The sequence below is a fragment of the Ahaetulla prasina genome, chromosome 1 (assembly GCF_028640845.1).
Source record: "Ahaetulla prasina isolate Xishuangbanna chromosome 1, ASM2864084v1, whole genome shotgun sequence".
Taxonomy (NCBI): domain Eukaryota; kingdom Metazoa; phylum Chordata; class Lepidosauria; order Squamata; family Colubridae; genus Ahaetulla; species Ahaetulla prasina.
Window position 1 is genome coordinate 89,208,853 of NC_080539.1, and position 576,716 is coordinate 89,785,568.

Sequence of the window (576,716 nt, forward strand, 5' to 3'; positions counted from 1 at the left end):
TTAGATCAGTCTTTGAGGCAGAAAAATAGGAGCTTATATTGTTATATGAATTATATTGTTATGATATTATACAAGGCTGAATTCTTCTTATTTTAAAAAATCAAACTTGACTTTCGGCTGATGTCGTGGCAATATCAGACACAAGGAATGGGTTTCCGCATTCCCTGTGCTGAGTTCTCCCTGTTTGTGGGCTCTGAGAGGAGCCAAAGCCACCTTGTAGGGGTGGGGAACCTAAAGAGGGGTGCCCTGAGAGATCATGGGAGAGATTGCAACTCTCCTGCTGAACCCTGGGCTTTTCTCTCTCTATGCCATGGCGAGGAGAAGAGGCAGCCTAAAGATGGCTGCCATGAAGCTGGGACAGCCGAAAAACAAGAACTAAGAACTGTACAGGAGCAGAGTCAGTGAACAGTGTCTGGAACTGGGTGAGAAAAATCCTTTTTATTTAAAACTCAATCCCAAAAGAATATCCAGGAAAAGAGAGGCTCGCTGCTATTTTTAAAAGCAGCAGTTTAATATTTTGAGAAGAATTTCAAAATTGAAGGAAAAATAATCAAAGGGAGAAAGGCAAAAACCTTTAAAAATACAGAAAATTGGATTTCTAAATTGGACAGGTGTTGTTTTGGATAGGCATTTCAAAATGCTGGAACTATTTACTTAGAAAACTAACTTCATCTTTATATTTTGGATGTTTACCATTAAAATTGGATAAAACTGGTTAATATTGAAAATTGACTTAAAAGTCAACAAAATTGACTTTTGTCACCTGCTGACAAAAGGAAGGCATAACACATTCCCAAATAATACTTGGCTATTCCCTAGTAATACTTGGCTATTGGAGATTTAAATGTGAGAATAAGAAAGACATTATTATTAAAGTGACCTGTTGAAGTCTACAACACAAGACTGAATTTATAGAGGGATTTATGAAGGTTCTGGAAAAAATTTTGGGACTATCCAGAGGTACAGGTCATTTAGCTTTGGGATATAAAGATTTATGAATATTGAACTTTTTGAGAAGTGACTTTAGGTTTGAATATATCATTTTTGGATTATTGGACAAAAGAGGGACAAAATAAAACTAAATGAGATGCTCCACCAGCAAGAAATGAGTGGAATTTGGGAAGAAACTGCATTGATAATTCAAAGTATTAAGGATACTTTGACAAGAAGCTATAAGGAGATTATGAATAAAATGCAGAGCATAGATGGAAAGATGGAAAACACGATACAAAGGACAAGGAGTGACCAAGACCCCCAGGAAGAGGAGAAGTCAATTGAAAGATTAGGAAAAAAACCCAGAAAAACCAACAAATAAAACAAGATGACAATAAGGAGATAATAACAAAAATAATAATGACTGGTGAAATAAGCTGAGGGGAGAGTATTTTAAGGGAATCAAAAAAGGAATGGGATTACAGGAAGACTTTTTTGGAAGAGAGATAGGGGCAGGAGTAGATATTTTGAAAATTAGACAATGGAAAAGGGAGAACGGAGAAATCTTTAAAATGATGGGTCAAGATGTGGAAGCAGATAGAGATAAAGATCCAAGAGAGGAATATGGGAGGCAAGGTAAGAAACAAACAATTAAATTTTAAAGTGGGCAAGAGACAATTTATTATTTATTTATTTATTATTTAGATTTTTATACCGCCCTTCTCCCGAAGGACTCAGGCCGGTGTACAGCCAGATTAAAAAACAGTATAATATACAAATTAAAACAAAATTAAAATAACATATTCTATAAATGGCCGAAAATTTAAAACCATCAAATTTGACCCATAAAATTCATAAAAATACCCCAATTAAAATTATTAAAATTCAAAAAGTTAAAAAAATTAAGCCAGTCCCGCTTGGATAAACAAGTGCATTTTCAATTCATGGCGAAAGGTCCGAAGGTCAGGTAATTGACGCAAACCAGGGGGAAGTTCGTTCCAGAGGGTAGGTGCTCCAACAGAGAAGGCCCTTCCCCTGGGGGCCACCAGCCGACATTGCTTGGCGGACGGCAGCCTGAGAAGACCCTCTCTGCGTGAGCGTACGGGTCAGTAGGAGGCATAAGGTAACAGCAGGCGGTCCCGTAAGTACCCGGGTCCTAAGCCATGGAGCGCTTTAAAGGTGGTAACCAACACCTTGAAGTGCACCCGAAAAACCACAGGTAGCCAGTGCAGACTGCGCAGGAGCGGTGTTACACGGGAGCAATATGTGGCTCCCTCAATCACCCGCGCAGCTGCATTCTGGACTAACTGAAGCCTCTGAGTGCACTTCAGGGGTAGCCCCATGTAGAGAGCATTGCAATAATCCAGACGAGAAGTGACAAGAGTGTGAGTGACCATGCATAAGGCATCCCGGTCAAGGAAGGGGCGCAACTGGCGAACCAGGCGGACCTGGTAAAAAGCTCTCCTGAGACGGCCGCCAAATGGTCTTCAAACAACAGCCGTCCATCCAGGATAGAAATGGATAGAAAGGGAATATTTTTAAATATAATAGTGGCATAATTAAAAGTTAGAATAGGGTTGGATCAGGAGTGAAATGTAAAATTTGTTACTATCAGTTCTGTGGACATTGCTTGGTGGGAGGGAGGTAATGTGATGGGTGGGCGTGGCCAACTTTTTTTTTTTTACTTTTAAAAACATTTTTTATGCTTTTAAAAGCCTGTGATGATCAGGCAACTCAGCTGGGATCACCAGAGGAAAAAAAACCTTGTAAATGGTTCTGACGATCCCAGCTGAGTTGCCTGATCACCAGAACCTTTTTAAAGCATTTTTTCTACAACCTCTTCGGCCAAAGAGCTTGTAGAAAACATGCTTTTAAAGGGTTCTGACAATCCCAGGTGAGTTGTCAGAAAAGTATTTTTTCTACAACCTCTTCAGCCGAAGAGCTTGGTTGGATGGAAACTAGAGAGAGGGGCATTAATAGAATACACATTTTTATATAATAAGGTGAAGTAATAACAAGAGGGGAAATCAGAACTTGAACAATGGTATTATTAAGTATGCTTGAATAATATCGTGATTTGCATAAAAATAACATTGAAATATTGAATAACTAAATAATCAAAGATTATAACTTAAAATAAATGTGTATTATTATTAGAACCATATAAGCTTTCTAAATGTAACAAATATTATTAATAATAATTTATTTGTATTAAAAGGAATGACACTCAGAATATGGTGATTGGCATAAAAATAACATATTGAAATATTGAATAACTAAATAATGAAAGATTGTAACCCTACATAAATATGTGTACTATTACCAGAATTATATTAGCTTGTCAAACATAGTAAATACGATAAATATTATTTTATTTGTATTAAAATGTATGGCAGGTGCCACATTGTTCACAGATTGATATTTTTATAATGCCCCATCTTCAGTTGCCATGACACCACTTCCTGAGTTCCAAAAATCTTGAAGTAGTAAAGAAGTAATGAATAGTAGAATAATTTGGAATATATACAGTATATACACAGTATATCCCAAATTATACACACAAAGACACACACAAAATAGAAAATGGGCTTTAAATTTTGGAAAAGAAAATGGATCCCCTTGGAAAGAGAAATGACTTGTGGATGAATAATTTTAAACACAGCTTGAAAGCACAACCTTTTTGTCAAAAATATAAATTACAGTTGTTGCTGCCCTTCTACAAAGCTTCTTGTGCTTGTAATCACTGCATTACAATCAAGACATTCTCTATTCCAGGAAAGGAAAGGAAAGAACCAGGAAACACACCAATCTATACATGCAGCAGAATGACATGGCAATTTCTTGATGTATTAGTTTATGCTGTCAGAAAAGGTGCAGAAGGCTGGGTTGTGTCTACCAACAGGCAGCAGATGCAGACAGGCAAAGAACACCTTAGAGCAGTGCCCCCCAATATTTTGGGCCCCAGGGACCAGTTCCGTGAAGAGAGATTTTTCTCTGGACCAGAAGAGCTATGATTTTGTATGCTGCCTGCATCCCATGATTTTGTATGCTGCCTGGTGCTGGTCAATGGACTGTGGGTTGGGTTGGATTAGGGTTAGGGCTCCATAGGGCCCTTGGAGGATGTGTTACCCTATGTTATCATGTGTTACCCTGAGATCCCTATTTTACTTGGGTAAACTGATAATTCAGGTGAGATGGGAAAATCTGATATATCAGTAGGTCATACATCAACTAAGCTATTAAACAGTTTCTGCCAAGACTGGAGGTTATCTCTTTAATAGTGAGAAATTGAAACTATACAGGGAAGAGGGACAAAGATAGTAAGTTTTGAGGATAAATCCAAAACAGCATTAAAGAAACTCAGAAAGTTTAGCCCAAGGAACAGAAGGTTAAGGGAAGACATAATAATAGCAGCTTTCCAAAACATAAAATAATGTCACATGGAAAAGAGGTTTTCTGAAGATTCTAAAACAATGGGTGGAAGTTTTACAGTGAAAGAACCAAACTTGAAATAAGGGCCTCTGTGGCTCAGGCTGCTAAGACAGTCTGTTATTAACACAGCTGCCTGCAATTACTGCAGGTTCTAGTCCCACCAGGCCCAAGGTTGACTCAGCCTTCCATCCTTTATAAGGTAGGTAAAATGAGGACCTAGATTGTTGGGGGCAATAAGTTGACTTTGTATATAAATATACAAATAGGATGAAGACTATTGCTAACATAGTGTAAGCCGCCCTGAGTCTTCGGAGAAGGGCGGGATATAAATGCAAATTTTTTAAAAAAAGGAGAAATATCCTGATTGTGAGAGCTATTAAGCAATGGGACAACTTGCCTCCTGAAGTTGTTGGTGCTCCATCACTGGAAGTTTTTTTTTAAAGGGCACCATTTGTCTGGGATAGTATGGGCAGGGTGTTGGACTAGATTGGATTATCTGAGTTGGAAGGGATCTTGCAGGTCATCTAGTCCAACCCCCTGCCCAAGCAGGAGACCCTACACCACTTCCGACAACTGGTGTTCTGTCTCCTTCCCCATTTCGGAGCCTTCAGCCAGTGGATTCACGGCTCTTATCAGTTCTGGCAGAGAAATCGCAGCTGTCTGCCAAAGTTCAAACGAATGACTCACAGAGTAAGACTTTCAGCTCTCTTTGAAACGGTTCAGCTAATTTTTGCTTACCATGAAATGAGAGCAGTCCCAAAGCTCCTTATATATCCTGCTTCCCTTTGATGATGCCGCCTCTCTAATCTTCTGAAGCGCAGGTCGATCCAAGCTTGATTATTATTATTGTCAGCTGGGTCTGAAGGCGTAGCCGGGGGAAGGGAGGAATCAGGGGATGATGGCCTCATTACGTCCTCCGACTGGCCTGGTTCTGGCTCCTGGAGCCGGGTCAAAGGAATCGGTGCTCCTGAGGTAAGCCTTACCGGCCCTTCCCCCTCACTCTCGGAGTCACTTTCAGGCATGGGGCCAGGTTTGGGGGCTGGAGTCACAACAATCTCTTCCTGAAAGCCTCCAGTGATGAAACTCCCACAACAGGCAAGCTGTTTCATTGGTTATTGTTATCACTGTCAGAAAATTTCTCCTTATTTCTAGGTTGAATCTGTTCTTGGTCAGTTTCCATCCATTATTCCTTGTCTGGCCTTCCGGTGCTTTGAAAAATAGCTTGACCCCCCCATTCTTTCTATGGCAGCCCCTTAAATTTTGGAACACTACTATCATGTCTCCCCTGGTCCTTCTCTTCACTAGACTAGCCATGCCCAGTTCCTGTAACTGTTTTTCATATGTTTTAGTCTACAATCCCCTAATCTAGAAATTAGATTAGAGGACATTTCCAAGATCTCTTTCAACCTTATGATCCTATGGACTGCTGCAGAGTTTGCTGTAGCAATTCTATCAATGTTTACTTTCATTCCCCCCCTTTTCCCATTCTCTCTTCACATAGCAGGGTTCTGGTTTTGATGTACTCTCTCTGCAGATATTTTTTCTGGCTTGTTTGCAGTGTGAGTCACTTGGTAGCAAACTTCAGCTCTGCCAGGCTATTGCTTCTCTATTATTTGTTTTACAGTTGCAGTTGGGTGTTTTCCCCACTTTAGTTAGGCTGCTCATAGCAGCCTCTTCTTGTCTTTTAAATCACCAGCTCCTCCAGCTTTACTTTGCTGCCTCATGCTGTCTTTCTGCCTGGATCTCAGTCTTCTTTCTTCTTCTATCCTTCCACAGATACCCTTCACATAGGTACACATACACTAGCATGGGTAGCAACTCTCAAACAACTTCTCTGGTTTGAGCTCCTATCACTTAGCAGATTGACCAGGGGTGGGGGGCAGTGAAAGAACAATGATTTAATCTATGTTGCTTTGAGAATATGTATATATCTTAAAAAAGTGGAACACAAGCTTTGCGATTTCTTCAAAACAACAGCACCAGAAAGGGAGGGAAAAGGTTACTCTTTTTCCATGTTTTGCATTCATATGCTTCCCCAAAAATAAATGAATGAGAAGGGCCTTTCTATGTGAACCTCCTTCCACAAGGGTTGCTGGGACTTCAAGCTTAGCAGCATCTGAAAAGTTACAGATTCTCTTGAGGTGTTGATTTTACGTTTCTTCAGTTCGAAGGTATTTGTTTCCCTGAGATTCCACAGCACTATTCAGCCCAACTAATGTATTTGAGTTAAACATATTCTCAAATGAATAATTCAAATCAATGCCCCTTAAAAGTTCTTTTAATGTTGATTGGCTCACAAAGTTTTTCTTAGCAATACACTCCTGTTAAAGTTCTGTGGATCGACAATCACAGTAAGCAGGCAACAAGCTTTCATCCTTGAAGTAGTGGTGATTGGGAATGGCTTATATTTCAGTTCAAATCAAATTTGAAGATGGCAACAATCGAATAACAAATCACATGTTCTGAAATGTCAAGTTCTGGATCACACATTGCTGGGCATCAGCATGTCAAATGATCAGTTTTACATACAAGCTAATTAAAAGTGGACATTTATAACATCCCAAAGTACCTCAAGAATAGAGATTTTATGTAACCATTTGATCTAATTTTGATACAGAGCAGTAATGAACTGGAGGGCTTTTGGTACTGTAATAAGGCTAATCCCCTTCCTTTAGGGAAAAACATATTTAGTTGCTTTCCTTATGGAAAACCTAGGTCCTGCTTATCTACACAAACTCCAATTCAAGAATATGATTTTCCTATCTGAATTTTAGAACCTGAGCAATTTTTACTCTTCATTAATTATTTATCTCAGGCTACTTTAGTTATCACCAACAATCCTTTCAAGATGCTGTGAAGATGCTCTGGTTTTCTCTGCCTCATCTTTCCTTCAAGCTGTCTTGTATTTTCTGTTAAAGGTTTACCTGTACAGTCAAAAGCATTAAGCTCAAATCCAAAAATTATGGGTATATATCACGTTCTCAATCTCGGAGGGGTTCTGAAGGCTCGGAAGCTTTTGTTAGCACGATGAAGGCAGCATTGTGCAGCAGGCTCTGCTGTTTTGGTGCACACATGCAACTTCACAATTCAGAAAAGGCTTGGAATTTTTGATGCAGGTGTACAACATTGCTTTCATCAGCTGCCTTTATTGATCCCTCCTCTTCCAAAACTATGGTATGGGGGCCCATATTGTTGGGGGCAATATGCTGACTCTGTAAACCACTTAGAGAGAGTTGTAAAACACTGTGAAGCAGTATATACTGTGAGTCTAAGTGCTATTGCTATGGGAATGTGTCTGTTTGTGTATGTATGTATACATGTATATGTATGTAATAAACTATGTATATGTGTGTGTATACACATACATACACCCACAGTGTGTTTGTGTGTGTTTCTGTGTGATATTTTGATTTTTCTTCTTCAATGCCCACAGAAAATGTTTGCATATGCACAATCTCATGTATATATTACCATAAAACTCATAGTGCTAGAGTTCTTCGTAAATGTCTCATCATGCAGAACCTGTCCTGTAGAGTTTGCAGCAGCAATGACATTCAGAAAGCACATACAGGTAACTGATTCAGCAGGATTCATTAACTTCTCTTTATATACATAAATAACATATGAGACATATATACAATACTAAGAGTGGTTCGTCCAACGTGGCAGAGAGGAGAAATTGTAAGTAAGTACAAACACAGGCAGAGTACAGCAGAGAAGATTTTCAGTTTCAATTCAGCAGACAGACCAGTTTTTGGAGGTTAAGCTAAGCCACACCCAGACTCCTTGCTGTCTCCAGCAAATACTGTTTCAGTTTCCAAACAGTCCCCATTGGCTGACCCAATTGCCAGGTCTCTTCATTGGCTGACCTCGTTACCATGTCTCTGCCAGTCATGAATTCTCATACACACTAACACGGCCTTGTTTTGTGTCACCAAAATATTGGTCCTGCACAGATACTGTAGGGCAACAGAACCAGACTTTTTAAGAAGCACAAGGGTTTCCTCAAAAACAGCAGCCTGCTGTAATAACAACTCTTGCCCATTCCTTAATATAGAGCAGCATTTTCCATATGTCATTCCAATGATTATTTCATTGCCCCTAATTGCCCTTAATCCTAGCTGTACATAGGGACTGGGAGAGGCTCTGTAGATTGATTTCTGGGCATGAGAGAAGAGAAGAAGAGAGAGAAGAGAGAAATCTGCTATTGAAGGGGCTTTTTTGGGGCTTTCAGAGCCCTTCTGAAAATTGATAGAATTTGTTTACCACTGTTTGGTGGCATAACCCCTAATGAAAAGAGGCAAAACATACAAGTAGTCCTTGATTTACGATCACAATTGAACCCAACATTTCTGTTGTTAAGAGATACATTTGTTCAGTGAGTTTTGCCCCATTTTATGATCTTTCTTGCCACAGCTGTTAAGTGAGTCTTTGCAGTTGTTAAGTTAGTAACGCAATTATGAACTGAACTTAGCTTCCCCATAAACTTTGCTTGTCAGAAGGTTGCTAAAGGTGATCACATGACCCCAGGACACTGAAACCATCACAAATATGAACCAGTTGTCAAGCATATGAATTTTGATCTGGTGACCATGGGAATGGGAATGCTGCAATGGTTGTAAGTGTGAAAACATGGTTATAAGTCACTTTTTTCAGTCCCGTTGTAACTTCAAATGGTCATTAAATGAACTATTATAAGTCTAGGATTACCTGTAATTCAAAACTCCCCTCCCACAAACTCTGCCCAAAGCCCGCCTTACCTATAAATATGATGTGGAACCATGTACTGTGATCATTCAACTCTACTCTACTCCACACCACACCCAGCAAACACTGGATACAAATTTTCATCACCAAAGAATTCTGAATTTTTGTTCACCACATTCTGAAAAATTGGGAGAATTCAATGCAGAATCCCAGCTTTTAATTCTCTGTATATTGCATATTTCTACCCAAGATCAGAAAATACACTTGGGTGGCAATTTCACAATTCTCACATTTTCTCACACAGTCTTTCTTAGAATTCATTTCTGCATTTTATTCAGAATTTGGCCAGTCTTTATTTATAGTCGCTTTTAGAACTAATTAAACAGCAACTGTGTTAAGACTTGAATAAATTTATGCTTCACAGTATTTGTCAGTAGTGGAGGAGAAAGGAGGGGGCGGAGTAATTTTAGCACAAAAAATGATTTAGTTTCAGAGGTTTTGATCAAATTAAGGGAAGAATCAAATTAGCTGCCAACTGGCTGATGAATTACAAGGAAGAAGGTGCTGTGTTTGCACCAACTGCTCTTTACATGCAAATGCTAGAGAGAGGAAATAGGGGACTTGTGCATAATCCTTAACAGCTGGGAATCAGTATTTTTATTTTAGTTCTGTTTTGTGACTGTTGTGTTTTCTTCCCCTCTTACATTGCTCCAGAAAACCTGCTAGAATCTTGTCTGTAAATGAGTGTTATGTCTCAGTTTAGTTACCCTCCTGCAGAAAGGCAGTTCGCCTGTTTGTCTGACTGCCTACTGTGAAGCAGTAACTTGAAGGTGGGAAGTTAGGTTAGACAACCAGCAATAATCTTTACAGATGACATCCTTTAGTCTATATATTCCTATGGACACACACACACACACACACACACACACACACACTGACAGACACACTCAAACACACAAAGATCCATTACTGTTACGTTTTTGTTGTAATTTCAATGGGCATAGGCTGAATTTCTAAGATCTCATTGGCTTCATCAGGTCAGCTTTGACATCCCTAAGGTCATTCTATGTCCAAATTACGACATTATACAGTATGTTCAGAAGTCCATTCCACCCTATTTCCAGCTTAATTAATAAACCCCATTTATTCGTACTCATTTCCTGTGTCCATGTTTATAATGTTCATGTGTTCATGTCCATGTTTAAATATGTTTGTCTCGTACATTTTTCTTTTTTTAAAAAAATGATTTTGTTAAACACTCAAATTCCCAATAATTATTTTTAATCAGAAAGCACTCTTTGTGGTTGCATTGATGCTGCTCTAAGATATTACGGTTTCTAATGAAATACATTTTAATGTATTTGGGATGTGTTTTGAGCCAAGAGCTACATAAAAGTAATTCAAGAAAAAAGGAAAAGACATAAAGGCAAAACACAAGCCAAAACAGCATACTAATTGAGTTTTGACCTGAATTCAAGTCTGAGCCATGAGAATATTACATTGTTTAAAAACACTGACTGCCTTTGCAGCCCTTGAAAATCTCTCATTTTTTCTTTTTTACTACCTTGTTTTGGGTTACGTGGTGGCTCAGTTATTTTGGAGATGTGGTGGCTCAGTGGCTAAGATGCTGAATTTATCTTAAAAGGTCAGCAGTTCAGCAGTTCAAATCCCTAGTGCCGTATAACGAGGTGAGCTCCTGTTACTTGTCCCAGTTTCTGCCAACCTAGTAGTTCAAAAGCACGTAAAAAATGCAAGTTGAAAAATAGGAACCACCTTTGGTGGGACGGTAACAGCATTCCATGCGCCTTTGGCATTTAGTCATACGAGCCACATGACCACAGAAATGTCTTCGGACAACACTGGCTCTTCAGCTTTGAAACGGAGATGAGCACTGCCCCTAGAGTCAGGAATGACTAGCACGTATGTGCAAGGGGAACCTTTACCTTTACCTTTAATCCCTTTATTTGGAGTAGAGTTCAGTGTCTGGATGGAGTCGAGTATTTACTGGCTGAATGTCCTTCCTGATTCCAATGCAGAGTTCGCAGCAGATATTTTCTCTTTGTGTCCTGAGAGAGAAACATCTGCCTGGGATTAAATTATCAAACTTTTGAGTGGTAGGCAAGTGTCTTCATCTCTAGGCCATCATGTCACTCTTGAAAATTTCTCATTTTAAGCACTCCTAAATTGCTGAAGTCCTACCTTCATCATTTTAGCAATATGTCTATACTAAATGACATTTGATGAAATCAGAGGAAATTTGGCACACATCTCACATAGAACCTGATGAGTATTTCCTAATTTATCAGCAAGATGGCACTTTCCCCTTACTTTGGTACAAAATGTACTTTCCAGCCCTTCATGATTTATAAGTTTGGCAAAAAAAAATGACTGAGGCTATGTCCGTAGTAGTCACTGATAGCGAACGGCTCTATGATCAGGGAATACTTGGTGCTCCCTGAGCTTGGTTGTTCACTTGCAGATGTTTTATTACCCATCTAGGTAATGTCAAGACTGCTAGTGACTGTGGAGTTTGCTGTCTGTTATTTAGAGCAGTGGTTCTCAACCTTTATAGTGCTGCGACCCCTTTAATACAATTCCCCACGATGTGGTGACCCCAACCGTAAAATTATTTTCGTTTTGAATTTATCGCGCTGGAAGCCGTATTGGCTAGCGATCTGAACTGCTTGCGATTGCCTTGAGCACGGAGGCATTAAAGCGGAGACTCCTCCCCTATTAAGTTTATCGTGCCTAAAGCCAGATTAGGCTAGCAATTGGGAGTGATTGCAGCTGGCTTGAGAGGGAGACATCAGAGCAAAGATTTCTCTCTTTTTTAATTCATCGCGCCTGAAGCCGAATTCGGCTAGCAATTTGAAGAGCCTGCAGCTGGCTTGTGGAGTCAACCATTGGAGCACGATTCTTCGACTCACAAGTATACTTCCCATATTTCTGGTGGTCTTAGGCGACTCCTGGCAAATCCTCATTCGACCCCCAATGGGGTCACAACCCACAGGTTGAGAACCGCTGATTTAGAGGGAGCATTTTCTAGCATCATCCCACCACTAGCCTTTAATAAGGTGGAACAAATAAAGTTGGGGGATGCCAGAAAATACTACCACAAATAATTAGGAGGCTTTTTATTTATTTTATTTTATTTTATTTATTTATTTGTCACAACAGTATATATAGGCATAAGCATGAAATAACTATAAGATATATAAGCATATATATAAGCATAAGTATGTAATAACTATACGAATTGGATACGATTAAAGGGAACATTAGGACAGGAACGATAGGCACGCTTGTGATCTTATGCACGCTCCTTACAGACCTCTTAGTAATGGGGTGAGGTCAATAGTAGATAGTTTTTTTCTTGCTGATCACTCAGTGGCATCTGTAGGTGAGGTTGGACTGACAAAAGCACCACAAGTCCTCTCTCTTTTCTACTTGTGTGGTGGCTCAAAGGGCTAGAGATCGCCACAGCAATGCTGCTTTAATAATTCTGGGGAAAAAAACCCTGCAGATCTTGATGCTGGATTTCCCTTAGTCTGAAGAGATGCTATGTGGATATCTTGCTTCTCCTCCTTGATCCTCTTCTTCCTTGAATCCCACCATGTTTCTGTTTGCATTTTCCTACTGTGTTATGGGTGTTGCCAATCTTGATGACTTCTCTCTTGTTATTTTTAAATACCATATTAATACAGATTTCTTTAAACAAGTTGAATGTAACTTTTTAATTGGATCAGGTACTGAGAAGATTTGGGGCTGGGATCAGGTTATTTGAGGGACCATCTTTTCCCAGTTACATCTGTGACCAGAAACAGGGGATGTGACAGCTCCATTTTAAGAAAGTTCATCCAGTGGGACCAAGGAGAAGGGCCTTCTCCATGGTAGCTCCTCCCTTTTCAATATGATCCCCGAGGAAATAAAATTGGCCACGAGGATTGACGTGCTTTCAAAAGCCTGGGGATCTCAGGGTGATATGGAGACCATGAAGTGGTTTGATTGTTGTCACCAGGTGAGCAGGGGGTTTATTGGGTTTTGCACGGGGTTTTTATTTCTGTAAGCTGCCCAGAATCACTTAATCAATAAAATAAATTCATAATCAATAAATTTTTTACTAAAATAAATATAAATATAAATATTTTGCCTATCCGTAAAACAGTGTTTGCCACCCTCACCCCATCCCCAAATATCGTGGTTGTTTTCATAAACTGACTTTAAAAGAAAGTCTGGGTATTTTGAAAAATTTCCAGCAGTTCAGATCAGAGAAAGCTGCATTAGAAAGTCAGTGAACTCTTTTCTATTCAGGAAAGCTTTTAGCCGCTGAACCAGAGCCAGCTCTTATTGACTCCTTGTTTGATTTGTATTTGTTTGGGTATTATAGTTTGTTACAATTGCTCTTTTAATTGGTTTATTGATTGTATATATACCCTTTTTTTAATATTCAATTTGAAAGATGCTGGGGAATAGTTGGCAGGATTTTAAATTGTCTGTGCATTTCAATATCAATATGAATATAAACTACAAATATTTACAAAATGGCATAGCCAGGGGTGGAAATTGTGAGCCTCTGACATATGTACAACTCTACTTCCCGCAGTATTCATTAGAGCAATGGAAGTATTAGCTCACTGGGAAATTGCAATTTCCTAACAATAAAATATAGCATTTTCAGCTCGGGGTGGGTGAGATGCAACAGAAAGGAAAAGATATGTAATTACCAACTGCACAGTTATCATGCAGGGTAGGCATGGTCTCCAATTAATAAATAAATAAATAATGACTAAATAAATACATAGCCCTGAACAAACATGGTAAAAAAAAAATATTCAGCACTGAAGGGAATGAGAGCTAATGTAATGTTATGTACCACCTTCTTAACCAGGGATCTCCAAACTTGACAACTTTAAGACTTGTGGACTTCAACACCCAGAATTCCCCAGGCAGCGTGGCTGACTGAAGAATTCTGGGAATTGAAGTCCACAAGGCTAAAAGTCACCAATTTAGAGACTCCTGCTTTTAACCATGTAATTTTAAAGGAGGAATCATTTCATTTCCCAAATGCTGATTTTCCACCCTGCCCCCATCCAATTATTTCACCTTTTAGAGACGACTTATTGAAATGGAGTGTAAAATTCCCTGGGTCATGTTGTGGTAGGAACAAGTTGAAAACGACAACCGAAGGATTGCAAGCTGGGGAAGAAAAAACCCTAGAGTTGCCTGAAATGAAATATTAGAAGTGAAGTATCAAATGAAGCATAGAGAATTAGTTGCACAATCTATTAATATGATTTTTTGGGTGTTGCTTTTTCCCATTCTTCTTGAGCTACAATAGACAGTACCCGCAGGTTTGTTCTCAATTACACTATTGCCCTGTCTGTAATTATACAAAATAAGGTAAAGTTTACAATCAACAGATTGTTCCTGACAGTACACCCTTATAGTGCATTCATTAAATTGAAGCCAGCAATTCTTGTTTCTTTCAAGGATTTCTTTCTTTGCTAAGGCTTTTTGTTTTTAAGGATTTTTAAAATTAAATTTATATATCATATGAAAAAAAAAACTAACTGAACTAATTGCAGTGCTTTTAAAGTGTGATGAAATTTTATTTTAAAGGAGGAGGTCAGGAAAACTAATGTGTTTTTCTCCATGGCTCTCCCTTTGGAATGCAGTATGAAAGAATGAGAGGGCGCAACGCAGGGGTGCTATTCAGCAGATTCTGACAGGTTCTAGAGAACCAGTAGCGGAAATTTTGAGTAGTTCGGAGAACAGGCAAATACAACCTCTGGCTGGCCCCAGAATAGGGTGGGAATGGAAATTTTGCAATATCCTTTCCCCAGGAGTGGGGAGGAAATGGGGTTTTTGCATCATCCTTCCCCTGCCACGCCTATCATGCCACACCTTGCCCACTAAGCCATGCCCACAGAACTGGTAGTAAAAAAAAATGAATTCCACCACTGGTGCGATGGCTCAGCAGTTAAAGACACTGAGCTTGTCAGTTGGAGAGCTGACAACCTGGGTTCGAGACCCAAGCTCCATGCATCGTGGATGAGCTCCCATTACTTGCCCCAGCTCCTGCCCACCTAGCAGTTTGCAAGCATGCAAATACAAGTAAATTAATAGGTACCGCTTTGGTGGGAAGGTAACACTATTCCATGGCCACATGACCGCAGACATTGTCTTCAGACAATACTGGCTCCCTCAGCCAAGAAATGGAAATGAACACCTCCCCATAGAGTCAAACATGACTAACAGGGAAACCTTTACCTTTGTATGTAAGATTGTGTGGGCTCTTAATGAGCTCTGCAAAGGTGATAAACTGGAGGCAAGGAATTTTCCACTGGTTCCTTTCTTATATTCTGCTCTACTGTCACCATCAGGAAAGCTGTTCTCAGTAAAGATAGTATCAATATTTCATGCCTTCTTTTCTATTTACTCTTATAAATGTCAAACTATCCTTCGGATTCCTGCAATTTCTAGTACTCGTTACAACTCTACCTGCAGTTTGTTTTGCTTAGCCTTAGAGGATGTTTTTCTTGCCCCCCCTTTTTTTTCTTCTTTTCCTCAACTGCATTCCCCTTAAGTGCCATTTAATCCAGCAATCTGAATTTCTTTTTTAGTGCTGTCACAGTAATACTTGTAGTATAATGGCAAAAAATATGACCAGAGACAAAAATCTCGTGATTTTCCTGAGCCAATCAAATAGATTCCCCATGTGCAGCTGAAATCACAGAGGGCAAAGGTAAATACATCTGTCTAAAATACAAAAGCACATGGAATAGCACTGAAAAATGATTATTATATCTCTTCCAATGATAAGAAAGAAAACCCATATATCATTAGGGCGCATAGCTATGTAGATTGGATCAGATCTGATCGAAACTTTTATTTAAATGTGACTTTCCAAAGTTATTTCATTCAGATTTCTGGAGAGTTGAATGACTGAACATACACTCAATTCAGAAAAGAGGCTTTCTATTGTTCTGGCCCAAACCTGGCTCAGCTAAAGCAATCAATCCACTTTAAAGTTACAACATAATTTCATTTAGCATGCAATCAATAAACCTGTTCTGTCCCCTCCACGTCACCTAAACGGTGAAGGACATCTGCCAGCAATTTATTTACAAGTTGGCCTGGTTTCCTTTGGCAGAGGAAAGTTCTGGCAGCTACTTTTCAAGTGCCAGTCAAGTTTCTTATCAAGAGTCAGCGTGTGTACAGTCTGTTGCTGGAGCAACCAGGAGTCTAAAGAATGGTCAAGAGTTTGTCACGAAAATCCAAGCCTTAAATCCAAAAACTGTCTGAAGCTCATACAATGCAGTTCACACTTAGTAGCTTTTGTCCGTCACAAGGGACGGATGGCAACCCCACCCGCTTTTATCCCCTGTGGGGTGTGGCTCAGTGACTCAGCACTCTCTGGGCCTGCCATACCTCTTCCTCTGCTGCGCACGCCTCTCTTGCCAATGCTGCCTAGGGTCAATCCAGGATTGATCCTCCTCATCCTCTATCTGTGGGGGCTCTGACACACCTTCTTCCTGGCCTTTCACCAGCACTTGAGGCATCGCCAGGAAGGAGGGACCTGGAGAGGGAGGCCTTGTCAGCTCCTCCCCCTCACTCTCCAAGTCATCCTCCTCCATGAGGACAGGTTCGGGGGCCGGAGTCACAACAAAACCTGATCAAAAGCAGAACCAGAACTTATTTAACTTTGGCCTAGATCATAAAGACAAGACGAAAGAAAAAGGCAGACTTTGGAGCCGGGGTAAACCCATCTATGCGGCCTTATTATTATATATCTTTCCCTGCATTGTCATCATGCCAGCCATACTATCTTTGAGATATGGTCAGTGAATAGAAGCACTGGCCCCCAGGTTTCTAACTGAGTATTCTCTCTGTCACTAGTCAGGATAAGTTCAGCTTGCTCTGAATGTTTTCTTACAAGGGCATTTTACACACAGTTCATATGCTTGTATATGGAGAGGCATCTCATAGGCTTGTAACGAATACAGCTTTCATGACACATGGAGGAACATTTACCCCCACAGTATGCCTGTTCCAAAGATAATGGATTGATTTAGAGATAACCAACCAACAATTTGATTTGGAATCCAATGGCATTTAAAGCTTTTCCCAAAAGATAGGCATCCTTAAATCTCCTATACAACTATTAAATTCCAGAGTCAAATCATAAGGATTTTCTGAGTTCAGACCTGACAAGAGAATTATTCTTCACTTCATTAACAAGATTTTTCTGTATTCTCAGACTGTTTTAACTTTTACGATCTGATCTTGGGCGATAATAAAATGTTTGTTCATTCAATTTGGAAAGTTGATTTGATTCAGAGATTTCATCTAATATCCCTATACTCTTATCCCTTAACCTATTTTTTTTTAAAATAGTTCTGGTGACTGGAGTGCAAAAAATGAATTCTTTCAAGATTGTAGCAAAGAAAGGCATGCATAATTTTGCATGCATAATCTTCTTAGTGGCTGGAGAAATCTTGTGCTCAGGATATAGATTCGGGGGGGGGGGAGAAAGAAAGAAAAAGAAAGAAAGAAAGAAAGAAAGTAAGAAAGAAAGCATTAATGAATGAGCGAGTAGACTCCAACTGTATATTCATTTCCAAGAGTGCTTCTGGATCTCCCTAAGCTTTCATAGAAAATAAAAATGATGGGTATCCACAGAAGCAGCCCAGGATGAGTTTGGAAAGAAATACTCACCTGGCCCCTCCCCACTCAAACCAAAAATATACATCCTTGAGGGAGATGGGTGATTTAGAAACATGAAATATAAATAAATAAATAAATAGCAGTAAATGTTGGATAAGTTGATCCTTTGAAATTAGCAGACATCTTGTGAATGAATAAGCTTCACAGGGTCACTAGCAACATGTTCTCTAATATGTCCAATAGCAAGCAAGGAATAAATAAATTAATTCCGAATCTTTGGCTTAGTAGACTAAACACGAGAGTTAGTTTTAATGGAGTATTGGATTTTTTCCTCTGCTGAATTTTTTAACCTTTTTTAAAAATCTTCAGTTGTTCCATAGATCATGATATTTTTCATACCTGCATCAAACATGTTAATTACTAGCATAAAGTTAAGGTTAAAAAACTTGTCTGTGTTCTAATCCAAAATATTTCAGATGATGTATGATTATTGACAGAGAATAGAGTTCTGTGGACTTTCAAAGGGATGTTTTCTTTGAAAGGGGTCATTTTGGATTTCTCCATTCAAGGAAGCTCTTATTTGTGAAATAAATCTGTGGAATAAGGAAAAGCAGCCCTATCTTGAGGCAAAGCAATTTATTCCTGTAGGCTCTTTTATCTTCTGATGTGGTATAACAGAACTCCAAGAGATGAAACATGTCTTCCAGTGGAATACTATAGACAGCAGACAACTAAGAGAGAATAAGGTTTCATGGTATATTTGAAATGAACATTTAAAACAAGCATACTACAATGCATATACTGTTGCAAGATATGACCAAAATCAGTTATTTCTTCGCAAGTTTTATTATTTGTTAATTTAAAAAGTAGGCATAGTTGGATAAGACATAAACTCTTCAAAATGTTACAGCTCTTATTTATTTTGATATTCTCTTGCAATAGTAATAGCAAGAGTCTCACATAATGTAGCATCATAGGCTGCATAGAAAGAACAACACAATAATAATAAAGATAGCAAAAGCAGGTGAAAAAAGCTTTAAGCCTAGGTAAAGTAGCCTTGCTTTAGCTTTGTGAGACACAGCACACTGTAAATGGCTCTATGGTCCCTCATCCTCAATTTGCCTACGTTGACCACTGGGAAAAGAGGTTTTAGGGTATTCTGCTTCTAATATTTCCAGGAAATATTGGTGGAAACTGCCACAAAACTTCTTCTGGCTATTGCAAGTACTAAGCAATTTTGCTCAAGACTTCAGAGAGATCTGCACAGTCTAAAAATATCAATTCTCCCATTTAAGGACAAGAGATTGGTTTAGACTTGGAATACTCAACTTAATGCCAAGGGTATAGATCTGTGAACTGGAAACCATCACAGTTCCTTCCCAGTTCCCAATATCATTTATATTCCAATAATCTATCTGGGCACAAATTGCTTCTTTCATATTTGGAAGGAGTACACCTGCCTAGAAAAAGCACCAAGGATAATGGAAAGCATCTTGCAGGAGTGGGAATTAGATTTAGAAAATGGCATGGAAAACTGCCTATGTCTACCATTGGTGAATGAGAAAATTACCCCAACATTATATATTACTAACAATTCTAAATGTGCCTACAAGACCCCAAAGGCTGGGCATTACTAATTTAGATTATTCATTGGATTTACATTTATAATAAATGTGAGGTGTGTTTTTAGTGTAAACAGTGATCTCACAGTGTAAATTAGGTGGTCAGTGGTATCTTTGATTGATTGAACCATTTGATGGTTCTTAATTCTAAGAGAACCTTGAATTAATTTGCTTGTTACAAATGATATGATATTCAGGGGACTGAAATATTGGATTGATGGTCCTTAATGACTGGCTTTAGCACTGATCAGTAAACATGGGATATTTGCCCTTTCAAGGTAATGAAGGATGTGATAAGCCAAGTTCTTTTGTAAAACACAAGGAAACCTATTATATGGAAGCAGAGTGCAAATAAAGAAAAGAAACTGGGATGGAATTTTGGCAGCAGTTCAAAGTACAGACTGCTCTCCTTATAGATTTGGGGTACTTTTTTATAACGTTAAACTAATCTGTATATTTGAAAATGTGATCATTATTATCAAGTTCTATAAGGCTCCTTTGACTGGCCAAGTGTCTGCAATTTGAGCAATTCTTATTACAGAAAAATTTAATTGGAATTTTGGGCATCAACAATACTCATCCAATTTGGCTTTCTAATCTAATTAGTTTTTGTCATCCCTTGAAAAATCCATGATTCACATTATTTAAAATTTAAATGAACCAGCTTTTCTAAAACACACCTCATTCCCCTGAGGCATGGACAAACTTTTTATGGAAAGTGATTGATATTCACCAAGTCCTTACCTTTTACAATTAAGCTTAAGATATTATCTCTTTTCACAACTACCTAACACAGATTTTGGTCTTTAAGAAGTGTCGCGCAGACAAAAGGTGTTCAAAGCAACAGAGAGCCAGCTTGAAACAATTTGGAATTGCTGCTGATAGAGTATTGATTTAGAGAATTTGCTGAAATACTGTTAGAGCTAAGAACATCAAATCAGGATGGAGGCTAATTCAAAGCTAAATTAATGGGATGTGTAATGTTTTAGATGAAGTAATGGCTTATGAACCTTTGTGATAATTTTACGGTTACACTTTTCATTCATAAATGTGACTTTGGATTTGTTTTGGCTTATTTTCTATGGATCCCACAGCATCTGATGGTGATATAAATTCTAGCTTTTAACTGTTTCTTTAAATATTGCTTTTCATTTCCTTGGAGTTCAATTTGTTCTGCAGTTCATAAGAGAATAAAATATTTTTGACCACTAAGATTTTTCTTTCAAAAATCCTGGGTTTCTTTTCTTTTGTTAAATGTGTTTGTTAATTACTTTTGTATTCACTGCTTCATTGTGCTTCTTCTTCAGCATACAAATAGCCTTTATTTAGCAACTTCCTTGTTCAGCAAGCATTCCCAGTTATGATGGTGAAGAAAATGTAACTTTGTGACCAATCCTTGCACTTATCACCATTAAAGGTTTGGAAAGCAAAGGAAAGCTAAGTAAGAGCATAGTCACAGTTTCACTTACATACCACGTCACATAATACCTGAGTTGCCAGTACAACTTATAGTTGCCAAACAAGGACTATTTGAATGTATAAAAGGCTAAGATTTCCAGAACTCTAAAATGTGTATCAGATCATTATTTTGAAAATAGAACTTGCCGTTCTGATAGCATTGTTTCAGTTATTTTTATCAGGTCAAGCTGGAAATATCTTTTTGCCAGATGATATTACATTTTATTCAGCAGGGAAATATGCAGAAGTACCAGCATATAGAACTTAAATTTTCATACTTTGCTACCTAAATTAATGTGATAATTGTCTCTTGGTTGAAAAATATCTTTAGGATTAAAGTTAGCATTGTAAGATGATGCTGATGCTGATGATCTCTGCCATGGGATGCCACCTTGCCATGGCAGTAGGACTTGTATGATCCAATGATCTTGAGAGCTATTCTGGGACTATTGTATTTCAACGATCACATAAAGATCTCACTTGAAGGCCAGGACTAAATGCATCCCACAAGCCATATGCAATGTTGTTGGGTTTTTTTGCATTTATATCCCACCCTTCTCCGAAGACTCAGGGTGGCTTACACTATGTTAAGCAATAGTCTTCATCCATTTGTATATTATATACAAAGTCAACTTATTGCCCCCAACAATCTGGGTCCTCATTTTACCTACCTTATAAAGGATGGAAGGCTGAGTCAACCTTGGGCCTGGTGGGACTTGAACCTGCAGTAATTGCAAGCAGCTGCTGTTAATAACAGACTGTCTTAGCAGTCTGAGCCACCAGAGGCCCCAGTGGTGAATATTTCATCGCCGTCAGCCATTCAGTCATGTCCAACCCTCAACCACTCTATAGATCAGCACTCCCATGCCTCTCTATCTCACACTGCTTTTTAAAGAACCACCATGGTCATCCCAGTGTCAGACTTTATAGTGTCCAGACATATAGTGGCCCCTTCTCCATTTTCCACTGATCACTCTCAGCATGATTGACTTTTCAAGTGAGTCAGCTTGCATGACTTGGCTAAACTGTGATAGCTTTTGTTTGGCAATCCTGGCTTTGACTGATATTTTTGGCAGGTCTAGGTCTAGGCTTCTCTGGTTGTGATTTCTGCACTCCATGGGATGCATAATAGTTGTCTCCAGTACCACATTTGGAAGGCATCCATCCTTCCCCTATCTGCCTTTTTCAGAGTCCAAGTTTTGCAGCCATACGTAGCAATTGGGGAAAAAAAATATTGTGTTGACTTTTATACTGAATATTAGAAAACCAATTTTCATACTGGATTGGCCATTGCCTGGATCAAAAGAGCTGCATCTGGGCATCAGATGACACGTGGGCCACAGAGCTCAGTGCCTTCTGCTAGGTAACCAAGGCAAGGAATTGCAGGGCAACTGGCAAGCAGATAAAAACCGAAATCCTTATCTACATCTGGAAGCAGAATGATCGCAAAATGCTATTTTGAAACCAATCCCTCAGTAAGAAGATTTCAAAAATAGAATGTACCAGATTTGGAAAGAAACTAATTTAGATGCAATCATTACTAAACAAAAGCTTATGGACTAAGAAAAGTTCATATTTAACATCAAAGGCTTTATAGATGCTGAATAAGAAGCACTAGAATGTGAGTCCAATAGGAAAAATCTGAATAGCATCAAATGTATGATAGAAGCTCTCTTGATGTGGAAATAGAAAAGAAGAGTCAAGATTTGCTAGGTGAGAAAATGAACAAATTTGTATACACGAGCAGCCCAGGATATCTGAAAGGCAAAAACAATTGCTAGGAAAATAATTAAAAGGTATTAGAATGTATAGGAACACTAAAACTATCTCCTAAAGCAAAGAAATGGGAGAATTTTATCAGAGATTCTTCTAGACATAAACAAAGCATTGGATATTTCAATATCAATGAATACTGAAACAATCCAGCTAATATATAGTGCTGCTTATGTTATCAACAGAGAACTTGGACATGAAATTAAAGGAAAGGTGACCCTGAATGGAAAATTTGCTTAGGGAAATTGGGATGTTCTGAGTCCACACCTGAAGTTTAAGAACTAAAAGAGAGAATTGCATATCAGGAACAACACTCATATTAGCCAATATAAACAAAATTTACAATTTAGAACAAATCTGCATTGAATATGCAGGTATATTGGTTCCAGCCACCATCAAAGTGAACATTTTTGTTTTTCAATCTTCCAGAAATTTTGCATTTCTGAAAAAGTAGGGCTATCTGTGAGACTTGTCCCATAGAACAGAACAGATGGGCACAATGGATTTATGCTACAAAAAATAAATTTAAAGGAAAAACCATGGGAAAATGAACTAACAGAAGAAACTGTTAAAAAATAATTGAGAAGCATAATTGGAGGGATACATGGATTTTGGCTTAAATATCTTAGCAGCCTACATGCATAGTTAGCCAGGCAGTTAAATGTTACACTGAAGAAGGGGGGCGGGGAGGAGCCTGGAAGCCAAAAGGTAGAACTTTATAAACAATGAAACACAAAACAAAATGAGGCATACTTAAACTTCGAAAGAGCTTTTGGAACAGCTTACAGTATTTCAGCCCAGATATAGCAATTCTTTTGGGTATCTTTTACATAAATAGATACTACTTTTACAGTCCTTGGGTAAGATTCAGATAAAGCAGAATACTGGCCAATAGTGGGTATGACTCATGATAAAAAGAAGCAGAAGAGGAAATAGCTTTTTGGTAGTTCCCCCCACCCCCCCCAAAAAAAATTGAGCCTTGGTAAAATATTCATTTTTGCTGTTGCTATTCTTCTTAGGCAGGACAATTTTAGCTTTCCCCATCTTAAAATAGCTGCCATTAAGTTTTTCAAGTCTGTGAACAGTTATTCTTAAATAAGTCTTTAGTGTTTTTTCCCCCTCAGAATTTATTTAAAACATTAATAAGATTGCAGTTTAATCTTTTCAACAGTAGTACTAAACCCGATGATTTGCTGCAGAGAGTACTTCCCTTTTTTGGGGTAAATTCCAGTAATCTCCAAGACTTCCTTCTTGTTAATCCATATCTGATAACTAAGCCGTTCTTGTAATGTAGCAGGATTGAGTACAGACACTGTCATCTTGAGGCTGAGGTAGGGATAGCAAGTATGCAGGGGTGGGAATTAAGGAGGAAGTCAAAGTAAGGCAGCAGGCCAAAAGCCAGGAGACTTAGATTCTGTAGAAGAGAATATTTTTGTAGCTCAGGGTTAAATTGTGGAGTCTTTGGTAGACTCTGAGCTTGGAGGTATTTTTGCAGATGTTTCATTACCAAACTAGGTAACACTGGTGCACGGATGATGTTACCTAGTTTGGTAATGAAATGTCTGCAAGAAAACTGCCAAGTTCAGAGATCACCAAGGAGCCCATAACCAAGAGACTGTGAGTTATAGACATGAAAGATGATTGGATGACTTTGAGTCAGTCAGTCTCTCTGTGCCCTATCCATCTCACAAGTTATGGGGGAAAATAGGAGGAGGAAGGAGTATTAGATATGTTGTCCACATTGAATTATTTATAAAAATAATCAACAGCAGGATAAAAATAAAAATATTTTTTCCAGATACCAACCCACTAGGATTATGGCTGATTGCCCATGTGACTTGTCAATCTACTATTAGGCCGAGTCATGCCTGCTTTCTCAGTTTTATTTTGCTCTTCAAAGAAATGTGTTTGAGGAAAAATCTGTCTCAGGCACCTTAAGAGCCATCCAGTCTAGCTATGTTCAATATAAGCTGTTCAATGAAACTGGCTTCTAGGTAATCTTAAGTGATCATATTAGTTGGAAGCATCAGAACTACACAATCTGTTCTAATCACATAGACAGTTTCTGCCAACATCATGGAGATCAGCCAGGCCTGAAACATTCTTCTTTTCTCTATTAACGTTTGACAAAGCATCAAATATAAAAGACTTGTCTGGATTCTGGAAAAGTAAGACCACAATTTCACTGGTTGGACCAAAAGAGAAAAGTATATTAAGAACTTAAATTTAAGCCTAGCTCATTAAAAAAAATAAAAATAATGATGAGTCACCAAAAGAGGCAATTCAACTATAGAAAATAAGGAATATGATCTTAATGGAGTTATAGTATGCAGGAATTGTTGCCTAGGGAGGGGCAAAAGGGGATTGAAGCATTTTTAAAGCCCAGAATGAGATCCACTCAGAAGAAATACAGAATGACATCTTCCTAATTCCCTAGAGGAAGAGGAAGAGGAGGAGGAGGAGGAGGAGAGAGGGAGCAGGAGGAGACACTGCACAAGTAGACTTCTAATAGCAATAGTACCTAGACTTATATACTGCTACAAGTGCTTCACAGCACTTTCTAAGAGGTTTATAGAGTCAGCATATTGCCCCCAAGAATCTGGGGCCTCCTTTTACCAACCTCAGAAGGATGAAAAGCTGGGTCAATTTTGACCTGCTCAGAATCGAACTCCTGAAGTGAGCAGTGAGTTACCCTGCAGTATTGTATTCTAACCACTGCACCACCACAGCTCTGTAGATTTTATTATTATAGCTGGTCTCAATAAAATTAATTTTAGCTTTCTTATGGAGTTAATTTCCTGGTCTGGTTTCTCTAGTGAACCTAGCACTAAATATGTGATAGAACTATCATCATAGGAATGGAAGTATTTGGCTATTCATTCCTCCTTCATTTGTGTGCTACCACCCATACTACACAGGTCAAAACAGTACAACACTTCCTTGCCACGTGACTAAGGGCAGATTTCGGTTCAAGACCTCTATTCTGATGACTAACATTCTGAAAACTGTGGTTGTTATCACACTCAGTTTTGAAATTGTAAGACCAGCTAACTTTAGCAGAAACCAAGATGAATTAAAATTAACCTCAATAATTCCACTGCATTCTGCCATTTACTGGTGACAACCTCATTAAAGCAAATTGCAGAAAGGAATTAATTTGAGTCTGAATAATCTGCCTCAAAGCAGAGTCAAAGGTGCGATGGGGTGGGAGGAAAAAAAGAGATTCGAGCAAGACCAATCAGCTGAATGAGGAAAGACATTTGCAACACGATCAGTACATATTGTACTGATATTCATTGTTATTTTATCTGGCTGTGAACTGCCCTGAGTCCTTCCGGAGAAGGGTGGTATAAAAATTTAATTAATTAAATAAATAAATAATAATAAATATGTACACTGATGAAATTATGGTAGGTGGGAAGTAGCATGCTGAGTTTCTCTAGATCAGGGGTCTCCAACCTTGGCAACTTTAAGACTTGTGGACTTCAACTCCCAGAACACCTCACCCAGCAAAGCTGGCTGAGGAATTCTGGGAGTTAAAGTCCACAAGTCTTAAAGTTGCCAAGGTTGGAGACCCCTGCTCTAGATAAAGATAAGATGAAGCAGCTCCTGCTTATAAGCCCTCTGCTCCCTCTCCGCTGCTGCCAATGCGGCAGGTTCAGAGGCATGATCCTGAATTGGTGGCCTACTCTTAATGCAAAAGCTTTGTTTGTCCAGTGAAACTTAAGTGTATGTTCTTTATTCTTAGGCCTGGCAGCAAATAGTTTTGTCCTGGCAAGAAGTAAAGTGCTGGTTTAAATATTAAATCTTGTCTAACATTTGCTGAAAATCATTTGACTTTTCAGCCAACAATATGGCATCATTTTCATATATGCGTATATATATATTCACAATCCAAGCCATCGCATTTCTAAAATCAGCACTAAACATGCTTTATCCCTTAATCCAGAAATAGATTATGCAACCAAGGGACATTATACATATCTGCCTTCTTCTTTGCTCAACGTTGAATCATTTTCTAAGCAATATATATATTGCTATATTGCATGATGGAGATATATATATCTATATCTCCATCATGTAGCATCTTTATCACATTCAGCAACCAACCTTCCTATCCTTATTTATACAAATATGCCATCATTCAACACACACATTTTATTATATGCTACTTTGTATCAGGAAATGTACAATAAACTTAAACCTGCTGAAGAGCAAAAATCTGACCTGTACAAACTCCCTGCTCAGCATATTACTTCCAAATCTTGTTCATTGTTGCCTCTTGTCACTTTTCAAACATAATTTATGCCAAATACCTTCATAAGCCCCTGTTGTTTTTGTATTTAGTTAAGTTTTTGCGATGCTCTCATTGAGAAATACACCTGTTTGGTCATAACCTCTCTCATCTATTACTTGAAATGCTTGCAGATTGAAAGAGAGAGCACTTTTATTCTAAGATGAGATTTAAAAGCGAGAGAAATGTCAATTTATTAAGAGACATATTTTCCTTTAGGACATCTGCAGCACTTAGGTCCATAAGCCAAGTTGGAATGCTAATGTGCTTCTTTAAAAAGATGCTAATTAAACAGAAATTCCACTTCACTTTTTTATGGTGTAACATATTATTTATGCAAAGAGCTATATTGGAACATCATGGCACATGAACTTTCCTCTCTATGCTTTACATGGTAAATATCTTATTCAGGTATTCACATGCTCACATTTTTGGCTCCGGGTGAACCAATTGTTACAACTGGCAGCAGCCCACCACTGGGTAGAGATATTTGACTTGAGAAAATCTGAGTTGTATTTTTAAATTCTCACAAAGACCTGACCAATATAGGAACAATAAATTGTTCTAAATCTGCATTGTCTATGGCTAAATCAAATTCTCCAGACTGCTGCCCTCCTTCCAGTATTTCATGATTCATCTGCAGATATAGCCTTTTTCTGGCTGGCTGCCAAAAACAAGACCAGAAAATGAGGATTATAAAAAGGAACGGAGGGAGGGAGGGAGGAAGGAAGGAAGGAAGGAAGGAAGGAAGGAAGGAAGGAAGGAAGGAAGGAAGGAAGGAAGGAAGGAAATCTCAGGGGAGTAATTCTCTTAGTAGCCTAATTTTCCCAGCTGTAGCATGCCTGTGGCTGTTTTATTGGACGTTGGGAGGCTGAGAGAGATATAGTTTGGAAAATGTACTTTTCTAGCAATAAATTGGTAAGGGGAAGGGAAAGCTTAAAGATAAAATCTCTTTAAAAAACAGGCACAGAAAGAACCCTATTTAATGTTTTTTGTTTGTGTACTTAACAAGCGCTATCTGTGCCAGTACACACACAAACACACAGAACTAGTTTGAAAAATTAATTCCCATAGATAAATAAGGCCTTATTTGGGAGAAGTGTAATTTTTTGCAGGAGAAAGCTGCTTGTTTAAACTCAAAAGGGGGATGATGTGAAAAGCAAGACAATGGGAGGGGGGATAATCCCTTCATCTAACTAAAACCACCCATCCTCACTCCATTTGAAACTGAAAGTGAAAGAATCAAAATTAAAATCAAAATAATATGACCTGGGATTGATTCTGCAGCGATTGTCTTAGAGGCATCTGGCAGGTACAAAAGCAGTGTGTGCAGAGGGGTCAAAAAAGTCAAATTGTCAGCCACAGCCCTGAGTTTAAAGCTCCACTTCTCCAGAGAGCTGCAGATTAGCATAATGTGTCTGAAGTAGGATAACTTCAGCCTGGTCATTTGTGCCTCAGATAAGAACTCTAGTTTGCTTTGTTTGATAAACCATCTGCTTTGTTTTCTTGGCTGTCCATAGTATTCTGTTTTCTCCAACACCAAATTTAAAAGTTAACACTTTTCCTATCCTGCGTCTTCAAAGTCCAACTTTTGTTTCCATAGAGTAACACAGGGGAAATCATAGCTTGCACGTTTCTGATAATAGCATAGCGTAGTATAGAATAGTAGAATAGAATAGAATAACAGAGTTGGAAGGGAACTTGGAGGTCTTCTAGTCCAACCCCCTGTTTAGGCAGGAAACCCTAAACCATTTCAGACAAATGGTTATCCAACATCTTAAAAACTTCCAGTGTTGGAGCATTCACAACTTCTGCAGGCAAGTTGTTCCACTGATTAATTGTTCTAACTGTCAGGAAATTTCTCCTTAGTTCTAGATTGCTTCTCTCCTTTAGTTTCCACCCATTGCTTCTTGTTCTACCCTCAGGTGCTTTGGAGAACAGCCCGACTCCCTCTTCTTTGTGGCAACCCCTGAGATATTGGAACACTGCTATCATGTCTCCCCTAGTCCTTCTTTTCATTAAACTAGACATACCCAGTTTCTGCAACCGTTCTTCATATGTTTTCGCCTCCAGTCCCCTAATCATCTTTGTTGCTCTTCTCTGCACTCTTTCTAGAGTCTCCACATTTTTTTTTACATCGGGGTGACCAAAATTGTATTCCAAGTGTGGCCTTTCTAAGAAATAATAAAGCGGTATTAACACTTCATGTGATCTTGATTCTATCCCTCTGTTTATGCAGCCTCGGTATTTCTGTAAGTATAGATACAGCAAGGCATTGGAATATCTTTTCCAAACCCTTCTGAGGGGTCTCCTACTGAGTGCTACTCTCTGCCATATTTCTTTTTTTTTATTAAAAAAGTTTTACAAAAACAAATTTTTTAAAAAATAATTATTCCCCCCTCCTCCCCCCACCCCCTCCCTTCCCTTCCCCCTCCCCCCCAAGACTTCCCAGAACAAAATACAGGCTATAAAATCTAACAATCATAAACTAAAATACAACAAAAACCATAAGCCATAGTTTCTCCTCTCCCTTTGCACCCTTAACTCCCCATTCCCATTTAAACTAATACATTAATATAATACAATTCCCAGATTCACTCATAAGCTATTTGATACTTCTTAGTTTGATACTTATTTTGAATAGTCAGTCCAGCTTCTCCATTCCAATATGTATCTTTCTTGACAATAGTCTTTCAAATACGCAGAAATTTTAGCCATTTCTGCTAAGTTCGATACTTTAAGTGTCCATTCTTCAATTGTAGGTAAATTTTCTTTTTTCCAATATTGCGCAACCAAGAGTCCTGCAGCTGTTATTAAATTTAAAATCAGTTTAGTCTCTATTACCGTACATTCCGGATTACTTCAGAAACCTTCAAAATCTCTGCCATATTTCTTGATTGCTGGTTGCTTTATTATTGATAGTCAACCCTAAAATAATATATTATATGTTGTTTTCCCTTTAAATCTTAAGACAAATTGTTTGGATTTTTCAAAAAGATCAGATTCCACATACTAGGAATCTCCTCCCCTCCAGGCCCAAGAGAGAGGAAAAAAAGAGTATTTGGGCTATTTTCTTTTGAAATGCAAATGAGTGCAACAGATCCTTAAACAAACTGGGTTATTAAATCAGAAATGTATCTTTGTGTGCATTGCCACTCAGCATTCATCTCTCCGACTGCCTGTAAAATGCTGAGGGCTGTAAATAAAAGAAAAGGTTGGCTTGGAAGAACTTTGCCAAAAGCACTTGAACAGAGTCCTGCGAATTCAGCACTTCACAAATTATCCAGTGCAGGCAAAAAGAAACAGGATGGGCCATAAAGTTTAAGGGTCCCTAGTGGACCATGTTTGTTTTGGGCACTTAATTATGACAGGAAATGTTAATGATTGTTCCATAGATTTGGAAATGAAGGCAGTAATAGCCATTTTGGGGTTCTGGATGATAACATGTTGCATAGGTATCAAAAAAAATGGGTATTACTAGCCGAACAAAACGACTGCAGATACTGTATATACTGTTTTCTTAGAAAACAATGAAGGGCTGAAAAGTAAAATATGGACAGACAAAATTAATAATCAGTTTGGCCCTAACTGATAAAAGAAAAGGAAGCAGGTGCTCTGGAACAATGCAACAGTTGGAACCAGGAATGTTTGCATTAAAAAAAAAGAATCAATATGGTGGCCTCAGTGGTATGATCAAATCTGTGATACTCAGGCAGAGCTTTACTCATACTATGGTGGCCACAGGAGGGTTTTTTAAACTTTACCTTGCAGACAATCTTGGGTTGCGGCAATCTGTAAGCTACTTCAGTTATTCAAACCATGAATGAGCCCATTCGCTCTTCCCTTGGCTCACTAGGGGCCGTGGTAGCTCAGGCTGGTAAGAAGCCTGTTATTAGAACACAGCAGCCTGCAATTACTGCAGGTTCAAGCCCGGCCCAAGGTTGACTCAGCCTTCTATCCTTTATAAGGTAGGTAAAATGAGGACCCAGATTGTTGGGGGGGCAATAAGTTGACTTTGTAAATATACAAATAGAATGAGACTATTGCCTTATACACTGTAAGCCGCCCTGAGTCTTCAGAGAAGGGCAGGATATAAATGTAAATAAATAAATAAAAAACTGTGATTCTCTTCTTTTAGGGTCTGAAGAAAGCCATGATATGACATTTTATCGAAAACACATATCTTCGGTTTATCTCTTTCTTCACTGAGGGAGAAAGTCTTTGTATTAAAGGATATTGCTAAAAAGGATATTGGACTTCAGGAAATGCCTGTTAACAACATGAGTAATACCAAACTGTGGTTGTGGTTTTGTTTTATCCCAATGCAAACTTAGTATATCTTACCAGTTCCTCTTATAGTTCCATGCACTTGTTTGTTAAATTTAATCCTCACCTTTCTTCTCAGAGTTCATACTCTCCAAGTCCTCAACTGCTGAAGAACCAAGCAGTCATAGAAATAAGCTGTATTAGCAAATTTTAACTACATCCTAGACATCTTTTATTTCCTTCTCTATCTACTTTAGCAACAATCAGTTTGTGAAGAATAAAAGATAAAATCTCTTTTGGAGATGTTCATACATATCCAATGGTTTCTCATCAATTGTTTTTAGGGAAGTTATGTTTATTTGAACCAATGGAATTTTGCAATGTAAACTTTTCTGAAAATGTTTTTAAAAAATGGCTTGAAAGGTAATGTTCAAATAAAACATCTGAGATGTTGCTCAGCAGTTTAGTTATGGGAACAATTAATCAGTGGAAGGGCTTGCCTTCAGAAGTTGTGGGTGCTCCATCACTATTATTATTATTTATTATTTATTGAATTTTTATACCGCCCTTCTCCCGAAAGACTCAGGGCGGTGTACAGCTAGAGGTTTTTAAGATGAGATTCAGCAGTCATTTGTTTGGAATCGAGTAGGGTCCAGAGTAGGGGGTTGTACTAGAAGACCCTCAAGGTTCCTTCCAACTCTGTTATTCTGTATTCTGTATGTGGTAAGGTATGCACTCCTATATTAAATCCAGGGCAATATGTTTCTAAAATTCAGGTTGATAGCCACAATCAGCCAATAAAAGCACTGCTCCTTGGCACATGAAAAAGCAGGTGGGGATTTGATTGTAAGATTGTGGCTGCCATCTTACCTTTTTTTTTTGAAATTTTCTTATACACACGTTGTACATGTACATTCTTTTGTCCATAAATAATCATACCTATTTTCTCTGAAGAAAGCACAATAATAAAACATTTTAATTACATTTGGAGTTGCTCTTCTACCCTTTCTTTCCCTTCATTTCACAACAAACCTTCTTCTCTTCTTTCCCTCCCTCCCTCCTCACCTTTCCTACCTTCTTCCTCCTCCTCTCCTTCCTCCTTCCCCTTCCTCTCCCTCACTCCTCTCCTCTTTCCCTCCTTTCTCACCTTCTCCCCTACTCATATCTCCTATCCTGTTTTCCTCTCCTTCCCCTTCCTTCCATCCCTCTATCTTCTTCACCTCCTCTATCTTACCCTCTATTCCTCTCTTCTTTCTTTCTTCTTTGTTGTGTAATATTTCCCTTGTTTGGCAACTCCAATTTTCTAATATTATACACTTTCTTTTCAGTTTCTTTTCTATTTTACCCAATCTATCATTTCATAATTGTACATTTATATTTATAATCTTCTTTCTTCCACCCCCCTCCCCCCTTTTCCATTTACTCTGGCGATATCTGGATTTCTACTTCTTATTTGTCATTTCCCTCATTTAATTTTCCATTATTAACATTGTTTATCTATCTTATTTTATTCATGCCTCTTTTCTAACCATACATAGAGTCTTTCCCATGTCTTGAAATACACTGATTCCTCTTTATATTTTATTCTTAGAGTTAATCTGTTCATTTCCATGCAGTCTAAAATCTTTTTTATTACTTCACCTTCTGACGGGATTCTCTCTATCTTCCAATTTTGTGCAAATACAATTCTTGCTGCTGTTTTAATGTGTATAATTAAATACATATCTTCTTTACTATATCTCTCTGGCAAAATACCCAATAAGACAATCTCTGGCTTTAATTCCCATCTTAACTTTTTTGACCTCTTTGGTTCCCCACAATTCTTTAAAATCAGGATTTATTCACTGTTGAGTAATGAAAATACTCACTCATGAAAAATATTAAAGTGACATTTTAATGCATAAGGTATCTCTTTACATACATGGTTTTAGTTCACTCCAGTTCAACCACCATGGCTGGGGTGAGAAGACTAGCGAACTACTAGTAGTTGGGAAAGGGTGAATTAAAAGGAGAGATGATCTTTCTTTTTCTGTCTATTGATTATATATATACATACATTCCTAAAACCAGAAATGTCTGTTTTGGCATTTTCCTTTGGGTATCATTCTACTAATTTAAGTTGCCCAACCCTGCTTTTTCTAAGCTGAGAACAATTTATCATTTTATTTTGTTCTATTAACAGTCTTGTATAACTTAGATCACATGTACATTCAAACGCTGAAAAAATGATAATAGAAAAATCCTACTTTTCATGTTTAAAAAAGAAATCCCTTTCAGGTCATCAGTGTCATTACCAACACCATCCTCATCCACATCATCACCATCAGAAATTGCAGTAAATATGTACTGTTGTATCAGAAGAAGTCTATTATTTTAACCCGAATAGTACATGCCAGTTATTCACTTGCTCACTCTTTCCGTGTCATAAAGACTTTGACAGAATCAAGTGAACCATGATCAAAGTATACTCTGGAAGCATCTGGTCTTTGGTTTCAGATGGATGCATTTCACGTCAGTGTCTGTTTGCTTGTATGTGATGAATTTCATGGATTGACTCAAGTTGCTTGCAGAACTTTGTAGACAAAGGATGCAACCCTGGCTGAAAAATCCACTGTCCTTCACTAGGGACGGGTTCCACATGAAAACTCAAATGTCATTTGAACCATGATAATACAGGGGAAGGGACTTTCTTTAATTTTATGGGCTTTAAAACAATAATTAAAAGGGGCCTCTGTGGCTCAGACTGGTAAGACAGTTTGTTATTAACAGCAGCTGCTTGCAATTACTGCAGGTTCAAGCCCCACTAGGCCCAAGGTTGACTCAGCCTTCCATCCTTTATCAGGTAGGTAAAATGAGGACCCAGATTGTTGGGGGCAATAAGTTGACTTTGTATATAATATACAAATGGATGAAGACTATTGCTTGACATAGTGTAAGCCGCCCTGAGTCTTCGGAGAAGGGCGGGATATAAATGCAAATAAATAATAATAATAATAATGACACATAACTGTTTTAGAATCAGCCTCTCAACCCAAGTCCGAGTCTATCTCCTGTTGAAACAAAAACTGTGATTTGATTATGTTATACGATAGCAGGGGTGAAATGCTCTCGGTTCAGACCGGATTGGCTGATCCGGTAGCGATGGCAGCGGGTGGTTCAGAGAATCGGTAGCAAAAATCCCTGCCCCCTTCCCATGCCTACCCAATGCTTGGTCGCCCACTTCCCCGCTTGCCACTTCTTTTAAAAAATGCTTTTAAAAGGTAAAAAAAAAAAAAGGCTCTGATGATCCCAGATCGTCAGAGCCTTTTTTAAAAAAACTTTTAAAAGCATTTGTTTTACAACCTATTGGTTGTAAATATAGGTTGTAAAAAAATCTTTTTTTTAAAAGCGCCATAGCTGATCACCCCCCACTGTGCTATTCTACTTACCCCATGCCTCCTTTTGGCATGCACTGTGCGTGCGCACCTTGCATTTGGTGCATTTTGCACACTATGGATGCGTATGTGCAGCACGCAAGTGCAGCCAACGAACCAGTAGTAAACCAGTTCAGATTTCACCACTCTTCTAATTGAAAAAAACTTTGTAAAAATTGAAAAATAATAGAATTGTAAAGACTTGCTATGCCTCAGAAGGTTATATAATCCAGCCAACTCCACAAAGGCAACTTCGTCAATGAATCAATGAAACTTTATCTTGATAAAGAAAAATACAGTTGAATGGTTTTAGACTAAGCTGATGCTTTCAGCGCAGTGCCTTATGATAAAAGGTTTTGCTTCATCTATGAAGAAGCAGTTTATAATAAGCAGCTTCAGAGCTGTTCTGTGTCTGTTTTCTTTCATTTTACGGTATTTTATCATCCATCCCCATACCAGAGGACCCTGTACAGTATACAGGATCCAGCAAAAAGAAGATGAAAATAAAAAAGCTCCATTAGAACATGTTCTAATTCTATTGATGAATCAGAACAATATCAAAAACAAAGATAAACATAGAAAGCAAAGGTGAACCTAAACAAATGTTATTATTTACCAATCTGACTGTAGAATAGAATAGAATAGAATTTTTTATTGACCAAGTGTGATTGGACACATAAGGAATTTGTCTTGGTGCATATGCTCTCAATGTGCATAAAAGAAAAGATACGTTCATCAAGGTACAACATTTACAACACAATTGATGGTCAATATATCAATATAAATCATAAGGATTGCCAGCAACAAAGTTACAGTCATACAGTCATAAGTGGAGAGAGATTGGTGATGGGAACGATGAGAAGATTAATAGTAGTGCAGATTCAGTAAATAGTTTGACAGTGTTGAAGGAATTATTTGTTTAGCAGAGTGATGGCCTTCGGGAAAAAACTGTTCTTGTGTCTAGTTGTTCTGGTGTGCAGTGCTCTATAGCGTCGTTTTGAGGGTAGGAGTTGAAACAGTTTATGTCCTGGATGTGAGGGATCTGTAAATATTTTCACAGCCCTCTTCTTGATTCGTGCAGTATACAGGTCCTCAATGGAATGCAGGTTGGTAGCAATTATTTTTTCTGCAGTTCTAATTATCCTCTGAAGTCTGTGTCTTTCTTGTTGGGTTGCAGAACCGAACCAGACAGTTATAGAGGTGCAAATGACAGACTCAGTAATTCCTCTGTAGAACTGAATCAGCAGCTCCTTGGGCAGTTTGAGCTTACTGAGTTGGCGCAGAAAGAACATTCTTTGTTGTCCTTTTTTGATGATGTTTTTGATGTTAGCTGTCCATTTTAGATGTACGATATTTAGTACGATAGGTACTTACAGTCAGCTAGGCCCAAAAGTATGTTGAATTAAAACAATTTGAATTGTCAGAGGAAGATGAGGGTGCATGTACTTCTGCTGTGGAAACAATATGAGAGTCAGTTTGGTTTAGTGGTTGAGGCACCAGACTAGAAAGTGGGAGACTGTAAATTCCATTCCTGCCTTAGCCATGAAAGCCAGCTGGGTGACTTTGGGCCAGTCATTCTCTGTCAGCCCAGCATACCTTGTTGTTAGGGTGGGGACCAATGGTGGGATTCAGCCAGTTCGCACCATTTCGGGAGAACCAGTTGTTAACTTTCTGAACAATTTGGTGAACTGGTTGTTGGAAGAAATCATTAGGGCAGAGAACCAGTTGTTAAATTATTTGAATCCCACCATTGGTGGGGACAGTAGGAGGAGGAAAGGCTGTTGCTGCCTTGAGTTATTTATAAAAATAGTAAAGATGGGATACAAATCAATCAATTAATAAATATTCAATCAGGCCGGAGTTATGGCAGAGGAGGCCTTGGCATATTATCTTGACATCTTCTTGACCAGTTTGAAGTAACATGGGTATTGTTCAACAGTGCTTAGGTTGCAAGCTTACAACAATTATGGACCTTATATATTTATTCTTAGAAGAATAAATCAATCCAATGAAATAATGTTTTCACTTCTTTTGGAACTGGAATGAATGCTAAGTAGGAAGGGATAGGCATGGATGGATAGTTTTATATTTGTTTCATTTCAGTACAATTTATCTAACCAATAAAGTGTTCTTTTAGAAAAAGAATTTTTTTTGCAATGCTATAATTTGCTGTAGGCTACTTTGACAAATTTGTGTCAGTAGCATGGCCTATACACAGGCTTCATGAAAAGGCTGAGAAATGAAATTAGCCATTCCTTCAATTTCTGTATAACTATACAGAAATTCATTGAAAGTCACCAAGAAAAAGCTTTCATAATATCTATATGAAGAAGGTACATGTTTTGACAACTAGATTCAGAAACTGTCTTTAAATGCTGATTTCTGGCTAGTCCGAGGATTTGTTTCAGGGAAGACAAAGATCAAGTACTAAAAAGATTCACAAAGAGTTCCATCTCACAGTGCGCCAAAGGAATACTGTGATTTTTGGCAAGCAATTTATTGTATAGTTAGAGCTGTTCATTACTGAAATAATCACGTACTGTCAGAGGCCATGTGGAAAAGATTGGGTTAGTGTGAAAATGTTGCAAATGATGAGCTCCAACCAGGAGGTAAATTGTTTCCCAAAATTATGACTTTCCAGTAGGGATTAGAAAGAATTCAGTTATCTATCTAGCTGGGAGAAAATACCGGTGTTTTGTTCCCTGCAGGTCTTTGGCAGGTTGAACGCTAATAGGAATGAAGTCCAACTTGTACTTGTCTTTCCTCAGAGGGAAAAAAAGAGAGGCAGATTTCCTTTACTTTCTGAATATGGCAGGTGGTCAACAGATCTAATTCATCTTTCTTTGATACTAAAAAAAAGCTTGGCATGCTTAAATCAGCACTAGATTCTTGCCAGATTGGGGGCCTTCTCCCAGATATGACTTATCATATCATGTGCTTAAATAACACTGGATGATTACATGGGGTCATTCCTTGAAGTGAAGAGGAAGTGCATGGTCTTCTGTTTTTTAAAGGACTAAAAAAGGGAGCTGTAGTTCATAATTAAAGGAAATCATATAATCTCTGTCTGGTACTGTAACTATTTCTCTAGATTTTCCTTTTCTTAAATCTTCTCCTAGAAATCTTTCCCTAAAGTTGACAGATAAATCATATAGATATAGTCATTCATTCGTAATCTCTAGTGGAATATTAGAATACTGAAGTATTCTTGATGATAACTTTAATTGAAATAGAGAGGAATGAAAGGATGGACTCCTTAGAGCTTCCTGAGCTTGGTTCTTTTGTTTCGTTACCAAACAAGGTAGAATAACAGAATAACAGAGTTGGAAGGGACCTCGGAGGTCTTCTAGTCCAGGGTTCTCCAAACCTTGAAAACTTTAAGACTTCTGGACTTCAACTCAGTGGTGGGTTACTACGTGTTCACCCCAATTCGGGCAAACTGGGTAGCAGTGGCGGCAGGAGGCTCCTCCCACCTGTCTGGACATCATCAAATACGCTCTGCGCATGCGGGGAAGTGGTGTGCACGCGAGCGAGTGAACCGGAAGCAAAGGTAAGTGAAATCCACCACTGCTTCAATTCCCAGAAATCCTCTGCAAAGCCAGCTTTGCTGGCTGAGGAATTCTGGGAGTTGAAGTCCACAAGTCTTAAAGTTGCCAAGGTTGGAGACCTCTATTCTAGTCCAACCCCCTGTTCAGGCAGGAAACCCTATACCTTTATCTTCAGTGCTAGAAGGGAGTGGGTTTGTCCTAAATAAAGAGGATTATCTCCAGACAATCAGGCAATAAACAATGCCATAAACAAGGAACTACCAACTCAGACAAATAATCAAACAAATAAACAGCACCCTTATTAAAGATCTACAAAGGGAAAGAAACCACACCTACACCAATACTGAAAGACAGGGTACTGTATAAACAAAGTCAGAGCAAACCTCACACATTAACAAGCACTGTTGATGTTATTTAGTCTGGTAATGAAACATCAGCAAAAAAACAATCAGGTTTTAGAGAACACCAAAAACTCCACATTTCATCATCAGGCTATAGGTATTTTCTTTTATTAGAAATGAAAGAGATATAGCTATGCTTCTTTTTTTGAAGCTGGGATTTTTTTTTCTACTGTATTTCACCTCATTTTTCAAGATACAATTAATTCTTTTCATTTATTAGTGATTTCTGGGGGAATCTGCTCTGAAAAGGAAAATGGATGCTTACTAGATGCTTCTAAATTATAATCCTGTGCCTGCTGAATCTACATCTAAATATGCTAGAAGAAAATAGTAATGTTCTAATGCCTCATCAATAATAGGCAGGCTGTGAATTTTAGTTGTATTTCAGTGTAAAAATGCAAGTAAGTTTTATGTCAAAGCTTGAAATGATGTTGTTCTCGTATTTAAATATGATGCTGTGATCAGGAAAATATATAAAAAGGATAAAGCGGAGAGACTGTTGCTTTCATTATGCTGTCCTGTAATTTAACAACCAAAGCTGCAGAATAGATCATCAGTGTACATGTACTTGAACACAAAGCACAGTACCTTAACTCTGGCTTCGGTCTTTAAAATTTTATTGGGTGATTTCTCTAGGTTCAGAGAAGCTCTATCACGCTACTGCTAAACAAGAGCCATATACAAAGAAATATATTAGGTGGGTATTTGCGTGCAACACAACCATGTAGACTTCTTGGATTTGTAAATGTATTTCTCACAATTCATAAAATGCTAAAACTTTGCTTTCCTAATCCCAGTGAGAACTATTTTTTTTGCAAACAGATAAAATTTCTACTATGTCTTTTTATTATTATTTTTTTTAATAAAAGTTTTTATTTTTCACAACAACAACAACAAAACATTCTCATCGGACAATTACAATGTGCTGAAGGGGTGTTTACATATCTTCTTGTGCAATCTCAAAATAAACATCTCTTTCATACACATATTTTATCTTTTCTAATATATCTTTCCTTCTAACCAGTGGTAAAATAAATCCCATATTTTATAATATTGCTTATCTTCTTGATTTCTAATTTCAAATGTCAATTTTCTTATCTCTGCACATTCCATCATCTTCCTAATTATTTCGTCTTGCAAAGGTAATTTCTCATTTTTCCAATTTTTAGCAAACACAATGCTGGCTGCTGTAATAATATTCACAATCAAATATTTTACATCTCTAGTATATATCTCGGGAATAATTCCCAACAGAAAGACTTCTGGCTTAAAATCTATGTTTTTTAATCATTTTCTCCAACCGCATGTGTATTTTAGTCCAATATCTTTTCACTTCAACCCATGTCCACCACATATGGTAATATGATCCAGGTATCTGATGACACTTCCAACATTTTTCAGATTTATCCTTGAACATTCTGGCAATTCTTATCGGTGGTAAATGCCACCTGTAAAACATCTTATACAAATTCTCTTTATATGCTATAGACATTGTCATTTTATAATTATCCATAATTTCTGCCAGGCTTCTAGATTTATCCCATGACCAAAGTTCTTCGCCCAAGCAATCATTGTCTCTTTTACTTGTTCTTCTCCCAATTTTTCCTCTAATAAATATCCATACAATTTCCTAATCAAATTGTCATCAGGACCTGTTAAAATCTTATCAAAAATAGTTATATTATTATAAAAGCCTTCTCTTTTTATATCTTTATCATATCTGGATTGTATTTGCAAGTAAGAAAACCAATTCATTGTTATACCATGTGCCTCTAGTTCTGATTTGGATTTTTACTCACCCTTTTCATTCAACAATTCATTATACCTGACAATATGTTCCTTTCTAAATGTTATTGAATATGAGAATGCCTCAATAGTTGATACCCAAAGAATTACTATGTCTTATTTTATTGTTGTTGTTAGTTGAGAAGTTGTGTCCAACCCATCATGACCCCATGGACAACATTCCTTCAGGCCTTCCTGTCCTCTACCATCCTCTGGAGTCCATTTAAGCTCATGCCTACTGCTTCAGTGACTCCACCCAGCCACCTCATTCTCTGTTGTCCCCTTCTTCTTTTGTCCTCAATCTTTCCCAGCATTAGGCTCTTCTCCAGTAAGTCCTTCCTTCTCATTAAGTGGCCAAAGTATTTGAGTTTCATCTTCAGGAACTGGCTTTCTAAAGAGCAGTCAGGGTTGATCTCCTCTAGGACTGACAGGTTTGACCAAGGGACTTGCAGGAGTCTTCTCCAGAACTATAGTTCAAAGGCCTCAATTCTTTGGTGCTCAACCTTTCTTATGGTCCAGCTTTCACAGCCATACATTGCAACTGGGAAAACCATAGCCTTGACTATACACACTTTTGTTGGCAGGGTGATGTCTCTTTATTTTTTAACATGATAGAGAAAGTCCCCTCAGCTGTATTTCCAACCTGCTGTTCACAGAACTGTAAAAATAGTTACAATAAGTACAGTAGTAATTATTATGATGTTGTTTTTTTTACAGATCTCTTTCCTGAAAGATAGTAATGGATAACGACAAAAGATATGTAACCAAATAAATACATGCTGGTGCATTTCTGCTGATGTAAGCATGATTGAAATCAGATTCTGCCCCTTTTTGTGAACCCTTCTTCTCTTCAGGATTCAGGATTCAAACATTTCAGTTGAAATTGGCAGTCTAATGAGCATCATCCTTCATCCTTCATGTAGTGCTGCATGTTCAATATAGAATAGAATAGAATAGAATTTTTTTATTGGTCAAGTGTGATTGGACAAACAAGGAATTTGTCTTGATGCATATGCTCTCAGTGTACATAAAAGAAAAGATATGTTCATCAAGAATCATAAGGTACAACACTTAATGATAGTCGTAGAGTACAAATAAGCAATCAGGAAACAATTAATATCAATATAAATCATAAGGATACAAGCAACAAAGATAAAGTCATAAGTGGAAGGAGATGGGTGATGGAAACAATGAGAAGATTAATAGTAGTGCAGACTTAGTAAATAGTTTGACAGTGTTGAGGGAATTATTTGTTTAGCAGAGTGATGGCTTTTGGAAAAAAACTGTTCTTGTGTCTAGTTGTTCGGGTGTGCAGTGCTCTATAGCATTGTTTTGAGGGTAGGAGTTGAAACAGTTTATGTCCAGGATGTGAGGGGGTCTGTAAATATTTTCACAGCCCTCTTTTTGACTTGTGCAGTATACAGGTCCTCAATGGAAGGGAGGTTGGTAGCAATTGTTTTTTCTGCACTTATCCTCTGAAGTCTGTGTCTGTCTCGTTGGGCTGCAGAACCAAACCAGATTGTTATAGAGGTGCAAATGACAGACTCAATAATTCCTCTGTAGGACTGTATATATCAGACATTTTCCAATTCCAGCATGATACACAAAAAATAAAAGACTAGTCCTCCATCTTTATGATAGCATAGTAGATTATAATTTAATTGGTTTTCCAACTGAGGCTTTTTTAAAAATGGAAATATCTTCATATGCATTATATATTCCTTATTTTCAAAATGTTTATTTTGGGGAGTGTCAGGCAGCTGGTTCCTCTACATTTAATTCCTTGCATCTGTGTCTTGGATCATCATAGATTTAAAAAGTTGCAGATAAAAGGTATTTTCATGTCGATTTGCATTTGAATTCAGATTTAAGTCTTTTAGTTGCAAAGGGATTTGTTTGCACCCATCTGTATGAAGAAATGTGGCATTTTCTTCAAAAGCCAAAGCATTTGTGTTTCTGTTGCTTCAGCTTCAGAGGATGGCTGCATATATCTGAGGCAACACATCATATTTAAAAATCAACAATGGTAACAAAACTGCAACAGGTTTGGCAGTTTCACCGTCATGAAGGAATTATATCTTAATCAGTAGAGTTAATGTTATAAGTTACCATCATGCAGTAACTATGCTATGAGCTACGCTATTAAGCTATGAGAAGAGACATGGGCATTAAATACTCAGAATAGGAAATAGAGAAGAATTCATCTTGTTACATTTGTGGGCTGGGTATATTGAGACCCATCACAAAAAGTGGCAATAATCAATCTTGACTGATTCCCCAAAGATAACTAAAGATGAGCCTGATTAATATTTGGATGGAAAATTACTGGAAATTATAGGCTGTTGACTAAATTAGGAAGTCTAAAAAGCTTTCTGGAAGAAGGCAATAGGCCCCATGTTATTAGAACTGTTGTCAAGAAAACTGCATGGATATGTCCTGTTACCACCAGGAACTGAACTTGACTAATGGGGAAATTCTTAAACATGGGGGAATTAGAAATGTTTGTTTTATTCAGCTGTTGATATTACAATACACATTATTGTAAGTTCTTAACACTTTTCTTAGAAAAGCACAAAAGAAGCAGGAAGAGGAAGAGGAAGAGGAAGAGGAGGTAGACATGTCTCGCAACAGCACCACTGAGTTCCTGTATATACCAGAGGTAGATGGATATTTTGGAGAGAAACGACCATTATGTAAGTATTTATTAATCATTTACTTGGGTTTTCCTCCTAATCAGCTCAGATTATTTTTCCTTTTCTAATGAAAGAAAACAGAAGTTGGACATTTTATTGGATATATCCAGTGGTGAAATCCAAATATTTTTATTACCGGTTTTATTCAGTTGTTGATATTACAATATACATTATTGTAAGTTCTGAGCACTTCTCTTAGAAAAGCAGAAAAAAAGAAGGAAGAGGAGGCCTACACAGGGGTGGGCTGCTCGGGGTTCGCAGGGGTTCGGGAGAACCTCTAGCTAAGATTCTGTGCAGTTCGGAGAACCCCCAAATCCCACTCCTGGCTGGCCTTGCCCACCCCTCCCCTCCCAGGAGTCCCCACACGGAGTCCCCACATGGCCCGTTTTGAATGCAGGTAAGTGTAGGGCGTGCATGGAAGCTCAGGGAGAGCAAAAAACAGGCCTACCGGAAGTTCAGGAAAGCCAGAAATGGCCGCGTTTCTGGCCTCCAGAGGGCCTCCGGAGCCTGGGGAGGCCATTTTCGCCCTCCCGGGACCTTGAGGAAAGGCTCTGGAGCCCAGGAGGGCAAAAATGCACCCCCCCTGCCATGGTGCAGGAAGCCAACAAGGCCACACCCACCATGGCCACACCCACTGAGCAACCAGGCAGAGAACCCCTTGCTAAACATTTTGAAGCCCATCCCTGGGAAGACATGTCTCCCAACAGCGCCACACTGAGTTCCTGGATATACTAGAAATAAATAGGGACTGAGATGGATGTTTTGAAGAGAGACTATTATGTAAGTATTTATTAATCTTTTACTTAGGTAAAAGATATGTAAAATATTATTTATTTTATTTTTTTATTTATTTATTTTGTCACAACAATATATGTAGGTATCATACAAAAAGATTATATAGTATATAAACACATATATGAGTAAATATAAGGAGGTATAAGCATATATATATATATATATATATATATATATATATATATATATATATATATATATATATATATATATATATATATATAGGAAGAAGAAAAGAAAAACAATAGGACAGGAACGGTAGGCACGTTTGTGCACTTATGCACGCCCCTTATGGTCCTCTTAGGAATGGGGTGAGGTCAATAGTAGAAAGTTTTTGGTTACTTACCCTCTATAATTTTCCAACACATTTTGCCCTGAGGATACTTTGCCCAAAGGAGCTAAGTGAGCGACCAAGGCAATATATAAATGGATGAGCTTATAGTCAGTCCTTGGGACTGTCCTTTTGCCACCTAGTCACTTATAAATTCTACTACAAGGATGAGGATAGATTTTGGCATCTCACATATACTTTTTAGGGATTTCAAGCTCCAGCTCCAGTACAAGGCACAGGGAATGCAAAACGCACAGGCCAAGAGTGTCTTCTTTTTAGCTGCAGCTTTGAATGAAATCTGTACCTTGAACTGTTAGGTTAAAAAGGTGCGCCTCTTCCATTTGTCCTGGTAGTGTTTACCGTACTTTGCCACTGCCAAAATGGAAAGGTATTTGGCTTACATTTCTTTTCAGCTCTTTTGTATCAACAAAAGGCTATAAACTGTCTGCCTCTCATTTAACAAATAATAAATGCACATGCTGCACTTTGGGAGCATCTCGTGACTTCAGGTAATAGTTTTAAGATCTTCCATGAATGAAATCGCTCACTTTTTGTGACCCAAATAATGTCTTTGTTATCTGAATAGGATGGTTCCAACTATCACGCAAGATTTTCAAATATCCGCAGCATGTTTTATTTTATTATTTATTTATTTATTTATTTATTTTTGTCACAACAATATATATAAGTATCATACAAAAAAGATTATATAGTATATAAACATATATATGAGTAAATATTAGGAGGAATAAGCATTATCCTCTTTCTTCTTTCTTTTCCTTCTTGGTAACCAAGTGGTTTCTCAAACAGACTATTTTACAATAGAATAAATCCAGCAAATGATATACATAATAATATGTATATTGTATCGATTTCAGATTTTATTCTCTCTGGATTTCGGCTGCCTTCTTTGTTTCTTGCCTAAGTATTCTCTTTTTATTTCTAATTTTACTCAGTTATAGTCATCGAGGCTTCTGGGTAACTCAAATCCTGGGCTGTGTGGTTTTATGGGCATCTGTTTAATTATCCTCGTGTTATTATTACATAATGATGTTCTCTTTCTCCTTCACTGGCAGTTCAGATTTTTTTTCCTACTGTTTGTTCTTGATCTGAGAAAAGCAGAATTTAATCATTCAAAAAAAAAAAAAAAACCAAGCAAAGTTTGTTCCTGATGTACAGTTACATGATTGAAATTCATGGTATTCCTAACTTTAGATCATAAAAGTACATTTTCCAAGGCATAAAGTGATCTAACGAGATTTCAGTCATTTTTGTTTATGTATTTTAACATTAATTTGTTGTTGTCTGAGGAATTGTGATTTGCATCCTGGACACCAGGCTGTGTTTTCAAGCTTTGGATTAAAACAGAGGTACTAGGAGTGTATATGTGTGGGATGGAACTTGATGGATAAACTGAGAATGAAGTGATCAAGAATCAGATCCTAGTTATGATACTGATGGACAATACCTTCTGAAGCCAACATGGAAAGGATAGTCCAATTTTACTGTGAGATTACAGGTAGTCCTCAATTTATGACCATAATTGAGCCCAAAATTTTTGTTGTTAACTGAGATATTTGTTAAGTGAGCTTCACCCCATTTTATGGCCTTTCTTGCCGCAGCTGTGAAGTGAATCACTGTAAATTGATAAGTTAGTAACACGGTTGTTAAGTGAATCTGGCTCCCCATTTACTTTGCTTGTCAAAAGGTCACAAAAGTTAATCACATGACACTACAGGACACTACATAAGTACTGTCATAAGTATGAACCAGTTGCCAAGCATCTGAGTTTCGATCATGTGAAAAAGGTCATAAGTGTGAAAAACAATAATAAGTCACTTTCTTCAGTGCTGTTGTAACTTTGAATGGTCACTAAATGAAGAAGTAGTACGGGTAGTCCTCATTTTATGACTGGATTCTGATTGATGGGTTAATGTTGTGATAGAGCCACCCAAAAGCTACCTATAATCCAGTTTTGAACCTCTGACATCGTCTTCCCTGTTCATGTGATTTAATTTGGGGCACTTGGCAATTGGTCTACATTTACATCACTCCAGTCATGTCATTGCAATTTATATCAGTTTTACCAGAAACTGGTATTTACTTCCAATTATCCTGAAGAAGAAACTGAAATACTTTGGCCACTTAATGAAAAGGAAGGACTCACTGGAGAAAAACTTAATGCTGGGAACGATTGAGGGCAAAAGAAGAAAAGGATGGCAGAGAATGAGGTGGGTGGATGGAGTCACTGAAACAGTTGGCGTGAGATTAAATAGACTCTGGGTGATGGTAGAGGACAGGAAGGCCTGGAGGAAAGTTGTCCATGGGGTCATGACATGACTTCGCAACTAACAACAACAATCCTGCAAAACTTGGCCCATAGCAAACAACTGACTTAATCATAACAGCATTTGCTTAATGATCACCGTAAAAAAGATTATAAAATTGGGTCAGGTCCCTGTAGTCTTGTGCTGTAGTATCCTTATGACTTATGACCATAATTGCTAGGCCCAATTATGGTAATAACTCAAGGATTATCTTTATAAAACTTCCCAGGCCTGACTTTAGGCATAATGTTGTGCAGGGAGATAGCAATAGCACTTAAACTTATATACCACTTCATAGCATTTTACAACCCTCTCTAAGCAGTGTTATAGAGTCAGCATAATGTCCCCAACAATCTGGCTCCTCATTTTACTGACCTTGGAAGGATGGAAGTTACCCTTGAGCAGGTCAGGATCGAACTGCTGGCATTGGGCAGAGTTAGCCTGCAATACTGCTTTCTAACCACTGTGCCACCATGGCGCTTATCAAGAGATTCTTTGTATCTCTTGGGGGACATTTTTATAGCCATATTTGCCTTGAGCAATACATCCAGATTCTTTTATAGAAATGAGAGATTTTCCTCAGAGGGAAAAGCAGCAATATAAAACAGAGGCTGAAGTCAACAGTATTCTGACCAACCGCACCAAAGGAGTCATTTTGTATTTTGCGTCCTGGGCACTGTACTTTCCCTCATCTTTACTCAGTCACACATTCTTCTGAAAACTAATTTTCTTTCTTTAAAGAGCAAACGTCTCCTTCGCAGGTATTAAATTTGCTCAAAACAATTTCACCGTTCCCTTAGCTACCAGACAAGCCTCCATCAACAATTTCTTATCCTGAGGTGGTCGTAAAGGATTTGACATGATTTTCTCCGAGCTTTCCACGTGGAATAACTACTAGGTACAGCTAAAATAGCAACTTAAATGTTTTATATCTCTTTTCAAGAATTTCTGTAAGCTTCAATTCAGCGAGACTCTGAACTTAGCGGTGACCCCTGCCTCGCAAAAAATGTATTTTTCTCCTTAAAATACTCATTCTTTTGTCCTCATTGTTTCACTCAAATGCAAGTTATACTTTGGCAATAACCGGACAGGCAGCTTGTTGACCCAAGGTTTGTTTGTCTTTCAAAGGCTAAAATATTTTGTAAACCTAAACTTCAGTGCTGCTCATTTCAAAAGTTTATGTCATTTCAAAGGGAATCAAAATGGCAATAGTGGATAATCTGAGGTCCTGGGACTGAATGAAATCCTTGACTTCTTTTTCAAAAGCTTTCAGTAAGCAACCAATTCAGCCTCAGCAATGGCTATTGATCCAGGCCTGGTGTTATTGAGAGAGAAATGGAAAGAGAAACACAGAAACAGAAGGTCCTAGAAAGAGAAGAAGACCAAAGAAAAGGCTAGAACAAATAGGTAGGGGCCAAATAGCTGACCCCACTTTGGGGTCTAGAGCGGTACATTTAATTAAACCCCAGTGACCCCGATATGTATGCTTTACTTATCCATCCCTAAAGTGGAGTGGTTAGGATTAAGAATAGGACTGGAAAGATTGTTCAGTGATAAAGCTCACAGGGTGTCATTAGGCTACTCACTACTGGCTACCTACTCTACTTAACCCGAATGCTGTAAGAATAAAATGGGAGGTGCAGTATTTTGATCTGTTCAAAAGGAAAGTGGAAGAGAAAACCTTTAGTGCGTGTGAGAACACTGTGGACCCCTGCAGGCTAGCCTTTGCAGTGCCATTTTGCCTTGCTCTTCTTCATCAGCATGACCAGTGCAAGGAGTTAGCGCACATGCCAAAGGGGAAGGAGAGCTCTTTGCCTGCGTATTGGTAGGCCTGACCTTCTGTCCTCTTGGGGTGCCTTGGGCATGCTCTTTCTATCCACAGGGTCTTATGGGCGTAGAAAAGAATACCCACTTCAAGATGCAGAAAAGGAAAAACCTGCTTATCGGGGAATTGAGATGGAGACATTGCATACAATTGTGGACTCCGGTGGAATATCAGATAGATAGATAGATAGATAGATAGATAGATAGATAGATAGATAGATAGATAGATAGATAGATAGATAGATAGACAGACAGACAGATAGATAAACAGACATAGAATAGAATAGAATAGAATAGAATAGAATAGAATAGAATAGAATAGAATAGAATAGAATAGAATAGAATTCTTTATTGGCCAAGTGTGATTGGACACACAAGGAATTTGTCTTGGTGCATATGCTCTCAGTGTACATAAAAGAAAAGATACCTTCATCAAGGTACAACACTTACAACACTTAATGATAGTCATAGGGTACAAATTTAACACTTAATGATACAACACTTAATGATAGTCATAGGCTAAAAATATGCAATCAGGCAACAATCAATATCAGTATAAATCATAAGGATACAAGCAACAAACAAACAAACAAACAAATAGTACATCCTTCTTACCATAAGATAACTCCTGGTGGCTTGCAACCATACATTTGGGGGAACTAACTGCTGAGAAAGTAGAATTGTTCTAAATTAAGGGGGAGTGTACGGTCCAACAAAAAGAAGAAACACTCTGTCCCTCTCCATGTTTCATAAGGAATATTTCCAGAATATAAATCTTGTGCTGCAAAAAATACCTGCCCTAAAAACATTACTGATGAATATTCAGTGGCTATGCAAAGGCAATATATAACAAATATGTAAGCCATAATTTATTTTTTAACCAATTTTTGTTTTACATTTATTGGACCATGGGTTTTGGTTTAAGTTTTAGGGCAGTGCAAATCTTCAAAGAATGCTTTAATTTGAGGAAGCTTCAATTAAAATATCTCATAAAACCAAACTTGTGAATTGAAACAGAATCCGGTTTGAAATGGCAAATCTAATCAGGTTATTTGGAAGCAGTTCCGATTCTTTCAAAGCTCATTGCAAGTTAGAAGATTTTTCTGCTGTTTTGGGGTTAATTAATCACTTCAGTGCCATAAGATGGAGAATGCTGAAGCAGACTAAATAGGGTGCTCCCTCTCTGATGCAGAGTGACCAGTAAAGTTTAATTTTAATGAAATTAGATTAGGATATAGTTTTTGTTTTTTTTTACAAGTGTTGAGAAAGGCGTTGCATTTCAAACATTTATCTCGTCCAAAAAGGAGTTAAGGATAAGCATGCTTATTAATCCTGAGTTAGGATTATGCCTTTTTTTTTTACCAGTTGAAACATTATTTGCTATTATAGATAATTATCTCCTTTATAAAAGTAATGCAGATAATCTCCTGAATCTGGCCATTATTGTCTGAGCAGCAGTAGCAGCAGTCGTGATGGAAGATAGAATATTTTCAAGGGTGCTTCCTCCAGAAGATAGAGGATGTTACTTCCTTGACACACTCACCCTTCACTAAGCCTGATCAGCCATCCGTTCCAAGGTTGCTTCCTAGCAGAGATGAACACTACAGCATTAATAGTAGGAAATAAAGTGCCAACCACATCAGTCATCTCTCATTATTTATTCTTTTTTGAGTCAGGACAAAACGTCTACTTGGGATCTGCATCAATGGCAAAGTAATCCTTCAGTGCTACTTACTGTTTGAGAGTTCAAGTCTGTTCATTTGTTAGGCTCCAAGCCCAGATGCTGAGCTCCTTCACACTCTTTGATCTTGTCAAATTGCTTGGGGAAGGATTGTAGAACAGAAAGGGAGGATGTGCTAGTTCAGTATGGAGCACATGATGCTTCCTGCATATAGAGCATCATTACAGCACCTGGGAAATACCTGACTTATGGCAGGAAATAGACACTGAAATATGCCTTAAAGCAGGGGTGAAATGCTCCCGGTTCAGACCGGCTCACCCAATCTGGTAGCGATGGTGGCGCGTGGTTCGGAGAACTGATAGCAAAAATCCCTGGCCACCCCCCCTGCCCCTGCTGAGCCATGCCATCATCAGAGGTTTGTTTTTTTTTTACTTTTAAAAGCATCTTTTCATCAGCCGAAAAAAGGCTTTCAAAAGTTAAAAAAAAAAAGCCTTTGATGATTGCGCGGCTCAGCTGGGATCATCAGAACCCTTTAAAAGTTTTTTTTTTTAACAACCTCTTCGGCCGAAGAGGTTGTAAAAACAAAATATTTTAAAAGGCTCCTCTGGCAATCCCAGCTGAGTTGCCTGATCACGAGAACCTGCTTTCACATTGTGTGTGAGTCAGTTGTGTTGTGTTGTGTGTGTGTAAAGTGTGAAAGTTGGTTTTTGGTACCTCTTATTGTTTTGTATACTTTGTTTATTATTTTTATTATTTATTGTTATTGACCACGCCCACCCAGTCATCTGACCAAGCCACGCCCACCAATTAAGCCATGCCCACAGAACCAGTAGGGAAAATTTTTAGATTTCACTCCTGCCTTAAAGAAGCTTCCCTCACGTACGTGACATCCAGTATATACAGTATTGGATGAATGAATGAAAATCATGGAGAAAAGAGGAACACTGCCAGCAAAAATAGATGAGGTATCCATTTGCAATGGGATGCACATTTTATGCAGACCCTATGAGACAACGTGCTGAAGCGTGTGTCATCTAATCTCTCTTTAAATAGCTTAGCATCTAACACTCTTCAAATGCCAAAATGAGATCTCACAGGGGAGAGAGTCAAGAGCTGTTCTCTTGTATAGGATGTAGTATAATGGATTTAAGTGTCAGGAAAGCAAAGTCTAGTTAAGTGTTAAGGGGGAAAATCCTAACTGTAAAGAGCATTTTGATAATGGAACCAATTACCTTTAGAAGTTTGTGGCTGCCTTTCATTGGCTGCATTGCCCCACCCTCCAAAAAAGATTAGAGGGATGCTCTAATTTGGATTCATACATTAAGGGGGAGGTTAAGCTCAATGATTTAAATGGCTCCTTTCAAATTGAGAATTCTAGGTCAGTATTATCTATTTAAATTAGCAGTTGTAGTCCAAACTATGAGCGAAAGTTGTTCATTTCATTTCTATCTGATCTTTTGTACTAGACATGTTGAGACGATTCTGGCACCTTTTTAATGCAAATAATCTGTCCTATCACTGAGCTCTCATCTTTCCATCAGCACAAAGCATCATGGTTATTGTTCCCTTTAACTGGAATGTGATTAACCTAGCTTTAAATGTAAATGTTCTGGTTTAACTTCAGGCTAAATGGTTTTTGTTGGTTTAATAATTAGAACGCAGCATTTGCCCAGACTCCAACATACCTTATCCTCTTTTAATACTGCTGCCTAAGTAATATGAATGAACTGATTTACATGAATAAACGATTTGTGCAACAAGCATGCTCTTCCCTTGTGCATGTTGGCCAGGGTACCAAGATGAAGTTAAACCTTTCTGCATCTTGAATGGTTCTCTCGTGAGTGATGCAAATATTTCTCTTCTTCAAAGGCTACAAGCTTATTGCTTTTCACTTGTTGCTATCCATGCCCAGATGAGCATCAGCAAGCAAGAAAGAGGGAAACAGTATTCAATAAATAGCACCTAACTGAATTATAGGGATAAACAATTTGTCTGAACTCTCTAATCACACAAATGGTCTGTTTTACTAACCCAGAGTGTGTTATGTTTAGCCCTGGGCTTTACTGTGGCTAAAATAACTCCCTCATCTCAGTGATCTAACTCTCCCGTGTCATACAGATTACTTACTAGGGATATCTTCTTTAAGGTGGATCTTGGCTTCCTTAGTAATTTCCATTCCCTGAGGTCATAGGGGGAAGGAGGCAAAAAGAGTTGGACATCAATAATGCCCCCTATATCCATCCATGGTGGCATCAGCCCCTACTATTATACTTTGTTTTTTATTTGAAAAAAATATGGGTTCTATATCCAAGGTAAGGATATCATCAGGGTCCAGGAGATGACCCTTATTGATTATGCCCCCTCTTCTGGAACAGCTTATACCCAGAGACACATTGTTTTGGAGGGCAATGAAGATCTTCATTTTCCATGGGGCATTGAGGCTGGTGTGTGCTTGCTCCCAGGGTAGAAAAGATTTGGGGTGTTTGCTATCTACTGGGATTATGGGTATTTACCATGATTATATTTGATTATTCTGTTACTGTAAGATTTATTTTAATATAAATTGCTAATATGGGGACTTTAAGCTGCTAAAATTTCGATCACTTGCAGTAAGACCAAAGCCTAAATAAATAAATAAAGAGGAGGAGGAGGAGGGAGAAAAGAATAAAGGTATTTCCTAAATATGAATACTCAGATAATTACTCAGAGTGAAAGATGCTATGGAAGTGACAAGAAGAAAGCCATTTCTGACCCTTTTCAAATCACTTAAAAATAAGTGACAGGAAGGAACCTTTAGGGTAATAAGCGATATTATAAAATTATATGGATATTTAACCGAACCATTTTACTATGTTGTAATTAAGTCAAATTACCTTGCAATTATTCCCCCATTTAGGTTAACAGATTTAACAATAAGGCAAAGTCAAGGAATAATATTTTATCATTTTTAACTATAAGTCTGTGTCCAGCATATCTCTCTCTGTATATGTATGGATGGATGTATATATACACATACACACATGCACATAAACATACTGTCAGGCCTGGAAACCATACTAGACTTTAGGTTTCCAGACGCTGCCACATTTTTCCCCTGAGGGGAAGAAGGGGGGTTGAGGGGTATGGTAACATTCTTCAAGCGGTCAAGGTCGGATGGTGTTCACATCTGCAGGAAGAGTGGCGAGAAGATATTCAAATGAACTGGGAGAACGTGGGACCATGTGACCAGCAAAGGGGTCAGGGGGGTGGGACTCTTGGGGTTTGTATAACTGGGAAAAGAATCCGGAAGTTCAGTTTTGGAATTTCACTCATCGTGTGCCAGTTTCCTCATGCTAGTAAAGAACTCTGCAAGACAATGGCTTCTGAGCTTTTTTTATGCAGAAGAGGTTTTTCTGGAACCTTGACATTATTCCAAAACTGAACTTCCGGATTCTTTTCCCAGTTATACAAACCCCAAGAGTCCACATACATATACATATATGGATATGGATATGGATATGGATATGGATGTATACATAGGCATGGAAGGATATGTATAGGTATATGTATGCACATACACACGCACTCATATAACAAAAATTAGGATTTCAGACTCCTAAAAACAATCAGAATTCAATAATTTGTCTCACCTCCTTCCCCAGCAGAAATGTAATTACCTCTTTACTCAATGTCTTTACTATTATATAGAAGCATTGACTAAAATAATTTAGTGATTCTGAAAATATGATTCTCATAGATTTGCAGGTATGCTTCAAGTCCACTGTGAAAATAATAGAAGAAAATACTAAAGATTTTTTTCTGGAATAAGCAGTGACAGATGGTCAGTTGAATCCTATTTTCTCCACATTTCAGAGTAGCTTGTATTGAAAACCTTGGTTAAGCGGAAGCTAAACATTCTAAAATGTGTCTTCAACAATTATAGTGATTGGAGTGTGCAGTACAAGCAACTCAAGAAGGATATAGCTCAGGGATAGAGTATATATCTTCAATATACAGTTCTGTCCAGAAAGGATTTCAAATAAATCCATTATACATTTATTATCCAATACAAAAAGCACGATCTGGTAAAATGTAACCTATTGTCACACAAAATGGTGTATGATGCAGTTTGCCCCAAGCACTCAAAATATGTTTTGGTCTCAAAATCTCTCTCCCTCCCTCCCTCCCTCCCTCTTTCCCCCCCTCTAAAAAAAATAGTATTCAAGATATTTATCTGTAGGGACAATGGATCAAAAATGATACATTGAGGATGCTATCTAGAATGTATATTCAGGCAGCATTTCATATAAATATATTAAAGACGTATTCCAATATCTAAAGGGCTGCCACAAAGAAGAAGGAATAGAGCTATTCTCCAAAGCACCTGAGGACAGGACTAGAAGCAATGAATGGAAACTAATCAAGAGAGAAGCAACCTAGAACTAAGGAGAAATTTCCTGATAGAACAATTAATCAGTGGAACAACTTCCCTCCAGAAATTGTGGATGCTCCAACACTGGAGATTTTTAAGAAAAGAATGGACAACTATTTGAAATGGTATGAAGTTTCCTGCCTGAGCAAGGGGTTGGACTAGAGGACCTCCAAGGTCTCTTCCAACTTTATTATTCTGTTATTCTGTATACAAAATGGAATAGGGAATTGGTCATAATGTTAGGAAAAGTAGCTTACAAAATCAATAGTGAACTTTTGAATAGTGAATAGAAGAATGGATATTGAAAGTTACTAACTTGGCTGAGATGGCTAAAATCTCAGCTTTTTTGAAAGACAATACGCAGGAAAGATATTTAATTGAATGGAAAAAATGGATTGATTATAAACAGATATCAGATTAAGAAATATCAGATTGCCTTTGAATAATTAGGAAGTATTATTTTATATAATGGGGGTTAGGAAATGAAAAGATCTGGATGAGGTTAATTGGATTAGAAGGGAAAATTTTACTCTATGTTTGGTTTATGTATAACAATACCTTGTGATTGACCCGGGAAGCAGGGGGGGGGGTGAAGGGAGGGGGAAGGGGTTTTTGTGGGAGGGAGGGAGGGAAAGGGGAAAAATATTTTTGTTTGTTAAAACTTTTTCAATAAAAAAAAATAGTGAACTTTTTTGCTTAGTTTTTAAAAATAGAAATTAGAACAATGCTACACCTTGATGAAACACACTAAAGTATCTCTACATTGGCCAAAACAACTCTAAATTGGCTCATCTATCCCCCTTCCCAGGTAGCAGTGGAAAGAACTCCTTTGGAAAATCCTAGAGTTGCTTCTAGTCTAAACAACATGGACCAATGAAATTATTTCACATCTGACTGCTCCCCATAACTCACATTTCAACCAGAGTACTGAGACAGAGATCAACAGTTGCACCCACTAATTTATGCCCTTATTCAAACCAAAGGTTTTGTGATGGATGTGTAAACTGCAAGATGTCTGCTAACTCCATAAATATTAGCACCAATGGTTAAATGAGAGCTATATAGATGAATATGACTCTTAACATCAGAACTGCTAACAGTGGTGTCCTCAAGTGAGTGGAAATGTTATTTTCAAATTCTGTTTTTTTATTAGCAATGGTCTATAGGTTCTAATATACTCTTGGGGATCATTGCAAATAATACTTGTGGTATTAAATCAATTAAAACTGCTCACTAGAGATAATAAGTGATAATATAGGTCATATCAGATTTACAACTAGAAAATAAGGAACTTTTAACTTAGTCCCCAAATGTACAGTTCCTGTTTCACTTTCTCCAATCTTTATAGTTGGATTGTTCAGATAGAGATATATTGATATAGATAGATAGATAGATAGATAGATAGATAGATAGATAGATAAATAGATAGATAGATAGACAGATGATGATAGATAGATAATAGAGATAGATAGACAGACATATTCATAGTGTAATTTGTCTAGTAAATGAAGGTGACTGTCAGCTGTCTGCCTGATGGATTGAGTCACCTGATTCTAATGCTCTGAAGTCATTGATTTCTCCTGTTACTTTTGTCACCATGACCTTCAGCAAAGGGAGGACAGTTTTTGTTTTCTTCATCCTTCTTCCCCTTTTTGTTTAATTACTTGTTTTCCGTTGTCACTTCCAGCCAGCTTTCTAAATCTCTCCTAATTAGAGATGGATGATAAGGAAGTGAACTGATGACTTCAGCAGAAGATCAAAGTACAGAAGGTGAGATCCTACCCCAAAGTGGCACAGCTTCTCCTGCCATCAGCAAAACCCACTGGCTGAAACTGAAGCGTGAGACCTTTAGCATTTTGAAAACGTAGGAGAGTATATATGATGCACCATCTAAGCTTGATACAGGTTAACCTTCTGGAAAGCAGTGAAGAAAATTTGAATTGTAAGCACATCCGTCTAATCCAAAGTTCTTGAAAGGATAACAGTTGCACATTTCCCTTCATTGGGCAGTGCAATTCTTAGATTAAAAATTCTTAGATTAAAAAATACATGCATCAATGTGAGCTATTTTCAGGAGGTGAAAAATGTTCATATTTGGAAGAAGTGCATAAAATTATGGTAAAGTGGAAGTTCAGTATATTGTAAAAAAAATGTAGTTGTTAGAGTCTGACATTTGCTGTGCCCTTGTTCAGTTAAAAAGGTTGAGAGCTGCTGGTGAGTGCGTGTGGTACATGCAACCAATCCTTTTTCAGCATGTGCTGTGCTTGAGTTCAGGCTGTCTTTCAGAAGTACCATTACTGTACAGGTAGACATGAAAAAGGCAGAGTGGGGTTAGGAAGCTATCATATTTGAAATCAACAGGGAGGTTGAGAAGAGACAACAGAAGAAAGTGATAAACTGAATTGCAGAGGAAATGTCATGCAGACTCTTAGAATAAAAGAGTTAGTGGTAATAGTGGAGAAATCCCAAAGGGAAGGAAGATCCATTCTTTACCAGAAGAGTCAACCATGGCTGCTGTTGAAAGATTCTGGGACTGCCAACCGGCTGAACCTCTCCCTGGTTTTCCAAAAGAGAAACTCATCTAACAAATCCAGCATGTAGAATCTGAAGTATAATAACAACTACATCGCAAAAAAGGCTTTAAGAGTTGTAAACCTAATTTACGTAGCTTCTTTTCCAGAAACACTACACTGCTAACCAGAGCTTATAAAACATTTACTAGACCAATTCTTGAATACAGCTCGCCTGTCTGGAACCCATACCACATTTCAGACATCAATACAATTGAACATGTCCAGAAATATTTTACAAGAAGAGTTCTCCACTCCTCTGAATACAACAAAATACCTTATGCCACCAGACATGAAATCTTGAATTTAGAAAACTTAGAACTCCACCGCCTTCAAAAAGACATGTGTTTAACTCATAGAATCATCTATTGCAATGTCCTTCCTGTTGAAGACTACTTCAGCTTCAGTCACAACAATACAGGAGCAAACAATAGATTTAAACTCAATGTTAACCGTTTCAATGTTGATTGCAGAAAATATGACTTCTGTAACAGAGTTATTAGTGCTTGGAACACACTACCTGACTCTATGGTCTCTTCTCAAAATCCCCAAAGCTTTAACCAAAAACTCTCTACTATTGACCTCACCCCATTCCTAAGAGGTCTGTAAGGGGCGTGCATAAGAGCACAAACGTGCCTACCATTCCTGTCCTATTGTTTCCTTTCATTATATACTTCGACAACTACCAGACCTTCGGACCTTTCGCCGCGAACTTAAAACTTATTTTTCTCGTCTTGCTGGACTGGCTTGAATTTTTTTAAATTTTTAATTGATTTTATGGGTTTAAATTTTTATTAATTTTACAGGGTTGATATTGTATTTTAAATGGGGCCAATTGAATAAGTTTTTTAATGTTTGTTTTTAGCATTGTATGTGTTGTTTTTTTGTATTTTATTGTGGCTGTAAACCGCCCTGAGTCCTTCGGGAGAAGGGCGGTATACAAATTAAAATATTATTATTATTATTATTATTATTATTATTATTATTATTATTATTATTATTATTATTATTATTATTATTATTTCCAATTAATATAGTTATTACATACTTATGCTCATATATATGTTTATATATTATATAGTTATTTTCATGCTTATGGTTATATATACTGTTGTGACAAATAAAAATAAATAAAAAATAAAATAAATAAAGTAGGGCCCAGTAGGCAGAAGTTGCTTTAAAATCAATTGCTAGCCAAAAGCTAACACATGATGTAGAGGCCCAGCTGGGACTGTTCTCTGGTCTAGATTAGTTGCCTCTTTTCTCTAAATTACTGGGATAAGAAAAGTGTCCTGAACTTGTTCGATTTGCTTACATGTCGTGTTGCAATGGAAACTGAATTTAGAAAGATAACTGAAAACAAGAAAGGAGGCTCATCAGTGTACTAGATAGAGCAAAACAACAAGTCTTTTTTTTTTTTAGGTTTACTTTCCCAGGTAGGTAAACTTCAAAAAAGAAGGGAGAGAAAACAGCAGGGGTGCTATTCAGCAGGTTCTGACAGGTTCTGGAGAACCAATAGCGGAAATTTTGAGTAGTTCGGAGAACCGGCAAATACCACCTCTGGCTGGCTCCAGAGTGGGGTGGGAATGGAGATTTTGCAGTATCCTTCCCCTGCCATGCCCACCAAGACACACCGTGCCCACCAAGACATACCAACAGAACAGGTAGTAAAAAAAATTGAATTCCACCACTGCAAAACAGGCTTTACAATTTTTGTAGGTTTTCCAAAGCAAACAAAGAGTAAAACACGGCATATAACAGTTTTACATGTTCATAGATTATTCATGAATTTGTTTTTTTAAACCTGATAATAGAGCTGTTTGGATCTATACTCTTTCTTATGACATAAGCAATTCTTATTCATCTCCAAACTCTATCATTTTGGTTCTACTTCTAGAAATATGTATAACCACAATCTTAAGCAATATCTCCAGAGGGATCAAGAATGGAAAGGTTGGGAGTCAAATTGCACCATCACAGTATTATTAGGAGGTTGAGAATGCTGTAGAAGTCGTCTCAGTAAATGGTTGCTCAGTTAAAAAAATAATTGCATTGGAAACCCTTGCCCTGATTCTACATATTTTGGTGTATGAGCTTATTTTTTCATAATTCTCAAACATTGTCCTGGTTTGCATTCAGGAAAGAAAGTTATGGACAGTGGTGGGATTCAAGTAATTTAACAACCGGTTCTCTGCCCTAATGATTTCTTCCAACAACAACTTCCAACAGTTTTCCAAACTGTTCAGAAAGTTAACAACCGGTTCTCCCGAAGTGGTGCGAACTGGCTGAATCCCACCACTGGTTATAGATGCTACTAATTATTGTTTGGAGCTTCACTTATGGTGAATATTGAGAAGGCAGAGATCTATTATTCCCAATTCAGAAGCAGAAACAAATCAGGGCAGCCTCCCATTGAAATCAACACAAGGTTGATTGACCTACCTCTGCAGCCAAGGGTGTGTGTGTTTGTGTGTGTGTGCATGTGTGTATTGTGGGCCTGCTGGCTGCCTTAAACAGCCTAAAGGTGAAAAGCCAGGCTTAAACTAAAATAATTAAACAAAGAGCATCATGTATTTTCCTGAAAACTGAGCAGATGGCGTTTAAAACTTTATCCCCTGTTTTATTACAAGGTTGCAATCTGCATTCAATCAAGTCTATGCTGTGATTTTAACTAATGCAGCCTTCTGAAGTTGATAAAAAAAAATGTCTTGCCTCTTTTCTGGAAGCTCAAGGGATCATGACAAAGCCTTACCATCTAAATATCTTTGGAGAGTCTCAGTCCTCCAGGTCATGGTTGTCCCAAAGGGGCTTTTTAAATAAGCAACAGGAGTTTCTGGTTTCTCTTTGAAGACATTTCGCTTCTCATCCAAGAAGCTTCTTCAGCTCTTTGCCATCTAGTTTCCCATAACAATCCTTGCATAAATTGGCTTAAAAACAAACTGGGGTGAGGTGGAGAAAGAGAAACTGGCCCTAAATAATCTAGAGCAGGGGTAGTCAATCTTTTTATACCTACTGCCCACTTTTGTATCACTGTTAGTAGTAAAATTTTCTAATCGCCCACCGGTTCCACAGTAATGCGCCGTATATTGTCGTCTGCGCATGCCTCTTGCGCATCGTGGATTGGGTTTTGGGGGGGGTGCTGGCTACCAGCTCTGCTTGTCTGTTACAGCGGGGTGATGTGGGGGGAGATGTGAGAGCTATTCTGGGACGAGGCTCTTTTGTTTGCGGTTGTACTATAGCACCATTTAGTTTCACTTACGTAACGCGAACTAAACTTATGTGTGGGTGAGAAATTTAAATTGTCATGGGGAATTTTATGAAAATCTAATGAAAATGTTTTTAAATAATGCTATGAAATTTTTTTAAAAAGTCAATTAAATTAAAAAAAAAGGAAAGTACTTCAGTATCGGACAAAACCCCTATCACCCACCATGAAAGCTGGAACATCCACTAGTGGATGGTAGGGACCAGGTTGACTACCACTGATCTAGAGAACCTGTTTGGCTAAACCTGTATCTCCTCACTTCAGTGACAGCACCTGAAGGAGAACACCAACTGGCTCTCATTCTTGTAAACACAGAGTTATTACCCGTGTTTCTTCAAAAAGAAGGCTGGGTCTTATTTTCTTTTGACCCCTGAAAAAATGGCTAGGCCTTCTTTTTGGAGGGTTCTATTTATTGATTCACCTTGTGACAGTGGAACCAACAGCCCTGCCTATCAGGAGTCCGCTGCTGGTGCACCTCTTCTGCAACCGCTTGCTGCCACTCGCATGATTGCCCCGACCTCTGTTTTGCCTTCAGATGCCTGCTGGAAGGCATCTGAAGCTGATAACAGAGCTCCAGATTGATTTGGAGCTCTGTTATCGGCTGCAGTTGCCTTCCAGCAGGCATCTGAAAATGAAACAGAGGCCAGGGTGATGTGTGCGAGTGGTTGCAAGTGGCCGCAGAAGAAGCGGCTGCAGAAGAAGGCAAGGCGAGTATCGGGGTGTGCGAGGCCTGGTAAGTAGGGCAGCTCCACCCCACCATGCCCACATTAGGTCATTTTTTACCTGTGTGCCTAGCCCCATCTCCTGCACCCAAGGGTGGTGAAGTCTTAATTAGGGTTAATTTTGTGGGTGGGGCTCAATTTGATCCCATGTGCTCAAAAACATGAGAGGGCTTCTTTTCAAGGTGGATCATCCTTTTGGAGAAACACGGTAATAGTGTGAAGTAATACCCACTCAGCCATTCCCGTAGATTAGATGTGTTGCAAAACATTTTTTTCACCATGATGACTCTGCATAGGGATTACGATAACATCGAAAAGGCCATGAAGCAAAGAGAAACCTGATGTGGTGGTTCCCAAATGTGTGACCTAATCCAGAATTTCCGAAGGTCCTGAGATATTTGAGATGGGATCTGAGCTTAGATGCAAAGCCTTAACTCTCGATTTGTCTTGCATACACAACTTGGCAAAAAGTGAGGGACTGAGGAAGTTATAACACAGCGTGAGCAAGATGACTCTGTGGGTATTTGCTGAATTTCTCAAAGAAGTGGAGTAGAAAGAGCTGAAGCTATTTGGGAACTGACCTGGAAATACATTAAATCTGGTAGGCAGAGATGAGAGAGAATGAAAGAGATAGAGCCCCTAATACCACACTCGGGGAGGAAAAAAGCTTTCTAATTACCTAAGCTGTGTCAGTGGAAAATTTATTCCTGAAGGAAATGGAAGACCAAGGGTTCAAAAATGATGCACCTAACAGTGCGGACTGACTTGTCATAAAATTCATTTCCATGAATTAAAGGGAATTAAGGATGTTTTGCAATAGATCTTGGGGGTAAAAAGCAACACTGCCCCAGTCTAAGCTTTTGAAAATCAAGTGGAGACTGCCCTTTCTTTGACATCAGCAATCTCTGCATTCAAACCTAAGAGACTGTCTGTCTTGCTAAGTAACAGAGCTACACTTCCAATTTAATACTCTGGAGACAGCAGCTGTATAAAGAGACCTCTCCCTGCATGAGTACATCAGAAGAATGGGGGAGTCGGGAGTCATAGAAGAATGATCCAATCTCCTTTAATGTCTTGAGTGTCAGCCTCACAAGCTCCCACAATGGGTTGTTTGCTCATCTTCTGCGTAAGTTAAGCATGTCAGCTGGGTTCCTAAAAAACCAAATATATGGGCAAGGCAGCACCACTGAGTATTCACAGACCATGAGCTTCAAGTTTGTCTTGGGGCAGCAAAGACAACATCTGTTCCAGAGACAAGCCAGTACAGCTGCTAAAAGCAACCTGGCAGCAACCTCTGGGAGGCATCTGGTGACCTCCATCAGAAGAATGCTTCTAGTCAGATGATGGTGATGATGCCTTCTTCTATATCACAGGAAAACAAAAGTCTGCCCTAAAAGCAAGGGAGGCATTTTTATTGTCTGTCCAACAGAGATGGTCCTTGCCTACTTATCTAAGCCAATGACTGAAAAAATAATTCAGTCTCTCCTTACCCTGCTGTCTGTGGGAGAAGGGTTACATCCCCTATAGCAGTGGTCACCAACTGGTGGTCTGTGGACCACTGGTGGTCTGCGAGAAAATGTTGGTGGTCCATGATATCAGACTAAGAGTTATCAGACTGCCTTTGAATGATTAGGATGTATTATTTCTGATTGTTTTGGGGGAGGTTAGGATTTGATGAGAATTGTAGGAGTATAATTGAGTTAGGAGGGAAATTTTTTTAGCATATGTTTGTTTTATTTTTAACTATACCTTGTGTTTGTTCCAGGAAGTCGGGGGGGGGGGAGGGGGGTTAGTGAAGGGAGGGGGTGGGGGAGGGGGGAAAGGGGTGGAACTTTGTAAAACTTTTTCAATTAAAAAAAAAATTTGGTGATCTGCAGAAAAATCTTTGCATTTTTGCATTTTTTATATTGCACTGAGTCAGGGATCCTCAAACTATGGCCCCTGCCAAAAGCAATTAATCCCGCCTGCTGATGGGATGGGGTCCTTCAGGCACTTAGCTTGGCTGCCTGTTTAGTAGCTCCAGCTTCTCCCTCTCTCCTTGGGAGTCCAGGTGTTTCAGTCAGCGGTGCATGAAACTTCAGCTGGGCTCCTCGAAAAACAGAGTTTGCATTGTCGGGGGGTGTGATCTAGCACCTGGGCTCGCTACAAGACAAACATTCATTCTTGGTCGTATTTGAGATTTCTAGCTGCAATGGACAGCAAAGCTAGGGTTGACCCCAGGTGCTTCTCTTTGCTAACAGGTGGCCATGCTAAGTGCCTGAAGGACCCCATCCCATCACTAATTCGTATTAGTGGTCCACAGGATTTAAAGTTATGAATTTAGTGGTCCCTGAGGTCTGAAAGGTTGGTGACCTCTGCCCTATAGGGATGAGTTTCAATGGCAGGGTGGTCTCAGGCTGCCATTGAAGCTTATTTTAGACTCTTTGGTTTTAGGCACTTAAGTTTAATAACAATGCCAATCATTCTCGACTTTGCATCATGCATTCCATTATTCATTTCAGACAGATTTCCCACACTCATGCAAAGACATGGATAGTGGTCATTTTTTAAAAGTTCTTTTTTAAAAAAAAAAGCCACTTGGTTTGATTGCAGATGAAATAGAATGATACAGGCTAGAGCAGGGATGGGCAATTAATTTTCCCAAAGAGAAACATGAGAAATTGGGACTGTTGTGGAGAGCCAAACCAATAGGGCTGTGAAGGTGTGTAAACATGCACATCTGCAGATAGCAGTCACCTTCGAAATAAAAGTGATCCATGTGGGCCAGACAATTCATTGATTTAATGATTTAAAGTACTAGCACTCTTCAGTCTGAAAGACTTCTAGAATGTCAGGTGGAATAAGAAAATGAAGATTTGCTCTGCTTTCTTAAGGACATAGTTTACATATTCAAAAGTTGTAAAAAACGGAAAGGAAGATGGCAAGAGAGAAGGAAAACAGAGTAGCGCAGGCCCCAGTTCTTTAATTTGCGATGGTTCAAATATTGGTCAGCTTCGACCGATTGCCAAGATGTCTCCAATGACAACCCTTCACAGAACAACAATGTTGTGACCCAGGTTCCTGGACCCAGACTCCTGGACTCGGATGATTCAGAAAACGAGGGAGAAGACCTGGCAAGCCCTGCTTCTCTTGAGCCCTCTCCCTCCCTGGCACCCACTCAAAGGGAGGGGCCGGCAAGGCCTGATTCTCCCGGGCCTTCTTCTGATTTGTAGCGCCCAAGAACAGTTTTGGAGGGACGCAAGATTACGAAGGCTTGATCGACGTGCGCAGCAGCGGAAGAGTTGGGACAAAGCCAAGTCATAATTGTCATGCAGTGACATCTGCAGAGACTATAAATAGGAGGCGGGACTTCCTGGTTTTTTGTCTTGGACAAAGCAATGAATTTGGCGCGAGCTAATTCATGGAGGGAAGAATATATTCGTGAGTAATTCTGGCCTTATCTATAATTTCCTCGTTATCTCCAGAAACTTGGCAGGCCCGTGGGTAGACGTGGCCAGGACATGTATCTATGTAAATAAAAGGAAAAAAAAGGAAGGCCTCTGACGGACTCTTTGCTGGGAGTATTGGGGGAAGGGAAACAGAACATTTTGTCCAAGACCTGACTAAAACATCTTCCACCAAAGATGGATCAGCAGCAGGTACAGCAGCAGTTAGAGCAGCTACGCGGCTAATCAACAGCTCCAGCAGCAAGTGGCTCACTTGGCAGGCCAACTTGCTGCCAGGAATGTGCCTGCAGCCCCCATCCTCCCACTCCTCCTCCTCGTCGCAAGTGCCCGATAACCGTGCGGATAAGTTTTCTGGGCAGCCTGAGATGTTCCCGACCTTCTTGGGACAGTGCCAGCTCTACATGGCTATGAGGCCAGAGGATTTCCCAGGCGACCGGGCTAAGGTGGCCTTCGTGATTAACCTTCTTTCCGGCTCGGCTGCTCGATGGGCCACGCCCTCTTGCTCCAGGACAGCCCCTGCTGGCGGACCAACAGCGTTTTGGCAGCACCTCGCACCATGTATGAGGACCCGTTCGAATGCTGGCGGCAACCAGGCGCCTTAAGGAACTCCGTCAAGGGAAACGCCCCCTGCAGGAGTAAATCGCCGAATTTCGTCTTTTGTGCCAGGACTCTGACTGGAATGATGCAGCGCTGGTGGACGCGTTCAGGAGGGACTCTCAGAGGAATTGCAAGACGAGCTGGCCCGCGTGGGCGCGCGGACCCTCGACAACTTGGTGCCCTTTGTCTCCGCCTCGATGCCCGTCTGCAACGGCGACCGTCCGTCGCACCCCGGGACCCTCCGTCGACATCTGCACCCCACTTCCTGCACCACCAGCACCCAGGGTCGCCCACGTTTTGTAACCGCTGCGGAAGAGCCCATGGAGTTGGGAGCGGCCAGACCTCGCCTAACAGCCCAGGAGGCGGAACCGGGCGCCAAGGGGATTGTGCCTGTACTGTGGGGAGCCCGGCCGCCGCGCTTCTTGCCCCAGAAAGCGAAGTGGGGCACGCACGCCGGTCCCGAATCACAGCGTGACCAATCGGGAAGCGGGCAGGCCCGACCTCGGGAAACCCTAGGTCGGGCACGTACTAAGCCCCACTGGGCGTTGCGGAAGTAGACTCTGGGCCCCTCGGCATCTGATTCTGGACACACGGATATGGTTGGGGAACCAGTCGGACGGGCTCCAGGCGCATGCGCTGGTGGACTCAGGGGCCACAACAAACTTTATGGACCAGGCCTTTGTGACCCAGTTTGCGGTCCCGTGGTTCCGTGGACCCTCCGATGCGGTAGAGACAATTGATGGGCGAGAACTGGTGTCCGGCCCCATTAAATTCGCCACCCAGCCTTTGCGCCTGGCTATTGGGGACCATGAGGAGGCGATCCAGTTTTATGTCACGGCGGACCTTCATTTTCCCTTGGTCCTTGGGTTGGCCTGGCGGACCCACGATCCTCAGGTGGCCTGGTCGCGAACGCCATCTCTTTCCCGAGTCTGCAGTGCGTCGATCACATCCGCCACACCTGTGCCGCCAGAACGCCCCACCGCTGCCATCACCTTGCCTCCTGAGCTGACGGACTTCGCCCGGCGTGTTCAGCGAGAAGGAGGCGGACCGACTACCCCGCATCGGCCCTACGATTGCCCGTGGACCTTCTGCCCAACGCACCACTGCCTGTGGGACGCCTGTATTCCATGTCGGGCCGAGTTGGCGCCCTCAGGGACTTCCTGGACAAAAACCTGGCCCGAGGTTCATCCGCCTTCAAAGTCCCTCTCTCGGCCCCGGTCCTCTTTGTGAAGAAGAAGACAGGGGACTTGCGCCTATGCTGTGATTACCGCCGGCTAAACGCCATTACGGTGCGGAATCGCTACCCCTGCCGCTCATCCGGAGCTACTGGAAAGGTTGCGGAGGCCACGATCTTCACCAAGCTCGATCTCCGGGGCCTACAACCTGGTGCGGATACGAGAAGGAGGCGAATGGAAGACGGCATTCGGCACCCGATACGGACACTACGAATACACTGTCATGCCATTTGGGTTGACCAATGCTCCGCCGTTTTCAGCACTTCATGAGCAGCGTGTTCGAGACATGTTGGATCGGTTCGTGGTTATCTACCTCGACGACATCCTGATTTACTCCCGGTCCAGGAAAGCCACCTTCGACACGTCAGTCTGGTTCTGCAACGCTATGGAGCAACAACTCAATGCGAAGCTGGAGAAATGCGTCTTCTTCCGGACTTCCATAGAATTCCTCGGGCATATCATCTCGCCCGAGGGCATAGCCATGGACCCATGTAAAGTAGAAGCTTTGTGTAGCTGGGAAGCCCCTCGTCGGGTGAAGGATGTTCAGCGCCTACTGGGCTTCGCCAACTACTACCGGACCTTCATCCCGGGCTTCGCCACACTGACAGCTCCACTTACCCAGCTCCTCAGGAAGAAGGTTGCATTCCGGTGGGGTCCCCCGCAGCAAGAAGCATTCACAGCCCTCAAGAAAGCCTTCGTCACGGAACCCGTCCTGAGGCATCCCGACCCGCTCCGGCCTTTTGTGGTGGAAACGGACGCGTCCAATGTGGCTCTGGGAGCGGTGCTGCTACAGGCTCCGACGAATGGTGGCACACTTTTTCCCTGCGCTTACTACTCCCGGAAACTCAACCTTCCGGCGCAACTACACTATCTGGGAAAAGAGTTGCTGGCTATCAAGGCTGCATTCGAGGCTTGGCGACACCATCTGGAGGGCCCGACATCAGGTGGAGGTCGAGCGGACCATCGGAACCTCGAGCACCCCACCACAGCTCGGAAGTTGAACCAGCGGCAGATCCGGTGGTCGTTGTTTTTTGCCCGGTTCAACTTCCGCGTGACCTACATTCCCAGCGGTCACAACCGGAGGGCGGATGCCCTGTCCCGCAAGCCAGAGTACCTCTGCGCCAAGGACCCCCTTCCTCCACGGACAGTGCTGCGGCAGAAGCCTTGGCCGCAGCACGGAGCCAGTGGACTTGCGGGCCCAGGTGCGAGGCGCAGCGCCAGGGCGCCTGGTCGCAGCAAAGGAGGCGGAGGTGGGCCCCACGTCTCCTTGGACCTTGGAGGAGGACTTACTCAAGTTTGGGCGATTATATGTGCCCACAGGACCACTCCGAGCCCTCGTCATGACCCAGTGCCACGACAACCCTGCAGCAGGACATTTTGGGTTCTTCAAGACCCTCCACCTGGTGACACGGACCTTTTGGTGGCCCCGAGTGCGGCATGATATACATGCCTCGTGACATCCTGCGTACCGTGCCGGCAAGCCAAGACCGCCACGGGGCCCCTCCGGGCTCCTCCAGCCCTTGCCGACACCCGACAGACCCTGGGGGGCGATCTCTATGGATTTCCTGACAGACCTGCCGCCGTCCTCTGGGTTCACCACGGTGCTGGTGGTGGTGGACATGCTCACCAAGATGGCACACTTCATCCCATGCCGCGGACTGCCCACAGCCGCAAAACGCCCGTCTCTTTCTGCAGCACATCTTCCGCCTCCATGGTCTACGGACAGGGTGGTTTCGGACCGCGGAGTTCAGTTCACAGCCCGCTTCTGGAAGAGCCTGATGGCGCGTTGGAGGTGCAGGTATGTCTGTCGTCATCGCACCATCCGGAGACCGGCGGGGTACAGAGAAGGTCATCGGTATACTGGAACAGTATCTCCGTTGCTTCATCAACCAGCAACAGGACAACTGGGCGACTACCTGTCTCTGGCGGAGTTTGCTTTTAACAACTCTCAGCACACCTCTACTCAGATGACCCGTTCTTTGCCAATGTGGGGTACCATCCGGCTCTTCCTCTGGCACCACGGACTCTCCTGTTCCCGAACGCAGACCTTCCTGGCGGAATTGCATGCGGTCCAACAGTTGTACGTCAGCAGCTGAATCGGGCAAGGAGGACTACAAGCGGTCCGCTGACCGCTCCCGGCGAACGCGCCCCGCTGGCAGTTGGAGACCGGTGTGGCTCTCCACCAAACACCTCCCGTCCGACCGCCCGGTAAAGTTGGACCACCGATTCATCGGCCCGTTCCCTGTCGAGGCAGTCATCAACCCGGTAGCCTACCGACTGACCTGCCACGATCCATGCGGATCCACCCGTTTTCACGGTCCCTTCTGGTTCCTGAGGCCACACGAGTCCCCTTGTGCCCAACAGCACCCGTCACTGTCGCTGAGGACGGATCGGAGGAATCTGAAGTCCACAGCGTCTGAGACTCTCGCTGGCTAAAGGTCGTTTCAATATTTGATCGCGTGGAAGGGATACGGGACTGATTTCTCCTGGGTAGATGCCTCCGGCGTTCATGCCCCTGACCTGGTGCAGGCCTTCCATGAGCAGAACCCAGCCCGACCGCATCCCGATCGTCAGCCCGGGGAAGGGCCCTGCGGTGAGGATAGTGTTGTGACCCAGGTTCCTGGACCCAGACTCCTGGACTCGGATGATTCAGAAAATGAGGAGAAGACCTGGCAAGCCCTGTTTCTCTTGAGCCCTCTCCTCCCTGGCACCCACTCAAAGGGAGGAGGAGGGGCCGGCAAGGCCTGATTCTCCGGGCCTTCTTCTGATTTGTAGCGCCCAAGAACAGTTTTGGAGGACGCAAGATTACGAAGGCTTGATCGGCGTGCGCAGCAGCGGAAGAGTTGGGACAAAGCCAAGTCATAATTGTCATGCAGTGACATCTGCAGAGACTATAAATAGGAGGCGGACTTCCTGGTTTTTGTCTTGGACAAAGCAATGAATTTGGCGCAAGCTAATTCATGGAGGGAAGAATATATTCGTGAGTAATTCTGGCCTTATCTATAATTTCCTCGTTATCTCCAGAAACTTGGCAGGCCCGTGGGTAGACGTGGCCAGGACATGTATCTATGTAAATAAAAGGAAAAAAAAAGGAAGGCCTCTGACGGACTCTTTGCTGGGAGTATTGGGGGAAGGGAAACAGAACAAACAATCTTGTTGCTTCTCTTCATAAAACCACTGCTCACAAAACCCTCTATGAGGAGGGAGGAGCAGCAGTATTTATTTTGCTTTCTTGTCCTCACAAGAAATTGGCTGCAATGATCACTTCATAGGAAGAGGAGGAGGAGGAGGATATCTGGTGACTACAGCAACTGAATAGAACAGGGGTGTCAAACTTGTATTGTCATAACAGCATCATGTGATGTATAGCAACACCCCCCCTTTGCTAAACCATGCATGGGCATGGCCAGCATGTGACACATCTGGCCCGTGGGCCACGAGTTTGACAGCCCTGGAATAGAATATCAGAGCTGAGGTGGCACAGTGGTTAAAATGCAGTACTGCAGGGCTAATTCACTGCTGACTCCCGTAGTTCGATTCTGATCTGCTAAAGGTTGACTCCGTCTTCCATACTTCTGTAGTTAGTAAAACAAGGACCCAGATTGTTGGGGTCAATATACTGACTCTGTAAATCACTTAGAGAGGGCTGTAAAGCACTGTGAAGTGGTATATAAGTCTAAGTGCTTTTGTTATTGCTATCTTCATATGCATTCATCTCATGGGATATTCCTCACAAAGGACAATAAAAGCTGGATAATTGTCTGTATAATGCAAGATAATGCTTGGCAGTCTTTCATGCACAATGTTCAAAGGTCTGTAGAAGTGCAAGTAGAGCATTGTGGAGGTTGGGGGAATTAGGTCTGTATTTGTACCTCCAGAACACTTTTCATTTTTAATAGCTCATTTTTAATGTGGATTCAAATGGCTTGCAAATAGCTCCCCAGAGAACTGGACTGTAATTTTGCACATTCTTGCAGGCAAGCACCAACTTTTCAAGAAATTGTGGGAAGGCTGGTTTTAGTCACATGTATATATGTTTGTGTGATCTGTGTGTGTGTGTGTGTGTGTGTGTGTGTGTGTGTGTATGTGTGTGAATAAGCTTGACTGATCTTGGAAACATCCAGGGTCAACCATTATTTATTATTTATTTATTTATTTAATCAAATTGTTATACCGCCCTATCTCCCGAAGGACTCAGGGCGGTTTACAGCCTGATAAAAATACAAAAATAAATACAAGATAAAAACAGTATTTAAAAAACTTATTGAATTAGGCCAGATTTAAAATTATAATTAAGATAATAAAAAACCCCATTTAAAAGCAAAATTTAAAATTAAAATTCTAGGCCAGTCCTGCACAAATAAATAAGTGTGTCTTAAGCTCGTGGCGAAAGGTTCGAAGGTCAGGAAGTTGGCGGAGTCCTGGGGGAAGTTCATTCCAGAGGGTGGGAGCCCCCACAGAGAAGGCCCTTCCTCGGGGTGTCGTAGGTCGGCACTGCCTGGTGGACGGCACTCTAAGGAGTCCCTCTCTGTGAGAGCGTACGGGTCGGTGGGAGGCAATCGGTGGCAGTAGACGGTCCCGTAAGTAACCCAGTCCTATGCCATGGAGCGCTTTAAAGATAGTAACCAATACCTTGAAGCGCACCTGAAAGGCCACAGGTAGCCAGTGCACCCTGCGCAGGAGTGGTGTCACATGGGAGCCACGAGGGGCTCCCTCTATCACCCGCGCAGCTGCATTCTGAATTAACTGGAGCCTCCGGATGCTCTTCAAGGGGAGCCCCATGTAGAGAGCATTGCAGTAATCCAAGCGAGATGTCACGAGCACATGAGTAACCGTGCATAGGGCATCCCGGTCTAGGAAGGGGCGCAACTGGTGGACCAGGCGAATTTGGTGAAAAGCCCTCCTGGAGATGGCCGTCAAATGGTCTTCAAAAGACAGCCGTCCATCCAGGAGAATGCCCAAATTGCGCACCCTTTCCGGTGCGCAACTAGTCAATATCAGAAGCAAACCACTTTGATACTGATTCAAGAAATCTTCCTGAAGTCACCTGTATTTAAAGAATGCCCGAAGGAACCTAATTATATAAGATCCTTATTTTGATAGGGATTATATCAAAAGGTGATAGAGAGAAGGAAAGAAGATTATTGTTGTTGTTATTAACCAGTGACCCAAAAGACAAACAGCCAAGCCAGAGATGATTTCTTTTTGCTCTTCTATCACATGGCAGCATTCGCTTATGTGTTACAAAGCTGAGATTTTATATACAAAACAGAGTGTTTTTTTCTTGAGCAATGCAGAATCCCATGCCAAATTATATCAGCGAGTTTTTAAAGGCACAAATAATTTTTAAAATGCAATGTTGAAAAGCTCCATTTTCCCCTTCCCTTTATTCCTTGTCTGGGAGAAGTATGAGAACTATCCTTCTCATAGTTTATTTATTTATTTATTTATTTAATCATATTTATATACCGCCCTATCTCCCGAAGGACTCAGGGCGGTTTACAGCCTGATAAAAATACAAAAATAAATACAAGATAAAACAGTATTTAAAAACTTATTCTATAAGCCCGTTATTAAAATATAAAAATAAAACCCAATTAAAACCCATAAATTTAAAATCTAGCTCAGTCCTGCACAATTAAATAAGTATGTTTTAAGCCCGCGGCAGAAGGTCCGAAGGTCCGAAAGCTGACGAAGTCCGGGGGGTAGTTCATTCCAAAGGGTGGGAGCCCCCACAGAGAAGGCCCTTCCCCTGGGCGTCGCCAGACGACATTGCCTCGCTGACGGCACCCTGAGGAGACCCTCTCTATGAGAGCGCACGGGTCGGTGAGAGGTATTCGGTAGCAGTAGGCGGTCCCGTAAATAAACCGGCCCAATGCCATGGAGCGCTTTAAAGGTGGTCACCAAAACCTTGAAGCGCACCCGGAAGGCCACAGGTAGCCAGTGCAGTCTGCGCAGGATGGGTGTCATGCGGGAGCCACGAGGGGCTCCATCTATCACCCGCGCAGCCGCATTCTGGACTAACTGTAGCCTCCGGATGCCCTTCAAGGGGAGCCCCATGTAGACAGCATTGCAGTAATCCAGGCGAGACGTCACGAGTGCGTGGGTGACCGTGCATAGGGCATCCCGGTCCAGAAAGGGGCGCAACTGGCGTACCAGGCGAACCTGGTAGAATGCTCTCCTGGAGACGGCCGTCAAATGATCTTCTAGAGACAGCCGTTCATCCAGGAGGACGCCTAAGTTGCGAACCCTCTCCATCGGGGCCACTGACTCGCCACCGATGGTCAGCCGCGGATTTAGCTGACTGTACCGGGATGCCGGCATCCACAGCCACTCTGTCTTGGCGGGATTGAGCTTGAGCCTGTTTCTCCCCATCCAGACCCGTACGGCCTCCAGACACCGGGACAGCACTTCGATAGCTTCGTTGGGGTGGTCCGGTGTAGAAAAGTACAGCTGGGTGTCATCCGCATACAGCTGGTACTTCACACGGAAACCACTGATGATCTCACCCAGCGGCTTCATGTAGATGTTAAACAGTAGGGGCGAGAGGATCGACCCCTGCGGCACCCCACAAGTGAGGCGCCTCGGGGCCGACCTCTGCCCCCCTGTCAACACCGACTGCGACTGGTCAGAGAGATAGGAGGAGAACCACCGATAAATGGTGCCTCCCACTCCCAATCCTCCAACCGCGCAGCAGGATACCATGGTCGATGGTATCGAAAGCCGCTGAGAGGTCTAATAGGACCAGGGCAGAGGAACAACCCCTATCCCTGGCCTCCAGAGATCATCCACCAACGCGACCAAAGCCGTCTCCGTGCTGTAACCGGGCGGAAACCGGACTGGAACGGGTCTAGATAGACAGTTTCATCCAGGTGTAAGAAACTGATATGCCACCATACTCTCTACAACCTTCGCGAGCGGGTTGGAGACCGGACGATAATTACCTAAAACAGCGGGTCAGGAAGGCTTCTTGAGGAGGGCCTCACCACCGCCTCTTTCAAGGCGGCCGGGAAGACGCCCTCCACCAAAGAAGCGATCGTAATCGCCTGGAGCCAGCCTCGTGTCACCTCCCGAGTGGCCAGCACCAGCCAGGAGGGGCACGGGTCCAGTAAACACGTGGTGGCATTCAGCCTACCCAACAACCTGTCCATGTCCTCGGGAGCCACAGGGTCAAACTCATCCCAAACAATATCGCCAAGACCACCCTCGAGCATCTCACCCGCATCACCGCAATCTTGGTCCAGACCATCCCGAAGCTGAACGATTTTATCGTATAGATAACCGTTAAACTCCTCAGCACGTCCCTGCAACGGGTCATCCCGCTCCCCCTGGTGTAGGAGGGAGCGAGTCACCCGAAACAGTTAACAAGGCTTCCTATGATGACTGGGTTAGTTTTAAATTTATGGGTTTTTATGGGTTTTTATCCTAAATTTTTAATCTTGGCCAATTTAATAAGTTTTTTAATTGTATTTTAATCGTATTTATATTGTATTACTGTGTATTTTTTATCTGGCTGTGAACCGCCCTGAGTCCTTCGGGAGAAGGGTGGTATAAAAATTTAAATAATAAATAAATAAATAAATAAATAAATGATCCCTGGATAAGACTTCACATTGTCATCCTTAATAAGGGGTTGAAAGGAATAAAGGCTTCTGGGTAGAGTGTGGACAAGGATCCAGGTCAGATTTCAATCCCTAAAGGGGATTGAGGGGGGGATTTCCCCCCCTAATCTATATTACAGGTAGTCCTCGAGTTATGACCACAATGTAGCCTGAGCATTACAGTCTGAAGTTGTTACAGTCATAAAGTGTGACTGACCCCACTTGGCAACTTTTTTTGTGGTTGTCAAATGAATACCACCATCATTAAGCAAACAATGTGGTTGTAAAGCAAACCCATTGTAAAATGTGGTTAGGTACTGTAAAAGCAGTCCGTTTGCAAAGTACCCAACATGCATCCATGTGACCATGGGGAGGGCGGCCATTGGAACTTCAGAAACAGGTCATAGATAGTCCTGGGGAGATCCATTGTAGCTACCAACAGTCTCTAAATGAGACTGGTCATAAATCGAGGATTATCTATAACAGATTCACCTTGCTATATAACCCTGGGAACTCCTTTTTAAATACTACCGGATTGCAACTTTATTTAATTATTTAGAGCATTTTATCTTGTCTTTTCATAGTCTACAATTAATCACCTATTTTTAAACCTGTTGTCAAATCTTTATTAATAGACACATTTTTATGATTTTGAGTTATATATTATATATTCAAACTGGAGCATACAGCATATGCATTCTGACATTCCCATATTGAAATATATATTGAACCTGTGTGTACACACAAACACACACAAATGACTTGCTTGCTATTACTTAATGCAAAACAAATGAATGTCTTTCTTATGACAACAGTAACAGAGTCACTGGAGAGTCCCTTTGTTTCCTGCATCCAAAATCTTGTCAATAAGAATTGATGAACAATGATATCTGGTTCTTTATCTTCATCCCCTAAATTGTAATTTGCTTTTTGTTTGTTTTCAGTTGGAGATCTATATGCTGTTCCCTGGGGATACTTTTTGTAAGTTCACTTTGCATGTACTCCATAGATAGGGAAATAGAACATACCATAAAATTTTGTGCTTCGGCAGATGTATGATATAGTTGTCAGAACAGTAAATCAGAATGAGAGATCAATGCTATATATGTCACGACTACATTTTATAGTCACAGACTCTTGCAAACATAAATATGTTTCCCCTCCCACACTTTATCTTCTTGTGAATTAGGGAGGGGCTTGTTTGGGACATTGTCTCAAATTGCTTTCTTGGTGTTGCCTCAAGCTCTGCTTTGGTAATAACTCTTCCTGTCCTTCAAGGCCATATCCTTTTCCTTCTATAACAATCCAGAGAAGTGTATTTGTTTCTGTGTTATGTGTTAAACTTTTTCATATTAAAAAGGAATCATAGAACCCTTTATCAAGAGGCAGCACTCTATCAACAGAAAATTCCAGAGCTACAATGGATAGTTATCCTAGGTGATCCCAAATGGAGTTTGTGAAGCTTTTTGTTGTTTTGTTTTGTTGGTTGGTGCTGTTGCAGCTTGACTCTTTGCAACTTCCTGGATTAGTCCCTGTGGATTTCTTGGCAAGATTTGTCCTTGCCTACCTCCTAGAGCTGAGAAATAGTGATTGGCCCAGTTTTCTTTGTGTCTAAGGTGGGTAGAACTTGTGGTCTCCTGGTTTCTAGTCCAGTGGCTTAATTCTCTATAGCAAACTGTTCTTCTTCGGCTACTCCAGCCCTAATGCTTTATGTATATAAGGCAGCAGAATAGACCTCCTGAATTTTGCAATATGAAGGAAACATGAGGAAAACATGAGGTAGATGGGAATGATGTATCCAATACAGAGCACCGAGTGCCCAAACTGGAATGTGCATGGGCGCAAGTGCACACGTGCCGGAGCACTGGAAACCTAAAAACCGAGTGGCTGGTCTTTGTGTTTCTGGCTCGCCAGCTGGTCTTCGCATGCGCCGGGGTGCCGCAAACCCAAAGATCACTGGCTAGCTGGTCTTTGGGTTTCCGGTGCTCCGGCACATGCAAAGACCAGCTGGCTGGTGCACATGTGTACATTGGAAACCCAAAGACCAGATGGCTGGCGCACGCATGTGCACTGGCCACCTGGTCTTTGAGTTTCTGGTACTCAGGTGCACGTGAAGACCAGCTGGTTATGGCATATGTGCCCATAGAGAGGGCTCTGCATGCCACCTCTGGTACATGTGCCATAGGTTCGCCATCACAGGTATAGGGTCTCCTGCTTTAGCAGGGGGTTGGACTAGAGGACCTTAAAGGTCTCTTCCAAATCTATTCTGATTGATTAGCATATTAAATGGGAAATTCTGAGTGCTGCTTATTGAATCAGTTTGTGGACGGGCTTCCTTGGCAGATGATAGGAGCAAATAGCAACTGCAACGTAAATAGCTGTACTTGAAAATACAGCTGGGAGGTAAAGTCTAACATTTCTTTATGTGCCTCCTGACCCCAATAACTGAAAAACAAAATTGTACCAATTTTCTTATTTCTTCATCTGCTTAGATGTTGTTCCTGGCAAAATGAACCATCTGGAGTTATTTGTCTTTATAAGACTGTTTATGTTTCTTCTTCTCTATAATCTACTTGCCATCAACCAGTGAACCTCATTATAAGATTTTCATACATTCCCTCTAATAAAAGAACACAACTTTATATGCTCCCGTTTAAGAAAATGGCTTATGCAGCTCTGCATGAATCCATGTAAGTGCCCCTTTTTGAAGCCTGATAATGATTTTGGGGTGCAGTGCTATTGAAAACATCCATGGGTGGTTGGTAATAAGCATAAGGATCAGACTATGCGATTCTCTGTTTAATAAGGGGGTGGGGAGACAAAGCTAGGATTTCAGGTAGGAAAAAAGAACAGAGAATGACCAGGAGTTAGTAAATAATAATTGAGAGGAATGGGATAATCTGTTTTCGTTTCTATTTTTTTTTTAAATCGAGCAATTAGATGGTGTTACAAGGAATGTTACCAGAAATGAAGGTACCTACAAACAAAGAGCAGATTAATGGCTTAAGGCTACTAAGGAATCCTCTCTGTTTATCATTGCTTGTTTGTATTGCTCATTGGATCCTTCCCATGGCTAGTCCTATGGAAAACTATGGCAGTTCACTTGAAAAGAGGGATGGAAAATCTGTGACTTTGCAGAGGCTGCTGTTCCTGTAGTTCCAACATCTCTTATCATTTGCAATACAATATATTGTCTTGAGAGCTTCACATTCCTGTTCCTGGGCTTGGAATGACAAAGTCTCATGCAGCAAAGAAAAGATTCCAGGCTCATTTGTTTATTGAGAACTAATCTTGTTATTGACTTATTTTTGGTTACTTTTTCTTAACTCTCAGATGTTTTTCAGGGGCATGCAGGAGCAGGGATAAATTTCTACTTCATTTGCATGGTCAGAAACTAACCAAGGAGAGAAGCAACCTAGAACTAGGAACAAATTTCCTAATGGTGAGAACAATCAACCGGTAGAATAGCTTGTCTTCAGAAGTTGTGGCTGGACAACCATTTGTCTGAAATGGTGTAGGGTCTCCTGCTCAAGCAGGGGATTAGACTAGAAGACTTCCAAGATCCCTCCCAACTCTATTATTCTATGATCTACGCGCTATGTACCCAATGCCTACAATTAAATGTGGAAGAGCTCAATTTGTACTTGGAAGCCAGTTAGATTTCAGAGCATTTTAACACTTTGAGCATGTTTGCAAATCAGCAGATGCTGGGTTATTTTCCAACACCATCCAACAGAAATATGTTTCTGTTATGTGTACTAGTGTGCATCTTTGTATAAGTGAGATGCCACGAATAAACCTTCAATAACATCCAGATGTGTTAGTCAATGTCCACTGAGTAAGTTTAAATTACAATTCGGAACAACATCTAGTCTCAAGGTTCAGGACTCAGTTTCTTAACATTTTGACAAGCTGCTTCTGGCTTTCATTCTCTTTTCTGCTTTTTGTTTGTTTTCAGTTGGAGATCTATATGCTGTTCCTGTAGTTCCAACATCTCTTATCATTTGCAATACAATATATTGTCTTGAGAGCTTCACATTCCTGTTCCTGGGCTTGGAATGACAAAGTCTCATGCAGCAAAGAAAAGATTCCAGGCTCATTTGTTTATTGAGAACTAATCTTGTTATTGACTTATTTTTGGTTACTTTTTCTTAACTCTCAGATGTTTTTCAGGGGCATGCAGGAGCAGGGATAAATTTCTACTTCATTTGCATGGTCAGAAACTAACCAAGGAGAGAAGCAACCTAGAACTAGGAACAAATTTCCTAATGGTGAGAACAATCAACCGGTAGAATAGCTTGTCTTCAGAAGTTGTGGCTGGACAACCATTTGTCTGAAATGGTGTAGGGTCTCCTGCTTTAGCAGGGGTTGGACTAGAAGACTTCCAAGATCCCTCCCAACTCTATTATTCTATGATCTACGCACTATGTACCCAATGCCTACAATTAAATGTGGAAGAGCTCAATTTGTACTTGGAAGCCAGTTAGATTTCAGAGCATTTTAACACTTTGAGCATGTTTGCAAATCAGCAGATGCTGGGTTATTTTCCAACACCATCCAACAGAAATATGTTTCTGTTATGTGTACTAGTGTGCATATTTGTATAAGTGAGATGCCACGAATAAACCTTCAATAACATCCAGATGTGTTAGTCAATGTCCACTGAGTAAGTTTAAATTACAATTCGGAACAACATCTAGTCTCAAGGTTCAGGACTCAGTTTCTTAACATTTTGACAAGCTGCTTCTGGCTTTCATTCTCTTTTCTGCTTTTTGTTCAGTGCCTCAAGATAGCAAAACAAATGAAAGAATAAACATGCATCAATTAACAGACTATGCAAGGTTATCTTTTATTTCCAATATTCATGTGTCCAGTGTGCCGTGCAATACAAACAAGTTATTCAAGGTAAGTACCAAATGGAGAAAAAAAAACACGACAAGAGAAATATTTTGACCTCTTCAATGCTTTTTGGGGTCTTTGATCACAAATTATATAACTTGCACTCCATCTAGACACCAGTCACCTGTTGAGAATATATTAGACAAAATAAAGTGTATAATAGAAAAAGTACATAACTCTTCAGGCATTCTTTATGATTCTGGAATCTAAATTCATTTTTTCTGTTTGTTTGACCTCTACAAAATTACACAGGGTCAAACATCAAACTGAATGAAACAGACATTCAGACAAATTTGTTAACTCTAGAGTACAACCATCAACCATAAAACTATTTTCTACCTTTTCAAATAGAACATTTCCTTTGGCAAACATTTAAAGCTCTGGGTTTCTTTCTTTCTTAGCTGCTATGTTGAAAATTGATGCACTTGGTTTAATTGCTTTATGTTTATGTATTATGTATCTTCCTTTCACATTCTATTAGTCAGAAGTAGGAAACTGTTTTGAGATTAGTGATCACATTTGGAATTTTGAAGACAGGCTGTGGATCTTCTTTCAAGATATATCTACACCTACAACAACTTATTATGTCCTGATTTATCAGAATGGTTCCATAACACACATTATCCTCTAAGTCATTCTTGTGTAGCTTTCCCTTTCTCTCAGTTGCTGGAAGAGCTTTCAAACTAAACATTATTATATGTAGATGCATGTAGGCTTAATACATTTTTTTTTCAACACACACACATAGAGGCTCATTGATTCGTCCTCAAAACACAATAGAAAATCTCATTCATATCCTCTGCTTATTTCATTATGTCATTGCTGTAAACTCTGATGCTGAATCATTTGTAAATAAAAGGCTGTTATGGTTAAACTGTCAGAGTTTATAGCAATGACATAATGAAGTAAGCAGAGGATATGAATTAGACTTTTTTTAAATTGTGTATTGAGGACAAATGAGTGTATCTCTCTCGCTCTTTCTACCCTCTTCCATTGAAAAAAAAACTTATCTAAATGTATTAAGCCTAAACGCATGTACGGGTAATGGATGGAAGGCTGTCAGATCAATTGCTTCCCTAAAAAACTACAGTTTTTTTTTTTTTTAGCAATTTACTATTGAATTTCACTGTCTTGACCTGGGGCCAATGCCCCTCCCCCCAAAAAGGAGGTGTTCTAGGAGTTACATATAGTCCATAAAATACAGGACTATGTGTAACATAGTCGCCTACAATACATTTCATCCATCTGAGCTAATGCCAAATGCAACAGACCATCAGATACCACATGTATTGATTGTGTAACTGGAAACATCTACTCAGAATCTGCTCCACAGACAAAGATGAAGTACTGATTCTTACCTTGAAATCCTTAGAATGATTTAATCCCTGAATATTCCAGAGAATATCCTATCTTCCTTTTAAGATCTTCTGGGGATCTGTTTGGTTTGAATGATGTAAGACATTATATTTTATGACTGTCGGCCAGGAACTGATTTAAAACATAAATGAAATGAAATGAAATGAAATGAAATGATTTCAGGGTTAGCTGGAGTTTAAAATGTGCTCAATGATTAATCCCAAGTGATCAGCTCCCAAGAATACTGGGTTCAGTTACTAAAAACCGAAGAAATGGGTTCCAGGGGTTTGAGATGGGAAAGACTGAAAATAGGTCGTGTAAACTCTAAAATAGATGTAATACAGATAACAGATAAATTCTCCCAAATCTTAGAATGATTTAATCCTGAATATTCCAGAGAATATCCTATCTTCCTTTCACATTCTATTAGTCAGAAGTAGGAAACTGTTTTGAGATTAGTGATCACATTTGGAATTTTGAAGACAGGCTGTGGATCTTCTTTCAAGATATATCTACACCTACAACAACTTATTATGTCCTGATTTATCAGAATGGTTCCATAACACATTATCCTCTAAGTCATTCTTGTGTAGCTTTCCCTTTCTCTCAGTTGCTGGAAGAGCTTTCAAACTAAACATTATTATATGTAGATGCATGTAGGCTTAATACATTTTTTTTTCAACACACACACATAGAGGCTCATTGATTCGTCCTCAAAACACAATAGAAAATCTCATTCATATCCTCTGCTTATTTCATTATGTCATTGCTGTAAACTCTGATGCTGAATCATTTGTAAATAAAAGGCTGTTATGGTTAAACTGTCAGAGTTTATAGCAATGACATAATGAAGTAAGCAGAGGATATGAATTAGACTTTTTTTAAATTGTGTATTGAGGACAAATGAGTGTATCTCTCTCGCTCTTTCTACCCTCTTCCATTGAAAAAAAAACTTATCTAAATGTATTAAGCCTAAACGCATGTACGGGTAATGGATGGAAGGCTGTCAGATCAATTGCTTCCCTAAAAAACTACAGTTTTTTTTTTTTAGCAATTTACTATTGAATTTCACTATCTTGACCTGGGGCCAATGCCCCTCCCCCAAAAAAGGAGGTGTTCTAGGAGTTACATATAGTCCATAAAATACAGGACTATGTGTAACATAGTCGCCTACAATACATTTCATCCATCTGAGCTAATGCCAAATGCAACAGACCATCAGATACCACATGTATTGATTGTGTAACTGGAAACATCTACTCAGAATCTGCTCCACAGACAAAGATGAAGTACTGATTCTTACCTTGAAATCCTTAGAATGATTTAATCCCTGAATATTCCAGAGAATATCCTATCTTCCTTTTAAGATCTTCTGGGGATCTGTTTGGTTTGAATGATGTAAGACATTATATTTTATGACTGTCGGCCAGGAACTGATTTAAAACATAAATGAAATGAAATGATTTCAGGGTTAGCTGGAGTTTAAAATGTGCTCAATGATTAATCCCAAGTGATCAGCTCCCAAGAATACTGGGTTCAGTTACTAAAAACCGAAGAAATGGGTTCCAGGGGGTTTGAGATGGGAAAGACTGAAAATAGGTCGTGTAAACTCTAAAATAGATGTAATACAGATAACAGATAAATTTCTCCCAAATCTTAGGGAAACAGTCCTTTATAAATTTGTCTCCATCAGACATCCATAAATGTTAATGTTGGCTTCCACAATCCAAAGGTTGCTTTTCTTGATTAGATTTAACAGCTACTCTCAGGCTGATATATATTCACCATCTTGCTATATATATTTTTTATCCATAAGAAAACTGATACATGTTCTTCCTATTGAAGAATTCATAAGAAAATCATAGTATGGTTTTTAGAGTAGATGTTACATTGACCTCCACTTAACCTTCAGATCTATTTCCATATTAAAAAAGCAGCAAATGAATGTAAAAAATATGTGGAAGATCTGGGCTGGTTTTGTTTTATTTTACTTTACCGAAATCCCACCATGGAAGCCAAGCAGTTTGGTGAGAGCAGTGTCTTTGTTTAATCCTTTCTCTAAGCTATTTTTCCCTCAATTCAAATTCTTCCACTAATTGTCATGTGCCTTATGGAGAAAAAAAAATAGGCCTGGGGTTTATTTCCCGATTCCTTCAATTTCAAATGTTGGTGCCATTAGCTATGTATAACTAAACAAATTTGTTTCCTAATTAGCCCTTGAAATCTAGTCTAGTTGTATTGTAAATGAGAACTCCTTCTGGCAATGTCCTTTATTAGGAGTTACTGACTCAATTTCTTTTGTTTGCTCTCTGCGGTATCTCTTTTTAATTGGAATTGTACTAGATTTTTTTTCTTTTTCCTTTCCTTTTTTTTCTCTCTGTATTATATTTTAGCAATACTCCCAAAGAGGAGCCAACATGGTGATACATTAACAGCTTCTGAAATAAGCTTCTGGCTGGCAACAGGCATACCACTTCTATCTTAACCTGACATCCTGCAAAATGCCATCGAAGACCAAGAAAAGAACTTGGAGTAGCCTCAGCAAAGTTACTGGAACCCAAAAATTCAACAAGGCAGAAAAAACAGATGAGGATTGACTCTAGTCATAACCCAGCTTTATATGAACTGAGAATTGAGAAGACGAAGAGTTTGTGATCCGGGATGTCAATGTCAATGAGAAAATACAAATCTCTTCTACTCTATTCCTATTCTGTTTAGTTGTATATAGCTGGTACATTTTTAGTGAAATTTTGCTGAGCTAGAACCCGTTCTGGGTATTTACTGAATGGAAGCAAAAGTCTACAGTTAGAGATCCATTTATTTTATTATTGAATTTCAATCCAACGGATGAAGTTCTGTAGAAAACCATGGATGTACTCAGATGTCAATTGAGTGGACGTGCAAATTTGATTAGAGGAAATAATTCTGAAAGGTGCTGTAAAACAATTTCAGTTTCAATTTTCTGGGAAGCAAAAATTGGGTTCCACTCTGATTTATTTTGCAATAATAGGGTTTGTTTTATTAAAGACTATTCAGAGGATGTTTGCCTCTCTATCCATCAAATATTTGCTAAGAGAAAGAACAGCATTTGAAAGGAATCCAAAATCCAAGTTCATGTACACATACAAACACACACACACATATCATCATCATCATCATCATCATCATCATCATCATCATCATCATCATCATCATCATTTTAGCTATTGTCTATCCACTGCAGGATGAAGGCCTCTTCTGCATTTTTCAAACTAATAGAGTCTTGAGATTTCCTTTGCCAATTGCAGTGGTGGAATTCAGCCGGTTCTGTCCGGTTCGGGTGAACCAGTAGCAGTGGTGGTGGGAGTCTCCACCCACCTGCCCAGATGTAATCACGTCCTGTTTTTGACACTCTGCGCATGTGCAGAAGGTCCTGCACGTGCAGGGAGGTGGCACGTGCAAGCGAAGCCAGCATGTGAACACGCTTACATTTGCAAACCAGTAGTGAAGGAAAGTGAATACCATCCCTGGACAGTTGAGCCTGCAATGCTTGCTGATGCCACTCTATTTTGTTTTAGGTCTCTTTTGTGGATCCATTCTATGAGTGTCTTGGTCCACCTGCCATCTGTTCTTCTTGCTATTTCCATTGCAATTCTTTTACTCTCTTGATGATATTGTATACTTTTGTTCATTCTCTAATCCATGTGCAGGGCTTTGTATCTTGTCTTGTAATGCCAACCACGTATTTTTCCATGGCTCTTCGTGCCACTCATAGCTTTTGTACTGATTGTGAGGTTAGTGTATATATATGTATGTATAAATGTTATATATCTATGTATACATCTACATCTATATCATCTATATCTATATAGAACAGCCACGGTGATGCAGTGGTTAGAGTGCAGTACTGCGGACTACTTCTGCTCCTTGCCTGCAATTTGGCAGTTCAAATCTCACCAGGCTCAAGGTTGATTCAGCCTTCCATCCTTCTGTCGTGTCCCACTCCTCCGCTGACGGCCGGGTCAGGGAAATCCGAATCAGGCGTGCCTCTGCAGCTCTGCCAAAGTCCTAGCAAAGTCCTCAGGGCAGGCAGGAGACCAGAAAGTGACTTCAGCAAGATATGTTTAGACTTTGCCTGACTCAGAGAATGCCAGAAAGCAGGTTCTTTATAAAGGCCATGGGGTGTGGCTCTATGACTCAGCACTTATCCAGGCCTGCCCCTCCCTTCCTTCTGTTGCCTCCGTCTATCAAGTCTTCTGATGCGAGGGTCACTCCAGTCTGCAGCTGTTGGCAATTGACCTCCCTCAGGCTCACATGCTGTGGAGGAGGGGGAGGGGTCTAGTTGCTCCGTTTGCCTGGGCATGGAGCCAGAGCTGGGGGCTGGAGATACTTCCTCCTCTTCAGCCTGTCTGGGCATGGAGCCAGGGCTGGGGCCGGGAGGCATACTAGGACATTCCTCCGTGTTCGGAAGCAGATAAGAAGGCCCCGGCTGTGGTGAGATTGGACGAGACACAACACCTTCTGAGGTGTCTAAAATAAGGACCCAGATTGTTGAGGGGAATATGCTGACTCCATAAACCACTTAGAGAGGGCTGTAAAGCACTGTAAAGTGGTATATAAGTCTAGGTGCTATTGCTATCTGTCTGTCTGTACCATATACTTGTGGCTTTGGCTATACCTGGATTATATAATCCAAGTATAACCAAAGCCACAGGTGGTATTTCACAATTTGAGAATATGTGATAATCTGTATAACTAAAGAAGTGGTCATAGATTAGTCTTCACAAAAAGGATCTTCACAGTGAATTCAGAGATTTTCTCCAACAGCTACAGCTCATATGAATGGATATAATAATTGACACTTTTGAATTCTGGTTTTGGAACAGATTCACGAGAAAACCAAGGAGAGCCAATGGCACTGACTACCAGAAGGCGCTTCCTGTTTGACACTGTAAATATGGGCAGTCAGATGTTATTCCATGTGATTCAAAATGCTTTTGTCACAACATATAGCAGTCAATTATTATAGAGCTAAGGCTAGAAATAAGTGATTCCAGGATGAGGAGGTGCATTCCAGATACAGTTAAACCCCTGTACCTTCTTCCTGTTGAAATTTTGCATAGCAGACAGGGGATTTTTTTACAGCATGAATAAGAAATTCAACTAAAACTTTTCAACATGCAAATTATTTCACATTAAAAGAAGTCATGCAGTCAGTAAATTGTTCCGTTCTTTTATTTTAAATTTCATCCCAATACTTCTCACATCCCTTGTATCAAAGTAAATAATTTATTGTTTCTCTAGTGTTTATATCCCTCAAATATTTATGGATATTTATGTCTCCTCTAAGAGCTTAGATTTATATGCTATATGTGTATGTTGTGCATGCGCAAACACACACACACACCTCTCCTTTAATCCCTCTTTATGAGTAAATCAGTCCAAGTACCAAAAGGACAGAAAGCGTTTGAACCCTTTCAAAAGCGATTTAAGTATTAAGGGGGGAAAGTGCTTTAAAATGTATTTGAGGTTCTCTAAGGCTTTTTATGCCCAAGTCAGCATTCACAGTGAATGGAAAGGGATATTTAAAAGAGATTCTGCATACCAGGCAATAAAGATTCATAATTTGTATTGCACAGGAGTAGATGAAAATAAATATGTACATTCCTTTCTATTATTAACAAATATCAGCTTTTCTGCTTTGCACTGGCAGAATTAGAGTAGATTTCTTTCATTACTTTCAATTCCATGCTTCCATGAAAATGGACCAAAACCTAGGTAGATGTTGCAGGTTATGAGCAAGAGTAACTGACAGAGTGATAGGCACATTGTATCACTTAATAAAGACCTAACAACTTTTCTCAACTAAGTCCTCTTCCTCCTTCATTCATTTACTAAATATTTGAAACCACACCCAATTTTACCATGGATATGCAGTTCCCCATCTTCAGTCATTTCCTTTCTTTTATTATTTCCCTTGGTAATTAGCTTTTACAATATTTGCATGAGGGAAGAAGAATAGAACGGAACAGAACAGAACAGAATCATAGGGCCGGAAGGGACCTTAGTCCAACCTTCTGCCCAAGGCAGGAGACTTTATACCATCCCAATTGTTGTCCAAACGTTCTGCAGTTTCATTGTTACCAAAAATACAACCCTTAATTTTAACTTTGGAATCTTATTCTTCACAATCCAGCCACGCTGACTCGCTGTACAAGTAGCACAAAAGGTTGTGTGGACCTGAATATTATTCAGATTTTTGCATAGTTTGTGATGGCAAATGTATGCTTTTATTTTACATATCTTCATTCTATTTTCTATATCTGTCTACATGTTTCTATATGCATCTTGTTCTCTCTGAATCCTACTTAACTACCCTCCTGTAGTATTATTGGCTGACCAGAAAAGGAGAAGAAAGGAAAGAACAAGACCAGAGAGATGAAATCATCAACTGTATAGTTATTTCATGCTTATGCTTATATTTACTGTTGTGACAAATAATATAAATAAATAAAATAAATGTTTCAATAAGGTAGTTTAGAACAGGAGTCTCCAGCCTTGGTCCCTTTAAGACCATCCAGAACTGATGAAGGGGAACAAACTAAAGGAAACATCTATCATGTTTATTTGACTGCTACTAATAAACAAGTCCTTTTTTGAATTTTTCCTTGAGAAAGAACGGCATATATCAAATGAAACAGGAGAATGCAAAATTTGTTCTCAGAGGAGAACAAAAAGTGAAAACATTTCATGGGAACCTTTACAGATACTCTGGTCCATAGTGTAGAAAAGATGGAAACATAGAATTGAAAAAAATTAAGAACCTACCATAAAAAAATTCTTTGGGATCTTCTAGCTCAGCATCCCCCAACCATTTTGGCACCAGGGAAGGGTTTCCTGGAAGACAATTTTTCCATGGACTAAGGGTGGCGATGGTGATGGTGGTTTCAGTTACACTCGCTTGCCCACCGCTCACCTCCAGTTCGACGGTCCGGTTCTTAACAGGCCACAGAGGAGTACCAATTCATGGTCCAGGGGTTGAGGAGCCTTGTTCTAATGCCTTCTTATCCACTTAGCCAACTGAGGAGGAGGACACCCTGTTTTTATCGCTTTCCTTTGCTTCCATTTTGGTAAGCGGTGTGCATGTAGATGAGACTGAGGACCCAGATTGTTGGGGGGGCAATAAGTTGACTTTGTAAAAATATACAAATAGAATAAGACTATTGCCTTATACATTGTAAGCCGCCCTGAGTCTTCGGAGAAGGGCGGGATATAAATGTAAACAAAAAACAAAACAAAACAAAACTGTAGAATATGTATATATATATATATATATATATATATATATATATATATATAGAATATGTATAATACCAAAAACTGTCTACTGTTGACCTCACCCCATTCCTAAGAGGTCTGTAAGGGGCGTGCATAAGAGCACAAGCATGCCTACCATTCCTGTCCTATTGTTTCCTTTTGTTATATCCAATTAATATAGTTATTACATACTTATGGTTATATATATGCTTATATATTGTATAGTTATTTCATGCTTATGCTTATATATACTGTTGTGACAAATAAAATAAATAAATAAAATAAATGTTTCAATAAGGTAGTTTAGAACAGGAGTCTCCAGCCTTGGTCCCTTTAAGACTTGTGGACTTCAACTCCCAGAGTTCCTCAGCCAGAAAAGCTGGCTGAGGACCTCTGGGAGTTGAAGTCCACAAGTCTTAAAGGGACCAAGGTTGGAGACCCCTGTTTTAGAAGACAATTAATTATGGTTTTGGAATGTTTGATAGAGCCTTGGCTGTCTTCTCTGAGACTACATATAAGATCCTATATTATCCTATAATTCGTAGCACTCACAATGAGTAGTGAAGGACTGACTCACTGTCCTGTTTTGTTTCTTCAGTGTATCATACACTGCTCAGTGATTGCTTCAAGTCATACAGCATGGCAACTGGGGCTCAATACAGATTTTATTCTTCAAATAAACAAATGGGATGTAATTGGCTATTGTGCCAGTAATGTGTTCAAATAAGTAATATTGGCGTCATGGTATTGATAGCCAAAAGCAAATTTCTAAAAAGGGGCCAAATATGTTGCTTTTCAATTGCTGATTGTTACACACGTCGTATTTATTTCAGCCATCTTTCTATTGTAAATAATGCTTATATAGGATGCTGGTTCTCATTTTTTTTATCCAAACACTTTACTGTAAATAATCCTCATCATAGCTTTGTGAAGTAGAGTAGCTTAGTTGTCACAGCATTTTTGTTTAATTATTATAATCTTAATTGCTACAACAACTAAGTCTTCATTCATCATTTATTTCAGGTTTTTATTCAGCTTGTCAACATGGGATATTCAAGGTGACTGAAAATATATCACTATGGGCCCAGAAGTCCATCAGGACTTTTCATCAAATAGAAAGTTCCATTAAATGAAGAAGAATGGGAAGCAGTTTGTAAGAACTGTTCTCTTGGGTGCAAATCTGTAACATCCAGTAAAACATTTCTACAGGTATTATTATATACACCAAAATGATCCAGTTACATTATACATTGAATCAAGCAGCAGAAGACTGAAAGAAGAGCAGCAACAATTCATCAAGAAGTTTTCTTTGAAAAAGCCACCAAACCCTATTGAGATAAATTGGATTTTAACTGTGGCTCGCCAACAGGGATCAGGCCAGGTGGATCTTCTTGTGAAAAGATATATAGCGTCTCCCAGAAAATGTTTCTGAAAAGACTCTGTTGCTTGGATCAAATGTATAACAGTGATGGAGTCTCAGAAGGACTTACTGCATTCTTCTTACTCTCAGCCAGGTTCAGAGAGGTCCATCTATCTACAATTATCTGTAGTAGGGAAAGACACTGAGAACTAGCCTATCCTTCAATCCCATAATGGTGACAAGCTGTACAAGGCAACATGCTAGGCAGAGGAACATTGAAGTTATACAGCAGCAAGTCTGGTGAACAAATTTCACAGTTTCTGCCTAAGTAAGTATTAGGGAGAAAAAAGCTAGTGTGTGTGTGTGTATACACGTGTATCCATGTGTCAACAAATTAAACGCTTCTGTGTTTAGTCATTATCATAAAGAAAGACTCTTCCCTTCTGGGTGGATAGACATCCTTCATCTCTCTCTATTGGACAAGGACTCCCACCTGACTGAATTAGGCTGAAATTCTTTTTCTTCTTCCCTAACATTCATGATAACACTATCACTAATCACCAAGATAAGAAACAAAGAAGGCTAGGATACTTTTGGACTGATGTAGTCTGATTTACAGACCTACTTACAACTCTGACAGGAAGAGATTACGTTTAGGAATCAACAATGAAAAGTGATATGGATTAGAAGTAGATGATTCGTGCTCGTGAATGAATGAATGAATGAATGAATGAATGAATGAATGAATGAATGAACGAACGAACAATTTGGGTTATTTGTTTGGCCCATTCATGCTGACAAAAGTATTTTGAACCCATTGAAGAAAGTAGCACCATGGAGACCATTTGCAGCGACCTAATCTGAACGTAAAGAAAGTATTAGAAGTAGCAAAACAATAACTAGAATTTAGAATTTAGAATCCCAACGTACTTGAACAGTCCGATACTGAAGAATGCTTTTCTAACTATGAAGTACAAACTTTGCAGAAATAATGGAATCAAATCAGATGCCTCAATTTCATAAAATAAATTCTTCGCCAGTCCACTTCAGCCTTTAGAATAGATTTTGCTTTACAGAATTTCTTTGCAATTTTGATAGAATTTATGCAACTTTTGTCCCCTTTAAGAATTTCCCTTAGTCTTAGTAATGTGTTCTGCCATTCTTTTTCCACCCGCTGAGCTACTCAGTTTTTGAGTTGCACCTAAGACTAAAACATGACTGTATTATGAGGGTTTTCATACAATTGATTATTTTAATTTTTATTTATTTGTGGAATTAAAAAAATAAAAATCGGGTGAAAAACCATTGTGGGTTGACCCTTGTTCATTAAATTAATAAAGCTCTTGCCTAATCAGGGAAGTTGGCATCCTGAAAACTGCTAAGAACAACAGAACGATCACATTCATGTAGGTAACCTTCCCCAGATTTGTCTTTATGACCTATTTCAAAGGGAGAAATAAAATGTTTAAGATAATGATATAGTGCAGGGATCTCCAGCCTTGGTCCCTTTAAGACTTGTAGACTTCAACTCCCAGAGTTCCTCAGCCAGCTTTGCTGGCTGAGGGACTCTGGGAGTTGAAGTCCGCAAGTCTTAAAGGGACCAAGGTTGGAGACCCCTGATATCATGTGCTTACTGCCAAATCTCTGTCATGAGCTAGAAGTTAATTAAAATAGCAAGAACTGTCAAACCATTTGTTTCATTAAAGTCCTGAAAACAGATGGGAAGGTAGAAACAACTGGGAGGGGATTGTGCTCAGCAATACATTGAGAAAAAACAGTCTATCCTTCTGTACAAATAAAACACCCTTTTTATTTCAACATATCACAGATGGAACAACTCTTTAGGCAGAGGACTTTGGGGGATACTTCTGGCTTCCCTTTAAAAAGTGCTATAAATTGCAAAGCAGAGATGTGACACCAGAAGGCAGTGAAAAAAGTGGGAGAAAAAAATAAGGGAGAAACACAAATGGCTTGGGAAAGAAGAGTTCAGGGCAAATTTATTTTTTTATTTTTTTATTTTTTATTTTTCGTATTTTTATACCGCCCTATCTCCCTAGGGACTCAGGGCGGTTCACAGCCAAATAAAAATATACATATAAATACAAAATAAAACATCAGTTAAAAAACTTATTCCAAATGTCATTCCATACCACATCTAAAGGCTTTGAGATATTCTCGGCATGATTTATAATAACCTGCTTACTTGATTACTCAGGGGGACTGATTTTTAGCTAAATGTATGAACAGATTCCAGTAGAAGAAACATAGATGTTTAACAGGAACATTCAGTCTCTGATTATTATTTTTTTTATTTACCAGGCCTAAGAAATTCACAGTTTGAAACCAGGTTTTGTGAAAACCAGGTTCACAAAAATCCAGCATCCTAAACAGATTGCTAATTTATCCTTATAAAAGATGGAGAGAGAAGACATCACACCTGAATAGCATGATAAATCCATACATTAACAACTACAGCTATTCCTTTTAATTTAAAATAAATCACTACTCAAAACAAAAAATAACACAAACAATAAAAATGTCTAAGCATTTAGTAAATAGGAAATGACTTAAGGTTTGTGTTTTATCTTGTTTTGAGTGGGATTACTCTTCCACTGAAAAACCAAAATCTTCAGGTATTTGCAAGTGGTTATGTATTTACCGTATGGCATGTCATACATGAACTAACTAACTAACTCTCTCTCTCTGTATATATTGTACCAAATTTGTGTTTTGCTGATAAAGAAATAAAGGGAGATTAGTATAGATCTATTTCAAGCTCTCTTTTTTAGCTTTCATCAGCTAGCCATACCATTACTCAGATTTGAACTTGGGCTGCCTGCATATTACGCAGTTGCATTAACCTCTGAGCCACAAGTTCTCCTCCCTTTATCAGCTGAGCCAGGGGAGAGATTAAATGTTTTTCTGTCGAAGCACCTGATCTGCCCCAATATATATAAATATTTCACCTAAATTAGTAAAACACAATAAAATATACCTGGAATGTAAAGCAAGTTTGCCTCATCATGGTGCACTCTGGATAGCGCAACACAGTGGTGAAATCCAAATTTTTTACTTCCGTTCTGTGGGTGTGGCTTGGAGGGTGTGGCTTAGTGGGCATGGCAGGGGAAGGATATTGCAAAATCTCCATTTCCACCCCACTCTGGGGCCAGCCAGAGATGCTATTTGCTGGTTCTCTGAACTACTCAAAATTTCCGCTACCGGTTCTCCAGAACCTATCAAAACCTGCTGGATTTCACCCATGACACAACAGCATGAACTAAACAACCTAGCAACTGCTGACAGGCAGACAACTCTGTAGACTTTCCTGGCTCTCAAAATACATGGCAATAAAAACGAAAAACAAAACAAAACAAAACAACCTCAACCTTTTCAGGCCCAAATGACAAGAGAGACCAGGAATGTTATTGGAATTTGCAAATGGTAAGAACTTTATTTGCACAACTGTTTCTAGTGTTCTCGATACTTCTTGAGATGGTTGAATCTGGTAATGATTTGGATTCATTGATTGATTATGTGCCCACTAGTGCTTTTTGAATCCTAGTGACCACACAGATATTCTCCATTACAATCTATCCATAACCCTGTCCTTCCAACGATACGCTCATAACCATTGTCACTGATTCCATCCATCTTACTGCTGGTTTTCTTCTTCCTCTCTTTCCTTTCACATTCCCCACCATTAAGAGTCTTTTCCAGAAATCTTGGTCTTCAAATACCATGTCTGAAGTAAGATAATTTGAGTCTGGTCATTTATACCTTGATGGAGTGGTTTGTTTTACATAATGATCTACTGGTTGGTTTTCTTGGCTGTGTATGATATCCTCAGGAGTCCCCCATTGCGCATTTGGCTAGCTGTTGAGATCTGTAGGAGAAACCCATCTTTCTCCTGTGAAAATGGACATTCCCTCATGTTGTGCTCAAGCTAAGGAATTCTTCCCTTAGGAACTATGTTTGGCCCAGACTTTCTTAGCTTTCAAAACAGAAAACATTCATTTCTTGTGTGAGGGGTTTAGCTATTAAATGATTTAATACATCAAATCAGTTTATGTAGTTATGTAGTATTTTTACATTTTAGTTTTGTTTTCTACATTTTATTAGTCACTTTGTGCCCTTGCCAGAGTAATATATATATATATATATATATATATATATATATATATATATATATATATATATATATATATATATATATATATATATATATATATTATATATATAGGGAGGGCCCAATGTGGGCCCCATATACAGTATAACGTGGGGCCCACCTTGTTTGCTGAAGCTGCTAGGCAGATTCCCCCCCCTCCCGACCTCCTGAAGAGGTTTGTTCCTCAGGCTGTGCTCCGACCCTGCCCCCAGAACTATAGGTAGAAAGACGGGGGGCATCTCAGGAGCAGAGCCTTCGGTGCCAAGTCCCTCTTCTGCCCCCATGAAAATCATCCCCTACCCCACTCATTCCAGTTAAACGCATGTAGAGTTATAGGGTTTGTTTTAAACAGATAAAAAGATCTGTGCTGTTCGTTATCAAAATCAAGTGGAAATCTGGACATGGCTGATCTCGATGCTGGTAAGCAGAGGCAGAATTCTTTTTTGTTGTTGTTTTCCTTCCCAAAAATTAAGGTGTGTCTTATACTTTGGTGCATCTTATACTCTGAAAAATATGGTATATATATATATATATATATATATATATAGGTCTTTGGTTGTTCGGGTTTTCTCCCGTGTAAAATTGGAAGTGTCTTGGCGACGTTTCGACGAAGTCTCATTCGTCATCTTCAGGCTTCAGCTTCGTGCTTCTGGGAGCAATGTGTGATCGCAGCTGTTTCTTCCTTTTAACTGCTAGTGGGGGTTTGAACTGATTGGGTGGGAGCTTGGCTGTGCTCTGATTGGATGGGGGTTTTTCTGTGCTCTGATTGGCTGGGGGTGTGTCCTGTGTTGGTGGGGGCTTGGTTGTGCTCAGTCTAGTCTGAGTCAGATGTGTTCATAACCACCGTGGCGTTGCCCTTGTCTCAGAAAACAAATATTGCACCTCTACGGGGAGGAAATCTACCATCTGACCAGGACCTATGAAAAACTAGAAGTCCAAAGAGCTTCCATTTTATGTGACCTCGCATTCCTACGAAACTGCCGCGATCAAAATTTAATCCCCAAATGCTTCCAATTGAAATTCCACTCCAACTCTGCAGCCACCAAACGCATCCTACAAAGAACAGAATTGGCCTTAATCAGAAATGAACTTCACACAAAAAGATTCCTCCTAGATCAAATCAACAAAGATCTCCTCACACTTCACCTCAAACTCAGCAACAAGATGCACCCTGCACTTTGGGACAAATCCAAACAACTTGCCGTCTGGAGAGCCGAAACACAGACCACCCTCAAGACAGACACACACACCAACAAACTCCGAAGACTACAAGAACGCCAGAAACAAACCTCTCCACCCTCACAGCAACACATGAAACAAACAGTGCATAACATCTCAGATAGGATCCTCACCAAAGCTGAAACCGATGTCCTTTCCAAAGGATTCAACTTTGCAGTCACTCCCAAATACATCCCACGAAACCATTATATGCGGAGTTGAAACCAGCCTGACCAAAATCAACCCCGATGGCGCTAACAAAATCAGACTCGAGATCTCAACATCCTCTGCAGCAGCAAGCCACCCAAAAGCAACTTACCCAAGAGGAACAGACAGCACTACTTAACCTGAAAAAGATACCAGCATAATAATCCTACCAGCAGACAAGGGCAACGCCACGGTGGTTATGAACACATCTGACTACCAAACCAAATTAACTAACCTACTCCAAGACCCTGCATACAATCCCTTAAACACAGACCCCACCACCTACCTAGAAAAAACCACTAGATGCAAACTAAAAGCCTCCCCCATCAGCGAAGAAATCCAACAAAGAATCATTCCCAGAGAAATCATCCAGATGCCCTAAGCTCTATGGCCTCCCCAAGATACACAAAGAAGGAACCCCACTCAGACCCATAGTCAGCTCCATAGGCTCACCACTACAAAACCTAGCCAAATTTCTCGCCAAACAACTACAGCCCTATGCAGAATCCATCACCTCACACGTAAAAACTCATTCCAGTTCATAGAGATCATAAAGAAACAAAACTTACAGCCCAGCGACCTACTCGTGAGCTTTGATGTCATATCCTCTTCACCCAAGTGCCAATCAAAGAAGCCTTGACAGCTATCCAAAACAAATATAACCCCCAAGCACATCCTAGATCTGACCAACCACTGCCTATCCAACACATACTTCATCTATAATGGACAAAATACAAACAAGTAGAAGGAGCACCCATGGGATCACCCTCTCACCTGTCATTGCCAATCTCTACATGGAACACTTTGAAACCCAAGCTCTAGAAAAATCTGATCACAAACCCAAACTCTGGCTCAGATATGTAGACGACACCTTCATAATCTGGCCACAGGAAAGAAAAACTTGACAACTTCCTCACACACCTCAATAGCCTACACCCCAAAATACAGTTCACCATGGAAACAGAAGTTAACAACCAACTTCCTTCCTGGATGTCTTAGTCTACAGAAACCCAATGGCTCCTAGGACACACCATCTACCAGAAGAAAACACACACAAACCGCTATCTGCATGCACTCTCACACCACCACCCAGCACAGATCAACTCCGTAGCCAAGACACTCATCTCTAGAACAAAATGCTTAGCTGATGAACAACACCTAAAACCGAACTAGACACTCTCACTAACGTACTAACATCCAATGGATTCCAAAGAAATAAGATTACCAAGCTAATCCAAAAGAACCCCCACTAAAATCCAAGACAGAGAACAAGAAAAGCGGCACAGCCCCCCTCCCATATATAAAAGGCACCACAGACAGAATCAGCAAGATCCCCCACAAACACAAGATCAAGACAGCATTCTGCACAAACAGAAAAATATCCACCATCCTAAGAAACCCCAAAGACAAAATTGAGTTAGAAAATCAAGGGTATATGAAATCCCATGCACCGCCTGCCCCACCACATACATTGGACAAACCAACAGAAGAATAAGTGCATTGAAGAACACAAGAACTCATTCAAAAGAGGAACCAACTTCTTCCCTGGTCCAACACTTTAAAGTCACAGGACATGATATTGACTTTAAAAGACCAGAACTATAGCCAAAACTGAACACTTTAACAACAGAATAATCAGAGAAGCCATTGAGATAGAAAACGCCACACAGCATGAACAAACGAGATGACACCTCCGCCTACCAGCCATTTGAAACCCGCCCTTATTGACAAACGAGTCCCTAACACGAGGAATGACACCAGACCCACACTCACGAGGTCCACACAGGATGTCACCACCACATCCACCCAGAAAGCAGACCCAAACCCACACTGATCATGAAGCACGACCAAGGACCAGAAGCCAGACCGCAGCTGCAACATTAGCCATTTCAAACCCCTCCAATCCATTCATGCAGCAGACTGACACCCACTATGAAGATGTAGCACGACCACAAAGCCAAACAACAGCTATGCAGCTCACCAGCTCAAATCCCCTGCAGCACAGACTAGACTGAGCACAACCAAGCCCCACCAACACAGGACACACCCCAGCCAATCAGAGCACAGAAAAACCCCATCCAATCAGAGCACAGCCAAGCTCCCACCCAATCAGTTCAAACCCCACTAGCAGTTAAAGGAAGAAACAGCTGCGATCACACATTGCTCCCAGAAGCACGAAGCTGAAGCCTGAAGATGTTTGTATGAGGTCTTCGTCGCCAAGACACTTCCAATTTTACGGAGAAAACCCGAACAAGTCTCAAAGATCTTCAGGCTTCAGCCCGTGGGGAGCAATGTGATGCAGCTGTTTCTTCCTTTAACTGCTAGTGGGGTTTGAACTGATTGTGGGAGTTTGGCTCTGATTGGATGGAGGTTTTGTGCCTGATTGGCTGGGGTGTGTCCTGTTTGGGTGGGGGCTTGGTTGTGCCTAATTTAGTCTGTGTTGCAGGGGATTTGAGCTGGTGAGCTGCATAGCTGTTGTTTGGCTTTGTGATGGTGCTACATCTTCATAGTGGGTGTCAGTCTGCTGCATGTATGGATTGGAGGGTTTGAAATGGCTATATTGCAGCTGCGGTCTGGCTTCTGGTCCTTGGTCGCTTCATGATCAGTGTGGGTTTGGGTCTGCTTTCTGGGTGGATGCGGTGGTGACATCCTGTGTGGACCTCGTGAGTGTGGGTCTGGTGTCATTCCTCATGTTAGGGACTCGTTTGTCAATAAGGGTTTCAAATGGCTGGTAGGCGGGAGGTATCATGTCGTTTGTTCATGCTGTGTAGCGTTTATCTCAATGGCTTCTGATTATTCTGTTGTTAAAGTGTTCAGTTTTGGCGATAGTTCTGGTCTTTAAAGTCAATATCATGTCCTGTGACTTTAAAGTGTTGGACCAGGAAGAAGCTCTCTTTTTGAATGAGTTCTTGTGTTCTTCAATGCGTGCACTTATTCTTCTGTTGGTTTGTCCGATAAATGTGGTGGGGCAGGCGGTGCATGGGATTTCATATACTCCTTGATTTTCTAACTCAATTTTGTCTTTGGGGTTTCTTAGGATGGTGGATATTTTTCGGTTTGTGCAGAATGCTGTCTTGATGTTGTGTTTGTGGAGGATCTTGCTGATTCTGTCTGTGGTGCCTTTTATATATGGGAGGAGGGCTGTGCCGTTTTCTTGTTCTCTGTCTTGGAATTTAGTGGGGGGTTCTTTTTGGATTAGCTTGGTAATCTTATTTCTTTGGAATCCATTGGATGTTAGTACGTTAGTGAGAGTGTGTAGTTCGGACCATTTTGCATTTTGCAAAAGCATTTGAAGGAACCCCACTTAGACCCATAGTCAGCTCCATAGGCTCACCTCTACAAAACCTAGCCAAATTTCTCGCCAAACAACTACAGCCCTATGCAGAATCCATCACCTCACACGTAAAAAACTCATTCCAGTTCATAGAGATCATAAAGAAACAATACTTACAGCCCAGCGACCTACTCGTGAGCTTTGATGTCATATCCCTCTTCACCCAAGTGCCAATCAAAGAAGCCTTGACAGCTATCCAAAACAAATATAACCCCCCCAAGCACATCCTAGATCTGACCAACCACTGCCTATCCAACACATACTTCATCTATAATGGACAAAAATACAAACAAGTAGAAGGAGCACCCATGGGATCACCCCTCTCACCTGTCATTGCCAACCTCTACATGGAACACTTTGAAACCCAAGCTCTAGAAAAATCTGATCACAAACCCAAACTCTGGCTCAGATATGTAGACGACACCTTCATAATCTGGCCACACGGGAAAGAAAAACTTGACAACTTCCTCACACACCTCAATAGCCTACACCCCAAAATACAGTTCACCATGGAAACAGAAGTTAACAACCAACTTCCCTTCCTGGATGTCTTAGTCTACAGGAAACCCAATGGCTCCCTAGGACATACCATCTACCAGAAGAAAACACACACAAACCGCTATCTGCACGCACTCTCACACCACCACCCAGCACAGATCAACTCCGTAGCCAAGACACTCATCTCCAGAACAAAATGCTTTTGCAAAATGCAAAATGGTCCGAAGCACGAAGCATGAAGTCCGAAGCACGAAGCTGAAGCCTGAAGATGACGAATGAGACTTCGTCGAAACGTCGCCAAGACACTTCCAATTTTACACGGGAGAAAACCCGAACAACCAAAGACCTATATACAAACACCCGTGAAAACCTCAGAAAATATATATATATATATATATATATATATATATATATATATATATATATATATATATATATATATATATATATATATATATATATATATATACACAAATGAATATATGACTTTTTTATAGTTAAGCATCTTTATTTCATTTGAGTTTAGAGCTTACAAACTATCCTTCTTCTACATTGACTGACCTTTGCAACACAATTAATCTTATTTCCAGACCAATCTATAAATATTCTGAATTTGTGGGACAGAATAGGGAACAGAAATGAATAGTGCTAATGGTTATATGTGGTCCTTGATTTATAATACAGAGCTTGAAAGAGATCTCTGTTTTTTTAGGGGGAGAGGAGGGTTAGTTTTGATTTCCTCTCATTTCTGTTAGTGGCATTTTCATTAGTAAATCTCTCAGTTAAAAAGCACAGCAGAAACCATCAGATTTTGCATGGCTTTTGCATTGTTTTGACTCATTTGTAACTTGGCTTAAGGCCTCCCTGCTAGAGTGCAAGAAACATGTCAGAACCACACATGGTGAAAAAGGAATAAGCAGGTGCAAAGAAGCTGCATTTTGGAGCCGTGAAGGAGCATCCAGAAAAAGGAATGCATCACTCCCTTTGATCCGTAGCAAAATGCCTTTTCTCTGTAGGTGACAAGCACTGATCCATGAGCAGCCTCTCTTCAATTTTGCTGCCTCCTGACATGCTGTCATCCTTTCTTTTTTGATGTTCCCCTGCTTATTGTTTCAATAGTTCAACATCAGCCAGGAAAAAAAAAATCCTACAGAATTGTAGCAGTGAACAGGGGCGTTAAAGCTACAGTATTTTCTTGTTCTTTGCCAGTACCCTTTCAAGAATGGATGAGGTTGGGCTACGTACTTGATTTGTTTTTCTTCTTTCGTCTGAAATCAGCGAGTTCTTAATAAATCCACAGCATCGCTTTGCCGTTTCCTCTTTAGGAGGCAGGGGGAGAGACTTATTAAATCCATAGCACACTGCTCTCAGATGAATTCCATGCCTGAGCTGTCCATCTTTATGTCCATCTCCAGCTTCTCTTCCAGCAGGAAGCTTCAGAAGGTAATGACTGGATGCACATAAGCTCTACTCCTGCGGGACATTGTTTATTTCATTAGTTGTGCTAGGACAAAAATGGAGAACATGGTTGGGAGATAGAATTCACCAAAGCTGAAGAGATTCTGTTTGGTCGAAGGATGGAGGTAAACCTGCTAATAATTGCCTGACCATCAGCAGGTGCGTTCTTTAATTGCTTATAAGTTCTACTCCCAAATACCATGTGGAACATTTAACCCTTTCTACAGTGAACAGAAGAAATTCATTTCTCTGAAAATGTTTGAGTGACTTTGAGGGAGGAAGCTGGATTTCAGAATAAGAGTTAGTTACGGTTTGAATGACTTTGAGACAGTTATCATTTGAATCTAACAATCTGTAGTCATTGAAAATGAACAAAACCCACCACTCCTTACTCCAGCCAATCAAATGTGTTTCTTGAGTATTAGGAAGGGAGGGAGGGATGGCAGGAAGGAGGGAAGGAGGGAAGGAGGAAGGATTCTTATACAAAAAATATAAAATGAAATAGAATATGAGGAAGTTTGTTAAGTGACATATAACATTTGATATTTCAGGGAAGCTTGGTAATATTTTAAATTGATCATCAGTATTCATTTTTAATTCTCCCAGTTCTGTTTGGTTCTATAGAACCGGTAGTAAAAGCGGCGGGAGGCTTTGCCCACCCACCCGGACATCATAATTGACAATCTATGCATGCGCAGAAGCGCGCGCACACTCCCATTGCTAACCAGTAATAAAAGTAAATAAAACCCACCCCTGGGTTCTATATATGTATCTGTGGACTGTCAAAGACAGCCTGTGTATGTTCTCCTTTTTTAAAAAAATATATTTTATTAAACTTTTTTACATTAAAAACATAGGAAAAAAAAGAAAAGGTTATATTACTTAACAGCTATTTGTGGTGTTTTTCTTATAACAATAATCCGTGCAATGATTACAAACATTAAATTGTATATATTTGTGTTCTTGTTTTATCTATTGTTTATACTTAGTAACTAAATATCCTTATCTATCTCCTTTCTATCCAATTATACCACTGTTCCCATATATTATAAAATACCAATGTCTCTTTATCTTTTAAACTCAACATTAGTTTGTCCATTTCTGCGGAATTCATGATCTTTTGTATAACCAGTTTCTCTGTAGCTATACCTGGCTGTTTCCAACATTGAGTGAAGGCCATCCTAGCAGCAGTTAATATGTGTAGTATTAAATATTTTATACTCTTCACATATTTTTTTTTAAAAATCCCCAATAAAAAGAGTTCCGATTTAGTTCTAGATCCAATTGTTCATTCGTGTTTTCCTGTAGCCACTCTTCAATTTTTAACCAATATTTATGGGATTCGGGGCAGGACCACCACATATGGTAATATGTTCCCTCTTTATTTTTACATTTCCAACATATGGGGCTCATTTTAGGATACATTTTCGCTAATCTCGAAGGGGATAGGTGCCACCTGTAGAACATTTTATATGCATTTTCTTTGTATGCTGTATATGTTCTCCTGTGGGTCATGTACAGAAGGGGTTCTCAGAATGGAGGAATCAGTAGCATTATGAACTACTTACCAGCTCTGCCTCTCAAATAGATGCATAGGAGGACCCTTTCTCCCATACCCCATATCCCAACTGGGATCTGGCCCATTTTCAAACATGACCTTTCTTTTGCTGGATTCTCCCACCGCATTTAATTTTGATCTTTTTCAGTTTTCAAAGTTATCCTGCTGATGGATGGACAAGTAGACTGCTGAGCTCCTTTCTTTAACTTCTTCCACTCTACCAGTGGGTTAGAAAGAATAAAAATGGCATAGTGCCACTGCAAGCAGCATATATCCATGCCAGTTGATTTATCATCTCAGGGTTAAAACAATTTATCACTTGGCATTATTGCTGTCCATAATTAATGCTTGTTCTGTCATTGAGGCATGAAAATAAAATTACAGGAGCAGAGAAGAGTGGTACCCAAAGGCAAGAGTTATTTACAAAGGATGGGCCTCCCCAAGGTATCATACTAAAATAATTGCCACAATAAGCTAAATCTCCCAGCATGGCAACAAGATTTTATGATGATGACTTTAGGCTACATTGAAGAGCAGTTTTCTCATTTATTTTTTTTTCTTCCTGATTGGAAAGCGTCTGAATTAAATAACAAAACATAATTTATATAGTGGAATATGAGTGCATGCACACGCAGAGGGACCTTTTCCTTAAACTGGGTCAGGGTTTTTTTGCCATCCTTCTTCTAATTATTCCATTGATTCTCTAGCACAACTGTATAAAAAGGCATTTGAGCTTTTATATTAGGTGTTGCTTGTTTGCTTGTCAGTGTAGTTATAATTCCAGTTTCTAAGGGAACTAACAAGGTTTCAAAACAATGCAACAATTAAAGCAGAAATCAAATGGCCATTCATAATTTAGACAACAATTCAGCCTCAGCACTGTGCCCACAAAGCATTGTAGCCCAGTGCATGTGGAAAGAGCCCGATCTGGAGGATCTCTCGAAGGCTGGCAGACAGAAATAGGACTAGGAAGACCTTGAGAGAAAGCTCTTCCAGAGGACAACAGAAAGGACTTGCCTCCTGCTTCTGACAAAATGGCAGTGCTTATTGGACATGATCCAAAGCATGCTTACGCTTCAGGTTTTTCTAGACAAGCAGAAGACACAAGCCTCATACTATATAAGAAGAGGTGAAATGCTCCTGGTTTGGACCGGCTTGCCCGAACCAATAGCGATGGTGGCTGGTGGTTCGGAGAACTGGTAGCAAAAATCCCTGGCCCCGCCCTCTGCCCCTGCTGAGCCATGCCATCATCAGAGGTTTTTTTTTTACTTTTAAAAGCATTTTTTCTTCAGCCAAAAAAATGCTTTTAAAAGTAAAAAAAAAGCTTTTGATGATCGTGCAGCTCAGCTGGAATCATCAGAACGCCTTTAAAAGTTTTTTTTTTAAGCCGAAGAAGTTGTAAAAAGAAAAAGTTTTAAAAGGCTCCTCTGGCAATCCCAGCTGAGTTTCCTCATCATCACAGGCTTTTAAAATCACTTTAAAAAAAACCTCTTAAAACAGCCCCCCCCCACCTAATTACTGCTCCTTTCGGGCTCGCTAAGCCTTGCAATCAGTTGCATCAGCTAGCAACTGAATCTGCTTGCCTGCAATCCATTTCCTTGGTGAGCAACTCAATCTGCCTGCCTCCAATTGGTAAGTAAATGGGGTGGGGGACTTTAAAAATAGTTAATTGGTGTTTTTTTAAGGGGCTGTTTTTTTAGACAGCAATTTAAAGTTAAGGAAGTTTTAAATTTAGCTGCTTTTATCTAAAACGGGTCTCCAACCTTAGTAACTTTAAGGCTTGTGGACTTCAACTCCCACTGGAAAGTAGGTTTTTGGTACCTCTTATTGTTTTGTATACTTTGTTTATTATTTTTATTATTTATTGTTATTGACCACACCCAACCAGTCATCTGACCACCAAGCCACGCCCACCAATTAAGCCATGCCCACAGAACCGGTAGGGAAAATTTTTAGATTTCACCCCTGTATCTTTTCTTTTATGTACACTGAGAGCATATGCACCAAGACAAATTCCTTGTGTGTCCAATCACACTTGGCCAATAAAAATTCAATTCAATTCAATTCAATTCTATTCTATTCTATTCTATTCTATTCTATTCTATAAAGTAATCTAAATTATAGACATGTGGTGTGAGCATTTAAAGACACAACTATCATTACTCATGCCACTACATCTGGACCAGCTCTAGACTCCTTCTCCAAGAGATATCTCTCTCAAGAGGAGAGGAAACTCCAACCTATGAAGTCTCTTGCCATTTCATTCAACCTTTGCTCTTTTTTGAAGTAAAAAAAAGTTGGCCTTGGAACCAAATGGAATCAGGAGGCTTATAAAATAATGTGAGATACAAATATTTATTTTCATGAAAAGCTGGCTTAAATATCTTTTCTCCCAGTGTAACTCAAAGAAAATTATTATTATTTTATATATTTGTATAATATTATGCAGATATAATATTTAATGTAATATTATTAAATGCTATATTATTATTCTTTCTAGCCATGACTCATGTTTCCAAAGAACATGGACCTATTATGTTTGTTCTTAGTACTGTGCTATTCCTTGATGAGTAAGAAAATAATAAATTAATGAATAATAGGTAAGAAAATAAATTCTAGGTTCTTGGGGAGAACTCAATGTGAATGAAGGCTAATATCAACTAAAGAATTGGCAGCTGTGATTTCACTGACAATTGTTGATAAGAAAAATAAAATAAAAAAAATCATTTAGTGATGTTGCCATACATCAGAACAGAAGAAAGAACTGGAGAAAATCACAAAACATAAAGACCTGCAAATAGAAACACAATAACCATGGCAAAAGAAAGCAAAACTAGTACCAATGGTATGAGGCATCTTGGGTGAAATCCCCAAACACCACTTAAGCACCACTTGAACACCATTGGCATTAACAAAATCACCATCAGTCAATTGCAAAAAGCAGCTTACATCCTGAGATAATACCTTTAAACTTTTAATACTGTCAACATTGGCCTACTTCAGGTCCTTGGGAAGGACTCAATAGGTGGATAAAAATGCCAAATCTGGTGTAAACATCTGGCTGACTTTATAATTTACCACAGCACTGAAACAAGATAAAAAATCCAGAAAGTGACAGAAATAACTCTTGGTCTTTACTTTCATAAACTAAACTGCAGCTTAGGGTGCATTAGACATCTCAAGCTATTCCTATGGGGGATTAGGATTGCTTTGCAAAATGTTTAATTAATTTAGACTTACATGACATTCATAAATGAATGTACATAAATTCATAAGGACACACACACACATACAAACACATAGTTTAGGAATGAATAAAACCCAGATATATGTTATCCTCTGTTTTTCCATTAAACAGTTTCTTAGTGGTATATTCAACATTACTTCACACTGATTTTTAAACCAGATACATACACACCAATATTCACTGCCAGCAGGCACTTCACCTCATTGATAAAAAATGTTCCCTAAATAGGTCACAATTTAGCAGTGTGAGTCAAGAGGCTGTTGTTTTTTAATCAGTCACCATTCTGGCAACTTCTCCAATGTCTGTCCAGGCAATATTCTGGGACTTTGGAATTCAAAGGTGAATTCAATAAGCCTGCCCTTGAAATCCATCTGGAAGCTGCAGCTAGTTCAACAAACAATGGTGTGTTCACTTTTGGGCCCTGCAGTTTGCTTGAGTTACAAAGTCCGCACTGGACCATGTTATTGTTATATGGTCTGCACTGGATCTCAGTTGCTTTTCAGGTATTCAAAGTAGTGATCATCACCTTTAAAGCCCTACGTGGCATAGGGCCAGGTTATTTAGTGGGGCTGCCTCTCCATCAGGCATCTGTCCATACCAGTAGGTCAGATAGAGTGGTCATGGTTCACGTTCCATCCCTTAAATATCATCTGAGACAATGGTGGGTTGCTCCCGGTTCTGTCCAGTTCTGTATAACCACAGTAAAACCAGTGGGAGGCTCCACCCACCTGCCACAACATCATCATGGGTCATCTGCGCATGCACAGAATTAAGGGGCTCCTACCCTTTTTAGCCTTCTGGAAAGCCATGATTCTTTTTAAAGCATGGTCTGGTTCCTGTGGAAAGTGTTTTTATTCATTGTATTTATTGGCTGTTGCATTGATAACCAAGTCAGATGAAGAACACCTCTCTTGGAACAATATGGATTCATGGCCACAGTGGGTTGGGGTGGGTTCTACTTACCTTTACTACCAGTTCGCAGCGGGAGCGTGCACACACAGAAACTTCTGCGCATGCGCAGATGTCCCATGATGATGTTGTGGCAGGTGGGCGGAGCATCCCACTGGTTTTACTAGCGGTTCTATAGAACCAGACAGAACCGGGAGCAACCCATCACTGGTGAAGTCGTAATAAATCTGAAGAATTCCGTCAGAATGACCTCTGTGAGTAGGCCTTTTCCCACCGTCACTTGATTTGAGATATGGGGGTCAAGAGATTTACAAGTAAGATTCTAATTCTTCTAAACAATCTGATCTACTTTGAAAAAAACTCAATGATATATATACCTCATTTCCTGTCATTAGAGACCTGCTTTGTTATTTTTCATTTCTAAATACCATATCAAAGTAGGAACAAGAAAACGAATACAAAAGGCAGATAGCTGTATGATCCAGTACATGCTATCTTGTAAACTCTTCACAGGATTTTTTAATGACAGCAAAGCTTTCTAAATATAACTGTGGCAGTTAACTCCTGATTTTGTTTAATTATCTGATTTTTCAAAACAAGGCTAAAACGTAGTTGGACTCCCACTACAGTAGCAATGAGGCAATTAATTCCCTGGGTAGATACTTGAAACTCAGATCATTAGTAGCTCTCAAGTGGGCAAGACTTTTAATTATTCAGCACAATAAAACTTCTGTTTGTGGCTTTCTATAATCCTTCCTCTGATGTCCCACAGAGGTTTTCCAGGTGAGTCATTCTGAAGGGAGATTTGCTCTTTTTTGGGTAGATTTCATTTGCAAGTTAATTAACTTGCAGTATAATCTTCCAATAAAACTATACAATTATGTTACTAGAAATCAGAGAATGTGTCTAAAGACAAATATTATTTAGTCTTACTAACTACAGTATATCAAGATCTTGGGGAAAGTCTGTTACTATTATGGATGCTTTCTGAGATTCTTTAATTAGAAACACTGGGAAGATCACAAAAACTGGTCCAATATTTTCCACTTGTGAAATGTGAACTAGAATTCATATGCACGACATCTTTTTTCCCCCCATCTAATTTGTGTTGTTCAAAATGTGGAACAAACGTGAAGTTTGCATAAAAAATGTGAGAAATATGTTTCTTTTCTTTTGCTGAACTCATAACTTGACATGGAAATGAACTGGAAGGGAACCTATCATTGGGAAAATGAAAACAGAGGGAAACTGGAATGGGCACCTTTGCTTAGATCTCCAAGGATCTCCATCACTGAATTAGTATAAATCTCAACCAGCAAATGCTCAGTCTTACATATTGGAAAAAAGAACCCAAACACTAAGTACAAGCTTGATGGACGTTACCTTAAAGATGACCCCCACCCTGTAAAAGACCTTGGAGTTTTCATATCAAATGATCTAAGTGCCAAAGCTCACTGCAACTACATAGCAACTCTAAGAGTTGTAAACCTAATTCTGCGTAGCTTCTTTTCCAAAAACTCTACACTACTTACCAGAGCATTCAAAACATTTGCCAGACCCATTCTTGAATACAGCTCACCTGTCTGGAACCCATACCACATCTCTGACATTAATACAATTGAACGAGTCCAGAAATATTTCACAAGAAGAGTTCTCCACTCCTCTATAAACAACTAAATACCTTATACCACCAGACTTGAAATCCTGGGATTAGAAAATTTAGAACTCCGCCGACTCCGACATGACCTGTGTTTAATACACAGAATCATCTATTGCAATGCCCTTCCTGTTAAAGACTACTTCAGCTTCAATCGCAATAATACAAGAGCAAACAATAGATTCAAACTTAATGTTAACCGCTTCAATCTTGACTGCAGAAAATATGACTTTTGTAACAGAGTTGTTAACGCTTGGAACACACTGCCTGACTCTGTGGTCTCTTCTCAAACTCCCAAAAGCTTTAATCAAAAACTGTCTACCATTGACCTCACCCCATTCCTAAGAGGACTATAAAGGGCGTGCATAAGTGCACAAAAGTGCCTACCGTTCCTGTCCTATTGTTTTCTTTCATTATATGTGCTTGTATATAATGTTGTGACAAAATAAAATAAATAAATAAAATAAATCCATAATAGTGGTTTTTTTTCCTTGAAACTTTTCAAAAGCACCTACTCAGAACAGAATCTTGAGGTATCACTTGCTATGCTTTCCTGTGGGTAGAAACAGATCCATTAAGGACCATGCTTTAGGTAAAATTGTTCAACCTACTGCAAATTCATCTTAAATAACCATTCCATGTTATTTAATCTTATCACAGAGGCGGCTTTGATCAACTTTATCAATTGCCTTACTGACCTCTAAGTACATTACATCCACAGCATTTCTGGACCTACAAAAATAATAGTAAAATTATTCTAGCATGACTTATCTTTAACAATGCCCATAATCAGAGGTGGGTTTCAGGAGATTCTGACCAGTTCTGGAGAACTGGTAGCAGAAAGTTTGAGTAGTTCGGAGAACCGATAGTAAAAATTCTGACTGGTCCTGCCCCCATCTATTCTCTGCCTCCTGAGTTCCAGCTGATCAGGAGGAAATGGAGATTTTGCAGTAACCTTCCCCTGGATTGGGAGGGAATGGAGATTTTACAGTATCCTTCCCCTGCCATGCCCACCAAGCCACACCCACAGAACTGGTAGTAAAAAAAATTGAAACCCACCAATGCCCATTATGGCTTCATTCTTAGCATTTGCTTTCTTTGTTATTCAAAACTAGAGTTTGTAGTTTTCACTGAAGACTTCTTAGCTACCAACTAAGTTACATCAGTCCAAAGGATGATAGTGCATTTTATGAGTACATTTTTACCCTCATAATTGGAAGCAATGCAGAGTACTTGGGTATTTTTTATGATATATTCTTGGGCAAGAAGCTGAAAGTTATTGAACACCTATTTAGTTTTTTTAATGTCGTATTCTTCTCCTATCTTGTCAATGAATGAAAACAGCCAAGTTTCTTTTTCTGTACTGACTACACTAAGTTTGTTTTGTTGCTCTGTTGTGACATCCCACTTTCTTGCTTTATTTATTTCCTTGGCACTAAAATAAGATCAGTGTGATCTCTTCCTTCTCCTCCATCTTCACCAAGGTTTTTGGTGGATGCTGGGGCTCAGCACCCCTGACAGCCCCCTTTTGGGTACCACTATGATTTAAGCAAGATTCGGATAAATGTCAGCCTTCCAGAAAAAAACCTCCATCTCCAAGTAAAATCTCCGAAGCCCCCATCTTTCAAAGTTCTTTTACTAGGCTAAGTAAACTGGCACATCTGGGAAAATCTGAATCTGAGAGATCTGGGTTTCCCCTCAGTAAATCAAAACCCTCAAGACCATCCCCTGACTCCTCAGTCGATCACATGCTCCAATCGCCAACCGTCCCATCTCGAGACAGCACTCCAACCACTCCTTCTCCAGATGCAGGATCGGCCTGACCTTGACCGACAGGAAGAATGTTATTATGTCTAATGACAACCACTCTACTAAATCCCCCTTCCTACTTTCCCACCCATGAGAAAGTGGCAGCATGGAAGCTTCCAGCCTAATATGGCTTCCAAAGCTGACAATCAGGAAATCTTGTTCTAGTCCCTCATCTTTGGGTTGGGAGATTGTCATATAACTAAATCTGATTGCCTATTAGGCAACCACCTAATGCCAAATAAGATGAAGCAGAGTAAAGATGTTTTCATGTTGTCCTTCTATGGAGTAGCAGGCAGTTGAAGAGGCCACATAAGAAAAAATTGTGCTGGAAAACATGGTCACCATGTTCTGTTCCTGTTACTAATATTTCCCCAAAAATCAGCAGAGGAAGCAGAAGCTTTATCTAACCTCTTGACAGACTTTTTCAGTCCTGCTTTATTATATGCAATCATAGAAAATAGTGGTAATTTCTTTAGATAGTATAAAGTACAATTTTTCCACTTAAAGCTTCTTTCCCACTGTCATAGATCACCTTTTCTTTAACGACAGATTAGGATGACATACTGACACAGGCCATAGCGTCTACGACATGTGTATTATTGTTCTGTGCCCTTTGGAGACATTATAAAATATCAGGATAATCTATAATGGTGAAAAAGTTCAAAAAGCTGCATTTATCTCCTTAGCCTGTGGTAACCCCAGAACAAAATCCCTTAATGAATGCTTGCTTCATATAAAGTTGCTGCCTTCTGCCTCCAATGGAAAGGTGAGAAAAAGGTCAGCATTATAAGGTGAGCAAAGCCAAAACCAATGTATCAGTCATGCCTTAGTTAATCCTGTCCCTTTGATTTTATAACCTGCCATTTCTCAATGGGTTTTCAAAATATGTAAAGAAAATATTGGTCTATGAGGTGAAAAAATTAGGAGATGCATCCGATCCAAAGGTGGTATTCAGCAGGTTGTGACCAGTTCTGGAGAACTGGTAGCAGAAATTTTGAGTAGTTCGGAGAACCGGTAAATACCACCTCTGACTGGCCCCACCCCCATCTATTCTCTGCCTGCTGAGTCCCAGCTGATTGGGATGAAATGGGGATTTTGCAGTAACCTTCCCCTGCCATACCCACCAAGCCACGCCCACCAAGACATGCCATGCCCACCAAGACATGCCATGCCCACCAAGACATGCCCACAGAACGGGTAGTAAAATTTTTTGAATCCCACCACTGATCCGACCCTCTCTTAAATTGCCTCTGTGCAGAATTTGCAAACTAGTCCACACAGCCAAAATTAGCAGAAGACTGAGATGCTCTTTAACTTTGTATGTCTAACTTCCTTCTTCAACGTGATAGAAAAGACAAATGGTGGGACTATAAAATAGAGAAAGTAATAGAAAATGATGAAGCTAAAGTGCTCTGAGACCTTAGAATCCAAGCAAGACAAGCATCTATCATACAACAATGCCAGACTTAATAATTGTCGATCAGAAAGACAAAAAAAACATCAACATCTGCCTATCCCATGTCTTTGGGAAGGACTCGATAGGTGGATAAAAATGCCATATCCAGGCCAACCTTCTGAACTGACTGTGCCACAAAAATGTTTTTGATATGTCAGTTGACTCCCAGCAATTCTGTAAATCCCAAGAAAAGATATCAGGAATCTTTTCCAATATGGATTTTCAATTGAAGAAGTGGAAGGGTGCAAGATACATAATAATGGGGTGGTAGGATTAATAGTAGTACCAACAATATTATATTGCCCTACATTTAATGACATAATGCAAAGGATATCAGATGCATTAGAGGAGAATGAGAAAAAATAATATAAACCTCCTTCACTTGAGATATTTGCAGTGGTGGTATATTTAGAAGTATTTGGAATAACAGAGTTGGAAGAGACCTTGGAAGTCATCTAGTCCAACCCCCTGCTTGAGTAGGAGACCCTATACAGGGGTGTCAAACTAATGGCCTGCAGACCAGATGCATTATGTGCAGGCCACAGCTACCCCAGCTCCGTGAAGGGAAAAAAGTTGTGATACGTCATGTGATAGTAATGTGATGCGGCAAGTTTGATACCTGTGCCCTATACCATTTCAGTCAAATGTGTGTGTGTGTGTGTGTGTGTACATTTTAGAATAGAGTAGTACCTTGGTACTCAACTTTGAAAGTCATTGAATTTGGTACTCAGGTATTTTGAAAATTTTTCCCCGGTGTTCATCATTGTTTGGTACTCAACATAAAAGCTAGAACTTGTTGACGCTGGCTGCCTTGTGACTTATTACACTATTCCTTATGGGAAAAATCTGTTTGGTACACATTGTTTTTGGCACTCCTAGTGCCTCCTGGAACTAATTAACTACGAGTACCAAGATACCACTGTTTTAAAGAATGTCTTTCTAATTTTTTTTTCTATTGCTCTGTTTTTATAGAGCTATAAATCTTTTAAGTTCAGGGCCAACAGCCTGCTCCAATCCTTGGACCTTACCCTAGAAGAAGATTTTAAGGGAAGTGAGATAAATTATATATTGTTGTGGAGTGTCAAACTGTACTGCAAGTATGGTTTGACACTCTATTCTATTCTGAACAGCAACTCATATAGTCATTTTTACCTGTTCTTATCCCGATGCCACATATGAAATGTATCCCAACTAAGATTTTGCATTTCATGCTATTTTTTTCCTGTGAATATATCTGAATTCAGATTTTGTGTTATGGATCAAATGGATTAATCATTCATAAGATAAAATATTCTCTGGGATGTCACCTCCCCAGCTTTTTAATTTAATTTAAATTATTAATAGCGTAGTCACACTTCTCATTTAAGTTTTGTGAAATGTATGGCTGCCAAAATATTGGCCAATCTATTTTATAGCGTTTTCAGCAACACCTTCACATTCCTTGAATATTTTTTTTCTCATTCAAAGTTAATTAGGCAATAATTTGTCAGCATAGTGAAAAGTGACGTTTTGTGATCAAGATAATTCAGAGATAATACATATGTGAAGATCTCTTCCGGACAGTTGTTGACACTGTAGAACAGGAGTCTCCAATCTTGGTCCCTTTAAGATTTGTGGACTTCAACTCCCAGAGTTCCTCAGCCAGCTTTGCTTAAAGTCTTAAAGGGACCAAGGTTGGAGACCCCTGCTATAGAACATGGCTGTTCAATACCTGGGCACTTTTCAATAGGTTATTGGTTACTTAATTGTATTTCTAGTTGCTGATACACTTTTGTCTCTGTATGTGGTATCTCCTTTAATGCATACTGTATGCCACTCCCAGATGGTTAATATAAGCACAGAAATTTTTCTCTCTCACACACGATTGCTTCCTTTAAAGGCAACAGAGAAAGCCAACCAACCAAAACTAACAGACAACCAATCCAGTGCTTCTATCTATCTATCTATCTATCTATCTATCTATCTATCTATCTATCTATCTATCTATCTACCTATCTTATGCACAAGTTCTTCAGTCATAGGAGAGATGGTAAGAAGGAGAAGCAGGCTGACAATGCATGTAATTTGATATGTGTATATAGTACATGCATTGATCTTGCAGGTAAGAAAGATAGGTCTCGGATGATAATTTTTTTGGGGGGAAAAAAGGAACTCCCATTGACTTTCTATTGCACTGCTGAAATTGGATGGCGCACCACTCAGTAAACAACACTGAATTGGGGAGCAACCAAGAGTTGGCGGTTCAGTGAGAAATGGAGAAGCACGGAGGCATTAAATCAGTCATAGGCTGAAAAAAACAACAACATTTTTGTTAAAATGTTAAAAAATAACTTACATACCCAAGCACACCTCCAATAATATTGTCATCCAATCCCCAGGCCTAAATGGCACTTATCTGTCAAATAAATGATGACATGGCTACGATGACAGATATATCTATATCTATATCTATATCATCTATATCTATCCATATATACCATCTATCTCTCTAGATAGATAGATAGATAGATAGATAGATAGATAGATAGATAGATAGATAGATAGATAGAACTAGAGATAGAATAGTTATAGAGATAGATAGATATACATAGATATATACTGTAGATATATCTGAAAATATGCATGAAATCTTACTCCCAGTTTGTGAACTTTGTTTTAATTTCACATATACACTAACTAATGAATGTGATAATGTTGAGCATTCATCTGTTGTAATGTCACTCTAGGGCAAAAGAGAGACTTTTTTCCCAATGAATTGATAATGCTGACATAATGGTCATGATTGAACAAGGCAGATTATAGCAAAGCAACAAATCCAAAAATTCCTGACCACTCAAAGCCACTGCCACTCAAGTAACACAACTTATGAAAAGGATAACATTACCATACATCTGAAACATCTCAGAAACAACCAACAGATGACTACAACCACACCATATTATTGTGGCATGCAGAGCTAAAGCCCTCCAAAACATCTTCAACAAAGCAAAATATCCAGTAACCCAATTAAAAAAAAACAGGAGTCATTTATAACATACAGTATCAGCCACTTACTGTATGTAGGAGAGAGACACTTTCCTTCCTTATCAGCTTGTCTTGTCATAGCTGTACCTAACCATATTCCTGTATCACTGGTTTGCTCAGCCCCATGGTCTCTAGGAATATTAAAAAATCAAGTTCCCAGCCAGGATGCCTGCTTGTCATCATAGCTGAAGAAAACCAGCTTGGGAAAGACTGCTCTAGTCATCAAAACTTTGTGGTATATTGGAAAGAAGCCATCTGTTTATCCATTTGTCTGTCCATCTATCCAGCAGAGTATGTCAGTTATTATTCGCCTTTTAAAATATGCATAGACTTGTGGTTATTAGCATAAGCAATACATAATAAACAATACATAATGTTTTACATTATTACCCATAATGTAAAACAATTGCTTAATCTATTTCATCTTGACTACTTTTGCTACCAAATCTGCAACGTTCAAATAGCTGAAATATCATACAATTACAAATTGTTCCCCAAAGGATATTTTTGATATACACAAAAACCTATTTTTAGTTCAATGGAAGGTGGCTTGGCCTCGGCTGGTGGACTGCTAAAGGAAAACAAACATTATTTCTTCTTTTGTCTTACCACCAACATATCATCATAAACAACTACATGGAGAATTCAAACCATTATTGAAAATTAACTTGAACCATATGCTTTATAACAGTACTGTACTCATATTTTCTGTTTCCAGACATTCTAATGACTTTTGTAATGTCAGCCCATCTGAGCATTAAATTTCATTCATATTGACCCAAATCTATTTCTCATTTAGAATGTTAAATGACATCTGATTGTAGCTGAGCATATTTTTCTAGGGAGGCAGTAGGACATTTTTTTTCAATATATCTGGGTTCCTAGAATTCCCAGGGACAGCCATTACAAATAGCAACAAGTGCTCCAATTCCATCTGTCAAGGTAAAAGCTAATTTTCTTCAAGACTGTTGTGTCTTGTCCGCTCTCACCGCAGCCGGGGTCTGCTTATCTGCTCCCGAACACGGAGGAATGTATGCCTCCCGGCCCCAGTTCTGGCTCCATGCCCAGACAAGCTGCAGAAGAGGGGGCACCTCCCGGTCCCAGCCCTGGCTCCATGCCCAAGCAGGCTGCAGAGGAGGGAGCATCCCCCAGCCCCAGCCCTGGCTCCATGCCCAGGCAAACGGAGCAGCTAGACCCCTCCCCCTCCTCCACAGCATGTGAGCCTGAGGAAAGTTTACTTCCAACAACAGCTGATTGGAGTGACCCTCGTATCAGAAGATTGGATAGGCGGAGGCAACAGAAGGAAGGGAGGGGCAGGCCTTAATGAGTGCTGAGTCATGGAGCCCCACCCCATGGCCTATATAAAGGATCTGCTTTCTGGCAGTCTCTGAGTCAGGCAAAGTCGAACTTATCTTGCTGAAGTCACTTACTGGTCTCCTGCCTGCTCTGAGGACTTTGCTAGGACTTTGGGCAGAGCTGCAGAGGCAAGCCTGATTCGGATTTCCCTGACCCGGCCGTCAGCGGAGGAGTGGGACACGACAAAGACATTTGGCAACTAAACCACTGAAGTTAACTGCAACAATATATATGCTTCAAGGAGCTACCATATTTTTTTGAGTATAAGATGCTCAAGAGTATAAGATGCTTAAAAGAGTGTGAAAATTTGAGTGCGTTTTATACATTAAATGTAGCCCCACCCTTCGGCCTCCGTGCGTCCTTTCAAATGGAGCTTCCCAAACAGAAAGCCTCTCAAACAGCCTCCAAAAGGTCCGTTTGAGAGGCTGACTTTGCAAAGAAAAGCTCCTGTGCAAACACAGCTTGTGGAGGCTGCAAATGCAGCCTCTCAAACCGAGAGCCTCTCAAGCAGATTTTTTTTTCTTATTCTCCTCCCCCAAGAATAAGGTGCATCTTATATTCTGAAGCATCTTATACTCAGAAAAATATGGTACTGCTCTCAAGTTCCTTTTGGGGAACTTCCCTATGGAACAAGCTGTGTGTGTGTGTGGGAGGGAAGTCCAGATATCAAAAGTGTAACTATGACAGGGAAAAGCAATTATGTTTGGAAGAGTTAGCAATGAAAGAAACTGGGACGTCAAAGAACATGGTGGCAAGACACTATCAAAGCTGACACCAGCCAGAGCACGGGGTCTCCAACCTTGGAAACTTTAAGCCTGGCACACTTCAAGTCGTAGAATTCTGGGAGTTGAAGTCCCACCAGGCATAAAGTTCCCAAGGTTGAAGACCCCTGAGACAGAGCATAGAAAAACTCAAAGAAGTAGTGCAAGGTTGAAAGATGTGGAGAAGCCTGGCCCACAGAATCACCAAGAGGTGGACCCGACTGAATGGGTAACATTATCAGCAACTACGACTTGAATGGATTCTGCTGAGTTAGTCCTCTTTCAAATATGCCATCAAGAGCAGAAAGCAGACATACACTTGATTAAGCTGGATTTAGACTCAGTTCATATATGGAGAACGTGTACTACTGATAATGGCTTGAAATTCAGCCCAATGTTGGCCAATCAATGAATACTCTGAAAAGAGAGAGGTTCTGTCCATGTATTTAACTGACAACGTTCATATTCACAGGCACTGCTGGAATAAAAAAAAAACATTATAGGCTAGGCATAACTTTATGACTTCTTGGATACTTTGTACCGATAATGATTGTCACGAAATACTAGAAGAATCTGGAAACAAGAATGAATACATTATCTATGTTTCTTCATACCATGCATACATTTATGAGTTTCTAGCAAGTTCTCTCTCTCTTTGCCACAGAAAAATAGAACATTTAGATGGATGAGAGACTAAGAGGGCTTGATAAAAATTTAAATATACTGGTGAGAGACCAGTACAAGGGCTCTGTTATGCAGAACATCTGTTGCCCTCCAAGGAAATTATCTTGGCTGCATCACAAATCTAAAATGCAAGTATTCCAGGTCCCTCTTTTGTTTTCTCTTTTTACTCTGAGGTGATGTCAGTTTCCCATAGATTGTATTATGGCTGTGTACACAGGAAAAACTCTGCTTATAATAGGATTAAGTTTAATAGGAGGCAAACTCTATTCTTTCTGTATAGGAACAGTGGAAAAAAGCTATCCTCACAGAATATATCTGTAACGTGCAATTGCTAGTTAGAGCTATAGGACTTTTGTTTTAAAATGATTAATTTTTATAAATTTTAAGAAATAGATATTCATGCCTTAAAGAGATCAGAGAAAACAAAAAAAGTGCTCAGCAGTATCAAACGCCACTTAAAAGGTTTAATATATCTCTAATATTTTGCTTCAGGCACCACAGAAAGCATTGATCCACTCCCAATGGAATTGTGTTCACTGTTCTCATAAAAATGATGTAGAAATGCTTGTGTTGTCTTCATCCCTGATTTTGCTAAAAATTCATTTAGAGGCTTTTATTATTTGTGGCTTTTTTATATCTCGGCATATTGGAAATTTTATGCCTTTTACAAAAGCCCAGGATTGTTCCTTCTTATTTTAGACCAGAGGTCTCCAACCTTGGTCCCTTTAAGACTTGTGGACTTCAACTCCCAGAGTCCCTCAGCCAGCAAAGCTGGCTGAGGGACTCTGAGAGTTGAAATCCACAAATCTTAAAGGGACCAAGGTTGGAGACTCCTGCTTTAGACCAGGGGTCTCCAACCTTGACAACTTTAAAACTTGTGGACTTCAACTCCCAGAATTCCTGGGTGTTCTGGGAGTTGAAGTCCACAAGTCTTAAAGTTGTCAAGGTTGGAGACTCCTGCCTTAGACTGAACAGCCCCCAAAAAAGTGGGGGGGGAGGAATTGTGTCCTCTTGAAATAGAGGTATCCCAAAATGTAAGGGGAGGAGGATGCAGATCTCTAGAAATCCTCTATGAATGTTGCTTTGTTCACAAAGACATAGCACTTAGGCAGGGCCAATGTGCCTCAGTTGACTGATCAGGAATAAACAATAGCATCCATATTGGTACTAAGTTGATTGGAAGAAGGATGGGAAGTCTAAACCTTTCTCTTTGTAGGGGGGGAGGGCTACACTTTCCAGTCAAATCTGTACTGAAGGGAAGCACATAAGAACTAAAGATGAAGCTACCTGCTAGAGTTGGGCAATCAGGATTTGCTTCCACAAGTTTAGTGAAATTCTAATGTTTCTGTATTGGATACATTAGATACAATAAAGGAGAATATTTGTAGCTCAGGGTTGAAATGGGGGGGGGGGTCCTTGGTGCCCTTGAGCTTGATTGTTTTCTTGCAGATGTTTCATTACTCAAACTAAATAACATCATCAGTACTAGCATCATTGGGTAATGAAGCGTCTGTAAGAAAATAACCAAACTCAGAGAGCACCAAGGACCCCTCACGTTAGATACATCTCTTAATCAACTGAATTGCTTGTTTCATGCTGCAGAATAGAGGAAGAGGGATCTTCTGATGTCCTAGTTTCTATTTTTATTCTATTACTATTATATATATTAAAGAGTTAAGATTGGAGTAGACAAAGTTCTCTCCTTTTGGAACTGTCTGTGCGAATTATTCACCATATTGTTTCCAGTGGCTTTAGAAAATTTGATGCTGTTTGAGGTACAAATATACTGTAGATAATGTAAAGACATGTCTTATTCTTTCTCTGTTTTCCCCTGCTTTTTGTCTTTATTTTGCTGGCTAATTGTTTTTTATGTTTGTCGATATTTAATAAATAAACATCAAACTATTTTTTTGCTAGCTGAACAGAATGGCATGTGTGTTTGCTTTGATCTGATATTGAAATTGACTGGGAGTATGCTGGGGCAAACTCAACTGGAAAAATCTTATAGTAATTTTCCAACTACTGCAGTCTTTTCAATGGTAAAGCATAATGGGAGTTCAGATCCACAAGTTCTGGAAGACATGAGCCAGCAGTGTGCTACAGCTGCCAAAAAAGCCAACACAGTTCTAGGCTGGGATAGAATCAAAATCACGTGAAGTGTTAATACCACTTTATAATGCCTTGGTAAGGCCACACTTGGAATACTGCATCCAGTTTTGGTCACCACGATGTAAAAAAGATGTGGAGACTCTAGAAAGAGTGCAGAGAAGAGCAACAAAGATGATTAGGGGACTGGAGGCTAAAACATATGAAGAACGGTTGCAGGAACTCGGTATGCCTAGTTTAATGAAAAGAAGGACTAGGGGAGACATGATAGCAGTGTTCCAATATCTCAGGGGCTGCCACAAAGAAGAGGGAGTCAAGCTATTCTCCAAAGCACCTGAGGGCAGGACAAGAAGCAATGGGTGGAAACTAATGAAGGAGAGAAACAACTTAGACTAAGGAGAAATTTCCTGACAGTTAGAATAATTAATCAGTGGAACAACTTGCCTGCAGAAGTTGTGAATGCTCCAACACTAGAAGTTTTTAAGAAGAGATTGGATAACCATGTCTGGAGTGGTGTAGGGTTCCCTACCTAAGCAGGAGGTTGGACTAGAAGACCTCCAAGGTCCCTTCCAACCCTCTTATTCTACTCTAGATAAGGGAAGAGCACACATCAATTGTCCAAGACAACTAAATTGGTTAATTAAGAGGAATACAACTGGAGGGTTTGAAGCCACATGGGAGCCCTGAATCTTTTTGGCATGCCCCCGCTCCCAAATGTAACCACAGAAGTGTCATTTTGAATGTGATCTGTTAATTGTTAATCTGGAAAATAACTCTGTGTTCAATATTGAATGACTAAATGGCTAAAGTAAATGGCTGCTGTTCATGCGCTGACACACATGTCTGTTTAAGCTGTCAGTTGCTTTTCAGTTGCGGTGGCATAGAAATATTTCGAATACATAAAGAATAAGTACATTTTCTCTGGTGTAGCAAGATGGCTGTTTTATTCTGCTGCTTAGAAGCAGGAGGCCACCCAGCTATTTTAAAGAGATGCTTTGCATGAGCCTTCATGAAAACAAAGCTCTTCTGAAAATATGCACAGCCCTCCCACGCAGTTGTAGAGCAGCAGGAAGGAGATGAATCCATCATAGGTTTAGAGTTAACCGATATGTAGCAATTGAAGAAGTAAAAATCTTGGAAGGCAATTCTCTTTACTCTGATATATGCCAGCACTGGAGAGTCAATAATTATATTACGTTGGATAGACAGGATTCAGCCAAAAACTATTCACCATTGACCTTACACCATTCCTAAGAGGTCTGTAAGGGGCGTGCATAAGAGCACAAGTGTGCCTACTGTTCCTGTCCTATTGTTTCCTTTTATTATATCTAATTAATATAGTTATTACATATTCATACTTTTATATATGCTTATATAATGTATAGTTATTTCATGCTTACGCTTATATATACTGTGTATTTCATGCTTACGCTTATATATACTGTGTGACAAAATAAATAAATAAATAAATAAATAAATAAATAAATAAATCCTGTCAGGAACAAAGTAACTTAATTATACTGTAAATGCAGGGGTGGGTTTCAAAAATTTTAGTTAGGGGTTCTCTGCTTGGTTGCTGGGTGGGTGGGGCCATGGTGGATGTGGCCTAGTCATCCTCCTGGCCACGGTGGGGGGCATTTTTGCCCTCCCCGGGCTCCAGATGCTTTTCTTGAGCCTCCGGGAAGGCAAAAGCAGCCTCCCCAGGCTCCAGAGGCCCTCTGGAAGCTGGAAACAGGCCCATTTCCAGCCTTCCTAAACTTCTGGAAGGCCCATTTTCCACCCTCCCTGAGCTTCCATGTGCGCCCTGCACTTTGGACACCCTGAATCCAAAACAGGCTGTGTGAGGACTCCTGGGAGGGGAGGGGTGGGTGGGACAGGGCCAACCAGGAGTGGGATTTGGTGGTTCTCCAAACTGCCCAGAATCTTAGCTAGAGGTTTTCCCAAACCCCTGCAAATCCCCAGCAGCCCAACCCTGTATAAATGTTTTCAAGTGAAAAAATAACATACTTTTTGATGACAGACAGACAGATTGCTGTCTTGACTTTTTTGACCATACCCTGAGGATACCCTTGTTTGTGGTCAAAGAGTGGTCATAACTTTGTCTTTGTTACAATAGCTTTGATATATTTGCTCCTAAAGTATGGATGTAGGCATGTGTTTACATAAATAGCCTGTTGCAAGTGGCAATAATACCTCACAGGCATTCTAATAACATGGATCACTAAGCCATTTATATTTGCATTGAGTACAAACAAAGCTGGTTCAGAACGAGGACTATCAATTTTGCTGTCCTCATTCTGTCTGGAGAAATACAAATTTGTCACGACTCACGCATCTGTTAATATTGCCACAGAAAAAAAGGTTGAAAGAAATCATGTGTGTTTTCTATTGAAAAAGTGCTACCTTTTTGGTTCCTTTATAAACATAACAGTGCATTATGTAAGTATTCTCATGTATATTTGTATATAAGCACATATTTTATCTATTAATCCTGCCTGATTATTTACAAATAACTCAAGGTGGCGAACATATCTGACACACCTTCCTTCTCTTATTTTTCCCACAACAATAATTCAGTGAGGTGAGTTGGGTGAGAGAGAGTGACTGGCTCAAAGTCACCCAGCTGGCTTCCATGGATAAGGACCTGAACTCACAGTCTCCTGCTTTCTAGCTTGGTGCCTTAACCACTAGACCAAACTAGCTCTCATAGCGTATACGTTAATTGATTTATCAGGCACAATGTAAATAGTACTATTTTTTCAGTGTTGCACATTATATTAATAGTGATACTATATATTATCCTCCTCAATTACGTAAGAACCCAAGGGATTTATTTTATTTTTGCATTTTAGGGACCTGTGATCAACTAATGCTGGCCCCTTCATGGAATCCTTTTAAAACAACATGTGATTTGATCCATGTTCTGGAATGTTAAGTGGGTTGCCATGATCTCATGTTCAGACATAAGCAGACTTCTGTTGGGGTAACTGCCTTATTGTCATGGATAAAAAGAACTCTTTGCCATTTTTCTAAGTGTAAATATTCTGAAGATCTGAAACACAACACTAAAGTGCAGATTTATATCCTACTTCTGAAGATGCTGATATCATTTGCTTTTTTCAGAACTGTCTATCAAACTTTTAAATAAATGTCTTTCTTCTTTTCTTTAACCCTCTCCCTTGCTTTGTCCATCTCTGGGGAAACAGACTTATTCAAGTGATTCATTATTACTGCTTATTTGAAACAATTGGGTAGTAAGTGAAAAGAAGAAGGAAAACCCATCAAATGATAGAAATGATCTCAATGGCATTTGATATCTTGATCACAAAGTTTCCCATGGTATCTGAATCATAAATTAAACTTCCCAGGATATTCCATACCAATATTCCATCTTGCTTGTATTATCTTTATGTCTATTTTATATCTACATCTATATATCTACATCTATCTACATCATTTTCTTGGTAACTTTCTGGAAGTTTTTTCCATTGCTTTCTTCTGGCTGGTTTTCTTTTCTTTTCCGTTTTTTACTTTCAGTGTAGTTTGCAACCTGGAACTCTGCCATCCAGTTATTAACTAGATCTGACAAATGTAGTACCCAAACTCAGACAAGGCTAACCAAGTACGGCCATCTGCTAAGACTGTCAAGATACAATATTGTATTCCATTCTATACCTTTCATAAAGCGTTGAATGGGGCATCGTACTCAGGATTATACCATGGGTATATCACTGCCTGCAGGGCACATAGGTTTTATATGCCAGATCATACACCCATTTTAAGTGTGCTTAGGACATGTCCTTTTATATAGGATCAACACAACATGTCAACAATCCTATAGAACAAGAGATAGCCTTCTGCCATGAGACCGCCTTCTGCCACCTTTAGCCTCCCAACGACCGGTGCGCTCCCACAGAGTGGGCCTGCTCCGGATGCCATCATCCAAACAGTGTTGGTTGGTGGCCCCCAGGGAGAGAGCCTTCTCTGTGGCAGCACCGACCCTATGGAATGAGTTACCTCCGGGGTTACGCCACCTCCCCGACCTCTGAACCTTCAAGCGGGAACTGAAGACCTTATTAGTTAATCGGGCGGGACTAGCCTAAATGTTTTTAATTAATTTAATTAACTTATTAATTTATTTATAATTTTAAATTTTAAGGGTTTTATATCGGTCTATGACTGTTTTAGTTAATTAGGCCTGTTAAATATTTCGTTTTAAATGCATTTTAAATTTGTGATTTATATTGTGTATTTTATGTGTTTTAATATGGCTGTAAACTGCCCTGAGTCCTGCGGGAGAAGGGTGGTATAGAAATTAAATTATAAATAAATAAAATAAATAAAAACAAGATTACAAAAAGTATTGCTTAAGTTCTTGAGCTATATCATTTCAGCCTGTACAACGGTGGAAGGCAGTCTTTTCATTTATCTTCCACTAAACAATTTCCTGAATGAAGGACATTACAAAGAAAAACCTAGCATAATCATCCCCATGATTTGCTAATTTGCAAAAGGACCATACAATGAAGAGGAGGGGAACAAGTACATGACTTACACTTAATAGTCTGAAGTATATTAATTCAGTGTAGTAATTTATTTTGTGTAACAATGTGTAGGATGATCCTCAAACAATTAAGAATTACTAAAGATGGAACAAATGGGGAATGAAGCATTAGGCAAGGGTGCAATTTATTTGGAAAGGTAGAGTTCTTATAGCATAATCCTATGTACTAGTGCAATTCTTAAGGTCCATTGTCATAATACTCCTAAGAAAACTTCAGTTTTTTGAAAGTCTGTTACTTTACCATTCTGTTTCAGGCTTTGCTTCTGCAATGTTTTGCAAACATGGAGAGAAAACTGCATGGAAATTCCTACCTCTGTTTAAAGTCCATTATTAAAATGTGGCATGTGGGCATTACAACTTTAAGACAAGTACCAGTAATTAATCAGTAGGTGCCTGTCAGACACTTGCCTTTGGCTGTTATATATTGATGGTATCCTTTCTGGTACAGACTGTATGGATTGCACTTGTCTTTTCTTCCTGTAAATAAAGGACTTATTGGCCCTAAATTAGAATGGAATATTTTATTTGACCAAGTATGATTAGGAAAGTAAAGGTAAAGAATTTCACTCCATTGATCATTGCCGACTATAGGGGGCAGTGCTCATCTCTGTTTCAAGGCCATTGAGGCAGTGCTGTCTGAACACATTTCTGTGGTGATATGGCCACCATGATGTCATGGAGCACTGTTACTTTCCCACTGAAGTGGTACCTATTTATCTACTCATGTTTCCATGCTTCTGAACTGATAGGTGGGCTAGGAACTAGGGCAAGTAAAGGGAGCTCACCCTGTTGCATAGCATTTGAGTCTTGAACCTGGATTGTCAGCTTTCTAGCTGACAAGCTCAGTGTCTTTAACTGCTAGTTCTCAGCTAGTCCTTTATTCTCCTTGCTTCCTTCTATAGGCAATAATGTCCATTTTTACAACTTGTGTGTTACTGCTGCATTTCCCCTTTGGGGCCAGAACTGCATATCTCAGTAACCATGGCCCACAGCCGTGATGGCGAACCTATGGCATGCGTGCCACAGGTGGCATGCAGCGCCCTCTCTGTGAGCATGCGAGCCATCACACCAGTTCAGTTCTGCTGCATATGTGCGTGTGCCTCCCACTGGCCAACAGGTCATCAGGTCTCTGCCGTGCATGCGCAGGGGGTGGGGTGCATGTGGGAGGGGGCTGGGGGGTTGTGGGAGGTTCATGCACATGTACGGGGTATGCAGGGCACATGTGCACATGTGCAGGGTAGGACGCATGTGCAGGGGCCACGCATGCATCATATTTGAGGGGTCTAGAAAAAGTTAGCCATCATTGGCCCACAGTGTTTGGGTGCAGATTTAGATCAGTTCTTGCCATAGATAACTAGAAGGAAAGGAAGAAACAAAGCAATTTATTAAGAAACACGACTAGTAAGCTATTTATCTTCTAAGCAAAGCATTAAATAGCTTCTGACCCTTCATTTTAAATTAGTCCACAGGATTAAGCAGTTGCTAATCTAGCTCCCACTGTTCCTCTGGTCATTGTTTCTTTAGAGTTACTATTTTATGTTAGGCAATCAACTATTGGAAACTTTATCAGCATAGCTTAAAGGAAAGTTGACAGCTGAAAATACAACTAAATAAATGTAAGCTATCATAAAGTCCAATTTTATTGCAGGACATAGCCATTACCTCCAGAATTTTTTTTTAGTTAACAGAAAAGAGGCCCGTACAGTGCATTTTTGTTTTATTTGTACATTAATTTATTTCGATTTATAACCTGGATTGTCTCTGAAGACTCATGCTGGCTATCAACCTTTACAAATCAAAATCAATAAAATGGGCTCATAAAAGACATTAATATTCCCATAAAAATTCAAATCTATAACTGAAAGTCTTGTTTATTTGAAAGTATTCAATGCCAACCTGAATCGAAAGCTTGTAAAAGCTTTGTCTTTGGAAGGCAGTTATGCTAAAGCTTGAAACTAGATTTGTTCTTTCATGAAGGCTCCTACAGTTTGTAGAAGTGTCACCTGCTGCTAGAAAGAAACAGAGAAGGAGATATATTCATTTCACATTTTTTTCCTTTCCCCATTCCATCTTTTATCTCGTTCAGCAAGTTGTCAAGGGAATGGATGAATGTAAGTGTAAGCATGGCACATGCGGTGCACAATATCTAGAGCTTAAGAACATAATGAGAAGTATGCTAGGAATTAATACACAGTCTACTAAACTAATAAGGATGTCATAAATTTGTCTTGCGTTATCTACAGAGTATAGAAAAAAACTACATTAATTTTTGTCAGTGAAATCTATGAAATAGGGTTCACCAGTTTTTTAATATTCTTATAAATTTCATAATCATTATTCATTTAACTTCGTTTTAGTTAGGCCAGAGTTCAAGATTCATTAAACTGCTATTCAGTAGTCTGATTACTTTAGTATATGGAATTTGATACATCAGTTCATTTCTTAATCATAGAAGTTGACTTATTTTAATGTAATCTCTTTTGATTCATTTGACTTAATATCAGACTCAAGCATATTGATATAATGACTCAAATAGCAAATGTGTAATTTACCCTAATATCAAAAAAGCTAGAGGACATGTCATTATATTCCAAACAAAATTAGAACTCTTTCCAAGTTTTCTGAAAGTTATTTAGCCCAATGCACTATAAAAATGAAAACTATCATATTTATAAGTTCCATTCCTTCTTTACCCATTCTTATCACTCTTCCCATCTAGGGTGTAAACATGTTGGGGGGGGGCAATACAAGTTGACTTTGTATATAATATACAAATGGATGAGACTATTGCCTTACACAATGTAAGCCGCCCTGAGTCTTCGGAGAAGGGCGGGATATGAATTAAAAAAAAAATCAATATAAATCGTAGGGATACAAGCAACAAGCAACAGTCATGCCATCATAAGTGGGAGGAGATGGGCGAGAAGAATGGTGAGAAGACTAATAGTAATAGTAATGCAGACTTAGTAACTTGTTTGACAGAGTTGAGGGAATTATTTGTTTAGCAGAGTGATGGCATTAAGGAAAAATCTGTTCTTGTGTCTAGTTGTCTTGGTGTGCAGTGCTCTATAGCGTCGTTTTGAGGGTAGGAGTTGAAACAATTTGTGTCCAGGATGCGAGGGTCCTGTAAATATTTTCACAGCCCTCTTTTTGACTCGTGCAATATACAGGTCCTCAATGGAAGGCAGGTTGGTAGTAATTGGTTTTTTGGTACGGTAGAAAATAGGTTGCTTTCAGAAAAGATTATCTTGATTCCACATTTCTTCCCCCTGAGTTTTGCTACATCATCAAATCCTCAGTAGCCAAGCTCAGCCTGAAATAAGTTCTTCTTTTTTCAGGATTTAATAAAGGATGAGACAATTAACCTGATATAGTACATACCTGGTTAGATGCATATGGAGATTGGAGTCCTGAAAAAGTGCCTCCTGGGTTTCAGGTTGAACACTAGGCCAGTGAATTTGTATAGTTATTGAAGGGATCCTGGTACCACTACTCTACAGACAACCAGAGATGAGACCTGATTTGTGACAATAAACTCTAGGGACTGCTATTATTGTACTAACTACTCAGCCACTTATCTACCTTTTTAGTGGTGCAGCCAGACTGACAGCAGAGTTCCTCAAAATTATGGTATTGGGTGACTTGCATGGGCTTTCCTTGGATGTGAAATCAGAGCCATCTTTGGGATTTTATGGCCACTATGAATTGAACCTAGATTATAGAGGGATCAAGATACAGAGGAGGTCAGGTGTTAGATCTGGGTTATAAAACTAAGAAATGCATTAAGAAATATTATACAAGAAATATTATACAATTTCTCTTCCCAGGCATAAAACTAACAAATTAGCAAGAAGGCTTGCTAAGTGTGTCTTTTGATGAATAATTACCAAATTGCAATAATTTTTATATGTATTATAATCTGCATTATGCACAGAAATACATTTCTGAAGTTATTATTTCTAGTGATAATATGTCAGATATCATCCAAGAGAGCCAAATTAATGGCTCTCTTACAAAATTGTGCATGCATGGAAGGACATATAATGGATCTTTTTAAAAATAGTGTACTTTGGCATGAAAAGTAGTAGAGGTTTTCAGTTGGCATCTGTCTATTTCTTTCTCTTTCTCTCTATCAACCAGCTTCTGCAAAACAGTCTGACTTTCCCCTTTTGATTTGCTATTTCATAATGTAATGTAGTTACCATTCTGTTTCTATGAACCTGGAAGCTTTCTGTAGTTTGAAACCTCATCCACAAAAGAACTCTTTGTTTTTGAGTCATAGTTAGAACTTCTCAGCATTTCTCCTTTGCTCTAAAGTGAGTTTTCTTGAGAAACTCCGTCGCCTTCGACAAGACCTAAGTTTAACTCATAGAATCATCTATTGTAATGTCCTTCCTGTTAAAGACTACTTCAGCTTTAATTGCAATAATACTAGAGCAACCCATAGATTTAAACTTAATGTCAACCGCTTTAATCTAGATTGCAGAAAATATGACTTCTGTAACAGAATCATCAGTGCTTGGAATACTTTACCTGACTCTGTGGTCTCTTCCCATAATCCTAAAAGTTTTATCCAAAAACTTTCTTCTATTGACCTCACCCCATTCCTAAGAGGACCATAAGGGGCGTGCATAAGCGCACAAACGTGCCTACCATTCCTGTCCTATTGTTTTTCTTTTCTTCTTTCTATATATATGCTTATACCTCCTTATATTTACTCATATATGTGTTTATATACTATATAATCTTTTTGTATGATACCTACATATATTGTTGTGACAAATAAAAAAAATAAAAAAAATAAATAAAATAAATTATGTGGTACATGATGCAACACAGAGGTGGGTTTCACATAATTTTACTACCGGTTCGCCGTGCACCAAAAGTGTGAGTGCGCACGGCCTTTCACACATGCACTTTTCTCATGTGCATGGCCTGCACACATGCGTGTGTCTTAGAAAACATGTTAAATAGGACAGCATAGCGCCAGGGCGGGTGGGCAGGCCCACCTGCAGGTCATCACTATTGGTTCACCCAAACTGGACTGAACCAGCAGAATACCACCACTGTTGCAACAACATTTCACTTGAAGTAAAAATGGATACATTACTCATTATTCAAAGATAAATATGCAGCGATCTGATTAACCACTGAAATGTTTCCATGATGTCGAACTAGATTGTTGAAGGGAGATGTCCAAGACAGGGGCCTATATGGAGATCAGTGGTGGGTTGCTCCCGGTTTAATCCGGTTCTTACAAACTGGTAGTAATGGTAGCGCGAGGCTCTGCCTACCTAACCCTAACCCTACCTGCCCGGATGTCATAATGAGTGATCTGCGTATGCACAGAAGCTGTGAACTTGTAGTGGAGGTAAGTAGAACTCACCCCTGATGGAGATGGTTGGAGGTCAATAAGGCAAATAATCTGTTTGTTGGAAGAAGATAATGGAATCTCTACTCGGGTTGGAATCTGAATGTTTCTAAGTTTTTTTGCTTAATATTAACATCCTTCCTCTGTATTGCTGCTCAATGATGATAATGATGATATTCTTCCCAAGGGAACTAGAGCAAGGTACCAAAACAATAAAAGCATTGCTAATTACAAACTGTTTTATAAAATCCAATCAACCATAAAAGAAATTAAAAATTAGTTTGATAAAAATAAAACTAAAGAATATTTAACAATTACAAATTAATTTATTTTTTTTAAAAAAATAGTTTAAAAGGCAACCTAGTCCTGGAGCAATGGTTATCTGCAAATGACTGAATATGTCCTCAACAATAGTCAATATGGATGACTTCTGTTGGGAGAGAGCTCCATAATCATGTCCAAGGCAGTTTCTGCCTATTACTTCTTCTTGTTTTCCTGATGTTTTAGTACATTATTTGTCCTATATTGCATGGAAATTTTGAATAATTGTTGGTTGTTGCCATAAACCCCCTTTCTTCTAGCACCTAAAGTCAGTTCTGACAAGAGCTGTCAGTCATCACTGTTATAGTTTTCTGCCCTTGGACTAACTGGAGCAAGAACAAATTTGTTCACTGGTTAAATCATCATGCTAGAAACCAGCAGTCTGGGATTTCTAGTCCCAAGTCTTGCCATGGGTCCAAAACAAGTTGGGTGAGTTTGGGTCAGGCAATGGCAAACAACTCCTAAAACTGTGCCAAGAAAACTGCAAGGGCTTGTCCAGACAGTTGTCAGGGGTGAACATACAACATTGACCTGAAGACCCCAAAAAGAAAAAAGGACCCCTCTCCCCATCAATAGCCTTAATGTGATTAATCAGACTAGAAAAGCCTCAAAAAGCCTCCTGCAATATCTAAAAATACTAGCTCTATTTACTTGGCATCATAAGTAACTCAAGGTAGCCATCAGGCACTCACAAAGTGTTAATTAGTCTGAAGACATGGAGAATAGGCTCATCATTAGCTCAATGAAACTCAGAAACATTCCTTCCTCAAGGCCATTCTGATATCATTTCAGACAAAAGAACCTAACTTAGTTGCTTGTATCCTTACAATTTATATTGATATTGTTTCCTGATTGCTTATTTGTACCCTATGACTATCATTAAGTGTTGTACCTTGGAATTCTTGATGAACGTATCTTTACTTTTATGTACACTGAGAGCATATACACCAAGACAAATTCCTTGTGTGTCCAATCATACTTGGCCAATAAAAAATTCTATTCTGTTCTGTTCTATTCTGTCCCCTCCAAAAGAGCACTGTGACTTTACAGCAAAATTCAGCTGTATTATCAGTCCTCAGCTATTGCTGACACCATTTGTGAAGCACCACCAATGCTCCAGGTAATCTTTGCTGAATGTAGTTGGAGAAAGACCCATCCTGTCCATCCTCAATTCTTCTGTCATGTCTTTAAATACTCCAGTCCATATTGAAGAGAACGCAGTCCCATAATTTCATCACCCCCTCAAAAAGCTTTGACTGAGTGACAGATGGTGGCTTAATTGTAAAAGTCATTATACTTTGGAGATGGACCTGTTAATGTGTTCCACACTTCCCTCTTCTGTACCAAGAAAGTAACTTACATTTTCAAAAATGTCATCCACTTTTATTCATGGTATCTATAGAATCATTCAATTGATAGATTCAAGTCAGAGCTTCAGAGCAGTACTTGTACTGTATTTGAATTTGGGAATTTGAAAGTATATATTTGGAAGAAAAGAGAATATATTTTGGAACATAAGTTCAAAATTGATTTTTGTGCAAAAACGTAGAAATTGAGAGATAAATAATACTATTGTCTCATAGTGAAGAAACGTTGGGGTTAAAAGGTCTTTTCTGAAGGTTTAATGTGGTTTGTGATCTTGTAGGTGATTCTTTCTCAATATTTTGTGTTCATGTAATTATCACAATAACCAGTTTGATAAATGTACTTAAAATCTGTCATGCAAATCAAATCAAATCAAATCAAACCAAACCAAATCTAAGCATTATTGTGCTCATTGGAAAAGTGGGGAGTGTGCTTGATGGAATACTTGACGGATTGGAAAAAAAAAACATCCCATAATTTGGGGAAGAACATTCAGCATGTAAATATACAAACATATTGCTAATTTCAAAATATTGCTCTTTAAAAAAAATAGCTCCAGAATTTTGACTTGAAATCTTGAGTGCTGGAGTTCCCCAGCTCTCAGGCCACTGACTGATAGAAGTCTGTGGCCTGTTAAGAACTGGGCTGCACAGCTGGAGGTAAGCAGTGGGCCAGCAAAACTGCATGTGAGCTATGGTGGTGCAGTGCTTAAAATGCAGTACTGCAGGCTACTTCTGCTGACTGCCAGCTGCCTGAAGTTTGGCAGTTCGATTCTAACCAGTTCAAGGTTGACTCAGCCTTCCATCCTCCTGAGGTTGGTAAAATGAGGATCCAGATTGTTGGGGGCAATATACTGGCTCAGTAAACTGCTTAGAGAGGGCTGTAAAACACCGTGAAGTGGTATACAAGTCTAAGTGCTATTGATAAGTGCTATGTAATTGTTGTTGCAAATGTTGTACCTTGATGAACGTATCTTTTCTTTTATGTACACTGAGAGCATATGCCCCAAGACAAATTCCTTGTGTGTCCAATCACACTTGGCCAATAAAATTCTATTCTATTCTATTCTATTCTATTCTATTCTATTCTATTCTATTCTATTCTATTCTATTCTATTCTATTCTATGTGTGGATTCTAGGTTTTATGCTCCTCCCTCCTCCAGTTCATGGAAATATTGTCTTCCATAAAATCGATCCCTGGTGCCAAAAAGGTTGGGGACCACTGCTATAGTGCACTCAGAGCATCTCTAGTATTGTTATTTAGCTCTATGAATTGTTCAGTATTGGTATGGAACCAAGATCTCCCTGCTTCCTGCATTTCTTATGATCTCACTATCAGGGAGCCAGCTTTCCGCCTTATGCTTTCAGTCTAGTTTATAACCTAGGCTATTTTTTAGGATCTCGATACTTTAACACTGCAGGGTAGATTTTCAAACCAAACTGATGGAATTGTTTGCTAATCCTCTTAAACCATTGATGAGATTATGCATACTTCTATAGTACATTTTCTAGTACCAATTTGGATCAAAGTCTTTTTTCAAATTCCTACTCACAGGATCTCATTTCCTATGCCTCCCTATGCTTTCCAAATGACACCCATGTTTTCTTGCTTGAATTATGGCTTCTAGGCATCCACCGTTTCTCATTAAAGATGATCTTCCTTGCAGTTTAAAACACTTGAACTCTCAGAACCTATTTCTCCAGAAACTTTGTTATTTATTTCTTTTGCAGACCCAACCATACAGATTCTGGGTATTATCCAAGAAAAGCACTGACATAAGATACAAAGTTAAACAATCAAATGTTCATCCCCAAGGATGGGGAAAGAGAATGATCTTCAGAGTCATCCTAAACTTCAGAAGGGTAGGGTCAATGAATGTGCCTTCAGACAGCATGTGTTGTGTCTCGCTCGCTCCCCCTGCTGCAGCCGGGCCCCTCTTATCTCCTGCCAGATGCTGATAGTGCTGAAGAATGTCCTGACATGCCTCCAGCCTCCAGCCCCCAGCCCTGGCACCATGCCCGGACAGGCCGAACAAACAAACTTCTCTCCGATAGCATGTGCACCTGAAGCCAGCCACGAGCTGAGATTACCAACAGCTGGAGACGAAACGATGCAATGGATAGACCCACGCTTCCGGAGAATGGAGAGGCGACGTCAGCAAAAGGAAGGGAGGGGCAGGCCTGGATAAGTGCTGAGTCATGGAGCCATACCCCATGGCCTATATAAAGGATCTGCTTTCTGGCATTCTCTGAGTCAGGCAAAGTCTAACTTGGATTGCTGAAGTCACTTCCTGGTCTCCTGCCTGCCTTGAGAACTCTGATAGGACTTTGGCAGAGCTGCAGAGGCACGCTTGATACGGACTTCCCCGACCCGGCCGTCAGCGGAGGAGTGGGACATGACAGCATGTTCCCCAAAGTGAGGATTACTACAGAAAAGACCTGCCATCTGGTCCACATCACTTTAACTTTGTCGGCAGGGGAAACCTTGAAGAAACTCCTCTAGATGAACAGACTAAATGGGCTGTCACATTTAGCAGGGTGGTTTCAAGAATATCTGGTATCTAGCACCTTGAACTAAACCCAGAGGCAAACCAGTGGCCCTCTTAGGGCTAAGGGCACCTAGCTTTGTCCAATTGGCATGCCGACCAGAACAAATATGAATGCCTTCATCCATAAGGAAATCTGTAAACTCATGTAGAGGGGCTGCTGACATTTTGTTCTTCCAATAGTTTCCTGAAGGAGTCCAAGTCATCTTTAATATGGAAAAAGCTTGGAGAACAACTGACACTTGGCCATTTTTATGACTACCAACCTACCATTTATGAGCTTGCTTCCTTCTCTCTATGTCTTATAATAAAATTGTCTTTCGAAGTGTCTTGTTTCATCTCTCTCAGAATTTCTGTGAACCAGGGATCAGCAGGAGGTTAACAGCTGGGAGGAGGCCTTGCAAGTGAGCATTCTGACTTTTTCTGTATTCTAGAGATTCACCAGGCATGAGATGAAACTGCTTAACAAATCATCAGGAAATCCCTATGTGCTGTTTGAACGTTGTTCAGATTTACCAGGCATCTGGAGCAATCCTGAAAGAATTCCTTATGCAAATATCAGCACCCAAGACTATGGTCTTAGCTATTTCAGTGCTACACTGGGAGTATCATAGCTCAGTGATAGAACATCTGTCTTGCATTTCTAGAAGCCCAGGTTGCATTCCTGGTGTCTTTGATAGCAAGATAGCAATTAGCTTTCTTGGAAAATTGCTCATGGCTAGAAAACATAATGTAGAACTAAAAATACGAACTACCTGGTAGAAAAAGGCAGCTTCATACACCGACATTCAAACAACAACCAATACTTGATAATTATTGGTGTATTCATCTCTTTTCTACACTATCCAAAGTAAAGTAACACGATAATGTTTCTTGAATGATTAATCAGAGGATTAGAAACAACAGTGAACCAATTTCTCTGAAATCCATATGTAATTACAGGTGTAGTTAATACCTTTTTTCATTACCTACTTCTGCAAAATTGGGATTGAGGAGGGAGTCTTGACCTTGTTGGAACAAGAAAGAGTTTGGGAAAGAAGCCATAGCTTTTTTTTTTCCAACTGATATTCCCATGTTTCTACTGTGAAGTTTTGAAATGTGAAATGAAGTCATTATGCTGCAGGGTTCCACCCCCCCCCCCAAAAAGTCCTGGATCATGGTGGTTAACCACAACCCACATGATCCTTAATAGGAAATGTCAGGATTCCCAGTTGCCTTGAATGGATGCTCGTTTCAATTTCTCTCTTCACAGACTTCTGAAAAAAGATTTTCTTATGTTCTCCTAAGTCGTGTTCTCCTAAGCATGCTCTTTCCCCCCAAAAAAAACTTTACTAAATTTCAAAACAGTATAACTTTTTTAAAAAAGCAAAGGAAAAAAAGAGTTAAAAAGAAAGGGAAACGGATAGGGAAAAAGCAAAAAAGGAGAATGCAAAAAAGGAGAAAAAAAGTTACAGGAAAAAAATGATAACTTCTATTTTTCTTCAATATAGATATATACCGAAAAATCAGTGACCCTTTGAATTAGAATCAGCCATAACAAGCAGTACTTCTAGCATCATAAACAAATCTAATCATCAAAAAACCAAGGCCTAAAACTTATGTTCTTTCCGTTTCAAAGAAAAAAAATCCAAGAGTGGTTTCTAAATGGAAACAAAGCTAGATGAAGCCTTTTCTGTAATCAAAGCAGTTTTTTTTAATGACCTTTCTATGAAGACAAGCCAGGACTCATATAAACCATGGGGGAATATTCTTTTAGGGAGCATATACACTATCAGAGAAGGTCTGCTTCCTTGGTCCCATCAGATGATGTTGTTTGTTTGATGGGACAAGGCCAAACCAATTCTGTGCGATTAAACAGGTTAGGCAGAAACAACTGGTGATAGAAAGTCTTTAAGTTAGACAGACACTGTACCATAAAGAGATTCATGGTGGGTAACTAGCACCTTGAAGTTTACCCAGAAGCAATTACGCAGAATAAACACATGATCTCTACTCCAAAAGAAATGCTATTGTGCAATGAGAAGTCAGTGGTTTGTTTTTTTAATGTTTCAGAATATATTTCAAATTCAGTCACATATTGCTATATTTACCAATAGCCCTGCATAATGTTTTTCCTCAATTCCCAAGCTGAAAACAGTTCTAATCTATTATTGTTTTTACCACCTCGGACAAGTATTCAAGCAGGCCATAATATAGCTATTAGTCATAAATCAATGAAATTAGTTTTGTAAAACATTTAATCGATGCGGAGCCAACAATATTGGTAATGCACAGAGCTGTAGTTGGTATGCAAGCATATATTCAGGGATATGTAGTATGATTTAACTATAACTATAAGCTTGTCTAATGTTACAATTCAGAGCCAGGTATTGTTTTTCAAAGCTACCCAATTTCATCCAAGTTGTTTTAAGAACATAATCAATAAGCACATTGGAATTTAAATTAGAATGTAAGTAGATATGGACCTGGAGGTACCTAAATTTCTTAGCTGCAGCAAAGTCTTGTCCACAGAAACTATATATTTTAGCATTAGATATTATCATTTTGGACTCTATTGATTCTAGTAATGTTAGTTTATAGTTCTTACTAACTTAATTATCATGCCTTGTGAATAGAACCATGCACAAAAGAAAGAAACAGCATAAGTTCCTTTAATCTTCACAGCTCAGTGAAATCTGGTTCAATAGAAAGCAAACAATGGATCCCTGCTTGTATATATTATTGAACCAACATAGGAAATATAAATCTTCATTTAAAGCCTGCTTTTTAGGACATCATGGCAGGTCATCTCCATCCAGAAAATTTTGGTTCCAGTTCCTTTTACCAGGTTTCACGGGTGTGGCCAGTTATATTGGAAAGATTCACACATTTGTAAAAGAGTCCCTTCAATGTGCTTCTAATGGCTACTATCACTAATAAAGCTGTGACAAGAGCATAGAATAAGTAGTATGGTTTCAAGACATGGGCCTTGATTCCAACTCCTATGGGTAGATTCTATACATGAAAAGCACATGACTTCAAGTTTTTTATTTATTATGTAACCCAGAAAGTTGCAGTAGAATTGGGAAATAAATAGATATTTTGCAAACTGGTAGGGGATTGCCAGGAGAAGTAAGGGATTAATTTGAATGCTAGAGATTTGTTTACATAAGGCTGTAAGTGAACGATGTTAGAGGAAGAAGAAATGGGATCTTGGGAGATGTTCAGTAAATAAAGACAGAGATCAAAAGAAAAGATCAGCGGCTTCTTAGCAGGCAGCATGGATCCCGCAAGGAAATCAGAATTGGAAACTTCCAGAAGGGAAGACGTTTGTCCCAAAGCAAAAAGAAAGAAGAAACAAGACTTGAATTGAATTGGGAAATGTATAAAAAGCTATGGAGGCCTGGGTATAAAGGATAGGCACATAGAAAGAGAGATAAAGATAAGCCACAAAGCAAGAGGAAAGAGTAGAACAGCAGATATTTGGCTTAGAAAGTAATGGCTAGAATGTGGGTGTCCAAACTTGGCCCCTTGAAGAGTGGTGAACTTCAACTCCCAGAATTCCCCAGCCAGCATGAGCTATAAATATGAGCAAGTTGCTGGCTGGGGAATTCTGGGAGTTGAAGTCTGCCACTCTTCAAGGGGCCAAGTTTGGACATCCCTGGTCTAGAATAAGGCAGAAAAGAGAATGGTTAACCTAGCAGGAAGCAACCTTGGGAAATAAAGCAAATAAGGCAGGGGTGAAATGCTCCTGATTTGGACCAGATCGCCTGATCTGGTAGCGATGGTGGCAGGTGGTTCGGAGAACCGGTAGCAAAAATCCCTGCTCCCCCCCTCCGGCATGCCCAGCTGAGCCGCGCGATCATCAGAGGTTTGGGTTTTTTTAACTTTTAAAAGTATTTTTTCTTAGGCCGAAAAAATACTTTTAAAAATAAAAAAAAGCCTCTGATGATCGAGCAGCTCAGCTGAGATCATCAGAACCTTTTAAAAGCATTTTTTTATAGCCTCTTCGGCCGAAGAGGCTATAAAAAAAGTGCTTTTAAAAGGCTCCTCTGGCGATCCCAGCTGAGCTGCCTGATCATCAGAGGCTTTTAAAAGCATTTTTTCTACAACCTCTTCAGCATTGTAGAAAAATGGTTTTAAAAGTAAAAAAAAAAAAAAAGTTGGCCACGTCACATTACCTTCCCCCAAGCCACCCACAGAACCGGTAGTAACAAATTTTACATTTCACCCCTGAAATAAGGGTGTTGCTTTCAAGTTAAGGAAGAGAGAGGAACATTATTCATAGCTAAAAGAGGAAACAGGTCAGACTTTTCTCCCTGTAGCAATGGCCCTAGTGGGATTCCACTCCTTATAGATACAAGAAGAGTGGACAGCTTCCATTGGTACAAAGAGTTTGAGTACTTGGTGATGTCAGCCAATGGCTGAGTTCTGATTATTCTTGCTAATGCCCCTTGCCCCTACCTTTGACTTGTTAAACTATGCTGTCATCTTAGCATTCCTTTGGGACAAGTCTTTGTATTTTATGCTGTATATTTTAAGAAGACAAAGGATGGATTTCCAAGTCGCTCTTGCTAGGTTTAACAAGTTTGGTGGCTGGAACATGCACACAAATTGACAAGACATTGCTACTGTCTTGGAAGTGAAGAGACAGTTCTTAAGAAAGAGAAAAGGAGAACATGTTTGATGACCAAGATTATCCCATACTGATTACTAAAACAAATCTCAAGATTAACCAATGTGCAATCATTCTCTCTAGGTATTTAAGTAACTCTTTCTTGATTTTTCTTTTCTTTTACAACTTTTGTTGTATTCCTCTGAATACAACAAAATATCTTATGCCACCAGACTTGAAATCCTGGGTTTAGAAAATTTAGAACTATTCCGCCTTCGACATGACCTGAGTTTAACTCATAGAATCATCTATTACAATGTCCTTCCTGTCGACGACTACTTCAGCTTCAATTGCAACAATACAAGAGCAAACAATAGATTTAAGCTTAATGTTAACCGCTCCAATCTTGATTGCAGAAAATATGACTTCAGTAACAGAGTTGTTAATGCCTGGAATACACTACCTGACTCTGTGGTCTCTTCCCAAAATCCCTGAAGCGTCAACCAAAAACTGTCTACTATTGACCTCACCCCATTTCTAAGAGGTCTGTAAGGGGCGTGCATAAGAGCACAAGCGTGCCTACCGTTCCTGTCCTATTGTTTCCTTTCATTATTTCCAATTAATATAGTTATTACATACTCATACTTATATATATGCTTATATATTGTATAGTTATTTCATGCTTATGCTTATATATACTATGTGACAAAATAAATAAATAAATAAAACGGGGAAAAAACACATTTTACTCAAACTATGGTACCCTGGTTGTTGCTGCTATCAGTGAAAGCATGAGAACTCTCTGGGCTCAGGAGGGTGGGTGGTAAGTGTATCACATCATTGTTTTGAGATGGTCGCTTTTATTATTTTATGAAATAATTTTGGCTCTGCTTTTGCTTTTAATTAGAGTATTAGAGTCTGCAATGCAATTACTAACATAATAAATCTCAGTATAGCTTTTAGTTAACAGCGTTGACCTCCATAAAATCATATGAAAGGAATGACCTTCAGAACTAGTATACTATCTAGACAGATTTGAGAGAGGATTTCTCTGAGCATAGTTCATGTAGTATACAAATAGTTATGAGCTATGTGGCACAATGGTTAGAATGCAGCATTGCATTCTATTAATTCAGCTCACTACCAGGAATTTGATCCTGACTGGGTCAAGGTTGACCCAGCCTTCCATCCTTCTGAGGTCAGTAAAATGAGGACCCAGATTGTTGCAGGCAATATGTTGACTTTTTAAACCACTTAGAGAGGACTGTAAAGCATTTTGAAGCGATATATAAGCCTAAATGCTGTTGCTAAGTGCTATTAAATTTTGTAATGAGCATTTTTTTCAGTAAGCTCCTAATAAGTGCCTAATATAGTAATTTTTAGATTACATATTGAACTTCTTCATTTTTTAAAAAGTCCATATGCTCTAACTTGATATCTATATCTTAGTTACAGGATATAGAACTATTTCAGTCCAGTCATCATTGAAAATAATGTTGTGCAAAAAGATGACTTCTACTGAATGAACTAGATTAGGAATCGGAACTTATTCTAAGTGGATCATTTGCTATTGTAATTCTGCTCACTTACTTTGTTTTTATTTGGATGCCTTATATATTTTCATGGGCTGTGAACAGATTGCTTCAAGGATGGAATTGAGCAAACCATGAAGTAGTCCTTGACCTATGACCATTCATTCAGCCAATTGTTTGAAATTATGTACATTAATTAGCCAGTTCAGACCATTTTAGTCAAACTGGGAGCAGAAATTTTAACTGGTTTGTTGTGACTCCAGCCCCCAAACCTAGCCCCATGCCTGAAAGTGACTCCGAGAATGAGGGGGAAGGGCCGGTAAGGCTTACCTCAGGAGCACCGATTCCTTTGGCTCGGCTCCAGGAGCCAGAACCAGACCAGTCAGAGGACCTAATGAGGCCGTCATCCTCTGATTCCTCCCTTCCCCAGGCTACGCCTTCAGACCCAGCTGATAATAATAAATAAGCTTGGCTTGACCTGCACTTCAGAAGATTAGAAGATTAGAGAGGTGGCGTCATCAAAAGGAAGGGTGGGGCAGGAGCCCCACCCCACAGGATATATAAGGAGCTTTGGGACTGCTCTCATTCCACGGGAAGCAAAGTTTAGCTGATCAAAAAGAGCTGAAAGTCTTGCTACGTGAGTCATTTGTTTGAACTTTGGCAGGCAGCTGCGATTTCTCTGCCAGGACTGATAAGAGCCGTGAATCCACTGGCTGAAGGCCAGCTCATGGGTCTGAAGTGGGGAAGGAGACAGAACATGGTTTGCTGAACCGGCAAATACCACCCCTGGCTGGCCCCGCCCCGTCTGGTCACTGCTCAGGCCGCCTGCTTGCTTCGATGTCTCTCACAGCAAGCTGCTGCCCCACCAAGCCACGCCTACAGAACTGATAGTAGAAAAATTTGAATCCCACCACTGGTGCTGAAAAATGGGACTTAAGATCTGTGCCTGAAGTTACAGCCATTGCATCACCCCCATAGCCATGTGATCAAAATTCAAGTGCTTTGCAGCCAACCCATATGTATGACCTACTTAGCTATGCAGAGTGACATTTATCCCATTTCCCCCAAACTCTATTTCAGCCCCAGCAATGCTGCCACCAAATTGAAAAATGCTGCTAGCTGGCCTTCACTGCCTTCATCCTCATCCCTTCTTGTTGCCATCAAGAAACGCTGATATGCAAGGTGGCCAAAGGTGGCCAAAACTTGTAAAACCTGGTTCAATTGGTCCAGTAGTACCATTGTGTTGCTTTGCGTTTCTGTGAGAAATCTTATATGAAGAAATGTACAACTATCACAAATGCAACGTAGACCTAGGGTCTAAAAACTCCTGCTGTTTCCTTCATCTGATTGGATTCAGTGATCCTCCAAAAGAAAGATTGCATCTTTTCGTTGAATTTGGCACCTTATTATTCTTTCCAACTCAACACAAAGTTGGAAATAAATTACGTAAAGGGACTCAGCATTCTGTCAATCAAACAGCATGATGGCTGTTTTTCAAAACTGGACAGAACTTATCCAAGTCTAGTGTAAGAGGAGGGAAAAAACAGAAGAATCAAAGTTGAAAATGGGCCCAAACTGGCTGGGGATGCAGAAAAAAATACACACACACACACACACACACACACACACACACACGTTTTTTTTTGAAAAAAAATGGGTGAAGAAGTCAGGCAGTAGCTTTTGATGATTCAGTCTACTGTTTGCTTTTAGTTTGTGAATGACGTCTCCCTTTCTTCAGCATTACTCTCATATAGTTTGTCCAAGGCCAATTTCCAGAATTCTTCTTGAACCATTCCAATTAGTGGCATGGAAGGTGTAAGAAACAAGGAGTTAAGAATATAGTGAATGCAATGAGGCATAAGAAGTTCAGATAATAGAAGAGAAATTGTCTGAAATGATTTGTCCATTAATCCACAGCTGACGTGGGAGCCCAGATAAATAATGTGTTTAGTTTCAGCTCTTTCCGTAGGTCAGTTATCTTGTAATCCTTCTTGTTCAAGGGCATGTAGTAAGAAGCCAGGAAGGTTAGAGAAACCATGATTAGGTGAAATGAAGTGGAAAACCAGATATCTTTTTGGCAGGTTTCTTATTTTTGTTTCCAGAGCACTTGCCAGTTTCTCCTGTGAAATGCACAGTTGCATAGACAAAACTGGAAGGGACTGAGATAGCAAGACCCAAAAGTCATTGGAGGAAAGAGAAAATCCAATCATGCTGCTGGACATATGGTTGCTGTAGGCTGATTAGTTGCTCTGCTTAATTGGTCAGATCTGCTGCGTTGAACTGTGCAAGAACGTTTCTTTTATTCAGATAGTACAAACTGTCAGCATAATTCCTTAACACAGGCAAGCATTGATTACAAATGCTTCCCCATCCTGTGGCTTTTGTGAGACCCGACTGCCAAGTCATAATGTGTGTATGTTTGTATATGCATGTGTGTGTACACATATGCTAAGGGTTAGCCAACATTTGTACCTTGCTTTATCAATAGGACAGAACAAATCAAACATTCTTTAAAAAATAATATGAGAATAAGTGGGATGTCTATCTAGGCATAGGGTTTTGATGGCTTATTTGGAAAAAATCTCACTTAGAATAGAATAGAATAACAGAGTTGGAAGGGACCTTGAAGGTCTTCTAGTCCAACCCCCTGCTTAGACAGGAAACCTTACACCACTTCAGACAAATGGTTACCCAACATCTTCTTAAAAACTTCCAGTGTTGGAGCATTTAGAACTTCTGGAGTGCAAGTTGTTCCACTGATTAATTGTTCTAACTGTCAGGAAATTTCTCCTTAATTCTAGGTTGCTTCTTTCCTTGATTAGTTCCCACCCATTGCTTCTTAATAATAATAACAACAGAGTTGGAAGGGACCTTGGAGGCCTTCTAGTCCAACCCCCTGCCCAGGCAGGAAACCCTACATCATCTCAGACAGATGGTTATCCAACATTTTCTTAAAAATTTCCAGTGTTGGAGCATTCACAACTTCTGCAGGCAAGTCGTTCCACTTATTAATTGTTCTAACTGTCAGGAAATTTCTCCTTAGTTCTAAGTTACTTCTTTCCTTGATCAGTTTCCACCCATTGCTTCTTGTTCTACCCTCAGGTGCTTTGGAGAACAGCCCAACTCCCACTTCTCTGTGGCAGCCCCTGAGATAAAGTGGCACTAACACTTCACGTGATCTTGATTCTATCCCTCTGTTTATGCAGCCCAGAACTGTGTTGGCTTTTTTAGCAGCAGCTGCACACTGCTGGCTCATATCTAAATGGTTGTCCACTAGGACTCCAAGATCCCTCTCACAGTTACTACTATTGAGCAAGGTACCACATATACGGTACCTGTGCATTTTGTTTTTTTTGCCTAAATGTAGAACCTTACTTGTCCTGCCCTCAGGTGCTTTGGAGAATAGCTTGACTCCTTCTTCTTTGTGGCAGCCCCTGAGATATTGGAACACTGCTATCATGTCTCCCCTAGTCCTTATTTTCATTAAACTAGACATACCCAGTTCCAGCAACCATTCTTCATATGTTTTAGCCTCCAGTCCCCTAATCAACACCTCTTCAATCTTATTTGGTAAACTAAATTAGAATTGCCATCTCCCTCCCTCCCTGTCTTTCCCCAATCTTTATAGTCCCTCCCCTTCAAAATACCATTAGGAAGGAAGCAGAGAGCAAGAGAAGGTAAGATAGGATTAAAATAGGATTTGAAGAAAAGTTTGAGCTTCCTCTAACTGCTCACATTTGCTTTTCAACAATGCACCTGCTCTGAGTTGAATTTGTTTCATCTTGCCTGTGTTATGAATTTATTAGGTTATGCATATCAGCTTTTTTCATCCTGGGAAAGTGGTTCATAAATGCAGAAGGAGCTGCCAGCACTTAAGGAAATATTATTTTTAGTCTCATAATGATAAAGTTGTATTTTGAGTTGTACTCAATCTTTGGGTAGAGTGGTCATCCTCATCTCTCCTCCCAGGGTTTCCTGGTGGTCTCCCATTCAAATACTAAGTGTAGTCTTGTTCAGCTTTTTCAAGTTCATTCAAGCTTGGCTGGGTGTCTTATCCTCAAGCATTTTACAATCAATTTGATGTTACAAAATAAAATACTTTCCATCTGAATATCATTTTGAAAAGTCTCTATGTCTCATACTAAAGCTGAGCATTATTTTGTTTTTGGCAAAACAATAACAGAGATGGATGAGAAACTGCGTCTTTTAGAATTGTTAGACAAATGTGCTGATTTTGGGAATCTGGAAGAGTGATGTACGCTAAAATCTACTTTTTCAGAATGTTGCTGGGTTTCGTTCTTCTAAAACATAACTCCAAATCTAAAGGTAAGGGAAAATACATTGCAACACATATAAATAAGAAAATTAAGCATAAAAATGGAACAGAACTCATATAGACTCTAGAAATGTTACCTTGGAAGTAGGCCGCAGTTTTCACAGTCATGCAACTTTGGGGGTTGGGATTGAATTTATAAATAATAACACCCAAGAGAATTTGTGTTCAACATTAAGAAAGGTTTGGGTAGAATTAAAATTATACCTATTCCTGTGAAGTTTTTAGAAAGAAAGTAATTTGAACTACATTAAAGTACATTCACAATGGAAAAACTTTAGCTTCATTCCCAAATAGTGGCCTTGCTCTTTCTCACTAATCACTTGGTGCCTTGAGCAAGAATTATAGCTATTCTATCATGACAGTTAATGTCTCCCTCCTTAATTTATATCCTTGAATTATTTATTCTCAATTACTACTTCTTTCTTTTATTTAAAACCAGCCAATATATTAAAAGAATTAATTAAATCCGAGCGTTAGCCTCTGACTAACACTTGGAAAAATTAGGTAGCTTTTCAACAGTACCAGAATTGATGATGAATGTGTTTCTGTAAAACAATTGTTACCTTCATAATAAGAGTGTGGATGGGTTGGAAATTGGAAGCCATTTGAAAATGATATGCAATGAATATTAAAATCACGATAAGTTGGAAACTCAATATTTGTTAACCTTTTATTAAAAGGTCCATCACAATAAATATACATGTTCTATAGAAATCATGAACTGGGTATGTCTAGTTTAACAAAAAGAAGTACTAGGGGAGACATGATAGCTGTGTTCCAATATCTCAGGGGCTGCCACAAAGAAGAGGGAGTCGGGCTGTTCTCCAAAGCACCTGAGGGTAGAACAAGAAGCAATGGGTGGAAACTGATCAAAGAAAGAAGCAACTTAGAACTAAGGAGAAATTTCCTGACAGTTAGAACAATTAATAAGTGGAACGACTTGCCTTCAGAAGTTGTGAATGCTCTAAACACTGGAAATTTTTAAGAAAATGTTGGATAACCATCTGACTGAGATGGTGTAGGGTTTCCTGCCTGGGCAGGGGGTTGGACTAGAAGGCCTCCAAGGTCCCTTCCAAGTATGTTATGTTATGTTATGTTATGTTATGTTATGTTATGTTATGTTATGTTATGTTATGTTATGTTATGTTATGTAGCTTAAAACTAAAACAATTGGACATAAAAATCAATATCATGAAAACAAAAGAGACTGCCTTCATTGCCAAACTACTGTCCAGCTGTCCAGCTGAAGCTATTAAATACAAAATATATATGCATTTGCACTTCATCATATTGATGGAAAAATGTAACACATACCCATGGTGACATCATGACGTAAATCCCACTTTTACATACTTGTGACCATGCTAGTTTTTAAGTTCGTAAATTGAGAGAGTTCTGGCATAATGTATGTTTCATCACATGCCTAAAACACTGTGATCTGTCATAGTTTTTATCATGGTTACATAATCTCAGTATGATAGCAGGTCACTATTTTATGAATCTTAACATCAGATTTATGAAAACCTCCAATAGAATCTTTATCTGCCCTGGTTGTCTAATTCCAAGTATGCAAACACTCAAAATGTTCACAAAATCTGGAAAAAGTGGAAACTATTTAGATGGCTCTCTCCCTACTATCTGATTGGTAGTTATTACAACTACACTCAGTAAAAATGGTAGGAAGAGCTGAAAGAGCAACAACGATCATGATATTCCTCTTCCAATTTGGAATAGTCTCCTACACCACTATCCCATTGTACTCTATATGAATAGAATAGAATAGAATAGAATAGAATAGAATAGAATAGAATAGAATAGAATAGAATCTGGAAGGGACTTCGGCGGTCTTATAGTCCAGCCCCCTGCTCAAGCAGGAGAACCTATACCGTTTCAGACCAGTGACTGTCTAGTCTCTTCTTAAAAATCTTCAGTGATGGAGCGTCCACAGTTTCTAAAGGCAAGCTGTTCCATTGGTTAATTGTTAGAAAGTTTCTCCTTAATTCCAGGTTGCTTCCCTCTTTGATTCGTTTCCAACCATTATTTCTTGTTCTGTCTGGTGCTTTGGAGAATAATTTGTGGCAGTCCCTCAAATACTGGAATACTGCTATCATGTCACCCCTAATTCTTCTTTTCTTTAGACTAGCCAGACCCAAATAGTGCAGCCGTTCATCATATGTTTTCATCTCCAGGCCTTTGAACTTCTTAGTTGCTCATGTGCATCACAGATTTAGCATGGATGAATAAGTAGTAAGCCATAGAAAATGTAAAGCAACTCTATTAGTAGAAGATATTTGAGCAGAAACTGCCAAAAAGTGCACACAGCATGAACACAGAAATCATTAAAGTACTGCTTCAATGAAGCTCTCTGGAAGATTGAGCAATTAAATATTCAATTGGCTTTAATTCTTCACTTTCTTTTTTGTCTTGAAATTACATACAAAGCAACAATGTGAACATAATTTTCCGAATCCAAGTGCAAGTAGGAATAGTCAGCTTTCCATAATTGCTCAGACAGACTGACGTCAGCTCCATCTGTCATCCTCTGTTTGTCTTATCCATTTTAATGCCTCCCTTCTGAAATGGATCATTCATCGATAGAATACATCTTTTTCTTTCCTGACCAAAAATGGTGTGCATTTTTACTCTTGAAAACCATTTATTCTTGTTTGTAAAGCTAGCAGTAACAATAACAGTGACCTTTGAACCATAAAGAAGAAAAAGTTCTGTAGAGATTTTTTTTTAAAATATTTCTTATATGACACAGTTATTCTGCACTATAAATCTGTAGAGATTCTCAGTTATCCAGGTCATGGTTGTCCCAAAGGTGCTTTTTCCGGAGGCAACTGGACTTTCTTGTTTTTTCTTTGAAGACGTTTCGCTTCTCATCCAAGAAGCTTCTTCACCTCTTCCTTTCCCACTATCTTGTTAGAGCTGAAGAAGCTTCTCGGATGAGAAGTGAAATGTCTTTAAAGAAAAAAAAACAAGAAAGTCCAGTTGCCTCCTGAAAAAGCACCTTTGGGATATTCTGCACTATAGTTACTTTCTCAACATAAACCCATTGCCCTGAAAATCAGTCCAGTTCAGATCCTTGATACTTTTAAGAGGAATTACATGAGATTGGGATAGTCACTTCAATATACCATATTACTTTAAAAAAAAAAAACTTTACAGAGACTTTTCTTGATATCATTTGAACAAATGAAATCAATTTACAAATTAAGAATGATAGATGGATCTGTTGAGCTTTTATTTCTGATAATGTGGCTGGACAGGTATCATCTCCATATAGTTCTTTGAAATACTTATTCTAGAAATTCCTCATAGTTTTTAATTCCATTCATTCTCCTGGAGAGCCCCTTAACTCAATTCCAAAACAATGCTTTAAAATTAGTGTGCATCTCATCATCCTCTTTGCAACTTAACTGTTCTTTGATTTTTTTCTTTACATTCTTTGGACAAGTCTTTTTCTCTGCCTGCATATTATGTATATTCTTCTGTTTACAACACTCATTCTTTCATGTACTTTTGCTGCTTATTCACAACCTCTTTTATTTTGTTAATTCAATTTTTTTTCTTTTCTTTTCTTGTTTTTAAATAATTTTTATTCATTTACATCTTTAAAGTCATTGTTACATTTTTACAGCTTTCCGATACCGGCATCTTTGATAATATCTATTTTTTTTTCTATTTAATCCGATTTTTTTTTCATACTCCCTTTTGGTGTAACTTCTCTGGAACTTGGTAATACAATTATTTTTTCACTCTGTTCTAAGTAACTTCCCCATTCTCTTTTCTTGTCTCAATTTCTATTCTGTTGAGAGATAAGTCTACTGCCTAGTGTTTTGTCCTATAGGATTCATACTTCCTTTTCCTGCAACTATATTACTTTTACTCTAGAGTGGGTTTTTTTTTTTACTTTTTTCTTTTGTGTTCATTTTTTTTAAAGATCTGCCCTTTTAAGTATTAAAAATGGGTTGTCCTATGTTCAGATCCTTCAATGAACTTCATATCTTTCACTAATTTCTCTGATGGCCTTCCATTCAATTATGCTTTTTTCTTTTTCTAGAAAATAAAAATGTCCCCTAGGGTGAAATGGCTTTGCCTGAAGATTACATCAATTGCTTTGCCAAACTAGAGAAAATGGAAAGAATCCTCTATATTAATTTACCATCTGGTAAATAGATGTTTTGTGACTATCATCCATATTATTTCTAACAGTTTTAAGAATGAACACTCATTCACTGTTGCAGTAACTTCATCATAATTTAAGACAAAAAGCAGGCTAAAAGATAGCTGAATTCCTATTTATCCATTTTCTTCAAATCTGTATAAATTTTTGAATGAAACCATAATTCCCCAATCCAGTCATCTGCTCTCATACACCTTTTTTAAGAACTCTGTGACAGTTTGCACAGAACAAAGGTACATATTTAGTGAAAATATGAACATCTCTCTTTTTCTCCCTTCGTTATCTATCTCAACTGGGGAAAATGTATGCTCACTAGGAACAATGGTGAAAAAAAATATACATATTAGGATAACTGATGAAATGTACTAAAAATAAAATAGTAATGCAGAAGCTTGGGTTAATATTATGGTTGTGAAAATGGAAAACTGAGTGAGAATGAAACTGATGAATTTACCTAACTCTTCTCTATATTCCATTTCATTTGCAGTCAGCGAATGAAAGACACTAGAAAATATTATTATAGTGATTTCAGATGATACATTTGTCTCCATACTCATAAGAGAATAACACTGCAGGAGGGCTTTGATAGCAATGTTTTATGTGTGTTTCCCTAAAGTACTTTGTGTAAGACTGCTAAATTGTGGTTAATATCCTGAATTCTATTCAGGCATATTTTCTAATATAGTTAACTAATATTGTTGATTAGTGTCCTCTCCAATTTTATTTATATTCATTTTATAGCTGCCAACCATCTTCCGATCGTTTGAGTTTTCTTATGCTTGCCTCGTTCAGTGGCCTTTGTAAGTGTGTACTTTGCTGGCTTTCATCTGACTATATATACAATTGATATTGGCTCGCTTCACCCTCCACTTAATTTGATCACAGGTTATTTAGATCTCCCACTTAATTTGATCAAAACCTTTCTGGAGTTAAATCATTTGTGTGAAAAGGGCCAGCACAACTTGTTCTTTTTACTTTGATCAATCTTGATCACTTTAAAGCAGTTGCTTGTGGAGAATTCAATCACTAGCTGGGGCATTTTCCATTTAATTAATAAGAAAAGGACAACATTTTTAAAGAAGAAAAGTACTGAGGAGCTGGCCATGGAAATGTGCAGTTTCTCGAGCATATGGCAGAGATCTATCTGCCTTTTTCTGCCAAGAAGGAAAAAGAAAAGAAACTGGGTTGTCATTTTTATTATCAGTACGTTGTAGCCTAGCAATGAGGTGCATGTAATCATAAGTGAGGTGATTTGAATAAATGGAGTTGAGCCATCATGTCTTGCACATATATAGAAATGGTCCAGTGGTAAAATTCAATTTTTTTTACTACCAGGTCTGTGAGTGTGGCTTGGTGGGCGTGGTGAGGCTTAGTGGGTGTGGCTTGGTGGGTATGGCAGGGGAAGGATATTGCAAAATCTCCATTCCCACCCCACTCTGAGGCCAGCCAGAGGTGGTATTTGCTGGTTCTCTGAACTACTCAAAATTTTCATTACCGGTTCTCCAGAACCTGCTGGATTTCATCCCTGAAATAGTCCAGTTCAAAGCAAAACATGTTTGAATCCTACAATTTTATTGAAAAAAATGTTCATTCCAGTAAGCAACAAAATCTAGGATGGAATGCACTGGAATCTGAACCTCAATACTTGACCTCAGTGTCTCTCCCATGCTCTTTGCTAAACAAAAGAACATTGTATATCAGAGTTGACGAAAATACTGAGCATAATTTATCCAAATTTAAATACTTTCAATCCCCATTAATTCAGTCAGTTTACCTACTGCTTTGCCTGCCTGCCTGCCATTCTGTTATGGCAAGCATGGCTTAGGGCCTGGGTACTTACGGGACCGCCTGCTGTTACCACATGCCTCCCACCGACCCGTACGCTCTCACAGAGAGGGACTTCTCAGGGTGCCGTCCGCCAAGCAATGTCGGCTGGCGGCCCCCAGGGGAAGGTCCTTCTCTGTGGGGGCTCCCACCCTCTGGAACGAACTTCCCCCGGGTTTACGCCAAATACCTGACCTTCGGACATTCCGTCGCGAACTGAAGACACATCTTTTTATTCGCGCGGGGCTGGCTTAAATTGATTTTAACAAATTTTTAAATTCTTAGAAATTAATTTTAAATGGGGTTTTTTAGCTTATTATATATTTTACTTCTCAGGCCAATTTTAAAATAAGTTTTTTAACTGCATTTTAAATTTGTATATTGTACCGTCTGTTTTATTCTTGCCTGTACACCGCCCTGAGTCCTTCGGGAGAAGGGTGGTATAGAAATCAAATAAATAAATAAATAAATAAATAAAAATTATAAGGTAGTAGACTTTCACACCAAGTCTCAAAGTCATGATCTTCTTGCCCTAGCTGGCAAAGACAGTGACATGAGATGCTTCTTTGAGTAGCATAGTGCAAATCTCACCAATTTAGGAACATCTATATGGGCTGGGACTTTAGTTGCCAGAAACATCTCTTTCTCTAGAAACCATTACCATTATAACTATCTAGGAACACCATCTCTATAAGGTTGTCTGTGATAAAGTATGATACTGAAAACATGAGTTTCCTAAATCCACCACAGATTCACAAAATCAAATCAGTGCAAGGAGGCCTCCTTCCGTACAACCGTCTGGTATGCAAACATCAGCAGACCAGCTAATTCCTGGGGATTACCATGGGCTAATTAATGGCTATCATCAGTTTAGCAGCTTCTGTTATTTAGAAAATGAGACAATCAAGCCATACTGCCAGGCTATCAGTCACTATAGAAGCTGTCAGCATAGACTGTAGAGTAGAATGCAGGTCATTCCTTTCTGATAGTTGCCCTGGAGATAAAAAGACCAAAGGGAGAGCAAACTACCTTTATAAAGGCTCACATTCACTCAATGATACACATCTCTGCTTGCTGAAAAGGAAGTAACAATATTAGACTTGACTGAATATTAGAGAACTGTTTTCTAGAATTCTGCCATAGAGTCATCTGACTTCTCTTTGGCCATCAGAAATTTCATCACTAGTGGATATTATAAGAGGAGAGTTGTGTTAGTCTATGGTGGCAAAAAAACCATAGTGTGGAGTGTGATAGCACCTTTTCCCACTAAGAAATTTTAATAAAATATGCAAGCTGTTTATGCTTTTCAGCAAAATTTATTAGCTCAGAAAGGTGCTGTCAAACTCCTGATTTTCTTTCACATTGTGTGGGTCTTAGGATCTCAATGGAAAGCTAGCATGGCAGTGCTTTGAGTGGGGAATTACAGTCTTGTTCTCTTTTAAGTTTGGTTTGAAATTGTCCGGCATAGCTATTTTGGGAGAAATAGAAGATTAGAAAAAGGCATAACATAAAAGGACTAATTTGTATTCATACTTGCTTCTTTCGACTCTGATAAAGTTTTCTACCTCTTCAACTATGTGCTTTTATTTCACAAGTTTTTATTTGTGAATTTCCCCTTTTTCCCCTTTTTCAGTCTCGATATTGATTCTGCTTTGTAAAAAAAAAAAAGACAAAATTGATGTACCTTGAGAGAAACGACAATCTCCGTACTTCTAAAGTGTTTTTGTTCTACATGTGCTGAATTCTCCAAACTCTTCAGAAACATCTGAGATTTAAGGAGCATTCTAAGATCGTGGAACTTTTTTTTTTTGAGATAGTCCAGCAACCCTGGTCACTAAGTTCAATTTCCTATTTATTAATAGCTAGCCTTCAGTCATTATACCTGTCTGTGCTGGCTGACTGAGCACTTCAAAGCATCCATTAATACCACCACTGGCCTGCAGGAAGCAGAAAATCAAATGGTTTTGATCTCCCCTTTCTACATACTGGAGCTTCTGCATACTGTCCTATGATATGATTGCTGCTTACATAATTAGCATCCCTCTTCTAAGCATATATTAAGACTGGCTTGAAGAGCGGGGACAGGGTGGGGGTGGAAATCCTTTAAAATATAGCTGAAGCATGTCTGGTATACAGTAGGTAACCCTATATTCAGTGGTGGGATTCAAATAATTTAACAACCAGTTTTCTGCCCTAATGACTGGCTGGGTGGGCGTGGCCATGGTGGGCATGGCCAGGAATTGTGACAGGTAGCACTCAGCCTCCTACACCCCCCTGGGAGAAAAAATGGGCCTCGGAGGGGTCACGCCACCCCCGCACCCCATTTTGGGTCTAGTAGGCCTCCCTACAGCCTCCTGGGAGCAAAAATGAGCTGCGAGGGGGGGCCACGGCGCATTCCTCATGACCCATTTTGGACCGAGTAGGCCTCCCTGCAGCCTCCTGAAGCTGAATCCCCCCCGGTGCCCCATTTTGGGCCTAGTAGGCCTCCCTGAAGCCTCCTGGGAGCAAAAATGGGCCCCTGGGAGGTTGTGCTGCACCCTTCCCACAGCCCAGTAGTCCTCCCAGCACCTACCTGGGAGCCAAAATCAGGCACATGAGGACTTCTGGAAGGGTCATGGAGGGGAGGGGCCAGCCAGCAATTTAACTACCGGTTTGTCTGAACCGGCCCAAACTGGCTGAGTCCCACCACTGCCTATGTTTTATTAGCATATATGAAAAGCGCTTAGCTAAAACATGTTAAAAGATAGGTTATTCTATGTTAAGTAATTTATGGATCCCATTAGAGAATGAAATATTTTGAATATTGTAATAAAGCTGGACTACAATGCAGTCATCTCAATTTAAATTTAATATTCATAGGAAAGACTTTTGTCTTAGTAAGCCATAGTCACCCTTCCTCTGCTCATGTATAAAATGACACTACTTTTTTTTAATTGAAAACTAGTCTTGTTTCCATTCTGACTGAAGAAGGGAAGAAAGAAAGGACTATGGCATCTTTTGGTTAGCAATATTCTCTAAACACATTTCATAGGGGCTCCTAATAATTTAACTGCAAAAGATAGTAGCATGAAAATGCCAAGTCTAACCTATGTGTGGATTGTGTACCAGTTTGAAAATAGCTCTGGAACTTCTGTATCCCCACAATAAGAGCAGTGCTAGAGAGATGAGCTGACTTATATCCAGTTCTGCTGTGGGATAGCTGAAATTCCATTAAAATGGTGGAGGGGAGGAAGGAGGTTGTTTGGTTTTGCTTGAACTCAATTTCCTCACATTAGAAAATAATAAAATGTGCCATACATGATCTAATTTCAAACCATTTGATCCAGGAGTGAAATCTACTTACCTACCTTACTGGCTTGGAAGTGCACATGTGTGCGTAGACCTTCTGCAAACCTTCTGTGCATGCACAGAAGGTAAAAAATACATTACTTCCTGGTTAAAATGATTAAAACCATTTAAAACCAGGAAGTAATGACACTTGGGTGGATGGGCGGGTGTAACTTTGCTCCGCCATTGCTACCGGATCACCAAATTACCAGCCAAGATCGCTACCGGATCATGTGATCTGGTGTGATCCGGTAGCATTTCTGATGCTGATGCATTCCTGATTTGATCCTACATTCTTTGGCACAGACCAAACATTGGAAACTACAGTGTGTCCAACAGGCGGGATTATCACCTTGCTGTTCTGCTATGATTCACTAATGTTTTTTCCAAAGTTTGCATGGATAGAATAGAATAGAATACAGAGTTGGAAGGGACCTTGGAGGTCTTCTAGTCCAACCCCCTGCTTAGGCAGGAAACCCTACACCACTTCAGACAAATGGTTATCCAACATCTTCTTAAAAACTTCCAGTGTTGGAGCATTCACAACTTCTGGAGGCAAGTTGTTCCACAGATTAATTGTTTTAACTGTCAGGAAATTTCTCCTTAGTTCTAAGTTGCTTCTCACTTTGATTAGTTTCCACCCATTGCTTCGTGTCCTGCTTTCAGGTGCTTTGGAGAATAGTGTGACTCCTTCTTCTTTGTGGTCGCCCCTGAGATATTGGAACATCACTATAATGTCTCCCCTAATCCTTCTTTTCATCAAACTAGACATACCCAGTTCCAGCAACTGTTCTTTATATTTTTTTTTATTTCATTTGTCACAACAGTATACAAACATCGACATAAAACAACAATACATCATATAAGAAAAATATATATATAAGCAAAAGAATGCAATAACTATGTTAATTTGATATAATGAAAAGGAACAATAGGACAGGAACGGTAGGCACATTTGTGCTCTTATGCACGCCCCTTATAGTCCTTTTAGGAATGGGGTGAGGTCAAAAATAGACAGTTTTTGGTTGAAGATTTTGGGATTATGTTTTAGCCTCCAGTTCCCTGATCATCTTTGTTGCTTTTTACACTTTTTCTAGACTCTCAACATCATTTTTACATTAGAAATGTCCACTTCTACCACCTGATATGGTGCATTCTATTGTATTATTTTTTCTTAACAATTTCATTTTAAAACTTTATTATGAACTTCTAGTTACTATAGTAATATAAAAAAACTTTTTAATTTTAACCAATGCATTCTATTTTAGGACAAAAAAGAACCCCTCACAAGTGTACATATACTTCATGACCCCTGTCACTTTTTGTTTTCTTGTATCCCAATATTTTAAAATTGTTGTTTGTAAAGCCAAGTAACAGTCTGACACATTAACGAAATGGATATTCAGGTTGGCAAGAGTCAATTGCAGGTCTCATTAGACATGTTTGCTATTTTCTTAAAATATTTTTTTTCAAAAAATCTCCAGACACTTCCCCCCTCCAGTTTCAGTCTCACATTACAAGTGTTAATTAAATGACTTGCCAACTAAGAGACTCCACTGAAGTCTACTTAAAGATCTTCATTGACTGAATGGATTAATCCCTAAGGCAAATTGTACATTGCAAAATGCTGCAGTAATTATGAAGTCAGAGGTTCCTCTTCAAAAGCCTCCGAGAGGAAAAAGACAAAGAATTTGGTCAGAAAAACATTCTGTTGAATTCAGTGAACCTTGCTTGCTGCCTGAGAATTCTAGAATTCCATTATAATTCTGAAAGGCAACAGGTTGGCGGGTAATAGTTTTAGAAACAATTATGGAATATAATGTTCATCATGCAAGTGCCCACAAATTTTCTTAAAATTCCATTGTCATAACCTGTGGAACTTTGAGAAAAAATATTGGGGGGGCATAGTTGTCAACTTCTCAAGTATTACTGACACCTCTTCCTGAAAAATTTGATTTATCCAACTGGCCTCTTAAAATGTGTGTGTTCTTAGGCAAATGATATTCCAATAACAAATACCTGCTTCACCACCAGGAAATGTGGTGTCTGTTTGAAGGTAATAGATTTAAGTGTGATAGCAAACATATGGTCTGTAGTAGGCCTCTACAACTGATGGATAGTGCAACTTAGATATACTTTGATTCATCCCAATAGTTGTTACACATAGCCTAATGGTAAAAAGTGACCACATGTTGAAAGTCAAAACTGCTGGAAGCCAATAATTGACTTAAGCTGAAAAGTTGAAAGTCAAAAAAAACAACTAAATTATTGATATTCTGGACTGTAGGAAGATAATGAGATTAATAATAATAATAATAATAATAATAATAATAATAATAATAATAATAATAATAATAATAATAATAATAATAATATTATTTTAATTTGTATACCGCCCTTCTCCCGAAGGACTCAGGGCGGTGAACAACCAAATAAAATACAACCACAGACAAATACAATATTAAAAACAGCCCTTAAAAAACTTATTCAATTTGTCAAAAAAATTTAAAATACAAATTGCACTCATAAAATTACAGAAATTTAAAACCCAATTAAATTAAATTAAAATTTTAAAATCAAGCCAGTCCAGCCATACGAAATAAATAGGTTTTAAGTTTGCGGCAAAAGGTCCTAAGGTCAGGCAATTGTCGGAGTACAGGGGGAAGCTCGTTCCACAGGGTAGGAGCCCCCACAGAGAAGGCCCTCCCCCTGCTGAACTAAAAGCAGTAAATGGTAATGAACTCACAGTATTCCAGACTGAAGTACTCCTGTTGCATTCTGAAACAATTTGATGAATTAACTATTGAACATTGGAAATGCTGATTTTCCCCTGCCTCATAGGTTCTTGTTCATAGGACATCCTCATAGAAGGATGTCTATGGCACAGTCAATAGGCCTATGGGGAGGTAGAACGTCTGATGCTTTCTCACTAAAGACTTCTCGCAAGTCCCAGTATTCCTTAGGTATCCTCTCCTCCCTGTCTATCCATTCGATCATTGCCCCCATCGTATCTTGGAACATGACCACGGTAGATCCCTCCTTGGTTTCTCTGTTTTTTCCCTTTAGTGTTCTAGAGCGGAAACGTAAGACTCCTGTCCTCCAGTTAATATGGGGGTTCCACTTTCGCAGCCATGACAACCCTAGCAACAGGGGTTGGTCCATCCCTGGGGCTACTATGAAGTTTAGGATCTCGCGATGGTCTCATGATGATGTTGCGATGATGTTGATTGCATGCTAATGCTATGAGGTACAATAATCAAACCTCTAAATCATCTAGACTCTCAGAAAAAAACAACACCATAATCTTGTACTTCTTTCCTTTGCTTTGGAGATAGATGAAACTTGTGTGCTAGTGAGTTCTTTATGTGTTTATGGGGAATTGTTTTCCCTTAGGAGGAACTGCCTACCAAGCTGTCCCACCTCCCTGAAGTGTTTCATTCAGTCCAGCTAGGAAAAGAAGCCCTGGCATCCCAATGTGATGAAATACTGCTCTCCCAAGGTTTGCTGTCATGCAGTCTGAGGATAACATGCTTCGTGGGACTTCTTAGAATGCCGCTTTCACAGAGTTCACTCTGCAATGCTAATCTGATACCATAGTGCACAGAAGGCATTAGAGGCTTCCCACTGCATTGGTTAAAATGAATTTGTTTTAAAAAATGAATCATTGCTTGCAACCATTACATTAGTGCACTACTGGGAGAAATGTTTTGGAAGCCACCAGAGAAATGTACTCAAGTGCATGCGCATAAATGATGGCTTCTGTGTTGTATGTGTAGATGGTGATGCTAGATGATTTGTTTCTGCCTGTGGAGAAAGGGGGAAATGATTGTTTATTAATTCATGCAGCATTGGAAGTTCTGGGGGAAAAAGTTTATCCAATCTTGCAGAGAGAAAGAGAGAGAGAGAGATGACACTATGCCAAACGCGTTGAGACCTGCAGATGGGAAATGTGGGGAAAAGATTGGGAACGATTAGCAAATGGTAAAAAGAGCGATGTGGCAGGCCTCATTATTTAGACAATAGAGCTCTCTCCAAATTCACAGTAGAAAACGCTGTTCTCCATTTCCTTGCTACTGAAATTTGGCCTGGGATAGTAGAAGTGTCTCCTTTTCAGAGTTATCACTTTCTATAATTCTTTAAAGGATGAAACTGGCAAAAATATCTCCCTTGCAGTCTCCCACTGAAATTAATGGGAATTACAACCCCAGACAGATATATCCTTCGTATCTTTTATTTCTTTCCGTACAGCTTAATCTGGAGATGCTGCCCACAATAGGTGGTACCCATTATTTATCAAAAGTGCTCATAGATTGGTTTGAACATAGTAGCGTTGTTGCAGCTTGTGCTGTTGGAAAAAGATGAATACAAATTTGCTGCTCAACGCATTTATTCAGTGCAATAAACCCACTTTCTTGGCATTCTCTGAAAGATCTGGCAACCTAAACTGATTATGGGAGCTCACATTGATTGGCCCCGAGTTTGCAAGAAAGTACAAAATTGGCAATTTTATGCAGTAGCACTTTCAATCTCCAGAGTGCCACCCAGAACGTATTTAAATATCTTGCAAGTCAGAATGCCTTTTGAACCAAAAACCTATATCTGCTTATTATTTAGCTGATGCATATATTCAGCAGATTACATTTCCAGTGCATAATTCAATCAACTACTGTAAAAAAAAGCTCTCATGTTCTCCTTCCAGATAACTCAATGTGACTGTTAACCATCACACAACACCAGCATTTCTTATAAAATATTACAAAAAACCACTGAAATGGAAATTGTCCCTTTCCTCAACATATCAATGTGTGCTGCAGATAAAGATGTCAGCCCTTTGTTGTAGGGCAAAGATTATTCTAGCAATTCTTTAGAGCAGGGGTCTCCAACCTTGGCACCTTTAAGCCTGGTGGACTTCAACTCCCAGAGCAAAGCTGGCTGGGGAACTCTGGGAGTTGAAGTCCTCCAGGCTTAAAGTTGCCAAGGTTGAAGACCCCTGCTTTAGGGCATGTTTTGCCCAGACATATAAACTATTTTCCATGTCAATTTTAACTGTCACATCCTTTAATCCATAAACATTTGTGAATTGTCATTTGAGGAAAATCTGTCTGCAATAAGGAATTCTCAGGAATTCCGTACAAAACTTTCACATCCAAGTGTTGTTGTTGTTGGTTTTTTGCTTTTTTTTTTTTTAAGAAATCCATGTTCATTAAATTGTTTTCAAAACAATTCTGCTTAAATGTATGGTATGAATTAAAAATGGATGCAACCTTCCAGTTTTTTTTCCCCCCCGGTATGCTTGAGATTTGACCATTCAAGACCGAGATGCTTGAGCCTTATTGATCTTCATATTCTCTATCATGAGGAGAAATCTGGAAAAGTTGCTTGAATAAATGCAATAATGGTTTTGATCAAGTGTTAATTTTTTATTTTTATTTTACTGACTGCCTTTTAAAAATGAAAGTGGCCAGGAATAACTTGGTGGGCCCAGGCAAGAGCTAAATTTAATGTCTTTCATTTATATGTAAATACAGTAGAAATTAAACAAAAGTTGTTTAATTTAATAGTAGTGGTCTATTCTTTTTCTAGAAATGCATTACTCTGTGGGAAATGGACATTGCTTTTTCTTCCACTTTTAGTCTCTTTCATGATATAATTTCTTTAGAAATTTAAAGAATACAGGAAAAGCTGTGCTTATCATTTTTAGGCAGAAAATGGCTGAGGAATCTGCTTCTTTTATTTTAAATTCACCTTGTAAATTCACAATAAGCATACGTAACTACGGTAGAGGGTTTCTTTTTATAGTTCCCCCTTCTTAGGTTGATCAGGTGATCATAAATAAATAAAGTGATCACACAAACACTCCAAAAAATTCTACAGAAAAGAAAAGATGTGTTGCCAAAACTTTCAGTACAGCACTAGAGAATAATTTCAAAGAAACTCCACTGAAAAAAGGCTAATAGACTGTTTTAATTATGGACTTCCAGCTCTTAATCTCCTGTTTTTCCTAATCAACTTCAAGGGTTCTATCTATGTGTAATCTATGTAGTTTTTGTGCACTATAATGATTTAGTTAGCTGCAATATTTACCCTGGCCAGAAACTTAACAAGTGTACTGAAATAATTACAAGTTATTATATTTCATCAACTTGCACAAATCAGGTACCAAAATTAAGTACAATTCAAAGCATTTCTAACAGATATTTCAAAATAAGAGTTACAAATTTAGTACAAAATTCATCAGCAATATTTTTAGTCTTTACGTGTACAGAATGTCGCTTTTCTTCTGATCTTATTCCATCCATGACTATTTGTTTTGTTGAACATTCAACTGCATGTTTTGATTTCTTTGGGGAGCTTTACAGTGTTTATGCTTGGGTGCATGCAGACTTAATTTTGTGCCATATGTTATGTTACCTTGTCTAATTGCTGGCTTCCTATTACCTATTTAACTTTCTAGGTGGAGGATAAAATAGCAGTCAGTGGGAAATGTATGTTTGTACAGCCTTCGACCATTGAAATAGATAGTACTGGATGAAGTGGGCTACCAATCCAAATTAATTTTAAGCATCCTATGAAAGGATCCTACCATTCTACTCCTTCCACTTTATAAGCTGAAGGTACCATTTGAACTTTCTGGAACGTTTTGGAAGGTTTAGAGGCTCTCCTTGTTGTTGTTGTTAGTTGTGAAGTCATGTCCAACCCATTGCGACTCCATGGACAAAGTTCGTCCAGGCCTTCCTGTCCTCTACCATCCGACAGGCTCTCCTACAGTAGTACCTCTAAGCGCTAAGGAGCTGTTGCCAGAATGCACAGACAAAACTGAGGTAGGAGGACCAAAATTAATTGGATACTGATTTGGTGATTCAAATCTGCTGTTTCTTAGCTGCTTTGCATTTTAACTCTTGTAATATTTGTAATTGTTTATATTTTATTTTAATTCTGTTTGCTGCTCAGAGTCATTCAGCTACATCCATTGGATGGATGGATGGATGGATGGATGGATGGATGGATGGAAGGAAGGACGGAAGGAAGGAAGGAAGGAAGGAAGGAAGGAAGGAAGGAAGGAAGGAAGGAAGGAAGGAAGGAAGGAAAAGGCTGTATTGGCTTAAAATATAGATAATCTATGATTCTAAGAACACAAATTGCACTTGAACCAATTTTTTATTTCCTATGCAAGAATCAGCTCACATCATTCTAGTGTTAGAAGGGGCTTAAAAAACCCCTTCTAGCCCTTGCAACAAGAGAGAAGGCCATCTAGTTGTTAAAGGAGCATCTACTGCACTTTGGATAATAGCCTTTTTTTTTGCGGGGGGGGGGGGGGAAGCCTGTAGTGTGTAAAGAAAGCCAGACATAAGAAAAGAAGGAGAGGAGAGAGTGAGACAAATAAAGACAAAAGGGTAAAAACAACAACAAGAATGAGTAATGCCACCTACTAAGGACTTTAACCCTACTTACAGCTTGTTTTTACCCATCAGTTGGTCTATTATTCCCCCCAATTGAAAACATACTGTCATTAGTCTGTAAAGATTCTTAGTCATCCCGGTCATGGTTGTCCCAAAGGTTGCCTTTTCCAGTTGCTTCCTGAAAAAGCACCTTTGGGACATACAGCCCATTAAAGGAGAACAATGCGTTAGCTCTTGGATAAGTTAACTTAGTCTCACAGTACTCAACTAGACTAACTTTTGCAGTCTTGCTGGGCAAAAGCACTATTTAAATCAAGTGAGCTTATACCTTAGAGAAAGGAGGTATAAAATGACCCTAAGGGGTCTAGTTTTATGAAGATCTGAATCCTGCTATCCCTTGTTGTAGGCTAAGTAGAGCTTCATCTGCTCTGCCTTTGTTTCTAGTCATAGCTGCTTAAAGGCTCCAAACTTTGAATTAAAGACAATGTTCTTAATGCCTAATAAAAGCTGTAAAATGGCAGAAAAGCTGTAAAATAGCAGCTAAAAGTAAAATTTCTGTTGCCAGTAAGGCAGCCCCCAAACAAAGCCTTCAATTATTTTATTTTTCCTAGGGACTTTTATAAACACAATTGTTAGGGTGAAGTATTGGCATGCCTCCACCTGAAAGCACATTTCCCAATCCAAAAATGGAGCCTAAAGTATATGAGATAAAACAGAGCAAATGGCTTGAGCATTTTTGTGTTATCAACAAAGTTTAAGATCCTCTGGAATTGGACAACAGTCAAATGCTTCGCTTTTGGATTCTCTGAGCAAGGAAATGCACATAGGTATTTGCTCCTAACCATGGTTATGCTTAAAAGACAAAATGGATATTATGATGTCACAAAACACACCCAATCTTTTTGCATTTGTGTTGCATTTGTGTGGCAGTTTCCTCAGTACCTGGAGGAAGCTGTCTATCTAGATCAGTTCCAGTCCGGCTTCCGGCCCGGGCATAGCACGGAGACAGCTTTGGTCGCGTTGGTGGATGACCTCTGGAGGGCCAGGGATAGGGGTTGCTCCTCTGCCTTGGTCCTGTTAGATCTCTCATCGGCTTTTGATACCATCGACCATGGTATCCTGCTGCGCCGGCTGGAGGGGTTGGGAGTGGGAGGCACCGTTTATCGGTGGTTCTCCTCCCACCTCTCCGACCGGTCGCAGATGGTGTTGACAGGGGGACAGAGATCGGCCGTGAGGCACCTCACTTGTGGGGTGCCGCAGGGGTCGATTCTCTCGCCTCTCCTGTTCAACATCTATATGAAGCCGCTGGGCGAGGTCATCAGTGGCTTTGGGGTGAGTTATCACCTGTACGCTGATGATACTCAGCTGTACTTTTCCACCCCAGGCCACCCCAGCGAAGCTGTCGAAGTGCTGTCCCATTGTCTGGAGGCCGTACGGGTCTGGATGGGGAGAAACAGACTCAGACTCAATCCATCCAAGACGGAGTGGTTGTGGATGCCGGCATCTCGGTACAGTCAGCTGCAACCGCAGCTGACTGTTGGGGGCGAGTCACTGGCCCCAACGGAAAGGGTGCGCAACTTGGGCGTTCTCCTGGATGGACGGCTGTCGTTCGAAGATCATTTGGTGGCCGTCTCCAGGAGAGCTTTTTACCAGGTTCGCCTGCTCCGCCAGTTGCGCCCCTTTCTAGACTGGGATGCCTTATGCACGGTCACTCATGCTCTCGTCACTTCTCGCCTGGATTATTGCAATGCTCTCTACATGGGGCTACCCCTGAAGTGCACTCGGAGACTTCAGCTAGTCCAGAATGCAGCTGTGCGGGTGATTGAGGGAGCACCACGTTGCTCCCGGGTAACACCACTCCTGCGCAGTCTGCACTGGCTACCTGTGGTCTTCCGGGTGCGCTTCAAGGTTTTGGTTACCACCTTCAAAGCGCTCCATGGCTTAGGGCCCGGGTACTTAGGGGACCGCCTGCTGTTACCACATGCCTCCCACCGACCCGTGCGCTCTCACAGAGAGGGTCTTCTCAGGGTGCCGTCCGCCAGGCAGTGTCGGCTGGCGGCCCCCAGGGGAAGGGCCTTCTCTGTAGGAGCACCTACTTTCTGGAACGAACTTCCCCCCAGTTTACGCCAATTACCTGACCTTCGGACCTTTCGCCGGGAACTGAAAACTTATTTATTCATTCAAGTGGGACTGGCCTGATTTTTAACTGCTAAATTCTTAAATTCTTAAATTTTTAATTTTTAATTGTATTTTACTGGGTATTTTATATGGTCAATTTGGACGGTTTTAATTTCGGCCTTTATGGAATAAGTTTTTTAATTGTTATTTTAGTGTATATATAAATTGTTTTAATGCAGGCTGTACACCGCCCTGAGTCCTTCGGGAGAAGGGCGGTATAAAAGTTTAATTAAATAAATAAATAAATAAATAAATAAATAAATAAATAATAAATAAAATCACACAAAGTTATAAGCAGTGGAATTTGTGTTACCATAAAGAGCTGAGCCACTCTTTGTATGTACAAATATTAGTCTGGCCAAAATCCATATTGACATATACTCAAAAATGCTTCTGTCCAATTTCACAGCAAATCATTAAGAAACAAATATTCAGAGTTATTATTACTGGGATTTTTGACATACTTTTGCATGGTGTATGCATTTTTCAGTCCATTTTAAGTAACATTTTGTCATGATTATATGGAGCAGACTGAGCACAATTAAGGGAAAAAACTACTTTAATTTTCAATTAAGGAATTAAAATTAAGTAAGGTGATTGATTAAAAGCTACCAAATCTTGAATGTTTAAACCCAGTGCTTATTTTTTCAGATATTCTCATCTGTTAGTCTTAGTTCTTGTCAACCCAACAATTCGTTTTTCAATAGTATTTTTTTTTAGTCAACTCAATCCATTTTATTACCTCATAGCTTGCAGGTTTGCTGATATAGCAGTATATAACAGTTGCTGTTTGCATAGATGTAATTAATGCTAGAATTGACAATGTGGAATTGCTAAATATTCTTGCTCATTATATACTCATTACATACCTTATCTTCCAAAGGAAGTCCTGTAGATGAGATTTTCACAATTCGAGAGCATAATTCAGCAGCAGCATATTAATAAAAAGTCTGTAGAAGGCAAAAAAAGTTGGGGAAGAAGGAAGTGGTCGTTTAAAACAGTAAATAACCCACAGATAATTTAAAAAGAAAATGCTGCAGAGAAGAAATTAAAGGTAGAACATCAGAGAAATTAATAAAGAGAAGCAAAATCATAATACTATAAATGTCTATAGAGATTCTCAGTCATCCAGATCATGGTTGTCCCAAAGATGCTTTTTCAAGAGGCAACTGGACTTTCTGTTTTTTCTTTCAAGACATTTTGCTTCTCATCCAAGAAGCTTCCTCAGCTTCTTAGATGAGAGAAAAAGAAGCTTCTTGGATGAGAAGTGAAACATCCCTTGGTAATTTTCTTTTGGATACTTATTAGGATTACTTTGGCCTTTAGTTCTGCTTCATCAATGGTGAAGTTATAATATTATGTCCCAAAGATGCTTTTTCAAGAGACAACTGGACTTTCTGTTTTTTCTTTGAAGATGTTTCACTTCTCATCCAAGAAGCTTCTTCTTCTCTCATCTAAGAAGCTGAGGAAGCTTTTTGGATGAGAAGCAAAATGTCTTGAAAGAAAAAACAGAAAGTCCAGTTGCCTCTTGAAAAAGCATCTTTGGGACAACCATGATCTGGATGACTGAGAATCTCTATAGACATTTATAGTATTATGATTTTGCTTCTCTTTATTAATTCCTCTGATGTTCTACCTTTAATTTCTTCTCTGCAGCATTTTTTTTTTAAATTATCTGTGGGTTATTTACTGTTTTAAATGACCACTTCCTTCTTCCCCAACTTTTTTTGCCTTCTACAGACTTTTTATTAATGTGCTGCTGCTGAATTATGCTCTCGAATTTTGAAATCTCATCTACAGGACTTCCTTTGGAAGATAAGGTATGTAATGAGTATATAATGAGCAAGAATATTTAGCAATTCCACATTGTCAATTCTAGCATTAATTACATCTATGCAAACAGCAACTGTTATATACTGCTATATCAGCAAACCTGCAAGCTATGAGGTAATAAAATGGATTGAGTTGACTAAAAAAAAACAAATTTCTTCATAGAACCAAAACAAACAAACAGAATTTAGTTACTTGAGGGAATGCCTGGGTCCAGAAATTTCTTCCCATCCAGCATAATTGGGCAGAGTAGGTAGGTTACATGTCTCATCAGTTAAATGTCATTTTGTGGAATTGAAGAATTATGCTTTCTTTGTCACAATGCCTGTCCTCTGAAAGAGTATTCTTCAGAGATAAGTATGGTTGCCACCTTCCACCTGTGTCTAAACCCTGACTTTGTTCTCTGGCCTGGAACTGGATATTTGTGGAGCCTTCCATGACTTTTTTTTGGAGGGGGGTGGTGGACATTAATGCAGTTTTGTTCAGGCACTTATATTTCTGCAAAATCCAATCTGACTCGGTCACTGGGACAGAGTTTTGCTCTTCCAAGCTTTTGGACTCATCCTGGAGCCCATCTTTAGGGAACTTCTCTCTACTAGAATACATGTGTTTTGGGCTATTCTATGAGTCATATTTATAAAGTGCCTTCCTATTGGTTGATTAGTGTATTGATGGCTGGCAATTGGTTGTTGTTTCCTTGTTCTGCCAAGCCTTCGGCTCCTAAGTATTGGATAAGCTGGTGGTAAATCAGCGCTCCTGTTGACTGAGAAAGGGCTGGTTTCCCAGGCTTAAATCATTTCCCTGGCTATCTTTTTACCTGCAAGGCCAACAATCTAAGTAGCTACAAAGCTGGATGTATTACATTCAATTTATATAACTTATATTTCTTCCTTTATATTATGTGACAATTCTTATATTGGCTGAGTTTGTCAAAGGGCGTTATAATTGAGGACAAAAAACACTACACTACTAACCAGAGCTTATAAAACATTTGCTAGACCAATTCGTGAAAACAGTTCGCCTGTCTGGAACCCATACCACATTTCAGACATTAATACAATTGAATGTGTCCAGAAATATTTTACAAGAAGAGTTCTCCACTCCTCCGAATACAACAAAATATCTTATGCCACCAGACTTGAAATCTTGGGTTTAGAAAACTTAGAACTCCACCGCCTTCGACAGGACCTGTGTTTAACTCATAGAATCATCTATTGCAATGTCCTTCCTGTTAAAGACTACTTCAGCTTCAATCACAACAATACAAGAGCAAACAATAGATTTAAGCTTAATTTTAACCGCTCCAATCTTGATTGCAGAAAATATGACTTCTGTAACAGAGTTATTGATACTTGGAACACACTACCTGACTCTGTGGTCTCTTCTCAAAGTCCGCAAAGCTTCAACCAAAAACTCTCTACTATTGACCTCACCCCATTCCTAAGAGGTCTGTAAGGGGCGTGCATAAGAGCACAAACGTGCCTCCCGTTCCTGTCCTATTGTGTCCTTTCATTATATCCAATTAATATAGTTATTACATACTTATGCTTATATATATGCTTATATATTATATAGTTATTTTCATGCTTATGTGTATATATACTGTTGTGACAAAATAAATAAACAAATAAATAAAGTCTTATCTGAGTGAGGGCAATCCTTCCTGACCATCAGCAATCAGGAAACAATCAATATCAACATAAATCGTAAGGATACAAGCAACAAAGTTACAATCATACAGTCATAAGTGGAAAGAGATTGGTGATGGGAACGATGAGAAGATTAATAGTAGTGCAGATTTAGTAAATAGTTTGACAGTGTTGAGGGAATTAATTGTTTAGCAGAGTGATGGCGTTTGGGAAAAAACTGTTCTTGTGTCTAGTTGTTCTGGTGTGCAGTGCTCTGTAGTATCATTTTGAGGGTAGGAGTTGAAACAGTTTATGTCCAGGATGTGAGAAGTCTGTAAATATTTTCACAGCCCCCTTTTTGTCTCATGCAGTATACAGGTCCTCAATGGAAGGCAGGTTGGTAGAAGGCAGAACTGCTCTTAGTAATGTTTGAGAATCCCTGGAAGATTGATGAAGTAACAGAATATTAGAAAAAGTAAATGTCACTCCAATTTTCAGAAAGGAATGGAAGAGGACTCAGAAAACTACAAAGCTGTCAACTTGATATCTATCCTGGGCAAGGCATATGAACAGATTATCAAGAAGCTTTTGTTAGCTTTTGATTAAGTATGCTCAAATTAACTGGAGCCAGTCTGGGTTTATTGAAATCATGTCAGACTAACTTTATCTCTTTCTTTCATAGATTTACTAGCTTAGATCAAGGGAATGCCATAGATGTTCCTGGATCTTAACAAGAGCATGTATCTCATTATATGCTCCTTAGTGAAATAATAAATTATGGGCCAGAGAATAGTACTGTTAGATGGACTTCATTTCAGCTGGGAGAGAAGTTTTGAATGGAATGATACAGGGCTCTCCCCTGGACTCTGATTATCAGATAAAATAACATTTGCAGATGACGCAAAACTGGGTGGCTTCAGTGAAAGAGACAGGATTTTAAAATAAAGAGAGGTTGAGTAGTGAGCTGAAATGAATAGGATGGAAATTAACAGGGAGCAATGTTATGCACTATCTATCTATCTATCATCTATCTATCTATCTATCTATCTATCTATCTATCTATCTATCTATCTATCTATCTATCTATCTTCAACCAGGCAGGGCTGGATGAATCAAAAATTGGAATTAAGATTGCCGGGAGAAATATCAACAATCTCAGATATACAGATGATATCACTCTAATGGCAGAAAGCGAAGAGGAACTAAAAAGCCTCTTGATATGGGTGAAGGAGGAGAGTGCAAAAGTTGGCATGAAACTCAACATTAAGAAAACTAAAATCATGGCACCCAGCCCTCTCAATTCCTGGCAGATAGATGGGGAAGAAACGGAAGTAGTGACAGATTTTATTTTCCTAAGCTCCAAGATCACCACAGATGGGGACTGCAGCCAAGAAATTAAAAGACGCTTGCTCCTGGGAAGGAAAGTTATGGCAAATCTAGACAGCGTATTAAAAAGCAGAGACATCACCCTGCCAAGAAAAGTGCGTATAGTCAAGGCTATGGTTTTCCCAGTTGCAATGTATGGCTGTGAAGGTTGGACCATAAGAAAGACTGAGCGCCAAAGAATTGAAGCCTTTGAACTCTGGTGTTGTGCCTCGCTCGCCCCCCTCGCCGCAGCTGAGCCCCTCTCATCTCCTGTCAGACACTGATAGTACAGAAGAATGTCCTGGCATGCCTCCAGCCCCCAGTCCTGGCACCATGCCCAGACAAATGGAGCAGCTGGGCCCCTCCCCCACAGTATGTGAGCCTGAGGAATATGAAGCCAGTCACCAGCTGGAATTACCGACAGGCTGGAGAGATCCACGCTTCCGGAGAATGGAGAGGTGACGTCAGCAAAAGGAAGGGAGGGGCAGGCCTGGATAAGTGCTGAGTCATGGAGCCACACCCCATGGCCTATATAAAGGATCTGCTTTCTGGCATTCTCTGAGTCAGGCAAAGTCTAATCTGGATTGCTGAAGTCACACCTTGGATTCCTGCCTGCCCTGAGGACTCTGATAGGACTTTGGCAGAGCTGCAGAGGCACGCTTGATACGGACTTCCCTGACCCGGCCATCAGAGGAGGAGTGGGACACGACATCTGGTGCTGGAGTAGTCTCCTGCTAGTCCCTTGGACTGCAAGGCGAACAAACAAGTCAGTCCTAGAGGAGATCAACCATGACTGCTCTTTAGAAGGCCAGATCCTGAAGATGAAACTGAAATACTTTGGCTGCCTAATGAGAAGGAAGGACTCCCTGGAGAAGAGCCTAATGCTGGGAAAGATTGAGGGCAAAAGAAGAAAGGGACGACAGAGAACGAATTGGCTGGATGGAGTCACTGAAGCAGTTGGCGTGAGCTTAAATGGACTCCAGAGGATGGTAGAGTATAGGAAGGCCTGGAGGAACATTGTCCATGGGGTCATGATGGGTCGGACAGGACTTTGGAACTAACAACAACAACAAATATATATATAAGGCACAAGTATAAGATAAGAGATACTTGGCTTGCAGAAGTACATAAATAAAGGGAATCTGGGTGACCTTGGTGATTACAAATTAAACACGAGCCAGCAGTGAAAATGCAAACACTATTCTTAATGGGAGCATAGAAACCACATCTTGTAAAATAATTGCTCTACTCTCTTTTGCCCCAATCAGACCACATTTGGAATAGCGTGTCCATTTCGTAATATCACAGATTTTTTTTTTTTTAAATACAATGACAAGCTTAAGAAAATCCAGAAGAGTATTAACAAGACGGTGAAAAGTCTGGAGTCTGGAAGCTAAGATTTAGAAGGATTCATTGAAGAATGCTTATATGATATGAGTATGTTTAACCTATAGAAAAGATGACTGATGACTGAATATAATAGTGTTCATCAAATATCTGAAGGGCTGTCACAGAGAAGAGAGAATGAAATTACCGGAGGGCAAGACCAGAACCAATGATTTAAACTACAAGTAAACAGATTCAAGCTAGACCTCAAGAGTAACTTCCTGCTTATATGAGCTGCCAGCCAGAGGAGCAGGCTGTCACATGAAGTGATTAGTTCTTTGCTAGAGAGCTTCAAAAGCAGGATGGATGGCCATCTATCAGAAACACTCTAGTGAAAACTACATTAACCAGAAAGCTTGACTAGATGGTCTCTAAAGATCAATTTTAAGGTTCTATGATTCATATTCTTGCTACAGGATCTGCTGGGATTTGCTTTATGAGGGAGCTAGGAATCTTTTTCAGAAAATTGCCAGTAGTCATAAACAGGCATTATTCATTTTTCTTTCTTCTTTTACATCTTTTACTAGAGAGCTTTTAATTGTATTTATATTTTTTTTATGAACATCAATTTGTTTTATTTTCAACTCTTTAATATTTGCTAGGCTCATTCTTTCATGTTCCTAACATGCAATTACAAACTTTTCCTCTTATTTAAATGAACGGAAGCATGTAGATTGGGACACTTGTCCTTCAGGAAGAGGGGACAACCTACAGCAGGGGTCTCCAACCTTTGCAACTTTAAGTCTGGAGGACTTCAACTCCCAGAATACCTCAGCCAGCTTTGCTAGAATTCTGGGAGTTGAAGTCCTCCAGGCTTAAAGTTGCCAAGGTTGGGGACCCCTGACCTAGAGCATATACTGTCCTGGTCTAAATTGTTTCTCAGAAGTTTCCTCCAGAATGTCTTTGTCTGATTCTTCTGCCAGTTAGAAATAAAGAGACAGAGATTTGGGCCACTTTGTTGTCACAGTGACATGCTGCGGTAATCTGTTTTGCAGACTGGAAGCCTGAAGACTTGAGTGATAGAGACTTTTACATGACTACAATATTACTTGAAACAATTGTCTTGGTTGTATAATGCCTGAGTATTGCAATCGTCTGTGGCACCTGGACTGATTTCTGAAAGCCTCAGAAGAAAAAGAACTCCTGTTGTGACACTCAATAATGCAAGTAGATCATCTTCACCATAAGGCTTCTAATTAGCACTACCAGATTTAAGCAGATGTGACACTTATATTGTTTAGTTTGTAGTCAAACACCATAGGCGATTCGGCTGGTGGAGCCAAAGCTGCATCTACAACTCAGTGGGTATCTAATCAAACGATGTATCTGAAATGCAGGAGGGCTTCAACTGACTCTCTTTTTAAGGAGAGGTGTCAAATGCATCTAACGTTAAGCACAGCATAATATTTCTCAGCTCATTTTAACAAACAAATTTCAAAAAAAATATAGGTAGATATAAATTTCAGTTCTAATATATACATATACACCCATGTGTGTGTTTGCATGTGTGTATACACACACGCACGCACGCACGCACACACACACACGCACACACACACACACACACACACAAACATATATATATGTTTTCGTAGGTTTTCACGGGTATAGGTATGTAGGTCTTGGTATATTTGAGTCTTTTTTTTATTTCTTTTTGTCACAACAGTATACACAAACAATTGTCATAGATAAAACAACATATTTTGAAGAAAATATATACATATATGTAAAAAAAATATGCATCAACTATATCAATTTTATATGATGAAGTGAACAATAGAACAGGAATGGTAGGCACTTTTGTGCTCTTATGAATGCCCCTTACACGTCTTTTCCCGTGTAAGGTTGAGAGTATCCTGGAGATGTTTTGACGAGGTCTCACTCATCATCTTTAGGCTGGCGCTTGCGGCTTCATGCTTGCGGCTCGCATAAGCATGAAGCCGAAAGCACTAGCCTGAAGATGATGAGTGAGATCTCATTGAAACGTCGCCAGGATACTCTCAACCTTACACGGGAAAAGACCCGAATATGCCAAGACCTACATATATATATGCACAACCAAGCCCCCACCCAAACAGGACACACCCCCATCCAATCAGAGCACAGCCAAGCTCCCTCCCAATCAGTTCAAACCCCCACTAGCAGTTAAAAAGGAAGAAACAGCTGCAATCACACATTGCTCCAAGAAGCATGAAGGTGAAGCCTGAAGATGACGAATGAGACTTTGTCGAAACGTCGCCAAGACACTTCCAATTTTACGCGGGAGAAAACCTGAATAACCAAAGACCTACACACACACACACACACACACACACACACACACACACATTTCTATCATCCAGGAGCCCTCACAGGCAGTCGCTTTCACGAAAAACTATTTTGTGTTAAATTTATATTTACTGACAAAGAAATAAAGGGAGACTAGTATAGATCTATTTCAAGCTATGTAGTTCTCATCAGCTAGCCATATCCTTCTGGTAAATAGGAAAAAAACAACACTTAATCTTTCCCCTGGTACAGCTGACAAAGTGAGGAGAAACTGTGGCTTAGAGATTAATACATCTGCCTAATATGCAAGCAAGCCCAGGTTCAAATCCCAGAAGGGTAGTGGCTAGCTGATGAGAACTAAATAGCTCTATACTAGTCTCCCTTTATTTCTTTGTCAGTAAATGCCATGATCTTCTTTAACAAAGGTTTCTCTGGAGTTTGTTTCCCAATCCACTTTTGTCTTTTCTGAACCCCACCAAGGTCCTTGCAACATTACAAGTCCTTCTGTGTTTCAACTCTGACAATATTGTGATCAGCTGCTCTTCATGAGCATGACATTTCCAGAACCATTCGTTGATAAAGGGCAACAGCAAAAATAAAGACGGAAATTCTGCCTTCTGCAGGCTTTGGGGAGTTCTAAAACATTTTTAATTGCCCTCCTTAACTCTTTTTGGTGGTTTTTTATAAAATAATAAAAAAAAAAGATGGCAGGACTATTCGAAGCTCATTTCTGCAAGTGTCTGATTACACTACAATCTGGAGATAGCCCTGTAGGAATAAAGGTAGGAACTATCAAGCGTTATCTCAAGGTTAAAATGGCAGAAAACAAAGTGTATTGAACGAACCAGAACTGTTTCCTAACAGGTTTCTACAGAAAAAAACGATAGGACATATATCAAGCACTGAACTGGAAAATAGTGTTCACATTTAATTTTTGAGCAAGTGCTGTATGAATGTCTTTTTAAAGCAATTTATTATTTTTTTAAAATCCACCCTGCTCTCATTGAAGATGGCTCTAAGTATCATGGGAAACAATTGTAGGCAACAGCAATTGCTTAGATATCCTTCTTGTTGGCATTCGTTACCCACCCAGGAACTAAAGTTGGGAAGAAAATAATAATTTTAGAAGGTCTTTGGTGAATCCAGCAGGAATCTTATTTTCTTATCAGATAAAAATACCTTTCTTTATTCCATGTGCTAAAGGGCGGGGGAAGTGGTGAAATCCAAATATTTTTACTACTGGTTCTGTGGGCGTGGCTTGGTGGACATGGCTTGGTGGGCATGGCAGGGGAAGGATACTGAAAAATCCCCATTCCCTCCCCACTCCTGGGAGAAGGATATTGCAAAATCTCCATTCCCACCCCAGTCTGGGGCCAGCTGGAGGTGGTATTTGCTGGTTCTCCGAGCTACTCAAAATTTATGCTACCGGTTCTCCAAACTGCTCAAACTTTCTGCTACCAGTTCTCCAGAACCTGTCAGAACCTGGTGGATTTCACCCCTGGGCGGGGTCACTTTCTGTGCTCCTACCCCTTGCATTCTGAACACAACAGGCAGTAGAGCAATAAATCAGGTTGCCTTAGAACCAAGTTTTTTGATTTGCTGAATTTACTCCTAGAATCTGGGTGAAATGGGAGCCTAAATGTTTTGTTCTGGATACCAAAAAGAAAAAAAAAAATGGATCTGGTTTTATATTAATTCCAACAATTGATTCCTCAAACCCATATATTAGTACACTGACTACCAGTAATTTAGGCTAAAATATTGTCATCCTTACAGCTTGTGAATCTTTTAACTGGAAACTGAATGTGTATGTTGTATGTATGAGAGAGGGATGTGAGGGAGAGGGGGAGAGAGAGAGGGACTAGGAGGGAGGAAGGGAGGGAGAGAGAGAGAGAGATTCTGTGCATCCAACTTTCTATTAATTCTTTGATTATCACCCTCCCTTTCATTCCAAAAATCATCATTTACTGACATAAAAGGTGTCTTTTGCTGAAATACTTTTTTCACCTGGACTGCCTGGCTGCTCTTTTGAAAACCAAATACTTCTACCACCAAAGATGATGGAGAAAAAAATAAGCTTCTGGTTATTTTATTTCATTTACTGTGGATTTACAGGTGTTTTAACTGTTCTGAATTCCTTGATAGATTAACTAATAATAAGGTGAGCCTGAGAGCAATATATTTTCTTTTAGAGAACAGGAACATAAAAATCTTTGAGGGGAAAACACATGAAATGAAATCTTTCGTGGCGGTTCATTTACTGGTAGCTATAAATACTTCTCTAATAGTGCAAAATGTTTCACGGTGATAAAAATGTACAAGCTAGATATTTCATTGGCAGGATTTCCCTGATTAAATAAGACAAACAAGTATAGTAAGAGATTTCCCTTTTTAGGTGATATATTTTTAAAGGTTTCCCCAAAGAGACAGTTATAAAATCTATTTCTACCACAAGTGTTATACCTTCATTTCCATAAAGCTAGTTAAATGAACAGTGCTGTTTTACATACTTATATAATGCTAGGCTGGCATATTGTTTCTTTACTATTGCCCACCCACCCCTCCATATTTTTGGTACAGTGTTTCCTTCTCTGGGATAGATATATGCCACTATGACAACAACTTTCCAATTTTTTTTATTGTTCGTTGCACAGTCAGCTAGATGTCCAGATTGGATTTGACATTTTTGTCTGACTATCAAGTTCTTCCCAAGGACCTTGGAAAGGCAGATGTGGACATTTTATGGTGTTACAGATATCATGGCAGGATGTCAGCTATTCCAAGTAAAGCTGCCTTTTGCAATTGACTGGTAATGAATTTGTCAATGTCGATGGTGTTTAAGTGGTGCTCCAACGCATTTCTGTTTTGGGATCGCAGCCAAGACGGCTATGATTATTGGTGCTACCTTTGCTTTCTTTTGCCACAATCATTCTACTTCTATTTGCAGGCCTCTGTGTTCTGTTCTCTTTTCCAGGTCTTTCTCATCTGTTCTGCTATCTCCAGATGCTGCTATGTCCACTATCCAGGCTTGCAGTGCTCCACATATATCAGTTGGCACTCATCTCCATAGATATATTTCTTTGTCCTGAGTTCTCTTCTCGCTTCCAATTAGCAGTTCAAAGTAGTATATTACCTATGCAATCCTATGTGGCCTGACGGCAAAGTATTTCGAGGACTAGTCTTCCCCACCAGAATCAACCTGCTCAATTTCTTTGCCCAAAGAAAAACTGTAGATAGTGCCACATTTTTATGAGGAGCATATTATAGAGTTTTTAGGTGCCACTATTTGTGGCAGCATCCATATTTTGGAATAACCTCCTGCTTGAACTAATGTCAATTAAATGTCAAACAGAATAACAGAGTTGAATGGGACCTTGGAGGTCTTCTAATCCAACCCCCTGCTCAAGCAGGAGATCCTATGCCATTTCAGAGAAGTGGCTATCTAGTCTCTTCTTAAAAAATCTCAAGTGTTGGAGTACCTAGAACTTCTGAAGGGAAGCTGTTCCACTGTTTAATTGTTCTCACTGTTAGGAAATTCGTCCGTAGTTTTAAGCTGCTTCTCTTCTTAATTAGTTTTCATCTATTGTTTCTTGTCCTGCCTTCTGCTGCTTTGGAAGCTGGATTTAAAAAAAGAAAAAAAAAACTTTGGGATTTGGAAATGGTAGTTGACCCCTACTATTCTGACTTTCTCAAAACTACTTAAAATAAAACTGTTCTGGAGTGCCTTTGGTGATGCACGATACCTAGGACAGATGAATATATTACAGTCCTTGGCCTCTCTGACATTGTAATTGTGCAATTTTATATATTTTTTACTGCGGGTGATTTATTTCCTATGACTTATTACTGCAAACCACTGGGAGTCTTAGAATTATGGCTGATAAGAAATCTAATAAATAAAGGCCCAATAATCCCACTGTTTAGGATGTTCCCAGCAAGCTAATTAGAACAAACTGATAGAGGGAATCTCCTTGCTTTAACCTTGAGGCTTTTAAAGCATGCAGCCTGAAAAGGCTGCATGAACTGGGTGAAAAACAATAGCAAGTAAAACCTAATTAGCTAGAGGAAGAAATATTCCCAGTTGACTAGCAAAAGCCCAGGCTGTTAAATTAAGGGGAAATGGAGGATTGCTTGGTGAAAGTTGGGTTGAAAATGGGTTAGGGCATTATAAACTCTATTCCCTCTCCTCTGCCTTGGGAGGCAGAGTTTTCATATGTCCATGTATGTAGTTGCCTGAGGTGTAACTCTTGCATTCACCTATAAATTGCCCAATAAGCTAATGCGGTCTCCGTTTCTGAGGAGGGGTGGAATAAACAATTCTTCTTTTCTAGCAGGAAAAGAGGCTTGCCTGGGAAACGGATTTGTGGCTCATCTGGGAGAGAAAAAGAATAATTACATTGAAACAAAAGAGACCAGCATGGTGATGGTTTTGGTTTGAGGTGGGTGGAGAGGCCTACATGAGCTTGCAAATTGCTAAACATTTGTGTGGTGAGTTGCCAGGGTGATGTTTCTAGCCCAGTAAAATTGTTGTTTGTGACCTGAGCATCCAAATTTGGCAATATTCTGTAAACCTTTAAATGATTTGTAGGGTTTTTTTTTTTCCTGATCTCATCCACGAAATAAATAGTTCAGTGTAGGAACTGTTTTCCCAAGAGAGCGAAGAGGGACAGAGGCTTGTTGAAATAGTCTTTGGAGCTATGAATTCTTAAGACAACAAAGCCCACAAAGGATTACAGTTTCTTTTAAAGCTGTGCAAGAAATTAGATTTGGGGATTTGATTGAAAGGGAGGTTGAATCTCTGAATCAAATTGGCTTTTCAGATCAAATTAGAAAGTCAAAACTTACCTCGGAGCATGCCAACATTTGGAAAGACTCCAAAAACCATTTTATTAAAAGCTAGCATGATACCATGAGTCACTCCACTCCTATTGTTAAGAATAAAGAGTGCCACAGACTAGTCCACTTCTTATACAGGGCTACAGACATTGAAGATGAGCTCATGGGTATATCTGACCATTGACAAATAATTGCTCTTACAATGGAAAAGGAGTACAGAGGGGGTGTACACAAAAATCTGGGTGTCCATATGTCTGTGGAAAAAAGCAACACTTTATAATGCAGAGTCCTTTATCATTTGAAAATGTGAACGCCAATCAAGCTGATTGTTACTCTAGCAGCTTCATTGTGGAACCTACTTGGAACAGGGGGAGAGTTAAACCCACCCCTTATCAGAACTGTTGTGAATGTTCTGATTCATGTAGTTTGTGAATCAAAGGCCCTGGAGGATATACATCATGAAGGAGTAACTGTGGTATGTATATGGGGGAAATGGTCTGGCACTTAAGACTGCTGTAGCCAGATACATTGATTTTCACATTAAACCAGTGATGGGTTGCTACCGGTTCACCCCAGATCAGGCAAACCGGTAGAGGCGGCAGCAGGAGCAAACCAATAGCAAACTAAATTGAAACCCACTACTGCATTAAACAGGCAAGAAAAGGCTGGGACATTCAATGGCCTCACTAGAAAGAGAGAAAGGACACTCAGAACAATAAAATTCCCTTCACAATTGAATGATTAAACTGAAACATGCCTCTGAGTTGATTTAAAACATTAAGCGGCTTCTCTGCATGTACAGAAATAGCATTTTTCTACATTTTTTTTTCTATAAATTTGAATTGGATTGATTTTCAGAACCAAGTCAATGATTTGAGTAAAATCTTGGCTGATTTACTCTACCAGTGGACATTTGGAACATTTAGTAATACTGTTAAGTCATTGAAGAGAAGTCTTTGGCTTGTATCAAAATATTGATTTTTTCAGTGCATCTTCTAAAGTAGGACATGCCAGCAACCGGGCCACGCAAACAAGCAAAACCCTATCCATGGGATGCAGGCAGACTGTCAAACCACAGCTTCTCTGCTCTGTGGAAAAACCTTTCTCCATGGAACCAATCCTTGGTGCCCAAAAGTTTGGGAGATGCTGTTCTAGAGCAGTATTGAAGATGCTCATTTTAGCAGAAATTATGAATAGGATTATTCATATTTCCAAAAACTGCTGCATAAACATATAATTTCTGTTGAGAGAGGAACATGATATTGTAAGGATACCAGATATCATAAATGCTAACCTTAAATTCTTTTTGTTAATATAAATTTGGGAATTTTTGAGAAAAGTAAGGTACTTTTAAAAAAAGATAAATATGCAGACAAAGTTATGAACTTTTGACATTTCTGAAAGATGTTTAAAATATAAATTGTTGATATAATATATTTTGAAAAATAAACAAAAGGTATGCCTAGAGTTCCAAAATATATTTTATGCATAGTTTATTTAAGTGCAACTGCACAATCTATTGCAGAATATTACACCCAGTCAAATATGAACATTGTTTGAACCATGAAGTAAAGCTAGAGCAGTGAGAATAATCCATAATATAATGTCTATGGTGTTCATATGGTGCTAAACATAGCAAGACTTGACTTTGCCTGATTTCATTATCAGCCTGGTATAGACTATGAGAACAAGCAAGCAGGTAACAAAATAAGAGGGTATTAAATATAAATGTAACATAAAACAATACCCATTTTATTTTTATCGACTTTATTTATTTGCATCCATGCAGACTACCTGTGTGGGAATATAGTGCCTTTGGAGGTCATGAGGGAAAATATTATAACTGCTTTTTAGAAGCCTCTGGTAACATTAGGATCATTAATAATGTTTGTAGCTATGCAAGCTAAGATAATGATTCAGACTACAAGCTTCACTGCATAAAGCCTAGAGATAGTAAGGAAGCATTTTCTTTCCCGTGTGTAGCATTTCTCAACAGCCATGACTTATTATGGGCTGTTTATCTTCCTATGAAGCATCTCATATCACAAGTCCTTGAGGCCAAATAAACTAATGGGCTGATCAAGGTATGGCAACTACTTCTTTTTCATCAGATGATGATCCACTTTTCTTTAACTACATCAGCTAAATAAATGCATAGGTTTGTTTTTTTTAAAAAAAGATAGACATCTCAAGGAGCAGGAACTTCTGCAATGATAGAGGGATACACCTATCATGCATCATATTTTGTAAATGGACCTTCCAAGGAAAGTTTCAATGTCATTTCAACGTCATGTTTTATATTAACCTATGAACAATAGAAAAAGGCAATGTTATTGAAAAAAGAAAAACAAATTTCATTTTAAGAGAAAAAAACTAAACTCCATGGAAGATGAATGGAAGGCAAATATAAAATAACAACTTCACAACTTTTTTGAACCTGGTTTTAATTAGCTTTACATGGAAGTTGCTGTTGTAACAACCTGGGATATGAACTGAGAAGTTCCCAGTTTGTGTTTTGCTTCTGTCATAAAGGACCAGACATAAATCATTTTCTCTTAGCTTTAGTCACCTCCATATGGATTTAATGTGGATACCTTTCTGTAAGGATTGGAATTAGAATATGAATTACTATTATTCACTAGTTTAGCACATTTAGGTATTGTAGTTACAACCCATCCTTCCGGTTCAATCTGTGAATTAAAGTGAGCTCTTCATGGTCAAGCAAGGAAGTAAATCCCAATCCGGCCCAATTTTTATCTCCTTGACTGCATTCATTCTCAGTTATTGCAAAACTCTCTGAAATACTTCCATTCTTCTTAATTTCATGTAGACAGGATATTCTAACACTGGGATTAAATACTTGCTGGTACTTAGATTTACAATCTTTCCTCTCCATGTGATCATAGGTTAATGGGTTCTGATGATCCCATTAGATCAGTGGTGTTCAAAAGAAGATTCTACCTGCAGGTGATTTCAGCTATGAACCCAACTTCCATTTTAATAATAGTAGTAAGACTTGCATCCACCCAGAAATGTTTGAAGCACAAGGAAATGCAATTAACAGTCTATGTCTATATGGGCAGTACAATGGACTACCTCTGTACAAGTAGTCCTCGACTTACAATAGTTAATTTAGTGACTGTTCAAAGTTACAATGACACTGAAAAAAAAAAGGGAACGATGACTATTTTTCACAATTACGACCTTTGCAGCATCCCCATGATCATGTGATCATTTGTTTAGCGATGTTCAAGGATTCAATGGCACTAAAAAAGGGGTCTTACGGACTTCCTGGTTGGCTCCGTTGGCAATGGAGGTGATCTTTTTGGTCACCAACCTCTGGATCGTGTTGGACTGCTAAGACAGCGACAATCAGCTGTCCAGCGGTTCAGAAATCCCCCTCTTCGGGAGAAGAAGCGGAGGAGAGCAAAAGAAGCAGAGGTAGAGCTTCCCTAGAGCTCCTGGAAGATACCAGGGGGCTCGAAGGGTTAAGCCCCCTCAGAACTTCAAAGTGCTCCAGATCTGAGGCTTTTCTTCCTGCTTCGGCAGACCTAATTGCCGCGACCAACTGCCGGGACCAATTTTAACTTAAAGAAGATAATACCAGACTGAACAGAAACAGGAGAGCTCTAATTATAAAAGCAAGTAATCAATCAATTCCCTGTTATTATTTTTTTTAAGTTTTGGCTTTGACTTCAAAGCGAAAATGGCGGTTGTTCTTTAATGAGCTACGCAGTTGAAAACGAAAGTGTTACAGTTCTCACTGTCTGCTGCTTATTGCTGAAGGTCAGCTGGAATTTTTTTTAAAACATTATAATGAAAAGGGAGAAGAGATACTGAGACTGTTTTTTTTAAAAAAAAAGACTTAAAAGGTTTATACGTAACATTAAGTTAAAGAGAAATTTTAAGAAATGGCAGCAAAACAATTAAAGTCAACTGTTACAAAAACCCCAGGAACATTAACACCCGGAGTTTCTCCAGCACATACGGCAGATACAAAATCACTAAATTTGGAAGCACTTCAGGATAATCTGAAAGAATTTATGAAAGAATCTCTTAACGATGCTATGAATTGGCAAACTTCCCAGATAGAAGATAAGTTTAAATTAATTACAGAAGAAATGTCAGAGATGAAAAAACAGATGTTAGAAATTCAAACTGGAAATAAAGAAGTCAAAGAAGGTTTGGTGTCAGCAGTACAGGGTCTGGCATCAAATGTGATTTTACTGGAACAGGAAGTAGAAGAAATAAAGAAAGTTAATTTAAAATTGGAAAATAAGATTGAGGCAGTTCAAAGTAAAATGGATAAAGTTGATGATGAAATTGTTTTGGTACAATATAGAGCTATGGAACATGCTTTACGAATCCGTGGACTGAAAGAATGTAAATATGAGAATTTGAAGCAAATTTTTTCGGAGGCCTTTGCAGAGATTTTGGCAGTTCGGCCAGTAGATGTGGCTTTTTATATTGATAAAATTTATCGTGTGAATTCCTGGATAGCAAGACAAAGAAATCTTCCGAGAGACATTGTTATTTATTTTACTACTAGAACAGTGAGAAATGAGATTTTACAAGCTTCTTTTAAAGGAGACAAGATTCAAGCGGCTGGCCAAGATATTTTAATACTAAAGGAAATTCCCCCCAAAATGTTGAGAGGTAGGAAGGAGTTTGCTTTTTTGGTGAATGAACTTAAAAAATGTCAGATTGAGTATAGATGGGATATCCCAACTGGTATAATAGTTTACTATGAAGGGAAAGCACATCGTCTTAATACAGTCAGTAAAGCACGAGAGTTTTATGCTTATGTGCTTAAAGCTGGAAGTCCACCATCTCCGGATGGTAGGAGAAAGGAAGGTGAAATTAAAGAAAAAGAAGTGATAGTAATGGAAGAAGACCTTTTACAAGCGTTGGATGTGTCTAAGATGGGATCAGAGATTCCAAAAGAGCCAAGGATGACAAGAGCAGCTGTCAAACGCAAGGAACAAGAAGAAAAGGCTCAACAGGCTCAATCTGCTACTACCAAGATGGAAACAGTGGGAGGAGCAAGGCCCAAAGAAAGATATGATTTGCGGCTGGTGCTTCAAAAGTTTCCGATTGCTGATAATGGCAATTAGACTTTTATCTTGGAATGTCAATGGATTAAACTCACCACAAAAGAGAAGAAAGATATTTAATTATTTGAAGCAATTTAAAAATGACATTGTATGTTTACAAGAAACACATATTAGAACATTAGACCAGAAATATTTGATAAATTCGAAATTGGGAATACATTTTGTTGCATCTGCTACAGAAAAGAAGAATGGACTAGTTGTTTATATAAAGAGTAATTTATCTGCAACATTAATTGAGGCGGATAATCAAGGAAGATATATTGCTATTGAACTTTTATTGGAGGGGAGAAAAATACTTTTAATAGGAGTTTATGCACCAAATCAACAACAAGAAAAATTTTATAAGTTTTTACATAAAAGAATAACATCTTGGGATTATAAAACTTATATATTAATGGGTGATTGGAATGGAGTGATGGATACCCAGAAAGATAAAAGAAGTCTTAGAAATATTTCCAATCGTGTAAAACTGCCAAAGGCATTCTTTGATTTGATGGAAGATTTAGAATTGAGAGATGTATGGCGAGAACGCAATGAAAAAGAGAGAGATTTTACATTTTTTTCTGACAATCTTTTTCTAGGATTGATTTTATTTTAATTACTAATGATTTGTTTTTCAGAGTGAAGAAGACAAAAATTTGTTCTAGAACTTTGTCTGATCATAGCCCGGTATGGATTGAGCTAGATCGGGAAAAAGAGGCCAGGAGGTCGTGGAGGATGAATGAGAACTTGTTTAAATATGAACAAAATGTAAATGAATGTAAAACTCTAATGAAGGAATTTTTTTCTATGAACATGGATAAAGGGACACCTATAGAGATAGTTTGGGACACAAGCAAAGCTTATATGAGAGGAATTTTATTAGAAATGAATAATAAATATAGAAATAGACTGCACAAAAGGCGAAAAGAATTAGAAGAGGAAATTAAAAGGAAGGAGCAGTTATTGGTATGTAATCCAGGAGATAGTAAAATAAAAGAGTCAATAAATATATTAAGAGGTCAATTTAATATGCTAATGGCAGATCAGGTGGCAACTAATTTACAATACGCAAAACATAATTTGTTTAATAATTCTAATAAACCTGGAAGGTGGTTAGCATATTTATTAAGAAAGAAACAGAAACGACGTATAATTGATAAAATAGAATATAGAGGTAAGGAAGTATATCAGCAAAATTTGATTAAAAAAGCTTTTTTAGAATATTATACTGTTATATTCTAGAGATGTGATTAATGATAAAGATATAGATAGATATTTACAGGACCACGGTATCTTAGAAATTACAGTAGATCAAAGGGAAGAGTTGAATCAATTAATTTCTTCAGAGGAAATAGTGTTTGCAATTAAGCAGCTTAAAGCGAATAAAGCACCAGGTACAGATGGCCTGACAACTACTTATTATAAAAATTTACAAAATGAGATGATTGTATCACTTAAGGAGTTATTTAACAGAATACAAAGGGGAGGAGAAGCTCCTCCTTCATGGAGGACAGCTTTTATCTCATTAATACCTAAAGAAGATCGAGATGGTGTTAAACCAGAGAATTATAGGCCAATATCGCTTTTAAATACTGATTATAAGATATTTGCTAAGATATTAGCGAATAGATTGATGCCACTGATGAATCAATTAATTCATAATGATCAATCAGGATTTATTAAGGGTAGACAGATGAGATATAATATGAGACAAATTGTAAATCTACTTGAATACTTGGAAAGAAACAGCCAGGTCTCAGCAGCATTCTTTTTTTTGGATGCGGAAAAAGCTTTTGATAGATTGGATTGGCAGTTTTTGTTTAAAGTAATAGAAAAAATGCAATTTGGGGATTATTTTATTCAAGCAATTAAGGCTATATATCAAAAGCAAACAGCTCAAATAATAGTAAATGGTGGATTAACAGAATCTTTCAAGATTGAGAAAGGGACTAGACAAGGATGTCCCTTGTCACCATTATTATTCATTCTAACTTTGGAAATATTATTGAGTAAGATACGTGGTTTAGATCGAATAAAAGGAATTAGAATTAAAAATCAAGATTATAAATTAAGAGCGTTTGCAGATGATCTGGTTGTTTCTTTATCTCAACCAATATATTCAGCTGTATATTTGATGGAGACAATTGATCAGTATAGTAAGGTATCTGGGTTTAAAGTGAATCAACAGAAGACAAAAATGATAATTAAAAATATGAATACACATCAGAGGGAAGAATTAGAAAGAATAACTGGATATGAAGCAGTTAAAAAGGTTAAATACTTAGGAGTATACATTACAGCATCGAATGTAAAATTATATAAAAATAATTATGAGGTATTGTGGGGAAAAGTAATTAAAGAAATGGAGAAATGGAAGAAGTTACAATTATCATTGTTGGGAAGAGTGGCAGCTATAAAAATGAATGTTTTGCCTAGATTTTTATTTTTGTTTCAAATGATTCCAATATTGAAGAAAGATGCAAATTTACAAGAATGGCAAAAAGGGATTAATAATTTTGTATGGAAGGGTAAAAAACCGAGGATAAAGTTAAAAATAATGCAAGATGTTAGGAAAGAGGGGTTTAAAATGCCTAACTTGAAATTGTACTATGATGCAGTTGTTTTAGCTTTAATTTCTGATTGGATTAATTTAACAGAGGAAAGGATTTTGAATATAGAAGGTTATGGTTTGTTATATGGATGGCATGCATATGTAATATATGACAAGAAAATTGATAAGACATTTAAGAATAATATGGTCAGAAGTGCTTTGTTGAGGATTTGGAAAAAATATCAATATAAGTTAGATGGAAAGATACCAATATGGACCATCCCCAGACATATGATAGAGAATATAAATATATTACAAAAAATGGAGGTTATCACTTACAAAGAGCTTTTGACTATGGAAAAAGGGGAATTACAGTTAAAATCTAGAGAGAAATTGAGGGATGAAGGGAGAAATTATACATGGTTCCAGTATGGACAATTGCAATCTAGATGGAAAATAGATCAGAAAATTGGTATAAGGCAAAGTGATGATAATTTGGTAAAACAAATAAAAGATCAAGGTCAACAGCATATAAAGAGATTATATAATGTATTGGTTGAAATTGATTCAGAAATGGAGTTGGTTAAAGATTGTATGGTAAAATGGGCACAAAATTTAGAAGTTAGAAACATGGGAAAAAATTTGGGTGAGGAATGTTAAATTCACGCAAGCACAAAATTTAAGAGAAAATTTTTATAAAATGTTTTATAGATGGCATTTAGATCCTAAAAAACTTTCATGTATGTATCCAAATGTGAAAGCAAAATGTTGGAGATGTGATTGTGAGGATGCTACCTATTATCATATATGGTGGACTTGCAAAAAAGTTAAAGCCTTTTGGATTAAAATATGGTGGATTATGCAGAACATTTTGAAAAAGAAGATCAAGTTTGTTCCACAGTTCTTTTTATTAGGAATAATTCCAGATTGCACTGTTATAGAGACAAAACTGATTTTGAACTTAATAACTGCTGCAAGACTATTGATTGCACAATATTGGAAGAAAGAAGACTTACCTACAATTGGAGAATGGATTAGTAAAGTATCAAATTTAGCAGAAATGGCAAAAATTTGAAAGACTGTACACAAGAAAAATATATTTTGGAATGGAGGAAGTGGATTGACTATATTCAAAATAAGTATCAGATTAAAAAATATCAATTAGTTTTTGAGTGAAGTTAGGAACTGCTATGTATTAGTTTAAGAAAGAAGGGAATTGATAGTGTGATGGTGTGAAATGGAATATGTTTTATGTTATATTTTAGATTATGTTTGTTAGTTACAATACCCTGTATTCTGTTCTGGGAAGTCTCGGGGGGGGAGGGGGGAAATGGGGGAGGGGAAGACTATAAATTGATTGGTTGCCATTGTACAGGAATAACAGTAGAAATAAACAAGTTGGAATGGTGAAAAAAAGGGGTCTTACAATTGGTCTTCACACTTATGATCATTATAACATCAACATAGTCATGTGATCAAAATTTGGGCATTTGGTAACCAGCATGTATTTTTGATCAGTATCCCGAGGTCATGTGATTACCATTTGTGATTTGCCAGCCAGCTTCCAACAAGCAAATTCAATGAGGGAGCTGGATTTGCTTAAATATCAGGTAATTCATTTAACAACCACAGTAATTGGATAGCCACCATGGCAAAAAAAAAAAAGTTATAAAATCAGGTGTGACTCACTTAACAACTTGCAATTCTGGAAATTCTGGTCCCAAATGTAATCCTAAATTGGAGTCTACCTGCATCACATTCCGTTAAGTACTGCTGAGCCATCTCAACTCAGTTCAATAGAAATGAAAAACCTAACTCAGTTATTCCAGGTTAGGATATTCAAAATCCAGATAGGAAAAGGAGAACAAAGCTGGTACACACCCTTTTTCTCTCCCATCCTTTCTTTAGATCAGGTGTGTCAAACTCGATTTCATTGACGGCCACATCAGAGTTGCGTTTGACCTTGGGGGGGATCAAGGATGTAGCTAGAGTGGGCATGGCCCACTCAATGTCACTCATTTTGGGGGCACCTGTGGTGGCACGAGAGCTCTGCCAGTGAAAATGGGCTCCCAAGCTCCATTTTGGCTGCAACGGCCAACTGCAACCCTCTGCCAGCGAAACAGAGCTTGGGAGTGCCACCTGCGACCCTTGCAAATTCTGTTTTCAGCTTCAGCGGTTTTATTTTTGCTGGCAGAGGCACTGCAGGCTGGTCTTTTGATGTTTCCAGGGTGGGCCCGTGGGCCAGATCTAAGCACCCCATGGGCTGGATCTAGCCCCTGGGGCTTTGAGTTTGAAAACCCTGCTTTAAACTATGGCAGTGTAGCATATCCCATTATCTTACTAGCCACATTGTTACACATAGAATTTACGTTCTATGAAATACAATCTTTCAAATGTTCTGCAGTACACAAGAATTCCTAATCCGTCCAATCAATAGGAGAAGCTACTACCTGAAGTTTTGACAGTCCCAAATGGAAAATAGGATGAGTAAGGAGTATTATATATATTCACTATGAGGTACTTATAAAGTAATAAAGGTAGGATAGAATTAAAAACGGAAAAATAAATATGAAAGCTTTTACAGACTGTGACTGCATGCACAAAACTCAAGTGAGAAGAGCAAACGTTTGGTCACTCTGATACCCATCAATGGTTGATCAGATTCTTTATTCCTTAGACATATGGCATAGTTAGGGTTTGGAATCTCCTTTTGCATTCATAAAATTGCTTCATACATGGGAAATGAGAACGCGAGGCATCCTGGAACATTGACAATGGTTGAGGAGAGGGATGGATGGGAAGGAACTGGAAGATCAGGGATAGGCAGACTGAAAAAGTTATGCTGATTGAAAAAAACTGAGTACCAACACTAGCTTTGTGTCTCAGCTGTTGCTGCTGTTCTTAGCCTTTTCTCTGCTTTTCTCCTCCCAACCCTAACCCTCAAACTATTCCTGCAGAGAACAGTCATGTTTTATTCTGTGCCTGGACCCACTTTTCTCCAAAACAGTTTGCCAAACTATTTGGGCAAATTTCACAGGAAAAGAGTTGTGCCAAATGCTTTATGCATGAATGTTTTGCAGATCTCTTGTCCTAAGAAGCACTTTTCCTTATGTAATCCAATGCAGCTATTATTGTAATATATTGAGTAGTGATATTCTGCCCTAATGACAGCTTTTGCATCATTTTTAAGGGTAGTCTCAATCAAAAGACATATCCATAATTCCACTGTGAAATTATTACCAGGATAATAGACATAGATCACTGAGGCTAAATTAGCCGGTAGAGATATAGTTGGCACACCAGCATAAATTAGGCATAATTGTCCTTATCATGATGGCCCCTTAACAGATTGGAATCAAAGAAGAGTTTCCAATTTCCCAGAATCTGTGCTACCTTTCTGGGCTCCAGAACTACTTATCTATAGCATCTCTGGCTTATCTGGATTCAAATGTAGGTTTTTTTTGGTCCTTATCCAGTGCATTGCTGCCTCCAGGAAACCGCTAAGCACCTGATTCATTTGGAAAACAGAGATATAATAAAGTTGACACTGTATTCCAAACTTCTAAATAGCCATTCTCAGCAGCTTCATGTAGATGCTGGAGAGGAGAGAAGAAAAATAATATAGAGCCCCATGGGATCCTTTAACAGACGCATTATTGGAATGAACAAAAAACACCAACTGTTACTCTTTGGTGACAGATGGTTATTAGATGCTGGACTAAGAGTGGGAAAATTCAAGTTCTAGTCCTGAATGGAAGTCATCTGGGTGACCTTGAGGCAATCACTTTCTCTCAATCCTAAGGAAAAATGCAGTGGCAAACCATTTCTGAAAATATCCACGAGAGCTACATGAACTTATGCATGCTGGAACCAAGTCTGACATACACACAGGGACACATTGGTATTCATGTTTTCCCCTTGTTTGGTTTGGTTTATATATTTGATTGCAGCAAGGTAGAGGTTTGCTGAATAAATAAAAATAATTAAATCAAAACACGTCTTTAGCAACATTTCTTGTGGTATCTAGTATGTAATCTAGAACCTTAGGATCCAAAGAAGTCCTCTTGAAAAGCAGTAGATCCACTGGCTGTAGATTCAGAATGGGAAGGGGGAAAAGTCTAATTAAATATGTTTGTGTAATAGTTTCTGCGATCAAGTATTGGTTAGCATCTATTGTAGCTGCTATAATAGTTGCTATACAGAAAATGTAAGGGGGTCACACACAGAAGTGTAAGGTTTTTTTTTAATGAACTTGATGCCTGCCTATGGATGTTTTGCAACTTCTGCAAGAGACCTTCTCTCAAAGATGGAAATAAAAACTTAGAAAGTTAGGATTCAAACTTTAAGCAAATTAACTACAAGAATGTCTCATATTCTACAGATATTTAGAAAGGGGAAATATCACTAATTGGTACACACTGGAAAACATCCAGAAATTTCCAGGTCAAGATAACTGAAGCTGACTAACAACATAATACCTGAATTTATTAGGTCATGACTTTTCAAGATGTTATTGACTGGTATGGTGAAAGTGAATTCTTTGACTAAATGTAGCATATTGAAAATAGTAACTGCACTCCTCTGCATTAGGATCATCCCCATAAAGAAATATTTGGCTTCTGATTCATCTTGGTTAATATCAATTTTGTGTATTTTTTTTTATACCTAACAGGCATACATATCTAGGATTTTATAAAAAACTATACCAGAGTTTACTATGACCTGTGTCAAATATTGCTCTGAGCTGTGTCAAAAACAAATTTAGATTTTTTTTCTTTCTTTTCTGACCATATTTTACATGCCTAAAACATTTTTAAAGCAAAACCGTATAATGTAAAATCTTTTCAGATTTTCTTAAGCCAAAAAATCACTTTCATCTCACTATATAAAAATAGGTTGCTGCTGTTTTGATGTCCTCCGTAGGAGGAAACCCCTTTTGTTAGTAGGTGACTTGGGATCACCATTATCTATGGTTTTGCACTATTTGAAATTGATAATTAAAGTCCAGATTTCGCTAAAGATGGAAAAGATTTTGCATATCCATTGTTCTGGCCTATTTTCTTCTTTTGTTGCTTTGCATGTGCACATAATAGCAGGCAGCTTTTATAAGCGCATAAAGTACATTTCTTAAGAATTAATAGAATTCCATAGAGTGGAGAAACCAGCAGGACTACCTGATTTGAAGGAGAGAGCTTCCTCCATCACCTGCCAAGTAATTGGGACATCTGCACCTGAGCATAAAATGTTAATGTCCACAGTACATTTGAGACTTAAAATGTTTTAGGCTCAAGATATCCTGTTTCAAGTGCAAAACAATTCTTTTGTGTTTGTAATGGGATGTTACAACAGGGATGACAAACTCAAGACCCAGGGGCCGGATTTGGTCCACGGGCTGCTTAGATCTAGTCCACAGAGCCTCCCTGGTGAAGGACTGACCCATGGTGCCTCTGCCAGTGAAAACAGAGCTCGGGAGGGCCGCACGTGGCCCTTGCAAGATCCGTTTTTACTGGCAGAGGGTTGCAGGTGGCCACTGCAATCGCAAACAGACCTCAGAAGCCTGTTTTCACTGGCAGAGCACTTGGGCCACCACAGGAGCTCCTGACACGAGTGACGTCGAGCTGACCATGCCCACTCTGGCCATACCCACTCCAGCCCCCCAAGGTCAAACACAACCCTGATGCAGCCCTCATTGAAATCGAGTTTGACACCCCTGTTCTACAACATTCTGGAATTGTTTTGATTTCAAATTTTAGCAAGGGGTGTTTCAGAATGCTCTGCTTTGAATTTGAATGAATGGTTCTGTTTAAATGGAGGATTTTGAATTTGAACCATGGTGGAGACCCGTCTAAAATGCTTTTCCTTTGGCATAGCGATGCTTTAATAAGGATCTTGGAAGCAATGATTAACCAAAATAATTTAGATTTGAATAAAATGCTAAAATATAAAGATCTATTAGATATTCATGGAAAATTAAAAACATTACAGGACTTCCAAGAACAAGGACTACGAGTTGACTGGTGGGCTTATCTACAATTACAAAATCGATACAAACAAGATATAAAAGAATATGGAATTTATCTTAAACTACAACAATTAGATAAAATTTTACTAGGGCCAGACAAAAAAAATATTACCCAAATTTATAAATATTTGCTGGAAGTAGAACTGGAAGAAGAAGTAGTGAAAGAATGTATGATTGCATGGGGTCAAAATATTGGACATAATATAAATTTATCAGACTGGGAGAAAATATGGAACGGAAATTATAAATTAACAAAATCAGCAGCATATAAAGAAAATGCATATAAAATGTTCTACAGGTGGCACCTACCCCCTTTGAGATTAGTGAAAATGTATCACAAAATGAGCCCCATATGCTGGAAATGTAAAAATAAAGAGGGAACCTATTACCATATGTGGTGGTCCTGCCCCGAATCCCGTAAATATTGGTTAAAAATTGAAGAATGGCTACAGGAAATCATGAATGAACAATTGGATCTAGAACCGGAACTCTTTTTATTGGGGATTTTTTAAAAAAAATATGTGAAGAGTATAAAATATTTAATACTACACATATTAACTGCTGCTAGGATGGCCTTCGCTTAATGTTGGAAACAGCCATGTATACCCACAGAGAAACTTGTTGTAGTCATGAAACAAGTTCATGAAAAGGTCATGAACTGCGAAGAAATGGACAAACTAACTCTGAGTTTAAAAGATAAAGAGACATCGGTATTTTATAATATATGGGAAGAGTGGTATAAATGGATAGAAAGGAGATAGACAAGGATATTTAGTTACTAAGTATAAACAGTAGATAAAACAAGAACACAAATACATACAATTTAATGTTTTTAATCATTGCATGGATTATTGTTATAAGAAAAACACCACAAATAGCTGTTAGTGATATAACCTTTTCCTTTTTTTTTATTTCTATGTTTTAATGTAAAAAAAGTTTAATAAAGTATTTTTTTAAAAAAAAAATAATGACGTTGAGGTGAGCTAGGTTTATCTTTATAAAGATATAGATATCTTTGTAAAGGTATTTATCTTTATAAAGATATATTCTACAGAAGAAAAGTTAGTGTTAATAAATGGCAAAACATTCATTGTTTTGTGGGATCTTTAAAAAAAAAAGTGCTTCCCAGGTCTCTGTCGAGATTCTCAATCATTGGGGTCATGGATGGTTGTCCCAAATGGGCTTTTTCCAAAAGGCAACTGAACTTTCTTGGTGTTTTCTTTGAAAACATTTCGCTTCTCATCCAAGAAGCTTCTTCAGTTCTAACTGACTGGTTCTTGACATTCCCCACCAGTCATTCAGAACTGAAGAAGCTTCTTGGATGGGAAGCGAAATGTTTTCAAAGAAAACAGTAAGAAAGTCCACTTGTCTTTTGGGAAAAGCACTTTGGGGACCACCTCTCGTGTCCATCTGGTGAGAAAATCTCTCCTTCCAATGTTTGCTGTTCTGAAATCAGAACGTTTGCATTTCTATCATATCCAAGGTCGATTGTAGCAAAAGCCTCCACAAACAATCACACATTTTGTGGTATATTCAGCAAATGAAATTTATAATTTGCACTACAAATCTGTCATTTGCACTTTTAAAGAGCAGCATCTATAATGATCTAAGGGTTACAACCGTGGCTGATTTTGTGGTGTTTTTTGTTTTGCTTTGCAGAAAACATTTTGTCTTTTTAAAAAATGACAAGAATCGGGTAAAGGCATTTTCAATTTTTTTTTAACATTAGATACAGCAATCATCAAGTCATTTATCTCCCCAAAAAATCATTTCATTGAAGGTTAGCAAGGCTTTATCTTGCAAATCCTTTACAAATTAAATATGTAGCATTGATAAAGGAGTTATTTGTAGAAAGGCCACCAACAACCCCAACATCATCCATAGTTCCAGGTGCAACAGTAAATAATCCAATGAAATTTGTCTTTTTTTTGTGTATATAAAAATGCTTTTCTACAGGTAGTACAGAAACAATATTTTCAATGTGTATCTATTTTTAAAAAAAGAAGGAAAGTCTTCTTCTGGGAATTACTATTTAGTAATTATCATACCATATGGAGTTTGGTGTTCTTTTCACTTCTATTTAACATCCATATGAGGCTGGCAGGTGAACCCATCCGTCACCATAGTGTAAGGTATCCTCCAGATGATGATGATGATGAAAATGAAGATGATGATGACGTTACTCAATTGTATCTTTCTGGCCTGGAGAATTAAACAGTACTGTGCTTGTCCTAATCCTAGGGCTTGGAGGCTGTAGGGGTCTGAGTAGGGAAACCAGGCTTCCATTGAATCCTGGCAGGAATGAGTGGCTTTGGGTTTTAGAACCTTCTGAATGTGGGTCTTTACCATCTTTGGTACTGGATATGGTGGCACTGCTCCAGACAGATTCAGCTCGCAATCTTTTTTTTTTTTAATTTGAATTTATATCCCGCCGTTCTCTGAAGACTCAGGGCAGCTTACACTGTGTTAAGCAATAGTCTTCATCCATTTGTATATTATATACAAAGTCAACTTAATTGCTCCCAATAATCTGGATCCTCATTTTACCTACCTTATAGAGGATGGAAGGCTGAGTCAGCCTTGGGCCTGGTGGGACTTGAACCAGCAGTAATTGCAAGCAGCTGTGTTAATAACAGACAGACTTAGTCTGCTGAGCCACCAGAGGCCCTTTCTGGGGTCTTTCTGAGGAATCTAGAATCTAGGGTCTTTCTGAGGAGCAGGTGTCAATCATCATCAGTTGTGCCTATTATTGGATTTGATGCTCTGCACACAATCACTCATTATTTGTTCTTGTTATTATTATTACTATTATTTAAATTTGTTTGCCGCCCATCTCACACTACTCATGCTACCTAGCCACTAACATACGGACTATTGTAATGCACGCTATGTGGGATTACCAAAGAAAAGTATCCAAAAACTGCAGTGGCATGGGCAATTAGGTACTGTATGTCCCTAAAAGGATGCATGTTACATCTCTATTTTGTGAGCTTTATTGGTTTATTGGTAAAATGCTGTTTTTGACCTTTAAAGCCTTACGTGGCATGGAGCCAGGTTATCTGAGGGACCATCTCTTCCATTACATTTACCTGCTGTACCTATCTGGCAGGAGAGAAGTTCTCATGTCCTCTCTGTGGGAAAAAAAATCCATTTGAGAAGACCTACAAGACCTGTGTCAGGCCTGGAAGTCATATTACCTTGGTGCCTTCAGGATCCAGGCCTGCCACAATCCTACCATGGGAAGTTGGGAGGGGGAATTGCATGAGTGAAGTAGAATTAGCCATAACAAAACTTCGCAAAGAAGTTCAAGGCCATGGTGTCTGACAGCTGTGGAGAGAAGAACGTGGCGGTTGTCTTCTGTATGTAAAGGAACTGATTGGAGCAGTGGTGGACATGTGAGAGAAGTGGGAAGCTTTCTTTTGGGTGAGGAAGATCTCAGATTCGGGTTTTCCACAGATGTGCCAATATGACATCTCAAATAAAAGTCAGCTTTGGGGAAGTGCAAGCCTCAGAGTTTGATTTCATTGGGGGTGTTACTTGGAACCCTGATAACCTGATTTGGTACCTGCCTGTAAAGGAATATATGGATTACCTTGGGTGATGAAGGGAAGAGATGCTGCCTAGGAAACAATCAGACAAGGAGGCAGGAGCCCCCAATGGCTTAACAGTCAGAGAAAAAAAATTAGGACGACCCACCCTAGTTGTTCAGACAATTAAAAGTGCTGGCAAGGAGTTTGTACTTCAGACTTGCAATATTCTGTTAATGTAGCTTTACAATAAAGTATAATTATCTCATCTAGTCATGTTTCCAGTCTGCTTTACTGGGAAGGCTGGCACCACCCTCTGGAACAGCATATTTTTTGGTACACTTACCTGCAAGAATAGCTACATGCTCTGTCTGACACAGGCAACAGCCTGATCCCTCAAACTATAAAAATAATTTAGCAAAATTTAAAGTAATTCCATAGACTTTCATACTAATTGTTCCTTGAGAATGCTTATATATTCTAGGCCAACTGCTCTGAGTCAGATGGCCTAAAATAAATTGTAATAAATTGATCTACAGAGACTTTTTTTGTGTAAAATCTAAGTAATCCCAAGGTAGATTTTTCCAGTGTCCTTCCTTAACATACAAATATCACAGAATGTATGTCTTGGTACACCCAGAAATCCTGAAACTTGTCAAACAAAGTATAGAATAGAATAGAATAGAATAGAATAGAATAGAATAGAATAGAATAGAATAGAATAGAATTTTTTATTGGCCAAGTGTGATTGGACACACAAGGAATTTGTCTTGGTGCATATGCTCTCAGTGTACATAAAAGAAAAGATACCTTCATCAAGAATGGATTAATGGATTAATGGATTAATTCTGTGAATGTGTTTTTGTACTTGAAAAATGTCACTTCAGAGTAGCTCATCATTGACATAACTCATACATGGCCATCAACAGCATCTGAAACCAGAGGTTCAAAAAGCTGCTCAAGTTCTCTCATTAACTGTGTGTTATCTAAAGTGATTCTTGATCGAATTAGCCTCACAAAGAGTTTTTAAAAAGCTTTGTAATTTGCCATTTTTAAAGGTTGCTCATAATCTGATCTTGTGGAGAAGTACTTTTTTTTTTTTGAGAAAAGGCTTAATAAATTAATTTTTATCATCTTGGTTGCCACACCATAGAAGACATCTATTTTAATAATAGGATAGCACCATGTACTCTGAAAATAATGCATTGGGTTTGCTTTGAAAATACTACACTTTATAGATGCCTATCATTTTGAACCTTTTTTCATCAGGTACATTCAGCTCAATGGTGCACCATGTTCCTTCCAATGCATTTTCTACATATTGATTGGTGCCTATTAGTGGCTTTCTATCAAACCCAAATATAGTAGAAATACAGGTTTTTCCATTCTCTGTACCATAGAGGACATGAAAAAAAAAAAAGATCCGTGGGAAGATAAGCTTTAACAAATCCTAAAATAATTTCAAAGTTGTAGGAATGTGTGACTATTATAGCAGTAAGACCCAGGGTAGGCTGCTGGAGGTTCACAGGGTTTCAGGAGAACCTCTAGCTAAAATTCTGTGTAGTTCGGAGAACCCCCAAATCCTACTCCTGGCTGGCCCTGCCCCTCCCAGGACTCCCCACATGGCCCGTTTTGGATGCAGGTTAAGTACAGGGCGCATACGGAACTTGAGAAGGCCTATTGGAAGTTTGGGAAGGCCGGAAACGGGCCCGTTTCCAGCCTCCAGAGGGCCTCCGGAGCCTGGGGAGACCATTTTTGCCCTCCCAGAGGCTCAAGGAAAGCCTTCAGAGTTCAGGGAGGGGAAACCCCCTCCCACCATGGTGCAGGAGGCTGACTAGGCCACGCCCACACAGAAACCAGGCAGAGAACCCCTTGCTAAAAATTTTGAAGCCCACCTCTGAGTAGGACCGAAGAAAGTATTCTTTAGTTTGGTTAATATGTGGACATATGGGCAGATAAAATCACAGACTTTTCTGTAGCTTAGTTTATAGTTGAGACAGATAGATAATATTCTTTTTTTTATTTTAGTCCATGACTAGATGAAGTAGAACATATGTTTATTCTGGTTTCATTTCAGAACATACAGAAGAAACACACAACATCCATAACAAGTTGTTGTGGTGCAGTGGTTAGAATCCAGTATTGCAGGCTAATTCTGCTGACTGCTGACATCCAGAAGTTTGGCAGGCAGTTCGAATCTCACCAGATCAAGGTTGACTCAGCCTTCCATCCTTCTGAGGTTGGTAAAATGAGGACCCAGATTGTTGGGGGCAATATCCTGACTAGAGAGGGCTCTAAAGCCCTGTGAAGCAGTTTATAAGCTTAAGTGCTATATTTGTAGGAGGTTCTAGGAATTGTGCCAGTGGTAAGGAATATTTTAAGAATCTCTTCTGATTTTAGTAAACCCTCAAAGTTATGGGTTATTTGGCTTTCTGTCTTCCTCAAATGTCAGCGGGAAGACATTTTCATCTATAAGGAGATGAAAATAAACAATAGATAAGCCATTCCTAGCTGCACAATGAATGGAAAAAATAGTGTGATACAATAGACCCCCCCCCAAAAAAAATCAAAGATGTAGTTTATAACAATACAGAACGAATGGTATGGTAAGCAGGAATTGTGAAGGATATGAGAAGACATAATGTAGTGTCTTGGAGTTGTCTTTGTTAGAAAACAGTAAAAGCATTCAAAACTGGAAGCCTTTTATTCATGATGCTTCATTTAATGATACATGAAAGTGCTTCTAGGATTTATCTGTAATGCTAGATGTCACAAAGTTTACATATTAGATGATCATCATTTTACAGTATCTTTCGGAAATCTTTCAAAACAGTCTGAGAATAAGCTGATTTGGAAATCAAGATTAAAACACAATTATAGGATTTAAAAGTGTATCTTACACACACAGAAAGACAGCATGTAATTCTTACATAATGAGGGATTCACCCAAAAGAGACTTATGACCCAATTTTGGAGTTCTAACAGTGGCTCTTTCCCTTCCCCACTGATCACATGACTGCAATTTGGGTACTAGATAGTTGGATCACTTTTATGACCATTTGCAGCATTCTTTAGTCACATCATTGCAATTTATGATTTTATTTGTTAGTTTCCATCCTTTCTAGCTGACTTCCAGCAAAAACAAAAACATAGGAATGCATGCATTTGCTTTACAACCGCTATGTTTGCTTTACAACACATTTGGTCTACAACCACTGCAAAAAAAAAACAGTAAAATTGGCCCAGTCAATCGAAGGAGTGCTTCGATTTACAACAGAAATTCTGGCAACAATTATGGTTGTAAATCGAAGACTACCTGTATTGCATTGTTTTCAAACATACTACAAAACTCTATATTCTGTCAAACACTCAGTGCCCTGCATTGGATTGTGGCATCTTGTTAGGGAAGTATAATCAGTTTCGGCATCAACTCAAAAAGCTTTTAGGGCAAGGGTAAGCGTAGCAGGTTCCTAAAAGATTGCTACACACAGCTTTAGGCCTTGTTTTCCAATATCTTTTCATGTTTCAGTACATCATAGTACTAGGATTTAAATTAGACCAGAAACCTGCAATTGAAGTTCTTCTATATCAGCCAACTACCATAAAGTTAAGGGACACAGTGGTACTGCTCTAATCCCAGCAGGCTTCCCACAGTGTGTTCCTTTATCTATTAGGCATTGCAACAGCATATTCAGTTTGGCACTTGGTACTATATCACTTGAATCTTCTGTTCCTAGACCTAACCTTTTCCTAATGCTGCATTGATACTAGCTCTCGTCATTATGTTCTTCTGCTATATGTCTAAAAGTTAAAGAATTATCATTTAAACTGATAATCATATAATGTGTAAATTTTATAGGCATTGCTAAAGTTAGCAGAGTAGTTTCACAATTTCAGCTTTGTTGACATGGATATTGCTCAAAACACACTAGAGCAAGCCAACAGATTGCCTATGTCTAGATGGTCTTCTTCTGATTGGCTGAAATCATAGAAGATTATGCAACCAATGTTTGGGGCCTTGTATGACAAATGGCCCTATTGGGCCATTCAAATAATTTCTGTCCAGAACACATTTGGACACATAAACCTGATTCTTCTCTGACTTTGTGTTATTTGGAAAGAATCTTCAAAATAATATATTGGACCATGAGTACTCTAGATTTCCATAAATTTATCCTAAGGGCCCAGAGTGAAAGATCTAGTTTATAGCATGTCATGTTACCCATTTTGGTACAGTCAAGGAAGAATGGCCAAGTATCCCTTAGTATGCTCTCTCATCCTTTGAATATGTCAGAGGTTCACAATATCTACCCATATATTCACAATACCTACCTATAGATTCAGGCTGAAATGATAAGTATGTTGAGTAGCAATATGAATCCTCTAAGGGCAAAATATCTTCTATCTGTCCATGACCAAAAGGACATTTCAAGACTTAAAAACAGAGTGGGGAGAGAACGGGGAATAAGGACCAAGACTCTGAATTTTCCTTGTAGTCTTTAGCTAGAATTTGCAAGACCCATTCTTGAATACAGCTCACCTGTCTGGAACCCATACCACATCTCTGACATTAATACAATTGAACGAGTCCAGAAATATTTTACAAGAAGAGTCCTCCACTCCTCTGTAACAAAATACCTCACTTCTCCAAACTTGAAATCCTGGGATTAGAAAACTTAGAACTCCACCGACTGAGACATGACCTGTGTTTAACACAGAGAATCATCTATTGCAATGTCCTTCCTGTTAAAGACTACTTCAGCTTCAATCACAATAATACAAGAGCAAACAATAGATTCAAACTTAATGTTAACCGCTTCAATCTTGATTGCAGAAAATATGTAACAGAGTTGTTAACGCTTGGAACACACTACTGACTCTGTGGTCTCTTCTCAAACTCCCAAAATCTTTAACCAAAAACTGTCTACCATTGACCTCACCCCATTCCTAAGAGGACTATAAGGGGCGTACATAAGTGCACAAAAGTGCCTACCGTTCCTGTCCTATTGTTTTCTTTCATTATATGTGTTTATATATAATATTGTGACTAAATAAATAAATAAAAAGAAACAACCACTGTTGTTCAAATCTGTATCACAGTGCTCAATCAGGAAAGCAAGAATCAAATAGACTTAAAAGCAGCTTAATAAAGAATTCAGGATAATGTATAGAAACCTAATAGGATCCTAGTATGATAGGAACCCCCATCCAGTATCTGCTTTAAGTCAGAGTTCCTTTGAATGTTTTGAATCTCTTATTTTGCAGTCTGCATTAAACTGTCGCTTATGAGATAGCAATAGCGCTTAAGCTTATATACCACTTCGTAGTGCTTTTACAGCCCTCTCAGCATATTGCCCCCAACAATCTGGGTCCTCATTTTACCTACCTTGGAAGGATGGAAGGCTGAGTCAACCTTGAGCCGGTAAGATTTGAACTACTGAACTGCAGCTAGTAGTCAGCTGAAGTAGCCTGCAGTACAGCACTCTAACCACTGTGCCATCTCAGCCCTACATGGTGCCAGTAGATAAACTACTAGCAGATTTCTCTTCCAGAAATTTGGTTGGTTCTGTATAGTGTTTCCCTTGTTACTTTCTCAGCTTCTTCACAGCCTCTCATGACTATGTAAACATATTTCATCTCCCTCTGAAGGACCTCAAGAAACCAGCCAAATATGCATTAACTTGGAAGGAAAAAGGCTAGGGTTCAAACTAGATATAAAGGCTCAATGCATTGCAATGGACAAAAACTTGGGCTTGAGCCTTCACCCCCCACCTCAATAAATATTTCAGTTCGGCCAAGTGTTGAACAAGGAGTTAAGTGTTGGGAATTGTGATTTATTACAAAGTCCCCACTGTGAAACTGACCTTGACCTTTTCTGAATTTGCTCTAATGACCCTGAACCTACCTTAAAGTGTGACATCCAGACCTGGATACAGACCTCAGCTGATACCTGACTAATACAAAATATAGCAGAACTATGTTTTTCCTACATTCTTTCTATATACTTCCTATAAATGAGAAAGTATACAACCTATTACTTATCTTTTTTATAGCTCCATCACACCACTGACACATATTCAGTTTGTAATCAATTACTACTCCAAGATCTTATTTACAGATACTATTGCAAAGCCAGGTTGTTACGAGAAATAGCTGTTACGAGAAATTTGGTTTTGCAGATGGTTGGAAATCTTCTATCTGTTTTAGTAGGTGTTTACTGGTAGCATCCACAGGTACATGTTGCTTTCAACAGAATGATGGAAGTGATGCTATACTGTTGTGATTTAACCATGCCCCTTTGCTGTCTGCATGGGATCTTGCATCACATATAGAAAAGAGCTGGGGATTGTGTTGCAATGCTGTTGATGTCCGTCTGTTTTTCCCATCCCCATCTCCTTTGCCTTCTGATGGACCCCACTGGAATTTACTCTGATTTTTACATTCATAAATAAGGCAGAAAGTCCTTCAGATAATATTACATATCAGATATGTAAATCATATCAATATCAGATAATATTACAGCATCCAGGCTGGTGTTGTTCCAGTTCCACATGTAGATATTAAAGTTGGGATTATTTTTTAATGCAAAGTGGATGCCTGTCTCTGTGATGCGGCCCTACCTGAAAGAGAAGGAGACATTGAAAATCACATCCTTGAAACCCTGCTTGGACCACACCTTTCTTCAACAAATTTCTCTAATTAGCACTCAGATTTATATACCTCTTCATAGTGCTTTACAGTCCTCTCTAACTGGTTTGCAGAGTTAGCACATTGTCTCCTGGGTATCTGGCTTTTCATTTTACTAACCTTGAAAGGATGGAAGGCTGAGTCAACCGTGAACTGATTAAGACTGAATTCTTGGCTATGAGAGGGTTAGCCTGCAATGCTGCATTGCAATCACTGCGCTACCATGGTTCTATTCTTATATATATCCTGAATTCTTGAGATAACAGTATCTTTACAGACTTTCTTGCAAATTCCTCATCAGGTGAATTGCAACAAGTGACTGCTGGAGTAAGTAGCTTTCTTTGTGTTATTACCTGGTTTAAGCAATCCTTTTCCAACATCTTTGTAATTTTCACTGCTGGGTGAACAACTTTTATTTTTCTATTGTTTCAAATTGCTGAATGATATGCCTTATCGTATAGTATTCTTTACTTTTAAAAAACATATGCTCATGTCTGTGACAAGATTAGCTCTTATTACTGTTCTTTGAGCACTAACGTATTTCAGTCATTTTTGTTTATAAACCCCACCCCCACCCCCCAAAAAAAATTTCCCATTGTTAAACAGCACACAACTCTCTAAATAAAACATAAATAAAAATGTAGTCCCGCTGAGAATTTTTTGGGACCTGCTTTCTAAATGGTTCACTGCATTCAAGTTCTAAGATTATTTGAAGCAAACTATGAGTGGCACTCTTGGATCCTCAGACTGGGATCCCCCAGCCCCAGGAAACTGTCCCTCCTTTCTGTATGGTGACTAATTGCTTTTCACAAGTTCAGACTTGCTCTTCTAGGCAGAGCAAGCAAATGCTTCAGGCAGCTGATCTTGATATCAGCCAGGCTTGTAAAATGTTAGTTATTGGATATATTATTGCTCTATTTTTATGATCAAAGGGGGAAGAGGTATTTGTGGAATTTTCTGACTTATCAAAATAAGCCTTGCATTCAACATGCTTCAAGTTGTACAGATAGAGAGAGGAGAAAGGGAGCATTTGCTCCTCTACTTCATGCTGGAAATGATTTTGGAACCATGCTGAGCAACTTTCTTTTTTTCCCTGTGCTTTTTTAACACTGAATTTTTTTTTATTCAAATGAAAGGAGCTTTGTAACAGTTTATTCTCAGTTTTCTTCCATCCTGAAATGGCATGTTAACAGCTGAAAGAATGTATGTGTTAAACAAAGCATTCTTGTACATAATGATGAATGGAAATGAGTTGCAGGAAATGAAAATAATAATGGAATGAAATTTGTTACTATCGATTCTTGTCAAAGTTGTCTATGAGGATGATGAAATATATCAGAAATTAATTAAACTGTAATCCAGCTAAACCACTTCATATGATTATCCTATGGGTCATAGTCAGTGGTGGTTTGCTACCGGTTTACCCCAGTTCAGGAGAACCAGTAGCAGCAGCGGTGGGAGGCTCCACCCACCCGCCCGGATGTCATCAAATATGATCTGCTCATGCGCAGAAGCTTCTGCACATGGGAGTGCAGGTGTGCGAGTGAATCAGTAGCAAAGATAAGTGAAACCCACCCCTGGTCATAGTGGCTGAAACAAAAATGTGGCCCATCCTGAATTTCATTTTAGTATCCAAATAAATCTTCAAGCTCTGATGCCATTCTATAAAGTAGTATCTTTGTAACAATGGGTGTTATCAGTGATATTTGCAAGTCTTTGGAACAAGACAATCTTATATCTCTGAAAACTGATTAAAGTCTGGCTTAAATTCAGGTGGCATCACATTTTACATGCTGAGCTGATAGCAACAATTTATTAGTAGGTGCCCAGCAGGGTTGCCAGTCCTTATTTAATTCCATATGTGAATTTATTCTTTAAGAAACATAAACTCGTGTGCCAAATAGTAAAGTCTAGTATAATCATAAAAAAGACTTGCTCCTGGATTTCATTATAAAACTCTTTGGGAATTAAATTTAGGGAGAAGCCATCTGTCTATATGAGCCAGATCTAAATGAATGCAGAACTTATTTTCATTTTAGTGTTACTGAGTTGCTTACCAATCAAGGAGACCCAGAAGGGGAAATGATAGCATTTAATAATAAGGAACAGCCCCAGTTTGATACCAAGAATCTTTAGCTAAATGGATCTGGGGTAGCTAGAGAGAAAAGAAAAAAAAACACCTCTGTCTGTGAATTGCTTAAACCTAGATACCCCTAAGCAATAATGGGAAAGATTTCAAGTTCAAAATCTCATGAAATGTTGCTGATCCTTCAGGAGATAGTGAAAGCTGCTGTTCTTGAGCAATATTTCAAAAAAGGCAATTTGGCAACCCAGAAATTTTCTGGACTTGTGCAATCTTGCAGGATGTGAACAGTTTTCAAAATTCTTTTAGATAATTATTTATTTTGAAATGGCACAGATGTCATTTAAGTGTGTGGCAGACAGCCAGGTGCTTGCAAATGCCATATTGCTAGCCACTGTTTTGTCGTAATTTTAGTTGGTTTGGAATTTGTTTTTCAGCAACAATTTCTAAGCTACATCTCTTGAATGTGGTCACTATGCTTTGGCAATCACTATAATGCCTACTAAATTTTGGAAGATTAACACAGACTTTTTTTTTTAATCAAAACAGCCGATTAACTTCAGCAAGCAAATCGTTTTTCGTATTTGAAAATACAAGGAAAATCAAATTGCACATAAGATTATGAGTGTATAAAGAGAGGAAATTAATGCGTATTGGATGTAAATGCTATCATTTCCCAGATGAAGCTTATAAAAATGACAGTAATCAGTACAAATGAATCTACTTCTGCTTTAGATTCTAGCAAGATCAAAGGAACGTATAGAAAGTAGCACTATTTCATGATGAATTTAAAACTCCTTAGTAGGATTGCTTCATGGCTCGTTCTTTAACCTCACTTACGTTTCAGTTTAGGTTCAGTCAGAATAGAGTTGGAAGGTACCTTGGAGCTCGTCCAGTCCAATTACCTGATCAGACAGAAAACCCTATACTATTTCAAACAGGGGGCTGTCCAGTCTTTTCTTAAAAACTCCGGTGATGAAGCATCCACAACTTCTGAAGGCAAGCTGTTCCACTGGTTAATTGTTCTCGTTGTTGGGGAGTTTCTCCTTAATTCTAGGTTGCCTTTCTCCTTGATTAGTTTCTATCCATTTTTTTCTTTCTCGTCTGGTGCTTTGGAAAATAAGTTGACCCTCTCTCCTTTGTGGCAGCTCCTCAAATATTGGAATACTGCTATCATGTCATCCCTAGTCCTTCTTTTCTTTAGACTAGCTCTATCCAATTTCTGCAACAGTTCTTCATATGTTGTTGTCTCCAGGCTTTTAATCATCTTAGTTGCTCTTCTTTGCACTTTTTCTAAAGTTTCAATATCTTTTTTGTAATGCGGTGACCAAAACTGGATGCGGTATTTCAAGTCTGGTTTTACTAAGGATTTATAAAGCTGTACTAATACTTCATATGATTGATTCTATGACTCTGTTTATACAACCAAGGATTCTATTCGCTTTTTTTGGTTGCTGCCATATACAGCTGGTTCATGTTTAAATGATCATCCACTAGGACTCCACTCTACTGTTTTTGAGCCAGGTTTTGCCTAATCTATACTTGTACCTTATACAATCTGGTATTCAAACCGATTTCAGGCTTTCATTAACACAATGTTCCACCCTCTCCTCCCCCACCCCCCGTCCCTGACAGTTTTGATTTTCTTATTTATACCATAAGATGAGATAGAATAGGAATGGGGGTTGATATATTTTGCACTTGATGGGGAATAATTTTAATACAATTTGGACAGTGGAGTAAAAAAGAGTGATGGCTCCTTTCCAGTGAGCATACAACAAAATGTAGCTGCTATTCTTTCTGTGTGATGGTTGCTAGGGAGAAGACTGAAGCTAAAGGATTTACTCAGCTAGTTGCTTTTGTCACTTCTGCATTTTACCCTTCTCATCACACACAGTAATTCCCAAACTTAAATATCTCAGAAGGAAACAAATAAATATTCTTGATCGTTTTATATACTGAAGACAATCTGACTCTTAAACAGCAGTTTCAGCATTCACTTTGGTAGATGATTACTTTGTTATGTTCAAAGCCTACTCAAATTCTTGCAAATATATTTTATTTATTTACTTTTTATTCATTAAATCTGTTTGCATAAAATCACAATAAAATCATATTAAAAACACAGGCTATAACTAATAAATTGAGAGGAAGGGAGCAGAATGTACCAGGGTGTTAGGTGAGGGTAGGGAGCTGCTATTAGTTGATCAACCACCTCCACAGTGAAGCTTCCCAATCAACGCTCCAAACCAACTTGGCAGAACAAAGACTTCAGGCTCTCGCAGAAAGTCAGGAGGGTGGGAGCCAGTCTCACCTCAGGTGGTAAGATGTTCCAAAGGGGTGATGCCACAGCAGAGCTGAGCTCTTGTCCTAGACTCCACCAGCCAGAATTCCTTGATTGACAGGATCCACAGCATGCCTCTTCTGCCATAGAGTGAGATGGTAAATGTATAATGATTTGGTTCGTGCAATTGTTAAGCATTATTGCCCTACCTCATAACCAGAGGTGGGTTTCAGCAAGTTCTGACCAGTTCTGGAGAACCGGTAGCGGAAATTTTGAATAGTTCAGAAAACTGGTAGTAAAAATTCTGAATGGCCCCACCCCCACCTATTCTCTGCCTCCCAAGTCCCAGCTGATTGGGAGGAAATGGGGATTTTGCAGTAACCTTCCCCTGGATTGGGGAGGGGATGGAGATTTTACAGTATCCTTCCCCTGCCACACCCACCAAGCCACACCCACAGAACTGGTAGTAAAAGTTTTTGAAACCTACCACTTCTCATAACATACTTAAGCATACATTATCAGTTCCACTGAAATCAAATCAAATAACTTAAGTATTCTTGACTCTGTAATGAGATAGAGTTTAAGCCATTTGTAGATCATACTTGAACCTAGACATCTTCTCCATTACATCTTCTGTAAAATAACCAATGGAATAGGTCGTTTTTTCCCCCCAGATCAATTCCGGTTAATGATAATAAGGGACATTTTAAATTGGTCTTTTGCAAACTGATATGCAGACTAATTCCAGGCTCATGTTCACACATAATTGGCTAAAGCATCTAAGACAAGAGGATAGGAAGTGCCACTATACTTTTACATTAGTTTTATGCTGCTCTATGAAATGGTACAACAGAATAGCCACTACAGTGCCAGTATATACATATATAACACAGAAAAAGAATAGCATTTGCAGCTCTGGGAGGCTTACCATGGTGCATTAAGTCTGTCTGCTTACTTAGTTAGGGACCTTTCTGTGATGCACAGGATGAAGGGGATTAGGTGGGGTGGCCAGCCGTCCTCAGCAAACAACAAGTAAGCAATGCAGCCATCAGCATCCACAGCATGTTACCTCTGAGAATAACTGGAATGAGGCTCAGGTAGCATGGTGGGAAGGGCTCAATTGCCTCCTTCTGTCTTCTTTGAGCAGGCTCATATTTTCTTAGTAATTAATTCCTAATTACTCCAGGGAGACTAAAGCACAAGAGTGATAAATGCAAAGCAGACAATACTTGAATGTCCTGAATGCTGAAGTTGCTGGTGTATTTTCAAAGAACAAACATTCTAAGGGTTTGCTTGAGGAATCACCTAATCTTGAATGTGCTACCCTAAGTACTACCCTAAGTACAGGTGATTCTGAGGTTCATTTCCTGATTTATTTGCAACTGAATCATCATTTACCTGACCACTAATTAAGACAAACCTTCTCGCTTATAAATTTGGCAGCAACAGAAAGACATGCAAAATGTTTCTCTGCACATTTATCATACGTATTAACTTCAAATTATACTTTTTTTACATACTTCTCAGCCTATGTTTTTGGGAAGAGTTTATATATATATAATATATGATAACATACATAATGATCGCATTTCAATCAATCAGAATAGAACTGGAAGGGACCTTGGAAGTCTTTTAGTCCAACCCCCTGCTCAAGCAAGAGACCGTATACCATATCAGACAAGTGGCTGTCCAGTCTCTTCTTAAAAACCTCCAGTGATGAAACACCTACTTTGTGTAGGTTTTCATCTAACATACTACTTTGGAGGCATATATTTCAAATTGTAAGTTGTGTTACTAAATCTAAAAAATGTTTATTTTGACAAGCATGTTCATTTTGGGCTAGTTCCTCTATTTACTACTTTGATTAACCCATCCCTAGCCTTCTGGAACCACTGTGGGATTCCATATAATTTAATAATCCATCCAACATGTTCTTTCAATGTTTTGGTCATCAGAAACAGCAGACCACTTTATTGGTCTACAATTTTATGCATACCTGAATAAGACAAACTGCTTGTGGGGGCCATCAAAAGACAGAGAAACTAAAGACACTTGTAGAACTCAATAATCTATAATGGAATTAATAGCCAATAATTCACCATAAGGGGTGCAGTGGCCTAGCAGTCAAGACATTGGACTTGTTGACTGGAAGGTTGGAAGTTTGAGATCCAAGCACTGCATGATGGAGTGACTTCCAGTTCTTCCCTTGCTCCTGCCAAACTAGCAGTTCAAAAGCATGCAAATGCAAGTAGATAAATAGGTACCATTTCGCTGGGAGGGTAAGAACGTTCCCTGCATCTCAGCTTATAGTCATTTGACATGACTATGGAAGCACCTTTGGACAATGTTGGCTTCCTTGGCTATAAAACAGAGATGAGCACTGCCCCCTAGAGTCGGACATGACTGGACAGGGCAAACATTTATTTATTTATTTATTTATTTATTTATTTATTTATTTATTTATTTATTTATTTATGTCTTTCTTTCTTTCTTTCTTTCTTTCTTTCTTTCTTTCTTTCTTTCTTTCTTTCTTTTACCATAAAGAAGCTTTAATAGGAAAATAGCAGATTGCCTGAAAATAGAGACTGGGCTTTCTGCCAACATAGAAAAGAATAATATGCTTTTGTTTGGAAAATATGAAAACAAGATGAAATTTTTACTCATGACAGATTCTCCCCACTGAACCTCCATTAATAAAAAAAAGTTGTACCATACTTCATAACTCTTCATATAACATACAGTAGAAATCTGACAACACAAGCCTACATCATTTTCCTGGGAAGTCGGCCTTTGTTTTCTCTCACTTAGCACACACTTCACAAGTGCAGACTGAGGTTACTTTCATTTTTGGATTCATGGATATATTTCGTTATTGTAATTTGAAAGGGACCCACACTACTTCACTCAGAATTACAGCAATACCCTAAGAATTTCTAAATGAATTTGAGCATAACACCACTTTCTACTAGAAGTCCATGTATGAATGACATCACAATGCCTCAGGCAGAAAACCATATTGTTAGTATAAAAGATTTGATTTGAATTGATTGGGGTTCTAATTTTGCACAAGGTAGTTCCAGCTGCACAAGTATTATAGTTTGACAATATTGTGGAAGTGTTTATTTTAAAGATACCTAGGACATAATTCAGTTAATGGCATTCCTATCAAGCCAATGGGGGAAATATATCTGTTGAATATCTGCCTGAACATATTTCTCCTTAGCTCAAGTAGACTTGAAAGACCAAAACAAACTATCAGAGCATACACAACTGAACAAAATCATGAAGCACATGTGGCACCAAATATAAAAAAGCTGTTTTATATTACTATTTCCAGGAATGGAAATTACAAACATCTTATACTGAAGGAGTTTTTTTTATTACTGAATATGATATATATACATTTCTAATGCTGAAAAACATTCTACCAAAAGGCCTAAAGTCCTAAATTAATAAAAGCTTATTGGCTCTCAAAGATTAATTCTTTCTAATGCTACTGTTCTCCTTGAATAACAGTCCAAGGACTATTATAATGAAGAATATTGTTAACAACTTCTGTTTTATATGTTGTGATCCCTATTACATCACTGCACAACACTACTTGATAAGGACACACACATTTTTTCAAACAGCATTACTTTAGATCAACTCTGTAATTGTAATTGATTTATTTGTGGGAGAATATCCACAGAGAGCTTTAACCAAAAGAAGGGTAAACCACATTACAGAACCCCTGCCTTGCCTGTGGAAATATAATAGCAAGGCCATTTTTTTTCCTGGATGTCAATACCCCGAAAGTCAAAACACAGGTCAGTCAATTCAAGTATCTGCTTCTCCATCTATCAAGAAAAATGAAAAAACCAAAAAGAAAATTATAATAATGCTACGTCCTTGAGGTCTATCGCAATACATCACTGTCCAAACTTATACCTGAAGGAGGTACTTAGATATTTTAAAGATTATTTTTTATAGATTCAGGAGACAGAGAGAAAGGGAAAAGGAGAAACAGTTCTGCACATTAAAAAAAGATTAAGAGCACTTAAATAGGAGGAATCTGACAACACATTTTATAAAAGTCACGAGCTTCCATGAACTACATGAGATTTTGGGCTTCCATAGATTAATATGGCTTTCCTTGTACAATAAACCTTTGGGTTCCTTTGTCCTCTTTTTTTTCTCTCTAACATGGCAAAAGAAGAATTCCTTGTTTTTTATATCATTATGGATATGCAACCCTGAATAACTGACCACAGTCTTTTTCCTATTTGATATGGCTGTAACTTTGGGGAAAAGCTATTACGAGTCTCATTCTGATCTGTGTCCAAGACCCACAGCAGATCATAAGCACGATAATTTGCATTGAAATTAATTAAAGGCATCCAATCATTAGCTTTCAAATCATTTTTGAGAGTTGCAGTGGTAATTCAGAAATGTCATGGATTCTCTACTGTTTCTGATATCACATAATCTCAAAGATTGTTGCAGATACATACATACCTACAATACCAACATATGCATATGCGCATACATACCACTTCCCACACAATTTATAGGGAAGTGGTTGAGTGCCGTGATTGGTTCTCTGAAAAAACACTGGTAATTGGAAAATGAATTTCATTAGCTCTACGTCGGCCTATCAGAGACCTTAAAAGAGTTCTATACTACAGTTTGGGTCTCACTGTTTTGCTATAGAACCTGTTGGGAATGAGAAAAGAAGGCATAGATTTATTATACATTCAGATGAATAAAGCTGACTAAGGGCTATTAACTGTTCTCTATTCTAGACCTCTGCAGAAAAATTTAGATTCCCCTGAATAAAATCTCAAGCGATTCAAGTGCAGTTGAGAAATAAAGTGCTATAAGAATCATCACGTATTTTATTAGAACAGCTGAGAATTACTTCATTCTCAGCTTTGTCCAAATTAATTCCAAAACAAATCTTTCAGAAAAAGTCCTTTGGCTTTATCACAAACCTTTGTTCTCTTTGGCACCCTTCCAAAGGCTTTTCTTGGTAAAGCCCCACAAACTTCAAAAAAAAGAGACAATGGCTAGAAAGAAATATAGCAACGTTGCTTTCTTACAAAGAGCCCAAGAACCGTTGCTGCTCTTTTAAGCCTTATGGGAGGGGCCAATCATCTCCTGGCCTTATTCCTGAATCGTCCTTTTTGCTTTAGCTGCTCTTGCCTTCTGACAGCTCTTTGCATGTGTGCACTAGGAACAGGCTCCTCCTGTTCCTCTGTCTCTTTGCTGTCCTCCTCTGGAGGCTCTGGAGTCCACGCATAGCTTCCAGATGGCCCTGGCCCCATCTCTGCTTCTGATCCAGAGCCCTCATCCAGGCCTTCCCCTGACTCCAGGACTGGCCCATTGTCCTCCCCAGCCTCCTTACTGTCCGACTGTGCTGGCAGACCACAACAATTTCATATATGGGATGCTACAGTAATAATCCAATCAAGAAATTGTTAAACCATGAATAATTGGCAATCTTTGTCCAAATATTGTTGTGGCTGATATATTCATCTGTACTAATAAAATATATTTTTATCTACCAAGGCTATTTTTATCTTCACTAGCAGTAATTACTCTAAATGCACTCCAAGCTCTACATCGACTTTTTTGTGGGAGTGCAAGTTCTCATATGAACCCTCAGCTAGGTTTTCATTCTTACCTTTAAAATGTCCCCATGCCCCCACAAAAAAACTAAACTGCAGGAGTACAATGGCAGGCAACTGGGATATTCCCATCTTTAATTATTTCCAGTCATAAAATAAAAAAAGAAAATGGAACACAAAATCTTTAGCCTTGCCCCTTCTACTTATGTCATCCCAATATTCAATGGCCTCTTATAGCTTATGGCATGTTCCTATAATGGCCTCCTGGCTATGTTGAGGTCCCTTCCCGGTACAGGTTGCCCATACTTCCCTTTTTATTAGATATAGGGGCTTTGCAATTTTTGAATATCCAGTTTCATGTGACCAATTCCCTCTAGTGCCAATGGATAACTTATGCCTTTGTAATATTTTTATAGAAGGAATAAAGAAATTCTTATTTCTCAAATGTATTAGCTACAAATTAGGCATCCAAATCCTGTAAAAAATAACTGATATAGACTGTTTAGAGACAACAGCTAGCTTAAGTCTGTCAAAAGAGAAAAAAAATCAAGGTGACATTTCTGGAAAAGTAGAAATGGACAACTCTTATGGCATACTGTCAATGACAATGTGAGTAGAATTTCTAGAGGGCTTCCTGGGAAAACTCTGCTAGACTGGTCCAGACACTTTGTTCTAGCATGTTTGGTCTGTTGACCCTAATTTGTTCTTATATGGTGATGGTGAACTTATGTCATGTGTGCCACAGGTGGCACACGTAGCCATATTAGTGAGCATGCCAGCTCAGCTCCAGCATGTATGCACATGCCAGCCAGGTGATTTTCAGGCCTCTGGGCCCACCAGAAGTAGGGAAACAGGCTGTTTCCTGCCTCCAGAGGGCCTGGGGTGGGTGGGGATGGCCCGTTTTTCTTTCTCACCTGGCTCCAGATCCTCTCTATGCATCTAGGGAGGGTGAAAACAGCTTTCCCCAGGCCCTGTGAAGGCACAAAACAGCCCATTTCCCAATTCCAGTTGGACAGGAAGTGATGTTTTTTGCTGTCCCCAGCATCCAGAGACTCCTAGAGAGGATCTGGAGGCTGAGGACAGCAAAAAAGTCACTTTCTTTTCAACCGGAAGTTGGGAAATGGGCCGTGTTGGGCCTCCAAGAGGTGGCGAAGGCTGTATTTGCCCTCCCCAGATGCATAGAGAGGATCTGGAGCCAGGTGAGAAAGAAAAACAGGCTTACCAGGCCATCGCGTGCCAGGAGTGGGGGGCAGTGGTTTGTGCACGTATGCGCAGGGTGGGATGCATAGAATTATGAGTGGGGCATGTGCACGCACGAACCTTTCCCCTCCCCATCCTGGCACACAATGGCAAAAAGGTTAGCCATCACTGTTATATAGGGAGGGGATGGTTATATTCCAGCTATTATTATTTCCCCATCCAGAGTCAATATAGTTGCCCATAATGGATAGGAAGGGCAATTTGTTCACCATCTTCTAATGAGAGTCTGAAGAACGGGAAGTCAAAATTATCTAAATCCCATTCGTACGTTTTCCATCATAGACTCCATTTACTCCTCATGAGTCACAACCATATGCAGTTCAGTTGCTTTGTTCTCCCAGAAGAAGATTAGGGTGTCCAAGAAAAGATAAACTAACCATATACTGAACTACCACCCACCCACCCGCCACCTACCCAGCCAGCCAGCTCAGGGCTCATGAATCACTCTGTCTGTTGTTCAATAGCACTCTGTAACTTTTCAGACCATTGCTGTATTCTTTTTCCCAGGAGCTGAAATGCAGTGAGTCAAAAGCAATTTTGGCAGGAAACTTAATTAACACCCTGGACATCATTATCAGCACTTCACAGCTCTGCACATCCAGGCATTGTGTGGGGTCTTCCATTACCAAGTGCTATTGATGGAAAAAGTCTCTTCCCTTGTCTAAACCACTTATGCGATGCATGTGGCCAGAGCTGCTGAATAGAGGGTTCAGCAGGTGTCTCTAAGCTTCTTACCCCAAAACAAAAGCTAGAGGAAGAAAGACAAACAGAGACCTGTTGTAGAGCTGGCATTTAAGGCTGAAAAGAAACGTTTCGAAAAGCAGAAGATCAGGTTGAAAAGCACTGACCTTCATTAGGGAATTTTAGTGATCTATGCAGCACTTTCCACTTACCTACATAAAGTGCAAAGATATACACCCTGCAGCTGACAGAGAATATGCCCAACACTGAGCGCTCTGTTTATACCAAAGCTAAAGCATGTTTGTTGCCTCATTCCTGCAATTGTTAGCTTTATGATGGATCATCAAGGAAAAACTAATGATGCTTTTAGTATCCTGCTTTGAAGTCACCCAGCATGGAAGATAATTATGATAATGTACATAACAGTTCTTGCTTCAGCCAGAGCTTCATCTCCATCAATCTTTTTATTATTATTATTATTCTTTCTGTTCTCCTTCTCTTTCTCTCCTCCTGAAGGGTGTGCTTTTCTCCTGGCAACGTGTTAGGTAGTTATATAAGGTATACAAGATCAGCAGTCTAAAGGTTTGCCTTGTTTCATTCCTGCTAATGCTTACTGAACCACATTTAATTAAAGAAATGTATATTGACATGCATAAAATAACCAAGCCATGAATGAAGCTGAAATTGATTGAGTAGAGCTCTTTCACACTTCTTTCAATTTATGAATGTTCAGATGCAGATGGATAGTGAAAAGGTTTAATTTCCATATGTGGTGTTCTGCACAGTCTTGTATAATGTAAGCTTAATTGAACATGCTCTCTGTCAGCATGGAGCAATGAAGCATGTCCATTTTTTTTCATAAGCAAATGTCACAGGTCAACACTGAGCAAATTCTAGCAATCTAGTTACAAAATCATATTTACATTTGATCCAGCTATGATATTAATAGACATCGGTTCTGAAAAATTAGTATTCAGAAATGAATGCAAGGCATGAACTGAAACAGCCAAATTACCTTTGATATGGCTGAAGTCACTTCACGGGAGGGATTGGTAAAACTTTCTTTCCATCCTTGGGAAGAAAATCTTTCATTTTAATTGATTACTTCAATATGTACCAACACACACACACACACACACACACACAGAGAGAGAGAGAGAGAGAGAGAGAGAGAGAGAGAGAGAGAGAGAGAGAGAGAGAGGTGCATTGCTTCCCATAGAATTTATAGAATTTTATTGGCCAAGTGTGATTGGACACACAAGGAATTTGTCTTGGTGCATATGCTCTCAGTGTACATAAAAGAAAAGATACGTTCATCAAGGTACAACATTTACAACTCAATTGATGGTCAATATATCAATATAAATCATAAGGATTGCCAGCAACAAGTTATAGTCATACAGTCATAAATGGAAAGAGATTGGTGATGGAAACTATGAGAAGATTAATAGTAGTGCAGATTCAGTAAATAGTTTGACAGTGTTGATGGAATTATTTGTTTAGCAGAGTGATGGCCTTCGGGAAAAAACTGTTCTTGTGTCTAGTTGTTCTGGTGTGCAGTGCTCTATAGCGTCGTTTTGAGGGTAGGAGTTGAAACAGTTTATGTCCAGGATGCGAGGGGTCTGTAAATATTTTCACGGCCCTCTTCTTGATTCGTGCAGTATACAGGTCCTCAATGGAAGGCAGGTTGGTAACAATTATTTTCTCTGCAGTTCTAATTATCCTCTGAAGTCTGTGTTTTTCTTGTTGGGTTGCAGAACCGAACCAGACAGTTATAGAGGTGCAAATGACAGACTCAATAATTCCTCTGTAGAACTGAATCAGCAGCTCCTTGGGCAGTTTGAGCTTACTGAGTTGGCGCAGAAAGAACATTCTTTGCTGTCCCTTTTTAATGATGTTTTTGATGTTAGCTGTCCATTTTAGATCTTGCGATATGATAGAACCTAGAAATTTCACCAACTCTCGGACCTTCGAACCTTCCGTCGGGAGCTTAAAACACACTTATTTATGTGCGCAGGACTGGACTAGATTTTTTAAATTTTTAAATTTTTAAATTTTAAATTTATATCGATTTTAATTGGTCTTAGTATTTATATTAGTTTTAATAATTCGGCTGTTAGAATAAGTTTTTTACTTGTGTTCTTAATTTGTATTTATATGTTCTTTTTTATATGCCTGTGAACCGCCCTGAGTCCTTCGGGAGATAGGGCGGTATACAAATATGATTAAATAAATAAATAAATAAATAAATAAATTTGAAGGTTTCTACTGTTGATACTGTGTTGTCTAGTATTGTGAGAGGTGGAAGTATGGAATGGTTTCTCCTAAAGTCTACCACCATTTCTACGGTTTTCAGTGTGTTCAGTTCCAGATTGTTTTGGTTGCACCATAAGGCTAGTCGTTCGACCTCTCGTCTATATGCGGATTCGTCATTGTCTTGAATGAGACCAATCACTGTTGTGTCACCTGCGAACTTCAGTAGCTTAACAGATGGATCATTGGAGATGCAGTCATTGGTATACAGAGAGAAGAGAAGTGGGGAGAGCACACAGCCTTGGGGGGCCCCTGTGCTAATTGTACAGGTATTTGATGTTATTATTATACTTATTATACCAGTAGAACACTTGTCTTAGATACAAGAGCATGAAAATACAATCACATCATCTAATGAAGAAAGAACAAGTTGGCTCTTTCTGAATACAACGAAGAAAGTGTATTGTGAAGGAGATATCATTTAAGGACCATCTTTGTTGAAGAAGAGGAGTGAAGCCTTAAAGAAGTTCTGCTTTGTCCTGATTACCTTTGATAGGTAAATTTTTCTGAAGAAGCCAGTTTTATACAATGCATGTACTGTATTCCTCCATGTTGCTGTCCAAAGCAAAAAACAAAAACAAAAACGAAAACCATTTGTTTCAGGAAAATTATGATCATGATCTCTGATAAAGGAAATGTTAATGAGGGGTTTGGTTATAATGCAAGTTATTGTCTATGCAGATTTTCAGTCATCCAGATCAGGGGTCTCCAACCTTGGCAACTTTAAGCCTGGAGGACTTCAACTCCCAGAATTCCCCGTGATCCAGATTATGGTCGTCCCAAAGGTGCTTTTTCAAAAGGCAACTGGACTTTATTTTTCCTTGAAGACATTTTGCTTTTCATCCAAGAAGCTTCAGAAGAAAAAGAAACGTCTTGGATGAGAAGCGAAATGTCTTGAAGGAAAAACGAAGTCGAGTTGCCTTTTGAAAAAGCACCTTTGGGAATGCAAGTTATTATTTATCAGAATGAACTTGAATATCTTTGGAGTTCTTGGGGCTCTCTAAGTTTAATTGTTTAGTTGCAGTCATTTCAATACTCGCCTAGGTAAGATCAGCGTGAATAAGTTTAATTCAGTGCTGTTCAGCTAGCATGCCTGTTCATATAGCAAATCCGACACTCACTCCCACTTACCTGTTGTTACCTAATTGTGTAATGAAATATCTACAACCCTGAGCTACAGATATTTTCTTCTATTAATTATCTTTCCCCAGAATTACAAATAACATCATGAAACATGGTGCTATTTTTTTCAATGTAGGGGCGTAAAATCAGAGGCTAATCTGAGAGGTATAATCTATGTAGAGTTTTCAGTCTCAGCAAATTCAGTTTCACTAAAATTGTCTTTGAAGATTGCTGTAACAGATGGCTTTTCAGCTTTTCTCATGTATAGCTAATCTAAAATCATATTCCCAAGAATATTAAAATGTTTTTGTAAAACACTATGGAGATGTGCCTTTTAGACTATGAAAATGGGACTCATGCAGAGCCTCTTAAGGTCTATTATCATTTGCTTTTTAGACAACTATCAAAGACAAAGGTTTGTGGCTGCCTCGTGTAATAAATTACAGTTCCCACCATTCCCAGCTAACAAGTAAGCTGTTAGGACACCAAATCGGGGAAGAATGTTTTATGATTTCTGGCTTTCTAGAGTCTGCGATGTTCCAAGTGTTTGTGAGTCCTGATGGTTTTGTTCTTTTTTTCTGTGTGCAAAATCTTTCCATAACACAGCACATAAAGTATAGAGGAACTGGGCTATAAAAGGTACAACTCATCAAGCATCAAGTATTTCCTGCCTCTTGGCATACTCTTCTCTTTGGAAACTGGATTGTTGCCAGCAGGATGAAAATGTACAGCAAGCATTTTTATTCTTCCAAAATTTCACACATGCAGCTGTCATATGTGTTTAAGTAATTGCTCATGGGATTCTGTTAATTGGCTCAGTGTAGGTCTGCCTTTGAAGTGTGTTTGGAGCTACCATTAGTGTGGAATCTGATAGCACTCTGAATCACTGAAGCCAAATATTGCTGGATAGGGAGCATTCAGGATTTTATTCTTTAAAAAGTTCATAGAAGCTGAACCTGATCCATATCACCTTGACTAACATAACAATCAGAATGGAGATGTCCTTCAAATTTTATGTGGCCCTGAATTTTGTACAGCAGATTTTAGTTCAACCAATATATATATATATATATATATATATATATATATATATATATATATATATATATATATATATATATATATATATATATATATATATATATATATATATATATATATAGGCACTATACAACACATTAAAATAAAAAAATATTAAATCTGCATTTAAAATCATTTTTGTGCAGATTTTAATGAAAATTATTAATGTCAAAATAAAACGCAGCAGATTTATGAATCACTTAAGCCACATGAAAGAGACCAAAATCTAGAAACAGAAATATCCATCTATTACTACATTTAGTGATCTGGATAGATATGGATGTCAGTGTTCCAGAAAAACCCCCAACTCTAAGTAAAAACTCCGAAGCAAGCATCTTTCAAAGTTCTATTTACTAGGATAGGTAAACTGGCACATCTGGGAAAACTTGAATCTGGAGGTCCGGGTTTTCCCCTCAGTAAATCAAAAAACCCCAAAACCATCCCCTGACTCCGCAGTCGATCACATGCTCCAATCACCAACCATCCCATCTCGAGACAGCACTCCAACCACTCCTTCTCCAGATGCAGTATCGGCTTGACCTTGACTGACAGGAAGAATGCTATTATGTCTAAAGACAACCCCTCTACTAAATTCCCCCCTCCTACTTTCCCACATATGAGAAAGTGGCAGCATGAAAGCTTCCGGCCTAATATGGCTTCCAAAGCTGACAATGGAATTGTTAAACTTTTTGACATCCAATACTAAAGTTCAGTGTGTCGATTTCTCTGTGAAACTGATAGATTTTGCAAATTAATAGGATTATAATTAAAGACAATTCCTTAGGCCATAAGCTCCTCCCTATCACACATTTCAAAACAGTAAATTGTATTGGGAGAGATAGGTTGTATTGTTTTGTTACAAAGCAAAAGAACAATTGCTTGCACATTCAAAAAAAACTGTAGTAATACTTACTCTACACTACAGCCAAGAAGCCTATCTACTTACTACAAAGGGCAAAAGGGGAAACAACATCCTGTCAGAGATTACCTTCCATCTACTCCTTCCTCACCTAAGTCATTCCCAACCAGGAATAGAACCAAATGAAATACTTCTCGAAGGCAGATGAAATTGCTTACAAAGGAAGAAACTCAGCAGGTCTAGTGAAGCTGGCAGCTTTCCACACACTGCATTATCTGTAAAGTGTTGTGTTGGTCTCAGCAAATGTATGCTATATTTCTAGAGATTAAGCTAAAGTGAAAAACTACCATATGTGATAATTAAAGAATTATGCATATGCAATTGGCCTTAAGTCAAACAGAGTAAAACCCCTCTATGGGCAGAACCTTTCTGCAAGATATGCATTCCTGAAATTTGCTGGGTTTTCTTCTAGAGCCAAATTCATGGAGAAGGTGAATTGTTATGATACAGTTTTTAAAAAAATGTGAAAACCTATATTTATATTTTATATCAGTCTATATTTATTTTGCAATGAAAATAATCATAATTTGATTGTCTTTGTAATGGCAAAAGTAATCAAAAGACCAAGGCAGCAGATTCACAGATCATTAGCTACTGATTTACACAGCTAAGAGTAAATCTATGTGTACAATAAGACCATTACAAATAATTTTTATGCCACTATGAAGTTTTGATCTCATTTCTCTTCAGAATGGTTCTGGGTGGCAGGGTTTGGACTTAGAGCTGTATACTAGATCTCTGGCTTTTCAAGGTGATAGCTGTACATTATTATAGAAGGAGAATGCATATAAGGCATACATTTTAGAAGGAAATGGATGAAAAGACAAGAACAAGGTAAAGTGGAGAGAAAACATCTAAGGCTACCTAAGGCAGGTAGCATGGGCAACCACATCAATTTACCCTAAAGTTAGCATGTGTTACATAATAGAAGTACCCATCTTCATATTTCCAGGCAAATACCCAAAGGAGGATCTTGTTTTATTTTAATAAGCACATAGATCAGGGGTGGTATTCGCTTACCTTCGCTATCGGTTTGCAAATGTGAGTGTGCTTGCCTCCTCCACATATGCACAGAGCCTTCCGTGCATGCGCAGAGTGTCAAAAACAGGACATAATGATGCTTGGGCAGGTAGATGGAGCCTCCCACCGCCAGTGCTACCGGATCGCGTGATCCAGATAGAGCCAGCTGAATTTTACCACTGACATAGATTGTGTAATATTCTCTTCTTAGTCACTTTCAATCAAATATAGCTTCTCACCTGATTGCTGCTAGGTATGATCTCATCTGTCATGTTGATCAGACTGCAGATTTGGTCTGGGAACAAGAGCAGGGACCAATCAAGACATTAATACTGGTGACTTGAAAGAGCAAATTTGCCAGTCAACTCAGCACTTAATGTCTGTCTGTCCGTCCGTCTATCTATCTATCTATCTATCTATCTATCTATCTATCTATCTATCTATCTATCTATCTATCTATCATCTATCTATCTATCTATCTATCTATCTATCTATCTATCTATCTATCTATCTATCTATCCTCTTTTAGAGAACAATCAAGCAAGGCAACTTTGGGTTTATCAGAAAGAAAGCCAAGGTTAGACAGTGAAATGAGGGTTGGGTATAGATTCCAACAGCAGCAAATCTGAGGTTCTCTCAGCTGTTGGCCTACATTCTTTGCATCCTGAATATGAACAAAATAAAAAAAAGAGAAAAAGGGGAGAAAAAAGTTTACCAGATACAGGTGAGAAAATAAGTTTGTGATTTTTTTTCATGGGCAGAGAAGGGGCAGAATCCCCAAATTAAATGGACATCTCTATCTATAATACTACCTTACCCACTAAAATACAAGCACTAAGACTGTTCTGTGAGGTTATTGTCAAGCTTTCAGTTCTTTAAAGATGCTCCAAGAATTACAAATAATTTATAGGAAATATGGTCTCTCCTGTCTATCACATGATCATCGAGAGGAGGGGGGAGGGGGGAGGGGAGAAGAGAGATCTCTTTGTGCTATTGAAGAAAAAAAGAATACAAACATGCCCTTTTGTGGCTCTACATTTCACGTTTCTATAAACTGCAAAAAAAATATGAGTGTATTGATTTTTCACACTTCATTCAACTTTCTGCTTGTGAAGCTGCTCCACGAGACGGAATGTAGAGCCAATTTATTGAGAAATATGCCTTGAATTCTCTGTAAAGGAAGAGAGAGGACATTGCTCTCATTTATTTCCAAGATATTGCCAGGTCTATGGGAAAAGCCGAACAGCTGCCCTATTAAATAAAAATGTACACTGAACTAAACTTCCCAAAGATGAATAGATATAATGAGGCCACTGTATCTTCAAAATGGCTGGAATATAGGGATGCCTTCAGCTGATATTTATTGCAGATGTTTAGTGTAAACAGAACAGTAGTTTCTACAAGTATAATTGATGGGTAAAGAGTAAGGTATAGCCTCCAGACATTTTTTATGACAATAGTAATTCAGTATTTCTCAACCTTGGCAACTTTCTGATGTGTGGTTGTCAACTCCCAGAATTCCCCAGCCAGCGCTAGGGAATTCTGGGAGTTGAAGTCCACATATCTGAAAGTTGCCAAGCTTGACAAACATTGTGGTAATATGTTGTATTCCACACTGATTTTTGAATTGTGGGCAGGTAGGAAATCAATAAAATGTAAACAAAACATGTCTCCACATGGAAAAAGCAGCTAAAATTATCATGTAAAACAAAAATGGAGAAGGAATGGAGGAGAAATGTGCTTTATTTTCATCTGAGCAGAAATCGATTTAATTTGCACTACGAAAGTGTATGTGAATTGAAATACCATTATACAAATAGTATCTGTCCTTTTTTTAAAAAATTGCAATCCCAATAATGTAAAGAAAACCCATATTAATAATGTATCTGAAAATGTACTTATTAGCCAAATATTCTTAAATGTGCATACCGATTTTGCTGCCTTTTGGGAAAAAAATGCAATTTACTGTGGAAATGGATCCTAATCAGTTTAAATTTAGAGAAGAGGGGCACACACAAATCAAACTTGACAGAATCAAGCATAATGTATATAAATGGACATATGTTCCCAAAAAATGACATCTGCTTTTCCCTTCAATTCCTGTTATTGGTCAGAATAAGAAATTTAGAAAATCACTATTTGAATGAATTCATCTCTCTCTCTCTCTCTCTCTCTCTCTCTCTCTCTCTCTCTCTCTCTCTCTCTCTCTCTCTCTCTCACACACACACACACACACACACACACACACACACACACACACACACACACACTCATCCAAATTCTACATCAGAGTTCAGGAGATGAATTTGTTCTGCGGACCAAATTCTGAATCCTTCTTTATCAAGATGGGTGACTTTCAGCAATGGGGATTTTTAGAGGTCAACTCGACTCAAAATCCCAACCCCTGACATCACTTATGCAGAAGAAATGGCATTCAGCATCTGTTAGGAAAAGGAATAATGTTGAGATTTATGGTAGATGTAACTTTGGTCTGACTGCATCTGCTCTTTCTTTGGAAATGGAAAATAGTAAGTTGAGCCAATCTGGTAGGTGCCGAAAAAGTAGGAAAACTCCAGCTTTAACCATCTATTCTGTTCTTTTGGACAGAGCTGCTCGGAAAAGAACTGCTTGACTTTGTATAGATATTTCCTCTTTGGTGAAGATCTTGGGTGAAAACCAAAAGACAGATCTTCAGCTTTTCTCCTTTGATGAAGAACTGTCATGTATCGCTATTGCTGCCTGTTGATATAAGGGAAATATCCTAAGGGAGGAGGAGTTCCATTTGAAGCTGCATGAGCTAGATGAGACAGCCTTAAGGCTGGCTTTAAAGTTCTGGCTATTTCTCTTCTGGTGATTTCTAAGAATTGCAAGAGTTTTATTAAGTTGTATACAATCTTTACGTAGAAAAACAAGAGACAACAATATGCATGAATCTGTGAGAGAATTTTTTGGTATTTGTCTATCAGAACTAAGAAGTACAGTTAACTTTTATTTAAAATGATGTATATTTCCAAGTTGTCATGTTCAAGAATGATGCGCTGATTAAGATGATTTGGCTGTAGGAGGGGAACTTTAATTGAATTTTATTTATATTAGGCAAAGTTACTATTCACTTGAATTGATCTTGATTTCTGGACAAATGAAACAAGTTTTTAAGTTGAGGTGCATTGATTGAGGAAATGTTTTAAGTATCTTTGCAAAGCAATTTGGAAATGATTATGGTATCCTTTCCTCATTTCTGTTATCTTTGCTATAAAAAAAATCCAGAAGAAATATTTTGAGTCGTATTGGAGTAAAATTACTAAAGCTCAGTCTTTGCATGTATTCCCCTCAAATAAAGCAGTAATATTTCCCATTATAATGTGCAGTTAAACGTTTCATCAATGTACAAATTAGTTCCAACTAAATATTGTTTTTGATTTGTAAACTTTAAAATATACTTGAATCTTCCTACCTTTTGATTTCAGATCTGAAGCTATACTTTTATTCACCTCTAGTATAAATATGCAACTATTATTCGCTTTTAGGATATTGCCTATGACATCATATACCTATCAGATCCATGCAGTGGTGGGATTCAAGTAATTTAACAACCTGTTCTCTCCCCTAATGATTTCTTCCAACAACCAGTTTGCCAAACTGCTTAGAAAGTTAACAACCGGTTCTCCTGAAGTGGTGCGAACTGGCTGAATCCCACCACTGGATCCATGCTGTATGCACTTCTCTTCATTTCAGCTCCCAAATGTTTAACTTTGAATTGACTAAGCATAACTGATCAAGCTTCAGGTGGAATCATGTGTAACCTCCACAATGCATACAAAAAAAATAAAAAATAAAGTTTGAACCATGTTTTAGAGCACTGTTGTTAGAAAAGGGACTTTTGTACATATTTTTCATGAGAAAGTACATATTTCGTTGTTATCCCTGCAACCTTTGCTGACGTTTTGTGAAGTCTACTATTAAGTCTAGTTGAAGTTCAATGATCCATACCAGCCCAGCCAATGGCAGGAAAGAAACTGCAAAGATCACAACACAAAAAATTTTACATTTATTTTTTAAGGAAGATACTAATCTTCTGTCACCTTATACATTTAATGTGATAAATGGAATTCCCATCGAATGCCATTTCCAGGTTCCACTGGGGAAATATTTAAGTGGATTTTTAAAAAAAATTGAAATCCATAGCAATGGTTTACTGACCCTCAATCAGTTACCTAGAACAGGCAGATATATAGGACAGACATACCACCCCTGGAGGTAGGGTTTAAGGTCTTCAGCTGAAAACTGCTTATAAATTAACACACTTAGAGGCACTGAACAAAACTATAGCTATGGTTCCACCAGGTTTTTAATTTGTGTCCTTTGTGAAATCTGAGGGGAAAGCAACTGGGTTCCATATCAGCTTTGGATTTCACAGAAGTTACTAAGGGAAAAAGAATTGCTATGACAACAAATCATGAATAATTCACCAAGAGGGGAAAGGGGATATTCACTAATAAAATATTTGCCTAAAGTCCCTCTTAAAATTTGTGGAAATGGGGAAGAGAGCACCCTCATATGGAAATGATATATATTTCTATAGAACCAATTTTTCCTCCTTTTTTAATCACGCTAGCAGTTGTGAGCGTCACTCGCCAAAACATTATTTCTCTGAATTGGTTAGACAGTTCCAGATCTACAAGGGTCCTTCAAACATTTACAGGGGAAAAAAATGGGGTGACCTGAAATTAAAGACCCAAACTTGGTTTTGCTTTTACTAGAAGAGGAGAAAGTGCTACATGCCTCAGTGATGCATTGCTAGGTTCATGTTGTCACAACAGAAGGATTTTCTGCTAATGCAGGCGTAGGCCATGCACTCAAGGCCTGTCTTTGATCAAAACTGAAATGTGGCGCTTCAGTTGGGAATAATTGTTATGACAACATTGTCAATGCTGCTGTAGAAAACACTGAGTGGTCCTTCAATAATGCAAGCTACAAGCTGTACTGATAAGCCATGGTAACAGATACTTATTCGTAGAAAAGCAGGGAGAACAGGAAAGATTATACTTAGGGAAGCCAATCAGGATGTCTCCTTTTTTCCTTTTTAAAAAAAAATTATATAGAGAGAGATGGATATGGCAAAAGACTACATTGGTAATGTGCAATCAAAAATGTTAACATGTGATTTATGCTGCCAGGCATTTAAATTAAGGGAAGATGTGACTGCAACTTCATAAGTAATGGGTGACTTCAAATAACCATTGCAAACTAGTCTAAGAGTCGAGTGGAATAAGCAGTATGGTAGTAGCAAAACAGTCTTTTCCTGCCCACCTTTGCTTTTATTTTGACAGTCCAGCAACAAAGCTCACAAGTAGAGAATTATAATGGAAACCTTGCTCCTTTGGCCCATGCATATACTTATTCTCTCCATCCAGCTTTTATTTCTACGCTAAGATTTTTTTTAAAAAAATCAAGCTTGGACAATTAAGCTATATTATAAAGAGTGTGATTATCTGAGTTTTTCTTCTCATTAACAAATTACTCCCTCGGTTTTGTCCAGCAAATTGTTCGTCTCTCTCCATGTGTAATTAAGAACAACTTAACTCTTTTGAGTGTTAATAAACTTTTCCCCCATATTTGCTCAGCATTATCATGTCATAGTTACATATTTAGATTGTAAACCAAATGGCCTTCTATTAGTTTTAGACAAAATATTCAAAAATTGAACCCTGCACTACATCTGTATTTTTTTAAATCTGTAACCTATTGTGTACTTACCATGAGTTTCTATGCAGTTTGTATTATCCAAAGCTTTAAAAATGCTATTTATAAATTAGTATTATATATTGATATATGTGATATGTCCTCTATTATCTCTTTGCCATTCGTTTCTAAGCAATTTAAAGTGTCAGTAAATTTACATTTAAAGGTGCATTCATGAAAGAATAATACAAATATGCTATAATTTTTCCAGTAAGATAAATATATTGTTTTGTAAAGGACACTTTTTTCTAATAAAATATATGTTCTTTCCCTTTCTTCAAAATATACATTAATTATGAAATGCTAAAGCAAGGCACATATAAATTTAGCAAAAAAAAAAAAAAGATATCCAGAAATTATATGCACACTTTTGGACATGAACATTTCATCAAAAATCTTGGGCCGCGGTGTGGCTCAGGCTGTAAGATAGCCTGTTATTAAACACAGCTGCCTGCAATTACTGCAGGCTCGAGTCCCACCAGGCCCAAGGTTGACTCAGCCTTCCATCCTTTATAAGGAAGGTAAAATGAGAACCCAGATTGTTGGGGGGGCAATAAGTTGACTTTGTATATAAATATACAAATAGGATGAGACTATTGCCTTACACAATGTAAGCCGCCCTGAGTCTTCGGAGAAGGGCGGGATATAAATGTAAATAAAAAACAATCTCTTCATCACATATTAGCTTATCTATTTCTCTATAAATACAACAACAACAAAACCTCTTCTTCCTCTATTTTATCTAGCATTGTATTTCAGTCCTGGCCAAGAAAAATCCATTAAAAGCTACTGGAGATTTTTTTTTTTTTGCTTTTAAAAGGTCTTAAGGTTTATTCCTCTTAAATAGTGCCCCAAAAGTTTATTTCTTTTCATTCTCTCTTTATATTTTCTCAGGAGCTCCTTCATAACCCATTTCTTTTCTAGGTCCAAAATAAGAGTATTGTCACTCTTCTGACCACAGTGGCTGGATTTTTAGAATAGAATAGAGTAGAGTAGAGTAGAGTAGAGTAGAGTAGAGTAGAATAGAATAGAATTTTTTATTGGCCAAGTGTGACTTGACACACAAGGAATTTGTCTTGGTGCATATGCTCTCAGCGTACATAAAAGAAAAGATACATTCATCAAGAATCATAAGGTACAACATTAATGATAGTCATGGTTATTTCCATAGTACACTAAGCCAAAACAAACCAACTTATGATTTCTTTTTTATGGGAACTTAGGATATGGAAGATAATATGGGTGCTAGAAAAATCAATGGACTTGATTAGAGTCAAGGACAGGGCCATCAACGCTGGAGTAAAAGAAATCCAGAGAGCAATGGCAGGTCTGTCAAATTGGTGAGCCATGGGCCAGATGCATCATGTGCAGGCCACACCCACCCCAGCTCCGCAAAGGCAAAAAAAGTCATGATAGGTCACAATATGTCACATGACGCAATTGAGTTTGACACCCATGAATTAGAATGATAACAGAGAATCAGGCTATTCTTCATCTCTTTGCTGACATCTTATGGTTATCCCAGTGTTTGCCATTCAGATCTCACAACCCTGGTCAAGGCACAATTTTGACATTTCACGTGTATACAAAATGTATTATAAGCCTGCACACATGAGAAACTATCAACCAAACAAATAAATCTTCAGAGCAGCTACATTTGGGTAATGTCTGCCAGATTTGTTATGGGAGGACTTATTTTGCCTTTCTTTCTCATCAGCACCGGGATAGCTCAGGCAATAGAGAAGCCTGTTATTAGAACACAAAAGCCTGCAATTACTGCAGGTTCGAGCCCGGCCCAAGGTTGACTCAGCCTTCCATCCTTTATAAGGTAGGTAAAATGAGGACCCAGATTGTTGGGGGGGGCAATAAGTTGACTTTGTAAATATACAAATAGAATGAGACTATTGCCTTATACATTGTAAGCTGCCCTGAGTCTTCGGAGAAGGGCGGGGTATAAATGTAAACAAACAAACAAAAAAAAAGCACTCCTGAAGTTGATTTATTGGTTCTCCTAATAAAGGTTTTGTATCCAAAAATGCGAAAGAAAGAGGGCAAGAGTTCTACTAGATTGCTTTCTTCAGGTTTGTTGGGGTTAGAAGATTGAAATGTACCTACTTTTAGCACAAACAAGTTAGCTGAGCCCTTTCAATGATTTTACTACAGGAGCAAGGTGAGTTCGTGCCCTTTTAATTGTTGTTTTTGTAGGAACTACCAAAGACATTATGGTTTTTGACTGTTTTTCTTTAAAGCTATTATAAGAAAGGGAAACTAAACTAAATGGTGGATTAGCCTTTTCTTAAAAACACATTAATCATGGCCACTCTTTTCCAGTTTTAAATTGTATTGCTATGTTATGCTTAACAAAGCATGCTGGAAGCTAATAAAAGAATACAAAAGAGCAAATGGTTTGCAATTCTTTAAAAAGGGCAAATATTTAAAAAAGGGAAAAACAGGCTTTTTAATATCCTGCTTACATTGTTCTACATGCATCTTTCAAAAAGGAGTGGGGAAATAATTCTAAACATGAGCAACCAAGTTAGAGATGCCCTACTGTGATTTTAATTCTGCATATAATTCTGCATATAAATATCTAAAGAAGGGGAAAGGGAAACCAAGAGCTAATTTTGAAGTACTGAGGTAATATAATCATTGGTTCATATTGTTGGCACTGATTAGAAGGTAAGCTCACTGGAGCTTTTTTTTTAGAAAAAAACATCCAAGGTGTCAACACTATAGGGAAATAGGCACGGTATTGTGCTTATTTTCTTGTAAATCAATGTTTGGGGGTGAATTAGGTATTTCTGTAGGACTAAAAGTTTGATTGCCACCTAATTCAACTTGTGCACATGATTCAAAACACACACACACACACACACACCCCAAAAATGTGAAAGATCTCACCAGATGCTTTCTTATCTTATCATTTACTGGAACAAGTAATGTGCCGTACATGACCCAATTTACAGGCAACAAGTTAAATCAGATCTTGAACCTCCACAGGTGAATGGCAGACACAATGAAAGCTCCAGATTCATTCTTCCTATATAAAATAGAAACAACTTTTCAAAATACCAGTTATCAAAATTGATTTTGTCCCTTGACCCGAGAGCTTTTTTATCTGAACTTGGAGGTTTTCTTTCAAAATGGTCTCCACAATCACTCAAAGATGGGAGAAAGTGAAAGCTTTAGTCAAAGCCTATTCAATTCCTACACTGACCAAGATAAATATATAGGGATCATCAACATTTGGGCATGAGGACAATAAAAGCTCAGCCCAATAAATCCTTAGAAAGGAGAAAATGACCCTAATATTGTTAAGGGATGGTAGTACACCTCTGGCAGGGGGGCCTGCTGTTCCCTTTCTATGGTTGGTCATTCACCTTTGGTTCTCACCAGGGGTGAAATCCAGCAGGTTCTGACAGGTTCTGCAGAACCAGTAGTGGAAATTTTAAGCAGTTTGGAGAATCGGTTCCAGAAATTTTGAGTAGTTCAGAGAACCAGCAAATACCACCTCTGGCTGGCCCCAGAGTGGGGATTTTGCACTATTCTTCGCCTGGAGTAGGGTGGGAATGGAGATTTGGCAGTATCCTTCCCTTGCCACACCCACCAAACCACGCCACACCCACCAAGCCACGCTCACAGAACCGGTCGTAAAAAAAATTGGATTTCACCACTAGTTCTCACTTGGTGCTCAGCTTTAATCTGTGGCTCCAAGTAGATGTAATACATGCAGAAGCCACACCATCTTGGCAGATGTGTTAAACCAGGTATGGATAGCCAATGAGTCTTTGACTCTTGGTGTGATAGGGATTCATCGTTCCCAGAGTGTGAAGTCTGGCCTTGGCAGATTGACAGAGGAGTCTCATCAACAGTTTTAATGGTTAAGAAGGTAGGCCCAGCAGGCATTGTGGCTCACTAAATGTATGACAAGACATTTTGACATCTTGGTTGTTCACTGCAACAAGAGGGTTCTCCAGCTGCAGTGGTTCTCCGGTCTACTGGATTTTGATCTCTTCTATTGAAAGAGTTAGACTGCCCCTGTGCAATGGCTGTTCCACTTAAAACAGATTATTCAAATAATACCTATCAGAGACAAATTCATCATTCTGGGCAAGTTCAGCACTAGAGTGTGGAAGTTTCGCCGCGAACTTAAAACTTATTTATTCCGTATGGCTGGACTAGCCTGATTCTTATTTTTATTGGATGGGTTTTTAAAATTCTGTGATTTTACGGGGAAGTACGTTTTTTAATATTTTGGGCATTTAAATTAGTTTTTTAAGGGATGTTTTTAATTATTGTGTGTATGTATATTTTATCTGCTTGTTCACCGCCCTGAGTCCTTCGGGAGAAGGGCGGTATACAAATTAAAATATTATTATTATTATTATTATTATTATTATTAAGATAGTGGCAACTGGGACAGAATTCTTGGGAGACATGGAGTGGGAAAACTAAATTGCAACAGCTGCCCCAATACCTGGCTGGTCTTGTTGAGCCTGGAGTCAATTTCTTTGTCCAAATACCCATTGCTCAAGATGATGCTTCACAAGTGGCAACTGTTCACATTTCTCATCTGAGTATCATCAACAGTAATTTTTTGTTGTTTTGTTCTACTGGCTTAGTATTTGGCATAGGCTGGTTAAAGTGCCCAAAGAGCCCTGCCAGGAGTACCCAGTCATCAGCAAAGAGGATTTCTTGAATAACTGGAGCAGGGTGAGTTTCACTTACCTTTGCTACCAGTTCGCTGCTCGCTGTGCTCGCTTTACTCGCCTACACACCACTTCTGCACATGTACAGAAGCTTCTGTGCATGTGCAGATCATATTTGATGATGTCGGGGTGGGTGGGTGGAGCCTCCTGCCACCGCTGCTACCAGTTTGCCCGAACTGGGGCAAAGCGGTAGCAACCCACCACTGAATTGGAGGCATTTCATCTGCAGGTAGGATTCAATACTAACACCAAACTGACAAAGTAGATGTCACATCTTTGTGACCAAAGTGCCACACTTTTGTGCCTATGTAACATTCTCTTGTTTCAATTGTTCCCTGATATTACATTTCGAAAGCCTTCATTTAGGATATTGTATTCACAGCCTTAATCTCTGACCATCCTAATGTTACTTGTATTATGCTGATGTAGTATTTTCTCAAAAGCTGCTTATCAGAAAAACAATAATGCAATGCATCAATACAAAATTTAAAACATAATTTATCATAATTATTATGAATAGTGTCTGACAGCCAAGGAAATAACCAAGTGAGCAATCAAGAGTTAGGCTTAAGTCAGGGGTGGGATTCAGTCGGTTCGGACTGGTTCGAGCAAACTGGTAGTTGTGAGCTGTGGGTGGCCTACTCATCTGCCCCGGTGCTATGCCGTCCTATTTAGCTGCTTTTTAAAAGTCACACACTGCAGAAAAAATAATTGCTACCAACCTGCCTTCCATTGAGGACCTGTATATTGCACGAATCAAGAAGAGGGCCGTGAAAATATTTGCAGATCCCTCGCATCCAGGACATAAACTGTTTCAACTCCTACCCTCAAAACGACGCTATAGAGCACTGCACACCAGAACAACTAGACACAAGAACAGTTTTTTCCCGAAGGCCATCACTCTGCTAAACAAATAATTCCCTCAACACTGTCAGACTATTTACTGAATCTGCACTACTATTAATCGTTTCATAGTTCCCATCACCAATCTCTTTCCACTTATGACTGTATAACTATAACTTGTTGCTGGCCATCCTTATGATTTATATTGATATATTGATCATCAATTGTGTTGTAAATGTTGTACCTTGATGAACGTATCTTTTCTTTTATGTACACTGAGAGCATATGCACCAAGACAAATTCCTTGTGTGTCCAATCACACTTGGCCAATAAAATTCTAATTCTAATTCTAATTCTAACATGTGTGCAAGCATGCATGTGAGCAAAACACATATACAGAAGGGTGTGTGCACACGCGCAAGGCTCACTTCGCTTGCGCACACACACTCTCTCACATTTTTGGTGCTGGGATGAACCGGTTGTTAAATTATGCGAAAGCCCACCTCTGGGTTAAGTTATTTTAAAGATTAGAAAGTTGACCAGTTTATTCTTCTGAACACCTGTTATATCTCAGGCAAAGGGAAAGTACTGTACAGGAAGAGCTCAGGAGCAAAGACAGAAAGAGAGAAAGAGAAGCGATTGTATCCTTCCCAGACTAATTGCCAGTAAAAATCTTCCTGTTCAGTGACTTCACTGTATTTACGGCTTTAACAGAGGATGCCTTCTCTGGCTTTGCAACCTTGAACTAAATAGCTACTCAATATGATTTGTTAATATAAAGCTCCCTTAGGATGCCTTAAACCAAAGAGGCAGGACACCGATCTAAATTCATGATCTTTATTGCTTTGTAATGGTTTTACAGAGCCAGCGAAGATAAGATGAGATACATAATTTGGCTCTGTCCATACTAGAGACAGCTTGGTGAAAATTAAGATGATGCCCATTTCCGGTAATTCCCCAGTGGTGAGTGAATGAATACTTCAGGCAGGATTGTTTTTTTTCCAGAGGAAAAAAAATGGCCTTATATGGTGAGAGGCTAGATGGAGCATAAGAGATCTGAATGATGTAAATGCTTATCAGAAAATCAGTAGGAAAAAAGATGAAAGAGAGAGAGAGAACATGTGTTTTTATGCTCCCATTTTGACCTGAAGGCTACATAATTAGCACCTGTTCTGATCCCTTTGGTTTTATTAAGTGTGGCAAAATAAAGAGTCAGTGGTCATTATTCAAATGATTGCCAAAAATGCCATAAAATGTATTATTGGGCAAAGAGAACCTCAGTATGTTCAGAAATGGACTCTACATTTATAAACTGAGATTCCCTCAGGATGCAAAGTTATTAAAAGTTCATTAGTTGGCTAGTGACATTGTCCTTCATCAGGGGCTACACAATGATATCTGAGACATACAGATAGTTCTTTTCTTACGACTGGTCATTTAATGACCATTCAAAGGTAGTCTCGCCACACAAAGGGTGCTTTGCAGCCATAAAGTACTTCTGGCTGTCGTAAAAGTCATGCTTCCCTGCCATGGTCACATGACAGTATTTCAGGTGCTTGATAACTGGATCACATTTTTGACTGGTTGCAGTGTCTGTGACTGTGACTTGTGTCTTTTTTCCCCACTTTTCATTTTTCCCCACCAAATATCTGGAAAAAACACCATTTGGGAGAGTAGATTCTCTTAATGGCTTCATGATGTGCTTAACACCCACATGGTTTGGATTTATGACTGTGTGATTCACTTAATGACTGAATGTTGAAAAATCAAGTCTGGTCACACAGTTGCCTCAATCTATGATCATAATTATTTGTGACCAAAATTCTGGCCCCAATGGTGGTCGTAAGTCGAGGACTACCTGTGTGCTCACCAGTAAAGCAACCTGTCATTGTTTCCTACCAGTAGAAACTTATTACTTCCAAAATTCTAAAACAAACTGGGTAACAGAATAAGACCAACAGAAGCAAGCTTATGGCAGACTACCAGAACTTAATGGTCTGACACTATTATGGTTCTGTGCTCCCTTCTTCATAGGCACTCTGAATGTTATGGCACACTGCCAAAACTACCCACAGCATCTGGCATGGAATCAGTGGATAAACAAAGACACCATACATTTGTTGTCCATTACATCTGAGTGAGAAAGGCCAGAAAAATAGAGAAGCACACATTTCCACCTTAATCATAATTTCCTACAAAGGAAAAACATATGTATATTTATGTTTCTTTGCCCTTATCTTGCATATGATGGGAAGGAAGATTGACCTAAAAAGGTTTTCAATTCTTCTCTCATTGGCAACATTAGGTAAAAAATGTACCGCTGCAAACATTTGTTTCAGAAAAAGGATTTTCCATTGGTGAAAATGAGAGGGATTTTTTTGTTTGTTTGTTTTACAACTCCTTTCATGTTTGCTTTGAATCCACTAACAATTAACACATCCTGCAGCTTTATTTTTTTTAAAAAAATGTTTTAAATATATTAATTAAAAGAAAATTTTTATATCACATTCCCAAAACTTACACAAAATTTTAAATGTAGTTTGCCCCATGATTTGAGAATAAAGCAAAATATTCTTACAGTTCTTCCAATTCTAGTGATTTCATGGATTATGCTTTTTTTTTAAATCAACACAGAAATAATCTTCCATTGCCTTCTTCTGAAATTCAGAAATTACAACTGGTGCAGAATGTAGTAGTGCATACAATTCTGGATACTTCACAGTTTGTCCATATTACTTCCAGTTTCTTTCCCAGTTCAACTCAAGATGCTGGTTATTACCTTTAAAGACCACAGTGTCATGAGATCAGGTTACTTTCAGTACAATTTCACCCTGAGTATAGCACTATAGCACTAGCACTTAGACTTATATATTGTTTCACAATGCTTTACATCCCTCTCTAACTGGTTTACAGCAGGGGGCTCCAACCTTGGTCCCTTTAAGACTTGTGGACTTCAACTCCCAGAGTCGCTCAGCCAGCAAAGCTGGCTGAGGAACTCTGGAAGTTGAAGTTCACAAGTCTTAAAGGGACCAAGGTTGGAGACCCCTGGTTTACAGAGTCCGCATATTGTCCCCAACAATCTGGATCCTCATTTTATCTACCTTGGAAGGATGGAAGGCTGAGTCAACCTTGAGCCGGTGGGAACTGCCCACCGAACTGGTGCCAGCAGTTTGAACTGCCAAACTGCTGGCAATCAGCAGTCAGCAGAAGTAAAGGGTAAAGTAAAGTAAAGTAAAGAAGTAAAAAAGGGCCTCTGGTGGCTCAACAGACTAATGCAGTCTGTTATTAACACAGCTGCTTGCAATTACTGCAAGTTCAAGTCCCACCAGCCCCACGGTTGACTCAGCCTTCCATCCTTTATAAGGTAGGTAAAATGAGGACCCAGATTGTTGGGGGCAATAAAAGTTGACTTTGTATATAATATACAAATGGATGAGACTATTGCTTAACACAATGTAAGCCGCCCTGAGTCTTCAGAGAAGGGCGGGATATAAATTCAAATAAAAAGAAAAGAAAGAAAAAAAAAGTAGCCTGCAGTACCGCACTCTAACCACTGCGCCACTGTGGCTCTAGGTATATGTACCTTTCAGATAGTATGAGCATGTGTCACGTTCCTTCTCTTATATGTTGTTGTCTCATGAGAACTAAGAAGTATGCCTTCTCCATAGCTGCCCCTGCCCTGAGGAACACCCTTCCCCCAGAGAAGCAGGAGGCCCCCACCCTCCTTGCTTTCCAAAAGGCTTTGAAGAGCTGGAAGTTCCCATAAGTATTGGGATAGGTTAAAGCTGGAGGCATGACAAGACGGTATGTGGATGTATGGAAGAGTATTGCTCTGGGACAGCATGGGTTTTTATTCTGAATGTTGGGGGAAGAGGACGGCTTATGGTTTTTGTTGTTGGTGAACCATCCAGGAGGAGTTGTTACAACATGGGCAGGTATACAAGTCTTTCAAAATAAAATATATATAGCCATGCATGCTGCTTTCAGAAAACTACATCAAACTAAAACTAGCACCCAAATTTCAACCCATAATAAAATTTATCACCCCAATAAAAACTGATTGCATGTATCACACTTGGGGGAGGATTTATGGCACATTGAAAAACTTTTTAAAAAATCTTTTGGAAATATTCCCTTTCCAAATAATGATGGACAGCTAAAATGCTTTTAATTACTAGGCCACAGCATTTATTTGTGGATATAAGTTTGTGTGTGTTTGTGTATGCATATATGTATTCATATAGATATAGATGCATATAATAGATATAGATACACACACAGAGATTCATATCATATTGACAACTTCATAGTGGATCCACTTATTTTATGAATAAAGGGGTAATTTTTTTCTAAATGAAACCTCCACCTGGGAGATGAAAGTCAAGCTGTGTTTCCTTCTGCTTCTTGCATTATCACTACTAATAACAAAACTACAGGCAGGACTTTAGCTGGCAATTTTGCTAATGATGCATGAAGCAGACAAGGAACCTGACTTGCTTTTCCTCTGTGGTATCAAGCAAGCAGCTGAAAGTGAATTTGCATTCAAATAGAACAACCAGAGTCAAAATTGCCAGGAGGGCTGACAGATGAGCAAAATCTTGTGCTTATAGTCCCTTTCCTGAGAACTCTTGATATTCTTTATAATTTACGGCACAGATGACATTTATTATCCCAACTTTCTGGGCTTGATATCTTAAAACTCCAAACTCATTGGACTAATTTTTGTTAAATTAATAGACTGAAAACGCCATTCTTTGACAATCCAGCTTGAAAGAAATCTGTTTTACACGATACAACTGACTATTTTAACATTTGGCAAGAGTATAAGGAAAGAAGTACATCAGATTAATCCTGCGTAGTAGCACATTTGCCAAGTACAGATATCTGATTTGAATGACTGCACATAAAGCATAACATATACATTGTAATATATTAGATTGTCACCGCGAAAATCAGATTCTGTTCTTGAACTCCATGGTTAACAAGTGGCATTAAAAATGAGGCATGTGTGTTGAGTTCTATAGAAAATAAGGGAAGGGGAGGAGAAGAGAAGCTGGCTTTTGATGGTGCCATTTCCAGAGGAAGGCTTCCTTTTCCTTTAATACACAGAATTTTCTAACTAGAGTTATTTTTTTCCTTCTTGGCTCTCTTTTCTTTGTCCCTTTCCCATTCATAAGGCATGTATTTCATCTGCTTTGTACTTTTCACCACCAGCCCATCTGAAGTTCTACCAGGCCTATCCAAATCTACTCATAGTTTGCTTTCTAAAACATCTTATGTGTGTGCATATCTGGACAACGCATATCCAAATCACACATTTGTCAATCACACATTGACAAAATCAAGGAAGCAAAGAACTACACAAACTTCAGTAAGGTATCTTTTTTTTTATTTATTTACATTTATATCCCGCCCTTCTCTGAAGACTCAGGGCGGCTTACAGTGTATAAGGCAATAGTCTCATTCTATTTGTATATTTTACAAAGTCAACTTATTGCCCCCCCAACAATCTGGGTCCTCATTTTACCTACCTTATAAAGGATGGAAGGCTGAGTCAACCTCGGGCCGGGCTTGAACCTGCAGTAATTGCAGGCTGCTGTGTTCTAATAACAGGCTTCTAACAGCCTGAGCTATTACGGCCCTTATATCTTGAGTACTGACCCTTGGCATAAAGTCAGAATTTGGGATATTGCAAGAGGAATTTTGCAGCTTCATTCATAGTGAGTTCATTAAGGCAGGCCTTTGAAAAACTTGCTTCTTAGATAACTTGCTGGCTGGATTTACATTTAAAAGATAAGCTGCCAAGGGACATGCTTTCTGCCTCTTGATGGTTTATATCCACTCTCCCTTCTATTGCTTCCCCTTTTCCAGTGGTGGGATTTAAATAATTTAACAACCGGTTCTCTGCCCTAATGAGTTCTTCCAACAACCAGTTCACCAAAGCGCTCAGAAAGTTAACAACCGGTTCTCCCGAAGTGGTGCGAACTGGCTGAATCCCACCCTTGCCCTTTTCCCACTGTTGCAGTGATTCTGAGCAACCTATCTACACAAACTCTCCCTTCTGCACAAAATCTCAAACAGAAGGGCGTCCAAACAAGCGTTCATAACACTTGTTTGATGGATAGTTGCTTTTTTTAGTGTAATGGGATCCGAAATCATTGATGTATAATATTAAAACATGCTAAGGGATATTACTTACTTCATTAATAAATTAATAGCCAGTGTGGTGTTCAACTAGAATAACAGAGTTGGAAGGGACCTTAAAGGTCTTTCAATCCAACCCCCTGCTCAAGCAGGAAACAATTCTGACATATGGTAATTACAGTCAATATATTGCACCCCCCCAAAAAAAATTGTGTCTTCATTTTATCCACCTTGGAAGAATGGAAAGCTGAGTGAACCTTGAGCCTGGTGAGATTTGAACTGCCAAACTGCAGGAGTACTGCACTCTAACCACTGTGCCACCATGGCTCATCAATGGGGTGATTGGTCCTCGACCACTCTCAGGTGATTTTGGATATTTCACCTCTCTCAGTCTAATGTACTGAGCTGTAGTAGCACAGTGGTTAGAATGCAGAATTGCAGGCTATTTCTACTGACTGCTGGCTGCCTACAATTTGGCAAGTCGAATCTCACCAGGCTCAAAGTTGACTCAGCCTTCCATCCTTCTGAGGTGGGTAAAATGAGGACCGAGATTGTTGGGGACAATATGCTGACTCAGTAAACTGCTTAGAGAGGGCTGTAAAGCACTGTGAAGTGTTGTTGCTATTGCTACTTTATAAGATTGTTCTTAAAGGGGAAAATAGGAGCAAGCACTATATATACCACTATATATACCATATATAGCTCTTATAGAAAACTGATATATGGACACCAATCTAAATAAATGATATTTCTGACACTTATGTGTTCCTCTTTCCTTCATTTGAACTTGTTGGGTCCTGGGGATGTGTGCATGTAGATCTGCTTTAGGCAGATGCAGCATCTCTTTTCATTCTTGAAGGAGGATGAAATCTCGACAGGAAGCCAGCATATTCAGGCTGCCTCAAGTGGCTGTACAGTCTTGGAAATACTGTGCTTGGAAGGAAAGGAAAGTGAAATTAGGCAATTTGCTTTAATCCTGGCCAGATGGCTTTGAATGCAGATCTTAAAGAAATAAAGTTTCTTTTTTAAAAAAAAGCCTTGATATGCATCGTAAACATCAAAGTAGATTATTAACTGCTTTAATATTAGAACCAATTGCCTAACTTAGATAATAATATCTCTGTGAACAATGAATATTTATAGATATCATAGGAAATCAATGCATCAACAAAATTCCATTAACAAGCTCAACAAAAAATATGTAGTGAATGCTGCTTGTACTTCAATATACCTGCTCCTTTGACTTTATTTATATATTTATTGGTACAATAGCATAAACTGTAATATTTTTAGTGACAGCTGCTTCACTTGACAGAAAGGGCAATTGCATGGGTATTTCACTCCACTCTGAAACTCATGCATGAGCGTTGGTAACCTTATACATTTGACTAAGATTTTATGGATTAAATATATTAATATGATGGATCCAACACCATGTTCTCCATTAGGGTCATGATTTACTAGAAAAGTTATTCAGCTAGTTTCCACGATGTTTAAATAGCCTGCTTTCAATTGACTCCAGTGTTTAATCATTTTTTTCTATGTATGTAAATTACCGTACCTGTCAGGGATTTTTTTTTTAAAAAAAAAACAGTCTCAAGATAAGTAGCTGATTTTTGCCTGATAAATGTCTTTATGAAAATGTCTTCACAAGACAGACATTTTCAAATTAGGCACATAAATTTACTCCTGTGTTCAGATGCTTTCTATTGCTGCAATTGCTCACCTTTGAGCTTCTGAGGATATTTGGCAGGGTTTTACACACTTCAGAATGATTCAGAAGTAATTCTTTGGATTTGAATGAATCAAGCCCTTCTTTGCTTTCATTAAAGCAGAGCCTCTTTCTTCCATGCAATTGTGAAAAGCAAATGCTATGGCTGGTTTAAAAGAAGCATTGACTTTAAAGAGTACAGTGGAAAGAGTATGCAGTGGAGTACCCCAAGGCTCTGTTTTAGGCCCAGTACTCTTCAACATCTTCATCAATGACTTGGATGAGGAGATAGATGCAGAACTCATCAAATTTGCAGATGACACCAAGCTGGCAGGAATAGCCAACTCTCCAGAAGATAGGCTCAAGATACAGAAAGATCTTGACAGACTTGAACATTGGGCACTATCTAACAAAATGAAATTCAACAGTGAAAAAAGTAAGGTTCTACATTTAGGCCAAAAAAACAAAATGCACAGGTACCGGATATGTGGTACCTTCCTCAATAGTAGTAACTGTGAGAGGGATCTTGGAGTCCTAGTGGACAACCATTTAGATATGAGCCAGCAGTGGGCAGCAGCTGCCAAAAAAGCCAACATAGTTCTGGGCTGCATAAACAGAGGGATAGAATCAAGATCACGTGAAGTGTTAATACCACTTTATAATGCCTTGGTAAGGCCGCACTTGGAATACTGCATTCAGTTTTGGTCGCCACGATGTAAAAAGGATGTTGAGACTCTAGAAAGAGTGCAGAGAAGAACAACAAAGGTGATTAGGGGACTGGAGGCTAAAACATATGAAGAAAGTTTGCAAGAACTCGGTATGCCTAGTTTAATGAAAAGAAGGACTATGGGAGACATGATAGCAGTTTTCCAACATCTCAGGGGTTGCCACAAAGAAGAGGGAGTCAAACTATCCTCCAAAGCACCTGAGGGTAGAACAAGAAGCAATGGGTGGAAACTAATCAAGGAGAGAAGCAACCTAGAACTAAGGAGAAATTTCCTGACAGTTAGAACAATTAATCAGTAGAACAACTTGCCTGCAGAAGTTGTAAATGCTCCAACACTGGAAATTTTTAAGAAAATGTTGAATAGCCATTTGTCCGAAATGGTGTAGGGTTTCCTGCCTGGGCAGGGGGTTGGACTATAAGACCTCCAAGGTCCCTTCCAACTCTGATATTATTATTATCTAGTAAAGCTCTTAAAGCAGTATCATGGTTTTGCTTTTCCAAGTGTGGGAGGAAGCTTGAGAAAAACTGGGTGTTTTAATGAACAGTAGAATGGCCCAGAGTTTGGTGGAGATTCAAAGCCCTCCCTTTGAAACATTTCTAAAGCATGCATAGGCCTAATATTCAAGGAGTGGAATTAGAAACCAGAGTAACATTGAATTCAACTTTCAGTGCTACCAATGCTGCCAAAAAGATCATTTATCTACAGAGAGATCCAGAAGAAAGGAAGGAAAATGGCAGAGGAGGCCTAGCTTCAAATATAGAAGACCCTAGTTCTTTTCCTTAACTTAAATCTGTAAAGAGGAGGAAAAAAAACCCTTCACCATGTCTAAATCTGGGCTCTCCTCTTTTGACTTTGCTGGGTGATGGACTAGGTGAAACCATCTATTTTCACTCTCTGTTCAGTAAGCAGAAAATGAAACATGTGACAATAAGCAATTTCAAAACACTAGTTTTTAAAAAAGATAAAACCTGAGGGATTTAGTACCATCCCAAGTGCTAGAATCACGGAGAAGTCTGTGATGGGTAAAAATCTTAAAGAAAATATTTTGTGTGCTGGTTATCCAAAATGACCTAATATTCAGGATTCAGAGTCTTTGATTATTGTGTATAAAGTAGTGTATTCTCTTCACTTGGTGCCATCTTATTTATTTGATCAACCGACTTAGAATGATGAATGGCGTTTCTACCCTTCACTGTTGTGTTTTGAAAAGCAAGCATACCAATATTTAGAAGCAGGACACTGCTTCACATCATCAAAATTTCAGTCAAAACTTAATGGAGCATAAGCACCTCTTTGAAGATCTATTTCAGATAATGGAAATGTTTGGATACTGCAGCCATTCACTTTTCAGGAACATCAACCAGAACAGGCAAAGTTGATGCTTTCTCAACTGATTTGTTAGTATATACAGAAAGTTACAGCATTTTTTTCCTCCTACATTTTCCATAGTCCCTTGGGGAGACCAATAAAGTTCTATTGGTACATGAAGAATTTTATTGATAGAAAAATTGTATATAGATAAAATGTAAGTTAAAACCCAACTGTGTCCTGTTTCTCTATTCTCTATCAGTATCCATTTATTATGGGACTGTTCAACCTATGGTCCTCCAATGATGGTAGATCTATAGCTATCTATAGCTATTTTATGTACACTGAGAGCATATGCACCAAGACAAATTCCTTGTGTGTCCAATCACACTTGGCCAATAAAATTCTATTCTATCAACAAATTTCAACATGGTGACTAGGTTTGCTGGAAATTGGTATCCTGTAACTGCTGAAGGATCAGAAGTTGTGCAACTAACTGTCTTGAATCATTCTTACACTGCTTACTATGAAGCATAGAACACGAGTGTCTTTCTCAATCCTCACATATCTACAACTTATTGAACATAGCACTTTTCCTCTAATTGCTTTCACAATTTCTATACCCATTATACCATATTATCTCTCAGATTTGCTACAGTGTCTTTAATGTTCAAGTGGAACTGAACTGGAAAATCTTGATTTTAGGAGTTAAGCTTTAGTTAAACCATTCTTAGGAGCTACTTCTTGAGCATTATTTCTGGACAACTTTGTGTAACTTTGCCTAGGTATTAGCACAGTCCTGTTCTTTTTTTCCTTCCCACCCACCAAGAAGCTTGTCTTTTCTTACCACATACTTTAGATACTTTTAGCTTAATTTATTGTTCCCAAGAGAGAAGATATTGCTTACTTATTTTTCTTTCTCTTACATGGTAGTCTACCTAGGAAGATTATACAGCTAAGTAGATTCAAGGGGGGAAAGTCATTTGGAGCATATGAGATGCTCACCAATCAGCTGAGAGCAGCTGCTTAAAGAAATGGCACTTCTCACTGGCTTTGCATAGTTGTCATTCCTGAATCCCAAGAAAATATGCATTTTTAATTACAAAGATTCTGACTTTGCTACATGCATGCCCATGTAGCAACTCTAAATCACCTACACATGAGAGGCTTCTACTTCTTGAGTGGAAAATGTTCAGTGAAGTCTTCACTTCTTTTTTGTGCAGCCAGGCTGCAACAACAGCTAATTTTATAAGAAAGATGGCATTCAAAAACACAGCCTGCTCATATTTAAAATCTGTGCAGGAGTTCTACATTCCACTCAAGAGAATTTTAGTGAATTTCATTACTGTGACTCCATAGCATCCTAAGGAATATTTCTTTTTCCATCCTTTTATCCTTCATTTGGATTTCATTTTCCCCCTTGCTTTTCAATTTCCTCTGCTTGGCAGATCATGTGCTGGCAGCTATAAAGTCTGCTATAAAGTCTCTGAAATACATATCATCAATAATTTCATAAACATTTGCATCAGTTTCACTACAGAGCCAGGTCGCCTCTTACCTTTCTTTCTACAGAAAACACATTAGCAAAATCTTTCTGTTGCACTTGAATACTCCTGCTACTCATTAGCCATTCCCATGTGCAACTTAAGAATTTCACTAGGAAAGTGTTCCTCAGGAAATGAGACCTATTGTGCTCAGTGGGTTTTGCTTCCAAGTAGCTGTGACCAGAATTGGGATAGATATCCTGAAGGAATTCCATTTCAGGGACTTCTATAGTACTAAGATTGCAGAAAAAGTGAGATTTCAGTAGCTGTCAGAATTTTAATTTCATTGATTGTCTTGTTGTTCTTTGAGAGTTAGCTTCTCCCTTTTCATTTATTATTAAATATATTTGATCTTGTTGTCTTAGCTAGCTGCTCAGAATATCAAGTTTTTCAGCTTCCTTTCATACAGTTTTTTTAAAAACAGTAATTTCTCTTCCCTGACCTGTTTCCAAATTCATAATCGATTCTTGAACTTAAAATAATAGACACTGCAAACAGCTTTCCAAGTCAGTGTTGAATTTGTAGTGTTGTTGCATTTTCCCTTGTATTTTTCCCCCTATTCCATTCTTAATGTTTAATTTTTGGCTCAAGGTTACTTATTGAACAGTGACCTGCATTCCTATTCTATGTGTATACTCATGTATACTCATGTATACACTATGTGTATACTCATGAGTCTGTGTGTGTGTGTGTGTATTGACCATGGGATGTGTATACATAGATGCACGCATGCACACACATATGTTCAATTATTATTCAAAATATAATCCCTTTCCCTAGCTACAAAATGTGATTTTTAGGTACAATATTAATCTATATGAAGCCGCTGGGTGAGATCATCAGTGGCTTCGTGTGAGGTACCAGCTGTACGCTGATGACACCCAGCTGTACTTTTCCACACCGGGCCACCCCAATGAAGCTATCAAGTGCTGTCCCGGTGTCTGGAGGCCGACGGGTCTGGATGGGGAGAAACAGGCTCAAGCTCAATCCCTCCAAGACAGAGTGGCTGTGGATGCCGGCATCCCGGTACAGTCAGCTGCAGCCGCGGCTGACTGTTGGGGGCGAGTCATTGGCCCCGATGGAGGGGGGGCGCAACTTGGGCGTCCTCCTGGGTGGACGGCTGTCCTTTGGAGATCATTTGGCGGCCGTCTCCAGGAGAGCTTTTTACCAGGTTCGCCTGGTGCGCCAGTTGCGCCCCTTTCTAGACCGGGATGCCCTATGCACGGTCACTCACGCCCTCGTGACGTCTCGCCTAGACTACTGCAATGCTCTCTACATGGGGCTCCCCTTGAAGGGCATCCGGAGACTGCAGTTAGTCCAGAATGCGGCTGCGGGTGATAGAAGGAGCCCTCGTGGCTCCCGGGTGACACCTATCCTCGCAGACTGCACTGGCTACCTGTGGCCTTCGGGTGCGCTTCAAGGTGTTGGTGATCACCTTTAAAGCGCTCCATGGCATAGGGCCGGGTTATTTATGGGACCGCCTTCTGCTGCGAATACCTCTCACCGACCCGTGCGCTCTCACAGAGAGGGACTCCTCAGGGTGCCGTCAGCTAGGCAGTGTCGTCTGGCGACACCCAGGAAGGGCCTTCTCTGGGGCTCCGCCCTCTGGAACGAGCTCCCCCCAGGACTTCGCCAACTCTCGGACCTTAGAACCTTCCGTCGTGAACTTAAAACACACTTATTCAGGTGCGCAGGACTGGATTAGATTTTTTAGTTTTTTAAATTTTAAATTTTAAATTTTGTACTGATTTTAATTGGTTTTGTTATTTTTAGTTAAATTGGCCGGTTAAATATTTCATTTTAAAATTATTTTAAATTTATTGTCTATCTATGTATTTTAATAAGGCTGTACACCGCCCTGAGTCCTTCAGGAGAAGGGCGGTCTAGAAATTTAATTAATAAATAAATAAATAATAATAAAGGTTACTTATTGAACAGTGACCTGCATTCCTATTCTATGTGTATACTCATGTATACTCATGTATACACTATGTGTATACTCATGAGTCTGTGTGTGTGTGTGTGTGTGTATTGACCGTGGGATGTGTATACATAGATGCACGCATGCACACACATATGTTCAATTATTATTCAAAATATAATCCCTTTCCCTAGCTACAAAATGTGATTTTTAGGTACAATATTAATCTATGATGCAACTTTCTCATGGTGTACCAAATTCCTTTTCTTTTTTGAAAAAATATATCCAACTACAATTTTCCCCTCCTTACCCAATGCCTGTTTTCTTTTTTCTACAAGAAGCCCACAAATCCTCACCTTTGCACAGTCTCTACCTCCTGACAGAAGCACCAGGTGGCTCTTTCCTTTCTCTATTTGCTACCCAGTGTGCAGTGATGCGATTTCATTTACAGCCAAGATCAATATCAAGCATTCATTCTGAAGTGTGGGATTTGAGGGATTCCACAGGAAAGCAGAGGGATCTGTATGACACAAGCTATTGTTTCCGTCTGAGTTTGATCTTACATAAGACCTGTTCTTTTGAAGCATGGGCCAGCAGCATACATACCCATTTCCAGAGATTTTTGAAGTTTACTTGTATAGTGGAACAACTCTATTGTATCAGCTTTCAAGTGTCATTCTCTCTGAATAGCTTTGGGGATGGCAATGGCGTAGGAAGCTCTTACGCCTGAGTAGGTGGTTCAGTGGCTAAGATACTGAGCTTGTTGATCAGAAAGATTGGCAGTTCGGCAGTTTGAATCCCTAGTACAGGTTTCCTGAGTGAGCAGGGGATTGGATTAGATGACCTCCAAGGTCCCTTCCAACTCTGTTACTGTTACATCTGTTACAGGAACTTTTCTGTTATTAGAGTAATATGACAGCCACTTATCCATCTGATTTTGTAGTGTGGATCTAGAGAAGGGATTCAAGTAGCATCTCCAAAGTCAATTCCATACTATTGGCTGTCTTAAGCTCTGATATAGATCCTCCTGTGATCTTGTCCTTCATATTACTGAAGCATTATGGAATTTAGACTGGGAAGTAGCAACCTAACTACTCTAATATAACATGAATGTACACCAAAGCTACTATCTATCACAACTTTGTCTTTTCAGACACCCACCAAGTTGTATTTTAATTCTGAATAGGGTCTTTCCAGATCTATAATGTAAAGATATGAATTTATTGTGTAAGGAATGGAACACTGACGTGAATAGAATGTCAGCGTTCCAGAAACACCCCCCACCTCCAAGTAAAAATTCCAAAGCAAGTATCTTTCAAAGTTTCTATTTACTAGGATAGATAAACTGGCACATCTGCGAAAATCTGAATCTGAGAGGTCCGGGTTTTCCCCTCAGTAAATCAAAAAACCCCAAACCATCCACTCCGCAGTTGATTACATGCTCCAATTGCTAACTGTCTCATCTCGAGACAGCACTCCGACCACTCCTTCTCCAGATGCGGGATCGGCCTGACCTTGATCGACAGGAAGAATCCTATTTTGTCTAAAAGCAACCCCTCTACTAAATCCTGCCTCCTACTTTCCCCCACATGAGAAAGTGGCAGCACAGAAGCTTCCGTCCTAGTATGGCTTCCAAAGCTGACATAGAATCTATTTGAACTAATGTTTATTGTTATGAATGTATGCCATGGAACATTTTCAGGTATCACCTCAGAGTAGCAGCATCTAATTGATTTTTGCTGATCCATAAGACTAAATAGGATTGGCTCTGATTAAGATTTGGAAGGGGAAATCCACCCCTCCCAATTCTGGAATGTGGAAATTACTTTCCAATCTAGCTATAGGAATGGATCCATATACCATAGGTAGCCTAGAGTTTTGTTCAGTGAATGTGAATTTATTTTTATAGGTATAAATTCATCTACTTTTTCTATTATGTTCTATGAGAGTCTTAAAGAAAAATCTAACTATGCACTTGTTAAGAATTGATCCTGACTTGATGGCACGTAATAAATCAGTGAATCGCTATGTACCATTTATTCATTTAGAGGGGAGAAATGTCCATAAGAGTTGGTTTCATCCATTGCTTACAGGGGCTGTCATTTTATTTTCCCATAATGCCTGCATGTGTTGTTCTGGCACATTTAAAAAAAAGTTGCTAATAGCCAACTTCCCTCAGAATATTCTGGAAATAGGAAATGACTAAGGCATTCTCAAAAAATAAAATGGCTGATAGGAGACAATTGCTGAGTGCAGTTGCTGTCACTGAGTAAAATTAAGTTCCACAAGACCAAATGAATAATGATAAAGATAAGCTATTAAAAAGCTTTATCCTACTTTCAGTGCCTCAAAAAGGGTTTTGTGGCCATGGATCCCTAGGCAATGAAATAAGAAGCATTGATACCAAATTCCCAGATTATGGATGATCACCCTGAACAGTTTCATACATGTCTTTAAAAGATACAGCTAACACATGCACCAAGACAAATTCCTTGTGTGTCCAATCACACTTGGCCAATAAAAAATTATATTCTATTCTATTCTATAACTGATTCATCCATAAACCGATTTTGTTTTGGTTTTTTTTTTGGGGGGGGGGGGAGAGAGAAATCCATTAAAGTACCAGGCTTTACTTTACAGAAGGCTGAAATGCAGAGAACAAATTCACTGATTTGACAGTTATAGTATCCAAAGCAAAAAACAAAACAAAACAACATTTTAACTGAATTTTCAATTACAGAAGTTTGGTATTTGCAGCAGGGAAAATAATGTTTACTAAAAATATTCAGCAGTCAATCGGTAGCCATTATGTACCTTTTAATTTCAAAGAAAACTAATCCTGTTTCTTGCTTCTAGCACAGCTTGCATTTTAAATTCTTGGCAATAAGACAATGGATTTTCATACAATTTTGGCTATTTGATGTCCTTAATAAAAACTGTCAATACCTGCAGCTATTTCAGAATACGACAGAACATTCTGAAAATATCTCTGACTGCTTGTGAAAAAGAACCATTGAAACTTTACAAATAATTCTCAGCCCAAAATAAAAATTTAAAGAGAAATTGGTTTAAGGGGTGAGTAACATGCAAGAATCTATGCCAGCTGGTAATCAGCACAGAAAAATGGAATATACCATTTAGTTAAGATTTCAGGTGGGTGCTGAAAAGAATAATCTGATTAATTCATTGTGTTTTTATATTATTATTCAGATATTGTGTGAACAACTTGACCAATCTATTTAAAATGTTGCTGATTTCACTATCTGACATAGGAGCAGATTCAAATTATACTCAGAATGGATGAGAAGAAATTTAATTTTGTTAAAAATACAGACACTTTTAAAAATGATGATCTATAGCAGGGGTCTCCAACCTTGGTCCCTTTAAGACCTGTGGACTTCAACTCCCAGAGTCCCTCAGCCAGAATGGCTCATATTTAAGTGATCATCCACTAAGACTTCATGATACCACTCACAGTTACTGCTTTTTGATCTGGAGCTCCTGTATGAGTTATGACCACTCCAGTGGTGGGTTTTAAATTTTTTTACTACAGGTTCTGTGGGTGTGGCTTGGTGGGCGTGGCTTGGTGGGCGTGGCAGGGGAAGGATACTGCAAAATCCCCATTTTCTCCCAATCAGCTGGGTCTTGGGAGGCAGAGAATAGATGGGGGCGGGGCCAGTCTGAATTCTTACTACCAGTTCTCCGAACTACTCAAAATTTACGCTACCGGTTCTCCAGAACTGGTAAGAACGTGCTGAAACCCACCTCTGGACCACTCCTCAATTTTCTACAGCTCATACCAATCACTGCTGCTATGTCCCCATAAGCAAGTTTTTTTAATGTGCCCTGTAAAGAAAATAAGAAAATCCAGAGCCTTCCTTGTCTTTTCATTTAATAGCTATTTCCTTTGTTTCATTCTTCAATTGCTTCAATACAGTATCTTTCAAATGAGAAAAAGAAAGCACATTTCCAATTTTTAGGCCACCTGGGAGGCAAAAGAAGCATAGAAGTCACAGTAATATTATAAGAAATATGGTACCAGTTCCCTGAGGTACATTTGCACAACCTTTTTGCCTATAGAATATAGTCATTTCTTACCGGTCACTCACAAGTCTAGATTGGTCACATGGATTGCACTATCAATCCATCTGACCTTGCACATATTTTTTTATATAAATCAATTTTCTGATGTTATATTTTGTCAGCGCACATCAATTGCTTGATAAATAAAAGAAGTTAAGAGGGTTTTACCTAACTTAATCTGTGGGGGATAAGATTTGATAGTGTCATCTTATTGGAAAAACATTACTATCGAGAAAGTCTAGGGAAGTTTTCCCAACGTTTGCCATTGATGAACACTCCATTCCTACCCTTCAAAAATCCTTTGTGTTTGTTACAAGAGAAAGGCAAGCAGGTCAAGGCTACTCTTCTCCTATGGACTGGCTGTGTTACTCAGAGTCTTGTAAATTGTGATCAAAAACATGAGATGTGTCAGACATATAAATATAGATAATGGGCCTGACACTGTAATGGGCAGGAGGAACAGGAGGAAGAACTGCAACCAATACAGTGGTTAGAGAATAGAATAGAATAGAATAGAATAGAATAGAATAGAATAGAATAGAATAGAATAGAATAGAATAGAATAGAATAGAATTTTTTATTGGCCAAGTGTGATTGGACACACAAGGAATTTGTCTTCATGCATATGCTCTCAGAAATGTGACTGTGGGGCAGAAATATAATTTGAGAAGGTGTCTCAGACTTGACCCTCCCTAGTTCTCACAAGTATAAAGGGAGAGAGGAGAAAAATTATAATTTTTGCTTCCTAATCTAGTCTACTTTGAAGAGCTGGTACTAGGGATGAGATTCACATTGGCCATGATATATTCCAGACATCACTAAGTAGTTCTTACTGTATTTTTAATGTTCTGGTAAAGTCAGAGTGAACCATATCTGCATATGAAATTAATTTTTGACTGTAATTATATGAAACATAAAAAGCATTTGAAGAAGGAGCACATTGTTGGGCTAATTATTCTCTTTGTGGAATTCCATAAGTTTATCAAACTTGATTACACTTCCTAAGCTGTTTTATTTCAAATTGCACAAATTAGAATTTCAGAGAGAACTTTACAAGAATGGCAAGAGACAGTCAGCAAATTTATATGGAGTAGGGAAAAAACCGAGAGTGAAACAAAACTTTTTTTACAAGATTCCAAAGAGAGAAGTGGCCTTGCTCTTCCAAATTTTAAATTGCTATCATAAAGCAAATTGCCTGCCGTGGATAACAGAGTGAATTAAAATCTCTGGATAGTAGAATGGCTAGGCAGAAAGACTTGCCCTGATTTCACAGCCCCATACACAAAATGTGGGATGGGTTTTCTCTTGCCAATCTTTGAGAGTGGTTTTGTAATGAAGTTGGGTACATATTGCCTCCAGCATTGCGTAGGCCACAAGTCACTCCTTTTTGTGCTCTGCTGTTGTGCAGAAAATGGAGCAGGAAAAGAAGGAGTTGCTTCCTGAAGTTGCAATTAAAGTATAAAGTTGTGAGATATAAGACCCAAATATTTTAATCAGGGGTGAAATCTAAAAATTTTCCCTACTGGTTCTGTGGGCGTGGCTTAATTGGTGGGCATGGCTTAATTGGTGCGTGTGGCTTGGTGGTCAGATGGCTTGGTGGGCGTGGCCAATAACAATAAATAATAAAAATAATAAACAAAGCATAAAAAAACAATAAGAGGTACCAAAAACCAACTTTTATACTTTACACACACACAACACAACACAACTGACTCACACACAATGTAAAAGCAGCTGCACTTCACACTTCATATAGCCACAAAAAGCTCAAAAACCAACTTTCACACTTTACACACACACAACACAACACAACACAACTGACTCACACACAATGTAAAAGCAGCTGCACTTCACACTTCACACAGCCACAAAAAACTCAAAAACCAACTTTCACACTTTACACACACACAACTAACACACACACACACACACACACACACACAATACGCCACATACAGCTTTCTGAGATTTTGTGTGTTTGTGTAATTAGAGTGAAACACTACAGAAACACACCAAATCTCAGAAAGCTGCACAAATATTATATTTTATTATTTTATTTTATTTTATTTTATTGTGGACTTCAAATCCCAGAGTTCCTCAACCAGCCGCAAACCTTAAAGTTACTAAGGTTGGAGACCCCTGTCTTAGACCCTTGCCAAAGGGATTGATTTCAAAGAGCGCAAGAAGCAGTTTTCAAGCTACACATTTTATACTCCTACACAATGCACGCTACGCCTAAGAAACTCCCCCCCCCAACCCCCTTATTCTACTAAGTCATTTCTTTAAGTCATTTCATCTTCTAAAGGGTCATCATGACAATTTCTCTGGAGGAACAGATATCTTATCTTGTTTACTACTAGCTTCGTCCTGGGCAGATGTGCCTATCTAACTGAATTGTGGCCTTGCCTTGGATGTATGTTCCTGTCTTCCAAGAAAGATTTTTAGTAAGTCATCACATACTGTTTCACTGAATACAATACAAAATGTAGTCATTTTACAACAGTAAAAACATCATAGCTTTTTAATACATTACACTTTATAAAAGAGTAACTTATTATTCATTTCCTTCAAAGTTAAGAATAAACTAGACAGCCACTTATCTGAAATAGCATAGGTTTTCCTGCTTAAGCAGGGGGCTGGACTAGAAGACCTGACTAGGTGGCTCAGTGGCTAAGACACTGAGTTTATCAATCAGAAAGGTCAGCAGTTTGGCAGTTCGAATCCCTAATACAGGTCTCCTACGTGAGCAGGAGGTTGGACTAGGTGACCTCCAAGGTCCCTTCCAACTCTGTTACTGTTACCTCCAAGGTCCCTTCCAGCTCTGTTTGTTCTGTTCTATTCTGCACTGTTGGTCTCAGTGGTTTCATTGACACTGTAGTGTGGAAAGGAATAGCAATAGCACTTAGATTTAAATACTGTTCCTGCGCCGTAGTGCTTTACAGCATTCTCTGAGCAGTTTACAGTGTCATCATATTGCCCCCAACAATCTGACTTCTTATTTTACCAACCTTGGAAGGATGGAAGGCTGAGTCAACCTTGAGCCACTCAGGGTTGAACTCTAGGCTGTGGGTAGAGTTAGCCTGCAATACCGCATTATAATCGTTAAGCCACCATGGCTCAGGAAGGCAGATTATACTTTCTACTATCTTTGTTCTTTTGCTTGGAGGCAGACAATATCCTGGCTTCTGCTTGAGAAATAATTTAGAAGGACTAGACTTCTTGGTTGTGATGAACTCCAAAACAAGATGACTAAAGGAGGTTGACATGGGAAAAAAAAAAGATACGATTTACTGCAAGAAACCAGGGACAAACAAACATATAACACCCTACGTTCTCATAAAGGCTGATGGATCTGAACAGGCAATCTATTGAAAAAAGAGGATCTTGGTGTTATTAGGAATGTGGAGTCCTTAGTGCTCTTTGAACCTGGTTGTTTGCTTGCAGACATGTTGTTACCCAACTAGATAACATCTTCAGTGCTAGAAGTGGGAGGGGTTCTTTCTTTATGTATATAAATGCTCTGTCGGGGTTAGTAAGAGTTTGGTTTTTCTTGAGCTCCTCAGAGAGCACCAAGGATTCCACAGTTCAACCCTGAACTACACATATTCTCTTCTATTGATTATTGATTGACAAAATATTGACCCAAAGTTTGACTATGAGAAAGAAAAATGTCATACTAGGGATTACTAGGAAAACGGCTGAAGATAAAACAGTTTATAATGTAATCTCAAAAGATTTAGTTCATCAGTCATCAGCAAGAGGTCTCTGAAAAACTCCAAGTAGATGAAGATAGTAATGTTCCTTTGGTCATCTCCAGTACCAAGTGATATTGAAGGCATATTGCCTGACACTAGAAGTAATATATCATGGCCACTGCAGGCATTATCTTTCATTAATTTGTGTCAGTGACTTTTGAAATTAGCACTGTTGACCCTCAATATACCTGTTGGTGACCAATTTCCATAGTCCCATTGTGTAAGGAGTGAGTAAATACTTTACTTGCTTTCTTTCTCCTTAATCTCACAGCTTTATTAAATAACCTTGGTGGGGGGAAAAAGAAATTCTGGAGGACAGAAATACTGTTTCCTTGTATTCTATTTTTAGGTTTCCCAAAACAAAAGTCCCAGTTATGGTGACAATTGTGGTAAAACAGGATCCTCTTCCTCATAGCTCTTCTTATTATCTTATAGTCCTTAATGGGTCTAAGTCTACATGGAGAGAAGTAAGCAGTGGGGTGCCACAAGGTTCCATCTTAGGTCCAGTACTCTTCAATATCTGTCAAGATGGATTGAACACTGGGTCCTATCTAACAAAATGAATTTCATTGTAGAGAAAAGTAAAGTCCTACACTTAGGTAAGAAAAACCAAAAGTACACATATAGATGGGGTAAAACCAGGTTTAATAGCAGTGACTGTGAGAGAGATCTTGGAGTCTTAGTGGACAATCAACTAAATATGAACCAGCAGTGTGCAGAGGCAGCCAAAAAAGCCAATGCAATCCTAAATTGGATTAACAGAGGGATACAATTAAGATCAAGTGAGGTACTAATACCATTCTATAAAGTCTTAATAAGAGCTGCATCCAGTTTTGGTCACCACACTATAACAAAGATGTTGAGACTCTAGAAAAAGTGCAGAGGAGAGCAACCAAGATGATTAGGGGACTGGAGACTAAAACATATGAAGAAGAGTTACAGGAACCGACCATGGCTAGCCTAGTGAAGAGAAAGACCAGGGGACATGAGAGCAGTGTTCCAATATTTGAGGGGCTGCCACAGAGAGGAGGGGATCAAGCTGTTTTCCAAAGCACCTGAAGACCAGACAAGGAATAACGGATAGAGGAGAGATTCAACCTAGAAATGAGGAGGAACTTTCTGACAGTGAGAACAATCAACCAATGGAACAGCTTGCCTTCAGAAGTTGTGGGAGCTCCATCACTTGAGATTTTCAAGATTGGACTGCCATTTGTTAGAAATTGTGTAGGGTCTCCTGCTTGAGTGGGGGTGGTTGGACTAGATGACCTATAACAGGGGTCTCCAACCTTGGCCCCTTTAAGACTTGTGGACTTCAACTCTCAGAGTCCCTCAGCCAGCAATGCTGGTTGAGGAACTCTTGGAGTTGAAGTCCACAAGTCTTAAAGGGACCAAGGTTGGAGACCCCTGACCTATAAGGTCCCTTCCAACTCTGTTAATCTGTTAAATCTGTTTTCCAAGGTGATGGAAGTTTAGATTTGTAGTACAGCTTGGAAAAGTTAATGAGAAAAAAAGACTAATTTACTAAATAAGAAGGGAGAGAGGGACCAGACTCTCAGGACATGATTGGAAGCTATAAGTTTGAAATCATGAAATGTAAAAACATTTTGTAAAGTGTTATAATGACATAACAAAGTCAGCACATACATTTTGATGCAAAGCTCTTTTTTTTTATTTGCATTTATATCCCGCCCTTCTCTGAAGACTCAGGGCGGCTTACACTATGTTAGCAATAGTCTTCATCCTATTTGTATATTTATATACAAAGTCAACTTATTGCCCCCAACAATTTGGGTCCTCATTTTACCTACCTTATAAAGGATGGAAGGCTGAGTCAACTTGGTCCTTTAAGACTTATGGACTTCAACTCCCAGAGTCCCTCAGCCAGCAAAGCTGGCTGAGGAACTCTGGGAATTGAAGTCCACAAGTCTTAAAGGGACCAAGTTTGGACACCCCTGTTATAAAAGATGGAAGGCTGAGTCAACCTTGGGCCTGGTGGGACTAGAACCTGCAGTAATTGCAGGCAGCTGTGTTAATAACAGACTGTCTTACCAGTCTGAGCCACAGAGGCCCAGACTTTTCATAACCAACTTATGAAACTTATGGGGTTTTTTTCCCATTAATTACCCTGGCATCTCAAAATGCTAAACACTAAGTGATATTGCTTAAATGCCCTGATCTTGCAGCCTACCAGTTGATTCTATTAAACTGGCATTGCTATTCTGCCTTCTAGATCATTTAGAACCGGTAACAAAATTAGCAATATTGTTTTAGTTAATTGCCCTGATCCAGGAAACATTGGCAGCTCCCCTGGGTCACTACAAGCTATTTCTTTTTATGTTGGTAAATGCTCTTTTCCTCCTAAGTGAAAATACACACAGCTTCATTATGCGGCATAACAGTCTTCCTCCGATAAAGGCTACCTGTGGATTTAATTCCATAAACAACTGCTGGATTTAAAGGAACATTATCCATGAACTTTATATTTTAAATTCTTTTCCTTCATGGGCAATCATAAGAGAGTTTAATCTTCTTTTCCTGCTGTTCTGTCCTTAGCTAGACTGCTTACTTTTTGTTTTCAGCACACTATATCTATATCCTTCACTTTTTGTTACACTGTTTGCCTCAAGTATTGAAAATATAGTTGCTATTACTTTTCTCTTTGTGTACTGGCAGTGCTAGCTTCCTTTGGTTTTTACTCTCTCTCTCTCTCTCTCTCTCCCCGTTCCTCCCTCCGTCCCTCCCTCCCCCCCCCTCTCTCTCATATCTCTCTCTTACTCTCGCTCCCATCTCTCTCGCTCTCCCTCTCCCTCTCTCATCTCTCTCTCTCTCTCTCTCTTAATTTTTTTTTATTTTATAGACAAACATACATTTAAAACATCAGTAATTCCTTCCGTGTGACGTCTCGGTTTTTTCTTCCTGGCTCCATCTTTTGTTGTTTCTTCTTTCTTCACTCCACTTTAAACTATTACCATTTTTCCACAGGTACATTATTATCATTTTCTTACATAATTCCATTGCTCATCTATACCTTTCTTCTGACCAATGATAAAATTTATCCCATATCTTAAAATATACTGAATCCTCTCTTTCTTTAATCATCAAAGTTAATCTGTTCATTTCTGCATAGTCTAAGATTTTTCTAATAATTTCTCCTTCCAGGGGTATTTTCTCTGCTTTCCAATTTTGCGCAAAAACAATTCTTGCTGCTGTAATTACATGTATAATCAAATAAATATTTTCTTTACTAATTTTCTCTGGTAGGATCCCCAATAAAAACAACTCCGATTTTGAATCAATATGTTGTTGGGTCATTTCTTCTAACCAACCCTTCATTTTCTCCCAATAGTTTTTGGTTTCCGGACATGTCCACCACATATGACAGTGGTAGTCAACCTGGTCCCTACTGCCCACTAGTAGGCGTTCCAGCTTTCATGGTGGGCGGTAGGGGTTTTGTCCGATACTGAAGCACTTTCCTTTTTTTTAATTTAATTGACTTTTAAAAATGTTTTCATAGCATTTAAAAACATTTTCATTAGGTTTTCATAAAATTCCCCGTGACAATTTAAATTTCTGAAAATATACTATTTGTATCGCCCACGCATGAGTTTAGTTCACATTACGTAAGTGAAACTAAATGGCGATATAGTGCAACCGCAAGCAAAAGAGCCTCATCCCAGAATAGCTCACGCATCTCCCCCCACACCACCCAGATGTAACAGACAAGCAGAGCTGGTAGCCGGCGCCCCCCCCCCACCCTAATCCATGATGCGTTAGAAAATTTTACTACATACAGGGATACAAAAGTGGGCAATAGGTATAAAAAAGTTGACTACCCCGACATGATAATAAGATCCTGGTAACTGATGACATCTCTCTCTCTCATCTGTCTTTTTCTCATCTCTCTCTCTCACCTCTCTCTCTCATCTCTCTCTCTCATCTGTCTCTCTCTCTCATCTCTCTCTCTAAATTTATCTCTATTACTATCTTCTCTAGCTCTATTATCTCTATCTGTACCTCTAAATCCATCAACCTGCCAATCCTAAATCCACTGTAGATTATATATTTCTCATAACAAATGAGTAAAATATGAAATAGATTGACAGATAGATAAGAAAGGGCCATCTTCATGTCCATCATTTTTTTAAAAAATAACTCAGCTGAGTTGCCTGTTATGGAGCAGGTGTTTATGGAGGCGTAGATGAACCAAGTTCTACTTCTACTGCCTAGTGTGTGTTCCCACTCAAATGAATCTTGGATGAGAGATGCCATCCGTGAATGGAGCTCTTTTGTTTCAGGTTTAGATATGGAGCTTTAAAGTGCCATAACTCAGTGAAAGAGCAGGCATTTTGCATTCTGAAAGTCAGTGTCCAGTCATTAGCATTTCCATTTGATCCTGGACTACGGGGACAGCCCAAACCTGCAGTAAGTCTCCAAAAGATCCAAAGCTAGGAACTTCTAAATGCAAATATGTTCTCTATAGCTCACTGCCAGTCAGAATAGCTAAAATGAAGCTAGAAATGGCACAAGGATTATAGTGTTATAGTTATCGTTCTTTAGTTGTATGAATGTAAGTGTTGTATGAATGTGTTTAAATAGCACCTAAAATTCCAATACCTTTTTAACATATATTCATGATTAATATATTCAAGCAATACATTTGAATTTCATTTTGAATTCCACTTCCCTAGAGTTTTGTTTTTTTAATTTAACCAAATTGATACTTGTTCCTATTTGGGCCACAGTTTTCTTTACTTTGAATTCCAGTTTTGAAGTAGTTATATATCCCAAGTTGTGACGTGAGGGTGATTAACATGTTTTGATTTTATTTCTCTAGCAAACTGGAACTTTTGTTCATATCTAAAACAGTATGCTCAGAATCCCCAAGCTTCCATATCTGGATATGGATAGCATGATAGCAACAAGGAGAATTTTCTGCATTTCCTCACTGTCATATACAGATAGCTCTTGATTATGACCATTTGTTTAATGAAGGTTCAAAATTATGGCAGCTTCTGAATAACTGACAACCTAACTTCACACCTATGACTGTTAGAAACCGTTGCACTATCCCCTATGGTCATATGATTGCAATTCAGGTGCTTTGGCAGCTGCATTGCATTTACAACTGGTTGGAGCATCCTATGGTCACATGATTGTGATTTGAAATTTTTTTGGGGGGTTGGAAAACTGCAGGGATTGGCACAGCACATTGCCACTGATCGCCACCTCCGTGCATCACATTTTTGGCCTCTGCATTGCATTTTTGGCCTCCACATGCCCCATTTTAGACTCATTCCAGGCTGTGGGGATCGCCACAGAACATTGCTGCCAATTGGCCTCCATGCATTGTGTTTTCAGCGTCCGCACGTCCTGTTTTTGGCCTCTGCGTATCATATTTTCGACCAGTTCCAGGCAGCAAGGATTAGCAGTGGCAGCGCCAATCCCCGCTGCCTGGAACAAACAAAAATATGACATGCAGAGGTGTGTGGAGGCTGAAAATGTGACACGTGGAGGCGGTGATCAGCAGCGATCTGTCATGGTGATCACAGCAGCCTGGGGCAGGTCTAAAATGGAGCATGCAGAGGATGAAAATGCGATGCGTGGAGGCCAATAGTATGATGTACTGAGACCAAAAACACAATGCGTGGAGGCAGCGATGGGCTGTGACAATCCCAGCAGCCTGGAACAGCTGATTGGCAGTATTATGGGAGGCTGATCCAACGCCAATCAACTGCTCATGCTGAAGCAGGCTGCAATAACATGCGGAAGCTGACCAGGCTGTTTGCTGTTTGCTGCAAGGATGCTAGCCAGATGCATACCGATGGATGCTGGTAGGCAGAGGTAGAATTTTTTTTCTTGTTTTCTTCCCCAAAAACTAATGTGTGTCTTATACTTCAGAGTGTGTCTTTTATTCTGAAAAATACGGTAATTTTAGTTAAAAATAACGGAAGCTGCTCACAAAATGTGTGTTTAGAAAAAGTTGAATATGTTTACAAAACAGTCTTATGTAGAAGATTGCAAAATAAGAGGAGACAGGGATGTTATTGTCATTTAATTCACAGAAAGATGTAAAACTTCAATGTTCAATGATAGAATATGCGGACTAGTGACATTGACAAGACAAAGGCAATCCACACAACCTGCAGTTAATTATGGAATTTATATGAAACTTGTTTTTCATTATCCATCTGAAAAGCTAACTGAAAAGGAAGCTCCTTTCTAAAAAAAAAAAAGGGGGGAGGGGGAGGGTGTTTCATCCAAAATATTGACATTTTTCCAGATGATACAAAGAAAGGGAAAAGTCTCTAGTTTCTTCCAAATGAAAGGCCAGCAATAAATAAATTTGGCAAATGAGTGAAATTCCACACCAGAAATAAGTACAACCAATTGCCTTTTCCAAAATGGTTACAACTGAACAATTGGTATAAGTAGTCCTTATCTTATTTTGGCAATTGGGACTGGAACTGCCATCGCTATCACTAATCAATGAAGTCATAAAGTGCAATGTCATATGACCACATTGCTTAGTGATGCCAATCCTGGCAGTCCCAGTTGCCATTGTTAAGCAAGAACTCCACAGATTGCTAAGCGAGGACTATGTGACTATGTGAAGTCCAAATTCTTGCTATCTTCCCCATTGCTTGTAAGAAGCTAGCAGGGAATATTTCATGTGACTGTGGCTCACTGTGATGTAATCTTGAGCTGGGCACCTGGTTCAGGATCATGTGACTATGGGATGGTGCAATAGCCAGAACCTCAAGGACTTGTTGTCAGTACCACTCATTCAGCACTTAAACAAATAGTGATAAACCATAGACAAGCTATAACGTTATCCCTCACTTTTCTCACAAAAAGGAAAGATTCTGCTCTGAATTACACTGAGAAGCTATTTTATAGAAGATTGTTGTGTGGTTCTCCTTCCTCCTGGGCTCAGATGTGAGCTGGAGTTCTCCAGATATTATTGGTCCACAACTCCAAGCAATCTTAACATGCATGAATAATGATAAATAATCCTGGAAAATGAAGGCAAGAAACCTTTGAAAATTTACAGATGAATTTCTATATATTTCTGTACAGGCTAAAAATGTACACTATTTTCTGTCTATATTAATCTCCAGGTTCCCTGATTCTCATTCTCTCTTATGGCTTTTCTGCCCCGTATTCATAAAGAAAATGGAACCAAATTTAAATTCTCTGTGCAACTGTTAATTTAATTCAATTTCTTTGTAATAATCCGCATGTAAATAAGCATGCAAAAATCTTAATTTGAGTTCCTCACAAGTCCCATCTTGCAGTACCGATAAGTTAATGAACTTCACCAGAGCGTAAGATAAGCTAAGAAAATACAAAGTTCCTCCCAGTTTTACATTTGTGCCATCATTCAGTAACTAATTCAATTTTTAATGATCTCTTCAAGATGTCTAAATGGCATTAATTGTGTCAAATATTTGGTACTTAAAGCCTTTCTGGCTGCCTTATTGGAAAAGGCAACACAGAATTTTCTCAAATACAGTAACTTGACAAATAATTATGCAATAGTGGGAGTAGAGATAATGAATCTGACAGATTATTACAATCTGCTTGCTCTGAGTAAATGTTCATTCAATTGTGTGTATGTTTGTGTGTGTGTTAAAACTGGGGCATAAGCACAATTTCAGTTTAATATACAGAGCTAGTTCACAAACAGAAGTGTGAAGGGCTGAGATTAATGACAAATGTAGTTTTCATTTACTAATTAATGCATTGGGGATGTTGGAGAAAAGTGAAAAAGTAAGTGCATATTAAGAATAATTTAGATTTAGATTTTTTAAACTATTTTTTATGTCATCTTTATTATTTTTATAAATGACTTAAGTCACTGAATATGTCTAATACTATTTCCTCCCCTAGTTTTCCCATAACAACCCTGTGAGGTGAATTGGGCTGAGAGAAATGATTGGTCCAAAGTCACCCAACTAATATCCGTGTTTTCCCCAAAATAAGGCTGAGTCTTATTTTCTTTTGAGCCTCAAAATAAGCACAGGTTTATTTTTGGGGGGCGGGGGGTGTCTACGTTTTTCCCAAATATGGGAGGCCCACTTCATCTGCTTGCTTGGAGAGGGGCAGGAGGCCATGTGGTGTGCCAGTGCTACTGCTGCGAGGTAGGGTAGTGGTGGAGCTGCCTCATGCGCTCTGCACCTGCTTACCTCAGTGCCCCAGCAGCCAGGCCACCCATGCCCCGACACCTTGCCTCATAGCAGCAGTTCCAGTAGCCCCATCCAGCATGTGGCTGCTGGCCCATTTCTTCTGTTTGCTTGTGGCCGCAATGGAGCAAGAGGCTGAGCAACTCAAGTGTTAGTGCCATGACTATGAGGTGAGGCGATGGGGTGGAACTGCCCCATTTGCCCCTCAGGGCCCTCACAGCCAGGTCATCCATACCCTGACATCTGCCTCACCTCACAGCCTCCTGCTCCATTGCGGCTATGAGCAAGCAGAAGAAGTGGGCCGGTGGCCACATGAGCTCCTGCTGCACATGGCTGCTGGTACTGTCACCACGAGGCAACTGTCAGGGCATGGATGGCCTGGTTGTGGAGGCCCTGAAGTAAGTCATTGAGGGGTGCATGGGGCAGCTCCACCACCTTGCCTAATGGCCACAGCACTGCATGCAACCAGACAGAACGGGCAGGGAGCCAGATGCACAGGCTCTTAAGTAGGGCTTATTTTGGGGGTAGGACTTATATTAGGTGCACATGTAAAAACATGCTAAGGTTTATTTTGGGGATAGATCTTATTTTCAGGAAAACGGGTATGAATTCCTAAAGAGAGACTAGAACTCACAGTCTCCTGATCTCTAGCCTGGTGCCTTAACCTCTAGCTCAAATAAGCTACAATTATAATTGCAATTGTTTAAAAAAACCCATGCATTTTAAAAATATTTGTAGAAATGATAACTCAGTTTATGAATGGAACTATACAACTTGTGGAGTGTATTGCAAAACAATTGAAATTTAATTTCGGTGTCATTTATTTCATCTTCTTCAACACAGTCTGATCACAGGACTATAATGTTTGTTAGAATTATGAAATAGATATTTTGCCACAGGGCAGGCAAACGTCTGAAAGAGCTCTATTGCTAGCAGGGTAACTCAATCTTGAAATCCCATCAAAGCAATTCTTCTGCTCAACTTAGGGTAATTAAAGTAGAGTTCCTCTGAGTCTCTTTCTCCTACTTTATTTATTTTATTTTTATTTATTTATTTTGTCAAGTACATATTAGATAATATATACAAGAATAAGCATGAATTGAATACATAAAATGAATACAATCAAAGGGAACATTAGGTCAGGGACGGTAGGCATGCTGGTGCTCTTATGCACGGCCCTTACAGAATGGGGTGAGGTCAATAACATTTGCTAGTTGAGATTTGGAGTTGTCAATTTTTTGACCATTCCGACATAAAGTCAAGGTCTTTTTGAAGGGTAGCAGCATTGTTGGTAGTGTTAAATAGTTTAACATCATCAGAGAAGAGAATGCAGTTACTTATAATATGATCAGGTCATTTAAATAAAGGTCATTTGCATGAAGAAAGGTCATTAGTATGAAGAGTGTTGGTCCTAGAATGCTTCCTTGGGGGTACACTGCTATTAACAGGTGCAGGATGTCCACATCCAATGGACTAAAGGGATTTTCTGTCATGTTCCCTCCCTATTTTAATTGTCTAGCTTCTTCCTCTGTGTTCCCAGAGTCTTCCAGATAATTTAATCAATTTTCCTAATAATCAGATCCATTAGAAATAAGGCAGTTGTTTCAAAGTGGTAGATGGTTGGAGGCCCTAGTGATACACTGGAGAACAGAGTGTATCTCATCAGATGCCGTAAACATTTTGCCAGACCTGAAACAGATTTTCCTACTTAGAGTGAGCAATAATGCTACATTGTTCTCCAATATATATATATATATAATATTTTATGAGTTCCAGATATAATCCCAGAACTGAGTAACCCAAATTTAACATTTTAGGATTTGATAGCATCCCTAGGATTGGTGCAGTGAAAATTGTCCTCCTCTGGTCTCTCCAGCATCCACTTTCTAGTTGCACTGAGGAAGCCATTACATCAGTGGGCAGAATTAATTGAAAATCTTTCCAGGAATGGAGTTAATTTTGTAGTAAATTGAAATGGAATTTTTGTAATTCCATTCAGGATTCCCAGGGACTGATTCTTGTATCCCTGCTTAAAAAACATATCTCAAAATCATGCCCTAATCTAACTGTATATGGATCAGGTAGAAGGAGAACTAAAGAGGGCTATGGTATTTTATTACAGAATTTAGCATAATTAAACTTTGTGGGAGGAGAGAATCTCAATTTGGGGAAAAATACAAAAGTGCCCATGCTTTCCAATTTCATATCAGAATAAAAGAAACAATGATAACAACTCTGGTTATGAGGAGGCGTTTTGCTAACTAGCTTACAATGGCTACTAGGATGAGCAGCTCAGTGACAAATTTAAAATTTCTCTCTGAATCTGATTTTGATGAAAACTTGTTTAAGTGGAACAGGAGATTTTCTCTCCCTCCCCCCCTCTTCTCTCCCTCTCTCTCATACTTAAATGAAATAAACTAGAATAGGATGGATATTTAATTGATTACTTCCTAATTTGGCCAACTGAATTATTGTTTAAATAGCAACGCCTGGGAGATTTGAATGATGTTGAGAAGAAGTAAATTCACTTTCATGATTTCCCAGCAGGCAAATGTTGAACAGTCTCCTGCACCATAAACAGAAAATCAGTTCGATCTCTCCTCTATCTTCTAGGTTTCAAGATGGATTAAGCAAACAGCCATCAGCATCAGGAAATTTTAGTCCTACCAAGTTATGTTTCTGATAGAGAGAAACAAAGATGCACAGTTGACTTTCAAGGTTGCCTAAACACAGAGCTCCTTTTGAAATGGTTTAATCTTCCACTTGAAATTTTGAAGTCAAAAAATAAGTACCTTGTTCAGAGCAGGAGAGCAGCAATTTTTTAAAAATAAAAATAAAGAATAAGAAGTAGAAAGTTTTCTCATTTCACCAACATCTGCATTCTAGGATTATCTCCAGACACAGGCTGAATAGAAAAAATAAAAGTACTCTCCTGAATAGTTCAAGTTATCCACACTCTTCTTAATGGGATGGGAATTATGATCTGTGCTGCTATCCATGGTGTAACCCAAATCTGGAGAACTCAAGATTAGAAAGACTATGTTGCAATAGTGAAATCCAATTTTTTTTACTACCGGTTCTGTGGGTGTGGCTTGGTGGGTGTGGTGTGGCTTGGTGGGCATGGCTTGGTGGGCATGGCAGGGAAAGGATACTGCAAAATCTCCATTCCCACCCCACTCTGGGGCCAGCCAGAGGTGGTATTTGCCAGTTCTCCAAACTACTCAAAATTTCTGCTACCGGTTCTCCGAACTAATCAAAATTTCCGCTACTGGTTCTCCAGAATCTGTCAGAACCTGCTGGATTTCACCCCTGTTATGTTGCCTTTTTAATGACTTGCCATATTTGATGTGTTCTTGAGATAATTTTTCAAAGTGTGCATCAAGATTTCTTAATGTCTAAGTAGTTCTAAAATAAGTGAAAATATTTAATCATAAACTCTAGAAATGTTCTAGAAGTCTTTTTTGACCTGGTTCTATTCCCACTAATGGGGTTAGAGTCCTTGTGGAGCCCTATTGTATTTTTCAGTGTTTTGTTTTGTTTTATTATTTATTAAGTCTGCCTTCATTATTTTTACAAATAATTCAAGGCAAAGAACATATTCAACATACCCTCCTCCTCCTATTTTCTCCATAACAACTACCCTGAGAGGTTAGTTGGACTGAGACAGAGAAAGACTGGCCCAAAGTCACCCACCTGGCAAATATTGAAAGTGTGTTTTGCTTGAAAGTGTGTTTTTAACTTAAGAATTGCACATATTATAAACCTCCTTTTAACGTTGGGGGCTTTAATAAACCCAATAATCAATCTAAAAATAACTAAGATAGATTTGCTTGGTAGACTTGCAGATTTCAAGGGAGGGTAAGTATCTTGTGTATTGTTTTTATTGCAGAACAAACTTACCTTCTGGGGAAAAAAAGAGAAATTAATATTTATTTTAAAACAATGTCTCAGATTCTGCAGAGATCACATCTTTATTGATTTTCACTGTCTACTGTGACTAAGTTTTGCTGAAGTTGCTGAAGAAGCTTCTTGTATGAGAAGCAAAACATCCTCAAAGAAAATTCAGAAAGTCCAGTTGCCTGTTTAAAAAGCACCTTTAGGACAATCATGACCTGGATGACTGAGAATCTCCACAGACATTTATTATGACTAAGAAACACTTGCTAGATTTTTCAATATGATACTACCACACTACCAACTACTCTGTGTACTTATTATTTTCAATGCACTTTAAATCCATCCCACATTTTCCCCATGTTATCTTCATGAACCATAGATCAGAAATGTGTTTGGCATTGTGTTGAATAAATATTTGGGACCTGGAATTGACAGATATCTTTGAGAAACAGCAGAGGTAATTCTTTATATTAAAAAAATAGATGATTTTGATATCACTTTTCTTACCGTAAGTGCAGGGAGGCCTCCTAGGCCCAAAATGAGGCACAGGGAGGGTGCGGCACCATCCTCATGGCCTGTTTTTGCTACCAGGAGGCTTCAGGGAACTTCCTAGGCCCAAATTGGGGTGTGGGAGGGCGTTGCCTGCCCCCCCTCCCCCCGCAGATTGTTTTTGCTCCCAGGGGGATACAGAAGGGTGAGTGCTGCCTGTCACACCCCCTGGCCACACCCACCCAGTCAGTTATTAAGGCAGAGAACCGGTTGTTAAATTATTTGAATCCCACCACTGGTGGTAAGGGATGAAGAAGACAGAGGTAGATAAAAATAGTTAACATCTTTGGTTTTGATACGAGAATTAAAGAAACAAAACAGTTAAAATGCAGCTGAAGCTGTATAACCATTCACTACAATTGCTAACTGCTGTATATTATTATATTGTGGTACATTACAGTCAGCCAGATGTTCAGACTGGATTTGGCATTTTTTCCCACGTATTTTGCCCTTCCTAAGGATCTGGGATAAGCGGATGTTGATGTTTTATGGTGTTAGAGGTACCATCACAAAATATATGCCGTTCAAAGTAAAGTTGCCTTTTGCAATTGACTGATGGTGAATTTGTCAATGCCGATGGTGTTCAAGTGGTGCTCCAGTTATTTTGGAATTGTACCAGTGGTGAAATCCAATTTTTTTACTACCAGTTATGTGGACATGGTTTGGTGGGCATGGTGTGGCTTAATGGGCATAGTTTCATGGGTGTGGCAGGGGAAGGATACTGCAAAATCCCCATTCCTACCCCACTCTGGGGCCAGCCGGAGGTGGTATTAGCCAGTTCTCTGAACTACTCAAAATTTCTGCTATGGGTTCTCCAGAACCTGCTGGATTTCACCCCTGAATTGTACCCAAAGCACATATTACTATTAGAATTATCTTTGCTTTCTACTTCTATTTGCTCGTCTTTGTATTTTGTTATCTTCTTCAGTTCCTTTTTTTCTATTCTGCAGTCTCAAGGTACTGCCATGTCCACTATATTGTTGCCATCAATTTCCTACCTATCTATTCAGAATTATCTCATGAATAGGATGTCTGAAAGCTGTTTCAAACCTGTATGGCTTGCATACAGGATAAAGAATAATTATAAGATACATTTGAAAATGAAATGCTCTTAAGGTGATCTATGGCTTATGTTAAATATTCTATGTATTGTTTAATTTGATTTGGATATATTATTCCTATTTTATCCTATGTACACACATACTATCTTTATACGGGAAATTTAGGTTAAAGAACCATTTGATATGTTCTTCTCCTAGCTTGTAAATAAATGGTATAATTACTTCATGCTTATAAATATATTTTATTACATTAGCAGTAACTCATCTCAACATCCATCTTCCTAGTTCCTTAAATTATTTTAATTTTTGTGTTAGATTGGCTATGATTAAATCTCAGGTACTAATTGAAAAGTAAATGAGCTTGTATATTAGCTTCAGTATATTTTTCCAAGTGCACTGTGCATTGAAGAGACATAATAATCTTTCTTTATTATCTCTAGTTCCTTTGCTTTACTTTTGGGCAATATTTAAGACATTGCAAAGGAAGGAAAAACTTGCTATGTGGTTTGAAATACTCCCTACTGTATTGACTTATGTGATACATTTTTCCTCTGGATACTTTGATATTTATGACAGCTCTGGAATAAAAATAATAATTGTGTGTCACCCATATCATGTCTTTTTAATCTCTTGAAGATTAAATATCTCTCCCCCAAATCCCTTTTGATAATGTATTCACGGGTTTAGCTATTCTGCAAAAGAGAAACAAACAGGAAATAATAAATTGGAGAGATGTAATCTTCAATAAGGCCTCTTGGGAGGCTAACCAATAAAATTTAACTGAAGATGTGTGAGAACTTTGACATACGTACCATTAGAAATGGGGAAAGGAAAGGAGGGAGATTTTAACCATGTGTTGGTTTTGAAAAACTGAGATATGAATTCAGCATTGTATCGGGAATAATGCTTCTGTGACTGCTAATGTGAAATGGAAGAGACTTTGAAGTTGCTTGTGTACAGCTAAGAAGAAATTAATTCTACAAGGACCGTTTTCCCCCCAAACTGAAACATATTTAATGAAATGGAATTTGGAGGGCTAAGAGTCTTTTTTCCCCGTTAAATTTAACCATGGCCTGGAAACCTGTGTGTGTGTGTGTGTGTGTGTGTGTGTGTGTGTGTGTGTGTCTGTATGTGTGTGTCTCTGTGTGTGATGTCCTCATGATCTGTCCTTGGCCCATATTGTTGTTTTGTTCAGTTACTTCGGACTCTTTCTTATCATTTTTTAGAGTTGTCTGCCAGTAACTGCTACTCTAAGTCCATGTAAGCTCATGCATATCAGTGATAACACTTCACTACCTTGCCAAGATGGTGGGCACAACAATATACTTTAAGCTTTTCCTATTTTGTACATGTGTCAGTTACATATGCATGCACAAAAGCTTGCATCATAAAGTTGCACCAGACAAAAACTAGTACTAAAAAAAAGAAATTCCCAGTGCCATGCAACAATATTCTCAAATTGCATTTACTGGGCTCAAGCCTAATCCTAGTCCAATGCTTAGGGGGAAAAATCACCTTTTAATGTCTTCCAGATGGCTAGAAAGATGGGAGCTCTACATATATAAAAGAATGTTCACTGGCAATAGAATGCCCACTGGCGACACGTATCAAAGCAACAAGGAAAGAAGATGAAGCTATCGAGAGGAGGGTATGTGCTGAATGGAAGTGTTCTACTTACAGTATACACAAAACTATGTAGGAGCTACTGGTGCAGAATCAGAAAAATGATTCTGTGGTGCCTAACTAGAATGAATTGTGCCAGTGCTATGCATGTAGCAGAAATGAAAGATATCCAATATACTGGATCCTGAATCATACGCCCTCCAGATGTACCAGATTCCAATTCATATCTTGCCTAATAAGTATGAAAATAGTAACACCATACATCTGAAAGTCACCAAGTTGGAGAAGGCTAAACTATTGTTATTATTAATCAACATTGTCAGAAACACCCTTTGAAAATCTTTTAGAATACTAAATCTGTTACCTGGTTGTTGAAACTGAAGTTGCCCAGTGATTAAATCCTTCTTTATTATTGAGAAGTGTGGCTCTTCCCAGACTAAAGCAAATGAAACATTTTCTCTATATGTACTACAAAGCATAGCAGGGGTGAAATCCAGCACGTTCTGACAGTTCTGGAGAACTGGTAGTGGAAATTTTGAGTAGTTCGGAGAACTGGCAAATACCACCTCTGGCTGGTCCCAGAGTGGGGTGGGATTGGAGATTTTGCAATATCCTTCCCCCAGCAGTGGGGAGGGAATGGGGATTTTGCAGTATCCTTCCTCTGCAACGCACACCAAGCCATGCCCACCAAGCCACACCACACCCACCAAGCCATGCTTACAGAACTGGTAGTAAAAAAATTTGGATTTCACCACTGAAACATAGCCTTATGGCATGAGATCACATAAGTTCCAGTCAAGTAGAAAAGCTTCCATGAAGTCCCACTGAACAATCAGAATATTTATGATCTTGTTGGAATTCCAATTATACTGTATATGTTAAATGAGAAGTGACTTTCTTGAAAAAAAACTTCGTCAGCTTCCGGACCTTCGGACCTTCCACCGCGAGCTTAAAACATACTTATTTAATTGCGCAGGACTGAGCTAGATTTTAATTTACGGGTTTTAATTGGGTTTTATTCTTATATTTTTAATTATTAGGCTTTTAGAATAAGTTTTTTAATTGTTTTTAGACTGTATTTATCTGTTTTTTTAATGCCTGTAAACCGCCCTGAGTCCTTTGGGAGATAGGGCGGTATATAAATATGAATTATAAATAAATAAATAAATAAATAAAAATAAGTCTTTGCTATATTGAGTGGCTTCCCCCTTCCAGCCAATAAGACCCTCCAATCTGTTACCAAATACAGCACTACTTTAGTACTCACAGCTTCTCCTGGCATGTTCTTGCTAGAAGTCAGCAGTATTGAGGATATGAATTTCCCACATTATGATTGACTCTTACATTTTTGTTATGTTTGGGTATTGACGAGGCAGGAGACCAGGTTAGTGACAACAGCTCTTTAATATAGTGTGACCCAGCAAAACTCTGGAGAAAAACCTCTCCTTATATACACTTCAGCCTGAGGCTGCATCCAATCAGAAACGAGATATTTCCCGCCTAAAACTCCCGCCAAAACTTACAGTAATACATTACACTCCTTCCCTCCCAGAAGGCACTTTGCCAATATTTGCATATTACTTCTCTACGTAGTCCTGCAGGTACGTGGGGCGTCTCCTGACTCTCCCGGACCTGCGCAGTTCACTTTCTGGAGTTGAGTCGAGCTTGCCGGAGGGACTTTTCGTTCCTCTGAGCTCCTCCTCCCGGCCATCCGGCCCTGGATTATTCGCCGGCTCGGACCTGCTGTCCTCTAGAGGGACCGGAGGGTGTCGCTGGACCTCGCCTGACTCAGATAAGTCTCTGTTTGGTTCTTTGCTTACGCTTTCTGTTTGTTCTTGGCGCCGTCAGCTGTGGGGTTAATTAAATCATAGTCAGGGCTGTTCTCGCCTAATTCTGCCTTATCGCTCAATCTGTTTCTTAATTGATCTATGTGGCGCCTCCAGATTCTGCCATCGTCTAGTTCCACTAGATAAGATTTGGGGCCCGTTTGTCTATGACTATCCCCTCTTCCAGTTAGGGCCGTCGCTGTAATTATGTGCCCACACCGAGTCTCCTATGTTTAACTCTCGGATTCTATCTGGTTTTGTTTTGAACCCGTCCTGTACGTAGTTCGGTGTAGCCGGTCTAGCGGGCACCGTAGCTTCCGCCCATTAATAGCTCGGCTGGGCTGCGGCGGTGGCCACACAGGGGTCCTGTGTTGGACGGTTAGGAATCGTCGATTTGTGCCTGCCAATCGCCGGGGCCGCCGTGATAGCGCTTCTTCGCACTCCGGACAAAGCGTTCAGCAAGGCCGTTCGGCGCAGGGTGGAACGGCGCTGAGAGGGCATGTCGGATGCCCTCTTCAGCCAGGTACCCTTCAAATAATGCTGCGGTGAACTGTGGGCCGTTATCGGACACGAGGGTGTCCGGTAGCCCGTGCGTGGCGAAAAGGTGTTTTAGTGCTGAGATGACAGCTCCCGCGGTTGTGGATTTCATTAGGATGATCTCCAGCCATTTGGAGAATGCATCCAACACAATTAGAAATGTTTGGCCGTGGAAGGGCCGCAAAATCAATGTGTATGCGGGACCAAGGGCCTTGGGGTTTCTCCCACTCCAACACTGGGGCCGTGGGTGGTAGTGGTCTGGATTCCTGACATACTTGGCATCGGCCAACCCTGTCACTGATTTCCCTGTCCATTAGGGGCCACCAGACATAGCTCCTAGCCAAACCCTTCATCCTCACAATTCCTGGGTGACCCTCATGCAGGAGTTCCAGAACTTTTTTCCTCAGTTTCTCTGGGGCTACCACCCTATCCCCCCAGAGCAGGCACCCCCCTTGCACAGACAATTCCCTTTTTTCTTTACAAATTCCTTGAACGCTCGAAGCGGCAGCGGCCATCCCTTGAACCCAACTGATTACAGTTCTTAAAACAACGTCCCGGTAGGAGGCCCGAGCCACTTCCTGCGATGTGACTGGCCCCGAGTCCGAAGAGTCAATTAGTAGAACGGGTGTGCCCGGGGTGGGGTCCTCGATTTCCCCTGGCAATGGGCATCTGCTCAATGCGTCCGCATGCCCCAGCTCCTTTCCAGGCCGATGCTGCAGCTTGTAGGAGTATGCGGTCAAAAAAATAGTCCATCTGGTCAGTCTAGGTGAGAGTGCTACTGGCGTTGGGCGGTCGCCAGCCAGCAACCCCAATAGCGGTCTGTGATCAGTGACAATTTCAAATCTCGCCCAAAACGTATTCGTGAAATTTTTCACCCTGACACTATTGCGAGAGCCTCCCTATCTAGCTGGCTGTAATTCCTCTCAGCCGGGACATCGCTCGTGAATAGAACGCTATAGGGGCTTCAGTGCCGTTTGGGAGTCTGTGGCTAAGTACAGCTCCTACTCCATAGGGGACGATCACAAACCAATACTAACGGCAGTCTGTTGTTGTATTGTATTAACAGGCTATCGCTTGATAGCAAACTTTTACTGCCTCAAATGCCCTATTCTCTGACTTCCCCACGACCAAGCAGTGTTTTTCCAAGCAATTTATGCAGCGGTTCAGCAACGGTTGCCTTGTCTTTTAAAAACACGGCGTAAAGTTTACCAGACCCAGGAAAGCCTGGAGTTCTGTCTTGTTTTTGGGTGCTGGGGCTCTCTTTATCGCCTTGACTTTGCTCTCAGTGGGTGAATCCTTTTTGTCTATTCTATAGCCCAAAATTCAACAGATTCGACCCCTATCTGACACTTGCTTGCTTTGACTTTTAATCCTGCCGACCTAAAATGGCCAAAACTTTCCTTAATCGCTTCCCCAGTTCTCTTAAATCTTCCCTGATACCAACACATCATCGAAATAGGGTACGACTCGGTAACCCTTGTAGGAGCCGCTCCATCAAATTTTGGAATAGCCCGGGCCACACTCACCCCGAACTGTAACCGGGTGCACTTAAAGGCACCCAGTGCGTTACAATGGTCTGGGCTTCAGCTGTGCTAGCATCTACGGGTAGCTGTTGGTACGCTTGTGCCAAGTCTAATTTGGCGAAAACTTGTCCGTGCCCTAGTGAGTGCAATAAGTGTTGCACTACTGGAACTGGGTAGGCGCTCTTTTGCAATGCTTTGTTTAAGGTAGCCTTGTAATCAGCGCAAATTCTTATGGACCCGTCTGGTTTTATAGGGGTGACGATTGGCGTCTCCCATTTGGCATGGTCAACTGGCACTAGTATCCCCTGGCTGACTAATTTATCTAACTCTTTGTCGATTTTAGGTTGGAGTGCAAAGGGAACCCTCCTTGCCTTTAACCTAATGGGAGCTATTTGGGGGTCTAAATTGAAGGAGATAGGGGTCCCCTTGTACTTGCCTAAACGGTCCTCGAATACGTCTGCGAATTCCTCCATTAGGGCGTTTTGCAGGTTGCATCCGCTCCGGTGGGCGCCAGTCACCCCCATTCCCAACGCCCGGCACCAGTCTAGCCCCAGCAAGCTTGGCAAGGTTCCTCGACTAACGTGATGGGCAGGGTCTTTTCGTATGTCCCGTACTTGACCTCGACGGTCGTTGTCCCTCGAACAGGGATGCGGTTGCCCTGGTAATCCTGCACCCGGAGCCGTTGTTTCTGTAGCTTGCGCTTTGCGATGTCGGCAAGGCTTTCACAAAAGTGTCCCAGGACATGATTGTGATAGCTGATCCTGTGTCTACTTCCAGTCGGCACGGTACGCCTTCAATTGTCGGGTTTGTGAAGATCTTTTCTTCGATGCGGGTAGCTGCGTGGTCTATGGTAACAGTCATTCGGTTTGACTTCGCGCTCTTTCTTTCCTGGCCAATCGCGGTCGCCTCGCCGATCTCGCGCTCTGATTGGCTGGTTTGAAATTTCGGGAATGTGGGGTTTGCATCTCTGACTCAGAGCCGCTCTGATTGGCCGATTTGAATTTTCGGCGGAAGGTTGGGGTGCTCGGCAGACTTGAGCCAGGTGCCCTTCCTTTCACACCGCCGCAAATGGCGCCCTGAACTTACATCTTTGGCGCTGATGTCGCCCGCAACTTCCGCATTCCTCCGGGTCTTCCTTGTCGATTTTCCGGTGTAGTGGACTTCTTCCTCCTCTTCGCTGGTTGACTCACGATAGGTTTCTTCGTGGTGGACTGTGCTCGGCTTTGCGCCCGCCATCGGCGTGAGTCGCTTTTGTAAGGTGTCTGCTGCATGGTTGGACATCTCATGGGCTCTGGCTTCGTCCAGAGCGTTTGCCAATGTCAGGTTGCTCTTGGCTAGCAACCGTCTCCTCAAACGGATGTCTCTGACCCCCCGTATAAGTTGTTCCAGCAGCTCTTCGTCCAGGTCGCGGTACTCGCAATGCTTGGAGGCTTGTCTCAGGGCTGCCATGTAGTCGCTGATAGACTCGCCTTCTTGTTGCCTGCGCCCCAAACTCGTGCCGTCGAGCGTATTTGGACGGGCTGGTGCGTAGTGATTCTTCAGGAGGGTCTGAAGGGTCTGCCACGATACGGAGTGTAGCGGTGTTGGCTCCGCTAGGGCTTCTGCGACGGCGATGACTGCTGACCCACAGTGGCTTATGAAGTAAGCCCGTTTGCGGTTGTCGGAGACTCCCTGTAGCTCGTTTGCCTCCAGGAAACTTTCGAAACGGGTCATATATATTCCCCATGTCTCCTGGGCAGGGTCAAACGGAGTGGGTGGCGTGTAGCCGGTCATCGCTGCAGTCGCCGTCACCTTGCTGGGTTTGATTCTCGTAGTGAGTTCAGCTCTGTTCTGGTGCTCTGCCTCAATATCCCATCCTCGTCGCCAATGTTATGTTTGGGTATTGACGAGGCAGGAGACCAGGTTAGTGACAACAGCTCTTTAATATAGTGTGACCCAGCAAAACTCTGGAGAAAAACCTCTCCTTATATACACTTCAGCCTGAGGCTGCATCCAATCAGAAACGAGATATTTCCCGCCTAAAACTCCCGCCAAAACTTACAGTAATACATTACAATTTTATTTTGTTAAATCATTTAAAATCATTGGAAATTATTGTGAGTCGATGTTCTAATCTTGTATCCCTGCTTTCTTAGGTGCAGTTTTCAGGTCCAGCTTAATGATGCAATACTCAATGGTTGATTTCTTTAACCTCTTATTCTTCATAAATTTGTGATTGCCACAGTTGAGTAGAACTTTCTAAAATGAGAGCATAATTTACAGAATAATGCTGGGGTTCCTGAACAATCAACTGGGCTAAGAATTTACAAGTTCAAAAAAGTCAGGTACACCCCAAAGGCATGGAGCATGTAAATGTAACCTTTTAAAGCAATCTGTTAAAGCAACGCTGAGGAGAAGGTGGGGGAACTTTGCTCTTTTTTTTAAAAAAAGGTAGCTAATGTTACTTATTGTATCTCATATTCCTTTCACTCAAGGAGAAATTGTAGAAACCCAGAGGCATTGTGACAATCAATATCTTCTCCTACATAGTTTTATCTGCTTGTATCCAGACATCAATTCCTAAGCAACTTTATGAGGATAACCAGTTGTCTTGGAGAACAATTGAATATAAGCCAACTATATTCACTGAATGACACAATTATAACTTTGGAAGGGACTTCAAAGGTCATCTAGTCCAAGATTTCTACTAAAGCACTTCATATAGATATTTAGCCTCTATTTAAGATTTATTGAAGGGGAACACATCACTTTATCAGCAACATTTTCTACTGTTTGGTAGCTCTTATCACCAGGATATTCCTCTGAATGTCTGATCTGAATCTAACAGTCCTATAGATTCAGCCCATGGTTCTGATCCTTTGCTCCAGGGCAATAGAGAACACTTTGTCCTCTATATGACAATCCCATTAAATATCTTAAATCTGTTATTATATCTTCTTCAGTCTTGTGAAGTAAAGGAATTCAGTTCCTTTAGCCATTGCTCAAATATCTTAGTTTTCAATCTCTTTGTCACCTTGGTAAACTCCAGTTTGTGCTCCCTCCCTCCCTCTCCCTCTCCCTCCCTCCCTCTCTTTCTCTCCCTCTCTCTCTCTCCATCATTATCTCTCTCACACACATATATATAAATGTCTCTCTGTCTCTCTCTGTCTCTGTCTCTCTGTCTCTGTCTCTGTCTCTGTCTCTGTCTCTCTCTGTGTCTCTGTCTGTCTGTCTCTCTCTCTCTCTCTCTCTTTTTCTCTCTCTCTCTGTATGTATGTGTGTGTGTGTGTGTGTGTATGTATATATGTATATATGTGTGTGTACACACACACACACGCACATATACATACATATACATATACATATATATATATATATATATATATATATATATATATATATATATATATATATATATATATGTATGTATGTATATGTATATGTATATGTAGGTCTTTGGTTGTTGGGTTTCTCCCGTGTAAAATTGGAAGTGTCTTGGCGACGTTTCGACGAAGTCTCATTCGTCATCTTCAGGCTTCAGCTTCGTGCTTCTGGGAGCAATGTGTGATCGCAGCTGTTAAAAGGAAGTTAAAAGGAAGAAACAGCTGCGATCACACATTGCTCCCTATATATATATATATATATATATATATATATATATATATATATATGTATATATACATATACATATATATATATATTTGTTTTCTGAGGTTTTCACGGGTGTTTGTATGTAGATCTTTGGTTATTCGGGTTTTCTCCCGCGTAAAATTGGAAGTGTCTTGGCGACGTTTCGACGAAGTCTCATTCGTCATCTTCAGGCTTCAGCTTCGTGCTTCTGGGAGCAACATTTCCAATTTTACACGGGAGAAAACCCGAACAACCAAAATACATATATTTGTATATATTTCTATTTCTTTTTCTTACACGGGAAAAGACCCAAATATACCAAAACATACATACATACATACATATATATATATATATATAAATTTTTATTATTTATTTATTTTGTCACAACAGTATATATAAGCATAAGCATGAAAGTAACTATGTAACATATAAGCATATATATATAAGTATAAGTATGCAACAACTATATTAATGAAAGGAAACAATAGGACAGGAACGGTAGGCACGTTTGTGCTCTTATGCACGCCCCTAACTCTTAGGAATGGGGTGAGGTCAATAGTAGACAGTTTTTGGTTAAAGTTTTAACCAAAACTTTAAAGTTGGTTAAAGTTTTAACCAAAACTTTAAAGTTGGTTAAAGTTTTGGTTATATGAATGACTAGGCTTCAATTATCCCAAGCTCTAAGAAGTCTCATTAAAAAATCCCATTAAATGAACTTTATCTTCAAGCTGGAGCAAAATCCACCCCAAATCCTGTTGGAAAAGCCATGCCTTAATAGTCTTTCTAAAACGCAACAAATTGGTGGTCATATGGACTTCCGGTTGAACTTCTGGAGCCTTCGGAAGTGAGGACCATGAGCTCCATGGCTCCATTCCAAGCTTTCCCTGTCAGGGGCTTTATTCAAAGCCATAGCCACCCTGGAGGGGTGGTGAAGCAAAGGGGGACCTCCTTGAAGGTTGAGGGAAAATGCATCTCCACTTCCTGACTTGGAAAAACCCCTCATCTAGGAGTAGCGGCAGTCAAGATAGCTGCCATGAAGCTGGGGAACAGCCAGAAACCATAAGTTTGTGCAGGAGGAGAGAAATGGTGAATGATGTGTTCTGTGGGTGAGAAAAGATTTATTGCTGAAGCTTGACTTGAAAAAAATTCAAGGGGAATATATTTTAAAATGATTTGTTACAGCAGCATGCAATTATTGTGAAAAAACATATTGGAAATTTAAAAATTAAATATTTGTTTAAAAAAAAATTAAGCTGGAAATTGAATCCTCAGAAAAAAAGGTGTGATATTAAGAAGGCATATTAAGATTCTAGAACCATAACCCCACCTTTTCTTCAAATAATTTGCTTTAAGTATTGGATTTATAAGTTAAAACCAACAAGATAAATAAATCAGACTTGTCAAAATAAAAGCAGAGAGGCAGCAGACTGAAGCAAAAAGCGCCATCTGTAGATGAAAGTTAATTTTTACAACTTGGGAGTAAACATTGAAATAAATTAAAATAACTATTGAACTATACATATTTTCCCTTTAACCACTGGAGACTGGAATATTAAATAAGATTTTGCATTTGGAGACCCCTGAATATTATTGGATATATAAAAATGACTTGAGGAGTGGAGGATTCCTGAAGTAACTAACTGATTTGATTGAACATTGATTGAATATTGAAACTTGATTTGGAGGCTTGGTTTCTGAACTGACGATTGGGAAGATTTAAACGGAATGGAGTCAATGATTCAAAGCATTAAGGACCTTATACTGCAACTACACAAGGTCATGGTGGAAGTATTTGATCGTATAGAAAATTGTTAGAAGATCATATAGAAAATGGGAAAATTGTTTACAAGAGACAAGGAGCAAAGACTAGGACAAGAAGGAAAGCATTGAATTAACAGTTGGAATAGAAGGAGAATTAGAACTGAGAAACTAGCAAAAATAAAATAACAAGGAGGAAACACTTTTAAAATTAATAAGGATTGAAAAACTAAAACTGGGGGAAAATACTTCAAAAGATTTAAAAAAGAAATGGGAGAAACAGGAAGAGGCTTGGGGAGAAGATAGGATTTAGAACAGAAAGCTTTCTAATTAAACAGTGGGAAAGGGCAGACTATAAACCTCGAAGTAGATGGAATAAAAGACTTAAGAGGAAAATATGGAAGACAAATAAAAAAAAGGTAGGATTAAAAGATTGGATGTGGACAAGAGATAATGGTTAAGGGGAGAAAAAGAGTTATAGATACGTTATGATCATATTTTAATAATTGTATTAATATTAGAATGATATAGTCTGGATAATTATTTGGTATGTAATATAATAAATATTAGGATAAACATTTTACTATAAATGGATATGTAACTATGGAAAAATTATAAATGAGAATTTACTATTAACTGGAAATGAGAAGATATAGCTATGCGTAATAATAGAATTATATGCAACAAGAATACTAGAGTTTGAATGAGAAAATTAAAAAAAAGATAGAATAGGAATATGTTGAATGCTTTAAATGATTGTGATTGATATTAGAAGTCACTATTGAGATATTAAATAATGGAAGAAAGAAAGAAAGGAACTTTAATATATAGAGAGAGGAAGAATTAAATAATGGGAATATGAATAATAAAATAGATTATCATGTCTTTGAATATAATAATGTGAAGGGGGGAAATGTTAAGAAAGCTTAGAATGGAAGGGGGTAAAGCAATGTATTAATAATATGGAATAAGGAAAATGGAATGTAATAATTATGAATATGTTTATTTGTATTGAATAGTATGATACTCGGATACCACACCATTCACATAATGATATGTATAAACTATACAAAAATAAAAAAACTTGATTTAAAAAAAATTGGTGGTCATATGGATTTTGGGGAGATGCTATTTTATTGAAGGGAGGGGCAGTATCAAAAAAAAAAAGCTATCCCCAGAGTCCCTACAGATGTTATTCCTTAAAAGAAGAGCCCAGAGGGATCATGTTCTGTCTAATCTTATTGGACAAGCAGAAGCAATAGGAGAAGGCAAATCTGAAGATAGCCAAGTAGTTCAGGTTCTGAGCCATGTAGCTGGTTCCATTTGTTGATGTCCTTTGTAAACTTTGGTACTTAAAACTGGACACAGTTTTTCAATTAAGGACCAAGCATTTTACCAGTTGCAGCACATCCTTGGCTCATGTTCAGTTTGGGATCTACTAGAATAGTCAAATTCCTTCCACATGTACCACTGCCAAAGAAGATCTCCCATATAATTGTGTCTCTCATTTTTATTCTCTCAGGTGCAAGCCCTTTGTATTGGCAGTTCCTTTGATTACCTGAAAATTACTGCATGAACTTGTCCTCAGCTCAGACTCTGATTAATGAGCCTTTCAACTGTTAGGCTCACACAATTAAAAAAGAAAAAAAAATGTCCTGCATTTCCCTACTGAACCTTTAGAAAATATATAAACAAATGCAACTATCCCTCCTTTCATAGAAGGCAGCCAGTCAGCACCCTAGTCTGAAATACAGTGGTATCATGGTACTCAACTGCTTTGAAACTCATCAAATTTGGTACTTAATACATTTTGACTAAAAATTTTGTCCCAGTACTCATCATTTGTTTGGTACTCAATGCACAAGCTAGAATTTATCAGTGTCAGCTGCCTTGTGGCTCATTACATTATTCCTTACAGAAATAATTTTTTTGGTGCTCATTGTTTTTGGTACTCATTGCACTTCCCAGAACCAATTAATGATGACCACTGAGGTACCACTATAACTAACAAAGAGGGTAGAGATCAAGGATGTGCCTTCCATGGCATATATTAGTGATTTGCAAGGGAGGAATTCATGTAGGTTGCTTAGCCTGTGCCAATGGAGAGGGGAAAACACTATTTTTCACTCAGGGCTAAAAAAGGCAAATGGAGGTCAACTTCCTAAAAGGGGCTGAGATAAGCTGAACATGCTTAGGTCAGGTGACAATAATCCTTGAATCTTCTTAAAGTCTTTGATTCCCTTGATGATAGATCAGAGGTGGGTTTCAGCAGGTTCTGACCAGTTCTGGAGAACCGGTAGTGGAAATTTTGAGTATTTATTTTATTTATTCGAGTAGTTTGGAGAACTGGTAGTAAAAATTCTGATTGGCCTCACCCCCATCTATTTTCTGCCTCCCGAGTCCCAGCTGATTGGGAGGAAATGGGGATTTTGCAGTAACCTTCCCCTGAATTGGGGAGGGAATAGAGATTTTTATGGTATTCTTTCCCTGTCACGCTCACCAAGACACGCTATACCCACCAAGCCACACCCACATAACTGGTAGTAAAACCACTGTGATGGATCATGGGGGTTGTAGGGCAGTCATGGTAGATTCCTGGTGATATTAGAAACAGGCATGCTGCTGTAAGAATGAAAAAGAAAGAGCTAGGATCCCTTCCTATGGGGCAGTTTCAAGGGTAGTAGACTTCCTTTTTTCTAGATTCCATCCCTTTCCTGTTCCCCCTTCACAAAGAGTTCTTCTTTCTCTTGACCCCTCAGAGTATTCAAATGTTTCTGTCAAACTAGTACAAAGCCTCCAATTATCATGTGACATTCACCCTCCAGTGAAAAACTGAAGCCAAGTGTTGCTTGACTTATTGGTGCTGTCGCCCCTTGCAAAGCAGTAATTTTTTTTTTCAGAGACAAGATGATAAGGAAGCGCATCAGAGATAGAAAGCTATCAAGTGAAAAGGTCAGCAATTTTTAGTCTCCAGTCTAAGAAAGTCTGACTTTTGCATTTCTGTCTTTATCCTGTCCCCCCGCTTCCTCCCCTCCATAGGCTCACCTATCAAGAATGAACTTTTAATAGCTTCTCAAATACAGAAATGGATGTTTTCGTTGGAGAGCTGTTGAAATATTTTCCTTCCTCATTTGTATTGGAAATTAAGGGTAGGAAAAGAAAGTAAGTGTGTGTGTGTATAGGAAGTCTTCTGAATATTAACATTACAGGTAGCCAGACTGCACTGGCTACCTGTGGCCTTCCGGGTGCGCTTCAAGGTTTTGGTGACCACCTTTAAAGCGCTCCATGGCATTGGGCCGGGTTACTTATGGGACCGCCTACTGCTACCGAATACCTCTCACCGACCCGTGCGCTCTCACAGAGAGGGTCTCCTCAGGGTGCCGTCAGCGAGGCAATGTCGTCTGGCGACGCCCAGGGGAAGGGCCTTCTCTGTGGGGGCTCCCACCCTTTGGAACGAACTACCCCCCGGACTCCGTCAGCTTCCGGACCTTCGGACCTTCCGCTCTTAAAACATACTTATTTAATTGTGCAGGACTGAGCTAGATTTTAAATTTATGGGTTTTAATTGGGTTTTATTTGTATTTTTAATTAACGGGCTTTAAAATAAGTTTTTTAATTGTTTTTATTCTGTATTTATGTGTTTTTAAGCGCCTGTGAACCGCCCTGAGTCCTTCGGGAGATAGGGCGGTATATAAATATGATTAAATAAATAAATAAAATAAATAAATTATTGCTATTTGCATATCAAACAATGCTGATGCGCGCGCACACACACACACACACACACACACACACACACACACACACAGAGAGAAGATCTTTGTGGAAAGGAAAAATTCAACAAAATTTTCTTATCGGTGCAACTGATGGGGAAAATTTACATAACAAATTTTAATTCCATGAATGTTCTGGATCTTGTGGCAAACTTACTAACTGAACTTGGAATAAGAGGGATGGGATGAATATTGATGCTTTTGAATTTTGGCATTTAAGGTGAGAACCATGGATCATGAGTAAAACAAATAAAGGAATCATAGTATTAATCAAACCAGAGTTTGCAAGGACAAGTGACTAGGTTTACATTATCATATTTTAGATGAATGATGTAAAGACCTAGATGTTTTGAGAAGTCAATAAAGTTAGGAAAGATGGAAGGGAAGGGAAGAAGATGCTATCCAACAGGAAGCTGCAGGGACTTACTGTGGTGATGAATGCATCATTAAAATACCTGTAGGACCAAATCAGGAGTAGATCATTCTAGAGAAAATCTACATAGTTACCAAAAATCAACACTCTATTGTAGATGTTTCCTCTGCTCCAATAACCTGGACTTCCCTTTTTCCTGGGTTTCCAACTTTTAATCAGAGAATATATACATTACGATAGTTTGGTGGTAGTGTTTTTTTGCAGCCTTGGTACACAAACTACACTTTACGGCATTTCCTTATATGCTACAACAAATTTTTGAGCCAAAGGTTGCTTTTTTCCCCCCTTTGTGTTGTGTCATTGAAATTCACCGGAAGCCCTGAGAATCCAGCAGTGGTGGTAGCAGCAGAAAGAACAGAAAGCATTAGCCTTTGGAATCGACTCAAGACGCTGCATAGATTGAGATTAAAAGCATTGAAGTGTAACCAGTTTTCCAGTCCAAAATAACAAGCATCCAGGATCACATTAGCAACCGAGACAACATTATTTAACTGCTGCATTTACGATAATTTAACCAGAGCAACAAGAAGACAGAAGCTAACAGGGAGGGAGGGAGGGAGGGAGGGAGGGAGAGAGAGAGAGAGAGAGAGAGAGAGAGAGAGAGAGAGAGAGAGAGAGAGAGAGAGAGAGAGAGCCCAGTATAGAAAAGTTCAGGAATTATATCCATATTCCCAGATAACACAAATAGAAAGCATTTGTTTCCCATATTTGTGGCTGTTGTGTGATACAATAAGAGAAGGTGATCTTTTTCATTAACATCCAATTTATGTAGTGTGACAGGCTGACACAGTTGGGTTTGCCATCTGTGAAAGACAAATAACCAGCTACTTTGTAATTTGAAACTCAGAAGTGATAGGCAAACTTCTGCCACCAAGGCTTCACCCTGTCTCAAGAATGCCCATCTCTGCTAGGCATGAGACAAGCCTTTTCCTTGTGTGCCCTTTTTTGAAAAGCTCCATTTTATACCTGAAGATCAAATTAAATTTATCATGCCTTTTTCTCTCTACTTCTTTTCTGTTTCTTTTGATATGTGCGCAGATTCCAAAGAATCATTGATTACCATTTTTATTTTCTAATAATACAGTCGTACCTCAGTACTCAACTGTTCTGCAAGGTACTTGGTATTCGACACATTTTGTCCCGGTGCTCATCATTTGTTCAGTACTCAGCATGCAAGGTAGAAGTACCCGTCATGCCTCCCGGAACCAATTAACAATGAGTACTGAGATACAACTGTACTTACAAAGGTCAATTTGATTAATGTTCATGAAGACAATATACATGTGTGTGTGTGAGAGAGAGAGAAAGGGATACATTATATTAGAGCACTCTATTGAAGGAACTTCTATTTGGGAGGAAAAATCGCAAGAGAATATCAAAACAAAGTCATAGTAAGCAGTGGTGGGATTCAAAATGTTTTACTACCCATTCTGTGGGCATGGCTTAGTGGGCATGGTGTGGCTCGGTGGGCGTGGCTTGGTGGGCATGGCAGGGGAAGGATACTGTAAAATCTCCATTCCCTCCCCACTCCAGGGGAAGGTTACTGCAAAACCCCATTCTCTCTCCACTCCTGGGGGAAGGATATTGCAAAATCTCTATTCCTACCCCACTCTGGGGCCAGCCAGAAGCTTCAGCTAATACAAAGTTAGAATATTCTTTAGAGCCCCTAGAGTGGTCCATATTACATCTCTACTCCATGAACTGCAATGGCTACTGGTCTGCTTCCAGGTGAAATTCAAGGTGTTAATTATGACTTTTAGAGTCCTTAATGGCATAGGTCCAGGCTACCTGATAAACTGTCTCATCCCACTAGGATAACCCCATCCTACTTGTACCAGCAAAGAGGGCCTATTACAGATCCTATCTGTCAAAAAACTCTGACTATCAGGATCCAGAAGAAGAGCCGTGTCTATCACAATGTCTGACTTTTGGAACATCTTGCCAGGATAAGATCTCCCCTGACCTTCCTTGGAACCTAAAGATCTGGGTCTCCCGGTTGGCCTAGGCCAGGGGTCTTGAAACTTGGCTCTTTTACGACTTGTGGACTTCAACTCTCAGCAAAGCTGGCTGAGGAACTCTGGGAGTTGAAGTCTACAAGTCTTAAAAGAGCCAAGTTTGCAGACCCCTGGCCTAGAGACACAATGAGGGATTTCCATGTTGGAGGTGGCTGTTGGATTTATATATTCTTGCTGTTTTCTTTTTCATTGTTTTATTATTCTATTATTTTACTTCTGTTTTGTTTACATTTCTTTTCATTTCTTTGTTTTTATTATGGTAAGCTGCCCAGAGTAGCCCTATGGGGAGACAGGTGGCAAATAAATTTTAAAAATAAATAAATAAATAATGATGCAATGGCCATAAAGTTCCCCTTGCTTTATACTGTTGTGGTAGCTCTCATCTGTCTTCTGCTTTCCTCTCAAATATAAAGCCAAACAATTCTCTCATGGACTATATGCCTGAAGTTGAGCTGAAAATCTCTAATACATGATATATTAGTCCTGACTGGTTGTGAACAGGATATAAAGAAACACGGCATAAGAAATAAATCTCGTGGCCATTGACTGATACCAGAAACAGATTAGTATTTGGAAAACTCATAAACTTCACCGGGTGACTTTAGCCATTCTGACATATTTTGATATTTCAGGATATCTAAAACAAGACTTTTAATGTACATTGAATAATGCAAAATGTGTGGAGAATTTCTGATTCATGAGTAGAGCACTCATGAAATGATGGGCAATGAACAGGATTCTTCAGATACTTTCATCCTATATGTTTATTAAATGTGTGTAGCAAGATGAGGGGAAGTGATACTCTGTCTGCTGATCAAATTCCCATTGACAGTGGCACCTATAAATTGTATATTCGGCAATAATGAGAAAGACTTTGTCACCTTTCTCATTAAAGTCAATGGATGGTGACAAGGGATGTAGCCAAGAGATATGGACAAAATATTTGCATTCACTTCTTCTCATGCTCTACATTTCACTAAGTAGAAATACCAGATTTTTGGAACAACTCTATTAAAAAAATATGGCTACATGGGTATAAAAATTCACTCCATTTGGTGACATATGCAAATCACCTATCTTATCTAATTTATAAAATAAAGTTTATAAAAAATCTAATCTGTGAGCCCAACAAATAGACCATACTGAGAAACCAACGCTGTATAGATTAGGACTACTTTTATTGTAACAGCTGTAGTAACAGAAGTTTGTAAGTCTGAATGTGCTTCATCCCCCCTCACTTTATCTTAATGTGAACTTGGAAGAGACTTGTCTGAGACATTTTCTTAAGTTACTTTTTTGGCCTGAACTCAAACACACTTCTCTGACCATCGCCTTGGTAATAGCAATAGCACTTAGACTTATATACTGCTTCACAGTGCTTTACAGCCCTCTCTAAGCGGTTTACGGAGTCATATTTCCCCCAACAATCTGGGTCCTCATTTTACCGACCTTGGAAGGATGGAAGGATGAGTCAACCTTGAGCCTGGTGAGATTCAATCTGCCAAACTGCTGGCAGCCGGTGATCAGCAGAAGTAGCCTGCAGTATTGCACTCTAACCACCATGCCAGTGGTGGGATTCAATTTTTTTTACTACCAGTTCTGTGAGCATGGCGTGGTGGGCATGGCATGGTTTGGTGGGTATGGCTTGGTGGGTGTGGCTTGGTGGGTATGGCAGGGGAAGGATTTTGTAAAATCTCCATTCCCACCCCACTCCAGGGAAAGGTTACTGCAAAATCCCCATTTCCTCTGGACCAGCTGGGACTCGGGAGGCAGAGAATAGCTGGGGGGGTGGGGGCAGTCAGAGGTGGTATTTGCAGGTTGTCTGAACTACTCAAAATTTCTGCTATCGGTTCTCCAGAACTGGTCGAAACCATAATACCACCTCTGCACTGCACCACCACGACTCATAACATAATGTTCTTCCACTTGTCCTCCAAGGACATTCCCTATGCCCTATACATAATTTGATATTCTTTTGAGCAAGGTCTTGGTTCTTGCAAACATTAGACTGTCATTAGGGCAATATCTCCAGTTTTGTGACCTCAAGGTCCCTTTGATATTTTCCATGAGCAGAATACTGCTTAGATCCGTGTTCCTGTAGAACAAGCATCAGCTTCAAGATCTGCCTCTCCTCATGGAACTCTGAAACAAAAGAAAATGCTGTGTTTAGGAGTTCAGATGAAATGGCAAGATGAATAGCATGGACTAATGGGGAAAATAAATCGTGCACAGAAAAGAAAACTCAAAGTCGGGCATCAGGAAATGGAGGGAGGTACTTTTTGGGACCATTTCAGAATCCCTAATAAGCAATCCATTTTGGGGCTTTTGTTGTGAAGCTTGAAAGTATTCCTAATTTGGATCTGCCTTTTAGGATTGGAGTATCCAGCTGGGATATTACCTCCTTGCTGTCCATGCCTGATTATTTTTTTTTATGATATGCAAATGCTATACAGGAATATCATTATAAATCTACTGCTGAAAGAGACTGCATTTAAGTGCTTCTTCCATGGCTACCCTGAATATTCTGCCTGTAGAGATTTAGAATATTGTCTCTTTGAATGCTTTCAAGTCCAGACTAAAAGCAATATTCTTTAATTCATTCTTTGACCCAACGGTGGCTTTATCTGAAGTTATCACTTGTTAAGTTCTCTGCCATGTTTTAAAGATGAAGTTGGGGTGTTTGTGTATATACATGCCATGTACTGTATTTTGCTTGTACAGCTTTGACAATAGCAATTCATAAGCATCAAAGCCATTTTATCTTTTGTGCCTACAAATAGCATATTAGGCGAGTACTGTTCACAAGGAATTCAGACTATTTTAAGGTGACTTCTTTTTTTTCTTTCTTTTTTTCTTTCTTTCTATCTTTCTCTTTCTTTCTTTCTTTCTTTCTTTTTTCTTCCTTCCTTCCTTCCTTCCTTCCTTCCTTCCTTCCTTCCTTCCTTCCTTCCTTCCTTCCATCCATCCTTCCATCCATCCATCCATCCATCTCTTTTGTTGTTGTTAGATTTAAAATGCTGGATTACATTTCTCAATCTTTCCCAAATATTTCCAATGAATTGATGTTGAGTTTATCATTTGATTTCCAAGGAGATTGGAATCATCAAATTTATAAAAATAATATAAGGTCATACCGACCTCCAAAATGAAGCTTTTAATGGATTTGCCTGGAGTGGTATTCTTATTGCTTTGTTTCATCCATGGGTTTCAGTGCTAAACTATCGATGTCAAATGTGTGTTGGTTTTAATGTACCTGTCTTGAAACATAACACCACAACTATCGAGGGCTTCTGATCAGGATCGAAATGTAACACAGTTCTTGCCAACATTTAAACACCACAAAATATGAATTTAAATATGATTTAAATGTAAGGCGAGACACTGATGTGAAATGTTTTGGAAATTTACTGTAATGTATTTGAATTTTAGGAGGGAAATTTGGGCGGGAAAATGCACGTTGCTGATTGCCTGATGCCTCAGCCAAATTACTATTTAAAGAGGGGTTTTGCCTGTTGGTTTTCGCTGGGATCACAATAAACCAAAGAGCTGTTGTCACTTGTATCGTCTCCTGCCTCTTCATTGCCCGAACTTAACATTTACTGTGGGTGATTTCTAGTTCAGTTTGCATCCAGCACATTCCCAATCAGTTCTTCTATCTAGATCAGAGTAAATACATATGCCACTCAGTTCACTTAGCTAAAATATATCTTGATGTTTAATTATTAAACATCAGCAAACATTTAAACATTGGTGAATTGATAAACATGGGATAAGAGACAGGCACAGATCGGGAAAAACAGACAAGAGCAATGGATAATTATCCAAATATTTATAGTAATCAAAAGTAGCAACTGTGGAGAATTAGCTTTCAGGGTTCCAAGTAACACCCCCAATGAAAAAAGACTCCGAAGCTTGAAGTTCCTCACATTTCCATTGTATTAGAGATGTCATATTGGCACATATGGGAAAACCCAAATCTGAAAGCTTCCAGGTTTTTCCCACCCATAGAAAAGTCCAAGTCCCTGCCCAGCACCCACATGTCCATCATACGGCCCAATCAATGCACCATCCCAACTGGAGAAGCCTCCCAGGCATAACCCTTCACGTGTAGGGCAAGATGTCCTTGACTCTCTGAGAAAAAAAATGTTATTATGACTATATATCACCCCTGCTCCATACAATCCCTCCCCCCAGTGTCCCACAGCAGTAATTATGGAAGGCCTGAAGATCCAATGCAAAAAATGGCTTCCAGCCCTGACATTAGTGAGGATAGTTCAAACCTGAATGGCCTTTGGCTGTCCCAGCTTTTATCTTTTATGTACATAACAGTAGAGGAACAGAGATGGAAAATAGGACACTAATGATCCTTTCTCTATTTTGTACCATGAAGAAAACAGTTTGGCAGATTTTAGATGATATATCTCAAAAGAATGGTTTTTAATTCACACAAGATAGAGCAACTTATCTAATTGGCTTAGTCCCATCAATCTTGAGAATGGATCTTGGGGAAGTCACTATCTGTCCCAAACTAGATACTGTACTTTGAACATGGAGTTCTGATTTTCCTAAATATTTTCTCAGAATTATAAGCATCTTCAGGCAAGCAATATTGACCCTAATGACAAAAATAAGGTACAGGTAGTCCTCAACTTACGACCACAAATTTCTGTTGCCAAATGAGGTAGTTGTTAAATGAGTTTTGCCCCATTTTACAACCTTGCTTGTCACAGTTATTAAGTGAATCACTTCATCTGTTTAGTTAGTAACATGACCACTAAGTGAATCTGGCTTCCCCATTGACTTTGCTTGTCAGAAGGTCATAAAAAGTGATCACATGATCCGGGATACTGCAAATATGAGTCAGTTACTACAAATATGAGTCAGTTGCCAAGTGTTTGAATTTTGATCACATGACCATGAGAATGGCTGCAATGGTCATAAGTGTAAAAAACAATCATAAGTCACTTTTTCAGGGTTGTTGTAACTTTGAACAGTCACTAAACAAACTGTTGTAAGTCAAAGACTACCTGTAATAGGATTCTTTTTTCAAATTGAGCTAAGTGTCATGTTCCTTTTTCAGGTTCAGAGCTATGGGGGCTTTGTGGAGATAGCAATGTAATAACAACACACCGTAGTTGATGCTGCTCCCATTTGCAGTCACCCTTAAGAGACAAACAAAACATATATGAAAAATATTAGGGGGAATAAAAGCAAATTGTGCCTCACTTCAGGAAGCTGCCTGGGAATTTCTCCCTGTGGATAGATTTGCACAATAGTCTTTCAGTCTTCCCCCTTATAACTGGATGAAGATTTTTGAGAAAGATATTTGCAAACCTATTGAGTAAAGAGAGTGATATTTATCATTGTTTATTCTTTTATTTATTCATGGTCATTCCTGAATGATTTTGCATGAGACCACATTCAACCCTAGCCAAAAAGAATTGCCCTCATAATGTAAATGTTGCTATTTTCAGTATCGAGGGGGAGGGACAGGGAGAGGTGTGGGGAAGGGGAGGAAGGAGGACGAGGAGCTAGGGGAGGAGGAGAAGGAACTGGGACCATGAAAGGAACAAAACAATAGAAAATGAATAAGCTAAAGTACTCTGGGACTTTAGAATTCAACAGACCAGTCCCTGCCACATAATACCCTGGCTTTAACAACTGTCGATAAGAAAGACAAAAAAGGTCTAGATAGATAGAAAGCAAGGATAGTACCAATAGGGAAAGGTGTTTTGGGTGCAATCCCAAAACAACTGGAGCACCACTTGAATTCCATCATCATTGACAAAATCCCCATCAGTCAATTGCAGAAGATAGCTTTACTTGGAATGGCTTATATTCTGTGAAGATACGTTTATCATCATCAGACAAGAACATCTCCCTACCCAAAGTCCTTGGGGAGGACTCAATAGGTGGATAAAAATGCCAAATATAGTACATCTGGCTGACTGTGCAATGAATCATAATCATGTATTTTCAAGTCCATCACAATTGGATCAGAGTTTCATCATTTTACAAGCTATAAATATCAGTGATATTAGTGACAGCAGGTTTTAACAGGCAGGCAGGCAGGCAGGCAGGCAGGCAGGCAGGCAGGCAGGAAGGAAGGAAGGAAGGAAGGAAGGAAATGTAATCTATTTGATTACTATGTGCAAGCATTTCCCTCAATTTTTCTTTCACCTCCTCCTCCTCCTTTATGCTATTTTCTGAATGTTATCACCAGTAGACTGATGCTGCAGCATCTGTTGGCCAGTTCCTTCAGGCAGTATAGAAAATTGGTGCGCAATTTCCCATTTAATTCCGACCATACCAGTTACTCAGGCATTTCCTTTGAAGGCCTCCCAGAATATTTAACAAAATTAGTTCCAAAAGGAACACCAGTACTGGCTCCCCAACAATTTCCTTTACTGTATGTATTTCAGGAATATATATAATGCCCAGAACAATCATATCACAAGCCGTCTGAATTTCCTAAGAGCATTGTATGAGAAAATTTTATGTTTTCTTCTCTTTGGTCTGTCCATGGCTAATTGAGTTCCCTGCATGTGCTTGAAATATCTTGGATAAATATTCCACGTTGTTTACTACAGCGAAGAAGGATTAATTTCTTTCATGAGTTTTTAAGCTGGTTGGCCTTTGATGCAAACTCGTATTAAGATTTGTAAGAATTGGGGTAAAGATAAAGTCTCTGAGGAACTGATATCAATATCTAGTGACTTCATGGACATCTCTGTGTAATTTGGAAATTACTTGCCACTGCAGACTATTTAATTTGGTTTTCCAGATACAAGAAGGAGCATAATGGAGCTGTTCTAATTTTTATGTTTTTCACTTAAAACATGAGGAACAAAAGAAAGCATTCTCCTTCTTCTCCCTGTGAAAAAAGGGAAGGAAAAAGGGAGGGAGGGAGGGAGGGAGGGAGGGACGGAAAGAAAGAAAGAAAGAAAGAAAGAAAGAAAGAAAGAAAGAAAGAAAGAAAGAAAGAAAGAAAGAAAGAAAGGAAAGAAAGAGAATAACGTTGCTTCCTATGCAAATGTGTGAAAAGGAAAATTTCAGCCAGACAGTTTAGTAAAATGAATAGGTAGAAATTAACAGGAAGCAATGTAAGAAAGAGAGCTACTACATTTTAGCTGTCGTGGACCACAAGATCAGTTTTACAATCTATTGGCTGGCATTTATATTTTGGCACTTACAGAAGAAAAGGCTCAATTTATTTCATATCAGAGCCAATCGTAGACCAATGGACAAAGGTAACATTTCCCTCTTTTATTAGGCAAATATTTTATTACATTATCATCAACCACAGAGAGAGCAACCAACCAGTCAATCCTGCAGAGCAGCAGATGGCACCATAAGGCTGGATATGCTGCTTTAAATGGCAGTGTAAAGCAGGCTTGAAAAAGAGAAAGATTAATATCTAAATGTTATAACACAGCTTTTTAAATTCTTGCTTATGGAGACAGCAGTTATGGAATTACATCCTGCACTGAAATATCTTAGATTAACTCTGAGAGTAGCAACTAGTATTGAATGCAACATAAATTAGTCCATCAACTGCTATCAGCACCCACCAAATGAAATAATTTTTTCTACTACAATTAAAGCTTCCAGGCCATAATTGGGGGCAGTTTTATATTGGAAATAATCCAAGCAGAAAATATCAAAAGGGGACATTGTCTCTATAACATTTCTGGAGTTTGGCTGTTTTGGTTTGCCTCTTATAGGAAAATGGGAAGCCCAATCACAGCCGTAGATAATCTGTACACTGGACAAAGGAATCAAAGCACATTATTTTTTGTTTGTGTTTATTCTTTGGGAAATCTGATGAAGATGACAAAATTGTGAAAATCACAAAAGTAACAGGAAAGTATTGTGATTGAATTACCTTATCTGGCTCTTGTGGAGTCTTTGGTGCTATTTATTTATTTATTATTTTATTTATTTACATTTATATCCCGCCCTTCTCCGAAGACTCAGGGCGGCTTACAGTGTATAAGGCAATAATCTCATTCTATTTGTATATTTTACAAAGTCAACTTATTACCCCCCCCAACAATCTGGGTCCTCATTTTACCTACCTTATAAAGGATGGAAGGCTGAGTCAACCTCGGGCCGGGCTTGAACCTGCAGTAATTGCAGGCTGCTGTGTTCTAATAACAGGCTTCTAACAGCCTGAGCTATTACGGCCTGGTATTTAAGCCTGGTTGTTTCCTTGCAGACATTTTATTACCTGACTAGAAAATATCACCAGTGTTAGTGAATGTGGGTTTGTTTATATACAGCTTACCTTGCCAGAATTGGTGGGAATATGGTTTTCTGTTTGGCGTGGCTTTCTACCATGATAGGATATTATTTTCTGCTTGATTATTTGTCTGGAGTTAATCCCTGCTTATCTAGGATGCTGGAGAAGATGTCTTGTTGGTCCCTTCTTAATTTTTTAAAGTGTCTGTTTTGAAGGGTGTGTAAATATGATTTATCTCTAGGTGTCTGAGATAACAGCCAACTGATGTTTGACTTGTCTAAATGCCAAACTTCAGAAAACCACACCCCTACCAACACCGGCAGGGTAAGCTACTTATAGGGGGCAAACTGCACATTCACTAGCACTGATGTTGTTACCTAGTTGGGTAATGAAATGTCTTCAACAACCAAGTTCAGACAGTACCAAGGACTTCACAATTCAACCCTGAGCTAAATACGTTCTCTTTTATTGGTATCTGGCTCTTGTTATCAGCAGCCCGAATAACTAATGAATACTTTTCATTAGCTTGGCTGTAGCCCATATTTTATGAATAAGTCTTAAGGATATAAAATACAACTGTTTCATGAAACTCCAATGGAAAATAGATAATTAGTAGCTGTCTAATCATATAAACCCCACCTCATATGATGTGTTCAAAGCAAAACGGTGAAATGCAACTTCCTGGAGCTTTATTCCTATTTAAGCTTAAATGTTTGTTCATCACATAACTTTCTTTACTAAAGTATGCACTATTTATTTATTTATTTCTGTGTAGCATCTTGAATTGTTCTAAGGTGAAGAGCTCCTCGTTTGGCCACCTCAATTAGATTCTTTGTCAGACTAGACTAGGATAGGATAGGATAGGATAGGATAGGATAGGATAGGATAGGATAGGATAGGGTAGGGTAGGGTAGGGTAGGGTAGGGTAGGGTAGAATAGAATAGAATAGAATAGAATAGAATAGAATAGAATAGAATAGAATAGAATAGAATAGAATAGAATAGAATTCTTTATTGGCCAAGTGTGATTGGACACACAAGGAATTTGTCTTTGGTTCAAATGCTTTCAGTGTACATAAAGAAAAATAAAATACATTCATCAAGAATCAGAAAATACAACACTTAGTGATACTCATAGGTTACTAAATAAGCATTCAAATCATACTAGAAAACAAATAAAACAATAGAAATTGTAGAGATACAAGCAACAAGGTTATAGTCATAAGTGGGAGGAAATAGGTAATAGGAAGGATGAGAAGAAGAATATTAATACAGACTTAGTAAATAGTTTGACAGTGTTATGGGAATTAGTTGTTTAACAGAATAATGACATTTGGTAAAAAACTATCCTTGTGTCTAGTTGTTCTGGTATGCAGTGCCCTATAGTATCATTTAAGGGTAGAAGTTGAAACAATTTATGTCCAGAATGTGAGGGGTCTGTTTTTACAGCCCTCTTTTTGACTCGTGCAGTATACAGGTCCTCAATGGAAGGCAGGTTGGTAGCAATTGTTCTTCCTGCAGTTCTAATTATCCTCTGAAGTCTGCATCTGTCTTGTTGGGTTGCAGAGCCAAACCAGACAGTTATAGAGGTGCAGATGACAGACTCAATAATTCCTGTGCAGAACTGTATCAACAGCTCTTTGGGCAGTTTGAGCTTTCTGAGTTGGTGCAGAAAGAACATTCTTTGTTGTGTTTTTTTTATGATGTTTTTGATGTTAGGTGTCCATTTTAAGTCATGAGATATGACAGAACCCAGAAACTTGAAAGTCTCTACTGTTGATATTGTGTTGTCTAGTATTGTAAAAGGTGGTAGAATAGGAGGGTTTCTCCTAAAATCTACCACCATTTCTACAGTTTTAAGTGTGTTTAGTTCAAGATTGTTCTGGTGTGCAGTGCCCTATAGTATCATTTGAGGGTAGAAGTTGAAACAATTTATGTCCAGGATGTGAGGGGTCTGTTTTACAGCCCTCTTTTGACTCGTGCAGTATACAGGTCCTCAATGGAAGGCAGGTTGGTAGCAATTGTTCTTCCTGCAGTTCTAATTATCCTCTGAAGTCTGTAGCTGTCTTGTTGGGTTGCAGAGCCAAACCAGACAGTTATAGAGGTGCAGATGACAGACTCAATAATTCCTGTGCAGAACTGTATCAACAGCTCTTTGGGCAGTTTGAGCTTTCTGAGTTGGTGCAGAAAGAACATTCTTTGTTGTGTTTTTTTTATGATGTTTGTGATGTTAGGTGTCCATTTTAAGTCATGAGATATGACAGAACCCAGAAACTTGAAAGTCTCTATTGTTGATATTGTGTTGTCTAGTATTGTAAAAGGTGGTAGAATAGGAGGGTTTCTCCTAAAATCTACCACCATTTCTACAGTTTTAAGTGTGTTTAGTTCAAGATTGTTCTGGTTGCACCACAAGGCTAGTTGTTCAACCTTCCGTCTCTATGCAGATTCGTCATTGTCTCGAATGAAACCAATCACTGTATCATCTGCAAACTTCAGTACTTTAACAGAGGGATCTTTTGAGATGCAGTCATTGGTGTATAGAGAGAAAAGAAGTGGAGATAGCACATAGCCCTGGGGGGCTCCTGTGCTAATTGTACAGGTATCTGATGTGATTTTGCCTAGCTTCACCTGTTGCTGCCTGTCTGTTAGGAAGCTTATGATCCATTTACAAGTGTGGTCAGGTACAGCTAGCTGATTTAGTTTAGTTAGAAGAATGTCTGGAATGATGGTATTGAATGCTGAGCTAAAGTCTATAAAGCATAGGTCTTTGGAGATTCAAGATGTTGTAGGATGTAGTGCAGAGCCATATTAACAGCATCATCTGTCGATATATTTGCTCAGTAGGCAAACTGTAAGGGGGTCTAACAGCAGATCCATGATGGTTTTCAGGTGGGCCAGCACTAGCCTTTCAAAGGTTTTCATAACTACAGATGTTAGAGCAACCGGGCTGAAGTTGTTCAGTTCCCTGATGGAGGGTTTCTTTGGCACTGGGATGATAGTAGAGCATTTGAAGCAAGAAGGAATATAGCACATCTCTAGTGATTTATTAAAGATGCGGATGAAGATCAGGGCCAATTGGTCAGCACAGGCTTTTAACCAAGAAGGATTTATCTTGTCTGGGCCTAGTGCTTTTCCTGGCTTTTGTTTGTGAAATAGATCTTGCACCTCATTTTCTGTAATCATCAGAGGTGGTGGGCCCAATGTAGGAGGTTTGGCTGTTGTTGGTGTGTGTGAGATGGAGATTGTGGAGATAGGTGGCAGTAGTTTTCTCTCAAACTACAGTAAAACACATTCAGGTCATCTGCTAGTTATTGATTTCCTTCAGCATGGAAAGGAGGTTTACTGTAACCGGTGATATTTTTAAGAGTTTTCCACATGTTTGCTGGTTCATGTGTTGAGAACTGATTCCTTAGCTTTTCAGAGTAGCTTCTTTTTGCTGCTTTGATCTTCCTTGTTAATACATTTCTGGTCTGATTGTACAGCATTCTATCACTTTTTCTGTAGGCTTCCTCTTTGGTATGACGTAGCTGCTTAAGTTTAGCTCTGAACCAAGGTTTATTGTTACTATATATTTGCAGGTTTCTGGTTGGCACACAGATCTTCACAAAAACTGACATATGATGTTGCAGTATCTGTGAGTTTATCCAAGTCTGCAAATCTTCAAAAAATTCCAATCAATGCAGTCAAGGCAAGCCTGTAGCTTTAGCTTGACCTCCTCAGTTAAATCCTCATGATTTAATTGTTGGTTTTATGGTTTTAAGACTTTGTCTGTAAGCAGGTACAAGGTGAATCATGCAATGATCAGAGTGTCCCACAGCTGCTCATGGTAAAGACCAATAAGCATATTTTAATGCTGTGTAGCCAGTGGTCTAGAGTATTATGGCCTCTGGTGAGACAATTGACATGCTGAAAATATTTTGGTATCTCTTTCCTTAGGTTACATCTGTTGAAATCTCCTAAAATAATTGGAAGTGAATCTGGATATTTAACTTCAGCCCACATAATCTGGTCAGATAGAGTTACACAAGCTTGTGGAGAAATATACACAGAAATGAGGAGAAATGAGGAGAACTCTCATGGCAAATAGAATGGTTTGCAACTGATAATTAATGTCTCTAAGTCCACATCACAGAATTTCTTTAGTATAGTTATATCACAGGACCAGTGGCTGTTAATATATAAACATAAGCCTCCCCCTTTCTTTTTACCAGATGTTTCTGCAATTCTTTCTGCTCTTCGTATCTGAAACCCTGGGATATGCAGGCTACTATCATTAATTGACTCATTTAGCCAGGTTTCAGTGAAGCAAAGAGCTGCTGAGTTGTAAAAATCAGAATTGCATTTATCTAAAAGAAGTATTTCATTAGCAAGTGAATGTAAATTAGTCAGAAAGCATAAAGGGAAAGGGGTTTTTATCCCACTTTTCCTTAGTCTATTCAAAATTCCTGCTTGCTTACCCCTTTTTTGCCTCCAGCGTCTCTTCTATTAGTTTTTGCTTATCAATTGCTCAGAAGAAGTTGCTTCTTCCTGTGTTAGAAACTCTTCTGCATTTGCAAAGATGGTGGTGGGGGGATGAAGTCACAGAAAGCTGCCCATGAAGGAAACATTGTTTGATGCTTAGTAGTTGGTCTCTCGAGTATGAAATCCATTGTGAATCACAGGGAATGATAAAAAACAAATGAAAAAGTAAAAGTGCCATGAAAAAGAGTCACTCTTTTAAGGATCTTCATAGCTGTAATATACATCTGCATACATTTTCTGTCATTTTTAACAAGAGGTGTATTTTGTGTGCATTTTCTATCAACTGTTGGCTGCTCTGCTTTCTAGTCCTTCATGCCCAATGGGCAACACTTTTCAATAGTAATCTCTTGTTGGAAGGCTTCTAATGAGATTTAGTTCATTGACTCATTTTAAGTAAATACCACCACACTTGTGTGATCAACTGCAGAGAAAGTAACTTTCCCAGAAAAAAACAAAGAGATTTTTATGTGCACAAGCATGCATCAGGCTATTATAAGGATATATGGTTATTCTACTTTACTGAGGTTTTCTTCCTTAAAAGAAGCCACCAAGAGAAATATGAAACCCTATATTTCACCTCCAAAGTCATTTTCTCTGTGCCTGACTGTAGAGTAACTATCACCCTCACTAGATGGCTTTCAAAATTATTGTAAATTATAAAAAGTTCTATTTATCTACATATATCTAAAGGAGATGGCAATAGCAAAGCAAATAGTATTTCCTTTAAGTTTATATATACGTATATAAACACATACATACATACATTTATTTATTTTTATTTATTGTTTATATTTATATACCGCCCTATCTCCCAAAGGACTCAGGGCGGTTTACAGGCATTTTAAAAAACAAAAAATACAATAAATACAATTCTAAAAACAATTAAAAAACTTATTCAAAAGCCTTAATTAAAAATATAAAAATTAAAACCCAAGATAAAACCCACAAACTAAAATCTAACTCAGTCCTGCGCAGTTAAATAGATATGTTTTAAGCTCATGGCGGAAGGTCCAAGGTCCGAAGCTGACGAAGTCCTGGGGCAGTTCATTCCAGAGGGTGGGAGCCCCACAGAGAAGGCCCTTCCTGGGCGCCGCCAGACGACATTGCCTCGCTGACGGCACCCTGAGGAGTCCCTCTGTGAGAGCGCACGGGTCGGTGAGAGGTATTCGGTAGCAGCAGGCGGTCCCAGATAACCCGCCCTATGCCATGGAGCGCTTTAAAGGTGGTCACCAAAACCTTGAAGCGCACCCGAAGGCCACAGGCAGCCAGTGCAGTCTGCGAGGATGGTGTTATACGGGAGCCACGAGGGCTCCTCTATCACCCGCGCAGCCGCATTCTGACTAACTGCAGCCTCGGATGCCCTTCAAGGGAGCCCCATGTAGAGAGCATTGCAGTAATCCAGGCGAGACGTCACGAGTGCGTGGGTGACTGTGCACAGGGCATCCCGTCCAGAAAGGCGCAACTGGCGCACCAGGCGAACCTGGTAAACGCTTCCTGGAGACGGCCACAAATGATCTTCCAAAGACAGCCGCTCATCCAGGAGGACGCCTGTTGCGCACCCTCCATCGGGGCCAATGACTCGCCACCGATGGTCAGCCGCGGATTTAGCTGACTGTACCGGGATGCCGGCATCCACAGCCACTCTGTCTTGGAGGGATTGAGCTTGAGCCTGTTTCTCCCCATCCAGACCCGTACAGCCTCCAGACACCGGGACAGCACTTCGATAGCTTCGTTGGGGTGGTCCGGTGTGGAAAGGTACAGCTGGGTGTCATCCGCATACAGCTGATACCTCACACCAAAACCACTGATGATCTCACCCAGCGGCTTCATGTAGATGTTAAACAGAAGGGGCGAGAGGACCGACCCCTGCGCCCCCCCACAAGTGAGGCGCCCCGGGGCCGACCTCTGCCCCCCTGTCAACACCGACTGCGACCGGTCGGAGAGATAGGAGGAGAACCACCGATAAACGGTGCCTCCCACTCCCAATCCCTCCAGCCGGCGCAGCAGGATACCATGGTCGATGGTATCGAAAGCCGCTGAGAGGTCTAATAGGACCAGGGCAGAGGAACAACCCTATCCCTGGCCCTCCAGAGATCATCCACCAACGCGACCAAAGCCGTCTCTGTGCTGTAACCGGGCGGAAACCGGACTGGAGCAGGTCTAGATAGGCGGTTTCATCCAGGTGCAGAAACTGATATGCCACCATACTCTCTACAACCTTCGCGAGCGGGTTGGAGACTGGGCGATAATTACCTAAAACAGCGGGTCAGGAAGGCTTCTTAAGGAGGGGTCTCACCACCGCCTCTTTCAAGGCGGCCGGAAAGACACCTCCACCAAAGAAGCGATCGTAATCGCCTGGAGCCAGCCTCGTGTCACCTCCTGAGTGGCCAGCACCAGCCAGGAGGGCACGGGTCCAGTAAACACGTGGTGGCATTCAGTCTACCCAACAACCTGTCCATGTCCTCGGAGCCACAGGGTCAAACTCATCCCAGACAATGTCACCAAGACCACCCTCGGACGCCTCACCTGAGTCACTGCAATCTTGGTCCAACCCGTCCCGAAGCTGAACGATTTTATCGTATAGATAACCGTTAAACTCCTCAGCACGTCCCTGCAGCGGGTCATCCCGCTCCCCCTGGTGAAGAAGGGAACGAGTCACCCGGAACAGGGCGGCTGGCCGGTTATCTGCCGACGCAATGAGGGAGGAGGCGAGCAACGCCGCTTCTCAATGCCACTAGGTAAGTCCTTGTATAGGACTTCACTAGTGTCGATCAGCCTCTGAGCGGCTAGACCTCCAGGAACTCTCTAGGCGTCTTCTCCGGCGCTTCATCCCCTCAGCTCCTCGGAGAACCAGGGGCGGTTGGGACCCGCGCCGGGTCAGAGGCCGCAAAGGCACGACACGATCTAAGGCCCCGCGCGGCCCGTTCCCAGGCGCAACAAGTTCCTCAGACGTGCCGTGAGCCAGACCCTCAGGGAATGGCCCAAGCTCCGTCCGGAACCTCTCCGGGTCCATCAGGCGCCTGGGACGGAACCAACGCATCGGCTCCGTCTCCCTGCGGTGTTGGGTGGCGGTCAGAAAGTCATACATACACACACACATGTTTTCCACACATACACACACAGAGGGAGGGAGGGAGGGAGGGAGGGAAGGAAGGAAGGAAGGAAGGAAGGAAGGAAGGAAGGAAGGAAGGAAGGAAGGAAGGAAGGAAGGAAGGAAGGAAGGAAGGAAGGAAGGAAAGACGAAAGGAAGGAAAGAGACTGAAGTACAGCCAGGAGTGGACAAAGAGTTTTGCAGAAAGGTTGGGATTTTGTCTCCCAAACAGGCCTTTTTCTTTTCAAAATTTCCCTTGTCATGCTAGGTCCCACCCATTTCTTTATTCATTTTTTTTTTTAGTGGAGAATGTATAGAGAATGAAGATTCCACAGGAAAAGCAAAGAGACAATTTGGTGAGGAAGAACATTTTGCAGGAAAAAATGATACTCACTATTTTCTTACTCATCCTGATTCCTAACTGCAGTTTCTTCTGCAGGAAACTAAATGCAACTTTGTTGATGGATTAGATCAATTTAAAATACAAGATTGAATTTCAGTAACATGAATATTACAAACTGCAATCAGGTATGTTATTTTTTTTATCATACGCTAGCAGGCACAGACTTCTATAAATATAATTTGTAAATTCATTCCATTCTGTTCCACTAGTGTTAATGGATAGCAACCCAAACATGTCCTTGACACAGACAGAAATGCAGTATAGTAATTTCCTTTCATTGATTTTAAATTTGCATAGTCTAAAGAATTATTTTTTTTAAAAAAACAAAAAACTGAAGACTCTTTGGGTTTGGCTGAAATAAATGGTTTTCAGTAGCCTTTATATTTTATAGAAATTAACGAAGCTTATTTGGATTTGTCTCCATTTGTGAGAAACAACCTTTTCCTCAACATTTAACTGGGTTATTGAAGCTTCAGCTTTTTCCTCAGTATTGTGTGGGGATCCATTAATTATCTTCCTGTCTCCAATCCTGTCTCAAAAGAATAGGTTACCCCCCTCCTTTTTAAATAAAATTGCAGATTTGCAATTTTCCAGCTCAGTGACTTGCTTGTGTTTAAATATATTCAGAGTCCACCGAAGTGGTCCATCTTCTCCACAGCTAAACATTATTGAGTAAGGTGTTTACGGGATTACAAGGTGTGTGTGAATTACGTAGCAGCCAATAGATATTGGTTGGGGACAAAAGGCTGTATTAAGTCCTTAGGTAAGGATTAGAACCTCCATCACTATAGAGCTGACACCTAAAATGTTCAAAGAAGAGAAAATACCATATTAAAAAAAATTATATATGCCCTCTAGCAAATGACTATATCTGGTCAAGGAACCAAGAACAACATGAGTAATTACTTCAGAGTAATTTCTTTATTGTTGTTTATCTATAGACAGAAATCTTGCAGAAATCTTGGCTTTTTTCTCTTTCCCCAACAATCCGCTGATTTTGCTGCCAAAGTTGGTTCTCTGCCAGTGATGCTCCCTGGATTTGAATGGGAGCACTTAGGAATGATCCAACATGAGTTTTGAACGGCCTTGAACCATTTGGAAAGGAAAGTCCTGAAGATTCCAGTTCCCTTTGAAAGTGGTTGGAAAGCCCCTGGTCAAATCCATCTTCCTCTTGGTAGATTGCTTTCTAAGCACGCTTGGGTTTTAACTTCACTTTTTGATTTTTCTATTCCACTTTGCTTTTTACCTTTAAAAATTGACAGGCTGGTTGAATGATGATTTCTTTTAATCCCTGCTGGTCTCTAGCTTATCTTTTTTTCCTCTGTTCCTTTTAATTTATGTTGTTGTTTTGAATAACTTTCATTTTCCCCATAAAGAAACACATGTTTTTGGATGGCAAAGTGCTTTCATTTGATTTGCATTAATATTGGACTCTCATCACAGAGTTTTTGCATTCGTTTGTATTTACAAAATATTTGTAGTTTGTTTCTTTTCAATTTTTTCTTTTAATCTTGGATTGAAATATCCAGAAAATATCTTTTCTCTTTCTTTCTACTTCAGCATTCTTTGTTCCCTGATTAAGTTACACAGAACAACAATGCATCAGATTACATACAAGCAAGGGTGACTGAAATCTGAGAAAAGACTTTTTGGTAACATGTAATCTTTAATTGATAGTTTTTTTTTAAAAAAAATGATGATATGATAATGGCAACGGAAAATATTCAGAGGCATGTAGCTTTGAATACGTTAGATTCACAAAAGGAATCTGATTTGAAAGGTGCAGATAAAAGAGATGAAGAACTAACTAAGCTGATTGCCTACTTTGAAGTTCAAGCCTACATTCTTTTACAACACTAGAAGCCTGCCTGAATGGAGAAGTGACCAATTGTTTTTTATTAGGAGGACTGGGATACTGTAGGTTGGAGAATGGACTTATTACACTTCACTGGCAACCATTTCTATTTGGACTTTGTTGGGAAGGAAGACTGACTATAGAGACTGGATTTATTATATTCAAGTAGACAACAATTGATAAGAAACAAAAGTGAATATTTAATCCAGGATGGATTCCTCTTAACTCTTGGGACAATTTGGGGTTGATACCATAGTAAATTTAGTACTATGAGTACTAAAATAGTAAATTTTCTATGAGTTGATTAAAATAATAGTTTGTTAACAGAGAGTTTTCAAAACTTTAACCTTGCCTTTTTTATTATTATTGTTTTTCCTGTTAACTATTTTGTCATTAACATAGTATATAGAAGACAAGTCAATAATTTGCAAATAGGTTTGCCAGTTTAAAATTTTTGGGAGGTCCTGTTTCACAAAGGTGGGAACAAATGTTGTAGTAATGTATTAATCAGTATTCAGCTAAGGGGGATAATATGTGCACATGTGTTTTCTTTTCAATGCACTTTTTGAAATGTCTTAATTGTTTTGTATTTTTCTGGCATTTTTTTGAATTTTGTATTTTAACTTTTGAGTAAAATAAAATAGAAAATTTAAAAAAATCTTGCCAGACTAAAGCAACTACTTTTGTAACTATTAGATATACCCTGTGAACTACTAGGTGGGTCTGCCTTTGTTCTCTTCCAGCACACCAAAGATTCCATACTGTCTTTTTGCCTTCTGTGTAAGAACCTCTTCCTCCTGTGACTCTAGAGCAGGGGTCTCCAACCTTGGCAACTTTAAGACTTGTGGACTTCAAATCCCAGAGTTCCTCAGCCAGGACATCTGGGAGTTGAAGTCCACAAGCCTTAAAGTTACTAAGGTTGGAGACCCCTGCTCTAGACTACATTCTACTCACAGATTATAATCATCTGACTTGGTGAATGCCAGAAGTACCCAATCTAATTTATTATTTATTTTATTTATTTTATTTTATTTTTATACCGCCCTTCTCCAGAAGGACTCAGGGCGGTTCACAGCCAAGTAAAACAACCAGTACATAAATACAATTAAAATTAATAATTAAAAAACTAATTCAATATGGCCCAAATTTAAAACTCCAATTAAAACCCAAACCCATTAAAATTTAAAACCCAATAATAAAATTCTAAAACATCTTATGCCAGTCCTGCGCGGAAGAATAAATATGTCTTCAGCTCGCGGCGAAAAGTCCGAAGGTCAGGAAGTTGTCGATGCTTTTCCCATCTAGTTTAGACTATAGTCCACAAGCCTTTTCCCATCTAGTTTAGACTATAGTTTCTACAATCTTTTACCAGGCTTAATGGAGAATATCAGGTAACTTACTTCTAGATTAAGGATAGAGGATTTGGTTCTGATTCAGAACTGACTGCCCTTCATAGGGTAATGAGAATTAATCATATTACTCCCCTTGCCACTTCATAATGATATGGTTTTCCAAAATAAAATTAAATCTTAGTGCTTGTGCTACCCTAAGATAGAAAGCAGGATATGAGCGTGGTTTAAGATAGGAGCACAAACTGCCAATTTCGGTCTCTCAACTCAATCTACCTCACAGTTATGGGTGTAGAGAAAACAGGAAGAAGAAGGAATATTAGGCACATGGAGTTATTTAACCTTGAGTTATTTATTAAAAAAAATAAAAGTGTGATAAAAAAAGTTTTAAACAAAACCATCTGATTTATTCCTCCCTTACTTAATATTAGGAAAAAAATAAACATAAAACATATAAAGAACGGTTGCTGGAACTGGAGATGTCTAGTCTTAAAAAGGACTAGGGGTGACATGATAGCAGTGTTCAATATCTCAGGGTTTGCCACAAAGAAGAGAGTCAAACTATTCTCCAAAACACCTGAAGGTAGAACAAGAAGGGTGGAAACTAATCAAGGAGAGAAGCAATTTAGAACTAAGGAGAAATTACCTGACAGTTAGAACAACTAATCAGTGGAACAACTTGCCTCCAGAAGTTGTAGTTTTTAAGAAGAGATTAGACCATTTGTCTGAAGTGGTGTGGGGTTTCCTGCCTAAGCAGAGGTTTGGACTAGAAGACCTCTAAGGTCCCTTCCAACTCTGTTAAATTATAATTACAATTCCAAAGAGTAACCACAGTTCAACAGTGGAACCAACTGTTTAGACAGATGTGAGAATTTTACACAGAATAGTTGTGAATATTGTAAATTGTACTTCTGTACAAAAGAGGAAATAAACCCGTAATGGCCATTTCCAATGCTATGATTCTTTTTATGGTAAGCCTGTCCATACTTAAAAATAGTTGCAGCAGTTCCCTAATCTGTATCCATGAAAGGACAAGTTAAATAAGATTAAATAAGCCTATTCTACATCATGTTCTTGATATTGATTGTATCTCTTTTCCTCAAAAAGGAGCTGCAGAGACAAAGGACATGCCATGGGGAGGATGTGAACCTCTTTCCCCTTTGCAATTTTCAGCCGAAAACTATCTCCATTTGTCAGCTTCTGCATATGATGCTTGCTTTCTGCTTGCTTTTGCTATAGGCTGTAATGGGAAGGGGGAGGTTTTTCTGGTATATGGGTGCAGGGGAAGTGAGCTGGTGGAGACTTCTCGAATTAAGGGAGGAAACTTCTCACAGGCTTCAAGCAGCTGTGAAAGGAACTGATATCTGTCAAGATCAACCGTTCAGGCATACCAGAGAGATGGGGCCCATCTGAAGAAGAGCCCACATGACACCTTGGGGAGATGTGGATTGGACACTGAACCAGGTTCCTTGAGGGGAGGGAATTGGGATTGCTTTCAATATATAATTTTCGCGCCGATTGCCTCAGACCTTGTTTTCTTTCATTGCATTCAGTTCATACTCAGTAAAAGTACCTTTCTTTACAAACATGGAGTTGGGGTTTTTCTTTCTTGGGTTTTGAACGGAGGCATGCCTGACACCATTGTTGCTATTTTTGGCCTTTCTATTTCAAGAAAGCATACAGAGCTAGCAAGAAAAGAATTTCAGGAAGAAAAAATAAACTGTATCCTCTTCTACAGAAAGTTCAATGTAGTTGCTCTGAATTGTTTTTGTAGAAATAATAATTATAGGCAATGTTCCCTCTAATTTTTCACGAGTCTGAGCAAGCACACTAACTCCCTGAGCGGTCCCTTGGACCACTGTGAGCAACATCAGACGTGCGGGTCATGCCAGCATTGCATCCATTCAAGTCACATGATTTATTAAATCCATTCATTTATTTTATTTATTTATTATTATTATTTTATTTATTTATTTATTTATTATTATTATTATTATTTATTATTCATTTATTAAATCCATCCATTCAAGTCACATGATTTATTAGCTAGATTCGGCTAGCTAAAAGTTTTAGCTAGCCGAATCTGTGCTGCGCAAATGACGTTGATTAGCTGCGCGCTAGATTGACTAGCTAAAACTTTAGCTAGCGAATCTAGCTAAAAGTTTTAGTTAGCTGAATCTGTGCTGCGCGGCTAATCAACGTCATTTGACAGGCGTTGATTAGCTGCGCAGCACAGATTTTCTGTGCGCGGAGACCGTGTCAGCAGTGCGCATTTGCGCACGCGCGCAGTTTAGAGGGAACAGTGATTATAGGGAATCCCAATGATGAGATTTAAGCAAATATTTAAGTCACATTAATTTCACTTTAACAAACAAACCCTTGGTTGCAATTGCTTCCACATTTCACTTCTGTTTTATTTTGTGCATATCTAGTATCATGACTTCAACTGCAACTTCTAGAAAAGTTGCAAATTGAAAAAAAATGCGTACACGAATTGGAAAGATGTTTCATTTTGATTTTGGGATGAACAGTTCAATCTAAGATAGTCTTCCAACATTTCTAGCTGGCTGTGTTCTGATGGAAAGGAATCTTGAGTAACCCTTGCTCCAACAGAAGACAATTTGAAATATTTCAAGGGCTTCAGTCATAGAGTAAAGAGTAGAAATTTGGGACAAGCTCATTAATCCCTTGGGTTTTTTTATCCCAGGCCACAAGAGTTTAGCATTCATGTTGACAGCTATTGATATCAGAATACATAAATATCAGCCAAAGTTATTATTTTAAAATATTTTTTGGGGAAAAAAAGAGGGGGGGAAAAGAGGAAAGCCAGTGGAAAACAATGAGAACAGCAATCTAATCTCACCCAATGAAAAAAATAAAGTAGTATAAATTTTATTTTTCATCAGAGAAGTCTTCTGGATATGAAGAACATTTCTTAGTCATTTAAATAATTTCTACATAACATAGCAAGTGACCTTAACATCCTTTTAATTAGCACAATTCCTAGCCTGAAAATAAATAAGCTAGGCATCAAAATAAAAATTATTCTTCCATTCCCAAGACATATTTTAATGTTTGTTGCCTTGTTGACATTTTGTTTTAGTAGGCACATAACACACTACCTGTTCAGCAAAGCTGAATAAGTTGTTTATGTGCTTGTTGTTCTTTATTTTATTTTTGTTTTCTTTGACAAACTTCCTCCCAGGTACCAGTAACAAGTATCTTGAATGCCCAGATGATATATTACAGAATAAAGATCCAGCAAACAGATCCACATAAGCTAAGCAGAATATCAACGCCAACAAGGTCAAAAAACATGCACAGCAAAGCTGAAGAAAGCAATCGAAATAACACTGAACCAATAGGATTTGTGTGTACAAAACACAAGTACATTCATCTTTTCATTACTTTCTTGTAAAATAAGGTGTAGGCAATACACTTCAACCCAGCCCTGTGAACTTGAAGCTCCCCATAGGAAATAAGAGGAAGTCCTTCTCCTTCTTCTTTGCCAAGTGTTTTCCTTTTATTTATTCAACCCAATCACCATTGCCATTCAAAATTAACAGCAGCTGAAACAGGTTTCTCGCTGCTGTTGTCCTGGCTAGGCTACAAACTTTAGAGCAGGGGTGTCCAAACTTGGTCCCTTTAAGACTTGTGGACTTCAACTCCCAGAGTCCCTCAGCCAGCAAAGCTGGCTGAGGAACTCTGGGAGTTGAAGTCCACAAGTCTTAAAGGGACCAAGTTTGGACACCCCTGCTTTAGAGTGTTACAAGCCATAATACAGCAATAACATAAAATCTTAGAATATGTGAGACAGCATCAGTAGAACCAGTCATGTTTCATTCTATATATGCTATATATAATCATTTTATTACACCAATCTTAAGCATGCACGTTCTGTTTTGTACATAGAATACTGAGAAAGGCTGTTCTAGACGTCAATCAATCAATCAATCTGAAAAACAACAGCTGTCCTCCTACATGATCTCTTCCACTACTCTCTTCCACTTATCTCTTCTACTACTATTCTTAAAAGTGGTATTGTTTTCCCCCCCCCCCAACAATGCCCCATTTGAAATTAACATTTTTATTTCTCTTTATATTATTCTAAAGTTTTCATTTCCAATTAGGTAGCATCTGATGGTACCCCAGCCAACAGTTGTCAAAGAACAGCTCTATTAGCTTTCTGAGTGATAGCCAGTCTATGTAAGGTCTGCCAATCACCTTTGCTATCTCCCTATTTCAGTAAATAGTTCAATTTTGCAGTAATCTTCATTTCAGAATAATGACAAAGCTGTCATTAATTTGGTGGCTTTTAAATTTTAATTGGAAGGCGTTGAAAACAAATGCCTATGTTCCAGAAATCATTTTAACATTTCTGTGCAATAGCCCTTTTCTTGAATTCTTTACAAATTATAGGGATTTAAGGCATAGAAGTAAAATTGTGCAAAAAAGAGGGGGAAAAGAGGAAAGCCAGTGGAAAACAATGAGAACAGCAATCTAATCTCACCCAATGAAAAAAATAAAGTAGTATAAATTTTATTTTTCATCAGAGAAGTCTTCTGGATATGAAGAACATTTCTTAGTCATTTAAATAATTTCTACATAACATAGCAAGTGACCTTAACATCCTTTTAATTAGCACAATTCCTAGCCTGAAAATAAATAAGCTAGGCATCAAAATAAAAATTATTCTTCCATTCCCAAGACATATTTTAATGTTTGTTGCCTTGTTGACATTTTGTTTTAGTAGGCACATAACACACTACCTGTTCAGCAAAGCTGAATAAGTTGTTTATGTGCTTGTTGTTCTTTATTTTATTTTTGTTTTCTTTGACAAACTTCCTCCCAGGTACCAGTAACAAGTATCTTGAATGCCCAGATGATATATTACAGAATAAAGATCCAGCAAACAGATCCACATAAGCTAAGCAGAATATCAACGCCAACAAGGTCAAAAAACATGCACAGCAAAGCTGAAGAAAGCAATCGAAATAACACTGAACCAATAGGATTTGTGTGTACAAAACACAAGTACATTCATCTTTTCATTACTTTCTTGTAAAATAAGGTGTAGGCAATACACTTCAACCCAGCCCTGTGAACTTGAAGCTCCCCATAGGAAATAAGAGGAAGTCCTTCTCCTTCTTCTTTGCCAAGTGTTTTCCTTTTATTTTATTCAACCCAATCACCATTGCCATTCAAAATTAACAGCAGCTGAAACAGGTTTCTCGCTGCTGTTGTCCTGGCTAGGCTACAAACTTTAGAGCAGGGTGTCCAAACTTGGTCCTTTAAGACTTGTGGACTTCAACTCCCAGAGTCCCTCAGCCAGCAAAGCTGGCTGAGGAACTCTGGGAGTTGAAGTCCACAAGTCTTAAAGGGACCAAGTTTGGACACCCCTGCTTTAGAGTGTTACAAGCCATAATACAGCAATAACATAAAATCTTAGAATATGTGAGACAGCATCAGTAGAACCAGTCATGTTTCATTCTATATATGCTATATATAATCATTTTATTACACCAATCTTAAGCATGCACGTTCTGTTTTGTACATAGAATACTGAGAAAGGCTGTTCTAGACGTCAATCAATCAATCAATCTGAAAAACAACAGCTGTCCTCCTACATGATCTCTTCCACTACTCTCTTCCACTTATCTCTTCTACTACTATTCTTAAAAGTGGTATTGTTTCCCCCCCCCCACATCAATCCCCAATTTGAAATTAACATTTTTATTTCTCTTTATATTATTCTAAAGTTTTCATTTCCAATTAGGTAGCATCTGATGGTACCCCAGCCAACAGTTGTCAAAGAACAGCTCTATTAGCTTTCTGAGTGATAGCCAGTCTATGTAAGGTCTGCCAATCACCTTTGCTATCTCCCTATTTCAGTAAATAGTTCAATTTTGCAGTAATCTTCATTTCAGAATAATGACAAAGCTGTCATTAATTTGGTGGCTTTTAAATTTTAATTGGAAGACGTTGAAAACAAATGCCTATGTTCCAGAAATCATTTTTAACATTTCTGTGCAATAGCCCTTTTCTTGAATTCTTTACAAATTATAGGGGATTTAAGGCATAGAGAAGTAAAATTGTGCAAAACCTATGAAAGAAAGAGTTTTATCTGAAGCAGATGGTACAAAATAGAACATAAGTTTTGTTTCAAACTCAAAACCCACATAGTGTGTCTCAGACATTTTGCTGAAATATTCAAGATCAGCTGAAGATTAGCTGAAGTTCTATAGAACTAAACCGAGAATATTTTGGATTAAAAAATCCAGGATTGTCTTATCGAACAGGGGTGTCAAACTCAATTTCATTGATGGCTGCATCAGGGCTGTGGTTGACCTCGGGGGGCTGGGAGGCCATGACTGACTGGGTGGGCATGGCCAACTGGTTGGGTGTGGCTTACTGGGAAGGCATGACTGCCTGGATGGACATGGCTGATTGGATGAGTGTGACCGACTGGGGGGTCTGGCCAAGTGGGTGGGCATGGCCAGCTTGACACCACTCCCCAAACTCCTGGCATGTTTCCTCTTTGCACTGGGTAGACCAGGCCAAAGCAACGCAGGTGGACTGGGCTGAAGTGATGTGGGCCAGCCCATTACATTTTCCAGAATGGCCCTGTGGGCTGGATCCAACCACATCATGGGCCTTGAGTTTGAAACCCTGGAATAGAACAAAGCAGGTATATATCATCCATTTTCCCCTTTTCTATTTCACAACCTATACTGTACGGCAGTGCATTCTCTTCCCTGCCTCCCTTTAGTGACCACTGCTATCCCTTGGTTTCAAGCATGACATATCAACCTACCCTCAATCTTTCAAGCGCCTTTGTTTTCCTCTCCCATCTTAAGGATGATAGGAAAGAGCTGGTATGTCTCATCCTTGAAGCTGAGGACAGAGGCAATGGCATCTAAGGAATGTTAGGGAAAGACAGATGCTGGGAAGATCTATTGCTTCTTTCTAACTCTGTCTATCCCCATTCATAAAGCACTCTGCTTTATGAATAGGGAAACACATGTTTTGATCCCATGTCTGGACCAAATGTGTATTTCATTTCCAACCACAAATGACTAGCAATTGAATATTTTGCTTATTCCTAGCCTGAAATAATGCTTTCCAGGGTAAGAATTAATTTTCCAGCCTTCATGCAACTCACATCTATATCTAAACATAACATATATTTGAGCATTAATAATTAAAGAAACCCCTTTGCAGCAACATTTTAAGCCAAAATGCAGTGCCTAGACCTGTCATAACTGTGAGCCACATTAAAATGAAAACAAAATAATTTGCATAGTAATTGTGAAAACAGAAACTCTTAAAAAAAGAGAGAGAGAGAGAGCGAATCTGAATTTCTCGCTTTGATTTCTTGTAGCAATTTTTGCTACTTTTTTCAATCCAAGTGAAAATAGAGCAAAACTACACAAAGAGTCCTTGTTGCTGTCTGTCCATTTACCAACATGTTAATGCTCAAAAAGTAGAAGAAGCCAAATTTGATGGAGGAGAAATACGGCAAGAGAAGAGGAGAGGAGAGGAGAGGAGGGGAGGGGAGGGGAGGGGAGGGGAGGGGAGGAGAGGAGAGGAGAGGAGAGGAGAGGAGAGGAATCCGAAAGATTGGACTAGATACAGGGGGTTGGACTAGAAGACCTCCAAGGTCCCTTCCAACTCTGTTATTATTATTATTAGATGCAAAACAACTATCTAATGACTAATTTAGAAAAAATCTTTCTGCTTAGTTGGAAAAGTCATGCTGATATAGGTCCATTTGTATAACAGTAGTCAAGCTTTGATTCAACAAGCCTACTGTTGGATTGTATACTATTGCATTCTGTGGTTATTCTGTCCATTGGGGACGGATATTGCAAGAAAGAAGAGAAGAGGTTCTGTTTTTTCTCCCCAGTTCAGGCAAGGACTTTATAACAACTGCAGGAAACAATCCAATCTCAATGTAAAGTCTCTTTCCCCCACCTGTTGAACAGCTTTTACTATCAGGACACCCCTTTTAATGTCTAATGAATGAATTCTTCTTGCTTGCCACTGTTGCCATTTTCTTTCTAGTCCCATCCTTTAATTTGGATTGGAGATGTTTTAACTTCGCTTCTGCCCATAGGCAGCATTGCAAACAGTCATTTACTAATAACAATTAAACATCTAAGATATTTTCAAAGTACTTTACCCCATAATCATTATCATCAAAAGTACTATTAGTATTAATGGCAGTAATTTATAACTAGCTCTTTAGGCATTTTTCCATGGTGTGGAAGTGCAGTTTTCATGTTGTCTTCACCCAAACACAGCAGACGGAATCAGCAAAGAGGGATTTAATTTTGCCGTCTTGTGCCAGCCCAACACACTGATCCACTAAAAACACAGCAGGAACTGTCACATCAATAATGTCTGTGGATGGCTGAATCTGACCATTTTGGTCCTATTGTGTTTTTGTTTTCCTAGATTTAACTTCATTGGAATTTGCAGCTTGTGCTACTGGGAAAGAATCTGCAGGGGGGGAAAAACCCAGCATGCACTTTTCTCCTACTATATTTATTGACAGCTATTTTTACAAAGATTTTTTTTTTATGTCTTCGTATTTTGCTGATATATACATATGTGTGGGTGATTTTTTCCAATTATTCGTATACACACTAGATATATAGGAGAAAGTGAGTTGGGCATCCATATAACTTTTCTTAATAAATAAATAAAATAAAATAAAGCAAGATAGAAACAGAATAAATAGCCTATTTTGGGAACATTTTTCAAAATGCAAAACACATGGAAAAATCCTGAAATAATGTAGATTACTGTGCACAAAATCAATACTCGGAGGTACAAATATAATGACTTGCTTGGGAAAAATGTAATAAATGATATACCTTTGAAATATTAAGTGAATCTGTCCTTTATTGATTCAAGATATAATACAACACTCATCCAAAGTACCCAGGCTGAGTTGCACATTTTCATGCCTTAATACACACAAACAAAAACTCACCCCAATTTTGGCAAGAAGCAATATTTTTCAGATGCTCTAAAGGCACACATATAGGAAGACAGAATAATAGAGTTGGAAGGGACCTTGGAAGCCTTCTAGCAACCCACTGCTCAAGCAGGAAACCCTATACAGAGGGGCCTCTGGTGGCTCAGCAGACTAAGTCTGTCTGTTAGTAACACAGCTGCTTGCAATTACTGCAAGTTCAAGTCCCACCAGGCCCAAGGTTGACTCAGCCTTCCATCCTTTATAAGGTAGGTAAAATGAGGACCCAGATTGTTGGGGACAATAAAAGTTGACTTTGTGTATAATATACAAATGGATGAAGACTATTGCTTAACACAATGTAAGCCGCCCTGAGTCTTCGGAGAAGGGCAGGATATAAACTCAACTACTATTTCTTTTTTTCATTTATTTGTCACAACAGTATATATCCGGACCCCTCCACAATTGGATAACAGCGTTCCTATCAAACAGACAACAAATGGTAGTATCCTATCAAATCCTGTTCCTATATATATATATATGTAGGTCTTTGGTTGTTCGGGTTTTACCCCGTGTAAAATTAGAAGTGTCTTGGCGACGTTTCGACGAAGTCTCATTTGTCATCTTCAGGCTTCGGCTTCGTGCTTCTGGGAGCTTCTGGGAGCAAAGCCTGAAGATGACGAATGAGACTTCATCGAAACGTCACCAAGACACTTACACGGAGAAAACTCGAACAATGAAAGACTCATACAAACACCCGTGAAAACCTCAGAAAACATATATATATATATATGTTTTCTGAGGTTTTCGCGGGTGTTTGTATGTAGGTCTTTGGTTATTCGGGTTTTCTCCCGCGTAAAATTGGAAGTGTCTTGGCGACGTTTCAATGAAGTCTCATTCGTCATCTTCAGGCTTCAGCTTCGTGCTTCTGGGAGCAATGTGTGATTGCAGCTGTTTCTTCCTTTTTAACTGCTAGTGGGGGTTTAAACTGATTTTTTTTTTTTTGTTTACATTTATACCCCGCCCTTCTCCGAAGACTCAGGGCGGCTTACAATGTAAGGGAGCTTGGCTGTGCTCTGATTGGATGGCGTTTTTTTGTGCTCTGATTGGCTGGGGGTGTGTCCTGTTTGGGTGGGGGCTTGGTTGTGCTCAGATTAGTCTGAGTTGCAGGGGGATTTGAGCTGGTGAGCTGCACTGCTGCTGTTTGGCTTCGTGGTCGTGGTCGTGCTACATCTTCGTAGTGGGTGTCAGTCTGCTGCATGTATGGATTGGAGGGGTTTGAAATGGCTAATGTTGCAGCTGCGGTCTGGCTTCTGGTCCTTGGTCATGCTTCATGATCAGTGTGGGTTTGGGTCTGCTTTCTGGGTGGATGTGTGGTGGTGACATCCTGTGTGGACCTCGTGAGTGTGGGTCTGGTGTCATTCCTCGTGTTAGGGACTCATTTGTCAATAAGGGCGGGTTTCCAAATGGCTGGTAGGCGGGTGGTATCATCTCGTTTGTTCATGTTGTGTGGGCGTTTTTCTATCTCGATGTCTTCTCTGATTATTTTGTTGTTAAAGTGTTCAGTTTTGGTGATAGTTCTGGTCTTTTTAAAGTCAATATCATGTCCTGTGGTTTTAAGGTGTTGGACCAGGGAAGAAGTTGTTTCCTCTTTTTTGACTGAGTTCTTGTGTTCTTCAATGCATGCACTTATTCTTCTGTTGGTTTGTCCAATGTATGTGGTGGGGCAGGCGGTGCATGGGATTTCGTATACTCCTTGATTTTCTAACTCAATTTTGTCTTTGGGGTTTCTTAGGATGGTGGATATTTTCCGGTTTGTGCAGAATGCTATCTTGATGTTGTGTTTGTGGAGGATCTTGCTGATTCTGTCTGTGGTACCTTTTATATATGGGAGGAGGGCTGTGCCGTTTTCTTGTTCTCTGTCTTGGATTTTAGTGGGGGGTTCTTTTTGGATTAGTTTGGTAAACTTATTTCTCTGGAATCCATTGGATGTTAGTACGTTAGTGAGAGTGTGGAGTTCGGTTTTTAGGTGTTGTTCGTCAGCTAAGCGTTTTGTTCTGGAGATGAGTGTCTTGGCTACGGAGTTGATCTGTGCTGGGTGATGGTGTGAGAGTGTGTGCATTGATGGACAAACCAACAGAAGAATAAGTGCACACATTGAAGAACACAAAACTCATCCTAATCAGTGGTGGGATTCAGCCAGTTCACACCACTTCGGGAGAACCGGTTGTTTACTTTCTGAGCAATTTGGCAAACTGGTTGTTGGAAGAAATCATTAGGGCAGGGAACCGGTTGTTAAATTATTTGAATCCCACCACTGCCCCTAATCATCTTTGTTGCTCTTTTCTGCACTTTTTACAAATTCTCAATATCTTTTTTATACTTTGGTGACCAAAACTAGATGCAGTATTCCAGATGTGGTCTTAGCAAGATTTTATAAAGCAGTACTAATACTTCTTATGATCAGAAAGAGTTCTGATGTTTGTTATGTTTGACTTAAAATGCACAGTGAGCAAAAGAAAATCTTCAGCATGTATTTAGCAGCTTGAAAGGAAAAAAGAGAGAAAGTGAATATACTATGGTCAAGATTAACTACCCAGAGTCATTGCAATATGAGATGGGTAGCAATTGAATTTAATAAATAAATAAAATAAATATTACCTCAAAGAACAACGAAAGTGGCACTGCTGCAACACCAGGTTGAATAAGCAATTATTATAAAAAATACATAAACCTTTGCAAAAATAAGTACAGATAGAGAAGGGTTTTTTCCATTTAGACTTTTTAAAATCCCTTTGAAATGGATGTTTTTCACAGCACACATCAAATAAACCCAAAATTTTGGCGTAGAAGTAGTTGGAAATTGTTTGCATCTCTTACTTTGCCAACTGTCTACAAAAAAAATTACATGCCACTTTCTTTTTTCTTCTTTGTGAAGTGGAGCCCTGCATTATCCTAGAGAGCCATTGAAGTTATGACTTTGTGATTCTACTTTGTACAAGATGGAAAGAAAATGCCTATTGCACATGCATGACTGTGTAATGAAATTATGCATCACTAAAGAAAAAAGCAAGTGGACAGGCTGGGTAGAATTCATTTCATTTCTTTTTCTTTTTCCAGAAGGCTCCTTATGAAGGGCATGCAAAGCACTGGATGGAATTTATGATCTAGCTACAAAGGTCCTGGAATCCTCTGAAGATTAATTCATTTTAAGAATTGTATTGCACAATTCTTACAGGATGACTAATATTCAAGGTGGATAGCTGTCAAGAAAATGCAATTATTTTGTCTTATTTTTTTTTAAAAAAAACCATAAAAGTTATGTCCAGTTTTCTCCTGTATATTTGACAAAGGGTCTCCATCTAGAAAAAGTGGCAAATCACAAGTACTTCTAAATTTCCTTTGCCATGACATAACAAAATGAACAACGTTTCCAATTATACATACAATTGCAGTAGAGGCATTTCATACTTTCAAATAGCTGAAGGCACTAGCAGATCACTTAATATCCATGAGCTGGATTTACTCCATCTGCCATTTGGATTCTAGGGAGAAACTGAGAGAATTGGTGAAGTTTATTTATTTATTCAATTATTTAATTATTTGTCAACTAGTACAAGTATCAGTATAGACATAGACACGGACACATGAAAATTGGCACAAATAAATGGATATAAATAAGCAAAACATAGCCATAAACACATAAAATGAGTATATATAAATGGGAACAGTATGACATTGTTGTACAACTAATGCCAGAGTAGAGAGAGAAAAAATGTGGTTCCATCATTTTCATTATAGAAAAAACACCTTTATCTGCTAAGGTGGCAGAATCACTGATGGATACTCCTTGATCTGAGAAATGGAAGACGTGGTCATGAAGCCTTCAAATATTAGTAAGACAACAGGAGATGTTGCTCAGTGAAAGAGCACATAGCATTCAATTGGACCTAGATTCAATATCTAGCATTGCTAGACAAAACTGAAAAGATCCTGCTCCAGTTCCTGGGAAATTATGTCAAATAATCTTAACGGTTCTGAGAAGGTTGTGCCAGTGATTATATAAGGCGATTATGTATAAGGATAGATAGATAGATAGATAGATAGATAGATAGACAGACAGACAGACAGACAGACAGACAGACAGACAGACAGACAGACAGATAGATAGATAGATAGATGGATGGATGGACGGACAGACAGATAATAGAGCAGCAAAGTGGACAGTTCTTGGAGCCCCAAGGGTGGCCCATGTAACATCACTGTCCTCAAGCAGCATTGGCTGCTGATTTGCTTCTGAGTGCAATTCAGGCTATTGGTAATCACTTTTAAAGCCCTTCATGGCATGGGTCCAGGCCACTTGAAGGGCCATCTCATCCCATTGGGATTTGCCAGTCCCATCCATGCCGATAGAAGAGGCATGCTGTGAGCTCCACTGCTCAGGGTATTCCAGATGGTGGGGTCCATCAGAAGAGCCTTCTCTGTCCTTGTGCTCATTGTTTAGAACATCTTACCCTCCAGAGTGAGGTCAGCTCCAGCCCTCCTGACCTTCCATATTATATGTTGTATATTATATATTATATTTTTGGAATATTTTATTTATTCATTTTTATCTTTTAATATTTTAAGCCTCCCAGAATTACCCTGTAGTAAGATGGGCAGTCAATAAATTTAATAAATAAACAAAAAAAATTGAAAAAAACCCTTCTTTAAACCCAGATTTATGGTCTGTATGACCCAATCAGCTTTATTTCATTTTTTTTCAATAATAGGTGGATTTCTTCTGGATCAGTGTTCAAAAGCTCCTAAGAGTTTAGTAGTAATCCTGCCTTTCAACAGTAGCTTTAGCATTTCTGAAACATATAAGGGCCTTCCTAAATATCTGAACAGAATAGTTGGATCAGGAAAAGAATGCCCTTAATACTTACGCAGCTAAACTGGCAAAGTTAAAAACAGCATTAGAAAGGCCATGGCCAACCAGTTCCATTTTGCTGCCAAGAAAATGTCATTTCCATGAAATAGGCAGGATTCAAGCTCAATTTGACGTAGTTCTGTACTTCTGACTCAGCACAATGCATTGAGCAAACCAAGAAGAATACAATGGTAATTGAAGGAAGATGTGGATATTTTTTCCATCAACACCTTGTTTTCCCTTCTGAGTTTGTGACATACAAGTTACCAAAAGCAATATAATAGGTTATAGCTGAAGTAGGGAAGTGAAAACACACTACTGACATACTGCAAGATTAATTGTATTGTTTGTTAGAAACCAAAGCTGCCAAGTAAAATGATACCCCTGTTAGCTTCTTATGGATAACCGGATATGCTATCACAATGACCAAAATCTTCTTACAGTGGAAATAATATTAGCACCGCTTTGTAAATCCTTAGTAAGACCACACTTGTAATACTGCATCCAGTTTTGGTCACCACATTACAAAAAAAAGAAGTTGAAACTTTGGAAAAAGTGCAGAGAAGAGCAACTAAAATGATAAAAGGCCTGGAGACTAGAACATATGAAAAATGGTTTCAGGATTCGGATATAGCTAGTCTAGAGAAAAAAGGATTAGGGGAGTGATATGATAGCAGTATTCCAGTATTTGAAATGCTGCCAGAAAGAGGAGGCGGTCAATTTATTTTCCAAAGCACTCGAGGGCAGGACAAGAAACAATGGATGGAAACTCGTGGCTCCCATGTGACACCTCTCCTGCGCAGACTGCACTGGCTACCTGTGGTCTTCCGGGTGCGCTTCAAGGTTTTGGTGACTATCTTCAAAGCACTCCATGGCATAGGGCCGGGATATTTACGGGACCGCCTGCTGCTACCGGATACCTCTCACCAACCCGTGCGCTCTCACAGAGAGGGACTCCTCAGGGTGCCGTCGGCCAAACAGTGCCAGCTGGCGACACCCAGGGGAAGGGCCTTCTCTGTGGGGGCTCCCACCCTCTGGAACGAGCTTCCCCCAGGACTTCGCCAACTTCCTGACCTCCGAACCTTTCGCCGCGAGCTTAAGACACATCTATTTATTTGCGCAGGACTGGACTAGATTTTAAATTCGAATTGGTTTTAATGGGGATTTTATTATTTTATTATCATCATTTTAATTATTCGGCCAATTATAATAAGTTTTTTAATGGATGTTTTTATTTGTATTTATATGTATATTTTTATCTGGTTGTTAACCGCCCTGAGTCCCTAGGGAGATAGGGCGGAATAAAAATACGAAAAATAAATAAATAAAATAAAAAATAAATAAACTAATTAAGGAAAGATGCAGCTTGGTATTAAGGAGACACTTTCTAACAGTGAGGACAATTAACCAGTGGAAAAGCTTGCCTTCAGAAGTTGTGGGTGCTTCATTAATGGGGGGTGGGCGTTAAGAAGAGACTGGATAGCCACCTTTTTGGCCCTGAGTGATGGCGTACCTTTTTGGCCCTGAGTGCCCAAATCGAAACACATGTGCACATATGTGCATGCGGGAACTCTGGAAACCTGAAAACCAGTGGCTGGTGTGCACATGCCTGCTTTTTGGCTGTTTTTGGCTATTTTCAAGCCGTTTTCGGCCCTAAAAACAGCCTGAAAATGGCCCCCAAAATGGCCGTTTTCAGGCGCTCCAGCATCCATGAAGACCAGCTGACCACCGGAAACCAGAAGAGCAGCTGGCGACTGCACATGCTCACAGAGAAGGCTCTGTGTGCCACCTCTGGCACCCATGCCATAGGTTCGCCATCATGGGTATAGGGTCTCCTGCTTGAGTAGCTGGTTGGACTAGAAGACCTCCAAGGTCCCTCCCAACTCTATTCTAAATTGAAAATTGAGTTGAATTCATTTTCAAGCTTTTGTAGAGATATACTAGAGGGGCTGAGGTTTTGTCCCTCCCTCAAATTATGATAAATATGTTGCCTATTTTTTTTAAAGTCCCATAAATTAAGTTAAAACATTCTCAACCTCCCACCCCTCAAATCTCCTTTTCCCTCTTTAGTTACTGTGAGAGTAATGGATTTAAATTACAGGAAACATGAATTGTGCTCAGATTTTTTTTTCTTTCCCTGCACTGCTAAATGGCTCACTGCTCCTTCCCTCTCCATAGGCAGCCTTTTTTTTGATGGATGCAAGTTAAATTTTGTGCCTCTCAAGAGGAAGCAGGCATTTTCATTCAGCTGGGCAGCAGCAAGACAGGACTGGCTATAAAATCATCACTCACACAAGTCAGTTACAGAAGTCCTAAGTATATTAGCAGAAGAGTAAATGGAGATAGATTGCTGCTGTTTCTGCTTATGTTCTTTCTTGTCTATATTTATATCAAATGTCAGGCTAGTTAGATCATTGTCATCCAGTGACAGCACAAGAGTACTTGAGAGTGAATTGTTTTTTGAGGGGTCCACTGTTTGCATAGACTGACTTGGTTTGCTTCACCAAAACTTAATTGATAATATTTCTCTCCAGTTAATATTTTATTCTCTGTTCTCCCTCCTTCCACTCCATCTTGGAGTAAAATACATCTTTACCTGAATCGGCAGCCCATTCTATCATCTCATGTTTGAGAGCTCAGAATCTGAAAAATGAATTTGTGTAAATGTCTGACTTAGCCCTTTGGGACGGGTCCTCTGAGTGTTATCAAATAAAAAGCATGGGATGGATTTGTTTTGATGGAGTTGTATCAGATTAAGATGTGCCTGCTTTTAGTAGAAAAACTTTTTTCCATTAAAACATATTCATCAAACAGTTGATATCTAGACATTAACTTACTGTAAGACCAACTGAGAAATATTATTCAGAAAGCTCTACAGAATAGATGTTTGAAATTGAGTGTTTTTTGATTCCTGAAGAGAAATCAGACATGAATTTGGCTGTATAAAGTCCTTTTTGACTTGGTTCCTAAGCACTTAATCTATCTCAGTTGAATCAACCCAGTATTTCAACTGAGGAAGCCTGTTGAGATTTCCATCCTGAAATGAGATAAGAGGGTTTGAGAAAGAATATGTGGTTTCTCTTTCCATGCTGCTGTGTCATGGAACATTATCTCTCCTGATCATTTCTTGGGGAGTGATGAAGATGAAAAGAGATAAATAATAACAACAACAACAACAACAACAACAACAACAACAACAACAACAGAGTTGGAAGGGACCTTGGAGGCCTTCTAGTCCAACCCCCTGTCCAGATAGGAAACCCTACACCATTTCAGACAAATGGTTATCCAACATTTTTTTAAAAATTTCCAGTGTTGGACCATTTACAACTTCTGCAGGCAAGTTGTTCCACTGATTAATTGTTCTGTCAAGAAATTTCTCCTTAGTTCTAAGTTGCTTCTCTCCTTGATTAGTTTCCACCCATTGCTTCTTGTTCTACCCTCAGGTGTTTTGGAGAATAATTTGAGTCCCTCTTCTTTGTGGCAACCCCTGAGATATTGGGACACTGCTATCATGTCTCCCCTAGTCCTTCTTTTCATTAAACTAGACATACTCAGTTGCTGCAACCGTTCTTCATGTTTTAGCCTCCAGTCTCCTAATCATCTTTGTTGCTCTTCTCTGCACTCTTTCTAGAGTCTCAACATCTTTTTTACATTGTGGCGACAAAACTGAATGCAATATTTCAAGTGTGGCCTTACCAAGGCCTTCTATGGGATGCTGGGTTTTACTGGGATGTATATATGTTACTTTTTATTATATTGTTAACTGCTGGGGGGGGACATTGGTGAGATATTTATGTGTGTGAGTGTCTATGTGTGTGAAAAATAGAAATGTAATCTTTATAGTAAAGATAACTAATTGGATCCAAAATCTTCTCATGTGTTTCTCAACAAAATCATTGATTCCAAGTTTAAAAAAAACAAAAAACTATTTTTAGGCTTTGAGCAGAGCCATCCTTATATATATGTATACATATATGTATGTATGTCTGTATGTATCTTGTCTTACTGAAAGTAAATAACTTGAGGAAAGTCTATTGAATCATAAAGTGGCAATTGATACCCCCTCCACTCCAAACTTCAGCAACTCTTTACAAAGACATTTGATACAAATACCTGTACTCTAGAACTTTAGTTATTGCAGTAGACACAATAGGTGGTCCATCCGCACTAAGATTCCTGAATATATGAGCAAACATGGTAAGATTACATCAGTGGGGAAATCCAATTTTTTTTTACTACCGGTTCTGTGGGCATGGCTTGGTGGGTGTGGTGTGGCTTGGTGGGCTGGCTTGTGTTGTGACCCAGGCCCAGGTAGGTAGTAATAAACTTAGTCCGTGGAAAAACAAACTTTATTTGAACAGCTGGAAATTCATTCCCAGTGTCGTTCAACTCAAAGTAAAACAAGTGCCTCCCAACACAAATTCCTCAGTTATCTCACAAACCTTAGTCCAATTAGGCAAACTGCCAAAGGCCCTTCCTGGCAAACGTCTAGAAGCCACAAAAACAAAGACATATACGAAGCAGAAGACACAGCTACAATGTTGTTTTCTGGCAAAGCTCAAATGCTGGTGCTGGTCTGTTTTAAGCCTTATGGGAGGGGCCAATCATCTCTTGGCCTTACTCCCAAGTTGTCCTCTCTGCTTGAGCTGCTTTTGCCTTCTGGCAGCTCTTCTCATGCGTGCATTAGGAACAGGCTCCTCCTGTTCCTCTGCCTCACTACTATCAGTCTCTGGAGGCTCTGAAGTCCGCACCTCACTTCCCGATGGCCCTGGCCTCACCTCAGCCTCATCGCTGTCCGACTCTGTTGCCAGCTCCGTAGACTGCTGACAGACCACAACAGCTTGGTGGGTGTGGCAGGGGAAGGATACTGCAAAATCTCCATTCCCTCCCCACTCCTGGGGGAAGGATACTGCAAAATCCCCATTCCCTCCCCACTCCTGGGGCCAGCCAGAGGTGGTATTTGCCAGTTCTCTGAACTACTCAAAATTTCCACTACCGGTTCTTCAGAACCTGTCAGAACCTGCTGGATTTCACCCCTGGATTACATACCCTTAGTCTGAAGAATAATATCTGGCATTACTTATATACATCAACACCCATCTTTTTGAATAATCCATCCTAATTTTTTTCTATCTGCCATACTGTTTGTTTGCTGCAATGCTTTTTAAAGTAATTCAAGAAGGTGGAAGCACAAATGTCCTTTTAGACTTGAATTTCTTTTCTTCAGCATCCTTACGAGTTAAACAATGCACAGCATCAGAGTTACCATTTCTAAAGTGAGATACAAAAACCATCTTTAATATAAGCTGTGCCAGTATTCAAGTGCAACAATAAAAGAAAAAGGAAAGCTATAACAGACTGTAAGTTCACAGGAAAAGCAAGTTTTAGCCCCTTGCCTGAAATTTGTTGTAAATGGTGAAATGCATTTACACAGATCTGGCTAGGTAAGCAGAGTATCTCAAGAAGTGGGTAGGGGTAAGTTTTGATTAGATGTACTCTGTTCAGCAGTTTTACAGAAGCTAAGAAAGAAACATGTAATAAATAATTTCCAAAAAAACTCCTTAAAAAAGATCGGGAAAATAGATTAGAAAGGGCTGGGAGAACACCCAGACATACATAGCTTATACAGAACAGATTCAACACTTTCTGTGCAGAAGCATAAGAAGCTCATCACATAATTTTTTACACTTGTTCAATTGCTGAGCAACATAACACAAAGCTGCTAAATTAGGCCTCTGCTCTTGATGATGCCCTGCACTTACTCTGCATAAACACTGTTTTTTCTTCAACCCAAAGTTCATAGGGATAACACTCAAGATTCTGCAAATTATTTTTGCAGTCAAGGCAGGAAAATCTTACAAGTAGCTTGCCTGGCGGTAAAATTACAATGATAATAAATCAAGACGCAAACAACTTTCTGCCCTTCTGGAGATAACAGATTTAGGTGCTTGAGAGAGAAAGAAAAAAAATAGATGCCAAGACAACATGTAAATAAAGTAATCTGGTAATAACTACTAGAAATTTATGAACCCTTAACTCCTTGTTCTTTTTTTTTTTTCCTCTTCAGAACATATATCATATTTCTTCTAATTAAAGAGAGATAAACCAAACTACCTGATCAAGAGACAGAGCACTAGTGATAGAAAAACAACTACATTCAAGTGAACTTTTCTTTCTTGTTGGCCCTTCCTCTGTCTAATGGCTGGAAAAACAAAGTGGAACTGTCAGAGCAGTCACGTTTGGAACCAGAAAAGGGGAAGCCCAAGAGAATGCAGTTTAACAAAATGAGACTTTTTGTTTGCAGCAGCTAGGGCTGCGCATCCTTGCTAAAGTTGGAACAGTTGCCCTGGGTTGTGTATATATTATGTGATAGCAGGGGTAGGCTTCAAAAATTTTAGCAAGGGGTTCTCCCCCCGGTTGCTGGGTGGGCATGGCCATGGTGGGCGTGACCTAGTTGGCTTCCTGTACCACAGTGGTGGGGGTGTATTTTTGCCCTCCCTGGGCTCCAGAGGCTTTCCTCTAGCCTCCGGAGGGCAAAAATGGCCTCCCCAGGCTCCGGAGGCCTTCTGGAAGCTGGAAACAGACTTTCCTGAACTTCCAGTAGGCCCATTTTTTGCATTCCTTGAGCCTCTGCACATACCCTGCACTTACCTGGATCCAAAAAGGGCCCCCGTGAGGACTCCTGGGAGAGGAGGGGTGAGGTGAGCAGGCCAGCCAGGAGCGGGATTTGGGGGTTTTCCAAACTGCACAGAATCTTAGCTAGAGATTCTCCTGAGTCCCTGAGAACCCCCAGCAGTCCACCCCTGTGTGATAGTTTATATACTATGTGGTTGAAAATGTATGGTCTGGAAAGGAACAATTAGGTTGGTTGAAGGAGAAACTGAGCAGGTTCCGAAACACCAAGGTTCTCGCTCCTTGAGTTCAGTTGTTCCTGTTGTGTACAATTATTCTTATGTGTATATTAATCGGTTGTAAATCGGCATAATTATTGTTTTAAAGCATGTAGTAAAGTAGAGTTGTTTCTTCTTAAAATTGGTTCTATGCAAGTTACAAGGTAAAGTTGTTTGTCTATAGTCAGAAACTGATCTTGGATTTTAGTGAACCCAAGGGGAGGAATATGCACTTTAGAATCTGTTGCTGGATAATGATAGGATTTGTTGAAAATTTTTGAGTAGGAATTTGATTAAAAAAACTGTTAGGAGCCCTTCAGTTGGAGGGACAATTCCTCAAACTCCAGGAGTAATTGCTATGGAAATAAAGAAAAAAAGACCATTCAAAAAGCTCCAATTCTTTTTGGATTGGCCACTGGTAAAAATCAAAATCCACATATCTGAATGTTGCATTGCAAATTGCAATTAAAAAAATATGCAACTAAACCAATCTATTTGGAAATATGTATAGAGAAATATCTGTACGTGCAGGTTCCAAAAATGCATTTTCTTATGATGAAAAAAAAACTGTTTGCAAAAGAACAAACCTACTAGGAAAGATACGTACGTAAGAATGAACATTAGGAGTATGACGGTAAATGTGCACAAAGATTCTTGAATGTCTTTTCCCCCACCCCAACTTTGTAAATAGGCAGAAACAGCCATTGCTGTTAAAAAAATAAGAACATAAAATTGAAATTGAACAAATCACCATGGTGTTTTTTTCCCCTTTTAGTAGGCACAAATAATGGATCTGCAGTTTGAAATGGTATGATTCAGAAGAGCAGTAATTTAGTATTTGTGAGTGTGAACACAAATGTTTTCAAAGATTGCTCAGTTATTTCTTCCTCGCCCAACTTTTTAAATCACTGATTTCAGTTCAGATAATTTTTAGCCAGACTGCCTCTAATACAATAGCTACTTCTATACTGTATGAGCTCTGAATGATTTTTGTCAGAGGCATCTGGATTGTGCTTGTTATCAGAGCTTGCTTCAAACTATTAGCAGCAGCCTATTTTCCATAAAGAGGAGAAAATAACTCCTACTAGTATGATGAAGGGTTCAGCCAGACAACTGCATTCAAGTGCAATCCACTAGTCCTTCAGCAAGCGTCCAACGTATATCAGCATAACATTTGCTGCTCCAACAATTGATCTCTTTTCTGCCTCAGTAATAAGGCTGGCAAGTTCTTAAATGTTTGAGAAAAGTAATTCTTGGATTAATTTGGCTTTGTTTCTCCTGCTACGGAATGTCCTCCACTGGTAGAAGGGGGGGGAATCTTATCCCTAATATGTGATGGGGCAAAGGTGGACAAGTTTAAGCAGGTGGTTTAGTCTGATGTGGTGGAACAGAGTCTGAATTCCCATGAGGAGGGGCTGCATTGCGGAGAGCGAAGAGGCAATGAAGCGTAGAATGTTTGGTAGGGAGGAAAAGGCTAAATATGGCTCCTTCCTAGCAATTGCAAAGAATTGTTTTACGGTATTTTTCAGAGTATAAGACACACTTTTTCCTCCCCAAAAGAGGGTGAAAATTTGGGTGTGTCTTATACACTGAATGTAGCCAAAAACGCGAGGCACGGAGGAGGCGATGGTCTGTGGCAATCCCTGCAGCCCTGAACAGCTGATTCCCCAATTCCCCTGATTCCCCTATTCCAGGAGGCCGATCCATCTGCCAATCAGCTGCTTGTGCTGAATCAGGCTGCAGTAATGTACTGAAGCTGACCTGGCTGTTCGCTATTTGCTGTCCGAGTTTGCAGCAGCGTTCATATCCAGAAAGCACATACAAGTAACTGATTCAGCAGGATTCAATAACTTCTCTTTATATATAATATAACACATGAAGTAAATATACAATACCAAAAGTATGTTTTCCAATGTGGTAGTAAATATAAGCAAAACACAAGCAGAGAGGAGTTTCAGTTTTAGTTTCAGAGAGCAGCACAGCATGCAGCTTTAGAACAGTTGAGCTAAGCCACACCCAGGCTCCTTGCTGTCTCCTTACTTGTTGCTGAAACTGAGCTGTTTCAGTTTCCAAACAGCTCTCAACTCTCTCACACACTGAAAAGATGCTAGCCAGATGAATACTGATGGATGCTGGTAGGCAGAGGCAGATTTTTTTTTCTTATTTTCCTCCCCAAAAACTAAGGACTAACTTATACTCTGGAGCATCTTATACTCCAAAAAAAATTGTAGTTTGGCAAAATTTCTGTCTATAGGTGAGGATCAATAAAGGAATCTACTCAGAAGTAATTCCACATCACTTACTTGGTTCTTGGGGGAGTGGGGGACTGACACGTTGCCACTTTTCAACTGACATGAGTCAGATGTTGCTGGGTAGAAGTGTTCCATGCCTGTGATTTGACAGTTGGGTTAACTATGCACACATATATAACAGCACTAAACCCATGCTCAGAAATTTTTCTTTGATGAATCTACTAAACATAACCTGGATCTTTTTCAGGTTTATTTTTAAGCCAAATGGTTCTGCTTTGTACAGCTCTTGTATATTCCTTTGTAGTTTTTCTGGGTCTTGTGCATTGGTGGTGCAGTGGTTAGAGTGCAGTATTGCAGGCTACTTCTGCTGATTGCCGGATGCCTGTGATTTGGCAGTTCAAATCCCACCAGGCTCAAAGTTGACTCAGCCTTCCATCCTTCCGAGGTAGGTAAAATGAGGACCCAAATTGTTGGGGGCAATATTCTGACTGTAAACTGCTTAGAGAGGGCTGTAAAGCTCTGTAAAGTGATTTATAAGTCTAAGTGCTATTGCTATTGTGTAACATTATCTGCAAATCTTAAGTGATTGAAATAGGTGCCATTGATTTTTATTCCATCTTTTGCCCAGTCTAGTTGCGGAACACTTCTTCAAGGCAGGCTGAGAAAAGGATAGGTTATATTGTATTCCCTTGTCATACACCTCATTCTATGTTGATTTCCACTTTAAGATTATTAAGGCAAATTGTCGCCTTCTCAAGAAGAAACTGATGGCAGATGGACCAAGGCTGTCAGAGAATGGATCCCACTTGATAAAACACATTCATGAAAGAGACCTAAAACAAGATGGATCAATGACATGACCACATTTTGTGGGCCCAATTGGTGAAAGTTCAGTACTGTATTGGTTGGAAACATGCAGAAGAGACCTTCATCCTGCAGTGCATAAACAATGGATAAGATGATGATGATGATGATGATGATGATGATGATGATGATGATGATGATGAATGGAACTGTTAAAGGCAACCTCAAGCTTTTAAATGTCTATGGAGATTCTCAGTCATCCAGGTCATGGTTGTCCCAAAGGTGTTTTTTTTCAAGAGGCAACTGGACTTTCTGGTTTTTCTTTGAAGACGTTCCACTTCTTGGATGAGAAGCGCAACATCTTCAAAGAAAAACCAGAAAGTCCAATTGCCTCTTGAAAAAAGTACCTTTGGGACTCGAGCTTTTAAGCTGTGGGTGGAATATAAGATGAACATATCCTGAGGACAAATGATAAAAAAGCAGTTTTGAGACTATATTCACATCATTTTGGGGGGTTTGTAAGGATGAGCCCAGAGAGATGGGGAGTTTTAGTAAATTCCATGAAATTTCCCTTTTTAAGACAAAACATTGAAAAATTTGGAGGTAGGTATCATGGCATAAAATTTGGCCTTTGTAACATCCTGCATAGCAAAAGGAACACCTGTCACCACTACTACCACCATCTCAATATTCTCTGTTGAAGTTTGAAAGGGTTTGCTACTTTGGGGTTTAGAGGACTATGGGAATTCAGCTGATGTCTTGGCATGTTGACGAACTAAAAAATATCAATTCAAGTCATACTATGTTTTTTTTCTTACATGAAATAGTTTAACTAATCCAAGTTTAGGGTTTAATATGTTGTACGATACCAGGCTCTGAGTATATTTTTCAAGCTACAAATTCAATACAATGAACAGTTTCAATGAAACTCAAGATGAAGTGAAGGCAGTAATAATGTTTGGAGCTGTATATAGTTGCAACATTAACTACCTAATGGAACAAAGCAGATGACTCCCATAATAGCTAAAGGCAGACTTGTTCTGAACTATCTGAAGTCTTGATTCAGAACAGCAGAGTAGCATAAACGCTGTGAGATTTTGGAATATCAACTATCAAATCTGTCTTCTGTCATCCATTTTTATTCCGCCCTCCCCTTCGTATTACACATTGACAGTCTGGACTCAAGGCTATGAAATAACCTCTGGTTTTATTTACACCTTGACTGCAAATATAGTTCTAATGTCAGTCTAAGACTCAATCAGATGCGATAAAGAAAATAAACTACAGAGCAGAAGTAACTGCTCTGGTTTATATTCATTCTCTACACTAAACTCTGTTGCTCATAGTGTGATGATAGCTGCCTTGTAAAAGGAATGGAAACTCTGATTCAGAAAAATACTCAACAAATTTGATATATGAAAAAGTAGTGTGTGTATATATACACACATGTATATATAGGTGTAGGTATGTGTATGTATATATAAGATGAGTGAACACACACACACACATGCACACACACATCTTAGATCTTCCTTTGATTCTGAGTGATGTAAGAATGCTATGTGTCAGAGTTGTATTCTTACTTCACCGCACAGTCATTTAAATCTACCTAATTCTTTAATCTGAGATTTCTAGCAAAGCTATCCCCCCTGTCCACTTGCTACAACAGAGAGAAGCTATAACATTAAAAAAAAAAAAATTTCCAGGCTGATCCTTTGCATGTAGGCTAAGAAGAGTATCTTCTTGACTCTCCTTTGTAAGGTTAAAAAAAGTCATGATGGAAGCTGAAACCATGAGAATGAAGCTTGTCTATGTGTGCCTGAAGGGTTTGATTATATGGTTGTGGCTGACCTTTTTCAACCCATCCTTTGTACAGTCTCTATGGACATCCTTGAAAGCCATAGTGTCGTGTCCCACTCCTCCGCTGACGGCCGGGTCAGGGAAATCCGAATCAGGCTTGCCTCTGCAGCTCTGCCCAAAGTCCTAGCAAAGTCCTCAGAGCAGGCAGGAGACCAGAAAGTGACTTCAGCAAGATAAGTTCGACTTTGCCTGACTCAGAGACTGCCAGAAAGCAGATCCTTTATATAGGCCATGGGGTGTGGCTCCATGACTCAGCACTCATTAAGGCCTGCCCCTCCCTTCCTTCTGTTGCCTCCGCCTATCCAGTCTTCTGATGTGAGGGTCACTCCAATCAGCAGCTGTTGGAAATAAACCTTCCTCAGGCTCACATGCTGTGGAGGAGGGGGAGGGGTCTAGCTGCTCCGTTTGCCTGGGCATGGAGCCAGGGCTGGGGCCGGGGGGTGCTCCCTCCTCTGCAGCTTGTCTGGGCATGGAGCCAGGACTGGGGCCGGGAAGCATACATTCCTCCATGTTCGGGAGCAGATAAGAAGGCCCCGGCTGCTGTGAGAGCGGGCAAGACACAACACATAGTTTATTTGAAGGCATCTCTGTAGTGTAGTTTTCCTTCCTATAAGAACCAATTTGTGTATTGAGTATTATTTGAGTATTGTGTACTATTACTTAGTGTATGGCATATCACACATGGATTAGCAGTATTAATATATATTCATAGTCCCTGCATAATATGCCATATGCTAAATAATATTGTGCATTTCAAAAATTGAGTTAACCTTATAAAGCAGGGGTGGATAGAATGGCATCCTACTTGTAACTCCATAAACCTTAAAAAAAAAACAACAACCAAAGGATGACTCTGATTGCAGAAAATCCATGGCACAGTTTCTCACTATTTTACCAGGAATACATATAGACTTTTGTAGCAACTGTCCTACAATATAATAGACTTAACATTATTTCAATTTAGCAAAAGCAATAGCATTTAGGCTTATATACCGCTTTACAATGCTTTACAGCCCTCTCTAAGCAGTTTACAGAGTCAGCCTCATGTCCTCATTTCACCTACTTCGGAAGGATGGAAGGCTGAGTCAACCTTGAGCCAGTGGGACTTGAACTGCCAAACTGCTGGCAGTCAGCAGAAGTAGCCTGCAGTACTGCACTCTAACCACTGCACCAGCATGGCTCACCACCACAGCTCATATAAAAGAGAATACGGTTATGCCTACTTAAAAACAACGACGAGGAAATTAAAAATAACGACAAGTTATTTCACCTTCATCTTTGCACAGCTAAAGCACAACATCTCTCTTCTACTCATTAAAGCAGCTCTTCATTTTTTTCCCCCAGGCTTTTCCATGTGAACATGAAAAAAGATCCTTCTGCTGTAAAGAGTCAGCTGATTAATAATGTGCCTCATAAAAGCAATTTGCACCTGTCTTGCACAGAAGCCTGGGAAAAAAAAAACCCTGCTTGGATGAATAGCATAGATCTTCTGGGCTTGCATGAAACTGGAAACATTCCTTTTGAATCATTTTTGAAGCATGAATAGATTTATATCCATAACCCTAGATGGGACGGGACTGGGAGTGGGTGGGCAGAAAATTCCAGTCTGGCATATACATTGCCCCACTCACTTTGCATTGTTTGTTTAAATACTGAAGTCCTTTCCCTTCTGCCAAAGGTTAAATGCAACGCCATGCTCACCAATAGTTGTCCGCTCCCTGCCCCTCTACTAACAGAAGAGTTAAGCTGACTTTACATGGTGGCTGATTTTAAGTTCTAAACATAGCTGTGAAGAGACTGGACTTGTTTGTTGGCTCAATTAATCCACTGAGCAGGCTGCCTGAATCCAGAACTCCCTTAACCATAGATGAGACACTTGAAAGAGAATAATAACACACTTGATATACTCCCACCTTTGGTGACTCAGACTCTGCGACAGAGTCTGCAAAAAGATTTTTACTTGTGTGAGCCACACAGGCTGGTGCCAATACTTTGTCTAATAAAACTATTCTTTCCACAGTGTGAAGGATAATCTTTCAGGAAAAGATGACAAAAAAATCATCTTGTAGGCTTCCCCCACAGAGTAACTATCAGACAGAATATCAGTATCTGGGGGATTTATAGAAAGGTTCGTAAGATATACTGCTCGGTTCTTTATCTCATTCCTTCTCACCTTCACTCCTTAACATCAAATAGTGTCATTTTATGCCACCGCTAGCTGGTAGATTTGGGAAGGATGGATGGAGAGAGCTGGGAAGATGGCCTTGAAGCAGATATTCAGCAACTGCTAGTAAACAAAGAGGACAGAAGCCTCTTTAAGGACAGAATTTCTTAAATTCTGACATTTGGGATGTTCCCTCCCTGACTCACTATAAAATAAGAAAGAGGGGAGAAGTATAATCAGAGTTATAAGTTTTTGTTATTATCATAGCCAATCTCAACACATTGTAGTCCTGATATTTCTGTGGATTGTGTTTCCTCATCTGTTCTACATCAAAGGGCTGAGTAGAAAGAGCTTGATGACTTTTAAATTAGGGTCAGCTTGATTGAAAGCATTCTTTTTAAGCATCTGATAGCAATGTAGATGGATACAAATATATGTCAATCAAATGAGGGAATCAGGCATGTCAGAATACCTGTGGATTGTGAAAATACTGGTGTGCCTGTGTATAATGTATTCTTGAACAACAGGATAGATATCGTTTTCTTTTATGACAGATAGGCAAATCTCAAAATAAAAAAAGTGCAAGTAGCTCATTCATCCATAGTGTGATTTTAAGGGTAATCAAATGTACACTAGGGATCTGCAGATCTTCAAAGTAGGTATTGTTTTAACAAAGGCTTATGTGAAACTTCACTTAAAAGTTGTTTCATGAAACAAAATGGCTCCCTTATAAAATGAAGTGATGACTCCTAAGGCCTCTCCTCTGAAGCTTCCATCAATAGTTTTAAAAGAATCATGGAAAAGGTGTCTTTTAGTCCAATCCCCTGCCCAGTGCAGGAGTCCTTATACCATTCTGTACAAACGATTGTCCAATTTTTTTTGAAAACCTCAGCCAATGCAGCATCCACAACTCCCAGAGGCAAACTGTTCTATCATTCTCACTATTAGGAAATTCCTCATTTCCAGATTGGATTTCCCTCTGGTGAGTTTCCACCCATTGCTCTCAAGGTACTATGGAGAATCAAACAACCCTAAATCAATGCCCCCCACCCCCCGTCCTTCCCTGTGACAGACCTTCAAATATTTGAAAGACTGCTATCAGGTTTTCCCTAAGTTTTCTCTTTGTTAGACTAAACATACTTAATTCCCTTGTTCATTCATCAGACAATTTAACCTCCAGGTCTCTTATAAATTTTGTTGCTCTTCTCTGCACTATTTCTAGAGTCTCAGCATTTTGTTTTGTATTGTGGTGACTAGAACTGGACACAGTATTCCAAATGTTGCCTCACTAGGGCAGTATAGAATGATATTATCACTTTCCATGATTTGATGCTATCCCTCTGTTGATTCAGCCTAGGGCTGCATTGTTTTGTTTTGGTATTTTTGGCACATTATGACTCATACTTAAATAATGGTCCACCAGAACACCTACCGTGTAGTTCCCTCTCACAGACAGTAGTGTTAAATCTATTCTGTACTTGTGCACTTTGGGCTTTTCCCCCCTGTCTAAGTGCAGGATTTTACTTTTCTCACCACTGAGCTGTATGTTACCTGTATACTGCACAAGTCAAAAAGAGGGCTGTGAAAATATTTACAGACTCCTCACATCCTGGACATAAACTGTTTCAACTCCTACCCTCAAAAGATGCTATAGAGCACTGCACACAGAACAACTAGACACAAGAACAATTTCTTCCCGAATGCCATCACTCTGCTAAACAAATAATTCTGTCAACACTGTCAAATTATTTATCAAATCTGCACTGCTATTAATCTTCTCATCGTTCCCATCACCATCTCCTTCCACTTATGACTGTATGACTGTAACTTTGTTGCTTGTATCCTTACGATTTGTATTGATATTGATTGTTTCCTGATTGCTTATTTGTACCCTATGACTATTATTAAGTGTTGCACCTTATGATTCTTGATGAATGTATCTTTTCTTTTATGCACACTGAGAGCATATGCACCAAGATAAATTCCTTGTGTGTCCAATCACACTCGGCCAATAAAAAAATTCTATTCTATTCTAATAGAATAGTATGTTAGATAGGGCCCAAAGTACAAATCTGTTGAGATCCTTCTGAATCTTCTGTTCAAAAACCTGTTCCATCTTTTTTTTTTATTTACATTTATATCCCGCCCTTCTCCGAAGACTCAGGGCGGCTTACAGTGTGTAAGGCAATAGTCTCATTCTATTTGTATATTTACAAAGTCAACTTATTGCCCCCCCAACAATCTGGGTCCTCATTTTACCTACCTTATAAAGGATGGAAGGCTGAGTCAACCTTGGACCTGGTGGGACTAGAACCTGCAGTAATTGCAGGCAGCTGTGTTTTAATAACAGGCTTCTTACAGCCTGAGCCACAAATGGTGATTTGCAAATCTCTTCTTTTTTCAGTAAAAAGAATTACACTGAGTTAGTATGCTTTCACATCATTCACTGGTATTTTTTGGTTGGTCTGTTTACAAATGGAATGGACAGAAGGGTATTTCAGAACAAGCTCATTGATATATTTGCTCAACATCCATGCTAAAATAATATTGTGAATGGTAGCTTTGCAACTATACAGTGATTGTGAACTGATGATACGCATGGGAAAGGTGACACATTTCACAAAGGTGCAATTTTGGGTGACACACCAACACTCAACAACTACTTTTGAAAACACACTCCATTCTCATACACCATTTCTGAGGCTGCAGAGGTTGCAGGAGAGTGGGGTGTGCTCCTGAACCCTCTGAAAATGAGGAGTCTCTTTTTATGTATTTCATTTTTTTAAATTTAGTTTTTTTATGAAATGCAAAACACCACCCATGATTGTATTGTATTTTTTTAAAAAAATAAATGAACATCAGAAATGTTTCTCTCTTTTTTTCCCCCAAGTTTTTTTTTAATTTTTTTACAAACATATCAATGCATGAACACTATGGCACCTGAGTGTCTTACATTTTAACACAAATGAAATAATATTCATCATATTTACTACATTTGACAAGCTTATATAATTCTGGTAATAGTACGCATATTTATGTTATTATTTTCCATTATTTAATTATTCAGTATTTCAATATGTTATTTTTATGCCAATCACCATAATGACTCATGTCATTCCTTTTACTACAAATAAAATTTTATTAATCATATTTGTTACATGTAGCAAACTTATATGGTTCTAAACAGTGGTGGGTTTCAAAAATTTTTACTACGGGTTCTGTGGGTGTGGCTTGGTGGGTGTGGCTTAGTGGGTGTGGCAGGGAAAGGATATTGTAAAATCTCCATTCCCTCCCCACTCCAGGGGAAGGATACTGCAAAATCCCCATTTCCTCCCGATCAGCTGGGACTCAGGAGGCAGAGAATAGATGGGGGCATGGCCAGTCAGAATTTTTACTACGGGTTCTCCGAACTACTCAAAATTTCCACTACCGTTTCTCCAGAACTGGTCAGAACCTGCTGAAACCCACCTCTGGTTCTAATAATAATACACAAATTTATGTTAAGTTATAATCTTCCATTATTTAATTATTCAATATTCAAAATTATTCAAAATATAAGAATTGTTTCTTTTTTGTTCGAGGGTGCAGTGATATGCCAGTGGAGTCAAGTTAGGCATTTTTTAAAATTTTTGACAAACTGAGCCCAAAAGATTTGCCACCACTGATGCAGAGGTAATTGTTCTGTTAGTAAATATTTAGTAAATGTTATTCTGTATCCCCTCCCATTTTGGATACCTAAACAAAACCTTCAGGGTCATCTTCCCCTATGCAGCTATATATATTGCCGTGGCCAATTGCTTTGTTCAGAAGACAGTTCCAACAGCTGCAAGCAACTCAGGCTCTTACAACCTGCTGTCTTACAAAGAAGGTTCTGAAAGTAATGGGCAATGACAGATACTCTTTCAAATGCTGATTTGCATAAGGGTTGGTATCGTGCAAGAGAACAGAAATGATTCAAGTGCCAAGATTTTAATATTGCAAGCTAGGATGAGTGGCTATGTTTTATGTGTTGAATTATAAATTTGGCCTGGCCCATTTTCTGAAAAATGTAATATAAGGGGAGAAAATCCATTTCGTGTAAATTGGATACATTTTCTCTATAAAATGGGCATTCTGTGGTCATTTGCCTATAGACATACATATTTTAATATGTTTGCTCCCAAACATTAGGTGTTTTATAAGCATATATGTTGCATACATATACATTTTCTAAACATTTTTGAATGAAGAACTGCACTGCAATGTTCTAATAATTTCCTATTATCTCATGCAGGGTACAACTTTTCTCTTTTAATAGTGGATGAAATAAATTTTTTGACAATTGGTTACAGCCAACAGAGCCATATGCTAAACAATTGTGTCTCTGAAGGCTATATCCTGTTTGCTTCTGTTGAACTAAATATGGATCATAAAAGAAAAAAAGAGTTTACTTTGCTATTATGTCCCTCCCCTTTTTTACCTTGTCAGTACAAAGTAGGGGGAAGAAAAGAGAGAGATAACATTAAGTTCTAAGTATTTGCTCAATACTGAACAGCAATAAGCAGCCCACACATGGCTAGGATTTGCTGCAATTATTTCCAATTAAATATGAAGCAGCAGCAAAGCTGATGTGGGAAGGCATCACAACTTTCAACTCATGTAATTTCTCCATCTAGACATCTAGGGATGCAGTGGCTCAAGGAGCTAGGATGCTGAGCTTGTTGATCAAAAGGTCGGCAGTTCAGTGGTTTGAATCCCTGGTGCTGCCGGCTGAGCTCCCGTTACTTATCCCAGCTTCTGCCAACCTACCAGTTCGAAAGCACATAAAAAATGCAAGTAGAAAAAATAGGGACTACCTTTGGTGGGAAGGTAACAGTGTTCCTTTGGCGTTGAGTCATGTCGGCCACATGACCACGGATATGTCTTCGGACAGCGCTGGCTCTTCAGCTTTGAAACGGAGATGAGCACTGCCCCTTAGAGTCGGGAACGACTAGCACGTATGTGCGAGGGGAACCTTTACCTTAGACTTCCCTTATTCAGTCCTGCCTACTCTTCATCATGCCTTTGAATTATGTAGCAAAGGTAATAGTTACATTAGAGATTTCAAAAACATTATTCCATTATGTGTGCCCTTATAACTTGTTTTGTTTATGGACCAGTAGGTGAAGAGGAACCTTATGTTTACTAGGATACACCAAGCTACAAAGAACAATTATAGGAAGCAGGATAATGAAAAGGGTGGATCAAGATGGGGGGGGGGAAGCAGGTTAAAGGGGACATTTTTAATTTAAAGAGCATCTCATAGGTATGAATTTAAGTGACTGCTACCCAACAATTTGCTACACTTTCTGAAAGTTTTCAGAAACAAAATATATTGCAAATAACACCACAAGTGCTGTTCATCTTGATGACAAGACCATAAAATTAAAGAGTATGATCAAACACCAGGAAGACTTAGTGAATTGGATTATTGGCCAACACTATCTCAAGAGGCTTCTATGCCAGCATCAATTGCAAGCAAGTTATACCCTGATGAAGTCAGTGCAGATCTAGGAATGAATTCTAAATTCAGTCTGAGAAAATTATCAAAGGAGAAGCCTTACCTAATGCTCTTCAAAATAGGTTTTTAATAAAGATACATGGAAGGCAGCAATTTTCAATACGTATCAAATAATTGAAGAGATGTGTGCTTTAATGTTTTGCACATATAATGAAGCCAAAGCAGAGGTCCAACTGAGATCACAACAGCTTACAGAGATCTGGCAAGAAAGCAATTAGAGTCATAAGGCCCAGATGGGAAATCATGTGGACATTGTAACTGAGCAGTTCCCTCCACCCACAAGATGAGTCTGGTTCTTAACTAAGAACCAAAAAGAGGTAACAGAGAAGGGCAAATAATACCATTTATGTTGAGAACATTATTATAGTGGACACAAAGCACTGAGCCATATTAAGAAAGAGCAAATACTTGAGTAAACCATCATGCTGGAGGGAGGGAGGGAGGGAGGGAGAGGGTGTTTAAAGAGATAAGTTAGATAAAAATATAAGATAGGTATAATTGTAGAAGACGATTCCCAAGTGGTTGTCTGTGTGGGTTTTTCTGGTATTCTGGGGGTTGTGATATTGTTTTTGATTGTTTACTATTCAAGGGTACTATGATAACATAGTGAGGAAGAAAGAGTGGAAAACAGTTTAAGTGTATACACTCTTACTGTCTAAAAGAAGATTCAAGCTAAGTTGAAAATTATCTGAAAATCTAAGTGAGCATTGGGATAGATGAGCAGAGGTTGCGCTGAGAGAATAGACATCAATGTTGCATGCTAGGAAGGCAACATTGCAACCTGGGGGAACTGGATGGGTTAAGAGACTAAGCCCTTGGAGTTGCAGATTCTGAGCTATCAAGATCACCATAAAACCTGTAGCCTGGCTCACTCTTATGGCTTTGGAAAGTTGTTAAAAATCTCTTTCTTTCTTTCAGGGGATTAGCTTTGTATCCATCAATGCCAATGCTAGTCAAACGTCTTACTATATTAGGAAATGTTGTGTTACTTATTGTTACAGTATTTCTTTCATTTATGTTTTAATATCAGTAAATCTCCTAGAGTAGGGGCCTCCAACCTTGGCAACTTTAAACCTAGAGGTCTTCAACTCCTAGAATGCCCCAGCCAGCTTTGCTTTGCCAGCTTTACTGCCTGGGGCTTTCTGGGAGTTGAAGTCCGTCAGGCTTAAAGTTGCCAAGGTTGAGACTGTCTAAACGAGGGTCTCAACCTTGACAACTTGGAGACTTGTGGACTTCAACTCCCAGAACTCGTGTTAGCTTTGCTGGCTGAGGTATTCTGGGAATTGAAGTCCACAAGTCTTAAAGTTGCCCAGGTTGGAGACCCCTGTCCTAGAGTCCCTTTCCCCAGACAGAGACAAAGATAAATTGCATACAATAAATACATGCTAACCATACTATTGTTAAACTAGTTTGAAAAGATCACCTTTAAACACTGTTATAATGCTCTGTAGCCTTTCCAGTGGGTCAGCATGAATTTTATTAACTCACCATAAAGGGGGAAAAAAAAACACCCCTTGAGGTCATAGATTTATTAACTCAAGTCAATGTAGATTATGCAGCCCAGAGGATAATATAAACTGCCTGGAATTATAAGAACATTGATTAATCTGTTATCTTGAATAGACATTAACAGATCAGAGTTATGTCACTGCGTTTCATACAACTGTAGCAATTTGTCCAAGTGAAGCATTTGTAAACAGAAGAGGCTGATGGATTAGTTAAAGATGTTAATCAAACTTGCATTGTTAAGGAAAATGGGCACGAAATAAGGTCATGCCAAGATGCATGTCTGAATTCCCTCGTGTTATTTATCAGTGAGGTTAGATATGTAGATGTTGCTATTTTACCTGTTCTGTGAATAGACAGTAAGAAGATATTTGGATTGTACATCTAAAAACTGAAGAACCTCTAATAGCCCCCAAAAATGATGATGATAATGACGACGACAATGATGATGATGTTGATGATGATGCTGTCCAATCACTCCTATCTGCCTCTTGGTGATTCTCTGGGCCAGGTCTCTCCACATCTTCCAATCTTGCATTACTTTCAGTTTTTCTGTGCTCTGTTTGCTTTGATAGTGTTTTACCCACCATGTTTTTTGGCAGCCTGGCTTCCTGTTACCACGAATTCTTCCAACCTAATTGCTTTTTCCAACAATAATGTGGCCAAAATAGGTGAGATGCAGTTTTGTGATTTTGCCTTCCAATGACATATCTAGTGTTATGCACTCGAGTGCTTGCTTGTTAGTCACATTTGCTTGTTAGGAACCCTCTCCAGCATCACAGTTCAAATGAGCCAATTTTCTTCTTGTCTTGCTTTAATAAGCTCCAACAGTCCATAGGTAGCTACAGGGAATTCAATAGAGTGGACTAACCTATATTTGGTTGCCAGGCTGATGTCCTTACTGTTCCAAATTTGGCTCTTGTTCATCAGCCCCCAAAATGGACTCTTGTATTCAGAGTCTGCCAAAAGAGTTGTGAGATGTTAGACAGGTGATTCAAGAAAATTTAATAAAAGCCCAAGTTTGCAGAAAACCTAAAACCAAAACTAAAATGAAGGATTTCTACTTAAGGAACTACCAGATGATTGGAAAAGGGCTGATGTGGTTCTCATCTTCGAAAAACGGAGAAAAAATGTATCCAGGAAACTACAGTCCTATCAGTCTGACATCAATACCTGGGAAGATCCTGGGAAAGATAAGCAATAAATCTGAAAACATCTAGAGCCAAGCAAAATTATAATGTGAAACCAACATAGGTTTGTCAAAAACAGTTCATGCTAGAGAAATGATCCAAAAATTGACAAACAGAATTCTTGGGAGGGCACCTTATGATGTGATAGAAAATTGAGCCCATACCAAAGCTGTTAAACTGGGAAGGAAAGAGCTTTTAATCATCAGAACAGCTCTCTGAAATAGAGTAGAGAAATGGTTGTTGTTGTTGTTTTATTGTTTGTTTCCATTCTTAATTAATTAATTAATTTATTTATTTATTATTTAAATTTGTATACCGCCCTTCTCCCGAAAGACTCAGGGCGGTTCACAGCCAGATAAAATAAACAATAATATTACAATATAAATACTATTAAAATACAATTAAAAAACTTATTCAATTGGCTGAGATTAAAAATTTAGAATAAATGATAAAAACCCATTAAAAAACCCACAAATTTAAAAACTAATCCTAATCCAGTCCTGCGCAGATGAATAAGTGTGTCTTAAGCTCGCGACGAAAGGTTCGGAGGTCCGGGAGTTGACGAAGTCCTGGGGGGAGTTCGTTCCAGAGGGCGGGAGCCCCCACAGAGAAGGCCCTTCCTCTGGGCGTCGCCAGACGACACTGTCTCGCTGACGGCACCCTGAGGAGTCCCTCTCTGTGAGAGCGCACGGGTCGGTGAGAGGTATTCGGTAGCAGTAGGCGGTCCCGTAAATAGCCCGGCCCTATGCCATGGAGCGCTTTGAAGACAGGAGGATAATGGCTTCTAGGAGCTTTGGGGAATAAAATATTATACCTATGTTGCTAGGATTGCAAAAGAAAAAAATCCAACAACAATTTATTGTTGATTATTGATTATGGCTATATAATCAAATTTATACAGCTATCTATCTCATATTCATATATATATATTCTTGGAGGTTATATAAATTTGAATATTAGATAAGCATTTATTTATTACTAGATAAAGATTAAAGAGGTAGAGGAAACATTAATTGTTTTCTGCCATCCACTTGTTTATTGGATTTTTGCAGCCCAGATATAGTGACCCAACAATTACAATGCAAACAACTTGTTCTGTTGCCAATATTGAGGTCACATAGAATTAGGAGAATGGTGGCTAATTTAGGGTCTGTTGGTGTTTTGAACTGTTGTGTTTGTTTTTTAACTGAGTTAAGCCAATTTCAGGGCTGCAAGTACAGTTTTGGTGTTTCCCACCCCAACAATGTAGATAACTGCTATGACAATTTTGAGCAATATCAAAATTGCTCAAAATTGGTCAGAGAGATTTCTGCAGATTTGGGTGTCACATGTGGCATAAGCCACCAATTTTCTTCCTTCCCTTTTAGAAGATCAATGAGTTAGACTAATCTCTTCACTCTTATATTCAATGGTCTTTTTCTGATATAGTCTGAAAACCAGAACTTTGAATTTTTTTTAAATGCAGCATCTTATTTTTTGTAATATGATATCATACATTTATTTGTGTTTTGTACAATGCTCTTAATTTTTCTCTAGAAATCTTAATATATCTGTGGGGAAACTAGAATAGTGAAGATTGTCAAAACAGCTTATGTACCTTGACTGACTATTATAACAAACTATGATTCAAAAGAACATCATTCCAGGTAGCAAATGACATAGTATAGAGGTTTCTGCTAGATATGACTTGTGAAAATAATTCTCAGACCATCAATATTTATAAACTTTTTTAGACATACTAAAATAGTCTAAATTCAAAACCAAGCCAATTGTTTGCCTTGTATTTTTTCATATATACCAATAATTACAGTTCATTCTGGTCCTTAGATGTTGCAGTTTACACATATCTATTTTAGATATATTCTTACTTTAGATTTAATTTTTAAGAAGGCATGACATTTTAAAAGTAAATCTTATTTGAGCAATGCACATTCGTTTGTATGATTTCTGAATAGCATTCTGACTTTTGGATTCCTTTAAGGAGTGAAAAACCTTTTTCAAAATATTTTGGTTGGAACTGCCTGTAACAAAAATCTTGGACTTTAGTAGTGTTAGATGCAATATGCAGATCTTCACACTGTAAAGACTTGGGGAGAGATGGTTCCAGTACAATAAACGTTATGCATTTGTTATTGTCATAAAGCAAACTAGTAATATATCAGTAGAACATGATATATCAGTAGAACATGACATTTAAAAAACTGCAGTGACTAGCAATTTGGTTGGAAAATATCCACATTTACCAAACTCCCTCAGTTGGAAAAAAACAAATACTCTGGAAGCAAGATATTTGGAAATCATTATTCTAGACTTACTGATATCTAAAGAACTTTAGAACTCAAGTACTGATAACCAGAATTTGTTTCCATTGATACTCTAATAGAGTTTCTAAAACCTACATACAATCAAACATTTAATAAGATCGCAGTTCATTACCCGTTCATATTCTTCTACTAATATTAAGACTACAATGGAATCGCTAGCATGTATGGACACATGTGGTCTAACTTCCAGTTTTAATGATATTTCTGAAGTTGTTATTCCTGGAAATATTTGTGGGAGGTAGTGAGCAATTCCCCTCCAGGAAGGAATGACTCATTCTTTGTTTCACTGTTTGCTAGCCATAAGTCTCTTGTGTTTGTACATTGCAGAAAGATCAACTAGATAAAGTTTTGCTACTAAAAGGAAAAATATGCAACTCTCTATTAAATGTTAAATTAGTGGATAGTTTGATGAAATTAGATATAATGGATCAAAAGGACTGGACACAGAATTAAACAATATGGCCTGATTAATAACTGTGATCATCCATAATGTGTTTAGTTTTAATATATACATAATATCATTCGGTATAATTTATACACCCAGCCAGAGGTGGGTTTCAGCAGGTTCTGACCAGTTCTGGAGAACCGGTAGCGGAAATTTTGAGTAGTTCGGAGAACCGGTAGTAAAAAATCTGACTGGCCCCGCCCCCATCTATTCTCTGCCTCTCGAGTCCCAGATGATTGGGAGGAAATGGGGATTTTACAGTATCTTTCCCCTACCATGCCCACCAAGCCATGCCCACCAAGCCATGGCACACCCACCAAGCCACACCCACAGAACCGGTAGTAAAAAATTTTGAAACCCACCACTGCACCCAGCCATTATTATTTGTGATATTGGGACCATTCTGGGTTTTCAACAAATCATATTTGAGCAAGCCCTGGATTAGGGTAATCTGTGAAATATAAACCTGATCATTTATTTACACTATTGGAGTATCAATTCTTTTCTAGATTTGCTTAACCTTCATCAGCTCTATACCATTTTGCTTCTAACTTGCCACAATATTCAATGGGTTAAATAAATTTATTAAAAGTGCAGAGGTTTAGTCTATCAAAGACTGTTGTAAAAATTGATAGGTGAAAATTTTTTCCATAACAAAGTATCATAAATTGCTTGACAATTTATTAAAGTGAATGTACCAATTTAAGCCAAAACTAAGAAAAAATATATATCTAAAAGTGGATGAGAATTAGCCTTTTAATTTCCCTGCCAATGAGTTTAGATTACAGGAATACAATGATTCACTCAAATTTCACAACATATTGAAAACTTGGATTCCAAATTCTCGTTTATACTTTTATTAAATTTATATAATTATTTACAACCCATATTTTGGGCCTTGAATACAGATATCAGACTGTATTTTTTTCACACATTAAATCATAAAGATAGTAAAAGCAGTGTCACTTTGTATGTCAAAAAGAGCATAGAGTCAGGCAAATAAAGAACCTTAAAAGAAGCAAACTCTTCCCCTGATTATCTTGGGAAATAGACATTCCAGTGCCCATAAGTAATGAATATTAAATGCAAGCTCTTCTCTCCCTGATCAAAATATTCATGGTGATCTTGAAATGGTTTATGAATTCAGGAGGCATCCATAAAGAAACTAGTTTAGCAATCGGAGACTTCAGTTAACCTCAGATATGCTGAATTACAAAGATCGGAACTGTGCAGGCAAAGTTTTCCTGTGGCACTTTATTGAATTGAAAGTAGGATTTTTTGAAAAAGCAGAGTAGAAAGAGTATTGACACTTTTGAACTTTGGTGTTGGAGAAAACCCCGGAGAATGCCATGAATAGCCAAGAAAACAAACAAATGGATCATTGAACAAATCGACCCAGAATTCTCACTCAAGATACAAATTACCAGGATGAAATTTTGGACACATTATGTGAAGACCTGACTTTCTTGACATGTTTATAATGCTGGGGAAAAAAATGGAGCAAAAAAAATATGAGGCTAACCAACAGCAATATGGATGTTTCCACCACAAGAAACATCCATATGTTTTCTGTGGTGGAACCAAGCTGGGGAAAGACTATCCTGGAGAAGATCTATCTAAAAGGTTGGTTAGAGTCATCATTGATTTGATGAAAGATAATCAATCAATCAGAGGTCCTCAACAACTAGGTCTAGAACGCTATCAGAGCAAATGCAATCCTAGTTTATATCCACGATCTAACATAAGATGTTAATTTTATAAAAATTAACTTCATAAAAATTACAAGTTTGAGTAGAAATACCATCGCTGGTATTCTAAAACGCCAGAGATGCTTTCATGGTCAGGGGTATTGTTGCTGAATTTAAAATGTCACCAATGTCAACTTCTAACTGCAAGTAGTAAAAAGAACTTTATTCAGAATGTATCCCTTGTGAGATCCAATGGACTTTTTTTTTTGCAAGATTGTCTGTTAGCAAATACTTCTTTCAGTTCTTGTAAGCTCATACTTAAGTCATCAGTAATAGTATCTTGGAGGATAATTAGTATGGCTGAGCAACGTGTTCAAATGCTGAGCAACATGTTCAAATGCTTAGCAAATTTTGTTATATGAGTGAAGCAACCATCCTTGAAACATCAAGTGGCTGAATTCTTTAGAAGGTTTATACAGATGCTTAAAAGTTGGTCTCAGTTATCTATGCAGGCTCATATATGCATGTAGACAATAGTTCCCCTGAGCCCACCAGTCAAAGTAGCTAGGCTTTTCACATTTTTTAATAATTAGTTAGGAGTAGTAAAGAAGGATGAATTAAGGAAGTTGAATTAATTGTTTGCATCTATTTTCATTTCAAGAGTTCTGGGGCAGATACTCTGTATTTTGGTTTAGTTCTGCTTGATTTTTATTAGTAGCCTAGTTTGACAAAGGCAAGTGGAAATTTATTCAGCAGATACTGTAATGTATCTTTAAGAGATTTGGAGGGAAATTAGAGCGGGAAATAGCACGTTGCTGATTGGCTGTTGCCTCTGACTAAACTGTATATAAAGAGGGGTTTTTCTGTTGTTCGCTGCTGGGTTCACTATAAACTAAAGAGCTGTTGTCACTCATCTGGTCTCCTGCCTCGTTATTGCCCGAATCTAACACTGGCGACGAAGGTGGGATCTCGAGGCAAAAGAGCGCCAGGAACGAACCCAGCAAAATAAGGGCGGATAGCAACAATGTCCAGCTATACACCGCCAGCGCCATTCGACCCAGCCAAAGAAAAATGGGGGTCATACATGGCTCGTTTCGAGTGTTTCCTCGAAGCAAACGAACTCCAGGGGGTCTCCGACAACAGGAAGAGAGCATACTTCCTAAGCCACTGCGGTTCGGAAGTTTTCGACACCGCAGAGTTGCTTTCGGAGCCAACGCCGGTACAGTCGGTACCATGGCAAACCCTGCAGACCGCCCTTCGGGCTCACTACGCACCGACGCCCTCAAAATTTGTTCAAAGGTTCAAATTGCGGCAACGGATGCAACGAGAGGGCGAATCGATTCGCGGGTACATGGCAGCGCTGAGAAAAGCCGCTAGCCATTGCGAATATCGAGACTTGGAAGACGCATTACTCGACCAACTCATCTGTGGGGTCAGAGACATCCGATTGCGACGGCGGCTGCTGTCCAGAAGCAACCTAACACTGGCCGTCGCCTTGGACGAGGCCAGGGCTCACGAGATGTCCACCCAAGCGGCAGAAACCCTGCAAACACCGATCGCGCCGGGGACTGGGGCAAAAACAACCCCGGTCCACAATGAGGAAGTCCAGGCCGAGGAGGACGGCGAGGAAGAGGAAGAAGTCTTCCACACCGGGAGGCCAAGGAAAGACGACCGGGACGAATGCGCGAGTTGCGGGGGACAACACAAACGACAAGACTGCAAATTTAAGGATGCGACTTGTCGGCGGTGCGAAAGGAAGGGGCACATAGCACAGGCCTGTCGAGCGCCCCAACCTTCCCGCCAAAAATTCAAACCGACCAATCAGGCGGGGAGCAGCGAAGAGGCCCGTGATTGGTCGATTCAAAAAAGGCGCGAAACTTAATCAGACTGCCGTGAGAATAGGCCAAGCAGCCACGCGCCTTGAAAAAAAGATTTTTACTAAAACGCACATTGAAGGGGTGCCGTGCCGAATGGAAGTGGACACCGGTTCATCGATCACGATCATGTCCTGGGACACTCTCGTGAAACGTTTGCCAGCCATCGCGAAGCGCAAGCTGCAACCACAGAAACTACGGGTACAAGATTACCAAGGAAATCGCATCCCCGTCCGAGGGGTAACGTCCGTCCAAGTCAAGTATGGACAGCACAACAAGACCCTGCCCTTCACCGTGGTCGACGGAACCTTGCCGAGCTTGTTGGGACTGGACTGGTTCCGGGCATTGGGCATGGGAGTGACCGGAGTCTTCCGAAACGACGTCGACCTAAAAGACGAACTAATGAAGGAGTTCGGGGACGTCTTCAAAGACTGTTTGGGCAAGTACGAGGGGACCCCGATCTCCTTTAACCTTGACCCACAGGTTGCCCCTATCCGGTTAAAGGCTAGGAGGGTTCCGTTCGCCCTAAAGCCCAAAATTGACCGGGAACTGGACAAACTAGTAAGCCAGGGAATACTAGTGCCAGTTGACCATGCAAAGTGGGAGACACCCATAGTCACCCCAATCAAACCGGACGGGTCGGTCCAGATTTGTGCTGACTACAAGGCAACGTTTAATAAAGCGTTGCAAAAGAGTGCCTACTCCGTCCCAGTAGTACAACACTTACTGCACTCTTTGGGGCAGGGTCAGGTCTTCGCAAAGCTAGATTTGGCCCAAGCCTATCAACAGCTACCCGTAGATAGCAACACGGCCGAAGCACAAACGATAGTAACGCACAGGGGTGCTTTTAAATGCACCCGGTTACAGTTTGGGGTTAGTGTGGCTCCAGGGTTATTTCAGAACCTAATGGAACGGCTATTGCAGGGACTTCCCGGGGTGGTACCGTACTTTGATGACGTACTGGTATCCGCCGACAATCTAGAAGAATTAGGGGTACGGCTGAGAAAAGTTTTGGGCATTTTCCGGTCCGCCGGTCTCAAAGTCAAACTGAACAAATGCCAGATCGGGGTAGGATCCGTGGAATTCCTGGGCTACCGGATAGACAAGGAGGGAATCCACCCCACTGAGAGCAAGGTCAGGGCAATCAGGAAGGCCCCAGCTCCCCAAAACAAAACGGAGTTACAGGCATTCTTAGGTCTGGTCAACTTTTACACGGTATTTTTAAAAAATAAGGCAACCATAGCCGAACCGCTACACAAATTACTAACGAAGACAGCTGTGTGGTCTTGGGGAAAGGCGGAAGCTAGGGCATTCAAGCAGTAAAAAACCTTCTGTCTAGCGATAGCCTACTGATTCAATACAATGGCACGCTGCCATTGGTGTTAGTTTGTGATGCATCTCCCTACGGGGTGGGGGCTGTGCTCAGCCACCGGTTGCCAAATGGCACAGAAGCCCCTATAGCATTTTACTCCCGAACAATGTCATCGGCTGAAAGAAACTATAGTCAGCTAGATAGGGAAGCCTTGGCCATAGTTTCCGGGGTAAAGAAGTTCCATGAATATGTATTTGGCCGTGACTTCGAAATCGTCACAGACCATAGACCCCTACTAGATCTGTTGGCAGGCGACCGCCCAACGTCCGTGGCACTTTCGCCTAGACTGACCCGATGGACTATATTTCTGGCTGCGTATTCTTACAAATTGTTGCATCGGCCAGGAAAAGAGTTAGGGCATGCAGACGCTTTGAGCAGATGCCCACTACCAGAGACTATCGAAGACCCCACTCCGGGCACACCCGTCCTGCTAATTGACTCTTTGGACTCGGGTCCAGTCACTTCCAAGGAGGTGGCTCGGGCTTCTTACAAGGACATTACAATAAAAACTGTAATTGGTTGGGTGCAAAGAGGATGGTCCGCTGCGCAGGGCGAGCGGTTTAAGGAATATGTAAAGAAACGCGGGGAGTTGTCGGCTCAAGGAGGGTGTCTGCTCTGGGGGGATAGAGTGGTGATCCCGGAGAAATTGCGGAAAAAAGTTTTGGAACTCCTGCACGAGGGCCACCCTGGGATCGTGAGAATGAAGGGTTTAGCAAGGAGCTACGTGTGGTGGCCCTTGATGGACACGGAGATTAGTGACAGGGTAGGGAAATGCCAAGCCTGCCAGGAGTCCAGACCACTACCACCAACGGCCCCAACTCGGGAGTGGGAGAGACCCCAGGGCCCATGGTCTAGGATCCACATCGATTTTGCCGGCCCCTTCCATGGGCAAACATTCCTAGTGGTAGTCGATGCCTATTCCAAATGGCTGGAAATCATTCTTATGAAATCCATGACAGCCGAGGCCGTAATCTCAGTCCTGCGGCACCTATTTGTAACCCACGGGTTACCCGACACCCTAGTTTCCGACAACGGCCCTCAATTCACAGCGACCCTGTTAGAGGGGTACTTGGCAGAAGAGGGCATCCGGCATGTCCTCTCGGCGCCGTTCCACCCTGCGACGAACGGCCTTGCAGAGCGTTTCGTACGAAGTGCAAAGGAAGCATTGTCCAGAATCAGGCCAGGCGATTGGCAATTAAAAATTGACACCTTCCTAGCAGTACAACACAGAACCCCTTGTGTAGCAACTGGCCGCAGCCCAGCAGAGCTACTGATGGGCAGGAAGCTTAGGTGCCCATTAGACCGGTTAAACCCAAACTACACCCCAGACGGGTACAAAGGGACAAACGGTAAAACAAGAGAAATGACAGTGGGAAGCCCAGTATGGGCACACAATTACGGAGAAGGCCCAAATTGGGTAAAGGGGACAATCCTTGAAACAACCGGACCCAAATCGTATCGGGTAGAGATAGAGGATGGCCGGGTTTGGAAGCGCCACATAGACCAATTAAGAAAAAGAACAACCAAAAGTCCAGAAACAGGCCCTGACTATTCAATGTTTGAATCCACAACTGACTCAAACCCGGGGCAAACGCGGGACTTATCTGAGTTCGATGAGGTCCAGCGACACCAACCGGTCCCTCCTGAAGGAAGCAGGGACGATTCTGCAAATAATCCATGGCCGGATGGCCTAGAGGAGGAGCTGAGAGGAACAAACAGTCCCTCCGGCCAGCTCGACTCACTCCCAGAGAATGAATTGCGCAGGTCCGAAAGAGTTGGGAGACGCCCAGTCTACTTGCGTGACTACGTAGAGAAATAAGATGCTAATTTCATGTAAATAGGGGTAAAATGTTTTCTGGGAGGGAAGGAGTGTAATGTATCTTTAAGAGATTTGGAGGGAAATTAGAGCGGGAAATAGCACGTTGCTGATTGGCTGTTGCCTCTGACTAAACTGTATATAAAGAGGGGTTTTTCTGTTGTTCGCTGCTGGGTTCACTATAAACTAAAGAGCTGTTGTCACTCATCTGGTCTCCTGCCTCGTTATTGCCCGAATCTAACAGATACTATATCTGACCACATATGAATTAAAAAATTTTAAAAGTATCAAAAGATAACAATGGTGGAACAAAATGGGTAAAAGTTGCTGATCTATAGGTTCAAAAACTGGCAACATTGTTCATACTGAGGAAATTGAAACATATAAAACATATAAAACTCTGGCCTTTAAAGGTATAATCACAAAGCTGTCCCAACACTGCCTTGACCCACGCCTTTGGGCAGAACACAATCCAGAAATGATTTCATCAGTTGAAACCGAAGAAGGTGGGATCTGAAGGCAGAGAGCTAAATTTAATCTCTTGTCATGAATTCTTATCCTCCCTGATGTTTAACTTTTATCTGAAATCACTAAAAGAATCATTGGCTAAATGATTGCTTACTAACTTGTTGATGACACTAAGTTTTACCTCAATTTTTCACCTAATAAAGAGAGGCGATCAGTGTTCTGAAAGAGTACCTGAGTGAAACAATGGACTGGGTTAGTAAACTGAGATTCAAACTAGACAAGATGGAGACACTATATAGTTTGTTCTAGAAAACTCTGCACATCTTCTAAAGTATTGGATACAATGCTCTGTAATTGGATGTTGAAGTGGTCTTGGTAGTTATGATAAGTTTTGATCTATTTCAGCTAATTAATCAACATACCTGATATGGACAAAGATAGCTTTCAACCGTTGTGTCAGCTTTGCCTAATTTCTTAGTTTGAACGATTGGAATGTATTATAAGTTTGGCTGCCTGTCAAAATGGCCTGGAAACTTCAATTAATCTAAAACAGGGAGCTAGAGTATTAATTTGGATTGTCTAATGGAACCATATTATGCCAATGCTTTGTCATTTTCACTGGCTATAGTCTACTTTGAAGCCCAAATCCAATTGCTGGAACTAATCTATCACACTCAAAATGGCTTTGGGGCAACATCTTTACAGAATTTGACTTTTCGGGACCCGTAAGACTTTTCAGTTCCAGAAGTCTTTAAAGAACTGGTCTCATGTTTCAAACTTTAATGTTACTGCTATTAATTAATTATGATTTTATATTTTCTCTGCTGTGCTTGTCCTTTAGGTATACTGTATATTTGTGAGTGTGTGTGTGTTATACTTTTTCTTGCATGTATTTTAAATGTCATTCTTTTTTTTTGAATGTCCTTCTTTAAAAAGTTTTTTATTGATTTTACAACAACAATACAACACAACACAAACATACATAACACAAACATATAATATATGTTTTCTTTTTACATGTCAGTTTCGTTCCACATACTTTCTACTTTATATATTTTCCATTTTCTCCCTCTTTTATTATCTTTATCTTTATCATCCCTTTATATCTGATTTTATTAATTTACAATATTTTATACATTTGTCACATTCTCTTCTCCATCATTTATTCATATTTACTTTTCCTATTCTCTAACCAATCGTACCACTTGGTCCATACTTGATAATATTCTGTCTCTTCCTTTTCTTTTATTTCTTTCGTTAATTTATCCATCTCCGCACAGTCCAGAATTTTCTTGATTATTTCTTCCTCTGTTGGTACCTTTTCATTTTTTCCAGAACTGTGCATAGACAATACTTGCAGCTGTAATTATGTGTAAAATCAAATATTGAATTTCTTTACTGTAGGTTCTGCTTAATATCCCTAGTAAAAATGTGTCTGGTTTAGAGTCCACATTATGGCCACTTATCTCTTCTATCCAATTTCTAATTCTGGACCAATATTTTTTCGCCTTAGGACAAATCCACCAGAGGTAATAATATGTTCCGGGAACTTTTTTGCATTTCCAACAGTCTGAAGAATTATTAGAAACATTATTCTTTTCATGATAAATTTATATATATAGTTCAGGAAGCTATAATACAGACGGAATATGAGAACCCAGACTGGGTCCAAGTTGGCAAAGGGTGTGACAAGGCTCTATACTCTTCCTTTTTTATTCAACTTATTTGCTGAATATATATTAAGGAAAACTGGACTGAAAGAAAATGAGAGTGGTTTTAAAACTGGAAGAAGAAACATCAACAACCGGCACTATGCTGATTACATTTCCCGGAGAGCCAAAAATGCAAAGTATCTGCAAGCTCTAGTAATAAAAGAGCACAATGAAAAAATTGGCCGAAAATTAAACATAAAAAAAATCAAATGGCTTTGAGTTAAAACAACCAGCCTAAGAATCAGCAAAGATGATATCAAAAGTGGTGCATAATTTCTACCTCTTAAAAAATAACAGTAAAGGAAAAAACAGGCCAGAAATCTGCTGAATATGATCAGGCTCAAATTATCCTACTTTGGATAGGCTGGAAATATGGATATAGCATGATGCTTGTAAATAAATATTTATTTTACTACTTTAAATCCTCTTCTGCAGCAAAGGGACAAAGGGATACTTCTCTTCTTATAGGAGATTGTGCCAGTGGTGGGTTTCAAATTTTTTTACTATCGGTTCTGTGGGTCTGTCTTAGTGGGCATGGCATGGTTTGGTGGGTGTGGCTTGGTGGGCATGGCAGGGGAAGGATCCTGTAAAATCTCCATTCCCTCCCCAATCCAAGGGAAGATTACTGCAAAATCCCCATTTCCTCCTGATCAACTGGGACTTGGGAGGCAGAGAATAGATGGAGGTGGGGCCAGTCAGAATTTTTACTACCAGTTCTCCAAACTACTCAAAATTTCCACTACCGGTTCTCCAGAACTGGTCAGAACCTGCTGAAACCCACCTCTGGTCTGTGCCTTTCCCCCAAAAAAACCTCATAACAAGGTGTATTTGCAACATTTAGTAAAGAATATTTATGCCAGTGATGAAGAAGTGGCATGGAAAATGGGAAAACTATTCCTTTCTGGCAACAAACAAATTAAAACCTTGTGCAGAATGTACGGCAGAAGAAATTTACTTCTTAGCATGAGTATAATGTGGATTGTTGGTCTCAAATGTGTCTGCATGATTATTATTTTTTGAAGGACAAACGTAGAAATCTGGTATTTCATGCACTATATTATTAAGGCTCTCTTCATGCTGTTAAAGCAAAGTGAGTCGACAAGCTGAAAGCTCAAATTTGGCTGGAAAAGAGAAAAATGTTCCATTTACAAAATGGCTGCTAGCAATATGCTAAGTGAAAGGAACATGATGTACTTCAAAACTTACCCAGACATATTTCACATATTTATACAGGGTGACAAACACTCTTCCTACACACTGACCTATTCAATTGGTGTACTGACTGAAATGGATATGTTCCCTGCCTGAAAAGCGACATGTGTGTGACTTTTGTTCAAGGCTTCCCACACATTTTGAAAGGCACTTTATTTCTTAGTGATGCCTCATGGCTCCTCACAGACGTCTAGATCTGTTTCTATATCACTTGCGGTTAGCTATAGCTAGTAGTAGCCAGATGGTTTGCATTATGTCCCTATAGCCATGTTCTTTCTTTAAATCTAGCAGTGTGCATGGGTGGCTTTTAACAAGGGACTTAGTTTGTAAATATTTGTCAGTTGTCAGGTTATATTTTTTCTGAGGTACAATCAGGCTTATGTAGACCTTTTCAGAAAGTTGTAAGAAATGAATTAATAGAAAAGATCAGGGCATTCTTGCAAATGGATTTTGTCATTTAGCATTTATATATATATGTGGTTTTCGCGGGTGTTTGTATGTAGGTCTTTGGTTATTCGGGTTTTCTCCCGCGTAAAATTGGAAGTGTCTTGGCGACGTTTCGACGAAGTCTCATTCTTTGTCTTGGAGCAAAGCACGAAGCTGAAGCCTGAAGATGACGAATGAGACTTCGTCGAAACGTCACCAAGACACTTCCAATTTTACGCGGGAGAAAACCTGAATAACCAAAGACCTACATATATATCTATATCTATATCTATATCTATATCTATATCTATATCTATATCTATATCTATCTATCTATCTATCTATCTATCTATCTATCTATCTATCTATCTATATACATGGGACGCGGTGGCTCAGGGGCTAAGACAGCTGAGCTTGTCGATTGAAAGGTCTGCAATTTGGCAGTTCGAATCCCTAGTGCTGCCGTGTAATGGGGTGAGCTCCCATTACTAGTCCCAGTTTCTGCCAACCTAGCAGTTTCAAAAGCATGTAAAAATGCAAGTAGAAAAAAATAGGGACCATTTTTGGTGGGAAGGTAACAGCGTTCCGTGCACCTTTGGCATTGAGTCATGCCGGCCAAATGACCACGGAGACATCTTTGGACAGCGCTGGCTCTTCGGCTTTGAAACGGAGATGAGCACTGCCCCCTAGAGTCGGCAACGTCTAGCACATAAGTGCATGGGGAACCTTTACCTTTATACACACACACACAAACACACACACACACACACATACACACACACACAATAAATAAATGCATAATTAAAATTAGCTTATAAAGGCTGGCTCATAAATTTACCTGGAGTGAAAGCCTAGTGACGTGAAGGACCTATATATGTCCATTTATTCCTTCTTGCCAGTCATAGGACCTTATCCCTGTCACCTAAACCTTATATTTGTGATGGTGAACCTACGGCACATGTGCCAGAGGTGGCACGCAGGGACCTCTCTGTGGGCCCACGAGCCGTTGCCCCAGTTCACCTCTGCCATGCATGCATGCATGCCTCCCACCAGCTGGTCTTTGGGTCTCTGCCATGCACGAGCAGGGTGCATGTGGGAGGGGCACATGTGGGGGCAGGGCACATGTGGGCGGCACACACATACACGGGGATGGGGCTCATACAAGGTGCCGCACATGCATGTGCAGAGGGCAGGGCGCATGCATGGGGAGTGTATGCACATTGCATTTTTGGGGTTCAGGCACGTGCACACTTTGGGCACGCAGTCCAGAAAAGGTTAGCCATCGCTGCCCTATATAGTAGATAGGCTTCTTATGGTTCTAGAAGATGACTGAGAGTGGAGTTGCCATTATGAGTTTGATAATGACTGTTTAGAAGATATGTAAAAACTTAGGGTTTTTGGACAGCCTGAAAGTGCTGTTCAACAGAAGAGAAGACATTACAGTGGAAGCCACAAGTTCCCAAAGTGTAAAAGGGCAATCGGAAGGCTTCCAGAAAAAGGGTCTGCAACCGTTTGGGCTGAAGGCTCCAAAAAGATGAGCCGAAACAAGGACAGCAGAACAGAAAGCAACTGATAAGATTCTATCTCTATGAAGTGAACGAAGCCAAAAAGCATATCTCTCCCTCCCTCTCTCTCTCTCTCTCTCTCTCTCTCTCTCTCTCTCTGTGTGTGTGTGTGTGTGTGTGTGTGTGTGTGTGTATGCCCGCACACGGAGAAAGAAAATTTGTACCCAATGACTATCATTAAGTGTTGTACCTTATGATTCTTGATGAACGTATCTTTTCTTTTATGTACATTGAGAGCGTATGCACCAAGAAAATTCCTTGTGTGTCCAATCACACTTGGCCAACAAAATATTCTATTCTATTCTATTCTATTCTATTCTATTCTATTCTATTCTATTCTATTCTATTCTATTCTATATAGCCATCAGATCAGTTTATTTAAGTGTTAAAAGAATTTTCCCACTCAAGGTAGGAGGGAAAAACTAGGATCAAAACAAGCACCTTGCTAATAAAGGAAAACACACATAAGAAAACATATAGTTAAGAATGATGAGGAGGGGGAAATAGTTTTTACAGCAAAATAAAATTATTAAAGTACTAACAGAGCAATTCTGAAAAATAGAAGGGTTCTTGCAAAATAAATTTGCTTTAAATAGCTAATACACATCTGGACCTGCTTAGCTTCTAAATGTTCTGTTAATAAATGTGGTTGCTCAGCAAATGCATTTGTACACATTGCTTTGCTTGTTGCCATCCTGTATTTGAGCTCCTGAGGCATGCATTTAACAGCAATACCTGCCTCTATTTAACACCACACAAAGCTCTTCCCATATCATGAAATTTTGGGAAAACTGCATTGGTCAGCCCTCTGCATAGATGGAAGAAGGCTGAAAACATGGCAATAGGCATAGAGGAGTTCTGATCAGCAGTGCAATATGAATGGCTATTATCTCTGAGGACAGAAACTCTGTTAGCATCAGTGAGGACTCCCTGCTCCCCCCTCCCCAAGAGATGGTATTCTTTGGGATTGTGTAGAATGGGGAGAAGGATGTTTACATTGATGGCTTTTTGTGAACTGTCAGGAATGAATTAGCCATAGTCTCTTTTTTAAAAATGTGCTCTGAGGTTCTTGCAATTGATCATAGTTTCTGGGGAAAAAATGAGGCAGAGAATCTGGCAGTGAAAACACTGAAGTGCATTATGAAGCTACGTTGACCACAATGGCATTTTGGATGAGGAATCTCTGTCAATTTCAATAATAAACAAATGATGTATGTAATATATACATTACACTATGTTACTTTGCTGAGATAAACTTTTTAGCCATACCATCCTAATCAAAACAGGGGAAATAGACTCCACCATGGGAAATGTGCTTAATATTTTCTAAGCACCAAGTTGGTATGAGAAAGAAATTAAATGAATATTTAGGAAGCCATTTATTAGAAGAAAAATGGCACAATTTAGAGAGGCTATTTCTCAAATAATATTGCCACAGTTCTCTGCAGAGAAGCTAGACTCCTACTTCTAAAAAAGCAGCATTTTTAATTTGCAGCAGCTGATTTTTGCAATTCTTCCTTTATATTATATTATGCATTGTAGATAATTATTTTATACTGAACCACCCTATTATTTCCTACTAATGCTCACTGATTTTTTTTATCACACATGTAGTGATATTTCATAAATGATGCTTCTCTCTGAAGACGCTGGAGCTTGTGGAGTCATGCTGTTATTTCATTTTCATTGTGAGAGAAAGCATATGTCTAGCTTAGTAATAATCTCCTAGGCAAATGAATTAGCCATAGTCTCTTTTTTAAAAATGTGCTATGAGGTTCTTGCAATTGATCATAGTTTCTGAGAAAAAAATGAGGCAGAGAATCTGGCAGTGAAAACACTGAAGTGCATTATGAAGCTGAGTTGACCACAATGGCATTTTGGATGAGGTAATTTTGACACTTTACAGATTTAATTTGTTTATCAGGACATGATAAATCCCTCTCAGTAAAGTGATTGATATACAATGCAATTTTTAAAAAAAAACCTTCACATGTGAACAATTCAACTTTTCAAATCCCATTAAGTTTATGCTGAATCTGGTGAGTTGATGCCAAACTTGATTGGTAAAAGTACAAACAGTATTTTCTTCTTCTTCTTCTTCTTCTTCTTCTTCTTCTTCTTCTTCTTCTTCTTCTTCTTCTTCTTCTTCTTCTTCTTCTTCTTCTTCTTCTTCTTCTTCTTCTTCTTCTTCTTCTTCTTCTCCTTGCCAACTGAATGGAGCTGAGTGTTTACTGTCTGCATGCTCTTTCTGTTGCCAATGCAAAAGTATATTCAGCAGATTCTCATTGTGCCCAGAGAGAAAAATATCTCTCTCCACCTAGGATCGAACTCAAAGCCTCCTGATTGTGAGACTAGGCCACCACACCACTCAAGAGTACAAAAAAAATATAAAAATTAAAATAAAATAAAAAGAGTACAAATAGTATATGCCTGATGCTAATTTCAGTATCTCTGTGTTTTTCTTACTGTAGTTATATGAAGATTTGAACGTAAGTAGAAGACAATGTAAGTATCTCAGAGCTGAACTGTGGAGTTCTTAGTGCTCTCTGAGCCTGGTTAGGTGTTTGCAGATATTTTGTTACCAGACTAGGTAATATGTTCATGGAGTGGGGTTTGTTCTCAGATCCAGTAGCCATAGAAGAAAAAAAATCATCTACATCAGTGGTAGTCAACCTGATTCCTACCATCCACTAGTGGGCATTTCAGATTTCATGGTGAGCGGTAGGGGTTTTGTCCGATACTGAAGCACTTTCCTTTTTTTTATTTAATTGACTTTTTAAAAAAAAAATCATAGCATTATTTAAAAACATTTTCATTAGGTTTTCATAAAATTCCCTGTGACAATTTAAATTTCTGAAAATATACTATTTGTATCACCCACACATAAGTTTAATTCACGTTACGTAAGTGAAACTAAATGGCGCTATAGTGCGATTGCAAACCAAAGAGCCTCATCCTAGAATAGGTCACGCATCTCCCCCCACACCACCCCGCTATAACAGACAAGCAGAGCTGGTAGCCAGCGCCCCCCCCAACCCTAATCCACAATGCGCGAGAGGCATGCACAGACAAGGGTACACGGCGCATTACTGTGGAACTGGTGGGCAGTTAGAAAATTTTACAACTAACAGAGATACAAAAGTGGACAGTAGTATAAAAAGGTTGACTACCCCTGATCTACATGTATAAAGTAAGGACTGTAACAGCCACTCTGTACTACAAACTGGCAGAAGAATAGAGGAGTGCAACCATGAACATCCAGTAGCAGTCAGAAGAAGAAGAAATGAAAACTCCTTAATACCCTAATGGTGGATAGACTCAACTATAGTTTCAATTGGGAAACTTAATATTCTAAACTAAATTGAATGTGAAGGATTTCCTAGAAGTTTGATAGTCACACAAGTCAGCCATCAATAGGCACATAGGGATAAATAACATTTATACACCATTCAAAGGAGACAATAAAAATGCTAAAAAACAAACAAAGGTCAAAACACTTCCTCGCCAACAATCAACACCCAAATAAACCTATTTATTCAAGCGGGACTGGATTGAAATTTTATTGGGGTATTTATGTCTTCAGATTTTAAACTGTTTTAAAATTTCGGCCACATTATAATATTTCTTTTTAACTTTTTAATGTTTATATATTGAATTTTTACTTGGCTGTACACCGCCCTGAGTCCTTCGGGAGAAGGGCGGTATAAAAATCGAAATAAATAAATAAATAAATAAATAAACAGTGATTAACACCAAGATTAAAACCAGACAAACAGTGAAGCAGAAAACAAAAGCCTCATCAAGGAACTACCAAGAAGAAAACCACACCTAAACAGAGACCAACTCCATTCCATTCTAGCCCTGAAGATGTTACCTAGTCTGGTACACAATATAAGCAAGAAAACAACCAAGTTCAAAGATCATCAAGGATACACAATTCAACCATGAACTGTACATATGTCCTCTTTTATTGGTATTTTCCTCTCTTCTTCTTCTTCTTTTTTTTTTTTTTTGGTTAAATGTCAAGGGAAAATGTTTTTTTTTTTTTTGTTTTTTTTTATTATTTTTTTTGCAACAAACAAACAAAAAGAAAATACATTATTACACCCTTGTGCTATACATAAAAGGAAGATTTGGGTCTTCGGATATATCCTCATGATTGCCAAAATCCACGTTCTCGAGGTACAGGTACTGAAGCGTCCAATGTTCCAAGCGCAAAGTCCACAAATGGTTTCCAAGTCTTCCAGAAAATATCTTCTTTATACACACCACTTCTAATTTTAATATCACATGTCATTTTATCATTTAAAGCTAATTTCCACATTTCAGAATTCCACTCTTCTATTCTAAAAATCACATCTAGTTTCCAATATCTAGCTATTATAATTCTACCTATTATAATCATAATTCTAATCAATTCTTTTTCATATTTTGTTAATTCTATTTCCTTAATTACCAACAATAATATAGTTTCCACTCTCAATGTTATTACTTTCCCCATCATTTCAAATATCATTTTCTCCAATTGTTGCCAAAACTTTTAACCTTATCACAATTATACCACATATGTTCATAAGTCCCCAATTCCATCTCACATCTCCAACATTTTTACTAGTTTTTTATCCATTTGTGACAATCTTACTGGAGTCAAATACCATTTCAAACAACTTTATAATTGTGCTCTTTAATCCTTATAGATAAAGTTCTCATAATTCTACTCTTCCAATTCACATTCCAATCTGATTCTGGTATTTCAATATTAAGATCTTTTTCCCAATTTGTCCTCATCACTCTTTGTAATTTTTCATCAGAATTTATAATCTTATAAACCCTACTAACGAGTCCCTTTAGCCCAATTTCATCTTTCATAATCCGAGATACTAAATATTCAAATTCAGTTTCACATCTATTTATCGAATAATTTTCCTTTAGTTTTTTGTCCATTTTCTATCTGTATTTTTCAAACCAACTTAACCCTAATTTTTCAATAATTTCTTTATTCCTCCTTTCATTTCCATAACTTTTATCCAATCTTTAATAATTTCTATATTTTCCTCTTTAATCACTTCATTACGTTTTATATTATTTTTAATCGCCAAATTCCAGTTGTCTCCCCAAAAGATTATATCCGAATTAAAATTTTAACAAATTTGTTCCACATTTTACTTAATCCTTTAACCAATAACTTCTACTTACACATTTTAAATTTGCTTTATCTAAAACCACCTTGATCCAAATTTCTATATCCCTTAACTCTAAATCTCTCCAATAATTATCTTCACCTTTAAGTATTTTTACCACTATCCGGATACCATACGCACAGTAATAATTAAATAATTTGGGGATTCCTAATCCGCCTTCCTTTTGATTTTGATACCACATTTTCTTCACTAATCTGGGTCTTTTGCCACCATTGCAAAATTTATCCAGTTTTTTCTGATATCCTTCAATATCTTTCTCTGTCAGATTTAGTGGTAGCATCTCGAATAAAAAGTTGAACTTGGGCAGCAACATCATCTTACACATTGCAATTCTACCAAACCAAGACAACTTTAAAATTTTATATTTATCTATCTTCTTCTCAATTTCGTTAATCACCACATCATAATTAAGTTTTTTCAATTCTTTAACCTTAAGTGAAAGCACTATACCCAAATATTTCAATGTGTTTTAATCCTTATCCCAAATTGCTCTTGCATATTCTCAGACTCATTACCATTACTATCCATCAATAATTCTGACTTTGACCAATTTACTTTCAATCCTGTCATTTCTTCAAATTCTATCAAATGCTTATATATCTTTTCAAATCTTTCTCTACATTTTCAAAATAATTAAAGTATCATCCATACAAATTTATCTTATACCCCTTATATCCTTCTAATTCTTCATCTTTTTCTATCATTTTTGTCAATATTTCCATAGCCAATAAAAATAATGTTGGGGACAGGGGACATCCTTGTCTCGTACCAGCTTCTAATTTTATCTCTTCAGTTAATATTCCATTCACCTTCACTCTTGCACTGCTCTTTTGGTACAATTTTGAAATAACATGTATAAACTTATTACCAAAGCCTAAAGCCTCCACAATTACTTTAATTGTTTCCCATTGTACAGAATCAAAAGCTTTAAAAATATCCAATGATACTATACCAATTTTATCACCATTATATTCAGCTACATCTATAATATTTAATACTCTTCTAACAATATCACTCATGTATCTACCCTTCACAAAGCCTACTTGATTATAACTTATATATCTATCTATAAATCTATTTAATCTATTACTTATAATAGCAGTAAATATCTTTGCATCCTGATTAATTAAAGAAATGGGCCGATAGGACTCAATCCTTTCTAAATCTTTATCTGGTTTAGGAATTAGGGATATCACCGTTCTATTCCATGACGAAGGTACTTCCCCACCATGTAATATTCCATTGAATAATTTTTGCAGTCTTGGTATTATTAATTCTTTAAATTCTTTATAAAACTCAACAGGTAATCCATCCTCACCTGGAGCTTTCCCTAATTTTAATTTTTGTATTATTCCATTAATCTCATCTTGTGTTATATCTTCTTCCATCAATTCCTTATATGTTTGATCAATTTTCACCACATACTTTTCTAAATAGCTTTGCAATTTTCCCGATTAATTGGTTTCTTTGAATATAGATTCTGAAAAAGTTTCTAACCACTTCACATTTCTCTAATTTTATAACATCTTATACCTCTATCATCTATCAAAACTCCAATTTCTCTCTTCTCTCTTTTATCTTTCGCCATCTTTGCCAATAATTTAGAATTTCTATTACTAAATTCAAAAATTCCTATTTAAAATCTCAAATTTCTTTTACTAACTCTGTATCTTCTTCTATCATTTTATTTCTTAACATATTAAGCTCCTGAAGAATTTTTTTCTTTAGTAAGCAAAATTGATTTTCCAATTCTTTAATCTTATTTTTATCTCTTTCCATTTTAATTTTATAATTTTTATATTTCCTACTTGATAATTTAATACTCTCCTCTAAACACCGCTTTCATCGCATCCCAAACAATTTCAAATTTAACCTCCCGTTATCATTTAATCTCCAACTTTCCTCCAATTTTTAAGTATCCATTTTTATCCTTTTCATTTTATACAATTTCTCGTCATATCTCCAATAGCTTCTTTTTTCTCAAAATTAAAATCTAAGTCCACCATAACTTCTGCATGATCAGAATCTTTAAAATTCCACATCTACCTTATCCACATTATTCAACAAATCTTTAGAAAGAAAAATATAATCAATTCTAGAATATGTATTATATATCTTAGAAAAAAAGTGTATACTCTCTCAATTCCTTTAACCTCTCCACACATCAACCACGCCGTTTCAAGCATCCACATATTTAAAATCCCCATTTTATTTGCTCCTCCACAGCGGGTGGGATTAGTACTGTCTATTTTATCTCTGATTAATTAAAATCCCCAGCCACAATTACTTTCCCTACACTTTCATTCTCCAAAATTTTTGTTATTTTTCAAGAAATTCTCTTTGTTTTCATTCGGTAAATATAAATTAACAAGTGTCACTTTTTCCTCATTAAGATTTCCAACAATTATTACATATCTTCCATCTTCATCCAAAATTACCTTATGTTTTCAAAGTACACCCTATCTGATATCAGTGTTGCAACTCCTCTAGCTTTTGAAGTTCCAAATGCTTTTCATATATTTGCATACCTTTTATATACATTCTATTTGAATCTTCAGATTTCTGATGGGTTTCTTGTAAAAATAAAATGTCTGGTAAATCCTTTTAATCTTAAGCTCCAATCTTCTTCTTTTAATCTGATTCCTGTACCCTTCACATTCCATGACATTATTTTTATAACTCCCATTTAAAATATAAATTTTTAATCCTATCCCGCATCTTCCTTTCTGTGCCCCCACCACCCGACATTAAACTACCATATAAACAACAATAAGAAAACAGAAAAAACAAAACAAAACAAACAATAAAATACAAACAATCTTCTTCCCCACATCCTCATCGGTTTCGCCTCTATAAAGAGAATGGGGAGAGGGACGTGCCAATGCCCGGGCACTTCTTTCGGGCTGTCTATTTAAATTCATCACTCAAAAAAAGATAGCGATGACCCGCATTCAGCTTCATATTTTCCAAGACTCTTATCTGCTTCTTCTCCTACTGTATCCTCACGACTCTTCTTCTGTTCAACCAACACAGGTGATATTTCTTTCCTCTTTAACCCTTTAGAGTCTTGCCCTCCAATAGCCCCCTTTTCTTCTTCTGAGATTGGTGTTTCCACGTATGTTCCACCCATCTGGAGCATTTGATCTTTTATCTCCATTAAATCCTCCATCTCAATCAGTCCAAGCTCCCGTAAATATAATAATGCATCTATATCTGGGGTGATTGTACGCATCCTTCCTTTATAAAAAAATTTCAATTGTTGTGGTGGCCTCCAATTGTATTTAATTCCATTATCTCTCAAAACTTTTGTAATTGGTTTTAAAAAAAATCTCCATGCCCTTTCTTCTCTTGATATATCCGGGAAGACTTGAATAGTCTTCCCTTCAAACTTCAAAGCATCTCCCAACTCTCTTAACTTGGCCATAACTTCCAACTTATCACCAAGATTTGCGAACCTGACAAGCACATTCCTGTTAGAACCATTTTGCCTTCTATATCCAATTCTAAAAACGCTTGCCAGGTCTGCTATTGTGAACGTAAGTTGCGTATCCAAATCATTAATCCATTTCAAAACCCGCTGTTTCAATTTATCTTCCCTTTCTTCCGAGATTCCTCTAATAACAAAATTATATTTCCTCATCTCTTCTTCCAAAAGACAAATTCTCTTATCTTGCTGCTCATTTTTATAAAATATTTTGCCAATTTGCCGATCTACTTTTGCCTCATGCACATGCAGCTGCTCCATTTCATCTTTAATCATTGTCATTTCCTCTTTTTGTTTAGCAAAGTTATCATTCATATCTTGCTTTAAATTTTGCACTTCGGATGTCAGTTTAAATGTCAAATTATCTATACGCTCTGATAGTGCTGCTATTTTTTCCCCAATTTTATTTAAAGCTGCAGCAATTTGCTGCGTTTCTGAAAGTTGTTGAGTCATTTTGAAAACAAAAACAAAAATTTCTCAAACTGGGATTCCAATTTTACAAAGAGTCTTAGTGAAGATCAAAGGACAGCAGTCAAACCAATTTTACAGAGGGTCTTGATGAAGATCAAGGGACGACAATCTTTTAATTGAAGCGAAACGGCTTATTTGCACTCGTTAGTAGCTTATCAGTAACTTATGAGTCATATTCACTCCACAAAGAAACACAATTACCTCACAGCTTAATCAGCGCCATTTTTTCTCCACATCGGCAGAGAAAAAAAAAAACCAGCTTGAACTTCAAAACAAAGTCCTTTTTTTGTTTTCTGTAATATAAACAAGCTATTAATTTCCTCTCAAAAGAAAAATAATTAAAAAAAAATTATCCACCTAATAAAAGCTTCTTCAGCCAGTCAGCCAGTCAGTCCAGCACAAAAGATCGATCTCTTCAATTAAAATTCTTCTCATTAGCAAATTCAGTCTTTGATATTCCTTAGCCTCAGCATTTAACACAGAACACGATAATTATAATAAGGAAAGCAAAAGACAGCAGTTTATTCCAAACTCATTGTATCTGCCAGTTCGGTCATCCCACGCAGTAAAAACTCCTTAATTCAAGCAGTTTCAGATGACCTACCAGTTTTAAATTCAGTCTGCTGGGCTATTAACACTTCCACTTCATGATTTATTAACTTTCATCCATAACGGTGCATTCCAAACAGCATTAATCCTCATAAATCTTCATTATTAAGCCCTGTGAAGTGAAGGAAAGGTCCTTACCCCACCACGGTCATGGCCACGCCCCCAAGGGAAAATGTTTAAAAGCTACTCTGAGCACTAGAAGGTAATGCCTTCTGCAGTATAAAACAGTCAGACCAGTGGTGAAATGTAAAATTTCTTACTACCAGTTCTATGGGCATGGCTTGGTGTGTGTGTGTGTGTGGGGGGGTAATGTCACTGGGTGGGCATGGCCAACTTTTTTTTTTTTACTTTTAAAAGCATTTTTTCTACAACCTCTTCAGCTGAAGAGGTTGTAAAAATGCTTTTAAAAGTCTTTGACGATCCCAGCTGAGTTGCCTAATTGTCAGAGGCTTTTCTTTTCTTTTAAAAGCATTTTTTTGCCTTTAAAAGGAAAAAAGCCTCTGACAATCAGGCAACTCAGCTGGGATTGCCAGAGCCTTTTAAAAGCATTTTTTTAAAAAATTTTAAAAACATTTTTTTCGGCCAAAAAAATGCTTTTAAAAGTTAAAAAAAACCTCTGATGATTGTGCAACTCAACCGGGCATGGAGGGGGCAGGGACTTTTGCTACTGGTTCTCCGAACCACCCACCGCCATTGCTACCGGATCGGGTGATCCAGTCTGAACTGGGAGCATTTTACCCCTGAGTCAGACCAACTGGAATAATGTACGCCACCATTTTTTTGATGCAGGACTGCTATATATTTGCTTCCTAATTGTTCTGACCTAGGCTTCTTTAGAAATTAAACAGCACAGACTTAGTCCCTGCAAATCTCTTTAATTCATACGGCTGTAAATTATTTTCATTTATAGTCTGCAAGGCTTGATAAACACTCTTTCGGAGGAACACCCACCTATCTCACGTGGAACGCTGCTAAAGAGCTAATTTCCAGACACAGGGCAAGGCCAAACTTGGCACAGAGTTACAAACAGAATTTTCAAATCTTGAATTGGCCAGATGAACTAATTGCTTCCTGCAAAAGCTCACGTCCCGATCGCTTCTCTTTTATGTCTTAAGGGAGGGGCCAATCATCTCCAAGCCTTACTCCCAAATCCACCCTGTTTCCTTAATTGTTCCTGTCTCCTAGCACCTCTGTGCATGCAGACACTGGGAACAGGCTCACGCTGTTCTTCTGCCTCACTGATATCAGAGTCCAGAGGCAGCAAAGAACTACAAGATGCCCTTGGCCCTCTCTCTGCCTCTGACTCAGAGCCATCATCCGAGCCTTCCAAGACTCCAGGACTAGCCCCTTCCCAACCTCCTCATTGTCCGAATCTGCTGCCAGCTCTGCTGGCCACTGGTGGGCCACAATACTAATGCACAAGACAAAACTTGATGGCTTTATTTTTCTCATGTCCTACTGTAATAACATTACAGCTTTGCTGAGGCTGAAATACTCTTTTAACTATTGTAACAGCAGATAGAAAGGAAAATGGCTATCCCAAGCATAAAACAAGTCCCTCAGAGGTAGGGTTTTCTTTTCTTCTCCTTACTTGGTACAGAATGTTTGTCTGTTTGCTTGTTGTTTTAGGGGAAGATCCTCAGTTACACGATACACTGAATGCCGTTACTGCTTAAGCAAAAACATTTTTTCCTCCCTTTATGTCTCTAAAACAGAGGTCTCCAACCTTGGCAACTTTAAGACTTGTGGACTTCAACTCCTAGAGTTCTGGGAATTGAAGTCCATAAGTCTTAAAGTTGCCGAGGTTGGAGACCCCTGCTCTAAAACTCTAAAATTTCAAATTCTTTTTGCTAAACTTGAAAAAAAATCTAGGTAGAAGTGCTACCGGTACTCGTCAACATTTTCATAAAAGAATTAGATGAAGGCATAGAAGGGGATTCATCAAATTTGCAGTTGATACTAAACTGGCAGGAATAGACAACATCCCAGAAGATAGGTTCAAAATCCAGATGAATCTCATCAGTCTGAACACTGGGTCCTATCTAACAAAATGAAATTCAATGTAGAGAAAGTAAGGTTTTGCCCTTAGACAAGAAAAACTAAATGTACAGGTACAGATTAGGTGAAACCTGGTTCAAAAGCAGTAACTGTGACAGGGATTTTGGGGTCCTAGTGAACAATCACTTACATATGAGCCAGCAGTGTGCAGCAGCAGCCAAGACAGCCAATGCGATCCTAGGGCTGGAGGCTAAAACATATGAAGAACATTTTCAAGAATTGGGTATATTTAGTGTAGTGAAAAGAAGGACTAGGGCCATGATGGCAACCCTGTGGCACGTGTGTCAGAGGTGGCATGCAGAGCCCTCTCTGTGGGTACATGCACCATCACCAGCTGCTCTTCTGGGTTCTGGTGCACACATGTGTGCTGGAGAGCCAGAAATCAGCCCGAAAAATGGCCAAAAAACAGGCCGTTTTTCAAGTCATTTTCCAGCTGTTTTTGGCCTTAAAAATGGCCTGGAAACAGCCCAAAAAACAGCCCAAAAATGCCCCCAAAAATGGCATGCACGGGCCAAGCAGCTGGCTTCCGGTGCTCCGGCACACACACATGCACGCGCATTCCGGTTTGGGCACTCGGTGCCAAAATGGGTTCATCATTTTAGGGGTAAAATGATAGCAGTGTTCCAGTATTTGAGGGACTGCCACAAAGAAGAGGGGGGTCAACCTATTTTCCAAAGCACCAGAAGGCAAGACAAAAAAAAAAAATGAATGGGAACTAATCAAGGAGAGAAGCAACATAAAACTAAGGACAAATTTCCTAACTGAGACCAATTAACTATGGAACCGTTTGCCTTCATCACTGGAGGCTTTTAAGAAGAGACTGGACAGCTACTTAATGAAAATTTGTTATGGAAATAATCTAGCCATTTAGTTCTGAGTCATCAAAAGCCAGTTGTTACAGTGTCCTCTTAATGGAACATCGCATTTGTAGAAATCTCTGTGTTTATAAGAGATTACTCAATAATCCAGATAATCACTACAATTATACACCACCAGAAGTTTTCCTATCTTGTTTCTCCATGCTGTCGTCAGTGCTATTCATTCACGAGGTAACACAACAATTCTGGTTTTATTATAAGACAGAACGATTACTAGCAAACTATTTGACTTGTTTTCCCTTGAATAAAATATCAATACATCTTAATTTATGTTATTTTAATTTAATGTATTTAATTTACACAGTCTCTGACTCCAAACGGAGTGTCGGCTAAGGCTGATCTGCATGACAAACCTACCTAGCACAAGTACACAACCTTGATCCTTTCCCAAGTGCAAGAATGCACAATGTTATCCTGTAACCACCAAAATGGCAATCCCCTCCAATCTCCTCCTGCTACCTATCAACAGTAATGTTTTCTCACTTACGTCATCTCAGATTTGCCTGAAAGAGTGGTGCAGTGGTTAGAATGCAGTACTACAGGCTACTTCTGCTGGTTGCTAGCTGCCTGCAATTTGGCAGTTCAAATCTCACCAGGCTCAAGGTTGACTCAACCTTCCATCCTTCCGAGGTGGGTAAAATGAGGAGCCAGATTGTTGGGGGCAACATGCTGACGCTTAGAGAGGGCTGTAAAGCACTGTGACATGGTATATAAGTCAAAGTGCTATTGCTACCCTGTTTCCCCCAAAATAAGACATCCCCTGATAATAAGCCCAGTCAGGCTTTTGAGTGCATGGCAATAAAGCCAAGCGCTTATTTCAGGGTTCAAAAAAATATAAGACAGGGTCTTATTTTCAGGGAAAGATGGTATTGTTATATTTTATTGCATTGCAGGAAACCTCTTCTAATTCAATTGGTCACCCCATGCTATTGCAGAAATCAATTTTCTGTTAAGTGGTCCTTGCCCTCCACCACCATTTTTTTGGAACAGTGACACCATTTTTTAAAAACAAAAAAATCATGTGAGATTGTAAAGATTCTTATACTTTTCCCTTCTAGCCCAAGTGATAGGAAATATGGTAAAAGTACAATTGTTTGTTTACTAGTTTAGGAAGAAAAAAGATGTAGGGGAATCCACCAGTCAGGGGGGGGGGTGTTAAATATGGTCTAAACAGAACAATACACTATCACCATAGGCAAAGGGGAGAAAAAGATTTCTCACCAGACAGTTCAGGAAGAAAAAAAAAACCAACCTAGATTACTGAAGCTAATTTTGCATTTGTTGGTGTTTTTACATGTACATTCTCAAGAACTAATTAATTAGAGGCAATAAGTAAGTAGTGAGAGAATGAACAATGTATATAAGCCGAAGGAAGTTATTTGTAATCTAATTATTTAGTAATTAACCAAACACCTAAATAATTAATTTCACTGATTTCCATAATTTATAAGGTGTCAAATATTCCATTAGTTCTGAGTAAGGATTCTTAGTGTTTCTCAGCCTGAAACTGAGCTGAATACAAAATTTTATTTAAATTTTCTAAGTCCCTTTCAGAAAACAAAAATCTTTGACGTTTGCAGTATTAACAACTGTGTGTGAAATATAGTTAAGGATTTAAAATGATACAGTCTTATATTTACATTGTTTTATATAAAATGGATTATAATATAATAAACTAACTTACAACAGTTTATAATGTATTTATGGCAGTTTATTAGATGATCTGGTTGGCTGCTTTTTCTCAACCCAATCTACTTCTTGAAGTGGTAAAAAAATAGGATGGAACACTTTGTATGCTATCTTCAGCAATAGCAATAAGCATTTTGCCTTATAAACGGCCCCATATATAGAGCACTCTATGGGCAGTTTACATGCACGCATTATTTGCACATTGCCTCCCAACAACCTGGGTCCTCATTTTACACACCTCAGAAAGAGGGAATATTGAGTCAACCTTCAGCTGCTCAGGATTGAACTCCTGGCTGTGGAAAAAGTTTGCCTGAAACACTGCACTTTTAACCATTGTGACATCAGAGCTCCTACCTTTAGCTCCTGAACTAAAATCTGAAAAGTTTTAAAAATTAAACTGCCTTTTAAAATTGCACTTAAGAATGATGCCTTTTCCTGATGTCCAACACCCCATGGGATTTTTAAAAATGCAAAATTAAACTCTCACTTTAGCAGAAAAATATTTTAAAGGTATAAGAAGTAAGGAACAATTAAAGCATGTAAGTAAGGGGAAATCTGAGATATAATTTAATTATTCAATAAGCAGGATACCTATCTGGCTCTGAAAGTTTCCAAAATCTTAAATTTATGTAGTTTGTTTATCCCCAACTTTAAATATCCTCTGCAGGGGATTACCTGGACAATTTCTGAAATATTAGAATATTTACATATAAAAAAAATGATTATATATTTTCTGTTCAGTAAGATTAACATTAACATGACCTGATTTTTTTTTATATGTCAGTGTGGATTAAATAACTGTGATTTTCCTTTCTTATTGCAGAAAGGATTAGATTTACCATCAACCAGAAGAAGGTATAGTACTTAATAGTGTGATTTAGCCAAAAGCAAAACATAAATTTTATCGATTTCTGGAAAAAATTGCCATGCATCTCAATCTTCTGTCTCTTGTTGATATTTGTTGGATTTCAAAATGTCAATACTGGAAAATGGTACCCATTTTCTATCCCAATTGGTAGAAAGCAGCTCTAATTTTTTTTTTTTAAAAAAAGGAGAGTTAGAGGAACCTATTTTTTCTTTGTTGGCGTTCAAATTTTGCAGTCCCCTATTCTGCACCTCTTGTACAGAGAGCTATGTTGCACAAGTTTAGAGATAAACAACACCCACTGTTTCAGCTAGGGGTGTTTATTTCCTTGCTTTCTTTCTGTGCAGTCTTTGGCTAAATATCTAAGTCATCTCTTCTCATCAGAAAAAATTAAGCTCAGAAATGTTTGCCCAGGCAAAAAACATTGATCTGCAACTAATAGGAACAGCCCGCTAGAATAATGCCAGATTGACTTTCTCCTCTTTGGCATTTAGTGGTTACAATCCAACAGGGGCTTATGTCCAAACAGTTAAAATTAAATAGAGCTCTGATTGTGAATTGCTCTCTAATAAAGTAGTTTTGCTTTTCCTAGGGCAATGTAAATCTTAAGGAATAAATAGATCTTCGTAGCATTTGAAATGAATGTATTTTATTATTCTAAATTTCCAAATATTCTATGGGGCTTCTTGAAAGTTACTCATTTATTTATCTATACAAAGAAGTCTTTGTTTACCGTATTATTATTTTAAAATGTAGTAAATAAGTCAAGAACAGCCAGTATGGTGTAGTGATTAAAGGCACCAGGCTAGAAAGCAAGAGGCTGTGAGTTCTAATCCCATCTGGGGTACAAAACCAGATGGGTAACCCTGGGCCTTTTTTAATCCTAGGAAGGAGACAATGACAAGGAACTCCCCTCCCCCCCCCAAAAAAAAACCTCATCAAGAAAACTAACAATGAATAATTTTTTTTTTAATTTACATTTATATCCCGCCCTTCTCCGAAGACTCAGGGCGGCTTACAGTGTGTAAGGCAATAGTCTCATTCTATTTGTATATTTACAAAGTCAACTTATTGCCCCCCCAACAATCTGGGTCCTCGTTTTACCTACCCTTATAAAGGATGGAAGGCTGAGTCAACCTTGGACCTGGTGGGACTAGAACCTGCAGTAATTGCAGGCAGCTGTGTTTTAATAACAGGCTTCTTACAGCCTGAGCCACACCATGGCCCCTAAATGGATGCAAAAGTTGATGGAGTTAGCAGAGATGGCTAAATTGATTGCTTTGATTAAAGAAAAAAACACTATTACTTTTGTTTCTTCTTGGAAACCGCTTCTGGACTTTGTGCTTGAGGTGGGGAAAATGAAACTTTGATTTTGGGTTTTAGCAGTTAGATAGATCTAATTGGTAGTTTATGTAAAAGTAAAAGTTGGGGTTTGATGTTATCTTATTCTGCTGCACCAAAGGGAGTTGGAAGTCAATGCCTTTTCTTTCTTTTTTTCCCTTTTCCCTACACTTTTCCCTTCCCTTCTCCCTCCCTTATTTTCCTACTGTTTTCTTTTGTATTTTATATTATAAACTATTTTTTTTAAAGAAAACTGGACGGATTTGTCCAGCTTCTTTCTAAAAGTCAATACTGACTCAAAGGCACAATAAATAAATAAAGTCAAAAAAGATTTTTCTCGTAAGAATTTGCAACTTTATGTAGATATGCATAGAATTGCAATATACAGTCACAATCTTCTCCATATATTCCACTCAATTCAAAGGGACTCATCTGTGAATAAATGTGCTTGTATGTCATCACAATTTTCCTTAATACTAATAAAAGGTTGGGGTAGTTTTTTTAAAAAAACTTCACTTTCTTGAGCCTGATTCAGATAGAAGATGAGGTTTTTTTTGTTGTTTTTTTGCTTCTAATTTAATGCTATGTAGAAACTCGGCCATTATGATTTATCCTTAAAGCAGTAATTTATGGCTTGTCTGACATTATTTAAAAATGGCTTAGCATCCTATCTGAATGCATCCAGGGTCAGGAAGAAACAAACTTCAGCATTCCACTTAGTAGTATAAGTAGCAGAGTAATTCTGTCCTTAAAGTGCAAATGAATCATTGCAGCACCAGCTTGAAGCAATGGACGAGATTTATTTAGACAAGCCATAATGGTTTTACGGGAGGTCTTCTCCCTTGAAGTGTTGCAGCTGGCCTTAAAAGGTCCAATATTCTTTTTCTATAAGGCTAAAGTTCTCTGGATAGTAAAGATTAGAGACATGGTAGACAGGCTAGAAACTATTTCTTAGGGTATCTCTGTTTATCAGAAGATTCTGAGAGTTACTCTTTTGAGTCAGAGGGTGATGGAACATCCCAAAGTTTGCTTATTCCACATGAAGGATATGCTATGGAAATCTTCAGTCCTAATTGGTGATAATAGTTCTTCAGGATTGCTCCAATGGAGTGGTGGGAATGGATAACAGAAGCTATTAAACTTTACTTTTGGTTTGTCTTATTTTTATCTTTCCAATGTGAATTTGATCTTCAGCCTGAATGTTTGCCTCTTGCCCCAAGTACTCTCTCGATATATTGTAGCATATATATGTAGAATATTGTAGTATATACAATGTAATATATTGTAGTATTGTAGATATATTGTAGTCAGGGAGATATATCATCTTGTAATAAAACAATATTTACAGCAGTAGGGTAATTCAGATACTTAAATGTTACTTTTGGTTTCCAAAATCTCAGATTCGGCCTTATAAACCTGGCTATTTGGATGCTTTCAGGATTGGTTAAGGATATGGTGAAAATCAGATTTTGTAAGTGAAGAAATATGAAGTAACGCAGGGGTGTCAAACTTGCACGTGACATAGCGTGACCTTTTTTTCCTTTGCTAAAATGGGGGTGGGCGTGGCCAGCATGTGATGCATCCAGCCCGCGGGCCGCAAGTTTGACACCCCTGACTTAATGCAAACTGTAGACACAGTCATGGGAGAGGTGTTCAAAATTACTGCAAAACTGTATGTGAAATTCCACGAAACCTCATCAAGACAATGTGGGTTACCCTGTCTGTTAAACACAAATGATTTAATTTTTTTTTTTTGTTTACATTTATACCCCGCCCTTCTCCGAAGACTCAGGGCGGCTTACAGTGTATAAGGCAATAGTCTCATTCTATTTGTATATTTTTACAAAGTCAACTTATTGCCCCCCCAACAATCTGGTCCTCATTTTACCTACCTTATAAAGGATGGAAGGCTGAGTCAACCTTGGGCCGGGCTCGAACCTGCAGTAATTGCAGGCTACTGTGTTCTTAATAACAGGCTTTACCAGCGTGAGCTAAACCGGCCCCTAATTTAATTATGATTCTGTAGTGTAAAGCGAAATGCTGGGAAAATGGCATTATGCCAAATCAGGAGCTTCTTATCTAAAAACCATCATCTCCCTGCAGTCAGCAAAATGAAGAAATGTCTGCTGGATATACCTACCTGATAAGCGAACACTGGAGTGAACATTCTATATATTATAACACATCTGACATTGTGAAGTCTGTGTGAAGTTAATTAATTACAGAAATCCCACCCGTGTACCCATTGTTCCTCACTGATGCATTTGCTTAAGACAGCTTACCTGATGTTCATGACTTAGCTTCCTATTTGCGTTTCTCTTGTATCTGAACTGAAGGGTTCCTTAGATATGAATAACTGCAGAAGTAATGCTGAAGTCAGAAAATGGATTGGAATGGATTATTTACATACCTACATGTGCACATATGTGCACGCATAGATACACTTACTTGCCACTTCAATTGAAAGGCAATATTAAACAACAGTTTATGAAAATTGAAGACCATGACATGTACAACTTGGGTAATTTTTTTTTTCTCATTTACTGCACTGATATTAAGTTTGGGCAGAATCCTTTTTCCTTACTCACCAGAGTTTCTAGAAAATGTTTTACGGTATTGACTAGGAGGATGAACACAATGCCCTAATTGGGCCTTTTCAATTATTATTCATTATTTTTATTTATTTGTCAACAAGGAAACAAGTAACAGTATAAACATAGACATGGACACATGAAAAAAAATTGGCACAAATAAAAGGATATAAATAGGCCAAACATAGCCATAAACACATAGAATGATTACATATAATTGGAAACAGTACGACAAGGATGGTAGGCACACTGGTGTGCTTATGCACACCCCCTTAGGGACCTCTTAAGAAACATGAAAGGTCCATGGTAGACAGTTTAAGGTAAAAGGTATGGGGATTAGAGAGACTAACAACAGGATCAGGTAGAATGTTCCAGACATTTACTACTCTAATTATTCCTTAATTCAGTAAGTCTCCTCCTGCAGAACCTCCATCAAAATATTCCATAGCCCACATCATTCTCCACATAAATAAAATCTGAACTGGCAGCTGAAACTTATCTTAGTGACAGAATAATAATTAACATTGTGCAGATACGGACACAGGACAGAACCTACTGCCATTACGCTCTTTGCCTGGTGGCTCAGGCTGTAAGATAGCCTGTTATTAAAACACAGCAGCCTGCAATTACTGCAGGCTCGAATCCCACCAGGCCCAAGGTTGACTCAGCCTTCCATCCTTTATAAGGTAGGTAAAATGAGGACCCAGATTGTTGGGGGGGCAATAAATTGACTTTGTAAATATACAAATAGAATGAGACTATTGCCTTATACACTGTAAGCCGCCCTGAGTCTTCAGAGAAGGGCGGGATATAAATGTAAAAAAAAAAAATTATAGTCTGACAATTGAAATTTACTGTTTTCAAATAATAATCATTAATAAAACTATTTTTTTTAAAAAAATTATTTACTCAATGTGGGAATCCAGACTAAAATATAATTGACAGATGGCTGCCTAGCTGCCTCTTGAAAACATCCAGTCACATGACAACGCCTGTTTGGATAATTTATTCAAATATTGCTGTTACTACTAGGAAACAGATTTTTTTTTAAAAAAAATCAAACAGAATTTTCTTTCTTGTAACTGAAATCCATTTTTCCTTGTGATTCAATTATTATTATTTCTGGATCCTCTAAAGCAGGGGTCTCCAACCTTGGCAACTTTAAGACTTGTGGACCAGCCTTCCATTGAGGACCTGTATACTGCACGAATCAAGAAGAGGGCCGTGAAAATATTTACAGACCCCTCGCATCCTGGATATAAACTGTTTCAACTCCTACCCTCAAAACGACGCTATAGAGCACTGCACACCAGAACAACTAGACACAAGAACAGTTTTTTCCCAAAGGCCATCACTCTGCTAAACAAATAATTCCATCAACACTGTCAAACTATTTACTGAATCTGCACTACTATTAATCTTCTCATAGTTCCCATCACCAATCTCTTTCCACTTATGTCTGTATGACTGTAACTTTGTTGCTGGCAATCCTTATGATTTATATTGATATACTGACCATCAATTGTGTTGTAAATGTTGTACCTTGATGAACGTATCTTTTCTTTTATGTACACTGAGAGCATATGCCCCAAGACAAATTCCTTGTGTGTCCAATCACATTTGGCCAATAAAATTCTATTCTATTCTATTCTATTCTATTCTATTCTATTCTATTCTATTCTATTCTATTCTATTCTATTCTATTCTTCAGTCCACAAGTCTTAAAGTTGCCAAGATTGGAGACCTCTGCTCTAAAGGATGCCAATGACCAGCTGTCTGCAAGGAATATAAATCCTTCCATTCTACACTATCCTGTCAGAGCTGAAGAAGCTTCTTGGATGAGAAGTGAAATCTCTTCAGAGAAAAAACTAGAAAGTCCAGTTGCCTCTTTAAAAAGCACTCTTGGGACAACCAGGACCTGGATGACTGAGAACCTCTACAGATATTTGTCTATGTTAAATTTCATTTTTTCCCCATACCTTTTTCTATAACTTATTAATATTGCTTTGCATTTTCATTTAATTGCCTAGAGCAGGGGTCTCCAACCTTGGCAACTTGAAGACTTGTGGATGTCAACTCCCAGAATTCCTCAGCCAGCAAAACTGGCTGAGGAATTCTAGGAGTTGGAGTCCAAAAGTCTTCAAGTTGCCAAGGTTGGAGACCCCTGGCCTAGAATGTGAGTTATCTCAACCAGTGGTGGTAGGCATTCACTTATTTATCAACAATTTGATGAAAATGTTTCAAAGTAGAGGATCCAGATCTGAACAGATTGATGAGGAGCGCTGAGGACAATTTTCAAGCCAAGTCTCTAATTAATTTCTTGTCCCATCCAGTCTGATATCTTACCCACTTGGGATTTATTACACATGGATAGGAAATGTAAATAATGATATTTATTATGAGTATTTAAGGGATGATATTTGCACAAAATATCGAAAGTTTTTAAAAGAAAAGTTTTGCGTTAAAATTTTGTCTCTCTCCAGTAAGGCTGACTAAGTTTTCTCACTTGAATTTGCTTAGTGCTAAGATTTGGTCCTTGGATACAATGAAGCGGGTACCTCTGAGCAGGTGTACTGTTGTTTATCACTGCACAGAGAAAAAGTAGTTCCCCAACTCTGGTGGTTAATTACAGTTTTGGTTTGTCTTAATTTCTAAAAAGCAAGTGGCAAAGCAATATAAACCTAAGGTACCTATGCTCTGCATGCTCAGTAGGAATTCTTAATTTTGTGCTGGTGGTAAGTTTTAATTCAATACACAAAAGTTACGCCTGTGCAAAGTTTCATATGAGCATTTCAATTCAGTGAAGCTTCGATCAAACCATCCCACCAATCAGACCTTAAATCAAAGCCAGGATCTTACTTTGAAACAGCAAATGGAAATATTGGCTGGCTTTGAACAGCTTCATAGCCTTCTCAAGCATTTCACAAATTAATCACTTCTTGGCTGTCTATAGGGTTTTTATAGACACTGTATAATGTTGCCACTTCATTTTAATATATGGAGACTATTAAGGAAGAAGAGGTGAGTGGTATGATGAGTTCTCTGACATTGACAATAGTAACCAGCCAATGCCTCATTGAACTGTCTATCAGAGCTCTTCAGTATTAGTAAAGTTAATATTGTTTTGGTCTTCATCTTCTTATCTTCTTAAATGTGACCAGCCACAAACCTTAACTTTGTTCTTTCTAGGACTGCTAAACTTGTTTGCTGGGCCTGCTAACACAATTGGGACAGTGGTGGAATTCAATTTTTTTTAACTACCGGTTCTGTGGGCGTGGCTTGGTGGGTGTGGCAGGGGAAGGATACTGCAAAATCTCCATTCCCAACCCACTCCAGGGGAAGAATACTGCAAAATCCCCATTCCCTCCCCACTCCTGGGGGAAGGAATATTGCAAAATTTCCATTCCCACCCCACTCTGGTATTTGGTATCAGCCAGAGGTGGTATTTGACAGTTCTCTGAACTACTCAAAATTTCTGCTACTGGTACTCCAGAACCTGTCAGCACCTGAATTGGGAATTGAACTCATTTTTCAGCATGTAATGAGGCTTAAGGCTGATCCAACAGTTAAATTCTGTATGATTTCGTGGCAGAAATGTTGGCCTTAATGCCAGGATAATATTTGCAGTGCTCACCTAAATGTTCACTCTCTTTAAGGACAAGGTGAGAGCTAATTCTCTTTATCACCTGTCTATCTCTCTCTGCCCCTGCTGTCTCTATTAACTATCACATATTAACAAAACCCTGAAAAAAACAGTCTGGCTACTGATTAAGCAAGGAGATCCTCTCCAGGAGAAGCCATGCTTGTCAACTAGCTATGCCAGCTTTCCCAGTGTGTCAGAAAATTCAGTGATTAGAGCAAAATCCATTACAAGTCAATAATCATTCTATGCCAAACTTAAATCGAAGAAAATACCACTTTATAATGCCTTGGTAAGGCCACACTTGGAATACTGCATCCAATTTTGGTCGCCACGATGTAAAAAAGATGTTGAGACTGTTAGAAAGAGTGCAGAGGAGAGCAAAAAAGATGATTAGGGGACTGGAGGCTAAAACATGAAGAACGGTTGCAGGAACTCGATATGTCTAGTTTAAGGAAAAGAAGGACTAGGGGAGACCTGATAGCAGTGTTCCAATATCTCAGGGGCTGCCACAAAGAAGAGGGAGTCAAGCTATTCTCCAAAGCACCTGAGGGCAGGACAAGAAGCAATGGGTGGAAACTAATCAAGGAGAGAAGTAAATTTCCTGACAGTTAGAAGAATCAGTGTAACAACTTGCCACTAAGAAGTTGTAAATGCTCCAACACTGGAAGTTTTTAAGAAGAGATTGGATAACCATTTCTCTGAACTGGATTAGGGTTTCCTGCCTAAGCAGGGGGTTGGACTAGAAGACCTCCAAGGTCCCTTCCAACTCTAAAAATAAAAGTTTACCTTTTAAACAAGTTTTTTTTTAAAGTTTTAAGTTAGGGTAGATTATTACCTCCCAACATAAGATCATTTCTGGACAATTGAGAGGTTCCTTTGCTCATCTTTTCTCATATCTGCTTGTTTTGCTTTTTTGGTCTTTCTCTTATTTCCTGTTGTTGGCCAAAATAAAAAAAATTAGAAAGTCACCATTTGAATGAATTCATTAATGTCTGTCTGTCTGTCCATTTCTCCATAGTTCCATCTTTCTCTCTCTTTCTCTCTCTCCTCCCTCCCTCCCTCTCCCCCCACCTACTGATTCTAGGGTGCTCCGCCTAGTTTCTCATCCTGCACTTAGACCACTCTAGTCCACTCCATGTGTATCTGGTTTTGAAAATAACTTGCAAACTATAGCTAGTTCAGAATGCAGCTACCAGACTATGAACATGCTCCTACCACAGAGCAGTACGCTGTCCTAGACTGTCAGCATTGTCCAAGCCTCATTGAAACTCCTGATTTTAATTAGTAAAATCTTAAATGGAATGGCCCTGGGTTATCTTAGAAACCACCTCTCCAAACAGATTCTCCCCATCCAACTCAAGGGAGGGGATCAGTTGTGGGTTTAATTTTTTTTACTACCGGTTTTGTGGGTGTGGCTTGGTGGGCATGGCTTGGTGGGCATGGCAGGGGAAGGATGCTGTAAAATCTCTGTTCCCTCCCCACTCCAAGGGAAAGTTACTGCAAAATATCCATTTCCTCCCAATCAGTTGGGACTTGGGAGGCAGAGAATAGATGGGGCGGGGCCAGTCAGAACTTTTACTTTCCAACTACTCAAAATTTTTGCTACTGGTTCTCCAGAACTGGTTAGAACCTGCTGAAACCCACCTCTGGAGGGGATACTTGTGGATCTCACCCCCCACAAGAGGTGAGATGAATTCAGACCATAAGGTAATCCTTTTCAGGTTGATCCCAACATTTTGGAACATCTCACCTATACAGGTATTCCTGATCTCTTTGCTATTCGCCTTCTGTCAGTCAGTTACAGAATACTGTCTTATTCAGATGAGTTTTGGAATTTTAATGGTGATTTTAGGTACTGTTTTATGTTGAGCATTTAATTTGGATGACTCAAGTTTAATAATATGGGTTTTTTTTGTTCAGTGTTTTATGGGATTTCATTGTGTTGCACTGTATTTTAAGTTTGTAAGCTGTCCAGAATCTTGAAAATCAGTATGTAAATAAATAAATTGGCACAGGACATGATATAGTTGGCCATAAAGATCATGTGCAATTATGAGCAGCATTGGAAAGTTTGGGGTTAAATAAGCCCAAATAAATGGATTATTTTGACTGACTTCCTTTCTGGTGAAATAAATCAAATATACAAGTGTCTTGATTCTTTGGAGTATCAGTCTCGTTTTGCACATATTGTATATTTAAATGTCCTTCCTGGATTACTATGAGAAGAGAGTTACACTTATTTAACAATTATGAAATAATTACCTTGGCTGTTTTTCTTCATTTTTAGGATCTGCTAGAAATGGAACATTTTATCACACTAGAGTAAGACTGAGATCCAGCTATAGAGTTTATTCCCCTGTAGAGCAATCATTTATGGTTTCAGTAATTTACAAAAAAATTCAGGAGTGTATAGAAACAGCTAAATCTTACAGAAATATGGCCTATTTTCAATTTCAGTTGGAGGGCTGCACATTCCATTTTTTCCCTCATAAAACATGTTGTAGGAGTAAAGCACTTCATGAAGTAATCCTGAGCTCACAGTGTTCTATGGAATTGAATCATAATATTTTAAATTGATATTTCTTTACTTGGAAAATATGTATTCTATCCAAGACCTTAATGGTGTTGGATGGCTTACAAAGTTAAAAAAATAATAATACAATAATATAATCCTAACAGATAAATTTTAAAACATAACATTAAAATGTTAAAAAGAAATTTAATGGAAACTAAGGAATCCACTTTGAAAAATTCAGAATTTACTGTCAAGGTTAGTTTATTTATAGGGCAGATTGGACACTCTCTTTGCTGCCATCTAGTGGTTGTCATGAGTTTTGGAACTCAGATTCAATAGTTCTATGGTGGAATCAACTGAAGGTGAAAATCTGAGAATGCAGGGCAGACCGAATAGGAGCACAAAGTTCTGCAAATAATTTGGATCCAAACCTTGTGAAGCTTTGTAAAATTTCCAGGTTTTCAGTCAATATCAGCCATCTTGTTTGCAGTGGGGAAAAGAGAGAGAGAAATATATATATACATACATACATACATACATACATACATACATACATACATACATACATACATACATATATATCTGCAAGATTTCCTCCTCCTGAAATTTAAAGAATTTTCAGAGGTTGAACACATCTTTCAACAACAAAAGGAACACAACTGTAATGTGTTTGCTAGTAATAGAAGCAGTTATTAGGAGATCTCTCTCTCTCTCTCTCTCTCTCTCTCTCTCTCTCTCTCTCTCTCTCTCTCTCTCTCTCTCTCTCTCTCCCTCCCTTTTACATTCTTGTGGAGTTTGTGGGAGTGGAGAAAACATTTCAATGAAATTTCATTTCACTCTTATTTGTGCTCAGACATACACAAAGTAATGTTTCCTGATGTCTTTTCACTTCAATGTAGATAGAATTCTGCTATTTAGACATCAAATATATTAAACCATCCCTAATTCCTCTATAGATTTCAACTTGATGGCTTAAAAGGTTCTATATGTACTGAACTTTTGATTTTAATGTAACAAAAGATTTATGCTGCGTAAATGAGCAAAGCAACTATTAGGTTAACTGAGATAAATCACTAAATGGGAATAAGCTGTTAAAGAAAGACCTTTTTATAGTACTAAATTCCAAAGGTTTTTTTTTTTTAACATTGGAAGTATGCTAAATTACTGTATGTGAATGGGTGGGGGAGAAGAGAATTGAAATAATGGGGAATAAAAGTTACTGGAATCTACATCTCAGAGGAAAGTACATTTTGAATGGCACATCGAAGATGAACTAATTACAGATTTCTCTTTGCTGTTTTGGGGAAGTAAACTGAAGAAATGACAATAACAAAGTGTTTTTGATTAACACTGAGGTATCAAAGAGTAAGTCCATAGAATTGGGAGTGATAAAGTAGATAACCCATAGGTAAAAGATCCCAAAGATGCTTTTTCCAAAAGGCAACTGGACTTTCTTGGGTTTTTTTTCCTTTGAAAATGTTTCACTTCTCATCCAAGAAGCTTCTTCAGTTCTTTTTCTCAATTCAGAATTGAAGAAGCTCCTTGGATGAGAAATGAACTGTTTTCAAAGAAGAAGAAAAAAAAGCAAGGAAGTTCAGTTGCCTTTAGAAAAAAAAATAACCTTGGGGCAACCATGACCTGGATGATTGAGAATCTCTATAGACATTTAGGTAAAACATTGATAGAAAAGAACCGGGAAAAGCTGGATTGATCACTCTGTGCTAGAGCTCATTTCAACAATGGCTCCTATGTTGTTTATGATAGCAAGGAAAGTTCATATTTCAACCAGGAGTGCGGCTTCTAGGAAGTGTGGCTTCAGTGGCGCTGACTCTTCAATATCTCTTAGCCAGAAGTAGCAATTGCCCTACTGCTGAACTCTTGCTGTAAAGCTATGCGAGTCTAGTTTATGCAGAAGAAATGAAAGGGGAGGCAGATATTAATTTTGCAATCAACTGCTTGCAAGACATAGTTCTGAGAGGAGGAGAATCAATTTCCTTTCAAGGCAGCTTCCAAACCACACATAGGGAAAGGAAATGCTTCTGCTGATATTGGCTCAGTCCCTTGCAGGTCAATTGCTCCAAGAAAGAGAGATCATCTAAACTGCATAAGCCAGTCAGAAAACATTCCGGAGTGAGTAAAGTCAATTTAGTACAATGAAGGAAAATTAGAAAATGGAATAAAAGTGAATAAAGAACAAGGCGAAGGATACCAGACAAGGCCATGACAGTGGTATATTCTCAACCATGAAATGATATATGTTTTGATTCTGAAGTGTCCTCCAATCTTATCAAAGTGCAGGAAAGATGTGTAGAACTACATGAAGATCACGTGAAGGGTTAATACCACTTTATAATGCCTTGGTAAGGCCACACTTGGAATATTGCATTCAGTTTTGGTCGCCACGTTGTAAAAAGGATGTTGAGACTCTAGAAAGAGTGCAGAGAAGAGCGACGAAGATGATTAGGGGACTGGAGGCTAAAACATATGAAGAACGGTTGCAAGAACTCGGTATGCCTAGTTTAATGAAAAGAAGGACTAGGGGAGATATGATAGCAATGTTCCAATATCTGAGGGGTTGCCACAAAGAAGAGGGAGTCAAACTATTCTCCAAAGCACCTGAGGGTAGAACAAGAAGCAATGGGTGGAAACTAATCAAGGAGAGAAACAACCTAGAACTAAGGAAATATTTCCTGACAGTTAGAACAATTAATCAGTGGAACAACTTACCTGCAGAAGTTGTAAATGGTCCAACACTGGAAATTTTTAAGAAAATGTTGGATAGCCATTTGTCTGAAATGGTGTAGGGTTTCCTGCCTGGGCAGGGGGTTGGACTAGAAGACCTCCAAGGTCCCTTCCAACTCTGATATTATTATTATTATTATTATTATTATTATTATTATTATTATTGTTGTTGTTGTTGTTGTTGTTGTTGTTGTTGTTGTTGTTGTTATTATTATTATCTAGATACAGTACACAAGTCAACAATCTATTTAGCAGGCAGACTAAAATTCTTGGAAGCAATGAAAGGTTCCGTATGATTCTCTTGTGAATTAGATAAAAGAATTTAACAATTAAGCATGGATTTGGAGACAAATCTGCTGTCTATAAGCCACAGAAAGTAAGTCCATCATCGTTTTGGGCCTGAAAATAGAATATTGCTTATGAAAAGGATCTTCTAAGAAAAGAAGCTGTTTGAACTGGACTATGAAGATGGTATAATCAGGGTAGCAATGACATAAAGTCACAGACATTGTTTAAAACTGGCATGGAATGATGGAGCATACAGATTTAAAAAGCATTCATAAATTAGACTGATTGACCCACAGATGAAAATTAGAATATAAATTAACACAAAAGCCCATTTTATATGAAATCAAATGTTTTCAGACCTAAATGTCATGAAAGGAGAGAAAAAAGGGGGGGCAGTTTTAGATAAGCAACATTTATTGAAGAAAAAAGCCCTTCTAAAAATTTTCACTAACAAAAGTGATTCAAGAATAAGCCATATCTTTTTCCTACCTGTTGTGATCTACCAGCGGCCTGTGGAGCTGACAGCAGAGTCGGACAGTGAGGAAGTTGGGGAGGATCATGGGCCAGTCCTGGAGTCTGGGGAAGGCTTGGACAAGGGCTCTGCGTCAGAGGCAGAGAGAGGGCCAGGGCTATCTGGGAGTTATGTGCTGCCTCCGGAGCCTCCAGAGTTGAATATCAGTGAGGCAGAGGAACAGGGGGAGCCTGTTCCCAGTGAGCGCATGCGTAGAGCTTCTAGAAGGCAAAAACAGTTAAGACAAAAGGGAAGACTCGGGAGTAGGGTTTGGAGATGATTGGCCCCTCCCATAAGACATAAAGGAGGAGCAAAGGCACTTGAGTCTATGCAGGAAGCAACTTTGTTCATTCTGGTCGGTTTAAATTCTGAAGCTCCATTTTGTTTCTGTGCTCTATGTGGCCTTGCAAAGCTAATTGCCAATTAGGTCTTTGGCAGCATGTCAAGGGAGATAAAGATGGGTTCTTATCAGCCTTATCTTGAAGATTTCTGTCGGACTTTTTACAAACTATTTGTGACTCATTACGGGCTGTGAATGAACACAATTCACAGCCATTGAAATAAATAGAGGGTTATGAAGACTAACTGTGCTTTTTATTGTCTCAGGAAGCCTAGGTCAGAACACTACCTACTTTGCAGATTTTTGTCTATTTTTAGTGTTTCTCCCCAATACTTACAAGTCCTGCTTCTTAAAGCAAGCACTTGTCATTTTAATCAAGGAATCATTTTTACACTCTGCCATAGCATTCTGTCTCAAGGACTAAACTCCAGTAAGTTTATGCACAATCCCTTGCTGTTTCCATTATCATTTCATGATGCTTACTGACATGCTTTTACTGCATGTGCATGTCATGCTACAGTGGACAATGAAGTAAGCTTACTGATTCTTCTGATAGGATGTAGCTAACCAGTTTTGTCTATCCACTCAATATTCTTTCTTACATAAACTTTTCTTTTGAAAGTGACGAACCTGTTTCATTAATCCTTACTCGGGTTGGATTCATTTTCTTGGAAATGCACTCAGAGCATTTGTCAACAGTGCTGTGACTTTTAGAGATGCTTTTTAAAAAAAACTATATTGCATATTGTTCCATGCTTGACTCAAAAATGAAGTTATGTGGTCTTAAAAAGTCTACATCTATTCTTTTTCCAATAAATTCTTCACAACCTTCAGATTCAATCTGAATTAAAATTGAACTGATATGAGAGTATTTGGGGGTTTTTTGTGAGAAGGGACTCCGATTTACTCATTTTTAGGGATGGGAATTTAAAGAATTCTTAATGGCTTACCTAGATTGACTGGAATGGATTGGGTAAGGTATTAGATGTCTTAATGTGCTTAGATCTGACCCGTGGGGCCGTCCTGGAAACAGTGAAGGACTGGCCCTTGGTGCCTCTGCCAGTAAAAGCAGAGCTTGCAGTGGCCACAGGCGGCCCTCCCAAGCTCTGTTTTCACTGGAAGAGGGTTGCAGGAGGCTGTTGCAGCCGAAAATGGAGCTCAGGATTCCGTTTCCACTGGCAGAGCGCTTGGGCCACCACAAGTGCCCCCAACATGAGTGACATGATTTGCCGTGGGTGCTGTTTTACAAAAAAGCATATATGATGGATTTCATAGAGATCTGGTGGAAAAACTCCCATACAGTACCTAGAACATTGTAAATAAACAGCAATAGAAGGAAGAAGGAGTTGCACTATATATTTTAAATAACCATGTCTGTTTACCCTAGCTTAATACATTTAATATATTATAGACACCTATAATGTGTCTATAATATGAATGTTGAATGTTAATAACTTGTTATAAATTGTTGAGAACAAAGAAGTGGTGTTTACTATCACTCACTCAACTCAGAATAAGATATAGAAACTGCCTTCCAAAAGAAAACTGCATAACTTTCAAAAAAGCATGAAAGAGTAATGATGGAAGGGCTTGTGATTATCCAATATCTCTTGGGAGACAAACTCTCCCAAGCATAGTCTTTTAGGAAATTAATGGCTTATTTTACTGAAAACTTTCTACCTCAGAGTGTTGGAAGAAATATCCTTCCGGGTTCAGTTCGAAGTGAGGAAAAAGACACTGGATTCATGGAAGTTGCTTGGAAAGGTTTATTGATGAACAGGATCACATGCCTTGGAGAAAAAAAAGGGAAGAGATGCTGAGAGTCCCTGGGTTTTATACTCTCTCTGGCTTTGAACTTCCTGGGGCACAGGAAGAATATCCTGATTGGTTGCTGTCAGAGGTCATGGCTAGCTTTTTAGGTTGTCTGTGTGCTATGTTTGGTTGAATCTTGTTGGGTGATACAATGAAGAGCAATTAAATGGCTCTGCCTGAAGGAGGTAGATCTTAATTATGTAGAATGGACTGGCTCAGGCCTTAATGGACCATTAACAAAGGGGGGGAGGCTGAGTTTCTGCCTCCCTTTTAGGGGAAATATTCTGCCCTTTTAATAGTTCCTAAAATATTTCATTTTTCTAGGAGAAAGGAGGGTTTTAACTTCCTACAAGAGGGTGGAGAAAGTCACAAAAGAATCGGTTATTTGTGACTTTATTCTAACCCCCAAACAAAGGTTTAGTTGATGACATATAAGTAGCAGGAATATTGATATACAGAGTTTGGAAATGGGGAAGATCAAAAGAAAGAATCTTTAAAACCACATATGCATGTATCCTGTCTTTTGATAGAAGTATTCAGTTTGTACGTGCTTTCCTCTAATTTCCTCTCACATATTAATTTAGGCTGAGTTAATTTCATGATTTGCCATGGGTGCTGTTTTACAAGGATACAGAGTTTGGTCCAAAGATAGTGGTTTAGGATTAGTTACCAACATGCAAGAACCATGCACCATTACAGATTCCTAATTAGAAAATTGCTGACTTGTGAAATATAATAACCTGACATAAAAACTACAATAATTGACACTTCCATATTTATGATACCAGGAATTATAACTCTTCTGATATAAATAGGATCTACGTCTCATTAAGACAATTATAATAAACATGAAATAAAGAATGGCCCTTCAAGTTCTAGACATTTTTCTTGAGCAGGAGGAGGACAGACTGGTTTGATGAGTTTGCAGTTTGAAAGCAGTCTTTGGAATTTATTAGAAGAGAGCAACTAACTTCAGCAAAACTCGCTGTGCCGTGTCAATATCTTCCGAAAGAGCAAATGTGAACAAATGTAACTGAAAATGTGGAGCAGAGAGTAAGATTTAATAAGGCAAAGATGCAATTGCTCAGTTCAGCCAATAGACCATCAAACATTTTGGCACAGATTTACTGGCAGTCTTAATACCCAGGAAAAGAAAATTAAAAAAAACAAACAAGCAGCAAACCTAACTCTGCAATTATAACTTGGTAACTCATGAAATATTCTGCAATATTAGATATCAGGGTGCCGCCAGTCAAACAATGTCGACTGGCGACCCCCAGGGGAAGGGCCTTCTCTGTGGGGGCTCCTGCCCTCTGGAACGAGGTGCCTCCGGTGATACGACAACTCCCTGACCTCCGATCCTTTCGACGCAAGCTAAAGACATTTTTGTTCCATTGCGCAGGGCTGGCTTAATTTAGTTTTAATAGGGCTTTTATTAGAGTTTTAGTTTTTCTGGGCCTAATTAAATTAGTTTTTAAAAATGTTTTTAACTTTTGTGATTTTGTTTTTACAAGGCTATAAACCGCCCTGAGTCCTTCGGGAGAAGGGTGGTATATAAATCCAAATAAATAAATAAATAAAAAATAAATAAATAAATAAATAAATAAATAAATAAATAAATAAATAAATAAATAAATAAATAAATAAATAAATAAATAAAATTTGCCATCCAATGCTCTTTAGATATAAGCACCAGGTAATGTTTTTACAAAAATTGTCAGACCAATAGAGTAGAATATAAAGACTACATGAGAAAAATAATGGAGCTTTAGGAGTTTACTACAGTAAATTGTGCCCTTCCTTTTTACTATTTGCCTGGACTAGTGCTATGTACCCTATGTACCCTACATGGGGCTGCCTTTAAAGATGACTTGGAAACTGCAGTTGGTGCAGAATGAGATAGCCCATGGGTTAACCAGAAGCACATTACACCTATGGTTTGTGCAATTCAAATGCTGTATACTTGAACTATAAAGTCCTATAAGGCAGTTGGATACCTCCATCTAGAAACCTCTCAGCCAATGCAGTCATCCCAGAAACAGCAGTTGATGGTACACCACTCCCTAAAAGTGAGATGAGCTGAAGTTAGGGTTGTGTCTTGCCAGCAGCAGTACCCATCTTTTGGAACAGCCTCCCAATTGAGCTTGTCCTCTTCTTGATATCATTCAGGAAATTATTTAAAATTGAGCTCTTTCACAAAGTTTTTATAGGCTGAGATATTGCTATTTTGGTAGGACTTTTACTTTGATAGGACTTTCTTGAAATGGAGCACGTGCTATTGGTTGAGTTATATTTTTTATTTGTATTATTCATTATTAAGTTGCTATGAATTTACTGTGTTTTACTCAAATGTTATGTTAACTTATCAGAATTGTAACTGATTTAAAATAATATGGAATGAATGAATGAATGAATATGAACTTTGAGAACAGCAGATGACTAGTTAGCAGGTGAAGCTAAGCAAGATCACATCAAATACCTGTACAATTAGCACAGGGGCCCCCCAAGGCTGTGTGCTCTCCCCACTTCTCTTTTCTCTGTATACCAATGACTGCATCTCCAATGATCCATTTGTTAAGCTACTGAAGTTCGCAGATGACACAACAGTGATTGGTCTCATTCGAGACAATGACGAATCCGCATATAGACGAGAGGTCGAACGACTAGCCTTGTGGTGCAACCAAAACAATCTGGAACTGAACACACTCAAAACCGTAGAAATGGTGGTAGACTTTAGGAAAAACCCTTCCATACTTCCACCTCTCACAATACTTGACAACACAGTATCAACAGTAGAAACCTTCAAATTTCTGGGTTCTATCATATCGCAAGATCTCAAATGGACAGCTAACATCAAAAACATCATTAAAAAAGGACAACAAAGAATGTTCTTTCTGCGCCAACTCAGTAAGCTCAAACTGCCCAAGGAGCTGCTGATCCAATTCTACAGAGGAATTATTGAGTCTGTCATTTGCACCTCTATAACTGTCTGGTTCGGTTCTGCAACCCAACAAGAAAAACACAGACTTCAGAGGATAATTAGAACTGCAGAAAAATAATTGCTACCAACTTGCCTTCCATTGAGGACCTGTATACTGCACGAATCAAGAAGAGGGCCGTGAAAATATTTGCAGATCCCTCGCATCCTGGACATAAACTGTTTCAACTCCTACCCTCAAAACGACGCTATAGAGCACTGCACACCAGAACAACTAGACACAAGAACAGTTTTTTCCCGAAGGCCATCACTCTGCTAAACAAATAATTCCCTCAACACTGTCAGACTATTTACTGAATCTGCACTACTATTAATCGTTTCATAGTTCCCATCACCAATCTCTTTCCACTTATGACTGTATGACTATAACTTGTTGCTGGCAATCCTTATGATTTATATTGATATATTGATCATCAATTGTGTTGTAAATGTTGTACCTTGATGAACGTATCTTTTCTTTTATGTACACTGAGAGCATATGCACCAAGACAAATTCCTTGTTTGTCCAATCACACTTGGCCAATAAAATTCTATTCTATTCTATTAAGACCAAAAAAACTAGAAGGGAACAAATGTTTTTCCTATACTATTTTTTTTAACAAGGAACAAATAAGACCTAAGAAATTCCAAACCTGTCACCATGACTGCTACATTGGATCAGGTTTTCAAGAAGATTCTTAAACAACAGGTTTGTGAGAGATTGGATAGGAATGCGATAATTAACAAGACACACCCTCGTCTTGTTACAAACAAATAATAATGCCAGAATAAACCTATTCCCTTTTTGACAGAATTACTAGTTTAACAGATTGTGAGAATGCCAAGGACCGTGTGATGTCAACCTCAGTAAAATATTCAGCCAATTCTTTCATGTTATTTTCATTAAGGCTTATTCATAAAATGATAAAATATAGATGACGCAATGATGAGATTCATAACTGACCAACTAATGGAGAGAAATCTTTGCCTTCTTGTCAGTAAAGGGATAAAGAAGCTAAGATGATGCCAATGATCGTATGATCAGACTCCTGACTCTTTTTTTTACCCTTCCCTTCATGGATGTCCCTACTTTCTGCAGGTCAAGAAACATTCTGGGGCAAACTAAGCTATTGATAACATTTATAAGTACTTCCTCTTCTCTGCTTGGAAAAAGGGCCTCTGGTGGCTCAGACTGCTAAGACAGTCTGTTATTAACACAGCTGCTTGCAATTACTGCAAGTTCAAGTCCCACCAGGCCCAAGGTTGACTCAGCCTTCCATCCTTTATAAGGTAGGTAAAATGAGGACCCAGATTGTTGGGGGCAATCCTTATGATTTATATTGATATATTGATCATCAATTGTGTTGTAAATGTTGTACCTTGATGAACGTATCTTTTCTTTTATGTACACTGAGAGCATATGCACCAAGACAAATTCCTTGTTTGTCCAATCACACTTGGCCAATAAAATTCTATTCTATTCTATTAAGACCAAAAAAACTAGAAGGGAACAAATGTTTTTCCTATACTATTTTTTTTAACAAGGAACAAATAAGACCTAAGAAATTCCAAACCTGTCACCATGACTGCTACATTGGATCAGGTTTTCAAGAAGATTCTTAAACAACAGGTTTGTGAGAGATTGGATAGGAATGCGATAATTAACAAGACACACCCTCGTCTTGTTACAAACAAATAATAATGCCAGAATAAACCTATTCCCTTTTTGACAGAATTACTAGTTTAACAGATTGTGAGAATGCCAAGGACCGTGTGATGTCAACCTCAGTAAAATATTCAGCCAATTCTTTCATGTTATTTTCATTAAGGCTTATTCATAAAATGATAAAATATAGATGACGCAATGATGAGATTCATAACTGACCAACTAATGGAGAGAAATCTTTGCCTTCTTGTCAGTAAAGGGATAAAGAAGCTAAGATGATGCCAATGATCGTATGATCAGACTCCTGACTCTTTTTTTTACCCTTCCCTTCATGGATGTCCCTACTTTCTGCAGGTCAAGAAACATTCTGGGGCAAACTAAGCTATTGATAACATTTATAAGTACTTCCTCTTCTCTGCTTGGAAAAAGGGCCTCTGGTGGCTCAGACTGCTAAGACAGTCTGTTATTAACACAGCTGCTTGCAATTACTGCAAGTTCAAGTCCCACCAGGCCCAAGGTTGACTCAGCCTTCCATCCTTTATAAGGTAGGTAAAATGAGGACCCAGATTGTTGGGGGCAATAAGTTGACTTTGTATATAATATACAAATGGATGAAGACTATTGCTTAACATAGTGTAAGCCGCCCTGAGTCTTCGGAGAAGGGAGGGATATAAATGCAAATAAATAAAAAAAAGGACCCTTTTGGTTCTATAGCTCAGCTTCTGCATTCTATGTTTATTCGAAACCATTATCAGCAGTTTGTCTTTATCTTCTTCTCTCTTCTCACAAATCATACAAGCTCTATTGCCTAGCTCTCTCCACGCTACGCCATTCAGGAATACCCTTGAATACAGCTTGACATCACAGCCATCATGATCCTGGCTGCTTGAAAAAGTTTTTGAATCCAGCTTTATTGCTTTATTATCATGGAACTGCTAAAGCCTGGGTCATTTACTTACTTCCAGTCATTTTTCCCTCACTGCCCCTTCATAAACAGATTTTTAAAAAAATATTAAATAATGAATATATGGAAATAGAGAGCCAGCAAGTTATAGTGGTTAAGGAGCTGGATTAGGAGTGGGGAGACCCAAGTATTTGTCCTCCTTTAGAAGCACATAAGCCAGCTGGGTGACTTTGGGGCAGTCATTCACTCTCAGCTGTAATCAGCAACAGGCTCAATGTCAGCTGGCTGAAAAAAAACAAAACCTCTTAGTGCATCATTTGTATGGCTTAGGCAAGTGCTGTGCAAAACAGGCAGATTTTGTAACTAAGCAAGATAAATGCTCAGAACAACAACACATAAATGGAAACAAATGTATGGATTGTGGGAGGGTCACCAGCAAGTTATTTCCATTTATTTTAGTGGAACAGGAATGAAGGCTTTTGACTGTGATGCACTGAAGGGTGGGGCCTGTGGCAGTCTCAAAGGCTCCTCAGCTATTGCAGCCCTTGGAGGCTTCTAGAATATCAGTGACTGATATTCTCTTAGTGGTATAGTGGTTGAGGTGTTGGACTGGCATCAGAAAGACTCACATTCTAGACCTTAAGACTTGTGGACTTCAACTACTAGAATGCTCCAGCCAACCTGGCTGGGCAATTCTAAGCACTGACATCCACAAATCTTAAAAGTTGCCAAGGTTGGAGACCTCTGGTCTAGACCATCTTGTGAGTTCATTGTAGGGCTTTGGGCCAGTCACTCTTTCAGTTCAACCTATCACCTATCAGGATTGTTGTTCTGGAGAAAAATAGGAAGAGAGAGTGTTATGCAAGCAACCTTGTCTAATAAACAGGCTATGTCAGAATGCCCATGATTACATAGCTATCAAAACAGATTGAAAAAATGCAAAAATAACTCAGACATATCCCACAATATATATGGTAAAATCTCCAGAAAGCTTCTGGTGTTAGTAAGTACTCTTCATATTCTTTCTGAGGAAGGAATTACTTTCTCGGGTAAATATTATTTGTATTTAAATAGATGGTCATCAGGTGAAGCAGGAACATCATTCAGATATGGGGATTTTCCAGGAAATTAATGTTAGGTAGCCAGATAGGACATAGATTCCAGTAACTATTTATACAGAGATCTTCCTGAAAGGGGCCTGCAATCACAGCAGGACATGCTGTTGCTACTTATTGTATTCATTTATAAATGAGTGAGTTCTCACCTGGACAATTTAAAAACTTTTTAAAAATACATTTTGCCACAAAACTAATGATTGTCATAATACAAAAGAACTGAAGGAGGTAGAACAGAGTTAAATAACCTTTTTGGCTTTGTGGACTGGTGCTGGGGGAGTGGGAATGGTTCCACACGAGTGGAATTTGCACGAGTGGTTGGCACATGCACCCGCTGCTTGTGCAAATGGAGTGTGTGCACATGCATTTGCTCCAGTGGTGGCTTTCAAAACATTTTACTATTGGTTCTGTGGGTGTGGCTTGGTGGGTGTGGCTTGATGGGTGTGGCTTGGTGGGCATGGCAGGGGAAGGATATTGTAAAATCTCCATTCCCTCCCCAATCCAGGGGAAGGTTACTGCAAAATCCCCATTTAGTTCCAATCAACTGGGACTTGGGAGGCAGAGAATAGATGGGGGTGGAGCCAGTCAGAATTTTTACTACTGGTTCTCTGAACTACTAAAAATTTCTGCTACCGTTTTCCAGAACTGGTCAGAACCTGCTGAAACCCATCTCGGATTTGCTTGCTTTTTGCACAATTGGGGATGTGTGCACACACAGCCCAGTTCTGAACAGCTCAAGGCCCAGAGGTGGGCCACAATACAGGGGTGGAGGACTCCTGAGGTAGAAGACATAATGAGTTACTGTGGGATAAAACATTCATCCCCAATAATGAGTGATGGGGGGGATTGTTAGGAGGACTAGGATTTTGTACTGGTTTATGCTACTCCCTTCTCTGTGCTTATTTAATATAAACTCCTCTTTCTTGAGAATATTCGTCTCTGCAAAAGGCACCAAGGTGAGCCATTTTTCCTTTCTGTCAACAAAAAGATGCATTGCAGTATTCAGTAACGTTCAAGAGCTCACTGTATGTCACAGCACTGACTCCTAGTTTTAAAACTGCAACATAGAGAAAAAATTGAGGCAAAGGCGGGCAGAGTTTGGTTTATCACTTCCTATTTCATACTAACTCAGTGGAAGGTCAGTGTGCTCCAAAATATAAAGTGGCTTGTGGGAAAAAAAGTTTTGAAAAATTGCATAAAAATCAGAATTAAAATTATTCTAATACCAGAGGACATACTAGCAGAGCAGAGCAGAGCAATATAGATTGACTTACTATAATGTCTGGCATTTTTTTTTCACTCAATGTCACTTTAATGCTGCCATTTTAAAGAAAGCAGATAATCACATAATCACAGCTTCTCCATCGTTAGGATAAAGAGAGGTACATCGATTTGAGAAACAGCACACAGCTGACTCTTGAAAGCTATTTTCTATACCTTTTAAAATAAAATGGTTCCAAGAAAAAAAAAATACCAAAGTATTCAAATGCATTATATAGAAGATCAGGCTTCAAAGCGATAGGTCTGTTATTACATAAGGTCAGTAACTACGAAAGCAATAGTTTACAAAGTCATTTTTTTAAAAAAAGCTTTCTCCCTTAAAAGTCAGCCAGATACTGACTTTATTATTGCTGTACTTGAATTTGATCGACTATTCCAAATATATTTTGCGTTTGCATTCCCAAAAATTGTTCAGTTATTCAAAAGTAGGTTGGACCACTTTTATTAAGACATCTGTCATTATTTAAGCTGAATTTCTGTAATATGTAGAAGGCCTGAAGATTGTAAGCCACAATCTCTAATACAGCCTCGTAAAGCATGTGCTTTTGATATCTGTAAAAATAGCTTCTAGCTTGATAGTACCAATTTAAATAAGAGACAGCTTTGTATGATATATGATATATATGATATATGATATATATATCATATATAACCAGGAACTGGGTATGTCTAGTTTAATGAAAAGAAAGACCAGGGGAGACGATAGCAGTGTTCCAATATCTCAGGGGCTGCCACAAAGAAGAGGGAGTCAAGCTATTCTCCAAAGCACCTGAGGGCAGGACAAGAAGCAATGGATGGAAACTAATCGAGAGAAGCAACTTAGAACTAAGGAGAAATTTCCTGACAGTTAGAACAATTAGTCAGTGGAACAACTTGCCTCCAGAAGTTGTGAATGCTCCAACACTGGAAGTTTTAAAGAAGATGTTGGATAACTATTTGTCTGAAATGGTGTAGAGTTTCCTGCCTAAGCAGGGGGTTGGACTGGAAGACCTCCAAGGCCCCTTCCAACTCTGTTATTTTAAATGATATGTGATCATGATATATGATTGTCCTTTGAAGACCATTTGGCGACCGTCTCCAGGAGAGCATTTTATCAGGTTCGCCTGATCCGCCAGCTGCGTCCCTTCCTGGACCGGGATGCCTTATGCACAGTCACTCATGCTCTCGTTACCTCTCGCCTGGACTACTGCAATGCTCTTTACATGGGGCTCCCCTTGAAGAGCACCCGGAGATTTCAGCTAGTTCAGAACGCGGCTGCGCGGGTTATTGAGGGAGCGTCTCGGAGCTCCCACATAACACCTATCCTGCGCAGACTGCACTGGCTACCTGTTGTTTTCCGGGTGCACTTCAAGGTATTGGTTACCACCTTTAAAGTGCTCCATGGCTTAGGACCGGGCTATCTACGGGACCGTCTACTGCCGGCTTCTATCTCCCATCGTCCGGTACGCTCCCACAGAGAGGGACTCCTCAGGGTGCCGTCAGCCAAACAGTGTCGACTGGCGGCCCCCGCCTTCTCTGTGGGAGCTTCGACCCTGTGGAACGAACTTCCCCTCGGACTTCGACAATTACCTGACCTTAGGACCTTTCGCCGCGGACTTAAAACTTATTTATTTCGTATGGCTGGACTAGCCTGATTTTTATTTTTATTGGATGGGTTTTTAAAATTTTGTGATTTTACGGGGGAGTACGTTTTTTAACATTTTGGGCATTTAAATTAGTTTTTTAAGGGATGTTTTTAATTATTGTGTGTATTTATATTTTATCTGCCTGTTCACCGCCCTGAGTCCTTCGGGAGAAGGGCGGTATACAAATTAAAATATTATTATTATTATTATTATTATTATTATTATGATATGATATCTTTTCAGCTTATTGCATTGCTGACCCACACTAAAGGGAACTAGGTGCAATCAAATTGTGCAAAATGGCTTGGATTAACTCAGTGATGCAGGATGCAAGGAATTTTTCATGGCAGAGAATTGTCACTTTAGTGACCCACGGGTACTTAAAACCCACAGATTTTTGATGGTTATCTTTGGCCAACCATATCTCAATAAGGAACTCACTGGTCCCTTTGAAACTTAATATTTTGACCATATTTTAGATACTCATCACAGTATGACTGTAAATACAGTTCACCATGGAAACAGAAGCAAACTTCTTAAAGGCCTTCACTAATTCCCTTTCATCACATTATGTAGTACTGCGTTAGATTCCTCAGTCTTGACAACTTTAAGATCTGTGGACTTCAACTCAGTAGCCATCATACTGGGAATTGAAGTCCACTCATCTTAAAGTAGCTAAAATTGAGAAACAATGCCTTAGATTCTGGCTGGTTTCTCCTGCTGTTTTTCTGTTGGCTCCTCTGTTAAAATCCTCCCTTTAAGCCATTTACCCAGGGGTGAAATGATCCCAGTTCAGACCGGATCGCCCAATCTGGTAGCAATGGCGGTGGGTGGTTTGGAGAACCGGTAGCAAAAATTCCTGCCCCCACCCCAGCTGAGCCATGCGATCATTAGAGGGTTTTTTTTTTTTACTTTTAAAAGCATTTTTTTTCTTCGGCCAAAAAAATGCTTTTAAAAGTAAAAAAAAAAAAAAGTTGGCCACGCCCACCCAGTCACATTTACCCCGCCCCCCCAAAAAAGCCATGCCCACAGTACCGGTAGTAGCAAATTTTACAATTCACGCCTGCATTTACCCTATGCTTGTGCATATGTATACATACCTAGTAATAACCCCTAAATATCGGTTGGTTCTTGTGAGTAAAAGAGAAATTTGTTAAGATTGCTGACTCTTTCTCTTTTCAGTGTTGAGTACCCCATTCCTCCTTTTTCCTTAAACAATTTTCTTATGATGATGTTTACATATGTGCTACCATATGCCAGGTATGGTCATTATGTCTGCATGGACATTTCCAAACTGCAGTTAATGATCTGTGTAGAGTGACCACTTGAGAATAATTTCAAGATAATGTTTATATACTGTATGTAACTGTATGTAAGTCAGTTTGGGAGGTGTGTGAAAACCTTTTAATGTAAGCCAGAAATATTTTACATAAACACTTAATAGATTAAAAGATAGAGCTTTTTTAAACAAAGAAACAAAGCTGTTCCTGTTGTCCTTTTGCTCAGCTGTTGATTCTTTCGGCAGTGTGGTCCCTAGCAAATGCCTCTGTGCGAAAGACCCTAAGAACCTGGTCAAATCAGACATTTATCTTCATTAAGATAAGGACATTGCAGGCACCAGTGTGACAGTTTGTGTTTTAAATTGTAAGATTTGCAGGGGTGGCTGCTCATTTGCATGCAAGAGCTGTGTTTCTCCCGGAGAAGGTGTTGTAAATCACGGATGAGCAACTTGACAGTGCCACTCTCTGTGCCTGGTTGAGAATTATTAATTAAAGCAGGCTGAGGACAGTTTGTTTGCATATCAGTTGAGCTAAACTGTGCTGGTATCCCTGTAAATAATAAAACAGTGTGATTAGGCCTAGTCATTAATTAAGTGCCTTCACTGTGAATAAACAGTGAAATCCTTCGGTTTGTAAGGAACCTATGACACCGTGATAAATATGCCATCGCAGATACGGCTCTAACATTGTTTGACATCTTCATCCATTAATAGCAGCTCTCTCTGAGGATGACAGTGGGTTCAAGTCCCATGACAGATGATACATCTGTCCAATTTTTTTTCCTTAAAGCAAACACGTTAGGAGGTCTCCGATAATGCAAGTTGGGAAGGCGATAACAAAAACAAAACAAAAACTTATTAAAAAGTCTTAAATCTGGCATTCAACCATCCACATGGGTGGCATTTTGTTGGTAGAAAAAGTCAGAGGAAAAGTCTTGCTTTCATAGTTCTGAGAATATAAAAGCTAGTTATTGTTAATTTTATTAAAAATATCCCCCCCAAAAAAAGTTTTTAAAACCTAATTTTACATTCGCCAAATATAAATTGTTATTGTATTTCTATAAGTGGTTTTAAAAGCCACTTCAAACCTATTCAATAATTTGGAATTTAAATTTAGAAATAAGTTCTATAAAATTGTATGCTCTTTTTCCCGCCCCCTGAATATATGTAAACTATTGATAGGTGCAGGACAGAAAAAAATATTGAATGTAGCTGGAGATATATGTCTATATATATACACACACACACACACTCAATATTTATATATGTGTGTGTGTGTGTGTGTGTGTGTGTGTATAAAATATGTATATACATATATATATATAAATATTGAATATATTTGTGTGTGTGTGTGTGTGTGTGTGTGTATCGGGTCATCCTTTAAGCATCCTTATATATAAGATATTGGCCTGGAAAATAAATAGACTTGAGTGAAACAACATTACAATCTGTATTTATACTGGTAATGCAAATCACCTACAGTGTGGTTTGATGTTACTATGTAGGCAAAAATAATTATTGACAGATGAACATCGAGCCAACACACAGCAGTATTTAACACAGTGCAAGAGAAAGCAGGAAGACATAGTGATTATAAAAAGAAAAGACGATCTGTACTCTTCATGGGTTGTACTGCAAGATGCAGATGATAGTTTGATAATCCCAGTTTGGGCAATTTCCTGTGAACTAGCCAGTAACACACACTTCAGATCAGCTTCCTGACCCTATTGAACAATGTTGGGTAGACAGTAGCTGTGCAACTTTGTGGAACTAATCCAGACACACCCTTTCCCCCATTCCTATGTTGACGAGGCTGGGATTTATTCCTCCGTAAGTATTAGCAGTGGAGAAACAGCTATCTCAATACCAGCAATATTAATTCTTTTATCCTGCTGTTTGCCATGAGAAACAGAAAAATATACAGGAAAAGATGAGATTGCTCAAATCAGCTGCTTCTTTCAGAGGCAACTACGGTAATAGATTTCTAAATTGCATTCAGTGGTGAGCATATATTCGCCACTAGCTATGAGACAATGACTTTTTTATATCTAAAAAGTAATCTTACGCATAATTCTAGTGACGTTTACTATTTCTTAGAGAAAAATAGATCCCTGCAGCAAACATTTCTCTGAATTGTCAGAGATTCAGCAGATGAATATTACTTTTCTTCTTTCCCTAAACTTAGTATCGACTTCTGTCTGTTTTTTTAAAAGGACCAAAAAAATTCTGCCCTCTAGCAAAGAGGAGAAGCCAGGATATCTGCCTTTTGCTATGCTGAAAACTAGGCCTGAGAGAAGATGCTGACTCAGAATGTCTGCTGTTTACTTGTCATGCAGCTGACGAGTTTGGCATCCCGTGAAAACAGATGGACTTTGCAGCACCGGCTGCTTAGCCGGAGATATATTATGGGGGCTTCTTAGATGAGCACCAGTGCTTTAAGACAAAGGTCCTCCAAATAAAACTCTGTGGTATTCTGACCCCCTAAAATGATAAACTGAATCTGTGATTCTTCATTCCAATAAAATCCTAATGATTTAATTGTGGTTAGAGTTGGGCAAGAAATAGATCTTTTTTTAAAAATAATTGATTATGTGACATCAGGTTGTGTTCTGTTTCCCTCCCCCGGTACTCCCAACAAAGAGTCAGTCAAAGGCCTTCTCTTCTGATTTATTTACATAGATAAATGTCCTGGCCACGTCTACCCACGAGCCTGCCAAGTCTCTGGAGATAACGAGGAAATTATAGATAAGGCCAGAATTACTCACAAATATATTCTTCCCTCCATTGATACAGTTTGCCCGCGCAAATTCATTGCTTTGTCCAAGACAAAAAACCAGGAAGTCCCGCCTCCTATTTATAGTCTCTGCAGATGTCACTGCATGACCATCATTCCTTGGCTTTGTCCCAATGCTTCCTCTGCTGCGCGCGCCAGTCACGTCTGCGCAGTCTTGCATCACTCCAAAACTGTTCTTGGGGCATTGCCAAATCAGAAGAAGGCTCGGGAGAATCAGGCCTTGCCGGCCCCTCCTCCTCCCTTTGGGTGGGTGCCAGGGAGGGAGAGGGCCCAAGAGAAGTAGGCCTTGCCAGGTCTTCTCCCTCACTTTCTGAATCATCCGAGTCCAGGAGTCCGGGTCCAGGAACCTGGGTCACAACAGGTTGATGTCAACTCTGAGCAACCATATAGATAAATTTTGTCTCATAGATAGATGATCTGTCTCTAATCTTTTTTTTTTTAATTTGAATTTATATCCCGCCCTTCTCCGAAGACTCAGGGCGGCTTACATTGTGTTAAGCAATAGTCTCATCCATTTTTATATTATATACAAAGTCAACTTTTATTGCCCCCAACAATCTGGGTCCTCATTTTACCTACCTTATAAAGGATGGAAGGCTGAGTCAACCTTGGGCCTGGTGGGACTTGAACTTGCAGTAATTGCAAGCAGCTGTGTTAATAACAGACTGCATTAGTCTGGTGAGCCACCAGAGAGCAATCTTACTCATCATGTTTCCATTTCTGCTATCACTAAGTCTATCCAGTTTGCTGCAGGTCATCCTATTCTCCTTCTTTCCATCTTTCCTAGGATTAGAGAGTTTGGTCTTTGAATGGTAGTATACTTTGAGCCTGGTCAACTATATTATATTATACCAGGTAGTATACTTTGAGCCTGGTCAACTATATTATATTATACAGGTAGTATACTTTGAGCCTGGTCAACTATATTATATTATAATTTTATCATCATATTATTATATGCAACTAATATTTTATATCTTTTCAATGTGTTTTTATTTTATTCAGAAAGTTAAAATATAAACTTAAAAGAAGAAATTTTACAAAAAAAATGGGTAAAAGTAGACAAAACACTGAAAGTGTGCATTGAAAATAATACAAGTATATGTGCTCTTGCAATAATATTTTATAAAAGATAGATGATAGATAGATAGATAGATAGATAGATAGATAGATAGATAGATAGATAGATAGATAGATAGATAGATATTATAGAGATAGATACCGTAGAGATAGAGAGATAGATACTGTAGGATAGATAGATAGATAGATAGATAGATAGATAGATAGATAGATAGATAGATAGATAGATAGATAGATAGATAGATAGATGGATGGATAGATAGATAGATAGATAGATGGATGGATGGATGGATAGATAGATACTGTAGAGATAGATAGATACTGTAGAGGTAGATGATAGATAGATAGATAGATAGATAGATAGATAGATAGATAGATAGATAGATAGATAGATACTGTAGAGATAGATAGATAGATACTGTAGAGATAGATAAATACTGTAGAGATAGATAGATAGATAGATAGATACTGTAGAGGTAGATGGATAGATAGACAGACAGACAGATAGATAGATTAACATATACTCAGTCAGTTGTGCCAGGTCACCTCAAGAAGGGACTATTGCAATCTGCTGTACATGGGGCTATCCTCAAAAATTAACCCAGAATACTATGGATACAATTATGCATTAAAATATGGCAGTTGGATCTAGATCATGTAACAAATGTCTCTTATTTTTAGGACAAATCTTTAGGATAAAAGGATAAACACTGAAGTGTATTAAAAAAGCCTTCCATAAAATGAAATATACTTTCTTCCTCCTAATGAAAAATAAGTCACAAGACTTCAAGCTTACAAAAAATGAGAGCAATTCAGTAAAATAAGAGCTGCTGTATGCTTAGAGGAGGGGATGCCTTTTACAAGTTCATAACAGATAATTAAATATTAAAAATCATATAACTCTGCTATATCTGTACGTCAATCATACTAAAACAAATAGCCACATGGAGAGGAGACTTTATTTAGCCAAGTGCCAAATCCTCCGGGGATGGGGGTGGGGAACATTTCCAGCTGAAATTTTGATTGGTTTCAGCATAAGATGAGTGTCCATATACAGGATTGTCCTAGCTCCAATTTATTCCTTATGATATTTTTCTCATGAGTAGCTAGCACTGGGTTGAAAAACAGCAGGACTGGGGAATGATAGACACAGTCATTAGTTAATTAGGTAATTGGAACCAGGAATTTCATTGCTAAATGATGTGCCCATGAAGTACAATGAAACATGTTGACTTACAATAGCAGTTCCAGCAGCTCCAGTTGTTATTTTTAGGTGAATCCCAAAAGGCTGTTAAGTGTGGTGTTGTATGATCACCATTTCTGATCTCCTCCCGACTTCAGCCTTGATTTCACTTGCCAGAAGCCATCATTTGACGATCATCATTTGACCAAAGGTTATTATGATCTTCATGCTTTTTATTTATTAAATGTATTTGCCACCCATCTTGCGATTTAAGTTGATGCTGAGTAATTGCAAGCTGCTTGCCGAGCACCCAAATTGTAAATGTCTATGGAGATTTTCAGTCATCCTGGGTCATGGTTATCCCAAAGGTGCTTTTTCAAGAAGTAACTGGGCTTCTTTTGTTTTTCCATGAAGAAGTTTGGCTTCTGGGATCAGAAGTGAAATGTCCAGTTGCCTCTTGAGAAAGCACTTTTGGGACACCCGCATTTTAATTGCATGTCAGCAAGAACACTGTGTTAGCTGCAATTTCAAGGACCCTCTGTAATAGGGGTCTCCAACCTTTAAGACTTGTGGACTCCAACTTGTGTAACCCTTAAGACTTGTGGACTCCAACTCCCAGAAGCTGGCTGAGGAACTCTGGGAGTTGAAGTCCACAAGTCTTAAAATTGCCAAGGTTGGAGACCCCTGCTCTATAAGTCTCCTTCATGACTATTATAACTATTACCATAACTGTTCACAATTGCCATCACTCTGAATGACTGTTGCTGAATGGATGCTTATTAACTGAGGACTACCTGTAGCTACCAACTTGCAGCCGTCAGGGAAAAACTTTGCTGCTAATAGGTTTCACATTCTTAAAGCCCCATCTTCCAAAATATGAAGTTCATCAGTTTAAAGTCAACACAATGGTATCCTTTTTATTACCTCCTTCAATTCCCAAGCTTCAGCAGTTAGATTCCTGGACTGGAAGAATGGAAATTCAGAGTAACAAAGGAACAGTCTCCTTTGGATCAGCTCCTTCAACTCACTAAAAACTATACGTATGGAATCCAATTCATTGATTCAAATGTATACTTTTAGTTAAAAGTATGTCTCTCTAAATTGAAGGGTTTAATTTCATTAACTTTTCAAATATGGAATTATTGCCTAAATTATTCAATCAAACAATCAGAATAGAGTTAGAAGGGACCTTGGGGGGTCTTCTAGTCCAACCCCCTACTCAAATAGGAGACCCTATACCATTTCAGATAATTCACTTCTCACATATGGTAGCAATTCTGTTGCAACAGAAACTATGGAAATTATTTTATTTTCTAGCTTTTCTAGGAAAACGCAGTAGTTGTTTGCTATTTGTATATGTCCAGCAATAAGAATGTTACACTGCTTGGAGTCATGAATTTTTTCATTTTCATTTATCACACAGGAAGATCAGAGGTGGGTTTCAGCAAGTTCTGACCAGTTCTGGAGAACCAGTAGCAGAAATTTTGAGTAGTTGGGTAGTAAAAATTCTGACTGAAATTTTGAGTAGTTCGGAGAACCAGTAAATACCACCTCTGACTGGCCCCACCCCCATCTATTCTCTACCTCTCAAGTCCCAGCTGATCGGGAGGAAATGGGGATTTTGCAGTAACCTTCCCCTGTCATGCCCACCAAGCCATGCCATGCCCACCAAGCCACGCCCACAGAACCAGGAGTAAAAAGTTTTGGATCCTGCCACTGAGGAAGACATCTCTATTTCTATTCCCAAAATTTGTGGCTTCAGAGCAATTAAACGTCCTCATGACATCTTTTTTTTAATGGTTATACAAAATAAATGCTAAGTATTGGGATCAATCTTCCTCTGAATATATGCATATGCTTTAGGATATAGATTTCCATCAGTGACTTGAATAGATGCTATGGGAAAATCAGCGTAAAATTATTGCTCCACTTTAATTCAACATTCTGCTGTTAATCAATAATTTATTGCTGTTATGCTAATACCAACTGATCTGATGAAATTAACATTCAAATAGCAAAAATGGTCTATCAAAGAATTAGCTTATAACTCCTGAACTCAGATCAATGCTTCATCGTTATAATTAATGAAAAGGGGGAACTGCATTAAGAACTATATCATAAAAGCATATTCTAAGTGAAATGAAATATTGATTTTCCCTATTGACTGTTGTTACTTCCACTTATTTGAGTAGGCAAATCAAGGCAAATATTTGGCCAATGATAGTTTCATAGTTCTATTCCATTAAACCAGCTTTTGTAGGTTCTGGAGTTATATTCAATCTTGGATCAGATTTGTCTTCCCATTCCAATATTTCAGAAATAATTTAGAGAATTGTAAAAGTCATCATTAGTTCCTGGGTCATTTTTGTGTTCTCATTAGAGCCAACTCCAATTTACCTGAATATTTCTTAAACTGAAATGATCAAAACTGGATAGAGTACATAAGGCAGTAGCTGATCAGAGTAAGTAAAATTCCAGTTGAAATTATAATTATGATTTTAATATAATTTGAAAACAATAATTCAATCAATACAACATAACATTGTGCAACATTTTGTTTCTTCCGTATGTTGATCTCATGTTGAATTGCACGTTAAAGCTCTTTTTCAAGGATCTACTGCCAGACCCTTTTATAAAAGCATTTGATTTCTTTCTTTCCCAGTAAAGGACTTCACTTTTATCAGACTCACTACCTCCAACTACTCTAATTAGCAACCTTGGAGCCATTCCCCATTGCTGAGTTGAAGCACGATCTACCTATTCCTGAAAGTTAGAAAACTATTCCTGCATGCCAAACCCTTTTCTGCCTCTCTGACTTTCTGATCTTGCCTGTGAGGTGGGAATGCAGACAAATACAAGACCTCCCTGGTCTACGGTGAAGCCAGAGCTGTCGAAGTGCAGCATCTCAGAATCTGATTCTCGGAATTCTGGGAGACGACTTCCGGTGTCCAGCGGCAACGGACGTCTGGAAGGCTTCTCCTGCCTCCAGCGCCCGAATCCGGCCGCCGCCGAGGCCCTCAGGGGCCAGGTGTTCCGAAAAGGACACCTGCCGCACGGACGGCTCGCCAGGGGTCTCCCAGCCGACATACAGGACTGTGGGGACCGATGCTGGCGCGTCCTAGGCTTGGCGGGGTTTGGAGGCCACAGGCCGCGGCCATTATTTTGGTCGTCGCCTGGGCGCTGTGCCCGTGACACCGGGCATTGGATTATAACTGCAGCAGCCTGGTGGTGAACAGGAACGGAGAAGAATTGAGGAGGAGAAGGGAAGGGAATATCGGTGGCGTGGTGGAGTGCTCCGGAGTGCGGGGGTTTTCTCCCCTGCGGTTGGAAGGAGCACGAGTTATTCTGGAGAGGAGAACTTAAAATAAGAAGATTACGGTTTTGTGGAGCTCTGGAGAGAAGAGGTGATGGAGAAATTTAGGAGGGAAGGTTTGAGGCCCCCTCCTTCTGGGGAACAGTGGTGGCGTCCAGCTTCCGCCTTCACTATGAGAATTTTGATGACATCACTTCCCTTGACTTCCTGGTTGACTAACTGTACTCTGGACTCGTTGCTCCTGTGAGTGCCCCCTGGTGGATCCGGAGGAAATTACAAGGATACTGTGCCTGCCTGAGGATTTTGTATTTTTTTTTTTCCTTAATGGCAAAGGTCAGAGACCAACTGCTGGAGAGATGGAGAATTTTGGAAAAGTTATCTAATATGGACAAGAAATTGGATGAAATAAGAGCAGAAATTGTGACTATCGAAAAGGATTTAAAGGATACTCAACAAGTTTCAGCAGAAAACAAGCAGAAAGTGGAAGGTTTGGAGGGTGAGATGCGGGCAGTGCAGAAAAGAGAGGCGACAGGCCATGCTGTGCTTGGACTACAGATGGATAAAATGTCTTATTTCCTTAGGTTTCAAAATTTGGAAGAAGTGGACCAAGAAGACTTGAGAGATGTTGTGACTAAATTGTTGGGAGAATTTCTTGGGAGAGGTGTTGATTTCATGAATTGGGATGTGGATCGAGTTTATAGAGTTAATTCAATATGCACGCACGCATGCAGTTCCCAGAGAGGTTCATGTCAAATTTGTGAGAAGAGAGACGAGAGATGAAATTCTTAGAAAACATAGGAGTGGGGCACTGATTTACAGGGGCAGGAGATAGCCATTCTGAGGCAGATTCCCAGACAGGTACGTGAAAAAGAAAGAAATATTATTTTTGTCAAGCAAATTGTACCAGAAGGAGTGGGCTTCAGATGGCTGATGCCAGAGGGATTGATGATTTTCCGGGAGGGCATTACGAAAAAATCAGTACAATTGCGGAGGCTACGGCCTATGTGGAGGAACACAAAGCCTCCTGGAATCAGATGACCCAGGAATTGAAGAAGGGAGGTTATAGATCATGGGGCGGAAGCGGCTGCCGCTGTTGCGGCCCTGGAGTTGGGTCAGGCTGAACCCAGAGTTCTGAGATCCAAAACTAGGAAGTGATAAAGATATTTGGGATTGTGTTGGTTTTCCTTATTCTCTTTAGTACGATATTCTGTTTATTCTTGACCCTTCTTTATTACGTATTTAAAATTTGTAAACTTAGCTACTTCGTGTTACCTGCTTGCCATATGGCTGTTGTATGTGTTAAAAAATTTGAGTAAAATTCTTATTTTAGATAAGAAAAATGAAAATTTACCATACCTGATATGTATTTGTATAAATCTTTTTTTTGACTAATAAAAACTTTTTGAATTTTTAAAAAAAAAAAAAAAAAAAAAAGGAATTCTGAGGACAAAGGAGCAAAGGGGGTGAGATAGAAGATTCTCATCCTCCTCATTTGCAGAAATCTGCTCCTGAGATGTCAAATACTAGAAATGCATCCATGCATGGAAAGAGATGGAGAGACCGGCTGGAGTTTCCAGTACTAGGAAAACAGAAGAGAAGGAAGGAAGGAAAGAAAGAAAGAAGGAAGGGAAGATGGAAAGAAGGAAGGAAGGAAGGAAAGAACGAACAAAGGAAGAATAGAATAGAATAGACAGAAGGAAAGACAGAAGGAAAGAAGAAAGGAAGGAAGGGAAAAGTAAAAGAAAGGCAGGCAGGCAGGCAGGCAGGAAGGAAGGAAGGAAGGAAGGAAGGCCAAAAAAAAGAGCATTATGAAGCTTTGGAGTGGAAACAATCTGTTCCCTCTCCCTCAACACACATAGACACACAGACAAACAAACACATGCCATTTTTATTAATACTTATTCCAAAGTGAAGTTGAAAGGCAAAGGATTTGGAATGGAGGGAATATGCTTGCAAAACTTCACTTCAAAGTTTCCTTTTTAAAGCTGGATCTCTACCTAATTAACCAGCGGAGGGGCTTGCCTTCAGAATTTATGAGTGCTCCATCTCTGGAGGCATTTAAGAAGAATCTGGATAACCACTTTTCTGGGAGGGCATAGGGTTTCCTTCTTGAGCAGGGGGTTGGACTAGCAGATTTCCAAGGTCCCTTCCAAGTCTGTTATTTCTATTGTTATTCTGTTATTCTAAGAATGCAACCCGTTTGCAGTTATTTTTTTCTACCGTGATTCAATTCAGTTCAGTACAACCCACCACACCTCTGCACACAGGTGAAATCAGACCAGACTGGTTTGGTTTGATTTATTTTTGACAAATCATCTAGTTGTAGCCATTGTATTGGTTAAGGTGTTTACGGATGAGCCGATTCATGTATATTCTAGACACTTGCAAGATATTGATGTCAAAGTGGTTTTTATTTCTTCAGATTTCATATTTTGCTTTTGTATGGAAGTTAGAGACAATATTTGCCTTACTAAAGTCAGCTGGGATTTTGCTTATTTTTTCAGTATTTCTCAAATATAGAGAATAGAATAGAATTTTTATTGGCCAAGTGTGATTGGACACACAAGGAATTTGTCTTGGTGCATATGCTCTCAGTGTACATAAAAGAAAAGATACGTTCATCAAGGTACAACATTTACAACACAATTGATGATCAATATATCAATATAAATCATAAGGATTGCCAGCAACAAGTTATAGTCATACAGTCATAAGTGGAAAGAGATTGGTGATGGGAACTATGAAACGATTAATAGTAGTGCAGATTCAGTAAATAGTCTGACAGTGTTGAGGGAATTATTTGTTTAGCAGAGTGATGGCCTTCGGGAAAAAACTGTTCTTGTGTCTAGTTGTTCTGGTGTGCAGTGCTCTATAGCGTCGTTTTGAGGGTAGGAGTTGAAACAGTTTATGTCCAGGATGCGAGGGATCTGCAAATATTTTCACGGCTCTCTTCTTGATTCGTGCAGTATACAGGTCCTCAATGGAAGGCAGGTTGGTAGCAATTATTTTTTCTGCAGTTCTAATTATCCTCTGAAGTCTGTGTTTTTCTTGTTGGGTTGCAGAACCGAACCAGACAGTTATAGAGGTGCAAATGACAGACTCAATAATTCCTCTGTAGAACTCTGTAGAAATATAACAGAGATAGTCCATCAGCAAATTCTTTCTCTATCCTAGGATGCAATTCATCCAGAGAAGTAAACTCTTTCAACATTCCCAAATTTTCTCTGACCCATCAGCCTCAAGTTAGAGCCCCATCTCTATGTCCGATTGGTCCAGTGGAGCATCCTGCATTCTTTAATTTGAGTGAAAAAGATTCACCAAATCTAGGTACAGGTGAAACTTAAACCATTATATTTTTATACAGGATCCATTCTTCCTAACCCCCTTCAGTAAGGTATTTTCTTGGTTCAATTACACTACCTTAGACAAAGTACAATTAGAAAAGATTGATAGATACCGATATATTAAAATGTTAACTTTTCTTCTCTAGAACAGACAGGAATCCCTACTCAAAACAGGACTTTGGCATATAGTTTATTCTCAATGTTGTACAGAGCATGAAAAGGCATTATTTGGACCTAAATCACTGCTTGCAAATAATACAAAACTTCTCTGTGACACACTAGCATGTATACATCTGTTTAGTTCTGTGTCTGATAACGATCCGTCTGTGAAAAACTGTGCTTATAGCCAGAGACCTAAGAAATGGTACCAAAAACACCATGAAAATCAAAAGAATGGAGAAAACATTCACTTAAAGTCACAGTGAGGAGGTGGTACAATCTGGCTGATAGAATTCTGATAAAAATATTTATGCCCTCCTGGCTATATAATCAAATGTAGTTGCATAGTACAATTTAAAAAGCTAATGAATTAAATAAAGCCTTATTTGTATAAATTGGATAGGCTTTGCTTTAGAAAGCATCAGCACCATTTTTGGCATGAAGACAGGAATAACTATTTTAAAATTACAATGAGGTTCCAAGAGCAACAGAGATGCTATTAAGAACTCTCAGTCAAATGTCTCTTTAAAGATTAAGCAAAATGTAATCATTGGGCTAGAAGGAGGGAAGAACAACTAAGAAGGAGCCAAGCTAAGCTTATTAATCTTGCAACTGGGGCTTATTATATATGCATCTTTTAAGTTACTTAATTGCTGTTTGTTTTGTTTTATATTATTTTGTTTTACACTTTGTAAGGAGCCTGAATTATTTTATCAAAAAGCAACAATAGTAATCAGTAAATTTAAAAGTGTGAGTCACAAATAAGTAATTCACCAGGATTGGCATTAATGAAAATGGAGACATAAAACTAGCTATAGATAAAGCATCTGCCTGAACATTCCTGAACGGGGTTAATACCATGCAGGTACCTTTAGTTGGTGTAGACAACAGTTTGTTGGCTTTCAAAAAAAAATTCTAGATTACAGATTCTAGGTTCTATAAGGAAGCATGTATAAAATAGGTTTTTAATTGCACTTGTGGCTTACTAGTCAAATTGAGCCCAAAGTGAAGAGTATTGTCTTTACTGTTACCATGAAAGGCTGAGTGAGGTTCGGGCATGACTAAAATTGCTAAAGAGGATACCCCACCTATATCTTCCAAAACAGTATTAAAAGAAAGACTACATTAGTCAAAGCCTGATTGATGCCAGACACAGTGGTAAAATCCAATTTTTTTTACTACCGGTTCTGTGGGCATGGCTTGGTGGGTGCGGTGTGGCTTGGTGGGCGTGGCTTGATGGGCGTGGCAGGGGAAGGATACTGCAAAATCTCCATTCCCACCCCACTCCAGAGGGGAGGATATTGCAAAATCTCCATTCCCACCCCACTCTGGGTCCAGCCAGAGGTGGTATTTGCCGGTTCTCTGAACTGTTCACAATTTCCACTACGGGTTCTCCAGAACCTGTCCGAACCTGCTGGATTTCACCCCTGGGCAGACATCAATATCTATGCAACTTTTGTGGTGCTAGAACACAATGCAACGTATGAGCATGACAGAAGCAAGGCTGTTTTGCAAGGGTAAAACAGTTTGGAAAAGTCTAGTGACAATATTGGTGGAAACTAATATGTTTCTTTTTCTCACGTCATTAATTTCTTTGGCTTTCTGTTTTTGTTTTTATTCCATTATTTTAATTTATTACTCCAGGATACTTTTCTCCAGAAAGGAATAATTTAGTGGGCATGTAAAATACGGTAAAAATGCCATATTCTTTACATGCAGGCCAGTTGTGGGAGCTGGACCATGAATGTTAAGCTAAACAACCTAAGTAACATAATTACCTGGGTTGCTGTTACTTGAGATAGTAAATATATTTATGCATGAAATTAAGAAAAATAAAGAAATAAAGGAAAAGTAGATCCCACAAATCCACTCTTCCTGTAAACAAGAGTAACATTTCTGCTAAGAACTGACAATAAAAATAGAATTCAAAGTTTTAATTGGCATATCAATCAACTACAGTAAGGCCTTTGTTGATTAAATGATGGGGACCAGCTCTAATTGGCAAGGGCAGATTTTAATCAGTAGACTTGAAAGTCAAGAATACACTAAACTGGTAGAGACCAATTATAATTGATTAGGGCCCCTTTAATCAGTGCAACTGTGAGTTGGAAGCACATTTGTTAATTTTCAAGGGCATTTTAGGCTCTTATGCTTTCCTGTAGAAAGACATGAAAGAGAAAATATAAAATTTATTTATATTAGTGGCCAGTGAGTTTCTTTTCTAATAATGGGGAGCAGCTCTAAGATGTTGCCCTTCCTTCAGTATCTTTTATGGTTGATTTATTAGATTCATATCCCACCTTTCTTTCATGGCATTTTTCCCTATAAAAACAACCCTTTGATCTAGGTTGGATCAAAAGAGAGTGATAGATCTATGATGTGTCCATGGCAGAAGATGGACTTGATCCTGCTTTTCCTAGCACTATTTCCACATTTTAACCACTCTACCATACTGGTTGGTTAAAAAAGAATTGTATTGAGACATGGATGACATGCTATGTCTTGGTACAGTGGAGTTAACCCTTTTCCCTTGACTATATGGGTAGGTCCTGAGGGAATATTCCATCAGAAATAGTAGGGCTTGTAGAATTGTAGAATTGGGACCGAATAAATGTAGTTACTTCTGGTTCACAATTCTAGAGGGCTGTGGCAACATACACAGAATGTCACAGAATATGTGTGAAGGCTCCCATCTCCTGATTGGGATAATGATCTTTGATTGTGACATCAGCTGCCATGCATTTTCATTTTTGTATTTGTGATGGAAATTTGTTTTTAACTCATTTTCAGATTGTTTGCCACCCTGAACCATTTGCTGAGCTATATGAATGAATGAATCTGAGGAACAAGAACAATTTGTCCTCTTCACGTTGGAAAGGATGGGGGATAATTGGAGACACGATAGAAGCATGTAAGATCATCCTTGGCAAGGAAAACATGGAGAATTTTCTTCCCTCGCTCATAATGTTTGAACTCAATCATCTAATAAAGCAGGACCAGAAGAAGGAAATGCCTTTTCACAGAATGTAGTTAATCCATGAAATTGCTTGCTAGGAGTTAGGATAACCATCCAGTTTGGAAGGTTTTAAAAGGGAACTAGACAGGTTCATGAACAAACTGCCATGTCAGCTAATATATATGGTTGCTTAGAACTACCTGAATTATAGGCAGCATACTATAAATACAGATCTTTGAAGTAACTGTGAAAAGGAGATATTATTCTCTAGGCCAAGCTTAGAAGTTTCCCACATACAATATATCCAAAAGGCCAGAGTCTGGAAGTCTGGATCAAAAGGGATATTTGTAAATTCTGATAGCTCTGTGCTCACCATTAGATATCTTGATAAACTCCCTCTCTGTCTCTTTGTCCTGTCTTTGTCTCTCACATACACACATGAGATACACACACACAAGAGAGAGAGAGAGAGAGAGAGACGGAAACAGAGACACAAAGACTCATTACAAAACTAAACCTGAAGGCAGACTGTGACTATTCTGTTTCAGTGAATAAAGTGCAATAATAAAGCACGCCTTATCTATGTTATATATTGCCTTGCTTGGATTTTAGCAAAGAGCAGAGTATTACAATAAATAAAAGTGTCACTGAAGTTAAAAGAAACTCATGCATTGACTTGAAGGTCACTTAGCATCTGTGGTTTATATCTGAACAGGACAAAATGCTTTGCATCAATACAGGGGGAAACCAGTTCCACAGTGGTGTCAGATTCCAGAATGCAATTTTGTACATGTGGGTGTGCCAGGATATAAATTATCCTACAAGCATTTTAAACAGACAGCAGGACACACCAGTGTTTGTTGTAAAAGGCAGATTATATGAACCTCAAGGTTGGATATAACACATGCTCTCTATGAATCATTGTATTTTATAGGTTACTAGACTTTGAAATGATTTCAGGTAATTCCAATCAGAAATGCTGTTGTCATCAATTCCAAGACATTTAACGAGGGGGGGGAGGTGGAGGGAGGGGCAAGAGAGAGAGGGAGGGAGGAGAGGGAGAGAGAGAGAGGGAGGGAGAGGGAGAGAGAAAGAGGGAAGGAGGGAAGGAGGGAGAGAGAGGGAAGGTTGGAGAGGGAGAGGGAGAGGGAGAAGGAGGGAGGGAGGGAGAGGGAGAAGGAGAGAGAGGGAGGGAGGGAGAGAAAGAGGAAAGGAGGGAGAGAGAGGGAAGGAGGGAGAGGGAGAGGGAGAGGGAGAAGGAGGGAGGGAGAGGGAGAGAGAGTGAGTGAGAGTGAGAGTGAGAGTGAGAGAGAGAGAGAGAGAGAGAGAGAGAGAGAGAGCACTTTGTAATATTGTTAGGACTATCAAGACCAAGGAAAAGAGCTGGAGGGAGGTTGCATTAGAAGACCTTTAAGAACTGTACAAATCCTGCCAATTAAGCAGTTGCCCTTTACACTTTATTAAATGCTACAAAATGCTTAAGATCACAGGAAAGAAAATGCAGTGATACAATTTATTTCAAATTAATGGCAAGTGACATCTTTATATCCTCTGCAGAATGAAATTTAGAGTTGCACTTTTTACAGATGAATGACTGGTGCCATACTGTATACCCCGGCCTAATGCCCCGGCCTAATGCTGATCCATGGATGGGGGTTGGGAACTCCTGATCTAGGCAACAATAATCAAGACCAGGTTCTGCTGCCTATAATCTCTGGTTCTTTGCTCACAAAGTCATTAATATGGATTAAAATCTGTTGCATCCAAAAGTATGAATGAAGTAAAGACATTTTCTTTTCTTCCCCCACCCCCATGCTTCTTTTCCCCATATTTAAAATATATTAAAACATTCAAAAAGAACATAAACTGTGAATAGTTAACTACCGTATAATGTTGAATTGAAGGATTATGAATATTAGAGAGAGGGCCTCAGATCTGCTGACTCTCTAGTGGCATGTCTTTTGCTTTCTTAGGTTTGCATCTCAGTATGCAAAGACCTCGAGTCAGAAATACAATTTTGTTTGTTTTTCTTGAATTATCTGTTCCACTTATGAGAGGATGGTAAACATAAAAAAACAAAAAACAAATATAAGAGGCCTTGATTATTGTTGCCTAGATCAGGAGTTCCCAACCCCCATCCATGGATCAGCATTAGGCCGGGGCATGCTAGAAACCGGTCCAGGCAAACAAGCAAAGCCCCATTCACGGGATGCAGACAGCACGTGAAACTACCTAGGTGACATTACCTAGCCGTCTTGACTGATTTCAAAAATTGAAGAGGATTGAATCTGGATAGAAATTGGGAGGGGACAATTTGGAATTTCAGGGTTGTTGCTAGACTGAGATGTTAAAACAACCAGCTTCTGTAACATTGCTTTAGTTAGCCGGTTTCAAAGCTCTATCTTCTTCTGCAGACCTTGTATGGAAAAGAAGACATAGATGAAACTTCTTCAATGACTAAGGAGAACCTTCTCCTATAACTTTGGCCAAGGCTATCTGGCCTTCTAACAATTCTCCAATCTAGGAATGCTCCCCCCCCACCGCCCACCATTAGTTAAGAGAACACAAAAGGACTTTTTTATTTTATTTATTTATTTATTTTGTTACACAGTATATATAAGCATAAGCATGAAATAATTATGCAATATATAAGCATATATATAAGCATGAGTATGTAATAACTATATTAATTGGATATAACGAAAGGAAGCAATAGGACAGGAACGGTAGGCACGTTGGTGCTCTTATGCACGCCCCTTACAGACCTCTTAGGAATGGGGTGAGGTTGCTGACCTCTCTCTGTTGGAAGAGAGGTCTTGAGGAGAATTATCCAAGAAAAGGGAGGCAATGAAAGAAATTTTGCAGCCTGGAAGTATTTTGGCTAGCACTATAAGCGCTTTTCCCCATAGCACTAGCTCAAAACAATCTGAGGCCATCCATATTGTTATACCTATAAATTAGGTAGTTTCTTCTCTTCAATCAGGCAAAGCTACATCCCTTCACATAGGCTTAATAAGTAATGTTTTTAATTTGAGTTGCATGAGTCTAAGTGATTTCCCCTACGACTAGATCTCTTCTGCTGTCTCAGAAATACAGAATTACAATCTATATAATCTAATTCTATATCATTCTCTAGATGTCTACTCAGATGTAAACTCCTTTAAACTCAGTTGGACCTAGGTAAATGTGCATAGGATTTTAGCCCAAATAACTTATCCCTGACAGGATCATTTATAAATAGGTACATTTTCTTTAAAAGCTAATTTGAATCCAGCTGTTGTCTCACCCATGATATAAACAAAGCACCTTTTTGTTGAAATGTTAGACAGTGAATCAAGATAATGCACATGCCAAATGACTCTTTAGCTTTAATGGATTCCTGTCTACATTTACAGTTGCTTGTTAAGAGAGAGCTGAGATCATCACCAGACTTTTAGGGAACCTTAAGAAGCAGGCTTCTTAGCTGGAATAAACTTTTGTTATTCCAAATTACTTTATGCCGCTGAGATTTATTTCTGCCTGCCTAGCATGGAATAAATGCAAGTAGATAAATAGGTACCACTTTGGTGGGAAGGCAACAGAACTCCATGTGTGTCAGCATACAGTCATGCTGGCCAAATGACCACAGAAAGGTCTTTGGACAACAGTGGCTCCCTCAGCTTAAAAATGGAGATCAGCACTGTCCCCTAGAGTCAGATATGACTGGACAAGGACCTTTAGCTTTTTACTAAGATTTGGTGGGGGTTTTTTTCCTTCAGATTTTTTTTCTCATTGTTAATCTCTCCGTTCTTAAATATGTTCCTTTTGATGTGGTATTATACCCTGGAGTCAGTAGGGACACATTCAAAATGTAATTCTTTCATGATGCTTTGTCTTTAATAAATCAGAAAGGCATCAGACATTCTGTAGGTAGCAGCAAATGAGGGATAGTACAAGTAATCTTAGATGAGATATTCTGCCACTTCATTCAAATTGGGTAGTTTGGGCACAATATGGATGGTTTAATGAGAACAAGGTGCTCATCCAATACTGGAGACATCTAAGCATTAGTCAATCTAAACTGCTATATATTTGATGGTCTGTAGAGATTCTTAGTCATCCAGGTCATGGTTGTCCCAAAGATGCTATTTCAGGAGGCAACAGGATTCTCTGGGTTTTTTGTTTTTGATTTTGTCTTTTGAAGATGTTTCACTTCTCATCCAATACATTCCATCCAATCCATTCCATCCAATCCGTTCCCTACTATCCTGTCAGAGCTGAAGAAGCTTCTTGGATGAGAAGCTAAGTCTTCAAAAGAAAAAAAACATAAGAAAATCCAGTTGCCTCCTGAAAAAGCACCTTTGGGACATATATGTCTGATGTCTCTCAGATATATGAATATAATTCTCATAAGCACCATTAGAGATGACCAAGCCCATGGGGGTATAGTCCAGCACATCTTCAGGTTATGAGCTTAGATAAAGCTCATATGGCAATTCAGATTCTTGCTTTTCCAGTTTATTTTTTTAATGCTTTGGATTATGCATCTTCACAACCAAATCCCTAGAAATGATTGATGCTTCTACAAGCATCATTCAATGAAATGGAACAGGAAATATGGAACAGTTACTCAATAGAGTTTTCTCATGGTGTCAGAAATATACTGGAATTTATTTATCATATATTTATTTAGCAAGTTCTGGCATAGCATTTTATGTGTCTGCAATGTCTCCTAGTCCCAGAGGTATAAGCTGGGAGGTGAAGTTCTCACATATTTCGAGAACATTACTGAGATTGAGAAACACTGTCCAGGATTACACAGTTCCAGCCTCTTTAATCATACCAATAAAGGAGAATATTTGTAGCTCAGAGCTGAAATGGGGAGTTCTTGGTGCTCTCTGAACTTGGTTGTTTCCTTGCAGTTGTTTTATTACCCAAACTAGGTAACATCATCAAGGTTAGTTATCAATGTTAGACTAGCATTGATTATGTTACCTAGTTTGGGTAGTGAGATGTCTGCAATAAAACAACCAAGCTGAACCAAAAGGACCCGTCTTTCATCATATGTTTCCTGTTCACATGTCTTGTTATAATACTTAAGATGCAGATAATCCTGCTCTTTCTATATATTAGTGCTCAGTCTCTGCTAGTTCATCTGTGACCCTTTGTTTCTCCCAACAAGACCTTGAGTAAACCTAAAAGTGACCCTGTTTAGGTAAAAAGAGAAGAGAGAGAGAGAAAGAGAGAGAGAGAGAGAGAGAGAGAGAAAGAGACAGGGAGGGAGGGAGGGAAGGAAGGAAGGAAGGAAGGAAGGAAGGAAGGAAGGAAGGAAGGAAGGAAGGAAGGAAGGAAGTCGAGCTGGAAGGTACCTTGGAGGTCTTCTACTCCAGTCTCCTGCTCAAGCAAGAGATCCTATACATTTCAGACAAGTGACTGTGCAGTCTGTTCTTAAAAACCTCCAATGATGAAGCACTCACAGCTTCTGAAGGCAAGCTGTTCCACTGGTTAATTGTCCTCACTGTTTGGAAGGAAGGAAGGAAGGAAGGAAGGAAGGAAGGAAGGAAGGAAGGAAGGAAGGAAGGAAGGAAGGAAGGAAGAAAGAAAGAAAGAATAAAGAAAGAAAGAAAGAAAGAAAGAAAAAAAGAACAAAACTTTACCAATAGCACTTTGAAAAAAGCCACTTGTGGAGAAAAGCAAATACATAGAAATAGCAATATAGTGAAAGAATCTACAGTATTCTGAACTGACATGAATCTAGACTACAAATTCTGAGAATTTCCGTAAGGCATAGTAGCCTAGTGAGCCTAATGCAGAATGGTAGAGCTGACTACTTTTGTTTCCACTGCACTTTTAGTGAGATGCAAACATACTGTTCAACTTCTTCGCCTTGGTAACAAGCTGAACCTGTCTGGACTGGATTTGCACTTTTCTGTTATTTTTCTTGTCATACTTGCTCACTTTACCATGTCCCATCATGGCAACTCCCCGTTATTTCAGGGCCAATAACTAAAAAAGAGGAATTCTGGAGAAATGGTTCACGGAGTTCTTGTTCGGAGAAAGACTTAGGCTGCATTGGAAATAATCTGACAGCTGAACAGACGTGTGGAGGTGGCAATGAAATGTTCAAAGAAAACAGTCTTGTTTTCTTGTTTCAGTGTAGGAATTTCACTGAATCAGTCACATTCTTTATTGGAATGATTTGTCCTTGATGCTGGATGGCAAAAGCTTAGCATGTGAAAAAGTTGGAGGGCATTGAAGCAAATTTCTAAAACAAGTCCTTATTCATCAAACTAAATGAGAACTACTAGGAGAAAAAGGCCAAATAATTTCTCTGCCCAGCACTACTCATGGCTCCTTTTTAATTTAATGGCACTTCAGCACAATGCTCTATAAACTTCTCAAGAACCTGGAACACAAAGCAATATAAATGTGAGGAACAGCCAAAAAATGTTTCTTTTTTTCAAAAAGTGAAAATAAAAGCACTGAAATAAAGCACTCTTTAATTCATATTTTTACATTTAATGTATGGATTATTAGTCAGGTACAAGAGTTTGTAATGAGGACCTATTTTATGACTGTCTGAAATGTGAATTTTAATTCCAGGGAGTGCTAAAAATTCACTTTCACCAAGGATTCATTGAAGGAAAAACTACCTTCAGTTGTGGAACCTTCGTCAATAGTGATTTTAACTTAAAAACTTAGAAAACATCTTAGAAACAGAAAATATCTTCTACCCTCAAAATGACGCTATAGGGCATTACACTCCAGAACAACTAGACACAAGGACAGTTTTTTGCCCCCCACCATCACACTGCTAAATAACTAATTCCCACAACACTGTCAAACTATCTAGAAAAGCTGTATTCTATTATTCTTCTCATCTTTCCTATTACCTATCTTCTTATCTTCTTTTGACTATAACTTTGTTGCTTCTTTCTTACAATTTATATTGTTTACCTACTATCCTAGTATGATTTATGTTGATGGCTTTTTTAGTATCCTATGACTATCACTAAGTGTTGTATCTTATGATTTATGATGAACATATTTTTACGATGACTATGATCGTGATTTATCACTTGTATGCTTGTATGTACACTGAGAGCTTATGCACTGGAGACAAATTCCTTGTGTGTCCAATCACAGGTGACCAATAAAGAACTCCTATTCTATTCTATTTTATTCTAGTCTAGTCTAGTTTAGTCTAGTCTAGTCTAGTCTAGTTCAGCCCAGCCCAACCCAGCCCAGCTCAGTCCAGTCCAGTCCAGTCCAGTCCAGTCCAGTCCAGTCTATCCAGTCTATCCAGTCCAGTCCAGTCCAGTCCAAACTTTTTTCTTCATAAACATCCACTTAAAAATCTTCCAAGATTCCTTTTCCTCCATTGTTTTAGTATGACATCTGAGGAGAAATCTGTTCTTTATTCACAGAGATGCTATATATTAAACTAGTAATATATAAAGTAAAGTCAGATCGATTCAAAACCTCCAGACACAAATCTCATAGAAAACAGCAAAAGGGTTAGTCTTTAACGTAACACAGGACACTGGTGCAGCACATTAAAGGGTTTTTTTTGCCACCAACAACACTTACCCAACATGAATGTTCTCCAACTTTCCTTCTCAGAACAAAACTAAACTTGAAATGAGATTTGCTAACCCCATTAATAATCCTGATTTGATCCCTGACTGCCTTTTAAGATAATGGGTGTCAAAGTCTACTACATTTTACATGCCTTGGGGGGGATTCTAAGAGATACACATAACTGTTCGACCTGACCAGCAGACTTGGACAGAAAATACTTGTGAATGAAGAATGAAGTTCCTCCATATAACAGCCCAAATGGCTGAATTTATGGCTGTGCCTCAGCATCATAGTTTCCTTGCCCCCCTCCAATCTCTCCTTTTTTATTTGCATGCATTACTGTACTCTAAGAAGCTGGTCAAGTGGCAAGCCACAGATTCTCCACTGCTTCAAATGCTTTTCTTCCCCCCACCCCCAATCCTTCTATTTAAAAGGTGAGATAATCGGCTTTTGTTTGGCCTGGCTTGGATCTTAGACAGTATCTGGACTCGTAACAAAGAAAAACCCAGAGAGAAAGAATTTAGTTTCTTCTTGCCTGCAGAGAATGGAAGTGGTCTTTTATTCACTTTCCAGGAGGGAGAAATTCTCATGCCCCAGAAACCTCGGGACTCAATTTAAAGCACTAACAGAAACAAATAGTGCTGAAGTGAATAAAGTTTGGGCAGCAGCATCTGAGCTCTGACAGATGATTTGGCAGGGGTTGCCTGGTGAAGGGGACCACCATAACGAAACAGAACAACTGCTTTGTTCAGCCACCTATGGCTGGGATGAGAGAAGGTCTTTCCAAAAACTCTGTTCTCTGCTACTATTCTTTCAGAGGTTTTCTGACTCTTTCCTTGAGAAGAGAGGGGCAGGGTGAGTAGCTGAATGCAGTTCTCATGGCATGGACTGGGCACAGAAAACACTAAATATAAAAGGCTTTCTATCAAGGCTTCTTTATCCCAAGAAAGCTGGGCTGAAGGCTGCCTCCTCTCCTTTGCTTTTCGTTTACACATTTTTATTTTGAAGGAGCAGCTTTATCTCCATTAAGAAGTATGTAAGAGGGAAGGGGGGGAGAGACAAATGACCCCCAATGTTGAAAGCTGTTTGAGAGGATTTAATTTTGAATAAATCCATCACTAAATTCCCAGGGTCTTTCTATCAAACTTGTCCTTTCCCATCAAAGCTGAAAACCATTTATCTATACTTCAGGAAGAACACAAGGACTCAGTTTCCTTTCCTAGCTCCAGGTAATGTCATCTGAATCATTGACTCAAGAAATAGAAAACAACTCCCCACCACCACACACACATATATGTGCGCACACACATGCACACACACAAAGAGACTCTGCTATTTCAAAAGGTTTTGAAAGTACAAAATGAATGTCAAATTGAAGGGCTACTCGTTGTTACCTTGAGAACAGATTTAGGGATCTGACTGTAATTAAACTTTCTGATTCGGGATTGGTTAAAAAAAAGTGAGTCAGGAATTTGACATGGGAAAAAAAAAAGAACATATACTGTAGATTCTGACTCAAATTCCTCCAGGGTATCTGGGGTTATTGAAATCTATGGTCAAATGCAAGTGCAAGAAACCAGGAGCTGGATAGAGTCAAAAGTAGTACAAGTTTATTTCATGCTACTATACACAAGAAGGGGACGTGGTGGCTCAGTGGCTAAGACGCTGAGCTTGTAGATCAGAAAGGTCGGCAATTTGGCAGTTCAAATCCCTAGCGCCGCATAACGGAGTGAGTTCCCGTTACTTACCCCAGCTTCTCCCAACCTAGCAGTTCGAAAGTACGTAAAAAATGCAAGTAAAAAAATAGGGACCACCTTTGGGGGGAAGGTAATAGGGTTCCATGCACCTTTGGGGTTTAGTCATGCCTGCCACATGATCACGGAAATGTCATCAGACAGCGCTGGCATTTTAGCTTAGAAACAGAGATGAGCACTGCCCCCTAGAGTTGGGAATGACTAGCACATATGTGCGAGGGGAACCTTTAACTTTACCTTTACCTTTATATACAAGAATCTGACCTACTAATAGTCATGGCAAATTGGTGCCAGATAAGAGTCAACAGAATTTATGGAAGACTGGATTTAGGTCTTTTATGCTGTATAAATAACTGACTAGGATTAATTGGCTTATATGATTTAAACTACACTGTCAAAAAATAAAGAGATTTCAGAGAAACCTTGTTGTTTTTTTTAAAAAAAATTGCATTTGTTTTCACTGCTGAAGATGTATGATAAATACCTATATATGGGTTAGTATTTTCAGGAAGAAAACTTGAGTGAAATAGTAGTAACAAGAAAAAAAATATGCACATTGAAAAATTAAAACAAATGCAATGTATCCATTCTCGGTCTAAAATTCTGAAAATGTCAAATGTGAAATTGCAGACATTTTTATAAAAGAAATGTAACATGTCCTTCAGTTTGGTTCCTGTATGATACATTTTACTTTGATAAGGGTTAAAATATATGTGTTATGGCTTCTGGCAGTTCTTAATGGATTTCTTTGGCCAGGATTGTATGTCAAGACTTTAAAGATCTGTTTATAAACAGAGAGAAAATCCTTCTGCTTTATTTCTTAGAGAAAGTAAAACTGAATGTTTTGAATAAATTAAATAAAATTAAAATGTATACATTAATATTTCCAGTAGCTCTTTATAGAGTTTTGCCAATTAGGATTGAATGTTTCTTTTGTAATTTGACTATTGATAAGGGATGAGATATGAGACGGATTTTTTTTAATTGAAGTACATATTAGAGATACTGTTAAGTTAGCCAAAGAAGGATGTGGTGGCTCAGTTGCTAAGGCACTGAGCTTGTCGATCAAAAGGTCGGCAGTTCAGTGATTCAAATCCCTAGTGCTGCGTATCGGGGTGAGCTCCCATTACTTGTCCCAGCTTCTGCCAACCTAGCAGTTCGAAAGCATGTAAAAAATGCAAGTAGAAAAATAGGGACCACCTTTGGTGGGAAGGTAACAGCGTTCCGTGCACCTCTGGCATTTAGTCATGCCAGCCACATGAACACAGAGATGTCTTCGGACAGTGCTGGCTCTTCGGCTTTGAAACAGAGATGAGCACCGCCCCCTAGAGTCAGGAATGACTAGCACATATGTGTGAGTGGAAGTGTCGTGTCCCACAACCACTCCGACTCTGACAAACGAGTCAAGGGAATCCGTAACAAACTTGGCAACGAAGCCTTTGCAGCTTGCCAAGTTCCTTCGAGGTTTATCAGGGCAGGCAGGAGTCCAAGGTGTGACTTCAGCGATAGGGTCCAGTATCAGCAAACTAGATAAGACTTTGCTTGACTCAAGGTTGGAATGCCAAAAGCAGGTCCTTTATATAGGCTGTGGGGTGTGGCTCCATGACTCAGCATTTATCCAGGCCTGCCCCACCCCTCCTTCTGCTGGCGTCACCTCTCAGATCTCCGGAAGCGAGGGTCCTCCTACCCTGAATTGTCTTCAGCTGGATCTGCTGGCAGCTTCTGGGAAAGGGAGGGGTCAGAGGGAATAGGGCCGAGTAATTCCAGCACCTGGCTGGCTTCCTGCTCTGAAGGCTGAGCTAAAGGAATACACGCTGTATGAGTGGGGTTTATCGGGCTTGTCCTTTCACTCCTGGAATCCTCTCCGGGCATGGGGCCAGGTTGGAGATGGGAGGGGCCCGGCTGAGGAGAGGAGGGAGGACGAGTCACAACAGGAAGCTTTACTTTTACCTTTAAATTAGCCAAATTGTTTATGCTTGTCTAGGAGGGGGAAGTCATATTTTTTCTGCCTTCTCTTTCTTTTCTTTTTTTAAAATTTTTTAAAATATTTTTAAAATGTATTTTTTCCATTTCTTTTTACTTATCTTCTTTTCTCTATTTTTTGTTTTTCTTAGTTTTCTTAGTATTAATTTTCTTAGCTTTGTGTTTATAAACTTTTAATAATTTTAAAAATAAATATGGCATTCATATTATGGTTTATGATCAACATAGATACTAATCTCCTTGACCCATGCCTGCCATTAAAAATGGTCTGGAAACTTCAGTTAGTTCAAAATGGCTAGACTGCTTACTTGAGGTGTCTAGTGGGGGTATTTTTTGCCATCTGTACTGGTTGCTGGTATTTCTGGATCCAATTCAAAGTAATGTTTTGGCCTTTAAGGCTCTAGATCAGTGATGGCTAACCTTTTTGTCCTTGCGTGCCCACACCCATAATATAATGCACAACACTCCCCGTACGAGCTCCTCCCACCCACTGCTCATGCATGCATGATCCCCCCTGGTGACTTATTTTGGGCCTAGCAGGATTCCTTGAAGACTCTTGGGACCAAAAAAGGGGCACAGGGTGTGTGCCACACCCCACAACGCTCCCCCTTCCCCCCCCCCCGCATGCCTATGCTGTTACAGGTGTTATGTCTGCCTTGTATGCAGCTTTATTCCTCTCTAGAATTCATCTCCATTGTTCAGTGATGCATTTTCTGCCTCTCTAGGATTTACCTCTATCTGCTCCTGTGAGGCACTTCCTGTTCCTGTTCGATGGCACGTAGGTTCGCCATCACAGCCCTAGATGGTTTAGGACTAAGTCACCTGAAGGAGCGTCTTCTCCCATATGTGCCTACCCAGACTTTAACTTCATTTAATTTTTTTTTATTATTTACATTTATATCCCGTCCTTTTCCGAAGACTCAGGGCGGCTTACAGTGTATAAGGCAATAGTCTCATTCTAATTGTATATTTACAAAGTCAACTTATTGCCCCCCCAACAATCTGGGTCCTTAATGATGCCTTTCTCTAGGTCAACTCACCAAGGAGAAAGCTTTTTTTTATGAAATTGCCTCTCCAGAGAGGATCAACTGGTACCTACATTGGCATCAGTTTGGCACTAGGCAAAGGCCTTTCTATTATATTCTATCCACACAATTGATGCTTTTATTTATTCAGCAAATTTATATGTTGCCCATGTCACAAGCAAGTGACTCTTGGTAGCGTACAACAAAGTATGCTGATGGGCTAGTGATCATATGGAGATTTTAAAGTTTTAAACTATCATGACAAAAGTAGTAGCAGATAGATATATTTATATCAATAAGGAGACTGCATTCTCACAGTTAAAATAAAAATTTGCATCTTAACTCTGAAGTTCATTTTTATTATAAACATCCTCTTTCAATTTCCTAATCATACTGAGTTATTCAGTCGTAAATTACTCCAATAGAACATGGGGGAAAACCACAGATGTTACTACCCATCTACACAACAATACACAAAATGTTTTTCTATCTCTTCTAATTATTATCTGTTTATATCATTGAATTGTTGGTTTGCATTGGCATTCAGTAACAGAATTAAGTTTGAAATAGTGTAACATGTAAATACATATAATATATAAAAATATATTATATTATATGTATATATATATTATATATAATATATTATATATAATATAACATATTATATATAATATATTACAATATATAGAATAGAATAGAATAGAATAGAATTTTTATTGGCCAAGTGTGATTGGACACACAAGGAATTTGTCTTGGTGCATATGCTCTCAGTGTACATAAAAGAAAAGATACGTTCATCAAGGTATTACGTATTATATGTAATATATAACAGTGTTAGCATTTCAGTAATCCAGAATTTATCACCGCAGAAACTGGAAGATTGTAACAATGGATGCAATGTTTCTTCATAATAGCTACTCATATATGTACCAAATGACCTCCAGTTTTAATTTGAGGTTGTGTGTGCTAGCCATTAGAGAGCGACTTTGTGTAAGGGTTAAGTCATCCGACTAGAAGCCAGGAAATTGTGAGTTGTGGGTTTGCCTTAGGCACAAAGCCAGCTGGCTGACCTTGGGCTAGTCATTTTCTTTTAGCCCTGGGATGGAGGTAAGGGCAAACCACTTCTGAAAAACCTTGTCAAGAAACTGTAGGGACTTTCCAAGAGAATCAGAAACAATTGAACAAAAGAAATAAAAGCCATTAAGGGCAGATATTTTTTTTAGAAACAAAAAGGCAGATTATCTTGTCCCGGATCATTATTTCAGCTTTATTAGTGTCATTGTCTCTTCAAGTATTGCTGCTTCCTTTCTAGATTTTTTTCTTCGCAGTGTCACCAAAATGGCCTGGCATTCTCCTTTCTGCCCTACTTTCCCTGTGCTGTTCATCTCAGCTTCCATTTAATGCACTTTATTGTGTCCTGTTTTTTCTAACCCAAAACATGCATCAACCTTAAAAGGGAACGAAGAGAGTCAGGACAACATAGAAACACCCATTAAGTCTTATTGCTCATCTCAGATAAGAATCCCTGGAAAACTTGAAATCATATAGGAATTAATGCTCTAGCTCAGGCCTGCACAAGGGCCATATTAATACATTAAAAATCCTTGATGGCCATCAAGAAATAACGTATTTTTTGGAGTATAAGATGCACCTTTTTCCCCCAGAAAAGAGGGTGAAAATCTGGGAACATCTTATACTCTGAATATAGCCCCGCCCAGCTTCTCAAATGGAGGTTTCAGAGGCTGAAAAAAGCATCAGAAACGAAGCTTCAGAAAAGAAACTTCAGGAAAAAAAGCCTCCAAACAGAGCTTCAGAAAAAAAGCCTCCAAACAGAGCTTCAGAAAAAAAGCCTCCAAACAAAGCTTCAAAAAAGAAGAATCCAAACAGAGCTTCAGAGGCCTTTTTTCTGAAGCTGTTTCAGAGCTGTTTCAGAGGCAGAAACAAAAGTTTTTTTTTCTGAAACAGAGTTTCAGAAGTTTCAGAGGCAGAAAAAAAAGCAAAAAAAAAAAAAAAAGACACAGAGATCACAACCAAGGAACCTGTTGCTAAAATTCACCTCTGGGAACAGCTGATTGGGGGTATTTCAGGAGACTGATCAACCTGCCAATCAGATTTTTTCTTATTTTACTCCCCAAAAACTATGGTGCGTCTTATACTCCGAAAAACACAGAACTTGGTGCACCGATCATCTGCTGATACTAGAGTGGCAACAGTGCTGGAGCTAGCAGTGACATTATAATAAGGCCTGATAGTACAGTGATAGTTACAGTGGCAGTGGTGATAATTTAGTGACCTTTAAAAATTTCTGGTGGGTTGCAGAAGGCTTCTTAGTAGGATGCATGTAATCTAAAGGCCATATATTGTTCAGGTCTGCTCTACCCCAATTCAAGTCTTCCACTGGAGAGCCAAGTTCAAACCCTCACTTGACAATGGAATTCATAGGTGATTTTAGGCTGGTCATTTCTTCTCTATCCAACCTACCTCATGGATAATGATCATATGAATGGAATTATAGGAGATGTCCATGTGCATCATGCTGCCCTCCCCCCTCCCAAATAAAGGAAGGCTATAACTGGAACACTGAATTTGTCGATCAGAAAGGTCTCCCGCATGAGCAAGGGGTTGGACTAGATGATCTGCAAGGTCCCTTCCAACTCTGTTACTGTCAAATAAATACTGTAACAAGCAAATGAATACTTTGAAGAATGATAATCAGCTTTTTTTTTAAAAAAAAAATACAATTTGTTAATGGAGGGAATGAAACTGCTTGCCACTGGTTAAATATATTTGTCTGAGCTGAACAGGATTGTTAACTAAAAATGCATGTGTACAAATCTGTTGATGAATTTCTGGGCAGGTGGAAGCTGCCCAAAGAAACATCAAGCAGCAGTCTGGAAACACTTTTGTTGTTGGTTTTCATATTTTTAGCAAACAATCTCACAGACTGCAGCTATATATAAAGAGATGGGAGAAATTACATTTTCCGGTAGAAAAGTCATTGCACAACTTTTGCTGGGGAACTGTAAAAATACAATCTTAGTGAAGAAAGAGGGATTCTCATTCATTTTGCTCTATAAATAAATCAGTACTGCAGACAGGAAAGCCACATTTCCTAGAATTGCATCCAAGTTCCTCTTACTTCATTGGTACAAGTGGCCATGTGTCTCCTTTCTATTCAAACTGTACTTTTAGGAATGGGTTCTCTGTTTCTGTTTGATTATTATTCTGCACCTCAATTCAGCCTTACATCAGATCCTTATTTGCCTTCAGATTTGCCTTGGAGAATTTCTAAACTTCATTTCAGATTTGCTGGATACCCACAGGGGAAAAAAAGATCTCTGTTGATGAAAACAGAATACAAAGATATCGGTCACTGTGTTTATTCAACCAATTAGAACTAGCCATTTGTTCTCTTCATTGCACACATCTGTATTTAAATTAATACTGTTAGAATAGGAATCCAAAGGAATCTGGTAGCAGCTCTTCAGATTAACAAATGGTATTAAATAGCGTAACCTACAGCTCACTTCATCAGATGCATAAAGTGGCTTAAGTGATATAGGATTTAAATTAGGTTGATGCAGTAGGGAGCGAGAGAGGGGACAGAGGGGAAGAGGGAATGGTAATGTAGATGTGAGACAGATTACAAGTACCAATTAGTAATTGTAATAGATAATAAAAACCTGTTCTATTTGTTTAGACCTTTTGAGATAGTCTGGAACCTTCTGAAGTATGGGCATTCCACAATCTCTCTGTCAATAGTGTCAAATTTGAATCTTGTGATTTTTGTTTTTCCAAAATGGTCACTTGGATATCTTTAATAGAGTGTTCTCTAGAGATTAAAATGCCCCCAAATCCAGTGGTGGGATTCAAATAATTTAACAACCCTACCCTGCCCTAATGACCAGCTGGGTGGGCGTGGCCATGGTGGGACATTAGGGCAGAGAACCTGCTGTAGCTATTCAGGTTATAGCTAATGCTAAGTGAAAGAAGGCCTTCTTGTAATGGGAAGACTGCAGTCTGTTAGCCTATTTGCTTATCTGGTGTCCTGTTCAAATGATGTCTTGATGTCAGCCAAATCTCCTAATGTCCATTCTGAAATTACCTTTTTTCTTCAGCCAGACTTGGACTCAACAGGTCTTGAATGAGAAATTGTCTTCAAAATCAGAGGCCCTATAAAGTAGTGTATGAACCCCCTAAGAGTGGTGCTTTGCCCAATCTTGGGACCTAAGAAAAGGTCCAGTCTAGTCGGTCTCTTAAGCCAGTTTGACTTCATCCTTTGCAAGAATACTAAAAAAAACACCAAGCTGCTTTAAAGTACCTCTCCTCTTTTTGACAGCCATAGCCTCCAGATTCAAAAGAACCCCCCAAGTGTGAGTAGTATTTCCTTTTTGAGAGTAAGATTTTTGCAATTCCCAATTTTCTTATGATCCTGTAGTCAGTCAGTCTTCCTTCCTTCCTTCCTTCCTTCCTTCCTTCCTTCCTTCCTTCCTTCCTTCCTTCCTTCCTTCCTTCCTTCCTTCCTTTCTCCCCCTCTCTCCCTCCCTAGGCAATACTTAAAAAATATTACAAATGATTATCCTTTTTTTAAAAAAACCTAGAAGTTAAAATCATACTAACTTGTGAGAATCATTAAAAAAACAAACAGAGCGAAACAGAAAAGCCTTTCCAGAGCAGCCACCAATCTATCTTCTAAAGATAGTAAAACATTAAATGGTGTTCTCGTTATATTAATAAATTAATGATAGGTACATGTGGGAAAAGGTAATCTTTCCATTAGACTTTCCAAACCATTCAGTTTTCTGAAGTGTCATAAGCAACACTTTCTACTTTGTGTAGGAACTAATTAAGAGACATTTGTATCAGTTAGTGTCTTATTCCAAAAACATTTTAGGCATTACATTTCATACTAGCATATAACATTTTAATAATAGCATTTTAGAATATATTACAGATTAAACAAGAGATGATTCCTATGTAAATTGCTATCGCTGGCCTTCCTTTCCCCCCACCCCCAAAGAAACAGTTAGCATATCAGACAAAAATGTTCAAAGTTGTTTCTCAACAAAGCTGCTCTCTGACTTTCTGTGAGCACTGAGGAATCCAACAGCAGTCCTAAGAATTGTATCTGATCTCTCAAAGGATAGGTTGCCATCCCTGATTTTCTCTAGATCGAGACTTAATTTGTTCACTTACTGTCGCTAAGAAGCTGTTTAAAACTTTTCATACATCCTTTCATATCAATTAAAAAAGGGGGGGGGAGAATAACAATATTCATGGAATCTAACTGGCTGAGGGAGGCTGTTTTCTCATTTCCTCATTAGAGATTTATAACAACTTGAATCATCCATCCATTGTTTTATGTAAATAACAGTAATGAGGAGAGTTCTGAGTGGATAAATGGCCTTAGAATTATCTCAATTAACAGATTAAATCCCAAAGGATTAAGTAACTGTCCATCAGCATCAATTGCTGGAAACGTTCAGAAAATATAGCAGGTGACACCATAGTGGAGGGCCCCAAAACCTTGCATCAGCCACACATTTTGGAGCATTACAATGATTATGTTCTGGAGACTGTGTATTTTTAAATAATTTAGTTTCTGCTTTCTAGAGGTCTTTGAATATAGACTCTAGATGTAGTCCAAATTAGAAAATGCATTTTTCATTTTCTCTGTTCACTATAAGATATACCAATCAGATAATACAGTATGTTTATTGGATGGGGAAAGAGAATATAGTTTACCTTTCACATTAGTTCATGCAGTGTAGACTTCAATAGACCTTTTACCTCCAGTTCAGGGGTGAAATGCTACCAGTTCGGACTAGTTTGGCCAATCCTGCAGCAATGGCGGTGGGTGGTTCAGAGAACCAGTAGCAATGGTGGCGCAAGGCTCCGCCCACCCACTTGGTTGTTGTTACTTCCTGGTTTTAATCAGGAAGTAGCCTGTTTTTTACCCTCTACGCATGCGCAGAAGGAGGGTCCACGCACACACGGGGCGCGTACACTTCCAAACTGGTAGGGAGGGTAAGTAGATTTCACCCCTGCTCCAATTCCTTATGAATGATATTTTCACTGTTTGTATTTGTTAAGAACAAATGTTTGTTTCATGTATTTTTGTGTTATTGCTGCCCCTATAAAAATTCATCTGTGCTATTGTGACTGTGTTTCCAACATTTTTTTAACAATTGCACACATAGATTCATTGATCATTTACCATCAAGTCAGAGTTGACTCTGAACATGAATAAACATTTCCCTAGAGAATCTGTTTCCAATTTGGCCCTTCAGATTTTCCAATAGTGCAGCAATTGCCACTGGAATTTCATTTAGCTGCTATTACCTTGTTGGCAGTTATACTCTTCCTTCCATCTTTCTCAGAAATATAAACTTCTGAAGAAAATATACCTTCACAACTTGTGTCTAAAATGTGGTTTTGTAAGTATAGATGTGTTGTGGCATTTGCATATTTTTTTCCAAATGCTGGTCTGATATATATGTGCAGTGATTAAATGCAGTATTGCAAGCTAGTTCTGCCATCTGCCAGCAATTTGATTCTCACCGGCTCAAGGTTGTCTCAGCCTTCCATCCTTTAGAGGTCAGTAAAATGAGGACCCATATTGTTGGGCGCAATATGCTGACTCTGTAAATCGCTTAGAGAGGGCTGCAAAGCATTAAGGGGTATATAAGTCTAAGTAATATTGCTATTGCCATATTCAGTATATAGGTTGGTCAAATAAGGGGAAGGTATGTAGCCTTATTTCACCGCAAAGCTGATCTGTTTTAGTATGTCTTCTATATACTATAGCCTTCTGCCTTGCGTATAGATTTTTCATGAAACAATGCCATTCCCATTTTCTCATGAACATTTCACAGCTTGATATAGTTGACACAATTGAGATTCCTCTATAAACAAGGAAGCACATAGTTCTTCTTTCTAGTAACTTTTGGGCTTTCTCAATTAACCTACATGCATTATCAGTAATGTATCATTGTTTTAATCTTTGAATAAGTTACTATCTCTGTATTGAGCATCCTTTAGCACACTAATTTGAGTAGAACCTCCTGAATTCAGAGATCTTTTAGAAGACTTATCTTGCTTTTCAGTGTCTGTAATCTTTGTCTTGCTTGGCTTTATTTTCTCTTCTTGGCAATTTTCACAGATTGTTCTAACATCCAATTTGATTTCTTTTTTCTTGCTTATTGGCAGTCTCTCTTCATCTGCATCCTTAACAATTTCTTTGTTTCCATTCATCAGTTCCTCAGATTTTATTTCAGTGAAATTCATGATTTCAAAATAATTCCTTATGTTCCCCTTGAAAATGATGAGTATATCAGGGCTGAAATTCTCCGGGTTTGGACCAGATCGCCCGATCTGGTAGTGATGGTGGCGGATGGTTCAGAGAACCGGGAGAAAAAATCCCTGGCCCCGCCCTCCAGCCCCAGCTGAGGTGCGTGATCATCAGAGGTTTTTTTTTTTTTACTTTTAAAAACATTTTTTCTTCAGCCAAAAAAATGCTTTTAAAAGTAAAAAAAGCCTTTGATGATCGAGCAGCTCAGCTGGGATCATCAGAACCCTTTAAAAGCTTTTTTTTAAACAACCTCTTTGGCCAAAGAGGTTGTAAAGAAACAAAAAATTTAAAAGGCTCCTCTGGCGATCCCAGCTGAGTTGCCTGATCATCACAGGCTTTTAAAATCATTTTTTTACAACCTCTTACAACAGCCTCCGCCCCTGCCTATGTAATCGCCCAGTCCCCACTTGCCTAATTGCTGCTTCTTTCAGGCTCGCTAAGCCTTGCTTCGGCTACTACAATCAATTGCATCAGCTAGCAACTGAATCTGCCTGCCTGCAATCCATCTCATCGGTGAGCAACTCAATCTGCCTGCCTCCAATTGTGTAAGTAACTGGGGGAGGGGTGAGCTTTAAAAAATAGTTAGTTGGGTTTTGTTTAAGGAGGTTTTTTTAGACAGCAATTTAAAATTAAGGAAGTTTTAAATTTAGCTGCTTTTATCTAAAAATATAAATAAAATAATAAAATAAAATATTTGTGCAGCTTTCTGAGATTTGGTGTGTTTCTGTAGTGTTTCACTCTAACTACACAAACACACAAAATCTCACAAAGCTGTATGTGGCATTTTGTGTGTGTGTGAGAGAGAGAGAGAGAGAGTCAGTTGTGTTGTGTTGTGTGTGTGTGTGTAAAGTGTGAAAGTTGGTTTTTGAGCTTTTTGTGGCTGTGTGAGGTTCCTGCTTGTTGCAGGGGCCATTTTGGGTGAAGTACAGCTGCTTTTACATTGTGTGTGAGTCAGTTGTGTTGTGTGGTGTGTGTGTGTGTGTAAAATGTGAAAGTTGGTTTTTGGTACCTCTTATTGTTTTGTGTACTTTGTTTATTATTTTTATTATTTATTGTTATTGCCCATGCCCACTCGGTCACCTGACTACCAAGCCACACCCACCAATTAAGCCACGCCCACAAAACCAGTAGGGAAAATTTTTAGATTTCACCCCTGGAGTATATGCTTAGAAGCATATCATGGAAACTAATTTTTTTTCTTCCACTTTAACATGATACAGAATTTACTTGACCATGAGCACTTAATGATCTGTTTCATGGTCAGCTCCAGACCATGAATTTGTTGTTATAAATAAGTTCTTTCATCTTTTTGTATCAGTAATGTGATTAATTTGATTTCAGGGTTCTCCATCTGGGGATATTCATGCATACAGGCATATTTTTTTATTCTTTTAAAGATTGTGTTAGCAATTAAGAAATCATTGGATTGGTAGAAACCAAAAAGTCATGTTTCTGTTTAATTTCTGTTTCCTAGACAATAGATTTCAATCACATTTTCCTTCCTGTCATTTCCAATACTAGCATTCCAGTTTCCAATCACAAACAGCAAATTTTGTCTGCATGTTATGTTAATTTCCAATCATCAACCACTTCACCGATTGTTGGAGTGTAAACTTGGATATTGTCATATTAAAGGATGGTTTATGAAAAGATATTAGTTACTTGCTGATAGAATTGTACCCATGTACTACCTTTGCTATATTGTTCCTCACTATGAAAACAATGCTATTCCTTCTTTCTTTTTCATGCCCTGGATAGAAAACAGTATGATCATCTGATTGGAAATGTCCAATTCCCATTCATTTTAATAAATGGCAATGTGTAATTCACTCATTTCATCTTTCACTATGCTGAGCTTTCCATATTCACTCCTCTTATGCTCCATGTTATCACCCTAATTCTATCTTTGCAGCTTCATATTTTCTTTTCTGGCCTGGCAATACTAACAATTAGTTATCTCAAAAACTTTAATTTAGCTGTATCATAAACAATATTACCACTCTGAAAGATCCTCAGCTTTTCCCCAGTAGCATGCCAAATGCCATTCAACCTGAGACATCCATCATCTGGCAATATATCATCAATCACTTCATATTGTCTGTCCATGTGATGCTCTTAGTAAAATGCAGGAACAGTTTACCATTTTTCCTAGATTGTTTCTTACCCAATAAAGGTGCTCTATTTTAGATAGATAGTCGATCAATAACTCTATTTTAGATAGATAGTCGATCAATAACTCTATTTTAGATAGGTAGTCGATCAATAACTCTATTTTAGATAGATAGTCGATCAATAACTCTATTTTAGATAGATAGTCGGTTGAAAGGTTGGCAGTTCAGCGGTTTGAATCCCGCGTAATGGGGTGAGCTCCTGTTACTTGTCCCAGCTTCTGCCAACCTAGCAGTTCAAAAACACATAAAAAATGCAAGTAAAAAAATAGGGACCACCTTTGGTGGGAAGGTAACGGTGTTCCGTGAGCCTTTGATGTTTAGTCATGATGGCCACATGACCATAGAGACGTCATCAGATAGCGCTGGCTCTTCGGTTTTGAAACAGAGATGAACACTACCAGCCCCCTAGAGTCAGGAACAATTAGCACAGATGCATGAGGGGAACCTTTACCTTTATTTTAGATAGATAACTGGGATGATGTCATGCTTTGGGTGACTCCACTGAAATTACCGTATATACTCGAGTATAAGCCGAGTTTTTCAGCACATTTTTTGTGCTGAAAAACGTCCCCTCGGCTTATACTCGGGTCTATACGGCTTATACTCAAGTTTTTTTTTTTTAAGCCCCTCGGCTTATCCTCGAGTATATCCGCCTTATCCTCGAGGTTTTTTTTTTTTCTTTTTTTCACATTTTACCGGACTGAAGCCCTGCCGGTGCAGTGAGAGGGCGGGGCGGGGGAGCCGCCAGCCTTCTCAGCTGAGGGAGGGAGGGTTTCCCCAACCGGTAGGTGCCTCATTTCCCACCCTCGGCTTATACTCGAGTCCCCAGTTTACCCCAGTTTTTGGGGTAAAATTGGGGACCTCGGCTTATACTCGGATCGGCTTATATTCGAGTATATACGGTACATACTTTTGGTGCATACTGCTGACATTCTTCATTAATCCTTCTCCGGAACACCCCATGCCATCATCACCGCAATGGGGCAGCATAGCATACAAACATTATACAATACCACACCTAGAACAAGAACTCCAATTTTGAACTAATAATAAAGCCAGAGGGCAGTGGTGAAATGCAGCTGGCTCTATCCGGCACGCACAAGCTGGTAGTGGCGGCGGGTGGTTCAGCAATCCGGTAGCAGAGGTGGTGGGAGCCTCCGCCCCCTCAAACCAGGACATCATCACGTCTTGATTTTGACCCTCTGCACATGCGCAGAAGGCTTTCCACATGTGCAGGTGACGGAGTGCACACAAGTGAAGCACATGACAACGGCGTATGAGTCAGCGCAACATGTGTACACACAGCGTGCACACATATCGAGCCGGTAGGAAAGGTAAGTGCATTTTACCCCTGCAGAGTAGGGAAGAAAGTGATAAATGGCATAGATCTCCTTCAACTGTTGGCTCTGGGAGATGCTGAAAGGAGATTCTTTCCAGGTCATTTCAATAGCACCAATAAGTGTTCCTTCTAGGAAGATAGGATAAACAAAGTATGTCCACAAGCTGGAAACTGTTAAGAGAAATCAAACGTTTTAAGCATGTAAAAGGTTTCCTTGTCTTTGGAGGCCTTTCTAGGCCATAACCCTCAAGCCACATGGCAGAACAGTTTTATTCACTGAAATGAAAGATCTACAGTCCGCCTCATATAATTTTTTAGAAGTTTTTAATGAAAAAGAAAATGCTGAAACTTATTGCAGTTTCAAAACAGACAGTAGGAGCCTTGTTGTTTCTCTGTGGAAGGATGAGGTATTTTGTTTATATTTTTCTCTGTAAGCCTCCGAAGAACTCAGGACCATGCATTCATTTTCTATTCTTCATATTAATCCTCATCACAATAATGGAGAATAGCATAGACTCTGACAGCATAGATAGGCCAGAGTCACTCATGGTGAAATCTATGCTTGTTTATTCAGAAGTAGGCTTTAATTAGCATAGTGGGATATGTTTTTTTGAGAAAATTTGAAGCGTGAGTAATTTTTGTAGCTAATTATAGATTTTAATGCAAGTTCTCCTTGCAACCATAATGCTAATAGGAATGGCTGAACTTTCTCTGTACTTTCATTTTGAAATAAAATATGCCAATTCCTACCTGAACTCTGGGATGGTGATCTGAACCAGTACACCTCTCTGCATACTTTTCCCATGCATAATTTTATTCTTTCTCATTTCACCTTTGTTCTTACAAGCTAAAACTGTAAAGCTACTTAGAACAGGTAAAGCACACAGGATTTGTGAAACAAGTTGAAAATACCTGGATAGGAGGATCTGGCTCCAGTGAATGAGGATTCTGTTCCTTCCTGGATAATTATATGCAAAAAGAAAAAAAAAGATGGAGGTACTTACTTTCCCTTTCCCCTTCAAAATAGCAATAGTGAATAGAATGGAATAGAATAGAGTAGAGTAGAGTAGAATAGAATAGAATAGAATAGAATAGAATAGAATTCTTTATTGGCCAAGTTTGATTGGACACACAAGGAATTTGTCTTGGTGCATATGCTCTCAGTGTACATAAAAGAAAAGATACATTAATCAAGAATTCTAAGGTACAACACTTAATGATAGTCATAGGGTACAAATAAGCAATCAGGAAACAATCAATATCAATATAAATCGTAAGGATACAAGCAACAAAGTTACAGTCATATAGTCATAAGTGCGAGGAGATGGGTGATAGGAATGATGAGAAGACTAATAATAATAGTAATGCAGACTTAGTAAATAGTTTGACAGTGTTGAGGGAATTATTTGTTTAGCAGAGTGATGGTGTTCGGGAAAAAACTGTTCTTGTGTCTAGTTGTTTTGGTGTGCAGTGCTCTATAGCATCATTTTGAGGGTAGAAGTTGAAACAGTTTATGTCCAGGATGTGAGGGGTCTGTAAATATTTTCACAGCCCTCTTTGTGACTTGGTCCTCAATAGAAGGCAAGTTGGTAGCAACTGTTTTTTCTGCAGTTCTAATTATCCTCTGAAGTCTGTGTCTGTCTTGTTGGGTTGCAGAACCAACCAGACAGTTATAGAAGTGCAGATGACAGACTCAATAATTCCTCTATAGAACTGGATCAGCAGCTTCTTGGGCCGTTTGAGTTTCCTGAGTTGGCACAGAAAGAACATTCTTTGTTGTGCTTTTTTGATGTGCCATTTCACAGTGCTTTACAGTCCTCTCTAAGCAGTTTACAGAGTCAGCATATTGCCCCCAATAATCTGGGTCCTGATTTTAACAACCTTGGAAGGATGGAAGGCTGAATCAACCTTGAGCTGGCAAGAACTGCCAAACTGCTGGCAGTCAGCAGTCAGCAGAATTAGCCTGCAGTAATGCATACGGTGCCACCATGGCTCTTATCCAGTGGTGGGATTCAAGTAATTTAACAACCGGTTCTCTGCCCTAATGATTTCTTCCAACAACCAGTTTACCAACTGCTCAGAAAGTTAACAACTGGTTCTCCCGAAGTGGTGCGAACTGGCTGAATCCCACCACTGCTCTTATCACTGTATTATTATCATAGATAATGTACATACATACCTACATACATACATACATACATACATACATACATATATACGTATGTACATATGTACATAAATACATTTACTTAAATTACTTACTTAATTAATAATATAGGCCAACCATATATGTATAATTAACAAGGGAACCAATGGCATACTAAATTACTCTGAAACATTTTCGAAAGCATTTTTGCCTTGTGCAGCATATCTCATATTTTATTTATTTATTTATTTATTTATTTTATTTTGTCACAACAATATATGTAGGAATCATACAAAAGATTATATTGTATATAAACATATATGAGTAAATATAAGGAGGTATAAGCATATATATAGAAAGAAGAAAAGAAAAACAATAGGACAGGAACGGTAGGCACGTTTGTGCGCTTATGCACGCCCCTTATGGTCCTCTTAGGAATGGGGTGAGGTCAATAGTAGAAAGTTTTTGGATAAAACTTTTAGGATTGTGGGAAGAGACAACAGAGTCAGGTAAAGTATTCCAAGCACTGATGATTCTGTTACAGAAGTCATATTTTCTACAATCTAGATTAAAGCGGTTGACATTAAGTTTAAATCTATTAGTTGTTCTAGTATTATTGCAATTAAAGCTGAAGTAGTCTTTAACAGGAAGGACATTACAGTAGATGATTCTGTGAGTTAAGCTTAGGTCTTGTCGAAAGCGACGGAGTTCCAAGTTTTCTAAGTCTAGGATTTCGAGTCTGGTGGGATAGGGTATTCTATTGTTTTCAGAGGAATGGAGTAAAATATTGTAAAATATTTCTGGACACGTTCAATTGTATTGATGTCAGAGACGTGGTGAGGGTTCCAAACAGGCGAGCTGTATTCTAGAATTGGTCTAGCAAATGTTTTATATGCTCTGGTTAGTAGTGTGGTGTTTTTGGAAAAGAAGCTACGCAAAATTAGGTTTACAACTCTTAGAGCTTTTTTTGCTATGCAGTTGCAGTGGGCTTTGGCACTTAGATCATTTGACATGAAAACTCCAAGGTCTTTAACGGGATGGGGGTCGTCTGTAAGGTAATGTCCATCTAGTATGTACTTAGTGTTTGGGTTCTTTTTTCCTATATGTAAGACTGAGCATTTGCTGGTTGAAATTTGGAGCTGCCAATTTTTAGACCAAGCGGTTAGATGATCAAGGTCATTTTGAATGATAGAAGTATTGTCTGTGATGTTAAATAGTTTGACATCATCAGCAAAGAGAACACAATTACTTGAGATATGGTCACAAAGATCATTAATGTATAGTATAAAGAGTGTTGGTCCAAGAACGCTGCCTTGAGGAACGCCACTCTTGACAGGAACAGGATTTGATAAAGCATTGCCAATTTTGACCACTTGTTGTCTGTTAGACAGAAAAGCAGATATCCATTTGTGGAGGGGCCCTGAGATGCCATAGGATATTAGTTTTCTGGTTGTTCCAAGTCGGGAGAAACAATAGTTCTCTAGATGTTACAGAAGTACAACTCTCAACATACCTGATAAGTCATGTTGGCCAGGCTTCTCAAAAGTTTTCTCCACAACTGCAGAAGAAAGGAAGTATTAAGAAAAAAAAGCAGTCAGAAAACTATATTTTTTTTAAAAAAAAGTTAATAATGGTATTCTGTAAAATAAGAACTCATTCTTTAAAAAAACTATAAAAAGTTGTAAAAAGTTGAAACAAAACAATCTCCAAACGTGATAAAAAGTAAAAAAAAAAAAATCACATCAAGATCACAAAGGAAAGTTTTATGGAAACACAGGGACCACAGATGAGTTATTTTTGTGAAGATGGAGGGATGGATGGATGGATAGAAGGAAGGAAGGAAGGAAGGAAGGAAGGAAGGAAGGAAGGAAGGAAGGAAGGAAGGAAGATATACATCTTCCCATATGAATGAACCAGTCTGAAGAAAATAATGTTCAAATACAAGACAAATTTAAAGTGCTGAAATATCACACCAGCAAAAAAGAGAGATTTCTGCAAACTAATTTTAGTGATATGTGAGAATTATGAAAGCAATTGATTTATAGCATTGCAGCTGTCAACAAATAAAATTCTATGATCATTCTATAGACCCTAAAATTTCCCGCTGAGTTACAATTTATATCAACAAAGTAATTAGTTTTCCCCCATAACTAATGTTAGCAAGTTTATTTTAATTTATAAAAGCCTTTAAAATGTGTTAAATGGGAAGAAACATGTCATGATTTCCTATGAAAACAACAAAACATTTGTGTCATCCTTGAGCTTTACAATGGAGATAATCTATAGAGCAGTGGTTGAAACTATTCCGTGAACCCAGCTTGACTCTATTTTTTAAAAAAATCTTTGAACACAAATCTTTTTTTCAAGTTCCCTGAAACACTACTAGCAGAACATTAACAAAAATGATCTTCACATCTCCAGATTTTTATCATACACACATATATAGGGACAGAAGGACTGCATCATGTAAATTCAGAAAAGCCTATGAACTCTCAGCCTGACTTTTCTATGTTTCTGTATTTAAATATTTAGCAAGCCATGGAAAGTAGAGTTTAACTATGTTTTTTGTGAGATTGGAAAGTTGGGGTATTAGATTCATAATTAGATACAAATTTTATAAACACATACAATTATATATTATATAAACTTATTCGGTTGTTTCCAACAGAGCATATAATGTATAGGTACCGGAAACCAGCTGAACATCCCATGGCTATTGGTATCACTAGGAATAGCAATAGCCCTTAGAGTTATATACCACTTCACAGTGCTTTACAGCCCTCTCAGTGTCATCCTATTGCCTCCAACAATCTGAGTCCTTGTTTTACCGACCTTGGAGGGATGAGTCAACTTTGAGCTGGTGAGATTCGAACTGCCGGCAGTCAGCAGAAGTAGCCTGCAGTAAAGCATTCTAAGCATTGCACCACCACAGCTTATTTATTATAGAATAATAAATACTCAGTATTTTTAAATACTGAGAGATTTATTTTATTGTTTGGGATGGCATTATAAGATATTTCGGTTCCTGCCCTTCAAAGAACATCCCAGATAAAACATTGCAAAATTTCTGGTCTTGATAGATGCTATTTTGGAGATTCAAACCAGGAGATGGAACTGATTCTTTGAAGTTCAGGAAATGCATATTATTCCTGTTAAGTTCGGGCAATGAAGAGGCAGGAGACCAACGAGTGGCAACAGCTCTTTAGTTTATTGTGACCCAGCAAAAGACAACCGGCAAAAACCCCTCTTTAAATACTCTTTTGGCTGAGGCTTCAACCAATCAGCAACATGCAATTTTCCCGCCCAAAATTCCCTCTCGAAGTTCAAAATACATTACACTCCTTCCCTCCCAGAATGCTTTGTACCTCTATTAACATAATATCTACATGCTATCTCTCTACGTAGTCACGCAGGTAGACAGGGCGTCTCCTAACTCTTTCTGACCTGCGCAGTTCATTTTCTGGGAGAGAGTCGAGCTGGTCAGAGGGACTGTTTGTTCCTCCCCGCTCCTCCTCTAGGCCGTCCGGCCCTGGATTATTGGTTGAATCGTTCCTGTTGCCTTCAGGAGGAACCGGTTGGCGTCGCTGGACTTCATCGGAATCAGATAAGTCCTCCGCTCACCTCGGGTTTGAGTCAGCTGCAGATTCAAACAATTGGTAGTCAGGGCCTGGTTGTTTGGTTTCTAATTTGTTTGGTATACGTTTTCTTAGCTGGTCTATGTGGCGTTTCCATACCCGGCCGTCCTCCATGTCTACTACATATGATTTGGGTCCGGTTATGCCCAAAATTTCCCCTTTTAACCATGTTGGGCCCTCGCTATAGTTGTGTGCCCATACTAGGTCACCCACTGTCATTTCCCTGGTTCTTCCTTGAATACCCTTGTACCCGTCTGGGGTATAAGTTGGGTTTAGTCGGTCTAGCGGGCACCTGAGTTTCCTGCCCATTAAAAGTTCTGCTGGGCTGCGGCCAGTTGTTACACAAGGGGTCCTATGTTGGAAGGCCAGGAAAGTGTCTATTTTCGTTTGCCAGTCGCCTGGACTTATCCTAGATAGCGCTTCCTTGGTGCTCCGAACGAAACGTTCTGCAAGTCCGTTCGTCGCCGGGTGGAAAGGCGCCGAGAGGACATGTCTGATACCCTCTCCCGCTAGATACCCCTCAAACTGATTTGCCGTGAATTGCGGGCCGTTGTCAGAGACTAGGGTGTCGGGCAGGCCGTGTGTTACGAATAGATGCCTTAGGATTGTGATTACTGCTTCGGCCGTTGTGCTTTTCATGAGGATTATTTCCAACCATTTTGAGTAGGCATCTACCACAATTAAAAAGGTCTGCCCATGGAACGGCCCCGCAAAATCTATGTGAATCCTGGACCAAGGCCCCTGGGGTTTCTCCCACTCTCTAACTGGGGCTGTAGGGGGTAGCGACCTTGATTCTTGGCAGGATTGGCATTTTCCTACCCTGTCGCTGATGTCCTTATCCATTAAGGGCCACCATACATAACTCCTCGCTAAACTCTTCATCCGCACAGTCCCTGGGTGGCCCTCATGCAACAGTTCCAACACATTTTCGCGTAATTTTTCTGGGATAACTACCCTATCCCCCCATAACAGACACCCCCCTTGAACAGACAGTTCTGATTGTTTTTTCGCAAAGTCTTTGAAACGCTCACCTGGCGCAGCGGGCCAACCCCTTTGCACCCAACCGATCACAGTCCGAATTGTAATGTCTCTATACGATGCCCTAGCCACCTGCTTGGATGTGACTGGGACAGAGTCCAAAGAGTCAATTAGTAAGACGGGTGTCCCTGGGGTGGGGTCCTCAATTGTCTCTGGTAGAGGGCATCTGCTCAGAGCATCCGCATGCCCTAAGTCTTTTCCTGGGCGGTAGAGCAATTTGTAGGAGTATGCTGCTAGGAAAATAGTCCATCGGGTCAGCCTGGGAGAAAGTGCCACGGGCGTTGGGCGGTCACCCGCTAAAAGCCCTAGAAGGGATCTGTGGTTTATTTATTTATTTATTTATTTATTTATTGTATTTATATATCGCCCTATCTCCCGAAGGACTCAGGGCGGTTCACAGGCAAATAAAAACACATAAATACAGATTAAAATAACAATTAAAAAACTTATTCTAAAAGGCCGAATGTTTAAAAACAATATAAAAAAATAAAACCCATTTAAAACCAATAAATTTAAAATCTAATCCAGTCCTGCGCAGATGAATAAGTGTGTTTTAAGCTCGCGACGGAAGGTTCGGAGGTCCGGAAGTTGACGAAGTCCTGGGGGTAGTTCGTGACTATCTCGAAATTTCGTCTGAATAAGTATTCGTGAAATTTCTTAACCCCGGAGACTATGGCCAACGCTTCCCTATCTAACTGGCTGTAGTTCCTTTCTGCAGAGGACATAGTCCGGGAATAATACGCTATAGGGGCTTCTGTTCCATTCGGTAACCTGTGGCTAAGCACTGCCCCCACCCCATATGGTGAAGCGTCGCAAACTAGTACTAGTGGCAACGTGCCATTGTACTGGATGAGGAGGCTATCGCTGGACAAAAGGTTTTTTACCCCCTCAAATGCCCTAGCCTCTTCTTTTCCCCATGACCACACAGCTTTCTTTGCTAGCAACTTATGTAGCGGCTCGGCTACTGTTGCTTTATTCTTCAAGAATACCGCATAGAAATTAACAAGCCCCAAGAATGCCTGTAATTCTGTTTTATTTTTGGGGGCTGAGGCCTTTCTAATGGCCCGTACCTTGCTCTCCGTTGGGTGGATCCCTTCCCTGTCTATCCTGTATCCTAGGAATTCTACAGATTTCACCCCAATATGGCATTTGTTGAGCTTAACCTTAAGCCCCGCTGACCTAAAAATGCCCAACACCTTCCTTAGTTTTACCCCGAGTTCCTCTAAGTTTTCAGCTGATACCAATACATCGTTGAAGTATGGTACCACTCCTGGCAGGCCCTGTAATAATCGCTCCATTAGGTTCTGGAAGAGCCCTGGGGCCACGCTAACTCCGAACTGGAGTCACGTACATTTGAAAGCCCCACGGTGCGTGACGATTGTCTGCGCCTCAGCTGTGCTGCTATCTACAGGTAGCTGCTGGTAGGCTTGGGCCAAATCGAGTTTGGCGAAGACCTGCCCTTGCCCTAATGAGTGTAGCAGATGTTGCACCACTGGAACGGGGTATGCACTTTTCTGCAACGCTTTGTTAAGCGTTGCTTTGTAGTCAGCGCAAATTCGGACCGAACCGTCCGGTTTTACTGGGGTTACTATGGGTGTCTCCCATTTTGCATGGTCAACGGGGACTAATATTCCCTGGCTTACTAACTTGTCCAATTCTCGGTCGATTTTAGGTTTTAGGGCGAATGGGACCCTCCTAGCCTTTAACCGGATAGGGGCAACTTGGGGGTCGAGGTTGAAAGAAATAGGGGTCCCCACGTACTTGCCCAGGCAATCCTTGAATACGTCCTCGAACTCCTTCAGTAGTTCGTCTCTGAGGATGACGTCGCTCCTGTGGACCCCGGTCACTCCCATACCCAAAGCTCGGAACCAGTCCAACCCTAGCAAACTCGGTAGAGTTCCATTTACTATGGTGATTGGCAGGGTCTTTGTGAATTGTCCACATTTGACTTGGACGGCTGTAGCTCCTCGAACAGGGATCCGATTCCCCTGGTAGTCCTGCACCCTCAGCTTCTGGGTTTGTAGCTGACGTTTAGCGATTGCTGGCAAGTCTCTCATGATGGTGTCCCAGGACATAATTGTGATTGACGACCCAGTGTCTACTTCCATGGGACACGGCACCCCTTCAACGTAGACTTGGGTAAATATCTTCTTCTCTAGTCGTGTCGATGCGTGGCCCACTCTCACAGTGGTCTGGTTTAACTTCGCGCCGTTTTTAAATGGACCAATCCCTGGCCGCTTCGCTGCTCCCGCGCTCTGATTGGTCGGTTTGAATTTTTGGCGGGAAGGTTGGGGGGCTCGGCAGGCCCGAGCTATGTGTCCTTTTTTTTCACACCGCCGACAAACTGCATCCCTGAATCTGCAGTTTTGCCGTTGGTGTTGCCCCCCACAACTCACACATTCGTCCTGGTCACCTCTCTCCAGCCTCCCGGTGTGGAACACCTCTTCCTCTTCCTCACCTTCCAATTCGGCCTGGATTTCTTCGCTGTGGACCGGTGTAGTCTTTGTCCCGGCACCCTGCGCGTTTGGCTTTTGCAAGGTCTCCGCCACCTTGGTGGACATTTCATGAGCTCTGGCTTCGTCCAGGGCTATCGCTAGAGTCAGGTTGCTTTTAGACAGCAGCCGCCTTTGTAGTCTGATGTTTCTGACCCCACAAATGAGCTGTTCGAGTAAGGAGTCCTCCAAATCTCTGTACTCGCAGTGGTTTGCGGCTTTCCTCAATGCGGCCATGTACACACTTATTGATTCGCCTTCTCGCTGTACCCGTTGCCTCAATTCGAAACGTTGGACGAACTTTGAGGGTACCGGTGCGTAGTGTGCTCGAAGTGTTGTTTGTAGTGTCTGCCACGGTACCGATTGTACCGACATTGGCTCTGAGAGTGACTCCGCCGTATCGAAGACCTCTGGACCGCAGTGGCTCAGGAAGTATGCTCGCTTCCGATTGTCCGAGACTCCCTGTAGTTCGTTCACTTCGAGGAAACACTCGAAACGAGCCATGTACGACCCCCATTTTTCCTTGGCTGGGTCGAATGGCACTGGCGGCGTGTAGCTGGACATCGCTATTTTCCGCCTTCGCAAACTGGCTGGGTTAAGGAATTCCTGGTTCCTTCAGCTCTTTCTTTTGATCTCACTGCCTCAACATCCCACCTTCATCGCCAATGTTAAGTTCGGGCAATGAAGAGGCAGGAGACCAACGAGTGGCAACAGCTCTTTAGTTTATTGTGACCCAGCAAAAGACAACCGGCAAAAACCCCTCTTTAAATACTCTTTTGGCTGAGGCTTCAACCAATCAGCAACGTGCAATTTTCCCGCCCAAAATTCCCTCTCGAAGTTCAAAATACATTACAATTCCTGTCCTCTCAATACTGTCAGTTATGATTTATTAAATGCCTAATAGCTAATTTGTATAAGTGGATTTCCCTGGAGTGAGGAATGAGAAAAAAATGATATAACACACTGTGTTCTGAAATGCAGAAACTAGGAAATGATGTTTTCTATGTAGTGGAAGGCCTCAGAGTTAAATACAATGGAATATCCAATGTGTTACAAGAAAGAACACCTCTAGGACTCAGTGAAATAAAGATCCAAAGATGTGTTCCTTTAAAGGCTTTTTCTATCTGTAAAGAAGATTTTGAGCATTTGTAATCATAGATCTATGTCATGTATTTGGTAGACATAATAATAAGATTCCTTAATAAAACTCCTGAATAGGCAAACTAGCCCCATCCCCTCAGTTCCAACACACCAATCTTCCATGTATGTTGGCTAACACACCATCCAAGTCACTCTACAGCAGGGATGTCAAACTCAATTTCATTGAGGGCCGTATCAGGGTTGTGTTTGACCAGGCCAAGATGGGCATGGCCAGCTCAACATCACTCATATCAGGGGTACCTATGGTGGCTCGAGTGCTCTGCCAGCTAAAATGGGCTTCCGAGCTCCATTTTTGGCTATGAGGCCTCCTGCAACCCTCTGCCAGTGAAAACAGTTCCATTTTCACTGGCAGAGGCACTGCAGGCTGGTCCTTCACTGTTTCCAGGGTGGCCCTGTGGGCCAGATCAAAGCACCCCATGCACTGGATCCAGCCCAGGGCCTTGAGTTTGACACCCTTGCTCTACAGCATGAATTTAGTAATCCCCCTGTGAGGATCTGACCAGGTTCAGACAAATGTCAGTTACATGTTGGTTGGTGGGCACTGTTACCTACCTATTCTTGGGAGCATCTGTGGTTGATACTAAGCATTTATAGCAGGCTAAAGTAAAACTGCTCTTGAAAAAACACCTAAACAAAACAGATGCTAGAGAAAACTTGTAGATAGTATTAGCTTTGGTATTATTAACTAAAATAATTATGTTTTTTTAAAACAAAATGAGAAAAAGTCCAAAGGAGAGAGATCAGAGATGTTGAAAAGCATTAAAGAATGCATACTGGTACTAGAAAAGAGTCATGAATTATTTAAGGGAAGAAAAATAGTAGTCAATTGATTAAACATCTTGCAAGAAAACAGAAGGAAATAGATTATTTTAGCATCTGTTTGACTCTAAAATCCTACTCCATGCACCTCTTAAGCACAATGGTGAATTTAAACAATCTTAAGATAATTTAATAATTTTGGGTTCAATAGTTTCACTGTTGTCGTTTTTTAAAGCCTTTACAAATGAACTAGTTACAATAAAAATGCAGAATAATCAAAGGTATTTTGATAAGGGCAAAGACATGTATTAATCATCCTATGTTAGTTCAACTTTCTTCATCATTAGCATTGTTGTTGTTGTTATTAGTTGCAAAGTCATGTCCGACCCATCGCAACCCCATGGACAACATTCTTCCAGGTCTTCCTGTCCTCTCCCATCCCCCAGAGTCCATTTAAGCTCACGCCGACTGCTTCAGTGATTCCATCCAGCCACCTCATTCTCTGTCGTCCCATTTTTCTTTTGCCCTCAATCGTTCCCAGCATTAGGTTCTTCTCCAGTGAATCCTTCCTTCTCATTTGGTGGCCAAAGTATTTGAGTTTCATCTTCAGAATCTGACTTTCTAAAGAGCTGTCAGGGTTGATCTTCTCTAGGACTGACCGGTTTGATCACCTTGCAGTCCAAGGGACTCGCAGGAGTTTTCTTCAGCACCAGAGTTCAAAGGCCTCAATTCTTTGGCGCTCAGCCTTTCTTATGGTTCAACTTTCACAGCCATACATTGCAACTGAGAAAACCATAGCCTTGACTATACGCACTTTTGTTGGCAGGATGATGTCCCTGCTTTTTAGTATGCTGTCTAGATTTGCCATAGCTTTATTAGCATTACTTTCCTCAAATACTAAAAATGCTAAATAATTCCGGTGGACATATAGAAGTGTTTGAATGTGACACTCCAAATGTTATTAAATAACAACCACCAGCATCTGTAACATGGATCTGTAATACGGATCTGTAACATGCATCTGTCCAGGCTAGGTAAGACCCCTGGAAGTTTCAGCTGAAGAAACTTTGCTTTGTTACAAGTATCTCATTCCAACTGTCAGAAACTGAATAGATTTTGAGATGAGCTTTTCTTTATAGAAAGTGTAAAGAAAAGTCAGAGTTGCCAAATAAACAATATTTGAATTTAAATTAAGAACTCTGAGGGTTCATTCAAAAGACAGATTGGCTCTTTATCACTATTGCAGTGCTCTCCCACTGCACCAGGAGGAAGATGAATTTATTTATGTATTTAGCATATGACATATCACACATGGACTAGCAATATATATTAATGTTTCATCTAGATTAGTAGAACCCAACGGAATATAATTGTTAAAAAGATCTGTGTTCAAATTCCAAGGTCTAGGCCAGTGTTGTGTCTTGTCCGCTCTCACCGCAGCCGGGGTCTGCTTATCTGCTCCCGAACACGGAGGAATGTATGCCTCCCGGTCCCAGCCCTGGCTCCATGCCCAAGCAGGCTGCAGAGGAGGGAGCATCCCCCGGCCCCAGCCCTGGCTCCATGCCCAGGCAAACGGAGCAGCTAGACCCTTCCCCCTCTCCACAGCATGTGAGCCTGAGGAAAGTTTACTTCCAACAGCTGATTGGAGTGACCCTCGCATCAGAAGACTGGATAGGCGGAGGCAACAGAAGGAAGGGAGGGGCAGGCCTTAATGAGTGCTGAGTCATGGAGCCACACCCCATGGCCTATATAAAGGATCTGCTTTCTGGCAGTCTCTGAGTCAGGCAAAGTCGAACTTATCTTGCTGAAGTCACTTACTGGTCTCCTGCCTGCTCTGAGGACTTTGCTAGGACTTTGGGCAGAGCTGCAGAGGCAAGCCTGATTCGGATTTCCCTGACCTGGCCGTCAGCGGAGGAGTGGGACACGACAGCCAGGGATATCAAACTAGTGGCTGCGTCATGCTCAGGCCACACCCACCCCAGCTCCGCAAAGGCAAAATACATTGCGATACATCATGTGGCATCAACATGACGCAGCAAGTTTGACACCCATGGTTTAGGCCATCTAACCATTGAAGTGCAGCATCATTTATATTTAAAAAATCAGATACTGGATTGGTATATACAGTACCATCAGCTTACAGCCGGTCATGATATTATCTACAGAAGATAAAGTCATGGCCTTAACAAAGACACGTTTACTTATATTTCTCTTTTGCATTTCCTTTTGCATGGACTCAGCTTCAACTTCAACTTTTTTAATTGACTCAACTGACAATGATAATAAATTATAAAAGAAGATCCTCTTTTCCAGTCAACAATCATGCAGTTAATGAATGCATGGCCTTTTCAGTTTGTTCAAATGAATCTCGTTTTATTCGGTTAGCATGCGAATATTTAAACAATTGTCACATGACACATGGACTTAAGCTCTAATGCTTCAGCAATCCAAAAGTGAATTGTGGGAAATAAGGTCATCTGCCTTGAAAATAAATAGCTCTAATCATTATGTATTAGCATTATCGCCTAGTGGAAATCAGAAGTTCAATGGAATATTTAGAAAGTATGCCCCTCTCTATATTTTGAGGAAAAAATATAGAAAGCATTGGAAGCATAATCATGAAATCAGTTGATCTTATATTCTCCAGCTACTGAGTCTGATGCAAATGTCTTTTAGATGGGAAACTGCAAAAATTGTTAATGATGCATGTGAATTGTTTCAATTCTCAAACACATACCAATGAAAGGTTAATGTATGCAGCATATAAAGGCAACTCAGATGCAAACTATTCTAGTGACTATTTCAAAGTAGAATACATAATCAAAAATTACATCTAATATAGAAAATATAACAAAAATAATTGCTTGATAAACTGTACGAGCAAACATCTGTCACTTTTATGATTCAGAGATGGGTTAGAAAAGATGCTTCTTTCCTAGGATGGATAGATGGATGGATAGCAGTTCTGAGTTTTATCACACAAATATTTTAAAATAGAGCTCAAGGTTGGTTTAAGGACAGGAAGATATGGGATTCAGGGAGATAACAGTAGGCTTAATTCTCAAGAGGTCCTTTTGATATTTATAATTGTCTTTGAATTCTAAGGGAGAAAGGTGCTTCGCTTGCAATAACTGACATGAACACCAAAAGTTTGCAAGGAAACCCAGTAAGTTCCCATATAAATTAATAACTTCCTTTCAGTCTTTGGAGGAAAAACAAACCTGAGAACAGCTTTATAGTAGAAACTCTGATATTGAGATGTTCATGCATGCCAGCAGTTTCAACAGCCACTATAATCACCTTCCTGCTATAAGTAAAGTTCTCTTGTTTGCAATTGTTATATCTGTATGAACTGCAGAGTATTCCTATTAAAGCAGAGCCATTGTAGTCTGGCTGTTTTTTACTGTTATAGTTGTCAATAAGATATTGCCAGGGTACTCAGAAATACGTATATAGCTAGTCCTTGACTTATGATCACAATTAAGCCCAGAATTTATGTTGGTAAGTGAGAAATTTGTTAAGTGAGTTTTGCCCCATTTTACAACTTTTTTGCCATGTTTGTTAAGTGAATCACTGCAGTTGACAAATTAGTAACATGGTGGATAAGTGAATCTCCCCACCCCCCCAGGAGTGAAATCAAATAGGTTCTGACAGGTTCTGGAGAATCAGTAGTGGAAATTTTGAGTAGTTCAGAGAACCAGTAGTGGAAATTTTGAGTAGTTCAGAGAACTGGCAAATACCACCTTTAGCTGGCCCTAGAGTGGGGTGGGAATGGGGATTTTGCAATATCCTTCCTCCAGGAGTGGGGAGGGAATGGGGTTTTTGCAGTATCCTTCCCCTGCCATGCCCACCAAGCCACACCACACCCACCAAGCCATGTCCACAGAACCGGTAGTAAAAAAAACTGGATTTCACCACTACCCCCCCCCCTTGACTTTGCTTGTCAGAACGTCACAAAAGATGATCACCTGACCCTGGGACACTGCAATCATCGTAAATCCGAACTAGTTGTCAAGCATCCGAATGTAAATCACGTGACCACACGGTAACGTGGTCCTAAGCGTGAAAAATGGTCATAAGTTCCTTTTTTTCAATGCCTTTGTAACTTCAAATGGTCACTAAATGAACTGTTGTAAGTCGAGGACTACCTGTATGCCCTTCTTCTGCCATTATTCCCCTCCAACTGCTACTGATGATGATGATGATAAATATTGGCAGTACCGTATTATAATGTTCTGGATTGATGGGCTGAGATATGAGAATTACGTAGAAAACAGTCTCTTACGGCATCACTCCCATTTCCAACTTACAATTCGACAACTGCTTTGTTTTTCACCCTCAAATAGGGCTTTGAAAGAATTGGGATATTAGATCTCTCTATAAGACAGTGCTGTCAGTGGTGGGTTTCAAATTTTTTTACTACAGGTTCTGTGGGTGTGGCTTGGTGGGCGTGGCATGGCTTGGTGGGAATGGCAGGGGAAGGATACTGTAAAATCTCCATTCCCTCCCCACTCCAGGGGAAGGTTACTGCATAATCCCCATTTCCTCCCAATCAACTGGGACTCGGGAGGCAGAGAATAGATGGGGGCGGGGCCAGACAGAATTTTCGCTACCAGTTCTCCGAACTACTCAAAATTTCCACTACCCGTTCTCCAGAACTGGTCAGAACCTGCTGAAACCCACCTCTGAGTGCTGTTGTTTTTGTTTTTGTTTTGAATTTTTTTTATTTTTTAAAACAAACAAACATAAAAGCATCTTCAATCCAATTACAGTGTGTTGGTGGGCTGATATACACCTCTTTAAGTTATCTATTCATCTGATATCTATCCAAATATCTTAATCAATTAATCCTTTAATTAACCAATGGCTATAACATATCATTCTGTCATTTCATATACATTTCCCCAAGTTAATATTTTATCTAGTTACATCATTCATACCATCACCATATATTTAATATATTTAATTCAATTTATTCATATTTTCCTTTATATTAGCCTTTCTCAAATCTTTCCTAACATATTCTTCCTTCTAGCCATTGATAGAATAAATCCCATACCTTGTAATGTTGTTTTGTGTTTGCTAAAAATTGGAAAAATGATAACTTACTTTTGCAAGATGAAATTATTAGGAAAATGATGGAATGTGCAGAAAGGAGTAAATTGACATTTGAAATTAGAGAACAAGAAGATAGTGCTGTTGTTTTTTCAGCGCAATCAATTTTGCTGGAGAATCTGTGACCACCCATGTCTTAATACTTTCTACCACTAGAGGACTCTGCTCGATGCCAGTCTAAAGAAATATAAACATTATTGCTGATAGTTCATTAAGAGTTCTAGCAGGCAGGGTTGAAGTTTTATGGCATTTTGGAGCACTTATCTAGCTAGTTATGGAATGGAAGACTTCTCTTTGGCATTTGCCGGTGCCCTGTGACATCTGAATTATCATAAGGTCAACACATTTGTTGAACCTTGGCAGCACTTAAGCACTTTTCATCTCATTTGCAGCCATTTAGGCCAAGCAATTTGAAAAGATGAAAAAAAGCAAACCTAAAACAACAGTGAAATGGTCAAGTGAAGGTAAAATGATAATGCACGTTAAGTGTGTACACACACACACACACACACGTACACACACGTTGAAAACGCAAGAAGGGTTTAATAAGAAACTTTCTTACAGCGTCACTGTAACTGAGAGGAGATTATTTTAAGCAACTATCATACTACAAGTTTCCAAAATGTCCGTAGAAACCTGTCAACAAGTGGGTACTATAGCTATCGTTAAGAGATAGCAATGGAAAAAGCCTAAGAGTTGCACTGATCTCAGCATCTGCCATTTATTTATTTATTTATTTATTTATTTATTTATTTATTTATTTATTTATTTATTTATTTATTTATTTATTTATTTAAAAAAAACAGAGTTCTCAGTGAGTCCAGACAGCAGAATGATTAAAGTGACACCCAGAACCTATCTGCATTGCTGCTAGCCCCAGTGGAGACCTCTGTGGTGGTGTCATCGTAACACAAGCAAATCTAATGAAAGATGCAGGCTCTGACAACAAGTGAAGGTTTAAGAAGCAGTTTCTTATAAGCCTGAAGATTTGCACCAAAGCCCTAGCTGCTGTTTTGACTGCTATTCTTTCCTGGCGAGGTGGCTAGTTGTCTACAACTTGTGGAGCAGAAAAAGAGTCCTACTTTCTTGCAAGTAGGAAATCAGGGGAGATTGCATTTCACTTCATCATGAGACAACAGCTGTCAGTCCAAAGGGGAGAAACTGAAAGATGAAAACTGGATTAAGTGTCTTCCTAACACAGTACCAACTGAGCCAAAATGAGCATATCCATAGACTCCGTGGACTTAAAGCTTTCACAGTAACCATAATTCATGTGACATCAAAGCAGTGATTACCACAATTTCCTGGCTGTCTGTTTCTGTTTATTTATGGCACATTACACATATTTAATGCTATTCTCATACAGTACTACAGCTGCCACTGTTGAACATTTTGGTAGCAAGCTAAAGGGGGAGAAACTAGCAGAATAATAAAACCAATAACAGCACAATGCATTTCTCTCCCCCCCCCCAAATTGAATGTTATCTTAGTTGTGAGTGTAGTTTTGCATATTTCCTAAGCAGTAATTTCGGTCTTGCAGGCTACAGGCAGTGTTGAGTTTGAGTCAGGATATTTGCCTTCCTACCACAAGAATTTCAAAAAGGAAAGAGATAAGAATAACTTCAACGACCCTGATATTTGTTGGAAAGCCAACTCTGTCAAGATTGCAAGTTTCCAAAAATTCCTCAGTAGTCCTGCTGACTTTTTCATTTTCCGACACATTAAAGAAGAAACAAGGGAATCAGCGCTTCCAGATCTGATTCTAACCAATATGAAATAGCTAGTTGAAGAAGTAAAAATAAGAGAAAGCCTGGAAAGAAGGGAACATGCATTCCTGTATTTCAAGATATTATAGAAAAAGAAATTGTATATGTATAATAGATTTCAGGGAAGCTAATCTCAACAGGTTTATACTGTATACGTATGTGTGTGTAGGGGTGTGTGTGTGTGTGTGTGTGTGTGTGTGCCGTATTTTCAGACTATAAGACGCACCAGAGTATAAAACGCACCAAGATTTCAAAGAGGAAAACAAGAAAAAAGAGGTTTTTTTCCCTCCCTGGCCCCCAGGAGCACTCTGCAAGCCTCCCAAACCCTCTGTGTGTCCCATTTTTGTGAAAAGTAGGCCCGTTTTTTGCAAGAATGGGGCCTGCAGAGGGTTTGGGAGACCTGCAGAGTGCTCCTGAGGGCTGGGAGGGCAAAACGCCTGTTTTTGCAAAAAATGCCCCCCTTTTTGGCCTCCCAAAGCTCCCACACATTGTGTTTTTGCCCTCCCCAGCCCCCAGGAGCACCATGCATGCCTCCCAAAGCCTCTGCAGGCTCCATTTTTGCAAAAAAATGGGCCTGTTTTTGGCAAAAACGGGTGGGGTTTTGGGAGGCCAAAAATGGCTGTATTCAGTGTATAAGACACACCAACATTTCCACCCTCTTTTGGGGGGGGGGGGCTGGAAAGTGTGTCTTATACTCCGAAAAGTACGGTATATAGCATGTGTATATGTCGGTTATGTATGTGTAGTTATATACTTTCTTTCGAGAGCAGGCAACAGAATTTCATTTTTAATGTGGACCAGTGGGCTCACAACAATAAAAAAAGACAATGAGGATTATCTTATCTCTTTATAGAAATACTAGGAGGCATTACTATGAACAGAAAGCCTTAGTTCAAAGGGAGTACAGAAGGGTTGGGAAATTCTCAAAAATGAGATACTGGAAGTAGAATGATGCCCCATTCCAATCAAAAAAAGGAATGAGGACAGTAGGTTAGAAAACATGGGTGCATGGGGAGCTTTCATCTGAGGGAAGAGTTAAAAAGGTCATATATAAGAAATTGAACGTGAGTGTTGTAGTCATCAAGGAGCTACACTTGTGAGAGGGCAGCAGCTGAAGAGAGAAAGTTAGAAAAGCTAACATTTGAACAGAACTTGGGCTCATTAGCAAAGCTAAAAGCAACAGAAAGGACATTTTTGGGGGGTAAGAAAAAGGAAGGTGGTTGGGTAATAACGATGGGGGAGGGAAGAGCTCCTCAACATTGTTGGTTTTCTCCTGAAAGGGGGAACCAGGTTCAAATGGACCTAAGCAGAACAAATGAAAAAGGAGGGAATTCAAAGTAAGGAAAGAGATGGTGAGACAGTATCTGGTTTCTGAGTTTAAGATTTCCAGACTAGTCATGTCTGAAAGTCATTTGAAAACATTTTTCTGTGATCTTTGAGAATTGAAGGAGATGGGTTTAAGATCAGAGGACTGGAGAACGGCAAGTGTTGTTCTTCTATTTGCAAAGGGGGCTCACCTGGCTACATACCCATCAGGTTAATGTTGGTGCCCAACAAAATTCTGAAACAGATGATTAGGGACTATATTTATGAACATTAAGAAAGAATGTATTGCTTGGCAGGAAGCTGCACAGATTTATCGAGAACAAATGTGTTCAATTTTGTGGATCTTGAGAGCAAAATGTACTCTTAGCAATCCTACCACAAGATGTATACAAAATTCATTCTCTTTGTTAAACTGGAAGTATTGAGTGGCATGCTACAGGGCTTCACTCTAGGCTCTTACTGCTCAGTACAATTTAGAATGACTTGATAATTATCTATTTTGCAAACATAAAAAGATAACGGAGAGAAGGTCCCTTAAATAATATATTAAGTTTAGACAGGTCATGAGTATATGGAACATTAAAAAATCCAGCAAGATTAATTTCAGTAAGAACAAATGTCTATGGAGACTCTCAGTCATCCAGATCATGGTTGTCCTAAAGATGTTTGTTCAAGAGGCAACTGGACTTTCTAGTTTTTTCTCATCCAAGAAGCTTCTTCAGCTCTGACAGGATAGTGTAGAATGGAAGGATTTATATTCCTTGCAGACAGCTGGTCATTTGCACTACCTACCAAGGCAAATAGGTAGATGTGGAATGTTGCAAGTGCATCAGATAGTTGAAGAAGGAAAAAGGACTTTGGAAGAATATCTGAAGGGCAATGAAGAAGATGCACTGAAGTTAGTATGCATGGAAGGCTTGCTGACTACTGGAGAGACCAAACTGGCCTACAAGAAAGACCAAATGAAGAACAGAATGGAGGCATGGGAAGACAAAGCACTGTATGGCCAGTACATTAAAAAATAGCAGGGAAAGCAGATAATAACAAAACCTGGCAATGGCTAAGAGCAGGAAAGTTAAAGAAAGAGACCGAGGGATTAATTCTGCCTGCACAAGACCAAGCCTTAAGGACAAATGTATTCAAAGCCAGAATTGAAAAGACAGCAACAGACAGTAAGTACCACCTATGCAGAGAAGCTCAAGAAACAGTGGACCACCCGGTAAGCTGCTGCAAGTAACAACAATGGTGCATTGGAAGATCTGCAAGAAATATCTTTTGCCTGTAAGCAAGAACTGGTGGGACCATAAAATAGACAAAGTTATAGAAAATGGAGAAGTTAAATTGTTCTGGGACTTCAGAATTCAGACAGACAGGCACCTGCCACATAACACCCCAGGCTTAACAGTTGCCGATAAGAAATATAAAAAAGTCTGGATAGTGGATGTGACGGTGCCTGAAGACAGCAGAATAGAAGAGAAAGAACTGGAGAAGATAACAAAATACAAAGACCTACAAATAGAAATAGAATGACTGTGACAAAGGCAAGCAAGTGTAGTACCAATAGTAATAGGCATCTTGGATGCAGTCCCAAAACAACTGGAACACCACTTGAACACCATAGGCATTGACAAAATTGCCATCAGTCAATTGCAGAAGGTGGCTTTACTTGGAACTGCTTCCATCCTGCGGTGATATCTGTAACACCGTCAAACATCCAAATTTGCCTATCCCAGGTCCTTGGTAAGAACTCGATAGGTGGACAAAAATGCCAAACCCAGTCTGAACATCTGGCTGACTGTGCAATTATTATTATTATTATTATTATCTTTATTCATTAAACATGAAACTCAGTCAACTGAACATTCAAAAAGGCATCACAAATACCATTGACTGGTGCTAATGGTTGATATGGGTTGCTGTCAGCATCTTAGGTATCAACCAAGCACCTTCTTAAGATGTATGATGTTCCAAGTAGCACAGTTTTTTGCAGTTCTGCTGGTGTTATTGCAGGAAGCTGCAATTTGATGATGTATCTTATAAAAATTCTTGGACATGGTACCAAGTGCCCCAATAACAATGGGTATCACTGTTACATGTTTCATCCATAGCCATGTAGTTTCGATGGCCAGGTCATGATATTTCATGATATGAATATTATTATTATTATTATTATTATTATTATTAGTAGTAGTAGTAGTAGTAGTAGTAGTAGTAGTAGTAGTCCCACAACAACAAAAACAACAGCAACAATGATATAACCCTAGTCTGCATCTTCAGAAGTGTGGTGACAAGATCACAAGAAGTTATCATTAACCGATATGGAAAAGCTGTTATAAGTGTAAATTTGTGTCTTGTGTTTTAAATACAAACATTTGTGTTTTAAATGTTGGAAAATTCAATAAATATGTATATATTTTTTTAAAAAAAGAAGAAGTTATCATCCCTCTCTATTGGTCAGACATCTGGAGTAATGCATCCAGTTTCAGCACTGCAGTTTCGGAAAAAAGAGTGACACATGTTAAAAAGAAAGCAATCAAACTGATAAAGGTACCAGGGGGAAAACCTAGGAGAAACTGTTGGAGCTTTCACTATATTTAGCCTAGAGAAGAATACACTGCAGGGAGACATGATAACTGTTTTCTAAGTGTCTGAAGGACTGTCATATAGAAGAAGAGGCAAATTGTTCAGAGCTCTTTCAGAAGACAGGCCAAAAACAATGGGTTTTAATTATAGGATAGTAGATTTTAATTGGTCATCAGGAAAAAATTCCTAACACTAAGAATTACTCAACAATGAAACAGAGTCCCTTGGGAGATGGTGTACTCTCTTTCAATTGAAGATGTTTAACAGAAGCTGGATGACTATTTGTCAGGAATTCATGCATTATACTAGATCAACTCCAACACCCCTTCCAACTCTCTGATTAGGGTTTAGTCAAACAGACTAAGTAAGGTTTAGTCAAACAGACATCATGCTGTGGAAGAAGATAAATGAGGAACATCTCCAGCACAATGGAGATGGAGGCATGTGATAGCATCCTCCTGCCTTCTATGAACATATGGACTGTCAGGCAGTGCTATAGCTATGGGAAAGAGGGCCATGAAAAGTATCTGCTTGTGTAGCTTTCTCCAGTCCAAAAGGCTACACTACCTGCCAAAACTAGTTCATTACCAGGAAGTGTGATAACTCTGGGGAAGAGAAGGATAACATACATTCTTTTCCCAGGATAATGTGGTTCCCATGCAGCCTGCCATGGGGCATTTGGGAACAAGAGTTATGTATGCCAGTTATGTATAGCTGGTTGGAAAATGGTGGTGGGAATTGAACCTCACACTCCTTAAAGTTGCCAAGTTGGAAAAACACTCTGATGTATACACTTTGCTGCAGCATAATGGCAACTATATGAACCATGATGGTGCAGTGGTTAGAGTGAAGTACTACAGGCTACTTCAGCTGACTGCAATTTGGCAGTTCAAATCTCACCAGGCTCAAGGTTGACTCAGCCTTCCAGGTGGTTGGTAAAATGAGGATCAAAATTGTTGGGAGCAAGATGCTGACTCTGTAAAGCCACTTAGAGAGGGCAATAAAACATTTTAAAGCTAAGTCTAAGTGCTATTGCCATTGCCATATTGCAAGACAGTACCTTAGAGGAAGGAAGGCCGTTATTAGTGCAGCAATGCTGGAGAGGAGAGCATTTGAAGGAGAGCGGTCAAAACAGAGCACCAAGGACTGCCCGTTGCCTGCAGTCCCAAGTTGTCCAACCCTCTGTTAGGTATTTTTCTAAACAGTGCTGCCAGGATTGTTTCAGACCATCAGATGGATGACTGGGGGATAAATGATCGACCTGAACTCCATGTTGGACAGTTTCTTTCTCGCCATCTGGCATGTTATTTCTTAAGAAAAGTGGTACCTAACACAAGTTGAATGCAGAAGATTTATTTCCCTTTGCTATCAGTCTCCTCCAAGTCTAACTAGTCATTACCATTATTCTCATTGCGAAATCCAAGGCATTCTGGGCATGCCACGGGGAAAAAAAATAATCTCTTTAAGCACACTGACAATATCAACATAAAACAAATAATACCGAATGCAAAAAGTGACAAGGAACAGGCAAAAGGTTACAAGCAGGGACGTACTATCAGAGCCTTTGTGAAGTGATGCATCAAATGCCGCTACTGTGCTGGCAGAAGAGTGACATTCTTCCCTTCCTGGCAACATTTTCTGCAGTTTGCATCTTTAAAATCTCTTTTGTTTGAGGAGATTTTACTCCTCAAACAAGAGTGAGGAGTATCCCAGAATTTAAAAGGGCCCAATTTCTAGCTTCCTGCATCCCAAAAACTTAGCTATGTTCAGTGAGCCACAATCTTGCACATTATATCAAACTGCAAATATGCGCACCGTGCAGCTTAATCTTAATTCTCTCAGGGACAGAAAGAGATTGTGTGCAATATAAATTAGCTTTGTAAAGAATGTGAAACTAGTTCAGTTCCATTTTCATCCATTCTGAAACAGATGCAGAAAAGCATGAACCGGCAAGATTGGGAACATCGTTTCTACCATCCTCTGCAACTTCATGCCTACGCTTCAAGCTACAAAAGACAGAGACGAAAAGATAGAGACGAATGCCTTTGAGACATGCTGTGGACCAGAGATTCAGCAACAGAGCAATGATGAAATCCAAATTTTTTTACTACCAGTTCTGTGGGCATGGCTTGGTGGGCGTGGTGTGGCTTGGTGAGTGTGGCAAGGGAAGGATATAGCAAAATCTCCATTCCCACCTCACTCCAGGAGGAAGGGTATTGTAAAATCTCTATTCCCACTCTACTCTGGGGCCAGACAGAGGTGGTATTTGCCAGTTCTCCGAACTGCTCAAAATTTCCGCTACCAGTTCTCCAGAACCTGTCACAACCTGCTGGATTTCACCCCTGCAACAGAGTGATAGTTGGAAGGGCAGTTGGCAAGGGGAGATTTCTACATGCCTTTGACCTGTTTCCCATAAGTTAATAATAATAATAATTTAAGTGATACCCAATTCCCAACAATTCTGGGCATTTTTCAGATTGGGAATACATTTAAAAAGTGGCTGAAAAAGGAAAAGAATAAGAACAAAGGGCAAAATTGGATGGGAATAAAGAAAAAGAAAAAAGGGGTGAACTTCAGTTGTAGTGAGGAACCAGTATTTCCGGGTCCTTCGTATTATAGCCAAGATGAAGTTATAGAAAAGATGCCTTTAAAGCAAAAGATGTTATAGAAAAAGTCATATAATCGATTTGGTAGCCACATGTAGCATTACTGGTGGCACTCCAGAATTTTAGTTTTTTATTTTATGAAATCAGGACCCCAGGTTTTGAGGAGCCTACTGCAATGCTCTCTACATGGGGCTCCCCTTGAAGAGCACCCGGAGACTTCAGCTAGTTCAGAACGCGGCTGCGCGGGTTATTGAGGGAGCGGTTCGGAGCTCCCACATAACACCTATCCTGCGCAGACTGCATTGGCTACCTGTTGTTTTCCGGGTGCGCTTCAAGGTATTGGTTACCATCTTTAAAGCGCTCCATGGTTTAGGACCGGGCTATCTACGGGACCGCCTACTGCTGGTCTCTATCTCCCATCGTCCGGTGCGTTCCCATAGAGAGGGACTCCTCAGGATGCCGTCAGCCAAACAGTGTCGACTGGCGGCCCCCAGGGGGAGGGCCTTCTCTGTGTGGGCTCCGACCCTGTGGAACGAACTTCCCCTCGGACTTCGACAATTATCTGACCTTAGGACCTTTCGCCGCGAACTTAAAACTTATTTATTTCGTATGGCTGGACTAGCTTGATTTTTACCTTTAAATTTTAATTGAATTTGATGGGTTTTTAAAGTTTTGTAATTTTATGGGGTGTATGTTATTTTAATATTTGGGCAAATTTAAATCAGTTTTTTAAGGGATGTTTTAACTATTGTGTATATCTGTATTTTATCTGCCTGTTCACCGCCCTGAGTCCTTCGGGAGAAGGGCGGTATACAAATTAAAATATTCATTCATTCATTCATTCATGAGAACTTTTGACACAGGTTACTTTATTATTTATTATGTGCAAATACTGTGGAACTAAAACAGAATGTTAAAAATAATAATAATATATTACTGTGGACATTGTTACTCATTCAGCACTTTTGCAACAGAATAATCGGCAGCATATTTTGGAAAGAGAGAGGGGGGAGGGGGAGGGAGGGGGAGGGGAAGAGAAAAAGAGAGAGAGAGAGAGAGAGAGAGAGAGAGAGAGAGAGAGAGAGAGAGAGAGAGAGATCTTCTTAAAATTAGAAATCTAGAACCATGAGAAAGATTTCTAATATCCAGTCTACTGTCTGACCAGCTGATTTTTCATGCTTGGTTTTTAGTGGAATGCAGAGTCCTTCCCTGCCATCTTAAATGACAGATGCTATGAATAATTTACCATTAATCAGCTTTTGGAGAAGGTTTCAGTAGACGAAAGCATTGCCTCTTCATGTGCCATAGAAGTAAGCAAGAGTGTGCTCACTGGCTGAAACCTTTCTCCTTCTTTCTTCACTTCATGGCTTCCTTAAACGCACCTCCCATGATATTGATGGACTCCTCCCCATGCCATTTGAATCCTACTCATGCTGAATTCTGGATTATATTGGAAACTATATTAGGACAAAATGTTCATGCTGACGTTGAGTTCTTTTCCAGAGTAAAAGAATAAAGAGTAAATAATAATAATAATAATAATAATAATAATAATAATAATAATAATAATAATAATAATAATAATAATAAATAGTATAAATATAATATAACTAATATAAATTTAATATATTATTAAATATAATAATAATAATAATAATAATAATAATAATAATAATAATAATAATAATAATAATAATAATAATAATAATAATAAAGAGTAAATAATAAAGAGTAAAGAGACGAGTCCTTCATTCCTCTACTCATAATAAAATACCTTATGCCACCAGATTCCAAATTTTGGGATTAGACAATTTAGAACAACACCGACTTCAGTTTGACCTAAACATAGTACATAAAGTTATCTGCCACAATGTCCTACCTATCAATGACTACTTCAGCTTCAACCACAACAATACACAAGCAAATAATAGATACGAACTCAAGGTAAACCACTCCAAACTCGATTGCAGAACATATGACTTCAGTAACAGAGTGTCAATGCCCGGATTGCACTACCTGACTCTGTGGTTTCTTCCCCAAACCCTCAAAACTTTAAGCTTAAACTGTCTACTGTTGACCTCACCCCATTCCTAAGAGGTCTGTAAGGGGCGTGCATAAGTCTGCCCGCGTGCCTACCATCCCTGTCCTAATATTCCTTTTTACTTACTCTTTTCATGTATTCAAATTATGTTTATACTTTTATCTATTATCTTATATATGCTTGACAAATAAAATAAGTAAGTAAGTAAGTAAGTAAGTAAGTAAGTAAGTAAGTAATGAAGGAACAGAGTCAGACCACAGAGATGTTAAATGGGGGAGCAGGGAGTATTAGGGATGCAGGACATGTTTGCTTGGTTTTTTTTGTTACGAAGGAGCCTACGCTGATCGTGTGCTTTTGAGCTAAATAAGCTTTATCTCCTTCCTTGCCTTCTGACCCAAGCAAAAGTCCTGAACATATCAGTATACTGTGATGCCCTTTGTTTCGCCATGGATGGTAATGAGCGAATTCCCCAAAAGCAAGGTGGGAGGCAGCATGCCCTTGATAGACAAGTTCCATTTATAAAGGTAGAAAATGCTGCCAGAAGCACAGAGAAGCACAGGAAAAAGAGCCACTTTTGCTTTTTCCAAGAAATACTGAAACAGAAAGAAACATGTCAGATTTTGAAATATGTTATTCTTTTCTTCTCTCTGCCAGTGAATCAAAACTCACTGAGAAAGAAATGGTGAGGAAGCCCATGAAGTTTCAGTCAGGATGACAATCATCAATAGACTATTCAAAACTTTTCATTCCCTTTTGCTCTGTTTGAAAAATATAGTGCTCCTTCCTTCCTTCCTTCCTTCCTTCCTTCCTTCCTTCCTTCCTTCCTTCCTTCCTCCCTCCCTCCCTCCCTCCCTCCCTTCCCTCCTTCCTTCCCTCCTTCCCTCCTTCTTTCCTTCCTTCCTTCCTTCCTTCCTTCCTTCCTTCCTTCCTTCCTTCCTTCCTTCCTTCCTTCCTTCCTTCCTCCCTCCCTCCCTCCCTCCCTCCCTTCCCTCCTTCCTTCCCTCCTTCCCTCCTTCTTTCCTTCCTTCCTTCCTTCCTTCCTTCCTTCTTTCCTTCCTTCCTTCTTTCCTTCCTCCCTTCCCTCCCTTCCCCTCCCCTTCCTTCCTTCCTTCCTTCCTTCCTTCCTTTCCTCCCTCCCTCCCTTCTTTCCCTCCCTCCCTTCCTTCTTTCCCTCCCTCCCTTCCTTCTTCTCCTTCCTTCCTTCCTTCCTTCCTTCCTTCCTTCCTTCCTTCCTTCCTTCCTTCCTTCTTCTTCTTCCCTCCCTCCCCTCCCCTCTTTCCTTCCTCCCTCCTTTCCTTCCTTCTTTCCTTCCTTTTTCACAGTGTTATATTCAAGTACCTTATGCCTGAAATTGAATGATTCCACCAAGCCATGTTTGGAAACGAAGCAATATTCATATTTTCCAAATGACACATCACCAGGAATAAAATGAGGATTTTCAATCTAAGGACCCCACAAAACAAATTGATTGAATCACTAGTGATTATGTACCATCAATTCAGTTCCGACTCATACTGCCCACATAGAAAGATTTTCTCCATGACCACCTGTCCCTAACTTGGTCTTCAGGTCTTCCAACAGTCTACTAATGCCATTGTAATTGAATTCATCCAGCTTGCTGCTGTCTTGCTCTCTCTCTCTTTTTTTTTAATCTCCACCTTTCCAACATCACAGCCTTCTTCAGAGAGCTGGGTTTTCACACAACATACCAAAAGTATGAACGTCGAAAGATTTATACGATCTGAAAAGAAACCAGAGTAAATAATGTGAACTAGATAATTTGTTCCTTAAGTAAGAATACTGGGTTGATTTGTTCAATCATCCACTTGTTTGTTTTCTTGGCTGTCTTTTTGTATTCTAAAGAATCTTTTCAAATACCAAAGTTCAGATGCATCGATATTCTTTCATTCCAGCTTCTTCAGAGTCTGACTTTCACTTCCATAAAATGTCACAAGAAATACCAGTGCTTGCACAATTCTGATGGTTGTAGATATAGAGAAATGCATCTAAACATTTTTCCCAAGGCTTTTGTGACTGCTCTACCAAGTGGTACTGATGTGGCATATTTCTTGACTTGTTACTTTACTGTTGAAATTGGATCCTAAAAGGCAGAACCTATGTACCTCTTCAGTATCTTCACTGACAATTCTAAGGCTGTTCATTAGTTTGCTCCCTCCCTACCTCCCTACCTCTTTCTCTCTCTCTCCCTCCCTCCCTCCCCCTCCCCCCTCTCTCTCCCTCCCTCTCCCTTTCTCTCTCCCTCCCTCCCTCCCCCTCCCCTCCCCTCCCCTCCCTCTCTCCCTCTCTCCCTCTCCCTCCCTCTCTCTCCCTCTCTCTCTCTCTCTCTCCCTTCCTCTCCCTCCCCCCTCCCCCCTCCCCCCCCCCCCTCTCTCTCCTCCCTCTCTCCCCCAAGGCTGAATGAACTTTTTGGCTTTCTCAACAAAACAAGAGATTTTTAAAAAGGGAACTGGGATCAATTATAGCCTTACTAAGCATTGCAAGCTGAACATATTCATGTCAAGTGCTATTATAACCTTTGATAGAATGGTTATCCCCAAATATACTTACTCCTAGTCTTGCTCACACTATAATCCTGAGCAACTTGAGCAATTCCATTCAAAGGTATGGAATGCTTACAATCTCTTTACAATCTCCTTACAAATATCTTCACCATGGCATCATTCTTAATGCATTTTAATAGGGTGCCTAGTCTACAGAACGTAGACTTGGGTATTTCATTCAGAGGTTTTCCAGTTCAGAGATGCTTTTGTTCACCAGCATACAACACTGACGACCCTCACCCTGTCAAAGATCTTGGAGTTCTCATATCAAATGACCTAAATGCCAAAGCCCACTGCAACTACATAGCAAAAAAGGCTCTAAAAGTAGTAAACCTAATTTTACGCAGCTTCTTTTCCAAAAATTCTACACTACTAACTAGAGCATACAAAACATTTGCCAGACCTATTCTTGAATACTGCTCATCAGTCTGGAACCCACACCACATCTCTGACATAAATATTTATTTATTTTTATTTATTTAAATTTTTATACCGCCCTTCTCCCGAAGGACTCAGGGCGGTGTACAGCCAAAAATAAAAACAGCAAGTATACAAAGTTAAAATATCAATTTAAAATACCTATTCCATAATGGCCGAATTAAAACCGTCAGATTGACCTAACCTAAAATACCCCATATAAAATTACAAAGGATTAAAACTTTAAAATTTAGAATTTAAAAAATCAGTCCAATCCCGCTTGAATAAATAAATGAGTTTTTAATTCCCGGCGAAAGGTCCGAAGGTCAGATATTTGTCGTAAACTGGGGGGAAGGTCGTTCCAGAGCGTAGGTGCTCCAACAGAGAAGGCCCTCCCCCTGGGGGCCGCCAGCCGGCATTGCTTGGCGGACGGCACCCTGAGGAGACCCTCTCTGTGAGAGCGTACGGGTCGATGGGAGGCATAAGGTACCAGCAGGCGGTCCTGTAAGTACCCAGGGCCTAAGCCATGGAGTGCTTTAAAAGTGGTAATCAAAACCTTGAAGCGCACCCGAAAGACTACAGGTAGCCAGTGCAAACTGCGCAGGAGCGGGGTTACCCGGGAGCAACGAGGAGCTCCCTCGATCACCCGCGCAGCTGCATTCTGGACTAACTGGAGTCTCCGAGTGCACTTCAGGGGTAGCCCCATGTAGAGAGCATTGCAATAATCCAGGCGGAAAGTGACGAGAGCATGAGTGACCGTGCATAAGGCATCCTGGTCCAGAAAGGGACGCAACTGGTGGACCAGGCGAACCTGGTAAAAGGTTCTCCTGGAGACGGCCGCCAAATGATCTTCAAACGACAGCCGTCCATCCAGGAGAACACCCAAGTTGCGTACCCTCTCTGTTGGGGCCAGTGACTCGCCCCCAACAGACAGCTGCGGTTGCAGCTGACTGTACCGGGGTGCCGGCATCCACAGCCACTCCATCTTGGATGGATTGAGTCTGAGTCTGTTTCTCCCCATCCAGACCCGTACGGCCTCCAGGCAACGAGACAGCAGTTCAACAGCTTCGTTGGGGTGGCCCGGGGTGGAAAAGTACAGCTGAGTGTCATCAGCGTACAGTTGATAACTCACCCCGAAGCCACTGATGACGCGTCCAGAAATATTTTACTAGAAGAGTTCTTCACTCCTCCAAAAACAACAAAATACCTTATACCACCAGGCTTGAAATCCTGGGATTAGAAAACTTACAACTCCGTCGACTTTGACATGACCTGTGTTTAACACACAAAATCATCTATTGCAATATCCTTCCTGTAAATGACTACTTCAGCTTCAATTGCAATATTACAAGAGCAAAAAATAGATTCAAGCTTAATGTCAACACTGCTTCAAACTTGATTGCAGAAAATATGACTTCTGCAACAGAGTTGTTAATGCTTGGAACTCATTACCTGACTCCATAGTCTCTACTCAAAATCCCAAAATCTTCAACCAAAAACTGTCTACTATTGACCTCACCCCATTCTAAGAGGACTATAAGGGGCGTGCATAAGAGCACAAAAGTGCCTACCATTCCTGTCCTATTGTTCCCTTTATTATAATATAGCTAATGCATATTCTTTATTTATATATATATATATATATATATTCATGATATGTTTTTTTACTTATGACAATGCTTATGTATACTGTTATGACAAAATTAAATTAAAAAAAACCACATCCTCATGTGTGCAACCTCATACCAAACAATTTTGGTATTTTAAGTGGTGGCAGTTAAGAGCAATGACAGAGAGGTACAAATTCTGTTCAATCACCCAAAGAAGAGCAATAGTTTCTGCTTTATAGCTGTGATGGCAGAAGTTCAAATTGGGGTTGTTTCTGTCCCAAAGGAAAACAAAAGAAACAGGCCACTGCTCATTTACATATGTTTATTCATTAATTGGAATGCAAATCTAAAACATCCCTATGGCCTTCTATTGAAATTCTGCAATAAATAAATAAAATAAATTCAGCCAGAAGATGAAAATTAAAACAAAAACAATTCACATTGTTATAAACAGCCACGATATCTCATGGCTTTGCTTATAGACTTAAAAATGGACTCCCCCACCCCTCATCTTTTCTCGATTGAGAGAGTTTCTAACTGGCAAGACAAGAACCTTCTCCTATGATTCAGTTAAATAGTGACCTGGGTATGTTCCTTCAGCCCAACCTAATGCAGGGCTGTGGGGAAAAATAGAGGAGGGATTATTGGGCGTGTGGCCAAATGAAAGTGGATTAGAAATCAAATCAATCAATCAACCAGTCACATAAAATAAATACTTTCTTATTGACTGGAGATGTCTCAATTTCCTGTGTTTCATGTTCTCTTTAATACAATTGGTACATGTCCCAGCTTTGCTGCTATCCCCTCCCTGGACATTTCCGGTCAGTGGAAGAGAGCCATCCATCCAGGATATTTTGTAGAAGTGGGACAAAACTTGGCACCTTGGCTTGATGCTTTAGGTAGAGAATTATCATGTTTAAGACTAGCAGATTAGAGCTGCAAAACTCCAGCTGATGGTTAGATGGCAGTAAAGAGATAAAGAATAGCAATAGCACTTTGACTTATATATTGTTTCACAGTGCTTTAGTGAACTCTCTAGGTGGTTTACAGAGTCAGCACATTGCCTCCAAACAATCTGGGTCCTTATTTTACTGATCTCGGAAGATTGAAAAAGGCTCAGCAAATTGAACCTTCATGACCCTTCATGAACAGTTTTAATTTTCTGCTCAGTAACATCTAAAGCTGCTCTGCTATTGCTGAAAATGGACCATTAAGTTAGATGAACTTCAGGCAGCGAAATATAGACTCCATTGGCACTAAAAAAATAAAAAAAAAGTGGACTGAAATTTGGTGGGGGGTTTTTTTCGAACTCCGTGAAGTCATCAATCAATCAATCAATCAATTAATTAAAATATTTTGAAGTTGCCTTTTAATTCTTTCTGTGTTGTCTGCACATCTGCCTGTGTCTGGCTTGGTTCAACATTGTGGAGCTGTGCTGGCAGCAAGATTTTTTTGCTCTCAAGCCCAGTTCTCCCCTCAAGACACAATTAAATCAAGAGGAGTTAATCACAGCCTGTGAGAGTGGGAATCTGCCATGTAGTTCTGCGTTTGTACAGGAGAGAATAACCCAATCACCTTCACAGTTCATTTGTGGTTGCTCTTGTTTATTGTAGACCGGGAGGCAAATTTCCCTCTCAATTACACCACTACAAATGCAGAGCAAATCCATTGACTACACCTTTCCTTACAGAAGGTTTGTGTAGTTGCAGTGTTTGTCACAGGCTAAGGAGAGATATACTGCACTTATTTATAGGTACAGAAGAGCTCCAGAATTGTTCTGCAGATGTTTGTGATTCTAAAGTGTATCACCAACATTAGTCTGTAGCACTTGTTATAGCCTGCAACTGTCCCTGTTTATTAGGTACATTATTTATTTTTCAGTACACATGCCAGCTTCAAGTGTACACCGAATTTTATTTATTTATTTATTTATTTATTTATTTATTTATTTATTATATTTTTATACCGCCCTTCTCCCGGAGGACTCAGGGCGGTGTACAGCCAGAGTAAAATACAAAATATATACAATTTGTACTTTTACTGCAGATAATTGCTACTGCAGTAATGGCATGTCGCAATAATGGCACAAAAACGTACAGTCATTTGTGGGTAAATACAGACAAAGATTTGGGTGCATACTCAAAAATATATAAGGATACGCTTTGGTTGTACAAAAACAGCTTGCCTCTTTCTCAATAATTTGTCAAGACTCTCACAGAAAAATTGAAGGAAAATTAATTGTGACGACTCCAAAAATGGTGCCTGCTTCCAAGATGCAGCTATGTGACCAGAAATGCCAAGGGTCACAGAGAGCACTGCCCTCCTTCCCTAACATGAACTTTGGAACTCCAAAACTCTTTGAGTGCTTGATGGGTGATGAGGGTTAGAAAAGAGGGTGTGGGACCAAGCGCGGTGGGAAGCAGGCCCAAGCTCTGAGGGAACCCTCAAAGATGGGAAATCAGAGCACGGGATGGGGGATGCCTCAGGGGACTGCAGCAGGCAGGTCTTGCTCTATGATTCCCATGGAGTGCAACTCCGAGGCACCCCATGTTCTGCTTAATGATCAGCACAGTCACTTAATGACCGCATTGGGGAGAGGAGGGCTAAGGGTCATTAAAGGAGGCGTGACTGCTTTGCTTAACTACTGTCACCATAATGGGCAAGTTCCATTACAGTCCTGAGTTGAGAACTACCTATATGTAAAATGTTTACTTGCAGATGAAAATCCTCTGAATAAGTGGCAAGAGCCCAATTTTTAACTATGACTATAAAAATAAGGCTCTTGGAAATAAAACACGGGGCTTTAAGTCTATTATGTAATATTAAATATTTTACTTGTTAAACTGTTTTAGCTAATGCATGTTTAAATTTTATTTGTAACTTGCTTTGGGGCCAAATAAATAAATAGATAAATTTGAGTTGAGTAGAAAATGAGGCAACAGTATAAAATTAACTTCTGGTTCTCAAATAACTAGCACTTCCTGAAATAGTCCACTGAAGAAGATAACCCCAAATTCCTAAATTGAATGTTCTGCAATTCACCCGCTTTTAGAATTCAGAACATTCACCCAGTAGTTAATGTGCAGCAACCAGTCTGCAAATTAAATTTAAAAATCAAACAAGTTTAGGACCATGAAAATAGCTCAGTTTTCATGGCCTTCTTCCCAGATAGATGGCATGAAAAATAAAGGCACGGCTGTGACCTACGTAGCATTTGGATTTGGCAGTAGATGTTACATTGCATTTGCTTGCCAAGATGCCATTCCCTATGCTCTTCACTGTAAAAATGGAAAGGACAGTGATTTTATTGCTATTTTCATGATCATTCATGTGCTATGGAGCCCTAGTCCCTGCTGTTCTGAAGGGCAGAGAAGTATTTATTTAGTCTATGTATCTACAGATGTTCCATAGATATGTCAACCACCTAGTTTCCAGGTCTCCTCCATGCAAGCTAAATTAACTTCCAGGGTGCTCCTTTGTATTGCTGGGAAAACACTGTGCACTAAATTGGAAGTTGATAATTGGGTTACGCATATTTGAAAGGGGTATATGATGATATCTAAAGTGAGCATAATCCCTCTGTTGTTTGCCAAAGAGCATTCTGTAGTATGTATTCAGTACTCTGACTTCTTTCAGATTTTCATGCAACCATGAAAGAAAGGTGTACTGTTCTAAAGAATCCACACATTAAAATTAATGCAAACTTTTAAAGTAGCATTACCTGTTAGTTTGGATCCCTTCTTTTGAATTATTCTCAAAGGATACTGTCATTCAGCTGCCTTGTTTAGGATTGTAAGCTCCCTTTTAGGATCACTCAGCTGGCATCTGTGATCTATTTACATAGGGTTTGTTGATGAAGTGACTCAGATTTACTAAAATTTTGACTCCTGACAGAGAGAATTCCTTTAGTGTTGACTAGACCAATGTCTTGCTATATTGTCTTCATTGGACTCTTCTGTCAAAGCACTTGGTAAAGGAAGAGGAGTTGCCAATAGTCTTGAAGGAAGCTATGGTGTTACCCCTTCTGAGTAGGTCATCATTGAACCAGTGGTGGGATTCAAATAATTTAACAACTAGGGTCAGGTTGGCTGTTGTGGGGGGCACGACCCATCCCCATCACCAGCTCCACCATATATGTGGGACAAACCCCCTGCAATGGCAAACCTGGCCCTGGGTGAACCGGTTGTTAAATTATCCCCCCCCACACACACACATCAAAATGAATCCTGGGCGCTGTGATGAAGTGGGGAAATGGGCAATGGAGCAGCCAGCACGAGGGAAGGAGGAGGGGAAGTGACCTTCTACTTCCCTCATGCCAGCCACTCCATTGCCCATTTTTCCATTGCAGTACAGTGCCCAGGATCCACTTTGATAGCGGGTGGTGAGTAATTTAACCAGTTCGCCTGAACTGGTGCAAACCGGCTGAATCCCATCCTGCATTGAACCCATGATCTAAAGGTAACTATTAGCCATCTCCCACCATCCCGTTTGGGCAAACATTGTGAAGAAGGTGGTGACAAACCAGCTAGACACTACATTAGAAGAAGTAGAGTATATGAATCATTTTTACCAAGACCTAGGTATGGAACTAAGAAAGCATTGGTCCCATTCTGGATGAACTTTGTAGGGGCTTGGATAGAGATTATATGTCTTTCCTGATCTTTTTCAGCCTCTCAGCAGCTTTGGTACCACTGGCCGTAGTATCTTGCTAGACTGCTTGCAGTGGTTGTGAATTAAAGGCACTCTTTTATAATAGCTTTGTTTCTTCCTCATAAGGAAAATTCAGTTTACAGGGCAGAGGATAAGAGGGTGTCCCAGTATCCCATGTCTTATGGGATGTGTCAGCCTTTTGAAATTGGCCAGGTCAAGAAACAAATAGGGATTTTAGGAACACTATTTTATTGTTGTTGGATACAATAACCACATTTCAGACATCAATACAATTGAACATGTCCAGAAATATTTTACAAGAAGAGTTCTCCACTCCTCTGATTACAACAAAATACCTTATGCCACCAGAGTTGAAATCCTGGGTTTAGAAAACTTAGAACTCTGCCTCCTTCGACATGACCAGAGTTTAACTCATAGAATCATCCATTACAATGTCCTTCCTGTTGAAGACTACTTCAGCTTCAATTGCAACAATACATGAGAACACAATAGATTTAAACTCAATGTTAACTGTTTCAATCTTGATTGCAGAAAATATGATTTCTGTAACAGAGTTATTAATACTTGGAAAACATTACCTGACTCTGTGGTCTCTTCTCAAAATCCCCAAAGCTTTAACCAAAAACTGTCTACTATTGACCTCACCCCATTACTAAGAGGTCTGTAAGGGGTGTGCATAAGAGCACAAGAGTGCCTACCGTTCCTGTCCTACTGTTTCCTTCATTATATACAATTTATATAGTTATTACATGCTTATACTCATATGTATACTTATATGTTGTATAGATACTTCATGCTTATGCTTATGTATACTGTTATGACAAATAAATAAATAAAAAACAATAACATAATCTTGAGAGCTTGAGGAAATTTCTCTCAAGCTAAGATTCCTTCTCCAACTTTCAATTTTTTTGGGGGGTGGGGGTGGGGGGCTGAGTTTTTATTTCTTTTCCTTTAGCTGGTCATTCCTTTCTTCCCCAATATCATATCTTTACAGAGCGTTACAGAGATTGGTCTTCCCTACCCTGCTCTTTAACATCTAAATAAAGTTACTTGGGGTCATCTGGGATCATCTGACAGTTTGGAGTACAGTATCCTCAGTACACTGGTGATATCCAACTTATATCATCACCGCAGGCAGTAGGGAGATGCTGTCAACATCTTATTCTGGTCTTGGACACTGTCAGTATTGGGATGGGAGGGAAGAATCTGAAGTTGAACCAAGGTTGCTATTTAACAGTAACAGAGTTGGAAGGGATCTTGGAGGTCAACTAGTCCAACCCCTGCTCACGCAGGACACCTGTGCTAGGGACTCAAACCACCGAACTGCTGACCTTTCTGATCAACAAGCTCAGTGTCTTAGCCACTGAGCCACCTAGTCAGGCTTTATTTATTTAAAAATTGGTTTATTGCAGTTTGCTATTCCTATGCTAGTGTCATGTCTGCTGGGTTTGCATTACTGGGAAAAAGCAGACCATTATGGATTTTTCAGAATCATTATCATGTCCAGGGAACTATGAGCAACTGTGGCTGGATTATGGAACAATGTAATGGTATGTGGAAATGAATGGAAACTGGGCAAAGTGATGCTACTTTGAGAATGGTCAGATTAGGGAGGGAACACAGCTCATAGCTGAGGGAAAGGAGACACCCTCCCTAAGTTATCAGGTAAATGTGACAGCTGGAGAATAGTACTTTCAGTCTTTTTTTAATGTAATTTTACCTGTATACTGCACGAATCAAGAAGAGAGCCGTGAAAATATTTGCAGATCCCTCGCATCCTGGACATAAACTGTTTCAACTCCTACCCTCAAAACGACGCTATAGAGCACTGCACATCAGAACAACTAGACACAAGAACAGTTTTTTCCCGAAGGCCATCACTCTGCTAAACAAATAATTCCCTCAACACTGTCAGACTATTTACTGAATCTGCACTACTATTAATCGTTTCATAGTTCCCATCACCAATCTCTTTCCACTTATGACTGTATGACTATAACTTGTTGCTGGCAATCCTTATGATTTATATTGCTATATTGATCATCAATTGTGTTGTAAATGTTGTACCTTGATGAATGTATCTTTTCTTTTATGTACACTGAGAGCATATGCACCAAGACAAATTCCTTGTGTGTCCAATCACACTTGGCCAATAAAATTCTATTCTATTCTATTCTATTCTATTCTATGAAGTAAGTTTGTCTGGCTATGTTCCCTATCCAGAATACCACGTAAGGCTGGCAGACAATTACTATGAATAACTGTTGAACTCTGGATGAAAAAACAATATCTCCTTCATCACTTAGTATTGCCTAGTCCAGTCCAAGGGAAACCATAATGAATTCACTCTTATTTTAAAATATATGTTTTTCCTAGCTCAAGAAGAATTTTGATACTTTTAGATATTAGGATAGAATGTAGTGAGAATATGGATCCTCAGATGGAAGGGGTGCATTTCAGAGGAGTAAGAGGCAACATAGTCCAGATATCTTGTGTGAAAGAAGGAGGTTGAAGATTATTATTATTATTATTATTATTATTATTATTATTATTATTATTATTTATTCGATTTTTATACTGCCCTTCTCCCGAAGGACTCAGGACGGTGTACAGCCAAGATAAAACAAACGGTACAATATACAATTAAAATACAGATTAAAAAACTTATTATATAGTTGGCCTAAAAACTTTAAAATATATAAAACTAAAAAAACCCTTAAAATTAATAATAGAAAATTTAAAACCAATAAAATTTAAACCAGCCCCGCGCGAATAAAAAGATGTGTTTTCAATTCGCGGCGGAAGGTCCGAAGGTCAGGTATTTGGCGTAAACCCGGGGGAAGTTCGTTCCAGAGGATGGGAGCCCCCACAGAGAAGGATCTTCCCCTGGGGGCCGCCAGCCAACATTGCTTGGCGGACAGCACCCTGAGAAGTCCCTCTCTGTGAGAGCGTACGGGTCGGTGGGAGGCATGAGGTAACAGCAGGTGGTCCCGTAAGTACCCAGGCCCTAAGTTATGGAGTGCTTTAAAGGTAGTGACCAAAACCTTAAAGTGCACCCGAAAGGCCACAGGTAGCCAGTGCAGTCTGCGCAGGAGCGGTGTTACACGGGAGCTATGCGAAGCTCTCTCTATCACCCGCGTAGCTGCATTCTGGACTAACTGAAGCCTCTGGGTGCACCTCAAGGGGAATAGAGAGCATTACAATAATCCAAGCGAGAGGTAACGAGCGCATGAGTGACTGTGCACAAGGCATCCCGATCAAGGAAGGGGCGCAACTGCCGAACCAGGCGAACCTGGTGGAAGGCCCTCCTGGAGACGGCCGTCAAATGATCTTCAAATGACAGCCGTTCATCCAGGAGAACACCTAAGTTGCGCACCCTATCCTTTGGGGCCAATAACTCACCTCCAACAGTCAGCTGCGGCTGCAGCTGACTGAATTGGGGTGCCGGCATCCACAGCCACTCTGTCTCGGAGGGATTAAGCTTGAGCCTGTTTCTCCCCATCCAGACCCGTACAGCTTCCAAACACCGGGACAGCACTTCAACAGCTTCATTGGGGTTGCCCGGGGTGGAAAAGTACAGCTGAGTATCATCAGCGTACAGCTGGTATCTCACCCCAAAGCCACTGATGATCTCACCCAACGGCTTCATATAGTTGTTGAACAGAAGGGGCAAGAGGATCGACCCCTGCGGCACCCCACAAGTGAGGCACCTCACGGCCAACCTCTGTCCCCCTGTCAACACCGTCTGCGACCGGTCGGAGAGATAGGAGGAGAACCACCAATACATGGTGCCTCCCACTCCCAATCCCCCCAACCGGTGCAGCAAGATACCATGGTCGATGGTATCAAAAGCCGCTGAGAGGTCTAATAGGACCAGGGCAGAGGAGTAACCCCTGGCCCTGGCCCTCCAGAGATCATCCACCAACGCGACCAAAGCTGTTTCCGTGCTGTATCCGGGTCGGAAGCCGGACTGGAACGGGTCTAGATAGACAGCTTCATCCAGGTATTGGGGTAGGTGCCGCGCCACAGCACTCTCTACAACCTTCGCAACAAAGCGAAGGTTGGAGACCGGACGATAATTACCCAAAATAGCTGGGTCCAGGGAGGGCTTCTTGAGGAGGGGTCTCACCACCGCCTCTTTCAAGGCGGCAGGGAAAACCCCTTCCAACAAAGAAGCGTTGATAATCCCCTGGAGCCAGCCTCGTGTCACCTCCTGAGTGGCCAGTACCAGCCGGGAAGGACACGGGTCCAGTAAATATGTGGTGGCATGGAGCCTCCCCAACAACCTGTCCACGTCCTCGGGAGCCACAGGGTCAAACTCATCCCAAACAGACTCAACAAGACGTGCCTCCTCTCTCTTGCTTGGATCATCCCAATTTCGGTCCAGACCATCCCGGAGCTGAGCGATTTTATCGTATAGATAACCACTAAACTCCTCGGCACGTCCCTGCAAAGGGTCATCCCGCACCTCCTAATGAAGGAGGGAGCGGGTCACCCAAAACAGGGCGGCCAGGCGGTTATCTGCTGACGCAATGAGGGTGGAAGTGTAGGAACGCCTCGCCTCCCTCATTGCCACTAGGTAGGTCCTAGAATAGGACCTAACTAGTGTCCGATCAGCTTCGGAACGACTGGACCTCCAAGTATTCTCTAGGTGTCTTCTCCGGCGTTTCATCTCCCTCAGCCCCTCAGAAAACCAAGGGGCTGGATGAGACCTACGCCGGGTCAGAGGCTGCAAAGGCACAACACGGTCCAAGGCCCCAGCCGCGGCCTGTTCCCAGGCCACAACTAGTTCCTCAGTCGAGCCGTGGGCCAGATCCTCAGGGAATGGCCCAAGCTCCGTCAGGAACCTCTCAGGGTCCATCAGGCGCCTGGGACGGAACCAACGTATAGGTTCCGTCTCCCTGAGATGGTGGGTGGCGGTTCGGAAGTCTAGGCGAAGGAGAAAATGATCTGACCATGACATCGGTTCTGTTACTAAATCATCTAATTCCAGATCATTTAACCACTGTCAAGAGATATAAATTAGATCCAGCGTGCCTCCCCCCCATGTGCGTAGGGCCATCATTTACTTGAATCAGGTCCAAGGCCGTCATGGAAGCCTGGAACTCCCGAGCTGCAGTCGATGACAAGCCAGCTGATGGCAGGTTGAAATCCCCCATGACTATAAGTCTGGGGGTCTCAACCACCACATCGGCAAGTACCCCCAACAGCTCCGGCAGCTCGGGCATGCAGCAAGGAGCCAGGTACGCGATCAATAAGCCCAACTGATTCCTATGGCCCCACCTCACATAGAGGGATTCACAGCCGGCAATCTGAGGAACAGTGGCCTCCCTCGGCTCTAGATCTTCTAGATTAGATAGCCCTAATGATTCCCAGAGTATATTGTAGATGAAGATAGTAGAGTCCTCAATCAGGCAAGATTTTGTCTATACGTGTTAAACAATAAAGAACTCAGCTTGGAAGAATTGCCACATGTCATTTTTGGTATATATATCCCTTGGACTGCAAGGCGATCAAACTGATCAGTCCTAGAGGAGGTCAACCCTGACTGCTCTTTAGAAGGCCAGATCCTGAAGATGAAACTCAAATATTTTGGCCACCTAATGAGAAGGAAGGACTCACTGGAGAAGAGCCTAATGCTGGGAAAGATTGAGGGCAAAAGAAGAAGGGGACGACAGAGAATGAAGTGGTTGGATGCAGTCAGTCACTGGAGCAGTCGGCGTGAGCTTAAATGGACTCCAATCCAGAGGATGGTAGAGAACAGGAAGGCCTGGAGGAACATTGTCCATGGGGTCGCAATGGGTCGGACACAATTTCACAACTAACAACAACAACAACATATATACATACATATACATATGGTTGACAAATAAAAATTATAATGGCAATATAAAAACAAGAGGTTAAATAATTTTTAAAGCATACATTAAAATATTAGCACATAAAATGATACCAGTACAATGGTTGTAGAAGGTAAAAAATAGCTATTTAAAAAGTGTTCCCCTTCCTGGTAGGCTACTCAAAAAGTCATGCTGAAGATTCATTCCAAAGTAATTTCTGATATGTTATAAAATGGTAGTTTCCCGTTTGCATGATTTTTTTCCCCTAATAATTTAAGTATGTCTAAAAAATCTTTTTGGCTCTTATCCACTGATCTCAATCCAATACTGAAGTATATATCCATTATTTTCAGTGGTTGTGCACCCAAATTCCGGCCATATATTATTCAACTGAAAAACTGTAAAATCATCTCTCTATTGAAATAGAGATTTAATACCCTAAGCCTCATCATTTACAAAATATAACAAAATAAAATAATTAAGGAAAGCACAAGAGCAAATAAATGCAAGCCGGATAACAAGTTAGAAAATGGTACTGCTAGCCTGGAGGTAGGAATAAATCAGAAATGAAATCTTTTATTTAAAAAAAATAATAAAGTTTGTATTAAATATTAAAGAACAAGGCTGAGCTCCATTTACTTCCAGATGAATGCTTTGCAGAATTAAATATGTTAGTCTTCTTCCTTCAAGCTGCTAGTAAAAAAATATTCTATTTCTGGAAAAAGCTAATTTCTTGAATGGAAGAAAAAAAATATTGCAATTTGACTTTGTACTTCAGATTTGTTCACTATAATTATTACTTTATAAAACAACAATTCAATATAATATTCCAAACTTCCAAACTTCCATTTAATAATAATATCAGAGTTGGAAGGGACCTTGGAGGTCTTCTAATTTCTTCTTGGGAGGATTTAAACAAACAAAATAAGACAAATATGCAGTTTCCATGTAGGTTGTCTTTGCTTAGCAACTGTTCAAAGTTTCAATAGACCTTCTGAAAAGCTAGTTATGACCTGGTTCTGGTGTTCCAATGGTTACACACACACTCACATTGACAGAGGAGGGGAGGGAGAGGGAGAAAGGTGGGTGTCACATGACTGGATTTTGGCCACTTGACAGCTGGCTCAGTTGTAGTATTTTGTGGTCATATGACTGTGATTTACAACATTTTTGCCATCTCCAACAAAAAAAAACCCTACTAGTTTGAAAGCATGCAAATGTGAGTAGATAAATAGGTACTACTTCGGCAGGAAGAAAGTAGCATTCCGTGCATCACAGTGTATAGTCATGCTGGCCGCATGACCAGGGCAATGTCTTTGGACAAATTCTGGGCTCCTTAAATGAGTTGCTCATAGTGTGTGTGTGTGTGTGTGTGTATGTGTGTTGCATTTCATTGCACCTTCTGCAAGAGGGGCCACTACCAAAGCCCTGTCCCATTTTTGCATGCAACCTGTGTGCAATACACATATTGTTTTAAGAAATTTTTTAAGGGGAGTTTTAATGGGGATTTTAAGGGTTGGGAGGGGGGGGAGGGAGTCGACGGGTAGGGGAGAGAACCCGTCGGGGAGGGGGTGGGAGGGTTAGGGCGGGTATTGGGAGTAGCCCGCGGGTGGGAGCCAGTCCTTGCGCTTGTGGCGGTTTAGTAATGGGTTCGGAGGTTATAGGGGGATTCGTTCCTTTTGGTGAGGTGGTTCCATTTGCACGGTAAGTGGGAGGGGCAGATATGGCGGAAGGGGGACCGATCGTTTTGGGGGCGCGCTCGATGTCTGCAGGCGATCGCGCGCCCCGATCCCCCTCCCTTCTCCCGTCCCCCGGATGGTCAAGACCCTCAGAGCCTGGGCCTTCGTCTGATGTTATACACGCACGGTCCGTGGCCAATAAGGCCCCCTAATACATGATCAGATTCAGGGGTGCCGCGGATATTATAGGCGTTACGGAGACCTGGTTGGGCACTGAAGGCGTGCCCTGGTCGAGATGTGCCCACCGGGTTTCCGTGCATTCCATCAGCCGAGGCCCAGGGTAGGGGTGGTGGGGTGGCGGTTGTTATTAAAGAGTCTAGAGCCGAGGAGACCACTGTACCTCAGATTGCCGGGTGTGAATCCCTCTTTGTGAGGTGGGGTCATAGGTGTCAGATGGGCTTGCTGGTCACGTACCTGGCTCCTTGCTGCGTGACAGCCGCCCTGCCCGAGCTCCTGGAGGTGCTGGCTGGGGTGGCAGTTGAGACCCCCAGACTTTTAGTCATGGGGGACTTTAACTTGCCATCTTCCGGCTCGTCATCGACGGCAGCTCAGGAGTTCATGGCTTCCATGACGGCCTTGGACCTGACCCAAGTAGTTGATGGCCCTACTCACATTGGGGGTGGCACTCTGGACCTGATTTTTGTCTCTGGTCAGTGGTTGAGAGATCTGGACTTAAAGGAAATAGTCATTGAACCTTTGTCATGGTCAGATCACTCTCTTCTTCGCCTGGACTTTCTGACCGCCATTCACCACCGCAGGGAGACGGAGCCAATACGTTGGTTCCGTCCCAGGCGCCTGATGGACCCGGATGGGTTCCGGACGGAGCTTGGGCCATTTCCTGAGGGTCTGGCTCACGGCTCGGTTGAGGAACTTGTTGCGGCCTGGGAACGGGCCGCGGCGGGGGCCTTAGACCGGGTCGTGCCTTTGCGGCCTCTGACCCGGCACAGGTCCCAACTGGCTCCTTGGTTCTCCGAGGAGCTGAGAGGGATGAAGCGCCGGAGAAGACGCCTAGAGAGTTCCTGGAGGTCTAGCCGTTCGGAAGCTGATTGGACACTAGTGAAGTCCTATACTAGGACTTACCTAGTGGCATTGAGGAAGCGGCGTACCTCCGCCTCCTCCCTCTTTGCATCGGCAGAAAACGCCCGAGCCGCCCTGTTTCGGGTCACCCGCTCCCTCCTACACGAGGGGGAGCGGGATGACCCGTTGCAGGGACGTGCTGAGGAGTTTAACGGTTATCTATACGATAAAATCGTTCAGCCGGGATGGTTTGGACCAAGATTGCGGTGATCTGGTGAGACGGCTGAGGGTGGTCTTGGTGACATTTTATGGGATGAGTTTGACCCTGTTGCTCCGAGGACATGGACAGGTTGTTGGGGAGGCTGAATGCCACCACATGTTTACTGGACCCGTGCCTCCTGGTTGGTGCTGGCCACGCAGGAGGTGACCGAGGCTGGCTCCAGGCGATTACGAGCGCTTCTTTGGTGGAGGTGTCTTTCCGGCCGCCTTGAAAGAGGCGGTGGTGAGGCCCTCCTCAAGAAGCCTTCCTGGACCCGGCTGTTTTAGGTAATTATCGTCCGGTCTCCAACCCGCTTGGCGAAGGTTGTTGAGAGTATGGTGGCATATCAGTTTCCTTACACCTGGATGAAACTGTCTATCTAGACCCGTTCAGTCCGGTTTCCGGCCCGGTTACAGCACGGAGACGGCTTTGGTCGCGTTGGTGGATGATCTCTGGAGGGCCAGGGATAGGGGTTGTTCCTCTGCCCTGGTCCTATTAGACCTCTCAGCGGCTTTCGATACCATCGACCATGGTATCCTGCTGCGCCGGTTGGAGGGATTGGGAGTGGGAGGCACCGTTTATCGGTGGTTCTCCTCCTATCTCTCCGACCGGTCGCAGTCGGTGTTGACAGGGGCAGAGGTCGGCCCGAGGCCCCCCACTTGTGGGGTGCCGCAGGGGTCGATTCTCTCGCCCCTTCTGTTTAACATCTACATGAAGCCGCTGGGTGAGATCATCAGTGGGTTCGTGTGAGGTACCAGCTGTCGCGGATGACACCCAGCTGTACTTTTCCACACTGGACCACCCCAACGGTTATCAAGTGCTGTCCCGGTGCCTGGAGGCCGACGGGTCTGGATGGGGAGAAACAGGCTCAAGCTCAATCCCTCCAAGACAGAGTGGCTGTGGATGCGGCATCCCGGTACAGTCAGCTAAATCCGCGGCTGACCATCGGTGGCGAGTCATTGGCCCCGATGGAGAGGGTGCGCAACTTAGCGTCCTCCTGGATGAGCGGCTGTCTCTAGAAGATCATTTGACGGCCGTCTCCAGGAGAGCGTTCTACCAGGTTCGCCTGGTGCGCCAGTTGCGCCTTTCTGGACCGGGAGGCCCTTTGCACGGTCACGCACGCCCTGTGACGTCTCGCCTGGATTACTGCAACGCTCTCTACATGGGGCTTCCTTGAAGGGCATCCGGAGGCTGCAGTTAGTTCAGAATGCGGCTGCGGGTGATAGAGGAGCCCTCGTGGCTCCCGTGATAACACCCATCCTGCGCAGGCTGCACTGGCTACCTGTGGCCTTCCGGGTGCGCTTCAAGGTTTTGGTGACCACCTTTAAAGCGCTCCATGGCATAGGGCCGGGTTATCTACGGGACCGCCTACTGCGACCAGATACCTCTCACCGACCCGTGCGCTCTCACAGAGAGGGACTCCTCAGGGTGCCGTCAGCTAGGCAGTGTCGGTTGGCGGCGCCCAGGGGAAGGGCCTTCTCTGTGGGGGCTCCCACCCTCTGGAACGAACTCCCCCCAGGACTCCGTCAACTTCCTGACCTTCGAACCTTCCGTCGCGAGCTCAAGACACATTTATTCATCTGTGCAGGACTGGCTTAGATTTTTAAATTTAGAGGGGTTTTAAATTGATTTTAATATTTATATTTGATATTTATATTTCTATTTTTAATAATTCGGGTGCTAGAATAAGTTTTTTAAGGATTATTTTAATTTGTATATTGATATTGATGTTTTATATGCCTGTAAACCGCCCTGAGTCCTTTGGGAGATAGGGCGGTATATAAATTCGAATAATAAATAAATAAATAAATAAAAAATAAATAAAAAAAAGAGAGACTTTGGTCACATTGGTGATCTTGAGGTTTTTTTACACAGACACCCTCATGGACATTCCTGGTTATGGTTATTCTGTTTCTCTGGGTAATAAATTGCCATATGAACAAACAAAATGTTTAAAAAGTTATAATAGTTTATGTTGTTACTTACCAAGCACATGTAAATTATATTAAAGTAACCAAAAGATATTTACAATCTCCAAAGCATGTCACAACTTTTGAGCACCCCTAATATTTGGAAATTGAAAGCTGAAAAATTTGACACACCCTAAAAGGGCAACAGGCAAACATTCATTTGTAAGTAGACTTCAAAAGAAGAGAGATTCAGTATCAGCTATGAGTGCTTAAGGCAAAAAGAATAATAACAACAACAACTAAATACACTCGTGTACTGCAACTGTCCCACTGCAGTTTCTCAATTCAAAGCTGTAATTAAAGAAAAAGGCAAATAAATGTTGACAACTAGAACACATCCAAAAGAAATATTCAGTCTAGGGAAAACTGAAAAAGTTGCTCAATATTTTTTTTTTAAAAAAAATATTTCCTCCTGGCATTTTCTATGTCAGATTGTGGGCTTGTTAAATGAATTGCTCATATTTATGTGTGTGCGTGCGTTTGTGTGCGTGCACATACACTTTTGACTACACAAAGAGCTCCAAGAGGAAGAAAATGTGTTAATGATCCAAATAGTTAAGAAAACAACAGCCCTTGAAAAAGAAAGTAATTGTAACTCTTCACACAACAGAATCAAAATGATATTACTGCCAGATGTGAGAAAGAAAGTAGAACAGAGTAGAACTCTGTTACTCATAACAATTTAAGTAGGTATGAAATTCAGATTCAGAAAAAAAACTGCCACTAGCAGAATAGTGCTGAGCTGTTCATAACCTAAGCATAAATTTCCTAAATATTTTCTGGGTTTTCCAATCCATGCTGACATACATACTTATAATCCTGGGCATGTCTATAGTTTTTTAATCCTTGAATGCTAGTCATTGTTCATTCTGGTGGTAGTTGACTGTTCTTTGGGCTTGTTCGCAAATACTATCCTTCCTAAAGTCACTAGGTTGGGATGCTGCAAAAATCCCTCCATCATCCCTTCACCAAAGAAAATGATTTTCTATCATTCCTGCCAACACTCCATGTATTATTCCACACACAGGGATCTACATTTGTCTAGTGGTTTACAAAAAGATTTATAGGGAAATATATTTTCTGGGGAGTAGTAACACTAGCAAAAAAGAATAACAAAATACTTCTGACATAGCAGTTCTCTAGTTATGTAGAGGGAACCTTACATTCAAAAGTCTTTCAGGGAGAAAGTGAAGGAATAAAGAAATCTTAGCCTTAAAGATGAGAGAAAGGGAGGGAGGGAGGGAGAGAGAGAGAGAGAGAGAGAGAGAGAGAGAGAGAGAGAGAGAGAGAGAGAGAGAGAGACTATCTTCTTAGGCTGAGATGTAGTGCATAGGATCCCAGTAGCAGAAAAAATATCAGTAATGTGCATTTCAAGGGAAAAGGCGGGTAGGGAGTTATAAGTAATATTAAAAGGAAGGTCTAAAAAACCATCAAATTGAATATGGGGCAGATCTTATTGGAATGGGATAACTTGCCATGGCCATTTCTCCATGGCCATCCTGCCATGGCTGTCTCATCACGGCCAACTTGCTGCAGCCATCTCACTGTGGCCTAATCGCCAATTCACTCTGGAGTAGCATGGCTTCTAAATCTTAGAAAGAAATAATAAATAGAAATAAATAAATAAAGTTCTATCCACCTGTCATCATCTGTATGTCTGTCTGTCTCTCTGTCCCACATGGTCCCTGGCAAGCCAGCCTATGGTAGACAAAAATATCTGGAAAGGCTCTAAGGCAAATAATGGGATTTTGTTTTATGACTAGATACATTAACTAAACCATCTTTAAATGTCAGGTCTACAGGTGATGCTTGATAATTCACATTTGAAACTCTAAATGAATTCATTTTTCTCACAGGTTGCTCAACTCAATTTGCATTGGCTGTCTTTCAAAGGATCCCCAAGCTCTGATAAATGGAGAAAAGGAACTGCATTTGGCTCACTTAGAAGCATTGGTAAAATATAGGCTATGATCTAGCAAAAGGCGTGTACTTTTTAAATCATGCCTTCAGTAGGAATATGCAAATCATGTATTATTTAATGAATTAATTGTTTTTTGGATTGTGCCTTTGTTTTTTATCAACCTGGTTAAGCATTTCTTCCAAAGTATCCGATCTGAATTAATTTTCAGCTAATTCAGCTAATCTATATGGAATTATATTGATGATGGTGGTGGTAGGAATATTCTTCGGAACAAGACTTAATGTTGCTTTGAGGGAAGCAGAAACCTGTTTTCCCTTGCTTTATATTACATTATATGGAAGACTATAGGAAATAGTACAAAATGAATCAGAGTATTCTATTCAAAGTAATTTCATTTATATAAAATTTGTCAAAATTTCCTTGTTAGTGTGTTAGGAAAAAAACAACAACTGTAAGAAATAAAAAGAACAATTCAAAAAAATTAGAGATGATTGCTTTCATTGTACAACATTTATCAGAAAGTTAATTTCTCTTTTCAAAATAGTCCTTATCTGTTTTCTTTAAACTTAAAATTTAGTAAAAGCATGCCATGGTTTAAACAAGTTGATTCTGTTTTTGTTTTCCTTCACTCTAATTTTTTTAATTCACATACAATATTTCACATTTGTTTATACTGGTATTCTACTAAAAGTTGTGCAGTTTTTCCTAATTTGTAGCAATATCATGAGTTCCACCCACATATATTATCTTTAGAATATCTTTACAAGTTATGTTCACATTTTGCCCATCAAGTACACAGTAATGCTTCTTTTAAACTATACAACAGATTTTGTATTAGATTCCTAAAAAATACAAACTATAAATTTCTTTACCACTATATTCTCACCACATATGGAAGACTTTCTAATGTAGTAAATTCCTTCCAACAAAATATGCAGAGTGCAGGAATATGACTTGCTTTACTTTGTTTTCCTTACATTTTGCAAGTTGCTTGGTAGTATGCCTTGCTATAGTGTTTTCAAATACTAATGGGTGGTTATATACAGACGTAAGAGATGTAACCCTATATTTGAAACCATATTCCTGTCTCTGCAAAACATCATAAAATGCTCATTTCATGCAAGGAAACCATAGAAGGCCAAATGATGATGTTCAAGACTTTTCCCACTGCCTAGCTGGTTCTTGAACTGACAGAAAACTATGCTGTTACTTCAGGCACCTGATTTCCTTCCAAGCTAAAAAATGAGAAATCCAGGCAGATATTATGCACCTTCAGGCTATCCTTGGATAGTGCTGGAATAAAGAAGAAAATATTTTTTAATACCGGAACAGTTAAAAATGATTATAAGCCTTGCCCCTCTTGTGGGATGGGGCAATGAAATGAAAGCAATTGTTGTTTTCTCTTGGTTAGGTGCAAATTGGGAAATATCTTTAGAGCATAAGTCACTTGAAGATTCTGAAACCAGGGAGTGAAATCCATGTTTCTCCTCCAACAACACACAGCTGTCTCCGATATACAAAGCATTTGCTTTGATCTTCTCTTCTCTTCCCTTCCCTTCCTTTCCCCTCCCTTCCCTTCCCTTTCCCATATGATCCAGAGACATTCTGTGGAAAGAAATGAAAGAGGAAAGCAAAGACTGAAAGCCACACTTTATATGGTGAGCACTGCACACCAGAACAACTAGACACAAGAACAGTCTTTTCCCCAACGCCATCACTCTGCTAAACAAATAATTCCCTCAACACTGTCAAACTATTTACTAAATCTGCACTATTAATCTTCTCATCATTCCTATCACCCATCTCCTTTCACTTATGACTGTATGACTGTAACTTGGTTGCTTATATCCTTACGATTTATATTGATATTGTTTCCTGATTGCTTATTTGTACCCTATGACTATCATTAAGTGTTGTAACTTAGAATTCTTGATGAATTTATCTTTTCTTTTATGTACATTGAGAGCATATGCACCAAGACAAATTCCTTGTGTGTCCAAACACACTTGGCCAATAAAAAATTCTATTCTATTCTATTCTATTCTATTCTATTCTATTCTATTCTATTCTATTCTATTCTATTCTATTCTATTCTATTCTACAACATCACTCATGTGTGTGATGCACTTACTCATGACACACAAACACACACTGGATAAGGTAGAAGGGCTTAATAGGCACCAAGAGAGATCCAAAGGAACACCACACAAAAAAAGAAAAAAAGAAACATGTCTATTTACCCCCAACTCTTCACCAACCCACATAATCCCATCCTTTCCTATTTACTTTCCTATGTTTAGGTATTTTTTGGAATTCACACTGGGGAATCAGTACAAAGCAGTAGATATTGTATGTGTTTGAGGTACTCCTAACATCTCTTTTTGCTTAAAAATCATTTTCTAAAAAAGTTCTTCCTATAAGATTGTTGCCGACAATAGGAATCCTTGTTTTTATATGCAGACAACGTTTAATCAAGAGCTTTCTTGGGTACTTAGCTGTATGTTGCTGAAATTTAAAAAATAATCATATTTTTTTCAATTACTTGGAGGCCAAGCAACTTAAACATGTAAACAGTCTCCAAAAATAAAGTGAAGCTGGTGCTTACAAACCTGCTATCTCTTCCCAGCTCCGCATGTTCAGCGTTAGGCACGCACAATCTAGTTGCAATCATATCCAATTCTTTGGATTGGATATGATTGGATTATGGTTTATCTTGGATGTTACTTGTACAACGCATCATTTTAAAAGGTAAATCCTCCCTCAACTTGAGCTCCATTCCTGATGAACTCATGTATAAGTCAATGAGATCATTTTGGCAGCAATATTAAAGTGGTTTGCAGTTGACTTCTTTAATTATCCAGACTGGCCTATAGTTTGGCAATTTCCTATTGTTCCATGTACAGTATTAATCACATTCGGTCCTCCTTAGCTTTTTCAAGATTGGCCATGTCAGATGGATACTGCCACCTGCTGTCTAATGTACACCTTAAAAGATTTGTTCTATAATACCTATTTGCTCATAAAGTCATGCCTATTCTCCTTGTTTTGTTTTGTTTTGTTTTGTTTTGTTTTGTTGTTTTGTTACAATTTTCTCTTTAGCAAGAAGGCTATATATGAAAAATAGAATACAAACAACGCATTAAGACTACAATCCTGTACTCTCTTATATGGGAATAAACCACTCTAAAATCAATGAGAGACTTACTTCTGAATATAAATATATAGGAATGTATTAGAAGTATTTATATCTATGTCTCTTTAAGCTTTTTTACCCTCATCCTAAAATATCCTAAGCTCCTATAGCAAGGATGTCAAACCTGATTTCATTGAGGGCCACATCAGGGTTGTGTTGACCTCAGGGGGGCAGGGGGTGTGGGCAGGGGGCGTGGCCAGCTCAACATCACTCAACGCCACATCACGCCTGTGGCAGCCTGAGCAGTCTGCCAGCAAAAACAGACTACTGAGCTCCCTTTTCACTGGCAGAAGTACCGTGGGCCAGTCATTCACTGTTTCCAGGGCAGCCCTGTGGGCCAGATCTAAGCACCCCATGGGCTGGATCCAACCCCCGGGCCTTGAGTTTGACACCCCAGTTCTATAGGATCAATTGGACCGTTTTCCTCAGCTTTGTTTTCTTGATATAATTTATTTCTCACTCAGCATTTTGTTCCTCTTAGAAGTCAACATGTATTCAGAAGTCTACTGAAATTTTCTTTTTTAATCTTCTTATAGCCTTGATTCATTCATGTGTTCATAGACATAGAGTTTAAATTCCTTGTAGAATGTAATACTGTGGGCAATAAATATTTTATTGCTGTGCTGTACAGTGTCGGGGAAGGAGAAGGGAGATTTTTATTTCATTGCATGTGTTCTCCAAACCTTAATAGTCATTTCCTATTTAATATTATTCATAGGGACTCAAGGACTTCAATACTATCATTTGCCCAAGAGAAAATATTCACTGAAGAACATGCAATGTCCAAACTTTGGACGTGAAATGTTTAAGGAAGTTTTTTATTTATTTATTTTTTAATTCTTCCTGGGATCATTATGAACTCTGGAAAATAGAGTCCTTGCTTTAGAACTGTCTGGCTAATTTCAGAGAAATTTCAAGAACTGGGCCATTTGTTTATGGAGAAATCCGGCCACCAACAGCATTCTGCCAACAAAGTCATCAGAAAAAAAAACAGCAGCAGAACTAACAGGACAATTATCATAATCCTCAGCGAATAAATTATCATCTTTGGCCACAGGGCCTATACATGTTTTTCCATCACTTTTGAAGGGAATGTGTTAATGCAAACAAAAATATGTTGTCAGTCAGTAGCATTTGCAGCAGTACAACCAGAGCACAAAATGATATTGATGGGAATTTGAAGGGATAGTAGAAGAGCTTTATTTTTCTAAAATCTCCGCACAGAAATCTGCCCTACCTCAGCATTTATCAGGTCCTCTGCCTTATTGTCTAGTTAGAATGGAAATGATGAGGATTTTATTCTCATTCACTTGATGGCAGAGATGACAATGTCAACTGACGCCAGTATTCATAAGCCTAAAAATGCTGCCCTAGGGTACGTAACAGTGAGACCAATCAAACTCATAATTTAATATTTCCTGCTTCTGAGAGAATGAAAAGAGAAAGAAAGAGAGTTAAAATTACAATGCTGCCACATACAACAAGAAAATAAAACCAGGACAGAAATCATATATAGACGTGAGTAAATAGGGTTTAGAAAATGAGGGACAAATGTTTTGATTCTAAGTGACATTTTCCAATGTTAAGATGAAGATTTTTGGTTTTATGATATAGACAGACAATGTAATATAACACACACACCAATTGCCTGCTATGCCTCACAGACATATCTTCTCCCAAATCATTCAACAAGTGAGCTCTGTTTTTAGCCTTTTCATTCTAATTGTTTTGCACACAGACTAGCCAATTTTTCTTCCTGCCATTGCTTGCATTAATCTTGGCTCTTTCCTTCAGATTTCCAGCAGTATTTCCAGAGTGCTTCTGAGAAATCACATTTGTCCTCTCTCTCCCCTCCTCCCACCCAAGAATTATTTTCACTGTTTCTAGCATCTTCCTTGCAAAGTGTATATTGGAAAGATTTACACTACCTTTAAATTAGGGTGAGCTTTGATTTGCTTCCTGCTGGCAGACAGAATTGAAAAGAAAAAATCTACCTTTGATTTTAGTACAGTTCCACATTTGCTTAAAAACCAATACCAGATTAATTATCGATTGCTAAAAAACAACAACACCTCAGCCCATATATTGCAGGTTAATCTCATCAGAGCATGTGCTGTCTGTCTATCCATCTGTCTGTCTGTCCCTCCTTCCTTTCATCCATCTGTCCATCCATCCTATGTATGGTCTCATCAAAACAGTATCTCCCATGTTGACTAAAACTGAGAGGAAATCAGATGAGACATGTGCCACCTGTATCCTTAGTGCACATCTGAGACAGGTCCATTCAGTGCCAGTGTCTGGGTTTTTGGGCCCCCACAGTAACATGCCATCATGTTTTTCGAGCTTGATTGACGATCACTTCTGATGACATTTTTGGATTTTCGGTATGATATTTACATGGACTGAAGGCATCTTTTTGCAAGTATATGGTGAAAATAAGTTTCAAAAAGGCTACAACAAATCTCTCTCTCCTCTAAGACACATATAATAAAAAGAACACTGGAAGCAGGGTCTATGACAATTCGCCACCACTAACTCATCATGGCCATCTCACCACAGTCAACCTGCGACAGCCAACTCACCACAGGACAACTTGCCGTGGGACAAGAGTTACGCTTGTTAGATTCGGGCAATAACGAGGCAGGAGACCAGGATAGTGACAACAGCTCTTTACTATATGGTGAACCCAGCAGCTCGGGCTGGGAAATCCCTCTCTTTAAATACAGTTTAGCCGGAGGCTTCAACCAATCAGCAACGTGCTTTTTTCCCCGCCAAACATTTAAAGATACATTACACTCCTTCCCTCCCAGAAAACACTTTACCATTATTTACATGAAATTTTCGACGTAATCACGCAAGTAGACTGGGCGTCTCCTGACTCTTTCGGACCTGCGCAATTCATTCTCTGGGAGTGAGTCGAGCTGACTGGAGGGACTGTCTGTTCCTCTCAGCTCCTCCTCTAGGCCATCCGGCCCTGGATTATTTGCAGAGTCGTCCCTGCTGTTTTTTGACGGAACCTGTTGGCGTCGCTGGACCTCCTGGAAGTCAGATAAGTCCCGCGTTTGCCCCGGGTTTGAGTCAGCTGTGGATTCAAACATTGTATAGTCAGGGCCTGTTTCGTCTAATTCAGATTGTTCGGTTATGCGTTTTCTTATTTGGTCTATGTGGCGCTTCCATACCCGGCCATCCTTTATCTCCACTAAATATGATTTGGGACCTGTTATTTCTAGGATTTTTCCTGCTAACCAGGTCGGGCCTTCGCTATAGTTGTGTGCCCACACTAGGTCACCTATTTCCATCCCTCTTGTTTTACCGAGTGCCCCCTTGTAACCGTCTGGTGTGTAGTTCGGGTTTAAACGGTCTAGTGGGCACCTGAGCTTCCGACCCATTAATAATTCTGCTGGCCTTCTGCCAGTTGTGACACAGGGGGTTCTGTGTTGGACGGCCAGGAAGGTATCGATTTTTGTTTGCCAGTCGCCTGGCCTGATCCTGGACAATGCCTCTTTTGTGCTCCGAACGGAGTTTCTGCAAGGCCATTCGTCGCAGGGTGGAAAGGCACCGAGAGGACATGCCGGATGCCCTCTTCTGCCAAGTACCCCTCAAACTGGGTTGCCGTGAATTGCGGGCCGTTATCGGAGACTAACGTGTCGGGCAACCCATGGGTTACAAATAGGTGCCGTAGGACTGAGATCACAGCCTCGGCTGTCATGGATCTCATGAGAATGATTTCCAGCCATTTGGAGTAGGCATCAACTACCACCAGAAAGGTTTGGCCGTGGAAGGGGCCGGCAAAATCGATGTGGATCCTCTACCAGGGCCCTTGGGGTCTCTCCCATTCCCGAATCGGGGCCGTTGGGGGTAGCGGTCTGGACTCCTGGCAGGCCTGGCATTTCCCTACCCTCTCAGCAATTTCTGAGTCCATTAAGGGCCACCACACATAGCTTCTCGCTAGACCCTTCATCCTCACTATCCCTGGGTGACCTTCGTGAAGGAGATCCAACACTCTTTTTCTCAATCTCTCTGGGATCACCACTCGATCCCCCCATAGCAGGCACCCCCCTTGAGCCGAAAGTTCCCCCCGTTTTTTTACAAACTCTTTAAAACGCTTGCCCGGCGCAGCGGGCCACCCTCTTTGTACCCAACCAAGTACAGTTCGTATTGTAATGTCCTTATACGAAGCCCGAGCCACCTCTTTGGATGTGACTGGGCCAGAGTCCAAAGAGTCAATTAGCAGAACTGGTATCCCCGGAGTGGGGTCTTCGATAGTCTCTGGTAACGGGCATCTGCTCAGGGCGTCTGCATGCCCTAATTCCTTTCCTGGCCGGTGTAGTAATTTGTAAGAGTACGCTGCCAGGAAGATAGTCCATCGGGTCAGTCTTGGCGAAAGTGCCACGGGCGTTGGGCGGTCGCCTGCCAGCAGACCTAGCAAGGGTCTATGGTCCGTGATGATTTCAAAATCACGACCGAATACATACTCATGGAATTTCTTTACCCCTGCGACTATAGCCAAGGCTTCCTTATCAAGCTGGCTATAATTCCTTTCAGTTGATGACATGGTTCGGGAGTAGTATGCAATAGGGGCTTCTGTGCCATTAGGTAACCTGTGGCTGAGCACAGCCCCCACCCCATAGGGAGATGCATCGCAGCTTAACACTAGTGGCAGCGTGCCATTGTATTGGATAAGAAGGCTATCACTCGTTAGGAGATTCTTTACCCCTTCGAATGCTCTAGCTTCCGCCTTTCCCCAAGACCATGCAGCCGTCTTAGCTAATAATTTGTGCAGCGGCTCTGCTACTGTTGCCTTATTCCTTAAGAATACTGCGTAGAAGTTGACCAGACCCAAGAATGCCTGTAACTCCGTTTTGTTCTTTGGAACCGGGGCCTTCCTGATGGCCCGTACCTTGCTCTCAGTGGGGTGAATCCCTTCCCTGTCTATCCGGTAGCCCAGGAATTCCACAGACTCAACCCCGATCTGGCATTTGTTTAGTTTAACCGTGAGACCGGCAGACCGGAAAATGCCCAAAACTTTTCACAGCCTCGCCCCTAATTCCTCTAGGTTTTCAGCGGATACCAGTACATCGTCAAAGTATGGTACCACCCCTGGTAGGCCCTGCAATAGCCGCTCCATCAGGTTCTGAAATAACCCTGGAGCCACACTAACCCCAAACTGTAATCGGGTACACTTAAAAGCCCCTCTGTGAGTCACAATTGTCTGCGCTTCGGCTGTGCTGCTGTCTACGGGCAGCTGTTGATAGGCTTGGGCCAGGTCTAGCTTGGCAAAAACTTGCCCTTGCCCCATTGAGTGCAGTAAGTGCTGTACCACCGGAACGGGGTAAGCACTCTTTTGCAACGCTTTGTTAAGCGTTGCCTTGTAGTCAGCGCAACCGGACCGATCCGTCCGGTTTGACTGGGGTGACTATAGGGGTCTCCCACTTAGCATGGTCAACTGGCACTAGAATTCCCTGGTTTACTAGTTTGTCCAGTTCCCGGTCAATCCTGGGCTTTAGGGCGAACGGGACCCTCCTAGCCTTTAGGCGGATAGGGGCAACTTGGGGGTCTAAGTTAAAGGATATAGGGGTCCCCTTGTACTTGCCCAGGCAGTCTTTGAAAACGTCCCCAAACTCCTTCATGAGTGCGTCTTTGAGGTCGACTTCGTTTCTGAAGATTCCGGTCACTCCCATGCCCAATGCTCGGAACCAGTCCAGTCCCAACAAGCTTGGCAGGGTCCCATCGACGATGGTGATGGGCAGAGTTTTCTTGTAGTGTCCATACTCGACGTGGACGGACGTTACCCCTCGAACAGGGATGCGATTCCCCTGGTAGTCCTGTACTTTTAGTCTTTGTGGTTGCAGCTTGCGCTTTGCGATGGCGGGTAAGGCTCTCACGAGGTTGTCCCAGGACATGATCGTGATCGATGAGCCGGTGTCCACCTCCAATCGGCACGGCACCCCCTCAATCTTTGCTTTTGTGAAGATTTTCTTTTCTAGGCGTGTTGATGCGTGACCCACTCTCACGACAGTTTGATTCAATTTCGCGCCTTTTTTAAACTGACCACTCGCGGGCCGCTTCGTCGTTCCCGCGCTCTGATTGGCCGGTTTGAATATTTGGCGGGAAGGTTGGGGAGCTCGACAGACCTGTGCTAGGTGCCCCTTCCTTTCGCATTGCCGACAGGTTGCATCTTTAAATCTGCATTGTTGTCGTTGGTGTTGCCCTCCGCAACTCGCGCAGTCGCCCCGGTCATCTTTCTCCGGCCTCCCGGTGTGGAAAACTCCTTCCTCGTCCTCCCCCTCCGATTCGGCCTGGACCTCTTCATTGTGGACCGGGGTTGATTTCGCACCAGCCGTTGGTGTGACCTGCTTTTGTAAGGTTTCCGCTGCTTGGGTGGACATCTCGTGAGCCCTGGCTTCGTCCAGGGCGTTTGCCAGCGTTAGGTTGCTTTTAGCCAGCAGCCGCCTCCGCAAACGGATGTCCCTGACCCCGCGGATGAGTTGCTCCAGCAATGCCTCGTCCAAGTCTCGATACTCGCAATGTTTTGAGGCTTTTCTTAGGGCGGCCATGTATGCACTGATGGACTCGCCTTCTTGCTGTCTGCGCTCCCCGAATTCAAACCGTTGCACATACTTGGATGGCATCGGTGCAAAATGTGCTTTCAGCAGAGTCTGCAGAGTTTGCCACGGTACCGACTGTACCGGCGTTGGCTCAGCCAGGGATTCTGCGGTGTCGAAAACTTCTGGACCGCAGTGGCTCAGCAAATAGGCTCGTTTCCTGTTGTCGGAAACTCCTTGAAGTTCGTTTGCTTCGAGGAAACACTCGAAGCGAGCCATGTATGACCCCCATTTCTCCTTAGCTGGGTCGAATGGCGCTGGCGGTGTGTAGCCAGACATCGCTGCTTTCCGCCCTTGTTTTGCTGGGTTCGCGTCTTCCTGGTGAGTTCAGCTCTTTTCCTGGCGCTCTTAGCCTCGAGATCCCACCTTCGTCGCCAGTGTTAGATTCAGGCAATAACGAGGCAGGAGACCAGGATAGTGACAACAGCTCTTTACTATATGGTGAACCCAGCAGCTCGGGCTGGGAAATCCCTCTCTTTAAATACAGTTTAGCCGGAGGCTTCAACCTATCAGCAACGTGCTTTTTTCCCGCCAAACATTTAAAGATACATTACAACGCTAATATCAAAGAAATGGTGGAATAGGATCATTAAAGAAAGGATGCAAAAGGAGGGACAGAATGAAATGTGAATGGCAAACCTGTAAGTAAATTTTTTATTTATTTTAAATAAATAAATAGAATTGTTAAATTGTCCTGCAGCCAGTTGTCCCATAGCGAGTTGTCACATGGTGAGTTGGCCACAATGAGTTGGCTGTGGCGAGTTGGTCTCAGCAAGTTGGCTGGAAGCATATTTGCACCTGTTGTTTAAGCTTTTTTTTTTTTTTGTACTAAAGACTTCATAATAACTCTTGAGTACAAAAAAAAAATCCTGTTAAGACTGAAACCCTTTGCCAAGGCTGGGTATTCAATCCAAATAGCAAGATATTGCATCTTTTCATTGGATAATTACCCTACTGTTGTGCCCTTCGATCTTTCTATTCCAAAAAAACAATTGCTAGTCACTTTCCTTCTTGTGGGTAAACTACCCCAGACATATATCCATGCATGTATGTGCAATCTTTTTCTTCTCTCTCTCTCTCTCTCTCTCTCTCTCTCTCCCTCTCTCTCTCTCTCTCTCTCTCTCTCTCTCTCTCTCACACACACACACACACACACACACACACACACACACAAACACAGAGAGGTTGTTTGCGTATGTGAGATATATGCATGAATATACAAATATAAAATTAAATTGAGTATATCTGCATAAAATTAAGGCATCAAAATCTAGCAATAGCAATAGCACTTAGACTTATAAAACGCTTTACATTGCTTTGTTACAGCCCACTCTAATCAGTTTACAGAGTCAATATATCACCCCCAACAATCTGGGTCCTCATTTTACCCACCTCAGGAGGATGGAAGGCTCAGTCAACCTTGAGCCTGGTGAGATTTGAACTGCCAAATTGCAGTCAGCAGCAGTCAGCAGAAGTAGCCTGCAGTACTGCACTCTAACCACTGTGCTACATGCATGCAGGTACAACAAGCTGTTTTAAAAAACAGTCTTAATGATTAATGTTATTTGAAACTTCTTTTACTATGAATGCTATGATCGCACAATGGTTATAACTCTTCTTTTGTTAACAGAAAGTTTTGAACTTAACATTATTATTTCTCTGAGCTTCCTACTTTTTCACTCTGCTTTTTAACAAAGAAGCCCAACACTACATACTTTCATTGTTTGTCCAGTCTCTCACAGTATAATGGTTTTACTCTCAAGTCCCCAGTAGTTCAAATAATATATGTACAATTTGAAGCGAGCTAGCAACCAGATGACTGGGAGTTCTACTCCTGCTTAGACACAATCAGTGGGGTGATTTTGGGTCAGCCACTTTCTTCTTGCCCAAGGAAGAAGGTAATGGCAAAACATTTCCAAATCACATTGTCAAAACCCAAAAATGTTTCAAAGGTGCATGTGCGCACAAATACACAGATACACATACCATTAACTTATTTGAGGAAGCATTCCTGCCTATGAGCAGTAGCCAATGAACTGCTGGGATTGGTCTGCAACAAGCTGCTATTAGATATCAAGTGCTTGAAGGCAACAAATTATGGAAAAGTGTACTTTGGAAATAGAGAAGTAAAATGTATCCTGAGGTTGCCTAATTATGGCTGGGTGTACCATCTGTTTCTGCACTTCTATTACCAGCCCATTCTCATGATAGAACAATTGGGCAGCGCTGATAAACTCTAAGTATCATCACAGGCATGCATAATAGTCATTCACATTTACCAATTTATTTACTTTTGCTATTGAGAATTATTGATTGGAATATAATATTCAACTTCAGTATTAACACTTAGAACAAGGGTTTCATTGAGGGACACATCAGGGTTATGTCTGACTTCAGAGGGCTCGGGGGACATGGGGCATGGCCAAGGGGCGTGGCCATGGTGGGCATGGCCAGAGTTGGAATGGCTATGGTGAACGTGACAAGGGACTTATGTCCGAGGGGCACCTGTGATGGCCAAGTGGTAAGACAGGACTTCTCTGAGACCCTCACTCACTCATTATAATCTTGTCATCGGCTTGTCATCGACGGCAGCTCGGGAGTTCACGGCTTCCATGACGGCCTTGGACCTGACCCAAGTAGTTGATGGCCCTACTCACATTGGGGGTGGCACTCTGGATTTGATTTTTCTCTCTGGTCAGTGGTTGAGAGATCTGGACTTAAAGGAAATAGTCATTGAACCTTTGTCATGGTCAGATCACTCTCTTCTTCGCCTGGACTTTCTGACCGCCATTCACCACCGCAGGGAGGCGGAGCCGATATGTTGGTTCCGCCCCAGGCGCCTGATGGACCCGGATGGGTTCCGGACGGAGCTTGGGCCATTTCCTGAGGGTCTGGCTCACGGCTCGGCTGAGGAACTTGTTGCGGCCTGGGAACGGGCCGCGGCGGGGGCCTTAGACCGTGTCGTGCCTTTGCGGCCTCTGACCCGGCGCAGGTCCCAACCGGCTCCTTGGTTCTCCGAGGAGCTGAGAGGGATGAAGCGCCGGAGAAGACGCCTAGAGAGCTCCTGGAGGTCTAGCCGTTCGGAAGCTGATCGGACACTAGTGAAGTCCTATACCAGGACTTACCTAGTGGCATTGAGGTAGCTACGCCTCCTCCCTCATTGCATCGGCAGATAACCGCCCAGCCGCCCTGTTTCGGGTGACTCGCTCCCTCCTACACCAGGGGGAGCGGGATGACCCGTTGCAGGGACGTGCTGAGGAGTTTAACGGTTATCTATACGATAAAATCGTTCAGCTTCGGGATGGTCTGGACCAAGATTGCAGTGATGCAGGTGAGATGCTCGAGGGTGGTCTTGGTGACATTGTTTGGGATGAGTTTGACCCTGTGGCTCCCGAGGACATGGACAGGTTGTTGGGTAGGTTGAATGCCACCACGTGTTTACTGGACCCGTGCCCCTCTTGGCTGGTGCTGGCCACTCGAGAGGTGACACGAGTCTGGCTCCAGGCGATTACGACCGCTTCTTTGGTGGAGGGTGTCTTCCCGGCCGCCTTGAAAGAGGCGGTGGTGAGGCCCCTCCTTAAGAAGCCGTCCCTGGACCCGGCTGTTTATTATCGTCCGGTCTCCAACCTTCGCTTCGCGGCGAAGGTTGTAGAGAGTATGGTGGCATATCAATTTCCCTTGCACCTGGATGAAACTGTCTATCTAGACCCGTTCCAGTCTGGTTTTCGGCCCGGTTACAGCACGGAGACGGCTTTGGTCGCGTTGGTGGATGATCTCTGGAGGGCCAGGGATAGGGGTTGCTCCTCTGCCCTGGTCCTATTAGACCTCTCAGCGGCCTTCGATACCATCGACCATGGTATCCTGCTGCGCCGGTTGGAGGGATTGGGAGTGGGAGGCACCGTTTATCGGTGGTTCTCCTCCTATCTCTCTGACCGGTCGCAGTCGGTGTTGACAGGGGGGCAGAGGTCGTCCCCGAGGCGCCTCACTTGTGGGGTGCCGCAGGGGTCGATCCTCTCGCCCCTTCTGTTTAACATCTACATGAAGCCGCTGGGTGAGATCATCAGTGGTTTCGGTGTGAAGTACCAGCTGTATGCGGATGACACCCAGCTGTACTTTTCTACACCGGAACACCCCAACGAAGCTCTCGAAGTGCTGTCCCGGTGCCTGGAGGCCGTACGGGTCTGGATGGGGAGAAATAGGCTCAAGCTCAATCCCTCCAAGACAGAGTGGCTGTGGATGCCGGCATCCCGGTACAGTCAGCTAAATCCGCGGCTGACCATCGGTGGCGAGTCATTGGCCCCGATGGAAAGGGTCCGCAACTTAGGCGTCCTCCTGGATGAACGGCTGTCTTTAGAAGATCATTTGACGGCCGTCTCCAGGAGAGCGTTCTACCAGGTTCGCCTGGTACGCCAGTTGCGCCCCTTTCTGGACCGGGATGCCCTATGCACGGTCACTCACGCACTCGTGACGTCTTGCCTGGATTACTGCAATGCTCTCTACATGGGGCTCCCCTTGAGGGGCATCCGGAGGCTGCAGTTAGTCCAGAATGCGGCTGCGCGGGTGATAGCTGGAGCCCCTCGTGGCTCCCATATAACACCCATCCTGCGCAGACTGCACTGGCTACCTGTAGCTTTCCAGGTGCGCTTCAAGGTGCTGGTGACCACCTTTAAAGCGCTCCATGGCATTGGGCCGGGTTACTTACGGGACCGCCTACTGCTACCGAATATCTCTCACCGACCCGTGCGCTCTCACAGAGAGGGTCTCCTCAGGGTGCCGTCAGCGCGGCAATGTCGTCTGGCGACACCCAGGGGAAGGGCCTTCTCTGTGGGGGCTCCCACCCTCTGGAATGAACTACCCCCCGGACTTCGTCAGCTTTCGGACCTCCGGACCTTCCGCCGCGGGCTTAAAACATATTTATTTAACTGTGCAGGACTGAGCTAGATTTTAAATTACTGGTTTTAAATTAGGTTTTATTCTATATTTTTAATTCTAAATTAACGGGCTTTTTTAGAATAAGTTTTTTAATTGTTTTTATATTGTATTTCTATGTTTTTAAATGCCTGTACACCGCCCTGAGTCCTTCGGGAGATAGGGCGGTATATAAATTTGATCAATAAATAAATAAATAAATAATCTCCTTCCTTCCTTCCTTCCTTCCTTCCTTCCTTTTCTGTTTTTCCTTCCCTCTTCCCTCTTCATTCTAATTTCTTCTTCCTTCCCCTCTTTCCTTATTTTTCCTTCCTTGCTCTCTTCCCATCTTTTCTTCTTTTTCTTTCTTTCCTCTTTCCCTTTCACCTTTCCTGTCCCTTCATGCATGCTCAAATGCAAAAGGGAAAACATTTATCCTTTTGTTTTGTTTTTAGTTTGCTTTGATAGCCCTCTGCCAACCAAAATGGAGCATGGGAGGGGCCCAAATGCCCCCTCACCCCATTTTCAGCCTGAACAGCCTCCTGCAGCACTCTCTCAGCCAAAACAGGCTGCAGGTGGTCGTGCGCAGTTCCTCCACACCCCTTTTCTAGCAGAGGCACCACAGGCCAGTCCTTTGCTATTTCCGGGCTGACTCCGCAGGCCAGATCTAAGTATACTGCAGGTTGAATCCAGCCTGCGGGCCCTGAGTTTGACACCCGATTTAGAACATTCAATTTTGTCTACATCAAAACAAATGCTTCATTCATCCAGATGTTGGATCCCTTCATATTTTCATTTTTTTTGAAGATAGTAAAGTCATTGGAACTGTTTCAGGATGAATCAATAACCTGTAGGGAAGAGCTAATTCTTCCAGTACAGGTAGTCCTCGACTTACAACAGCTCATTTAGTGACCATTCGAAGTTACAATGGAACTGAAAAAAAGTGACTTATGAGCGTTTTTCACACTTACGACCATTGCAACATCTCCATGGTCATGTGACCAAAATTCAGCTGCTTGGCAACTGACTCATACTTATGACACTTGCACTGTCCCGGAGTCATGCGATCCCCTTTTACGACCTTCTGACAAGCAGTCAAAAGTTAAGATTCACTTAACAACCGTGTTACTAATTTAAGAACTGCAGTAATTCGCTTAACAAACGTGATGGGAAAAGTTGTAAAATGGGACAAAGCTCAAATTTAACAAATTTCTCACTTAGCAACATAAATGTTGCGCTCAGTTGTGGTGGTAAGTTGAGGACTATTTAATTTCTGTTGTACCTACAACAACGCTACCCAGCTTTGGTCTCACTCCTTGCTTTTTTAAAAAAAAAAGCAAACTGAAACCCTCAAATTGGGAAACAAAGTGACCCACAGACCTATATACGTACTAGCATCTGGTGTTCTAAAAATACTTTCCTGCTCATTATAAAACTAATGCTACATTCAAGTACTTTTTATTACTTGATTATTATTATGGGCCTCTGGTGGCTCAACAGACTAAAGCAGTCTGTTATTAACACAGCTGCTTGCAATTACTGCAAGTTCAAGTCCCACCAGGCCCAGCCTTCCATCCTTTATAAGGTAGGTAAAATGAGGACCCAGATTGTTGGGGGCAATTAAGTTGACTTAATTTGATTTGTATATAATATACAAATGGATGAAGACTATTGCTTGACATAGTGTAAGCCGCCCTGAGTCTTCAGAGAAGGGCGGGATATAAATGCAAATTTTAAAAAAAAATGGCACTGGTTCTTTAAAGTAGAATGTAGCAAATAAAATAGAGTCAGAATTCATACCAAAGCCTTGGAAAGAAATGTCATGGCACATCAGTTCATACTTCTGTTACATTATCAGGGGATGCTCAGCTGCTACATATTTGATGACTTGAAACTGAACGTATGAATGTTCTTCAATTAAAAGTACGGTGCTGTTTCACATGGATGTTCAAATAATGAGCCATTCTTGGATTCACACTTAACAACTCTGATTGACTTCTATAATACCAAATGAAGAGGAACTTTGAATTAATCTTTGTTTTTGTTTTTTGGTAAAGTTTTTTATTTTTAAAACACATTAAAATGAAAGACAAAACATACAACATTTATGTAGGTATCACTGTTTGTCAGCTATTCAAGACAGTCGTTTCCTATTATTTACACATAATTCTATCTTATTATTTACACATAGTTCTATCTTACTCTACTTTTATTTAACTACCGTTCCTATTTTCTAACCATTCATACCATTTGCTCCAGACCTTATAATATTCTGTGTCCTCTTTCTCTTTAATTTGTTTTGTAAGTTTGTCCATCTCTGCACATTCTAATGTTTTTTTAATTAGTTCTTCCTCTGTTGGTGGATTTTCATTCTTGAATTAATCTTTGCATTGACTTTCTATGAATTTGGTTCGTATTCTCCAAATCCATAGCTAGAATTTATTTGATATTACAAATAAATCGGTGAGATCATCAATGGCTTTGGGGTGAGGTACCAACTGTACGCTGATGATACACAGCTGTACTTTTCCACCCCAGGCCATCCCAACGAAGCTATCGAAGTGCTGTCCCGGTGTCTGGAAACTGTACGGGTCTGGATGGGGAGAAACAGGCTCAAACTCAATCCCTCCAAGACGGAGTGGCTGTGGATGCCGGCACCCCGGTACAGTCAGCTGCAGCTGCAGCTGACTGTTGGGGACGAATCACTGGCCCCAGTGGAAAGGGTGCGCAACTTGGGCGTCCTCCTGGATGGGCGGTTGTCTTTCGAAGATCATCTGACGACCGTCACCAGGAGGGCTTTTTACCAGGTTTGCCTGGTTCGCCAGTTGCGCCCCTTCCTTGACCAGGATGCCTTATGCACGGTCACTCATGCTCTGGTTACCTCTCGCTTGGATTACTGCAATGCTCTCTACATGGGGCTCCCCTTGAAGAGCACCCGGAGGCTCCAGTTGGTTCAGAATGCAGCTGCGCGGGTGATAGTGGGAGCCACACATGGCTCCCATGTAACACCACTCCTGCGCAGTCTGTACTGGCTACCTGTGGTCTTTCGGGTGTACGTCAAGGTTTTGGTGACTACCTTTAAAGCACTCCATGGCTTAGGGCCAGGGTACTTACGGGACTGCATGCTGTTACCGAATGCCTCCCACCGACCTGTACGCTCACACAGAGAGGGACTCCTTAGGGTGCCATCAGCCAAACAATGTCGGCTGGCGGCCCCCAGGGGGAGGGCCTTCTCTGTGGGGGCTCCCACCCTTTGGAACGAACTTCCCCCTGGACTTGTCAACTGCCGGACCTTCGGACTTTCCGCCGCGAGCTGAAGACCTATTTGTTTGTTCGCGCAGGACTGGCATAGGATTTTAATTAGTTTTAATGTTTTAATATTTTATAATTTATGGGGTTTTATTTTAATGTTTTAATTCGGCCATTTGTGTAATAAGTTTTTTAACTCATGGTTTTATGTGTATATTGCTGTCGTTTTTATCTTGGCTGTAAACCGCCCTGAGTCCCACGGGAGAAGGGCGGTATAAAAATTTAATAAATAATAATAATAAAATAATAAACACTTGACTTCAATTGGAGTAATAAACTACTAGGTAATTTTTCTCTGAAATTTATTGTTGAAAGTCTCCTAGGATATATAATACATTGTATCATAGCCTGACCATTTGAGATGAGCTTACATAACACACTAGGCTAAAAGAGTTTGGCAGGAATGTGACCTGGTGTGTCATTTGGACACAACTTCCTGGTTATTCAGAATACAAAGAGTGGTCTCTAGAAATTGGGATCACATCTTCCTGAGGGAAAGCTTTATATATTCTTTTTCCCCTCTGATATTTAAGATGTATACACACAATTTACTCCCACAGTAGTTGGCATCAGTTGCATAGACATTATAAAGAGTTGACCGACACCAAACAAATTTGATTCCTATGCTGGCTGAATAGCTGATAATTCTGTGTGTGGCCTTAGTTGAAGAGGAATAAATAAAATGTCTGCTTTCTTTATTTTTTATTGGATTTAGAAGGCCACCCAACTCCAATGACTCCAGACAATTAAAAAAGAAAAATAATAATAAAAAGAGAAAATGGCACATTTGTCCAGACAAAATGTCCCAGCCAAAGTTCCCATCAAATTATCATTTTTAATGTAAGAAAAGGAAAATATTGCAAAATTGAGAATTATACCGTTTTTAATTAATTCACTTAAAATTTAACAACATGCTACCATAATTACTTTTAGGCTTAAGCAAAAAGTATCTGTCTGGTCTTGCATACTTTTTTGACATGTCATTCACCCAAAGGGCCAGCGGTTTAAAAACAAATACTGTGGATTAAGGAGAAACATCTTCAAATTCTTGAAGGATTATAGCAAACAAAATGAAGGAAACTTGTTTCCTGTTGTTCCAAAACTACTGATGGAAATAGCAGAATATGTCTGAATGTTAGAAGGAAATAGCTAGTATCCATCAGAAGAAAATAGTGTCACTGAATGGTCAGTAAACCTCTTCTTGAGGTACACAAAGGAAAACTTGATGGTCATTCGTTATGTTTGCAAGATTCTTGTCCAGGGTAAGAAGTAAGGCACAAATAACACTAAAGAATTTCCAGGGGGACAGCTTTTTCCATCACGCAATATGATTCAGATCAGAGGTGGTTTTCAGCAGGTTCTGACCAGTTCTAAAGAACGGGTAGCAGAAATTCTGAGTAATTCAGAGAACCAGTAAATACCACCTCTGACTGGACCCGCCCCCATCTATTCTCTGCTTCCCAAGTCCCAGCTGATCAGGAGGAAATGGGGATTTTGAAGTAACCTTCTCCTGGAGTGGGGAGGGAATGGAGATTTTATGGCATCCTTCCCCTGGTGTGGGGTGGGAATGGAGATTTTACAGTATCCTTCCCTTGCCACGCCTACCAAGCCACGCCACAGAACCAGTAGTAAAAAATGTTGAATCCCACACTGATTCAGATGTGAAATGTACTAAGGTGGATTGGTGGATTTATTCCCTTTACAATTAGACCAAGTGGAATTCCTAGAGCTGAAGATGGTAGGAAACCTTCCCCTATTTCTTCATCCAGAAAAAAGTTAGCACTACAAAAAGCTAGTTGAAAAATGCACTAAACAAATAGCTCAAGGCTGCTTGTTTTAGCTCAGTTTTTTTTAATGTGGCTCCTTCTTTACTGAAGACCTAGTTTCCAAGCCAGCTAAGGCCTCTTTCTCTTCGTCAGAAGAAGAAGAAGCTGGCATGCAAAACACTAGATTGCTTAGTACATTTTTCCCCTCCTTCCTTCCTTCCTTCCTTCCTTCCTTCCTTCCTTCCTTCCTTCCTTCCTTCCTTCCTTCCTTTCTTTCTTTCTTTCTTTCTTTCTTTCTTTCTTTCTTTCTTGACTAGTCAGTTTTGGAAAGAGCAACTATCTTGCGGCAGAAATTCCCAGTTCAACAAAACAGCAAGGACATTACGAAATTTCACACTGACAGAAATCAAATGATGATGTTATTTAATCACCAAGGGACTCATTCTGCACTGTGCACCAACACCAAGTCTACTAATCATATAAGACTTTGTCTATTTTTGAAATGCTAGCTTTATTTAAACTCCAACAGTGCGGTCGTGCATGAACTTTCTCTAATAGGTTAATAAAGCTCTTAAATTGGGGGAAAGTGTTTTGGGGAGGATATGATTATGGGTAGATCATGTTTCTGAAAGCACCTCTTCCAATAACCTGGGCAAATATGACCACAGCCATTAGAAAAGCAAACTACTACTCCTTTCTTTTTTATTTTTTTTATTTTTTTTTATTTGTTTGTCAAACATGTACAAGGTAGCAAGTATAAGTATGAACATAAGCATGAAAAAAGGAAGTAAATAAGATAAATGGGGGCAGTAGGACAGGGATGGTAGGTATGCTGGTGCGCTTATGCACGCCCCCTTTACGGACCTCTTAGGAATGGGGTGAAGTCCACGGTAGACAGTTTAAGGTTGAAGCTGTGAGGGTTTGAAGTTGTAACAATGGAGTCAGGTAGAGCATTCCAGGCATTGACCACTCTGTTGCTGAAGTCCTATTTTCTGCAATCAACTTTGGAGTGGTTTACCTTGAATGTGTATCAATTGTTTGCCCATGTTGCCCGCCTTCAGGTGAGGGAGAGGAAGAAGATCCTGTAAGCAGCCCAGCCTTCCAGGCTTGCATAAATAGGCAGGGCATATAATGATCTGATTCCTATCAGAAGGATGATCAGAAATGCTAGTTTAAATCAAGGGCCTGTTCCCAGTGTGGAAAAGGAATGCCAACTGAGTATGCATGTCTTTGTCTCCGTTTTCAAATCAAAACTCATTTGTATCTGTATTGCCATTTGAATCCATTTCCTGTCCTAATTAATAGCTGGCTAAGAGGAAGTCCCAAAAATGCTTGCCTTTGTTTCAGCCCAGGCATTTCTAAAGTTTTCTTTCAAGGCACCATGGGGACAGAACACCAGCCAAAGGCAGCAAAGAACCAGTTGAATAGATCTTGCTTTCAGATCCAGCCAGAGAATTTAAAGAGACAGGTTGAAAAAGAATTGCAACCTTGTTGGCTATTACCGTGAGTGTTAAACATAAGGAGGCTGTTTTCATAGTTCTGAAAACACTGGTAGCAGTCTGAATTTTCTCTGCCATGAATGTGCCTTCCAGAGCAGATGCCAATAACCTAGAAAAATGAGTGTTCCCTATTTTCTTTAGAAGAACCCCCTAGTCTCAGATTTGGGTGGCTTGATCAACAAAGTACTGCAGTGACATCATTCCTATTCATAGTCAGATCAAATACGATTCTGGATCCATTCAGCAGTGTTTCCACTGACATAACTCTTTCTTTCTTTCTTTCTTTCTTTCTTTCTTTCTTTCTTTCTTTCTTTCTTTCTTTCTTTCTTCCTTCCTTCCTTCCATCCATCCTTCCTTCCTTTTTCTTTCTTTTTCTTTCTTTCTCTTTTTCTTTTTCTCTCTCTCACATTTTCTCTTTTTCTCCTTTTCTTTCTTTTTCATTCTTTTTGTTTTTTCCTTCCTTCCTTCCTTCCTTCCTTCCTTCCTTCCTTCCTTCCTTCCTTCCTTCCTTCCTTCCTTCCTTGCTATACCTGTTGCATGATTTTACTCTGCCTTCTGCTTTCTGTCCTTTGAACACTCGTTCCTATACAGAGCAAAGAAAAATAGGAAAGATGGAAATCTCCAGATTTTAAAATATGTGACATTATTCTTCAAACATGGAAGGAAAACAAAACAGGTCAGTTGTTTAAGGACTAATAAAACACTCATGTCTCAATTCAGGTCTCCTACTTCCTCCCAATGATCACAAATTTTATTTATTTATTTGTCACAACAATATATATAAGCATCACACACAAAAATTATATAGTATATAAACATAAATATGAGGAAATATACGGAGGTATAAGCATATATATATATATATATATATGCTTATATATATGCTATATATATATGTCTTTGGTTATTCGGGTTTTCTCCCGCGTAAAATTGGAAGTGTCTTGGCGACGTTTCGACGAAATCCCATTCATCATCTTCAGGCTAGGTGTTTACAGCTATCGCCAAAACTGAACACTTTAACAACAGAATAATCAGAAAAGCCATCGAGATAGAAAAACGCCCACACAGCATGAACAAACAAGATGATACCTCCCGCCTACCAGCCATTTGGAAACCTGCCCTTATTGACAAATGAGTCCCTAACATGAGTAATGACACCAGACCCACACTCACGAGGTCCACACAGGATGTCACCACCACACATCCACCCAGAAAGCAGACCCAAACCCACACTGATCATGAAGCACGACCAAGGACCAGAAGCCAGACTGCAGCTGCAACATTAGCCTTTTCAAACCCCTCCAATCTATACATGCAGCAGACTGATACCCACTATGAAGATGTAGCACGACCACGAACACGAAGCCAAACAACAGCAATGCAGCTCACCAGCTCAAATCTCCCTGCAACTCAGACTAATCTGAGCACAACCAAGCCCCCACCCAAACAGGACACCCCCCCAGCCAATCAGAGCACAAAAAAACCCCAGCCAATCAGAGCACAGCCAAGCTCCCACCCAATCAGTTCAAACCCCCACTAGCAGTTAAAAAGGAAGAAACAGCTGCAATCACACATTGCTCCCAGAAGCACGAAGCTAAAGCCTGAAGATGACGAATAAGACTTCGTCGAAACGTCGCCAAGACACTTCCAATTTTACGTGGGAGAAAACCCGAATAACCAAAGACCTACATATATATATATATATATGTAGGTCTTTGGTTATATATATATGTGAAGAAAAAAGAAAAAACAATAGGACAGGAATGGTAGGCACGTTTGTGCTCTTATGCACGCCCCTTATGGTCCTCTTAGGAATGGGGTGAGGTCAATAGTAGAAAGTTTTTGGTTAAAGCTTTTGGGATTATGCGAAGAGACCACAGAGTCAGGTAAAATGTTCGTTTCTGATACCTTTTTATTTTTAAAAGGCTACATAAACCTTGCTTTTTAAATTTAATTTACACAGTGCTCCAAATTTTCATTCTGCACGTTGCTTGTCTTGCCTGGCAGAGCTGTAGATGTTGCTATGTTCTAATGGGAAAAGATGTCTAAAATATTACCATAACCCCTCAGTAGGACAGGCAAAGGCCTTTCTTAGCATTTGGATCTCCTACAAGAACCTTCAGCTGGGGGTGGGGGTGGAGGGGAGAAGATAAAGTTTGCTATTGTTAGCTCACAAGTGGCTCAGACTTCCTGGCAACTGAAATGAATTACTCACCTCCTTTATGCAGGGTTTCAGAAACAGTTCACTGTTTTGTAACAAAAAAGGCATTCAGGCAAGGGAAGATGGCCTCACTGGGCTCTGAAAAGCTAGCTTTAAGACAGTGAATGGACACTGGAGCCTCCCAGCTGAATGACCACTGTGGGAAAAAGGGAATTATGTCAGCCCAGATGCATTTCCATCTATTTGTCCCACTTTTCATTACATTTGTTCTCTCTCTCTCTCTCTCTCTCTCTCTCTCCCCCCCCCCCCTTCTCTATACTCCTTTCCTGTCCTTTTAAGCAATTTTACAAAAGTTTAGATCCACTCAAATCAACTCCAGTGGCTCGGTTTTCACATTATTGCCATGGTAACATAAACTTTTTTTTTCCTTAAGAAAAAAAAGCCAAAGAATAAGAAAAGCTTTCTTTCTTTTTTCTTTTTTTTTAAGGCAAAAGTGAATTTGGCACAGCGAGTTGTTGCCAAGCAGAATGAAGAGCATCGGGAATGGACCGGCAGCAAAAAAAATAATAATATTTGGGTCTGTATTGATATGGAGGGAAAAGATATAGGAAAGGAAGGGGGTGTGTGTGTCTTTATTTCTTTCCTGCCAAGAAATCAAGAACAACTTATTTTCAGAAACAAGTGAACGGTGCTTTGGGAAACACGATCAATTAAAGTTTAAGGAAAAAAGGTTTTGAATGCTACTTTGTGTAAAGAGAGGAAAGGAAAGAAAAAAATGAGTTATTCCACCCACTACGTTAGAAAAACACACCATCTATAAAATAGGAACCCAAGAAGTGAAAAGCATGGACAATCCCCATTCAAATACAGTAAGTTATCTGACTCATTGATTGGTGTATGGTACCTACTTCCCAACTTTCACCATATTCTTAGGTCATCTATATCAGGGGTCTCCAACCTTGGCAACTTTAAGACTCGTGGATTTCAATTCTGGGAGTTGAAGTCCACAAGTCTTAAAGTTGCCAAGGTTGGAGACCCCTGATCTATATTGTATTAAGAAGTTTCAGGACATCACTGATTGAACATTGCCCATGAGGAACTGAAAGAAGCATTCATTACATTTTTTTTTTACTTTGTGTAAATGATACAATAGGCCTTTCAAACATGCCTGCCGGTCTTCTCGCCCCACGCCACCCCCAGTCTCCTTGCTAAGAATAACCCTAATGTTTTCTTCCTGCCTTTCATGAAATGTTTGCTATTCACCCTGGTAAACATTAGCAGCTCAGGCTAAGGCAATCCCATGGCAGCATGGTGACATGGCAATTTTCTGCAAAGTTCTATTCAGTTGTTCTCAGAGTTATGAAGAAATATATGCTGAATAAACATAGTGGCCGATGGGGCAATCTTATGCAAGTAGAGGGTCTTGGACAAAGGCCACATGCTGATATTCTGCTCCCTGAACTAGTGGAGCCTGTATGTGGGATGATTATATAAAATTTTAGCATATATCTATCTGCAGTATATATGACTGTAAGGCCCTTATTGGGAAACCTGTTCTATAAATAAACTGCTTTTTCAAGTTATTTATCTGTTTTAAGCGAGATGAAGAAACCATTTTGGCTCTCAAGGGTTAAACAAGGATGGGAAATCTCCCAGGCTTGTTTCAGATCCATGATTCTCACCTTTAAATTCCCATTTTCAACTAGCCTACTTAATTAACTTAATCCTTGTCAGTATTGTTTTCGTTCATGTTTTTAAAAAAATGGAAAAAGAGCAAGGGTGCTCTTCCGATTGAGGCTTCAGCTCTCAGCAGTTTTAGGAAGAGTATTCACACCTCTGAACTTTGGTATTGGAGAAGACTCCTGAGGATATCATGGATAGCCAAGAAAACAAACCAATGGATTATTGAACAAATCAACCCGCTCACCCAAGGAACAAATGATCAGGCTCAATGTATCCTTCTTCAGACACATTTCTAGCTCTCTGGGAAAAAAGTTCTATGGCAAGGAAGGCAAGGTAGATTGATTTTGTTTTATTTATTTAATTAAATTTATATGCCACCGATCTCATTATTGAGCAAGTTACAATGCCAATGAGGGCACCATTGGTAGACTTGAAAGAACAGGTTAGGGAGAAATCTCTCTACAGGTAAGTCCTTGCTTAACAACCACTTCAAGTTGTGACCTATCCAGCTCTCCCTCAGATCCAAATGCTTGACAGCCAGTCCAGATCTATGAGCTATACAGCAACCATGTGTCACATGATTGTGATTTCCAATCTTCCCTGCTGGCTTCCCACAAGCAATCAATGTGGAAGGAAGCCGCATTGGCAAGAAATTGGAAGACACGTTCATGTGAAGTCCTTGCTTAACAACCCATGGCAATTAATTTAACAGTGGCACCTGGGGACTGCTGGGATTGCTGTTGCTAAGTAATGCAGTCATGTGATATTACATTTTATGACCAATTGCTTAGCAACAGAAATTCCAGGCCCAATTACTTCACTAAGCAAGGGCTACCTGCATGTAGTTGCTAGCTGAAAATGACTCGATGACACGTAAACAATCATATGCACCCATTCACAAACTCCTCCAGAACTTTTATTCATATTTATGGAAGGTGTGGATAAACCTAGTTGGGTAACTTTTGGACCATTACTTGGTAAGAAGTCAAAATTCTTCTACCAACCCATAATGGACCAGTATGTTGGATTATGGTGCATAATTTTCAATCTTGCAGCAGACTGATTTAAGATAGATAATACACACACCATGAGTTCATATCAAACCTTTAAAGAGGCCATTTTAATCCAGTCTTTGATGTGAATCGTTTAAATCATGTTTGTTAGCCACCTAATAACCGATGGGATAGCAATAAATAAATTTAGTGATTTAATACTGGCTTTAAAAGGATCAATTTCCATTTTAGGGCATTAAAGATTCAAAAGCACCCTACGTCTCAAAGATAATTTTTTATTTATTTGGGTAAAATTAAGCCAAATAGCTTCCATTTGGTGAGTTCCCAGTACACTGGTATATATAAAACCTGAAGCAATAAAATATAGCCTAATTATCGCTGCCTATTAAGTTGCCCTGTAATTTAATCAAACCAAGTACAAAGCACCAGGGAATGTGGTCTTAAAAGAAAAAGAAGGAAAGGAGAATGGGGATAATCACATCGCAGGTCTTTAAATGTCAGCACTCTTATTTTAGGTGATAATGTCAGCACTGAGGGAAAGGTTGACAGCATTAACCTTGATAGCATTATGGAAAAGCTTGCTAAGGAATTTACAGAAAGCCTGATTTGCTTGGCCAAGAATTAAGCAGCCTAATTTCAATCTTGCTATTCTCTCAAAGATGTAGACCTCTGATGTGTTGTGGTCCGCCAGCAGCCTGTGGATCTGGCAGCGGAGTCAGACAGTGAGGAGACTGGGGAGGAAAATGGGCCAGTCTTGGAGTCAGGGGAAGGCCCCGACGAGGGCTTTGCATCAGAGGCAGAGATGGGGCCAGGGCTACCTGGGAGTGATGCGTGGACTCTGGAGCATCCAGAGGTGGACAGCAGGCAGGCAGAGGAACAGGAGGAGCCTGCTCCTAGTGCACACATGGGAAGAGCTGCCAGAAGGCAAGAGCAGCTGAAGCAAAAAGGATGACTTGGGAGTAAAGCCAGAAGATGATTGGCCCCTCCCATAAGGCTTAAAAGAGCAGCAATGAGCCGTTGGGTTCTTTGTAGAAAATCAATGTTTATTCCATTGCTTTTTGTCAGTGTCTCTTGAACTTTGTGAGGTTTTTGCCAAGAAAAGCCTTTGGCAGGTTGCCAAAAACCACAAAGTCTTTGGTGATAAGGCCAAAGGACTGCTTATGACGAATTTGTTTTGGACTAAGCTGAGAATGAATTAATTCTCAAATGTTCTAATAAAACAAGTTTGTTCAGGACTGCATTGTGTTTGGTAATCACTACTTGGGCCTCAGTCATAACATGATGTAGATAGAGATACAGATGGATAGATATAGATGTAGATATCTGCAGAACACCTAAAGACATGTAATTATAAGTCAATTAAATGCTATATCACTTTAAAAGGATACACTGCTTTCTATTTTACTTTAGTCCAGTGTTTCTCAGTCTTGCTGGCTGGGAGTTGAAGTCCACCCATCTCAGAGTGGCCAAAGTTGAGAAACACTCCTTTAATCCAATGTAATTGTCCAAGTTGTCCAATACAGTTCAGGCCTGCCATGTACATATGAGGAGGAAGAAAACACTCATCCTTCCCCGGTACAGGTAATCCTCGACTACCTCGATCACAACTGAGCCCAAAATTTCTGTTGTTAAGTGAGCTTTGCTCCATTTTATGACCTTTCCTGCCATAGTTAAGTGAATCACTGCAGTTGATAAATTAGTGACCTGATTGTTAAGTTAATCTGGTTTCCCCTTTGACTTTGCTTGTCAGAGGCTGAAAAATGTGATCACATGACTTTGGGATACAGCAACGGTCATAAGTGTGAACCAGTTGCCAAGCATCTGAATTTTGATCACAGGATCACGGGGATGCCGCAACAGTTGTAACTGTGAAAAACAGTCATAAGTCCCCCTTTTCAATGCCATCATAACCCTGAACGGTAACTAAATGAATTGTTGTAAGTAGAGGATTACCTGTATTTTAAAACTCTGTTCTGTCCCCCATGAATTGCATGTGGCTTCTGCCCAAGTGGGTGCCAGGGGACTACAACCAAAGAATTATAACTTATGGTTTTTCCACGTATGATGATCAGACTGAACCAGTCTGATCCAGGGGTGAAATGTAAAATTTGTTACTACCAGTTCTGTGGGCGTGGCTGGTGGGGTAATGTGACTGGGTGGACGTTGCCAACTTTTTTTTTTTTACTTTTAAAAGCATTTTTTCTACAACCTCTTCGGCCTTTTAAAAGCATTTTAAAATGCTTTTAAAAGCCTGTGATGATCAAGCAACTCAGCTGGGATCGCCAGAGGGAAAAAAAGCTTTTAAAGGGTTCTGACGATCCCAGCTGAGTTGCTGAAGAGGTTGTAAAAAAATGCTTGTAAAAGGTTCTGGCGATCAGGCAACTCAGCTGGGATCACCAGAGGAGCCTTTTAAAAGCTTTTTTTTTACAACCTCTTCGGACGAAGAAGTGGTAGAAAAAATGCTTTTAAAGGCTTCTGACGATCCAGCTGAGCTGTGCGATCATCAGAGGCTTTTTTTTTTACTTTTAAAAGCATTTTTTCGGCCGAACTCTGATGATAGCGCGGCTCAGCTGGGGCAGGAGAGCTCAGAGATTTTTGCTACTGGTTTGCTGAACCACCCGCCACAATCGCTACCAGAACAGGCGATCCAGTCTGAACCAGGAGCATTTCACCCCTGGACTGAACCACTGTGCCAACATAAACAAAATAGAATATAGAGTGGTACAACACAATATGAATTTCACATATCATAACTTGGTATTCAGTTACTACAATGAACAGTAATGACCGTTCTAACAGAAAACTGATATGATATCTCTGATGTAATTTCCTCATTCCGTAGGTGGCCTTCTATATTCCTAATCCTGCAGCATGGGAAGATACTATCTAGAATGACCCCCTGCATTCTAGAAAATGACATCTGTTTAAGTAGCCAAAAATGTTTGGCAGGAAAATACCAGCAGCTTGTTATTTTTATTCTACTCCCTCCCTCCCATACGCTTTTCTTGCCTTCGTATTTTCAGAATTTTCAGCCCTTCATTATATTCATAAACATGGTCCCAAGGCCCACAATGCTCATAAGCCTTGGATCCCCCAGAGACCTCTCAACATGTGGCCGTTTTGAATTGGACAGAAAGATGACAATTGTAAAAGACATAATTGGAGAGAATCAACACATTAATTATGCATAATTTAAACCCTTGAAATAAAATGCAATTAAAATCGATGTAATTAAATGAATTTAAATGAAATGTTATTTTTATCCTAGTGGGCCGCAAATGCCGAGAACAGCCTCTGGTCCAAGCAAAGTTTGCCCTACAGAAGATTCTTGTTTTGCTTTTAAAAGACAAAACAAAAACCAAACAGCTCTTTTACTTCTTTATTTCTTTCTCTTAACTGTTGCCATGTTCAAAAAGTTATTGCTGCTTGAATCAGAGGAGATCAAGGCCATGAGACAGCTGCTAGACAGCAGCATTTGGCAACTTAGCGATCATTTGACAGCTGTACAAAGGCAATAGAAATGAGAGCAAATGCAAAAGTCAAACACCATTTCTCCATTAGGACAAGAGTATCTGGAGTTGGTTTGTTTTTTTGGTTTTTTTGCCGAAGCACATGGAACAGCTGACAAACACCCTGGACCTAACTAGTAATTACTTTCAAGTTTCTGACCTTCACTACTACTGCAAAGGTCTAGCTGAGCCTTAGTCACACAACCAACCATTCATTATGTTAGTCATGTTCAAACAGCTTCCAGGAATGATGACAAAGCCCTGGGAAAGACATTTGTATTGTCCCCATGGTGTCCAGAGGATTTGCTAAGCTCTTTGTCATCATTCATAACTCTCAATATCTTTTCTGACACTCCCCTGGTCCTTTCACTAAATATTTTAAAAATATTCCCAACAAGTATTTTGTTCCATCCATTTTAAAATAAACTTGTTTGAGCTTATTGTCATATACATATACACATATACACATATTTGTGTATTTGTATATATAACCTGTATACACATATTTGTGTATACAGATTATATATTGCAGATAACCACTATCAGCAGAGTATGTTTAGTGTTAGTGTTGACACTGGTTTCCATAACCTCTCTAGGATATAATTATTCTGTTAAATTGACATATTTAGGATCATCCAATTAACAATGGCTAAGAAAAATGTTATACCTCACTTTTAAAATGAATAATTGTTTTGAATTTAGATTTTTATGGCATGGATTGCAACTCAAAACATACAAACATATAAAATATATAAAGGCATGCTCTGTAAAGGCATGCTCTGAAAAAGAAAATACACAGAATGTGCAAATTAGAAGAATGTGCAATGTGCAAATTAGAAGAACAGTAGAAGCAACACATTGTTAGATAATTAAGAATCAAATGTCAAGAATAGGTTTAATATCAAATATCAAGCACGTATGTTCCGATAAAATGATATGTGGGGGGGCTGAGTGTCCAGAATAACTTTTGGATGCTGGAGAAATAATTTCCAGTTGGATAGCATCAGAGACATACACATTAGATAGAAAATTCAGCCTCTTTAGAATGCTTAACAAGGTGCATAATTGTTTCAGTTCAAAATATATTAAAGGCATATATTAAACAGAAGAATTCTAACCTCCGTTTTTAATGTCTTAATTTCTCAGTATATATAAGGCTGGAAATGATTTAGGAGAATTTGTGTCATGCATTCTGAGTCGGTAGAATTACAAAAACTGTAATTTCTTTTTTGAATGTACAGATCATTTCAGTGCCTGAACATGTAGCCTACTGAATGTTGCGAAGTGAGAATAGATCGCCGTTATTTTTGGCATATCTTCTTACTATACTCCTTGGTTCTAGCTGCTAGTACAACATTGAGCAAATAAGTATTTCTGCTGCCATTCCTCCATTAACGTGGCTAAAACAGAGGCTAAAACGTGGCTAAAAACAGAGTTGCCTTCATCCTGTGGTGAAATCTGAACCAGTTTACTACCGGTTCGCTGGCTGCACATGTGCGCTGTATGTGTGCAAGCGCAGTGTGCACCATGCACCATGCACACCAAAAGGAGGCATGGGGTAAGTAGAATAGCACCAGGGGAGGGGGGGTGATCAGCTATGGCGCGCATTTATTTTTTTTTACTTTTAAAAGCATTTTTTTACAACCTATTCGGCCGAATAGGTTGTAAAAAATGCTTTTAAAAGTAAAAAAAAGGCTCTAACAATTGTGTGGCTCAGTTGTGATCATCAGAGCCTCTTTTTTTTACCTTTTAAAAGCATTTTTTAAAAGAAGCGGCAAGCGTGGAAGCAGGCGACTGGGAATTGGGTGGGCATGGGCGGGGGGGGGGGGGCAAGGATTTTTGCTACCAGTTCTCTGAACCACCCATCGCCATCACTACCGGATCGGCTGATCTGGTCTGAACCGGGAGCATTTCACCCCTGTCCTCATTTCATTCAAAGCTAATCAAAGCTTTACTATGGAGCCAAGATATTAAGAACCATAAGGAGAAAATGTGTAGGCCCCTAAAAAAAAAATCTAAGGAAAAACCAATAAGTTTCTACAAGTGCAGTTTGAGGCTAGATCATCTTTCCTGTGTCTGAAAAAGACTGAGAATCATGTATGTCAGGCCTATGTTTACCTAAGCAGTTCTACAATATAGTCACAATTTAGTCACTCTAGTGCATGGGTGTCAAACTCGTATCATGTTGCTGTCGCGTGACATTTCGCAATGTTTTTCTCGTTTGGGGAGCTGGGGTGGGTGTGTCCTGCATGTGATGCATCCGGCCTGCAGGCTGCCACGTTGACACCCCTGCTCTAGTGCCTTTCAGATGTGTTGCAATATAGTTCTTATGGACTTAGTTGGCTAAAGGTAATGGAATCAAAGCCTCATATATTTGATGGATAACAAGCAACGTTGAATTACAAATAATTAACAAGGATATATAATGTCTGTTGGTATTAGACCCACCTGGACACAATATTTCTTTGATGAGGATCCCTCGGCTCATAAGCCTAGTGGGTACAATAATTTAATACAGTAGGTATGTTTGCTACTTTGTATTTATTTTATAGAAACTGTTCCGAATTTAAAATGACTATGCATAGTAACTACCCAAGATTCCACCAATAGTCATAATTTGAATGAGCACCTATGGTTCTCTCTGGTATACCAGAGAAGAAAAAAGCCAGATACATTTCTTCCAGAATTAAACAAGGTGAATGTTACCATATTGACTTGAAATCCATGACTTAGGATATGGGGATAATTCTGCACAAGACTGCCCAATTTTGTTCGGTTTGGGGTTTTTTCCTCTTCTTTCTCCATCTTTCTTTCTTTTCTTTTTTTAAAGTTTTATTTCCATTTCCAACAACATATTCAATGTACAGTCTCTTATTCAACATTAATCATTAACTTTCATTTGTTACTTATTCGGGCCTGCTCAGCTACCACTTCCTTCCTTAACACAACCTTTCCTCTTCCCTTCTCTACCTTCTTCTACTTTCTCCATTCTTCCTCTCTTTCACTTTTCTACTTGCTCTCCTCCTTCCCCATTCCTCTCTTCTCCCCTTTCTAACCCTCTCTCTTTCCCCTTTCTTCTTCCTCTCCTTTCCCCCTCTTCTACCTCTCTCTTTTCCTTCACTATCTCTACTCCTCTCTCCCTTTCCATTCCCTTCTGAAATGGCAGCTGAGCAGCCCCAATTTCGTTTCAAATTATTCAAATTATTTCTATTTTTTTAATTACATATCTTCAATCATTCCTGTACATTAATAATCCTTCATCTTCCACCCCCTCCCCCTCCCTTCCCCTCCCCCCCCCAATTTCACAAAAGCAAGTACAGGGTATAAAGTTAACAATCATAAATTAAAATACAACATATTTCTCCATCTTTCTTTTACGCCATGCAAACTGCAAATTGGTGACAGCATAACAGCTTTTGGTTTGCTGTCACGATGAACAATAGTGGGAAAACATTTCATATATGAGTCTCCTTCACATGGAGTCAGAAGTTAGGCATACCAGGAATAGTTTTACTATCTGATCTCCTGTGTATGTTGACTTAGTGGCCTAGAGACTACAATCTATGCGAGCCAAAAGTGTCTTATTGAAAATGCATCTAATGAAAACTGAAAAGAAAAAGACTTGCTGTGGGTAAATATAAGTTGCCAAGGGAAATGTGGGAAATAAAGCTGGAATGACAAATGAAAGATGACCATGAAGATGGGGGCAAGTTGAAATGTCAGTATTTGGGAAAGTGAAGGAAAGGAGAAAGCTTTTCTGTATTTAATCTCAGGTAAATGGGGGTCTTTTTAAATCCTGAAATGAATGTGTTTCTTCTTTTTCTTAAATTAAGATCTGTGCCCTTAGTTGTTTTCTTGTAATACACTTCTATCCAAATTGATAATCAATACTGGGGTTCAGCTTTATTGCACTAGAAAAATGAATCACTTTTTAACTCCCATTTGGAGAAAACATTGCAAAGAAGGTGAAAAAGAAACAATGTAGAGTATCAATTTAATACAGTGCCTTTTCTCCATCAAAACTTTATAGGCTTCATCAGCATTGCCCTGGTCTTTGTAAACTGCAGCATCCTGTATAATAGGAAAGTTTCAATAAGCAATTTGCACTTCTCTTATAGAGAGGCTGCAAGTTATGGTGCTTGCAACAATGACATTTATATTTTTATAAGTATAAATGTTCCAAACAATCACGTTTATATCTGAAGAATTTATCCGTAAGCTCTTCAAGAGAGTTCGTAATGCATCTCGCTGTATTTTCCCTGACATTCCCTAGAAAATTAAAGCCAAGACCAATAATCAAGATCTTTTTAAAGTGCCCATAAAACTTCATATAGGCAGCCCTTCCCATTCACTTCATAGTTACAAGCTGGGAGACAGAGGCAGACCGTTGCAAAAAGACTTCCAGTAGTGTTGTGGTGATTCACATGTTTTTAAAAACATAAAGTAGATGTTTCCCCAGAAATCATGAAATTCTGGGAGGCTGAAAGTCAGATTATCATGATTCAAATCGTTAAGGAATCCTTCATCAAGCTTTTCTTGAGGTTAGCAAAGGTTAGCAAAGTAATTATATTTTTCAAACTGGTGAAATATTTTTTTATTTTATATTTTATTTTATATTTATTTAATATTTTATTTAATATTTTATTAAATATTTTTTTATTTATAATTTTTTTCTATATTTTTCAAACTGGTGATTAACCAGTTTGGTCTAATAGTGAAGAGAGCACATTAAAAACTAGGAGATCATGAGTTCTAGTTCTGCCATATACCTGAGGTGGTGAGTAACTCTGAGCCATTCACCCTCTCTTACCTGGGAAGCAGGTAATGTCAAACTGCTTCTGAAAATGCTGCTAAGAAAGCCTCGGGGACATTGTAGTCATCAGAAGTCAGTGCCGACTCATGATTCTTCTTTACCTCTAGAAACTCTTTTCTGCTCAGGTTGACCACAGAACCAACCATTTTTCATACAGTGAGGATCTGCCAAAAAAGCATTTCGGGTGAATCACAGTTTGCAGGGGAGGGGTGTTGCAGTAATTGCATGTTGAAAAATATGTCCCTATTTACACTCTCCAATGCAAACCGTAGAGTTTAGGTCACAGAGAGGCAGAGATGTCATACCTGTGTCTTTCCTTAGGACCCACACACACTCTCAAAATCTTATTTCATAACAAGGTTGCCCTTATTCCCTGATCTGAATAGAACTTTATACTGGCAAACGCTAATGTTGGGATTTGATGTGACAAGTTTGTTGTTGTATTTATTTATTTTACTTTATTGTAATTACAATGGATTGTGATTATAATTATTGGATTATAATTAACAATAAAATACTAAAATACCATTAAAAATTGGGAAAATATGCATATCCATGCATAAAATATGCATATCCAATGTTTATATATATATATAAACATTGAGAGTGGAGTATTAATCCTGAAACACACTGTTTTATGACTCAGTGTTTCCCCGAAAATAAGACCCTATCTTATATATGTTTGAACCCCGAAATAAGTGCTTGGCCTTATTGCCATATGCTCAAAAGCCTGATTGGGCTTATTATCAGGGGAAGTCATATTTGGGGGAAAACAGGGTAGCAAAAAGGCAGATCTGACGATGCACCATTTTCAAAGGGTCTTTCCGCCATATCTTAATAACCATTTAAGTGCCTACTAACTAGGTTCTAAGAATAGCAATGTTCACAATGAGCTCAAGTACATTGCTACACACTCCTTTTGTGAGACATACCCCATCCTGCTCAGATAGCCTCCCCGCCACTCACCCAACACATTCAAACATATGAACCTTCACTGTGCAAGATATGAAACTAGAGGAGAACAGCCTTGCAAGCCTTTATGTTCTGGTATCCCTTCATGAAGTCTGCATTTTAGAGGTGGGATCCAAATTTTGATATCACACCTATATTACCTGGCACCAAATGAATAGGGATTCTGCCCAACAAACTCCTGTAGACTTTTTCTTAGAAGCTGCATAATTCTTGGTTTTGAAAGAAAGTTTATAATATCATGCAAGAGAAAACGATGGATTGTTTCAGCTTGCAGTTTAAAGAGTTTAAAAAGTACATGACTGCTTTTTTTACTTTAATTCACATTCAAATGCCCAGTTAAAACACTTTAAAAACTTGGCCATAGAATTCACATTTATTCCCAGAGAACATGTAGTTCTGTCTTTTTCATTTTTGTAATAATCTTGGAAGTAAAGGGTAATTATTCCCATTAGGCAGATAAGAAATGAAAACAGCAGGGAAAACTCTTCTGAGATGAAAATAGCTCCAGAGTTGTAGAGAGGAAGAAATTATGAGGCCCCCAATAAGTACAGTATATCATTTGACTTATTAATTTGGGAGATGTGACATTCCTAGTCTTCTCCCTCCTTTCTCCCACATTGTTTATTCAGATTAAAAACCCCAGTTTGCAAGCTCAAGTGAGATGGAATAAACCTTTTAAGATGTAACCAATCAATGAAAGCAATCCTGGGAATTCCCTAAGAAGCTGAATTAATAAAGCTCTAAACCGAGTGATGCATAACACTCAATTATGGGCAGCAACACTACCAGTGGTTCTACCCCCACAATCCTTCAGAAGCAATTTGAAAACCTGCAGACAGTCTCACCTCTGCCAACTTCAGAATGCAGAATGCCATGGGTCAATTAATGCTTTGCCCTCTTTCATTTCCGTTAAACCTTAGGAAAATGCAAAGGATGCCTTCCAGGTGTCCAATCAGCTTCCTGTCCTCTGTGCTGTTGACTGTCTTGGTATGGCAAAAATCCCCTTAGCTTCATTTAAATGAAAGAGAAATAAAATGACTTGCCAGGTGCATCCGTGGGGGGAAGGATGTGGGGGGTGTCAACATCTACAAGAAGTTTGATGACATTTGGTGACCAAAGTGCCGCCTCTTTTGTACATGCCTCAAAGGTAAAGGTAAAGATAAAGGTTCCCCTCGCACATACATGCTAGTCGTTTGCTGACTCTAGGGGGTGGTGCTCATCTCTGTTACAAAGCCGAACAGCCAGCACTGTCCGAAGATGTCTCCGTGGTCATGTGACCGGCATGACTCAATGCCAAAGGTGCACAGAATGCTGTTACCTTCCCACCAAAGGTGGTCCCTATTTTTTCTACTTGATTTTTATGTGCTTTCGAAACTGCTAGGTTGGCAGAAGCTGGGACAGGTAATGGGAGCTCACCCCGTTACAGGCAGCACTAGGGATTTGAACCGCTGAACTGCCGACCTTTTGATCGACAAGCTCAACGTCCTAACCCCTTGAGCCACTGTGTCCCTCAAAGGATGGAGTTTCATGCCTCAAAGGATGGAGTTTCAATTGTAATTTTATTCCAGCTATTCTGCAACTTTTGCAAAAGCCTTTCCGTCACCCTATGTCCCATTTACTTTTTCCATGTATGATATGGGGGGGAAGGTTTGTCTGAAAGTTTGCTGAATTCTACTTGGAAAAATCATGGGGGATAAAGTTAGTTATAAACATATTAAAGTCCTTGATGCTGCATTGCAGACTCCTTTTTTATCTAGAAGCTAAAGGTAGCAGAAGGAACTAAGCCTCTAAGCAGTAATGGGCTTAATAAAAGGGAAGAAATGGGGGTGGAAGTAGAATTTGGAGGAACCTTGGGAGAGAATGACCATCTGATCCTGTTGTTGTTAGTTGCTGTTGTTAGTTGCGAAATTGTGTCCGACCCATCACGACCCCATGGACAACTTTCCTCCAGGCCTTCCTGTCCTCTACTATCCCCCAGAGACCATTTAAGCTCACATGTGATCCTAACATTCACCATATCTCAGGCACGGAGAATTGAAAAATAGCATTCTAGAGTTCAAGAGAACTGACTTTAATAAGGTAAAGGAAAATGTAGGAAGTATTCCTTAAATGGGAATCCTGAAAGGAAAAATAGTTCAGGAGGGCTATAAAATAAGATAATTAAGCCCCAATTCAAACAATATTTTAATCATAACTTTGTATTATTTTTTATCATAATTTTGCATTTTTATGGTTATGCTTTCACCTCTTTTAATGTTGTAAGCCATCCAGAGTTGCCTTGTAGCAAGATGGGTGGCAAATAAATTTAATAAATCCCTCTGGCAAAAAAACAAAACTGGTTATGTAGCTAACTTTAAAAGCCGCTACAAAAATATATGCCACCAAATAAAGATTGAATGCACCAATTATCACATCAAATAAGAAGAAAACCTGTGCACAAAATCCAATCACACTTTCTATAATTTTGTAAACAACAAACTTAAAGACTTGAGATCCATCCCACCCCTAAAAGGATCTAACGGTAAAGAATGCAATGATGAAGCAGTTAAAGGAAACCTCTTTAAATACATTCTTCAGCTCAGTCTTTTTTAACAGCAATGGCTCATGCCCAACATTCCCTAGTCGTACCAATAATGACTACAACTATCTAACACAAATAGATTTCACAGAAGATAATGTTGAAAAGGCACTACGTAGACTGAAACCATCTCTATCTATTGGACCTGATGGACTATGTGCATACTTTTTAAAAAAGCTTTCCATTGTTATAGCAGAACCCCTAAGCATAATCTTTGAAAAATCTTTCAGGACCAGCTCCCTTCCCAATCTATGATCACTAGCCACGGTCATCCCTATCTTCAGAAAGGGAGACCCCAACCTAGTTGAAAATTACAGACCAATCTCTTTATGCTGTGTCACCTGCAAAGTCATGGAATCAATCATCAACCAATCCATTACCTTCCACCTAGAAACAAACAACCTATTCTCTAATAAACAATTTGGTTTCAGAAAAAAATTATCCTGTAATCTACAACTTCTATACTGCAAAAACATATGGACTACAAATCTAGATCAGGGCAAAGCAATAGATGCAATTTACATAGACTTCTGTAAAGCCGTTGATTCAGTGGTACACAACAAACTACTTCTAAAACTAAAATCCTATGGCATCTCCGGCCCCCTCCATAATTGGATAACTGTGTTCCTGTCACAGGCAACAAGTGGTCAAAATAGGCAGTGCTCTATCAAATCCTGCACCTGTTAATAGCGATGTCCCCCAAGGCAGCATTCTAGGACCAACACTCTTCATATTATACATAAATGACCTTTGTGATCATATTATAAGTAACTGCATTCTCTTCAGTGATGATGTTAAACTATTTAACACTACCAACAATGCTGCTACCCTTCAAAAAGACCTTGACTTTGTGTCGGAATGGTCAAAAAATTGGCAACTCCAAATCTCAACCAACAAATGATCCGTCTTACACATTGGCAAAAAGAATCAGAACACAAAATACAAGCTAGGTGGACATGACTTTGTAGATGATCTCACTCTGTCAAGGACCTTGGAGTACTAATATCAAATGATCTAAGTCCCAAAGCCCACTGTAACAACATCACCAAAAAGGCATTGAGATTTGTAAACCTAATCTTGCATAGCTTCTTTTCCAGTAAGATTACACTACTAACACAGCGCATGCAAAACATTTGCTAGACCAATTCTCGAATACAGCTCATCTGTCTGGAACCCACACTGCATATCGGACATTAATACAATTGAGTGCGTCCAGAAATATTTCACAAGAAGAGTCCTCCACTGCTCTGCTCACAAGAAAATACCTTATGCCACCAGACTTGAAATTCTGGATTTAGAAAATTTAGAACTACGCCGCCTTTGGTATGACCTCATAAAATCATATACTACAATGCCCTTCCTGTCAATGACTACCTCCGCTTCAACCACAACAATACATGAGCACACAATAGATTCAAACTTAAAGTGAACCGCTCCAATCTCGATTGCAGAAAATATGATTTCAGTAACAGAGTTGTTAATGCCTGGAATGCACTACCAGACTCTGTGGTCTCATCCCAAAATCCCCAAAATTTTAACCTAAGACTGTCTACTGTTGACGTCACCCCATTCCTAAGAAGTCTGTAAGGGGTGTGCTTCAGAGCACCAGCATGCCTACAGTCCCTGTCCTTATGTTCCCTTTAGTTGTATTTATTTTATGTATTCAATTCATGCTTATACTTATATATATTATTTAATATGTATTTGACAGAATAAATAAATAAATAAACCAATAAAATAAAAAATACTAAGGAGGAGAAAATGGGGCACAGCTATTGCGACCCATGTAATTGCATAGAATTCACCGAGAACCAAAAACGAAACATTTAAGAAATGGGAAAAGAATGATATAACAAAAACAGAATATCAAAAAGTAACCCAAATCTGTAAGGATGGATCAGAAAAGCTAAACGTAAGAATGAGCAGTGAATGAGCCCTCTTTGGGTATGTATGGACCCCCAGAAACTCTTTCGTAAGAACACTGAAACCAAATGGATTTGCCGTTAGTTGACAACCATACACAATACCTGGTCCTTAATCAGGGGTGGGTTCTACTTACCTTTACTACCGGTTTGCATTGTGCCTGCATGTGCGTATGCGCTCTTCTGCACATGTGCAGGAGAATTTTGATGACGTTTGGGCCAGTGGGTGGAGTCTCCCGTCAGTTTTACTACCGGTTCTATAGAACCGGTCCGAACCAGGGGCAACCCACTACTGTCCTTAATGGATCTCCGTTAAACTGAGGGAGGTATAAAGTGGGGTCCTTCAGGGTTCTGCTCTGGGGTCAGCGCTCTTCGACATTTTATACATAACTTAGCTGAGGGAACAGAAGGGATGCTGAGCAAATGACACAAAGTTTGTGGAGGGGAGGGTATTACTAACTCTGCAAATGGGAGGCTGAAGGTTCGAAAGGATTTTGATAAACTTTGAGCCTCCAGTGTGCTGCAGCTGCCAAAAAAAAGCCTATGAAATCTTGGGCTGCACCAACAAAGCATAGCATCAAGATCACAAGAAGTGATTGTTTTGCCCTATGCTGCACTGATCAGATCACAGTATTTGGAACATTGCATCTATTTCTGACCACCACAATAAAAGAAGAATGCTGAGAAACTGGAAAGAGTACATAGCAGAGCAACAAATGAAGTGAGGGGCTTAGGTGCTAAATCCCATGGACAATACTTAAAAGAACTTGGCATGTTTAAAGAAGGCTAAGGGGAGACATGACAGCATTCTTCTAATACCTGAAGGTCTGCTATTGGGAAGAAGGAGTGGATTTATGTTTCATAGTGCCTGAGGAGGGAATCTCCCCCTTTACAAGGAGGATTCAAACTCAAACTAAGGAAGAATTTCTTGATCATGAAAGCTATTAATCAGTGGAACAATTGGCCTCCCAATTGAGTGAGTCCTCCATTTCAAACAAATTTTGGACAGCTATTGGCTTGGTATGGTCTGAGGATTCCTGCCTTGTGCAGCGAGTTGGACAAGAAGACCCCTCCAACTCTATGATTCCATGAATTCCCAAAGTCTTCCCAGCTGCCCAGCTTTAATGTCTCACTAAATGGCACTAAATGGCCACTGTGATGTCTGAGGGGAAAGGCGATAACAGAATGTTTTGAACCTCTATAAGGAAGCAAGAAGAGAATTATGGTCAGTTTGAATCTAGGAGGGAGGTGATGGGACAAGGCAAGGGAAGGAAGGCAAGGCTCTTGCAAAAAACCAATGTGCCCACAAGACCTGCAGAATCAAATCGATTAAAGGAAAATATCAGCTTCTCTTAAGTTTCCTGTGTACCAGAGCAGGGGGGGAAATTGATTTAACTCCTAAAAACCACTGACAATCTGAGATTGATCCGCTCTGGAGCTAATCCCAAAGTAGTACAAAAGTTATGTATAGCACGATAAGTGCATTGTATTCTGCAGAGGAAAGCAAACCTAGTTGCATGCTGCTCACTAAACTCTGCCTTAAGACTGACTGCGGGAAAGGACACAAGGAGTAAAACGTTTACCCTTTACAAACAATTCTGCATCATAGCCATACATGTACTGCACGGTTGGCATTTTTGCAAATTCCAGGGTTTTTATACCTACTTGCTCCAAAACTGACACTGTTGAAGTTGGACATTAATTGTTCTTTAATAAAAGACAATCATAAAACATGCAATTTAGTGCTTCATTTCTTCCAATTTTCGGACTAGAATCAAACTGTGCTAAACTAAAAGCTATAATCCTCTTGGTTCTGCCTGTAACAAGCACTATAGTCTGTGAAGGGTTACCGACCCATAACAAGTAAATTAATAAGCTTCAGTAATTATATCTGGGTCACTTTGTTTTAAACCATGAAATCAAAAGCTCTCTCCCTATTAGTGCAATAGCGCAGGAAGTACTGTAACTGGTCATTGGTGGTCCCTTGATAAGCCATCTGTGAGTATAATATACTGAAAGATTTTGGGGGGAAAAGCTTTGACTATACTAAAAGTATACAGACGTTTGTTATTATCAAAGATGGGCTGAAAGCATTTCTGGTTTTGTTGCTCCCCAGTTGTGTTATCAGTTTTTCTGTTCCTCTCTTGAACTCTGTCCACTCAAAATATTTTGGCTTATTGCCTCTTCTTTCAGGTTGATTCAGTTTTACGCTTCCTATCCTAAATAGCCTAGGTAGGAGGCAGCGGTCTAAATGACCTTGAATGATCTTGAAAAGCTAAGCAGGGCCAGATCTAGTTAAATAGTTGGTTGAGAAACCAACCAGGAAATACCAAGGCTAAAAGCTACACTTGGAAACCTGATGGGAAAAAAGAGATTCCAGAAAAAGAGAACGCTAAACCACTTCCAAATAGTTGCCAGTGTCATGCGCATGTTGTTAGGTTCAGAAACTGAACCTAACTCAGAAGAGCATTTATTCAGTTATGGCAAATAGAACCTTGGTAGAAGTAGAACTTGGATGGAAAGATCAGAGACAGCAGTACTGAAGCCGTAATGCCTTTGCCAGTGGTATGTGAGAAAAGTAGCTGAATTTCACAGTAGCAACAGAAGAAGCAACCAGGCCAAGCTTTTCAGCTGCTGCACACCACACAGCTCTAGCTCTTTCAAAAAATTGTTCTTCATGCATGAGGAGAGATGGTAAATTATAAATCTCGAGGAAGGGGCATCTACTCACCTTCAGCCGAACATGCTCAGAGTTGGCAAAACCATTTAGGCCACTATGACAAACACCTTGCTTAGTTCAGCATTCTTGACAAATGGTTGAGAAATCCTTTCCTTCTGCTGATACTTTATGCTTCCTGCCAAATGTTCTTGTATCCTTGGCTGCAAATTTTGCAGAAAGAAGGGGAAAATCCTTTGGATTAATTATCTGGAAGGAATGTTCACCATTTACCATTTTAAAAATAAGAATAAAAAAATGTAAGTTGGAAATCATTTGAACACAAGAGAAGCTGAAAACTGGCAGCTTTGTCCATCCCTTCTCAGCAGCAAACTCTTTTTCTTACCTCTCTTACCTAATACATAACTTCATGGACACACCATGATCTTCAACAGGTGGACTAGACTCCACATTACACAGGTTAACATAGGTGGCGGGGGGGGAACCCTAGCAAGTTCCATCCTGGCTTCTCCTTATAACTTCTACTGTGAACATTGTTGTTCACAGTAGAAATGTGTGTGTGTGATTGTTAATCTATATTTGTAATTATAGCACATTCCCTTATGCCTTGACTGAAGCTACTGAACCAATATTTTTTATCACTTCATTGTCACAGATCAGGCTTTAAAATTAAATCGGTCAAACACCATGTTTATTATAAAGATTATTTTTAGCCACTGTTTATCTGCTTACACTAGAGTGCAACTTTAAGAAACTTTTGTAGACCACTTTGAAAGCCCCTTGTGTTTAATAAGACTTCTAAATGAAGTCACAGACAACAAATTGCCATTACTGCTCACATCTAGGCAAATCAATCAATACCATGTTGCACTGGGCACAATGGGAAATATAAAGATTTGTTTTGGAGATCAGCTGTGTTGAGCTCCTTGTCCTTTTCAATCATCATTCAGGAACAGGCTTTCCTGAATATACTTTCCTCAGGGCCTTCTTATAGGGTCAGCTGGGCCTACTTACCCAGAAATCCCCAGGAAAGTTTTGAAGCAGTGATACCAAGCTTTCAAGCAGCTGTTGTAGATTCATAATTTTGAGAAGCAACCCGTGAGCAATGTGTCCTGTCAAATGAGTAGCAGAAACTTTCATCTTGGCTCTTAGTTCATAATCCATATAATTCATAATTATATAATTGTAAATGAATAATTAAAAGCCTAACGTTTCCGTTCAGAAGTTAAAAACAGCATACACAATACTGCCTGTCCTAAGTCAGGGGTCGGCAAACTTGGCTCTTTTAAGACTCGTGGACTTCAACTTCCAGAGTTCTGGGAGTTGAAGTCCACGAGTCTTAAAAGAGCCAAGTTTGCAGACCCCTATCCTTGGTTATCTTACAGCAGAAACCCTGTAAAATACGTTAGCCAAAGAGGGTGGATAGAACCTGTTGATCACATTCCTACTCCAATGTCTTAAACATCACACTGAACTCCACAAAATCCTATTGAAACTAATTTGATTTGAAAAGTCTTGACTGAAGAGTGGTAAGAGTGAGTGCTGTGTGCAATGCTATAGTGAGTCACAAGTTAGAAGTGTCTGTCCCTGTTACCTGAAAATGCATCTTAAAAAGTAAGCAGTGCTTCTGCTTGTTATCAAAATTTGGATATTTTAGTTTATTTCATTGAGACATAGTTTTTTTTTGGCCTGGAACTGTTACCTTCCTATTTTTTTTCCTACTGGCTTATCAATTCAGAGAAATTGAATTCAGTCCAGAAATAATATTCTTCAACTGACTCACAGTTGGAATAGGAAGGGGGAAGAGTTGGGGTGTGGGGAGTAAATAGCTTAATTCTTGTGTGTCTCCATTTCTGTGTTTTAAAATTAAGTCTAATGCAAGAAAGAACGACAATCAATTATTTAGCCATTTCTCCTGGAGCTTGTCTTTTATCTTAAGATGCAGAAAAGTATCTGCAGGACAAAGGGATACTTTGCAAAGTGTACAGAACCACTGGCTGAAATATCTTCTTGTAAAGTAGTCTGGATTTTTTCCAGTATAGAAAGATGCAAGGTCACCTTAATCTTGTTTGATCCCAGTGCACTTTGGGAAATATATTTTGATTTAAAAGGATATCAAGTTTAACTACAGGAGCCTTGTCTTTCAGCCTTTGAGAGCCATACAATCCAGGCTCTAATCAAACAGCTCTTTCCTTGAAGAACGCTGTAAGATCAGTCGCAATATCCCTTCTTCCTCCTGTGGCTTTTCCTATGGAACATTAGAAGCAAACATTATCACATGATAATTCAGGCTGGGAGCCTTTTTAAAATATGTATTTGCATTGGGATGGGAAGCTCCTGTTTATAGCATTTACACAAACTGTAGCTATGCTGCGTAAGAGGAAACACTACAATGTTGTGAAGTGAAATATTACTGCAGTTCTTGGTACATTACACATAGCTGGGGGATGACAAGGGAAGACACTTCGAGTGCTTTAGAGATATATATGGAATTTCTACTGTGACACAATTTTAATAAAGGAAGCAAGTTATATAGCCCAGATATAAATAAATGTAGTATCTGTTAAATTCTTCATTTAAACGGTGATATTCCTAATAAATACAATTCCTGCATTTCACAAGCATACATATCTTCTTGGCTGCTGTTAGAAATCATGATACCATAATTTAAGATGATGAAAGGTGGTGAAAAAGCAAATCCCAAATATGTACATGCTGCTTTAGAATGCTTCCTGGCAGTTACCACAAATACATTTATTCCAGAACTGTACTAATAAAGGAGAATATTTGTAGTTCATGGTTGACAGGAGGGGCCCTTGGTGCTCTCTGAGCTTGCTTGTTTTCTTGCAGATGTTTCATTCCCCAAACTAGGTAACATCATCAGGGTTACTAGTGTCATTTGCTGTCAGTTTATATTCTGGTGTGTTGCTATCAGTGTTGGTGGGGGTGGTCTTAGAGTCCCTTTGGTTGGTCTTTTTGCCAAAGAAGCCGACAGCAAACGACCCAACCAAAGAATCTCTAAGACCATCCCCACCAATACTGACAGGCAAGCCACCAGAATATAAACTGATAACAAATGGCATTCCTTACTTGCATTGATAATGTTAACTAGTAGGGAAATGATAGGTCTGCAAGAAAACAACAAAGCTCAGAAAGCACCAAGGTCCCCTCATTCCAGAACTATGTCTTGATCGAGCTCTTTATGCGTAAAATTATACTGCCTAACCTTCTGTTCTTTTTAAACTTTAGAACCATGTTGTGGTTGTTGTTGTTAGTTACCAAGTCTTGTCTGATCCATCGCGACTCCATGGACAACATTCCTCCAGGCCTTCCTATCCTCTACCATCCTCTGGAGTCCATTTAAACTCATGCCTACTGCTTCAGTGACTCCATCCAGCCACCTCGTTCTCTGTCATTCCCTTCTTCTTTTGCCCTCAATCGTTCCCAGCATTAGGCTCTTCTCCAGTGAGTCCTTCCTTCCCATTAGGTGCCAAAGTATTTGAGTTTCATCTTCAGGATCTGGTCTTCTAAGGAGCAGTCAGGATTGATCTCCTCTAGGACTGACCGGTTTGATTGCCTTGCACTCCAAAGGATTCGCAGGAGTCTTCTCCAGCACTATACTTCAATTTAGAACCATAGGGTTGGATATATCATTAGAAGTCATCTTTTCCAATCACCTTCGGCTTGATCCATGTAACAAGATCACCATTTATTCATATTGGTATGATTTTATGATTGACAGACCCTCTCTCTTTCCCTGCACATTCTAGTTTCTTTCTTTAACTGAATACATTAACATTGACCAGAGTTCTGATGATAAATCAGAGCCCATCAGCCTTGGCATGATATAATGGGAACACTAGCATTTGTTGAACTTGTCTCTAGACTTTTTGGATAAATGGAATTTATTTGAGTTGTTTTCATCTGAATACGGGTAGTCTTCAGTTTATGATCACAATTGTGCACAAAATTTCCCTTGCTATGCAAGACAGTTGTTAAGTGAGATTTGCTGCATTTTAAGACCTTTTGTGCCACAGTTGTTAAGTGAATCACTTCAGTTGTTAAGTTAATAAGATGGTTGTTAAATGAATCTGGCTTTCTCATTGACTTTGCTTGTCAGAAGGTCACAAAAGGGGATCACATGACCCTGGGATACTGCCACCATCATAAATATATGCCAGTTGCCAAGAGTCTGAATTTTGTTTATGTGGCCATGGGGAAGATGCAACGGTGTGAAAAATGATCCTATCACTTTTTTCAGTGCTGTTGTAACTTTAGTCACTAAACAAATGAATGTAAGTCGAGAACTAGCTGTAGTACAACCAGATTTCAGTTCCTTTACTATCTTTTATAGAGTCAATCTTCAGCAGGTGAATAAATAGATCTACCTCATGCTGGGCATTCAACTTAATCATCCTAACAAAGTAGCACGCATGCATGCTTTGGGGCAATATTTCTCTATGTTAGGCTTTCAACAAATACCTTGTCATAATGATCAAGATGTTCTCTAAGTTCACAGAATAGTTTGCAAATTGGAGTAACAGGTTCTATAGCAAAACAACCCCTAGAGACTGAACACCAGCTGGAAAGTGATCACAGGAGCACGCTCCTAAGGTGGGAGAGTGGTTCCAACAGATCCCAGGAACAATGTCAGAACTCTCTGTCCAAGAAGAGTATAATGTTAGGAAAAGCTAAGATCCTGCACAGGACCCTCAAACCTCCAGATCTCTGGTAGAGGACATGAGATTGAGGAACACACATATCACCCATACAGTGATATGTATGTGTATGTATGTATGTATGTATCTATGTATCTATGTATCTATGCATATGCACAGTATATGGATATGTGTGTATGTATGTATATGTATAAGACGCTGAGCTTGTCGATCGAAAGGTTGGCAGTTCAACAGTTCGAATCCCTAGTGCTGTGTAATGGGGTGAACTCCCATTACTTGTCCCAGCTTCTGCCAACCTAGCAGTTCGAAAGCACGTAAAAAATGCAAGTAGAAAAATGAGGATCACCTTTGGTGGGAAGGTAACAGCGTTCTGTGTGCCTTTGGCATTTAGTCATGCTGGCCACATGACCATGGAGATGTCTTTGGACAGTCTGGCTCTTCGGCTTTGAAATGGAGATGAGCACCATCCCCTAGAGTAGGGAACGACTAGAACATATGTGTGAGGGCAACCTTTACCTTTATGTATATGTATGCACGCACACAGATACATATACATAACTGACATATAAATGAGTTGCTTTTCAAAAATATAGTGTGGTGCAAGTTTTTTTAAAACAAAACAAAACATAGTTTCCCTTGGATCAAGTTTGAGGACTAGAAATTTATAAAAAATAATCTGAGAAAATGTTTTGTTTTCTTTATCCAAATCCAAACTAATTTACAGCCTCAATGAAGTCCAGCTTCAGGAAAGTATTATTCCTTGTCAATGGAAGGTAGAAAATTTATTCCCTCTGAGGCAGATAAAAACAATATATAATTCATTGCCATTCCAAATAGAAAAGCATTCTCTTTTGCATTAATTAGAAGTCTGGAGGAAAAAAAAGCAAAGCTAAGAAAACAAAGTATAAATGCATTTCTGACTGAAAATGTAATTTGAACATTCTCAACCTCAGAGAGAATTTGAAATTAAGAAGTCTCCTGAAGGGAGAAGAAAAAATATTCTTGGCTTTATTTTAATTTAATATAAATGTGAAAAATAAAAAAAATAAATAATAAAAAAAATTTGAGAAATCAACAAGGATTTTTTTTAGTGTTCACAGAAACATTTTTTTCACTCTAACGTTAACAAAGTCTAAGAGAACTATGTGTGATTTATATTTACCACATATATAAATGTGTTGTACTCCTGTGCAAAGAGAGCATTATTAGCTACAACAAATAATAACAACCATTCAAGAGCATGGCACCTAAACAGTTATAATTAAATTCAGATATCTAATTCAGAAGCAATGCTCATTTTTCCTGATCCTCAAATGGAATTTATATTTTGTTCCTGATGTCTCAGAACAGGTAAAATTCACAGGTAATAAAGTATAACAAAAAACTGCTATTAAGGTACAATCAAGGTAACTTTCATTTATTTTACAAATGAATCTGCTGCTCACTGCCAAATGGTTTTTGCCAGCTTACAAAAATACAGGTAGTCCTTGACTTATGATCACTATTGAGCCCAAAATTTCTGCTGCTAAGTGAGACCTTTTTAAAGTGAGTTTTGCTCCGTATTATGACTTTTCTTGCCACAGTTGTTAAATAAATCACTACAGTTGTCAAGTTGTTAAGTGAATCTGGTTTCCCCATTGATTTTGCTTGTCAGAATGTCTCCAAAGGTGATCACATGACCCCGGGTCATCGCAACATCATAAAAATATGAGTCAGTTGCCAAGCATCTGAATTTTGATCATGTGATCATGGGGATGCTTCAACTGTTGTATGTGTGAAAAATGGTCATAGGTCACTTTTTTCAGTGCCGTTGTAGCTTTGAACAGTCACTAAGCGAACTGTTGTAAATCAAAGACTATCTGTATAACCATTTAGGTGTAGGCAGAGTGTAAAATAGCCCTAAGTCAGGGGTGTCAAATTCAAGGCCTGGGGGCCAGATCCAGCCCATGAGGTACTTAGATCTGGTCTGAAGGGCAGCCCTGGAAACAGAGAAGGACCGGTCTGTGGTGCTTCTACCAGGGAAAATGGAGCTTGGGAGGTTTTGTGTGTGGCCCTCCCTGTTGTATACGGCTGGCGGCTGTGTGACAAGCACTCACAGCTGATTGGTCCACCGGCACGGCAACCTACTGGTGGGACTTAGAAGAGTGCTGATTGGCCAAGCCACTGACAGCTCCACTATAAAAGATCTGTCAGGGCTGAGGAAGCCGTTCTGCTCCCCCGATGTTTGCAATCGGGCAACTACTGTTAAAGTTAATGTTTAATAAAGTTGTATGAATGGTTGACCTGCCTCACCTCCGTCATTGTATTCTAAGGACAGAACACTCCCGAGCTCTGTTTTCGCTGGCAGGGGGTTGCAGGAGACTATGGCAGCCGAAAACAGAGCTCAGGAGGCAGTTTTTGCTGGCAGAGCACTTGGGCCCCCACAGGCGTTCCTGCCATGAGTGATATCAAGCTGGCTCTGCCCTGGCCTTGCCCCCCCCAGTCCCCCCCCCAAGATCAAACACAACCCTGATGGGGCCCTCAATGAAATTGAGTTTGACATCCCTGTCCTAATGTGAATTCAGTTCAGGAATTTTGTGGGTTTGACTATGGCTCTCAAGTTCTCAGGTTGATTCAGCCTTCCATCCTTTATAAGGTAGGTAAAATGAGGACCCAGATTGTTGGGGGCAATAAAAGTTGACTTTGTATATAATATACAAATGGATGAAGACTATTGCTTAACACTGTGTAAGCCACCCTGAGTCTTCGGAGAAGGGTGGGATATAAATTCAAATAAAAAAAAAAAAAAGTCGGAACCCAAAGAGGAAGGAATGTCCCTGGCATCTAAAGAAGAATTTCCAGAGCTCAGTGTTATGGGATATGTTTTTGATGTGGAAAGTCATAGGTTTGATTAATGGTCACCCAATAAACATTTGCCAAGCATCAAAATAATCTAAGACCTTTGAAAACTCCTGGGCTGTCACTAGTAGGAAAAGCGAGTAGATTTTTATGAATCCATATATGAATCACATGTCCATATGTTTACTTAAAGAAATTATAAAATAATGAAATAAACCAATCAATATCTCTGCAGTCTGGTTCTAGAAAGGCAGCATTATAATTTACTGACAATGCATTTTTTTACATGCCTGCTCAGATCAAGTTCATTGGAGCTTCCTCCCTGTAAATATCCATGTGAGATTGCAATTTTAGAGTAGTTATGCAAGTGAAAAGTCTACCTTTGTCATTTCAAAACCCATAATTATTATTAATATTTTCCATTCTCCCAATAGCTGGAGGAGGAGAAAATCTGTGCTCAGAAAAAGATCCAACTCTCATGTAGTTTGCTGATCTAAGGTATTATTCATATTTAGTGATTATTAAAATAGCAATTTTTAAAAAATTAGTAACTCAGAATCCAAGCTGAAAGCCCTTGAAAGAAAGCTTCTCATATTTTATAGATTTATAAATAAGCATTGCATCGATCAAGGTTGGATAATTAAAAATATTGGAATGTAAATTAATGAGACACTTTCTTGTATGGATCATGCATAAATAATATTACATTTCTTCTAAGCAATAGATGGCAAACTCGTATTTGGCAAGTGTGAATTTTTTAAATAAATGCAACTTTAGAATATTGATATTAGCTTAGTTTCCTTTGAAAAAGATACACATACCTACATAATATATACATATATTCATGAAAGCTGCAAAACTAGACACTTTGCAAAATTCTTTAAAGGACCAAAATCCAAAGAGAAAAGGGTAGATTTTTCTTTCTTTCTTTTTTTCTTTCTTTCTTTTTCTTTTTCTTTTTTTTTTCTTTCTTTTTTTTTGTTTCATGAACTTTGCAAGTTTTGATTCAAGCACTGAATGGATTCTCTTCAGTTAGAACTCATTTATGTGTCACCATGCTTAGTAACCTCAGGAAGTGGAAATACTTCTTTTTTATGTATGTAATTTCCAGAACAAAGCATTTCTGAGACTTTATTTCTTGGAAGATTGCACTGACCTTTGGTGAAAAGCAATAATTGATTAATAAGTAAGTTTCAGTTAAAAATATAGATCTCAAAATGGGAAAATTGAAAATGTTCATGAAATTTTGCTTGTGCATCTGAGAAATTTCAGAAGAAGCCATGACATTTTCCCGAGTACTAGGGAAATGTCATATATTTTTAAAATATTAAGTTTCTTCCAGCAAGCTAAGCAGAACACGTTAAGGTAATCACTACCTCTATTTTCTGGCTCTTTGACAACTGTCCTGTTGGACAAAGAGACACCGGAAGGCTTTGCATATAAGCAACTGATTCTCATGGTTTCCTTACATACTCTTCATCTAGTTATTCCTCCAAATGAGTCAGAGTAGTGTAATGCAGTGTTTTTCATTCTCAGCAACTTTAAGATGTGTGGACTTCAACTCTCAAAATTCCCCAAACAGCACGCTGATCAAATCCCCATTCAGTTATAAAAAGTCACTGATAACTTTGGATGAGTCACTACCACTCAGTCTAATTTAACTTACAGAGTACAAACGGAAAAGTGTTGTGTAAGCCTCATTGACCATCTAGAAGTACAGAAATGGAATGAATTAATAAATAAAGAGCAGAAACGCCATTATATACATTTCAGTTATAAGAATCCAAAGTTCCCTCACCTTAAAAATTTATCCTCTTAAGCATCTTCCCAAAATTATTTTTTGTTGTAAAGTGAATTTTGGTAGATATTATTGAACTCAGAGCTGCTCATATAGTATGTAACCAGTGAAGTATTCCATCATGACACTTGATTATTTTGGAGTCGAATTTTAGAGCTGGATAAAGCTAAAACACACTGTCCACACTTCCCTGTCTATGACAGATTTATGCTCCCGTGTCAAGTTCCTGGCTTATGTACCCACAGTGCTCAGATGTTTTCATTAATATAGGTTCTGCTTTCTTCTCTTTTTCCATTGTTATACCTTCCCTGCCTTTTACCTTAAGTCGACTTTTCTTATTACCATCAGCTGGATTTAGCTTCATCCTTTCTGCAAACCTGTCTTCTATATTTTAAAAGTCTACCTTTCCTGTCTGCCACCTGCCACCATTTCATCTCCTTCAAATTCTCTCCTAAAAGCTGCTTTTCCCACAAAGCTGTTCTCTTGTCACTGCTTTGACATATTCCCCAAAATACCATTTGCCTGGTTAGGAGAACAATCAATGAAGAAAGGCTTCTTAGACTTGTATGCCACTGCAATTTGCATCTCCTTTAGCACAAAATATCATATAACTTTCAAAGGACACTAAGCTTCTTCACATTTTTTATTATTGAGTTTTGTAGATATACAAAATCCCATACTAGACACGTATGGCACCATAATTTTGACTTAAAATACAATCCTCCCATCCTTTATAATCCCATTCCATTATCATATTATTTTGTTTGAAAACATTTTTAACCCCTTTTTATATAAATAGCCCTTTGGAGTTCCTTGGGAATATTCTTTATATATATATATGGGTCTTGGCATATTCGGGTCTTTTCCCATGTAAGGTTGAGAGTATCTTGGTGACGTTTCAACGAGGACTCACTCATCATCTTCAGGCTGGTGCTTTCGGCTTCATGCTTCTGTGAGCAAAGCATGGTCAGAGCTGCCGTCTCTCTATAAATACTGGTGGGGAGGTGGGGAGTGTGCTGCTGTGAGCATGTTGGTTGGGACAACACTCCCCACTAATGTGGTATAGTCAATGATGGTGATGACAGTGCAATCGACATTGTGCCTGCACTTACATGTGTTGTATATGTATGCATGACACACATTAAAAGCTGTTCAGTTTGGATTTGGCTGCCATATTGACTTATTTTGCCATACCTTGTGGATACAGCAGCTGCCTGGGCTGATTCTCGAGCAACCCCAATAATTTAGGTTAAACAGATTCAGAATGGTCAGCATGCATGTCAAAAGATATAGGCCAAGGTTGAACAAGCTGAAAACTGCACTGCGTGGAACTTGTCCTCCTTGCTAATCCTCATCCTGACTCTGTTGGCAGTCATTGCAAGCCTCCAAGGAAATGGCAATCAAGCCTTATGGGCCCCTTGAGATAACTTTGGAACTCTCTCTGAATGAGGAAGGCAATACTACTTTAACATCTGTACAACTAAGAACAACTTCAGTCTGCCTAACCCATGAGCTTGAGATGAAGGCTGTGCCTTGAAGGAAGGTGGGATGGGGGAGTGTTGCCTGTGCATATTTTTGTCGTTATAAGGTAAAAGTGGGAATGTGACCTTAGGCAAGAAAATAGTTTTTTTTAAAAAACCCAAGAGTGTGTATCTGGGTGTGAAATCTAAATTGGGAATGGATTCAAATGGGAAAGACAGGTAAAAGAATTTAAACTGATAAAAAGAGAAGTGAAAGCAAATGCTCTTGAGAGATCCAAATCCATTGACAAGGCAGTGTTAACGAATTTAAGCTAAGCCTCATCAGCTTTAACTTTCATTCCAAATCTAGGATATACTAAGCTTCCAATCAGATAATCCTTCTAACTCCAGGATCTAGTCATAGCCAATTAGGTAATCCTGGCAATCAGATACTGGTACCGTTAATACTTTTATTACCTCTTATTTAATATTACTTGCTCTGAGCTTTTCTTTTAATTGGATGAAAGTTTAATATAAAAGGTGTGATTTCAGATGTAAATTAGGAATAGATTGTGGTGAGAAATATAGGGACTCTGTTAGTGTGTCCCCTAAACTATGAATTAGAGCAACATGAATTTGCTTATTACTATAAAAAAAAGGAAAAATAGCTATGGGGGATTTTTGCAAAATAAAAATGGTATAATTGAAAGAGAATTAAAGCTTAAACAAACTTTCCATTCCAGAATGCAAATTCTAATTAGAGATTGGTGTATCTGTCAATTGCACTCTGTCTTTGACCGTTTGGTTCACAAATCAACAGAAACAAAATCACAGAAATATTTGTTTTAATTTCATTTTGTCACAACAGTATACACAAACATTGTTGTCACTTTTTATGAACACTATTATGAACAAATTATGAACAAATTATAAACTATTATGAACAAATTATTGTTGTCACTTTTTATGAACACTATTCATTTTTATGCTCCTTCCTGGTGCGTGCACCTTCTGAAAGACTTTTTTTTTCATTTCAAAATGTGTGAATCTTCATATGGTTTTCCAGAACATATATTTCTATGCATGTCTTTTATACTGCCAATTATATCCTGAAGTTCAGAGGTGCGTGGATTACTGATTTTACTATATCTAGCAAGTCCCAAAATGGTATATTCATCTTAAAAATGTCATTGATTGAATGGTTAATCCATCCAAATCTATGGAAGGATTTTTTTGGAAAGAAAAAAGAATTCCCCATCCCCAAAATAATTGCAACTGAGTGTCTCCTAAAATTACACCGAAATACTTCGGCAAATCTGAGGTCAAAAGGCATATCACAATTGAGCAGAGAACGTTAGGCTGATTCTATACTTAACCAGATTAGACATTTTCTGTAAATTCCATCATAAAGAAAGATAATGACCAGAAATTTAGTTCACTTAGCATTTGCCTAATCAAGGATTATATTTAATCCTCACAATTATTATTGCTGAAACATGCATGTATCTCAATTTCAAAGTGTTGTGCAAATTGTTTCTAGAGTAGAATTGACAGATTGATTAATTTGCAGAGTCTTGCAACTTTATCAGCATTTGAAAAATTTCTAAATTTATTATAGACAAGTGGTAAGAATGGATGGAAGAATCATATGTGTCAATTTCATAAGTATTCAATCAGAAGAATATTCTGCCTACTATCTTCATTAATTGCTATGTTTCAAAAATGTTTTAGGAAACTTTCCAAACTTTATATATATTCTGTCTCTTGAATTGATTTGTAAGTGAACTTTTTTTCAAATAGTATAATGTATTCAATCATGATAAATGCAATCTATATAATCTAACCTTCCCTCAAATTTAACAAACTGAGATTGATGTCTACAGCCCTCCCTTGAATTGAAAATATTGTTCATTCTTTACTCTTCTGCCATTTATAGAATGATCCAAGAAAAATACTTTTGTTCCACCTCTTTCAAAAATGGAATGAATTTGCAGGCATTAAAATAGTTGAGCCAAAATATTTAATAATTGATTAAGCTGCATGCTTTCTGTGTGGGATGATAGCATTATGGGGTTGGGGGAAAAAACTTTTTATGACGTGAGGTCCATCCTCCTCCTTAGTACAAGAATCCAAATTAAACAAAACATTGTGGAAAATGGCCATGCAGTCTCTGCTTGAGCACATCAAGTGAAATGAGTCCACCATTTCTCTAGGTAATTGATTCCATTGTCAAAACTGCTCTTACAGTTAGTTTGTTCTGAAATACAACTGGGATCTCATCATTCTGTAACTGAGGACCAGGAGTGAAATGCTCCCGGTTCGGACCAGATCGGCCGATCTGGTAGTGACGGCGGTGGTGGTTCAGAGAACCGGTAGCAAAAATCCCTGCCACTCCCATGCCCATCCAATGCCCAGTCACCTGCTTCCCCACTTGCCGCTTCTTTTAAAAATGCTTTTACAAGGTAAAAAAAAGGCTCTGACAATCACAGCTGAGTCACGCAATCATCAGAGCCTTATTTTTTACTTTTAAAAGCATTTTTACAACCTATTCAGCGAATAGGTTGTTAAAAATGGTTTTAAAAGGTAAAAAAAAGGCCCTGACAATCACAGCTGAGTCACGCAATCATCAGAGCCTTATTTTTTACTTTTAAAAGCATTTTTACAACCTATTCAGCGAATAGGTTGTTAAAAATGGTTTTAAAAGGTAAAAAAAAGGCCCTGACAATCCCAGTTGAGTTGCCTGATCGTCAGAGCCTTTTTTTTACTTTTAAAAGCATTTTTTAAAATCTTTTTGGCTGAATAGGTTGTAAAAAAAATGCTTTTAAACGTAAAAAAAAAGGATCGTGCGCCACAGGTGATCAAATGCCCCCGCGTGCGCTGTTCTACTTACCCCATGCCTCCTTTTGGTGTGCACTGCGCGCACTTGCACGCACACCTTGAATTTGGTGTGTGGTGCGCACTGTGCATGTGCACACGCAGCGCAGATGCACAGCCAGCGAACCAGTAGTAAATCAGTTCAGATTTCACCACTGCTGAGGAATTTTATTTAAGGTCCTGCATTGGGGAACAATAAAGAAGAAGTCTTCACCTTCTATGCGATATCCTCACAAGTATTGGGAGATTGCTGCCATTTGCAAAGTTTGTACCAGCTGAACATTTTATATCAAAGTCAGTCGTTATTTGAAAAATTGTATATGAAGTATTGGTTCTATATTATTTTTATTTTTTTATCCATAGTGGAAAAGCTTTTGCTAAAAGCAAGTTATGAACAAAAATCACTTTTATCTCCATATGCTATTTCTCCACAACATACACATATTTCATTCAACTTTCCTAATAAATCCATATTTGTACAAAATGTTTTGTTGAGAACAGTTCAGAATAGCACAGTCTAGAGCTGCATTCTGGCTACCATATTGTCCCAGGAATCTGAATTAGGATGTGTCACTTGAAAATGTGTTACTCACATCTCCAGCTAAATGAACATTAATTTTTTACCTGAGAAAATTTCACACAGTACAGCTTAAGCATATCTTTTTCTCGATGATAAAAATTGGCTTGACTTTCAATACAGAAGTATCTTAAAGTTAATCACAAACATTTATATATATGTTTTGTATTCTTTCAACATATTTCAGAAATGGAAATTACTCTTCTTAATCAAAAATTAAGGGCCTCTTGTGGCTCAATAGGCTAATGCAGTCTGTTATTAACACAGCTGCCTGCAATTACAACTACTGCAGGTTCGAGTCCCACCAAGCCCAAGGTTGACTCAGCCTTCCATCCTTTATAAGGGTCCTTTATATAATGAGGACCCAGATTGTTGGGGGGGCAATTCAAAAAAAAAAAGTTAACTTATTTATAGACATGCTTAAAACCGGCTAGAGGAAAGGGTTTTCAAATCAATAAGATATCTTCATTTGGATTAAAGGGCTAACAGGTGGGTGTGGTTCTGAGAATGTTTCAAATATTATTTGCGAATTTTTAATGTGACTTATCTGAAGAATAAGCATATTAAATATATTTAATTTCAATTAAGTAAGTAAAAAAAAACAGCTTGGGTCCCACTCATCTTTTTTTGCAATGTAGCCATTAGTAAGCCACTCAAAGGTTCAAGTACAGCCCACAGTCTAGAAAACATGCAGCCTTGTTAATTGGACTGGAGGGGAGTGACTATATTCAGATGAAATTCTGGGGAATTTCAATTAAACCAAAGTAATTTGGCAACTAGAGTCCCCTAGAGTCGGGAACGACTAGCACATATGTGTGAGGAGAACCTTTACCTTTACTTTTTTAATTTGGCAACAAATAACAGGAAGTTTCTACAGATCCTCACGCTATCATTATAGTAATGCATACAAAAAGTGTGTGAAAGAATTTCAGTGAAAACCTTATGACACCACAGGATATGGGAGAGTGATGCCATGCATCTCTAGGTAAGGATATCAGGGGATCTGCCTTAAGGGAAATGTCAAAAAGACTCTAGGAACCCCTTTTTTAAACAATTGAAACTATTTTGAGAAGAATGTAAGAATTCCGGGGAGTATTTTGATGAAATGTTGTGAACTAAAATCTCATAGATGGGATTTCAGATCCCTGTTATAAAACATTTTATACTACCCCATAGATAACTTAAAGCTTTGGTGCACACTTTTTTGATATTATGACTGATTCATTATAACCAAAGGAATAATTCATTGCCAGTATCTATCAGTGTTTCAAGCGTTCTTAATTTTTAAGCAAAAATATGGAAAAAATATTTCAGAGAGGAATTTATTTGAGAATAAGAAACCATCAAACACTGATAAAGCCTGGCCTACTAGTATTGGATGTATCTATACTGTAAATACTTGAATAATCCTATAATCTATGAAAAGAGATTGAAATCATTGTCTTTGATTTCTGCTCTAGATGTCTGACAAACAACTTTCAGTGATTGAATATATCCATGGAAAAGTTGTTACATAACAACACAAATACATACTTGTAGCATCTGCATGATTACATCATTATCTGCATATCATTTGTGCATTGTTGTGGCTTATTGTAGTTGCTGCTGTTTTGATTTGGAATTTGAAAGAAGTGAATTGGTATCATGTAGGTGCTCTGTGGTAGAAGGATGGAATAATGCAAAACTGGAGAGGCATTGACTTTCCAGAGGTTAATAGGCTACAAATCCCATTTTCCCCAGTCATTGGCCATGTTGACAGTTCCTGATGGGAAATGGCATCTGATTATAGATTTCCCATCCTAAGGCAAAAGCACAATTGTGCAGTATATGTTTTTTATTGCAAAAGTACCAGATTCTTCCCACTATAACTTTGACTCTAAAGCAGTAAATCTGGGAAGTTATACTTTCAATCACATCTGAAACAATTCACTGCTTCTAAGTCATAATGACAGCCACCCACAGATGTCTCTGAAAGAAAAAAAAAAGGAACATATTTTTTTGCAGTGAAGGTTTATAAAAGGAACTATTCCTTGATTAAAGCAGACATGAAAAGATGATAGAAAATTGGCCCATCTATGCCTTGGACATTACTTATGAAAGCAGCTATTTCCATCGCTTCACATAGATAATGCCTTGACAACAATTTAAAACTATTTAAAATGACTGAAACATGTCCGTAATTCCTCAGATTTAAAGCTATTTTTATTCGTTTAAAATCGTGTTATGTTTGTTTCTCCCTGAATTTATGCTCATTCCATTGCTTCCATTCTGCTTCTCATCAAGTTATGTTAAGCTAAGAGAAGCCTCTTCCTGATCCAGACTCAAATTTTACGAACTCCCACAATTTCTCCACTGAATTGGCCCGCATAAAACAGAGCTCCAGAGCTGTAAAAGAATTCAAAACTAAACATCACAATTCACCAAGATGGCTACTGTCGTAGCTCAAGGTTTATTTTGTAACCAAACAATAGTTGAACATTTTAAGTATCACACAACCTGATTCATTTCAGAATTCTACTCTCTTTTCTCAATGCATAAGGAAAACAATTTGAAAAAGAGTCTCCAGAGCTGACTATGAAGCTACATTTAAAAAATCTTTTCCTGCATTTATAGAAAGAACATGTAGCCTAATGGCTGGTGGAGTTAGGATCCTGATCCTGGCCATATACAAGAGATCTGCCATATGATGTGTATTGTGTATATTTTGCAATCCTATTATATTTTATATAATTCTATAACTTGTATTAGAATTTGCAATCCTAAACCTGGTTACATCCAGTGTCCTGGATCAGAGTTTGAACAGTATCTTCTAGAATAATTCATTCATTCTATCTTCTGGTTTCTCCTCCAATAATTAATGAGCTTTTTTGTAATTACCAAGCATGCCTTCACTGGATCATTTGTGTAAAGTTTCTTTTAAAACAAAATGAAATAAAACCTGTTAGGTTTCCCTAAGTGTACTTTATGTCCCTCTCAGCTGGAATGGTGATATTTTTGGTATGTTCGAATTAGTACTTCTAAAATTGATTTTATCATTAGTATATTAATACCGGGTTTTTCCAGATTGCAGATAAAGCAGACTATCATTTTAAGAACTACAACTGGGGCACTGGTTCTGTGGGCGTGGCTTGGTGGGCGTGGTGTGGCTTTGTGGGCATGGCAGGGGAAGGATACTGCAAAATCCCCATTCCCTCCCCACTCCTGAGAGAAGGATAGTGCAAAATCTTCATTTCCACCCAACTCTGGGGCCAGCCAGAGGTGGTATTTGCCAATCTCCGAACTACTAAAAATTTCTGCTACCGGTTCTCCAGAATCTGTCCAGAACCTGCTGGATTTCACCCCTGAACTGGGGGGGGGGTGTTTCTTGATGCTGGGGGAGTGTTGTACTGGTGGGGAGGGGAAACCAATTGCTTTCCTTAACATGTCCTGAATTCAAACCATAAAACCAGTACCACTTACTAACCATGTTACTGAGACACAATTGGATTTGTTTGTCCAGAAAACCCAGGTTAGATTGGTCTTTGTTTCTGTCAATTCACTGAAGGAGATTACAATAATGTGACCTTGAGGAAGAGCTTTTGATCTACAGTAATTTTTGCCTGGATGTGGATTTCCAGGCAGTGCATTTACCCTTCCTGAATAGAAAACCTCTCCCAAACTATAGGAATAAAATGTTCAGAGCTAATTTCTGTGCAAAAGGTGAGGCCAATGAAAACTACAAGCTGACTTTACATAAGCCAAAAGTTTATGTGAAACCTTTGTTTTTTCTGGCATAAAAAACTACATTTCTGGCATATAAGTCTCATGCTCTTGGTCATTGTGCATGTGAGAGCTGCAGTTTCTATATTCAAAAGTTAGTTTCTATAGTCATTTTTTTACTGTTCAGCTCTTGTGTATGACTCAAAGAAAAAAGCTAATTGAAATACCCTAAATGTGATTTCTCTTAGCAATTAATGGATAGGAAAATAATAAGCTACTCTTGCTTTTATAATTAAAAGTGTTTATTTTAATAAATTACTTTCAGAAACATTGTGCCAAAATCATACTGCCTAGGTCATTTTTCATATTTGCTAGAAATGTATTGGCTACAAGAATCTAACATTTACTTAATGAAGTCTTTAGCTCTGATGCTGTGTGTCCCCTTTCCATCACCTCAGCTTCATCATCTGATTCATGTTTTCAAACATGAAAGAAATCTTTTCAAGAACAGCTCAAAAGCAGTAATCAAAAGCTGGAATTTGTGTTCATATTTAAAAGTAGAAATAGTTATTAATCTTCTTTGTTATGCACAATGCCACCATTAATTTTAAAAGTACTGTAGGAGGAAATCTGCCAATTTCCCCAAGAGTTTCTTTAAATCAAAAATTAGCAAACAATTCTGTAGAAGAACAGATTGTTTGCTATGATACTCAAGGGAGCAGAGGCTGATGTAAAGAGGGCAAGATTTTAGCCATATATACCTATATGTTGAAAGTTCATAGGCCTATTCTACTGTAGATAGATAGATAGAGAGAGAGAGAGAGAGAGAGAGAGAGAGAGAGAGAGAGAGAGAGAGAGAGAGAGATTTACTTGGACAAAACTGTGTTTTTTAAAGAAAAGTTATTATTGATGTGTTATATTCTCAAAGTATTACCTCCTTCCTCCTATTACCTACCTCCTTGTTTCCCAGTGCTCTTCCTAACTTTAATTAGAATAAGATTAGAAATTTAGAAATTAGACTTTTGTCGCCAAATATTTTTATGCATAAACTGATTAGTTTCACCCTACCAGAATGTTTGAGAAGGAAATAATTTACCTGCCTTAGGTAATGTCATTTTCTTTCTACTTCATTTGAAACTTCATTTGGCTAATATTTACAAGTCTCTGTTGCTTCAGCAAATCATGATATTCACCTGAGTTTAAAGTTCTGAGCTGGTAGTTCTGAGACAGTAGATTAGACACAGTGAAATCCTCCTGTGTGGTGAGAGTAGGGGGAAAGAGATAATAAATGAACAAGGAGGGAAGCAATGTTATCAACTTCTCTGACCTGTTTACAGCTCATTTAACACCCCTCTCCCAAAAATGTAAGAGGGAGCTTGAATCACCTTGTCCTAGAACCGTGCGCCAGAGGTGGTACGCGGCACACTCTCTGTGGGTACGCAAGCCGTCGCCCCAGCTCAGCTCTGCCTCACATGTGTGTGTGCCTCCCACCGACCATCTGATCTTTGGGTCTTTGCCACACATATGGGGTGGGTGCATGTAGGGGATATGCTGGTGCATGTGCATGCATGGGGTGTGGGGCACATGCATGCATGTAGGGGTGGGGTGTATGTGGGGGCGGGATGCATGCATGTGGGCAATGCATGCTTTGGATTTGGGGGGTTTGAGCATACGCAAACATTCGCTATGGGCACTTGGTCCAGAAAAGGTTAGCCATCACTGTCCTAGAATTACAGTGGCATCAGGATTAGGGAAACCAGAAAAATTAAAATTGGGAGAAATAGCCTTCTCCTACCTTTCCTCCATCAGGTACCGTGTTTCTTTGAAAATACGATCAGGTCTTATTTTTTTTTGACCCCTGAAAAAATGGCTAGGCCTTCTTTTCGAGGGGCATCTTAATTTTTTTCCCATGCACCTGGCCTGGCTACTGGGTCGCTTCTTTTATGGCCAAAAAGAGCGAGTGATGTGACCTCCGTACCTTGCTCACCGTTGCCTACCTGTAACAGTCACTCCAGCTACTGGTAGCCATCCACCTGAAAAATCCTGCCATCATCCACTCCAGCAAGCCTGGCTGTGCATGCACTTAAATAGGACCAAATTTTGGGGGTGAGCTTAATTTTAATGCATGCGCACAAAACAGTGCTGGGCTTTCTTTTTGGGATGGGTCATGTTTTAGGAGAAATACGGTAGCTGAATTCCAACAACTTCCATTCCAGTTCAAACAGAGACAGTTATTAACATTACATATAATAAAATGATAAGTACAAAACTGCAATATGTGGTAAAACTGCCGAGGCGCCTCTATCTTTTTGTGACATTAGGATACCCCAGTGACCTCCCTGACAGCTTTTAGTGAATACTAACTCTATTTTGAAAAATTGCAAGGAAATCCTGGGCTACTAAAAGTGGGACATAAAAGCAATTCCCATACAGCTGACTTTGCATAATAACTCCTGATGAGCATCACAGTAATTTTCTGCAAATGCTACTTACTATAGCAAGATAATGGCAGAGGTGACCTTTGGATGGCCCGGGGGCACATCTTGAAGCCAAACCTCCAAATTAAGTACACAAGTGACTTAATGTCCCCATTCTTTTTCATATACCCTTAGATAATAATATCCAGAATATCAAGTGGGAATGGTGAAATACTACTAATTATATTTTACTCAAGAAGTACCCCTCTAGTAGATTTTCTTCTGCTGTTTCTTTGAAACACAATTGAAAAGAAAGTGCACTATTAGTGTAAGTATGCCAGTTTACATGTTCCCATTACTACTACTTCATATGTATTAGGAAGCACCTACCAAAGTGCTTATGGGTTCAATAGATTAGCCAATCACCATTGCCCACGGGATGCCTGTGGGGACTCCTTTCACATCCCTGTTATTTTCCACCAAACTGATACCTATTTATCTACTTGCATTTGCATGCTTTCAAACTGCTAGATGGGCAGTAACTAAGGAAACTGATGGGACAAATTGCATGTTAGTGCTCCATTGTCTTTAATAGAAAACAGAAGAATAGGAAACAGCCAAAATTGAATCATAGAGGAGCAAGAGAATGCTTATCTCATGAATTTGGGAAATGTGTGCTTTGAAGAAGACCAAAATATTAAAAATAAGGAAGGCCCAATAAGGACTGGATGTTCTCAATAGTAGTGGGACTGGTGAGCACAAAGACACACACATATATATGAATATCAATATCTACCCAGTACATGGGTAGAACTGCTTGAATCAAAGGCTTCTTGGCAGAGGGTGAAGGAACACCAGCAACATTTTCCTCTAGATCCCATTGGATTAGCTCTAACAAGAATTGTAAATATTCTCAATTTTTTCTTTCTTTTTCTGCACATCCCCTTTATTCTCCCTACCATTGCCCAAGGCTAAATAATTTTGTCTCAGAAAACCAGCTGCTTTGTAATCAAGGATTGCAGACTTATCTATAAACTTGGCCTTCAGTGGGAAAGACCAATAAGTGGGCTATTATTTCTCAAGCACACCATTTCTGAAGCTGGATTTCTCATGGAGCTGGCTCATCTAATCATTGCTGCAGAAGTTCATAGGAACTTCTGCAGTCATCAAGTCATCAAGTGGCCCTTGAGTTCAATATAAGAAACTGATACAAATGGCTGGAACTACCAAGCCATACAATCAGCCAAGGGGGTAAGGCAGAGCAGTTAGCAAAACTGTTCTGTGCAGTAAACAGATGGAAAGAATAAGGAGAGGAGGGACTTGGCAAAAATGAAGGCAACTCCTCCCTGACTTCCAGTAAAATAATTAAATGTGGAAATTCATTCCTAGAACATTCTACTGGAACAATTTCTACATCTAGTTATATATTTAGGCTATGTAATTTCTAAAGGTAGAGACATTTAATACAGAAAGTTTGCAATCTTTTACTGGACAATGGTCTTGATTTAAATGTTTCTGATCACTTTGTGTTATATAGATTTTTAGAAAGCAGAACAGAAAAAAAGACTTTAATCAAGGAATTTGTATAATATAAACTGTAGATAGCTGACATTGCAACAGTTCTGGACTTGATTTGTGTTCAGACTATGCTCATAATCCTCATAACTAAAACCCATTAAGGTATATCACAGTATTTGGCCTGTGGGGTGTATGTTTCTCTTTCCCTTTTTCCCTTGGAATGGCTTTCCATAACTGGTGCCAAGAAGTCCTCAGAAACAAGATATCTCAGAGAGGAATCTTTTATTTGTTCTCAAATGCTATTGTTATTCCATTTGCTATGTTTAATGTTTCCATGTTATTATTTATTTACTTTATATGCCACCCATCTCACTATCATGCAGCTCTGGGTTATTAAACTACTGCAATACTGAAACTCAGAAATTATATTTCAAATTTGACTAACTCCTGTGTCTATTTTAAAATTTCTCTAGTTAAATTCTTGTCAAGCTTTCTGCCTTTGATCTTAAATTCTTTAAATTCTTTAATTTAAATTATTATTGTATCTTTTTTTTTAATCTTCAAGCTGAAATAAACGATCATTCACCAGGTTCTTTTTCTTGCTGCTACAAATACATCTTTTAACTGACAAATAATTATAATCCAAATGTGCTTAAGAAAGTGTCCTTACAGGTTCCATTTGCTCTATGAGTTTGTTGACTTTTCCATGGTATCCAGTGCTCAAACTCGCTAGTTGATTGCAATCCTGCAGTCTCCTCATGAGAAGCAGCCATCCAGAGCACAAGTGAACAATTTCTTGGTCTCTCATTTGGTAATGTCTTAGCTCATCATTACTTCATGCAGAAGCCATATGAAAATACATCTGAGGGGAAAAACTTTATTTTAATTTCTGTCTATCAACTCACATGCGAATATCATAAAAGTTCATATTTTTTTCTACCTTTGCTCATCACTTTCTAGCAGATTATTCTAAACCGTTTTTAAAAAGCCTTCATAAACCTTTCTCTTTTTTGCAAATTACGTTCATTTTTTTAAATGTTTCCTTAGTATTTGATTAGTGATGAACAAGATAGCATCAGAAATTTTTATGACAGTTACGATGCAGAAATATTGTATGGATTAAGTTATCTGATTTTGGAGGGATTGAGACACCCATTTACCAAGTACACAATGGCATCTTTGATGAAGAAGCATTTTATTTCTCTGTTCTGTTCAGGAACTTGGAGAAATGCAAAGTCATGGAGACCTTCTAACAGCATTCTTCCTATGATATTTGCTTGCCACAAGTTCTTATCTCAAAGTAATCCACGTTAAACCAAAGCTTTTTAAACCCAGACCCCTGGCTGCACCATTTTGAATGATTTAATATTGTGCTTTAAAAGAAAGAACTGGTTTGGATGAGTTAATTTATGCCAGATGTTCACAGTCGCTTTCATGCCCAATTAGTCAAATTAATCTAACTTCATCCCCATCAATATATACACCTGCATCTTTTGACTGGCTTTAAAATATCATCCTGAGCCCATCCATAGTAAGCATTCTTTATTCAGTGTGTAGTGCCTAAGTGTTGGCACTTAATTTGTTGATATACAGTAGGTTGCTACCTTGAGTTAGCAAAACTTATTAATAAACTTCTATTTTCCATAATCTGGTTATTTTTAAAAGTTATCTACTACTATAGATTTTTCTATTAAAAAAACACTGATATTTCTATAAAAATCACTGAAACGCTAATAGAAATTGAAAGCATGCCAGGCTTTTATGATTTTAGATGGCTCAATAAATCTTCATTAGAAATATCTTGTAATTTCACACAAAGACTCCATTCACAAACACATTCAATACGAACAAATAGATTCAGTATCAACAATTCCCTTTATTTCTTGCACACGTACAAGTTTTATTTGACTACCATTATATTCAAATGATTGAGGATTTTATTTATAAGTAATTGAATGTTCTGTACAAAAATCTTCAATTTTTAGAAATCTCAGCCTAGGATTTATGGAAAATCATCCCAACTGGATGCTTTTTTTAAAATCTTGTCTCTGCAAGGAATTGATGCTATTCCAATGCTGAATTGACTTGGTGTTTCTCCATGAAATTTACAAAACATGATTGATATTTGTCTTTCCTAAAAGCATTTGGATTATAGATTTGTATCATGGAATGTCTTGAGTGACAAAAGATCAAATATATCAAAATGACATCCCCAAACAGCAAGTGGCATATGAGCATAATTATTCTCCAAGGACAAATCACAGCATCTCAGATTCAGCAAAGGAGAATATTATTGGACATATTTAAAGTAAAGAATGCTTGAGGGTTTTTGTTTTCGTAACATTAATGCAACCATACTATTTCAAACTTCATAAGCTAACATGTGGGTTGAAACTGAATTATTCAGTTCCATGGATATGTCCTGGATGTTTAGTGCAGTTGTTGGCTCAAGAAATGAGCCAATATATGTTTTACACTTTATACTATGAGAAAGTAGATAGGTCAAATCAAAAATCAGGCACAGCAGAGATCCCTGAATTTTTTTTAATTGTAGCAACTAACAGAAATATTGAAAACTTTCCCGTTTCTTTCAGCCACATCCTATGCTAAGCAAAATCAAGGTGGTCTAGTTTTGAGTTTCTTTCTCATGCTTTCCTTTTGTCTCCCGCTGCGCCTTCTTTTCCTATACTCAAGGTTAAATCAGTGGTTGGTTGCCCCCCGGTTCAGACCAGTTCACAAGAACCGGTAGTAAAACTGGTGGGAGGCTCCACCCAGCGACCCGGACATTGTCAGGAAGCTTCTGAGCATGTGGTCCCATTGCGAACTGGTAATAAAGGTAAGTAGAACCCACCCCTGGGTTAAATCTATAATTTTTCAAACCACCTCTCCTATCAGAATCATTTCCTTCTCCCACACAGGAAGACACTCCTGACAATTCTCCAAGGGCAATGACAAATCTGGCAAAGAAGAGCTAGATAGAGCTGGAAAGTGCCACCTCTTCTTAAACAACTACCAGGTACAAAGAATCTAAAAAATGTTTTAAAAATTATCCTGAGGAGATGTGGCTGCACAAATTTAAGATAGAATGGTTGATGAAGTGTGATGCATAGACTGTTATCTTCTCCCAAAACCTCTCCAATTCAGAATAGTCCTTACAACGAACAAGATACTTTAAGTGTCCCTATATCTAGAATCCAGAATACATTCTACTTTATACTCCAGAATCAGGGTAAGGGGCCAGGAAGAACAGATGCTGAATGCAAGGGACAAGGCAGCTCCTCATGAAGAAGGAGCAGCTGGTGGAATATCAAATGAATCCTCATTGAACCAGACAATTGTAGATGGAAGTTGTAGATGGTTAACATGATTTATAATTAGGAAGAAGTCAATAAACTTTGAACTCAACTTCTTGGATGGGTAAGAGGAAGGCAAAATTTTACAGAAAGCCACACTGAATCCTCCCTCTCGATCTTGTCTATTCCTTTCCTTGTCCTAGCTGTTCCTTTAAGAGAAGGAGAACAGCCTAGAGCATTTCTTCTGGAGAAAGAGTATCCTGAGGAACAATGGAAGCAGAGCTCCAAAGGGAGCTGTAGCTTTAGACCGTTTGAAAAGGTGATGACGTGATAGAAGAACACAGCAAGTTGTTACAAAAGGCAATAACTCAGTACAGTTTCACTAACATCCTAAAGTTCTGCTCAGTTAAGATATTTGTCTTCTTTTATTGTCTGTTGGACGCCAGATGATGAGAGAATGACAAACGAATCTGAATGTTCGGTAATTAGAAAAGCTCCCTTACACAACCTGGACATAAACTGAGAATCATGATCTAAGAGCACATGATTAATTAAGCTCCTATACCTATCATTTGAGCCAATGTTAATACTTCCTGAGGAATAAAAGGTTAATACCTCGTTAGGAATAAAATGAGCCATCTTAATAAGCAAATCCACTTGTTGATGATGTTCAATGATCCCGCAGAACTTGTTCTGCAGACAGCAAGGTACCTTGTGGTTCTGTCATTATATACAAGTTTCAATGTCTCCCTGGTGATAGAGTGGTGAGATTTTCAAGGCTACTGTACGTCTATTGAGGTCAAGAATTAAGAATGGCAGAGAATTCTCTTTATTGTAGAAAGGTAAAGAAAGCCTATCCAAGGGCGGAGAATGATGACTGCTAGATATCTTGGAATAAAGATACCAGCCTGACTGACAGCCAAACATGGCCATGGTCAGTTTTTTATATAGCTAGTCTTTGACTTGCAACCATTCATTCAATGACCATTTTATGTTACAATAGCACCGAAAAAAGTGATTTCTGGCTGTTTTTCACACTTAAAACTATTGCAGCTTCCTCGTGAACACGTAATCAGAATTCAGACACTTGGCAACTGGCATATCTTTATGACGGGTGTAGCATCCTGGGGTCACACGATCACATTTTGTGACCTTCTGACAAGCAAAGTCAATGGGGAAGCCAGATTCATTTAACAACCATGTTTCTTAACAACTGCAGTGATTCACTTAACAACTGTGGCAAGAAAAATTGTAAAATAGGACACCACTCATTTAACAACTGTCTTGCTTAGCAATGGTAATCTTGAGCTCAGTTGTGGTCATAAGTCAAGGACTATCTGTACTGAGTATTTTGTATTGCTATCACTAATGGCATCTCAAAATAGATTGCAAAGGTGCCTAGGAGTAACAGTCGAAGTGTATTTTACACAACCAGAGCAAGCGTGGAGGGATTTGATTTATTTGAAAGGCTAGGAATAACCCATTTTCTGATAACAGTGAGGGAGGGAAGCATAACAAAAATTTCTCTATACTCTTTGATGTTAGCCTTTTCTCTATTGGAAGAAGGCATAGGGAGTCACTGCTGCTTTATTAGATGCATGGTTTACCCAAACATGCTTCAGGCAATCCCACTCAGTCTGAGATTGTCCCTCCTTGTATTTTATCTTTTTCCAGAAAATAGCAAAGGCAGAATGTAGAGAAAAACAATCCAATCTCTTTTTTGGGGGGGGGGAGGCGGGGAGAAAAGCAAAATGAGAGGGATTGGAGTGGACCTGGTGGGGGCCAGGATGTGAGACCTGCTGGTTGAAGATTCTATAATGGTCTGATATAGACTTTTCATACATTATAATTTATTTTCAGGTTAATAAAAATTAGAAGCTTCACTTAAAGGTAAAACCTGTCAATGGTACAGTGTATTTTCTACTATTTATTTAGTAGATAAAATGTCCAACTGATGTGTCATTTCTCCAGCGATGTTAAAATCTAAGTCTTAAAGAAATGCATTTTTTTCCCCATACAATTTTGGGAAAAACTATAAAAGGGCTTATACATAAGGCTACTTATTAAAGCAAAACTTGGATCGCGTTTGTGTCCTCTCCTGTCCTGCTTTTATCCTTTCAGGACATATTTTTATTCTTGTGTTTTGGCACCACATAACATAAATGTCTCCTTCCTTTTTAAATTCTTTTACTAAAAGGTCAAATCTGGGTTGGCAATCCTGCCGCGGATGTTTTGAAGGGTTTCATATTTCAATAGCCGTAGATGTTGAATTCGGTGAGCCAAACAGATTCTGTGCTGTTTCTCATGTTATGTTTTACAACTATGAGAGGGTATTGACATGAGCAATTCAGATGTCCTCAAAGAACCCCATATATTTTTGTTTGAATCAATAATACATGGATCTGTATTTCAAGCAGACCCATGAAATATGAATATATTCTAGGACAGGGTCCCCAACCTTGGTCCCTTTAAGACTTGTGGACTTCAACTCCCAGAGTTCCTCAGCCAGCTCTGGTAGTTGAAGTCCACAAGTCTTAAAGGGTCCAAAGTTGGAAACCCCTGTTCTAGGATGTTACTGCTCACAGCTGCTGACAAACATATATGTTCTTTAGGCAAGAGTCTGACTTGGTTTTGTAGATATGAGAATGATTTGTGCTCATGGTTTCAATCCCTACCACCACAGATTTAAGCAATTAATATTCAGGATTACATCTGATACTTTCAAAATGTTATGGCTGTATCTTTTTTTAAATGTTCACAAGCCAAGTTTCATGGAAGAATAGGATAAAAAGTGGAGAAGGGTCTGCAGCTTCAGAGAACCCTGGAGGATGGGGATCATTGAGACTCTTCCCAGATGGGTTTCAGGGTGGGAATGGAAGTGAAAAAAAACCTTACGTACACACTTACAGATTACTTCTAGTGGAGTGAGATGGGTTGGGGAGAGATAGATCCTGTTTCTTCTCAGTCTCTCAGAAATATTCATGATAACCTCCTGGACCAACTCAGGAACTCGGAATGAGAAGCATGATATGGTGCCATGGTTCTCCTTCCAGGACCAGTCCCAGATAGTTTTGATAGGGGGAGAGAAAGAGAGGCCTTGCCTAAAACTCTTGTGTAGGGTCCTTCAAAACTCTATATACTTCATGCTCCTGTTTAAAATGTACATGAAGCTATTGGGTAAAGTCATTCATCAACATGGGGTGAAGTATTATATCATCAGTTCAGTGATTATGTTCAGTTATATATCTCTATTCTAGGCCAATTAAACACTGCTTTTGGAGTTCTTATTTAGAAGCTATAGAGTTCTGGATGGGCAAGAACAGGCTTCAGCTCAGCACCAGCAAAAGTCCTTTACGTTTTAGACTCCTGGATTTCAAGTTTGTCTATCTTTGTAGATGATAAATGGAGTACCACTGCTTCCACCCAAACTGGTACACAATTTAAGAGTCCTGCTAGTTTCACAGACACTGTTTGAAGAATAGGCAGCAACCAAGGACAGGTGGGCTCTTTTGCATAAATTCATCTGTTATCCATTCATCTGGATCAGGAAGTACTTTTCATGGTAACTCATGTCTTAGCCACCTTATGAAAAGATTACTGCAATATGCTTTATAGCAATATCAATAGCATTTAGGATTACAGCATATTCCACCCCATAGTACTTTACAACATTGTTCGGGTGGTTTGCAATGTAAGCATTGTTTGCATATTGCCCCCAAGAATCTGGATTTTACTAACTTCAGATGGATGAAAAGCCGAATCAACCTTGAGCCTCATCAGGATCAAACTCCAAACTTCATATGCGGTATCTTTGAAGATCTCTTAGAAATTGATCCAGAATGTGGAATGTGGAAATATGAGCAATTATAAGCAAGTCTGAATCTGCCAATGTTACACTGCTGCTCTGCAAGCTGCAGTGGTTCCCAGTAGGGGTTTGGGTAGAATTCAAAGTGCCAGTTATCATATATCAAGCACAGGTCCAGGTCATCTGTAGAACTCATTCTCTTCAATTGAATTTGCCCATCCCACTAGGTTCAACAGGGTGGGAATACCCTAGCTCCTGTCTATTAAAATAATATCAGAAATAATATCCAGAAATCATATACCGTATTTTTCGGAGCATATGATGCTCTTTTCTCCCTCCTAAAAGAGGGTGGAAATGTTGGTGTATCTTATACACTGAATACAGCCATTTTTGCCCTCCCCCAGCCCCCAGGAGCATTCTGCAGTCCTCCCAAAACCTCTGCGTGCCCCGGTTTTTTTAAAAACGGGCAAAAAACAGGCCATTTTGCAAAAAAACAGGGGGCGCAGAGGGTTTGGGAAGCCTGCAAAGTGTTCCTGGGGGCCAGGGAGGGCAAAAGACATTTTTTTTCTTACTTACCTCTTCAAAATCTTGGTGAGTTTTATACACCGGTGTATCTTATAGTCTGAAAAATACTGTATTTTCTATTGCAGCACTTCCTCTCTGGATCACCACACTATCTGAGATTTGTTTGGCCCAACACTACTTGCGTTTTTAAGACTTGAAGACCTAGATACGTCTTTGGGCATAGTATGTGGACAAGGTATAAATCCGTCGACATGATTGTTTGTTTTTATAAATTTATCCAAGAATGCCATGATTCTACTTCTATTCTTGTTTTAGCTAATTTGGATCCTATGTTCTCTATCCAGAGTCACATTGGCGAGATGGCTAACTCTAAAATTAATGTGCTATAATAAAGGCATACATAAATACATAGTGTATTTATGCCAAAAATAAATATGGAGGAGTCTTATGGGCACAGCGTTAAACAGAAGTAGGAATTAACCAATGGGAGGGGAAAAAAGATAAAATAATTAATTTGATTCACTAGCTTAAATCTCCTAAAGGTTATAACCCAGTACATCAAACAAACCTAATTGCTACATAGAGCAGCTCACTAAAGACTCCAAATGAGAGAAAACAGTCCCTAGATGCTTAATGGGCAACTCCCCAAAAGATAACATTTGATCCTCTTGAATTTTAATAACTTCTCATTGGAATCTAATAGTTCTAATTTTGGTTAAGATCAGAGTGTATGGTAGTGGCTTTTTCTTTTCCAGCTCCACCATTCAAGGGTTTTGGGAAATCTTTTGACTTTGAAGTCACTTCAGTTTTGTTTTTCCTTGCTAGAAATCATGCTTGGATATTCAGGTCTAAATGTCTCATAATACCTCCTCTTCATCTCTTTAGCTTAAAATTTCCTTTTTACATTAAGCTTTTGTCTCATTTGTCAGTGTTACAAGTAATACATCCATAGCAAACAGAACTCCGAGGCAGGTAGATTCCTCAAAGAATAGTTTTATTGGATATATCATATTGGCACAATCTGGTGAAAACCGACTCTGAAAGTTTCCACAGTTTTCACCTAATTAAAAGTAAAAGTTTTCTCCCTTCCCCAAACTATCAGTCACATGGTCCAATCAGGGTTCCGTCCAGTTACCTGGTAACTTCACTCCTCCTTTTCTCTGGCCACCTGTGGGAATGTCCTTGGTTCCCAGGAGAAAGTATTTTGTTTTGGCTACAAAACCCCAACTATCTCTATTCCCCCATCCCACCACTATCCCTCAGCTCCAGTGTGGCAACACTGAAGCCTCAAAATGGCCATGGTCAGGTCAGCTTTAGAGTTGATATCGTTCTTTCTTCAGCCAAAATTAAATAAATTCAGTAATCACTTTTCATAGTGAAATGAGTAGCATATAAATTGAATAAATATACCTAAATCGTTTAATAACTATCCTAGCCCTGATATTCCTGCTTTTGTTTTCTTTCCCTTCATCTTATGCCATAGTTCACTTTTGTTGTCATGTACAATCTATACCAGAGACTTGAAGAGCACAAGACTTCAATCCTTGATTTCATTTGATTTCACTGTAACCAAAGCTTTCATTTCATACACAGCAGTAGCGAGCAGCAACAGAATTCTTTCCTAAAGATTCCATTAACTGTGTTTCAGGAAATCTACCGCAACTTTGGGATCCTTGGAAACCTATTGCAGTGTTTTGCTTAGCCAGTTGAGAGGAATTTAGCATTCTTGCTATTACTTCATTCTCGCAGCTAACAGTTATGAATTACAATCTGGAATATCTTATTGGAATCTCTGCAGAGAGTAATACAGTAAAAGGACAGCATAAAACACTGACAGGATATTGCTTTCATTCCTGAATACATATTGATAATACCAAAATGTTAGACTGATGAACTTCTGGTCTATCTCTCAGCAAGACTCTTCTAATTCTTTTAATATATCAAATGCTGACATTATAGTCTACTTCATTAAATAAAATATCCTAGCAGTCAAGGAAGGCATACACAAATTCTTTATTTCCAGGATATAGCTGACTGAGACATTTCTTTCCCTAGTGAATTAACTGTATGCTGGCAGTCCAGAATCTAGGGTATTTTAGGCAATTATCTTGATAGTCATGTTTAAAGTCCTCACAGCTTGTGAAATAGAATACTGTCACTCCCCTTTATAGATTTTTATAGTTGAGATGAGGAAAAACAAGACCAGCCTAGTGCCCAATCAGGATCAATGCCACCATGGACAGAAATAGAGGAGCTGAACCTTTTGTCTTTCCTAAAGGGACATGGAGATGTACATGAAAGGGAAATGGTGACAGAGATACAATTCCTAGAAAGGACCTGTTTCCAGAAGGAGTCATTGGAGAAGAAGCTGGACAACTCTATCTTTAAGGTATCTTCCAACCATTATATGTTACATCATTCAAAACATGATTCTAGGCAGCTGATTGGGTTATTTTAGAGGTTAAGAGTTAGTCCCTTTGAGTTGTTTGATCCAGGCAGCTTTGCACAACATGCTAGACTAGGATTAATAAAACACAATTGTAGAATTTATAAAACATACTACACGTTTAAAAAAATTGCTACTTTAGCTTCCTAAGGGAAATGGCAAAGATCAATCTTACAACAGGCTGAATGACAACCTCATTTTAATCTAATCTAGCATATTGTGCCTTCCCATTCATAAAGAAAGGTCCTTTATTCATTCATAAGGTATTTTATTCATTCATAATGGAAATGGCAAAGAATAGGAAACAGACTTGTCAGTCCATGTTAAATGGCTCCTTAGCACGAAAAAAGATCAAGTGTTATAAGATCACTTAGCTAAACGCTTCCCAGGGCAACTTCTCTGATTAAGGGTTTGCAAGAGTTATTGAGTTTTAAATTAGGGACCCTTTAATAAAACAGTAGAATGTTCTTATCTGATTGCCCCAGTATTGATTATACTAAAGAGAGTTATCCTCAAATCAAGGCCAATAGTTTTATATATACTTAAAAGAAATATGATTCACTGTTAGAATTCCTGTAAAGTGATTTTCCTCATTAAATTTATATGACATATTCACAGAAAGTAAATAGAGACAATTAAGAATGTTGCCTTTTTCTCCCCCCCCCACTCCTTCCCCAACAAAGGACATTTTAAGATATATCTATTTATCTCTTCTATCTGTGATCCACTACTTCTCATGGTCTCCAATGGCCATACAAAGAAAATCTCCCTTTAATGGGATGAGAAAATGAAAGCAAAGAGTGTTTTATGTAGATTTACTTATTCTGTTGGAATGAACAAGGTTATCACTATCAGTGGCAGAGTTCTTTGAGCATAATAGCAATAGCAATAGCACTTAGACTTATATACCGCTGTACCGTGTTTTACAGCCCTTTCTAAGCAGTTTACATAAATATGTAAAGTCTATTGCCCCCAACAATTTGGTTCCTCATTTTACCCACCTCGGAAGGATTGAAGGCTGAGTCAATCTTGAGCCTGGTGAGATTTGAACTGTCAAATTGCAGGCAGCCGGCAGGCAGCAGAAGTAGCCTGCAGTACTGCACTCTAACCACAGTACTGCACTCTAACCACAGCTAATAATGTACTAATAATGCCCTCTAAAATATTTCCAAAAAATGCATGGAAAATACAGCCTATGTCTCCATGCAAATTTAATGAGTCCTTCGGGAGATAGGGCGGTATATAAATATGATTAATAAATAAATAAATAAATAAAATTCAATTACCCTGAATGCACAATACTGTGAATGTCCCAAAGGTGCTTTTTCAAGAGGCAACTGGACCTCCGTGTTTTTCTTTGAATATGTTTCGCTTCTCATCCAAGAAACTTCTTCAACTCTGACTGAACAACTCTCTTTTAGAGAGCTGTTGAGGCCACTTGGAAGTTTGTCTGTATCTTCAGGGTCACCTGAGTAGTGCAAATGGATGTGGAGTCTTCTTGGAACTGCTGAAAGGACTGTATTGTGGAGTTGTGCTTTCTGAAGGATGTTTTCTGCCCTGTGTCCCTTCACTGCCAAACAAAGGCACAGGCCTCCAGGGATGAGTCTGTGTTGTCTCCATCTCAAACTGAAGTGCAGTAGTTCCTGTCGTCTGCAAAGGTTTTTTTTTAGCTCTGACAGGATGGTGGAAGTATTTATGTTCCTTGCAGACAGCTGGTCATTTGCATTCTTTAAGAGAGTTATTGAGGCTACTTGGAGGTTTGTCAGTATCCTTAGGGTCCTAAATGAATTTGTACTTTACATGAACCATTTGCACTTCAGTTTGAGATGCAGACAACACAGACTCATCCCTGGAGCCCTGTGCCTTTTTTTCAGCAGTGAAGGGACACAGGCAGTGGTGGGTTTCAAAAATTTTTGCTACTGGTTCGGTGGGCATGGCTAGGTGGGGGGGGGGTATGTGACTGAGTGGGCGTGGCCAACTTGACATCACCTATGCCCACTCAGTCACATGATCCCCTCACCTAGCCACACCCACAGGAAAAAGTAGGAAAATTTTTGGAATTTCAGAGAACCTGGTGAATACCACCTCTGGACACAAGGCAGAAAACATCCTGCAGAAAGCACAGCTTCACAACACAGTCCTTTCAGCAGTTCCAAGAAGGCTCACATCCATTTTCAATACTCAGATGACTCTGAGGACACAGAGGAATCCAAGTGGCCTCAACGACTCTCTAAAAGAATACAAATGACCAGCTATCTGCAAGGAATATAAATCTTTCCATTCACCACCATGCAGTCAGAGCTGAAGAAGCTTCTTGGATGAGAAACGAAATGTCTTTAAAAAAACAACGAAGAAAGTCGAGTTGCCTCTTACAAAAGCACCTTTGGGACAACCAAGGGCTGCATAACTGAGAATCTCCATAGACAATGCTGTGAATGAGGTATTAATATGCCCTTTTTAAAACAGAAATTTGAATATTTATCATAGCTTGGGATGGATATTGGAAAGTTTCAAGGGGAGTCCTTATAGAACTAAATCAGTGGGCATCCAAGAACTGTAAGAATCTCAATGAAAGGATCTTCTGATTCCTGATATGTATTCCAGACATGCAGGAGGATTCATCTTCTATTTAATATCTGCTCTTCCTTCTGGTTCTCCATCCAGACATAATTATACCTGTGTGTCAAGTAGTTATGGGGCTTGAAAGTTTGGTTATCTTATTTGTCACTGACTATTATTAATACTAAAGCAACCCTGCAGTATGGCTGTAGATCTTGCTAGATGTCCAGAGTGAATTTTAATACTTTCAAAATATTTTAAGTAAAAACAAACATTCATCTTCCACAGCTTCATCATGAATCAAGATACTGATCTGGGTTTGCATTACTAGTTCTTGAATGGATGATTTAGAGATGTATGTAAGTAATTTTCTTTACCTGGATTCTCAATGTACTCCAGAGTAACTATACAAAAAGGATATTTTATGGGAACTTTGAGAAGTTTTTTGCTGTACCTTAAGTCATATAAGATCATCTTTCTGAAATTACTGATTTTGGCAGCATTGGTTTCCTTTAAAAAAAACAACAATTAAGATTGTTGTGTTAAGTCAAAATAGGCAAGAAATTGTTATGAAACTACCTTTCCACTCTAGATGAATTCAAATTACCAAAACCAGATTATTTACATCCCAGAGTTCTGAAGGAGCTGGCCAATGTGAACTCAGAACTTCTTTCACAGTTTGTTGTATCTGCGCCCCCCGAGCCGGGCCTGCTGCCAGAAAGTGACTTGGACAGTGAGGGGGAAGGGCCATCAGGACTTACCTCGGGAGCACTGGCTTGCCTGGCTCAGCTCCAGGAGCAAGAAACAGGCCAGGTGGAAACTATAATGAGGCCTCCATCCACTGACTCTTCCCCCCCCCAGGCCACGCCTGCAGACCCAGCTGATGGCAATCAGGCTTGGTTTCATAGGCAGGAGAGGAGGGAACAACAGAAGCAAGGGTGGGGCAGGCCTAGGAAGTGCTGAGTCATGGAGCCACACCCCACAGGATATAAAAGGCAGCCAGAGCTGCTGTGTCTCTTTGTAACAGGCAAATCCACTGAGTAAGAGCTGAAGTTTGTTTCTAGGTGACTCACCAGCGTCGTGGAAGATAACAGAGGCTCTTGGCAGATGCTGGCTATTCTGTTGCCAGAGCTGATAGTGACAGCTAATAAAGCCATCCTTCGGACGGAGGCGAGGGAGGACAGAACACAGTTCCTGGAGCGGGGGGGACGGACAGACTGTCAGAGGACAGGAAAGGGGCTGATATGGTTCCAATCTACAAAAAAGGAAAAAAATATGGAAACTATAGATCAATTGGCTTGACATCAATACCTGTGAAAATCCTGGAAAAGATAATCAAGTAGGGTATTTGTGAGCATCCAGATATGAACAAAGTGATTATCAGAAGCCAACATGGGTTTGTTAAAAACAGATCAAATCTTATTGCCTGCTTTGATTAAGTAATCAAATTCATGAATCAACAAAATGATGGCCTGATTAAAAACAAGAATTTTTTTTTTTTTTTGTTTACATTTATACCCCGCCCTTCTCCGAAGACTCAGGGCGGCTTACAGTGTATAAGGCAATAGTCTCATTCTATTTGTATATTTTTACAAAGTCAACTTATTGCCCCCCCAACAATCTGGGTCCTCATTTTACCTACCTTATAAAGGATGGAAGGCTGAGTCAACCTTGGGCCGGGCTCGAACCTGCAGTAATTGCAGGCTACTGTGTTCTTAATAACAGGCTTTACCAGCGTGAGCTAAACCGGCCCTTATAGAGGTAGAAATAAGGTAAGAATAGAGGTAGAAATAAGAATACACACCTTTATATAAAGTATGAGTTAGATGGAAAGATTGGAGGTTGAAAGATTATATTATTAGATATGTTTAAATAATAGGATGACTGCTACTGGAGTGGTATATTGTGACTTTGAACAACCAAATAATGAAGGACTATGTCTTAATGTAAACAAATGTATTAACACTAGGATTAGTAATGGTAGCCTGATTAGAAGTTAGAGTAGAGGTAGAAATAAGAAATAGGGGGAATATTTAGACGTTGAAAGATGACATGACTATGTATGCTTAAGAATATTATTGGCATTAAAATGGAACTTTGAAATATTGAATAACTACTCTAAAAACAATTGTGTATATTACATAAGTTTGATTAATGAAACAACTATTATTATTATTACTATTATTGCTCTTTGTATCAAAATGAACTATACCCAGAGGCCATGCTGTTCACTTATTAATATTGATGTCTATTTTAAAAAATCCAATAAAACTAAACTTAAAAAAAGGGAAATGTTATAGATATACTATGTCTACAGTGAGGCATTTAACAAAATAGACCACAACCCACTTCTTGGTAAAACGGAACAATGTGGGATAGACAGTACCATCACCAGATAGATTTACAATTGGGTGACCAACCACACCATGTAGTCCTCAGTGGAACTAAATGGAGGGATGCATGCAGTGGGATGCATGCTATGGAGTACCTCAAAGTTCTGTTTGGGGGCTTGGTCTTCAAGAAAACATTGGACAGCTGTTTGTCCAAGATGATATAAGATCTTCTGCCATGGTAGACGATTGGACTAGAAGATCTCCAAGGTCTCCTACAGTTCTATGATTCTAGTATAGTACAGTCTAGTCTAGTCTTTCTTTAGCAAATGTTTTACACATTTCCCAATTACTTCCTATGCAAAACTAAAAGGGCTGAAAATCTAACTTCATGTCTCCTGTTGATATTACTGCCATACTGACATGCTCTCTTCTGTCCTGGAAAGGAAATATATATCCAGATTTCTAGGTAGACTATCATCCTCTTTAGTTCCTTGACTAAATTCTATTTTTAGGGGATTAACCAGATGTTGGGCAATTTGAAAAAGTCACAATTTATAAGTATGATATACAGGGTTGCTTGAAAGATTCCTTGGGAAACTCTTGCTCCAGTCCCAACAACATCAATGCGCCATGTAGTAATTCCACTTCATGGAATCAGTTTTTCTATTATTTACACATTCTAACATTTTTAGATTTGTGTGAGTTTTGCCAAATTTGCTTTCAGGCTTGTGTGTGAGCTCCTGAAAAAGATCATAGAATTGGAGGCGGTCATAGTGATTGTAATATCTATAACATGATCATCTATTCAGTTCAGGCTCCACTAAAATATCTCTGGCAAATAACCACCCTCTGGCTGAAGATACACAATCATAAAATAAAGAGAAAACTCAGCATTCAGAGGCAAATCAGTGATTGAGTTCTATAGCTTAATAAGTATTTCATATCGATTTCCAGTTTATGAAATAAAAATTCATATAAAATATGTCTGCTTTCCTCATTTTTATCCTTTTATATTCTGTAACGCAAGTGTTCCATTAACCTAATTGTTAAAAGAAAATTATGTAATGTATTTGGAATACATGCAAAGTGTATTAATAAAAAAGCTAGCTTGTAGTAATACATATTGGTGACAAAAATCTCTTAACTTATAGAGGTAGGAAATTACTGGGAGGATTTTATAAGAAAATATACATGCAAGTTTGTGCATACAAAGTTGTGAAAACACTGTGTGGTGGAAATGTGATAAGCAATTTTTTTAAAAAAACAATCCTTAATTTATTTTAATTTATTTTCTGGATCTTGCACAAGGCCTTCGATAAACTTCCTAGTTGTAAAACACTAGAGCTGCAAAACAAGCCTGTCCATGCATAACAGAAAAAAAAATGTGAATTATTGAAATTGGAAGAGCCACGTTTTTGAACTTCTGTCGGATTCAAGTTAAGAGAGGCACAGATATTCCTTTCTGCAATTTGATCTAAGCTATGAAGAAGCTTTCTTTTTCTTTTGACAAGTCTGATACACAGTTATCTTGGTGTTACTTCATATATTTCTCATTTCCAAAAAAACTTGGAAGTGTCTGTTTTATAAAACCATAAATAAGGGAGAAACTTCAGTAACCATTTCTTTTCCGTCCCTAGGAGTCACTAGCATCCTTCATGGAAATATAGCTGGCATTTTTTTCTCAAAAACATCAAGTGAAAAATAGTTGCAAGGCCTTATGAAAAATTGCTGTGACATCCTATTTAACTTAGTAGTTATTTAAGTATTTAATGCACCTTTAAACTCCATTTAGTGATGGAAAAATACCCTCCACATGCCTTGGAATAAATTGGGTCTTATCAACCATTCCTTGCAAAGCTTTTGTGTGTGTGTGTGCATGGATGTGTGCATGGGTGTGGGTGGGTGTGCACCTACACAAACCCACACACATACAAACAAACACAACCTAAGCAATTATTTCTGTGCTACAGCCCACCTTCCCAAGCAAATTTATGTTCTCAATATCTTGTGGATTATTATAATTTTACATGAATAGCCCTGAGCATTGCTTTATAATAGAAGAACGAGAATTAAATATGTTCACAAAATTAATAAGCAAATATCCATTACATAAATAAATGGGCTTCTCTAATAAGAGAGCTGGTTTAGTTCGGCATAAATTTTGTGTAAGTATTTAAAATGAATTGTGAGGGTCACCACAAAATAATATACGGAATTTAGTCGACTGTGCTTTTAGTTTCTGTCATCCAGGTGTTTTTTTTGTTTGTTTTTGATGTGGTGACTGTTTTATTTCTTGTGTATTTCTACAAAGTTACATGCACTTTAGCATTTATAATGTTTATGGATGTTCCTCGTGGGTTTTATTATTTCACTGGTGAACTTCTCGTTAAACGATTTGATGCACCTTGAATTTACATGTTTTACATGTTTCTACATGGATTTACATGATTTACATGTTTTACTCTTCTATCATTTTAATGGTGTTTGTAAACCCCTTTTAAACAATTGATGAGATAAAACAGAAGGCTAGCTCTATCACTACAGTAAAGTAAGGCACCAGTTTAGGTCAATAGAGCTGTTCCAGATGGCATTTGAAGAGTAAATGGACACTTATTTAATCTGGTTATTTTTTTTAATTTGCATTTATATCCCGCCCTTCTCCGAAGACTCAGGGCGGCTTACACTATGTCAGGCAATAGTCTTCATCCATTTGTATACTATATACAAAGTCAACTTATTGCCCCCCAACAATCTGGGTCCTCATTTTACCTACTTTATAAAGGATGGAAGGTTACTATTCATGTTGATTCTATGTTTTTAATCATATCTTTTTATGCTATAAACTACTAGGAGTTGTTTTAGAATAGACTTATTATTAAGGGGTAAATTTCAGGCATCAAATATAGGGAATGCCAGTGAAGTGTTAAAGAACAATGTGTGCCTTGTGGTTCAACCTTAACCCTTTAATGCCATGAAATAAGTTTTCCTGTTTCCTGTTCCTGCCAGTTTTGTTAGGTTTAGTGCATGGAATGTAACAGTAACTGATAGCACAAGGGACAAGATTCCAATGATAAGCAAGACTGGGACTCAAAGGCCAGCAGAAAATTAGGGTAGTAGGTGATCAAGGTATCTCCCCTGCCAGATAAGAATGTTCAAAATACATGTCAGAAGAAAGCAGTGGCAAACTATTCCTGTACTGCTTTCAAGAAAACTGCATCAATATATGTACAGTGTTTCCCTGAAAATAAGACATCCTGTGATAATAAGCCCATTCGGGCTTTTGAGCGCATGTGCTAAAATAAGCCCCTCCCAGAAAACAAGTCCTCCCCAAAAATAAGCCCTCCCAGAAAATATTTAAAGGCATGCGCAGCCAGTTCCCTCTATTTCCTCTGGTTAGGGTTAGGGAGACAGAGCTGGAAATCAGGTAAGACAGCAAGAAGAGCCCCGTCTTGCTCCACACACCCCAAAATAATAAGACCTCATTGAAAATAAGGTAAAGTGCTTATTTTGGGGTTCAAAAAAATATAAGACAGAGTCTTATTTTTGGGGAAACCTGGGTATATACCAGGAATCAAACTGAACTCAAGGGGGTGGTGACCTACACAGAATGGGAGGAAAAATCTTTGCCTCAAGTAGAAAAAGGTCTTGGCAGAGCTTTGTATAGGATTGGTTTGGTTTGGTTTGGTTTGGTTTGGGTTGGGTTGGGTTGGGTTGGATTGGATTAGATTAGATTAGATTAGATTAGATTAGATTTGATTAGATTAGATTAGTAGATGGAGACATAGATAGATGAGAGACAGATGAGAGGGAAGGAGAGAACTTGAGAGAGATATGATAGTTTCTTAATCAGACAGTCTATTATATTTAGAGTTAAATTTACAGTAGGATTTAGGTTTAGGTATAGGTATAGGCTGAAGTTTAGGTTTAGACATAGGTTTAGGCTTAGGTTTACAGTTAGAGGTAGATTAGGGTTGTGGTTGTCATTAGGGTTAGAACTAGGTTTGGGCTCAAGTTAAAATAGGGATTACGGTTGGTCTTGGGTTTGGGTTAGGGTTAGTGTTAGAGTTGGGATTAGGATTAGGATTAAGGTTAGGGTTAGGGTTAAATTAGGACTCCATGAATTTGGAGAGTAAGATAAGAGATTACTAACGGATTCATAGAACAGTGGTATAGTTAGTTGACCTCTCAGATTAGTCTGCATTTCCTGGTAAACTACATGGGAAAATCCCATAGAAGTAGAAATACACTTAAAGTTAGAGTAAGGGTTAGAGTTACAGTCAGAATTTTGATTAGGGTTAGAGTTAGTGTTATGGTTAGGGTTAGGGTTAAGGTTAAGGTTCTGTGAATTTGGAGATTAAAATAGAGTTTAAAAAATGAATTGTAAATCTACAATTTACAATTGTAAGGAGGCCTCATAGATTTTGAATCTGCCTTGTCTGCAGTTACTAATAAACTATATGGAAAACCCCATTGAGGTAGAAATACAGTTTAGGGTTAGTTCTCTATGAATTTGGAAAGTAAAGCAAAGCTCATTTTCACTTTTCTTGAAGCTCCTTTGTATATCTAACACTGTCAGTTTTCAGCTCTGACTGCAAGAAAGCCTAACCCTAACTCTAACACTGTCATTCACCAATATGTGCAAACACAAAACTGTCATTCTACCTCTAACACTAATCCTAACCCTATTTAAATTTTACTGGGAATAGAATTTTTTTCATGTAATTTATAGTGGTCCAAAAATTGGTTCAAAGCTCACAGCTTCATTTTTCTTGAAAGTCTTTGCAAATCTAATCCTGATCTCAGTTTTCAGTTCTGATTGCAAGGGTTTAACTCTAGCCCTAATCATAATTCTAGTTTAACTTTGACCGTGAATGGGATTTTCTCATGTATTTTACTCTGGTTCACAAATAAAATAAAAAATAAATTTTAAAAAAATGTGCAACACCAATTTTTGGCCTTGACTCCCAAATTTTTTTTAACCCTAACCTCAACCCTATTCCTAATCTTAGCTTAATTTTCACTTGTACTGGTGTTTTCCCATGCAATTTAGTGTGGTACACAAATAAGAACAGAAAGCTGTCACCCTCACTTTCGTTAGAGATACTTTGCAACTCCAAACTTGATGTCAGTTTTCAGCTCTTACACACAGTATCTTCATCTCATTCCCATTTGATTTACATGCATTGTGTTCTGAAAGCTATCAACTAATACAGTTCATTTTGAAGCTATTTCATTTCTGTCAAGGAACAGTGAAGTGCAAAGTGTAGTTTCTTTTCTTAATGGAAATGAAGGGGGGATTACATTCTAATCAGCCCACAAAATATTGACAGAAATCAAAGAAAGATTGAAAAGTTGTGAGCCACAGATGCACATAGTTTTGCCAGCTGGCAAGTTATTCCAATCTTTGCTAAGCTGCACACACTTAATTTTAGCTCATTTTATTAAGTTTCGAAAAATTAATTGAAAGAAATGAAGAGCTGAAAAGTATACCTGAAATTAATCTGTTTTTACTGAATCATGTCACATATGACTTGTGTGTGTCTGTGTGTGTGCTCTACAAATCTCTGTCAGATTATATTGACTACAAACCATTGGAGAGAAATTGTGAGTTTCCTGACATCTTCAGGAAACCAATTCTCTTTCCGAGAACGATGGAACTCATAGCCCAACAAAATCAACTCGTCGTGTGCATTTGTTCATCAGTAGAGATTGTCCAAACTGCCCACCCCTAGTTTGCATTTTGCCTAGCTCACTTGGCGGAAAAAGCCCATAAATGCAATTTTCCAGGCATGTGAATTTGCAAATATGCTACACTTTTAAGGATTTGCTGGAAAATAACACTTTACTCACAAGGCTATTTTGACTCCATGGAATGATGAAAGCTTTCAGAGCTTGTTGCTACATTTGCTTTTCAAAGACAATTTTCCCATGCAAACGTCATCTGGCCAACCAACAAATAGGGCTTAAGAACACTCTCTGTGTGTTCCAAAACCAACGAATATGGACAGCACTATACTGAAAGTGCATTTTAAAAAAAAATTGTAGATAGTGAGGGCAAAGTTGGCTTTAAAATTCACTGGGATGGTTTGCAAATGGGAAAGCTTGTGGTATAGCAGACTTCTGTGTTTATCTGCTTTTTCCTTAACTGCTAATCTATAAAGCAGTCACTATAGTTCCTTGCATTGTTTCCCTGTCCAAAAGCTAAATAAATCCAGATTCTACTTTATCTTAAGTAAATCTGGAATTTGTGAATTACAGAGGGAGGGAAGGAGGGAGGGAGAGAGGGAGGGAGGGAGGGAGGGAGGGAAGGAAGGAAGGAAGGAAGGAAGGAAGGAAGGAAGGAAGGAAGGAAGGAAGGAAGAAGATGCTGTGGATGAGTTGATGATGCTAAGCCATGAGAAGCATGGCCAATCAAAATCAGCATTTCTTCAATGCAAACAGCAGCAAACTTGTGATTCCATCTATTTTAATTTCCTTGTTGCAGTCCCTGTATGTAATCTGACCTTCTTAGAATCTGATGTATCCAGCTGTCTGCACAACAGGCTCATTCATGGCTTTGCTGAGAAGGAAGGGGAGGGGAGGAATAAATCCATCCCGTAGAACTACAAACACAGGAAAACTAGGAAGCTTCAACATGTTCCCAAGGAAGCTTTGTACACCTACCAATTCTTCACAAAGGGCATCTGCAATTTGATGCATGTAACTAAATGCAAATGAGTGGCAGTTGAGTTGAAATGTTTTATTGCTTTATTAAAGGAGGAAACCCACCCACCCCCGCCCCCTCATGTCACTGGAAAGAAACAAAAATACAATACACACTTACTTCCTCTCTCTCCCCCCCCCCATTCCCTCTTGTTGTTGTTTTCAAGCAACTACAATGAGATCTTGCATACAGTATGCTCAAGGAATCCATTGGACTCCCAAAATAATTTCTAACAGGAAACATGTGTCACCACACAATAGCTAAGAGCACTTGCTTTTTGTTTCAAAAATTTCTTGGCTGTGTGGGGGTTGGGAACACTTTAAAAACTGATCATTTGCAGTTCCTCAGGAACCTAGCTTTTCTAGGAAAGCCAAGACTAGGCTGCTCAATCAATCAATCTCTAAAGATGTGCAGCATGGTTGGTAAATGCAAAGAAAACCCCAAATAAAAAACCCAGTTAGTTGTGTTCTAGCTTTCCCAGATTTGTCACCTTCCAGAAGTCTTCAGATTTGATCATTTTAGCTGGCATGGCATTATCTGGAAATTACTAAATTTGTAGTCCCATGTTTATGGGAGGCACCAGGATGAGAAAAATTGTTGATACACAGGGCTTAATCATACAGCGCCACAGTTTTTTTTATTGCTTCCTGGAATGTTGTGTGATCATTCCAAGAAACAATGGAGAAAAAGACAGAAATATATTTCCAAAGGAGAAAAAAAAGTTTTCTTGGCCTGTTCATGAATTTCTTTTTCAATGTCAATGTGACTTTTGTCCATCTCTATTCAGTCTGGCCATTTTTAACTTCTTTCTTTCTTTCTTTCTTTCTTTCTTTCTTTCTTTCTTTCTTTCTTTCTTTCTTTCTTTCTTTCTTTTTATTAAAGCCAAGCCTTGCAAAATCTTTGTTACAGCACTCATTAGGAACAATCACATTTTAAAGGATTTCACTACTCTCTCCTATCTTTCTTTCTTGGCATATTTCTGAGCCCCTGAAATAAGCAATAGTAACAAGAAGGCATTCAAAATAAGTTTGCGATCAAATATTAAGACAGGGTACAAGTATTATTGTATCTTGACCAATATATGTTCCCACACATTTGGAGGGTTTATAAAAACATGCAAATGTTACTATTTTCTGGCTACTTTTATCTGCCCATTTTTTAAAAACCCATCTAAGATTTTTCACATCTGAAGCATCCCACAGCAGAAAACTTAATTTTGGTTGAAGATAATCTTACTGCTTTAAGGGAACCTACTGAACAGACTCTTTGAAACTACATTACTGCCCCCACAAAGGTCAGAAGACTCTATTATTGTAATCTAAAGGCTATTCAGTCAGCAAATGGCATCCAAAATGCATCTGGCAGCTGAACTTCAGTCCCTAGTGGGAGACTGTCTGTTCAGATCATATAGTTTTATTATGAATTCATGCATTTAAAGAACCAGGGTTATTGAAACTGTAAACATCTCTGACCTTCTACATTAAGGTACATCATTTACTAGCATTTCAATTTTATTCCATTTTACATCTCATTTTCAATTATTTTCACCTATAAGCCATTCTATCTTTCACATTTTATCTGCTGGTATATTTCTCTTTAACAATGTATTTCTACCTTTTTTTACTTTTTTTCAATTTTAAATCTTAATGTCAATTAATTTCTTTATTCTTTTCTATATTTAAAATTTATTTCTTTACCATCCACTATAATTGTTTCCAATTCCATACATCCTCAAACAATAAAACATATATCCCATTATATCTTTCACATTTCATCTACTTCCTTTACAATAATCTATATCTTTCTTCTAATTTCTTCTTCCATACACTTTCTACATCTATTTTAACTTCTTTTTTTTACTATTCATTTTTCTTCCCCTTTTAACTATGTTCCTTCAAACTCTCCAAACTTCCATTTTTTAATAGTTTCCTTCCTTTCTCCCATTCTCTTATCTACTTTTTCTTCTCTTTCTTATATCTTCGTTTCCACATCCTTTCTCTACTTTTTACTTTTTTTTATTTTTCTCCTCAATCTTTCCCCATTTTTTCTTCTTCTCCTCTTCCTTGAGAAATACTCTCCCCATCTAATTTAACTCTATCATTGTTAATCCCAGTGTAATCATTTATTTTTTTTACTCTTTTAATTTTCCTCCAAAATCTTTTCCCATTGCCTTCTTTTCTCTTCTTTTTTAAAATATACTTTCCCCTGTCCTTTTTTATTGTCAATCCCACTGTACTCATCTATGTTTCTGTCTTCATCTATATAATTGTCTTCAATTATTTCCTTTTCAGCATTACATTCTTGTTCCTCTTGTTTCTCCCTCATAGTTATTTTTTTCCATTTCAACATTCTTCTGCTTCCTTGTTCCCCTTAAAAGATTCTCATATCATTTGAAGCATTTCCTTAATTCCTCATACTCATTGTCCCAACTCTCCATATTCTCAATTTAAAGAGAAAAGATTTTCTAATTTGTTACTTTAACTTATATATCGTTCAAATTCGAATCCACGTAATGTCCCTTTTTTTCTTTTCTTCTTTGTTTCCTGAAAGTTCCTTTAAGCTATTCCAATTGAAGTCTTTGTTGATTCCACTCCTTTTTTTTTTTTAACAATCTCGCAAGCAGCTGTATAAACAAAACCTCCTTCTGACTTTCCACTTTGGTCTAAATGATGTGATACTTTCTTTCCTCCAGCAGATGTCTCTCTCCAATTCACAAGTTCCTCAGCAACAAAATGTCACTTGTTAATCCACAAAGTTAATTACTTCCTGTCTCAATCCTTTTGTTAGCAAACAATGTTTTCCTTCAATTTTCTTTTCCTTTTATTATTTTTAATTTCTTCCAAAGCTGGTTTTAAATACAGATGGAAAGTTTTCTTTTTGGGGGCTTTAATCACAAAGTTCTGCTTTGCCTTTTGCTTTCTTCACTTTATATTTCTGCGTGCCAATTAGCAGCTAATTTCAAGTTGAAAACTCCTTTTAAGTTTTGATAAATTTTCTTCTTACCTGTGAATTGGCCAATCACTCACCCAGTAACAATACTCAATTCAATCACCGCTCCTGCTCAAGTCTCTTTGTGTGGCTGCCCCAGCTTTTGACAGCTCCTAATGGCTGTCTTCCCATGCCGTTGAGTCAAAGGCTAATGTTGGTGCTCCAGAGAATTCGCAACTTCCCTATTTGCACCGATCCATGCCTCCCTTCTTTGCTGTCTTTACAAGACAGCTATGGTCCATAAAGAACCCCCAAATGGCTGGGATATCGGCGTTTTCTCCGGAACACCGGGAACCACCATTGTGCCATGATGCTGTCCATGCCCCTCTACCTTAATGTAAGAGAAAAATAATTATTGTTGAACTGGATGTCAGAAGTTAAAGAAAATAAGAGATGGAAGGTTGTGATTACTAAAGAGTGGTAAAGCAAAGATCGTACAAGATGAAAATGTTAATAATTAAAATATATGAGGAAAATTCTGAGAAATAGATTCAATAAATGGGAAAGTCGGGGTTGTCTGGACACCATAGCAGAAAAATCAAAATAAATACAGCAACGGAGAGAGATAAGAAGGAGGAGAGAGGTAAGAAAGGGAGAAGGAGAGAGAGGGAGAGGGAGAGAGAGGAGAGGAGAGGAGAGGAGATGAAGAAATAAGAGTAGGAGAGAAGGTCAGATAGAAGGGAGAATGGAGGAGGGGGAAAGGAAGGCGATGTAGAGAAGAAGTAGGAGAAGAAAGTAGGAAGGTTAAAGAAGGAAGGGAGAGGATAAGAAATGGAAGAAAGATTGCTGTAAAATGGAAAAGATGAAATGAAAGAAAGACAACCCCAAACATATTTGAATACATCAGGATAAAAATTGAATTAGCTAAAAAATAATAAAAAAGAATATATGTTAGTTAAATGCAGAAACTTCAATTTGAGGGCGAAAGAAGATGTGGTTTATATAAATGAGCATAGAAGCATTGAGATTGTGATTAAAATATGGTAAAATAATATTTTGGCAGAAATTGTAACTGAGTAAAATATATTTGGATATGTTAAGTTAAGGTGTATAAGATGATATGGTCAATACTCTGTTCATAAACAATGTGAGTGTGTAGGGGGAGGAAATTAATAAAAATTGATTTAAAAATATCTCTGACCTCCTCATGGAAATATTTGGTCCTCAGAAGTCGTCTTTGTCACTGAAGCTGTAGTATCAGAAGTTGTGAATGCTCCAACACTGGAAATTTTTAAGAAAATGTTGGATAACCATCTGACTGAGATGGTGTAGGGTTTCCTGCCTGGGCAGGGGGTTGGACTAGAAGGCCTCCAAGGTCCCTTCCAACTCTGTTGTTATGTTATGTTATCAATTTTAGATCATCCCTTGGAATGTGACTTCTGGTAGCAAAAATATTTTGCCCAGCCTTCCAGAGATGGGAAGGAGAAAAGTTTGGCTGTCAAGGAAGTGAGGAATTCAATAATTATTCCAAAGAGGAAAGGCATATGATGGTGAAGGGTGACTCTTTGTTGAGAGGAACAGGATCATCAATCAGCAGACCAGGCAAGGAGGTATGACATTTCCCAGGAATAAAGATCTAGGATATCATGGGAGACTGATCTGACTAAGGAAATCTACTGGCCAGTATCTTTTTCATCTGTTTCCTGTTGAGACAAATAACACTGTCAGAAAGATCCTCAAAAATATTTAGGCACTACAAGGAGTTAGGTGAGAAGGCAAAAGTTTGCAACACAGGTAATGGTTTTGTCCATACTCCAGCTGAAGGTCATTTTCCAAGAAAGGAAAAGAAGATTTTGGAAATGAATTGCCGGTTTAAGGGATGATATCCTCCAAAAAATTTTGATTTTGGACCATAATTATACTATCTACAGGAAGGGTCACCAACCAAGAAGAAGTTATAGATTAAATCTTCACACATCTTTAGATAACTAAAGTGTCCAGGAAACATACAACTATAGTAATGGATTATTTTAAGCAATCCCAAATCAAGTGAGAATCAAATTCTTCAGAAGTTGAAAAACAAATAGGTCCTTGAGATGATTGCAAACAATTTCATTGTCCAAACAAGCAGAGAAATGAATCAGAGGATTGGCAGGGAAGAACAGAGAAGAAAGGTGAGGAAGTTGTAGGAACCTTGGGAAAGAGTAATCATGTGATCGTAACATTCATTGTATTGAAGGCAAAAAGAACTGAAAAGTAGTCAGATTATGTTCTGGAATCCAAAAGACCTGACTTTAGTTAGATAAGGGGAAAAAATAGGAAGGATTCCAGGAATGGAAATCCAGAATATCTTAAATTTATACATAAACTTTGGGTCCCATCCAACAGAATGTTGACATTTTTATTTGAAAATATTATTAAACATGCAATTCTGTCCATGTTATTCTGCTAATACATCCCTCAAAAGTTCATAAATCATTTTTTTAGAACATATACAGATAGAATGGGAGTAAAAGTATGTTTCCTTCTTTTAATTATATCAAGTTCATGAAATCTTTGCTTTTTATAGGATATTTATTTGAAATGGGGGGCATTGTCTTTTTTTCACTGTTCCACCAAATTCTTCCAGATTCTATGCAAAATAAAGTCAAAGGAGCAATAATAGGTATTTCAGACATCCCACAAAGGGTTAACATTTCAATACACACTTACACAACACAAAACATTTCCTTAGCTAGTGTTAATAAATGAATTCACCACATTTTGCCTCCTAAGGCTGGGATGACTACAGCATATGCACTGCAGAAGCTAAAAAGGCCACAGAGATGGCAATAAAGTATTTTCTCAAAAAGTCTACCTAAAGTCCATTTTGATCCTGTGGCTATTTTCATATCAGTAATTAACTTTATAGGTTTTCTGACCTAAGCAATTCTATGTGAGGTATTTGCCTGGTCTAGATGTTTTCTTAAATGCTACCAAATGATTAAACATAAAATTCTTAAATGAAGAGAACACATTTTATTAAATATCCTAGAGCAGTTCTGTTTGCCTGCTCTCATGCCTATGTCTGGCTGCCAGCTGATAAACGCCTTTGCTTTAAGATATTACTTATTAGCATGCCTGTATATTTCTACCTCATGCTGTCACCCAAGGGTGATTGCTATCTGTTAATTGAATTCTATGCCAGGAACTATGTCTTTGTGTGCCTGCCATTATAATTTCTGAGGATTGTAATTTTATTTCCTATTTTTAAGTTGTGAAAATAGGTGTCTACATACTTCGTTAAAGTGTGCTTATGCATATAAGGCACAGAGGAAAGAGAAAGACACATACACATAAAACTGAACACTGAACTCAGTCACTGTCTCTGTGATGTGTGTTTATTTTTCCACTTACTCAAGAAAAACAATTACAAAACTAAGCACTACAAATTAATATTCAACTCCCTGACTGAAATTCTTTAGCAATGACTAAACTATGGCCTAGTCCTGAAATTGAATGTAACATGTGTGATTTGTCAGTGGAAGTCAGTGTCCCTGAATTTTCACAGAATTTTCCTTTCTGGTGATCAAGCTAGTATACAGATAACTAGCATCAGTTGGTACAGCTTCTGGATCAGAAACTATGCTTTCAACAAAGGTATTTTGGAGTTTGTTTTGATATGTAACAAATACTTGCATTTTCTGTCATATATTACATGTATAATCATTATTAATATTATCTATCTATCTATCTATCTGTCTATCTATCTATCTACTATATCTATCTATTTATTTGATTTGTTTGCCACCCATCTCACCTCAGGGTGATTCTGGGAGGCTTACAACATTAAAAGCCAACGTAACCATGAAGAATAAATATTTCTAATAATTGTCAAAATTACAATTAAAAAGATTTATTTTTATTTATTTATTTATTTTTGTCACAACATCATATAAAAAGGATTATATAGTATATAAACATATATATGAGTAAATATTAGGAGATATAAGCACCAATATATATATATAGGAAGAAGAAAAGAAAAGAAAAAAAAAACAATAGGACAGGAACGGTAGGCACGTTTGTGCGCTTATGCATGCCCCGTATGGTCCTCTTAGGAATGGGGTGAGGTCAATAGTAGAAAGTTTTTGGTTGAAGCTTTTAGGATTATGGGAAGAGACCACAGAGTCAGGTAAAGTATTCCAAGCATTGATGATTCTGTTACAGAAGTCATATTTTCTGCAATCTAGATTAAAGCAGTTAACATTAAGTTTAAATCTGTTGGTTGCTCTTGTATTGTTGCAATTAAAGCTGAAGTAGTCTTTAACAGGAAGGACAATTCAATAGATGATTCTATGAGTTAAACTTAGGTCTTGTCGAAGGCGACGGAGTTCCAGGTTTTCTAAGCCTAGGATTTCAAGTCTGGTGGGGTAAGGTATTTTGTTGTTTTCAGAGGAATGGAGAACTTTTTGGATGATAGATGCATTGTCTGTGGTGTTAAATAGTTTGACATCGTCAGCAAAGAGAACACAATTACTTGCAATATGGTCACAAAGATCATTAATGTATAGTATGAAGAGTGTTGGTCCAAGGACGCTGCCTTGAGGAACGCCACTCTTGACAGGAGCAGGATTTGATAGAGCATTGCCAATTTTGACCACTTGTTGTCTGTTGGACAGAAATGCAGATATCCATTTGTGAAGGGGTTCTGAAATGCCATAGGATTTTAGTTTTAGGAGAAGTTTATCGTGTACTACTGAGTCAAAAGCTTTGCAGAAGTCTATGTAGATTGCATCTATTGTTTTGCCTTGATCGAGATTTGTAGTCCATATGTTTTTACAGTGAAGAAGTTGTAAGTTGCATGATAATTTTTTCCTGAAACCAAATTGTTTATTGGAGAGTAGGTTGTTAGTTTCTAAGTGTGAGGTAATGGATTGGTTGATGAAATGGTGAGAAAGAGAGAAGGATGAGCAGGGGAGGTGGTGAGGTCTTCTTTTAACCAGTCAATCAGCTTCAGCTTAATATATCCCACTGGGCTTCCAAGCCAACCAGCAGAGCTAGGTCTTCAGGCTCTTAGAGAAAGTCAGAAGGGTGAGAGCAGATTTCACCCCTGGCAGCAAGATTTCCAAAGGGAATCACTGCAGAAAAGGCTCCTGTCCTGGACCCTGCCAGACAAAATTCCTTGATCAAGGAGACCTATAGCATGTCCCTTCTGCTGGCACGGATGGGGCAAGCCAATCCTATTGAGATGAGATGGTTCCTCAGATGCAAGTATCCTTTTCTTATTCTCTGGATCCTGTTGTACTCTGTATGCATCTTCCATTATAAGGAGTAAGGGAGTTGAAGAATGCAGACTAAACTATCAACTGACACTATTTAGGGCTGACACATGAAAACAACTCTGTCATGTTTGAATGGCTAGCACTAATTTTTAAAAAGGCTTTATTTCCTTGAGGGGGGGTGGAAACCTGACATATTAAAGCAAGAATGAAGGTCAGAATAAAGTATGTAATTATGTTGTGAGAACCAGCACAGATGTTATGATCCATAGCAGAAGTCACCAACTGGTGGTCCATGGACCACTGGTGGTCCGTGAGAAATTTTTGGTGATCCCCAGAAAAATTATTTGCATTTTTTATATTGCACTAAATCAGGGGTCCTGAAAATACAGCCCCTGGGACAGATACGTGCAATGAATATTTGTGTTGCCCGGAAGTCTCCCCCTTCTGGGTCTTCTTGCATAAGTCAGAGGGGGCAGAAATTCTGACTTGGGATCTGCTTCAGCCTCCTGGTGTGGGGCTTTGAGCGAAGGCTGGGGGGAAGAGCCGCTGGTGGCAAAGAGCTGGAGGGCCTCGTTCCAGTGGGACTGCATCATGGCCTGGAACTGGCTGACCATCTCAGCCCGCTGAGCCTCCAGGCGCCGGTACCTGGCCTTGCACTCCTGCTGATCTTCCCTCTGTTTGGAAAGCCTATGCTTGTAGTCCTCAGTGAGGTGCTTCTGCTGAGCCTCCTTCTCGGTCAGATCCAATTTGAACTGAGCCAGCTGTTTTGGCAACTCTTTCTCATGATGTCTGCTTAGCTCCAGCAACTGCTTCCCGTTGGGGCTCTAAAGAGCCCAGGTGGGCAGGTGAGGAGTAACGAGTAGAGGCTGGCAAGGCAACCCTCAATGTGAGTGACATCGAGTTGGCCATGCCCACCCAGTCACATGACCATCTTGCCATGCCCACCCAGCTGGTCATTAGGCAGATCATATTAGTGGTCCACAGGATTTAAAATTATGAATTTAGTGATCCCTGAGATCTGAAAGGTTGGTGATCCCTGATCCATAGAGTGCAAAAGTTGGAAGCATGAGGTTTGAAAAACCAAGGTCCTTCCAGCATTTTGGAATCTCCCAATTCCTTTTCATCCGCTTGGCCAGAGAGGGAATTATTTCTCTCTACTTTCTGGTACAGGCAGTCTGTAGGTTAAGAACAAGTTCTGTTCCCTAAGTCTGATTTTGTATTTAAGTCAGATCTTGTACTTATGAACAGACTGCCTATTGCTAAAAATGGTGGACAGTGTTCTCCTTCCTCAAGCTGATGAAGTACTGAAGAGACGCATCTTTCAAGAACCACTGAAAACAGGCTATATATTGAAAATATGCAAATTCAACACTTTGCTAACTCGGGAAAGAAGATTATCCTGTTAGTAATAGACAGCCCCTTCAAAGCTAGTGGTTGTCCTTAAGTTGGACATTGTTAACCTGGGGACTCTCTGTTTGTGCATTGTGTACATGTGAATAGAACATGGGCTATAAAGTAGCTAGGAAATGATGAATTGTGCTTCTGGCTTCTTTGCTACAATCTTTGCCATTTTGCTTGTGTACTGCATATAATTTTCAGCTGTTGCCTTAAATTAACAAAGAAAACCTCAAGAAAAAGCAGCACATATTAAAAAGGCAAAACAAAATTTCTTAACAGTAAATGTTTTGTTGCGGAGTTTAGGCTTATTTTACTTGTGCGTATTTGTTTTAATTTTGTAAGAATAAGATGGGGTGTAAGTATCCTTTCCCTTCACTAAATAAACATAGGCCTAGAACTCAAAAAAAAGCCACTGAAACGTAGGCTACTGTCTGAACCCTTTTCTTAAATTGAGAACTTGGAGGGAGGGTGGGCAGTTGAAGAATATTCCATAACAACAAGACTATTTGGAAATAACAGCTGGGTGACCAAAGTTGTCCTATGGGACAACTGTGGGAAGATGTCAGCTGCAGAATCATGCATTACTTTGAAGGACAGGTGCCTTCTAAATATGTTTCCTGGAGATTAACAGAAGCAGCTATCTAAACTCAACCAGTAAGGAATTTCTGCAAATAAGAGACAAAATTCTTTTACTTTAAGGGAATATACATGATACTCAAGCCAGTTGTGTTTTGGGTTTTTTTAAAAACAAGATCATGCTTGTATCTGCCACCATATGGTCATTCTATATTTGTCACTTCTGTATTCTGTAATGATTGTAGAATATTTAAGACAACATTAGTCCTTAATTGGATTTCCTTTGAAGATTGAAATGATTTAGCCATTTCATAGATGTGTTTAATCTGATAGCAATCTCACTGTTAGGGGAACCTGCACGTTTAGAGGTGAAGAAAAATCAATGTTCAGCTTCATAAACATGAAATCAATGTCCTATTCTTTTATGGAGAGATGGTATTCATTTGATAACAGATACATAGAAAGTTCTGCCAGCTTTCTCTCCTAGTGGTCTGGACTGGAACCAGTTAATGCAAACAACACTTTCACAGAGTTCTGATCAGTAATCTGTATTAAACAGAAGATTCGGATTACAACAGAAAAATTCCAGCAAGTCAGTTGTTTACAGTTGAGGAATTTCTTTCTCCGTTAAACCAATGTAAGAGTAACACTATTAGTCCATTTTTGTGTGTGTGTAAAGTTTTTTATTTTTAAAACGCATTAAAACGAAAGACAAAACATACATCATTTATATAGATATCACTGTTTATCAGCTATTCAAGACAGTCCTTTCCTATTATTTACACATATTTTAGTTTTATCTTACTCTACTTTTGTTTATCTACCGTTCCTATTTT

General features: G+C 39.3%; 1 long non-coding RNA gene across 1 annotated transcript; it reads right to left on the reverse strand.

Moving 5' to 3' along the window:
- Positions 1 to 501,362: 501,362 nt before the first annotated feature.
- On the reverse strand, positions 501,363 to 522,371 carry LOC131188513 (uncharacterized). The gene is made up of 3 exons (XR_009152793.1): positions 522,245 to 522,371; positions 503,078 to 503,219; positions 501,363 to 501,445 (listed from the first exon to the last, which is right to left on the reverse strand). It is a non-coding gene; the product is annotated as an uncharacterized LOC131188513 (long non-coding RNA).
- Between the last annotated feature and the right edge of the window lie 54,345 nt (positions 522,372 to 576,716).